At 41.8% G+C, this 551,681-nt stretch overlaps 4 protein-coding genes across 11 annotated transcripts; all 4 read right to left on the bottom strand.

Moving 5' to 3' along the window:
• Positions 1 to 22,649: 22,649 nt before the first annotated feature.
• On the bottom strand, positions 22,650 to 52,593 carry pcyox1l (prenylcysteine oxidase 1 like). Of its 3 annotated transcripts, none has more exons than XM_078411590.1 (7): positions 52,365 to 52,593; positions 47,818 to 48,024; positions 43,027 to 43,201; positions 41,151 to 41,362; positions 33,647 to 33,787; positions 28,031 to 28,701; positions 22,650 to 26,221 (listed from the first exon to the last, which is right to left on the bottom strand). In XM_078411590.1, the coding sequence occupies exons 1-6, from the start codon at positions 52,453 to 52,455 to the stop codon at positions 28,043 to 28,045; spliced, it is 1,485 nt and encodes a 494-aa protein (XP_078267716.1). In that variant the 5' UTR covers positions 52,456 to 52,593; the 3' UTR covers positions 22,650 to 26,221; positions 28,031 to 28,042. The 3 variants fall into 3 exon arrangements, with proteins under 3 accessions (XP_078267716.1, XP_078267718.1, XP_078267715.1); XM_078411592.1 differs by having other exon boundaries at positions 28,552 to 28,701; XM_078411589.1 differs by having other exon boundaries at positions 22,650 to 28,701.
• Positions 52,594 to 66,948: 14,355 nt separating this feature from the next.
• Positions 66,949 to 87,117, bottom strand: LOC144600139 (grpE protein homolog 2, mitochondrial-like). The gene is made up of 4 exons (XM_078411588.1): positions 86,991 to 87,117; positions 79,072 to 79,267; positions 70,413 to 70,494; positions 66,949 to 68,704 (listed from the first exon to the last, which is right to left on the bottom strand). The coding sequence occupies exons 1-4, from the start codon at positions 87,053 to 87,055 to the stop codon at positions 68,328 to 68,330; spliced, it is 720 nt and encodes a 239-aa protein (XP_078267714.1). The 5' UTR covers positions 87,056 to 87,117; the 3' UTR covers positions 66,949 to 68,327.
• Positions 87,118 to 127,584: 40,467 nt separating this feature from the next.
• afap1l1a (actin filament associated protein 1-like 1a) lies at positions 127,585 to 282,453 on the bottom strand. Of its 2 annotated transcripts, none has more exons than XM_078411118.1 (20): positions 282,334 to 282,453; positions 210,472 to 210,600; positions 206,766 to 206,849; positions 199,282 to 199,376; positions 196,989 to 197,100; positions 192,722 to 192,820; positions 188,721 to 188,932; positions 186,752 to 186,931; positions 183,405 to 183,488; positions 180,379 to 180,472; positions 174,981 to 175,130; positions 163,427 to 163,638; positions 162,037 to 162,182; positions 158,279 to 158,360; positions 147,208 to 147,319; positions 143,521 to 143,685; positions 138,424 to 138,477; positions 134,126 to 134,313; positions 130,232 to 130,345; positions 127,585 to 129,501 (listed from the first exon to the last, which is right to left on the bottom strand). In XM_078411118.1, the coding sequence occupies exons 1-20, from the start codon at positions 282,347 to 282,349 to the stop codon at positions 129,475 to 129,477; spliced, it is 2,355 nt and encodes a 784-aa protein (XP_078267244.1). In that variant the 5' UTR covers positions 282,350 to 282,453; the 3' UTR covers positions 127,585 to 129,474. The 2 variants fall into 2 exon arrangements, with proteins under 2 accessions (XP_078267244.1, XP_078267243.1); XM_078411117.1 differs by lacking the exon at positions 282,334 to 282,453 and adding an exon at positions 220,833 to 220,949.
• Positions 282,454 to 297,088: 14,635 nt separating this feature from the next.
• Positions 297,089 to 509,264, bottom strand: ablim3 (actin binding LIM protein family, member 3). 5 transcript variants are annotated; one of them, XM_078411587.1, is made up of 23 exons: positions 508,860 to 509,264; positions 441,445 to 441,585; positions 421,042 to 421,225; positions 411,366 to 411,481; positions 395,268 to 395,394; positions 389,642 to 389,735; positions 367,728 to 367,815; positions 356,557 to 356,615; positions 353,297 to 353,371; positions 351,174 to 351,329; positions 349,409 to 349,438; positions 344,811 to 344,940; positions 338,215 to 338,304; positions 335,847 to 335,900; positions 321,081 to 321,215; positions 317,750 to 317,826; positions 313,609 to 313,756; positions 310,588 to 310,617; positions 308,917 to 308,975; positions 304,038 to 304,098; positions 303,510 to 303,517; positions 299,508 to 299,588; positions 297,089 to 297,817 (listed from the first exon to the last, which is right to left on the bottom strand). In XM_078411587.1, the coding sequence occupies exons 1-23, from the start codon at positions 508,870 to 508,872 to the stop codon at positions 297,704 to 297,706; spliced, it is 2,070 nt and encodes a 689-aa protein (XP_078267713.1). In that variant the 5' UTR covers positions 508,873 to 509,264; the 3' UTR covers positions 297,089 to 297,703. The 5 variants fall into 5 exon arrangements, 1 of the variants encoding a protein (XP_078267713.1); XR_013548085.1 differs by lacking the exon at positions 338,215 to 338,304 and having other exon boundaries at positions 303,472 to 303,517; positions 321,081 to 321,200; XR_013548086.1 differs by lacking the exon at positions 338,215 to 338,304 and having other exon boundaries at positions 303,472 to 303,517; positions 321,081 to 321,200; positions 441,445 to 441,582.
• Between the last annotated feature and the right edge of the window lie 42,417 nt (positions 509,265 to 551,681).

Here is a 551,681-nt window from a genome sequence, read left to right as displayed (position 1 = left end):
GCATTATGGGCCTCCGGGCAAAGCAGTGTACTGGGGCCCCTACCGTTACTCTCCCCCACCCCCCCTTTCCCTACCAGCCCCCCCCCCCCCCCCCCCCCCCCCCGTCGTGCCGGCGAAAAGCACTTACCGAAAAGCACTTAGCGATGGACTTAGAGTGCTACATTGTTGCGAAAAGCACTTACAGATCGCTGTGAGAAGCACTTAGTGACCGAAATGTTGCGAAAAAAGCACTTATTGAACCTACTTTTTTAAAGTAGTATTTATTTATTGCAAGTCACTTAATATACACAGATCAGCATGGGGCCCCTATGCAAGTGCCCATCAGGCCCATGCGTTAAGACGGCCCTGGCTCAGCCGCCTGTCTCTTGGGGGCGGAAGAGCCAGGCCTAGTGCCGGGGGAAATCAGCCGTAGCCTGAGGTGGGCCAAGGGGAAAGACGGCAGCAGCAGCGGCAGCGGTGGAGGCCTGGTGCTGGAGGGGAGTGGAGGTGCTGCACCAATGCAGGAGAGGCAACCGGGAGGGAGGGGAGAGGGGTGGGGGGGGAAGAGAGGAGTGGGGGAGGAGAGGGTGCTGCACCCATGCAGGAGTGGTTTGGGTCCACTTGGTCTAGTAACATTTAAAAAGGAACTTGAACAGGTACATGGATAGGAAAGGTTTAGTGGGATAGTGGCCAAACACAGGACCGAAGGGCCTGTTTCTATGCTGTATGATAATTTGTCCCCTCAATTTTTTTGGAATTAGTGGAAGAGTATCTCTACTGTACCCCACCACACACAGAGTGGCCCATACCATCAGAACCTCAAACTCTTTCTGGTTGTCCATCGGTCACTCCTGTGATCCATACCCATCCACCCATTGCAGAATTCCATTTTCCCTCTGGTACTTAAATATTAAATTGCAGATATTCCCCACTTTTTTGTCAATGCTTAACTCCAGTGTGTTAGCTAGCAGCTTTTATTGCCAGGTCCCCAAGGGGCCTGAAAGATAAATTCACAGCTAAGGAGTGCAGCCCTGACCATCACCCTGACAATTTTTTTCTGGCTTTGTAAAGAATAATTAACGGCCTTCCTTATCATAATCCAAGAATGAGTTTTCAGTCAGGGCCACAAATTACATAGGCATTCTGTTGGAAGACCCTAGGAAAATCAAGTCCAAAATATTAAGATTTGGAACCTGGAAGTAAACAGAACATTTGGAAGTTCACAGTGGACAATCCTATCTGAATGAGGAAAAAATGAGAAGTGATTTATTTTTGCTGTTTTCCCCTTTGTTACTTTAACTTGATTCAATTGAGGTCTGTTGGACATGTTTGCAAAGCTTGTGGAGAGAAAATGTCTTAAATTTTCCAGTCCTAAGCTCTGTGTCTACTGGTTTGATGAACAGTATTAAGCTTTCAAAAGTCCACCAATTCTATTGGCATTACAACTTAGATTCAAATCAAACATAAGCAAACACATCAGAAAACTCTTTCAAAAAAATAGTATTGTATGCTCCTCCCACAATTTCAAAGCTTAAACTGCCAAGATTAATTTTAGAAAAATAGCTCTGTTCCTCTAAAATAAATGCAGTCTCATGCTAATTTTAAATTAAAATTCAACACTCAGTGAAGAGGAAATCCTGCAGATTAACTAATCCCACAGAAAGAAAATGTAGCTCAGAACTGGAAGTCAATCATCCTGTAAGAAATTATATCCAGTAAATCAGTCTAGTTGAAAAATAACAAGGTTCAATCTCATACTATTTTTGAAATGCCTTAGATAGAGCTCAAAGAGAATAAATCCTGGTTAAAAATAAGGTGCAGAAAGTAAAAATTAACCAGAAGAGCTGACTAGTGTAGGTATGAATGTAATTCTTCTTTTGCCCAGATGATGGGGATTACTGATAATGGTTGCCATTTAATTGAGAAACTTTGAGGAATTGTGACATGAAAATATTAAAACCTGTAATTTGATTAATAGATTGTATCCAAAAAGTAAAAACTGGAGGAAAAAATGGAAATTAGGTTCAAGACTATAATGGCTTATTGTCAGAATTGTTGAATTCTACATTGATTTCTGAAGATTGTAATGTGCCAAGTTGGAAGTTCTGATGAAGGTCTTTGAGCCTTCTTGGAAGTGGGTAGGAGGCCAAAAACCATCTTCGCTATCTACACTAACTGGGTTGTCCCTGTTACCACGTGCGGCAGCAGGCAGAAGATAGGACTGTTCAGTGAATGTAACTTTGTCAGTGCCAGAAACACCGCAAGACTTGTGCACTGCCTAGGTGAGGTCTGCTATAAGATTTTACCGGGTTGTACATAAAACAAAGCATTTCACCACACCGATATACATGTGACAATAAAGTATCATGGAATCATTGAATTGAACCCTTCAGTCTTCTGGCACCTGACTAATGACCGGCAAAGACTGAAAACTGTCTGAGCTCCAGCAATCTTCCCCTTTGCACCCAACAGCAGCCTTGGTTTTATCACACTTCACCCTTCCTACAGTGTCTCAGATTCCATTTGTCTCCTCTTTCCAGAGCTTATGTTCTCTGCCAGTCTTTCCCATCTGCTTTCAGTCAGCACCTTCACCACTTGTGCACTCATTCTCTCACCCACCACAGACCATCCTTTATCTTTCTAGCTCTCGAGAATAAATACTTTAATTTGCAACTGGGTAAAGTTAAAAATGAACAGGTTTCAAGTTGAAATAATATCTTTCTCTCCACAGACGCTGCCTGACCCAAGGAATATTTCCAGCATTTCAAATTTTCAGTCATAAACCCCCTCTGTATTCTTCCTTAATATTCACCAATTGTCCAAGTATCAGACATAATTGGAGAACAGTCTCCAGTTACATATTCATAAATGGATTGATGGCAAATTGAATCGGCAGATGTGCCTCAAACACGTTTTCAACTTTAATTTTTCTAATTTATTTTGTGCAACATTTATTCCTCACGTTAAAAGCTGATATATTTAAAAAACAACAACAATTCCATTATCACTTGATGGGCATTTCCTTCATATAGGCCACAATGTACTAGTTGCAAGTTCAGTATAATTAAGCAAGCTAACTGTTGATTATCTATATGCAGAACAGTGTAATCCCATTGTCACCTGCAGTTCTTTATCCATCCCTCTGACTGCTACATAACCTGGTGAACTAACCTTAAACCTATTGCAATCTGCAATTATATTCCACACTCTCATCACTAAAGGAGAGAGAAAGCCAGATTGCTGACGCAGAGGATAATGTTTCAAGCAAATCCACCTGAACATTTGTTCAGAGATATCTTGTATAGACTGTAGTATTTATAATTATTACTTTTAAAACACAAAGTAATTGTGTTACAACACCAGAATAAGCACTTAACCAAGAAAACCAAGCTCAATGACAAAGTAGTATCTAAACTACTTACACACTGATGCTACAGGACAATAACTAACTTAATATTCAGTAATAAGCTATCTATATGTTGACAAACACACAAGTTAAATGTTTCACCAAGAAATCCAATCACAATGCCACATGAGAATATAAAATATGACAGTACTGTATGGAGAGCACAATGAAAATATACTTAAAACCCACCTCCTCCAGGCACATTGCAGAATAGCATCAGACTTTGCAAAGTTAAAATCAAATTCACCATTGCTCTATTTTGGTGTAAAGGATCTTTCCTATTTTGGTGTAAAGGTGCAAAGACGTACAGGTATGTAGGTTAATTGACTGGGTAAATGTAAAAAAAATTGTCCCTAGTGGGTGTAGGATAGTGTTAATGTGCGGGGATCGCTGGGCGGCGCGGACTTGGTGGGCCGAAAAGGCCTGTTTCCGCGCTGTATATATATGATATGATATGATATGATATTTGCGACACAGCAAATACACTTCTGAAATCAACTTCTATCATGTTATAAACTACTGCCTTCCGTTAAAATATCTTACACAGCACTTTGGCCCATGGTGTTCTTGCCTAATATGATGCCAAGGTAAACTGGTCTCTTCTGCCAGCACAGGGTCCAGAACCCTCCTTTCTCTGCATATCCATGTGTCTATCCAAACGCCTCTTTTAACACCACTATCGTATCTGGCTCCACCCCCACCCCTCGCAGCGCGTTCCAGGATCTGAGTAAAAAAAACTCACTGCACATCTTCTTTCAGCTTTGCCCCTCTCATCTTAAAGCTACTGTCTCGAGCTTTTAACATTTCTACCCTGACTCTCTACCTTATCTATGCCTCTAGCTTACATGTGAAAATATGGATATTTACTCCGCTTGTAATTGAACAACTATTTATAACTGTTTACTACGCGGAAGTTATGTAGGTCAAATGATTCATGGATATTTGAAAGATAGCTAGTCGATTTATAAATCAGTTCCCGCATTAAGTATTTCAGTTCTTTGAAACATTTAACTCAATGTAGTAAACTCTACACGTTTCAAGTTACTGACCAGAAACAGCAAGTTCAATTATTTTGACTGTTCATGTCCAATGTACCACAAATATTTGTGCTGTGCTAATCAAATCCTCAGGCAAGCCTTACTGTTTGGCGCCAGGCCCCAAGTGGTCAAGATGGGGAGGCATACTTCTAACTCCCTCACCCTGAACACATGATCCCCCCAGGGTTGCGTTCTTAGCCCCCTACTGTACTCCCTGTGAGACACATGACTGTGTGGCCAGGTTCAGCTCCAACTCCATCATCAAGTTTGCTGATGACACTGGTGGTGGGCCTGATCTCCGATAACGATGAGAAGGCCTACTGGGAGGAAGTGGCTGATCTGGCACTCTGGTGTCAGGACAACAGCCTCCTCTTGAATGTCACAAAAACTAAGGAGCTGATTGTAGACTTTAGAAGTGCTCAACATCCGAGGACGTACACACCACTGGAGATAAATAAGGATTACTGTGGATAGGGTGAGCAGCTTTAAATACCTGGGAGTCCACATCACAGAGAATCTGACATGGATAACACACATTGCCGCACTGGTGAGTAAGGCAAGGCAGCGCCTTTACCACCTCAGACTGTTGAGGAAATTCAGAGTCTCTCTGAGGATCCTTCAGTGCTTCTATTCTGGGGCTGTAGAAAGCATCTTGTCCAGCAACATCACAATCTGGTTTGGGAACAGCTCTGCCCAGGACAGGAAGGCTCTGCGGAGAGTAGTGCATTCGGCTGAATGCACTATGGGAACTACACTCGCCCCCCTGCAGGACCTATACATCAGGAGGTGCAGATCCAGAGCCAGCAACATTATGGGGGACCCCTACCACCCCAGCAACGGACTGTTCCAGCTGCTACGGTCAGGCAAACGCCTCCGCAGTCACACTGTGAAAACAGAGAGGATGAGTTTCTTCCCACAGGCCATCAGGACTGTTAACTCTCATATCACCAGGGACTAATTTAATTTTCTGTATTAATTTCTTTTTTGTGTTAAAAAATAAATTATATTCTCTTTTGAAGTTTAGCACAATCCGCAGGCGTTGCCACTTTCATTTCACTGCACATCTTGTATATATGTATGCGACAAATAAACTTGACTTGACTTGACTTAAATGAACACAATTCTACCATCACTTTGTTAAATATGCAAACACTGGGTGGAGCACTATATTATGAAACATGCCTCAAACAAGCTCTGCTGGTTCTCTCTACTGGAGAGCAATCCAGTCTGTCCTGTTCCCCGACTGTCCGAATAACCTTGCAAGTTTATTTCTCTAATCTCTTTTTAAATCTCTAATTTAGTCCCCTTCGACAATCCACACAGGCGGCAAGCATAAATCATCACCACGTTTTTTAAAAACCTCAGTCTTTACTTCTGCTGTATCTCTTACTCAAAGCCTTGAATTCATAACCCACAGTTTATATTTGCTTTTCCAGAAGCGGACATCTCAGACAAGGTCACCATTTTATTACCCCTTTCACAATTGTTCCTGAACAGAATGGCTTGTCGGGCATTTCAAATGACATTTAAAGTTAACCACATCATCCATTGTACTTTAGGAATCATATGGGTCAGATAAGGGTAGCAGATTTCTTCCCCTGAAGGGCGTTTGTGAAGTTGATTTTTTTTTAATGAAAATGATGTAGTTTAAGCATTGCATTAAAACACTTTGAAGAAATTGGTTTAAATTTTAAATATCTAAAACTTGGGTTAAACTTATTGTTGAAAAATACAACATAACATGACATTATTGTACCTCATGCAACAGATATTCATTACCATATTTTAATAATAAGAAATGTATCTTGCATGGTAAACACAGAGGGTGCATAAAGAAAATAGCAGCAGTATTGCAATTTAAAACTGAGATGGGTATGGGCATCATGCTGTGAATTTATGCCATGAAATGTATTGTAAAATAAAGTTGCCCGACAATGATGATATTTCAAATCTTCTGAATGAGTCTTTTATTAAGAAACAGTAATGGAAAGTTTATGTAGACATGTAGCACTTTTTATTTTCCAAATATTACCCTGATCACTTACTTGAGGTAATCAAGTCTCCGAGCTTGTCTTTGAAACATACAGCAGTAAATTGAAACCAAATCAACAGTGTAAATTAAGATTGGGGAACAGTGATTGCAAAGGTCTGATTTGCCTCATAAATGCCAGTCAGGAAAACAAATCACAATTGTTCATTGAAATAAAGTGCTTTTTTAAAAATCTCGCCAAAATCTCGACTCTTACAAAATCTCTGCTCTTCTCAAATTTCTATTCAAGTTAACGTGTTAATGACATTCATCCTTCTTGCATGATGACAGGAAGTTCCTCCATAATGACAGGAGGTTCTTGGCACCAAAAGTAAGAAGCAATAGCTAAGGTACAATAAGTTCCTCAGATTCTACTGTAATTTTTCTCTAGACCTTGCACACAGCAAGTTCACTTATGGTGGAGAATAAAATATAAGTAATGTGACTTGTCAATTAACAAAGTCAGCAACGACAAGAATTAAATGTGAACTAAAAGGAAATCTTTGATTCTAGATGTCAATAAGCATTTATTGAGATATCAGAGATGACAGAAATTCCTAGCGAAAGCTAACATCTGATTTCACTGTCATACCATCACACAGGTTTTATAGCAGCAGAAAAAATGTCTACACTGGTGTTTGTTCTGTTTACGAGTAGCAACTCCAACCTCGTCCTCGAATCCTGGATATGTTCCATGTATTCAATGTAATCGTTCTAACATGTTGGCTCGCTCTCTGCTTCAGTCTTTGACAGTGCATTCATCGGTCTCACTGCTCTCTGTGTAGCTCACAGACATAAATGTCCTCCTTTTCTAAATTTCTCAATGTCTGTTAGCAGCTCGCTTAAGAAAATCTGTTCATTTATCCTTTTATCTGAACTATTGACAGAGTGGACAGCACTGATCCCAGAATAGACCTCAATAGAAACACTGCCTCATTCAATTTATTTTGAAAACAGCCTTTAATACAATTGCTACTTTCCACCATCTCTTGCACTTAAAACGACAACACAGGAGATGGCTATTTGGCCCATTGGATCCATGTCAGTTCCTAGCACAGCAACCTTCAGTTCCATTTTCCCCTCCTCATTTCCTCATACCCCTGGTGCTTATTCTATTAGCTCCCTTTATTCTTTATTGCCATTAATTCTACACTAACAATGAATTTTACACGGGCCAAGTAATGGACCATGTGCGGGAGGGAACTGGTGCTCTGTTGGCAACTTGTGTAGTTGTAGACAAGAAATGCCGTACAGGCAGCAACAGAAGGCAGGATCGAACCAGCACCCCAGTGAGTGCTATGATTCAGCAGCGCCATTGTCATCACAAAGAAAGCGCGCATAGATGTTCAAGCCTGATTATTTTAATTGGTTTCTTATTGACTACTGACGTTATATCCCAGACCTTCAAAGAAAGATAAGAGCAAAAAACGAATAGTTGTCAGATTGGAAAGGACAACAAAATCATTAAGTATAGATCTTTGGAAATGTATTGTAAAATAATATTTCTAATGAAATTAAATATTTTTAACCACACACAAAAAAACATGAACACGCCATTTGATTTAGTTCAACCTGTGTGCTGATTCACTCACCTAATTTCAGCAGCTGGCTAAACAGTGAGCCAGGACATTTTATTTCTAATGAATATTTACAAAGTCCTACAGTAAAATGAGCAAAGGCAGTCTCAGGTTTCACTCTGAAGTCCATTGCAATCAGAATATAAGCTTTGCTGCGAAACATCTACTTGAGCAAATGTCAGGGGAAAGCCAGCACCCATTGTGTCTAATAAAGAGAAACAATTCAAGTGGGAACCCCTTCATTTTATCTTGAAAACTGCATTGACTGAAGAAATAAATGAAAAGAAAAGAAAACATTAAAATGTGGAATAAATCATTCCATAAATACTTAGTTACTGTAGCAACAATTGCATTTGTGCAATTTTGGGATCAACAGTTGTTCAGATCTTCTCAGAACGCTATTTTTATATCCATATCAAATTCTCTCTTATTTGTTTGTCTTTAAACAGCATTAATCATGGCGAAGAAATAATACCAATTGATATTGGTTATACTGACAATTATCATAGAAGGAAATCAGTTGTAAACTAATGTAAATACAGTTACTACTTAATATTAAAGTGAACATAATGTGCATATATTAATTCTTTTGTGATTGTATATGTATAATATTGTTCTATATCTGTTCTGTTGTAAAATAAAAATAAATCAAGCCAAAAGAGTACCATTGACTGCCATTTGGATTATGATAATTGATTTATCCAATGTTTATCCATTAATTTAATATTATGTGCGTCTAAACATTGGCGTTTACAGGGACAGCTTCATTATTAAAACCCCACCATCTTGTATACATTAACATATACCTTAAATTATTTGAGTAATGATTTACGGGAAAAGAAAATAAATATTTCTGAAAATCAAATTTATCTGCAGATATTAAGTGTGAGAATGTGGGGATAATTCATTATAACAAATTGAATCAAGAGACAATTAGCGATCCCATGATCTGGAGTTTAAATTTTAATGCTACAATTGGCTACAATTGTTCATAATTTTTTGAATGCATGGCCACACCACCAATAATTTGATTTAAACATTTTATTTCAGCTAGGATTCATATTCGGATGCAAATTTTATAAAACTACAACTTTAAAAATGACTATTTTCACTATTCACGTTTGCTTAGCATACAACTCAACAGATGAAAATAATTTAAGGATACAGATCCTTTCGTTTGTTAAAATTTTAGTTTTTACCCTTTAAAGTTAGTTCAAACACTGCATGCTCATATTCACACAGAGATTAGCTGTGTTTAGAAGACTGATTAAGAAGATTAGAAGACTAAAGATAAAGAAGAACAGGTAGCAGGATCAATGTGAAGGAACAATCATTTTGTACAACTCAGTAGAGAGAGCATATAGCAAGAGCATCCAATTGCTGAAGGCTTTTAGTTTAGGTGTTAACGTGCAAGAGGGTGTAGAGACCATATACATTGTCAAAAAAAAGAGAGGGGATGAACTTTCACAAATAAAAGTAAACGCTTTCACAGTGACACATCTTCTGAACACCTCGGACATTGTTAATTTGTGTTATTGTATGAAGGACCTTTCCTGGGCATCAATTCCACCTTCTGTAACTAATTCCCAGAAGACAGATGGGAGAGACCACCTGGGTACGACTCTTCCCTTGGATTTTTGATTCAGAAGATGAATGAGCAAGTTACAATGACATGCAACTTGCAGGCGAACTGCAAGGGTGGTGATGTTCAAATGCAACTGCTGATCTTACTCGGATAGATGGTAAACAATGCTAAGTCCAGAGCTGTTGACTACAGAGCAATGAGCCGAGGAGCAGCTTCAGCCAGGTGCTGGCCCTGGGACATCTGCATTGCACTGGGGGACCTCATGGAGTACAGTTTTCTGGTCCTTGGCTGAGGAATCCACACCAGGTTAGAACAGCAGTCCGAATAAATTAGCTGACTGGACAGTGAGACGTTTTTCTAATTTAATTTAATTTTAATATCTATCAAAATGGCACTCATAACGTGTTCTCTAGTATGTAGAAACTATAATGTAAATTCAGTACATTTTTTTAAAAGCCTCCAGCATATTTCATCTCCCAAAGTTGCCTTGCTGCAAAAAGCTGTTTGGCCATCAAACCAAGACAAATTATGCAATATATCCATTTCTCCCCCTCCCAACCCCTTTTTACTTGTATCCCTCCCTCTGGCTTTATACTTTTACTCCTCTTCTACCCATACCTGACACCCTTTTGTTTCCTTTTTTCTTTTTTGTTTCCTTTTATCTTCCTTTTGTCCATCCATCTACAAATCAAATCCTCCCTCATCTGTACCCACTCATCGTTTCCCATGCTTTGTCCCGTCCCCTCCTCTTTTCCAGCACAATCAGTCCGAAAAAGAGTCCCCATCCGAACATCGCCTAGCCGTCTTCCAGAGATGCTGCCTGACCCGTTGGGTGACTCTAGCATTCTGTGTTCGACACAAGATTCCAGCATCCGCAATTCTGTGTCTCCATGTAATATAATTATTTAGCTGGATGCGTATTGGCCACAAAATGAATTTAATAAACCAGAGACATTGGCACTAAAGCAAAAGAAGTTGGCTAAACAAGTTGGCGACAACAGACATAACCAGCGATAAAATCTTGGGCACCTGACATGAAGAGGAGAACCTAGTGTCTGCATCTCGATCAGCTTAAAGTCACCAATAAGATTCTGGAGAAAAAAAATAATTCTGAAATATTCTTAATGTAGACATCAATACCAGGTGATATAATTCTTAGGACTAAACAAGACTGTTAAATCTATAATAATTTGATTACAGTTACATTGGAGTGTGAATGTGAGGGTCCCAGCCTGCACTGTACTTTGTAGAGAACACAAAGTGCTGGAGTAACTCAAGTCAAGTCAAGTTTACTTTATTTGTCACATACACATACAAGATGTGCAGTGAAATGAAAGTGGCAATGCCTGCGGATTGTGCTAAAACTACAAAACAGAATAGACTTTTTTTTTTAAAAGGCACAACACAAAAAAAATAATTTATACAGTAAATTAGTCCCTGGTGATATAAGAGTTAATAGTCCTGATGGCCTCTGGGAAGAAACTCCGTCTCATCTTCTCTGTTTTCACAGCGTGACAGCGGAGGCGTTTGCCTGACCGTAGCAGCCGGAACAGTCCATTGCTTGGGTGGTAGGGGTACCCCATAATGTTGCTGGCTCTGGATCTGCACCTCCTGATGTATAGGTCCTGCAGGGGGGCGAGTGTAGTTCCCATAGTGCATTCAGCGGTGTGGAGAACCAGGGAGACCGCATCATCCGTGGATCTGTTCGGACAGTATGCGACCTCAGTGGATCTATATTTCGAGGAAGGAAGGCACAGATGTGGTTCTTGATCAGCCTCTCGAAGCATTTCATGACCACCAAGGTGAGGGCCACCGGTCGGTAGTCATTCAAACAAGCTGGAGAGGCATTCTTTGGCACTGGTACGATGATGGATCTTTTGAAGCATGCAGGGACCACGGACTTGGCCAAGGAGAGGTTGAATATTGTGGTGAGCACTGGAGCAAGCTGAGTAGCACAAGACTTTAGTACTCGCCCAGATATACCATCTGGGCCTACAGCTTTCCTCGTGTTCACACGCGTCAGAGCCCTCCTCGCGTCGTGCTCGGACACCGAGAATGTGTGCACATCCCCAGCGGTGGATCCCCCTCCAGCCTCGCTAGCCAGCGCGCTGGCGGTGTTGTTTTTAGACGGCGAGCTAGGGGTAATGTTGCCCGTCTCCAATCGTGCGTGGAAGGAGTTCAAGTCATCAGCTAGGGAGGTGCCGGCACTTCCGGTTGAGGGGGGGCTGCACCGGTAGTTAGTTATAGTCCGTAGCCCCTGCCAAAGGCGTCTGGTGTCCTGCTGCTCCATCTGCGACTCTATCCTGGTCAGGCTGTGTCTCTGAAGGACATGGATAGACAATGTTTTGGGTCAGGAGCCCTATTCGGACTTCCTTTTGATCTCCAGCATTTGTTCAACCATCTGCTAATCCTCACTGTGACCTCCGAGCATCCAGTCTTACACATGACTAGTCTGCTTTAACAGGCCATGGCCCTCACCTGTATCCGCCTATCACTTGCCAAGCTTTGACCCACCCTCACCTCACTTCCAGCTTTTTCCATCCCACCACGACAGTCTACTTGCTTTTCTTTCTATATTAAAAAAGAATCACTCCCTTGGCCTTAGTGCAGATTGCCAGAGCAGAAACTCCAGGGGAGAAATAGTAACTGCAGGGAATGTAATCAAAACATTATGGGCCGGGAGAACCTAGGTTTGCCTGTGTATATTAGCAGAAGGAAAATGTAGGCTTGGTGCCCAGCACTGCAGCCTGCACCAGAACTTGCTTCTCTTTAATTCATTCCATTCTCAATGCACGCCATTACTATACTGTTCATAATCTTCTTTTTGTCCCTTCATTTTAAAACAAAGAAACTGCTGGGTCCATAATCTAAAAACATGGTCTCAAAACCCAATCCCAAAATGCAATGAAAAATACACTGCAGTTGAAATCCCAGTTTAACCCAGAGTAAAGCAAAATTGTTTTTTTTCCATTAACTAGCAGGAAATTTCCACTGGGATTTTTGATAGCATTGGAAATATGTTTTCAGTTGCAAATTCACCCCCATTGTCATCAGCATGATTTACAACCAGGCTTGTTCACACACCAACTGATCCTGTTCTCCAGCCAGCACCTTCGCCAACTGCCCCCCCCCCCCCCCCCCCCACCCCCCATCTCCTACTTAAAGCAGTCAATTTAAACAACCAATACTAAGATTACATTATTTGCCAGGCTGCTTCAGAGCGCTCAGTCTTATTGCTTACAATCACAAAACAGCCCTCCTTGCACCTTGAACTATATTCCTGGACTCAAAACCTGCTTCCGAAGGGTATTTGGCTGCACGTTATTCTCCTCATGTTAGATGGTATGGGGGTAGAAGACAGGTCCCAGAGACCCAACAAGCAACAGCAGGAGGCATTGAAGGACTTTCTTCCAAGACCTTATCCACCACCTCACACTTGGATGAAGATTACATCGAGAAGCAATACTCCACAGCCCGGAGCTCACCAAGACCATCCTCACTGTGACCTCCGAGCATACAGTCTTGCACATGACTAGTCTGCTCTAACAGGCCATGGTCATCATTAGTTTGTATTTCCCAGCCTCACCATCATTCCGGGCCACTGCATTTGCAAGGCAACTCAAGCTTTCAACCTAAACACAGTCAGTCAAAGATAGAAGACTTCATCTACTTTTTCCTCAGCCTCAAGACAGATTTGCTGGCATTTCAACCTTCCTCAAAGGACAGGCAGGCACAGACTTTGCAGAGATCTCCCAAGCAAACTCCCACTAGGATTGTTATCTTAAGCAGCCTTCCTGCTCCCCTGTACATGTAGACCTCTCCTTTCCCCCTGTAGGTGCAGCTCCTTGCCAGTGAATCTGTTGTAGCCTCCCTCCAACTCTTGTCAGCCACTCCGCACAGCACCACACTCCGCAGGTTGCAGTGGCCTTTTAAAGGACTGACTAAGGGTTGGCAGCTGCACAGAATTGCTGTGGAGAAGTTCAGTGGAGTATACCAATCCGGAGAGACCATTCTTTTCACAGAAATGACCCAAAAACATTTTAACAATGCTGACATTTGAAGATTGCATCTGTACTGGTCCATAGGAAATATTGCCCAAATCACAGAAAACACAAATGATGGAAGTCCAAAACAAAAAACTCCACTTTGCCACATATCTTCACTATCTTCTGTTTGTATTCCAAACTGCCAGAATATTGAACATCACGAGAGTCTTTGTTTCATTTTGAATTTTAAGAAAAATGAACACGGTCGCAATAGATTTGAAGCTAAGGTATCCGCCTTTCACGTGATAACAAAGTCTGCTAACAGGGCGGTGAGGGGTTAACACATGTGAACAAAAGCTGCATTAACATTTGGGGTAGTCAATGGTAGTGTCCTGAGGCCATTCAGTGTTGCCGTTGAGATGCCAAATGTCCTAACGCGTATGAAGGTAGACAAATCACCCGGGCCTGATCAGATACATCTGAGAACATTGTGGGAAGCCAGAGAAGAAATAGCAGGTGCCCTGGCTGAGATACACGAGTCATCATTAAATACAGGTAAGGTGCCAGAAGATTACAGAGTGACAAATATTGTGCCTCTAAGAGGAACTGCAAGAAAAAGCCTGGGAACTATAGGCCAGTGAGTCTAATATCTGCGATTGGAAATTTACTAGAGAATATTCTAAGGGACAAGATATACTATACATGCATTTAGAGAGGCAAGGCCTGATTAGGGATAGTCAGCATGAATTTGTACTTGGGAGATCTGAACCTGATTGAGTTTTTTTTAAAGATTTAGCCAAAAAGTTGATGAGGGCAGGGCTGTAGATGCTCTACATATGGATTTCAGCGAGGCATTTAACAAGGCTCCACATGGTCGTATGCTCTGGAGGGTGAGATCACATATGATCCAAGGAGAGCTGGACAACTGGACAAATTAGCTTAATGGAAGGAAGCAGAGGGTGATGGTGGAAGGTTATTTCTCAGACTGGAGGCCTGTGACTAGTGGTGTGCCTCAAGGATCAGTGCTGTTTGTGATTTAAAGGTATGATTAGGCTCCTTGGTTAATAAGTTTGCAGATAACACTTAAGTGGGTGATATTGTTGATAGCATTAATCAGTTGGGCAAGTGGACAGAGGAATGGTTAATGGTTTAATGTAGATAAATGAGGTATTGCATTTTAGGAAGTCTAATCAGGGCAGGAACATCAGAGTAAATGCCAGGGCTCGGAGGTGTGTTGTAGACCAGAGGGACCTAGGAGTGCAGGTACTGATCACTGAAAATTGCATCACAGATCGATGGGGTGGTCAAAAAGGCTTTTAGCACCTTGGCCTTCACCAGTCAGGGTTTTGAGTATAGAATTTGGGATGTTATATTACAGCTGTAGAAGGTGCTTGTGAGGTTACAGTTGGAGTATTGTGTTAAATGTTGCCCCCCCCCCGGCTATAGCAAAGATGGTGTTAAGCTGGAAGGTGTGCAAAAAAGATTTACAAGGATGGTACCAGGACTTGAGGGCATGAAGGACTTGAGGGCATCTTGAGGGAGAGATGGAGCAGGCTATGATTTTATTCCTTGGTGTGCAGGAGGATGAGGTGTGATCGTGTAGAGATGTATCATTGTGCTTTTATAAAAACCCCAAGTAACATTTTCTCCATTCCATACCAAAGCTGCTCATACCTGCATTTCCCATTGGTAAAACATGCAATGTATTGCAACTTTACAACGGATTAAGGAGGAAAAGTGCACCTTTGGTCGTTACCAAATACACATAAGCTGCACTTCCCTGTTTAAATGTCACTTTAGGACAGCTTGCATTATTTTTAGGTATCTTTAAAAAATACATAAGTCAAGTCAAGTCAAGTCAATTTTATTTGTATAGCACATTTAAAAACAACCCATGTTGACCAAAGTGCTGTACATCTGATTAGGTACTAAGGAAAAAAATGAAACATACAGTAGTAGCACGCAAACAGTTCACAGCGCCTCCTCAATGAGCCTCAAACGCTAGGGAGTAGAAATAGGTTTTGAGCCTGGACTTAAAGGAGTCGATGGAGGGGGCAGTTCTGATGGGGAGAGGGATGCTGTTCCACAGTCTAGGAGCTGCAACCGCAAAAGCGCGGTCACCCCTGAGCTTAAGCCTAGACCGCGGGATAGTGAGTAGCCCCAAGTCGGCCGACCTGAGGGACCTGGAGTTAGAGAGGGGGGTTAGAAGATTTTTGATGTAGGGGGGGGGAATGCCATTTAGGGCTTTATACGTGAATAGGAGGAGCTTGAAGTTGATTCTGTACCGTACAGGGAGCCAGTGGAGAGAGGCCAGAATCGGGGTGATGTGGTCCCTTTTACGGGTACCCGTCAGGAGTCTCGCTGCGGCGTTTTGGACCAGTTGCAGGCGGGACAGGGAAGATTGGCTGATCCCAGTGTATAGGGAGTTGCAGTAGTCTAGGCGGGAGAAAATAGACAATAGACAATAGACAATAGGTGCAGGAGTAGGCCATTCAGCCCTTCGAGCCAGCACCGCCATTCAATGCGATCATGGCTGATCACTCTCAATCAGTACCCCGTTCCTGCCTTCTCCCCATACCCCCTCACTCCGCTATCCTTAAGAGCTCTATCCAGCTCTCTCTTGAAAGCATCCAACGAACTGGCCTCCACTGCCTTCTGAGGCAGAGAATTCCACACCTTCACCACTCTCTGACTGAAAAAGTTCTTCCTCATCTCCGTTCTAAATGGCCTACCCCTTATTCTTAAACTGTGGCCCCTTGTTCTGGACTCCCCCAACATTGGGAACATGTTTCCTGCCTCTAATGTGTCCAATCCCCTAATTATCTTATATGTTTCAATAAGATCCCCCCTCATCCTTCTAAATTCCAGTGTATACAAGCCCAATCGCTCCAGCCTTTCAACATACGACAGTCCCGCCATTCCGTGAATTAACCTAGTGAACCTACGCTGCACGCCCTCCATAGCAAGAATATCCTTCCTCAAATTTGGAGACCAAAACTGCACACAGTACTCCAGGTGCGGTCTCACCAGGGCCCGGTACAACTGTAGAAGGACCTCTTTGCTCCTATACTCAACTCCTCTTGTTACGAAGGCCAACATACCATTGGCTTTCTTCACTGCCTGCTGTACCTGCATGCTTCCTTTCATTGACTGATGCACTAGGACACCCAGATCTCGTTGAACTCCCCCTCCTCCTAACTTGACACCATTCAGATAATAATCTGCCTTTCTATTCTTACTTCCAAAGTGAATAACCTCACACTTATCTACATTAAACTGCATCTGCCATGTATCCGCCCACTCACACAACCTGTCCAAGTCACCCTGCAGCCTTATTGCATCTTCCTCACAATTCACACTACCCCCCAGCTTAGTATCATCTGCAAATTTGCTAATGGTACTTTTAATCCCTTCGTCTAAGTCATTAATGTATATCGTAAATAGCTGGGGTCCCAGCACCGAACCTTGCGGTACCCCACTGGTCACTGCCTGCCATTCCGAAAGGGACCCATTTATCCCCACTCTTTGCTTTCTGTCTGTCAACCAATTTTCTATCCATGTCAGTACCCTACCCCCAATACCATGTGCCCTAATTTTGCCCACTAATCTCCTATGTGGGACCTTGTCGAAGGCTTTCTGAAAGTCGAGGTACACCACATCCACTGACTCTCCCCTGTCAATTTTCCTAGTTACATCCTCAAAAAATTCCAGTAGATTTGTCAAGCATGATTTCCCCTTCGTAAATCCATGCTGACTCGGAACGATCCCGTTACTGCTATCCAAATGCTCAGCAATTTCGTCTTTTATAATTGACTCCAGCATCTTCCCCACCACTGATGTCAGACTAACTGGTCTATAATTACCCATTTTCTCTCTCCCTCCTTTCTTAAAAAGTGGGATAACATTTGCTATCCTCCAATCCACAGGAACTGATCCTGAATCTATAGAACATTGAAAAATGATCTCCAATGCTTCCACTATTTCTAGAGCCACCTCCTTAAGTACCCTGGGATGCAGACCATCAGGCCCTGGGGATTTATCAGCCTTCAGTCCCATCAGTCTACCCAAAACCATTTCCTGCCTAATGTGGATTTCCTTCAGTTCCTCCATCACCCTAGGTTCTCCGGCCCCTAGAACATTTGGGAGATTGTGCGTATCTTCCTCAGTGAAGACAGATCCAAAGTAACGGTTTAACTCGTCTGCCATTTCTTTGTTCCCCATAATAAATTCCCCTGCTTCTGTCTTCAAGGGACCCACATTTGCCTTGACTATTTTTTTCCTCTTCATGTACCTAAAAAAACTTTTGCTATCCTCCTTTATATTATTGGCTAGTTTACCCTCGTACCTCATCTCGTACCTCATCTTTTCTCCCCGTATTGCCTTTTTAGTTAACTTTTGTTGCTCTTTAAAAGAGTCCCAATCCTCTGTCTTCCCACTCTTCTTTGCTATGTTATACTTCCTCTCCTTAATTTTTATGCTGTCACTGACTTCCCTTGTCAGCCACAGATGAAAGCGTGAATGATTTTTTCTGTGTCGTCGAATTGGAGGAAAGGTTTGATTTTAGCTATGGTTCGAAGTTGGAAGAAGCTGGCTTTTACCACAGCGTTGACTTGCTTATCAAATTTTAATGCAGAGTCAAATATCATGCCGAGGTTTTTGACATGCGGTTTGACTAGGCATGTCAAAGGGCTTATAAATGTATAAGGGCTTATAAATTATAATTTAATTTGTTTGTGTCAAGCTGAGACTTAGCCAGCAATGTGTGAACTATTCAACAGAAAAGTAAGAGTAATGACACTCACCATGTACCCAAGAACAGCATGTAGAAGACTACTCCCTCCTGCTTTGGGACCTTCAATAACCTGTGAGATGGCTGTTATGGTGCCCGTTCAAAACCGCCAGTGCACCAGCCACCACTCATTAATTCATGGGCACAGCTGCCTTTTGAGGATGAGGGGGAAAGCAAAAAAAACATGGAATACAAGCACTTATTTTGTTAAATTAATAGGTCAAATTCATATCAAAACAAACAGAACTTCCAAGGACTGTGACCATAAAACATTTGAAACTACAAGAGCTCTCTAAATTCCTTCCACAGTCCCTTTGGATCATTCTAAATCAATGTTACCACCCCCACTCATTCCCCATTAGTGAATCTTCATCAATCAATTAATTAATTAAGAAACCTAATTTTCTCTATCAAAACATTAAAATATATATTGAATCTCTCCTTGAACATCTTTGCTCCTTGGTTCCCTCCCTCATGCACAATCCTAATACCTTTTGATTCAGTCCTCGTTTGCTCAGAATCTGTACCTCTGTCCCTTCCTCTGTTTGCATCATCCCTCAATCTCCCCTCTCGCTATCTGCTCTCTCCTTTCCCTCATGATTCCCCATTCACCTCCGTTCCCCTAACTCTCTAATTACAGGCCACTCGACTTGGCACACCGCTGGCCCCACCACCATTGCCCATCCTCTTCAGAGGCACCCTTGATTGCTAATTGCCCTTCATTCTGCAGCCTGCTCAACCTTACATTCTACAGCTCAACCTAATCTCTCCCATCCTCACCCAGAAAACCTTTGAGAACATTGAACTGTACAGCATAGAAACAGGCACTTCTGCCCACAATGTCCATGTCACAAATGATACCTGGTTAAACTAATCTCCTGTCTCCATGTGATCCATATCCCTCTATTCCCCCTATGTCCATGTGCCTATCAAAAAGCTCTTAAGCACTACTATCGTATCTGCCTCCACCACCACCCCTAACACTTACCACCCTCTGTGTAAAAACATGCCCAGCAAGTCTCCTTTAAACTTTGCCCCTCTCACCTTACAGCGATGTCCTCTGGTCCCTGATATGTTCACCCTGGGAAATAGGTTCCGACTGTCTACCCCATCCATGTCTCTCATAATTTTACAAACTTCTCTCAGGTCTCCACTAAACATCTTTCTGGAGAATGTTCAGCTGCCAGCCTTGTGCCTGATGTCAGCTCCTTGTGCCTGATGTCAGCAGACAGCAGCTCCCTGATGATCAATGAAGAGCTTGGTGCATCCCACTCAATCCCCTGGCCACTGGAGGCAGATTCTTCCTGTGGGGGTGGGAGCCTCTGACTCAGCTACCATCATCACTCAACACATGCAACGACCCAACACTCATGGGGGCTCTGTCTTCTGTGCTGCCGCTTGGATTACTGTTAATTTCATAGCTGCTTCTTTTCCAGAAATATCTTGAAGCCTTGCTCCTCTGCCTGCCAAGATTTTCATTCGTCTTTTATCTTGTTCCCCTTCATTGGCTTCGTTGCTGAATGCCTCCGTTCAGTCTGCAAGGGTGATGTTGTGCTTTATGTTGCCTGTCACTTTCTGCTTTCATCCCACTCTCTTCTGAAGTGTTGCAATAAGGCTCAGTGTAAGCTTCTGACTTAATGCATTACGCACCTCAGGGTTCAGTACCACATATGACAATTTCAAGTCAGCAGCCATATTCCAATCTTATATCGCACATTTCCACGATTCATTTTATTCTCTCTCATGTTAATTTCAGATCATTCGTCTCATTCGTCTCCTCCGATATGCACTTCCTCCAAATATTTACCCCTTTCTTTCCCACACCAATTATGCCATTCAGTCTCTCCTTTGTCTCTTATTTCATAAACATTTGGATTCGTTCTTCCTCCAGCCAACGCATCCCGCTTTTCACTGCAAATTAAAGCCAGATACATTCCCAGTCCTAACGTGAAATATTAACTCCATTTCTTTCTTCATAGATGTTGCCTGTCCTGCTGAGTACCTCATACAATTCCATCTGATTCACCCGTCTTCTTGCTTCCTACAAGCCACATGTAAAGAATATGATGGAATATTCTTGGATGAGTGCAGTACCAACAAATCCCAAGAAAGCCTGGCAGCAAATAGGGAAAGTAGCCTGCTTGACTAGAACCCACCCTTGTACTCTAAACATTCATTCTTCCCACCACTAGCGCACAGTGGCTGCATCATTTACAAAGTGCACTGCAGTTAATCACCAAAGCTTTCCAAATCTGCAACCTCCACCACTGAGATGAAGGATGGCAGGTTTGTCAGAACACACCACCACCATTAGCAGCACACCAGGCATCCTCCACTCTCTGTGTAAAAAAAACCCCCACCCCTCTCACCTCAAAGCTATTCCATCTAGTCTTTAACATTTCCACTTTGGGAGAAAGGATCTGACTGTCTACCCTATCTATGTTTCTCAAAGCTTAATCTAACTCGATCAGGTCTCCCCTCAACTTCGGATAACATCATACTTATTTGGAAATATATCACCATTCCTTCAAGATTGCTCAGTCTAAATCCTGAAACGCTTGACCAACAACACTGCCAGAGTACCTTTACTGGACAAACTGCAGATTCAACGAGGCAACTCACCTCTATAATTCTACGGAAACAATGATAAATTAGTGGTAATGTTAATTAAATCAACAAGTTCTGCATGGGTGCAATAATTGATGTAGTGGAGAAAGAGTTGGGGGATGGTACCAGTGTATGTTTGGAACAAGGACTGTTCGATGTAACCAATAAAAGGCAGGAAGAGCTGGGGCCCATGTGAGTGCCCATTGCTGCACCTTCAATTTGAAGAAAATTAGAGCAGTTAAATGAGAAGTTGTTGAGGGCAAGGACAGGTTCCGCCAGGTGGAGAAGAGTGTTCTGATTACTCTCTTCAACCTCTACAGACAGGATAGAGAGCATATTGACTGGTTACACCACAGCCTGGTTTGCCAACTCAAATATCCAGGAATAAAAGAGATTACAGAGTGGTAGACACTGCTAGTTTGTCAAGGATACTGATCTCTCCACCATCAAAGGGATGTATAGGCGACGCTGCCTCAAAAAGTTAGGCAGTGTCATCAAAGACCCACAGCACTCTGGCCTCTCATTTCACTCCATTGACAAGAAGGTATAGGAGTATGAAAACTGTGACCACCAGGTTCTTCCCAACAACCTATTGAACACTACAAAACACTAACCTCAACCATGTACTTGGTTTGGTTTCACAAAGCATTTCCGGGGGGAGGGGGGAGGGGCAGGGAGTTCCACTAAGATAAGGGCTACTAATTTATTGCATTTCTGTTTATTATATATTATCGATGTGTATTGCATTTACAGGCCTGTTACGCTGCTGCAAGTTAAAGGGAATGTCCCACTTAGGAGATTTTAAGTCGACTAGGATGTCGCCGAACGTCTGCCGGGGTGTCGCGGGCATGATCGTGAGGAGTCTTCAATGAATCGTAGCGGATCTCGACGCGTCGCGGAAACATTTTCCAGCTAGAAATTTCTCGGCGACAACTGGCTTGTCGCCAGGTATCGTAGCTTATTGCGGGCGCTGTCGCATGCTGTCCCCAGGTTTGCTAGGTTGTTGCAGATGCATTTAGAAGCACGTAATATTAAATTAAGAAAAGGCATTTGAAGATACCAGAAGATAGTTTTGTTTAACCAATTTATTCACCATCAGGACATTTGACAGGTAGATTGGAGGCGACAGTTTGACGGTCAGGTAAGCGTGGGAATTTTGCGATGTTTTCGAAGACGGTGTAATCTCTTAGCCAGGTGCTAGTTTCACAAAAAAAGTAACTTGTATCAACCTGACTCTGCATTGTCGTGGGGTAAAAGAAAATTTCAGCGATCTGCTACGACTTTGACAGTCGCCGGCAGTCGCCTTAAAAATCGCGTAACTGGAACAGGCCCTTAAGAATGTTTTTGTTCCCTTGTCAATACATATGACAATTAACACTCTTGACGCTTGAGAGTTTGTATCAGACGATAAATCAAGAAGCAAAGAAATGAGGCAGATAAGTGATGTTGTGGCTAACAGTCTGATCAGCCACAGTTGTATCAAATTTTGGAGTTGGCTCCACAGTCATTTTCCAGCTCCTGTTTCCTACACTGGTTAAAGAGCATCAGTGTCCTTGTGACAAATGCATTCCTATTTTTCTTTCAAATCTTTCTGTAATAGTTTGGAGAAACTGAATAGAAGAAAAATGAGCAAACTAACAGCATTTATTCACATCTTTAATTTTGAAATAGAACATGCTGATGGTAGATGGATATATGGGCGGAAGCAACACAGACATATTCCAAGTTTAATTTCAATATACACCCAGAAATTAAAAATAACTGGATATTGAAGGCACGAACCTTTTCGCTTTGAAACAAAGGTAAAGCTAGTGCATTTTGTCATAAATCATCTGCTGAATTCAATTAAGATTTCTGGTTAATTTAAACAGAAAGATAACCAGGAGAAACCCAATCTAATTACAGCATACTATTGTTGAACTGAGACATTAATAAACATTCTATGAATACTATTATTCCTGTAAGATTTCTAGAGGCTTGGCAAATGATGTTTAATGCAACAAAAAAAAATCCTGGAGGAACTCAACAGATCAGGCAGATTGAGATCCTGCATTAGGATATACCCGTAGGACTGCTGATGCAGGGCTTGACTATTCCTTTGACTACACGGATGCTGCATGATCCACTGTGTTCCTCCAGCAGTGTGTTCTTGCTCTGAATTACAGCATCTGCAGTCACTTGCATCTCCTTCATATGTTTAACATTAGTTAAGCTTTTCCTCTATGGTAAGGCCGTTCGTATCCCTGCACTGGAGAGGAAGTGATAACTACAACTAGGTGTTCATTTCTACTCTGTTGTTCTTCAAAGGAACCAACATAGGCATCCTCAGGTAGACACAAAATGCTGGAGTAACTCAGCGGGCCCGGCAGCATCTATGGAGAGAAGGAATGGTGACGTTTCAGGTTAAGACCCTTCTTCAGACTGAACCCAGGCCCATTACCACACCCATGTTTGTTTTCTCAGATCTTAACCCATAAGCATCCTCATATGGATCCATAGCTCAGGATCTGTCATGAAGGCATTCATAATCCAGTGGTGTTAAAAATAAACCAAATGCCTTTTACAAAATGGAAACTAAACCCACTGATGGAAATTCTGTGCAGAGGTACTTAAGTCAGAGGCAAATTTCATTGTTTTCACTAATACACTAGACAGATGGATTTCAAATTACATAACATTAAAAATCTGAGAGGATTTTTTTTTAAAGACACCCCCATGTAGGAGGTGGATATAAACTAATTCTTACAGGATGGTTATTCCTATCCGGGGTGTCTCTCCTTCTGAATAACATGTTCATTATTGAATCTTTCTAATTTCTGAAATAAGACTGATGATACGAGTTTATTCTGACACTGCCTCAGATGTGCACAAGTACAAATGTTACGTGGCAGTGTTTATCATGAATTTGTACGAGAAAAAAAATATGCAAATCCAAATGCAAAATAAAAACACAAATTTGAGGAAGGATATTCTTGCTATGGAGGGCGGGCAGCGTAGGTTCACTAGGTTAATTCCCGGAATGGCGGGACTGTCGTATGTTGAAAGGCTGGAGCGATTGGGCTTGTATACACTGGAATTTAGAAGGATGAGGGGGGATCTTATTGAAACATATAAGATAATTAGGGGATTGGACACATTAGAGGCAGGAAACATGTTCCCAATGTTGGGGGAGTCCAGAACAAGGGGCCACAGTTTAAGAATAAGGGGTAGGCCATTTAGAACGGAGATGAGGAAGAACTTTTTCAGTCAGAGAGTGGTGAAGGTGTGGAATTCTCTGCCTCAGAAGGCAGTGGAGGCCAGTTCGTTGGATGCTTTCAAGAGAGAGCTGGATAGAGCTCTTAAGGATAGCGGAGAGAGGGGGTATGGGGAGAAGGCAGGAACGGGGTACTGATTGAGAGTGATCAGCCATGATCGCATTGAATGGCGGTGCTGGCTCGAAGGGCTGAATGGCCTACTCCTGCACCTATTGTCTATTGTCTATTGTTCAATAAAAAATGTCAAGTAATACTTCGGCCAGATCACTTTTTCACTATTGGCAATCAATTTACTATTATGAGCAAACATAAAATAATATTGTCATTATGTTCTCTGTGATCATTAAGCTTTATTTGAATCTTAGTTTGTGAATACACAAAGCAAACCCTTCAAAGAGAAACCTCAATTTTCCTTGATATAGCAACACTCTGAACCTCAGATTTGGAAACATTCACAGACTGAAATACGATTGCAAAAAAACTCCCACAGGCACACACAAAGGAATATTGTGCAGCTCTTAAAAAAAAATTGTGGAGATAAAAAATAAACTTCTGAGGTAGACACAAAATGCTGGAGTAACTCAGCGGGTCAGGCAGCATCTCGGGAGAGAAGGAATGGGTGACGTTTCGGATCGAGACCCTTCTTCAGACTGATGTCAGGGGAGGGGACGGGACAAAGATGGGATGTAGTCGGAGACAGGAAGATTAGTGGGAGATCTGGGATGGGGAAGGGGATAGAGAGGAGAAGCAGGGACTATCTGAAGTTAGAGAAGTCAATGTTCATACCGCTGGGGTGTAAACTGCCCAAGCGAAATATGAGGTGCTGTTCCTCCAATTTGCGCTGGGCCTCACTCTGACAATGGAGGAGGCCCAGGACAGAAAGGTCCGATTGGGAATGGGAGGGGGAGTTGAAGTGCTGAGCCACTGGGAAACCAGGTTGGTTGAGTCGGACTGAGCGGAGATGTTCAGCAAAACGATCGCCGAGCCTGCGCTTGGTCTCGCCGATGTAGAGAAGTTGACATCTGGAACAGCGGATACAATAGATGAGGTTGGAGGAGGTGCAGGTGAACCTCTGCCTCACCTGGAAAGACTTCTGAGGTATCCAGATGTCTTTCCGTTAACATAAAATAGAATCCTACTTATTATCAATCTTAGCTTTACATCTATTGCAACAATTTATTTTGAATATCAGAAATTTCATTAAAATATTTTGGGTTCATTCACACATCTAAAGAATGTAACTTATTGTAATGTGTCATAGAATTATTACCTACAATTTGTTAACACAGCTACAGGACTAGTGTAAAATATTTCCCACGTTTTGTGGAATGTCTTTTTCTAGCCCAGTCTTTTCCTGCCTTCCACTTCTCATTACAACGTTATTGTGTACAGTGGGTACTCTGTTCACATCCCAACTTTATAATGGAATATTAAAATATCCCAACCTTCAACAGCCTAAAATTAGAGAAATATGGTAGCATAATGTCCGGTGTATCTGAATGCATTTGTATATCAACAACATTAAATTAATGAGCATTTTGACGTAAAATTGCTTCGATTTTTTTAATCTGACCTTATGATGCATTTGGAATTTGTAATCAAGTCAAGAAGGCTAATTCAAAGGTAGAACAATTGCTGGAGTCCCAGTTGCAAATGTAAAATATTGATGAGTATACAGGTACATGTTCTGGAAAGTGTGGTGACATGTGCGGGGTGAGGTTTTATTTTTACACAGGGTAATGGGTGTATGTCAGGGTAATACGCTGCCGGGGGTGGTGATGAAGGTATCATTTAAGAGGCTTTTATTAGGCACACAGATATGCAGGTAATGGAGGGATATAGATCATGTGCAGGCAGATGAGATTAGTTTATCTTGGCATCATGTTCAGCACAGACACTGTGGACTGAAGGGCAGGTTCCTGTGCTGTAATTTCCTATGTTCTCTCGGGAAGAACTCTCTTCTTCCCCTTTCCTGAAAAAAAATGTAAAGCTCTTCATTTAATGCAGTTTCAACGAAAACATTTGACTGCCCTGGTCTAAGTAGAGCCTAAAACATTTTTCCTGTGCTTCTTATTTCTTTCAGCAATTTTGCTTGACACACTTTAACACCTCACAGTGCCATTCCTGTCTCAAACCTATCTGCACCTTGCACTGGCATCAGGCCGCTCACATTGAGGAGGGGAGGGGTGGCACATAATGTAGTGATCCCAACCTTCTGCACTGTCTGCAGCGTTTTCAAGTTCTCCCTGTAGCCATGTGGGTTATGCCCAGATAGTTCAGTTTCCTCCAACATCTCAAATACATGCTGACTACTGCAAATTACCCCTAGTTGGGTGTGTGGCAGGAGAATCAGTGCGGAGGTGATAGGCCTATGAAAAAGAGTAGGGGACAGAGAAATATGTGGGGGGTTTGGTTAACTCCTGAAAGCTGACTTAGATCCAATGGGCGTGACCCATTACGCTCTGAGAGCCCAGCAAAGACAGGACTGTTGTAATGATTCTCTATTCCTCCCATGGGGAAAGTGTTAGAATACAATGATTTATTCATGGTAGCACAAGCAGTTTAACAAGGAGGGGCAAATGAAACATTAACTGGCATAAGGATTCAAATTCCACTGAATGCTTGCAACCAAGTCCAGTCCAACATTGCACTAATTGTTGTTGATCCAGGCGGTGTAACAACAAATATTAATGGTTCAAAACTTTAATGACCTCTCTCCTGTCACTTAACTATAGAGCATTCCCCATCCCTACTATATTAAATTCCTTCACACCTTATGTTAATAAATCAGATACAATAAAGTAGCATTGTTTGCAAAATATAAGCATAAAAATAAAAACAGCATTTGCATTTTATCTACAGCAAAGTTCTTGAGTTTACGACATCTCAAAGCATTTTACAACCAATGAAACAGTTTAGTTTCCAGTGTACTGACCACATTTCACAATGGGAGAATCTGCTTCACGAGAAATGACGATATGCTAGGACTACCGAAAGAGGTCCACTACCCCTCTTCAAAACAGTGTCATAAGTGCATCATCTGAAATTGCATCTTCAGTAGTTTTGCACTTCCTTAATGATGCACTAAATCGCGGATAGATATCAGTGATCCTGACACTGGGGTGGTGCTTATACTTAAAAACCTGACTCAAAGACTAGAACACCACCATTAAAGGCCTGGATAAACTGATTACCATTTACTGCAGTTGCAAATTGTGCTTTTGCCACATTCCACTACATTTGTTGTGATTTTAATTTGTTGAAATCTTAATCCAAATACCACAGTAATATGTTAACATCTCAGAGGTGTGCTCCAAGGTCTCCACCATGTAAAACAGTGCAACTAATATTTCAGTTTAAATGCACACACAATACAGTGGGCCACATGTGTTTTTACAGGTGTTATTGCAATATTGCTTTGTACATTAAGGTGAATTAAAAATTGCATCAAAGCTGATGGCAAATAAATTTGATTACTCAGAGGTAGTCAAGCTGGCTGTTCATATCATTGCTCATCTAATTGCTTTTCATTGTCTTTCCCTTGTCAAAACACAAGTTTTAGACTTTTGTGAAATGCAAAATTCAAACCCAAGACACAACTTTCTTCTTCCCAAAAAAAATCATGACTTAAATCCATTCATTTGATTAGCAATTAAGAACAGGGTTTAATTCTGTATTAAATTACCATTAGATTTAACAAAATTGAATCTGTTGTACTCTACACAGAAATTCACAGGTTCAAGTACAACAAGAAATGTTTGTTCGTTCAGCTTTAAATTACCTGTGCCCTTGTTCACAGTTCAGTTTTGATTTTATGTACCAAATCTTTCTGATCAATCATATCCAGATGTTGGTTCCACCGATTGTATGCCAACAAAGCTATGTTTTTGGCAGCAATGGCACTCATTTCCATGGCACTTGCAGTCCACTCTATACCGTTCAGGTAGTACAGGTTGTCATGGAGAACTATGGGAGGGATTCCTTTAGCAGAGTTGTATTGAGGATAGGCCAGCCAATCAGTGACCTGCACAGAGTAGTAGGAGCGAAAGATCGTCTTTAGTTGTTCTCTGGAGAGAGGTTTGGGGGAGAAGACCTTCCATACTGCTGCTTCCTGAGGTTGTTTTCTTTTGTAATTAGCAGTGACATTCACTGGGCAAATACTCCCCATGCTAAACATAAAGAGCTTTGGACTTTCTACCGTCAGAATTACTGCAAATGGGAAGAGTTTGGGATCTAAGAACCCAAAATACGAGGAATTAAGGTAACCATGAACTACAGAAACAATCATATGTTGGTAGTGACCTGGGAATGGTGTGATTGGTGATGTGAAACCATTGAAGGTGATATTTGTTGTTTCATGATGCAAAGGAGTTGCAATGACAACAATATCGTAGAAATCATAACCACCTTCATTTTCATTTTCATACTTCACTTGGTAAACAGGTTTATCACCTATGGAAAGAAAATATTACAATTACATACAGAAATCGATAAAACTTGCACAAAGTGTCATTAATTAATCCTGTAAAAGAACAAATCCTCCTTTTCTATTCAGGCATGAAATGGACCTGTGGCATAGTTCAATAACAGATTAGATTGTGGAATTTAACCAGCAACTCTTCTTGTTGTTTCCACTATCCTGTTATCTTCTCATAGCATACTCGCAAATATGCAGTCAGAAGAGTCAACTGCCAAAATGGAGATCTGACCGACCTATTCATTTCCTGTCAAAACAATTGTAGTCCAAAACATTTCTGGTTCTTTTAGAACATGATAATTTTGGTTAAGCAGCATAATCCTTGTCAACCATGTTAGAACCTCCATCAGCCTTGATTCCTCTTCCATCAAATCCTCTCTGCTTTATGAGTGTGTTCAGCAGAATTTAATGCTTCCACGTTGATTACTGCCAAAGAGCAGTTCTCTCTTTAATAACACCTTGGAGAAGGGAATGGTATATTAAGAAGACTTAAACACAGAACATCATCTTATGGTAATTTCTGAAGTCATAAACTAACTTTTCATGCTTTCATGTAAAGGAAATAATTTCCTGCACTTCTGAGTCTAATCTGAAGTTTGATATTTTAAAACCACTAATTACATGACCACAGGCCAAGTCACCAATCAATCGTACACGTGTAGGGGAGAACTGCAGATGCTGGTTTAAATCGAAAGTAGGCACACATGCTGGAGTAACTCAGCGGGAAAGGCAGCATCACTGAAGAGAAGGAATGGGTGACATTTCGGTTCAAAACCTTTCTTCAGACTGATGTCAGGGGAGTGGGAGGAACAGAGATAGAATGTAGTCAGAGACAGTAAGATTAGTGGAAGAATTTCGAAGGGGGAGGGGATGGAGAGAGAGGGAAAGCAAGAGCTATTTGAAGTTAGAGGTCAATGTCCATCCCGCTGGGATGTAAGCTACCCAAGCGAAATATGAGGTGCTGTTCCTCTAATTTGCGCTGGGCCTCACTCTGACAATGGAAGAGGCCCAGGACAGAAAGGTCAGATTGGGACTGGGAGGGGGAGTTAAAGTGCTGAGCAACTGGGAGATCAGGTAGGTTAAGGTGGACTGAGCGGAGGCGTTAAACGAAACAATCACCCAGCCTGTGCTTGGTTAGCGGAGGTGTTCAGCGAAACGATCGCCGAGCCTCACATGTTGCAATCTTACATGTTACTTCCAATGCCTCATTACCAGCCCAAACATCTCTTATTCTGCTTGTATTTACATTATTTGTAATTCTTGGGGGATAACCTGACACTTCACAAAACGTCAAAATGAAGTCAGGTTATCCGCTTTTCAATTTATGAATGATGAGGCACAAAATTAACCTCGTTGCCCTGCTCTGAACCTTCTCCAGTAAAAGCAATTGAAAAACAGAAATCCAAATTAGAATCCAATAATTTGAACGTCGTCACAGTAATGAACTATGCAAGATTAAAAAAGAGTCACATGCATTTAAAATGGATGTTACTTGATTAGTATTGAATATCAGTTTTGCATTAGCTGCAGGATTTCAGTGAAATAATATTTATTAAAAGCTAGTTTTGCTTACATTACAACAAGCAGTAATATGTGCTTGTTTATAGTGGTTTTGCTTAAAGGTGTTGAATCTATCCCAGCTGCAAGATTGAAGACATATCGAAGGAATATGAGCATAAGAACACAATAAGTAGCTGGAGCAAGCCATTGGCACCTCAAATCTTCTCTGCCTTTTATTATTAAGATCAAGACTCGTCTTTGAACTTGATGTCACTTCCTGTACTTATTCCATATCCCTCAATTCCTTTAATTTTGAAACATCTAAATTGAATACACTCTGCAACTGAGTCCCGGCAGTGCTCTCGATAGACATTCTCTGGGTGAAAGAATCTCTTTCTGTAATGAAAGTGTGACCCTACGTTCTAGACAATCTAGTCAGGGGAAACATCAACCTGCATCTACCCTGTCAAATTCCTAAATAATTCAGTGCACTTCAATGAGACCACATTCATCCTTCTAAAAAAGACCAGTCTCCTTTGTCTTCTATCAAATGATAAGTTATTGCTGGAATCAGTCCTGTGAACCTTTAAGGCACTTCCTCTACAAGTATGTCCTTCCATGGATAGGGAGACCAGACCTGCACACTGTATTCCAGGTGTGTCTCAATCTGACCTTCTTTCACTGCAGCAAGATAGGACTATTCTTTAATAAATGTCAGCTTTTTGTCTCTGCAAAAACCTGTACCTCCATATTTATTTTTAATAGGCTGTTCACGACACAAACAAAATTCAATGTCTCTCCTATCAAAATGAAACTACCACTTTTTCTGCCAGTGGATGGCCACATTTAGATATCTACAGCTTGGCATTCAACACCATCATCCCCACAAAGCTGTTGACCATGCGCTGTCCACGGGTACCCTGGGGGATTTCCGGGACCGTTGGGCACTGTGAGGGATTGGATGCATCCTGGATAGGGATTGTAATATAGTTGTATAATAGTTTCATTTGGTATATTTATTTATTTGTATTGTATTCCGGTGGTGGGTTCTGATTTGTTTTATTGCATTGTAAATATTGTTTATAAATAATTGAATACATTTTTTGATAAGAAAAAAAGCTGTTGACCAAGCTCACTGAAGTGGGTCTCTGTGGATCCCACTGCAGATGGACATAAAAAGCTGGAGTAACTCATCGGAACAGGCAACATCTCTGGACAGAAGGAATGGGTGATGTTTTGGGTCGACACCCTTCTTCAGACTGGTTTGGGATAATGGAAATGAGACATATAGACGGTGATGTGGAGAGACAAAGAACAAAGAATGAAAGATTTGCAAAAAAGTAATGATGATAAAGGAAACAGACTATTGAAAGCTGTTTCTAGGGTGAAAATGAGAAGTTAGGGTGACCTGGGGGGGGGGGGGGGGGGGAGGGGGAGATAGAGAGAGAGGGAATGCCGGGTCTACCCGAAGTGAGAGAAATCAATGGGCTGGAAGCTGCCCAAGCGAAATATGAGATGCTGTTCCTCCAATTTGCGTTTAGCCTCACTGACAACGGAGGAGGCCGAGAACAGAAAGGTCTGTGTTGGAAAGGGAAGGAGAATTAAAGTACCCAGCCACCGGGAGATCAGGTTGGTTCACGCGGACTGAGCGAAGATGTTCCACAAAACGATTGCCTAGTGTGCGTTTGGTCTCGCCGATGTACGAGTCCACATCTTGAACGACGGATACAGTAGATGATGTTGGAGGAGGGGCAAGTGAATCTCTGTTTGGACAGAGTCTGGGAGGAGGTACAGGGACAGGTATTGCACCTTCTGCGGGGTACCGAGGAGACACGAGTGAAGGTCTCATCTATGATGGGAGAGGGGTAGCCCCATTCCCTAAAAAATTAGGACATCTCGGATGTCCTCATATGGAACACATCTTGGGCGCAGATGCGGCATAGACGGAGGAATTGGGAGTCAGGGAGTCTTTGCAGGAAGCAGGGTGGGAAGATGTGTAGTCGAGATAGTTGTGGGAGTCAATGGATTTGTAATAGACGTCAGTCAATATTCTATTTCTTGTGATGGAGACAGTGAGATTAAGAAAGGGGAGGGAGGTGTCAGAGATGGTCCAAGTAATTTTGAGTGCAAGATGAAAATTGGTGAAGTTGACGATGCATCTCACTGCAACTGGATCCTCGAATTCCTCATTAACCACAATCTGTACGAATTGGCAGCAACACTTCCTCCTCGATAACCATCAGCACAAGAGCACCTCAAGGCTGCGTGCTCAGCCCCTACTCTGCTCACTCTATACTCATGACTGTGTAGCCAGACACAGTTCCAACTCCATCTTCAAGTTCGCCACTGTTGTTGGACAAATTACAAATGATGATGAATCAGAGTATAAGAGGGAGATGGATCAGACTGACCAAATAGTGCAAGAACACTACATCAGTAAGACCAACGAACTGATTGTGGACCTTAGAAGAGGAAGGACGAGGATCGATAAATTTGTCTTCATCGACGGGACGGTGATGGAGAGAGTCAAAAGCTTCAAATTCCTGGGCTTACATATCTATAAAGATCTGTCCTGGACCCAGCACATTGATGTAATCATAAAGTCCATCTACTTCCTGAGAAGATTGAGGAGATACGGAATATCAACAAATACTCCCTTGAACTTCTACAGGTGTACAGTAGAGAGCATATTGGCTGGTTGCATCATAGCCTAGTTCGGCAACGTGAACGCCCTGGAAGGAAGAAGACTGGAAAAAGTGGTGAACACTGCCCAGTCCATCACAGGTACTGACCTCCCCACCATCGAAGGGATCTACCAGAGACGCTGCCTCAAAAAGGAAGCCAGCATCATCAGAGACCTACACCACCCTGGCCACACTCTCATTTCACTTCTGCCATTGGAAAAAAGGTATAGGAGCCTGAAAACATCAATGTCCAGGTTCAAGAGCAGTTTCTTCTCTACAACCATCAGGCTATTAATAAACATTGCAACCTCCAAATAAGCTCCAAACTACATAGACTTGGGACATTTTTTTTTCTTTGTACTACTATTGTTTATTTGTTTTTTTAAATATGTATACTGAACCTATTTTGCTATTGCTTATTATGAGTTTTACAGTGCAATGTTTACATATCTGTTATGCTGCTGCAAGTCTTTCATTGTTCCATTTTCGAACACATGACATCAAAACACTCTTGATTTACCCTATTCATTGCAGGTAAAGGATGTAACAGTTTGCAGTCTAGTCAGCTCAATCATAATTTAGTAGGCATTGCAACATCAATTAAACAATTGTAAGTTTAAATCGAATTGGCTCCTTGCTGATAATGGACAGCTTACTGGATATTTCAATAATTATTTGGACGCAATTGCAAAGCGATCTGAATTTCTGCAGAGTGTAAATGGTTTTCCTTTGTTACCTGACTGCTGCAGAGAGATGGAAGTCACCATGTTGTGGATGACACGGGCTTTTGCTGATTCAAGCAACCGTGAACAAGCCAGTTTGTTCCCTCCTTCCACAGCCCAGAGGCCTGACTGCACACCTGCCATCGCTACTGCTCCTGCACAGAGACAAAAAGCAACTTGTAAGAATATCTCATTTCACTTATATATACTCTTCAGAAATAGCATATCAGATGAAGGCTGCTGTGACTTATAAACTATAGTTGCAAAATGCCAACTTTACAACATTTTCAACTAATCTCCAAAATATCTGCAGAATAACTTGCTACCTGATGGATGGTGACTTTGAGGTTCCACTCTCATCTGATGAAGGTGACTCGTGTTCACATCCCCAATCTCTGCTATTTGACTGAATGTGGAGAGAGCATCAATCAAGCCTTCTCACAAGAACTACAATTGTACTCAGTTGCAGACACATGTGGATGGAATTAAGAGCTAAGACCTCAAGGTGCAAAATTAGTAGTTCCTAAATGTGTCTCTTACACAAAGATTGGCAGGAACGCAAGTTATGAAGCGGACATAAGCAAGCCATGTGGTCAGGTTACGCGAGTCTGCCAAGATCTGACAAATGATGGATAAGAGAGGAAATTGTGTAATTGTCCATTTCACCAGGAAAACTAAAAATAAGCATATGATCTGAATGGTGAGAGCTTGCACAACTGAGATGCAAAGAAGTCTGGTTGTCATGGTGCATGATTCACATAAGCAAGTATGCAAGACTGCAAATAATTGGGAAAACTAGAAGAATGGTTTATTGCCAGAGAAATTGCTCATAAATTAGGAATTTATGCCACAGGTAAAATCACACCTGAAGTACTGTGTGTAGTGGTCTCTTTATTTAAGGAAGGATGTTAAGGTGCTGGAAGCATTTCAGAGGTTTAGTATATTAACACCTGGAATGGACAGGTTATTTGACATGCTTGGCTGGTGCATGCTGGAGTTTAGAAGAGTTTACCTCCACAACCAAAAAATCAAGAAGCTAGCACTTTCTTGGAAAATAATATTGCCAGCAGCAAATTGCTAAACTGTGCAGTGCTGTCAACGAGTTTAATGTATTAATGTTTCTCCAAGGGGGGTAATTCAAACCCAATACTCTCAATTGCAAAGTGACATGCTCAAAGACAGTGTGGGGTCTACACACAACCCAGTTTTATGTTTTGTGAAGTCCATGGAGAGTATCATGGGGCAAAATGCAAAATTAGGCCCAAGCAGGTTAGGTCAAATTATGGGATATTCTGCTTTTAAGAACAAGCCACACATATTAAATATCATGGCTGCTTGCAAATGTTAATTCAGAAAAATAAGCTTATTAACTGCAAGTAATAACACTGACAGGTGAATTGGTTAATCGTTGATTGAGGTCATGTGATCAGTCTGCTTTATCCTTTTGAAAATAAAGAGATGGAGGAAGTAAGCTCCCTTAGAAACCATATTTTACATGAAGTCGAGAACATTTAGCTTCTCCATTTGCTGACTGCACCTAATTTTCCATTAAATACAAGATTAAACATTGCGAGTGAAGTTTTTCTGAGAAATGGACTATCTGAATTGTAACAGTTGTGTGGGTTAGAATCTTGTTAATACAGCTTTACATGAGAGGATTGGTTTATGGTCTCACACGAACAGTACCTGAACCAGCATTCCTCTGCTTATCACCACCATTTAAACCAGTGGAGCATTATACTGAAGAAGTATCTCTAAATTAAACTAAACAATTAAATTAAACATGCAGTGTAGTAAGTGGTATAAATTTCTGCCCACAGAGGTAACAATGAAAAATGCACTCACACCAAAATGGAAAAAAATAAATTTTGAAAGCTATAAATTTAACTGTTTAATTAAAGGCACATTAATTATAAAATACTTCAGAGCATGGGGCATCCATCTGAATCCAGATGGTGAAAACTGAATAGCGCTTTGGAGCAATTTTTTTATTAAAATGGTAAATGTGAGTTAAATTTATATATATATATATGAGCACATTCTCGATTCAGGGAGACTGATGTATGCAGAATGGGATGCTAAGTTCCTTCATTACCCAGTTTTGGAGACCCACGTTCGATCCTGACCTGGGGTATCGTCTGCCTGGAGTTTGCATATTCTCCTTGTGAACACGTGTTCCAATTTCCTTCCACATCCCAAAGACATGCAGGTTAATTAGCTTCTGTAAATTGCCCCCACTGTGTAGGGCGTAGATGCAAAAGTGGGATAACATTGAACTAGGGTGAACGGGTGATTGATGGTCGGTGTGGCTAGGTGGACCTAAGGGTCTGCTTTCATGCTGTATCTTTCAATCAATCACAATTTGTAATTATACAACCTTTTAATCATCACAAGGTTAAAGTAGCATATGTTGGACAGAAATAAAACCAAAAGTGACAGATGATCAAATACTTAAATACATAAAAGTTTTAAAGAAAGAGAGAAAGAGAGAACGGGAACATTGAAGCTTGACTTCTAGAAAGCAGCCAGCATAGTCACTAGAATGAAGATATTGGGGGATGTTAAAGACGTCAGGGTTAATAAAACAAAGTTCATAGCTGGTTAGAGCCCCTACATTCCTCTGAATGCAGGTTTTGTGGGCGTACAGTTCTGCTGAATTAATAAATGAACTGCATTTAGTACAAGCTTGAGAGCTGGCCTTGTTTGAACTTGCACTAAAAAAACGCTTGCAAAGTCTCCACCATGAAACACACATTAAGTTGAAAGATACAAAGTTATTCATCACACCTATATGCAGAAGATGCGTCATACTTCAATTAGTGGAGCAGAATAAGCTGGAGCCTTGCAGCCACGTGCTGCAAATTACTTTAATTTTACAATACTAACGGTGCATAACCTACCTTTCTACAGGATCATAAGATGACAAGACAGGAGCAGAAATAGGCTACTTGGCCCATCGAGTCTGCTCTGCCATTTGATCATGGCTGATCTATTATTGCCTCTCAACTCCATTCTCCCACCGTCTCCTTGTAACCTTTGATGCCCTTGCTAATCAAGAACCTAACAATCTCCACTTTAGAAATACTCATTGACATGGCCTCCACCATTGTCCGTGGCAATGAATTCCACAGATTCACCACCTCGGGCTAAATAAATTCATTATCTCCATTCTTAAGCTACGCCCATTTTTCTGAGGCTGTAGACTCCCCCAACACGGGAAATATCCTCTAGGCATCCACTCTATCTCAGCCTTTCATTATCCAGTAGGTTTCAATCAGATCGCCCTCATCCCTCTAAACTTCCAGCAACTGTGGGCCCAGAGCCACCAAACACTCTGCACTCGTCAATCCAATCATCCCCAGGCTCATTGTCATAACCTCCACTGGACCATCTGTAATGTTGGCACATCCATCCTCTGATTGGGGGCTCACAATATTCCAAACGTGGTCTGACTAGCACATTATAAAGCCTCAGCTTTATATCCTTGTGAATATATTCTCGTCTAGCTTAGAGATACAGTGCAGAAATAGGCCCTTCTGCCCACCGAATCCGCACCGACCAGCGATCCCTGCATGTTAACACTATCTACACACCAGGGACAATTTTAAACTTATACCATGCCAATTTGCCTACAAACCTGTATGTCTTTAGAGTATGGGAGGAAACCGAACATCTCGGAGAAAACCCACGCGGTCATGGGGAGAATGTACAAACTCCGTAGACAGCAACCGTAGTCAGGATCGAACCCGGGTCTCCCACGCTGTAAGGCAGAAATTCTACCGTTGCGCCACCGTGCTGCCCAAAATGATCTCAAAATGAATGCTAACATTGCATTTGCCTTCCTTATTACCGACTCAATCTGCTAATTAACCAGTTGGGAATTGTACACCAGCACTCCCACGTCCCTTTGCATCTCTGATCTAGTCTATGTCTTAATTCCTTCTATCAAAGTGCATGACCAGACACTTTGCTATGCTGTATTCCATCTAGCAGTTCTTTGCCCACTGTCCCTACCTGCCCAAATCCTTCTGCAGGCTCCCTGCTTCCTCAACACCACCAGCCTCTCCACCTATCTTTGTATGATCTGCAATCTTGGCCACAAAGTCATCAATTACATTACACAGATTATTAACATATAATGTGAAAAATTGCAGACTCGACACCGACCCTTGCAGAACACTACTAGTCTCCTGCAGCCAATCAGAAAGACCCTTTTATTCCCTCTCTTTGCCTTCTTGTGAGTCAATCAATTTTCTATCTATGCTAATACCTCGCCTCTGATACCAAGGGCTACTATTCTGTTTAACAGTCTCACATGCAGCACCTTATCATGTGCCTGCTGAAAATCTAAGTAAACAACATTCATTGACTCACCTTTGTCTATCTTGCTTGTTACTTTTTCTTTGTTACTTCCTCAAAGAATTCCAAAAGATTTGCCGGATGAGATCCCCCCCCTTAATAAAACCATGCTGACGTCAGCCTATTTTATCATGTGCTTCCAAATACCCTGCAAATCTCATCTTTAATAATGACCCCAAAATCTTACCAACCATTGAAGTCAGACTAACTGGCCTATCATTTCGTTTGCCTTACTTCCTTCCTAATTTAAAGGACAATTTAAGTATTAATGTGTAATTCCTGTAATACAATTTGTTGGTTTTTTTTTTAAGTTGCAACTTACAGATTAAATAAAAGAAGCAACTTGCAAGATTTCATCTTGCATCTGTTTACAGCAATACTGAGTTATTAGTTTGCAAGTCACTGGCATGCTAAGTGGAGCTAATTTAACTGACATCAATTGCCTCTTCATGTTCAGGTGTTTATACCAAGTTTATTCAGTGGCTGTGGAATTGAACTGCTGGGTGGAATTTTCAGAGTTCATACTTCCATAAAATATATCCTGCTAAATCTCCAAGACAAATAAGAAATTGCATGCCACTTCCAGCTATCATAGCAAATATTAGCACCAAGACACATTCAGTTGCCAGTGATATGGACTCTGGTCACCTTGCTCAGTGGGTCGAAGTTCGTGCCTTATCAGTGATCCGGAGACATTTGTTGACAGTGCAATTCATTGGAAAGGAACACGAGTTGGTCAGGTGGTGGCCCTTACAACCTTATGAATATTGATTTCCCTCATTTCAAGTAACCCCTGCATTCCCTCTCTCTCTGCCCCTCCCCCACCCACTCTGGTCATCCTGCCAGTTCCACTGTTTGCATCCATATATCCTTGCTTATCACCTCTTTCACAGCCAACAACAGACCATTGTGGGCTCCACATTTCCTAGGTCATTGGTGCCAGCTCTGATTTTTTTGGAAGCTTTTCATACCTCTAGTTCCCCCCCCCCCCCCCCGATGCTCAGTCTGAGGAAGGGGTTCGACCTGAGACGTCACCTATTATTTTCCCCCAGAGTTGCTGCCAGTTTCACTGAGTTGCCCATCTCACTGAGTTACCAATCGAGCCTGATATGGTCACCAGATATAAAGGAAGAAGTGATAATATCTGAAAGGTACCATTATATTAATCAACTAATTCATCCTTCTTAAAATTATTGGTTTAAGTAAATAAACATAAAATGTGCTTGAAGTACTCAGAACTGATTCTGGTATTGTTGAGGAAGCAGGGAGCCTGCATGCCCTTCAGCAAAAAAGGGAATTGAATACAGGCAATACCCCTTGTGTTTTGTTGCAAATGGGACTACCTTAAATGGAGTTTTTTGGTTGGCATTGACAAGTTGTGATGAAAGGCCAGTTTCCGTACTGCATGACTCTATGAAATGTTACTAAAGATGCAACGAGGACTCAATCTTAAGTAAAACCAGCGAGACTGCAGAGAGCTATGAAGCAAGCGAGTTGTCTTTAAACAGCTGGGTTTCAAGGAAAGCATCAGTAAAAGAGGGGGGTTCTACAAGTAAGCAAAGATTGCTGTTTTTCAGACTAGAGGAGTCGGAATAACAAAGAAAAAAAGCACATTGGAAGGCCAAAAATCTTCTGTTGGCATTGTTGGGATAAATTTAATGCTGAAAAGCCAGGACTCAAATTTCCCAAACTAATAGATCTGGAAATGGGCAGAATTCCCCCTATACTTTGTTGAGCCTCTTTTCAAGTGCGGAAACAGGCCCTTTGGCCCACCGAGTCCGCACCGACTAGCGATGCCCACACATTAACATTATCCTACACACACTAGGGACAATTTACACTTATACCAAACCATTTAGCCTACAAACCTCTACGTCTTTGGAGTGTGGGAGGAAACCAATGATCTTGGAGAAAACCCACGCGGTCACGGGGAGAACGTACAAACACCGAACAGACAGCACCTGTAGTCAGGATCGAACTGTAGTCTGGCGCTGTAAGCATTGTAAGGCAGCAACTCTACCGCTGCGCCACCATGACGGCGCTAATGGAGAATCCGTGGTCGTCATGGGGATGGAAGGCATGCCTACAACATTTATACTAAAGTAGGTAGCACAGTGGTGCAGCAAATGGAGCTGCTGCCTCACAGTACCAGATATCTGGTTTTAATCATGATCTCTGGTGCTGTCTGCATGCAGTTTGCCCATTCTCCCTCTGAGTGAATCAGTTTGCCATGGGTGCTCTGGATTCTTCCACATCCCAGGGCTGCAGGTTGGCAGAATGACTGGCCACTGTAAATTGCCCCTGGTGTATGGATGAATTATAGAATTTGGGGGTATTGCTGGGGAGAATAAAAACTGGGATGATTGCAAAATTGATTAAAATGGTGGTTAATGGTTGCTGTGGGTGCCGAATGGCCTGTTTCCGTGCTGTGTCTCTCTATGACTCTAGCAGTAGCCTTCTTATAAAAGTATAACTAGGACGGCACAGTGGCGCAACGGTAGAGTTGCTGCTTTACAGCGAATGCAGCGCCGGAGACTCAGGTCCGATCCTGACTACGGGTGCTGTACTGTAAGGAGTTTGTACGTTCTCCCTGTGACCTGCGTGGGTTTTCTCCGAGATCTTCGGTTTCCTCCCACACTCCAAAGACGTACAGGTATGTAGGTTAATTTGACTGGGTAAATGTAAAAATTGTCCCTAGTGGGTGTAGGATAGTGTTAATGTGCAGGGATCGCTGGGCGGTGCGGACTTGGTGGGCCGAAAAGGCCCGTTTCCGCGCTGTATCTGAAATATGAAAATATGAAAAAATATGAAAAGAAAGCAGGACTCTGAGTAATAAATCTTATATGCAAAGATATTGGTTTACCATATACCAAGATTAAAAGCAGCAAATGTGTAATTACTTAAGTTGTGCTGCGCTGTTTCAACGCTCCCAATTAGGAACAGAAGAATTTTTATTGCAAGCCATTTATACCCAGGACCGTAATTATCAGCAATAATGTTCTCCTGCATGTTTCTAACCTTAAATTATTAAATGACCAATTTAAAAAATATAAATGATCAGAACATCAGTGTTTATTTCATTGCAACTGTATAACTTTTTATAGCTGTTAATTTATACCTATTGTTTGTTGAGTATTCAGACACAAAAGGGATACATACCAACAAATGCAGGAATGGACGCTGACTGGCCATAGTTGACTCTGGTAACTGCAATGACTATTTCATCAACGAAGCGCTGAGAGATTCCCAGTTCCTGCAGGGTTTCTGCCACAGAGCGCTGGGTCAGGTTAATGAAACGCTCCCCGCCCAATGACTGCAACATCTCCTCCACTGAACTGAACGCATAGCCATGGGCCTGGTACTTGTAGATCCTGTGCCAAATTATATCATAAAATGACTTTGTTTCCTTTACAACTTCTATGACTTATTTTTCTTTGCATCTTTAAACTCAATTGATATATTAATTAATTTAACAATTTACATTCATTTTTTAAGAAGTCATTGCGGTTATCCGGAAACAGATAATGCTGGAAATCCTCATATGATGGTCAGGTATGATCATCGGCAGGAAGAGAAACAGTTGACGTTTTGGGTCATCTAAGGAAGTAAAAGCTTGCCAAAGTGCAGGGAGGGGTGATGTCTCTGGCAGGGTGAAACTATAGAGACATGGGGATAAGCCGTAAACAGGTTATCTGATCACTGAGTGAATGGGGGGGAATTAGAAAATTGAGCAGGAGGAAATGCCCAGCAGGTCAGGTTTTGGTACGTGTTCTACTTCCAGAGGAAAAAGCGGGGGGAAAACATACTGACCGAATATCACACACAGTTGTAAGGTGATAATTGCTGGCCTTATCCTACTGCTCTGCATTTCACAACTCCCATAGTCTTTTATGCATGTTTGTGTTCGCTGATTGCTGCTCATTTACAGTTTATCCTCATTTATTTACACTTAACTGACCCTGGCTTCACACCATCAACAACACCTCTCTCCCTGCAGCTTTACAAGCTTCTTTTGTCTCCTCTTCAGTTCTGACAAAATGTTTCCATTGATTTTGTTTCTTTTTCCACAGATGGTCTTGACTCTATCAGGACCTGATGTATGGTCTTGGCCTAAAACATTAGCATTAACTTGTATTCACTGGAATTTAGAAGGATGAGAGGGGATCTTATAGAAACATATGAAATTCTTAAAGGATTGGACATGCTAGATGCAGGAAAAAAATTCCAGATGTTGGGGGTGGGTGGGGGGAGCAAAACCAGGGGTCACAGTTTGAGAATAAGGGGTAGGCCACTTAGAAAGGAGATGAGGACATTTGTTTTCACCCAGAGAGTTGTGAATCTGTGGAATTCTCTGCCACAGAAGGCCATGGAGGCCAATTCACTGGATGTTTTAAAAAGAGAGTTAGATTTAGCTCTTAGGGCTAAAGGAATCAAGGGATATGGGGAAAATGCAGGAACCGGGTACTGATTTTAGATGATCACCCATGATCATATTCAATGGCAGTGCTGGCTCGAATGGCCGCATGGCCTACTCCTGCACCTAGTTTATTTTTTGCTTTAGTTATTTAATCTTATTTGCTCTATCACAGACCTTGCCTTTTGTTCCTCCTTCCACCATTTTACAAATTCCATACTTGCTTAAAACCGTATATCTTTCCAGTTCAGAATTAAATCATTAATTTTGTTTGTCTTACTAAAGATCCTGCCTGGCCTGCTTACAGTTTCCATCATTTTCTCCTTCTATCCAAACACCGAATCTCTGGCATTTATTTCACTGCTGTTTGAGGGTGGTCTGTACTCAAACAGGTTGTTGCCAGTGTTACGTTACAGCAGCCTCCACATTACAAGTACCTTGAGATAACCTGATATCATGGAAAACGCATTATCAATACGTTTACCTTTTCATTGAATTTGCGTGATTGATAAATGAAATGAAAAGCTATCACATGAAAGTGCCTGTTCTTTGGAGGCAAGCACATTTTACACTGAGTTTGTAGCTACAATCAATAATATAAGAATTACACAACACCCATACCTCATGAACTTTTCCAGTATTTCCTCCACCCACATCTGCAGGCGCAGTAAACCAAACCCATACCGCCACCACAATTTAAACAGATCCTGGAGATACCAGTCAGTCTCTTCAAACACAAAATGCTCTCCGTTGAAGATTGCAACCTTCTCTGGAACACCTTTTCTGTGCTTCATTCCTTGAACAGAGAGAAAAAGGAAAAGATTAACAAAGAACATATTGCTATAGTGATAAGAAGAAAGATGCCAGTTAAATCAACCGTGTTGAAATCATACAAGATATTTTGGGGCTTTTATCCAACTAGATTTAACAATAAAAGGGCTCTTTAATTACTGTGCAGTTTAAGGCAGTGAATAACCAAAAGAGGAGCCGGGTCCATTTTCCATTTGTGTGCTCATGGTATTTTGTGCTATGGATGGTAGCAGAGGGATTAACGCTGGCATTGGCATCATGAATTAGAGTTGAAATTGGAAAGGAAGTTATTTCAACCTGGCTGGCATTCCTTGATTGACATTTGGTTTGATTCAACAGTCCAGGTTGCCAGGATAGAAAGTGGAGAAGGGCCAGAAACAGATAGAAAAAGGCAGACTTTAAATCCTCTGGAAGTGCATCTAACATTTTTTGTTGATAAGCTTACTTTGGTTACAAGAAGAAAAGTATTCACAAAGCACTGCATTCATCATCAAAATTGTTTGCATTGCAGTGCATTTTATAGGGATCCATAGCTCAATGAAAAAAATAACATGCAGTGTGTGAATTAACTACTTTAAAGATTGTGCTTGTGGAACAGCTCAAACAATACATAATTGTCGCTTTAATAAAACCAATCACATTTAAAAGGTTGCTTGTTGATCAAACACAGATAATACAGCACAGAAAGTAATAGGAGAAAAAGCACTCCAAATAAAATTTAAATGAGTTTCTTTGTACAGTGATTGTCAATAAAAAAACACAATTGCCAGCAAATGCAAATTGTTGATCTGGCATGTTGTTCTTTAAAGATTTAGGGACGTAAATTCAACAAAAAAAATTGTCTGTATTTTTATGCTGTTGCAAATTTTAATCAGTGCTTTTACAATTGTTAGGTATAAAGGGACAGATTTATGTAGCCTCAACATATATCACCGTCGGTCTTGATACAGATTGGAATACAAAGCCCAGATTCACAACAGGCTGATGCTGAGAACCACGTTCAGAATTTTAGCATTAAGGACAACTCAGTGAAACAGAAATTATTAAACAGTAAAATATTGAACTGGCCCTGCACCAGTAGATTATGTGTCAGAACCTGGCTACCTCAGCTGAGTCCACTGGAACCTGGCTACCTGCATTGGGCATCAAGAGAAAGTTTAAATTCTCTGTGCTGGATTGGATCACCTCAGACATTGACCCTGAGAATCTGAAGCATGGGACTTGTTGGCAGTGACTGTCTGCAAGTTGCCAGGATAGTGCAGATGGCACAGCATGCGGTTCCTGTTCCAACTAATCATACTAAGCGTGAAGGTGTCAGTAGGATCAGATATTAGAAAAAGTAAAAATTCGCAGTCAGTGGTCTGGCTTGCATTCCACTGGCTGTGGTTGAGCTGGATTTTAATCATGTTTCCCAGGACAAACTCCCTAGTTTCCTGCAAGGCCACAGGAGATGCCTGTGTATGGCATCTCACATCATGATAAGCATGAGATTTGCTTCGTGATCTCTAGCTATGTCAGAAACTCCAAAGTAATTGCTTAAAATAATCCAGCTGCTTTTGCCCTCAAGTCATATCTGGGCAATGGTGTTAGATGCTCCAGACCACCGATGGCTGATGACACAGGGAGACACTGAGGCCAGTCAAATGTCACCACTTTGGCCAAATAATCAAAGTTCCTTTAATGCAAGAGCAGACCATCATGCTCTGATTAAAATGCCTGCACAGAAGATGAAATCCATGGAGCAATAAATATGATCAAAGTTGCATGAATTAATTAGACTAACCAATAATCCACAATGCTATAGAATAATGTGTGGAATATCAAATTCAATTTAATGTTACATTTGGAAGCTTTGCTTGACATAGATCAATGCATAGTTTCATTGAATAGACATAGACAACCCCTATGGCAAATAGATTTTAGGTTAGGGAAGCATGAAATTGATGAATTTGGATTTAAAAATTTGATCTTCTCCATGGTGAGGTGAGATCCAGTGTTTCTGTGCAGAGAAACTACATGGTGTTCATTAAACACTCGGGAGAGCAGCAGAAAGTAACAAAGTGTTACAGAATAGCAGTTGTTTTATATCTAGATGCTGGGAATATAAGGAAAGAAGAAATTACAGTATAGTTTTACAGTTCTTGCTTTGATCACTATGGAGTCAAAAAGATATACTGGCCTTTTGAAAATTTACCAGAATAATTGGACTCAAGGAGTTTAAATTACAAGGAAAGATTTTGGAAATCAGGCTTAGAGTCCCTGGAATTTAGAAGATTAATGGGTCATTTGATTATGTAACTATTAGGACAGAGAGAGACTATTCTTGTTATTCTTGATGATACTAAGCTGGGGGGTAGTGTGAATTGTGAGGAAGATGCAATAAGGCTGCAGAGTGACTTGGACAGGTTGTGTGAGTGGGCGGATACATGGCAGATGCAGTTTAATGTAGATAAGTGTGAGGTTATTCACTTTGGAAGTAAGAATAGAAAGGCAGATTATTATCTGAATGGTGTCAAGTTAGGAAGAGGGGATGTTCAACGAGATCTGGGTGTCCTAGTGCATCAGTCACTGAAAGGAAGCATGCAGGTACAGCAGGCAGTGAAGAAAGCCAATGGAATGTTGGCCTTCATAACAAGAGGAGTTGAGTATAGGAGCAAAGAGGTCCTTCTACAGTTGTACCGGGCCCTGGTGAGACCGCACCTGGAGTACTGTGTGCAGTTTTGGTCTCCAAATTTGAGGAAGGATATTCTTGCTATTGAGGGCGTGCAGCGTATGTTCACTAGGTCAATTCCCGGAATGGCGGGGCTGTCGTATGTTGAAAGGCTGGAGCAATTAGGCTTGTATACACTGGAATTTAGAAGGATGAGGGGGGATCTTATTGAAACATATAAGATAATTAGGGGATTGGACACATTAGAGGCAGGAAACATGTTCCCAATGCTGGGGGAGTCCAGAACAAGGGGCCACAGTTTAAGAATAAGGGGTAGGCCATTTAGAACGGAGATGAGGAAGAACTTTTTCAGTCAGAGAGTGGTGAAGGTGTGGAATTCTCTGCCTCAGAAGGCAGTGGAGGCCAGTTCGTTGGATGCTTTCAAGAGAGAGCTGGATAGAGCTCTTAAGGATAGCGGAGTGAGGGGGTATGGGGAGAAGGCAGGAACGGGGTACTGATTGAGAGTGATCAGCCATGATCGCATTGAATGGCGGTGCTGGCTCGAAGGGCTGAATGGCCTACTCCTGCACCTATTGTCTATTGTCTATTGTTATTCAGAGAATTCAAGAAAAATTCCAAAGACTAAAATTCGGTATCATGTCTACAAAGAAGGTGGCTGCAAATTGAAAACAGCAATAGATGGTAGATTAAATACTGACTTTAATTCTGAAGATTTGTTTTACAAAGTGATGTGGGGAAAAGCCAGATGGAGATAATTCAGCACCAGAACAGCCAGAACATCACTGGAATCTTGAATAGGCATGAGGGCTAAACAGTCCTCTGAATATGTATGCACCTTTGCAGCACAAGCAAGTCTCTGACTACCACCAGCTTTCTCATCAAACGTCTGGGTTCCATTTGCCATTCTCTCATTGCAATAGAATGCCATGCAAGACATGTAAGAATGCAATCTTGTCATCATTATTAAAATGAACGGAAAGAGAGGAGTAAAGATAAAAGATTCAACAGCAGGTAAGATCAAGCTGGCAGGAGCAACTGGACAGAAAAGGAGAAAAGAAAACAATGCAAGGTTTTTCTCTCGGTGGGAGATTAGCTAGGATACATGCGAGCAAATCCATTACACGAGAATCATTTAGTTGTGAACTATACAAACAGGCATGGCATTTGTAAACAAAATGTTTAGTATTCAATCTGTTCCCTCTCTGAAGAGTTAATTTAGAGATGCAGCGTAGAAACAGGACATTGCCCACCGAGTCTGCACTGCCCAGTGATCCCTGTACACTACTGCTCTACTACACACTAGGGACAAGTTATAATTGTTATCAAAGTCAAATAACCGACAAACCTGTACATCTTTGGAGTGTGAGAGGAAACGGAGCACCCAGGGAGGGCATACAAACTCTGTACAGATAGCACCCATAGTCAGGATCAAATCCGAGTCTCTGCCAATGTAAGGCAACAACTCTATCGCTGCACTACTGTGCCGACCAAAACCATTTTGTCACAAAAGCTGCAGGGAGTGGTCCGATATTGCACAGTGTGACATGTCCACACCAACGAAATGTGCGTTTTGTAGATTGTAAGACAACAACCTGCCTACATCGTAACGTCTGGCTGACAGAGCAAATCAAAACTTTAACTTTTTACAACAAATATTGTGGGTGCTTGCTCAAAAAAGTTATGATTCTGAATATAGACAAAAGTGCTAGAATATATCAGCGGGTCAGGCAGCATCTTCTCCAGAGATGCTGCCTGACCTGCTGAGTTACTCTGGTACTTTGTGTCTATCTTTGGTATAAACCAGCATCTGTAATTCCTTGTTTCTACATTATTGATTCTGAATTCTGGATTTAAGCTGGATTTCTAGAGAAATTAGAAAGAAAATCTGCCAAAAACTTTGAGAAAAACAGAATTACCATCCGTCACCTTACCTAACTGTTTCACAAATTCTTGCATGTGAAGGTTGAGCGGGTGAATGACAGAGCCACCAATTTCATACTGTTGACCATTTACAGTAACTGTCGCCAGGCGACCTCCAATAGTTCCTTTCTCATAGACATCAATTCCAACATTGTGACCAAACTTCTGTCTGAGGAAATAAGCAGCTGAAGATCCCCCAATCCCAGCACCTATTACAGCTGTGGAAGATAGGTAGAAGAAATGAATAATTTTAGTGTACTGAATTTGGTTATATGATACTTCTAAAACAACATTCACATAAAGGTCAGTCTCAAAAAAAGTTGGAAAAATCGCCAAAGGATTAAACTAACTGTCAACAAATATCAGAGCAAAGATTCTCCTCTTGAAAATCTTGGATGACAAAATGTCCAGTAGTACATACTTCAATTATGCTCTGGAATAAAATAAAACATGTTCTTGAGTATTAATCAATAGGAGTGATCAATATTACTTTTTTTGATACTGTATTCCAGAAGCCCACTTACCTTTTTATCAATAAAGTTTACTTCATCAAGTGTTTCAAAGTGATCTTTTAATTCTAAAAAGTGATACAGTGTGGTACAACTATGTACTCGGGTTTTGAAATATTTTTTGTGACTCTAAACGGTGAGCATCGAAATGTCAACCCACACCAGCTTCATAATCCAACTTGATGCTGCCTGATCGGATGTGTGCACACCTACAGTGCCCTCCATAATGTTTGGGGCAAAGACCCATCATTTATTTATTTGCCTCTGTACTCCACAATTTGAGATTTGTAATAGAAAAAAAAATCAGATGTGGTTAAAGTGCACATTGTCAGATTTTAATAAAAAAGCCATTTTTAATATATTTTGATTTCACCATGTAGAAATTACAGCTTTGTTTATACATAGTCTCCCCATTTCAGGGCACCACAATGTTTGGGACACATGGCTTCACGGGTGTTTGTAAATGCTCAGGTGTGTTTAATTGCCTCCTTAATGCAGGTGAAAAGAGAGCTCTCAGCACTTAGTCTTTCCTCCAGTCTTTCCATCACCTTTGGAACCTTTTATTGCTATTTATCAACATGAGGACCAAAATTGTGCCAATGAAAGTCAAAGAAGCCATTATGAGACTGAGAAACAAGAATAAAACTGTTGGAGACATCAGCCAAACCTTAGGCTTACCAAAGGCCGGCACGGTGGCGCAGCGGTAGAGTTGCTGCCTTACAGCGAATGCAGCGCCGGAGACTCCGGTTCGATCCTGACTATGGGCGCCGTTTGTACGGAGTTTGTACGTTCTCCCCGTGACCTGCGTGGGTTTTCGGTTTCCTCCCACACTCCAAAGACGTACAGGTATGTAGGTTCATTGACTGGGTAAATGTAAAAATTGTCCCTAGTGTGTGTAGGATAGTGTTAATGTGCGGGGATCGCTGGGCGGCGCGGACTCGGTGGGCCGAAGGGCCTGTTTCCGCGCTGTATCTCTAAATCTAAAAAAAATCTAAAATCAACTTTTTGGAACATCATTAAGAAGAAAGAGAGCACTGGTGAGCTTACTAATCGCAAAGGGACTGGCAGGCCAAGGAAGACCTCCACAGCTGCTGACAGAATAATTCTCTCTATAATAAAGAAAAATCCCCAAACACCTGTCCGACAGATCAGAAACACTCTTCAGGAGTGGATTTGTCAATGACCACTGTCCGCAGGAGACGTCATGAACAGAAATACAGAGGCTACACTGCAAGATGCAAACCACTGGTCAGCAGCAAAAATAGGATGGCCAGGTTACAGTTTGCCAAGAAGTACTTAAAAGAGCAACCACAGTTCTAGAAAAAAGGTCATGTGGGCAGATGAGACGAAGATTAACTTATATTAGAGTGATGGTAAGAGCAACGTATGGAGGAGAGAAGGAACTGCCCCGGATCCAAAGCATACCACCTCATCTGTGAAACACGGTGGTGGGGGTGTTAAGGCCTGGGCATGTATGGCTGCTGAAGGAACTGGCTCACTTATCTTCATTGATGACATAACTGCTGATGGTTGTAGCATAATGGATTTTGAAGTGTATAGACCCATCTTATTTGCTCAAGTTCAAACAAATGCCTCAAACCTCATTGACCGGTGGTTCATTCTACAGCAAGACAATGATCCCAAATATACTGCTAAAGCAACAAAGGAGTTTTTCAAAGCTAAAAAATGGTCAATTCTTGAGTGGCAGAGTCAATCACCCGATCTGAACCCGTGCCTTTTATATGCTGAAGAGAAAAGAGGTGGGTGTGTTTAATCAAAAAGAAGAGGACTAGCCCCCCAAAACAAGCATAAGCTAAAGATGGCTGCAATACAGACCTGGCAGAGCATCATCAGAAAAGACACCCAGCAATTGGTGATGTCCATGAATCACAGACTTCAAGCAGTCATGCATGCAAAGGATGTGCAACAAAATACTAAACATGACTACTTCCATTTTCCATTGCTTTGTCCCAAACATTATGGTGCCCTGAAATGGGGGGACTATGTATAAACACTGCTGTAATTTCCACATAGTGATACCAAAATGTATAAAAATGGCCTTTATTAAAATCTGACAATGTGCACTTTAACCACATGTGATTATAAGCACCTTCTGCAGAAAGTAACTCACCTTCACCAAGAGAAGGGACCTTCACTGTCATAGAGTCATAGAGTGATACAGTATGGAAACAGGCCCTTCGGCCCAACATGTCGACACCAGCCAACGTCCCAGCTACCCTAGTTCCACCTGCCTGCGTTTGGCCCATATCCTTCCAAACCTGTCCTATCCATGTACCTGTCTAACTGTTTCTTAAACTTTGGGATAGTCACTGCCTCAACTACCTCCTCTGGTAGCTCGTTCCGTACACCCACCACCCTTTGTGTGAAAAAGGTACCCCTCAGATTGCTACTAAATCTTTTCCCCTTCTCCTCAAACCTATGTCCTCTGGTCCTCGTTTCATCGGCTCTGGGCAAGATACTGTGCTCAATTTACCCAATTTATTCCTCTCATGATTTTATACACCTCAATAAGATATCACCCCTCATCCTCCTGCGCTACAAGGAAGAGTCCCAGCCAACCCAACCTCTCCCTATAGCTCAGACCCTTGAGTCCCGACAACATCCTCACAAATTTTCTCTGTATCCTTTCCAGCTTGACATCTTGCCTATAACATTGTGCACAGAACTGAACACAATACAGTAAATGCAGTCTCACCAACATCCTATACAACTGCAACATGACCTCCCAACTTCTATACTCAATACTCTGCCTAATGAAGGCTAATGTGCCACTGACTCTTCCATTGACTCCACTGAAGAGGAAGGCCTAGGATCCACAAACCTGACTTCATCAACCAGACAGTGGTGAAGTGAGCCAAAACTTCAAATTCTTGGGCATGTATATCTCTGAAGATCTGTCCTGGACCCAGCACATTGATGCGATAATAACGAGACTCCATCAACGCCTCTACTTCCTTAGAAGATTGAGGAGATTTGGTATTTCAATGAATACGCTCTTAAACTTCTGGTGTACAGTAGAGAGCATATTATTTGGTTGCATCACAGCCTGGTTTAGCTACTCAAATGTCCAAGAATGAAGAAGATTGCAAAATGTGGTGAACACTGCCCGGTCCATCAGGGGTACAGACCTCAAAAGGGTCTGAAGAAGGATCTCAGCCCAAAACGTCACCCATTCCTTCTCTCCCGAGATGCTGCCTGACCTGCTGAGTTACTCCAGCATTTTGTGAATAAATACCTTCGATTTGTACCAGCATCTGCAGTTATTTTCCTATGGTACAGACCTCACCGTCATCAAAGAGCAGACCTCACCTCAAAAAGGCAGCCAGCATCATTCAGGACCCGCACCATCCAGACCCCTCTCATTTCACTCCTGCTATTGTGAAGAAGGTGTCATTCCCTCCATAGATGCTGCCTGATACGCTGATTTACTCCAACACTTCATGCTTTGCTTAAGATTCCAGCATCTGCAGCCCCTTGTGTTTTAATGACCCAGCATTTGTACAATCACCATACCAAATACATCCATATACAGCTAGAAACATCTTCCACGCCATTTAATCACTGGCAATCCATGTTATTCTTTCTTGAAGCCTCCACAACGCACTTACAAGCTCACTTGCATAACTTCAATTTTTGTTTAGTTGGAAGCAAACTCTTGATGAGTTATGCTTTTGATAACACAATCAAATGACTAAAGCAGGAAGCAAAGAACCCCCATAACACTGCCACTTCGGTCAGGTTTGCGAACAGCATAAAAGCAGGACACTTGTTCAACCTCATTTGCCGTTTTCTCCAACCCATGTAACTCAAATACAATAATGTATCGGTACCCATTTCCCAATGTATCGAATTTGCAAATGGCTAATGGCCAGTTCTCATTTTATTTGGATACCAATGGACGACATTACACTAAATATTATTACTGGCATGATTAGGATGAAAATATACCATGCATTATCAACATTACAAATGTGATGATTCATGGACAGCTCCAGCTATAAAAATCACACAAAGGGCACAGATCCTACCTATGTTTCGAGGAGGCGTTTCTTCCAGATGACACAGGATGACTCCAGTGTTGATTAGGAATACAAGTGTTAGCCTAGCTCCAACAGCCATATTGTATAGTACCAAGGTCGGAATGCACAATACAAGATGACATGGAGGACAGGGAACTGCCCAAAACAAGAAGCCTCTGCAACCGAGAGCCTGGGCGCCGGAGAGAGCTCGATCAACGGCGCATTTGACTCCGTGCAGCTCGCCCACAGCCTGGGAGAGTGTGCTTTCCACAAAACCTGGAGCTGGATCTCAACATGTGCCGTCCCCATATTAAAATGGCCAGCATATATCCATAGATCTGCCTAAACCTTCCTGATCTCCCAGCTGTGATCTCCCATTCCCACACTGACCTTTCTGTCTGGGCCTCCTCCATTGTCAGAGTGAGGCCCAGCCTATCTTGGAGGATATTTCGTTTGGGCAGCGGTATGAACATTGACTGCTCTAACTTCAAGTAACCCTTGCTTTCCCTCACTCTCCATCCCTCCCCCTTCCCAGTTCGCCAACCAGTCTGACTGTCCTTGTTTATATTTTATATCTGTCTGCTTTGTTGTTACCTTCTCCGAGCTAACAATGATCTATTCTACATTTCCCTTTCGCTTCATCCCTTGTCTCGTTTTCACACCTTACACGTCCTTATCTCTGTGTCTCCCTCTCTCCCCTGACAGTCTGAAGAAGGGTCTCGACCCGAAACGTCAGCCATTCCTTCTCTCCAGAGATGCCGCCTGTCCTGCTGAGTTACTCCAGCATTTTCATAAGGTCATGTGATAGGAGTAGAATTAGGCCACTTGGCCCATCAAGTCTACTTCATGTCTATCTTCGGTGTAAACCGGCATCTGCAGTTCCTTCCTACCCAGATACATATGGATATCCATCCATATCCAGTCGTGGGCTCCAGCCTGCCACTCGCTATATTTTTGGAGGCAATAATGCGAATTAAATTTTTTAAATCATCTAAATGGTCAGATTCCCAGGAATCATTTTTGTTTTTGCATTCTCCCCTCAGACACATAGTTCTGTCCAAAGATACTAGAGGAACAAGATGGACCACTCCATTGAAGTCGCCTATACTGAAGTGTAGTACACAAAGGAGCGTAACGTCCGCCATCTTAATTGGTAAAACCTGCCGTTCGCTTTGCCTCTCGCAGTGTAATCAGTGTTTTGGGGAAAAAGTATGTGTGATGATACCATTAAAATGCAGAATATATTTCATCTATCAATTCACAGATTTTAGTTATTTTTCTTTTTAAATGTTTCTGCAAGTTTCTGCCAACTGAAATGGCGTCGTGACATGCCACGGTTTTTAGGGTCGAGTGGTCTATCTTGCTCCTCTAGTATCTTTGGTTCAGTCCAGGGGAAACTCCCACTGCCGGAGTTTGCAGAATCCCGCAGCATTGACAAAGACGGAGGAACGCGCAGGCGCAGGCTGCCAGCAGGCAACCCAGACGGCGAGGCGCAGGATGCTGCAGATGCTGCAAACCCGGGACAGGGGACAGGGGACAGGGGACAGGGGACAGGGGACAGGGGACTGGGGACTGGGGACAGGGGACTGGGGACAGGGGACTGGGGACTGGGGACAGGGGACTGGGGACTGGGGACTGGGGACAGGGGACTGGGGACTGGGGACAGGGGACTGGGGACAGGGGACTGGGGACTGGGGACTGGGGACTGGGGACAGGGGACTGGGGACTGGGGACAGGGGACTGGGGACTGGGGACTGGGGACAGGGGACTGGGGACAGGGGAGTGGGGACAGGGGACTGGGGACTGGGGACAGGGGACTGGGGACTGGGGACTGGGGACAGGGGACTGGGGACTGGGGACAGGGGACTGGGGACAGGGGAGTGGGGACAGGGGACTGGGGACTGGGGACAGGGGACTGGGGACAGGGGACTGGGGACTGGGGACAGGGGACAGGGGACTGGGGACTGGGGACAGGGGACAGGGGAGTGGGGACAGGGGACTGGGGACAGGGGACTGGGGACAGGGGAGTGGGGACAGGGGACTGGGGACTGGGGACAGGGGACAGGGGACTGGGGACAGGGGACAGGGGACTGGGGACAGGGGACTGGGGACGGGACTGGGGACAGGGGACAGGGACTGGGGACAGGGGACAGGGGACTGGGGACTGGGGACAGGGGACTGGGGACATGGGACTGGGGACAGGGGACAGGGGACAGGGACTGGGGACAGGGGACTGGGGACTGGGGACATGGGATTGGGGACAGGGGACTGGGGACAGGGGACAGGGACTGGGGACAGGGGACAGGGGATTGGGGACTGGGGACAGGGGATTGGGGACAGGGGACTGGGGACTGGGGACTGGGGACAGGGGACTGGGGACATGGGATTGGGGACAGGGGACTGGGGACAGGGGACTGGGGACAGGGGACAGGGACTGGGGACAGGGGACAGGGGATTGGGGACAGGGGACTGGGGACAGGGGACTGGGGACAGGGGACTGGGGAGTGGGGAGTGGGGACAGGGACAGGGGAGTGGGGACAGGGGACAGAGACAGGGACCGGGGAGTGGGGACAGGGACAGGGGAGTGGGGACTGGGGACAGGGGACTGGGGACTGGGGAGTGGGGACAGGGACAGGGACAGGGGAGTGGGGACAGGGGACTGGGGAGTGGGGACAGGGACAGGGGAGTGGGGACAGGGACAGGGGACTGGGGACAGAGACAGGGACCGGGGAGTGGGGACAGGGACAGGGGAGTGGGGACAGGGACAGGGGAGTGGGGACAGGGGACTGGGGACTGGGGACAGGGGACTGGGGACAGGGGAGTGGGGACAGGGACAGGGGACTGGGGACAGGGGACAGGGGACAGGGGAGTGGGGACAGGGACAGGGGAGTGGGGACAGGGGAGTGGGGACAGGGGACTGGGGAGTGGGGACAGGGACCGGGGAGTGGGGACAGGGACAGGGGAGTGGGGACAGGGACAGGGGACTGGGGACAGAGACAGGGACCGGGGAGTGGAGACAGGGACAGGGGAGTGGGGACAGGGATAGGGGACAGGGGAGTGGGGACAGGGACTGGGGACAAGGGACAGGGGAGTGGGGACAGGGGACTGGGGACAAGGGACAGGGGACTGGGGAGTGGGGACAGGGGACTGGGGACAAGGGACAGGGGACTGGGGAGTGGGGACAGGGGACTGGGGACAGGGGACTGGGGAGTGGGGACAGGGGACTGGGGACAAGGGACAGGGGACTGGGGAGTGGGGACAGGGGACTGGGGACAAGGGACAGGGGACAAAACTGCTGCAGAAACTCAGTGGGACCAGGCAGCATCTGAGTGGGGGGAGTGGATAGACAGCGTTTCAGATCTGATGAAGCAGAGGAGAGATTGATGATCGAGTGAAGTGAGGGGAAGAGGTGGCGAGTGATAGGTGGATCAAGGTGATGAGGGGTTTCATTTGGCGGTTGATAAGGTGGAGGAGAAAAGGCTGGAGGTGATAAAGTGACAGGAGAGTATCCCGTTTCCTGAAGACGATGAACAGCTCATTTGTTTTGCTGCCATTGAAGGAGAGGATGTTGTCTTGACAACATGCTACTAAGCTCTCTATTTCCTTCCTGTATTCCATTTTGTCATCTGTAAACTTGTAAACTGAGTTAGAGCTAAATTTGGCTCCATGACCTATGGGAGATAATACGATATTATTTTATACATTAGACATTGTTACGATATTATTTTATACATTAGACATTGTTGTTTAAGGTTTGTAACTACTTAGGCATTAGGCGCCTCTCTGTAACTAATTAAGGCGCTCTAGACATTCCTTACCCTTGACACGTATCTGTAACTGCTCTGCTCAGGCGGATAATTAATGGTGGAGCGAGGAGGAGAAACATATGAACCAGAATAGAAGATAATGGTGGCAGATAAAGAAAGACATAGGCCTTGGGGTGATGAATGGATGTGAGGGATGAACTAGCAGGGAAATAAGGGAGGCGAAGTATGAAGGGATGTGAGCATTGAGATAAGGATAAATTACTGAATGGGATTTAATGGTGGCGGGACAGATGGGTGACTGCAAAGAAATGAATGACTGAAGAAAGGAGTGTGGGTATGAGGTAATGTAAAGAAGATAAGGTTTGGAATAATCCTATAAACATAGACTGCCCGATGTACTAAGTGGGCAGTCAGATGGTTGACATCCTGATTGTTCCAGCTGTTGTTTGCAAATAAAGGCTTTTAACTTCTTGAAGAATTCTCCGTGTCATCTGCTTAATTTTGAACACTGGTAACCATGACAAAATAGCCTCTTGAAGCATTTCATGATGGTTAGTGCCACCAAACAATAGTCATTAAGCTTGGTTCTCTGGTACCAGGATGTTAGTTTTTTTTTAAAGCAGATGGGAACCTCTGAACGGAGGATTGGAACTGGGAACTGAATATTCAGGGTTATACGTCCTATAGAAAGGACAGGTAGGTGGGAAGAAGGGGTGGGGTAGCTCTATCGGTGAGGGATGAAATCCAGTCCCTTGCGAGGGGTGACATAGGGACTGACGGTGTAGAGTCGCTGTGGATAGAATTGAAGAATTGTAAAGGTAAGAAGACACTAATGGGAGTTATCTACAGGCCCCCATACAGTAGCCTGGATATAGGGTGCAAGTTGCAGCAGGAGTTAAAATTGGCATGTAACAAAGGTAATGCCACTGTGGTTATGGGAGATTTCAATATGTAGGTAGACTGGGAAAATCAGGTTGGTTCTGGACCCCAAGAAAGGGAGTTTGTAGAGTGCCTCGAGATGGATTCTTCGAGCAGTTTATACTGGAGCCTACCAGAGAGAAGGCGATTCTGGATTTAGTGTTGTCTAATGAACCAGATTTAATAAGGGAGCTCAAGGTAAAGGAACCGCTAGGAGGTAGTGACCATAATATGATACGTTTTAATCTGCAATTTGAGAGGGAGAAAGGTTAAGTTAGAAGTGTCAGTGTTGCAGTTGAACAAAGGGGACTAATGGCATGAGAGAGGAGATGGCCAAGGTCGATTGGAAAAGGATCCTAGCAGGAATGATGGTGGAAGAGCAATGGTAGGAATTTCTGGGCATAATCCAGAAGATGCAGGATCATTTCATTCCAAAGAGGAAGAAAGATTCTAAGGGGATTAAGAGGCAACCGTGGCTGACAAGGGATGTTAGGGATGGAATAAGACTAAAATAAAAGGTGTATAATATAGCAAAGAGTAGCAGGAAGCCAGATGATTGGGAAACTTTCAAAGGACAACAGAATGTAACAAAAAGGGCAATATGGGATGAAAAGTTGAAGTATGAGGGAAAGCTGGTCGTATATAAAGAAGGATAGTAAAAGCTTATATAGGGATGTTAAGAGAAAAAGATTAGTAAAGGCGGAAACAGCTGAAATTATTATGGGGAACAAGGAAATGGCAGAAGAGTTGAACAGGTACTTTGGTTCTGTCTTCACTAAGGAAAACACAAAAAATTTCCCAGAAGTACTCGAGAACAGAGGATCTAGGGAAACAGGAACTGAAAGAAATTTGCATTAGGCGAGAAATAGTATGGGTAAACTGATGGGACTGAAGGCTGATAAATCCTCAGGGCCTGATGGTCTGCATCCCAGTGTACTCAAGGAGGTGGCTCTAGAAATCGTGGAGCATTGGTGATCATTTTCCAATGTTCTATAGATTCATGATCAGTTCCTGTGGATTGGAGGGTAGCTAATGTTATCCCACTTTTTAAGAAAGGACGGAGAGAGAAAATGGGGAATTATAGACCAGTTGGCCTGACGTCGGTGGTGGGGAAGATACTGGAGTCAATTATTAAACAAGTAATAACGGCGCATTTGGATAGCAGTAAAACGATTGGTCCAAGTCAGAGGTATTTATTCACAAAATGCTGGAGTAACTCAGCAGGTCAGGCAGCATCTCAGGAGAGAAGGAATGGGCGACGTTTCGGGTTGAGACCCTACTTCAGACTGAAGAAGTCAGCATGGATTTATGAAGGGGAAATCCTGCTCGACTAATCTTATAATAATAATATAATATATTCCTTTATTCGTTCCACACAGGGGAAATTTACAGGTTAAAATAAAGTAAAATCTTCTGGAATTTTTTGAGGATGTTACAAGTAAAATGGATGAAGGAGAGCCAGTGGATGTAGTGTTATCTGGACTTTCAGAAAGCCTTTGATAAGGTCCCACACAGGAGATTAGTAGGCAAAATTAGAGCACATGGTTTTGGGGGTGGGGTATTGACAGGGATAGAGAATTGGTTGGCAAACAGGAAACCTAGAGTAGGAATAAACGGGTCCCTGTCAGAATGACAGGCAATGGCGAGTGGAGTGCCGCAAGGCTCGGTGCAGGGGCTGCAACTATTTACAATATATATTAATGATTTAGATGGAATTAAAAGTAACTCTAGCAAATTTGCAGATGACACAAAGCTGGGTGGCAGTGTGAACTGCAAAGAGGATGCTTCGGTTGCAGGGTGACTTGGACAGGTTGAGTGAGTGGGCTGATGCATGGCAGATACAGTATAATGTAGATAAATGTGAGGTTATCCACTTTGTCGGCAAGAACAAGGAGACAAATTATTATCTCAATGGTGTCAGATTAGGAAAAAGGGACGTGCAACAAGACCTGGGTGTCCTTGTACACCAGTCACTGAAAGTAAACATGCAGGTACAGCAGGTCGTGAAGAAAGATAATGTCATGTTGGCCTTCATAACGAGAAGAGTTGAGTATAGGAGTAAGAGGTCCTTCTGCAGTTGTACAGGGCCCTGGTGAGACCACACCTGGAGTATTGTGTGCAGTTTTGGTCTACAAATTTGAGGAAGGACATTCTTGCTATTGAGGGAGTGCAGCATAGGTTCACAAGGTTAATTCCCAGGATGGCTGGACTGTCATATGTTGAATGAATGGAGCAACTGGGCTTGTATATACTGGAATTTAGAAGGATGAGAGGGGATCTTATTGAAACATATAAGATTATTAAGGGTTTGGACACACTGGAGGCAGGAAACATGTTCCCGATGTTGGGGGATTGCAGAACCAGTGGCCGCAGTTTTAGAATAAGGGGTAGGCCATTTAGAATGGAGATGAGGAAAAAGGTTTTCACCCAGAGAGTTGTAAATCTGTGGAATTCTGTGCCTCAGAAGGCAGTGGAGGCCAATTCTCTGGATACTTTCAAGAGAGAGTTAGGTAGAGCTCTTAAAGATAGCCGAGTCAAGGTATATGGGGAGAAGGCAGGAATGGGGTACTGATTGTGGATGATCAGCCTTGATCACAGTGAATGGCGGTGCTGGCTCGAAGAGCCGAATGGTCTACTCCTGCACCTATTGTCTATTGTTTAGGAACTTAAGCTTTTGACCACCTCTACTTCGGTGTCATCAATATACCAGGGTGTGTGTGATACTTTGTTTCCGGAAGTCAGTCACAATCTCCTTTGTCTTGCTGTTGTTAAGGCAAAGGTTGTTGTTTTGGCTCCAGGTTACAAGGTTCTCAATCTCCTTTCTGTATCCCGTCTCATCATTATTTGATATCCGGCCTGCTATTGGTGGTGTTGCCCTGCGAACTTGTAAGTTGAATTGGATTGGTATTTGGCCGCACAGTGATGAGTGTATAAGTATAGTAGGGGCCTGAGAATGCATACTTGTGGGGCACCAGTATTTAGAATTATCAGAGGATGACTTTTACTCACTGATTGTGGTCTGTTGGTCGGAAAGTCAAGGAACCAGTTGCAGGAGTGCTGATTCCAAGTTCCACGAGTTTGGAGATAAGCTTGATTGGGATACTGGTATTGAAAGTAGAACTATAGTCGATGAATAGGAGTCCGACATTGGTGACTTTCTTGAACAGGTGTTCCAGCGATGAGTGTAAGGCTGGGAAATTGGCATCAGCTGTTGACCTCTTGTGGCGGTACACGAACTGCAGTGGATCAAGGTTGCTTGGTAGGCTGGATTTAATGGGTGTCATAACCAGCCTCTCCGCACACTTTATGATGGTGGATGTCAAGGTGCTGGATGGAAGTCATTAAGGCATGAGATCTTGCTTTTCTTTGGCAGCGGGATAATAGTGGGCTTCTTGAAGCATGAGTTCACAAGTTATACTGTAGGATTAGGATTTGGCCCATTGAGTCTATTCTGCCATTCATTAATGGCTAACCTCTGCCTCCTAATCCCATTTTACTGCCTTCTACCCATAACCCTTGACACCTGTTCTAATCAAGAATTTGTCTATCTCTACCTTAAAAATATACACTGACTTGGCCTCCACAGCCCTCTGTGGCAATGAGTTCCACAGATTAACTACCCTTGGACTAAAGAAGTTCCTCCTCACCTCCTTTCTAAAAGAGCGCCCATTAAATCTGAGGCTATGACCTCTGGTCCTAGACTCTCCCACCAGTGGAAACATCCTTTCCACATCCACTCTATCTATGCCTTTTATTATTAAATTTCAATGAAGTCTTCCCTCAGCCTTCTAAACTCCAGTGAGTAGAGGCCCTGAGCTATCAAGCACTCATCATATGCTAACCCATTCATTCCTGGAATCGTTCTTGTAAACCTCTGGACCCTCACCAGAGCCAGCCAGGGTACCTCAGAATGGAGTAGGGAGATTAAAGATGTCCATGAACACTCCTGCAAGTTGGTCCACACAGTTCATAAGGTCACAGCCAGGGACTGCTGTACATCCGAGCCAGTTGCTTTCCATGGGTTGTCCTTCAGAGACAGTGCAACAGTGACCATGGGAAAATGCACACTTGAGTCTGAAGAGACCAATGTCATCACCCTGTTGACCCTGTTGGTCTAAGTGAACATAGCATGTATTAAGTTCATCAGGGAGTACTGCACTGTCACCAGCAATGCTGCCCGACTTTGCTTTGTTAAGGCTTTCAACAAAGACCCGCATGGGAAACTTGTCTTAAAGGATCCCAGAGGGTCAAGCGTGCTGAATCATTGAATTCTCAACGATTCGTCGAGTCGAGTGGTAGCGTTTAAAACTTTTTATTCACGGACAGTAGTTACATGGTATCAAGTGTGAGACATTTATAGACAGACTAAAAGCCCTGCGGTTCATAGCGAAAAGACTGATGTAACATAACTAACGGACAAAAGACTGAGGAAGCACAACTAAAGACAAAAAAACTAATAAAAAGACACTAAACATTCTGCTGAAAAAGACTTCCATATATATATATATATATATATAGGATGACATGGATATAATATCAATAGTTGTTGTGCCCTCTTAATGGGTCAAAACTAATCACCCAATCTGTGTCCCTTCCTTATTGGTCCTGGTTCCAGGGGGCAGTGAGCATTACCTTCATATCATGAAAGGGGTTGTTTTTCATGGTTCTGTCTAGGTTCCTATCAGTTGTAACCTTGAGTTCACAAGCTGTTCTTTGTCTCTGTGCTGAAGTTCACAGATTGTCCTTTTCAAGGAGTTAGCAGTTTGTAATAAACTAACCACATCCATCCTCTGCAAATCTCAATTAAAATATCTGCAAACTCCAACAATGCTCTGCAACCCCATGCTTTGATTCTTTGGTCAATACCTAAAAGAATGAATCACCCAATTAAGGATTCGAAGGAAAGGGAGCACAAGCACACATCCTTATATATCTTTAATGGTCTCCATATTTTAAGAAACAGCCTACAGATACTCACCAATACTTCATACTTTAAACCAGTTAATGACTTATTCTGACAGGGTTAAGCAGTTAACACAACTAAATAACAAGGAAATATTTAAACTAAAGCAAAGAAAGTTTGGGAGTTATTGTTCAAGTAAATATTCATTATGTTTAAGGTGCAACAATCAAAATTCCCACAGGCTTACATTTCAAACTCTGATTATGATTGGACTCAGATTATAAAACCTGTTTGTTGCATAGTTCCATGTTACCACAGTTGAAGCAGGGGGTAGATGAGTACTATACTAGGGAGTTTTCCCCTGTATTGTTTTTTTTAATTCCCCATCTTCTGTTTCTAATTTTTCAGATTTCTGCTTTTCTCTTTCCGTTCTTTGCCTTTCTTTTTGCAGTTCCTCATGCATTGTAGTCAGTTGTTCCTTAGCTCTTTTAAAATCTTCCAAAGCCCATTGTCCCTTGGAGGCACCATGAAATCCTGTTCAATTCATGTACAGGTCAAATTGTTGTTCGATAATCTTTCTTAATCTGTCAAAAATCTCACTATCAGTAACATTCGGTGCAGCCTGCCCACCTTTCACCATTGTGGGCAATTGCTCATTTACTTTACTTGCTATGACGTTGCTTTAAAGTTTTCTGGGGTCAGGAGTTGTGGACCCTTTTACCAGGTCAGTAAGTTTTCCCTGGATCGCTGCCGCTTTTTAGCCGTCTGTTTTGGACCCCGAGCCTTCTACCAAACTGGAGATTCCGTAAAGATCACGTCCGGACAGACAATGATCGAGAACCTTTAATAAAGAGTAGTCCTTACCTCTTGGGCACCAGTGTGGGTTCGGTGTCCGGTGGTCTCCAGCGATTCTGAAGACTATGCCACCAATTAGTTCATTAAATTCTCAATGATTCGCTGAGCCCAATGTTAATGTTTAAAACTTTTTATTCAAGCATAGTTGTTACATGGTACCAGAGTGAAACATTAAGACAGAGAAAGTGGCACAGCTGATAGAGCTGACACATCACAGCACTGGAGACCTGGGTTCGATCCTGACTTCGGGTGCTATCAGTGTGGAGTTGCACATTCTCCCTGTGACCACGTGGGTTTCTCCCAGATGCTCGTTTCCTCCCACATCCCAAGCTTATAGGTTAATTGGCCTCGGTAAATTGCCCCTAGTCTATAGGGAGTTGATGAGAAGGTGGGATAACTGAACTATTGATCAGTGGTCAGCGTGGACTCGATGGGTCAAAGGGCCCATTTCCTTACCGTGCTTCTAAACTAGACTAAAAAGTCTGCAGTTCATAGCTAAAAGACTGGACAGAGCATGACTAACGGACAAAACACTGATGAATCGTGGCTAAAGACTAACAGACAAATAAACACTGAATATTCAGCTGAAAACAAGCTTCTTTATCTATATAGGATCATATGGATACGTTAGGCTATCAATAGTTGTGCAATCTCTTACAGGTTAAAAAACTAATAACTAATGCTGTGTCCCTTCCTTATTGCTCCTGAACCCAAGGGGCAGTGGGCATTGCCTCGTTACCTTTGTACCATGAAAGAATTGTTATTCACAGTTCTAAGTTCCTATCAGTTGTAACCTTGAGTTCACAAGATGTTTTTTTGTCTCTGTGCTGAAGTTCAGACTGTCCTTTTCAATGAGTTAGCAGTTTGTAATAAACTAACCACATCCATTTTCTGTAAACCTCAACTAAAAGATCTGCAAACCCCCACACAGAGCAAGTTGGCAAATTGGATCCAAAGTCGGCTTGGAAATAGGATGATGATGATAGAGGGCTGTTTTTGTGATTGGATGGCTCTGACTGGTGATGTTCCACAATGAGTGATGCTGCGATCCTTGCTGTTTTTAATACATGTGAATAGTTCAGACCATGGATGTAGGAGGCATGATCAGTATGTTCGTAGATGACATAAAGTGAAGTTGATGTGGAGGATATTCTTGGACTACAAGATGATATTGATGTGTGGTGAAATAGGCTAAGAAATGACAGAAGGGAATTTATTATTGATAAATGTGAGGTATTTGATTTTGGAAGTAATAAGGCTAGAACAAACCATGAATGGTAATGTCATACAAACCCAAAGATCTTTGAAGTTGCTTAGTTTTTTTGTGGTAATGAATACAGAAATAGTGAGGTATTGCTTCAACTTTATAAAACATTCTTTAAACTTAAGGTGGAGTACAGTATGTAGTTCTTTCCATCGCACTAAAGATGTGTTGGCACTGGGGAGCCTATAAAGCAAATTTATCAGGATGTTGCCTGGGATGGGACATTTCAGATACGAGAGACTAAGTTTTCCTCTGAGACAGGTGGTTAAAGAGAGGGGGAGTCACAATTGAGATATATAAAATTATGGTATAAATAGGGTAGATAGCAGGAAACTTTTCTCCTTGTTAGATGTGACTATAAAGCTAAATTACATAATTTTAAGGTGAAGGTTTAGAACCTTAAGAGGGGATTATGAGGAAACTTCTTCACCCACACTGGTGAATACCTAGAATGCAGTTGGTAGCAGAATTGCTGACATTTAAAAGGTGTCTAAATGAGCACTTAAATCACCTATGTATAAATGGTACAAGGCCAGGTGCTGAAAGATGGATTTAAATTTTGATGGGTGCCCATCAGTCAGTTGAGTGAACTGTTTCTATGCTCTATGATTATCACTGTGACTCTCAACAAGTGGTGGGGCCTTGTACATACATCCCTGTAAAATCACCGTAATCTGTGCACAACCATAATGCACAAACCTTCGACTTTGGATCATGCAGAAATTTCCTGAAAAACATGACCTAATTGAGGGAATTGCTGCAAGCACAATTTTCATTTGGCCATGTTATGCTCCCATTTTTTCCTCCTCAATTTACAGCTAATTCACCGTGCATTTCAGGGCTTACGCAGTTACTTTTTAATCATCCACCCTGCTTCTAGTGCATCTCAAGTAATTCCCAGAAACCTCAGGAAATCCTTTCTTTCAAGTTTCTGCTACAATTAACTCCCTGAAAACAGAAACAAGAGAAGATAGTGATAAAGGAGGCATATAGAAACATAGAAAATAGGTGCAGGAGTAGGCCATTCAATATGATCATGGCTGATCATTCAGCTCAGTAGCCTGTACCTGCCTTCTCTCCATACCCCCTGATCCCTTTAGCAAAAAGGGCCACATCTAACTCCCTCTTAAATATAGCCAATGAACTGGCCTCAACTACCTTCTGTGGCAGAGAATTCCAGACTCACCACTTTCTGTGTGAAGAAATGTTTTCTCATCTCGGTCCTAAAAGACTTCCCCCTTATCCTTAAGCTGTGACCCCTGGTTCTGGACTCCCCCAACATCGGGAACAATCTTCCCGCATCTAGCCTCTCCAACCCTTTAAGAATTTTATATGTTTCTATAAGATCCCCCCTCAGTCTTCTAAATTCCAGCGAGTACAAGCCCAGTCTATCTAGTCTTTCCTCATATGTAAGTCCCGCCATCCCAGGGATCAATCTGGTGAACCTTCTCTGTACTCCCTCTAAGGCAAGAACGTCTTTCCTCAGGTTAGGAGACCAAAACTGCACACAATACTCCAGGTGCGGTCTCACCAAGGCCCTGTACAACTGCAGCAGAACCTCCCTGCTCCTAAACTCAAATCCTCTTGCTATGAATGCCAACATACCATTCGCTTTCTTCACTGGTATGCTTGTTTTCATTTGTCAGGGCATCGAGAACAAGACACAGTAAGTCATGATGTAGGTTTAGTTCTTTGGTTAGGCTGCATTTGGAGTATTGCAGTTCAAGTCGCCCCATTACAGGTATGACGTTAAGGCTTTGGAAAGTGCACAGAGGTTTCTTAGAATGATGCCTGGATTACAGGTATTAGCTACAGGGAGAGGTTGGACACTTATTGTTTTCTCTGGAGCATTGGAGGTTGCAGGGAGATCTGACAGAAGCTTATATTACGATAGGCACAGATAGGGCTGACAGTCATAATCTTTCTCAAGAGGATGGAAACATCAAATACTAGAGGGGATAGATTTAAGCTGAAATGGGCAAAGTTAAAAGGAGATGTGCAGGTAACTTTTTTTCTTAGAGAAGGCTGTGAGTGCTTGGAATAAGCTACAGGGATAAAAAAAGTCACAATTAAGACTTTGGATAAGCTGGAAATGGAGGATACGGATTATGTGCAGGTAGTTTATAGTTGGTCTTGGCATTATGTTGGGTATAAATATTGTGGTCTGAAGGGCCTATTCATGTGCTGCACTGTTCTATGTTGCTTATAGATGTGATCATTTTGGCTGTAGGAACTCTTCTGCTAAACAACTTAGCAGAAAGATCCCAATTCATTGCAGTCTCCCAACTGCACCATGACTCAAATTCATGAGTGTTCTCCTGCTTCTATGTTCTCATTAGATTCTGTTGATGTTTATATTTCATCAGTGTTCATCACAGACCAAATCGGCACGAAGTACATCGTGGAAGCCACATGCAGCATACAAGGAAAAGAAATCTAAAATTAAAAATTCTGTATGGTTGACATTTGTTCCATACACAGAATCATCAGCACAAATATAAATCCCAGATAAGAGTATTTCTGACTAAAATTTTAAACATGCACTCCCAACTCCTGCTCACTAAAAATCAAAAACTCAATTCTGATGGCAGATGACACGTCTCACCTCTGCCTAGTTAAAGGAAACATAGTTTGGCACATATAAACTTAGCTTTATTCTAGATGAATCATGCATTTGCAAACTAGATAATTTAATGAAGCACCTACAGCTAGATTATCATGGGGGTGACGTTTCCTTTATCTCCTAATGACAGCGGAAGGAAAATGCAAAGTCTTTTTCATAGCTTTTTCCTTTATCTTTGGTGCAATAGCAAGATATACCCAATGGCGAGCTCAACTTTTATAAATCTAGAAAGCAAGACAGTGCAAGTTCAATTTAGAAGAGGGTAAGGTTTTCAAAACTCATTTTATTACAAGAAAATGTTTTCTGGTCAACAATGTGATTTTGTTTTAAGCTTTTTTTTCCTCCATTCACATACAGTAACGCATAAGATATTGGCTCAATATAATACAAAATTTTGGCACAAATAGGTTTCAGTCTACATATGTGACAAAATAATCCAGATATGGTACAAATATATTACAATTTTCACTGGCATTCCTACACTATTTGATTACAAAAAATAAAATCTTGCATGTCATGGTATGTTATAAATACAATTACAGTTTACTGTAAAAATAAAGTACATACTATTTTGCCCACAGATTAGGAAGTAAAAAGGCATTTTACATGAAAGTACAAAATGGGCCCTTACAAGCCAAAATTCAAGTGAAACATATAAAAACAAATAACCAAGTGAATACTTCCAAAATCAGTGATAGAGTGTGATATAGAGGACTGGTTTAAACAAACTTTTGAACAAACTGCTTCACTTAAATTAAGAGCACAGGAAATGAACAGTAGCAGTCCAGATGTAACAGCAGCAAAATTGTAATTTCAGAAAAATGACCGACATTGTGGTTTTCTTCTTTACAGATATGTTATTCCTCCATATTCTATCTAGCTTTCTCCAGCAACAATTTAGTATCCAATTACAGCTCCAAAAGCTGTCTAAAGAAATGTAACCCTTATAATAAATCTCCGTATTAGAAAAGTAAAAGGGTTCTACTTTTACCTTATGCATTTCATTGGGATGCAGGTCAAGAGTCCCTCTTGTACTGCCCGTAACAGATTATCCGTTGACCATCTCATGCAACCAAAGGGAATTACTCATCTCTTCACCGTGTAGATGAATTTTAACTCCACAAAGTCACTATGAATTTGGTTACTGGGCAGTAATCATAAGAAAATAACATTTTTCCCATGGTAAGGCAAATTCTACCAAATCTACAATCACTGTAAATAACAGCACACCCACATTTTTTTTTTAGGGTCCAACTGTTGATTGGAAGCATTATCAAGGAAGTGTCCTTTTCCATTCCCATCTGCCACTCACTACAGGGACATAACTGGTGGGTCTTTGGCAATGACACAGAAAGCATTAATTTCAGGAAGGCCCTTAGCTTCAAGTACCGTGGGAAGTCAACTTGATTTGATTTTAGTGCATGCTTGAAAGTGGCCTAGCCATTTTCATGTAAAGCACTTAATGAAGTTGTAAAGTTTCATACTTTCTCCCAGTTTGCTCCAAAGTTAAATCTTAATCATTTTAAAGCCTAAAATACTCTAGCTGATCATAAGAAGCACAGGATATCAAAAAACCTCAGTAAGCTTTTCATAAATTATTGTTCTCTTAATCATAGACCACATTGTGACTATCATGCATTTGTCAAGACCGACTTCTGCCTTTTAAGTGTGGCTGAGCTTCAATAGCCAGCCCAACCTGGGCAGTTCTTAGGATTCTCCCGTGAAGCTTATAGCCTTCTTGCTCTATTTTTACTACAGTACCAGGTAAAGCTTCCACAGATGGAACACGCAAAACAATTTCATGTTCCGCTGAATTGTACTTGACACCAATGGAGCTCATTTTCTCCAACCCATACTTGGCAAATATATTGCACAATTTCTCATTTATCAAGCACAATCCGTCTTGGAGGTTCTTCATTGTTGGATTAGTATTAGCCTGTTCCATCTCAGTTACATCCCGTGTTGTCTTCTCCAGCAAATCAACCACTGCCAGGATATCTTTACAAAAACTATGGATACCTAGCAAGGCAAAATAAAGCTTCTGTAAAAACATCCAAATTGTAGAATCTTGTAATTAAGCTGTTGCTTCTTGGAACTAGCAACTAATTCAACACAAACTAGGATTTCAAAAAATCTGAGTGTCACATTCCAAAGCACATTAACTTCTTAAAAAGTAACTTAGGCACAAGATAACCTTCTTCCCCTTCTTCCCAAATGTATGGAAGGGGAGTGGGAAATATAATAATGTTAGTGGTCTTTTTTGTTGTACTCAAATCTTAATCACTTTTTTTTTACATATACCAAAGGTGTTAGTAAAGTATCTTCAATTGGAACAGGAGAAACCAGCAGGCATGTGAGCACTGTAAAAAAAAAAGGAAAAGAGCCGAGCACTTGCGTGAGGCGTACAGCAGGGGTAAAAAAAAATGTGCACACAAAATTACCAGTTTCAAGCCTCTTTCAGTGTATTTCAAAATAAAAACGGACATTACAAAATAATGTGAATATGTCACTGTATATACTAATAACATTTAAGTAAATTCGGAGAGGGGAGGGGAAGGTGCTGCACCAATGCAAGAGTGGTTTGGGCCCAACGGGTCCAATTGGTCTAGTATATATATATATAAATATATAAAACTAAAATTCTGTTTGTTTGTTTTATTAATTCAATCTCCAGTAGGGCTGGGGAGGGGGAGTGGCAGTGGGGGTGGGAGGGGGAAGATGGTGTGGGGGATGGGGAGAGTGGAGGGTGCTACACTGATGCAGGAGGCTTTGGGTCCACAGCTTGCTCTGGCTGCAGCGCTGGCAGCACAGGGCCGAGGTGAGTGGCACCCTATCCCCTTCTCTGTCCCCCCTCGCCCACCTACAGCCCCGGGACACACTCCCCGTCTGGGAGGGGAATGGGGTGGGGGGGGGGCGGGGAGAGGGGATGGAGTGGGTTTGGAGGGAACGAGGATGGAGTGGGTGAGTGGGGGGAACGGGAGTGGGGAGTGGAAGTGGGGGAGGGGAGGGTGCCGGCGCTCCCCATCATTTGTCGCCAGCACGTCCTGATTTGCTCCTGCCGCTCACCCCCACGTGGAGTCCATTGATTGGCTTCAGCCTCCCACTCGAACGATTGGCTCCGACCTCCCACTCGACTGGTCCAGGTCCCACGTGGAGGGAGCGGTTTCTTCCCGCTCAAAGCAACAGCTGGAGCAGTCGAGCTGACGCTGCTGCTGAATGAGGGTACAGTCTCGAGGATCTCCAAGAGAGCATTTTAACCATAAAAAGCAAAACCATTCCAGGTAAGATTTATTTTATTTTTAAGGAAAAAAGCTGTTTATTTTAAAGAATCCGATTTTCCCATGTCACGATGTGAACCCAACGAGGAATGGGCCCCAACGGGTCTACAGTCCAGTATTGCTCTAAACCGGTCCTATCCATATAACTGTCTAAATGTTTCTTAAACATTGTGCTAGTAGCTACCCCAACTATTACCTCTGGCAGCTCGTTCCAAACATCTACCACTTTTTGTGTGAAAAGGTTATCCCTCAGGTGCCTATTAAATCAAATTGTGACATTCCATGCTACTATCACACTGCAATAACTTACCAAAATTTCACTTTCAACTCAATTTTTGTTGATATGATTATGAATTGTTCTATTGTAGCTTTTAGTCATTATTTTGCAGAAAATCCTCTTACATGAATTCTCAACCCGTACAACAATTTACACTTGAAAATCTTCTCACCATATATTCTGGCATCTTCTACACATTTTCGAACTCGCCTATTGGTGTCTTCAGCATGGGCTAAAACCCTTTTATAATTCTCCTACAAAACCAAACACGAGATTAAACAATCACTTAACATATATCTTTGTAGAAAAAGTTCATACAGCTAAGATACCAAAACATACATTTGATTCCATTTCATGGCAATTATACTTTATTCAGGGTTGCTTGTTTTAAGCTCATATTATACTCAAATTGTTCAGTGATCATTCTGTAAAATACTAATACTTCAGTCTTTCAAAACAAAAACTATCGAGTTGGAAATGTGCACAGTCCAATACATTTTCCAAATATACAGTATGCAGCTTAAGAAATCTGGAGGGATAAAAAAAATAATTCAGTAAAGCATCACAGGTGAATAGGATGGCGAAGAAGACATATGGCAGCTTCGCCTTCATAGATCGGGGACAGATTACAAGGGTTAGGATATTATGTTGCAATAACAAAACACAGGCTTAGCTGCATTTTAGAGTATTGTGTGCAGATCACACTCCAGGAAAGGTGCGATTGTGTTGGATGCAGGAGATTCACCAGGAAGCTGACTGGATAAGAGTTATGGATAGAATAGACAAGCTGGGCAAAGGAGGCCAAGGTGCAACCTAATAAAAATGTATAAAATTATGGGATGCAGAGATAGTGGGAAGGGTTCAAAAATAAGAGCATACAACTTTTAGGAAATAAGTAGATTTAAAGGGAATCGTGGGGCAATCAAGTTGTGTGCCCCCACTAATCGGACAGCACTCAATATCTAGTACACTCTGCCAGAGGAAATGGTGCAAATATCCTCACTTGCCAAATTTACAAAGTATTTAGACAGACTCTTAAATAGGCAAAGCATAGAAATAGTGCCAAAGAGGACATTACTGGTTCTGGAGAATGAATTATAAGAGGCAAGATGGAATCTAGATGGAATTTTTCTCCCCCCTCTAAGCAGTGAATAATTAGTATTTCCCAGGGGAATTACGGGGCATTGGTTTAAGGCAAGAGAAAAATGTAAAAGGGACCCAACGCGAAGGTTTACTTTTTTCACACAAAGGGCGATGCATATATGGAATGAACTGCCATATGAAATGGTAGGAGAGTACAATTCTGACATTGGAAAGAAAAAAATGGGAGGGATATGGGCCAGGCTCAGGCAACTGGGACGAGCCGAGTTGGGAAACTTGGTCAGCATGGATAAGTTGCCGTGAAGGGCAAATTACTCTGCTGTACAGCCCAATTAATTCAACGTGGGCAAATGGAATTGGATGGACAAAATAGTTTGCATGGACGTGGTGCGTTGAAGGGCCTGTAACTGTGCTTTACTTCTCTATGACTATCCATCAATGATCAGCTGAAGCATAAAAAGAGGTTTTGTCCTTTGCCTGTATTGTATGAGCCAATCACAGACAAGTGTGCTGATAATCTGGCTCAATGTCAAAATTACACTTGAAAACATGCACAGGCAGATCAGGACAATGCGTTATTTAACGCTGATAATATTTAACATTTATACTGCAATGCAACTTACGTAAAAGATGAACTTAAGTTACTCAGTACAGTTGCTTACTAAAAAATTGCAACCAATTCCCAGTTTGCCACCATTTTCCTACATGAAGTTGGCTTGATTTGTTTAGAATCAAGAGCTTGTTCTCAACAAACTCCTGACAACACACCTTCAACTTCAAGAATCAGAGCCCCTGCAACTCGGTTTCATAACAATCGCTCATCCACCTTGATGCTGCAAGTCACTGCAGATAGCATTCGGATGGTCCGGTGCAGAATCCAAACTTCTGATGTTCCACACAGGCCTGAAATTTGGCTTCAGGAATACAATTCAATTATTAGAATGCAAGGTTATAATCCAGCACACTTTAAATATCACTTTCAAGTAACATTTGCTCACACCAGTGTTAAAACTATGTACACTTCCATATTTTATTACAAACTAACCAGAACAAATTAAAATGAAAAATTTGTTCAATGCCATAAAAAGACAAAAATGTTTACCTGTATATCAAATTACATGCGACCGTTTATTGTCAATAAGGTAAATTAAAATCAACAATGGAAAAATGTAATGCTTCTGTTGAGCAATCTTAAAAGTAAATGTGTGTCTTTCTGGCCAATAATCAATGTCTGAACTGTTGAATTTAAAGCATTCGTAATTCCATCAGCCAATGACAAAAGAAAGGGCAGCACTGTGGATAAGACATGCAATAGTTAGAAAAGCGAAAAAATATTCAGCAAGTCATTTGGACTGCAGAGAGAAGCAGCCATTTGCCGCAAGTCAGTGATCTTTCAGAAGGCCATTGCCTCAAGTCGGTGACACGCTGCATCTTTCAGTTCAATTAAAAAATGAAAAGGTCTTGGATTTCAGGCCAAGTCTTTTCTAGTACCGTTGAAAAGCACAGAAGCTGCCTGGCTGGCTAATTATTTACAGCACCTACAATGTTATTTCACTTTTCTTTGTAAAGGCACTAGTTTAAAGTGCCTTATCACAGTTTTGCCTCAGGAATTTATTTCCATTTTATATTTTCAGCATCTGCAGGTTTTTTTTTGTTTTCAAATGATGGTATGCAGGTGACTGATCAGATCAAATACTGTACCACCCAAAGGCAGTCAGAAATTTAATGGCTTCTGTGAAAGATACAAGACCTTTACATGTGGCTAGCAAAGTTGCAACGGTAAGTAGTGACATGAAAAAGTGTTTTTACATGTTTTGCTAGTTTTCCATTACTTCATTGTTCAGCCATGCATCCACTTGCTTCAAAAACCTGTATTTATTCCCAACAGGTATTTGCATTCTTTCAATCTGCTTTAAGCAGCAAATTGCTCAGGCACAATCCAAATATTACCCATGAATAATTTATCAACTCTAGGAACCTAGCAAGAATCTTATAAATTCCTACACCATTCAACCTTGTAGCCTCTGGGCATGACCTTTGCTGGAATTACATAACTCTTGAGACAAAGTCACACAAATGAGGTAGATTGCAGCTTCTAATCAAAACACCAACATTATCTGGTTCAGAAGATAATGTTGGTGTTTTGTATTCAAGAAAGGTTTATATACATCCCCAACAGCTAGAATATTAACTAATCAAATGCTGTCATCCAAATTTCATTTATTTAGGGGTTGTAGACAAGGATGCCCACTATCTCCGCTTCCATTTGCCCTCGTTATAGAACCACTTGCTGAGAGTATTAGATCAAATCCAGATATTCACGGTTATAACACTAAACATACAACCAATACCATTTCTTTATATGTGGATGATGTATTAATATACATTACAAATCCTGAAATTAGCATTCTGAAGTTATTAAATCTCATAACTCAATTTGGTTCATTTTCAGGTTATAGAATTAACTGGTACAAAAGTGAAATTATGCCAATAATGGAGCAAAATCCGGCCATACTTCAACAATTTCCTTTTAAAATTGCATATGAAAAGTTTAAATATCTTGGAATTTACGTGACTAGGAAATATACTTCTTTATTTAAATTAAATTTTCCTCCTTTACTTACTAAATTACACAGAAATATCCAATTTTGGAAAACACTCCCTATATCATTAGTTGGTCGTAGTAATGCTATAAATATGATCTTTCTTCCACAGCTACTATACTTATTTCAAGCAATTCCGATCTATCTTCCAAAAAAGTTTTTTTTAAAAATCGATTCAATTATTACTAATTTTATTTGGGACTACAAGACTCATAGAATAAATAAAAGACATCTATGTAAGTCTAAAACTAATGGAGGAATTGCCTTACCTAACTTCTTATTTTATTATTGGGCGGTTAATATTAAAAATATAACCTGCTGGTTGGATGACACTGATCAACAACCGGATTGGTTAAAGATGGAGAAAGAGGATTGTTTACCATTTGATATTGGTGCGATCCTCTTAGCTCCAATAAATTAAAATAAAAAAACATATGGAGGTAATCCGATTATACACAGTGTTATCCGTACCTGGAAACAATTAAAACTTACTTTAAAACTGAGTAAATTATCCTCTTTCCTCCCTATTGCGAATAACCCTTCTTTTAAACTGTCTGTCTTAGATAGAGGATTTGCTCAATGGAAAAGTTATGGAATTAAAAGGGCGGGAGATCTTTATCATAAGGGAACTTTTCTTTCTTTTCAGGATTTACAGCAGAAGTACGGATTACATGTTAATAATTATTTTAGATATTTACAACTTAGAGATTATGTAAAATTACACATGCAAGAATATAAATTTAGAGGTCCAGAAACTCTTGATGTATGCCTGAATCGACATTATAATTCAAATAAATTAATATCCTTTATTTATAATACTCTCCTAGATACTGACATTCCGTCATCAGAATCATATAGACGAGCATGGGAGGACGAATTGAACCAACTCATAATACAAGATATATGGGATGAAAGTTTACAACATATACACCAATGTTCATTAAATACTAGACATTCCTTAATACAATTTAAAATAATACATAGACTACATTATTCGAAGACGAAATTAAATAGGATTTTTCCTAGTATCTCTCCTATTTGTGATAAATGTCAATTTCAAGAAGCTAATTTAACTCATATTTTCGTAACTTGCATAAAAATGCAAAATTTCTGGTTGGATATTTTTAAAATAGTTTCTAAAGTTATCGACAAGCAATTGGATATGGATCCAAAATTAATTATATTAGGATTATCAGAACATATTACAAACTTTACAACAAGTCAGGTACATTTTCTTGATTACAGTTTAATAACTGTGAAAAAATTAATACTTAAATTTTGGAAAAAAACAATAACCCCCACAATTAAAATGTGGATTACGGAAATGACAGAGACCTTGCATTTGGAAAAAATAAGATTTGCCTTAATTGACAAACCTGATTTATTTTTTAAAATATGGTCTCCATTCATTGAATTTTTAGAAAAGTAAATGGGTTTGACACAGGACTAAAATAAAAATTTTAAATTTAAAGTTGAAACTTGAGTTTAGGGTTGAATGTACAACTGTGGTTATTGTCTCCCGGATCTACCCCCTTTAATTTTTATAGTTATAACTCTTTTTTTTCCTCTTTTTCATTCTTTGTTATTTTTATTCTCTCTCTTTAAAAATTTAAAAATTGAAGCTATGTAAGAGCTCTGTAACAAAATTGTCTTTTATTTCTATCTGTACATATGCTTTTCAAAAATTTAAATTTAAAAAAAAGAAGGAAAAAAAAGAAAGGTTACAAAGATTTGTGTTTATGTGCATCCGCAAAGGAATGATTAGCATTACGATTTTATAGCTTCACAAATGCTGGTATTCAGACACAAATAGGTACTAGTTCAGAGTGCAAAGAGGAGTAATATTAAATTGGCAATCATACATAACATGGATAATGCATGGAGCAGGACTTTTCTGAAACATGTCTGACCCAGACAGGCAGAAAATAAACTAATTGGATTTGAGTGGATGCACCAATAGTCAACTTCCTCCAAAGATCCATAGATTTTGACATGGTCCCATCTGATTAGAACGTAGCAAAGGAGGGAGAAAGATGCAGAACCATACAGCAGTTAGCCTCATATCAGTGGCAGGGGAAATTGATGGCATCTATTATTATGCAAGAGATAAATAGGCACTTGGACATAATAGGAATGGGCAAACATAATTGTTTTATAACAGAAACAGTCTATACAGATCAATTAATGTTTCCAGAGATTATAACTAGATAAATAGATAATGACAAGTCATTATTGCTGGTGCATTTGGACTTTCAGGGGTCTTTGATAAAGAACCACACCAGCCACCCTCATGCAATCCTGACTACGGGTGCTGCCTGTGCGTTCTCCCTGTGACTGCGTAGGTGGATCCCTGGATGATCCGGTTTTCTCCCACATTCCAAATACATGCAAGTCTGTAGGTTAATTGGTTGCAAGCTGTCTCTAGTGTGCAAGATGCAAAAGTGGGATAACTACAGTATAGGCGATCAATGGTTGGCGTGGACTCGTTGGACCAAAGGACCTGCTTCAATGCCTTATCTCTAAAATGAAAGAAAAATTATTTAACAAATCTAGGGCATATGGTATCAGAGGGGGAAGAGGGAATATTGGCGTAAACTAAGAATCAATGAATGTATAAAAGAGAATTTTTTTTTTATTAAGGTAGGAGGCTGTCACAACGAGTTGCAGCAGGGACCACTGCAGTTCGTAATCTACAAAAATATGCTTTGAACCCCCTGATTTCCTCATTTACGTTTACTGACAATACTAAGCTGGGAGTCAATGTTGGTTGTAACTGGGGTACAGAGATATCAGGAGAGACAGGCTATGTGAATGGAGAAGAACATGACGCTGTCAACATTCACCAAATTTGTAATAAATGGATAGGCCCACCACAGATTTTCCAGCACCCTGGGTTCCAGAGCCTTTCTGGATATTCGTCTTGCTGGACCAGAGGTCACGGCCTTTGAGAGGTCCAATAGTACCGGAACGGTCCACTGACGCTGCCAGCATACTGGCCCGTAAAGTTGGCTTCAGGATCATTTCCTGTGGATTGGAGGGTAGCCAATGTTATCCCACTTTGTAAGAAAGGAGGGAGAGAGAAAACGGGAAATTATAGACCAGTTAGTCTGACATCAGTGGTGGGGAAGATGCTGGAGTCAATCATAAAAGACGAAATTGCGGAGCATTTGGATAGCAGTAACAGGATCGTTCCGAGTCAGCATGGATTGACGAAGAGGAAATCATGCTTGACTAATCTTCTGGAATTTTTTGAGGATGTGGTGTAACTTGACTTTCAGAAAGCCTTCGACAAGGTCCCACATAGGAGATTAGTGGGCAAAACTAGAGCACATGGTATTGGCGGTAGGGTACTAACATGGATAGAAAATTGGTTGACAGACAGAAAGCAAAGAGTGGGGTTAAATGGGTCCCTTTCAAGTCAAGTCAAGTCAAGTCAATTTATTTGTATAGCACATTTAAAAACAACCCACGTTGACCAAAGTGCTGCACATCTGACTAGGAAAAAAAAAGAAACATACAGTGGCAGGCAGCCAAACACAACGGCGCGGCCATCTTGAACAAAATGTTAATTCAATCACCCACAGTCCAACAATAAAAGCACTAAACAGGCACCCAAATTACCCAACCCCAAAAACCCCCCAAAACACAGTCCAACAATAGAAGCATTAAATAGGCATTCAAATCACACACCCTAAAACCCCCAAAAACACAGTCCAACAATAAAAACATCAAACAGGCACTCAAACCACCCAACCCCCAAAAAAAACACACAAAAAAGAAACATCCATCAAAGAAACATCCATCACAGTGAGTCTCCACCAGTCCTCTCTCTCCTCACTGTGATGGAAGGCCACAATGTCTTTCCCTTCTCCCGCTGTCCTCGCCCGCAGCCAGAATGGCAGGCAGTGACTAGTGGGGTACAACGAGATCTGGGTGTCCTAGTGCATCAGTCACTGAAAGGAAGCATGCAGGTACAGCAGGCAGTGAAGAAAGCCAATGGAATGTTGGCCTTCATAACAAGAGGAGTTGAGTATAGGAGCAAAGAGGTCCTTCTGCAGTTGTATAGGGCCCTAGGGAGATCGTACCTGGAGTACTGTGTGCAGTTTTGGTCTCCAAATTTGAGGAAGGATATTCTTGCTTTTGAGGGCGTGCAGTGTAGGTTTACTAGGTTAATTCCCGGAATGGCGGGACTGTCATATTGTTGAAAGACTGGAGCGGCTTGGTTTGTATACACTGGAATTTAGAAGGATGAGAGGGGATCTTATCGAAACATATAAGATTATTAAGGGGTTGGACACGTTCGAGGCAGGAAACATGTTCCCAATGTTGGGGAGTCCAGAACCAGGGGCCACAATTTAAGAATAAGGGGTAGGCCATTTAGAACGGAGATGAGGAAAAACTTTTTCAGCCAGAGTTGTAAATCTGTGGAATTCACTGCCTCAGAAGGCAGTGGAGGCCAATTCTCTGAATGCATTCAAGAGAGAGCTAGATAGAGCTCTGAAGTATAGCGGAGTCAGGGGGTATGGGGAGAAGGCAGGAACGGGGTACTGATTGAGAATGATCAGCCATGATCACATTGAATGGTGGTGCTGGCTCAAAGGGCCGAATGGCCTATTCCTGCACCTATTGTCTATTGACGGATCTGTTGGCTCTGGCCGGGCTAGAGTTCTAAAACCCGGCTACAGGGGGGAAATCCAATTCGCCGATCAGCCGCAGAAGTCCAGATGAGGTAGAGATTACCCAGCTCCCCTGGCCTAGGCACCACATTTTGGGGCGGGTTGGGTGGATTTTAAGCGTGGTCATCTAATTTTGTCCAGATTAGAGGGCATGAGCCACCAGTTGCCAGAAAATCAATAGACCTGTCCATGCATAATTATTAATCTAATTATCAATCTAAAATTACTACTACAAAATAGATTTTAGAACCTAAAACTATCGTCTACGATACAACTCTTGGCAGCAAATAACTGCTCCCAATATAAAGTTACTATCAAGCACTGAATTTCACCAGGTGAGCAACTTCTAACTAGTGAAAAGTGTGCACGCATGGGTGAAAAACATGGTAGCAAATAGAGGCTTGGCTGCAGATTCTATTTTTGTCGCAATCACTGTCAAAGTAAGACTTGCCTGCAGGGTCCGATATTCTCTGTCCAACTCATTCAATTTGAGTCGCAGCATTCTTTGACTGGCACAGGTACTAGAATTCATCTTATGCTGCACTGTGTTTTCAGCGGAGCACTTATGAGTCTTTGCGGTATTCAATGAACCTTGAGTTTCTTCAGTTTTGTGTTGAGTAGGAGTAGCACAGAGGGTCAAAAAACTCCTAGAATTCAAACATATAGCACATGATTTAGAAATAAATTCCATTTATATTGTTCAGCCTTAGAATATTCCATAGTATTTGAGCAATCCAACAGTTCTACTTCCAATAGTTACAATCGCATCACCTATAATCATATTAAAGTGATAAAGCATACTTGATGTCTTGCTCCTTCTAATTTGTATAGTCATTGGAGGTTATTATGTTAAGTGACTAGCAAAAAAATCAAGGTTCATTCCTGTTCTCATGTAGTTGGGAGAAGGCACACTATTGTTTACCACCAGGTCAGGCTGAAAGCTTAGACCAGTAAACCATACATGCCCCTCACTGCCTCACAGCAGAAACCAGGATATTTATTTTAAGGGATTGTTGCCAAGGCCAATCAGGGAATTTGGCATTTTCTTATCAAAAATGTAAATTTTCTTTCTTCAGTACTATATAAATACAACAACTCCCCTTTGTCCCCTAATCCCAACCTGAACCAACGTCTGTGGTAACGGAATATAACGCAAGTCCCAGCAATTCTCAGATATGAAGCCTCAAAAGCAGAAGATAATTACAGATATTCACACCTGAAAGGAAAATTTGCTTGAACCAATGCCATCTGAAACACCTAGCACTCAGCTTATTGGCCAGCTGTGAATTTTAAAACCATTAATTGTACGTGCAGGAGAGTGCATACAGCATGTCTGCCACCCTGTAATTCTACACCCAATTCCTTATACGGCATTTTTTTAAAATGCTAGATTTCAGATGCAAGTAGCACTTGCAGGACTTTTACTGTTTCGTGAGTCAGAGCACCTAATCCTATTCTCTACATTCTGCCAGTCTTGCCATCAGATAAATGTACTTCATGCACAGATAAACTACACTGAACATGAAACATTCGGTCTTAAATTGAATGTTATCAATCTATTGGGAATAGCAGACAGCACCTCAAATTAGCTTTCTATTCCCAACTGCCTGTGTTCATGCTGTTCCATTAGCACCTTAATCATCGTTGGGAATCAGAAAAAGTAGTTTTAATCCCTGGCAAGTGTGTCAAACAGCATCCGTGGAGGCAAAACTCCTACATCAACTCCGTACATTGGGACCTCATGCAAGGTCCTGAATCAAACTGCCCACTATTAAATCATCAATGAGAAACTGGGATCCAACTCCACTCTCACTTCCACCTAGGGACCAGAGCAGCCCTTCCAGATGAGACAGAGGTTCACGTGCACTTCTTCCAACCTCGCCTATTGCATTCGCTGTCCTAGATGTGGCCTCCTTTACATCAGCAAGACAGCCAGAGTTCCTGGTTGCTAACCATCTTTCCTTATCTGACACACCTTGATCTCCTTTTTACCTCTTGTCTTTGACACCAACTCCACCCTTCTATCGATTCCACCTTACTTTCCCTCCTCCCACATTGAGTCTGAATGGTCCTGAACTGTCCGTTCCCTCCAGTACCTAACCCACCAGCACTTTGATTTTTTTTTAAATCCTCCCATTCATGCAAAATGACCCGGGAAAAAATGAGCAAATAGACGTGCATGTATTGACTGAAGATGCTTAAAAATGCCACCTTATATTCAGTACCCAGTCACATGTAAAATTACTTAAGATGAGGACAAAAATCTGCATGTATTGGTCCTCATCAGGGTCACACTGGGAACGCAGCCGGAGGTCTTTATTGAGGCACCGTGGGCTCGATGCCTCCCGGATTGCTGCGTAGAAGCCCAGGTCAGAGCCCAACTGGGGCCTTGCGGGTCGGAGTCCGGTTCGGCGGAGCGACTGACGGAGCCCAGTTCAGCGGAGCCCCCAGCTGGGGCGTTGGTCAGCACCACGGGGGCATGAAATGGGGCGTCGACAGTGGTGAGGCCTCGGTGGCAGTGAAGCTTCGTGGCGGCGGCAATGCCTCGCGGGTTGACAAGAGCATGGAGGACCATTGTGAGGGGGGGAAGGGGAAGAACAAAGGAGGAGTTCGGGGGAGGGGGGCAGGGGAAGAATTATGGAGGACCCGACATTGGGGGGGGGGGCACCACCATAAGTGGGGGGAGGGAAGAACAATGGAGGACCCGGTGTAGGGGGACCACCGCGAGAGAGGTGGGAGAACGATGGACAATAGGGGGAAGGGGCAAAGGACAAAGGGGACCCGCTGTGGGGCAACTGCGGGGGGGGGGGGGAGGAGAACAAAAGGGGGAGGCAGCTGGCTTTGTAACTTTGTCAGCGCCGTAGGTGGCCGCTATTTTGTATACATTGTGTATGCAAGCAAAGAATTTCACTGTGCCTGGTCACGTGTGAAAATAAAGTATTCCTGTTCCTCATCTGAGAGATGACTCAGGGCAAATGCACTGGTTGTTATAAAACATTAAATTTAAACAATACATCTCAATGCCTATGAAACTCTGAATTACACGCAAGCATGATCAGGTTGAAAATGTAGAGAATAAAACATACAAAATGAATAAAACAGCAATAATTTCAAATAGTTTCGAAACATTAAGTGATTGGACACATTAGAGGCAAGAAACATGTTCCTAATGTTGGGGGAAATCCAGAACCAGGGGCCACAGTTTAGAATAAGGGGTAGGCCATTTATAACGGAGATGAGAAAAAACTTTTTCAGTCAGAGTTGTAAATCTGTGGAATTCTCTGCCTCAAAAGGCAGTGGAAGCCTTAGCCCCCTACTGTACTCCCTGTACACACATGACTGTGGGGCCAGGTTCAGCTCAAACTCCATCATCAAGTTTGCTGATGACACTGTGGTGGTGGGCCGGATCTCCAACAACGAAGGAGATGAAGTGGCGGCGCCTAACGGCTGCGGCTCGCTAGCAGTCTGTTCGTCTTTTTTCCTTTTTTTTTTTGTTGTGTGTCGGTGTTGGGATGGTTTTTGTTTTTTTTTGGTTGTGTATGTGTGGGGGGTGGTGGTGTGGGTGGAGTGGGTGGGGGGTGGTGGGGGAAACCTTTCTCTTTTAGGTCTCTTCCTCACGGCGCGGGGTGCGGCTCAGCCGCGGGACCTAACATCGCCCGGTGCGGCTCGGCCGCTGGACTTAATAGTGCCCGGTGCGGCTCGGCCGCGGAACTTTACATCGCTGGTGCGGCTCGGCCGCTGGACTTAACAGTGCCCGGTGCGGCTCGGCCGCGGGGCCTAACATCGCCCGGTGCGGCTCGGCCGCGGGGCTTAACATCGCCCGGTGCGGCTCGGCCGCGGGGCTTAACATCGCCCGGTGCAGCTCAGCCGCGGGACTTTTCATCGCTGGTGCGGCTCGGCCGCGGGACTTAACATCGCCCGGTGCGGCTCGGCCACGGGGCTTTACATCGCTGGTGCGGCTCGGCCGCGGGACTATTCATCGCTGGTGCGGCTCGGCCGCTGGACTTAACATCGCCCGGCGCGGCTCGGCCGTGGGACTTAGCTGCGCAAGGCTCGGTCGCGGGGCCTTCCATCGCCCGGCTCGGCCGCGAGACGTTTCAGCGCCCTGTGCGACTCGGCCGCGGGGACTTCCACCCCCTTGCGGGGACTGTGCGGGTCGGTCGGGGACGAGCTGTCTGTCCGTGGGCGTGGGGAAGAGAGTGGAAGTTTTGTTGCCTCCATCACAGTGAGGGGGTGTTTGGAGTCACTGTGATGGAGCCTCCTCTTGAATGTCACTAAAACAAAGGAGCTGATTGTGGACTTCAGAAGGGCTAAACATCCAAGGACGTACACGCCACTGGAGATAAATGGGTCTATTGTGGATAGGGTGAGCAGTTTTAAATACTTGGGAGTCCGCATCGCAGAGGATCTCACGTGGGCAACGCACATTGCCGCACTGGTGGGTAAGGCTAAGCAGCGCCTTTACCACCTTAGACAATTGAGGAAATTCAGAGTGTCTCTGAGGATCCTTCATTGCTTCTACTCTGGGGCTGTAGAGAGCATCCTGTCCGGCAACATTACAGTCTGGTTTGGGAACAGCTCTGCCCAGGACAGGATGGCCCTGCAGAGAGTAGTGCGTTCGGCAGAACGCACCATGAGAACTACACTCGTCCCCCTGCAGGACCTATACATCAGAAGGTGCAGATCCAGAGCAAGCAAGATCATGAGGGACCCCTGCCACCCCAGTAACGGACTGTTCCAGATGCTACGATCAGGCAAACGCCTCCGCTGTCACGCTGTGAAAACGGAGAGGATGAGACGGAGCTTCTTCCCACAGGCCATCAGGACTGTCAACTTTTATAACCCCAGAGACTAAATTTTTGTCGACACTAATAGTAACTTATTAACTTTATTTATATGCTGTAACTGTAATTCTTTTTGTGCACAACCCGCAGGCATTGCCACTTTCATTTCACTGCACATCGTGTATGTGACAAATAAATTTGACTTGACTTGACTTCTCTGGATGCTTTCAAGAGAGAGCTAGATAGAGCTCTTAAAGATAGCAGAGTCAGGGGGTATGGGGAGAAGGCAGGAACGGGGTACTGATTATGAATGATCAGCCATGATCACATTGAATGGCTGTGGTGCTGGCTCAAAGGGCCGAATGGCCTACTCCTGCACCTATTGTCTATACTAATTAGCCATAGAGTGATACAGTATGGACACAGGCCAATCGGCCCAACTTGCCCACACCAGCCAACAATGTCCCAACTACACTAGTTCCACTTGCCTGCACTTGGTCCATATCCCTCCAAACCTGTCCTGGCCATGTGCCTGTCTCACTGTTTCTTAAACGATGGGATAGTCCCAGCCTCAACTACCTCCTCTGGCAGCTTCCATACACCCACCCCCTTTGTGGAAAAAGTTACCTCGGATTCCTATTAAATCTTTTCCCCTTCACCTTGAACCTATGTCCTCAATTCCCCTACTCTGAGCAAAAGGCTCTGTGCATCTACCCAATATATTCCTCACATGATTCTGTATACCTCGAAGATCTCCCCTCATCCTCCTGCGCTCCATGGAAGGGACCCAGCCTACTTCACCTCTCCCTAAAGCTCACACCCTCTTATCCAGGTAACATCCACGTAAATCTTTTCTGAACCCTTTCAAGCTTGACAATATATTTCCTACAATATGTGTCAGATTAGGTAAAGGGGAAGTGCAACGAGACCTTGGTGTCCTTGTACACCAATCACTGAAAGTAAGCATGCAGGTACAGCAGGCAGTGAAGAAAGCTAATGGCATGTTGGCCTTCATAACAAGAGGATTTGAGTACAGGAACAAAGAAGTCCCTTCTGCAGTTGTATAGGGCCTTGGTGAGACCACATCTGGAATATTGTGTGCAGTTTTGGTCTCCTAATTTGAGGAAGGACGTTCTTGCTATTGAGACCGTGCAGCGTAGGTTCACGAGGTTAATCCCAGGGAATTAAGGGATATAAGGAAAGATTGGAAAGACTGGGCTTGTATTCACTGGAGTTTAGAAGGATGAGAGGGGATGTTATAGAGACATATAAAATCATAAAAGGACTGGACTAGCTAGATGCATGAAAAATGTTCCCAATGTTGGGAGAATCCAGAACCACAGGACACAGTCCAAGAATAAAGGGGAGGCCATTTAAAACTGAGATGAGAAGATTTTTTTTTTACCCAGAGTTGTGAATTTGTGGAATTCTCTGCCGTAGAAGGCAGTGGAGGCCAATTCACGGAATGAATTTAAAAGAGTTAGATAGAGCTCTAGGGGCTAGTGGAATCAAGGGATATGGGGAGAAGGCAGGCACAGGTTACTGATTATCATATCATATCATATCATATATATACAGCCGGAAACAGGCCTTTTCGGCCCACCAAGTCCGTGCCGCCCAGTGATCCCCGTACATTAACACTATCCTACACCCACTAGGGACAATTTTTACATTTACCCAGCCAATTAACCTACATACCTGTACGTCTTTGGAGTGTGGGAGGAAACCGAAGATCTCGGAGAAAACCCACGCAGGTCACGGGGAGAACGTACAAACTCCTTACAGTGCAGCACCCGTAGTCAGGATCGAACCTGAGTCTCCGGCGCTGCATTCGCTGTAAAGCAGCAACTCTACCGCTGCGCTACCGTGCCGCCCATTGTAGATGATCAGCCATGATCGCAATGAATGGTGGTGCTGGCCAAATGGCCTCCTCCTGTACCAAAATTTCTATGTTTCTATGTAGCATAGTACCCAGAACGAACACAATATTCTAAATGCAGTCTCACCAACATCTTATACAACTGCAACACGACCTCCCACCTGCTCTACCCAATACTCTGACTGATGAAGGCCAAAGTGCCAAAAGCCTTTTTGACCACTTTATCTACCCGACTCGACCTTCAGGGAACCATGCACCTATACTCCTAGATCCCTCTGCTCTACAACACTACCTAGAGGCCTACCATTTACTGAGTAAGTCCTGCCCTTTGATAGTTTGATAATTTGGCAAGTTCAGAGTGTTTATACACCAACACCAGTGAGCAACACAAATGGCTACAAATGAAAAATACACCATCAAAATAATCTGTAATCTATTACAGAGTTGCTGGAATCTGACAAAGCGTTGATATTATCTTGTAACACTAGAACAAACCAGTTTACTGGCGTTGAAGGGAAAAAAACGGCACCACGATCCTCATCAAACCCCTTCCCTCGGACCAGGGAAATTACCGTCGATGAAGCAGCAACAAAATGTCTGATCACACAAAGGAATTTCCAGCCCTTTGTTGTCGTCCCCCCTCTCGACCTATGCTCATATTGAAAATATGCAACTGGAAATTATAGATTTCTTAATTTGTGACTACGTTTCAGTCAGTTCATTTACAAGACGAGAGCACGAAGGCGTGCCTTTGACTTTAATCATCTTTTATACGAATTTTGCTATAATCCGCTCGAAATTATAGCTTAATTTAACGCCGATCCAGTGAAATCACATGTCACTTGCACAGAAACATTGAAATCCAGGTTTAGATTTAAAGGAATTTGGGTTTCTGGCTAATTTACATTTGGTTTCCTGCTCCATGAGTAAACCCCAGTGCGTACGTGAGGAACAGCACGATGCAAAAAACAGTTATGACATGGTCAATATCGTACTCGGGGTCAAGTGCGGAGTACGCCAGCACTTTATACCACTTCAGGAGCTATTGATTTTTGGGGATGTTTGGGGCGTAAATTGCTGTTGACCCACACCCCATCCCCTCTCATATATACAATCAGCATAGGGATCAGACAAAGGCAACCACGTTACCGTCGGCAACGAGGGAGAGCAGACACGAAGGCAGCCAGCTCCCGCGATCAACCTCTTAATCCTGCAGGGGCTCAGCTCAGTCACGGTGGGGTCGGGAGGTGGGGGCGAAGAGTTGGAGGGAACGGCGAGGAGTTCGGGGGGAGAGGAAAGCGGTCCGGGGTAGGAGGGAGACAAGACCAGAGGAATCGGGGGGGGAAGTCGGTGGAAACCGGGCAAGATAACGGCTGGGAAGAGTGTGGGGAAAGCGGCCCGGAGATGGGGAGTTGGGGAGGAGGGGTGGGGGGAGAGGAGAGAGGCTGCCCGGAGATCAAGGGAACAACGGCCGAAGAGGGACGGCGCCGAGATCGGGGCAGCGGGATGGACGCCGAGACGCGTACGCTGGGAAGAGCCCCAGAAGCCAGTTGTTTACCAATCCTCCTCCCATCGGCATCGCCATTCACCAACTCCCGTATCTTCCCCTCACTCAACGCCGCTTAACTCATCCATTCCTCAGGCTCAGTCCCTCAACCTCTTCCTCGGTCACTCAACCCCTTTCCCCATCTCCATGCACTCACTCACCTGCCACTCTTCCATAGCCCCTTGCTTGCCGCATTACTGCCCGCCCTCAAATACACGGACATCATTTTCTTCCTTTTCTCCCCGCTCGTCGGGCGCTTCCCGCTTTAATAGGCAGCCGACTTAGGCCCCGCCCCCTCCCGCTGCGTCACGCCCCCTACCTACGTCTCACTCCTACGGGCACGCCCCGCGCGGGCAACGGCCGCCCCCACCTGACGGCACCCCACGTGACCTCCCCGCTTTGTCCCGCAGAGCGACCGCTGGCCGGTATCAGCACAGAAAATGCTGGAAGCTGTCAGATGCTTCTGGGTAGAAGGAAGCATTTAATGTTGTGTAACTGAAGAAGGGTCTCGACCCGAAACGTCATCCATTCCTTCTCTCCAGAGATGCTGCCTGTCCCGCTGAGCATTTTGTGTCCATCTATCTTTTTGGTGTACGCCAGTATCTGCAGTTCTTTCCTTCTTAGGCCCCCTCATGGCTGACCATGGGTGATGCATCCTAGTTGGCTGCTTGCTCCACACCTCGGCTAGAGCAGCGTCGCTTGTGGCTGAAGAGACCAATGTGGGAGTGACAGTCTCTGTCGCAAAGATCACATTTGTGTGTGGTCTCTGGTCTGTTGAAGTTGCTGCGCCCCTTTCTGCGTGCCCGCTTTTCTGCCGCTGTGTTCATCAGTTTCTTTTCCCCCGTTTTGAGATGTATGTTCAGGGTGGCGCGGTCCAGTCCAGTCGCCGTCGTGGTAGCTCTGCGGGAACTGTGCGTTTTAAACTGGTATGTTTACTTTAAAATTATCCCTAAGTGCTCTAGCGTGTGCTAGCACTTAGCATTAACCAATGTACGACCGGGAAACGCTCGTAAAATTAAACTCGAGCGCTACAGGAGCACTATTAAACAGAAATCTACTCACCGATATACCGATAGAGATCATCAAAGGAGCGCACCGCGGCAGCAGCAGTGGGAGCGCAGGTCAGTGGGAAAGTCGGAAAAAACACCGAGGGAAGCGAGGGGGGGTTCGGAACAGGCTGAGAACCCAAGCCTTACGTCCACCTCTGCCCAGCATACTTCTGGCCAACGTCCAGTCCCTGGAGAACAAGCTGGATGACCTGAGGGCAAGGATCAGATTCCAGAGGGACATAAAGAACTGTAACATCCTTTGTCTGACTGAAACATGGCTGACCCCGCTGGTGCCTGACCAGGTGATCTGCCCATCCGAGTCCTTCACTGTTTTCCGGGCGGACAGAACGAAAGAATCTGGGAAATCCAAGGGCGGAGGAGTCTGCTTCTTGACCAATAATAACTGGTGTAATCCTGGGAATATTAAGACGCTTTCTCGTTCCTGCTCGCCGGACCTGGAACATCTAACTATCCTATGCCGACCATTCTACCTACCCCGGGAGTTCAGCTCGGTGATCATCACAGCCGTCTATATCCCACCGCATGCGGACACCGACGTGGCACTGTCCACCCTACACGATGTGGTGTGTCAGCACCAAAACAAGAACCCTGATGCGGCTGTGCTGGTGGCTGGAGACTTCAATAGGGGAAATCTCAAAAAGGTCATGCCCAACTTCTACCAACACATCACGTGTGTCACCAGGGGGGAAAGAACTTTGGACCACTGCTACACGCCGTTCAGGAAAGGCTACAAGGCCGTTTCTCTCCCTCCTTTTGGGAAATCTGACCACGCTGCCATTTTCCTGCTGCCGGAGTACAAACAACGGATAGTACGGGAAGCGACAGTGACGAGGGACGTAAAGCGGTGGGCTGACCATTCAGAGGCCATGCTGCAAGATGCACTGAGCGAAGTCGACTGGAACATGTTCCAAGCAAGTTCCAGAGACGTAAATGAGTTTGCGGAAGTGGTTACGGACTTCATTGCCACAATAGCCGATACCATCATCCCCACGGTAAGGGTCAGTATCTTCCCGAACCAAAAACCCTGGGTGGACAGGTCTATTCGCGTGGCCTTGAATGCTCGCACCGCTGCTTACAACTCCGGCCTGGCATCCGGCAACATGGACGACTACAAGGGAGAGTCCTACCAACTGAGAAGGGCAGTGAAGGATGCAAAAAAGAGGTACCGGGACAAGATGGAGTCACAGATGGAGCAGCAGGACACCAGGCGCCTTTGGCAGGGGCTACGGACTATAACTAGCTACAGGTCCAGCACCCCCTCAACCGGAAGTGCCGGCTCCTCCTTAGCTGATGACCTGAACTCTTTTTACGCACGGTTTGAGACGGGTAACACCACCAGCTCGCCGTCTAAAAACAGCACCGAAGGGGCGCTGGCTAGCGAGGCTGGAGGGGGATCCACCGCCGGGGATGTGCACACATTCTCGGTGTCCGAGCATGAGGTGAGGTGGGCTCTGACGCGTGTGAACACGAGGAAAGCTGGAGGCCCAGATGGTATATCTGGGCGAGTACTAAAGTCTTGTGCTACTCAGCTTGCTCCAGTGCTCACCACAATATTCAACCTCTCCTTGGCAAAGTCCGTGGTCCCTGCATGCTTCAAAAGATCCATCATTGTACCGGTGCCAAAGAATGCCTCTCCAGCGTGTTTAAATGACTACCGACCGGTGGCCCTCACCTCGGTTGTCATGAAATGCTTGGAGAGGCTAGTCAAGAAGCACATCTGCGCCCTCCTTCCTCGCAACATGGACCCACTACAGTTCGCATACCGTCCGAACAGGTCCACGGATGATGCGGTCTCCCAGGTTCTACACACCGCTCTCTCTCATCTGGACAGCCAGGGGGGCTATGTGAGGATGCTGTTCATTGACTTTAGTTCAGCATTCAACACAATAGTCCCCAGCAGACTGGTTGAGAAGCTGCTGGAACTGGGGCTTAGCACCCCTCTGTGTGCCTGGGTCCTGGACTTTCTCACTGCCAGGCCCCAAGTGGTCAGGATGGGGGAACACACATCTAGCTCCCTCACCCTGAACATAGGATCCCCCCAGGGCTGCGTCCTTAGCCCCCTACTGTACTCCCTGTACACACATGACTGTAGGGCCAGGTTCAGCTCAAACTCCATCATCAAGTTTGCTGATGACACTGTGGTGGTGGGCCGGATCTCCAACAACGAGGAGAAGGCCTACCGGGAGGAGGTGGCTGATCTGGCACTCTGGTGTCAGGACAATAGCCTCCTCTTGAATGTCACTAAAACAAAGGAGCTGATTGTGGACTTCAGAAGGGCTAAACATCCAAGGACGTACACGCCACTGGAGATAAATGGGTCTATTGTGGATAGGGTGAGCAGTTTCAAATACTTGGGAGTCCGCATCGCAGAGGATCTGACGTGGGCAACGCACATTGCCGCACTGGTGGGTAAGGCTAAGCAGCGCCTTTACCACCTTAGACAACTGAGGAAATTCAGAGTGTCGCTGAGGATCCTTCATTGCTTCTACTCTGGGGCTGTAGAGAGCATCCTGTCCGGCAACATTACAGTCTGGTTTGGGAACAGCTCTGCCCAGGACAGGATGGCCCTGCAGAGAGTAGTGCGTTCGGCAGAACGCACCATGGGAACTACACTCGTCCCCCTGCAGGACCTATACATCAGGAGGTGCAGATCCAGAGCAAGCAAGATCATGAGGGACCCCTGCCACCCCAGTAACGGACTGTTCCAGATGCTACGGTCAGGCAAACGCCTCCGCTGTCACGCTGTGAAAACGGAGAGGATGAGATGGAGCTTCTTCCCACAGGCCATCAGGACTGTCAACTTTGATAACCCCAGAGACTAAATTTTTGTCGACACTTTTGGTGCTATGTTTAGTAACTTATTAACTTTATTTATTGTAACTGTAATTATTTTTGTGCACAACCCGCAGGCATTGCCACTTTCATTTCACTGCACATCGAGTATGTGTATGTGACAAATAAATTTGACTTGACTTGACTTGACCTTGTACGGTCAGCTGCAAGGCTCTCCCAGGACTCCACATCGATGTCGAGCGCCTTCATATCACTCTTGCAGACATCCTTGTAACGTAGCTGGAGGCAGCCGATGGTTCTCCCAGATGTTAGCTCTCCATCGAGGATGTCTTTTGGAATACGGCCATCCTCCATGCCAGGCCACCGCAGCCTTGTAACGTAGCTGGGGGTGGCCGATGTTTCTCCTCCATAGAGGATGTCTTTTGGAATATGGCCATCCTCCATGCGGTGGACATGGCCCAACCACCGCAGCCTGCGCTGCCTGAGTAGAGTGTACATACTCGGAAGGCCAGCGCGAGACAGAATCTCGGCGTTGGACACTCTGTCTTGCCAGGATATACCCAGGATATGGCGGATGCTTCTAAGGTGGAAGGTGTCGAGTCTTCTCTCCAGTCTGGCATATGTAGTCCATGTCTCACTGCCGTACAGCAGCGTGCTGTTGACACAGGCATTGTAGACTGCTATCTTTGTCTTCACTGTCAGCTTTGGATTGGTCCACACTCGAGTTGTGAGGCGAGCGAGAGTTGTAGCTGCCTTCCCGATCCTCTTGTCAATCTCTGTGTCCAAGGAGAGGTTGTCGGTGATGGTGGAGCCGAGGAACGTGAACTGATGGAATGTTTTGACTCCTTTACCTTTGTCTGAAGTTCAAGATGTATCCTTGTTTCTTGTCCAACTGTTGCATTGCAGAATAGACCTTTTGTCATTTAATGAGCCCTGGCCTGCTCAGTTTTGTTTTTAACATTTCTCTCCCGCCCCCCCACTTAAAATCTGTTAAATATGGAAATGGGGGGGGGGGGGGGGGGGGGGGGTACGCAGGGGGATGGCGTTCCCCTAGTTTTCAATTTCCAGCTCGGGTTTAATGAGTACTGCAGAAAGATTCCAGTCGTTTATCACTTTATTCAACTCGGACAAAAACGATTTGTTAACTGCCACTGTTCGCACTTGTTAACAGCCAGTAGTTAACAGGTAGTAGTTATACAATGTGTCATCAATACATCGATCCACATTCCTCAGTAAATGTAATTGTGTTTTGACCATGTATTAATGACACTGCGTTCCTTTGAATAAAATTCAAGGGAGAATTTCTTAAACTCACTGTCAGGGCTACCGGACTGCGAGCACGGGCTCAGGTAAAGTCACATTATTTTATTCCACGTTATTTTGCCATTTATTTGCCGCTGTGCCACAGTCGTTTCAGTTAAATTAGAATGGATGGGGAGAAAATTAAATAAGTAGTACCAATAGTTTTTCCCAGCCTAAATCGTGAGTGGTGAGTATTTTATTGTGGGTGGTTTTATTTAGCAAAACAATAGTGCAAGCGGAAATATTTTATTATATATCACTATCAAATTTTATTATATATCACTATCAAATCACTATCAAATATCTATAAATTTCAGATTTGTGTACCCCTGTGAAAATGAGCATACTGAGATACTTTAAAAGACAGCGTCTTCAGATCGATGAAGAAATAAATGATAATGAAAACACTCAGCCAGAAAAGAAGACAAAATTACTTGAAAGTGATAATGTAACTGATGCAGCTGTTTTGCCTGATGCTGCATGTGAAGACATTTCAAAAGATATTGAAAAATGTGATCTTCCAGACTGTTGGACACAAGAAATGGACGAAGCAAAAACAGGTCGAGTTTTTAGAACTGTATATAATATTGTACACAAAGGTAGGCCCTACACAGATATGTCTTCTGAAATTGAACTGCAAGAAAGAAACGGCATAGACTTAGGGTACGTTCTACACTCTCGCAAGTCATGTGCAGATGTTTCTCTCCATATAGGGAACCAGATGCGAAAGACTGGTGGAAAATATAATTTCAAAACAATCTAAAATGTCTATTATGATTGATGAATCTACTACTATTAATGGGAAAACTGTTCTAGTAGTCTGCTTGAGAGCAGCAGTTGGTGAATCTTCCCAACCTATATCATTCTATTTTGACTTGGAACATATGAAACTTGGTGCAAATGCAAAATCTATATATGATGGGCTTCTAAGTTGCTTACAAAGAGGTGGTTTTTCAATACAGTACCTAAAAGAAAATGTGATATCACTTGTAACTGATGGTGCATCAGTAATGTTAGGTCAAAATGCAGGGGTTGCAAAACTATTTCTTGATGATTTCCATAATGCAACTGTTTGGCACTGTGCCAGTCACAGGCTTGAACTCAGTGTAGGTGATGCTATAAATGAAGTTGCAGGTTTGAATCATTTTCAGATATTTTGTGATAAATTGTATTCCTCATATCATAGGTCTCCTAAGAATCAGGATGAGTTAACTGCATGTGCTGAGGCTCTTCACTGTCAACTGTTGAAAATTGGTCACGTTTTCAGTGTGAGATGGGTTGCTTCGTCTTACTGAACTGTAAAGGCAATGTGGCAGTCTTATAAAGCTATTTGGAAGCATTTTGGAAAAGCACGCTGTGAAGCTTCAAGATCTAGTGCAGAGAGAGCAAAGTACGAGGGGCTGATAAAAGTATTAGAGTCATCAGCTTTCGTAAATAATTTGGGCCTGTTGATGGAGTTTGCTAGAGTTGTCTGAACTGTCACTTGAACTGCAGAACCGAAATTGTACACTTAGTAAAGCACATGAGGTAATTAAACGAACTATCAAGGTTCTTGAATGTCAAATAGTGAAGCCAGGAAAATTTTAAACTCAAGTGGAGAAAGCAACAAGCCAGATGATATTTAATGGAATAAATTTGAGAGTTGGTAAAGTACCTACTACACATAGACAACAGTTTTTGAGGAGTTTGGTCAATAATATGAAATCCAGGCTGCTTGAATCTACAACAGCTTCCAATGATAAATGTAAAAAGTTAATTAACAAATCAAAATATTTAGATTTAACAATATTCCAGAAGATTCACCTTTTACCTTTGGGGATAATGATGTAGAAGAAATGTCCGAACAATTTGGCTTAAATGGTCGGCTTTGTGTCAGAGCCTTCAGAGAATTCAAGGAATCTAAAGGGAAGATAGTTTCTGCAGATTTTCAGCAGCTGGTAACGGCTGTAAATACAATTCCGGTACCAACAGCAGAATGTGAAAGAAGCTTCAGTGGCATGAATTTCAGAATGCCAGAAAGCAGCTACGACATAATACACAATAAACTATATTATAAATGCACAATAAACAAGTTATGCATTCTTGTTCTCTTACATGGGTATGACCGCACATAAAAAATCCCCCCCCCCTTCCTTCCCAACCTCAGCCTCACGGACCTTAGAGTACCCCTAGTTCCTAAAACCCATTTCCATCACTGCATTCCTTCTCTCCAGAGATGCTGCCTGTTCCGCTGAGCTGAGCGTACATCTTTTCGGTGTACGCCAGTATCTGCAGTTCTTTCCTTCTTAGGCCCCCTCGGTCACGACTGGCCATGGGTGATGCATCCTAGTTGGCTGCTTGCTCCACACCTCGGCTAGAGCAGCGTCGCTTGTGGCTGAAGAGACCAATGCGGGAGTGACAGTCTCTGTCGCAAAGGTCACATTTGTGTGTGGACTCTGGTCTGTTGAAGTTGCTGCGCTCCTTTCTGCGTGCCCGCTTTTCCGCCGCTGCGTTCATCAGTTTCTCTTCCATCGTTTTAAGATGTTGGTTCAGGGTACCATTCCTCCTTGTACGGTCAGCTGCAAGGCTCTCCCAGGACTCCACGTCGATGTCGAGCACCTTCAAATCTCTCTTGCAGACATCCTTGTAACGTAGCTGGGGGCGGTCGATGGTTCTCCTCCCAGATGTTAGCTCTCCATAGAGGATGTCTTTTGGAATACGACCATCCTCCATGCGGCGGACATGGCCCAGCCACCGCAGCCTGCGCTGGACACTCTGTCTTGCCAGAATATACCCAGGATAAGGCAGATCCTTCTAAAGTGGACATGGCCCAGCCACCGCAGCCTGCGCTGCCTGAGTAGAGTGTACATACTCGGAAGGCCAGCGCGGGACAGAATCTCGGCGTTGGACAATCTGTCTTGCCAGGATATACCCAGGATAAGGCAGATCCTTCTAAGGTGGAAGGTGTTGAGTCTTCTCTCCCGTCTGGCATATGTAGTCCATGTCTCACTGCCGTACAGCAGCGTGCTGTTGACACAGGCGTTGTAGACTGCTATCTTTGTCTTCACTGTCAGCTTTGGATTGGTCCACACTCGAGTTGTGAGGCGAGCAAGAGTTGTAGCTGCCTTCCCGATCCTCTTGTCCAAGGAGAGAGGTTGTCGGTGATGGTGGGGAGGCGGGTGTGGTGGGGAGGAGAGAAGAGTGCAGGTGGGGAGGAGGGGTGGGGGGGAAGGGGACAGCAGGGGTGGGGGGGAGGAGGGGGTGTTGGTGGGGGATGAGAGAGTGGGGGTTGGGGAGAAAGGGGACAGTGGGGGTCAGGGAAGATGGAGAGTGGGGGTAGGGAGAGGAGGGTAGAGGATGCTACACCAATACAGGAGAGGCTTTGGATCCAGGGCTCCTCGGTCACACCCTCTCCCCTTCCCTGTACCGCCTTTAATTGCGCTCCTTCTCTCCTGGAGGAGCACGGCACCACAGTGAAGGAGAAAGAAGATGGCCGCTGGCAGGACGGTGTCAGAGGCTCCCTCTCCCCTTCCTCACCCACCCCTCTCCTCTCCCCCCCCCATTGAGATATTTTTTTTAAAGAGACAATTTATTTTAAAGAAAAAACGCGATTTCCCCAGGTCGCAATGGCAACCCTACGAGGAACTTGTCAATGTGCTTACATACATTTTTACATTTATGTTAATGCATGTACAATATTTGTTCATTTCAATAAATAATAATCAAATGCAGACAGTTATTTAACAATATGTTAAAGATTAGTTACATTTATACAGTCTTACTGTTACAACCGGCCCTTTGAGGGCAACCATAATGCTGATGTGGCCCGAGGTGAAAATGAGTTTGACACCCCTGTTTTATTAGGTCTCTTCCCCGGGGCGCAGCTCGGCCGCGGGGCCTTCCATCGCCCGGCGCGGATCGGCCGCTGGACTTAACATCGCCGGCGCGGCTCGGCCGCGGGACCTAACAGTGCCCGATGCGGCTCGGCCGCGGGGCCTTCCATCGCCCGGTACGGCCGCGGGACGTTTCAGCGCTCGGTGCGGCCTGTGAGATGGGGGTTCGTCCGCTATAACTGAAATCAGTTCTAAAGGGGTCCGCTAAAACGACCGTTTAATGTACATCAATGTGAAGGCATCAGGTTAGGTTGATGTTGATGTGGATACCTAGAAACTTGAAGCTATTGACCATCTCTACAGCAGCTCCATTAATGAGGACAGGATGGTGTTCACCCCCTCACTTCCTTAGGTCAATAACCAACTCTTTCATTTTGTTGACGTCAAGAGCTACGTAGGATATAAGGATCTTGATTTATTTCCTGTACTTTGTTTTGTGTAGGAAGGAACTGCAGGTTATACATGAATGATAGAGAAAGTAACTAATGGAAAAGTAAAGGAGATATCAATTCAGTGCAAATTCAATCAAAAATCATTAATTGCAAATAGTTTATACCTCACTATACCTGTCCCATGCCTCCTTTACTCTAGAGATGCTGCTTGACCCGCTGAATTACTGCAGCAGTTGGTGTCTGTACTTTGTTTTGATGATGATCTGACAACAGTGGCAAAATGCAATTTAAAACACGATTTTCTGAGGTGACTTTATTGTGTGCCAGTCGTACTGTTAATCTTCGGTACATTTTAAGTTGAACTGACATTTCAGAACTAGTTTTGTGGCTTCACAGGCTTTGTGGACACAGCAGGAATTTGCTTCAGTAAGTAGGAATTTCCATTGTGTCACTAGTAAACAATGCCTGGTTTTGTTTGCACATGGTGATTACATAGAAACATTTCAAAAGGAGGACAGGAAAAGGCAGAAACAATGCAAGCTGTCAGTTGAAATTGTCCATGACCTCTTGCTTCTATTTCTTATGGTAGCGCAGCGGTAGAGTTGCTGCTTTACAGCGAATGCAGCGCCGGAGACTCAGGTTCGATCCTGACTACGGGTGCTGCACTGTAAGGAGTTTGTACGTTCTCCCCGTGACCTGCGTGGGTTTTCTCCGAGATCTTCGGTTTCCTCCCACACTCCAAAGACGTACAGGTATGTAGGTTAATTGGCTGGGTAAATGTAAAAAATTGTCCCTAGTGGGTGTAGGATAGTGTTAATGTACGGGGATCGCTGGGCGGCACGGACTTGGTGGGCCGAAAAGGCCTGTTTCCGGCTGTATATGATATGATATGATATGATCTGTTCTAAAGAGAGTGATGATCTGACTGGATATTTCTAACTTTATGCTCTCAGAGCCTGTATTGATAACTCCAATCCTTCCTTACCTATCTTACTTAAATAGCAAATCTTCATAGGCCTGATTTTAATCCTATTTTAATAAAGATTTAAATTATGTTTCTTTATTCAACTTCACAATTGTCTCAGGATATTGATGATGGACCTTCATTGATCCGAGAATTTCAGCCCTCAATTTCTGTTCCTACTAACTTTACTTGTTGTACACATGCCTGGAATCACGTCAGTCCAAATTGCAGCTTGTTACATTTGTCAATATTGAATGCTGTATCACATAAACAAGCGAATTTAAGCAGTCTCCTGTCGGCTCAACTCAGATCTTTGATAATGACAATAAAATGGATTTCTCTTTTCTCGGTTCTTTTGAGAGATCTCTTTCAATCAAAACTGCCTGGCCTGCTGTGTCCTTTCAGCTTACATTTATTATTTGGATCCATGTGGATTATCGGAGTGACTGGTCATCATCCAGTTTTGTTACAATTTGTACGTATTTATTATAAATGTTGCTATTTTGCAATTAATATTTGTATCTGTCTGCCAGTCCCATAATAGGCAGCTTTACTAAACTTTTAAAGTCATACCTTATGAAAAGTATCCAAATATTTTAGGTTTAAACAAAGCATGATAACAGTAGGTAGTTTGCCAAGTATGAACAAAAGAGCAATTCAACAACATCTTTCATGTTCTTATACTTACAAAACTCCACCTATATAAATGTCCCAAATATTCAAAAGAAGATGGGAGGCACTGTGGGAGTGCTGTATTAGTAGGGGGAAATATTGGAATTTAGAGGCAGAGCCTGAGGGAGATATCACAAAATGCTGGAGTAATTCCGCGGGTCAGGCAGCATCTCAGGAGAGAAGGAATGGGTGATGTTTCGGGTCGAGACCCTTCTTCAGACTGAGGGAGAGCTACACCATTGGAGCAGCAATACTGGGGGAGATAGGAGACACAGGAGACTGCAGATGCTGGAATCTTCCGTTTAGTTTATTGGAACGGGTACCGAGGTACAGTGAGAAGCTTTTGATGTCTGCTAACCAATCAGCGGAAAGGTAATACATGGTTACAATTGAGCCATCCACAGTGTAGTAGAGATTTAAAAGAGTGGAGCGATTGTAATGCGTGATTGCGGATCCACTTCTGTGACAAGCACACAAAGAGTTGCCTGGCTTGGGTGCCATTTTGGATCATTGGCACCATCTTGTAAAACACAAAGTGCTGGAGTTACTCAATGGATCAGCAGCCTCTGTCGAGTCTGAAGAAGGGTCCCAACCTGAAAAGTTACCTATCCATATCCTCCAGAGATGCTGCCTGATCCACTGAGTTACTCCAACACTGTTCCTTTGTAAATCCGCATCTGCAGTTCCTTGTGTCTCTGGTGAAGAAAGCATATTGTACATTTGCTTTCATTAGCCAGGGTACAGAATGTAAAAGCGGGGATGCCATGTTGCAACATTGCAAAACATTGGTTCAGCTACAGCTGGAGCACTGTGTGCAGTTCTGATTATCACACCACAGGAAGGACACAAAAAGCTAGAGTAACTCAGCGGGACAGGCAGCATCTCTGGAGAGAATGGGTGACGTTTCAGTCTGAAGGGTCTCAACCCAAAACGTCACCCATTCCTTCTCTCCAGAGATGCTGCCTGTCCCGCTGGGTTACTCCAGCTTTTTGTGTCTGCCTTCGGTTTAAACCAGCATCTGCAGTTCCTTCTTACTCAGATTCATTAGGATGTTGTCTGGGATGGAATGCTTCAGTTATGGTGAGAGGCTGGATAGCCTGGGTTCAGTTTCCTTGGAACAGAGGAGAACCTGATCGAGTACACAAAAGTATGAGAGGCAGAGATTGAGTAGACAATTGGATCATTTCCTCCAGAGCAGAGACGTGTAAAACAAGAGGGCAAGGTGTAAGAGATTTAGAAGGGACACAAGAAATAATCTTTTCACCCAGAGTTTGGTTGGAACCTGGAATGCACTGGCAGGATGTGTGGTGGAGCCAGGTACTTAAGAAGTATCCTGATGAACACTGGAATCAGCAATGCATGATGATTATTAAGCAAGTGCTGGTAAGCGGGTTTGTTTAGGTAATTGATGATAAGCACAATCACAGTGGGCCAAGAGGCCTATTTTTGTGCCATGTTACTCCGACTCAAATACGGGGTTGGGTTACCAAAGCTTGAACAAAGGGTTAGGCTTAGTGAAGCATCTTAAAAAACGGAAGTTGAGCTTCAGGTTTAGGCAGATGAAGTTAGTCTCATTAGGTGGAGCAAAGAGAAGGGCAAAGTTCCAAATGCCACAGGCAAACAATAAAAAGTTCAAAGGATATGTTACAGAGATAAGGAGGGGAATGTCATTGAAAGGTTTAAACACAAAGATGGGAATATTAAAAAGGACGAGGAACAAATGCAAATCAATGTAGATAGACGATGGGCTATCAGGCTACACACTCCAGGTCTAATAGCAGCAATTATCCACTTAACCAGAATTTTTAATCCCAAGGTACATCCAGGAGTTCTGTTAGCAACAGTTTAAGAACTTACAAATATCAATTTTATAACATCTGATTATATGATTTCACTGTTCATTAAATTGACTGATCTCTGCATCCCTCATGATAAATCCTGCTATGTATTGGGAGCTGCAGACCCATTGTGAGGGAAATGTATCTGGTCTGCAGCACTAACATAAAAGATAGACATGGGGAACATTAAACAGTGGGAACTTCCATTTAGAGAAATGGAAAGAAAAAGTTAATTAGCTTCACAGAGCGTAATTGATTTGAGCACAATTCTCAGCTTTGCAGAAGAGATGAAACAGATGAGGAATATCACGGAGATTCTCATCAAACCAGGATTTTATCAGTGTGGGAGATAACTATAGGCCAGTGTGATAATGTACAGACTTTGATGTAACTCATTGATATTGGCTTAACTTGGGTGATGTATGGCAGCACAGTGGCACAGCTAGTAGATCTGTTGCCTCACAGCGCCAGAGACCCAGGATCAATTCTGGCCTTGGGTGCTGTCTGTGTTGTTTGTACATTCTCCCCGTGACCAGGTGAGTTTCTTCCCATTTCCCAAAGTCCTGCGGGTTTGTAGGTTAATTGGTCGCAGTCAAATTGTCCTCTGGCGAGTAAGGAGTGGTTGAGAAAGTGGGATGACGTAGAACTAGCGTGTGCATGGGTAATTAATGGTTGGAATGGACTCAATAGGTTGAAGAGCCCGTTTCCATGCTGTTTTCCTAAAATAAATGGCAGTTAAAACCCTCAATTGCATGACGTAATTTATAATTATGTATGCTTACCACGCTGCATCTAAGTTCCTGTGTTCATTTGAATGAATGAATGAATGAATAAGTTTATTGGCCAAGTATGTGCAGAAACAAGGAATGTGCCTTGGTGCTCCGCTCACAAATGACAACACAAGCAAACAGTTAATAATTAAGAATAAAGCATAACCACATCAAAACAATAAGGATACAACATTATGGTCTAAACATGTGGGTGAAAATAAACCAGAGCAAAAAAGAGACTACAGACTTTGGTTATTGAGTAGAACTACTACTCGTGGAAAAAAGCTGTTTTTATGTCTGGCTGTGGCTGCTTTGACAAACCGGAGTTGCCTTCCAGAGGGAAGTGCTTCAAAGATTTTGTGGCCAGGATGAGAGGGGTCAGAGATGATCTTGCCCGCTCGCTTCCTGGCCCTTGCAGTGTACAGTTCGTCAATGGGAGGCAAAGTTGCAGCCAACAACCTTCTCAGCTGATCGAACAATCCGTTGCTGCCTCCGGATGTCGTGCTTGGTGACGGAGCCAAACCAGACCATGATGGAGAAGGTGAGGACGGACTCAATGATAGCAGTATAGAATTGGACCATCATTGCCTGTGGCAGATCGTGTTTACTCAGTTGCCGCAGGAAGTACATCCTCTTTTGGGCCTTTTTGACTGTGGAGTCGATGGTGGCCCCCCATTTAAGGTCCCTGGAGATGATGGTTCCAAGGAACTTAAATGACTCCACAGATGTGACTGTGGTGTTGTTGATGGTGAGTGGGGGGAGGGATGCTATCCTATCCTATTGATCCCTAAGTAGGCTGTATATAATACTAAGTTGGCTGTGTTTGGATAAAAACAATTTAGAGAGAGATCTAAACAGAATCTAACTTATGCAGTTCTCTATCTCAAGATATTTGTTGACACAATTGTGGGGGATATTTAATCGGTATTTTATGTATCCTGAAAATTGTTCTTAGAATGTTTGATGGGACAACACGGAGGAACTTTACTCCAATACTGCGGCACGGTAGCGCAGCGGTAGAGTTGCTGCTTTACAGCGAATGCAGCGCCGGAGACTCAGGTTCGATCCTGACTACGGGTGCAGTACTGTAAGGAGTTTGTACGTTCTCCCCGTGACCTGCGTGGGTTTTCTCCGAGATCTTCGGTTTCCTCCCACACTCCAAAGACGTACAGGTATGTAGGTTAATTGGCTGGGTAAATGTAAAAAATTGTCCCTAGTGGGTGTAGGATAGTGTTAATGTACGGGGATCACTGGGCGGCACGGACTTGGAGGGCCGAAAAGGCCCGTTTCCGGCTGTATATATATGATATGATAATGGTTTCTGCAATGCATGCTATGATAATTATACAATCATTATTAGTTTTCAGCTGCCTACAATAACCTGGCATATTTGCTCTTCTAAACCCTGTTGACTATTTGGGGGGCTATAGTACACTCCCAACAAGGTAATCGTTCCTTTTTTTATTTCTCAGCTACACCCACATGGCCTCACTGGATGAACCACCAGTAATGTAATCTCAGACTATTGCCAATGACATTCTCCTTAATCAATCAGCAACTCTCTCCCCCCCCCCCCCCCCCCCCCCACTATCTCTCCTGTATCATCTGTATCCTGGAACATTAAACTGCCAGCCCTGTCCCTCTCTTAGCCAGGTTTCCATAACGACTACAACGTCCCAGTCACAGGCCCCGGGTTCATCCACCTTACCCATCTGGCCTCAGGCATTAAAATAAATGCTATTCAATCCAATAGTTCTTCCTAACTTCCTGCCGTGCTCTTACCTATTCTGTTCATTGAAATGTTTTCATCACCTTCCATACCGACCTCCAGCCTTTCCCCTGGCTTAGTCCTGCATTAGATTCCTCCACCTGCCACTTTAAATCCACCCACTAAGCACTAGAAACGTGCCGGTCAGGATATTGGTTCCCCTCCAGTTCCGATGCAACCCAACCCTCTTATACAGGTCACCTCTGCCTTGTTCCTCAGTCTTGTCAGAATAACAACCTTGCTCTCAAAGTTAACATGATGCGACGTTGGGCATGCTTTTGTGGACTCATGCCCCATGACTTGTTGGACCTGCATCATCTTTGATGAACTGGAAGATAGCCCAGGTGATTGCCAAGGAAGAGGAGTTGGAGATGGGCCACACATGCATCAAATACAGCATCCCCCAAGAGCACCTCACATCCGATGACCACATTTTGTAGTAGGAAGGAACTGCAGATGCTTGTTTAAACTGAAGATAGACTCAAAAAGCTGATCTAAAGAAGGGTCTCGACCAGAAACGTCACCTATTCCTTTGCTCCAGAGATGCTGCCTGACACACTGTTACTCCAGCTTTTTGTGTCTATCTTTGATAAACAAATTTTTCCTGGTTATCCCGAGGGAAATGTTTCCACTGTCCCAATTTTTGCTTGATCTTTGCTATCAACTGCAGCCAGTTCTTGCTGCATGCATCGCCCCTCCAAACCAGATCCCCAGCACCTTCAGGTAATCAGATCTGATGGTGATGGGGACAGAAGATCAGTTGGGCCAGTTTCCAAAGAGTATGGCCTCATTCTTCCTGCAGTTGACTCTGGCTCCTGATGCTAACTCAAACTGGTTGCAAATGGTGATTAATCTCCAGATCGACTGTCGATCCCAGCAGAAGATGGTGGTATCGTCCATGTACAGGGAGGCTTTGCCACTGCCCCTACTGCCTGACAATGTCACGCAACACACAAGCATGACCAGAATGACAGCCTAATGTACATGTTCTTATTGTTCAACTGGCCCAGTGCAGAGCAGAGAGCCAGCAAGATTGCATCCACTGTTGATCTATTATGGTAGTATACTGCGAGATGAGAAAATAAGATCAATTCATTGATACTTTATTGTCACAAGTGAAATGCTCAGTTTTGCATACAACCTGGTAAAATCATATAGCAGACCTCACCTTGGCAGAAGTGTTGGTTGGCACATTTCTGGCACCAACATCATATATGAATTGTCAGTGTTTTGGAATTTGACAATTGAAATGATAATTGTGAAGCAATATTTGATGTTTAGTTTAGAGATACAGGCTCTTCAGTTCACTGAGTCCACACTGTCCATCGATCACCCATTCACAAACTAGTTCTACACAATCCCTCCTCATTTGGGGCAATTGACATAGGCGAATTAACTGTCTTTAGGATGTGGGAGGTAACTGAAGCACCCAAACGAAACCCTCATGGTCACAGGGAGAATACATTGACTCCACAGAGGCAGCACCAAAGGTCAGGATTAAACCCAAGTCTCTGGTGTTGTGAGACAGCAGCTCTATCGCAACACCATTGTGCAGACCTTAAAATTAATGTAGTTAATAAAGGCAGCTTTTTACTTTTCATCTTCATCTTCAATACTGTTTTGTTGCAAAGGGTTTTCCTTTTTTTTTTTAACCTGTCTTGATTTCACCTATATTACACAAAAAAAAATCAAAGAAATTTGCTCATGGGAAGTAAATGAGGGCTGGGTCTGAGTTCAGGTGTGCATTCCTGGTAGACTTACACTTAGCAGATCCCGTGTTCATCGCAGAGTGGGTGTGCCTGGAGGCGGCTATTAAATTACCAGATAGTCTAGGTGAAACCCAATGAATTCTTAAATTCATTTTAGCCTAACAACGAAGGCACTGGAAGTGGGGTTCATAGAAACAAACAATGATGCAATCAGAGCAGAACAAAATAGTTAATATATCCAGATGACATTAGTCAGCTGCGTGTGGAATTACTTACCTTCTTATTCCCGACTTTCTCCCCCAGATCGTAAAATTCCTTCCACGCATTCCTCTGTTTTTCCTTTGGAGAGTTATGTCTGGTTCCAACACCCCACGATATCTTCCAGTAACCAATCATACCCGCTTAAATCCAACACGAACTTTCACTCTTGCTCCATAATTTTTAAAGTTTTGATTAGTGTCTCATTTCCACCAACAACGAAAACACCGCGACACTGGAGAAAATGTTTCCATTAACACGCACTTGTTTTGTAAATGATTCCACATCTACATTCGAATCAGCATATCTAAAAGTTCGCCCTGTACTTTATCCAGTGCGGTTTACCTAAACTTTGTATTTGTTATTGTTAATTAATCAGCGCAGTTAGTACATCCCCACCACAGCTGAGATTTGGGGTCGATTGAAATAAAAACGTGAATTGGATTTCAACGAGCGTTAATGACAATGCTAATCGTGGCATTGTTGTGAGGGATAAGTGGACAAAAGAGGTGAGGTGATAAACGCTGAGGAAGGAAATGCGTCTGCGCTGGGATTGTAGCAGTTGACCCACCACTGGCCGAAGCCAAAGAATCTCACACATTGAGAAACTGTTTTATGTTGCCAAATCGCCAGAGATAGCAGCGTGCATTGCGTGTGCTACGTGACACGGCCACACAGATTTTTTTTCCTAGAAAAGGAAGCGACTTCGTTTGAATTTAAAGATTTAAATGAACTGCCATCGCAATAATAAAATCGTTGTATGTTAACGTTATCAGAGATTATGGAAAACGAAACCACCAAAAACAAAAAAAAAAAACCCAAAATAATGAAAAACGGCATCCCTGGAATTCCTTAAGTATATTCCCAATCCCGTCACCCACAAATTGTATTTTGGGAATATATTATTCATTGATGTGAGCGTGGCTTCCATTACTTCTTTGGGCCTCTTCAGTGCTCCCCTTTTCCAGTTGTCAGACAGCCTACCACCATAGAATCGTTGAGGTGCATTAAAAAAAAAATCAGTCTAATCAAAATCAAGTAGGGATCTGGAACCCATTGCTTGAAAGGTAGTAGTGGAGGTAGAACTCTTCATCATTATCATCATCATCACATGGCTTCATGGTGAGCACTTGATCATCCCTGACCCACAGGTTGCAGTTGTTAAATTGGTGTAATGTAAATAGGTTTATTTTTAGCCAACTTGGATGGGATGGGCTCAGTGATGTCTGTGCTGTAAATCCTTGTAATTCAGTGGATAGAAACATGTTAATTTTCAGCAATATTACCATTGCCATTGACTGCACTCCCTTCCCCACCCATTATAGATTGGACCACACTTTACAGCCTCAGAGACTTTTCCCTTCAGGAGTTGAGCCATATTCCAAACAACAAAATATTTTACCCTATCAATACAGCAAACACAGGCTTTTAAGATGTCTGGCTTTGACCACTGCTCTCCGGGCATGTCTTCACCTCAGCCAGAAATCAGCGCATCCACCAACTTCATCCTTGCTGACTGACAATGGTCCTTGGTCTCTGGTATCTCAAAATGTAAAAAAATAATCTGCATTGAAATCTCTTCCTTGCAGCATTCCCTATTTTGTCTATTTCCAGAGACTTGCTATTTACAGCTCTGTGAGTATTCCACATTACCCTGCCAATGGCAGCTGCATTTAGGCCTTGTGCTGTAAACTTTCCTCTTTCAAATCCCTCCACCTCCCTTTCCTCCTACAGGGCCCTCCTTAATGGCCTATCTCTTTACATTCCCATCTTTGCCTCAGCCGTTTTTGATAATGGATCTTTGAATTGCCTTGTTTTTCTCCAAAAATGCTGTGACGGTTTTGAACCGTTCTTGTCATCTGATGCCCACGTGTGAACCTTTTGCCATGGATCACTGAATGTCCAATGTTTATTTTTAACCGGCTCAGTTGAAATGCTATAAACAAACTGCTGGAGGAACTCAGCAGGTCGAGAAGTATCTGTGGGGAGGAAAGGAATTATTTATGTTTTGGATTGAGATCTAGCACCAGGATTCTAAAATGTTGACAATTCAGCTTGCTTAATTTAGTTGCAGTTTGGTAAGCATTGCTGATGGATTTAACCTTGATACATCTTCATTATTATCTTATAACTGAACTTAGCTTTCCTGTTTTATTTCAATGCTCTCAAATATAGAAATGTTGTTGTTTAAGAGAAAAAATGATAGCATCTTCGCTCCACCTAGTGGTCGTTATGCAGAATTGCGAGAGGAACGGCATACACAGCTGCTTTTCGTACGCCACATTTCTCTGGAATCCTGGCAACTGAGAATTCCTGGGATTCTGGCAAACGCTAGCTGGAGAATCCCTTCAAATATTGCTGATGTGTTAGCATTCAGTGTGTAGGTCCCATATGAAAGGACACCGACTCCATAGATGTTCCTTTTCGTGCAACAATCCAACATGGTAATACCAAGATGGCGGCGCGTCCAGACGCAGTGGCTTCGCGCTCCCACATTCGATGCAATCCGGAGCAGCCCAGCACCAAACGCGGCTGCGAGAAAACAGGAAAAAGTGTAACCATAAAACGCAACGTACTTACCTTCACCACGAAGAATTCCAGGGCGGCAGCACGTCCTCACACAGCAACATCGCGCTCTTCAAAGCGCTGCAAACCACGCACGGAGCAGCCCAGTAGCGGGGGGAAAAACCCTAGCTGCACCGGAATCCAGTTGAAGCCCGTGGCGGTGAGTACAGACCCAACGGCAGCGGCAGGTCCAAATCCAACGGCAGCGGCAGGTCCAGGTCCAACGGCAGCGGCAGGTCCAACGGCAGCGGCAGGTCCAAATCCAACGGCAGCGGCAGGTCCAAATCCAACGGCAGCGGCAGGTCCAGGTCCAACGGCGGCGGCAGGTCCAACGGCAGCGGCAGGTCCAACGGCGGCGGCAGGTCCAGGTCCAACGGTGGCGGCAGGTCCAGGCCCAACGGCAGCAGCAGCAGGTCCAGGTCCAATGGTGGCGGTAGGTCCAGGCCCAACGGCAGCAGCAGCAGGTCCAGGCCCAACGGCAGCAGCAGCAGGTCCAGGTCCAACGGTGGCGGCAGGTCCAGGCCCAACGGCAGCAGCAGCAGGTCCAGGCCCAACGGTGGCGGCAGGTCCAGGCCCAACGGCAGCAGCAGCAGGTCCAGGTCCAACGGTGGCGGCAGGTCCAGGCCCAACGGCAGCAGCAGCAGGTCCAGGCCCAACGGTGGCGGCAGGTCCAGGCCCAACGGTGGCGGCAGGTCCAGGCCCAACGGCAGCAGCAGCAGGTCCAGGTCCAACGGTGGCGGCAGCAGGTCCAGGTCCAACGGTGGCGGCAGGTCCAGGCCCAACGGTGGCGGCAGGTCCAACGGCGGCGGCAGGTCCAGGTCCAACGGTGGCGGCAGGTCCAGGCCCAACGGCAGCAGCAGCAGGTCCAGGTCCAATGGCAGCAGCAGCAGGTCCAGGTCCAATGGCAGCAACAGGCCCAACGGCAGCAGCAGGCCCAACGGCAGCAGCAGGCCCAACGGCAGCAGCAGGCCCAACGGCAGCAGCAGGCCCAACGGCAGCAGCAGGCCCAACGGCAGCAGCAGCAGGTCCAGGTCCAACGGCAGCAGCAGTGTGTCCCCCAAGGCACCGCAGCTCCCGGAAGGCGGATCGCACATGGAGCCGCATGGAGCTGCTCAACATCGGACACGGTTGCGAGAGACTGGCTGGTGAGTACCACAAAACCCTCACCAAAGTCCCAACGGAGCTCGGTAGAACAGGCCCCTGGACCACCACACCGGGGAGTTGGAGACGGAGCCAGCGCAGGGAGAGGAAGCAAAAACGTGGTCGGAGAGCGGGGGTGCAGGCCAGGCTAAGGAGGGCCCCACAAAGACCATCCTTACCAAGCATCTTTCTCGCCAATGTCCGGTCACTCTCCAACAAGCTGGATGAGGTAAGGCTGTGGATCAACACCCAGCGATCCCTGAAAAACTGCTGCGCGCTGATCTTCACGGAGACGTGGCTCAACGCACTGGTCCTCGACGGGGCTGTGGAGCTAACAAACCGCTCACTACATCGTGCTGATAGAACAAAGGACTCCGGTAAGAGCAAGGGCGGTGGGCTCTGCATCTACATTAACAATGACTGGTGCACCAACCACACTGCAATAGAGAGCTACTGCTCCCCAGACCTGGAGTACTTACTGCTCAAATGTAGGCCATTCTATCTGCCGCGGGAGTTTACGGTGGTCATCATCATGGCCGTATACATTCCCCCACAGGCTAATGCTAACCTAGCATTAGCACAGCTGCACTCGGCCATCAGTAAGCAGCAGGATGCCCACCCCAACGGTGCCTTCATTGTTGCAGGGGACTTCAATCAGGTCGACCTACGAGCCTCGCTCCACAAATTCCATCAGCATGTGCAGTGCCCTACCAGGGGCTCAAACACACTGGATAAGGTGTACACCAATGTAAAGGACGCCTACAGAGCTCTCCACTGCCCACCCCTGGGACAATCCGATCACCTCTCACTGTTTCTACTGCCCGCATACAAACCCCTCATCCGCAAGACCAAACCCACAATAAAGACGGTCAAAATATGGCCCGAGGATGCCACCCTACAACTCCAGGACTGCTTTGATCGCACCGACTGGGACCTGTTTGCGCAACAGGCCACCTACGGTTCAGAGATAGAGGTAGACTTGGAGGAATACACATCCACTGTGCTCTCCTACATCAACTGCTGTGTGGAGAATGTCACGGAGGACAAGGTGATAAAGATGTTCCCAAACCGGAAACCCTGGATGAACAAGGAGGTACAGAACCTGCTGAGGGCACGCAACAATGCCTTTAAATCTGGTGACACTTCAGCATACAGTGTTGCCAGATCACACCTAAGCAAAGGTATTAAAAGGGCCAAAGACACCCATAGGCAACGGGTCGAAGACCACTTCAACACCACGGACACCAGAAGCATGTGGCAGGGTGTCAGGGACATCACTGGCTACAAGAGCAGCCCTGCCTGCCCCCACAGCGATATGGCATTGACCAACGAGCTTAACACCTTCTTTGCCCGCTTTGAAACTGGCAAAACCACCTTGAGTGAAAGAACCCCAGCCGAGGCGGTGGGACAGGTCTTGCAACTGAGCACACAGGAGGTACAACGCGCTCTGCAAAGGGTCAACCCACGCAAGGCTGCAGGACCGGATGGAGTTCAAGGAAGGGTACTGAAGGACTGTGCTGAACAGCTGGCTGAGGTATTCACCAGGATCTTTAACCTGTCATTATCTCTGGCTATGGTCCCCAAGTGCCTGAAGTCGGCTATCATAGTTCCGGTGCCGAAAAAAGCAAAGATCTCCAACCTGAACGACTACCGCCCGGTTGCCCTAACGCCGATAGTCATGAAGTGCTTTGAGAGGCTGGTCCTCTCACACATCAAATCCAGCATCCCTGACTCACTGGACCCACATCAATTTGCATACAGGGCAAATAGATCCACAGAGGACGCCATCTCTCTGGCTCTTCACACTGTCCTGACTCACCTAGAGAGACAGGGCACGTACGTGAGGATGCTATTCATAGACTATAGCTCCGCCTTCAACACGGTCATCCCCACCAAGCTCATCACCAAACTCCACCAGCTAGGCCTTAGCTCGTCATTATGTGACTGGATCCTGGACTTCCTGCTGGAACGACCGCAGGCAGTGAGAATGGGCCCGCACCTGTCCTCCACTATCACCCTGAGTACCGGCACACCACAGGGCTGTGTTCTGAGCCCCATGCTCTACTCCCTCTTCACACACGACTGTGTTCCTGCATTCGACACCAACACCATTGTCAAGTTTGCAGATGACACAACGGTGATCGGGCTGATCACCAACGGGGATGAAACAAACTATAGAGCGGAGGTGCAGAACCTGGCGGACTGGTGCTCGGATAACAACCTGTCCCTAAATATCACCAAGACCAAGGAGCTGATCATCAACTTCCGTAGGTCACATAACGGGGAATATGCCCCGATCTCTATCAACGGGGTCAGTGTGGAGAGAGTGTCCAGCTTCACGTTTCTGGGCACTCACATTTCGGAGGACCTAACATGGTCCAATAACACTGCTGCGCTGGTCAAGAAGGCACAACAAAGACTGTTCTACTTAAGAACACTGAAAAAGTCTGGTCTACCCCAACAGCTGCTGACGACCTTCTACCGCTGCACCATAGAGAGCATCCTAACGCATGGAATCCCTGTGTGGTACCTCAGCTGCACGGAGGCAGAAAGGAAAGCTCTACAGCGGGTAGTCCATAGAGCTCAGAGGGCCATCGGAACACAGCTACCAGACTTGGAGGGCATCTACAACACACGATGCCTCAGAAAAGCCACCAGCATCCACAAAGACTCTTCACACCCCTGCAACAGTCTGTTCGAACTCCTTCCATCGGGCAGACGATACAAGGCCTTCTATGCCCGCACCTCCAGACTCAGGAACAGCTTCATCCCCAGGGCCATAGCTGCTATGAACCGGTCCTGCTGAGCCGGATGGCCACAACGCATAGATCAACTTGCACTTTACCCTGTCCAAAACTGTTACAACTGTTCGTTTCGTTGGGTTGCTGCTGTCTAAATTACCTAAATTGTTGCATCGTATGGGAGGCGCATTCCCAATCTCGTTGTACCCCTGGGTACAATGACAATAAAGATATATTGTATTGTATTGTATTATATTGTATGGGATCCAAGGAGAGATAGTTGGATCACATGGGATCCAAGGAGAGAGAGCTGAATGGATAGCAAATTGGCTCCAAGAAAGGAAGCAGAGGGTGATGGTGGAAGGTTGCTTCTCGGACTGGAGGCCTGTGACTAGTGGTGTGCCTCAGGGTTCGGTGCTGGACCCATTACTGTTTGTCATCTACATCAATGATTTGGATGAGAACATACAGGGCAAGATTAGTAAGTTTGCTGAAGATACAAACGTGAGTGGTTTTGCAGGTAGTGAAGATGGTTGTGAAAGAGTGCAGCAGAATCTGGATCGATTGGCCAGGTAGGCGGAGGAATGGTTGATGGAATTTAATACAGAGAAGTGTGTGGTGTTGCACTTTGGGATGTTGAACAAGGGCAGGACCAACACAGTAAATGGTAGGCCTTTGGGTAGTGTTGTAGAGCAGAGGGATCTAGGAGTACAGGTGCATGGTTCCTTGAAGGTCGAGTCGCAGTTAGAAAAGGTGGTCAAAAAGGCTTTTGGCACTTTGGCCTTCATCAGTCAGAGTATTGACTATAGAAGTTGGGAGGTCATGTTGCAGTTGTATAAGTAACTTTTTCACACAAAGGGTGGTGGGTGTATGGAACAAGCTGCCAGGGGAGGTAGTTGAAGCTGGGACTATCCCATCGTTTAAGAAATAGTTAGACAGGTACATGGATAGAACAGGTTTGGAGGGATATGGACCAAGCGCAGGCAAGTGGGACTAGTGTAGCTGGGACATTGTTGGCCGGTGTGGGCGAGTTGAGCCGAAGGGCCTGTGTCCACACTGTATCACTCTATGACTCTATCTAAGCTTGTCCATATCCATACTGCAGTCCAAGGCCTGCAGTATTTGATTTAAAATGGAGAATGGAATCAGCATGCTTTATGCTGATAACCAGCCAAATCACCATCCACAAGAATGACATTGCTCTTAACAGCCAACAACAATACTGTATTAACTTTTTAATGTGGTGGTTCAATTTGAGCCCAAATGCAGTAACAAAAACCAAAAGATTTTTGCAAATGCCCAAAATAAATGACCCATGCCCTATCTGAGGAACTACATTTATTCTCTGCCATTTTAGTCAACAACTTGCAGTTGTGAAATTCCACTGAGAGGCAGTATTCTTGAAAGTTCAGTCATGTAAAAATGTGTCCACTGTGTATCTTCCAACATGCTCCATGCACAGTGCACAATGATTCCATTCTCCAGATCATTTCAATCGCAAGTATTAGCATTCCAAAGATGTGAGTCAATACTTGTTGCCTAATAGCTGTCATGATGCCAATTTAATTCACCCTATTGATATTTAACTCAAGGTGAGCGATTCAGGCTATCCTCTGTGTCCTTCACTTATGACATAGCTGAACAATTCAAGAACACTGGCTGAACCTATGGCTCCTTAGGCAAAATAATGCACATATAAAGTGGCATGTGATACAGGCAGCTGATATATTAGCTGCATATAAAATAATACTGTCATTATTTCCTTTACTGCTCTGTGGGTGGGTTGGTTTGTCCCAGCATCTCATACCGATGAAGGGGGATTTATCCCGTGGGAGGGAGAGCCTTTCACTTAGCTGTGTTCATTGCTCTTTTACTCCATGTGTATAATGGGCTTAAGCCCACAAGGTCTCCATCCTCCACGTAAGCTCAAGAGGGCTCTGTCTATTTTCCTGATTTGGAGAGATCGAATAGCTGGCAGCTGGAGAATTGGTGAAGCTGGGAAATCAAGAAGGATTAATGTCTGAGGAGTGTTTGATGACTCTGGCCCTATACTTGCTGGAGTTTTGAAGGATAAGGGGGGATATCATTAAAAGATACTGGATAATGAAAGGACTAGATAGAGTGGGTGTGGAAAGGGTGTTTCCATTATTGGGAGAGTCTCGAACCAGAGGGCGGTCCAGGAATAAATGGACATACCTTGAGAATGGAGATGAGGAGGAATTTCTTTAGCCAGAGGGTGGTGAATCTCTGGAATTCATTGCCGCATATGGTTGTGGAGACCAAGTCATTTGGCATGTTTAAGGCAGAGATTGGTTGATTATTGATTAGTGAGGCATCAAAGGTTAATGTGAAAAGGCAGCACATTGGGGTTAAGAGGGAAAAAAAAGATCAGCCATGATGGAATGGCGGAGCAGACAATGAGCCGAATGGCCTAATTCTGCTCCTGTGTGGCTATATTCAGTGTTGCTGAGGAGTTGGTGCAGGGGGCAAGGATTTGGGTTTCTAGATCACTGGGATCTCTTCTGGGGCAGGGGTGACCTGTACAAAAGGGACGGGTTGTGCCTTAATTGGAGGTGGACTGACATTCTGGCAGGCAGGTTTGCAAGTACTACATGGGTGGGTTTAAACTAAACAGTGGGGGGGGAGGGGGGGAGATGGAGTCAACAACGTGGAAGCGTATGCTTGCAGTTAACGGGAAAGAGAGTGTAGGAAAAGTCATGTTTAAACTAACAGGGCAGGGGGATGGGAACCAATGCAAGGAGACCAAGGGCCATAAAAGGAGGACAGAAACAAAAGGTAGAAAGGAGATAAGAAAAACAAACCTGAAAACTTTGTGCCTTAACACGAGGAGCATTTGTAAAAAGGTGGATGAATTGAATGTGCAGTTAGTAGTTAGGAAATTAGGGATGCGTGGAGCAAATGTACAGCAGTTATCATGGGTGACTTTAATCTACATATAGATTGGGCCAACCAAATTGGTAACAGCGCTGAGGAGGAGGATTTCCTGAAATGTATACGCGATGGTTTTGTAAACCAATATGTAGAGGAACTGGGTATTGTGTAATGAGGATTAGAGAGACTGGGTATTGTGTAATGAGGAAGGATTAGTTAGCGAACGTGTTGTGCAAAGTCCCTTGGGCAAGTGACCATAATATGGTGGAATTCTACATTAGGATGGAGAGTGACATGGTTAATTCAGAGACTAAGGTCCAGAACTTAAAGAAAGGAGACTTTGAAGGTTGAGACGGGAATTGGCTAGGATAGACTGGCAAATTATACTTAAAGGGTTGAAGGTGGAGATGCAATGGCAAAGATTTAGTTACAATGCAGTCACAACAGTAAAAAAGCAACCAAAACACATAACTACATAATTCAACACAAACATCCATCACAGTGACTCTCCTCCACACTGTGATGGAAGGTAAAAAAGAAAGTCTTGTCTCTTTCTTGCTTCTTTACCTGCAGTCATGCAGTCAAAACTGCTGCATCGAGGCGATCGAGGCTCCCGACTCTGAAGGCCCCGCCAGACGATGGAAGATCCTGCGAGCGATTTTAAGCCGCGCCTGTCGATGCAAAGTCCCGCGGACAGGCTAACCCAAGGCCCACGATTCTGGGCGGACGAAGATGCTATTGCTGGAGCCCCCGAAAATCAGTCGCCAATCAGGGACCTGCGAGCTCCCGATGTCACAGTCCACAGAGCATGCAGCCAAAGCCTCTGAAGCCGCCGAAGTCAGCCAGCTCCACGACAGTAAGTCCACGGGCTCTGCGACCGGAGCCCTCAAGGTTGATTCCAGCTGGAGGCCGCCAGCTCCCCAATGCTAGGTCGCAGCACGAACGGAGATGTGACCCGGAAAAAGATTGCATCTCCGTTGAAGAAAGAGATTTAAACAATGAGGATAAATGTGAGGTTATTCACTTTGGTGGCAAGAACAGGATGGCAGATTATTATCTGAATGGTGTCAGATTTGGAAAAGGGGAAGTGCAAAGAGATCTGGTTGTGCTTGTACATCAGTCACTGAAAGTAAGCATGCAAGTACAGCAGGCAGTGAAGAAAGCTAATGGCATATTGGCCTTCATTACGAGAGGATTTGAGTTTAGGAGCAAGGAGGTCCAACTGCAGTTGTACAGGGCCTTGGTGAGACCGCACCTGGAGTATTGTGTGCAATTTTGGTCTCCTAATTTGAGGAAGGACATTATTGCTATTGAAGGAGTGCAGCGTAGGTTCACCAGGTTAATTCCCGGGATGAGAGGGGATCTTATAAATGCATATAAAATTCTTAAAGGATTGGACAGGCTCGATGCAGGAAAAATTTTCCCGATGTTGGGGGAGTCCAGAACCAGGGTGCACAGTTTAAGAATAAGGGGTAGGCCATTTAGGACTGAGATGAGGAAAAACATTTTCACCCAGAGAGTTGTGAATCTGTGAAATTCTCTGCCACAGAAGGCAATGGAGGCCAATTCACTGGATGTTTTCAAGAGAGAGTTAGATTTTGCTCTTTGGGTTAAAGGAATCATGGGATATGGGGAAAAAGCAGGAACGGGGTACTGATTTTAGATGATCAGCCATGATCATATTGAATGGCAGTGCTGGCTCGATTGGCCCACTCCTGCACCTATTTTTTCTATGTTTTCTATGTTATATGTTTCTATGTCTTATGTCCCAGGATGAATACAAAAAGTAGGAAGTAAGTGAAGAAGCATGGAGCTGAGAAGCAAAGCTTTGAGAATATCGTTGACGTACTCTCCCTCTCTCACATGGCTTTCTTTTGGTGTGAATGACCTTGGAATAAAGTGCCTCCATTCGGAGTCTGATATCAGGCATGTAAATGATGTGGCTAGATCAACTGAGCCAAATGATGGTGAGTGTATTAGTGAAGGGAGGTTGGTTGTATCCAAAATATTTTTGCGGCACTTGAGATGTTGACACAGCTGACATGTTGGTTTGCAACAAATGACCCTGCCCTCTTAAATAGGTGGGAGTGCAGATAATAACAAACATCTCACTCAAACCTCCTCTTGAAGATAATGTTTAATCACTGAGTATTGTCGGATTATAGAAGTCTATGTGGAAATAGCGATTATATAGGAACACCAATAGACATGTGAGATCCAGATGACCAGCTATGGTCCAGCTGCAAGAGTTAAAGAAGATGAAGGAGCCACAGCTTGTTCCTAAAATAATTGATCCCTGCAGGAATAGGGGGAGAATTGATAGGTTTGTGAACATAAATGAGCAGAAGAGGAAATATTGCTACTAATAGCTAGCCTGTTGAGTACAAATGACCTTTGCAAGTGTGGCATCGATCGACTGCATCAAAAGTATGTTTTGTTATGATCTTGTACTGACCAGAGTCTCATCTCGGGTTGGTCTGGGTATATGCATATTGGCCAAGAAACTGTTTGTCTATGAAATGCAACCTTAGAATTGGGTCATCCAAGTTGCATGCAATTATGCTTGGTGTATAACAATCACTGTTTGAGATATGGCTTGTAAGTTGTCTTAGAACTCGATACTTACGTGGCTTCCTAACACATAATCCATGCTCAAATGAAAAAAGGAACTATTGTCTCAATTGTCTTCCGTGGATGTAGAGGGTGAATTAACTTATGCAAACCTGCTAATGAATGCAAAGGAATTTGCAAAAATAATTTTTGTTGTATGTCTCCAGTGCTTTGAAATGCATTCTACAAGTGGTCCACCTTTCTGATGCATGCAGGATGGTGGGGAGGGATCACTAGTACTCTGTAGATAATGAGCTTTATGCTGGCTTTAAAAGCCTTGATCTACAAATATATTTTTTCTTGAGTTAACCAAGTCACAATTGAAGGTGATAGTGAATCTCATTACTCAATATATGTTTTCACTCTGAGGTGCCTAAGGTGATGTGAAAAGTGCCCTACATTTTTCAGGGTCTTGTCGTGGACCAGTGTTATTGGGGAACAATATAGTGCCATGGAGCAGGTCGGTAGTTGACCGTTTTGTTTTCTGGCTGTGAGTGTAATGCCCATTCTTTTGCATGCTTCAGTGCATGAGTAAATGATGTCTTGGACCTCAGCAAACAATTGTGTGCATATGCAAGCAGTGTGAGTGTAATGCAGCTCAAAGCCTAATCTTGGTTGTGAGTTGGCTGCAAAGTAGCTTGAACAGTTTTTTTAATTATTCAAAGTAGATTAGCTCCATTGCTGTGGGAAAGCTTGTTGGAGGTGAGGGGTAGCATTGAGAAAAGTGTTGGGTGATGCTTGGGTCTGTTGTGAACCTGTTTGTTTGAATCATGGAGAAAATAAATGGGATGGTGGACTTTGGAATTCCGGTAGTCTTTCCCACACCCCCTCCCGACCCCCATCCTGTTTGTCACTTCTCCAGCCATGGTGATGACTACCAGATGTATAGTCAGCTCCCCCTTCACACCAGCCATGGTGGTTTTTTAACGATGTCCACGACCAGTGGCTCAGGTAGAAGATGCCAACCTGCTTCATCCCTTAGGCCGCATAAGAATTTCTCGGGTAATATATTTTAGAGCTTTTGACTCACAAATAAAAAGAACAGCGCCATGTTAGGACCCATGACATGTCATGCCAATTTTGCTCCTAAAGTTATTGGCTTAGAAATTATTATTCATTGGAGATTCAGGGTTAAGGATACAAAATTGGATGCAAGGATCAGCCTAAGTCCAGGGGCTGCAATTGGGCAAGTGGGTGTAGGGTGAACATCAGGGCTTCCATTGGAGACATCAAGGATTGCTGGGGAGGAGCCTAGGCCGTGGTTGATGAGAACCATTAGCCATTGAAGCACCAGGAGCACTGGTGGCATCAGAGAGTTGGAGGGAGCAGTGGGATCGGGGCCCGGGTCTCAAGATTGGGTGCAAGATTAGGGGTGATTGGTATTGGTGTCATAAATAAAATGACAATAAAATGCTCACTAGTTGAGAATCATAGAGCAATGCAACATGGAAACTGGGCTTCCAGTCCAACTTCTCCATGCTGATCAAGATGTCTAACTGAACTAGTCCCATTTGTCTGCATTTGGCCCATATTCCTGCAAACCTTTCAGAATCATGTCAAAGTGTCTTTTTAAATGTTTCAACTGTACCCACCTCTGCCGCTTCCTCTGGTAGTTTGTTCCATCCTCTGCATGATAAAGTTGCCCCTCAACTCCCTTCTAAAGTTCCCCCCCCCTCACTTTAAACCTTTGCCCTCTTAGTAATCATCTCCCCGACTGTGGGGAAAATACTATTGGTCTTTTCTTTTTATTTATACCCCTCAAGATTTTATAAATCTCTATAAGGTCTCTCTTCAGCCTCCTGCGCACTTGGTGGAAAGAGACTCAGACTATCCAGCCTCTCCATTAGACTAAAATCTTCCAGACCCTAGGCAAAGTCTTTCTTACATCATTTCCGGTTTAATTACATCCTTCCTATAGCAGGGCAACCTCTACACAGTTCTCCAAAGTCGGCCTTATCAACGTCTTGAACAGCTGTAACGTGACAAACCAACTCTGCACACTGACTGACGATGGCAAGTGTGCCAAATGGGCTCATTCACTGCCCTGTCTACCTGTGTTGCCACTTTCATGGAACTAAGTACCTGCATCCTAGATCCCTCATTTCTACAATACGCCCCACGGCCCTATCATTTACTGTGTAACTCCTGCCCTGATTTGTCTTCACATAATGCAACACTTTGCATTTATCTGAATGAAATATTGTTTGGCATTCTTCCACCCGTTGGCCCAGTTGGTCAAGATCCCATTGTAATCTTAGATGCCTTTTTTGATGGTCCAATGTATTACCTATTTTTGATGGTCTAATGTATTACCTATTTTTGATGGTCCAATGTATTACCTATGCACACCACTCATTGCAGATCTCCGGTCCAAAAAACAACAAAGATGTGGCACTGCCAGTAGAATTGCTACCTTGAAACTCCAGGCATCTAGGTTCAACCCTGACTTCCAGTATCATCCTTGTGGAGTCTGCACATTCTCCCTGTGACTGTGTGGGAAATGAAGGGAGAATAAAATGGGATTTGTGTAAATAAATATCTGCTGATTGGCACAGATTGGATATGTTGAAGAACCAGTTAGCATATTGTACAAATGTTACAATATGCCAAATGTAGTGACTGTCATGCAAAGCCAAAAGATAACCCGTTACTGGTATTTTTAGTGGTGTATTGGAATAGCTCATCTATACTGTGATATTGGCACACTAAAAATTGCCACTTAAAATGGTCTACTTCTGACTTCAAGTTTATACCTGATTGAAAAACCTAGGCTAGTAGTTTGAATTAAAACCTTACCTTAGTTAGAAAGACACAGCTAGAATGAATTCTAATAGTTCTGCAAACTGCATTGCAAGAAGCAGCACTTTGTTAGGGTTCTCTTTGACTTCGTACAGCAGAGTTGCTGAAATAAGCAGTGGATCTGTAATTGGCTGAAGCTCTGACAAATTCCTGAACTGTAACAGATTTCCATGGCAGGAAACTTTAATCACCCTTTCCTGAACTGGATTTGAACTCTATAAAAGGGCTGTGATTAGATCACTGTCTTTATAAAACCCCAACTCAAATCTTTGAATGCTGAACCAATTATTGTACTTAAGCAACAAAACAGCTGTCTTGTATCAATAAAAAATGGAAAATTGTAAAGCACCAGAATGCTGTGTTTCACTGAAGCAATTATATCTTTTTGCTGACTTACAGTAGTGAGTATCCACCTGATTATTTTTCATTTCCTGAATGGGTCCAGTTTTGATATCAGAATACACGTAGCATGTGGATGGTTTGATGGGTGGAGATAGATAGGGGTGCGGGATTAGAAATACAAGCTTAATCTTTTATATCACCAGGACTTTAGTATGGCAAATGTCACATATTAAGGAGGTTATGAATGATAACAAGCATTGTGAGTGTTTTGGTCGATTATCTGCAGAAAGATGGATAAAGGTTACATTCCATAGCTGTGCATTTTAGAAACATAGAAACATAGAAAATAGGTGCAGGAGTAGGCCATTCGGCCCTTCGAGCCTGCACCGCCATTCAATATGATCATGGCTGATCATCCAGCTCAGTAACCTGTACCTGCCTTCTCTCCATACCCCCTGATCCCTTTAGCAAAAAGGGCCACATCTAACTCCCTCTTAAATATAGCCAATGAACTGGCCTCAACTACCTTCTGTGGCAGAGAATTCCACAGACTCACCACTCTCTGTGTGAAGAAATGTTTTCTCATCTCGGTCCTAAAAGACTTCCCCCTTATCCTTAAGCTGTGACCCCTGGTTCTGGACTCCCCCAACATCGGGAACAATCTTCCCGCATCTAGCCTCTCCAACCCCTTAAGAATTTTATATGTTTCTATAAGATCCCCCCTCAAATTCCAGCGAGTACAAGCCTAGTCTATCCAGTCTTTCTTCATATGAAAGTCCCGCCATCCCAGGAATCAATCTAGTGAACCTTCTCTGTACTCCCTCTAAGGCAAGAACGTTTTTCCTCAGATTAGGAGACCAAAACTGCACACAATACTCCAGGTGCGGTCTCACCAAGGCCCTGTACAACTGCAGTAGAACCTCCCTGCTCCTAAACTCAAATCCTCTTGCTATGAATGCCAACATACCATTCGCTTTCTTCACTGCCTGCTGCACCTGCACGCTTGCTTTCAATGACTGGTGCACCATGACACCCAGGTCACGTTGCATCTCCCCTTCTCCTAATCGTTCACCATTCAGGTAATACTCTGCTTTCCTGTTCTTGCTGCCAAAGTGGATAACCTCACATTTATCCACATTATATTGCATCTGCCATGCATTTGCCCACTCGCCTAATATATCCAAGTCACTCTGCAGCCTCCTAGCATCCTCCTCGCAGCTAACACTGCCACCCAGCTTCGTGTCATCCGCAAACTTAGAGATGTTGCATTCAATTCCCTCGTCCAAATCATTAATATACACTGTAAATAACTGGGGTCCCAGCACTGAGCCTTGCGGTACCCCACTAGTCACTGCCTGCCATTCCGAAAAGGACCCGTTTATTCCTACTCTTTGCTTCCTGTCCGCCAACCAATTTTCTATCCACCTCAACACTGAACCCTCAATACCGTGTGCTTTAAGTTTGTACACCAATCTCCTATGTGGGACCTTGTCGAAGGCCTTCTGAAAGCCCAGATATAACACATCGACTGGTTCTCCCTTATCCACTCTACTAGTTACATCCTCGAAAAATTCTATAAGGTTCGTCAGACATGATTTGCCTTTTGTAAATCCATACTGACTTTGTCCGATGATTTCACCACTTTCCAAATGTGATGCTATCACATCTTTAATAACTGACTCTAGCATTTTCCCCACTACCGATGTTAGGCTAACTGGTCTATAATTCCCCGTTTTCTCTCTCCCTCCCTTTTTAAAAAGTGGGGTTACATTAGCTACCCTCCAATCCTCAGGAACTACTCCATAATCTAAAGAGTTTTGAAAAATTATCACTAATGCATCCACTATTTCTGAGGCTACTTCCTTAAGCACTCTGGGATGCAGCCTATCTGGCCCTGGGGATTTATCTGCCTTTAATCCATTTAATTTACCTAACACCACTTCCCGACTAACCTGGATTTCCCTCAGTTCCTCCATCTCATTAGACCCCCGGTCCCCCGCTATTTCCGGCAGACGGTTTATGTCTTCCTTAGTGAAGACAGAACCAAAGTATTTGTTCAATTGGTCTGCCATCTCCTTGTTCCCTATGATCAATTCACCTGTTTCCGACTGCAAGGGACCTACATTTGTCTTAACTAATCTTTTTCTCTTCACATATCTATAAAATCTTTTTCTCTTCACATATCTATAAATGTGATAAATTTTCTACAGGGCATACATAATATGGCACTAGGGTATTGTTGCATGTAGAATGGTTTATCAATGCTGAGTGATGATCTCTACGTGTAAATGTGGATGGTATTACTTGCAGGATGTCTGACAGCCAAGCCCAGTTCTGTACACAGGTTCATTGTGACCTCTGGAAGGAAAAACTGATGATCTTTCTCCCCAACTGCCAAGGCTAATTAGACTACATTGCAAACTGGTTATTATTGTCTCAAGCAATATATAATAATATATGCTGATAATGATAATGAATATGCTCAATATATGAGGATCTGTGAAGAGAGAAACAATTAATGCATCAGTTTGAAGACCTTTCATCTTTGATCTGAAATGTTAACTCTCTTTTTCTTTCCACAAATGCTGCATGACCTGTTGAATATTTCCAACACTTTTTGTTTACATTTCAGATTTATAGCATTTGATGGTTTTGTTTTGCTTTTCATAAGATAACTCAGCCCAGATAAGAAACCAAACTTGATATTTTTCTTGCAGATTGCAGATTAACTGCACTCAACTGGAAATTCTTGGGATCTAGTTTTATATTTTGAGTTTCAATTGACACATAACATTGGTAAATGAACATTGCTGTCAAAGGACCACCCAGAGAATTGTTTCTGCACCAATTGAGGGAATAATTGATAGGCTGAAACAAATAAACACTAAATGTGTTAATGTATGGAGACATAATGTATGGAGACATGAGTGCACATGCTGAAACCTTGAGTTAAAAAAAACTGCTGGAGTAACTCAGCGGAACAGGCAGCATCTGTGCAGTGAAGTGCACAGTTGACATTTACGTTCTGGACCCTTCAATAATTGTAGTCCATGTGGTGTAAATGATCAGTAAATTACTGAGCAATGGTTATTGGAGTGTAATCTTAATGGATTATGCAATTAAACAGCAGCAATGCAGAAATAATGGAAGGATAATGTTTTCTGTTTGGTTTGTGCGATATATTTTGATCTCAAGAGCTCCTTTCATTTTCCTCTCTAATTCAGAACTTTTACACTTGCATTTAAAGTGGAGAGATTACTTGCTGCAAAATATCTGTTTGTATTGTAAATGAATTGGCACAACAAACGGAGCACCCAAATCCTGGCACTCCTAGCTTGGCTGAAAGAAGGTGCCAATTTTCACGCAGAGTACCTATCTGACAGGATTCTCTTACTCAAAGCAGGAAATTTGCCAGAATGTTGCCTGCAATGCAACTTTTTTTAGTTATGAGGAGAGAGATTGGATTTGCTAGGACACAAAGTGCTGGAGTAACTCAGCGGGCCAGACAGGATCTCTGGAGAACAAGGATAGGTGACGTTTCAGGTCGGGACGCCTTCTTCAGACTCGCGTCTAGTCTGTAGTTCTTGAGTCTGAAGAAGGATCCCGACTCAAAACGTCACCTATCCATGTTCTCCAGAGATGTTACCTGACCCACTGAATTCCTTCAACAGTTTGTGTTTTGTTTTGTAAACCAGCTTTGGCAATTCCTTGTTTCTACATTTGGATATGTAGGTTGATTTTCCTTGGAGCAAAGGAGACTGAGGGGGGAAACTTGATAAGGGTATTCAAAATTAGGAGAAAGAAACTCGTCCCCATGGCAGAGATATCAAAGACCAGAGGGCAAAGTTTTAAGGTGAGGAGTAAAATGGTTAGAGGTGATTTGTGGAAGTATTTTTTTTAATCCATAGGGTGGTTGCAACTTACTGCATAAGAAGGAGAAGGCTTGTCATTCCACATTTAAGCAGAAACGGACGAGCACTTTAATCGTCAAGGTGTAATTGTATATGGATCATGTGATGGGATATGAGATTAGTATCGAGAGGTACTTGATAGTCGCAACACCCTATGGATAAAAAAAACACTTCCACAAAGGGCTTGTTCTGTGCTTCATGACTATGATGGAGGGGCCATTTTTTGCCTTCATTTGAAAAGATTGACAGGATACAGATTTAATTTATCAAGTAAATGACGATACCTGCAACAATTTCTCAACATTGAGATTCTTGGATCCCATCTCTACAAATGAATTTAAACTCACAACATTGAATCAAGAATACAAGGCAAATAATATTAAACATTCGACAACTTTAACATAGGACTGAATGCTGATGTTCCCAAAAACAGGCACAGAAAATGTTACATTTTAATGTAAGGTAGAAATTCAATTTTTGATTAGCTGGAAGTCACTCCTGCAAATATTCACGGTCATAAAGCATCTTATGGGTTGGCATTGTATTTAATTGACAAGCAAAATATCTTCATTGGGTAGACAATGTTACTCCACTTTTTAAGGGTAGCCAATGTAACTCCACTTTTTAAGAAAGGAGGGAGAGAGAAAACGGGGAATTATAGACCAGTTATAGACCAGTTAGCTTTACATCGGTTGTGGGGAAGATGCTTGAATTGAATTGAATTGAATAAGTTAATTGGACACGTTTATACACATACAAGGAATGTGCCTTGGTGCTCCGCTTGCAAGTAACAACATGAACATACAGTAAACAACTAAGAATAAAGCATAAAACATTAAGAATAAAACATTATAGTTTAAACATGTGAATGAAATAAACCAAAGCAAAAAGAGGCTACTGACTTTTGGTTATTGAGTAGAGCTACTACTCGTGGAAAAAAGCTGTTTTTATGTCTGGCTATGGCGGCTTTGACAGTCTGGAGTCGCCTTCCAGAGGGAAGTGCTTCAATGAGTTTGTGGCCGGGGTGAGAGGGGTCAGAGATGATCTTGCCCCGCTCGCCTCCTGGTCCTTGCAGTGTACAGTTAGTCAATGGGGGGAAGGTTGCAGCCAACAACCTTCTCAGATGATCGAACGATTCGTTGATTATTAAAGATGTTTTAGCAGTGCATTTGGAAAGCAGTGACAGGATCGGTCAAAGTCAGCATGAAGGGGAAATCACGCTTGACTAATCTTCTGGGTTTTTTTGAGGATGTAACAAGTAGAATGGATAATGGAGAGCCAGTGGATGCAATGTATCTGGACTTTCAAAAAGCCTTTGACAAGATCCCACATAAGAGATTAGTGTGCAAAATTAGAGCATATGGTATTGGGGGTAGGGTATTGACATGGATAGAGAACTGGTTGGCAGACAGGAAGCAAAGAGTAGGAATTAATGAGTCCTTTTCAGAATGGCAGGCAGTGATTAGTGGGGTGCCGCAAGGCTCGGTGCTGGGACCCCAGTTACTTACACTATATATTAATGATTTAGACGAGGGAATTAAATGTGACATCTCCAAGTTTGCGGATGACACAAAGCTGGGTGACAGTGTGAGCTGCGATAAGGATGCTATGAGGCTGCAGGGTGACTTGGATAGGTTGGGTGAATGCCCAGATGCATGACAGATGCAGTATAATGTGGATAAATGTTAGGTTATCCACTTTGGTGGCAAGAACAGGAAGGCATAATCTGAATGGTGTCAAATTAGGAAAAGGGGAAGTGCAACGAGACCTGGGTTTGCTTGTTCATCATCAGTCACTGAAAGTAAGCATGCAGGTACAGCTGGCAGTGAAGAAAGCTAATGGCCATCATTGCGAGAGGATTTGAGTTTAGGAGCAAGGAGGTCCTACTGCAGTTGTACAGGGCCCTGGTGAGACTGTACCTAGAGTATTGTGTGCAATTTTGGTCTCCAAATTTGAGGTAGGACATTATTGCTATTGAGGGAGTGCAGCATAGGTTCACCAGGTTAATTCCCAAGATGGCGGGGCTGACATATAATGAAAGAATAGGTCAACTGGGCTTGTATTCACTGAAATTTATAAGGATGAGAGGGGATCTTATAGAAATATATAAAATTCTTTCAAAATGTTCCCGATGTTGGGGGAGTCCAGAACTAGGGGTCACAGTTTAAGAATAAGGGATATGCCATTTAGAACTGAAATGAGAAAAAAACTTTTTCACCCAGAAAGTTGTGAATCTATGGAATTATCTGCCACAGACGGCAGTGGAGGCCAATTCACTGGATGTTTTCAAAAGAGAGTTAGATTTAGCTCTTAGGGCTAAAGGAATTTGGGGAAAAAGCAGGAACGGGGTACTGATTTCAGATGATCAGCCATGATCATATTGAATGGTGATGCTGGCTCAAAGAGCCGAATGGCCTACTTCTGCATCTATTTTTCTTTGTTTCTAGTTATAAAAACAGCACCACTTCTTCACCTTTTAGAGCAAAACATAATTTATAAGCTGTGACATGATGAAGCCCTTTAAATTCATTTGACAGGCACTCCCTGTTTTGAAGATATACAAGTCAGGGGAAGATAGAAGCGACTGTTTGCTGTCATGATAATAACTACTATGTGTTGGATAGTTGTTTGGGAATTCTAATCCTACAAAGACCACCAATTATTTTATGCAATATTACTTAGAAATCATATATGTAGCTAAGATACTCATGAGTGCAACTGTGAAGGTTTTGATTACAATTAAATCCATTGCCGCTATCCTTTGGGATAATGGCTCTTTTCTTTGTTTCTGTTTGGCATCTTACCAGCAAACAGGTACCTGTAGGAAACCTACCATAATTTTGAATACTCCTATTAAATTTAGAACGCCATTGTACAATATGTTAACATACACACAGGCCAAATTTATAAAATCTTGGATTGTTTACAAAGTGAATTAAATAATTTAAACATGAGTCTCCAAGGAGTAATTAATGGTCTAGTGATCATGTATCAATGGGTTACATGGGTTATATGTTGTACAAATGCTTACTCAAAGAATGTATTTCTTGGTCTTTCCAGCTCTTGATTTCATTGCAGCTGTGGCTGTTATTTTTGGATTGCAGAGTTGATTAAATAATCTCAGCGTAATGAAATCGAGCAGGTGTAAACTGAAGCCATTTGGATCACACTTGATAAACTTGGCCTCTTACTGAAGCCATGCCTGTTTTGGTAAAAACTTTATGCCAGCATTCATTTGTTAAAGAAGTGCAGATTATTTTTCTGCAAAATATACAAAATGACTATACCTACAACCATTTCTTAGCGCTGAGATTCTTGGATCGCATCTCTACAGATGTATTTAAACAAAACCTTGAATCAATAACACAAGGCAAATATTTTTAGCAAAATGTACAAATTTTAAACTGGAAGGTTAAGATAATAAGTGTTACAGGTCATGCAAATACATGTTCATTTACATTTGCAGACATCCCAAGATACTGACATATTTAATTTCTCAATGCCTGACCTTCATGTTAATATTATTAGATATTATACTATCACGTAGAAGTTGAACCTGTATTCTTATATATAGTTTTTCCTGAGTTTGACTGTGCGGATGATCATTTCTGGCTGAATCACACCTACCAGAAAATTGGCCTGGGCACTAATGTGTGCAATATCCATAGACCAGCTAAAGTTTGCCCAGTGTCAGTCAAGCATCCATTGAAGTCATAGGTCATGTGATGTGTGTTTCTTCTATTGTCAGTGGAAGATGGACTTCTGCAGGCAACCTCTGACCTTAGGTCACCAAAAATCTAGAAGCACTTTGTACAGGGAGCGGCAACACAAACATATGAATTAGGTGCAAGAGAGGGGCACTCAGCACTAGGGACAATTTTAAGGAAGCCAATTAACCTACTAATCTGCACATCTTTGGAATATGGGAGGAAACCGGAGCACCTGGAGAAAACCCACATGATCAAAGGGAAAACGTACAAACTCCATACAGACAGCCCCCATAGGCAGGATAGACCTCAGGGCTCTGGCACTGTGTGGAAGCAACTCTACCGCTGCAACACCACGCCACCTCTACGCTTGGAGAGCTGCATGGGCATTAGTGCTATAAAGAGCAGTCTGCTAAACTAAGGCAAACCCAATTTCTGTGCAACTAATTCTCCATCCATTCACAGCACTTTCCCTTGTTCATAGTAATCTAGATTTCCAGTTTATTTTTATATTCTCTGCCTCATTCTTTGTGGGAAAGCATTCTATCCACATTAACCCATCCAGAGGTAAAAAAAAATGTAACACCCCAAATGTCAAATCTGACTCCAATCAAATTAGCAAGACTAATTATGTTATCTAGTCAAACCTCAAATGAGGAAAGGGCACAGTGATGACTTACACTCAGCTTTGACATTTCCTTGATACAAAACTTTTATTTTTATGGATTGGGTAGGGAGTATACATAATTAACATTGGGACATAGATCAAGCTATTATGAGAAAACAAAATGTTCATTAGCCCTTAAATACATGCAGAACCTTATAAAGTGCTTACAAATTAAACAGTATTTTGTTGCAAGATAAAAATTGCTGTCCATCTAATTATACTTGATTTAATTGTCTTAGATTGGACAAAAAAATCCTGCAGCATTGTCTTCTAATTATATACATGTGCACGATAAAGAAATAACAACAACATGATTGAATAAAATGAATAAACTATCAGAAAGCTCTAAGCTTCCTGTAGGTAACATTAGGAAAGCTGAGCTGAGAGTCAGAAGGAGAAATACAGCCATTCTTTGAAGTATTAACATTGAAATTGTAGATTAATTTCACTTGTTTGAGAGCTGTTTTTGGAATGTGTATTTTTTTAAGAAAATTTTGACTCATTAATCAGCACCTTTAATAAACATAAGTTTTAAAGTTTGTTTAAATATATATCTTGTGAAAATATATTTGCGTCATTTATCATTTATTTCAACTAATTACAGTTGTCAGAAATTATTCAATGTCATATTTGGTCTGCAATTAAATCTGTGTGCAGTGGCATCTTAATAATATTCAGCATTTATCTATTCAACAAGATTAAAGCTAAAGAGTTTAGCACAGAGTATTAACAGCTAGATCTTGTTGAAAATCCATTCTCATATTGACATTTTCTAATTTGTAAGTTATCATAATTCTGAAAATGACTTCTGACATTCTGACTTCTGTTGAATTATGTATTTAAAGTAAAAGTACTATCTTACCATCCATCTTTGTACAAAGTGCAAAATGTTCAAGACATGGCAGAAATATGACCATCACACAATGTAGCATGAAACTTGAAGTCTCAGAATCATTTTTATTATCTAGCCTTAACCGCACATCTAACACCCATCAATATTATTTTACGGGTGAATTCAATATAAAAAAATTGTCAGAATTCTCTTGATTCCGTTTTAAAAAAAATGTGACTTGGGTTGCTTGTTCTATATTGATGCAATTCTGTTATATAATAGGACTTAAGCAAATTATTCTATTTTCATTGGGGTAAAGGAAATACAGAGACAATGTGATATTAACATAGGTACAACTTGGCCAGTAAGTGCCGAATATGATGTAACATATTCATTATTGGCTGCAGGAAGTTTCTTTCACAGAGCTGTGTACAGGCTAGAAATATTTCTCAGCCAGTAGCTGTCAAGGCAGAGACTTAAGAGTTGAAAAGATGGTAATTGATCTTTCAGTGTGCATGGGCATGGTGAAATACTATGATAAGAGTGTCGTGCATCGTTGTTCTATGGTATGGCAAGTGACTTTTACTTGGTCCAAGTGGACTGGATTTGACCATCAGTTGAGTAATGCTGCTCCTGAGAATGCAAAAGTAATTTAAGTCACAGCTTGTATAATAGAAAGTCAGTGTTTCTGCAATCTAATTTAAAGACGAATCTCACAATATTATTGTTGGGCAATAATATTAAAGTCTGGTTATCTTTATAATAGTCACGAGAAGCTGTAGCAATCCAATTTGGTGACACAAGGCGAATTTAAAGCATAATATCCAAGACATTATGACAATCCATTAGCACCACACATCCTGCAGCATTTTACTTTCTGAACATGTCCCTCTGACTTGCAACTTCAACTTGAATTGAAGGGACCCAACAATTCCTCCTTTTTGAAAACGAACACGCTTTGATAAAATCCTGAAATTATTACATTTTCCAACTTAATAAATAATTTCATGTTCCATCTTCCTTGAATCATTTCATGTTCCTGTCTTTTTCTCCCATTCCTATGGGTATTAAACAGAAAGGAAATGTGATATTAGATTTGCTTTCTAGTCTACACAATAAAGTAACAGGTTCATTTATTTTATCTGTCTTTATAGCTGAGTATTTTATGCAGTTTTAATCAGAGTAATTCTGCCACTTGTTCTCACACCAGGGTTCCACTTTGATTTAATTATGGTATCAATTCAGGAACCATCTCTCTCTTTCATCCTGTATGCAATATATTAACAAGCTACGTGTATATGCACTACAAGAATCATTAAAAATTGATTAAAGCAATGGGGAGTGGTGCAGCAGTAAAGGTTCACAATGGTGCTAAAAAATGGGGGAATGTTTTGAGGTTCACTATTCCTGTTATCTGTGGGGAATGAAAACCTTTCCAAGCCATTTGATTCACCTACATAAGTTTGTCCTCAGAGAAACATCAGTATTAACTCTTGGAAATAATAAAAACATATCTCATCCTCACACTGAAGTCTTTTTCATTACAGAAAAATGTGCTGTAGGTTTAAACTAACAGTGGATTTATGAAACACAACACCATTTTGCACAATCACATATGTCATATCTCAACTTGTGTGCACATTATTCTTCATTAATCTTGGAGCAATGGTAAAGCATGAAATTGTTAACTGAAAACTTGTGCTTTAAAGAAAAGTCTCACTAATTTACTTTCAAACTTGTTCAAATCTGTTTTCACCGAAGAACATGTTGTGAAATCAAAGTTGATACCTTAGCTTTCTGTAAAACGCACACTTTACTGGAGGGTATTGTGGTGGGAATCCTCCTCTTTTCCGAAGCACAGTTCACTGAAATGAAATGATGCTCTGTGTAACTGTTCTCAGTCTATGGAAAACACAGGACAGTATTTCATTAATTAAACCATTCATTTACATGATCTCAGGGCAGAGCTCCTTAGTTTCAAAAGCTATTTTATAAAATCTACAATGTGGCTATAATTCTATCTTGCATGTTTGCTGGGATGGCTTAAATACTTATTTGCTTTCACGCAGAGTTCCAAATGCATTTCTGCGCTGAAACACTCCCATTTTTCAAAATCCGCAACCTGTACGCATTTCTGGCCATCACATATAAAGGACATAATTATACTGTAGAGGATGCAGAGAAGTTTCACCAGGATTCTGGCTAGGATGTAGTGTTTCATTAATGAGGGAAGATTGGGGAGCCTGCATTTGTCTACCTTGGAGTGGAGGAAGTTGAGAGGGGGACCTAATTTGAGATAAATTATGAGGGGCATGCATAAGGTAGATGATAAGCAACTTTCCCCTCAGCAGAGGTGACAAATACTAGAGGACACAGTTTTATTGCAAGGAAGAAGAGGTTCAGGGTGGGGAATCTGAGGAAGATTTTTCATCCAGCAGGTGGTTAGAATATGAAAACTGCCTAAATGGGTGATAGAAATGGGGTCTGTCACAACATTTAAGTGGTATCTAGGGGACACTTGAATTGTCAATGTGTAGAAGGCTGTTGAATGGGATTTGTGCTGATGACATGGATATGGTGGGCTGAAGAACATGTTTCTGTGTTGTACGATTCTCAATCAGTGACTCTATGGCACCTGATGTTTGCTGCAGCACGAAACTTTGTATTATTTTTTCTATTTTCACCTGCAAGTGCTGACTTTCATCAGGGACCTTGCATGAGGCCAGGTGTAAGACCGGGTAATGCGTCTGTGGTCTAAAAAAAAGCTTTCAGAGGCATTGTAGCTAAATATGAAACAATCCTCATCTAAAATTCTGACAAGGACATTTTCCAGCCCAAATGACCGAGTAGTAATTGAACTTGTTTCCAGCTTTAGTTCAGCTGCTTTAACTAACTGCAATGCCTCAGCTTGCTTCCAGCTAAGATCATGCAAATTGGGTCCATGGAGGTCAAACGTGAGGCCTAAGACTGTCATGGGACTCATTTGCAGAACACATTTTAGCAACCATGCTACTGGAGACATAACATCTTGTGTTTTCTCAGGGAAATTACTTGATCTTTTATTCTGGTAAAAGATCTACTGTTTTAAAGTAGCATAGTAATTCATTTGGATACAGAAGCATTTTCACAACCAACATCCACCTATGTTACTGGCAGGCAATTCAAGTTATAAATTTTGCCGATTTTTCCTGTTTTTTTAAAGAAAAGGCTATGAGAAGAATGAGTCAGAGAGTGATACAGTGTGGAAACAGGCCCTTTGGCCCAACTCGCCCTTACCGGCCAACATGTCCCAGCTACACTAGTCCCACCTGCCTGCGCCTGGTCCATATCCCTTCAAACTTGTCCTATCCATGTACCTGTCTAACTGTTTCTTAAACGTTGGGATAGTCCCAGCCTCACCGGCCTATAGTTCCCAACATTTTCCCTGCAGCCCTTCTTGAACAACATTTGGCATCCTCCAGTCTTCCGACACTTCTCCTGTAATTAAGGACGACTCGTAAATTTCAACCAGGGCTCCCACAATTTCCTCTCTAGTTTCCCACAATGTCCTCGGGTATATCTGAGCAGGCCCTGGTGATTGTCTACCTTCATACATGATAGTACCTTCAGTACTTCTTCAACGGTAAAACTGACTGCTCTCAAGACACTTCACTTGACTGCCCCCAAGTTCCTCCGTCCTATTGTCTTTCTTCTCAGTAAATATAGAGGAGAAATACTCATTGAAGTCCTTGCCCATCTCCCTTGGCTCCACACAGAGGTGACTGCTTTGACTCCTGAGAGGCCCCACTCTCTCTCTAGTTACCCTTTTCCCCCCTTATGTATTTATAACATCTTTTGGGATTGTCATTAAATCTTTTGGGATTGTTTTGGGAATGGTTGTGTAGGAAGGAAGGTATAAAGAAATCGCAAAGGGACTGGCAGGCTCTCCACTGCTGATGACAGAAGAATTCTCTCTATAATAAAGAAAAAAAAACCAAACATCTGTCCGACAGATCAGAAACACTCTTCAGGAGTCAGGTGTGAATTTGTCAATGACCACTGTCCGCAGAAGACTTCATGAACAGAAATACAGAGGCTATGCTGCAAGATGCAAACCACTGGTTAGCCGCAAAAATAGGATGGCCGGGTTACAGTTTGCCAAGAAGTACTTAAAAGAGTAACCACAGTTCTGGAAAAAGGTCTTGTGGACAGATGAGATGAAGATTAACATATCAGAGGGATGGCAAGAGCAAAGTACGGAGGCGAGAAGGAACTGCCCAAGATCAAAAGCATGCCACCTCATCTGTGAAACACCGTGGTGGGGTGTTCTGGCCTGGGCATGTATAGCTGCTGAAGATATTGGCTCACTTATCTTCATTGATGATACAACTGTTGATGGTAGTAGCATAATGAATTCTGAAGTATATAGACACATCCTATCTGCTCAAGTTCAAACAAATACCTCAAAACTCATTGGCCGGTGGTTCATTCCACAGCAAGACAATGATCCCAAACATACTGCTAAAGCAACAAAGGAGTTTTTCAAAGCTAAAACATGGTCAATTCTTGAGTGGCCAAGTCAATCACCCGATCTGAATGCAATTGAGCATGCCTTTTATGTGCTGAAGAGAAAACTGAAGGGAACTAACACCCAAAACAAGCATAAGCTAAAGATGGCTGCAAGACAGGCCTGGCAGAACATCATTAGAAAAGACACCCAGCAACTGGTGATGTCCATGAATCGCAGACTTCCAGCAGTCATTGCATGCAAAGGATATTCAACAAAATACTAAACATGACTACTTTCATTTACATGACATTGCTGTGTCCCAAACATTATGGTGCCCTGAAATGGGACTCTGTATAAACGCTGCTGTAATTTCTACATGGTGAAACCAAAATGTATAAAAATGGCCTTTATTAAAATCTGACAATGTGCACTTTAATCACGTGTGATTTTTTTTCTATTACAAATCTCAAATTGTGGATTAGAGGCAAATAAATAAATAATGGGTCTTTGTCCCAAACATTATGAAGGGCACTGCAGATGTGTGTTGTAAATGCATGGTGGATGTGCACATAGTAATTGAAGAGAGTAAAATAAACAAGATGCACATGTTTTTGCAGCTGGCCATATATCCCAGTGGTTTAGTGAATTCCTGGCACTGCACGCCACTAGAGTAAATAAACAGATACATTGTGACCAGAACTTCCTGCTACATTACCAATTGTATAATGGAAATTTAGATACCCAGATGAAGTGGCATTTGGGATATTAGACTGACTTGTCACCTGAAAGACTGACTTGCCATCTGAAAGAACCCTTTACCAAATATTGAAGTCTCAACATAAACTGGTGCTTGAACTCCAAAGTCATACAGGTATGTGGGCAAATATAAAAATTGTCCCTAGTGTGTGTAGGATAGTGGGAATATGCGGGGATCGCTGGTCGGCGCGGACCTGGTGAGATGAAGGGCCTGTTTCCACTCTGTATCTCTAAACTAAACTAAACTAAAAATACTTAGGTGTGAACTTGGGCATTGGAGTGGGCCTTGAATTTGAAGCTTCCCATCGAAAAAGGAAGACGCTAACCTAAACTGGAAATGTTAAAGACGAGAGATGTTATATTCAGAAGATGTTAAGTTTGGCCGTTGTACTTTTCACAACTTATTTCCGTATATACTGTAAATGTTTTTCAAGTACCTGTGCAGCAGGTTCTGCTTTAGAGTCGAGAGATAAACTAACTTCTGCTCCCCTTGCAATGGCTTTCTTCAGATTGTCCTTTACTTGTGTTAACTTGAGTTCCAAGTCCACCCTCTCCGTCTCTTTAATTTTACATTTTTCTTCCAGTGTTCGTATTGTTTCTTCCAGGTAAACTTGAGATTTTTTACCTATGAAAAATGTACATACATTAACCCATGCATTTTCCAGTTGATGTTTAAATATATTCACTAAGGATTCCCAAACGCTTGGAGCCTAGTAATTTTTTGACCCATTATACACACTGAGGCAATGCTACAAAGGTGGCCCGCACCTGTTTGACGTGGGGTGCTAAAGTGTACAAGGTCCAACAGATCATCTGTGTTAGTATTGATTATTTACTATGTAGTTACACATTGTACATTGGACCAAAGTCCACCATGAAGCATAACCGTTGCTTCTGCTCAACCTGCTCATGAAAACTCTAAAGAACCAGTGCTTAATGTACTGGGGTTTTCTTTGAAGCAGATCTTACCTAGGGGTAAGGAGGCGGGGGGGGGGGGGGGGGGGGGGAATGAGGCAGTGGCTGGCCAGGTATGTGTGAGAGACAATAGGTTGTAAGAATCAAGGGAAATTAGTAAAATGGGAATCAGAAGTGCATTTTAGACATGGTAGGCTGAATGGCCTCTTTCTAGATCATTAGAAGATGCAAGGCACATTTTTCCACCCTTAGAAGCGGCCGTCTGAACTACGAATGTAACAGTTTGGGCCTTTAGAATCCCAGACAGGAATGTACAGGCACTCCTCAACTTATGATGGGGTTACATTCCGGGAAACCCATTGCAAACCGAAAATATCGTAAGTCGAAATTGTAGTGGCCTGTTGGATGCTTTGCTAGTGGTCCAGTTAGGTTTAGATTCTTGCAGCGAGAGGTTTTTGTCCTCCAGTTTAGTTTAATTTAGTTTAGAGCTACAGCATGGACATAGGCCCTTCGCCCCACAGGCTCCATGCGGACCAATGATCATCCACACACTAGTTCTATCCGACACACTAGGGGCAATTTACAGAAACCATTTAACCTACAAACCTGCAGGCCTTTGGAATTTGTGAGAAAACTGGAGCACATGGAGGAAACCCACACGCCCACAAGGAGAACATACAAACTCCGTACAGACAGCACCTGTGAGGATCGAACACAGGTCTCTGGCGCTGTAAGGTAGCAACTCTACCGTTGCACCACTAAAGATTTGCTCCTACAGTCACGGCCTGTGCTGTCAGTACACTACATATTTGCAGAAGAAAATCAAGGGAACAATGTCAGTCATGTAAATTATATCATCTAAGCATGGAGGATTATGACAGAATTTCTGGAAACACACCAAATACATAAAGTACCTAATCACCTTGACAAATGTTCTGCTAAAGCTCTACTGTGTAGTATAACAAAAAATAATATAATTACTCTATTGTTATCAGAGGTACATGCTAGGGTTGGGGGACGAGTAAAATTCTGCTAATCCAGACTAATGAGTGAGACAGATGTCCAACCAAGAGGATTCCCAATCCATCTAATAACAAATTATTTTATGCTAAGATTGAGTGAAAATTGAAATGTCCCAAAGAGGACTGGTAGCAGTTTACACAAAATATTTTAGTGTGGCTTGGTTACAACAATTAAGAGTGGGTGTGCCTGACTTTAACTATTATGCCAATCCAAATTTAATGCATAGTTTTCTATATTCTTACCGATATTTTTCCTTCTTCCACAAAAATCTTAATTGAGAGCAAGTGTTAATGATGCTAGTCACTGTGCATTACCACCTGCCCCTACAGGCAAACTGCTGCCCTGTAAGTATCGGTATTGGTTTATTATTTTGTATACCGAGATGTATATCCAGTCAAATCATATTGAACATGAGTAAACTGCCTCTAGATGGCGGCAGCGGTAGACTGAAGACAAAACGATGCCGGTGACTAGGCTTGGTGCTCATCTCTCGCACCCTTGGAGGTGTTCGGAGGCGCTCTGTGCCGGCAGCGGGAGGTGCCCCACGACACAAGGCGAGCGAGGCTGGAGGCTAGAGATGGCAAGTACACGGGCTGATGATGAGGCATCGGAATGGTCGAGTTGGCAAAGTGGGCTGCAGGAGGCCCTGAACCAGCCTGAAGCTCTATTAGATCAGGCGTCGCTCCAAGTAGTGGACGTATGGGAGGTACATGTCCTGTGGCTGTAGAGGATAACAACACTGTGCCAAGCCAGGACGACTCCAGCAACTCTGATCAAGTGCTGCTGCCAGGACAGGGGGCCTTTATGGTTGAAGTTTGAAGAACGGTCTCGACCTGAAATGTCACCTCTCCATGTTCGGCAGAGATTGCCTGACCTGCTGAGTTACTCCAGCACTTTGTGACTTTATGGCCAAGTCAAGTCTCCAACATTTAAACATAAATTCAGACTTGAAGGGTCCAAGATGTTGCCTGAAATGTGGCAACTCTTATGTACTGACTCAGTGTGGTTTACTGTTGTGTACTCTTGTATTTAATATACGTCTGCTCGATGTATAGTAGGATTGTCACTGAACTGTATGCAAGATAAGAATTTCACTGTACTTAGGCACACATGACAATAAAGTACCATTGAAGGAGAAAAATGCCAGAGCATTTGTCAGAAATGCCAGGCACAATATATTGTTACAGCATTATAATATTTAATTGTATGTGTATAATTTACAGAGAAAGTGCAGATTATAAAAAGCACAAGGGTCGCAATGAGGTAGGTCAGGAGATCAGGACTACACCTTCAGTTTATGGGAGGTCCATTCAATAGTCTGATCACACAGCAGGGAAGAAGCTGTTCCTGAATCTGGTGATACATGCTTCAAGCTTATTTATCTTCTACCCGACAGAGGAGAAGTGGGACTGACTGGGGTGTCCTTGATTATGTTGGCTGCTCTCCCTAGGGAACGTGAAGTATAGACAGCGTCCAATTTGGTGATGGGGAGAGGCTGGTTTGTGTGATGGTGTGGGCTTCATCCATAAATCCATAAATCTCTGCAATTTTGTATGGTATTGGACAGACCTCTCTGTGTGGAGTTTTCACATTCTCTCTGTCATCACATGGGTTTCTCCAGGGTTCCTCCTGTAACCCTACCAACGTGCGGTTGGAAGGCTAAATGTTTCTAGAGTGAAGGCGAGCGGTAGAATCTGCGTGGAGTTGACAGGAATGTGGGAAGAATAAGAATGGGTCTCGGCCGCGAGACGTTTCAGCGCCCGGTGCGGGGACTGTGCGGGTTGGTCGGGGACGAGCTGTCTGTCCGTGGGCGTGGGGAAGAGAGGGGAAGTTTTGTTGCCTCCATCACAGTGAGGGGGTGTTTGGAGTCACTGTGATGGACGTTTGTGTTGGGGTTATGTGTCTTGTGTTCTTTTTTTTTCTGTGACTGCTATGTAGTTTCGTTCGGTACTTCGGTACCGAACGACAAATAAAGCTCTGTTATACTGTTATACTGTTATAAGTGTGGGATTAGTGTAAATGGGCAGTTGATGGTTTCTGCATTCTGTGTTGTTTAAATTAATATATTGCCAATAATCACATCTCTTCTTTGGCTCTTGTTCACTTCTCCAGCCTTATAAAAGGATTAATAGATTTATATCTCTGGTTGCAGTTGAAAACGCTGGCAGATGCATTTCTTGGTTTCTGCCAATGTCACCTTTCAGCAGATTGTCAGGAAAGATGTGACATTGATGTGATAATTCATTTCCATTCCAAACAAAAGAAAACTGGGAGCTTCTTGAAGAAGGGTCTCGGCCCGAAACTTCACCCATTCCTTCTCTCCTGAGATGCTGCCTGACCTGCTGAGTTACTCCAGCATTTTGTGAATAAATACCTTCGATTTGTACCAGCATCTGTAGTTATTTTCTTCCACGAGATGAAAAGCTTGGTGAAATGGACAGAAATGCATTTGTCCCTCCCTTCATTTCAGGGTTGTGTGAAACTGGAGGAGGTAGGTTTAAGGTGAGAGGGGAAGGGTTTAAAATGGATCTGAGGAGTAAACCTTTCACACAAGAAATAGTTGGAGTCTGGAATAATCTTTCAGTAGAGATGGCAGAGGCACGAATAGTAACAATATTTAAGAGGCATCTGGGGAAATACTCGAATGAGCAAGGTAAAGAGGGATATGGAATTTGGTGGAGGAAAGTACTATTAGTATAGATGGTCTGCAAGACCTGGTGGGCTGGAGGGCCTCTTTCTATTTTGTACAACTATGAATTTATGACTCTTATTTGTTTTTAATTAAACTTTTGTTTACCTTTTTTTGTTTTTTCCAATGTTGTACATGTTGATAGTGCTGCATCTTCATTAGCTGAAATATACAAAAAAAAATGTTGTGCTTAAATGAAACTGGCACAGTGAAGTTTGTGTAGAGTTTGTCAAAATGCCAAAACAAGGAACCGCCGATGCTGGTTTACACAAAGGTGCTGGAGTAACTCAGCTGGTTAGACAGCATCTCTGGAGAACATGGATGGATGACATTTCGTGTTGGGGCCCTTAATTATTCTGAAGTAGGTCCCGAACTGAAACATCACCTTCCCATGTTCTCCAGGGATGCTGCCTGGCCCAATGAGTTACTCCAACACTTTGTGTCCTATTGTGTGACGTTTATTGGAAAAGCAAAACGATAAACTGAAACAATGTTCACAAAGAAGACCCTAAGCTTCCAGTTATCAATCGTTTTAATTCTTCGAGCCTTCCCACTGTGACCACAGCATTTCTCCAAGAATATCTAATATAATCTCAAGGCACAGCCTCCCTTTTATAAATGGCTACTCTGCAGCCATCAGAAATCAATATTAAATGTAACAATTTCTGGTAATGTTTTGTTTTGATTATTCTCTCCACAGATCTGGTTGTACCATTCTGCTTCAATTTATTTCTTTTTGCCTATTCTGGAAAAAAATCCTGATTATTTTAATAAGTAACTATTCACCTGACAACTTTGGTCTGTACTATCATAGACATCCTATTTTTCTTTCAGTCCTCCTCTTTGCAACTTAAGACAGTGATATTCCCACTTTTCCAGTTGGAATGAAGAATCATTGACCCAAAACATTTGACTGTGTTTCTTGCCCCACTGGTACTGCAGCTGCTGAGTTTTTCCAGCGTCTTCTGGTTTTGTTTCAGATTTCCGAGATCTGCATTCTTACTTTGCCCTGAACAATAAAATATAACTTATTTGTGGGTACACTTTCTTCAAATGGGTAATGGTATACTTGCAGATGGACAAAAAATGCTAGAGTAACTCAGTGGGTCAGACAGAGTATACTTGCAAATTGGCAGCATGCAAAAAACGTTTTTTTTGTGGGGCAGATATTCCCTGACAAATCACATTTGATTGCCCTCAAGCTGCTAATTAACAAGGCACAATTCAAAGAGGAAGGAGTTCCCTGATGTCCAGGGCAACATTTTTAAATAACTTTTTCTTTCAGTGCTTTTCACACCACAAACTTTAACAACAAACTTTTGCTTGATTGAAAATGTTGTTTTCTCGGTAAAGAACATTACATCCAACAAATGAAAACACAAGTCTTCTCTAATTTAGTTTTAGTGATACAGCGTAGAAACAGGCCCTTTGGCCCGCCGAATCCCCGCCGACCAGCAATCCCCGCACACCAGCACTATCCTGCACACTAGGAACAATGTACAATTTTTACGAAAGCCAATTAACCTACAAACCTGTACGTCTTTGGAATGTGGGAGGAAACCAGAGCTCCCGGAGAAAACCCACGTGCTCACGGGGAGAGCGTACAAACTCTGTACTGACAGCATCCTTAGTCAGGATCGAACCCTGGTCTCTGGCGTTGTTAGGCAGCAATGCTATCGTAGTGCCACCATGCCACCCTAATTATTCTCTAATTAGAGAGGGGAGGGGAGGGTGCTACACCAATGCAGGAGAGGTTTGGGCCCAATGGGTCCACGTGGTTTGGTATAAAATTAAAACGAAGTGCTGGAGGAACTCAACAGGCCGGGCTGCATCTTTGGAGAGAAAAGGACAGATGGCCTTTTGGGTTGGGAGAAAAAAAGAATCCCGACCCAAAATGTTGTTTGTCTATTTCCTTCCACAGACTTGCTGGGTTCCTCCAGCACTTTGTATTTTGGTCCAGATTCCAGCATCTGCTCTTTCTTGTGTCCTAGTACATTTTGTTTTAGATATGGTCTTGCTAACCTGCAGTTCAATTCTTGAATGATTGGTATGTTGTTCTCTAACTTATTTTTGCCCCTCTACCCCATCTCCAGAGGTTATTTATTACTTGGAAGATCTTACCAAAATGTGTTGAGCTGCATTTATCAATTAATTGCACATTTTTTAGGTTTATTCATGTATTCCTGTAATTTGTTGGAGGCTCCCCCAGTGTAATGACTGTCTCTCATCACCCCCACCCCTCCAACTCTGGCCTCATCTGCAAATTCAAGACAAGCTTTTGGTTCCAAAGTTCATATTATTAATGTAAACAGCTGCCTTCCCAGCCCTGTTATTTGTGGAACGCCATTATCTCCACTGTGAATAGTTTTAGCCTCCCATTCTCTGCTTTCGGTCTTGGAAATCAACCAGCATTTCATTTTATCACTTTTCATTTGACTCCACATTCTCTAAACTTATTTGGTAATCTATTATCTTTTGGATAAAATCTAATCGTTACATCTATTGGATTACCATGATCAACTCTCTATAATAACTCATCAGAAATTCAGTAAGATTAGTCAAACAAGATTTTCTCCTTGAAATTCATGTTTATTTTATTATACTTTTTCATTTCTAGACAAAAAAATCTATTGTCTATTGTCTTATTGTGTAGAGTTTATTATTTTTCCTGCCACTGGCATTAAGCTGACTACTCTTTAATTGTCCAGGACCAATTAGCCTCCTTCTTAAATCTTAAGTAATTGGATAGCTATCTGCCGAACTGTCACAGTATCCATTGCATCCACCTAAACCGATAAATGGAACCACTGTTTTGTATTTCATCTGAGTACTTTATAGCTCTCTTTGTGAGATGTACTGTATCTGTTGTTGGTAACCACCAGGTGGCAATAGAAGCTTTAGGAAAGAGCATCTCAAACACACAACGCAGAACACAGACAGCACAGGGACAGGTCCTTCAGCCCGAAATGTCAGTGATGAACATGATGTCAAATTAAATAATCCCTTCTGTCTGCACATGATCATTCCCCCCCCATTCCCTGCATATCCATGTAACTATCCAAAATCCTCTAAAATGCCACCATCATATCTACTTCCATTACTATCCCTGGTAGCACTTACCACACTCTGTGTAAACTTTCCACTTCTCAAAACTCAAAGATCAAGAACTGTTCAACATCTTTTGTTCATGTCCAACTTTGTTTCAACTTTGAATGCCCTTCCACAGACAAATTTAAACAACTGTCCAGTGCATGGTGTATGAGCACATCCTAACTATATGCAAAGTTTGTAGAATAATGGGTCTCTGTAAAATTGTCCCAAGTGTGTAGACAATGGATGAAAATGTGGGATGACATAGAACGAGTGTGAATGAGTGATTGATGGTCGACGTGGATTTGGTGGGCTGAAAGGCCTGTTTCCATGCTGCATCCCACCATTCTGCTTTAAAAACGCACACCTCCAGATTCAGGGACAGTTTCTTCCCAGCTGTTATCAGGCAACTGAATCATCCTACCACAATTAGAGAGCAGTCCTGAACTACTATCTACCTCATTGGTGACCCTCGGTCTATCTTTGATCTGGCTTTACCTTGCACTAAACGTTAGTCCCTTATCATGTATCTATACACTGTAAATGGCTCAATTGCAATCATGAAGTGTCTTTCCGCTGACTGGACAGCATGCAACCAAAGCTTTTCACTGTACCTCGGTACACGTGACAATAAACTAAGCTGAACTCTAAAATCAATGCCCCGTTTGAGTACATTATCAATTTCCATAGTGGAGACAATATAATTACCATTTACTAATCTAGGAAAGATGGAGCTGGATTACATAACATCAGTTATCTTAAAACAAACCAGAGATTGAACATGGGTCCTTCTTGTTTCTCTTCTACTCTTTATCTGCATGGCACAGGTCAATTTATCAACAGAGTTACATAGAAACATAGAAAATAGGTGCAGGAGGAGGCCATTCAGCCCTTCAAGCTATTCATTGTGATCATGGCTGATCATCTACAATCAGTAACCCGTGCCAGCCTTCTCCCCATATCCCTTGATTCCACTAGCCCCTAGAGCTCTATCTAACTCTCTCTTAAATTCATCCAGTGATTTGGCCTCCACTGCCCTCTGTGGCAGAGAATTCCACAAATTCACAACTCTCTGGGTGAAAAAGTTCCTTCTCACCTCAGTTTTAAATGGCCTCCCCTTTATTCTAAGACTGTGGCCCCTGGTTCTGGACTCCCCCAACATTGGGAACATTTTTCCTGCATCTAGCTAGTCCAGTCCTTTTATAATTTTATATGCCTCTATAAGACCCCCTCTCATCCTTCTAAACTCCAGTGAATACAAGCCTAGTCTTTTCAATCTTTCCTCATATGACAGTCCCGCCATCCCAGGGATCATATTGGGGACCTTTTCATATTTTTCCTTTTTGTTGTATCAAGCTGCTACACTCTTGGAATAAAATGAAAACAAATAGAAAAACTGAAATTGAATGCAAATCTCTTTATCTCAAGGTCAAATATGCTGTGTGCATGGTGCCCTAATGTATTCTTCAAAATTTTGACTTGTATAATTAAGTTTAATTGAAGCTCATTTCTACACAAATGTTTGATTCATTTGCAACAGAGCATATAAATACTCACTTTAAAAAAATGCAATATCCTTTTACGAATATCTACTTAAGTGGCATAATGATGTAGGTGGCACTGCTGCTGCCTCACGGCACCAACAACCCAGGGTTGATCCCGACCTCGGGTACGGTCGGGTGGAATTGACAAGTTCTCCCTGCGACTGTGTGGGAGATGTACAGATATCTTCCCACCTCCTAAAAGATAAACTAATTCCTAGGATAAGTGGTGACTGTAACGTGAGTGGCAGAACAACCAAAGTGTAGTTGATGGAAATGTGGGAGAGCAGAGGTTACCTGGATATAAGTGTCGGGAAATAGGATTGAAGGGATTGCTTGTAGACACAATGGGCCCAATGGCCCACTTCTCTTGTGAGAAAAATACTGGATGAATTTCACTGGATGAATTTAAGAGAGAGTTAGATAGAGCTCTAGGGGCTAGTGGAATCAAGGGATATGGGGTACAAAACTAAAACTGTAATTTTCTAAGTGAATGATTCCACCATCCATGTAACGTTGAATAGGCTGCACGCTCCATAATTCCACATTTGATAAAGTAGATTTGAAGATATACCTATACATTCTTTCAGAGCTCTACGGAACTCTTTCTTCTCTTTTCGGAGTTGCGTCAGTTCTTTACGTATTGAATCCTTCTGACTCTCAAGTGATTCCTGTTCAGACAACCATCTCTTTGCATCTTCTTCAGCTCGAGTCTTCCCATATTTAGACTGATTTGCATCTGAGAAATAAGAATGGAATTACTCTACAGATGGGCCATCTGACCACTGATTTTGATTGATTGTGAACAGATTGTGATTGATTGTGAACTGATTTTGATTGTGAAGTGCAATGTGACTCTTATTTGCCAAGGACACGGTCGCACATACGTATAGTCTAATCATGGTCTAACTTACTGGCTGACATTTTTGGAATTTTGGGATAGGTGAGGGGAGGGGAGAGGAGAGGATGTACATCAACAGGAAAAGATTTTAGACAAATATAGAAAGGGAAACCTTGAAAGCCATGAATCATGCACACTCAATTTCTGCAGAGACATATTAACAAAATAGCAGCTAAGAAATAAGTGAGCAATCTGATGGAGCCACAATTTCAGTTAGTCTTTGGAATATTTTACATTCTAACAAAGCATCGTATAAGCAAATTAATTCCTGGGTTTAGTGAATTATTAGCAAAATGGTTAGTAAGTAATAGGTAAGACACATACATTGACGAACGGGTGGCATTCAATATTAATCAGTTGAATTCTCCAATGTGTTTTGTTTTAAAAACTTAAAAGAAATGACCAGCATAAAATAATTTTGTCCTTAGTATTACTTAGAGACCCATAAATTCAACAAGAAGGTTCTTATCATTCACATGCAAAACAAATGTTTATAATACTAATTTATCCCAAATCATGTTGCAAATTACATGTACAGTGAAATATTTTTCTTAAATTAATAATAGTTCCATTCATCTACAAATCTGAATTAAAATGATCCAGGAAAGTGAGAGAACGGTTTGAGGCTAATATTATTTATATTGCTAAGTTTAAGGGAAATCAAACGTGCAAATTAATGAATTAATGATGAGCGGTTGTACAGATTAACACTGAAGCATTACCATTGACTCAGCTTCAAATTAAATGCCTTTACCATTGCTATTGTTGTGGAAAGCAACAAATTATACCAGCTCTCTAATAGAGTAATCATAATATCTCGTTTGACACATTACAGTTTTCAGAGGCTATAAATACAACATTGGTTGAGCTGTTTGTTTACTCATGTTTTGCTTTATTAACAAGCTTTATTAACAAGTTATTAACAAGCTTACAAAAGTGAAATTATCTTTTGTGCACTTGTATTGGACCTTTGCATCCATTCTGATACTTTCTCTGTCAAAGGAGAAAATGTGTCCCAGAGATTTTGGAAGAGGATTTGTCCCTGCATTGTACGGTTGCCCCTGAATTTCTGAGCACGGTGAATAGGTTTGGAATAGAACCCCTCTATAGCAAGCGAGCTCACCAGCTGTATGAGGAGCTACCACTGTGCCACTGGTGTTAACACAGGTCCTGGTGTGAACCTACCCTTTAATCTCAGCACCTTGTCACCATGTGATGACGGCAGTGCGGCCACAGGAAATGAAAGTGGCTTGAGCACATCTGTGGGCTCAAATGTTTGAATCCTGTAGTAAACGCCGACTTTGTCTCAGTGACAGTTGGGACTGAGTGATGAGTGCAAACCCTATTCTGGGCTCCCCTTTCATGTTTTCACAAATGGTTTTATTTATATTGAAACATTTTCTCCTATTTGACTATCTGGTAGCTCAGTTGATTCAGCTGTGAGTTTGGATTACCACAATACCCTCTGGTACATCCAAGGCATGAGTACTATATATCTTTTATGTGTAGAGAGAAGGCAAGAGACTTGCACAGCTCATAGTTCATGTTCATATGTCCGAGGAGCAGAATTAGACTATTCGGCTATTCTGCCATTCAATCATGGCTGATCTATCTTTCCCTCTCAACCCTATTCTTCTGTGGTCACCCCATAACAATTGATACCCTTACTAATCAAGAATCTGTCATTCTCCACCTTAAAAATATCCATTGATTTGGCCTCCACAGCTGTCTGTGGGAAATAATTCCACAGATTCACCTCCCTCTGACTAACGACATTTCTTCTCATCTCCTTTCTAAAGGTACGTATTTTTATTCTGAGGCTGTAGCCCCTGGTCTTAGACCCTCCAACTAGTGGAGACATCCTCTCCTCATTCACTTTTTGCAGACCTGCCTTGGGCATCCTCTGGCAGTGGAAGCAGGAATCAGAACAAGAAATAGATAGGCAGCTTTTCCAAAGACCTGGCACAGTGAATGAAACTCAGTAATGTGTAATTCTTCAATGCAAAACCCAATAGAAGTTCATTTTCAAGTGTAGCTAAATAATTAGTTATATAAATCTAGAAATGACACAAAATACAATTGGCCCACTTCATATTGTAGCTCAATCTGAGTAAACTATAAACTATTCTAATCAACACTAATTAACACTATTCACTAGTAATAAATTGTATTTCCTGGTCCCAAAGGAGTCATCATGGTAATCAATGGAGAATCCATGAGAACAGCCTTATCTTTTCCTGAATGTATCCGTAACGATGATATTTAACTGCAATGTTAAGGCACTGTCCTGAAATCTAGCCACACCCAGCAAGCAAAGTGTAGCTTTACCACAACCCTGAGAACATCAACGTTCTTTCAATTGGAAGCTAAGCTCAGTGCCGATTTTGATTCTGCTAATTGAGAGAAATTTAATTTACTTTCAATTTTCTATTTTGAACTCTGCCTGTGCAGGCCCATTATATAAAAACATCTCTATTAAAGGGACAGAGCAAACTTAAACTTCTGCCTTGACTGGAGCTGACATACGGATAATAATAAAGCAGAGACTGATAGGTTCTTGATTAATAAGGGTGTCAAGGGTTACGGGGAGAAGGCAGGAGAATAGGGTTGAGAGGGAAAGATAGATCAGTCATGATTGAATGGCGGAGTAGACTCGATGGGCTGAATAGCCTAATTATGCTCCTTTGTCTTATGAACATATACTTGAATACACCATAGTTCACTCTCTCTCCTAGGTTAGTTTAGTTTAGAGATACAGTGCGGAAACAGGCCCCTTCGGCCCACCGAGTCTGCACCGACCAGTGATCCCTGAATATTAACACAATCTTACACACTATGGACAATTTACATTTATACAAAGCCAATTAACCTACAAACCAGTACGTCTTTGGAGTGTGGGAGCAAACCAAAGATCTCGGAGAAAACCTACACGGTCACGGGTAGAACGTACAAACTCCGTACAGACAGCACCCATACTCAGGATCGAACCCAGGTCTCTGGCGCTGAAAGCTCTGTAAGGCAGCAACTCTACTGCTGCGCCACCGTGCTGCCTCTTGGGCAGAAACAATCTCAAATAAAGTTGTTTAGTCCATTACAATGACTTTCTCATTTCAGTCTTGGTGATAGAGCCTTTTCCTGCTGAACCATCTCTAATGTGGCACTCTGGGGCCATCCAATAGGAATTCCTTCTGTTTGGAACAACTTGCATAGTGAAGCAACAATCAAAATGAATTAACTCGCCTATTCAAATATCTAAGTAAAGAGTCGGTTGATATACAGAGTTACTTTTCCATATTTTAATGGAGTCAAGATCCAATAAGATTGCAAGAGAATAAACAGAGAATAAAATTATGTGCTTACTTGAACCTTGACGTTTAATTTTGTTTTGAGAATTAGCTCTATCCGAGGCATCATTTGACGTGGAAGTTTGGGGAATTATTTGTGAGATGGCAGGTTGCTTCTGTTCTTCAATCTGAATAAGACAAGACACAACTGTGAAGTAACAATCCCCTTGAGGCTGCAGATTTTAACATTTGGTGAGTACTGAGGCATTAGTGAGATTATTACAAATTTTCTTCATGTTTTGATCAGGATCCATGCAATGTACCACCATGAAACATCAGAAGGTGACCTATCAAATGACCTCCTTGGTGCAGCCTGACCGCTAGTGAGATGGAGCTTGCACATTCTCCCTGTGATCTTGTGCATTTGCCGAGGCGCTCCAGTTTCCTCCAACATCTCAAAAATGTACTAGTCAGTAGGTTAATTGACTACAGTAAAATGCCTCTTGTACAATTTGGGTTAGGATTGATGACCATGGAAAAGTGCACGGGCTATAGGGAAGTAAGTGGTGGAATGGGATTGCTGTGAGCCAGTATAAATTGGATGGGCTGAATGACCTCCTACGACATTGTAAGAGATCGAAAAAGGTAATTGAAGATAGTTGTGTCCATGTGGTGTCTCAGTGCAAACTGCTCATCTGGACCCTTTAAATGTTGTTTGGTTCTGACATGAACTGAAATGAGAGGCAAATCATGGAAAGGAAGCCAAGTTCTATGAGGAGATAGGGAGAGGAGGGCACTTTGTACCATGATGCTCATGTGATCAAAAGGAAATTGCCACAGATACGCTCAGCAAGTCAGGCAGCATCTGTGGAAATAGAAACAGTTAATATTTCAAGTTGAACACTGTTTCTCTTTTCACAGACGTTGCCTGACTGCTAAGTGTTTCCAGCATTTTGTTTTCTTTTGGTTTAGATTTCCTGCATCTGCAGGTTTTTAATTTTTAAAAGAATTTTGCCATCTGGCTTCTTTCATGGCTGTTTAAGCATCTGCAAAGCCTCAAAAAAGAGAGGTTGGAGTTATCAGCACAGTGTTTAAATGCTAATCATCAGTTTCAAGAACAGATACAGAAATTGGTGCTGTAGGTCAATCAAATATCTAAATACGGTGGCGCAGTGGTAGAGCGCCAGAGACCCAGTGGGTACTGTCTGTATGGAGTTTGTCCATTCTCCTCGTGACCTGCGTGGGATTTCTCCAGGTGCTCCAGTTTCCTCCCACACTCCAAAGACGTGCAAGTTTGTAGGTTAATTGGCTTCGTAAGATTGTAAATTGTCCCTAGTGTGTGCAGGATAGTGTTAGTGTATGGGGATCGCTGGTCGGCGCGGGCTCGGTGGACCGAAGGACCTGTTACTGCGCTGTATCTCTAAAACTACATTAAACAAAAATACCCTGCCACAAGTCACCGTTTACAAGAAGAGAAAGAAGACACAAGTACAATATGTTCCGATGCACCTGTGGGAGCTTGCCATGCACAAATTGGCTGCCATATTTTCTGCAATTATAATATTGGCTGCACTTCTAAAATGCTACTTTGGTTGGAAAGCATTTTGGGATGTAATGAAATGCAATATTAAAAACAAGTTTTCATTTCTTTCTGTTGGGAACTGCCTGTGTGGGCTAGCCGAGTAAATATCCATTTGTTGTATATTAACAGTTTTCAAAATACTTTCCATCTGTTTTAATACTTATGTCTGCACACACTAGGATTCAAAAGCTAAAATAATGCGAAAACATCATGTTTTTCTACTCAGATAAAGAAAACTGTTTACAGCAATAGAGGTATATGTTTGACTTGTGTTTTGTTTCATTTAAGGTATAGTCACATTGAGAAGAAAGTGACAATTTTGAACAAAGTTTTAAGTAATTATGAATCTATTGTATATTGCAGTGCGTGTTGGGCCTTTGGGACATTGTAAATTCTGGAACTCATTGAATACATGTATGCTGGGAGTGGGAACTGTTGATCCCATGAGAATCAAGCCATCACACCCTCGCTAATCTACACAATTAAGAAAAACAAAGGCAAAGCAAGTTTTTGTGCCGGTGCAGTGCAACAGGGGTTTCAGATTATAGGGGGAAAGGCATTGAAAGCAGCTGTTTACTTTGTAGCAAGGCTTAATTCCCACTGCATTGTCTGCCAACACCCCCCCCTTTCCTCCCCTGAACCCTCCCACAGTCTAGGAAATGCTCTCTCGAGACAAAAGTGGGAAAAAACTTTTGTTCCTGTGAAAGTTTATGGGAGAGGCTTCTCAGATCAGAGGTAGACCTGTGGTGGTCATAAATTATATGTGACTCATAGGAGACTGGAGGCCTGCAGAGGTTAAATAGTTTCGCTTTATGTCACACCTGCCGATAACTTCCATGCTCACATTTTACATTTTTTTCGAAAACACAACTGTTAACGAGCGCTGTATAATGAATGGGGAAATGGATAAGTAGTGAAAACTGCCAATATCAGATTGGAAATAGAATCAAAGACTGGTTGAGAATATAGAGTTTATCACCATGTAGTGTGATGATTTCTTGTGCAGTCACTGTAAAAACTGTTTAAATTCTATTTGTAAAATGATGACAACTTTTTTTTATTCTTAGTCTCTTGTGGGTGGGGGGTGGGGGGGAGAGTTGGGGGAAAGAATTTTACTCACCCCAGTATCATCCCCACCCAATGAAAATAATGTGCGGAAGATTAAAAAATAATTTCTGTTCAATTTCGGCATAAATCTTAACCTCTTTGCTCCATAACATTTTACCTTCTCAATCTTTGAATTTGGTCCATGCACCTGATATAAATGTTGTGGCCTGATGAGATTGTTGCCCCCTTTCTTTCCCCCGTTGCCATACCAGTGCGGCCCCTGGAGTATTATGTGAGGTTTTGGTCTCCTAGTTTGAGGAAGGACGTTCTTGATATTGAGGGGTGCAGCGTAGGTTCACCAGGTTAATTCCCGGGATGGCGGGACTGACATATGATGAAATAATGGATCGACTGGGCTTATATTCACTGGAATTTAGAACGATGAAAGGGGATCTTGAAACATATGAAACAATATAAAATTATTAAGGGATTGGACAGGCTAGATGCAGGAAAAATGTTCCCCATGTTGGGGAGTCCAGAACCAGGGGTTACAGTTTAAGAATAAGGCCATTAAGGACTGAGATGAAGAAAAACCTTTTCACCCACAGACTTGTGAATCTGTGGAATTTTCTGCCACAGAAGGCAGATAAGGCCAATTCACTGGATGTATTCAAGAAAGAGTTGGATATAGCTCTTAGGACTAACGGAATCAAGGGATATGGGAAGAAAGCAGAAATGGAGTACTGATACTGGATGATCAGCAATGATCATATTGAATGGCGGTGCTGGCTCGAAGGGCCAAATGGCCTACTCCTGCACCTATTTTTTATGTTTCTATTCAGGGCAACATCTGAAAATGTAACACATAAATTCATTCAGAAAGAGAGCTGAAAGAGATCGATGGAATTGTGATGTAATGGAAAACTATAGCTGTAAAATATAGAAACTAAAGAAATAAATATGCTTGGCTTTCATTCAAAGTTCTTTATTCAGATAGAAACGTGTTAAAATGCAAGAGTTGGCCAAGGTATTTCTTTATTCACCGCCCCCACATAGGCACAAATAGCATGGAAAACAATAGACTGCCAGTTTTTAATGTCCATTGTGTTGTGTTGCAGGATAGAATTTGTCAATGGCTAGTGGAGGAAACATCTGTGAAAGTTTTCAGCAACAGATCACTTTCTCACTCACCAGGAAACTAATGTGAAACTGTTTCAAATTAAAGGGAAACTGTACTTACCGCAATGGGTGTGGGGATGACTGAGGCTCACGTTTACATTTCTTAAATGGCTTTGTAAGCTAAATTCAGTGGGAATTTGGATTAGGTCATATTGGGTCACATTAGGTGATATAACTTGTTGATATCATATACAATGATAGTTTAGCTTGCAGTAGCTCCACAGAGACTTTTGTGTGTGTACATAAGAATTCTTGAGATGCCAATGAGACGCTAGAAAGAAACTAAATCTAAACCAATTGTTATATTGGTTATGAGACAGTATATAGGAGTAGCTAAAGGCCAATCTGCCCCTTGCGCCTACACCACCGTTTAATAAGATCATAGCTGATCTGACTGATACTTCAACTCCAATGTAGAGTTTAGTTTAGAGATATAGCCTGGACACTGGCCCTTCAGCCCACCGTTCTGCTTGGGTAGATAGCTTAACAAAAATCTATCTGCCATTGCCTTAATGATATTTACAGACTTTGCTTCCACTATGCTTTAAGGAAGAGAGTTGCAAATCTTCGCAATTCTCTTTCGAGAGAAAATATTTTGCCTTAATTCTATTGTAAATGGGTAACCTTTACTTTCTTGCACAACCAGAAGCATTTGGCCATATTAGTGCAAAGAACAGAGAAGATTTTTTTTGGGAAAGTATGGGAGACTGAGTAATGTTGATGCTGAAAGAGAAGTAGGTATCCTTGTGCACACGTCACTGAAAATAAACATTCAGATGCAGCAAATGATTGGGAAATCAAATGATATGTTGGACGGAGTTACAAGGAATTGCAGATGCTGGAATTTTGAGCAAAAGACAAAGTGGTAACTCAGTGGGGTCAGGCAGCATCTGCGGCGGGAATGGATAGGCGGTGGACCTTTATATTATGAGCAGGTGTTCAGGATGACAGATTTCTTTTATAGAACCTTTGTGAGATTGTGTCTAGTTTTGGTCTCCTTACTTAAAGGATGTATTTGAATAGAGGAAGTTGCTAGACTAATTATTGCAAAGGAGTGATTGAGCAGACTAGTTCTGGGCCCTCAAGAGTTTAGAAGAATAAATGGAAATCTTATTGAAATTTGCAAAATTCTCACAATGTTCAACAAACTGGATGCAGCAAAGATCTTACTCCTGATTGAAGAGTCTAGAACCAGGCACCTTAAGGGGTAGGTTGTTTATGAATGAGATAGTGAGAAATTTCACCACTCAGAGGGTGATGAATCTTTGGATTTTTCTACCCCAGTGGGTAGTGGAGACCGTCATTGAGTATAAACGAGTATACAGTGAACCCTTGTTATTATGGACCTTTTTATAATGGATTTTGGTTGTATCAGATGGTGCGAGAGACCTGCACAGCCAGGCTGGGATACCAACGCAACCCCCAGTCCACACTGCCTCCCAGGCCGCTTTGAGGCTGGGCTGCCAACGTGACCCCAGTTTTGCAAAGCATCCCCGGTCATTTCCAGGCCAGACCTCCTTCCGTCACCGCCAGCCCACACAGCTTCCTTGGCCGCTTCCAGGCTGGGATGCCAACGCCATCCCCGGCCACACCTTCTCCTCGACTGCTTCTAGGCCGTGCGTGGCGCCGATGCCACCCTCACCCTTTACTTGCACTCTGGCTGCCCACGGGCCACAACCAATGACTTAGCCCAGTGGCTCAACTGACGGCCCAGTTTCAGACCGAGAATCTGAAGCAGGGTCTCAAAACCCGAGACCCAAAAGGTCACCTAACCCCATGTTCTCCAGAGATGCTGACTGACTTGCTGAGTTACTCCAGCACTTTGTGTTCTTTTGTGCATTAACCAGTATCTGCACTTCTTTGTTTCTACAAATGACACAATGATACTCTATTACTCGGTAATCTCTTACTCGGTTATAGTGGACAATCGGTAATACGGAAACCACCCCCCGTGGTCCGTTACAACAAGGGATTACAGTATCTTGTGAGATTTAAGTAATTCAGTGATATGTCATTGAGGTAGAAGATCAGCCATGATCTTAATGATGGTAGACCAAGGATGAAGGGTCAAATGGTCTGCTCCTGCTCCTATTTCTTATGTTCTTATCCCCTCTCAATCTTATGTTTCGATCAGGTTCCCTGTCCCTTTATTAAACTCCTTAACAAATCTATCCTATCCTATCTTTCATCATAAGACCACTGCCCATTCCAGATATTAGTTTGGTAAATCTTCTCTGAACTGCTCCCAATGCATTAACACCTTTCTTTGAACAAGATGACTAATGTTGTTTCCTCCACTCCAGAAGAGGCCAAACCATTATTTTATACAATGGACACATAACTCCTCGCTTTTGTGTTCAATTTTACTAGCAATAAACAATAGCATTGTTAATAGACATAAAATGCTGGAATAGCTCAGCAGGACAGGCAGCATCTCTGGAGAGAATGAATGAATTTTAAATGTCCTGCTGAGTTACTCCAGAATTTTGTGTCTTTCTGCAGTGTAAATCTCCCATCTGCAGTTCCTTCCTACATAATAGCACTGTTAGTGTTTCTAATTACGTGCTGTACCAGCACACTGGCTCATTGTGTATCATGTAATAGGATATCCAATCTTTTTGGATCTTAGCTTTACAAATTCTCTCCATTTAGATAAGATGTCACATGTTTATCTTGCTAAACTGAACAATGTCAGATTTTCACTCATTTATAGTCGATTTGCTAGATCTTTGCCAACTCACATTATTATTTTATATTGCTTTCCAGGTTTTACGACCTCTTCACAATTTAGTTAGCTACTTATCCAAGCATCATCAGTGAAATGAGCAGCCTTCATCCAAATTATATTACATCAATTGTAAAAAAAAAGTTCTCAGCACTGATTTCACTTCTTGTATCTTGCCAACCAGAAACAAAATCCAAGTAATACCTATTAGCCAACCGATCCATACACAATGTTGCCTTTTACATCTTTTTCTTCCATTTTCTAATATAACCTTTGAGACACTTTATCAAGCGCTTTCTAAAAATCTGTACAATGCATCAACTGATTCTCTTTCATCCAGAGGGCTGACAGAAAAATAAATTTGTCAAATGTGAGATTTTTTTCCCCCTTTCACAAAACTATGACGAATTTGTTACCTTGATTTTCTTGCACCCTGCTATAAAATCTTTGATTATGGCTTCCCAAAGTAATGATTTAAATACTTTTCTTCATTGAAACCTCCACATGCTCCAAACTATTTCTGGCTCCTATTTTATAGGTTAAGGTTTTAGTGTGTTACAAAGAGATGGATGAAATCTTGTTTGAAGTAGGTGTTGAGAATATATAAATGCCCATTACGGAATAATCCTACAGTTAAAATTAGATTTAAACTAAAATCGGCAGGAAGGTTTCAAATTTGACAGAGTATTCATATCACTGTTTCATTCAGTCACAAGTGTGCTTCTAAACCTTTAGAATTTAAATTTCCAACATGAGGCTAATTTTCACAGAGGGGTCAAGGAAAGAGTGTTCCCTGTTTCCACCAATCTTTCCACCACTACGTACAAGAAGCACAAGATGCCATTGTATGCAGATGCAGAGAAGTGTGTTCAGCTCTGGGTGAACAATTTCTAATCTTGTGATGTGGACTCGATAAGAAGACTCAAACAGAGACAAGCTAACTTCAAAGCACTTCCTATGGAGTTTTAACGGCCAGTTGTGATTGAATGGTGTGTCATTTATATCCATGAAATCAGTCTTTAAAAAGGATTAAAAATTCAGATCTGCATAAGATCAGTAACTAATCATTGCTTAATCTGTCAATGATGAAGTATTTCACAGGAAATACTCCTTTAATTCTGGATTGAATGGACGATAAGGCTGTGTAGATTCAAGGCAATGCAAGGCAGAAACTTATTTCATAGATAAAGTTTACCTTTGCCATTAGAGTCAACTGTCTGAGCTGAGTTCCCTGCATTCATTACTGGGAACAGTACTACATATGTTGCCAGCAACTTCCTCTAAGAACATAAGACCCTGATGCACCTGCAGCTACAATATTCTGCGTCAATTAAAAAAAAGCCGCACTCATTCAGTAACTTCCTGTTGCCTATACAGTTCTGCCATCTGGAACAATGCTCGTTTGATGTGGAGACTTAAATGAAAAATTAAATATCCTGTTCTGAACTAGAATTACTGGACCTTGCACGAGGCTCAATTATGTTTTCAAAACTTTCTATGATCACTACGCCGACAAAATTAGTTATTTGTCCTGGATCAACTCACCATGAATATACCTCTTGTTAAACGGTTTAAGGTAAAAATCCCCAAAACTTGACAAACTCTCATGAAAAGCAGATGTACCTCAATACACTATTGAGCACTTGTTATTTTGTAACTAAGCTGTGATCATGACTTTATAAACCAGCACAAAGCAAGTGTCTAACTGTAATCTAAGGAGGAGCCAGCGCTGCCGTGGCAGCTGCGGCTTGCCTGCAGTCCGTCTGTCTTTTGTGTTTTTTGTTGTTTTTGTATGAATTGTAGTTTTAATATGGTGTAGTGTTTGTATGTTATGTGGGGGGGAGGGGGTGGGAGGGAACGGGAACTGTAAAAAATTATCTCTCCCGAATGGAGACACAAACTTGTTTCTGTGTCGTGTCCCCGTTCCCGTTGCGGCCTACCAGCGGCCATGCACCTGGGACCACCTGGGGCTCTGGTTCGCAGAGCCCGCGGCCCGGACTCACCACCTGCGGCGCTGGCTGCCTGCGGATGCTGCGGGAACGGCTGCGACTCGTCTCCGGAGGCTCCGGCGCGGGCCGCGTGGACGTCGGAAGCCCGCAGGCCCCTGGATGGGGGCCGACATCGGGAGCTCCGGCAGCGGCAGAGGCAGCGTGTTTGCCCGCCCCGAATCGCGGGGCTTGGGTCGGCCCGCCGCGGACCTTTCACCATCCGGCGCGGCCTGGAATAGGCCGTGGACCTTTCACCGTCCGGCGCGGCACTCCAATGTCGGGAGCCCCGACCGCCCCGACGTGGCAAGTTCAACAGCCTGACCTCGGGAGAAGACGGCAAGGAAGAGAAAATACATTTTGGCCTTCCATCACAGTGAGAAGGGACTGGAGGAGACTCACTGTGATGGATGTTTCTTTTGTTTGGTGTTAGTGTATGATTGTATGTGTTATTGCATTTTTATTGATTATTCTTTTTGGTCTTAGTGTTTCAACTGCGGGTAATGTTTCATTTCACTACACATTTATGTGTATGTGACAAATAAACGACTATTGATTGATATTGATTGATATTGTAATCCTGTCTGGGGCACTGATGTTTTATTAGGTCGATCAATAGGGTGAAGCCATCACTTTGCTTGCCAGACGTAGTCAGTGAGAGACCTGCATCATTTTGATGGCTTGACCCGATTTTGATTGTTTCTACAATTCATTTGTGCTTGCCAATTTGGAAAGGAGGGATTTGCAGTGCCTCAAAGAGGAGGGCAGAATTGAAGGGAGCTGGAGATTCAAACAGAAATAGCTTAGTTTACAAGAAAATCATTGAGATTAGGCACACAGAGAGTGGTGAGTCTGTGGAATTCTCTGCCACAGAAGGTAGTTGAGGCCAGTTCATTGGCTATATTTAAGAGGGAGTTAGATGTGGCCCTTGTGGCTAAAGGGATCAGGAGGTATGGAGAGAAGGCAGGTACAGGTTACTGAGCTGGATGATCAGCCATGATTATATTGAATGGCGGTGCAGGCTCGAAGGGTCGAATGGCCTACTCCTGCACCTATTTTCTATGTTTCTATGCCAGTAAGCAGGATTATGGGAGAGTGGAGCTCACTGTGTATATAAGGTAGTTTGTTTATTTGGAGAAAGAAGCTTTCTTACAACAGTGAAAGAAGGAAACTGTGGGGTGGATGCAAGGGTTGTTGGAGATGAAGACTAAAATTTGCTTTTCAGAATCAGAAATTGAAGGATAGGTGGTATATATTATTAAGGTAGGTCCTCAAGGTTAAGATTTGAATGTACTTCAGCAAAGTGGCTGCACGAGATACAAATAGATAAAGAGCCTGATTTTTGTAGGTAATTAAGCAACAACACTTTCTATTCATTTGATACTAATCATAATCATGCTATACTCAGGTGTTGGATTAAGTGGGCTTCCCACTGCAGGCACCTACAAGACACGAGTAACCAAAGTAAGAAACAGAAAGGTAGACAGTCATTCATGCATGAAACCATGTTGAAATGCGGCAGCATTGTTGGTTCCGGTTATGCTTCAGAATGGGTTTCCTCAGCACAAATCATGCAGGTCCTTGTGTGCATAAACAATGTGATTTGCAAGCCATCATGAGTTGTATATTTTTTTGTTCACTAATATACTTTCATAAGTCACATGTCCGGTAGCAAATAAACCCAGGATATAGTGGCTGGACCTCTTAATGCGCAATGCTCACGTGCAACAGTTGTCATAAAATGGCTCAGCTTGGGTCAGCTGCTTGCAAGAATGGTTCAGCAATCACAGGCGTGGAAATATTGAACGGAAATCTGTTGCAGCTCATGTGAGGCCAACCGATGTCTGTGCAGTAACTGCTGCTGTGTGGCCAGCCTGTTTCAACATATGCATCTCTCTGCATAGATCTGAGTGATTGGACATTTCAACATGCCAAACGTGCCTGAAAGGTCTTAAACATTTCACAACAGATTTTACATTACAATATAATCCTGTGGCACTCAAACACTAAAGCAAGTACGAAGTAGAAAAGAATGCATTATGTGAAATAATGTTCATAAAGTAATACATGGATTAGGAAATAAAGATGTGACTGGGGCAGAGAGAGACAAAGGAGAAACACAGAATAAATGACACCAGGTCTTTTTGCAAACCCCCAACACTGACTTGCTTCTCAGCAAATGAGAACTTATTTCACTTTACTGTAAAATTAAATTTCAAGGGCAGAGGATGCTTGTTCATTTATCAGACCTTTTGAAACTCATTAGCTTTTGAATACACTGAATTCATCCTTTCCCACCATTTTTAGTGGAGGGCTAGTTTGGCCTCAATATAAATTATTATATTCAGTTCTATGTTATATTTTAGCAGCAACATTGCATCCTGTGGAGGAGCAGGATATCATTGACAGCAACTTCTAGATTTTTGCACCAACTAGCATTGACAGAAGTTGCACTTCTTCAGAAGTTGCAGTCTGATTTATTTCAGTATAATAGTGTAATCAGTTAAACAGTGCAAAAGTTCAGCCTGTAATATTTAAAAATAATCTGCTAAAAATGCCACTCTGCATCATTCAGCTGATTTAGATTAAAATGCTTCCTTAGAGTAATGTTTACCACTAAATACCTCACCTGTACTTTTTCATATGGTACGTCATCATATGTTCTGGAATCATGCAGATAAAGTGCTGAATTATATGAGGAGGTAGCCCACCTGTATAATGTAACAAAACAAGTTAATTTACTAAACATAATCAGAATTCACTCAGAGGAACAAAGGCATACCAGTTAATTTTGATATCCAAAAGATAAGAATGATGAGATCATTTCTGCTTCTTGTTACTGTCTGGAATTGCATTGGTTTAGAATAGCCAATTTAGTAAATAAGGCAGCACAGCGGCAGATTGGTAGATCTGCTGCCACACAGCGCCACAAACCTGGGCTCGATACTGACTGCCTGTATGGAGATTGTATGTTCTCCTTGTGACCGTGTGGTGTGGGAAAGGTTAGTGGACAGAATAGGCAGGTGAAAGGCGGAGAGCAAGGAAGGAGGGTTGGTTTAAACTGCACGTATTTTAATGCAAAGGGCCTGATGGGTAAGGCAATGAGCTTAGGGCATGGATAGGTACGAGCGACTGGGACATTGTTGCCATGACTGAAACCAGGTTAAGGGAGGGGCAGGACTGGCAGCTCAATGTTCCTGGGTACAGGAGTTTCACGAGAGACAGGGGTGAGGGAAAAAGAGGAGGGGGGGGGGTTGCATTATTGGTTAAGGACGATGTCACAGCCGTGTTCAGAGGTGACATTACGGATGGTTTGTCCAGTGAGGCTATATGGGTGGAACTGAGGAACAAGAAAGGGATGATCACCAGGTTGGGGGTGTACTGCAGACCCCGAATAGTCAACACGGAATTCGAAGAACAAATGTGCCGGGAGATTGCAGACAGCTGCAGGTCAAATAAGGTTGGTGTAGTAGGGGATTTTAACTTTCCTAATATAGACTGGGAAAATCATAGCGTGAAAGGCTCAGATGGGGTGCAATTCCTCAAAAGTGTTCAGGAGAGTTTTCATAAGCAGTATGTGGAGGCCCCCACACATGAGAGGGCAACGACGGATCTAGTATTGACAAATTAGGAAGGGCGTTAATGAAGTGTGTGTGGAGGAGCCTTTTGGGACCAGTGACCACAGTTCGATTAGGGTTAAGATAGTTATGGATAGGGACAGAGAGGGTCCACGTGTTAAAATGCTCAACTGGGGTAAGGTCATCTTTGAGGGTATGAGAGAAGGTCTCGCCCAAGTTGACTGGAGCAGGTTATTTGAGGGGAAAGGAACATCGGCCAAATGAGATGTTTTTAAATGTGACTGAAGAAAGTTCAGGATGTGTACGTTCCCATTAGAGTGAAGGGCAAAGCAGGCAAACGTAAGGAAGCTTGGCTGACGAGGGAAATTTGAGATTAGTCAAAAACAAGAAAGATGCATGGGACAGATATAGGCAGCTGGGATCAAGTGCATCCCTGGAGGAGTTTCGGGAACTAAGGAGTAAACTAAAAAAGGAAATCAGAAGGGCAAAAATGGGCCAGGAGATAGCTCTGGCATGTAGCATTCAGGACAATCCCAAAATATTTTATAAATACTTAAGGGTGAAAAGGGTAACTAAAGGGAGAGTGGGACCTCTCAGGAATCAAAGGGGTCACCTCTGTGTGGAGCCACAGGAGATGGACAAGGTTCTAAATGAGTATTTCTCCTCTGTATTTACCAAGGAGAAAGACAGTAGGACGGAGGAAATTGGAGCAGTCACTAGGTGTCTTGAGAGCAGTCAGGGTTACTGTCGAAGAAGTACTGAAGGTTTTGTCGTATTTGAAGGTAGACAATTCTCCAGGGCCTGATCTGATATATCCGAGGTCATTGTGGGAAACTAGAGAGGATATTTCGGGAGCCCTGGTTGTAATTTACTAGTCGTCCTTAAATACAGGAGAGGTGCCAGAAGACTGGAGGGTGGCAAATGTTGTACCTCTTTTCAAGAAGAGCTGCAGGGAAAATATTAATATATTCCTTTATTCGTCCCACACCGGAGAAATTTACAAATGTTGGGAACTATAGGCTGATGAGCTTAACATCTGTAGTTGCTACGTTACTGGAGAGTATTCTGAGGTACAGGATATATAGGCATTTGGATGGACAAGGGCTGATTATGGATAGTTAGCATGGTTTTGTACGTGGGGGGTCGTTTCACACAAATCTGATTGATTTTTTTGAAGACATGACCAAAATGGTTGATGAGGGCAGAACTGGAGTTGTTGTGTACATGGATTTCAGCAAAGCGTTCGACAAGGTTCCCCATGGCAGGCTGCTTTGGAAGGTTAGATCGCATGGGTTCCAAGGAGAGATAGCTGAATGGATAGCAAATTGGCTTTGTGGGAGGAAGCAGAGGGTAATGATGGAAGGTTGCTTCTCAGACTGGATGCCTGTGACTAGTGGTGTGCCTCAGGGTTCGGTGCTTGGGCCGTTACTGTTTGTCATCTACAACAATGATTTGGATGAGAACATAGAGGGCAAGATTAGCAAGTTTGCTGATGATACAAAAGTTAGTGGTTTTGCAGATAGTGAAGATGGTTGTGAACGACTGCAGCAGGATCTGGATCGATTGGCCAGGTGGGCGGAGGAATGGTTGATGGAATTTAATACAGAGAAGTGAGAGGTGTTGCATTTTGGGATGCCGAACAAGGGCAGGACCTACAAAGTAAATGGTAGGCCTCTGGGTAGTTGTAGAGCAGAGGGACCTAAGAGTACAGGTGCATGGTTCCTTGAAGGTCGAGTCACAGGTAGATAAAGTGGTCAAAAAGGCTTTTGGCACATTGGTCTTCATCTGTCAAGGTATTGAGCATAGAAGTTGGGAGGTCATGTGGCAGTTGCATAAGACATTGGTGAGACTGCATTTAGAATATTGTGTTCAGTTCTGGGCACCATGTTATAGGAAAGATATTGTCAAGCTTGAAAAGGTTCAGAAAAGATTTACGAGGATGTTGCCAGGACTTGAGGGTGAGCTATATGGAGAGGCTGGGTCTCTAGTCCATGGAGCGCAGGAGGATGAGGGGAGATCTTATAGAGGTATACAAAATCATGAGAAGAATAAATCAGGTAGATGCAAAGAGTCTTTTGCCCAGAGTAGGGGAATCGAGGACCAGAGGACATAGGTTCTCAAGGTGAAGGGGAAAAGATTTAATAGGAATCTGAGGGGTAACTTTTTCACACAGAGGATGGGTGTATGGAACAAGCTGCCAGAGGAGGTAGTTGAGGCTGGGACTATCCTATCGTTTAAGAAACAGTTAGATAGGTACATGGATAGGACAGGTTTGGAGGGATATGGACCATTCGCAGGCAAGTGGGACTGGGGTAGCTGGGACATTGTTGGCCGGTGCGGGCGAGTTGGGCCAAAGGGCCTGTTTCCACACTGTATCACTCTATGACTCCTCCCACATTCCAAAGATGTGCAGGTTTGTGGGTTAATTGGCCTCTCTAAATTGTCGCTCATCTGTAGGATAGAACTAGTAGATGGGTGATTACTGGTCGGCGTGGACTTGGTGGGTAGAAGGGCCTAATTCCATGCTGTATCTCTAAACTAAACTAAACTAAACTAAACTAAAAGATAGTTTACTAATACTCACAGTTCAATTCCACGTATTGTAGTGCATAAAAGGGCACATTTATGAACTGAGTGTACAATGTGGTATGATTTTGATACATTGTCATAAAAAGCTATCGCTGAGACTTGAGAATTACCACCCTCAATAAAAAATGTTTTTTTAATTGCTGCCAAAACTGCCAATAAGCAGCAAAAGAACAGTCAGAAGTTTATTTTCAAATTTCTGCATAATGGATTGAGTTCTCACCAGAAGGAATGTCTGACGGCATCCACAATGTTGGCTATTGTTTCCACATCAACATAATCATAATGCAGAGCCTCTGGCTTTGTGGTAGAGCCTGTCTCAGCAAGTAGCAGTCCCAGCCACCTACCCATCTCCTCAGACGAGCTGGTCTGTACAAGCCAGAAGAGATGAAAAATGTGAACAACACTCCAGCATAAGTTACAAATGATAAAACAAAATGAATCCTACTCTAGAATATAATTTGGAAACTTAATTCATATTTGTCAACTGAAATACCAGTAGCTGATGCAAATTATTTCAAATTGATTTTAACTTTAATCTTACATTGGAAATTATTTTACATAATGATCCTATTTTGATGGAGTATTAAATATTAGTTTGGTTTATTGTCACATGTGACAAGGTACAGTCAGTGAAAAGCTTTTGTTACATGCTAGATAAATTTATAAAGATTTAAAATAGATTTACAACAAATAATTTCATATTTTCTACACCCTTTTATAATCATTTATATAAAATACATAGCATCAAAAGTGGAAACCTATTAGACTGTTGCTGTGTTGTAACATACCTTTTGATTATGTAATCTTCGACATTAAGGTTTTTATGCATTACTTGGGGTTTACTCTGTTTTCTTTTGGCTACTTAATGCTTTCTTTATTCCTGAACCTGTTGGCAAGTGCGAAGGGCCAAGTGGCCTCCTCCTGCACCTATTTTCTATGAAGTGGGTTCAATGATTGGGGATCTGGAGGAACTGGGAGAAGGAGGGTATGTTTAAGGGTTTAAGGTGGCTGTAGATCAGAGCCCAGGAGGTAATACCTGGATATTGGTGCTTGGTTAAGGCTTAAGGCAAGGTTGGGTACCAGGAGTAGGTGTTTAAAGTCCAAAGAGGTGGGTCTACAGAGATCTGGATTTAGACTGGGTGGTGCCCAGAGATGGATGATTGAGGAGGGGTGGGGGTAGGCAATGAGACTTCAGTGCATAGGAAGCTTAGCCAACTTGATGGTGGCATTGTTCACCGTTTGGTCCTGGAGGGAATGATATTTCTATTGGAAATCGGCATAGGAATCTAGAAATCAGAATCTGAAGTCTGGGTGGAAGAGCTTAAGATTGCATTCTGGTCAAGATAGGGTTGGGTTCTCCTTGCTTTCTATTTTAGTTCTAGTTTTAAGTCTCTGCAGTCTCTTTTGTCTTCTCATCAAATCTAAAACCCAGCTGGTCAGTGCAGCTCATCTGTCAGTGTGTCTGCCTTGTGTTCAGTATGCTAACTCACTGGGTCTATCACAGAGCAATTCATGTGAATTTTCTGTTTTCCGATGACCTGCACACCTCCCACACACACACACTGCTTCTGAATTAAATAATAAATTGTAATTCCTAAAAAACACTGCACCTCTAGAACATAAATGTCCCGTCCATTTCGAAGGATCCGGAAAGCGAAGGGATGCTTCGGTCCAAATCCTGGAACAACCTCACAATCCTGCAGCACAATGGAATTTACATGTGTGCGTAGATCTGTTCTGTCCTTGTGGAAGTACAGTGTGTTGACTTTCAGTTGGCACCAACGTTCTCTCCAGTAGTTATTAACCATTACATTGAGGTAACCTGGAAAAGGGTTAAAAGGTACGAGTTAGGCTGCTGTAAAAGTTTTAAATATAACATCAGTCTGAGCATAAGGGTATAATTATGGAGAGAAAGAGAGAGGCACATTCATGCTATTGACTTGTGTTGTGTACAACCACACTCTACACTAAATTGCATAAAACTTAATCTCATGTCGCCATGGTGAATGTAAGCAACATTTCTAGATTCAAGATAGACCTAAATACACTTGTCGCAAGAATCTGCTTCGTTACACTAGAAATCTAAATATTCACATCTTAATAACAGCAAAAGTGAACAAAATAACATGATAAATTACTCCCGAACTTTTTTTTATTAATTAAGAGTCATAGAGATATATATTAGGGCAATAGGCTCTTTAGTCCACCAAGTCCATGTTGACTGTTTTTATATTAATCCTACATCTGACCCATTGTTCTGTCTTGGTATCTTCAAGTCACAGCTAGTTTTTAGCAAACAAGGATAAAAATGTGCCTACGAACTCGCACCGCTGTTGCATTGAAGCAGCCATGAAGAAACGATAAAGAAAAACCTGGTAATGGTATTCTTCCACATATCCTTCTCTGAAAGAACACATCCATCCTACACTTCCTATTGGGACAGAGCTGAAAATTTAAAAATATGCCGATGCTGGAAATCTAAAATAAAAACAGAAAATGGTGGAAATACTCAGCAGTCAGATTGCAACTGCTGCAAGAGAAAGGTAGTTAACATTTAGGGTCAAAGACCTTCCATTAGATCTTTGACCTGAAATGGTAGCTTGGTTTCTCTTCCCTTAGATGTTCCCTGACCAGTGGCATACATTGCCATTGGATAACTGCATTCAAAGTCGCCTTCTCATTGCTCTGTGGATTCACAGTGCACCTTTTCTATTCAACCAAGATGTTATTTATTCAAAAAGCACAGGAAGTTGCAAAGAGCATCATCCTCCACCAACCCCTCTCCCCTGACCCCCTCCTCTCGGGATTTACCTCTGCCATAACCACAAATGCCGAGTAATTGCAGCAAGTAATCCCAATGTCAACTATCATGTGTTCTTTACGAGGAAACTTGTCAATTGCCATGTGGGCAGTGGCCAATTGGAATTGGCTGGAGATGGCCCAGATTTATTTTTAGCTCAAGTCTCTGTAACCATCAGTTGATTAGGATTCAAAATTTCTTCTAGGGTTTCAAACCTCTGTTCCTTTACTGAAATGTTTCTTAACTTAAAAGATTGTGAGGATCTAACTGTAAATGGCAATTCAAAGTACAGTTCATTAAAATCCCATCACTTTTAAGCCAAATGGAAATCCTGTACTTGAAGTCCAAAGTACAGGCACATGTTTAAAACCAGACAATTCAGTTAACAGTTTGACTTGGTTCCCATTATAATTTTTTCAAGTGAAGAACCAGGAAGGAAAATCGCAAAGAGTAATTGAAGAAGTCTAATCTATCCTGGTGAGCTATTTCACAGTCCACATTCCCACCAGCAGCATTAATAGCCTATTCCTTCTTATGGTCTTAATGACTTAGAATTATTTTCAGTCATGTAGAAATTGTTACACCCTGCAACACTGGGAACTTATGTCCCACTAGACCAAGTGGACCCGTTGCGCCCAAACCTCTCCTGCATTGGTGCAGCACCCTCTCCGTCCCTCTTCCCCTCTCCTCCACTCCCTCCCTCCTCCCCCTCCCCCCTTCCTCTCCCCCCCACACCATCCCCCTCAACCCGTCTTATCCTCCCTCCTCCCTCCCTCCCTCCCTCCCTAGGAGATAGATTTAAACCTTCAAATGTGAATAACGTTTAAATTATAGCACCGATTTCAATGAAACTTCTTCCATTAACACCAATGGGATGACGGTGAGTAAGGTTGGCATAAAATTATCATGCTATCATATACCGTTTTGGCTGTAGTTCAGGAACAAACAAACAAACAAACGAGAGTTTTAGTATATAGATTTCAGTAAAACCCAGAATGAATCTCATCATCCTCTTAAAGTTGTCCAGTGACAGATCTGTCTCAGTTACTGGCATCTGAGTCAGAAGGTTGTATGTTTATGTTACACTCCAAAAAAAAATCAAGAATCTTGGCTGACAGTCCAGAATGGAACTGCCATTATTTTACACTATGATTACTGTCTTTGAGTAAGTTGTTAGAACAAGGCCCTGCTTGCTCGCTCCAATGGACATGCATGATCCCATGACATGATTCTGAAGGATATTCTTAAAAGGGCAGCTTGTAAAAATTGATGCCGAGGAATCAGAGCTTATAAAAATGATGCCTCAGCAGAAACTATTAATTCACATTATGGCAAAATGAAGCTCTCCTGGTTTTACTATGAGTGGAAAACAAAGTTAATTGGTGGTGACAACTTGATCTAATCTTTGTCAGCAACTTAGAAAAGAGCACCACATATCTCAATGAAATAATGTGTGGGAAACATGATAGAAATATAATCTGCGGTAAGGTGGATAGTGACAGCTGGAACAATGTCCTGAGGAATAGGAATTCCATGGGAAATGGGTGCAAACACTCTAATAACTGTGTAACATATATATCCAATTTATGAATAAAAATGTACAAATGCTCAACTACAGAATTTAACTGCAAAACGATGTACCAATCCATTTCTAGGCTTTCATTCCATATTTGGTAAAACTATCTCTGCCTGGAGTACAAATACTTAGTTTTATTTGGGATGTATGTTTTATAGAATGCCCATAAAATGGAAAAGCCAATGGATATCTTTCATCAAATGCCCTGGCCAGAAAGTGTGGATGTATGGGTGTGAGAGAGAATAAGTCCAAATGTGAATCTACAGCCGATGAATAACATCGATTAGATCACACTTGTTATGGCAAATTAAAGGAAATACTCCCAAGGAGGTCACACGCACAGGACTGACCTCATGGTAAACTAAAAGGGAACTAAATGTGTGTGGTGGTTGGAAGAAGAAATAAATAATTTTAAATAAAAATCCACACTAGTGTTTATTTTGGCAGTATCTGAGGTGCTCCAACATCTGATAACAATTAGTTCTACTCCTCTATACCAAACCTATCAGTGCATTTCTGTTAAGGAGCAAGTCTACATATTGGTAAAGTTTATAGAGGGTCACTTGTTCATGGGTTTCGTAGGATTTACGCGTTAAGTCAGTCCTGACAGCCAGTAAACCTCTCTATATAACATGACGAGAAAGTTATTTGTCTTAATCATTCACACATCCATTTAACTTTTATACACATTGCAAAAACAAAGGAGAAAGACGCAATCTGGCCATATGGTGCAGATGTCCTTGATAAGTGTCTGGCTGATGGGGATACATGAAACAGACCAGACATGTGGCAAGCAGACACAAATTCTAACCTTTGCTGGAACTCAGAATTGGAACTATACTGGACTGTGATCGAGTGTTTGTTGATATGTAACTGGGGTGTAATTCTTTGCTGATGGGTGGTGATGGATCTAATTGCAATTGTATCAGTGGAATTACCACCATTGCCAAAAATTCATATGTCCCTTTTGGGAGTGGTAGGAAATTAATGCAACTCTGCACATTTTTCCAGATTACATGAAGGTCACCGTCTCTTTATTCTGAAAAGAAGTTAATATTTCTCTCAAAATTGTTTCTGTAAATTCTTTGAGAGTTAAAATCATAGGGAGAGACAGAATGGAAACAGGCCCTTCAACCCACTGGGTCCTCTCTGACTACACTACTCTCACATTCTCCTCACATTTTCACCAACTGCCTCTGGACTCCACATCTCCTCCACACACTGGTGGCAATTTACAGCAGCCTGTTAACCTATCAGCAAGGTGCTCCCTTTGGGATGCGAGAAGAAACTGGAGCTTGAAATCCACTCTACGTAGACATCATCTTAGGTCAGGTTCGAGTCCAGATCTCTGACAAGATGAGGCAATGGCTGGACTAGCTGTGCAGCTCATAATTGTGCCTTCTAGTTTTGAACTATTTCTTCCGAAACTATTTTACCTGCACTTCATTATTCATAAGCCATTAAGAGTTCCAATAAAATATTTTTTTTGTGGGCAATGCCCCATAGTGGCATCTTATTAATGGCATGTATTTAGCTGAATTTACACAGCAAAACTTTGAATGGTGAAGTTTTATATTCCAGTACTTGATAACCAAATATCATTTGGTGAAGTCAGAAACTTGGGTCTTAAATCTGAACAAACGTATTACAGTATGAGCAGTACATTTTTTGTGTGCACTGGGACCTTTATGTTCACATTGCTGTTGGTGTCTATGGTAGATCATTGTCCTAGAGGCCAAGTCAATGGATTTTTTTAAGGCAGAGATAGATAGATTCTTCATTAGTACATGTGTCAGGGGTTATGGGAAGAAGGCAGGAGAATGGGGTTAGGAGGGAGAGATAGATCAGCCATGATTGAATGGCAGAGTAGACTTGATGGGCTGAATGGCCTAATTCTGCTCCTATCACTTATGACCATGTAAGCTGCCAATTAAACCACCTGGATTAATGAACACATTTTACTTTTAAAACTTTTGTAATGTTTTTGTTATATTAAAAATTCAAAAAATTTGAAAATGTAGTTTTTAACTTTTAGAGGTGCCAGTTTATTGTACCAGCATGTACCATCACAACAAAAAAGCACTGGGTACAAGTAGGCTCTAGATTAAAACAGCAGATAAGCAATGGCAAATACTCAATTAATGAATTGATTGGCCAATTCATCCATAATAAATGCACACATGATTTAATTTGAACATTACAATTTCGCCTTTTCAAATACTTTATAAATGTGACAGTTCCACTTTCCATGTGAGTCATCATTGTGCAAATTTTGAAGGCTGAAAGGTCTGTCTCAGTACTGGATGACTACATTCTGAGAGAGTAGTTAATCTGTACAAAAATGTTCAAAGCTTGGTAGTTATTTTCTTTGCACAATGAGTAGGTCCCTTAAAACTATCTCTGGGACCACAACTGTGAATTGACTGGTAGCACTTTTGCTTCTGCATTGGAAGGTCCTGGGTTCAAGTCCCTTTCCAGAGGGGAAATTTAGGTTGATGCATCAGTGTTAGAGAGTCAAGAGTGTTTAAATGTCACATGCACTGGGAATGGAACAATGAAATTCCTACTTTCTCGAGCTTTACAGGCACATTAACACAATACTACAGACAAATATTTAATAATACGATAAATTATCTGTTATACTAAGTAATCAGACCATAATAGTGCAAGCCGCACTGTGTCTAATACAAAGTGGTGGAGGAACTCAGCAGGTCAGCAAGCATCTGTGGAGGGAATTGTCAGGCGGCATTTCGATTTAGGATCCCTCTTCAGACTTCCTTGTGCGTCTGAAGAAGGGTCCCGACACAAAAAATCATCAGTCCATTTCCTCCGCAGATGCTGCCTGATGTGCTGAGTTTCTCCAGCACTTTGTGTTTTGCTCAAGATTCCAGCATCTGCAGTTCCTTGTGTCTCCCAATTCTGTCAATATGGCACTCTCAAAGATGCTATCTTTTGGATGAGATTTCGAACTGAAACAAACTGGGCAGTGAACCCTGGTTTTGTGGTCAATGTCATGTTGTGAAAGTTGCCCTATGCAAATTGCCTCCCACATTTCCTTCATTAGAAAACCAGCATCACTTAAAAGAAAGGACTGGCTGTAAAGTGCATTAATGTAAAAGCCCCTATATACATTTACACATATTTATTTTTACTGCTATTCTCGTAATGAATGAGAATTGTTTATTTGATCCCCAGATAAGTCAGTTTACCCTATTGTCTGAGTTGGAAGTAAAGTTGTGAAGCTGTGACAATCCACAAATTGCCTCATGTAGATTGAATACATCTTTCAGTCCCTGATTTATTTGAAAATAAACACGGTCTCAATGTCAGCACCCTGTGAATTGTAAAATGTTACATTTAAACACAATGCTTAAAGATTCCCTAATTCCAAATCCTCTTAATAAAGTAAAACATTAAAAGTCTTTTAAGCACACTACAGCATTCAATTTTGTATTTGACACACAAAATAATATTCCATAGTTTATAAAATTATAAGCTATACTGGCAAAAAATCATATTTCAAACCCCAGATGAGGTAAAAAAAATCTTAAATCTATATGATTTACCATTCCTTCTCTCCACAGATGCTGCCTGACCTGCTGAGTTACTCCAGCATTTTGTGATAGCTTAAATCCATATGAAATATTGTCACACGTAAAGGCATTAAGTCTTGCATGATGACTTGGTGGATAGAATTTTCTTTACACTAATCCCATTTTTATCTTCTCCACATTCTTATTAACTTTCCCCAAATTCATCATACACTTACACATTAGGGGCAATTTAGTAGCCAATTAATCTACTGATAGGATATGGGGGCAAAATGGAGCACCCAGAGGAAACCCAGGCGGTTGCAGAGACCACGCGCAAACTCCACACAGACAGCACCGGAGGTCAGGATAGAACCCGGGTTGCTGGAGCAACAAGTCAACAGCTGCACTGACTGCACCAGTGTGTTGCCTAGACAGCGACTCAAATAAAAGATATTTGCAATCAGTTTTTAAACAGAAAAGTCAAGGATGAATTCAATCTTGATTTGAAACTGTACAGCACAAGGATAGTGTTTGCACCAAGCATTTTCTTGGAAGGAAATAAAAACCCCACAATACAAGCATTTTTTTAAATTTGCCCTAAGTGGCTGGAGAGGCATTTTCTTGATTCCTGTTTGATTCCATTGGTTGTATTTCCTCATTTGATTGGTCTTTTCCCTGGAAATGTAATATTTGCAGGAATGAGTTGGGAAAATGCTCCAGGCACATTTCTGGGAATTCTCTGGATTTGACTTAAGGGTTCCCAGCAATTCCTAGCAAATGTTAATGGCTTTCGAGTGAGCCTGGGGTCACTGACTGCCGCCAGGCCTCCTACTTCCACTACCAGCTGAGCTGCAGACATGCAGCTGATGTCATGACTGCAAGTGACCAGTGACAAGATGGTGCATGCGCCCTCAGCTTGTTGCCTTTAAGATCACTGGCTGCAAACACAGGACGGTACAGCACAGGACAAGTCCTGCTGCCCACAATGCCAAAAATAATGCCAAGTTAAATTGATCTACTTTGCCTGCATGTTGGAAGTAAAGCCGCTGTTAGCGTGGTGGCAGGTTAGTTTCATTTGCAAGCAAGCAGCTGAGAAGGGCAGCAGTGTGGGGATTTATGACAGTGATGTAGCATTTGAAACATGGATGATGGACATGAAAGAAGAAGCATAGAAGCCGTTAGCATCCCAGAGTGACTGCCCTTGTGGTGTATAAAAGGATGGCAAGCACGAGCAGAGCAGCCTATTGGGAATGGTTGTGTTGGAAGAGGCTGCGTGTTGAGACAAAATGCTGTGTTTGACGATAAGTGTAGAGGATTTGATTCCTGCGGCTCTGACAAAGAGGCTGAGCAGAGGGTGACGGCAAGGTCCATTTTTTTTCTTCTTTGACACCTTCTTGGTCTTAGTGCAATAGGGATGGCAAGTAGATATGCTCCTCCTGCAGAATGTGGGATATGATATGCTCCTCCTGCAGATTGTGGGAAGTCCGAGAAACTTCCTTCATCAGGAAACCTCAGCAGTTCTGAGGCATAGCAGGGTAGGGTGATGACAGACAGGGCTACAGTGATAGGAAGCTCATTAGTTAGGGGGACAGTCAGGAGATTCTGTGGCAGCAAATGGGACTCAATGATGGTGTGTTGTCCCTGGTGCCAGGATGTCTCGGGGCAGCTGCAGATCATTTTCAAGGGAAAAGGTGAAGAGCCAGAAGTCATTGTGCACATTGGCCCAAATGACATTGATAGAAAAATGGATGAAGTCCCATAGAGTGAAATAGGAAGAAAGGCAAAAGTTTAACAAGCAGGACCTTCAGCGTTGTAATCCCCAGATTATTCCTGGTGCCACATGCTGGTGAGGGTAGCAATATTATGATAGGACAGGTGAATGCATGGCTGAGGAGTTGGTGTGGATGGCAGTGATTCCGATTTTTAACTACTGGGAACTCTTCTGGAGCAGAGGTGGTTCAGAACACAGTAGTCATTGGTTCGCTGGTTCAGTAGGCTGGATAGGCAGGAGCACGGCAGGGATCGAGGAATAATAGTTGGATTAAATTGCATTTATTTAAATGCTAGAGACCTGACAAGTAAAGTGCATGAACTCAGGACGTGAATAGGTAAATGTGATTGGGACGTTATGGCATTATGGGCACCTGGCTAAGGGAGGACAGGACTGGCCGCTTAATGTCTAGGGTACAGGTGATGCAGGTGAGAAAGAGATTGGGATCAAAGAGGAAGGGGATGTTGCTTTATTGGTTAAGGAGATCGTCATGGCAGTGGTCTGGGATGTTCTGTCTGGTGGTTTGGCCTATGAGCAGAGAAATAAAAAGAGTATGATCACCTTGTTAGGATTGTATTAGTGTCAACTGAAATAGTCAATGGAACTTGGAGGAACGAATATGCTGGAAAATTACAGACTGCTGCAAAACTAATAGGATTGGTTTAGGAGATTAAGTTTCCCAATATAGTCTGGGATTACTATAGTGCCAAGGGTTTAGATGGAGTGGAATATGTCAAGCATGTTTAGGAAAGTCACCTCATAATATATAGAGGTCCCTGCAAGGGAGAGGACCTGTACCCTTGAACATTAAGCTGCCAGACTTGTTCCTCCCTTGATGATTTAGATGAGAATGTACAAGACATGATTAGAAGATTTGCAGATGACACTAAAATACAGTAGGTGGTATTGTAGATAGTGAAGATCATTATAAAGAATTACAGTGGTAACTTGATCAGCTAGGCAAATGGGCTGAGGAATGGCGAATGGAGTTTAATTCAGGTAAGTGTGAAGTGTTGCATTTTAGGAAGTCAAACCAGGGCATGACCTTCACATTGAACGGTATGGCGCTGGGAAGTATTGTAGAGCAAAGCAATCTCAGAGTATAAGTAATGGTTCCCTGAAAGTGGCATTACAGGTTGATAGGGTGAGTGTAGAAAGCTTTAGGCACATTGGCTTTCATCAGTCAGGAACTGAGTATTAAAGTTAGGAGGTTATGTTACTGTTGGATAAGACATTGTGTCGGACTTGGAGTATTGTGTTCAGTATTGGTCATCCTGCCGTAGGAAAGATATAATTAAGCAGAAAATGGTGCAGAGAGGATTTGCGAGGGTATCGCCAGGACCTGTGGGCCTGAGCTATAGGGATAAGTTGGGCAGGCTGGAACTTTATTCTTTAGAGTACAGGAGATTGAGGGGTGGTCTTATAGAGGCATATCAAATCAGGAGGGGAATGGATAGGGTGAATGCAGAGTCTTTTTTCCAGGGTAAGCGAACAAGAACTAGAGGGCATGTGTTTAAGGTGAGAGGAGAAAGCTTTAATCAGAACCAGAGTAGCAACTTTTGCAGACAGAGGATTAAGTTCCAGAGAAAACAATCCAACTTTGTCCAACCTCCCCTTCTGGCTAATAAACCCTAATCCAGTCAGCATTCTAATAAACCTCTTCTGCACCCTCTCCAAAGCCTCCTCATCTTTTCTGCAATGAAGCGATCAGACTGCACATAATGCTCCAAAGGCAGCCTAACCAAAATTTTGTATAGCTGCAATGTGACTTCTTGACTCTTATAATTAATGCCTCGACTATTTGAGGCAAGCATACAATTTGCCTTCTTTACCACTCTATCTACTTGTGTTGCTATTTTCTGGGAGCTATGGACTTGAACCCCAGGATCGCTCTGTACATCAATTGTGTTAAGGATCTGGCCATTAACTGTATACTTTCTCCTTGCATTCCTCCTCCCAAAGTGCAATACCTTATACTTGCTCACACTGTACGATTTGAGATCCTTCCTCACTCTGCAACTCCATCAACATTGGACACACCACATTCACAATGTTTGTCCAAGCACCATGAGGTGCAGGTAATCCCAGGTGGTCTTTCATGTGATCAGAAATCAAAGATGTGTAGAGTTTGCTATCCTCCGTTGTCAAGATGGGAAGTGATAACTCAGTATAGCAAACAATAATTATCTATAATTATTAATTAGTATGATCATTGGTTCCCAAATGGTAGGAGTAATGATTCCTATCTTGATCTCATCTCAGTAAAATAGCTGACATCAATATCTGTAGATGCTGGAAATCTGAAAGGAAAACAAAAAATTCTGGAAACACTCAGGAAGTCAGGCAGCATATGTGGGGAGAGAAACAGAGTGAATGTTTTAGGCCAAAGATCCTACATCAGAGCTATGCCAGCCAGCATTCTCTCTTTTTGCCTGCCTGAAATATTTTCCGGTTTATCTACCAAATGTTTGGAAAAGCATGCGAGAAAACACATGCAGAAAAGGAAGAAATTTCGGTCACAATGTGGGTGCTATTTTCCTGCTCTCAAAATGATATTAATGCATTATTAGATAGTTACTAGTAAACACAGACTTCTGAACTTTGAATACTTTGACCGTGAACTGGCATGCAACATGGGGATTTTGATTTGATATCATAAACACAAGGATATACAAAAAGGGTGTGGCTTAAATCAAAGGGAGTGACACAGGGTCACATCTGGAGTACATGTTTGGTAACAATACAAGCAGCAAGTTGTAGAATTATTGGCGGAAGACAAGAGGAGAACTAAGAAGCTGATTCTTGAACTGATAGCTCCGAGCTGCAATAAAATTGTTGAGTCTGTCCCAATTCTCTGAAGAAGTGAATAAAGAAGGGATTGATAGAGACCTCAATGATTTTCATGGATATCAGGACATTTTGTAGTCTTAACTTTTCGTAATCTTTTGCTCATTCTTTGCTGTGTTTTTATATTTTGACCAATCTTCTGACTTTTCAGTCATCTTTGTGCAACTGTATACTTTTTCTTAAGTTTGATGTCAGCTTCAACCATTGCTTCTCATTGGAATATGTCATAGGAGTAATCTGTCCCTGTAATCAGGACTAAGTTAAAGGACTTTCTCATCACACTTAACTAAGGGTCTGGATACCATATCTGGCTCTTCAGCTTCTTACCAATCATTTTCCATATCTAGATGGAAAAGGTAAGTGAGATGCTTTAATTGTTTCCCCTTACGTACGGTTTTGTACGTTTAAAATATTAATAATCATATTCGTAGAAATAAATTCTTTTAAACAGAGGCATTATTTTAACTTTAATTTTCAAATTTGTTTTATCTGGCAAGCATAATTGTGGATTTGCATGGGAGGCAGTCCCCAGGTGCGGGAAATCCTGTGTGTAAATCAGCGTAAGGTGTCAAACACAAATAATGAAACACCAGAAAGATTTAACAATCAAAATAGTGAACCGCAGATCAGCACTAACCACAACATGGGATGTCCTCTTCAGTTGAAGAAGTTTGCTCTTCTGTAGCCTGTTTCTTCTTTGCCAAACTCATGATGCGGGTAATCTTCCTGCCTGCAGCCTTGCTAACTGTGCCTTTCAGTTCAGCCAAACCACTTTTCTTCCCTTTCACTATTTGATCATAAACAATAGAAAAGATTAGGCCACACTGATATGCTTCCAAAATGCAAAGGGGATATGACACAACTCTTTGTGGAATGTTAAGGGATGGTTATTTGCAAGTTGAGAAGCACTTATTCATTAGTGCACTTCCATCTCACACTATAGACCATGACACACATTTAAAGAACATCATGAAAACATCCCGTATGTCTGTGGCAGAGTCTGGATTATGTCAAACAAATGTTATTCCTTTTAAAGTAATTTTTAAAAAAAAATCTGGTTAATGCATTGATATTTTTCATATAAATAATGAAGAGACTGCAGTTTTCAACAGAACATTCATAATATATCATCCACAAATAAGGAGGTGACAACACTGTAAAGGAGATTAATGAACATTACAGAGTAAAAAGGATGAGGAGGACATCTTTAGACATAATTTGATTGGCCCCTAAAATGGATGCAGAGGTCAAGGTGGGTAATTAATTCATGCTGGTTGGTGTAACGCAGGCAACCACGCTGCTGATCAATGATAATGACCACAATGCTTATAAGATAGAAGTTGGAGTTATAATAAATTATGTTGCCATTCAAAAAGTTTATGCCAAATCTTTGAACTCAGCTCCACCATCCCTTGATGTCCAGAACTCTTATATGCATCCAAATATGCATCCAGCCAAAAGCAAACATACTGCTCAGTGGCTGCATGGCCCACAAGGAGGCTAATTGAGTAGCCAGCACAGGTTACAGCTACCCTGTGCTAGTTTATAGCCAGCTTGCATATCTTCAATGGGAAGTACACATTGGCGAAAGCAGGTGAAGTTGATCTTGGGAACATTGAAGAATGGTGCAGCTTTAGAGAAATTGGACTGCACTGGAAGTCTTGATGGAGGAAATGGAGGGGAATAAGTGGCAAGTCTTCTACATTTTGCCAGCCATGCAGTTTTCTCACAAATCAGTGGGAGGAGATAATCCCTGGAATTAATACCAGGATTTGCGTCTTAAAGCACCTGGATACAAAGTTCTAAGAAGTTCAATGATCTCATTCACGTGGGTGCATCTTCAAATGCCAAGAGAGCCCATGCAGATTCACCCACTCACTGTCACTCACCCACCATTAAGCTCGTTGCTATGGAGGAATTACTGCCATCTAAAGTTTCAGTGCTGTTGTATAATCATCATGGCTGTGCTTTGCTGTGTGCAGAAAAAAAATTCAGGGTGTTCTTGTTTTCTAATAATTTGTCTTCAAACTTTCTTCCTGCTGTCACTTTGTTCCTCCTCCCACGTGTAAGGGGTCTGCCTTTATGGTGGGCAGAGTATGCAGCACACAGCAGAGGACAGAACAATGTGAGGCTCTCGCTGGATCACACAGATTTATCGACAGTGAACAAGGATTTATGAAGGGCAGATTGTGTCTGACTAAAGGGAGTTTTTAATAGATCTTGTAACAAGGTTTGTGATGAGTGTAGTTTGCTTGACAGAGTCCATATGGACTTTAACAAGGCATTTAAATTGAAAAAACTGTCACAGTTGTAGAAAGCAAAGAGTAACGATCAACAGAAATGTTAATCAGTAGGGTTCTGCAGGGACTAGTACCAGGTCTCTGGCTTTTGCAAAGGATAACAATAAATTAGTTTGTTGATGATAAGAAAATTAGCTTGTGATCGACAGGGAGGATGCAGGTACTGGGCTACAGTAATATATCAATGGTTAGATGGACACAAGAACACCAAATGGAATTCAGGCTGGAGGAAAGCAGAAAATGCTGGAAATGCTCAGCACATTTGGAAAGTATAATTGGAAAGAGAAACAATGTTCAACAGGTAAAAGCCGATGTGTTCCAAAAGAGCTCTGTTGTTCAGACAGAAGATACGAGTGTTCAGACATAAAGCCTGGAGTTCCATATATGTGAACTCTTCACACACTGATCCTTCAGGGAAATCCTCATAGCTGGAAAATCCTTACAACCATGGACTCCTTAAGTGGACACAAACCATCTTGTCTCTACCACGGGTGAACAATAAAAAGAGCAAGAGTGCAATTGTAGCAAAGATCAGCAACCAACACCTGTAGCATTCCAGAGGTTAACTTCAAGACTTTTGATTGTTGCAGTCACGGCATTGGGTGATGTGGTTGGAACCCTGTGTGCAGGAGGAGACAGATCTATGAAGCAATGGCCTGGAAAATGGTGGATGCTTTGATACTCAGACAATTGGAGGGAGGAGAACACAAAGTGCTGGAGTAACTCAGCGGGTCAGGCAGCATCAGTGGAGAACATGGTGAGGTGATGTTTTGGATTGGTTCAGAAGATTATCAGAGGAAGGGTCCCGACCCAAAACATCACCAATCCATAGGGTTGCCGACTTCCTCACTCCCAAATAGAGGACAAGGTGACGTCACCGCCCCGCACCCCACGTGACCTCATCCAGCCAGCGGCCACGTGCTCCCGCTCCACTGATGGCGGGCGCCCGGGCCGGGAGGCTGGTTGCTACACAACCTCCGTTAGGCGGCGCCTGGGTCTCCGGGGCTACGCTGTCCGGAGGTAGACACAAAATGCTGGAGTAACTCAGAGGGTCAGGCAGCATCTCTGGAGAGAAGAAATGGGTGACATTTCGGGTCAAGACTATTCCTCAGACTCGGTGGAGGGGTGGATCCTGTTTGTGACCGCGGTCCATGAGGAAACCACCGAGGAGGACATCCACGACAAGTTTGCCTAGTTCCATGAGATCAAGAACCTGCACCTCAACCTGGACCGGCGCACCGGCTACCACAAGGTCTACGCTCTCGTGGAGTACGAGACCTACAAGGAGGCACAGGCGGCCATGGTAGGTTTGAACGGGTCGGAGCTGGCCGGGCAGCCCATCAGCGTGGACTGGAGCTTCGTCAGATGGCCCCCTAGGAGCAAGAGGCAGAGTGACCGCAGGAGAAGCCGGAGCCTGGACCAGAAGCGTCACTGAGCCGGGACGGAGTGCGGAGCGACCGGTGGGACGGAGCGGCTCGCACAGCACCGGGGACCGAGACACGCCCGCAGATCGCCGTGCCCAAACTGAGCCGTGCGTTACAGGGGACGTTTAATCTCAGTCGGGACTGTCGTGGGGCTGGGGAGAGGGTGGGGAGGGGGAGGGTAAGGTTGGCTTGTGTAAAACAACACTCAGAAATAAAGTATTTTAGTTAATTTAAAAAATCTTCAGTCTGAATAAGGGTCTCAACCCGAAACGTCGCCCATTCCTTCTCTCCAGAGATGCTGCCTGACCCGCTGAGTTACTCCAGCATTTTGTGTCCACCTTCGATTTTAACCAGCATTTGCAGTTGTTTACCTCCAATGTCTGGGCTGACAGCCCCCCCCCCCCCCCCCCCCCGGGCCTAATATGACACAAGGGCTGTCCCATAAGGGACAAACCAATTTAGCCCAAAATACGGGATGTCCCGGCTAATACGGGACAGTTGGCAACCCTACCTATCCATGTTCTCCAGAAATGCTGCCTGACACGCTAAATTACTCCAGCACTTTGTGTCCTTTTTGTGTGAACCAGCATCTGCAGATCCTTGTTTCTACAATTGGAAGTAGGAGACTAACTTGGCCTGTGCTTTCTATCCTTATGGCAAATCACTCATTTCCTTTGGGACTTCTTCTCCAGCTCCGGATCATGCTGCAGTCTCAAAAGGATCATAACTAATGATCTCGCTATAAGCAGCTCTGAGGGGCAGCAATTACCCAAGCTTGCTGCACGACTGCTGAGCGCAATCTTCTGTCCTTCGAGAAGTAATGAAATCCACTAAAAATGACGTACAAATCCACAAATAATTTGAGTGGAGCAGGTGCAGAGTTTGACTGCACCATTTGCTTCACTTTCCTGGGTATGGCACACACTGGGAGTTACGTATCCCGTGATTTAACTTCAGGATGAAATCAATAATTGGTCGTTAAAGGTAGTTTGACATTAGTCAGGCATGCTCGACATGCTCCAAATATAGACATGCCATGCACATGGTAACATCCAAATAAAAGGCACAATCTGTGCTGACTACTAAAAGCACCCAGTCCCATTTCACAATCCATTTTACACTTAAAATCAGTCTCAGTGATTAAAAAGCTTGCTGAATTTGTAGGTTGCGATACCAAAGGCAGTCAGTTTCTCCAATGAAGCTCATCAGTAAAGCACACCTGATGTCAGCATGTCATCGGAATCCAATGCAACGGATATTTGAATGTCAAGCTGGTAACATTATTAATGCAGCAGATAAACCCGATGATGGCTTTGATTTTGTCATGCTTTCGTCTGCAAATTTTAATGGTATGCAGTGTTTTGCTTTCATGAAAACTAATCCCTGAGGTGGTCTTCACTTGAAACTGGCCTTGGCCTGATGCATATAATTTCCAATTATGTGAATAAATGGAGATCAGATTTAGATGTAATCAACATATAAAAGCCAAGTGAAGAAAGCACCTTAGAGTTTGCATACAATATTGCATTAATCTTTAAAAATCACTCAGAATATATACCATGTTCATTTTCTTTCTCTCTTATCATTTTTGTGTTTATGTAAAAATAAGCTTTTTCTCCTTGACATTCTGATTTTCCTTTGTCTTTCAGTACATTTTGATTATTAGTAAAGAGCATGCTTTCTTTAGAAACACTGCAGTCGGTAGGAACAAAACAAATGACCCAAAAGGGATGGGGAAGGGACCTTGTTGGTTTAAATACAGGATTATCCACAAAGATGGAATAGTAACTGTTATACTAACAGCTGGGGCCACAAATGACTGCAAATGCTTGAATCTTGCATGAGAAACAAGCTGTTGGAGGAAATCAGTGGGTCCAGCAGCAACTGCGGAGGGTAATGAACAGACGCCATTTTAGGTCGGGAACTTTCTTCAGCCCCAACTCAAAATGCCTTTCCTTTTCCCTCCACAGATATTGCTTGACCTGCTGAGTTCCTCCAGCAGTTTGCTTTTTAGTCAAGTAATCATCAGGGCTATCCTGCACTGGTGTGGTGTTATGTTTGTGCAGTATGATCCTCAGGTTCCACAGCCATTCCGACACAGAAAGTAGATGTGGGGAAAAACAAAAAACTTAAGCCAAATTAGGGAAAAACTGGAACTCATGAAGGCAATATTTAAATCTTGTGCCTGACACATGCCACTTGAATTGTTGCCAGAATGTATCAGTGTATATTGTACCTTTCAAAGCTTGCTGGAGGAAAGGTCCAATATGTAGTTTAAGATCATTGTTTACATATCAATGAAACGGCTTACCATGTTCTCTACTCTCTCTGCCATTAACTAGAGATCCATTCTCTCCTGTTACTATACTCTCAGCATCTGAAGCCTGCTTTTCATTCGACAATCTCTGCAGAAAAGCATGAAAACAAATATTAATCTTTCTATTTCGCAATACCAGAAAGCTTTACTCTTATTTTTTCAGGCATATGCCACAAAGATTTTAATGTGAATAGGTTACCAGCAAAAATACAAGTTTCTACAATAGTGCTGAAATTCCCATGTTTTTTAAACTTACTTCGAGAAAGAAGCAAAAGGTTTATTTTAAGCTTTTAGCCTTGCTTGCGTTTTCACTACAACAGACATCTTCTACATTAAATTGCTTAAAATTACATCCAAGTTTATTATCTGTTGATACTGAATTTCCCGAAGACTTAAGCATTGATAAAATACTTGGCAAACATAACTGTCGATGTTGGGAATCTAAAATAAAAACAGAAAATGCTGAAAATGCTCAGCAAGTAAAGCCACATCTGTAGGAAGAGAAACAGGGTTAATGTTTCAGGTTGAGGACCTATCTTCAGAATTGGGAAGGAGACAAAAGAAAAACATTAAGCTACAGGAAGGATGGGGGTGGGCTACGTCTCTGATAAGGTAAGACCGGGCTGACGAAGGAGATAATCTGTATACAAAATGATCCAATCAATCAATGTATAGGAGTAGTTAGAGAATGAGAACAAAGACAAAAGAATGTAGGAGTTGCACAATACAGAGCAGGGAGGCATGGCTAGTGAATCAGGCTGGGCATATTCTCAACTCTCAGAGCGAAACAAGAAAAAAATACAAACAACCTGAGCCAATATCACAGACAGACAAATGCTACAGAATCAGCTCAATTTGCCTTAAGGTGCAGAATTATTGAGTCCAGTAAGTTGCAATATGCCCAGGTGGAAGATGAGGTGCTGTTCCCCAAGCTAGAGTGGTGCCACTTTGTGACTGTACAGGATGCCTCAGGCCAAAGTGTTGGGCAGCAGAAAGCTCACTGTTGCCCCCACAAACTGAATGAAGGTGTCTGTAAAGACCGAATGCAGGTGCTTCACAAAGCGATAAGCCAGCCTGCGTTTGGTTTCTTCAATGTTGTTATCTCCTCTAATCCCTTGGATAGTAGGCCTTAGGCCCTAATAAAGCTCACAGTTAGTGAAACCATCACCAAAATAGCGAATGGTGTGCTGCACATTGACCATGCAGTGTGCCTTTAAAGGACACAATATTTTGTAAGACATGTGTCTGGATAAAATCAATTTTGACTATGTGCAACTGGTTACTTTCAAGTTCTTCTACAATTTTGGTGTTCTATGAATTCTATTATTGTTTTATTGATAAATGTATTTTTACTAAAGAAATGAATTAGTTCGCTCAGTTTAGCACACATACTAGATTCCGAAAAGGAAGTGAAGCACACAATGTGAGCTCTTGATGTTATCTTTCAATCAGCTGTTAAGTGAAAAACAAGGGACCTATTCAAGAGTTTTCTTTACCTCCTGTTTCCCTCATTCTAACAGTAAATATGGAACTGGAACTCAATGTAAACAAAATCAAGGGTTAGTTTAGTTTAGAGATACAGCATTCGGACTACCGAGTCCACGCCAACCAATGATCACCTCTATACTAGTTTTATTTTATCCCACTTTTGCATCTTACACACTAGGTGCAATTTACAGAAGCCAATTAACCGAGGCACCTGCACATCTTTGAAACGTGGGAGGAAACCGGAGTACCGGGAGAAAACCCATGTGGTCAGAGGGAGAAAGTACAAACTCAGCACAGAGAGCACACATAGTCAGGATCAAACCCAGGTCTCTGGTGCTGTGAGGCAGCAGCCTACCACTGCACCACTGTTTTAGTAATCAACATTTTATTAGATGATAAGCCTCCTGTATTGGTTTTGGTTTATTATTATTGCCACTCATACTGAAATGCAGGATAAAACTTTAGAACCAAACCATACATAAGCACAAATAGATAGTTCAAAGAGAGAAAGGAAGCAGAGTGCGGAATATAATGTTCCTGCTAAAGAAAACATACAGGGCCACAACAAGGTAGATTGGGAGATCTGGAATACATTCTTAGCTTATGTGAGGTCCGATTCCCTTACGTGCAATAACATAAGGGAATCGTTGTTCTTGAAACTGTGGCACATGCTTTCGCTTTTGAATCTTCTTTCAGAATGAAGATATGAGAAGAGGGAATGACTGGGGTGTGGGTGGCCCTTGATTATATTGGCTGTTTTTTCTGGGGCAGTGTGAAGTGTAGATGGAGTTGATGTGTGGTGATGCTTGGGGAGGCTGGTTTGCATTAAGTACTGGGCTGTGCCCACAATCTCTATCAGGCTGGAGCAGAGAAGTTGCCAAACCAAGCTGTGATGCATCCCGGTAGGATGCTTTGCATTGAGCCTTACTAATGGTAGAGCATGGGACTTCTTGGAGTGCATGACAAGCTGTTCTTCATTTTCACATTTGCCCCTTTGGGCATTTCTATGATTTTTAGAAATAAATTTGTGAAAATGTAAAATCTTTTAAATCTACTTGCAGAAGTAATTCGTCTTGATGTCTGTAAATGATTTACAATTTTCAACATTATCATTTTATTCTAAATAGAAACAGAAACATGGGAAGCACTCATCAGTCAGGCAGCATCAGTGGAGAAAGAAACAGAGTTGGAGTTTTGGGTTGGGGACCCAAAATCAGAAGTGGAATTATTAGAAAAAAAGTGTTTTAAGTTGCAGAGAGCAGAGGGAAAGTCCGTGATATGGTGCTGGTCAAAATGGGCATGGTGACAATAATTTTTAAAATGGCAGTCAGTGATGGAAGGAAAATTAAAGAAAAAAACATGAAACAGAAAGGTCAGCCACGTGTGGAGGGAGAAAGGATGGTGAACTAAAATAACATTATATTCACACTCTCCTTTTGACTTATGTTTATGAAGTGGTTTAAACATCGGGTTATTTGTATATTTAAGCCTAATATTTATTTGTTCAAGCGAAAAGGCATCTTAAAGTTTACCTTTTCCAGTTCTAACTTTGGTAGAAAAAGTGGTGACGTTGATCCCTCAATTCCATTGCAGTGGACGCATACCTCCCTCATTACCTATGTGAATAAAATGCAACACATGAGCATCAGCATAGAGGCAGCCCATTTTACATCTTGGCTGTTGAGTCCAATTAATGTTAACTTGTAACTACTGTTGAGAGAGTAGTGGATTTCACTAGCACTAACACCAAATGGAAAATCCAGGAAAGAAAACCTCTTCTGCAGTTTATATTAGGACTGCATATGGCCTGATGTCATAGAGGAGGAATAATATGGAGAAAAAATGCATTAATAACTAGGGCAATGAACTATGCTGTGAGAAAAGAGCAAAGACAATGGAGAGAGATAATACTTTTAGAGAAAATAGAGGTATGTAATAATAATCAGGAGTAGGGACAGCAAAGAATGATGACAGAGATACACAAGGAACTGCAGATGCTGGCATGCAGAAAAAGGCACAAAGTGCTGGAGTAACTCAGCCGGTCAGGCAACATCTCTGGAGAACGTGGATAGGTGACGTTGCGTGTCGGGACCCTCATCTCTCCACATTCCCCAGAGAAGCTGCCTTACCAGCAAAGAATGATGATCCTTTTGAATGTGGGAGAGTGGTTGGAACATCATTATGGTGAGTTTAAACCTGAGCAGATTTGAATTGTTTTAATGATGTTTGTGCATACGTTACATGCCCATAAAAGAGTTACTCAAGTTGGGCTTTCACTTTTTTTTGGTGACCCAGGGCCCCTGTGTTGTCTCAGGTTACGTCTGTATCTCCCGCTCCGCTTCATGCATTTCCCAAAAAGGTTTAACGCAGAAACCCATGTGTGAAACAATGGAAGGAAACCATAGAAGGTTTTCACAGCAGCACACAGTCCTGCTGCGGGGATCACACCATCTGAAAAGCCAATGGGGAGTTAAGCTTTTCCTAACTAAAACAGCCCATTACTCTGATTCCCTCAGAGAAGCTGTGAACAATGAGGAAAACCAGTGGAAAATTCAGAGATCAGGTATCAGACAAAAATAATCAGAGTTATGATCCGCACTAATCAAAACAAGACTCACTCCAGAAAGGGTGTCTATTTTCTTTCTCAATTTCCCCAAGCAATGGTTCAGACTGACAGAAATCAAATCTCCAGGACAAAAGCTTCTAATTTAAACATCCCATGGAAATATCAACAGATTTAGTCAGAATATAAAAGTGCATACATAACAGGCATGCAAATATGATAGTTATTATTCTTTTGAGTGGTTCTTCAGGCCATTAGTAACTATATTTTATCATCAAAGAAGAACCTTCAGTGAAATTGATTAAATTAAATGTAATTTTGTGCCTACAATTGTAATAAAAGGAATATATATATATTAATATTCATTCATTGCATATGGACTCAATGGGCTGTTCTGTACATTCTGTACTGACTGGGTGATTGTGTTTATGTACGGGGATAGTCTTGCTGAGCTGTATGCAAAAAAATGTATTTCACTGTACCTGCTACACGGGACAATAAAGAAACCTTTGATATTCAACATTAAATACTGCAGTGATAGGCTCATAAAATCAATCCTTTGTTCATGTTGGCAAAACTGCAGTAACGTAGTTTGGAAGTTGTGGACTTGGATGGCACAAGCAATCTCTTGTTATGTCGTGTAACAAACTGGAAGCTTGACTGCAGATGTGGAGACTGACACTACAGTGTGTATCTGAAGAATGCTACACTAACAGAGGCACAGACTCCTTTCACAGAAGATGTAGAGCGGACGGACTGATTAGTCTTTTGGGTAGTACAGATGGATGGGCACTATTTCAACAAAGAGAACAGAAATAATTGCCAGATATTGCCAGAATTGCCAGAAATAATTGCCAATAATTGCCAGGTCAATACTGATTCCGCAACCAACATTTTTGAAACTGATTGTTTGCCCACAATCACGCTGTTATTTTTGAGAGTGAACTGTGTAAAAAGGATTTTCATATACTCCACACCAGAACAGTCTGTACATCAAACCAATCTCAATGGTTGTCCGTGCTTTATAATGTCTTCGTGAAAGATGTCCTAATGTCCTAATGAAAAAATGTGAAAGCTGATATTTCATCTTGATCCATTTAAACTGCTTAAAATCACATTTAGGTTTTCATCTACTCCGTTACAGTATTTAAACATTCCAAATAGACAATCAATGATCACACCTTTTAATGGTGATATCTTAAAATTGTAATATAAAAGAATTAAACCTCATGGCCAATTTTCCAAATATTTAGGTACAGATGTTTCTTTTGTTCTAGTCTTTTCTATATATCTAAATTACCCAGAAATTTTAAGGGGCAAATATTTCATGGATTAGGGGTATTAGAAAATAATACATATACGGCATGGTGGCACAGCGGTAGTTGCTGCCTTACAGCGCTTGCAGTGCCAGAGGTTCGATCCTGACCTTGGATGCTGTCTGTATGGAGTTTGTACGTTCTCCCCGTGACCGCGTGGATTTTCTCCTAGATCTTGGGATTTCTCCCATACTCCAAAGTCGTACAGGTATGTAGGTTAATTGGCTTGGTGTATATGTAAATTGGCCCCAGTGTGTAGGATAGTGTTAATGTGCGGGGATCACTGGTCGGTGCGGACTCGATGGGCCAAAGGGCCTGTTTCCTCGCTGTATCTCTAAACTAAACTAAACTACTCCTTTGCATGAGGTGAACATTATTGTTGCTGCTATGAATGGATGCATACTTAACCTTTTGGTTAATCTCCCTTCACCTCTTTTAAAAAGCTACTAACCAATTTATTTTAAAAGGAAAGAGTTAATATCATTGTAAAATTAATTGATAGCAGAATATCATGTGACTGCTCAAACTATGTTGGTACAGTAATTAATGCTCAATAAAGTGTTATAAATGTTATTTCTCCATGGGGGGTGAGCATTACTGTACTCAGCTTCATTTTGTCCTCAAAATTGATCATCTGACTAAATTGGCATTTTGAACTTTAGAAATGAGCTGAAACATCAGTAGTGCAAAAGACGCTGTTGTCCACTGAGGGTTCTTTAAGTCTGTGGTCATTAGGTAGTAAAGGAGATAAGGAAAAGAATGCTTCAGTCGCTGTCTTCAGAGCAAGAAATTGTTTCAGTTATTCATTTCCAAACCAAACATTTGCAGCTTAAACACCCCAAACATTCACAGTTGGAAGCAAGCCTGATGTAGACATCCCTGCACATCGTGATAATCTTACTACGATTCAAAATCAATAGACTATGTGAGAGCACGCTGCAGAGCCAAGGATTTGATAGAAGTGATTTGTAACGAGTGTAATACAAGTTGTTGGCAGTACCTTTAACCATTCCTCTGCTTGTTCTTTGCTTTGTACTGCTAGTACTAGCGCTTCGGTTCCCGGCTGGGAGAATCTTAATTCATGCTTTTTGCGTCGACCGTCTTTAGGCACATAAATAACATTGCACATGTTCAGTGGGAGCTCCATGTGAGGCTGATGGTCTTTGGAGCTTTTGTAACACTAAGAAAACGGAAATGGACGTTAGTTTTTCCTTTGGCAAAATCCTTCAGTATAAAGGCAATACCTTTTCTCAACACATGTAGTATATTAACTGTCAATGAAGAGTATGCCTTGACAGTGTTGCTTGATGGTTATGTAATACAGTGATAATGATCAAGTATACCTAACATATTCTTGCATCCCATCTGTTTTCCCAACCGGATGTCTGGAAAAAGCTGCAGTAAGTTTCCTATCAAGACACTTTCATTGAAAAGAATTTTCCTGCAGCATATTATCTTCATAGACCAATTTATATCCTCTGGACTGAATTTGCAGCAAAACTATTTATTTCAAACATAGAGGTAGGGCCCTGTGTGACTATCAATGTGATTTTAAGATTAGTCCGAATATTGAAAGTCTGGTAATTAACAATGCTTGGGACAGAAGTAATATTACTTGAGAGATGTATTCAAAAGGAAACTGATTTTTTGCTGTTTGGTTTAATCACAATGAACTTGAACTTACAGGAGCTTAAAACTGTGAGCAGAACAGAACAAATAACAAATAATCCTGACTTTGCCATTTATCTTTAACTGAAGTCAGGACTGCAGTCTAACTAAGGCATAATTCAGAAGCATAAATGATACTGCACTATTAGAATGGAGTATACGCCAGTGAAAATTGTGGACTGAAAATTCAACTTCCCTTAGGTTTCTAATTAGAAGTAAATGTTAATTCTTGTTGTTTCTACATTCAAGCTAGAACAAAGTAAGCTTCTTTGACATAATATGTAAGGTGTTAACTTTGTTATCTCATCAGTTTCCATTGTCTTATTGCTGATGAGGTTAGACACACATTTGCCTTGGAGCATTACACAATCCTGGCCAATAAACAAGTGTTTATTTTATATCTCTATTGATTTAGTGATGTGGTAGTGGAATGGATTTGGAGGAGCAAATGGTATTGAGATGGGTCATTAAAAGTCTGTTAACTGGGATATTCAAAAATTCAGTCCTGGCCTGTGCATCAAAACCTGTTGTATAGTTGCAATTGATATTGCAAATCAAATAATTCTGCTAAACATTGCCATCACAAATAAAATTATATGTTCGCAAAACGACTCTTTTGAAGTCACGAGTTGCATGTCGCTTCTTATTACCTCATTAATTGATTTTATCAGTAAAGAGGTCTTTCTCATTTTCATAATATGGAGGCTCGCTGAAAGTGGATTCAGGCAATCTTGTTATAAGAACTAGAGTTTAATGTAAAATCTCCAGGTCTGTATTAGTGTATAATGTGGGTGTGGTATTCAGCACCATCGGCATATAATGCTTGTGCCGTTACCTCCTGAGCACAACCGTGTCATTTTCCTGTGGCACTGATGACGGATCTAACAGTGAGCTGATTCATGATTGCAACTTCATCCTAATTGACTGCTAGATCACCACCCCGAATAAAAATCATATGTTCAGGAAGTGCATGTTTTTACAGTTACGTGATCCTTGATACTTGTTCAAAACGTGTTAATTAATACTTTAAAAAACATGTCTTATTGGAACATGGACCTTTAAAGTCAAACATGGACTATAAAACCTTTACTAATGTTTCTGATGTTAAAAGCCTATTCCTGAGGCATTGGGACTGCAAACCACATTTAGATGTTTCTCCCCCCCCCCCCCCTCTCCAGTAAAGGCATTGGGGTGTAATAACTTAACGCAACATTTAATTAAGGCCTATCAGTTAGGAGGTTAACATAAAAAACAGGCTTCATTTTAAGGCCTCCCAAACGTAAACTTCTCAATCAGCTTACCAGTAGTCGGTTTTCCTTAATGACACAGAGCTGCTTGGCCCACTGCCCAAAACGCTTCTTCCTCAACAGGAAGGCACAGATCCTGCAATCTTTCACCAAGTCCATGGAAGCTTCCTCTGATGGCCACTGGTGGGTCAACTGTTGACCTTTCCCGTCTTCCTCCTCATCATCGTAAGATTCATATGAACTGCTCATTACATCTGAGTCATTGTCTGTGTGGTGAATGGTACATTTGTCAATGAAGCATTATTGTCTATTGGGAGCTCAGTAATTTTAACGTTCATGCTCAATTCACATTCTGTATTTTTATTAACCACAATTTTTATTGTTCCTTTCAAATATCCAACAGGTCAGGCACCACTTGCGGAGAAACAGTTGACAACCTCTGGACGATAACTCTTCTGAAGTACTAGGATAAGTTAGATTTCAATAGACAATAGGTGCAGGAGTAGGCCATTCGGCCCTTTGAGCCAACACCACCATTCAATGTGATCATGGCTGATCATTCCCAATCAGTACCCCGTTCCTGCCTTCTCCCCATACCCCCTTATTTCAAATAAGTTTGAAGTGACACAGAAAGGTATTGGGGCAGAGAGAACCCTGTTGTGCGTTTGTATGCCACGAACTGCAACAATAGATGTCCTGTACAGAATGGGGTAGAATAAGACAGTACCAGTAGAGAAACAAAAGTGTCCACAGAGTCTCTGCCACAGTGTTAATCCATTTTTATTTCAGATGGTGATATTGTGGTGCATATTTTCAGGAAAGAATGTAGGGAAGATTTGGGAGAATGTTGCCAGGACTTGAGAGCCTGAGCTGTATGGAGATGTTGGGCAGAGTAGGACTTATTCCTTGGAACGCAGGAGGCTGAGGGGTGACATTATGGAAAGACCTGCCAGAGGAGGTAATTAAGGCATGTACTTTAACAACATTTGGGCAGGTACATGGATAGGAAAGATCCAAAGAGATATAGGCCATATGTGGCAAGTGGGGCATCTTGGCGTTGGGTTGACGGGTGTGTTTTCATACTCTATGACTCTAGGAATATCTACTTATTTTGGAAAAATGTAGTTATTTCAAAATATTTAATTTGATAAATATTAACACTGAAGTTGGACACAAAATGCTGGAATCTCCCGGTGGCTCAGCACTTCAACTCCCCCTCCCATTCCCAGTCTGACCTTTCTGTCATGGCCCTCATTGTCATAGTGAGGCCCAGCACAAATTGGAGGAACAGCATCTCATATTTCGCTTGGGCATATTTCGTTTGAACATTGACTTCTCTAACTTCAGATAGTTCCTCTGTCCCTCTCTTTCCCCTCCCCCTTCCCAGTTCTCCCACTAGTCTTCCTGTCTCCTACTCCATCCTATCTTTGTCCCGCCCCCTCCCCTGACATCAGTCTGAAGAAGGGTCTCGACCCGAAGTGCCTTTTCTCTACCTGATTTAAACCAGCATCTGGTTTTTTACCCTACAATATTAACACTGAGTAACATTTCCAATGCATTTTATCATGCTCCAATGCCACCCACTCTGATCATCTGTCGATGTAACAAATGTTTGGGCTGCTGCAAGAGCGATGCATCCAAGTCTGGACAACACACATTTAGAAAGATGTGAAGAGAAAGCAAAACAGGTTTACTGGAAATAGTTCAGGAGGTAAGGGATTTTAGCTGCAGGGGCAGACCATCTGAAGGAGATAAAAACAGTGTCAACATTTTCAAAAGGTAGTTGGCTAAGTACCTGAGGGGAAAATAAATTATATTCTAATGTGTTACTAAATCATTTGAGTGAAAAGGTGGCAAGTGTGATGTGAATTTGGATGGAAGCTATGCGTCCTTTTCAATGATTGCCGCCGCTGCGGACTTCTCCATTCCATTATCAATAGATTATCCGATTATGTAGACAATGCTGCTACCTTGGTGATCTTTTGGATTTACCTGTGGAATACAGGAAGTCACCAGGTTACAACAGGGTTCTCTTCCTGAGGACTGTTCATAACTCGAACTGTTTGTAAGTCAGAAATGAACAAAAACACTGCCTGGGAGAGGTTCACAGAAACTGCCGTGTCAGGAGAACGAGCAGGCATGGCAAGAGAGGCTGTTAATGCTGCCACTCGTTTATATGTACGTGGACTATAAGTTGAGTCCGCAACTCAGCTCTAATCAAAGGAGACGTCTATTAACCTAATGGAGGGCTGGGAAAGCTGCTGATGGCTCCTTTGAATGCTACTTGAATCCAGGATTGAAAGCAGAACATTTGCATGGTTGAGAGTAGTTACCATGACCAAGATCAATAAACTTCCTACATAAAGTACTTTTTGAAAGATTTCATAAACTTACTACTGGACATATAACCATGAATCATTTTCAGATGGTGTAAACATTGCTTCTATGATTTCGTAAAATAATTAAGAATAGTTGGTAATTTGTTTGGCATATGAAGAAATTAAGGTCCTGGAAGATATATATTGACCCTCCGATTGCAGTAAGGTGATTCCTGAAATTACTTTAGAGCAATTATTTTATCAATTAAATAAAAATTAAAGTAAATATTATTTAGAAAAGCTTCTAAACTTACAGAACTCACCTCCAGTTGATAATTATTAAACACTTTACACAAAACAATTAGCTCAAACACTTTTCTGAATAAATTTAGAGTACTGGTAGATGGCCTTCGACCCGAAACGTCACCCATTCCTTCTCTCCTGAGATGCTGCCTGACCCGCTGAGTTACTCCAGCATTTTGAGAAAAAATACCTTCGATTTGTACCAGCATCTACAGTTATTTTCTTACACTTCACAAATGTAGAAATACTTTCAAATAATCTGATACAAAATTCCATTGTTATCTTGAAAAAAGCACAGGGTTCTTACGGCCACCTAATTTGGAAAAGAGGCAAAAACCTAAAACTTTGCCTATGCTGGGCCCTATCTGTCTTCGGAAATCCAACAATTCAAAGATGTAAGTAGAGTTTCAGGAAGAATTATGCCTCCCTACGGCACAGTACATGGTTGGGAGAGCAGAGAACGTTCTTCCCACGAGATGCCCTACCCTGCTACTGGATCTCACTGCCAGTTAACGGAACAGTCATGACCAGGAGTTCTGTATATCTTTTTTTCTGGGGTTGGGATTGAACACAAACTTCCTCCACAGGCTCCTTACCAGTCCCTGAGCCTCTTTCAATACTCTCCTGAACCATCCAAAATCTAAATTGGTCATTCTGACTGAGATTTTTAGTTTAAAAACATTTTTTTTAAGAGACATAACGAGGAAGCAGGCCATTCGGCCCACCCGAGTCTGTGCAGACCATCAATCACCCATACACTAGTTCTATGTTAGTCTTAAGTCATAAGAGCAGAATTAGGCCATTCGGCCCACTAAGTCTACTTCTCTATTCCTTCTAAAACAGAAGAAATGATTCATAAAATAGCGTCAAAGTAAAAAGCCTGACACACAGTATTACTTTAACATGCAATTGAATAATAATGAATGGGGAAAAGAGAAATGTTTGAAGAGCTCAGCCAGTCATCAGCATTCGCAGACGAGCGGCACGGTGGCGCAGTGGTAGAGTTGCTGCCTTACAGTGCCGGAGACCCGGGTTCGATCCCGACTACGGGTGCTGTCTGTATGGAGTTTGTACGTTCTCCCCGTGACCTGCGTGGGTTTTCTCCGAGATCTTCGGTTTACTCCCACACTCCAAAGATATACAGATACGTAGGTTAATTGGCTTGGTAAAATGTGTGTAAAAAAAAAATTGTCCCTAGTGTGTGTAGGATAGTGTTAGTGTGCGGGAATCACTGGTCGGCGCGGACCCGGTGGGCCGAAATGGCCTGTTTCTGTGCTGTATCTCTAAACTAAACTAAAGAAAAGGGAGGGTCCCTGACCTGAAGCGTTAACTGATTTCCCTTTCCACATTTCTAGTATTTCTGTTTTTGTTTCAGATTACAGCATCTGCAGTTTTATTTGGTTTCCTCTAAAGAAGGAATTAGCATTTAATTACATGAATGCTTGAGTTCTCCCATAATCCTGGTGATTGGGTAATTACTGTCAGCATCTTCGTAGTAGCCATCCTCAATTGAATTTGGTGGACTGGAACTGTCTAGAAATAAAAGGAAAGCACACCAAGTTAGAAAAAAGGATCTCACAATTTTTTTTGTTGTAAACTTAACATACTGCTGGCGATATCCAAAATGACAGTGGCTTAAATGAATGAAAGAGAATAGACCATTCTGTTATAACTATGAATCTTCTTGCAATGTTCGGAAAAACGCAGCTAAATTGTGCATAACAAATTCCCACAAACTGCAATTTTAAATTCCTTTACCAAATTCAATTGGTTTAAAATTTGCCTACTATCATTATTTCTGAATGGCGGTTCAAATAATTTATTAAATACGCAGTTTTTTTTACTGATTCCCTCAACAATGTTTCCAAAGGAATGAATTCACAATTTCTTCATCATTCCTCATTTTCTCCCACCCCCTCCTCAGATGAAGCAGACATTTTGCTGGAGTGCACTTCTACAGGTACGAGTCATATTCCCATACGTGGTAGACAGCCATCCTGCATTAGATTGCTTCGTCTTGACAGGCTATTCTATACCATCGGGGGTGAGAGGAAATCACAGTAGAGCTAATTTGTATCCTGGACAGGTATCTACATCCACATGCTTATAATTACTAAATCATTGGTTAATAATCAAGAGCAGGAGTCAGTTGTTTCCCTTTCTTAACTGGAGACCAGTTGTTTTTCTTCAGGTGAGATTAACTAATTAGCACAGACTGGCAAACAAATTTTCATTAAGCTGTTGTGGCTCTGTTACAGTGTAGAAGCAATTTAAGTCTACAGGACAATTCCCCAGTTAATATTTCTAGCCAATTTGTACCTTAATGAACATTATGCCTAAAAAGCAGGTGCCATTGATAATCCTAATTTATGGAGCTCTCATACAGTAAATGTTCAGTTTGATTTGGCCCTCTAACAGTTGCTCCTAAAGAATGTAGATCCTAATGAACTAGCATGAGGTATTGAGAAACAAAAACTACAGGGAATATTGTGTATAAGTGCGAATTTACATGAGATTTATTCTGCAAAATCCTGGTTAGCAAACAATGGAACAAAGCAAATCTCTTGTCTTAAGCAAGGTTGATTCACAACACTCACTTTTTGTGAGGGATGCAACCCCATGAAGCTCACTGTAGCCACTGCTGAATGACTTTTTAATCCCATTCTTTAAACAAGTCTAAGTTAAATATTCCCTTTTCCAGCTTGACAAGTTTTGCCAATGCAAACGCTCTGTCGTACATTGTCTAATAACAGCATGTGTTAGTGTTACCATAGTAACTTGCTATTAAACTCTCATCTCAGATCTAATTTGGTTGCTGCACATCATCCCTTTTAAGATTTAATGTTATCAGCATATCATTTGTAAAATAATGTAAATATTTCTGGGATTCCTATTGATTAAACAAACACAGTATAAGCAGTTCCCCCCAAAAATAGTATTAGAAAGATATGAGAATTTGCAGATGGAATATGCCGACATAGCAAAATAATTCTCTTGAGAATAAGCAAGGCATTTCTAAAACAAGGTAAGAGGCTGCAATTTTTATTCCTACCCTCTATGAGCTACATGAATTAAAATTCTAATGCTTTGTTCTCTGACTTGAACTCAGTCAAATAACACAATACCATGATGCTTTTGTGTTATTTCCAGACCCATTCCTTTAAAAAAAGTAGATGAAGCATTTCAAACATAAAACGTGATCACAATAATAAATAAATTAAACCATGACTTAGTCACTGATTTGCTCTGGTTTATTTATAACAAGTGTATCCAGGTATTTTCATAGTCATTAAGCTAGCAAGCTTGAAGATATGGTATTTGAGATGAAGGGCACATAAATTATCTAAATTCAATATCTCTGAATTCCAGCCTGAGTTAGCTGTTCAGTCCAATATTGTCAAGAAAGAACAAAACACAAAGCCTCAACATATACGGGAAGGATATCATTGTAGAGTTAACTGTCCTTAACAAATACTATGATGCAGATAGTTATTTTCTGAAACAGCTTGAAGCAGTATTACATTTACTCTTTAACATAATGGAAAACTGGTTAAAATAAGCTGCAACATTTAACAATATGTTGAAAGACATACATTTTTAAGCCATCATATTTATTATTCAATTAATTGGCCCAAATACCTCAAATATCATATTAAAGCTTTCTGGAATATATTTCTTTGCAGGCAATATCAATACACTCAGTTTTTTTTCAATGTGTTCATTTTCCACTGGTCAAATGGCCATTTTGAGCAGACACCCGGATCATTGGTTAGTAGTTTACCATCTGTGCAGAGAGATTCTGTCAAATTTCAGAAACTGACAGCAAAGTGGAGCCAGACTCAATTTTCCATAGTCAAGTTTGATGCAGCGGTAAGAATAAATCAAGGTAGCCTGATCATATTACTGAGCTCTACAATTAACTCACATTTTCTCCACTGAAATCTTGAAATTGTCAGCTCCATGACAGTGTAGCAGTTACCCTTGTGTGAAATCACACCAATCAGAAGGCACTGCAATCCATGAACGTGTAGGTCTTTAAGATCTTCTCTTTGTGGGCAGTAGCACTAATGCAGGGATTACAATGCTCATTCTACAAGAAATTTGAACCCTAAATTTGGATTTTCAGATTAAACTGACACAGTCCATTTTCACGGCTTGTGGCAGAGCAGTTGGTGCTGCTCAGCTTCAGCTATCTATGTCTGGTGCTGCCTGTGAGGAGGCTGCACGTTCTCCGAGAATACCTGGTTTTATCCCAGGTATTCCTGTTTCCTTTCGCATCCCAATGGGTTAGTGAGTGTTTGGGTTAAATATCTACTGTTAATCATCCAAGGTGCAGAGGAGCGATAGCAGAATCGGGGCAAATAAATTCCATGGCAGTTAGTGGGGGGTGGGGGGGGGGGGGGGGGGGGGGATGTTTGGAATAAGCTGACATGGATTGAATGGGCTGCATAGCCTACTTCTGTTCATAACAAAATATGACATGACATGATATGAATGAAATACATAAAGGAGAAATGACTGTGGCCCAAATACCAATAATTCTTCTGGGGTGCTTCCAGACCCACCCATGTGATACAGGACATTACAAGCTCTTTTATCTTGTCTAAAAATAAATAATACAATATACAACTGAAGCGGGGCAAATTAATAACTGACTTTACAAAATAACATCTGGTCGGACTACTGAACAGATTGGGTTATCTTAAGACCAATTAATGTTGATTAATTTAAAGGTAAATTCACTTCTCCTGACTTTTGGTTATGATCATTTGTTTGAATCATTCCCCTAAAATTTAGGACTTACTAGACCAAGTGGGCCCAAACCTCTCCTGCATTGGTGCAGCAACCTATCCTCCCCCACTCACCCCTCCCCTCTTCCCCTCCACTCCCTCCCTTTCACCCCCTCCTCCCCCTCCTCCGTCTCCCCCTCCCCTCCCCTTCCTCTCCCCCCCACTCCATCCCCTCAACCCCCCTCCATCCCTCCTCCCCCTCCTCCCATCCTCCCTCCATGCCTCCTCCCATCACCCCCATTCCCTCCCTCCCCCCTCCCCCCTCCCTCCCTCCCTAGGAGATAGATTTAAACTTTAAAATGTGAATAACTTAAAAAATATAACACCAATTTCAGAAACTTCTTCCGTTAGCACCAAAGGGACGACGGTGAGTAAGGTGGGCCTAAAATTGTCACACTACCGTGTACTGTTTTGACTGTAGTTCAGGAACAAACAAACAAACAAACAAACAAACAAGAGTTTTAGTATATAGATGATGAAGGATCATTAACTTGAAACATTAGCTCTGTTACTTTCAGATGCTGCCTGACTAACTGAATATTTCCACCATCTGTTTTTCTTTCAAATTTCCAGCATCTGCAGTTCTTTGGTTTTTGGTTACATGCACTGATGGTGGTGGCATGGGTAAGGATTCACAAAATATTAGACCACTGCGTGGAATGTGCTTATCTCAAACCTGCTCATCTATCAGTGTGACTGCATTATCAAGCAAATATAAAGTACTTCACCAAGAAAATAAAAACAGGCTAACAATTTTATATATACCCTGCAATTTTAATCCCACCCTGTCTGGTTCATCAGACTTATATCACTAGCCAACCATCTAAGTTGCCTAGTAAAACAGCAAATAGCTTAATTACTTAAACTTTAAATTGTAAAACATGTTCTTCTCACAAAGCCAAGACACGTACTGCGAGAGGTGATGTACTCTGGAGCTTTCCCTGGGCTCAAAGGTACAGCTTCTTCGTAATACCCCTCAGGAGGGGGTGTTGTGGGGAGAGGGGGTGGCGTATCAGGTAGTCCCTGAATATGAAAGAAACATGCATTAGACATTAAGATTTCATTCATTGAATTTCAATACACCAAGTTCCCTAAAGCAAAAAAGATATAAGAACCAGATTTGTTCTCAGTCCTTTACTCCCTATCCACTCATGAATATATGGACAAATTTGGTTCTAACTCCATCTACAAGTTTGCGTTCGACACCACTGTGGTAGGCCGATCAGAAACATTAACGAGAAGCAGGAAGAAGAGAACTTAATAACATGGTATCAAGACAGTAACCTTTCTCTCGATGTCAGCAGGATGCAGGAGCAAGTTATCGACTTCAAGAAGCATGGTGGAGTACATGCCCCTATCAATGGTGCAGATGTCAAAATGATTGAGAGCTTCAAGTTGCTTGGCACTAATATTGCCAACAATCTGTCATGGACCAACCGCATTGATGCGAGTGCCAAGAAGGCACGCCAACACCTCTACTTCCTTTAGGAGATTGAGGAAATTCAGCATGTCTCCAATGATTCTTGCAAACTTCTACAGATGCACCAAAGAAAGCATACTGTCAGATTGCATCGCAACTTGGTTTGGGAATAGCTCTGCCCGACTGCAGGAAATTGCAGAGCTGTGAGTGTAGCCCGGTCCATCACACTCATCAGACCTCCTACCATTGACTCCATCTACACTTCATACTTCCTCTATTGAGGGCGTGCAGCGTAGGTTCACTAGGTTGATTCCCGGAATGGCGGGACTGTCGTATGTTGAAAGGCTGGAGCAATTAGGCTTGTATACACTGGAATTTAGAAGGATGAGGGGGGATCTTATTGAAACATATAAGATAATTAGGGGATTGGACACATTAGAGGCAGGAAACATGTTCCCAATGTTGGGGGAGTCCAGAACAAGGGGCCACAGTTTAAGAATAAGGGGTAGGCCATTTAGAACGGAGATGAGGAAGAACTTTTTCAGTCAGAGAGTGGTGAAGGTGTGGAATTCTCTGCAGTGGAGGCCAGTTCGTTGGATGCTTTCAAGAGTGAGCTGGATAGAGCTCTTAAGGATAGCGGAGTGAGGGGGTATGGGGAGAAGGCAGGAACGGGGTACTGATTGAGAGTGATCAGCCATGATCGCATTGAATGGCGGTGCTGGCTCGAAGGGCTGAATGGCCTACTCCTGCACCTATTGTCTATTGTCTATTGTCTATTGTCTAAAATCAGTCAACATAATCATAGACTTGTCCCACTCTGATCATTCCTTCTTCTTGCACCTGTCAAGCAGAAGGTACAGAAGTTTGAAAGCACACACGACCAGACTCAGGAACAGCTTCTTCCCCTCTATTATCAGGCTTCTAAATAGTCCTTCCAAAAGCTTGGGTGCTGTCCAATTCACCTCCACCCTATTGTGGGCAATAGACTCTGTGTATGAAACTGATGCGCTAAGATGCCGAGAACCATATTCTACACTTTGTATCTTGCCCTTTGCTCTATCTATTGTACCTGAATTTGACATGGGGTTGTATTTATGTTTAGTATTAGCTGTTCTACTTAGATGGCAAGCTAAACAAAGCTTTTCATTGTATCTCGGTATACTTGATAATAATAGACCTAAACCTAAACCAAATAAATAACATGTACCACAAAAGTCATTCAACTTATTACATCATCCTTTGGACAAATAGTCAGCATAGTTTTACAGATCTACATTTCTTTTTGAGTTCTCAGCTGTTTAAGGGTATGTTTTGTGGTTGATATGTTTACAGGATTCTTAGGAAAGAGAGCTAACTGGGGGTGGGGGGAGGGGGCAAATCAGATTGCAAGTTCTTCAACATTCAATCACCTGGTGCCTAACTTTTTGCTGCTTACAGAAAATAACTATGATCAGCAGATATTTTACACATTTTAATGAACAAAAACCACTGTTGATAAAATGTAAATTCCCATAGTTGAACTGGAAATATTAACTGGTATGGTTTGACATAATTAAAATAATAGTTTCTGCACAGATTACAAAGGGAACACAACACCTCACAAATACCCCCTTTGCTTGTCACCTCAGTCATCCTCTGCCCCAACTGTGGAAATGAGTCTGTGGTTCTCATGGTTGCCTTATCTGAACCCATAAAACTGGATTGTAAATCATCCCCAATACCGAGGGACTGTGTAAGAAGGATTTCTGTAAAAGAAAAGAAATGCTCGGATGCCCAAGACTCACTGATTTGGAACGGGGTGTTTCTGGTAGTGGCAACTCGATACGATTCACATCCTTGCACTCTTCCTGCATGTCCTTAAGGTCACGTAGTTCACAATCTGCAATCACAAGAACAAGATTCATACATCAATATTTTAAATTACACTATAGATAGTGTCATAGAGCCAAACAGGGTGGAAACAGGCCCTTCAGCCCAACTTGCCCACACTGATCAACATGACCCATCTACATTAGTCTCACCTACCTGTGTTTGGCCCAATCCCTCGAAACCTATCCTATCCATGGGTTAGGATGGATAAATGTGTCTTAAACGTTGCGATAGTACCTGCCTCAACTCCATCCTCTGGCAGCTCGTTCCATACACCCGCCAACCTTTGTGTAAAAATGTTACCCCTCAGACTCCTATGAAATCTAATCCCTCTCACCTGAAACCCATGTCCTTATATGAAATTATTTTATTTAACAGTGTTATTTGAATATACTTGATAAAGCACGTGTTACCAAAGGAGGTAATTGGCAAAAATTAGCCGGGCTGCTAATTCCCCAGCATTGGTGCTGCTGAAAAGTTGTAATAAATTTCACATCCTCCAATTTTATTAAATTCTCTGTTCCCTTTGGAACATTCATTCACTGATGGTGACAAGCATCCTTTTCTGTAGTGCTTTATGACTTCCTTGCCTACATTTTCTTCTCTGTATGTGGTCCCATGTGCAGTATCAATGGGATATAACTCAGAGTAATGTGCAGTTTGTCTTAATAGTACACCAGAGGGAAAGCTGAACTGTTTATTTTTGAGAAAGGCAAAACCACGACATTAATCACGATAATTTTGGTGCAGATATCTGGGAGATTCTTCTATGCAGTTTGTTGACTGGACTCCATGATGCAAGAGAGTAGGTGAAAGACTGGATTCCATTGAGTACTGTAATTTAATGTTCTCATCAGGACGGTGAAGTGTGTTTCTGGAACAGTGACCTGATATTGTCTGAATGATCAGCCGTAATGATTGTGTGAAGAGGCCCAATCAAGATATTGACCCTGGTCTCTTACTGTGCATAACAATGGGTGCAGTATTGTAGTAAAAGGAATAAGGCTGAATGTACTACCATTATACAGGGCCTTGGCAAGACCACACCTGCTGTCTCCTTCCCAAAAAGAAATACATTTACTATAAAGGGAGTGCAGTGAAGACTCACCAGAACGGCTTCTTGGATGCTATGTTCATTTGAGCGCCGGAGACTGAGGGCAGACCTGATATAAATGTATACAATTGCAAGATATTTGTAGGGTAGGCAGTCGGAACATTTTTTTGCCAGGGCGGAAAAGTCAAATACTAGAGTGTATAACTTTAAGATGAGAAGAGCAAAGTTCACAGGAGATGTGCAGGACAAATATTTTCTTTTACACAGAGTGTGGCAGATGTCTCTAATGTTCCGTCAGGGTTGGTGGTGGAAGCAAATATGATAATGGTGTTTCAGAGGCTTTTAGATCGGCACATGGATTTGCAGGGAAAGGATGGATATGGATCTTGTGCAGCAGAAAGGTTCAGTTTAATTTGGCATAGACATTGTGGGTTGAAGAGCTGTTCCTTTGCTGTACGTTCTGGATGTTCTATCATATGAGGAGAGATTGAGCAGACTAGGCTGTTATTCTTTACAGTTTAGAAGAATGATCTGTGGCCTCACTGGGACAAGCTCAATTCTTAGAGGGTTTGACAGGGTAGATATGCGAAGAGTGTTTTCCTGACTGAGCAGTCCAGAACTAGAGGATCATCATCTTAAATAATGGGTAGACCATTTAGTTTTGAAATGCAGAGAAATCACCACTCAATGGCATTGAATCTTTGGAATACACTATTCCAAAAAGCTGTGAAGACTTAGTCACTGCATTAAAAAATGAGGTTGATATATATTTCTAGATCTTAGAGGAATAAAGGGATATGGCACACACACACATACAAATACACGCAAAACCTCCAATCTCATTTAAATTGGATTCTGGAGAAATTTCAGTCAAACTATGCTGAAAGCTAGATAGCATTTTTTTAAAGAATAGTCCCAAGGAATTTGAAGCCATTAAAATACCAATTGCAAATACTTCACCTTGAATAACATCTTCTTTCATGAGCCCCGAGTAGTCTACTGAACACGCCTACTTTCCAGCTCAACATGGACAATGTTCTGAGTTACATGTAGAAGTCTCGTTAATAATATGAATGAATGAATAATGATATTTGAAATGACAACACTCCCAACAATCCCCATCACATGGAATCCCAGAAGCCAGATGTTTGAACGTGGCTGAGACAAGGTACTGGCATTACAGTAATCAGCGCGAGCACAAACCAGCTTCTTTGAAGCTTGGTTCGTACTTCCACACCATTCACCTCTGCTTTTCATGTGAAATTCAAGGAAGCCAAGGACAAAGAGCAGACATCGGAGGCAAGAGTACGCAAAGCACGAAATCCTGAAATTGATCCCTACTGTGGAAACTTGAACTTCTTTAAAGCAAACAGAGTTGGAAAGAAAATTCTGACAGGTAGATTTAAACCAACTGTTTGCTACTGTAACGTTTAAAAAATATATATATAGGTCTGGATTAAAGGTCAAGAAGAGAACAAACGTTTGCTTCTGGCGTGGATAATTTTACACTGCTGTTTCTCTTTCTTTTTTAGCCTATCAAATATCAAATTTATGTCGTAGTTTTTCTGACCAGTGAGATTTATGCTGCTGGCATGGTTAAGGACCATTGCAGTAGTTTTAAACTGATGCAGATTTATTTGGCATTCTGCTGAACTCTTGGAGCATCACATTTCCTTGGCCTTCATCATTGGGCTCCTGCAAAAGATGTGCAGCAGGACAATTTCCACAAATAGTGCAATGTTGATGAAGTGAAACATTTCTGTTGCTCAATGTGCGTAGGCAAGGCATACAAAGGGCCAGAACTGAAAATGTCTGAGTATCTCAAGGCTTTTATTTTACAGCCTGTGATGTTACAGTGCAAATGAGGGGTGAGGTTGTGGAGACATCTGAAATCAATAAGAATTTTACAATCCACATGCTAGCAGACCAGAAACCAAAGGAAGTCAGCAAACACAAGTTCTGGCATGCAGAACTTTGTGTGAGAGAGCACAAGAACTGCACCGTTTTAGATCATCTTATTTAAGAAAGATTACAGATTGGACTAGTTGAACTGGCATTGGACTTAGTTAAGCATAAAGCCAACAAAGCCAAAGAAAATGACAAGAGCAGCAGGCTGGAGTAGGGTTGGGGGATTATTATAGAAATAGACATCAGCAGCCCAGCTGGGTGTGGATTTGTGGTCAGAATGTCTTGTTCAGGCCAAACATGTTAGAAAAGATTGGAACAAGCTGTTTCAGCATCGGAGAACATCCGGGACAGGGTATCAGGTGCTTGGGAACAGAAGTTATGGACCTAATGCCATTGGCCTTCTCAATATTTAGTTGGTGAATTCACTGCTCATCCAATACTGGGTGTTGATTATGCTATGTAAAGATCAGGTAAAGTGGAAGGGGCAAGTGAGGTGTTGTGAGATAGAGCTGAATGTAGTTAGTGTACATCTGCAACCTGATATGTCATTGGTTGATGTGACCAAGAATAGGACAGGAGATAAGAATGACTCCATGTGCATACTGGAGCAAGATTGAGAAGATAAATTATTGCTGGTAGCTCTCCATCTTCAGATCTACAGATAAGAATGGAATGTAGTCCTGCCCAACAAGACTATGGTGGAAAGGCATTGGAGAGTATGAATGGGCTACCATGTTAAAGACTGCTGCTAGGTCAAGAAGGAAGAGCAAGCAAAGTTTATTGCATTCCCTGCCACTTGTCATTTGCTTTGTGAAGTCCTGTTCATGGTATGTATTGGCTGAGCTATTTGATTTGCATTCAGAGTTGTGGCTCATTGATTCTGAGGCAGGAACTTGAATCCCCCAGTCGCCTCTGGGGAATTTCAAGTAGATAGATAAATCTGGAAGTTACAGAATCAAATCTCAGTAATGACAACCATACAGATTAAGGATTGCTGGAAAACCCCATTTGGTTCCTTCCAAGAAGTAAACCAGCCATCCTTCCTCCATCCTTTCACCTGCGTTCCGCTTAGTGCCAGATCTATCAGTGTGGTTGATCCTTCTGATTCAGAAGAAAGTACTGATGGATACCAAATGCTGGGATTGTCAGTAAGGTGTGCATCCCATGAGTGAATAGTTTAGTTTAGTTTATTATTGTCATGTGTATCGAGGTACTGAAAAGCTTTTGTTTGAGTGCTATCCAGTCAAAGAAGACTATAGATGAATGTAAGCTCTTGGGGTTAAAGGAATCAAGGAAAAAGCAGAAACGGGGTACTGATTTTAGATGATCAGCCATGATCATATTGAATGGCTGTGCTGGCTCGAAGGGCCGAATGGCCTACTTCTGCATCTATTTTTCTATATTTCTACGTAAGCAAGCCATTTAGAGTGCACAGATAAAGGATAAAAGGAATAATGAGTGATAAAGAGGGATCTTATCGTCGTTCCCAGAAATTAGTCTGGATAAATGACATACCTCACTTGCAACATCTCTGACATCAAATTTTCTACCTCAGAATTGAATATTGTGGACCCCAATCTCTAATGGCCTTATGTCTTTATGGCCTTTGTCATATCAGAATGAATGTTCGAGTGAACTGCAGAACCTATCCCAGCCTTCCGACCTTTCCTTTATGCAGAGCAAACCAGCTTTATGTAGTGCAAGCCATTAACAAGGGGACATCTACAGCATGCTGAAGCATACAATGAGTTAACAGTGCATTTAGTGCTAGTTACAATCTACATTGTACTAATTAGCAGGCACATCTACATTAGCATGCTAACCGCATTGGAACCAATAGCTGCTGGTTAATCCTGCATCACAATTCATAAATCTGTTTCAAGTTTGGCTTTTCAGGTATTAACACCAGTGACCAGTTTGTAAATGAATGATAGCAAGATTTTGAGGGTTGGCTAGCAATAAACATTTAACCTCTAGATTGCAATCTGTCGAGGAGTTTAAAAAATATAATTATAGCATAATAATAATCTGCCCATTTTTTTCTGATTTCATTATCATGAGCCACAATCTATTTTGTTTTGTATGAACCTTATTTTCTTAGTAATCTGTGGAATCTCCAATTCTAAGATTCCCTCAATTATATTTACATTTTTACTGGAGTCTCTAGTTATCAACCATTTTTTTTTCCCATTTCAAGACGGGAGCTGTTCTTGAGATTGTTTTCACAGTGTTAATGTCATTCAATCAATGCCTCGAGTTATATTGAATTTGTCTTCTGTTGTTCCAGTTGATGAATGGAATTTGTTCACATAAGATCTTATCATTCCCCCTAGTCCACATTAGCTGAAGTATTCTTAATGGAACTCGAATGGAAAATATAAGTGTTCAATTTGAAATAACTGCAAACATGTACAATGTCAACGAAAACCTATAATGCAATGAATGATACTCAGAGGTCTCTTTATAGTCTCCTGGGCTGCAATACATTGCAAGCAAACCAGGGTATTGAAACACACACTTGTTTCAATGAAGTAAATGGTTATTTAATACCAAAAAGCTATTTTTCTGAAATGTAAATAATCAGACCACAAGACACAGGAGCAGAGTTAGGCCATTCGGTCCATTGAGTCTGTTCTGCAATGGACAATTCCACCATTAATTAAACAGTAGACATAAAGATTTAACTCTTTGTTGTCACAGTGATCTGAGATTGTCTCTCTGAGCAAACCACTGGGAACTTGCTTTTGTTTTTCATCTTTTCAATTATGATGGCCATCATAGATTTTATATACAATGCTTTGCTAAAATGAGGTTGGGTTAGAATTTTGCCAGTTACATTAATTCAGCTGTTTATTAGGAATTATATTTGCTAGGTCATGGATTCCTCGGTTTTACTGTTCTCGTCACCCATGTCAGAACGAATGTGGAGGGTGGGGATTAGAAGAATGAGTGGAGTAAGTGATAAAGTTAGAGGTGAAATGGGTTAACAAGGTGTTAGGTTAGGAAAGAGGAGAAGGAGGAGGAGGAGGTACACAGGAGGGATGTGGGTGAAAGGGGATGGGGGAGGGAGAAGATGGTGGATAAAAGAGAAATATGGGGCTCAGGGATGGGGATGAGCATACGGAGGTGAGGAAAAACTGCAAGGTGACCGGGGTGCTTGGAGATATAGGGGATATGTGTGCACATCACAGTGGGGGAGGGATAGAGGAAAGGGAGGGAGGATGGCGGATTAAGGGAGTGTCACTTGAATTTGGAGAATTCAATGTTCATATGGTTGGGTTATAAGCTACCCAAGAGGAAAATGAAGTGCTATTTCACCAGTTTGCGCGTGATCTCAGTCTGGCAATGGACAAACTTGGATCATTTTCTCTGGACTGTCAGAAGCTGAGGGGAGGCCTGATAGAAGTTTATAAAATGATTAGAGGCATTAATAGGGTGGACAGTCAGCACCTTTTTCTCAGGAAATGGAAATGTCAAATACGAGAGGGTATTGCTCTCAGGTGAGAGGGGCAAAGTGCCTGTTCCTGGGATGTAATATTTTTATGTTCTTTGTTCCTTAGTCCATTCATTGCCTTCCAGATAATCGAAGCATACTTGGCAGTAGATGTGACCTTTTCCATCTCCCACTTGACTCCATCTGCCCATCATCCCCTCCCCATTTTGTTCCACTCATCTCCGTCCAATCTGTATGTTTACCTTCCTAAACTATTATACCTAGCAATCTTTCCTCTTGGTTCTAATGTAGGGTCTTGACCAAAAATGTTGACTAAAACCTTTTTGCCTCTACAGTTACTGCTTGACACAATGAGTTCCCCCAACATTCTAATTTATCGTTGCAATGTCCAGCTCTAGCATTTTTTTTTGTCTTTAGAAGAACAGCGCATTAAAGATCATCAAGAAAGTGCCCACAATACATGAATCTTTGTACTTTTAAGGGCCAAAGCAGCAGTTCAGCAGCAATTACATTGTCCCCCTTTATACAAGCCAGGTTAGCCACCTGCGGGAAAATAATTTGTAGGTGTACAGGGAGAGCAGGCAATGGGACTGTATAGATTATTGTACATGGATCGGCGGGTACACACTGGACTAATGGCTTAAATCTGGGGCTTGAAGATTCTAGGAACACAATGACACCCCATTCAACAATATTTAACATTTTCAATTTGTTAACAGTTGTAATAATACATAGCAGTATAGATTAATGTGAGATTCTTCAAAAGATGCAGGAATTTAACTGCACCCGCAGGATACATTAGCAACATCATCCTTTCTAACACATTTCACCAGGCATGTTAATATTAATTTTACAATTACAGTGAGTACTGGCAGATATGCTGCTGTTAAAAAGACAACCTGGGCCCTCATGGTTTGAAAAAACACAACGACCCTTAACATGACATTGTTTTAACGTTAAAGCAAAATTATTTCATTACGTACCAAACTCCTCAAACAAGGATTCCACAAAACTTGTGCCATTCCGACAGTCTGAAGTATTCATGTACAGGTAGCTCTTCTCAGAAACTAAGTAAAGAGACAAAGCAAAATCTAATTGTAACAAAAGGGGTGCACATTAACATTTAGACACTTTACTCTCAAACACTTGTGCTTTTTGCACTGATTAAGAATGGGTTGAACTGTGTTAGTCTCTGAGTTAAAACCAAGAATAATCATCACTCCATTATTTATTCACTGGTAAGTCAAAATACAACCAGCTACTGCTTAACTTCCTCATTTAGAGAGACATTTGTCATTGAAGCATCTGCCACGTAAAATACCCTAAATTCCTAGTGAAAATAATTAAAACTGGTGAAACACCGGGACAGAAAAGGATTGAAGCAATTAAGTTGTGATTTAAAGTTGTGATCCTAATTGTATATTTTGTCTTAATCTTCACCTCTTTACTTTCAGCCCATTGGACTTTTCCTCTGGGCTTGGAATAGCAGCTCCTCAATACTAACATCTCTTCAGTGTTCATACTGCTTTTGATTAAATTAGCATTAACAGAATCCCCAAAGAATCCAGGTTCTAGCCAGTGACAAGCAACACCAGGAAAACTGTTACAGTTAATGGAAAACGTAACGCTTGTTTCTTGTAACTTTGGAAAACCCAAAGCTTTGAAAACTTCTCCCTATGAGGATTTGGAAGTCAGAAATTGTTGCGATCTCAGATTAAATGTTGCATTGTGACCTTTTCAGTGTACTAATAGCAACATGCAAAAAATAAATCACACTTGATGTTCCTATGTGGTTCATATACCGTACTGAATTTATCACCCAAGTTGCTGATATGCAAAGTGACACACATTACTGTATTGCCACAAAGATCAAACTGTTCTTTGCAAATAACTACAATACAATACAATACAATATACAATATATCTTTATTGTCATTGTACGCAGATTGACAAGCTAAAATAAAAAAGAACTACACTGCTCGCTTTACAGTTAGGTGGAACTACTGTGGAATTTCTATGTGCTTTTTGTTGTGCATTATTAAATTTCACGTGCCAATGCGTTTATTGCAAACCAGCAGAGTGATGAAACATACCCCAAAACACTTCAGAGTGACGAGTTAAATGCAGCACACTTTCAGGATTCCTAATAGCCCTAAAGGAGCACCCATGTTATCAAATCACAGCTGGGCTGTGAAACTTCAAAGACACTAAACCATTTGGCTCCGTGTTACTGGAAATTGTTAGGCAGCAAAAAATCCACTCTAATTACTTCAAAGAAATGAAGCAACTGTTTGCGCTTTTTGCCTATCTGCAAATGATGAAAGGAAACATGCTGATAGCTATGTTTGATCGTGTGGGAATAGGCAAGGCCAGAATTAGTAGAATTGCTGAGTGACCATGTTACTTACCATCAGGCAATCTTGATTGACCACAGAACTTGTTGACAGGTTTGGCAACAAATGGATAAATATAAATTAGAGATATTCACATTTAAATAGCATTCCATTTTGTAAAAGGGATATGTCTGAAAATAGACACAAAATGCTGGAGTAACTCTGGGTCAGGCAGCATCTCTGCAGAAAAGGAATAGGTGACATATTGGGTTGAGACCCTTCTTTAGATTGAGAGTCAGGGGAGAGAGAAACTGGAGGTATGAGGAGGGACAAAAAACAAAAGAATGAAAGGTAAGAAAAGACCAAATCAAGGCCAGCAAGGATGACAGAGCCAAGGAGCAGGAAGAATCACAAAGGGGAGCAGCAAGAGATGGTGTTGCAGAACTCTATCATGGAGGACATGGAGAACTTCTTTAAAGTAGGCATAGCCTGAGAATCTTCAAAGTAGGATCTACATTTGGTGTAAACCAACCTCTGCAGCTCCTTCCTACACATTATGTCTGAAAATATCTGGGTCAAATATTTTAAGTGGTGGCACCATCACTCATGAAGTGCACCATCTTATTTGTGGGTCTTCCATTGCAAACTACAGCAGTGACCCTAGAGTCCAGGGCTGTAGAAGATGCTAAGTCATTTTTCCTTCATGCACAGCAACTGACCAAAGGAAAAGATGGTGTTCGGAGCAAAGGCGGCGTGCTCGAACCACGGACACCGAGAGCTGGTGGTGAGATTCTTACCTGTGGAAGAGCATTCAGTTTTATAGATCTGGGGAGATGTGGCTCTTTCACAGGAGGACTCGAGTCTGGAGAACATGGGATTGATGAAGTTTTGGGTTGAGATCTTTCTTTAGACTCGCACAAAGTGCTGGAATAATTCGGCAGGTCAAGCAGCATCTCTGGAGAACATGGATACATGGCTTTATGGGTTCAGTTCTCCAGAGATGCTGCCTGGCCTGCTGAGGTATTCCAGCACTTTGTGTCCTTTCGAGGACTAGAAACTGTGGTGATGGCATGGAGACTGATGGTACAAACTTGGCCAGTGGAGAACCAGTTAGGGCTGGCAGGCTAACGACATTTGAGGAGGAGGCGTTGTTTGGTGGGTAGTGGTGGGTCAGCCCAGTGGAAAGAAGACAAGTAATGGAGTCCCAGCCCAGAGTAAATAGATGTCCTAAGTATGATCAACCATGTCTGTTCTCTGGGGTAGGGGACCTAATTTCCCTTGAAATGCTTCTAAAGAAGCGAGGAAATCCCCCTTGAAGGTTGAAAAGCAAGTTCAATTCCCATCTGAGGATTCGGAGTTTGGGGGTAGAAACATATAAAAACCTTAGAGGGAGTACAGAGAAGGTTCACCAGATTGATCCCTGGGATGGCAGGACTTTTATATGAAGAAAGACTGGATAGACTAGGCTTATACTCGCTGGAATTTAGAAGACTGAGAGGGGATCTTATAGAAACATATAAAATTCTTAAGGGGATGGAGAGGCTAGATGCGGGAAGATTGTTCCCGATGTTGGGGAAGTCCAGAACTAGGGGTCACAGCTTAAGGATAAGGGGGAAGTCTTTTAGGACCGAGATGAGAAAACATTTCTTCACACAAAGAGTGGTGAGTCTGTGGAATTCTCTGCCACAGAAGGTAGTTGAGGCCAGTTCATTGGCCATATTTAAGAGGGAGTTAGATGTGGCCCTTGTGGCTAAAGGGATCAGGGGGTATGGAGAGAAGGCAGGTACAGGTTACTGAGCTGGATGATCAGCCATGATCATATTGAATGGCAGTGTAGGCTCGAAGGGCCGAATGGCCTACTCCTGCACCTATTTTCTATGTTTCTATGAGACCAATTGCTGTTGTACCAGAACTTCCTTATACCATCCCTCAACATCATTCATGCCCAACCTCAGTCAAGCATCCCTAACTATACTAGTATTACACCTTTTGCAAGATCAATGCATCTGAAGTAGTTTAACAATTTAGATTAAGAGTTTTATATTATAAAAGTGCCCTATATCAAGAAGCTGAGATTTTCACCAATCTCCCATCAAGCATGCTTGCAGTTAGCCAATGATGCAGGGACATGGATGGTGACTGTGGTGAGTTGTAGATCATGTCCCCACCCCATCTGCTATTTACCAGGGAGAGGAGGAAACAAAATGGTAAGTTGAGAGGCTGAGCCACTAAGCTTAGTAAATACACATAGGCACGAAACTCAATATTTCACAAAACATACTTGAAACATGACTGTGACTGGTTGGGATTCAGTGAATAGGAGTGGGAGTAAAAGCTCTTTATTCATGTCACTGACCAGAGGCTGGCTGGAGCCGTTGTAGCATGTTGCTCACTGTCATTGTCTTCTCTCTGGTGGTGGCACTCAGGTATTCATGGTCCAGTAGCTTCAGTAAGAGTTTCAGTTCTGGGATCAGCTGCTCCACCACTGAAGAAAGAAAAGCAATCTGTTCAATTATCCCATAGCAGACATTGTATGACCAAGTTTAAACAACTGCAGCGAGTTGCAACTGCTGCTACAACTGAGATTAAACCAACAAGATTTAGAAGTAGGAATGAACTGCAGATGCTGGTTCAAATCGAAGGTAGACACAAAATGCTGGAGTAACTCAGCGGGACAGGCAGCATCTCTGGAGAGAAGGAATGGGTGACGTTTCAGGTCGAGAAGGGTCTGAAGAAGGGTCTCAACCCCAAACGCCAAAAGAGACAGGAGATCCTGGAACAGAGAGTTGCCAAAGGATAGAGTGGATGTGGAGAGGATATTTCCACTAGTGGGTGAGTCTAGGACCAGTGGTCATAGCCTCAGAATTAAAGGACGTTCCTTTAGGAAGGACATGAGGAGGAATTTCTTTAGTCAGATGGTGGTGAAACTGTGAAATTCCTTGCCACAGCAGGCTGTGGATGCCAAGTCAATGGATATTTTTAAGGCAAAGATAAATAGATTCTTGATTAGTACGGGTGTCAGGGGTTATGGGGAGAAGGCAGGAGAATGGGGTTAAGGGAGAAAGATAGATCAGCCATGATTGAATAGTGGAGCAGACTTGATGACCAAATGGCCTAATTCTTCTCCTATCACTTATGAACTTATGAACTTATGAAATATTTTTTAAAGTGGAGCAAAAGTGTTGTCCCTGAAGAAGCAGTTGAAATAACAAAGAGGGATGAGGTGATCAGGGGATAACAGTCCACACATGGTTAGAAGAAATCAACAGAAGGACAGAATGTTTATTTTTTAACTACAGTAAACCTTCCCTATAATGGACCACACAGGAGGAGATGGTGTCTGTTATTATTGATTGCCTGCTGTAACCAAATAAGGGGATTAATATATACAGTATTATTGGAAAACAACCAATAAACATACACTACACGATAAACAGTAAAAACACAAACTGCCTTGGGATGGCACAATATGCCGTGGTAGAGTTGCTACCTTACAGTGCCAATGTACAGGTGATCGCTTGTCGGCACGGACTTGATGTTTTCATGCAAATCTCTAAACTAAAGTAAGCTAAAATGGTTCAAAAACATCATTCGCTCCATCAACCTAGTGGTCATTCCGTTTAACAATGAACTCGGTCCACATCAGATTCGATTCACTATAACCAAAATCCGTCTGAAGAAGGGTCTCGACCAGAAACGTCACCCTTTCCTTCTCTCCCGAGATGCTGCCTGGCCTGCTGAGTTACTCCAGCATTTTGTGAATAAATACCTCCGTTATAAAGAGGTCCATTAAAACACGAGTTTACTGTATTTAATTCATTGATGCGTATTCACAGAAGGAATAACTGCTTAAATGCTACACTGACAAGCTTCTTGTGCAGTACTCATACTTCAAAACCTTTAATTTATTTTACCACAAACTCATCAATGACAGATTTGTGACTATTACAAAAGGAACAGAATAATATTTACAGTAAATGAACTCTCAACACACACCAAATTTGGGAGGACAAATTTAACATTGAACTCTCAAGTCATTTTGAAGAATTAAAGATATATGCAAAATGATCTATATTGCAGATTATTTGAATCCATTCAGAACATGAGGACATTATAACAAGTTCGGCAAAAAAATGAAGTTGAGCACATTAATCAAACGAGCCCTGACCTGATTAATGAACGGAGCAAGTTTGAGGTAAGGTGTAAGAAGGAACTGCAGATGCTGGTTTAAACTGAAGACAGACATAAAAAGCAGGAGTAACTCAGCGGGACAGGCAGCATCTCTGGAGAGAAGGAATGGGTGACATTTTGGGTCTTGACCCTTCTGAAACGTCACCCATTCCTTCTCTCCAAAGATGCTGCCTGTCCCGTTGAGTTACTCCAGCTTTTTACGTCTATCTTAAGTTTGAGGTAAGGCCGACTCTTCCTCCTATTTCCTATGGTTTTACATTTTAATGGCCCTACAAAGTGTGGCCACAAAGCACTTCTGGTTTTCGTGTAAATGTTTCCAAAATTCTATAAGATACAGAACTCCTGGCCGACTATCTACAAAGGGTTTGTTGTATATTTCCCAATGAAAACCTAGTTAGAAGTGAATGTTTAAGGTGAGAAGACAGTGTACCGATAAAGCGGAATGTATCGTTATGTTTTGTACTTAGTTTGTTGAAGCTGCATCTATTCAGACAAATTGGGGAACATTTCATCTCAATCCAAAATGAACTTTGTAAACAGTATCAAAGTTTAGAAAGTCAGGAGGAAAGCCATTTCCTGTCGGATACTAAGCATCTGGACTGTTGTTGCAGCCAATATTTATAATAATAATAATAATACATTTTATTTATATAGCGCTTTTCATATACTCAAAGACGCTTTACAGAGATTTTGAGAACATAGGGAAATTAATAAATAGATAAATAAGTAAATAAATAAATGAACAGTAGGTGAGGTGACCTTCAGTGGTTGAAGGCAGTGCTGAACAGGTGAGACTTCAGCGATGTTTTGAATGTGGTGAGTGTGGGGGAGTCTCTAACGGTTTGGGGTAGTGAGTTCCATAGGGTGGGAGCAGCGATGGAGAAAGCCCTGTCCCCCCAGGATCTGAGTTTAGTCCGGATGTGGGGGGATAGGAGATTGGCAGCGGCAGAGCGGAGGGTGCAGGTGGGAGTGTGCCTGTGGAGGAGGTCGGTCAGGTAGGATGGGGCCAGGTTATGGAGGGCTTTGTAGGTTATGAGGAGGATTTTGTACTGGATTCTCTGGGGGATGGGGAGCCAGTGGAGTTTATAAAGGACGGGGGTGATATGGTCACGGATCGAGGTGTGTGTGAGTAGACGGGCAGCGGAGTTTTGAATGTATTGAAGTTTATTGATGATTTTTGAGGGTGCGCCATAGAGGAGGCTGTTGCAGTAGTCCAGACGGGAGGTGATGAAGGCGTGGATGAGGGTTTCTGCAGCTGTGGAGGAGAGGGATGGACGGAGACGGGCAATGTTTTTGAGGTGGAAGAAGGCTGTCTTTGTGATGTGTTTGATGTGTTTGTCGAAGGAGAGGGTTTGATCAAGGATGATTCCAAGATTCCGGATGTGAGGTGAGGTGGATACTGGGAGACCATCAATGTTGAGGATGAAGTTTTGGGTGGATTTGGTGAGCATTTTTGGACCAATGATGATGATTTCAGATTTGTTGCAATTGAGTTTGAGGAAGTTTGATTGAAGCCAAGATTTTATTTCAGTAATGCAGTTTGTCAGTGTAGAGTGTGTGGTGGAGGAGATTGACTTGGTGGAGATGAGGAGCTGGATATCATCGGCGAAGCAGTGGAAGTTGAGACCATGACGGCGGATTAATTGACCAAGGGGGAACAGGTAGAGGATGAAGAGGAGGGGGCCAAGGACTGAGCCTTGGGGGACACCTTGGGGGAGGGGAGCGGTGGGGGATTTACAGTTGTTAATGGAGATGAACTGGTGTCTGTCAGAGAGGTAAGATTTAAACCAGGATAGGGCTGTGCCGGTGATGTTAAGGGAGGTTTCAAGTCGGGTGAGGAGAATGGAGTGATTTATGGTGTCAAAGGCGGCGCTGAGGTCAAGTAGGATGAGGATGTTGAGGTTGCCAGCGTCGGAGGAGAGGAGAATTTATGTGGTTCACCAAATAAAGTTTCTTGGCAATGGTGATCCCTGGAGCTCTTGTGGTGTCGGACTCTCAGAGTTAGCGAACTGCTACTGATTACATTGACTTCCTCTTGTGGTCAAAGGCAATCATTCTCACCTCACCCCAATTCAATTATTTTGTTCATGTTCGGGCAACAGCTCCGTTAAGGTCTGGAGCCCAGTGATCCTGGTAGAATCTAGACTGTGCATTAGTTAGCAGATTATTGGTGTTTAAGTGCCACATGACAGCAGCATTAACTAAGCCTTCCAGTACTTTGCTTATTTCTGGGAATGGACTGATGAGACAGTACATGACCACATTGCATTTGTTCTGAATCCTACTGGGTATTTCTTTTGCCTTAGTGTTTAGGAACCCAGTATTGTTGTTGCACTGAATTGTTCTGCCTTGTGCAGGACTCATTCTGCAGCAGAATTCTTCAACGCCATGGCCAATTCATCACGTACATGCTTATTCTTCTTGAAATCCCATGGAATGAAACAAGTGATTTACAAGTACTTGTGCTGGTGGGATCTCTTGTGGAGGCTGAGAACGATCGAAGATAGACACAAAATGATGGAGTAACTCAGCAGGACAGGCAGCATCTCTGGAGAGAAGGAATGGGTTGACATTTCGGAATGAAAGCCTTCTTCAGACTGAGGGTCAGGGGAGAGGGAGAATAGAGACATGGAAGGGTAAGGTGTGAAAATGACAGATCAATGCAGATGAGGTTCATCCACTTGGCTCATCCATCCAAAGGTGATCTAAATGCTTTGGCTTTGAATTTCGCACTAGCATATTACCACTCTTAGAGATGGGTTTACCTTCTCCTGTTAAATGTTTAATTTATGGCCTATTTGTTTGTTACATTATTGCTTTAATGAGCCAGTAAAGCTGCAGCAAGTAAGAACTTCATTGCTTCGGTTCCAGTGCATTTGACAATTTAACTCTCGTGACTCTTGACCTCAAAGTAATGAGACAGGACTGTTTTAATCTGATTTTTTTGGTTATACAGTTGCTTAACTTTATATTTAATATCCACTATTAAACTGGTCTAACATTAGTACCAATTAGTACATCACCACAATAAACCAAGCAATGCTTTCCTGGTTGCTATTTTAATCCAATGTTCATTTACCATTTTTTGTTTTTGTTGCCTGCCACAAATGATCCTTAGCACTTTTTTGCGTAATAATGTCTAAAGTTAGCTGCTTACCAGTCTAGTCCAGATTTTGCAACTCAGCCAATGATTAAATGTTTCAATTACATTTTTATTGCAGTGTTTCAAACCCACACAACTTCCAGCTCCCAAAAGCACGGTATCCCTTTCCTTCTCCCCTCCCCCTCTCCCTTAAGGGCTTATCATACCTCATGGCTAGATCAGAGGCCAAAGCAAACTTAAGATAAATAAGTCAAAACTATCAACAGGGGATATTTTCTTTGTCAATAAATAAAACTGCACCCACATAAAACACTCACATTCTTTATAACCACAGCTTCCTCTGAACTGGAACAACACAAGACTCACTGAATTACACAAAACAAGTCACAATTAAACTCATTAGCACCAATATCACTCAACATATCATTCATTTTATTCAGGGATTGAAACTATAAAAACCCATACTAAATTTCTGGGGCCTACTGACCAGAAAATCAAATAACAAGGACAAGGACAGTAACAGGTTTAATTGAAAGTGTTGCTACATTCATTGAGCTGTTGGCTCCTGGTAAATAAATGGTGTTAAAATAGAACCACTCAAGCTATAACATTGCGAAGACGAACATGGTTAATCACACTGAACTCCAAACCATCTGAAAATTTGTTGATTCCACCATCTCCATTGACAGCCGACTGACTACAAGTTTTTAAAAAAACACACACACTTGCATGCACAGATGCACACAACTCTTTTCAAAACTGTTCAGAATATTTGTTACACAACATCTGATTAGTATGAAAGACGCTAACAACACAAAACTGAAAGACCATTTCAGTATCGATGCAGTGTCTTAACATTCAAGAGAGAGTTAGATATAGTTCTTAGGGCTAATGAAATTAAGGGATATGGGGAGCAGGAACGGGGTAGAAAGCAGGAACGGGGTAGTGATTTTGGAATATCAGCCACAGTCATAATGAATGGTGGTGCTGGCCCGAAGGGCTGAATGGCCTACTCCTGCACCTATTTTCTATTTTTCTATGTTTCTATGTGCAGTTTTACTAATTTGTCCAAATCGGATTTGAATATATCACATTGTGGCTAAGTGGAACAGATAATCTTTTAATCTGCTCACATATTCCTATCTAGGATATTGAAAACTAAGCCCAGTTTCCTTTTACTGCAATTTCTTTAAATTCCCTTTATTTAGAAGGCTCCATCGATATTTTGACATTATTACTTCTACATGATTAATGGAAAGTTAATTAACGTTGTCACAATCAAATGGAAAATTGTCAAGAAGACATTGCAGATTAAAAAGGCTAAGAAATCAAAACAATGCTATTTTTATGAAGGAAACTATAATGTTACTCTCATCATGCAATACAGAAATTATGTAGAGCCTTGTGAAACCACACCTGGAATACTGTGCACAGGTCAGAACTTCCTGCAGAAAAAAAGAATGTACTGTACTTGCAAAGGAGGAAATACGACAATGGTTCACCAAATTGCTTCCTGGGTTGGGAGGGTTTACTCTATGAGAAGAAATTTAGCAGGTCTCTCGAACAAAGAAAAATGAGAGTCGTGTTCATTAAAATATGCAATGTTCTTGCAAAGCTTGACAAAGCGAAAGCAGAGATTGCAATGTCCCTGTCTGAGGCTCATAGATCCAAGGGTCATGGTCTGAAAATAAAGGGTTGGCTATTCAGGGCTGAAATGAGATGATATTTCTTCACCCAGTGGGCCAGTGAGTGCTTGGAATTCAGCAACCAACAGTTGTTAAATATATCCGAGACAAAAATCAACGAACTTTTGGGTATTAAAGAAATAAAGGGACATGGGGTTAGAGCAGGAAAGCCTCAATTATTTGTACAGTGGAGCAGACATGAGGGGCAAAATGGATGGTTCTAACTTCCAATTCACAAGATTTTTTCTTTGCAGTATTAGAATTGCCTCAAGATTTGGTCCTTTTTGCTTTACGTTAGTTCTTGAGCATGTGCACTTATAAAGGCTTCTGTTGACATGTGCTGTAAGTACTCAATAGATTCTTAGCTGCTGACAACTAAGGTTGTGACACAGCCACATGTCAAGCATGCTTTGGATTACATTGGTTTAGAAATAGGCTATTAACCATAAACTGTAATTATAAACTGGGCACTTTATGGCTTACGTTATTTGAGTACAAATTGAGCTCATAATTTTAAAGCAGAAAAGTCAGTCCAAAGTAGAGCGTTGGATGATTCATGGGAGTAGGGTGAGAGGTCACTTGTTACACTGGAATTCAAACCTGTTGAAGGAATTAGGTCACAGTGGATTTAAGGCAATTAAAGTTAACAAGCTCCTTTCTTTATCTTGGCTGTCATGACTTATCAGAGATTTTCAGAAATCAGTGCTGACATTTAAAAGATACGCTGCCTTAACTCAAGGCAACCCAGGTGGCTATGCCCAGCACTGCTTCTTTCTTCCCGAGAGCTGAACACCAAATGTTTGAGGCTGTGGATAGCTTAAGACTAACATTCTGCATTTTGTTTTGCACTGTATCCGTCAACGTTTCTTTATTCAGAAACATTTTGGAAAATATCTCAGTTAGCAAAGTGCTGTTGCCCAACAATTCAATAGCATGTAGTTGCTTTTTGTGTGCTGATGCAATTGAAAACTTATTTTCTTTTCAGAAAAAAAAATCACAACTCTTACTACTTGTGAACTTGGTGATGCTCTAGAGATTTGACTAGACATTGTTTGGCAAGTGTTACTCTTGTGCCTCTGACTAAGTTTATCCCCATATGAAGCTTGTTTTGGAACTCTGTAGAGAACTGGTCCAAGGCACTAAGTACAAGGTCCAAGGTTTGAAGAAAGGTCCTGCCCTGAAATGTTATCTGCCAATCCCATTCATCCATGCTGTCTGACCCACTGGGTACTTCAACACTTTGTGTTTTGCTTAAGATTCTGACCAGAGACGTCACACATTCCTTCTCTCCAAAGATGCTGCCTGTCCAGCAGTTACTCCAGCATTTTAGTGTCCATCTAAGGTTCCCCATCAAGCAAGTCCTTTATTTATCCATTATCCTTACAGCTCTCTCCTCATGTCCAATTATGATCATGATCTACCCTGCTCCGCTTTCATAAACTTCTGACCAACAAACGCCACAGACCCCAAAGACTTCCCCAACCACACATGTCATGCCCCTGATTTATCCCCCTCTTCCTCTGTCTTTATAGACAAAATGTGATAATCAAAACACTCATCTTTCATCAGTTCATTTCAGTTTAGTTTATTGTCACGTGTACAGAGGTACAGTGAAATGTTTTGGCTGCATGCTAATCAAGTGGAAATCACCACTTTGGCATTCACCGGACTAGTCTCCTCCGTGAAATACGTGAGGAGTTGTTGTTGGTACACCGGTGGGACATTGCCTGCCTGCCCCTCCCCCCGCTTCCTCCCCCCCCCTCCGCTTCCTCCCCCCCCCCCCCCCCCCCGCCCCCCCATTTATAACAGGATAATCTCCGATGAACATCTCACTTGGAAGTGTTGTTTGATGTCAGTACTTCTGGGACCTATCTATCCAGTGTGTAAATATCCCTCAGAACTTGATGAGTGCAAAGAACAGAAGACAAATGACATTTGCTGAAAATCCCTGCTCTTACAAAGCTGAAAAACATGCAGAGGATCAGAAGAAGAAAGTTAGAAAAATTTTAAAGTGTGAAAAATAAAGTTGAGGGGCACCAACTTGCTAATTTCAGCTGGTGCAGGTAGGAAAGAGACAGCACGAAGATGGAATGTTTTAACCCCAGTTAATACAGGGGAAAAAAGGGAAGGGAGAAACTATTCCACCAGATTTCTGATTAACTAATGACAGCATACACTTAAACAACGAGTGTGAACTGGCACACTCAAATGTTTATTATTAAGATAAATGCTTCCAGGGGCTTGTATTTTAAAGGACAATGTAGCTTCACGGATTTATTCCCAAGTTTTGAAAATGCCGCAAGTAAAATTTCAGTTTTCTCTATTTACATGGAGTGACATTGCACTGCTTGGATGTTTAAACTTGTGTTGACATTCAGAAATTATTGACTGATGGGAACAATCCTGTTTTAAAACTAGATAAAGCTCCTACCCTTTAAAATAGTGACACATTAGTTGAGAGTCTACACAACAAATTTAATGTAGATGTCTGTATAAATGTAAGTCATTTGCGTTTTTGTTATAGAAAATCTCTTTTGACTCCATCTTCCAAATAGGTTTGAGGATTACTTTCTTTTACACTGTTAGGATAGGATGAAAAAACCTAAAATAGTCCCGCACCTGCAGAGATGCCTGGATGTTATCGTGACCATTATTACAGTACACACGAGCATAAAATAGGAGTCAATTATTGGGTTCAGGGCAAGCTCACATAGTAAAATTCTAATTTTGTAATTTTCAAGTTTCAACACATTCACCCATCAGAATTCTTATCGCCGATATTCAGGATTTGAAATTGGGCAAGATTTAAAAATTTTAATGCAAGAGTCATTGAAAGCAACGAAAAGTCCAGGTCAGATAACAGTGGGGATAAACTAATAAGACTGCTTCAAAATTGCAAAGGAAGCCAAGACAGTTATTTTGCTTTAATCGGTCTGTAATTTGAGGATAAGCTCCTAGCAAGTGCAGCTGCAGGAAGCTCGCATGTGAAGCACTCTAAATGGGTGGCAAGATATCATGGTGGGAAATGAGCAACAGGACTGACCAACAGCTGTACCTGAATGAGGATACTGTGGCACGTTATGTTTGTTAAGTTGCTTATATGCAAAATTCTGCAGTCCTTTAAGCTACATTTGAAGGACGCCTCAATTGCATGTGTTAGCAGCAAAAAACAAAAAAAATACCCAACTCACAAAATATAAATCAGGCTTCAAAACCAAACTGAACTTTGAAGCAAGGTGAAATTATTCCCCTTTCTACAGGTGGTTTCAATCCTTTTCATTCTGGTGTTAGATCGCCAATGTCAGATTCAAGCCACGTTCTTGGTAAATACAATTTTGGATTAAAATGAATTCATTTCAGACTGCCTTAACTTCTAATAAGTACAGCAGATATCCTCAATATATTCATAGCACTGCATGAACTTGTTAACAGCACTGCTGAAATTCGGAGACTTTGTGACTTGGAAGCTTACTCTATATAGTGCATGGTAGGATAACTATTACTTTACTGTTTTTAAAGTATATCATTATGGTAAGCCACATCTAAATAATATTCCAACTTTGTCATTTCCATTTATACAAAATGCAATGCAAGATAAATTCTGACAAACTCCAGATTTAAGTATTTTTTGAGATCTATATCTGCTTTTTATAAAGTTATCAACCTTATTTACACTCTACAAAAAGAAAAATAATAACTGGTTTAAATTAATAACTGATAATAGTTGTTAGAACTTACCACTTTCAACAACTTTGTACGGATCAGACAACATCTTTAACTCCAACTCTACCAAACAGTTGTAGCAAATGTTTTATATCCAATGACTGGATTTTCCTCTTCAGCCTGAGCCCAGCCGTAGCAATGGTTTAATGATTTCTGCAGTTGGTCTTTGAGCAGCTCTCCTTGATCCCTCCCTCAGGGATCTGCCCTTCCACTGCTCTTGGTCTCACTGCTTCAGCGCTCCTCGCTTTTATGATTGTTACCACAACCTCAGCTAATCACAGGGGTTACTCCACTTCACTGGCACCAGCGCGTTTGATTGCTATTAATATACAATCTTACCAGATTCCTATCATCTAATGATACTGAAGAATATGCAATTACTGATGGATGAATTTCTAAAGTATTCGAAAATTACATTCTGTGGCTTTCTGTCAAAATGCCAGCATGAAACTAGCCACTCTGCTTGTTGTGGAGCAGTTAACTCCGACAAAATGAACTGCCTGTTAATGTTGATACCAATACAATTAATGTTCAGTGGACAAAACTGAGAGTGTTAGATGTTATTTTTTTCCCCCACCTTTTTTCAATTTTTCACTCGAACATTCAGATGGGATTTATATTTGTTTTTAAAAGGCAAAATGAGTTGGTTCCTCCCATCCCAAGGCTATGCAATAACTTACTCATCGCTCCAACTTAGATCAGCTGGTTTAGCACTGACTGGGAACATGATATTCTCTGAAATAAAAATACAAATTGTAATAAAAAGAGACACGCAGCTTCTTGAAAAAGTTCCAATAGCTGCTCTCTGCCAAAATCCAACACCTCTCCTCCCTGCTTCTGACCTCCCAATCCTACATTACCACTTTTGCAACCCCCACCCAGTCCCAGTAACCACTTAAGACATCTACTCCTGGGCTATAACCCAGTGTCATAAGATTTTGGAGGGGGATCTATTTACACACATGTGCACACACACACACACACACACACACTTGGGCACTAACTCTTGGTTTCTGACTTCACAATTTCCATCAAACCTGCTTACTATTTTCAACCATTGTGTTCATTTATTGAGCATTTATTACCCTCCACAGTCCTGGCAGCAGGAGAGAGATTAAAAAAAAACCCACCCAGTGTTTCTGGTCTTGTCAGCTAACCTGTGACTCTTATTTGGAATGGATGTGTTAGGTAGCAGCTCCACTGCTTATTTTGCATTCGGTGAATTTTATTATTTAAGTAACACAGTTACTTGTGGTAAAGAAGGCATATGGTAGGCTTGCCTTCATTGGTCAGCCCATTGAGTAGGAAGTCACGATGCGGCTTTGCAGGATTTTGGTTCGGCCGCATTTGGAGTATTGCGTGCAATTCTGGTCATCCCAATTACAGGAAGGATTTGGAGGCTTTCGAAAGGATACAGAGGAGGTTTACCAAGTGATGCCTGCATGGGAGGATATTTGGACAGACTTGGCTTGTTTTCTCCGGAACACCAGAGATGGCTGGGAGGCCTACTAGAAGTGTATAAAATGATGAGGCATAGATTGGGTAGACAGTCAAGCCCTATTTCCCAGGATTTAAATATCAAATACTCAAGGTCATAGCTTTAAAGTGAGAGGGGCAAAGTTTACAGGAGATGTGGACCAAATATTTTTACATAGTGGTTGGTATATGGAACATGTTGCCGGGGTAGTGGTGGAGGCAGACAAGACACTGGCATTTAACAGACTTTTGGATACTCACATGGATATGCAGAGAATGGAAGGAAATGATTATGTGCAGGCAGATAAGGGTTGATCTTGGAATTATGTTTGGCATAGAAATTGTGGGCCAAAGGGTCTGTTCCTGTACTATATTGTTCTATGCTCGATGTTTATCTAATTGGTAGTTTTGGAACAAGGTGACTGTGGGCTTTTATTTTGATGCTTTCTATCCACTCTCTAATATAAATAATCAAATACATTGATCCAGTCACACCAGGGACCAATTTCACAGAAATTAGAGCAAATGTTGTGTCTGCAATAAAACCAAAAGCCGAGGACCAGGTTACAGGGCAAGGTGTTTAAGGAGGGAGATGAGGAGAATTTTCTTCACTCGGAGCACATTGAACTTGTGGAACACTCTACCACAGAAAGATACGGAGGCTAAATCACAGGATATATTTATTTAAGATGTGGATACGTAGACTTTTAAACACAGAAGTCATCAAGGGGTATGAGCAGAAAGGGGATCTGCTCGGATCACACTGAACGGCAGACCAGACTCAAAGGGGAAATCTGGCCTTCTCCTCTTTTTCTATGTTCTAAGTTCCAACTTTAGTAGTGAGAATTAAGAGTCCCTGGCCTTGAAGGAGCAGCGGCAGGAAGAAACGAGGTGGACCTGGCACATGGAAAACATCAGTCTGCTTTTGACTGTTCCCTTCCTGAGAACACACGCCTCACGTTCTGACAGCAGGAGATTGCAGGAGGAGATTGCAGATGGCTAGCAGTGCAGGCTTGCATTTCTACATTCTCTCTCTACTTCAGATCATTTTCCTTCGATCATTTCAACTTCACAAATTGGTATCAGTAATCTTTGTGCACTCAGTTTCAATGAGTCAAGCCAAGAGTCTAGAGTGTTTTATTGTCATGTGTCTTGAAACTATACAATGAAATACATACTTCAGCAGCACAATAGGCATATAAATACAGTGCTCTGTAAACACCACAATAAACAACAAAAATTATATATATATATATATATATATATGCACACACATGTATAAAACAAAGGCAAACTATACTAGTGCAGACAACAAACAATACCTCCAGATCTATGCAGTTCGGAGCTTATTTGGAGGTTGTAATGTTTAATAGTCGGATGGTTGTAGGGAGGAAGCTGCTCCTGAACCTGGACACTACAATGTAACAAAAATCAGGAGTTTACTACAAGTTGCATGAACTCCATAACTTTCCAATACAAGAGGCAATAGAAAGGAGAGCAGCTGGGAACTCAGAGAGTCAGGCAGCATCTGTGGAGGGAAGTGGACAGTCAGCGTATCGGATTGAGACCGTTCATCTAGGCTGCAGTCAGGATATGTTTGGACTTGGGAGAAGGTACTAAATTGGGGGAGGGCAAATTACAACATGATTAGGCAGGAACTAGGGAGAGTAAATAGGGAGTAGCCATAATTGGGTAAGTCCACATCCGACATGTGTTAGTTATTTAAAGGTCAGCTGATCAGTGTTTAGGACTGGCATGTTCCAGTAAGTAGGTGGAATTAGAATGGCATGGTAAGGAAATCTTGGATGATGAGAGAGTTGATCGAGATGCATTATAGATTGGTTTAGGAATAGCTCCATCCAAGACCACAAGAAATTGCAGAGACCATCACACAAACCGACCTCCCTTCCATTGACTCGATTTACACCCCACACTGCCTCGGCAAGGCCACCAGCAAAATCAAGGATGAGTCGCACCCTGGGCACTCCCTCTTCCATCGGGCAAATGGTATAGAAGTGTGAAAAAGCACAACTCCAGATTCAGGGACAGTTTCTTTCCAGCTCATTAGGCAACTGAACCATATTACCAACAACTCGAGAGCAGCCCTGAGCTACCATCTACCTCTGGAGACCCTCAGACTGAGAGTAGAGGGGGATGGGTGTTATTCTGGCTGGAGGTCTATGACCGATGGTACTGTGCAGAGATCAGTGCTATGACCTCTACTGTTATACGAATTGAACAAACATGTAAATGAGCTGGTTAATAAGTTTGACAGAAGCCTGTCAAAAAATATAGATCAGTTACAGATAGGGACAGAAAAATGACTTGTGGAGATTAATTCGTGCAAGTGTGTGTTCCTTTTGGAGGTTGAATGAAAGGCAAAAGTGTATAGTTAATATAGATCAGTTACAGATAGGGACAGAAAAATGACTTGTGGAGATTAATTCGTGCAAGTGTGTGTTCCTTTTGGAGGTTGAATGAAAGGCAAAAGTGTATAGTTAATGGCAGGACCCTAAACAGCAATGATTTACAGAGAGATTTTGGGCTCGAAATTCATAGCTCCCTGAAAGTTAGAACATGAGTAGATAGCATGGTAACGAAGGTGTATTGTCTGCTTGCTTTCACTGATCGGGGCATTAAGCACAAGAATCACAAAATCATGTTGCAGCTTTATAAAATGTTGGTCGGGCCACATTCGGAGTATTCGGAGTGAAATTCTGATTATCCCATTACAGGAAGGATGTGGAGACTTGGGAACGGGTGTAGAAGAGGTTTACCAGGATGTTGTCTGGATTAGAAGGTGTTGGGTATAAGGAGAGGTTGGACAAACTTGGATAATTTTCTCTGGAGTGTCAGAGGCTGAGAGCACCATGAATGGAAGTTTATAAAATTATGAGAGGCATAGATAGTGTAGTCTGTCAGAATTATTTTCCATGGGTGGAAATGTCAAATATTAGAGAGCATCGCTTTAGGGTGAGACTGGGAAAGTTTAAAATAGATGTGCAGGTCAAGTTTATTTTTATGCAGACTGTAATAAGTGCTTGGAAAGTACTGCAAGGGGTCGGTGGCAGAAGGAAATAAGACAATGGCATTTAAGAGGCTTTCTGATAGGCATATGAAAATGGAGGGAATGAGAGGATATGGACCACATACAGATCTAAGTTTGATTGACCATCATGAACAGCACAGATATTGTGGGTTGAAGGGCCTGTTCCTATGTTGTTCTGTTCTATCTTCTATGTCAGTCACATCATCAGTGCAGGTAATCTTCACAGAAACATCACAGCTGAAACTATCTTCATCTCCACTTCAAAGAGGCTCTATTAAATATACTTGAACATTCTCCGAGAATGAATTGTCTGAGTGGAATTTTAATGTTGAATAAAACTTTAAATTGAATAAGATGAGAAGGAAAGCAATTATTGGAATGCAGGGCAAACATTGAGCTTCAAGTGATACATTCCTGAAAATGTAAGTACTTTTGTGCCAACGGTGTGGATCCAGAAATAACCTTTTTATTTCAAACTTACCCTGTGGAGTGTGCTTGGTTTTGTCACCTCCAGACTTCTGATAGTTTTCAGTTCCCAAGGACCACCCTAGAAGTATTGCCACCTTTATTCGGGCCTGCCTTCTTGGGACCCATTCTTCCAATTCCAAGGTCTTTGAGAATTAAAGAAACAAAGGAAAGGCAATCGTACACTGGTTCAGTGTTAACAGTTGGATTGACATTGAGTGATTAAGTGGGTGGCCTTTCTAATCTATTGCATTGTTTTCCTCTATTTACTTAGTATCCATTTCTAACCTGTGCAGTACAATAAACATTAATTTCCCATGATTGACCATATGTTTAACTTGCATCACAAAGCTCTGCAGTTGCACTGTGTGTTTAGGTTCTATCACTAACTAATCTAATTTCACCCTCTTATTCAAGTGGCCATTGAAAGAACCATGGGACTTTTCAAAGTGCAGCTGACGATAGTTCTACTGACCAGGCCAACACTGAGCAAACACCTCCATAAAACAAACACATTGTTGTTTCTTTTTTTTAAATCGTAGATCACCTCAAAATATTTCTGATTCCACCTCCGGTGTAACGTTCCATGAAAATTAAAAAGTAATTGGAAACAAATCTTGCTCTGAGAGCAATCCTGTTGTTTTTGTGTCTACTTGTTCTTTTGAAAGTAATTTTTCTGAATTTCTGATTATTTGTCGACATTGACATCAAGATAAATGAGGTTTATGAATTATAATTGTAAGTTTTAGTTTAAGAGGCACAAATACTGTTCTTAAATTCTCCCTATTGTTTCATCTTTATATGGTGTTCATTTAATCCATCCAAAGAAAGAACTATTACAACCAGAGAAAATCCTGGACTGGCTTCAGCAGATTTTCACAGTTACGAAGCACTCAGCTTTGCTGGAAAGAACTGCGCCCTGTTTAATGTCATCTAAATCTGCTTTGAAGATAAACACATTTGCCTTGGTATCCTCCCCTTCACACCCAAGGACAGTTTATTTCCCTGCTGGGTAGATAATAGAACATGTGCTAACTATTAAGCAATCCTCAGCAATATAGCAGGGGTGAGATCTGCTTCAGCAGACTCACTCCTTTATATAGGAAGGAACTGCAGATGCAGGGTTATACCGAAGATAATTGCAAAATGCTGATAATTGCTCAGCGGGTCAGGCTGAATCATCTGGAGAAAAGGAATGGGTGACGTTTTGGGTCAGAACACTTCTTCAGACTGAGGCCAGAACAAAACAGGGCTGGCAACAGACGACCTCAGGAAGGGTGGAGTCCACAAGGGTGGAGTCCCATTGTTGGCTGCGCCCTTGTCACTCCTTAATTGTTTTGTTGAATTAATCACGTGGTACATCTTAAACGTGATTACAGTATTCTGGACATTATATTAAGTCCATTTTATTTTAACTCTAATTAAAAGAACATATTTTATTGTGCATCGGCCTTTAGGCTGAATTACAGGTTTTTCAGGATTTGATGTAGTGTAACCCATATCTGACACGTTTCAAGACGGACAATACAACAGCATGATACTTCCCATCTGTTTCAAAACCCCCTCCTGCAGCCTGCCTGGCTGCCTTCTAATTACTGATATCAACTATATTCAAATCCTTTACCAAAGAGACGAGGTTGCAGCGGAGAGAGAGGTGGCTCCCAGATCAATAACAAGGAAAATGAAGCATTTCGAGGCAGAACAATGAAATTTCAACTTTCAGCAGCTTACAGGACCATAAAGACAATAAATACACAGATAATATATGACTTTGAGAGCAAAATTGTTGTTCTGACACCATTCAATCAGATCTTCTGACTTCGTCCTCGGTGACTGTTGTCGGGGACTACAAGGGCCCGAGAAGGTACATCAATGTTTTCCCTTTCAAAGCCAGCGAAAAAAGCACATGACCAAATTAAAGAATTTAGGATACTTCGTCCAACTTCCTTCGTGGTTAACAGAATACTGGACAAAGTGATGCTCTGTAAGACTGGCTGAATTCTCTATGCTTTCCAATCTCGTCACTTAGCCCAATTAAGTCAATTTGGTTAAACGTTAAATTAAAAACCTTCACGATAAGTCATAAAAGTGGAATGAGACTGAATTGGGTGCTGAAGAGATCAGCAAAGTAATTGTGATGCTAAACAGTTTGTACACCTCTGACAAAAAAACTCCTCTGAAATGCACAGCTGCAGAAAGTGTTTTTGATGCACATTTTGTGGGTCATTAACAGGAATCTTGAAACGTTTCCAATGGGTTAATCTTCAATTCTGAAATTGCACATCAAAAGTTGTAACACTTTCAAATTAAAGTTGCCCTCCTTGCTACACCAAAAACAACATTTTTATATTTTTATTCAAGGTAACCAAAGGCATTAATTGTCTGAGTTAAATTCAGCAAGAAGAAACCTTACTCATGTAGTGCACATACCAACAGTCCTAGGCCTTGCTGTTTTGGCCTAAAGATAGGAATATAAAACATTGAATAACCTACTCATTATTCTACCATTTGGGGACTTGACCTCTGGATGTTCTGTAGAGAGGAAAGCAAGGTAAAATGGGATTGATGAGGTGAATGTGAGGGTAAGGGTTGGAGTCTGTGACTCTGTGTGTGCGCTTGTGTGTTTGTGACTGTGTGTAACTCTGTATGCGACTCTGTGTGTGTGTGTGTGTGTGTGTGTGTGTGTGTGTGTGTGACTCTATGTGACTATGAGCGTGTGTATGTGTAACTGTGTGTGCGTGTGATTCCGTGTGTGTGTGTGCGAAGGTTTCAGTGTGTGCGTGTGTTTGATTCTGTGTGTGTGTGTGTGTACATGTATGTGATAGCGTGTGTGCGTGTGAGATTCCGTGTGTGCGTAAGTGCGCGTGCACGTGTGTGTGAGAGAGAGACTTTTGGTCTAACCTGGAGATTGAGACAGACATTCGGTAGCTGTGGCAGGGCTTGCACACCTGCATGGCAAAAACACATTGAAGCAAAACGACAGGAAGGCATCACCTCTGGACGAGCTCAATGCTTTTCACACTTGCTTCGAAAAGGAGAAAATCAATGTACTTTTTCCAGTCTTCATAGTCACTGGCAACACGGTAATGTCAATCACTGAGGCCGATGTCACCAGTTTATAAGACGTAGGAGCAGAATTAGGCCATTCGGCCCGTTGAGTCTGCTCTGCCGTTCAATCACAGCTGATCTATTATTCCCTCTCAACCCATTTTCTTGCATTCTCCCTGTAACCTTTGACACCCTTACTCATCAAGAAACTATCAATCAAAAATACCCAATGACTGTCTGTGACAATGAATTCTATGGATTCATTAGACTTGGCCAAAAAAAATCCTCCTCATCTCAATTCTAAAGGTACATCCTTTTATTCTGAGGCTGTGCCCTCTGTTCCTAAACTTTCCTTCTACTGGAAACATCCACTCAATCTAGGCCCTTCATTATTCGATAGGTTTCAATAAGATCACCTCTCACCTGTCTGAACCAGTGAGTACAGGCCCAGAGCCTTCAAACGTTAACCCAGTTGCCCCAAGAACATTCTCATAAACCTCCTCTGGACCCTCTCCAAAGTCAGTATATCCTTCCATTCACATTCCTCTGACTATATATATTGTTAAATAATAGCACGGTAAATGTTCTTTAAAGTCTTACTTGTTTCCACATGGAAACCGGCGGAAACCGGCAGTTACCATGTGTGAACGAGTAAGACTTTAAAGAACATTTACCGTGCTATTATATACCGTGCTATTATTTAACAATATAATATTTATAATTAATAGTTAAACTGTAAAGTAAATCACAGCAATTAAACCATTGGAAGTTAAAGCCCTTCTGTATCAGCTTATGAGAGTGCAGGGTGCACAGTATCATAAACAAGAGACAATACTAACCGACAATATTCCACTTAGAGGTGACGACTTTGAACTTCTTACCTTTATGGACTCTTTGCTCGTTTTTATTGATTGTATTCATATATACTGCTTCCTGCCACCAAGGTTGTGGATTTATCCTATTTCTCAGCTCAAGCTGGTACAGATAGTCCCCTTCTGACCATCACTTGGTACAGCCAGGTTTCTGCGACTCATTCATACAGTGCATCTTATTCTCCCTGCAGCCACGCACACAGTACCATATCTACTTCAAGCTGATGTGGACACAAAATTCCCTCCACCGACCGAACAAGCATCCAATTTCCAATTCCTGGGTCTGGTTGGTGCTCACCAATACCACGTTAAGGACGTGAGGAACAGAGTGGCCCAAAGTCCAGTCAGAATGTATGTTACCCACTTGTTGCAAGTATAGTCAAGGAAAATTGGCAGCATTCCTGGCACTTGTTTAAACAAAGCTTTTCCCAGCACCAACTCCGTTAATAGGTGTGTCACAAGAGAAGACCATATCAGCTTCTTACACGTACAAGGACATGTTACAGTCTTATCATTACAGATAGGTAATACTATGGCATAAGCTTCTAAGGTAAACAAACATTGATTGAAGATTCTCAATTAATAGTTTCTATTTTAGTAACAGAATGCAAGGTATACCAAACAGATGTGAGGAAGAAATGACGATGGGAAAAGTCTAGGGCGAGAAGGGGAGTTTATTTAAATACAGTTCACCACTGATTTTCTGGCATCCTTGGTTCCACAGCCTTCCTGGATTATCTCTTTTGCTGGAACAACAGAGGTCACGACCTCCGAGAGGGGTTGAACAATACTGGAATGGTACCGGAACGGTAAGTCTAGGCCAGTAGGAGACCGAGATACCGGTCCGCAAAGTCAGCCTCAGTAGTCGACAATGGGAACGAATCTGCTGGCTCCGGCTAGGCCGGAGTTCCAGAGCCCGGGCTGCAGGGTGCAAATTCGACCCGCTGATTGGAAGTCCAGCCGCGGAAGTCCCAATATGGTTGAGATCGGCCGCCTCCCCGGCCAGGCGCCACATTTTCGGGGGAACTTCTGGGAATGATTTCAAGTGCACTCTCGTAATTTTGTCTGGATTAAAGGAGGTGCGGGACCATCAGTTGCCGGAAAATCGGTGGTGAACCTGTACATTCATCGCAAAGCAATTACCTGAATCTGATAATGAATAAATCCTTCATAAAAGTCATTCATTAACAATCCATGTCCTAGAATTTTGAAAAACCAGTGTGTGACCTTTTAAGCACCAAGATCCCATCTCAAAATAGTTTGCAATGTTCATGCATGAAAGGTTATTTTAATTAACGTGCAAGCTTCCAAACATACTGGGGTAGAATTAACATAGCAAACTTCCGACACTACTGAGTCATCTTACAGGGGAGAGGTTGGTGGGATGAGTCACAGATATAGAGGTGGAATTGGAAGCCTGTGGATCATTGGACTCTTCAATGTGAATGAACGTTTGAAGTGACATCCAGAAGCTCATTGTATGTTGTTGCACATTTCTGCCCATATTCAAGGCTCCATGTGTTTTATGCATCAGATGCAGAAAGGAACTTGAAACAAAAAATCATGGGCTTCACAAATCCATGTAGTTCACAAACCCAATTGTAATTCACAATTTGTTTGTTAACATTTGATCACAGAACTTACAAAAAGAAACAGTGCCCTGTAAATAAATGTTCAGACAAATCTATACTGAAGAGGATAAATGTGCACTGATTCATTGTAGAAGTTTGTGCTCTGGCAAAATATTTGTTTATTCCCCTCCAGTTAATGTTTTTATGACAAGAACATGAGCTGGTTAAAGGATTTTATTACAATGCCCATAGTTCGAAAGTAGAGAAAGTACCCTTTATAAGGAAAAAAGCATGGTTTGGAAACTCTGCTCAGGATTGGAAAGAGTGCCACCAGGGATGTGAATTCTGTATTGAGTTGGACAGTAGAATGGGGCCAATGTTGTTCATGGTAGGGTTGTGAAGGTTTTGCCAAGGATAGACCTATGGGGGGGGGGTCCCACTAACCAGAGAAAATGGTGAAAAGTGGCAAAGGAGGAGGTTGCATCAACCAAGATAAGAGATGCAGGCAGTGACGAAGGAATAATGCGCCACAGTCACTCCCTTAGACACTGCATGTTGTGGTGCTACAATTTACCATGGCCTTGAACTAATGGATACAAAAGACAACCAGAATTCTTGAATCCAATTACCATTCTCCCATTTCAAAAGAGCATATCCATGTATGTGGGACATAAATAGCACTGATCTGGGTCATCCTGTTCTCCATTGTGGAATGAGCTTCTGCACCAGAACCACCTGTCTGTGTTTGGTCCATATCCCTGTAAACCTTTCCTATCCATCACTTGTCAATGAGGTATGGAATTAAGGGACTATGGTGCCAAGTATCACGAGTCAGGAAGTATCAGTAGCTTCAGTAAAGTGGAAAGGTGGGAAAAAGTATTTTATTAGAGAAGCTTCAAAAGACTGTTTTGGATATTTTTTTACCTGAAGTGATCATAAGGTCATAAGGAATAGGATTAGAATTAGGCCAATCGGCCCATCAAGTCTACTCTGCCATTCAATCATGGCTGATCTATCTATCCCTCCTAACCCCATTCTCCTGCCTTCTCCCCACAACCTCTGAAACCTGTACTAATCAAGAATCTATTTATCTCTGCCTTAAAAATATCCTCTAACGGCCTCCACAGACTCCTGTGGCAAAGAATTCCACAGATTCACCACCCTCTGTGTAAAAAAAAATCTTCTCATCTCCTTCCTAAAAGAACGTCCTTTAATTCTAAGGCTATGATCTCTAGTCCTAGACTCTTCCACTAGTGGAAACATTCTCTCCACAACCACTCTATCCAAGCCCTTCACTATTCTGTATGTTTTAATGAGGTCCTCCCTCATTCTTCTAAAATCAAGCGAATCCAGGCACAGTGCCGACAAACGCTCATCATAGGTTAACCTCATTCCTGGGATCAATCTTGTAAACCTCCTCTGGACCCTCTCCAGAGCCAGCACATCCTTCCACAGATATGGTGCCCAAAGTTGCCCACAATATTGTATGATGTATTGTTGCTCTGTATATTTATTCTATAACAATGGAAGTTATTGGCCAAACACTTAATAAAGGATTGGGAGAGTTAAAAGAAGTTATGGGAAACTTCTTTAGTTTGGGATATTCTCATATTTTAATTTAATTCTTTGGACGAAGGGGGTATATTACTAAATAATTAAGTTGCATCAGAGATTCATTTCCCTTCACAAACAGCATGTGGTCAAAGTGAAATATATGTCCCGATACAAATTCACAGCAAATTGAGAAAGTTAAATAGTTCAAATGCAATTCTAGCAAGGTTTACTGACAATGTTTGTTATTTTAATGTCTCTGCTTAGTTAAAATCAAAATGCAAACAGTGCTTCAGAAGTTAAATAAAAATCACATAATATAGTCTGCACTCTCCCCTATTCTGTGAATGGATAGGATTTGTCGACAGTTTCAAAATGTTTAACATTACATTGCTAGTCAGGATACAGCTCACAGATGGCTTTTCCTGTAAACCTTGGGTGTTGCTATATCTTTACTGCCTTCTGTTTCCTTTTCATGCTGAACTCACAGTCATTTGGCAGCACAGCACCTAAATAGCCATTTTAAAGGAACTGTATCCCAGGGTCTTGGCCTTGATCTGAAACATCAAGGCTCATTCATAGCAAACCTTTTTATTAAATTTTTCTGAGCTCAGCTGCAGATTAATAAAGATGAATTCTACAATAAGCTTGTATAACTCAAAGGATATGGAGAGCATGGTGTTACTTCTGAATTGGATTCAAATGAGTAGAAAAATTCATAATGTTCAAATATTGTTATATCTCCAAGTTCATTAAGCCTTTAGATTATGTATAAAGGTTCTAATGTGCGAGATAACATACGTGAATAAAAACACATGGACAATTTTGACTGAAGCGGCAAGAATGAGCACTGGCATTGCAGAGTAGGGCTTTTCATGAATAATCACTGGTAAAGCGCCTTTTGGTGAAGAGCTGATAGTGGGATCTAATCTGGGGTAGGCTGGGATAACAAGGGAAATGGAGGTTTGTGACTCTCAATCGAATTGAACCCCATCAGGATGTGACTGGAGAAAACAGAACATGTCTCCATAGGAGGCCATTGGGCCTGTTCTTCCTTTGCTGGTTCTTTGAAAAGGGCCTCTGATATGACGACTCATTCCCCACACCCTGGAAATGTTTTTTTCCATATTTATCTAATAATTTGGTGAATCGACATAATTCACAGTAAAATGGACAGAGAATGAAAGAGAGACAATACCAAAGAAGAACATTGATAGGCACAAATTGCTGGAGTAACTCAGCGGGTTAGACAGCATCTCTGGAGAAAAGGAATAGGTGATGTTTCAGGTCGAGACCCTTCATCAGATCCGAAACGTCACCCATTCCTTTTCTCCAGAGATGTTGCCTGACCCACTAAGATACTCCAGCATTTTGTGTCCATCTCTGGTGTAAACCAGCATCTGCAGTTCCTTCTTACACAAGAAAATCTCCTCGTGGAAAATTCTTTGAGCAAAGTGAGGCATTTGGCTTGGGATTGGGTCTTGGAAGAGTGGGAAGATTTGACAGAATCTGAAATACCCAAGTTGTTCACTAGCACTCAGCTACAGTGTTGTGTCAATATGAGTTTGTGGAAAATCTATTAGATAATATTACAATTTCAATTGAGTGATGGAGTCTATGCTCTCCTGCTTTCAGCTTGTCCCCTGAAGGCAAAATATAGCAGGCAAATTCAGAATATAATTCAGAACCACTGGAGCTACACCTGTTACAAAATAAATTGAGGAATCCCTATCACCTGACCCCATCGGGACCTTCTCTATTCATTGTGTGGGATAAATATGGGTAAGCTCAAAGTCTTAATTAGGGAAATAACTAATATTTCAATAGTTTAATGGATTCATGTATTATATTGTTAACATGTTGTCCTGTATTTGATTATTTTACCTACAAATAGCCGAGGTAAATTTCTAGGCAGTTGTAGGTAAAATATCTACCAACAAATATTGTAGGTAATTATTCCAAGCGAACTGACAATAATTATGAGCAACTGTCTGAAGAAGGGTCTCGACCTGAAACATCACGTATTCCTTTTCTCCAGAGATGCTGTCTGACCTGCTGAGTTACTCCCCATTTTTGTGTCCATCTTTCTTTTTACTCAGTTCCATTCATGGAAAAAATATTGTCAAAGGTTACTGAGAGTTTCATGCTTGCTGTTATGCCTCCTTTTGCCTCGCTCCTTCAATGCCCCTTCCTCACATGCAGTTAAAGTACAAGTGTGCACTGTAGACAAAACCTGCACTTTCAGGGAATTAAGAGTTTTAAATTCAGTTGATTTTTACACTGGAAAGCAGATCTTTGACGACACTAACTCAACCAAGGTTGTATGTAACAGTACAAATCAAGCCTAAGTCCTACACTGTTGATTATCAACTGAATTTCTCACGGTTCAATTAAAGCAACAAAATGAAACAAGTTAATTTTTGTTAATTTCCCTGTTTAATCATTCACTGCCCTCCCCCAAAATATGTGAAAAAGTACTCGAACTGCCAGAGGCTGGTTTTACCTGGGTGAACCATTCAAGATCTTTGTGTTCAATGAAGAAAGCGAATTGTTCTCTTTGAGTGAGATGGATTATTATTAACAATTGACTTTGCAAGGTCTACCCACTCATTTGAAAACAGACTGGTTCTTTTTTTGAATGTGTCCAAAAAGTACAATGAATGTGTCTTTATAAACAATGAGATCTTATTAGCCATACTCCTTCAAAAGGATATCAATGTCATGATAACAGATCAAATTACAATCTATCTTTTGAAGTTCAATTGCTCCCAGTTTAACCTGAAGTGAGAAAGAACATGTAAATTTATTTTAAACCAAAACATTGTGAGAACTATTATCAAGCACAGAACTTTATAAATCCACATCTATTTATATCGGTCATTCCAGAATATTAATTTTCCTGTACTCATTTTCTAATCCCTTTACAACATTTGCAATAACCATTGACGTAGCATAGGAAGGAAGACTTCCTTTTGGAAAATTATTCAAGCCAACTGGATGTCACTGTGAGGGCCTGTATAATATTCCAGAGCTAATCAAAATGAATGATTATTCTTGCACTGTGCTGGAGGTAGATGCAATATTGACTATGGTTCGCAGTGCTCTGTATCTTTCTGATACTTTGCACCAACAGTGATGGCAAAAGACCATAAAATTTAAGAAACAGAAGGCTCCTGTTCTGAGCTTATTCTTCTTTAAGTTGATTTTAAGACTCTTAGCTTGTGGAATGGAATTTAATATTAAATTAATCTACCAACTCCCTTTCAATGATGCTCGATGAAGTAGCTCAGACTTCCTCTGCATCTCCAAGGATGGTCTATGCCGTTTATTACTGCTATGAATTTGATAAAATACTTCATCCTCATTAGGGGCGGCACAGTGGCGCAGCGGTAGAGTTGCTGCCTTACAGCAAATGCAACGCCGGAGACTCAGGTTCGATCCTGACCACGGGCGCCGGAGTTTGTACGTTCTCCCCATCACCTGCGTGGGTTTTCTCCAAGATCTTCGGTTTCCTCCCACACTCCAAAGACGTACAGGTATGTAGGTTAATTGGCTGGGCAAATGTTTTTAAAAAATTGACCCTAGTGGGTGTAGGATAGTGTTAGTATGCAGGGATCGCTGGGCGGCACGGACCCGGTGGGCCGAAGGGCCTGTTTCTGCACTGTATCTCTAAATCTAAATCTAAACCTCCGATATTTATAAGCAGCCAATACTGAGAGGGTGGGAAGTCTTTGGAATTCTTCAGCCCAGAGGGCTGTGGAAGCTCAGCCATCATTCAAAACAAAGAAAGATACTAGTGATATCGACATTAGCAATGTGGGGTTCGTGGAGTAAAATGGTGTGGAGATAGGTCAGCCATAATCTTTACGAACAGTTGGACAAAACCAAAGGGCCGCATAACCTGTTCTTGCTTCTAATTGGATCTTATATAGACATTTGAACCCAAGTATTGAATAGTCTCTTATTTTGGCATAAATATCAACCAAATCTGCTGACATTATTTTTTGTTTTTTGCTGGGAATTTTCATTAGGAAATTTCACCTTACCCATCAGTGTCACAAATATGTGAATAGCTTGGCTGAAGGAAAAAAAAGTGCATTAACTAACGGCCTAGTCAGAGACTTTCTCGCTATCTGTTGTTCCAGCAAAATAAATTGGAATCAATTTGAATGAACATGATTAAACATCAGATTACTTAATTAAGGTATCCTAATAAAATGTCTGAAAACTAAGTTTTGTTTTTTCTTCGTTAAGGCTTAAACATCCATATTGCTGTTCACTGTCCATAATTCACCATTCGATTTCCTGCTTAACCTGCTACTTTGCCTTGGCACATATTTGACTCAAACAGTCTGGCTGTGGCTTGATCAGTGAGGTCAATGCAGGCTCTCTCTGGCAATCAGTCCCACAGAATGCTTTGACAGCTGGAAAAACCATGACCCCAAACCACATCACGGCACCGCCAAGCTGTCAAGGAGCTTCAATGTTGTGGACTTCTTTTACGGTCACAGACACTTGAAAATATACAAAACAAATACAGTTAAACTTACAATGAATTTTAAATGATGTTTGAAAAATTGAAATAATAAAATTACAAATCCTGGCCCATTAGACAACACTTAAAAAAAACCAAATTAGGCACAAGAAACTGCAGATGCTGGGTAAGAAAAAATACAAAGTGCTGGAGTAACTCAGCGGGTCAGACGGCATTCCGGAAAACATGGATAGGCGACGTTTCGGATTGTGACCTTTCTTCAGACTCTCTATATTCTCCAGAGATGCTGCCTCACCCGTTGAGTTACTCAACACTTTGTGATTTAAAAACAAAAATTAAGTGTCTTAAATTAACAATTAAATCAAAAAAGCATATTAAAAAAATCCATGTATAGCATAGAAATAGGCCCTTTGGCCCACATAATCTGTGACCATTACAAGATATATACCAATAACTTTCATATTTCACTTGCAGCCATTCTTCTTCGTTGAAAAGACTGCAATCCCCGAACCTGTGACAGGTGTGGGTCAAATGGGCAGTCCTCAACACTCCTTGCATCTGAGCCAGTTGGAATGACTGTGAGGGAACTGATGGGTTTTAAACGCGTGTTTAAAATTAACACACTTCCACCAGTAGACTACCTTTTTCCTCTAAATGTGTTTAATGCTCTGGCATTTGAATCCTGCGTACAGGGCAACCTTAATCTGCTCTCTGAGTATTCATTTTTTCATGCGACACAGGGAGCAAGTATTGTGAGACTATTTAACTCTACCTGGTATTGTAGGTGACTATGACCCATTCTCTATAAGTACTCAGGCACACATCTATAAATATCCGTGTTATTAGTAGCTGTTGTTGGAAAGTGATCAGGAACAGATGTTAGACAGCTTTTTGCGTCATTTTACACAGTAGCATTGAATGGGAATTTTCCAGGCTTACTCCCTAGTCTCAAATGAAGTTATAGTATATGGGTACTTGGTAAATGAAGTAAGAAGCAAATGAAATTCCTTCTCTTGTTCTCTATGTGAACAATGGAGTCAGATGATGCTGTCTTCTCCACATGAATAATCTGCTGACAATACTTCACATGCGGAAAGAGTGGCTTCTTGGTTGCTGGAAGAAATGCACAAAAGCAAAGGACTAATACTTTCAAGAAACAAAATGGGAAGAAGAGAAAGATTTCAGGAAAAAATACATCTTTCAATGGGCCAAACAGAATAGGCACAAATATTTAAGATATATTTTCAGCTTTCTCTTTGGTTAGTTCAACATATAAAAACACCGCTGTACTTCAACTAGTATGCTTAAATAGTGGACTGATAGTGTGGTGATAGAATAAGAATCTTTATGATGTCTCAAGTCTTTGACCCGATTAATAATATTACATCTCAGGCATTACATAAACCAAAAGAAAAGAATGTATAAAGCAATTCCAATATATTATAAATCTTAATATTAATATTCACTTAAAAGGACAAGAGCTTTTGCTTGACATTTTACTTTTAGAATTCAATTCAAATGAATGTATCTTTTCCCACAATGTACTTAGTCTCTGAACATTACTCCAGCAGTTAATGCCATTTAATAACATTCACCATCATAAAAGATTCACAAAGATGTTGTCAGGATTGGAAGGCTCAGGTTATGAGGAGAGATTGAACAAACTAGGCCTGGTTTCCTGGAGCAGGCTTGAGGTGTCTAAAACTAGGTTTAAAGTGAGAGGGAAAAAGTTTAAAATGGATAAGAGGGGTAATTTTGTCCACACAAAAAGAATAGTTGGTATCTGGAATTAGTTACCAGAGGACGTGGTGGAGGCAGGAACAGTAACAATATTTAAGAGACATCTGGACAGGACTTCAATGGATGAGATCTAAATGTTTATGGAATTAATGCAGACAAGTGGGATTCGTATAGATAGGCACAATGGATAGCTTCAAAAGGCCTGTTTCTATGCTGTACAAGCCTCCTTTTATTTCACATGCATAAACACAGAAGGGACTTTTTGACTTTTAAGCTTTAAATTAAAACAACAACTGGAATTTTACAAACAATAAATTTCTAATATTTGCTCCCGAGTTCAGCTTTCTGCTGGTCATTCCGAAAGTGTAATCCCAATATACAGCAAAATGTCAAAGCACAATAAACCTCTTCCAGTTAGTGAGCATCAATTTCAGCAATATCCTTCCTGTGCCACAAATAAGATCATAAATTGTTTTGTTTGCTTGAGGAAACAACTGGAATTGCTATGATAGTTTGGCATTATATTATTTTCCACCTTTGCGTTTTTTTTATGAAGGAAGGCACAAGCTTCTTCCACTTTCTTTTTTATTCCATAAAAAAATCTGGGAATCAAAACTTTTCTTAGCCATATGAAGTGGAGATGCTATTCCCGCAGAAATGGATGATTAAGATTGATTATTTGGAATCCTTCTTACATACAGTATTTACTATTAGTTATCAAAGATCTTGAGAGGCAAGAGAGGATGTTGCAGGGGCCTTGACAAAGATCTTTGACAATAGACAATAGACAATAGGTGCAGGAGGAGGCCATTCGGCCCTTCGAGCCAGCACCGCCATTCAATGTGATCATGGCTGATCATTCTCAATCAGTACCCCGTTCCTGCCTTCTCCCCATACCCCCTGACTCCGCTATCCTTAAGAGCTCCTCTCTTGTCACACACATGGACCTGGAGGATTGGAGAGTAGCCAACACTGTTCATTAGTTTAAGAGAAGTAAAGATAATCCAGGAAAATATAGGGTGGTGAGCCCCATGTCGGTTGTAGGGAAGCTATTAGGGAGATTTCTGAATGATAGGATATACATTTGGAAGGCAACAGTTAATTAGGGACAGTTGGCATGGGCCAGATCATGTCCTGTAAACGTAATCAATTTTTTTGAAGAAGTGCCAAAGATGATCGATGAGGGTAGGGGAGTGGATGTTGTCTACATGGACTTTAGTAAGGCATTCGATAACGGTTTAGGTTTATTATTGTCATGTGTACTGAAGTAGAATGAAAAGCTTTGTTTTGCATGTGATCTAAACAGATCAGATATACCATACATAGATACGAACTGTTTAAACTCCAGTACTATAGGCAGAGCAAAGGGAACGATACAGGGTACAGAATATAGTCTTTAGCATTGTAGCGCATCAGTTCCATTGACAAAGTCCAATGTCCTCAATGGGGTAGAGGTGAATCAGACTACTCCCATTGTAGGCTGATCCAGCCGATTAAGGTGGATGGATTTCCAGTGAATTGGTAGATTGGGCTGAGAACTGGATTATCCTTAGAAGATGGAGGGTACTGGTGGATGGGTGTTATTCTGGATGGAGATTTTGCAAGGATCGGTGGTGGGACCCCTGTTGTGTATGATATATATAAATTACAAAGTTGTAGATGGGTTGGTTAGCACGTTTACAGATGAAATAAAAAATAATAGAGTTAAATACAGTGAGGAAAGTCAACAAAGGATATATCAGTTACAGATATGGGTGGGAAAATGTAGATGGAGTATAATCTGAGCAAGTGTGAGGTGTTGCAGTTGAAAGGTCAAATGTAAGGGGAAGGTGTACATTTAATAGCAATTCCCTTAATACCATTAAGGTGCAGAGGATTTTGAGAGCCAGGTCTATAGCTCCCTGAAAGTAGCAACACACACATCTGAGTGGTAAAGAAGGAATATGTTTACCCTCATCGGTCAAGGCATTGAGTACCAGAGTCAGGAAGTCAGGTTGTAGTGTTCAATAAGGCTTTGGTTAGGTAGCATTTGGATTATCGTGTGCAGTGCAGAGGATGATAGGTGCTTGGTGTATGCCACCTGGGGGATGGTGGTGAAAGCAGGTGCGATAGTGGAGTTTAGGATATTTTTAGGTAGGTTATAAAAATGCAGGCAATGGCAGGATATATACCACATGCAGGCAGAGGACATCAGTATAATTTGGGATTATGTTCAGTGCATTGTAGCGGTGGTCCAATCCAGGAATTCTTTATATTTGCGACGATTTTGCTTCTGGATTGTTTGATCATTCTCATCAAATTGGTCCCATTCTTCTTGGGAGAAAAGTTATTTCACAGATGCTAATTATGGAGGATGCTAGTCCGTATGCTGAGGGCAGCACAGCCCTTGTTGGCTGGGAGGTTATTTGCAAAAGGCAGTGTCAGAAGTACTTTGTGAGTAAGCATTTATAAAGGTGCAACCATTGCAACATTCATCTAGTTTACATCCTGTACAGGAGACTTCACACATAAGGAGAATCCATCTCTTTATGAAGTACAATATTTTATACATTATTGTCCGTAACATCTTTTATGTGACTGGCAGCTTCTTCAACTGTACCGAATCACCTGATCACTTTTGATAAAACCTAAATAAACTCCAACAGATCATCTGGGCAATATAATGAGGGATTTATTCCACATCAATTATTCTTCACTGATACAAATATTCTAGACATGTACTTTATTAAATTGGTATAGCTTCATGGAGTCCCGGCCAAATAAGGCCATAGCTCTTAAATCAGTGATGTCTTGCCAACAATAATAGGAGTAGATCATGAAGTGGAATGGTAAATCACAAAGTTAACTAGGAGTCTGATGTTTATATGCTGAAGATTTTTAAATCCCATAAATGGCAAATGTATGAATCCTTTTAGAGGGTGTTGTGGAGATTGCTTTGCAAGTAAAAGTGTGAAGCATACCATATTTTTAAAAAACCTTTAATGCATAAGTGACTTTTGTAGGGGCACTGTACAGGGGTGTGCTTAAGGAATAAACCACAGTTAAAGCTCAAGTCATTCTTCCATCTTAAAAGTAACTTACCTGTTTTTGGAGTGAGTCCCATCTCTCATCAAACTCATATCCTCACTCAAAACTCAAACAACTCCCAGGTCTTTTGTCAGGTGCCCCCTCACCCACTTTCTTCAGAATTGTCCCTGATAGCTTAGTCCCTCCCATGTCGAAATACTCCTCCAAGCTCTGGGTCTCTCATTTTCATGTCTTTCTGAACCAAGGCCCTGTCTCCGATTTTCCTGGTTTCCACTCTATGCATGACGTTGGCACAAAACAACACCTCAGCTGCAATTGGGTTTCTCAGCAATTGGCCATCAAACAAAATGTTCAATGGCCCTTCACAAACCAACTAATGATCACAACTTTACAGTCACTGGTCAACTTCAGGAGGAGTTCTCCATTTCATTTGAATAAAATATGAAAAATATGAAATCGGATGGTTTCTATTATTGTCCATTCAATAACAAGCAACGTGAATCTAGATTCAATGCAACATATTTAGAACGGAGGGCAGGAGAAACATTGTTCAGCTAATGAATGCTAAGTCTTATGATTACACTTCCAGGTAAATAAATAGTCATAAATTGTGACAGACAGAATTCTCCAGAACTCTCTAACCTTCTGTACTCAATATTGAATCCTTCAACATTAGGTAGCTCACTCTTTCTGTCTATAATCAAAACTGGCAATTATTACCCATCATCATTTTAGTTCAGAATTTCTTACTCTATTCCTACAATGTAGTATTTACAGGCATGGTTGAATAATCAGCCAGTTTAATGTGGAGATGATGATCCAGAAATATGCCATTGCCATTACTACATATAGTTGGCCTGCTGGATTTTACCGATGCACATCAACTCTTTTTAGATTTTAATTAAACACTTCTTGGAAAATATCCAATTTAGATGCTGGCCAAGAAAATAAAAACCACACCGAACGTAAATTACAATGAACCTGTACTATTAATTTTGGCTCAGGAATTTCACTGATCTGTAAACAAGTTTGATTTCAATCAATCCAAGGTTGAATTAAGTCAATGAAGCTTCTTTGACAGTATATGATATCCATCATATATGGAGTGGTTAAACCTGTTAACTTTAAACATTCATTGATAACAATGGTTTAAAGGGGTAATGTAAGATTATATTTTTCACTAGCATTCAGTCTGAGCAGAATATATAATAGTAAAATGAAATAAATGGATGTTACTCTGCTTCCGAGGACTACATGCTCCAGTATTTTTTCTCTTTGTATGTTTAAAGATATATAAATTAGAATTGATGTATTCCAAGTCACTAGGCAAAATAGGAGCAAAGAAATAAACTCCAGCCCAATTCAATTCTAAACAAACGAAACTAAACACTTAAAGTGCTGGAGTAACTTAGTGGGTCAGCCAGCATCTCTGGAGGGAATGGTTCAGTGACATTTCAGGTTGGTACCCTTCTCCAATGCTGGCTGGTCTGTCCTCAGCAGAGGCCTGACCTTTGTACCCCTATGCCCAGTCTACAACTAGTTCTAAGTCCGCCATGACATCAAGCTCTTCTTTGTTGCCTCCACCTTTGTGCCTATTTCTCTGGCTAGGAGTCCTCGCTATCCAGTGACGACCACTTCTCCCATCTCCAATATTCCTCCATGCCAACCTTCTATCCTATCTGGACATTTTTATTTCCAACTGCCGGGACGACATCAGCCATCTTGACGTCTCCACTACCCTTACCGACTCCAATCTTCTAAACATGTAACACTCTGCTGACTCTGTGACAATCCCAATATTGTTATCAAAATCGCTGACAAGAGAGGTGCCATTGCATTGTGGCATAATGATCTCTACTGCACTGATGCCAGCCATAACCTCTTCATACTTACCCCTAGACCATGACCCCATGGACAAACACTAGTACGGGTGATCGTTGGATTCGCGGACACGGGGGCCGAGGGGCCTGTTTCCCCACAGCATCTCTAAAAAAGGTACAGGCAGGAACACGTGTATGGATGCCCCAGCTACGCCTTCCTTAATGTTTGTTATGTTGGAGAGTCCAAGAGTTCGAGGAAGGGTCCCAACCTGAAACGTTGTTTATCCATTCCCTCCAGAGATGTGTCTGGCTTTGTGAGTCATTCCAACAGTTTGTGCATTGCTCAAGATTCCAGCATATGCAGTTCCTTGCATCTCCAAGTTTTCCACATAACTCCCTTGCTCATTCCCAGTCATTTAATCTATACTAGACCAAGTGGACCCGTTGGGCCCAAACCTCTCCTGCATTGGTGCAGCACCCTCTCCTCCCCCTCCCCTCATACCCCCCCTCCCCCTCCCCCCACTCCATCCTCCTCAACCCCCCTTATCCTCCTCCCCCCTCCCTCCCTCCCCTCCCCTCCCCCCACCCCCCTCCCTCCCCCTCCCTCCCTAGGAGATAGATTTAAGTTTTTAAATGTGAATAACTTAAAAAATATAACAGCGATTTCAATGAAACTTCTTCCATTAGCACCAAAGGGACGACGGGGAGCAAGGTGGGCCTAAAATTGTTGCGCTATCGTATACCATTTCCGCTGTAGTTCAGGAACAAACAAACGAGAGTGTTAGTATATAGATAAAGCATTTCAGTAGCGCTTGATCCAAAGTTTTCACACAGTTAGTGATTGTTCTATAGAATCAAATGAAAATTGCTGACTAGTTTTAACTTTTTGCAGATAATCAATGAAACCCTTAAAATAAGTAACAATCATCACAGTGGTTATGGAACAATATTTGCTGCTCATCTGTTCCAACCTGTTGATTTAATAGCCTATGTAGGATACTTAATAGTAACGTATAAACCACTGCAATGTAAATGGCTTCAAAAGTACTTGCCATATGAACATGTAATAATTGTGCAGGGAAATACTTAATTACCATTAATTTCAGAATGCATCATCTATTATCTATTATTATATTACTAAAACTCTGTGTACGTGTGCATGTGTGCAGCATAACTGTTGACGTTCGCACAGCCGAAACAGTACACCATAGCGCTACAATTTTTGCACCACCATATTCACCATTATCCTGGCCATATATTAAAACAACTCTCATTCAAATTGAAGCTATATTTTTAAAGCTAGAGAGATTTTAAAGTTAAAAAAAATCCTTTCTAACCCATTTCGTGAAGGTCTTCAGTGTGTGACGTCACAATGGCACCCATGCGCCTATGAGAGATCAGCTCGCGTCCCCCCCTCCCCCGCCATCCTTCCCCCCCACCGGTATTCAGCGTGTGACGTCACAATGCAATGCACGTCTTCAACAGATCATCTCGCCTCCCCCCTCCCACCTCCCCCCTCGGACCTTTAACTGATGCGCTCCCCCCCCCCCCCCGGATCTTTAACTAATGCGCTCCCCCCCCCGGACCTTTAACTGATGCGCTCCCCCCCCCCCCCCGGACCTTTAACTAATGCGCTCCCCCCCCCCGGACCTTTAACTGATGCGTCCCCCCCCCCCCCGGGAGCCTGTCCCGGCATGCCTCGCGCCGGACATTCCTCAGGTTGGGCCGCGCTGACCGCGGGGTGGTGTCGTCGCCGCTCCCGCTCCGAGAGGGGGGGGCACCCGTCTGACTGACGGCAGTGGCTCAGTGCCTTCCTCTCCCCTTTCCTCTCCCCCCTCGCACAGAGGAGCTTTAAGTGGCATTGCCGGGCCCGCAGGAGGGGGGTTCGAGTGGGTGGAGGGGAGGGTGGGGGTAGGAGGGGAGTGGGATTGGGGGGAAGGAGAGAGTGGAGGAGGAGGGGGAGGGGAGGGGGAGGGGAGGGGGAGGGGAGGGGGAGGGGAGGGGAGGGGGAGGAGAGTGGGGGGGAGGGGGGGAAGGGGGTCGGGGAGAGTGGGAATGGGGGGAGGAGAGATGTGGGGAAGGGGGACAGTGGGTGTGGGGGGCAGGGGAGGGTGGGGGTGAGGGGGTTAGGTGTCGGGATAAGAGAGAGTGAGGGTGGGGGGAAGGGGGACAGCGTGCGGCAGGGGAGAGTGGGGATGGGAAGAGGGAGAAAAGGGATGGGGTGGGAGGAGGAGAGAGCGGGGGAGGAGCGGGTGAAGGGAGGAGAGAGTGGGGGTGGGGAGGAGTGGGGGTGGGGAGGGGGGCAGGGTGGGGGTGGGGAGAAGGGAAGATTGGGAGTGGGGAAGAATGGGGGTGGGGAGTAGGGAAGAGTGGGGTGTGGGGAGAGTGGGGAGAGTGGGGTGCGGGCAGGGAGAGTGAAGGAAGGTGGGGGCTAGTGGAGGGGAGGGGGGAATAGGGGTGGGGAGGGGGAGGGGGAAATGTGGGTGGAGCCAGGGCCCGGGGGAATGGGGGTAGGAGAGGGGAAAGTGACGGTGGGGGAAGGGGAGTGGCAAGTAGGGGTGGGTAGGGGGGATGGAGTGGGTCAGTGGGGAGAGGAGGGGGGGATAAGGGGGATTGAGTGGGGGGGTTGAGGGTGCTACAATACAGGAGAGGCTTTGGGTCCTGGGCTCACTCACTCACACCCTCTCCCCTTCCCTGTCCCCCCTCTACGAGGAATGGGCCCAACGGGTCCACTTGGTCTAGTTCTTTATAAAGCTTTCATTATCACTGCTGTGATTGCACATAGATATGATGCCATTTTTTCCCTCTAAATTTTCTTCATAGTAATATAAAATGGTAAAGGACTCCAAGAGCATAGACATTGCTGACTTAGAACATTGATCGTATAAAATTTCAGCACAAAAACAGGTCCCAAAGTCTTTTTTGCCATGTTGTGTCTGCCTCAACCACCATCCCCTGCAGTGTTTTCCAGGCACTCGCCAATGTCTGTGCAAAAAGACTGGCCCTGCACATCTCCTTTCAACTTTGCCCCTCTTACCCAAAAGCTATGGGCTCTACTATTTAATATTTCCATTCTGGGATAAGGGTTCTGATTGTCTACCCTATCTATGTTTCTCATTATTTTATATTCCTCTATCAGGCCTCCCCACAACCTCTGGCATTCCAGAGAAAACTATCAAAGTCTGCCCAACATCCCTGTAGCCACTTTCCCCAAATCCAGGTGTCATTCTGGCAAACCTCCTCTGCACCCTTTCCAAAGCTTTCACATCCTTCCTATAATGGGCGACCAGAGCTGAATACAATACTCCAAATGCAGTCTAACCAAAATCCTATAGAGCTGCATCGTAACTTCCTGACTCTTATACTCAATGCCCGACTTATGAAAGCAAGCATACCATATGCCCTATGAAAAGTTTGGACTTGAAATTGTTCCACTCACTGTGTTTTTGTCGGAAAATGTTACCATTTAAAAAAAAATCACTAAATTGTGAGCAGAAATCAATGAATACTCTAAGGAAGCACAAGGAAATGGGGCCAGTGGCCACATTCAGTGTGGAACTGGCATTAGCTGAGTAGCATCAATTTAAGCAACAAGTTACTAAAAATTAAAATTAAATGCTTAAAACTTTCAGAAATTTAAAACAATTAAATACATTTAAGCAGACAATTAAACAAAAGCACATTAAAAAAACTATAGCTGATAGCTTAACGATGTTATGAAAAGTTATTCAATGCTAATAATGAAAAATAAAATAGAAAAAATACTTTGGAAATCAAATATATACTTGAGAATGGAGACATAAGAAACTGTAGATTCCAAAATCTAGAGAAAAGAGTTTCTTTGAGGAATATGGGGTTAGGAGGGAGAGCCATGATTGAATGGCGGATTAGACTTGATGGGCCGAATGGCCTAATATCTACTATTCCTTCCTTAACTTTGCTGGCCAAGCAGCATCTGTGGAGGCAAAAGGATGGTCGACGTTTCAGGTCCAGAACTTGCATCTGGACGGAGAGTGTCAAGGGAAGATAGCCAATGTAAAGAGTGAAGGGCAAGAGGGAAGGGTGAGGCAGGGGCAGATAAATGGAACCAAGTGAGATGGGGTTTAATGAGCAGATGGGGCTCATTAAAGGGGAGGAATTGAGACAGCGGCTGAAGGGTGATAAATAGAACCAGGAAAGGCTGGTCTGATGAGAAAGTGGAATCAGACGTTGGAAGGAATAGGAATGGTTGATGAGAAGGGAAGAAACCACGGTGAACTGTTTTAATTTGTAATCATGTTTTGTGATCATGTATTATCTTTCTGCTGACTGGTTAGCATGCAACAAAAGCTTTTCACTGTACCTCGGTACACGTGAGAATAAACTAAACAAGAAACTTACCAATTCGTTCGCACAATACCTAAACTAAAAGGGGCTGTGGTGTCGAAAATTGGCTAACCTAGAATGGAGCAATTTTACACTAATTTCTGGTTATCTCAACAAGAGCCCCATTTGGTGGGATTTTGATTCTCAGTATCTTGTTTCCCTTTCCCTCAATAACCCCCCCCCCCCCCCCCGTGTAAAACTCCATCAAATAATATCAACACAAGTCCAACATGCAACATTTGCTAGTTGTGTGACCTTCAACCTCCCTGCCCACAAAGAAAGTTTGCATTTACTCACGGAACAACTGGGTTTTACCAAATCTATTTTCTTTGAAAGTGTGCTATTTAAAGGGACCAACGCATTCTTTGTCTTTATTGACAACTCCAACCTCCTTGCATTTTAAAGACAGCCTCAGGGCCTGGGTCGCTTACAGCTTCCTGGCCTTGGCATCGTTCCAGGCTGCTGTTACTGACCCCTGCCCATGCTGCAGTTTGCTGCTCACTTCTGTCCTAGAGATTCCACCCAAGTTCCATACCCAAGGAATGAAGTTTTAATCCATGTTTCCGTTAGGTTATTGGAACAGAGGTTGCAGGCTTTCCCCAAAATGCCAAAACTGATAATGTTTCAGTGCAGCATTGCACATAAAAACAAGAGAATTTTGTGAGATTTTACACGACTTAGTACCACCAAAAAAGGGAATGTTTTAGTTTTAGTACCATAAAAAAAGGGATTTTATTAATAGTCTGTATTTTCAATGTAATAACAAATTCAAAAATATGTTTCACATCTATCTAGATGCTGAATCCAACAATGCTGTTTTCAGTGAGTTTGCAATCTAACTCTCTTCTTTTGACTTATTTCACAAAGATCTCTGTCGTCTCCACAGATCCACCGCCATTTGTGCTCTGCTTCCAATAAACGCTAGCTATTAAATAATTCCTATGACTCAAAGTGAATTGGAGTCTCCAAGAAATGTAATTTTAGTCAATATCATATCTGTAGGGCATTATTATGCCATGAAGCCATTTCATCCATCTAAATGCCATTAATCAGTTTAAACTGGGGGTTGATTTCAACATTCATTATTTGAAATGGAACTGAAAATAATACAATCAGTGTTTGTCTGCTTGAAGAATAAGGCACAATGCAATGCTTCATATTGCTGCTGATAACATGACTGTTAAGACACATTTATTAAAGCTAAAATTAATATAGGAAGGAATCTGTTTAATACAACAAAATCAATCAACATCTGCAAGTGAGAATCTTCAACATGCATTCACCACTTGTCCATAAACAGAAACAAAGGTCCATGTTTTTAACCTGCTTTTGGGCTGGAATTATGCCTTCATACAAAAGTAGTGGCAATGCACTACATACAATACAACAGCATTCCCTGTTCCTCAGTATTCCAGAGGGAATGCTCACTGCCATTTCCCTCTGATCCTGCACACTGCCAATCATGGTTCATAAGTTTAACAACAAATATAAACATATGATTTTTTCTAGGTAGTGAGGAGGGGGATTAACAGTCACCAGGGGTCTACATATAATAACACATCATTATTTAAATAAGTATATCTATATGAACATATAAGGGTGTATGAGTATTTTTGTATTAATATCTGACTTATTATACGGGTGGGTGACTATATTTGTATTTATATTTTGTATGTAAATGAGCGGGTATATGTATATATATGATTGGCCTAATGTATGTATATATATCAGATGTAGTTAATATAGACATTATTGTGTAAATAGGTATATTCATATGATTGTAGGGGTGAGTGAGTATATATGTAGTTATATATGTATTTTAGGTATTAGTTATTATAGATAATACTTGATAAATATTGATTAGGGAATGGGGGTAGGATTAAATAAGTTCACACTTCTTCCTACTCCTTTTCGCACATGTAAAGACGTTAAGTAATGGATGAAATTTTTTGTATTTCTTCTGGTTTTTTTGGTTTTTTTTATTTTGTTTTTTAATTGATGTCTTTTAACATATAATAATAATAATAATAATAATAATAATAATAATAATAAACATTTATTTTTTATAGCGCTTTTCCAAATGCTCAAAGACGCTTTACAAAAACAGTCAAGACATAAAAACAAACAGACAAACTATCCTGATGGAGAAGCGGCGAACAAATAGCGCCAGCGTCCTCTCACATCAGGGTCCGGCAGTAGACAATAAAGAACACAAGACACACAATTACAATTTTTAACACAAACAGCCATCACAGTGATTGCTCCAGGCACACCCTCACTGTGATGGAAGGCAAAGAAAAGTCTTATCTCCTCCTCATTCTTCTCCCGTGGTGCCACGAGGCGATCGAGGCTCCCGACTTTTGAAGCCCCCACCGGGCGATGGAAAGTCCCAGGGCCGAGCCGAGCAGGCCGATGAAGGTCCTGAGCCCCCACCGGGCGATGGAAAGTGCCGCGGCCAGGCCACGCACATGTACGAAATAAAATTATAGAACGAAGAACAAAGAACGAAGTATATTGTGGGCAAATCAGTAGTCCTTGAAGGAAACACTGTAGGCAGCTTAAAAATTACAGATGACAAATATTTTTCAAAACATGATCTAATACTTATCCTTGTTTCAAAACTAGTTTAGTTTAGAGATACAGCGTGGAAACAGGCTCTTTGGCCCACTGAGTCCGTGCCAGCCAGCGATCCCTATACAATAACACTCTCCTACACACACTAGGAACAATTGCTTTCAAGAGAGAGCTAGATAGAGCTCTTAAAGATAACAGAGTCAGGGGATATGGGGAGAAAGCAGGAATGGGGTACTGATTGTGAATGATCAGCCATGATCACATTGAATGGCGGTGCTGGCTCGAAAGGCCTACCCCTGCACCTATTGTCTATTGTCTAGTTTACAATTTTACCAAAGCCAATTAACCTGCAAACTTGCACTTCTTTGGAGAGTGGGAGGAAGCCTGAGCACCCGGAGGAAACCCAAGCAGGTTACGGGGAGAACGTACAAACTCAGTACAGACGACACCCGTAGTCGAGATCGAACCTGGGTCTCTGGCCCTGTAAGGCAGCAAATCTACTGCTGTGCTACCATGACACCTATGAACTAAGGAATGGGGATAGGACTTGGGGGGGGGGGGGGGGGGCACAGTAAGGAAGGAAGGAAGGAAGGAAGGATAAAGGTTTGATCTGTAACAACAGAGTTAAAAAGATAGAATCCCTGTGGAGGAGAATGTATTCCTTGCATTTTGTGACATTGGTTCAGACTCCAGTTAAGGCTCCTTAGATAAAGCAAACATGAACCCAAATTCTCTAGTTGAGTCCTGTTTCATTGCAAAAGGCCTGTGCCTTTGTATCTGCAGGTGAATGGGGTACCTGAGATCAATTATGTCATCTCTGTCTTTGTCCAGTGGACTTGTGCTATGTACTAGTGCAATGTGCAGAATGTCTGAATTCAATATCTGGAAGAATCTGATCAACATACATCCACAGTAAAAAATCTGTTCCAATTTTAAATCGAAGTTCTTCTGTTAAGAGTGCTGATGTTTAATACACTAAAAATACAATAACATGGCAATTGTCGATCAATGCTACAAAGGTGGAGAATTAAATTCTGTTGTCCAATTTCAAAGAATACAATGAACGCTCATACGCTGCAAAATTGCATCCTTGAAGTTTAACTCAGTACATCTCATTCATCTGTACAAGGCAAATGCTCAAGGGAGTTGTATCTTAATTGGTATAATTAACAGCAGGATTGTTAATATTGTCAGACACCCACCAGCAAACTCCCACTTGGACAAAAAAGATAATTAAAATGGAATCATTCAAGCTGGAGCAAGTTGGGGATGGAGGAAGCAACTGCAAATGTAGGTGGGCTGAGCAGTCTGTAGCTGTGTGGTCCCACCCACCCGAATGTCGATTCTCTTTTCAAGTGTGTAGATATGGCAGCTATAACAGTGATTCACACACATGATCAACACCCACACCGGCTCCATTGGGCATAGGCAGGTTGGAGCTGAATCAAAATATTAATCAAATAAGTACCTCTGTTCACAAAGACGCCTGGGGCTTCAGTTTGACAATTTTCTTTTCATATTTGGGAATGTTCTGTTAAATGTTTCAAAATCTCCTGGAATTTCAGATTTTTCATTTGTTAATAAAACTTTCAAGCTTCATTGTATTCAACTTTTTTTCTATATCTAAATGGTGAGTTAACTTTGAAGACCATTCTTAGAACTTCTGTGCTCCCATGCAAATCCACTAATTCATTTGACCTTGGTGTAATTAAAGACCACTTCTATTCATGCAGTATCAAGATATTCTCTTTTGTCTGGCAGATAAATTTAATGGAACCCGAATATCACAATGCCTCAGTAATCTGTTACATTTAACATAGGTGGCATGCGAGTGCAGCCAGTAGAACCACTCCCTCACTGTTCTAAGGAGCTGGATTCAATCTTGACCAAGGATGTTGTCTATGTGTTCCCTGCATGTTTTTCTTGGGGGGATTTCCTCTGGACATTGTGGATACAGGTGGCATGGTGGTGCAGCGGTAGAGTTGCTGCCTTAAAGCACCAGAGACCCAGGTTCGATCCTGACTAAGGATGCTGCCTGTACAGAGTTTATACATTCTCGCTGGGTGCTCCGATTTTCGCTGGGTGCTCCGGTTTCCTCCCACACTCCAAAGACGTACAGGTTTGGAGGTTAATTGGTTTGGTAAAATTGTAAATTGTGTCTAGTGTGTGTAGGATAGTGTTAATGTGTAGGGATCGCTGGTCAGCGCGGACTCGGTGGGCCGATGAGCAATGTATCTCTAAACTAAACTAAACACTCCAATTTACTCCTAAATTAAACATTTGTAGGCTGGTAGTTCAATTATCACTGTGAATTGCCTCTTGTGTGTATGTGAGCAGTAGGATAGAAGGGGATGCGGGGTAGGAATGTGATGAGAATAAAACTTGAATGGTGTGGGATTAGAAGAGATGGGTGCTTGGTGGCTGGTGTGGACTGAAAGGTCCTTTCTCAGTGCTGCTTGATTCCATGCTTTCTGAATAACACAACTGCCAAACAGCAGCATTAATTCCTGTTCCATCAGATACAGAGTGAAGAAATAGAGAACATAAACAAAAAAGTTGGCTCCAATCCACCACAACATTTCTTTTAAAGAAATAATTGCTTTTTTAAATTTGCAGTGCATAGATGTCTTGCATTTTTTAATCGTTATAAATTAAGATGATGGAAAATTATATAATGAGAAATTCCATGGGAATATTATATAACATTGGCAGATTGTTTGTCTTGGTTCATTAATTAGCTAGTTTCATTTCAACAGGTCTTTAAAGTAATCCAAGCCCATTCAAACAACTGATGTGCAGGGCTCTGTTTTTTTCCTCTCACACAAAGGGCAGTGGTTGCCTGGGCAGTGGTGGAGGCATATATAGACAATAGACAATAGACAATAGGTGCAGGAGTAGGCCATTCGGCCCTTCGAGCCAGCACCGCCATTCAATGTGATCATGGCTGATCATTCTCAATCAGTACCCCGTTCCTGCTTTCTCCCCATACCCCCTGACTCCGCTATCCTTAAGAGCTCTATCTAGCTCTCTCTTGAATGTATTCAGAGAATTGGCCTCCACTGCCCTCTGAGGCAGAGAATTCCACAGATCCACAACTCTCTGACTAAAAAAGTTTTTCCTCATCTCTGTTCTAAATGGCCTACCCCTTATTCTTAAACTGTGGCCCCTGGTTCTGGACTCCCCCAACATTGGGAACATGTTTCCTGCCTCTAACATGTCCAACCCCTTAATAATCTTATACGTTTCGATAAGATCCACTCTCATCCTTCTAAATTCCAGTGTATACAAACCTAGTCGCTCCAGTCTTTCAACATATGACAGTCCCGCCATTCCGGGAATTAACCTAGTAAACCTACGCTGCACGCCCTCAATAGCAAGAATATACAACTGTAGCGTCTAAGAGCCTTTTAATTAGGCACGTGGTTATGCAGCGAATGGAGGAATACGGTTTGTGTGCAGTCAGGTGAGATTAGTTTATCTTGCCATCATGTTGAGCAGAGACATTGTGGGCTGAAGGGCCAGTTCCTGTGTGGTACTATTCTATGTTCTCCGAAATACAGAAGACCACATTTCTTTCGCAAAATACACATGGTGCACAAGAACAAACAAACGCACGATTGAAAGGGCACGAGGGATTGTAATCATGCAAAGACAAAGGCATCTGTGGAAATAATTCTTTTGTTTTCAACCCTGTTCTCAACTGGAAAATGTAATGATTTTGGCCATTTACTGTGTAATGAAAACAGATTAACTTCACAAGCAAGATTACAGTACATGCTATGTGTTGATCAAATTTTAGTTGTTAAGCAATTGTGGGAATTGTAATTCTGGATTGTTAATGATTGACTTGTGATTATATCATCCATGTGAGGAATGTGGAGGAGTCACTGTGGTGGATGTTCATGTTAAAATGTATTTTGTGTGTCCTGCTGCTTTTTATTGTTATGACTGTATGGCAAATGAAGTTCCTCGTATGTTGCAAAACATACTTGGCTAATAAAGTTTTTATTGTGATTGTGATAGATATAAATCAATACCTGACGACCAAAACGAATCCAAAAAAAATTGCAAGCGTAAAATGTATCTGTTTGTTCAGTAACTGGTCCCTAGTTTATTCTACTGCCTCTTGACTACCGTTTTACCAGATGCTTATCTCTTTGGGATGCACTGAGGTTGCAAAGTACCCTCTGCAAAAACAAATTCATTTCCCTCCAAGTGGTTTTAGTTCCCAGGGCTTTCAATGCTGGATCATGGGACTCCATACAGAGAATTGCATTGAGATACAAAAGCATGTGGGGTGGGGTGGGAGAGAAGGAGCGGAGTGGGTGTGATTTGTTGATCTTCCTGCCAGAGGAAATATCCAGCTATTCAACACAATAAAGACAAATAATGAGAAACGGAAAATTCATTCCAGCCAGACATTTTCTTTTAAAGTATATGCTTATTCTGCTGCTTTGTGAATAGCTCTTTGAATTTTAACAAATATGAGAATATTGAAACTCATTGACTTTCCTGTACTCAATCAATTGGATTACCAGGTCCTGATTTCATTGTGCTGCTTGATAAATAGGCACTGGTGATCAAAAGTTGGCTTGAGGTTTCTGCAAAGTTGTTTGGCACAAGTGATCACAGTCAACTTTCTGTAAACCCGAGTAGATGCCCAGATCAGATATCTACAAGGAACCAGCTCCAACTTGTTTGTTTGTACGGGGCCTTGTTGTACAGAAATGCTCCGACATTCGCTGAAGATATGCCTCCAGGCTGAATCAGCAGTCATAGAGCTTGAATCATTGTTAATGTCAAAGATATTCACAAGATTTAATAATGATTTAACATAAAAAAACTACTTAAACTAAGAGTTACCAAATGAATTCAAAACAAAAAAAACACAAAAATGCACTCAAAAAAATTAAGTACAATTAAATTAACTCACTAAGTTTAGGCGGAAAGCACTTAGGCTGTTGAGCCTTCTCTGCTGTTCAATAAGATTATGGATGATCCAATTGTAATGTTAACTCTACATTCCTGTCTGCCTCAGTAACTTTTCACCCCCTTATTTATCAGTAAAATAATTTGTGATCTTACTGAATGATAGATTAGGTTTAAGGTGCCTTGTGACCACGTGTTCCTAATATATACGAGTAAATTTAAATGTACTTCATTGTATTGAGTGCTCGATTAGTGTTCTTTGTGTTTAAATGATATCTACTGCTGCTTTAATAATATTTAAAGCACTACTTCCATCTCAATGCCCATCCTTGATGTACACCACTGGTCACGGAAATGCTGTCAAAATAACATCCCTTCATGATTTCCCCTTACCTATTACCACCAATCCAATCTTACATCCAATAAGCCAGCTCGCCTGGAATCCCATATGCTTCAACTCTGGAATAGCCTACCTTGCAGTATCCTGTCAAACACCTTGCTCATTCACATAGACACCGTCTACAGTCCTGCCTTTCATCTTCTTAGTTACCTCCTCAAAAAAAACTCAATCAAATTACAAGCAGAAATTACTAGCACAAAGCCACACTGACCATCTCTGATCACTTGCCTTTCCAAAGTACATAACTGCTATCCCTTAAGATTTTCTCCAATAATTTCCCTAGTACTGATACAAGGTTCAACAGGCTGTGGGTACCTGGCTTTCTAGGAAGGAGCTGCAGATAGACACAAAATGCTGGAGTAACTCAGCGGGGCAGGCAACGTCTCTGGAGAGAAGGAATGGGTAACGTTTCGGATCGAGACCCTTTTTTAGACTGACTCAGACCTTCACAATCTGAAGAAGGGTCTCATCTGAAACGTTACCTATTCCTTTTCTCCAGAGATGCTGCCTGTCCCGCTGAGTTACCCCAGCATTTTGGGTCTACCTGTGGTTACCTGGCTTATCATTTCTGCTCATGTTAAACAAAGGAACAACATTAGCTATCCTCCAGTCTGCAATCTTTCCTTTGGCTAACAAAGATATAAAAATCTCCAAAAAGCTTCAGCTATCTCTTTCCTTGCATTCCATGACATTCTGGGATAGATGATATCGAGCCCTTGGAATTTATCAACATTTATATATTCTAGAATTTCTGACATTGCCTGCTTCTTAATACCGACCTGTCCCAGATTATCCATGCACTGCTCCCTGAACGTACAATCTTCCCTTTCCTTGTCCTCGATGAATACAGATGAGAGGTGTCCACCCACATCGCTTGGCTCATAAATTACTCACACAGAAATTACCCCTTTGGTCTCTAATGGGATCCATTCTCTCCCGAGCTACCCTCCTTCCACTGATGTATATGGGCCCATGTTCCAAGCCTTTAGCCTGTATTTCCTTCAGAATTGTGAGCTATTTGAAATTGCCACTTGCTTGTTTACCAAGCATGCTGTAACCTGTACCAAATCCCGCACCAAAAATTCCTCATACAAAGTCGTCTCTGTTCATATTGACAATGGCCCACTCAGCTCAGGACCTTCCTTTGTAACCCCCACTGAATATTTTGACACCTGATGAAGCTGCACGCCCAAGTTGAGCAGAATGTCTAAGCTGCCAAATAGCTCAATGGTTTGTGCAATGTCTTTGACAGTATCAGAATTCAAAAACATTCATAGCCTACTCAATATTGAAAAGTCCATTTACATATCTCATGGATAATCCTGAAGCATTGGAAAACAATTAGCATTATTGTTATAAAAATTAAATATGTAGATGAAAGCAGATACTCCAACCAGTTCAAAACTGTCAAGTTATCTGAAACCTCTTTTCTTTGCAGTCTGGCGCAGGTTCAACAAGCAGATTTTCCGGATCGACATCTGGGAAACTACAGGGGGAGATTGTGCTACTGCAAGTCCAGCAGCAATTAGCTGTGTAAAACTTCAGGGTATCCACGTGTGTGTAAGGTTGTCATAAATCCAAAAACTTGATCATGATCACAGTGTTAATGCTGGCAGTTCCATGCACAACCAGCAGCCGTTTTGCTAAAATGTATTCTATTAAATAGAGGAAATGGGATGTCCTACCGAACAAATCCATTATTGAACATCATGAGATTTACCGCTCTTTTAGACTTTCGATTTTAGGAGCGTGGAAACTGGCACTTCGGCCCATCGAGTCTGTGCTGACCAGGAATCACCCTATACACCAGCACTATCCTACACACCAGGGACAATTTACAATTTACAGAAGCCAATTAATCTACAAAACTGTACGCCTTTAGAATGTGGGAGGAAATTAGAGCACCCGAAGAAAATTCACACGGTCACAGGGAGAACATTCAAACTTTCTACAGAGCGCACCTATAGTCAGGATTGAACCCAAGGTTGTGGCATTGTAAGGCAGCCACTCTGCTGCTGCACTGCTGCACCACCCGGGAAGATTGCAGAATCAATCTTAGTAGATGGGGAATTTCATTGAAAGCAAGCGTGCAGGTGAAGTGAAGAAAGCGAATGGTATGTTGGCATTCATAGCAAGAGGATTTGAGTTTAGGAGCAGGGAGGTTCTACTGCAGTTGTACAGGGCCTTGGTGAGACCGCACCTGGAGTATTGTGTGCAGTTTTGGGCTCCTAATCTGAGGAAAGACGTTCTTGCCTTAGAGGGAGTACAGAGACGGTTCACTAGATTGATCCCTGGGATGGCGGGACTTTCATATGAAGAAAGACTGGATAGACTAGGCTTGTACTCGCTGGAATTTAGAAGACTGAGGGGGGATCTTATAGAAACATATACAATTCTTAAGGGGTTGGAGAGGCTAGATGCGGGAAGATTGTTCCCGATGTTGGGGGAGTCCAGAACCAGGGGTCACAGCTTAAGGATAAGGGGGAAGTCTTTTAGGACCGAGATGAGAAAACATTTCTTCACACAGAGAGTGGTGAGTCTGTGGAATTCTCTGCCACAGAAGGTAGTTGAGGCCAGTTCATTGGCTATATTTAAGAGGGAGTTAGATTTGGCCCTTTTTGCTAAAGGGATCAGGGGGTATGGAGAGAAGGCAGGTACAGGTTACTGAGCTGGATGATCAGCCATGATCATATTGAATGGCGGTGCAGGCTCGAAGGGCCGAATGGCCTACTCCTGCACCTATTTTCTATGTTTCTATGTTTCTATCTGAAGAAGGGTCTCGGCCCGAAAAATCACCCATTCCTTCTCTCCAGAGATGCTGCCTGTCCCGCTGAGTTACTCCAGCTGTTTGTCTATCTTCGGGCAATTTCAATACTCTGGAATCTCTTGAGACTGACTGGAATTGTAATCAGCATTCCAATTCTTGATCACCAAAATTTGACCATTGTTAGAAACTGCATTTATGTAGGCTTTTGTTGAGATTTAATTGATTGTAATGCATTTAGAATTAAACAGACTATCCCCTCAGTCCTCATTCACATCCAAAGAGAGAACCAAATTAATAAAAAGTACAAGGGACTCAGGATATAATGCAACACCATGTATTGGTATTAATTTATTATTATCAGAACCAAAATACGGGGAAAAACTTTGTTTTGCATGCTATCCAGGTTGATCATATCATACGCGAGTACAACTGATAGCGAGTGCAAAAGAGAAAATAAGAGGGAAGAATTTAGTGTTTCAGCTACAGAGAAAACACAGATAAAAAAAGTGCTACAACGAGGTAGCTTGTAACATTGGGGATATATCCTTAGTACAAGAAATCCATTCAAAAGACTGATAACAGCAGAGAAGAATGGACATTGTAGTTGCAAACAATGTTAGCAGATTGAAAAGCTAGAAAATGCAGATTCTGCAATTCTGAAACAACATCAGAAAGTGATAAGCTACTCAACAGATTGGTATCTCCAAGCATTATCTGCATTAATGATATTTGTACATTAATGAGAGGTGGAAGGATTTGGAAACAAAAGCGAAAGTAATATAGAAAGTAGGAACACCATTAGTGTTTTTCTGTCAGAAAGAAAACTGAAAGCATATAAATATGTCTTTATTATTATTTTGGAAAATACAGTAAAATATGAATTCAAACGGGAGACCAACTGTTTTGTATCTCCAGAGGGAAACCTGCTGAGATTCTGGCAATAACTATGATGCGTGAAGCAGGTACAGCCTGGGACGACACTTTGTAAGCTTCCAGACAGGCATCTGCCTGCACTCTCACCCACAGAGAATCTTAATGTAAACACACTGTTCTTTGGCAGGAGTGTCGAGTTACCACAATAACATGAAATTGGATGTTTTAATGGGCTTAGAAAACTCCCGAGTCAGAAAAAAAGACCCAGTTTTATTTGAACCATGCTACTATGAAATAGCATCGTCATGCTATGACCTGAGGGATTAGTGATATTACTAATGAAACTAGAGGCTAAACTGAGATTCACCTGCTCAGTGATTTATTTGCTTTGATGTAGATTTGTCTTTCCGCCCAAGGGAATTTAATCTTTGATGTTAGGCTGGGGTTTGATTTCAAGGTCATGAGGTTTATAACCATACCTAATTGTATTGCTGGGGCTGCACAGCTCCTCCAGAGCTGCTTTCAGACAAATGTTGTTAACACGTAACCACAGAAATTTATCGCAAGGTCACGGACCAGTCTTTCCTCACTTGTATTTCATTGAGAGTATTTTCTGATTTGCATCCATAGGGAATCGATTTCATTACAATGACTTTAGAGATACAGTGTGGAAACAGGCCTTTCAGCCCACTGAGTCCATGCTGACCAGTGATTACCCCCGTACACCAGCACAATCCTATGCACTAAGGACAATTTATAATATTATCAAAGCCAATTAACCTACAAACCGGTACGTCTTTAGAGTGTGTGAGGAAACCAGAGCACTCCGATAAAACCCTTGCGGTCACAGGGAGAACTTACAAACTCCATGTAGACACCCCAGTATTCAACCCGGGTCTCTGGCGCGGTAAAGCAGCAACTCTACCGCTGCACCACTGTGCCTCCCAATGCTTTATACCATTTCATCATGCAAATACTTGAATGCAAGGGTGCTGCAAAGCTCCCTGGAAGGCACTCATAGAACAACATCTGAGCACGTGGACATTGCCATTTAGTGAAAATATTGAAAATAGAATAAATGTATTGCCAAGTAATTTAACATTGCTCAGTTGAAAAGCACTTCCTTATGGCGCTTCTGTAAAGTAATTGATGATCATTTAATTCTGCCATAAATAAGATATGCCAGATGGTAAACGCTAGTAAAAAGATAAAATATACTTTCATCATATTGTCAGGGGCGAGAACAAGGCCTGAGAAGAATTTACAGGTAATACAGAAATCAGTATTAAAGTCAGTGAGAATATAATGCAATTTTCCAAGATTTTTGACTTTCCTAATGTTCATTGTCTCTTTCATGTCACTTGTTCATTCCCAGGTTCCATTGCTTCATATTCATCTGAAGTTTCTGAAATTCCTCCATAAAACTATGCTTTCTTTTAAAAATCCCAATTTCTACCTTAAATGCTCTCTGTTTCATTAAGCTTTTAATTTCCCTGGGTATCTCCTAATAGGCTCAGAGTAAATTTTTGTTTGATAATACTCAATTCAGCTTGTAACAGCGTAGCAATGATACAGTTGCTACATAGACGAAAGTCAATGCTATTGTTATGATATGCTGTGAATAGGGAAGTACTATGGTGAGGGGCTATTTTATAAAGAGGGGGGGAAAGATTTAGTAGGAACCTGAGGGGCAACCTTTACCCCTCAAAGTTCATAACTTATGGGAGCAGAATTTCTGATTGTTGAAAGGCCTCCACAGCCTTTTGATCACTCAGAGCATGGTAGGTATATGAAACGAGCTGCCAGAGATAGTGGATTGATGCAGGGACAGTAACAATATTTAAAAGACATTCTTTTTACAGCTTTCCATGGGTTTCACTAATGGAGTATTTTATTCTTTACAAACCAAGCTCCAGCATTGATAATTTCCAGGCTGGATCAGGAAGAAAAAATATTCCCTCTACAATGGAGGTGAATTCCATTGGACAAGCAATATTAGCTGTCAGACAGAAAAGACGGATTGAGGCTGTGAAATCATTCATTTGCAATCAACTGACCAGCCTGTACAAGGTTTCTTTGATTTTGACTTTGAAATTTTGTTCAAGTCTGGGGATGGGTGGAAAAAAACAAAGACCTCCTTAATCTTCCAAGAAACGCTTTCCACAAATATCCAGTTCAGTATTCTAAAATGACCAGTTTAGCCGTATGACATCATTAGTGAACCATTTCATAGAACAAAGATAATAGATCACTGCACATTCCTTCTCTGAATTTATGGCTGTATTTCATTTATTCAGGCTGGTGGTTGTTAGACAATAGTCAGCTTGTGTTTGCACATTGCACATATACAAGTTGCAACTGTACACACAGTAGTAACTGTCTTCTTTTCAGAACTGAGGGGTGTTGTGCGATGCAATTTCAAAGTGTATTTCATTGCAAAAAGGCCAGGACGCAATTGTAATGCTGCTACTGTAAGGCAGACACTGCTTGTTTTTGTATCATTTCACGTCTTTCTTTAAGAACAGGTATAACAATGCAGGCAGCATTTCTGGCAGAAACATTCTATTCTTATAAAAAAGGTGAACTTTGCCACTTGGAACTTCACCATTGAATTGCCAAACAAAAGTTTGCCCAGTGATGGACCTGTATCTGGTGAACCACAGGCAAGTTTCAGTTCAGTTTAGTTTATTGTCATGTGTACCGAGGTACAGGGAAAAGCTTTTGTTCCGTGCTAACCAGTCAGTGGATAGACAATGTATGATTGCAATCGAGACATTTACAATGTATACATGGTACCACATCTATGCACTGTGATCAATTTTATTGGCAGACTTTCAATATCATTTACACAGTGTTTTGAAAGCCTTTCTCAGTGGTTAGAAGGTTACAAGTCTGCAGGAGTTGTTCCAGATGGAAGCAACAAATTAATATCAGAGAGAAGCTTTTCATCGAGGCACCTCCTATTTATAACCTTCTCTTCACTTTTTATGTAAAGCCAAATCACATTCAATTTAGTGAATACACCACCTAAAAGCCTTAATTTTCCCTATTTACTCAAAAATGAAAACTCAATTAACTAAATAAATCATATAACTATCATCTGTTTTTTTGAATATTTAAAGAATTGCAATAAGCAAGAACAAATGTAATGACAAATTACTTCTGTAAATGTGACTTCACCTTTTGGTATCTCTTTAAATTTTCTGCTTCAGTCGACAGTAAATAATTACTGTATTTACTCTATCATGCACATGATTTGGAAAATATGTTGACCTGTCTTAAATATATTTACAAACTTCTTAAAATCATTTCAACTGAAATTCACTTTACAAGTCAGCATCAAAATAAATTATTTTTAGCCTGCCTGCACCTCACCTGGGTAAAGGGGAAGAAAACTTAAAAGAAAGCAATTTATTTTATGTGGCACCTTTCATTGATATTTACCACCTGTTTACCACTCATTTTAAACTGATCGCCACAAATTTAGGACTGGGACTATCAGGGATTGTGGTTTAGCACAGGTTTCCCCAATACAAAGTTGTTGCGGTTTGAGTGCATACTGTCTGCAGAAACCTCTACCAATCTCCATTGTAGGTTTCTTCAAAAAAAAAAACAATGAAATATGGCATAAGAACTAGCAAAATGTCTCCACTAATCATCTGGTTATCATTTCTCACTAAATATATAATACACATAGGAAGGGATGTCACAAGGAAAGACTATATCACGGTGAATGAGAATTTCCTACATCCCCAAATTGTGGAGGGGCCAGTTGTTGCAATGGATTAAAGTATCATTCTTTCACTCCTGAGTTCTGCATTGTGGCCAACTTGAAAATCCTACTTTACTTTGATGGCAGCTCACAGTTATAAATAAAATGAACTTGGGCATCACATCCCAGTCCCCAGAGCATGAGGCCACTGCACAAAAATGTATGTAATACAGTACTAACCGAGGATTCTTCCTCAAAGAGCCATGAGTGGGAAATGAAAGCGTCGTGCAGCTTCAGTGGCTCATGATGAAGCACAGAACTGGGGAAAAGCAGGAGCATTGGTGATCTTCATCATTCCTCCCCAAAGTCCAATCAAAATTATTATTAAATACAAATTAAAAAATCCCTTTTCAGTGTTATCATACCACAGGGATTCAAGCTGCAGAGTAGAGAGGAAAATCAATAAAGGGTAAATTTATAAGCCTTAGGAGGAAAGTCAAGGCTGAAGAGCACAGGAATAAATTTGAGCAAAGCAAGACAAATTTTGTCTGAAGGAGGTCAGATGGTTTCATAAAAGTAATAGTGCAGTTACAACAAGGCCAAATCAGGGAAAAATAATAAAATCTAATTGATGAAATAGTTTAGTTTAGAGATACCTCTTGGAACCAGGCCCTTTGACCCAACGAGTCCGCGCCAACCAGCGATCCCCGCACATTAACGCCACCCTACACATACTAGGGACAATTTTAGATTTAACATTTTATATCAAACCAATTAACCTACAAACCTGTCTTTGGAGTGTGGGAGGAAACCGAAGATCTCGGAGAAAACCCATGCAGGTCACGGGGAGAAGGTACAAACTCCGTACAAATAAGCACCTACAAGGCAGTAGCTATCGCTACGCCACTGTGCCACCCATTATTTGCTAGACATTCTATCCCAGGTCAACCAACAAATTCCCTGTTCAGATATCAGATAAAAATTTCTAATGCAATAACCAGGATTCGCAAAAAAGTATTTGAGTTATTCACAGCAAAACTATAATGTCGTCAAAAGCTTCAAAACCATAAGCAAGATAGACACATTATTAATGGTTTTTAGTATTGATGTGGATGAATTAAATAATGAATGACATCACAGGCATTGCACAATGAAAAGAAACATGCAGATAATGAACGGGCTGTAAACTTAAGGATCAGCCATTCATTCAGATTAGGTCAGTTTACTGTCATATACGTCAGGGTGCATGAAGCTCATAACATAAACAGTGTACATGGTAATGATAGACCAATAAACACAATGATAAATGGCAAAAACAGCTAAATTGATATTTATTGTGTGTTTTTGTACACATACAAGACTGACCATTTCACTTTCCAAAAATATCTGGAATTTTGGCAAAGCCAATTCATATTCCTACTAGAAACAATGAGCATCAATATCAAAATTGAGTAAACCTTGTTTTAATGGGCCCTTTTATAATGGATTTCAGTTATAGCGGACGGACCCGCCGACATTGCCCCGGCTCGCACTGTCTACCCAGCTCCTGCCTCAGATACCAGCCCCGGCTCGCACTGTCTACCCAGCTCCTGGCTCAGATACCAGCTCCGGCTCGCAAGGTGCATCTGCAAGCCCTTTTTCACCTACCGCACGGTCCAGTTGACATCCTACAGATGCGGCTCACGTTGTAGCCCCTGGGGACAGTGGTTTCTTCATGCTGCCGCAACCAACAGGCCATGCTTGTTCACAGTGGGGCTCCCTCCCCTCTGACCAGCTGCCACTTCTCTTCTGTTGACCGTTGCTTTGTCCATTCAGCTACTCCCACCTTCCACCACCACCTCCTCCTTTTCCTGTCACTTTGCCCACGCCACCACTATCTCCTACACTGCAACCTCCTCCTCTTTCTCCAGTCACTCTCTCCCCCCTTCTGCTGCCCCTTTCCCCCTCTCCTTCAACCCGGGAGTTGCCGAAATACTCCACGAGTATGTGTGCATCCTGTCAGTAGTGGCTGCCTGAGAAAACGCCTCCTATTGGGGGCCACAACGCGAGTCGCAACAACAGTTGGGTTGACTGATGAAGAAGGGTTCGCTGGTGCTGATCAGTGGCATCGGCACCTAGTTTTATGGTGAAAGTGCTGAGCAACTGATCAGACCGATTCAGCCTGAAGAAGGTTCCCAACATCATCTATCCATGTTCTCCAGAGATGCTTGCCTGATCAGCTGAGTCACTCCACCTTTTGTGTACTAACCATCATCTGCAGTTCTTTGTTTCAACTACATACAATGATAATACCTCACTCGGTTGTAGCGGACAATCACAATAATGGGTATCATTCCCCCCATCATGGAGTGTTATAATGAGGGTTTACTGTACATGGCTTATACTGGAGAATTTCCATCATGTTTACAAAGCGTTCCCTCTCTGATAACTCATGATAAACACATTACCTGTGCATAATCAATAGTTTGGGTTTAATTCCAGTAATAGGAATATTCCAGTATGAACATTGAATTTGGCTACTTTATCAATTACTTCAATAGTTTCCAAAGTTTAACTGGAGCTTTGTTTTGCTTTGAGGTTAATGTGGTTGCATATCTGTTTATTTATAAAACAAGCCATGATGGTCACGAACCTTGATAACAGTCTCTTCAATTACCCTTGGAACAGGCTGTGGGGATTGAGATGGTTAAAACAAAGCAAATTAGGATAGAAAGCTTGGTGTGAGGTGATTTTAAAGTTTTGACTACAAAGTTGACCACATCATTCAGCTATTTGATCGTCAAAGATAGGAAATCACTTAACTGATCCCACAAGTATAATTATAATTTCATTATACAATCCATATGGCTCAGAACTCCATCCACGATAATAGAAATAGATTTTTTTTATTTTGGTACATGGTAAAAATGCCAATTTCTTGGTCCATAGACATGTATATCTTTAGTTTTGAAGTTCGAATCCATGTGTATGTAATAAGTCAATACATGCATCTCTTTTACTATATGTGAACATAAATTTCTCCAAGGAAGAAGATTTTCCAGAAGCCCTATTGAACTGATTAGAATGACAGACTTTAGAAAACAGAGCCAGGACCACCATCATTCAAATATGTTTTCAGAAAGAGAATTTTGGACGTTTCTTATGAAATATCTTAATTCCTCCTGAGATTTTCTGTTGGAAATTTAGTTCCCTTTTGGGAGTTAATTTGCAAAACAAAAGTACCACTCTTCCAATGATTGGTCAACAGTATTACTTGGCAATCAGCTTGTAGTGGAACTAAGTGGAAGAAAGGGAGGTGGGTTCAAGAGGCGAGTTTCTCCTTGAGTTCAAATTTGTGCTTGGATAGTCCTGAAATTCAGATCAAATACACATTTCCTTCAAAAACCTTAATTGTGCAAGAGAGTAAATCATATAACCTTTCTGATCCATCAGGGAGAAAAAGAAAAGAACTTTCAGACAAACAGCATCCTTAAACCCTCTCAAATAAAAATCCTTGTAATATGCAATTTTAAGCACAAGCACCTCTTACAGTCTTTTTGTTCACACAAAATGTAATCTAGACCATCTGTGAGAGTTATCAGCTAACTTGGTCTCTCCTTTTAAAGGTCATTGTTTAAATCAATGCCGCCTCAACACACATATTTATTTTAGACATTAGACTTTAGAGATACAGCGTGGAAATAGGCCCTTTTGACCCACTGAGTCCACGCCGACCAGTGATCACTCCGTACACAAGCACTACCCTACACACTACGGACAATTTACAATTTTTACCAAAGCCAATAAACCTGCAAACCTGCACGTTTTTTGGAGTGTGGGAGGAAACCGGAGCATCCGGAGAAAACCCACAAGGTCACAGGGAGAAAGTACAAATTCCACACAGGCATCACTCGTAATATTAAAATATGTCCACGGCAAAAAAATGTAGAAGCACAGTGGTGGTGCAGTGGTAGAGTTGCTGCCTTACAGCACCAGAGACAGAGGTCTGTAGGTTCATTGGCTTTGGTAAAAATTATAAATTGTCCCTAGTATGTAGGATAGCGTTAGTGTACAGGGGTGATCGCTGGTTGGCGCGGACTCGGTAGGTCTAAGCGCCTGTTTACGTGCTATATCTTTAAACAATTTGTTTTAAACAATTCTTGAATACATATATAATTTCCACTGCAGTTCTTACTTCCTGTTTGTTTTATGGCTTGTTTACCAAAGTAAATTAACAAATACAATGTTTTCACTGATGGCTTGATTTTCCTTCCAAGTGACATGTGTCTTTTTCTTCAATAGACAACTCCAAACTATCACAATTTGATAGTTTTCTAGTATTAATTGTATCTTACTTTTATTCAATATTTACTCCTCTGTTCTCCTACTTTGAAATATCCTGCCAAAAATGATAAAGGTTACACTTGCGAGAATTAATTGTCTGCCCATGTTATGACTCAAGTGCATGAATGCAGCATTACAACAGCAGTGTGTAAAATTTCCACATTATGCAGATTCACATCATGACATTAAGAATAAATTGTTTAATGAAATCCCTTAATCCTGCTCATAATCATAATGTATTAAATATTCATTGTTGCATAATATTCCGTGGCTGAAATTGGTCTGAACCTTGAGCTTGTGGTTCTTTACACTACTGTGAGAAGGCATTTATTTTATCTCCCAATTCCAGTCCTAATCAAACCAGAAATTATTAACTGGAAAATAAATATTTTTTAATCATGGCATTGCCAGAATGCTTATAATGTGGTGATGAAGAAAGACCAGAGTATAAATTAGGTATCCCTGACATCCATGTGGCATCAACTTGTATGTACTTGGCTTCCTAAAATCAAAACAGAGAGTGGCACCCTATCATATTATGTGTAGGAAGAAACTGCAGATGCTGGTTTAAACCGTAGACACAAAAGTCAAGTCAAGTCAAGTCAAATTTATTTGTCACATACACATACACGATGTGCAGTGAAATGAAAGTGGCAATGCCTGCGGGTTGTGCACAAAAAGAATTACAGTTACAGCATATAAATAAAGTTAATAAGTTACTATTAGGGTCAACAAAAATTTAGTCTCTGGGGTTATAAAAGTTGACAGTCCTGATGGCCTGTGGGAAGAAGCTCCGTCTCATCCTCTCCGTTTTCACAGCGTGACAGCGGAGGCGTTTGCCTGATCATAGCATCTGGAACAGTCCGTTACTGGGGTGGCAGGGGTCCCTCATGATCTTGCTTGCTCTGGATCTGCACCTCCTGATGTATAGGTCCTGCAGGGGGACGAGTGTAGTTCCCATGGTGCATTCTGCCGAACGCACTACTCTCTGCAGGGCCATCCTGTCCTGGGCAGAGCTGTTCCCAAACCAGACTGTAATGTTGCCGGACAGGATGCTCTCTACAGCCCCAGAGTAGAAGCAATGAAGGATACTCAGAGACACTCTGAATTTCCTCAGTTGTCTAAGCTGGAGTAACTCAACGGGACAGGCAGCATCTCTAGAGAGAAGGAATCGGTAACGTTTCGGGTCGAGACCCTTCTTCAGACTAAATTGTTTAATAAATTTATAAGGGTCTGATGAAGGGCCTTGACCCGAAACGTCACCTATCATATTATGCTAGACAAGTCACTTATTTTCTCCTTTTTCAGTCTCACATATTATGCCCTTGAAGGATAAGATGGTGTGAGGAAGCCATTATTACTCTGCCTAAAGACATTCTTTCTCGTGCTGAAGTAATTGTGACTATACTGTTTCTAGGTGTGCAGGATGGGAAGTACTTATTATAACCAAACAATCTCAAGGCCTGACCTTCAACCAGATTTTGAGAAGGGGAAATTTACGCAAATGTGCATTGGGAGGAAGGAACTGAGCTGATGTCAATCGTAGAGCACGGATGCTTCAGTACAAAATCCCGGGGAAGCTGCAGTGCTTTAGGTCATAGCAAAGGAAACAATTCAATATTGTGGTCACACCCATGTCCGATGGGCCTACCATCCACTTTAAAGAATGTTTCATGTCCTTGCGCACATCATGCTTAAAGGTGTATTACCCAAGGATGCTCACAGATAAAACAAGAGGAGGAGATTAATGACTAAAGTTCTGAAAAGTGCTTCAGCAAGAACCCTTTGCAGTTGCATTGCTTAACAAGCTTTCGGCTGAAACTGCTGGTTAAAACCTCCGTCAGTAATTACCTAACAAGATGAATGACCACTAATAGCTGCAGTGTGACCCAGATGAAGTCATATATTCCACATAGGCCAATGACTGCAAAGACTACAACCAGGAAGGATCCAAGTCAAGCACCCCCCAAGGCCAGGTCTGCTTTCCAGTTAAATCATGGCTGATTTGAAACTCACATCCAGTTTTGCTCGACATTCCTGCTTAATACCCTCCCCTAACAAAAATCTATTTTAGCTTTGATATCTCATAGCCTCAGACTTTTGGATAAGAACTTTATTGGGGCAGGGCAGTGGCACAGCTGGACAGGTTGTTGCCTCACAGCACCAGAGACCCAAGTTCAATCCTGAGCTTGGGTGCTGTCTGTGTAAAACTAATTGTGTATGTTCTCCCTGTGACTGCGTGGGCTTCCCTTGGGTGCATCCCAAAGATGTGTGGGTTTGTAGGTTAATTGGCCACATAAATTGCCCCTAGTGTGTAGAGAGTGGATGTGAAAGTGGGATAACATAGAACTAGTGTGAACAGGTGATCGATGGTGGGCGAGACATGTTGGGCTGAAGGACCTTTTTTCCATGCTGTATTTCTAAACTAAACTAAACTAACACAACCAAACTAAATTTCCATTTTAATTTACACAGAGCTCTTTTCTAATTACAACGCCCAAGAAGCTGAAGATGATGATTACTGGAAGATGATTACTCTGATTACCTGCTCAGTGGAAATAGCTACTCCAAATCAAAATAATAACTTTCACATTCAGTAATTTTCTTTAGATCACCTCTTATTCTGCTTTATTTATGGGAATACAACTTTGATATTGACCACAAAACTCCAAGATGGTCAATCTGTGTTGCATCTTAACTAATATAACCCCCCCCCTCACCACCTTTAACCCCAACAGCCCATTCAAGATCTGATACCCAACACTGAACATAGAATTCAATTAGAGTTTGAACAAGGCTCAAGATAACTGAAGCATAACTTTTTTTTCTCTTTGCATATCAACACTGAGGTAAAAGCTTTGTATAATAAACAAACAAGCACAGCCTTTTGATGCTTATGGTACAAATTCATTGGCTTTTTAAGTGATTTATATTGGAGACCCAAAACCTCTTTACTCCTTCACACCCCTGGCCTCTCATCATTTTGAAAATACTCCAGTTTAGGTGGGAAATGGGTGACCTCACACCTGCCTTTGTTGAACTCCAACTCCCACAGACTTTTCCCACACATTTAATCTGCTCATGTTCCTTTGCAACTTCCCATTTCCATTCGCATTGTTGCCATCCCTCCAAAACTACTCAGCGTCACCTGCAAACACAACCCAAGTCAAGTGTAAATAAACCACAGGGTCGAACACTTAACATTTTAAGTTAAGTGATTAGCCAGGATAAGCACTACACATAAGAAAATTAATGCATTTGTGAATCCATAGCGTACAAAATGAGTGGAATAAAATCATCATTCTATACACTGGCAATAATCCAGCCTTCTTCCTGTGGAAATAAGGTAATATCGAGAAATAATCAGAAAATTCCATCAGTGATAACATCTAGCTCAATAAAACCCTTCTTTACCTAAGTGATCTATTCATTTGAGTTTCTTTTGTCCTGAATAGTTTTCGTTCAGATTCTTTAACAAACTTGTAAAAACCGTCAAATGATTGGATTTAATTCGACAATTACTCAATAATTAAATTAATGATGTTTTAACATCAATTGAGACAAGTAGTCTTTTTTTGTCAAGCAGTCATAAAAATGAACAGCACAGAAATACCGCATCCATGATGACCTTTGTATCCATCTACAGTAATCTTATTTGATCATAGTAGATTTGTATTTACCTAAGCATTTCCTATTTAAGTGCCTATCTAAATGCCTTTCAAACATTGTGATTGCATCTAACTCCACTACTCCATCTAGCAATCATTCCAAATATCAACCACTCTGTAAAGAAAAACTCGCACCTCAAATCCCTTAAAAAAACTCCTTTTTCTCATCGTAACCCCATGCTCCTTGTTTTTAATATTGCTACTACGGGGATGAAAGATTCTAATAACTACCCTATCTGTCTCTTTGAATTTTACATACTTCTATCAGATCATCCCTCAGCTTCATTCACTTCGACATTTTTTGTTTCCAGTACAGGAGGGCAAAGTTATCAAATAGCAATTATTAATGCAAGAAAAGTTGAAGAGATTTGCGCCCTGCAACTTAGTTTCCTTGAATTCTTTGTCTGAATCCACAATAAATTTGGTGTTTTGGGTCATCCAGGCACTCAGAAGGCATGAATAGACTTTCTACGGCACAAAGACCTGAAAGTGACCTGCAGCTTTGTTCTCCTTAGGCCAAAGTGCTTCTTGTTTGTTCATCATTTATACTTTCTGCAAACATGACTCATCTAAATTTCTTGATTAATTGATAAACCTAAGCTAAAGCAAATCCATATTTTCGAAAATCAAAATCAATTGCATTTCAATTCATCCCTTTGTTGCATTAGGGTATGATAATTGTGTTGTACCAAAATTTTTGGCATGCACTCCAAATGCTTGTGCTATAAATGAAGGTCTCAGAATAGAAACACTCATTCCTGTCTGCTGCTGTCTCTATCGCTTCCTGCTAAAATGGTGTGATGCAAGGCTATATTGGATATAGCTTGCACCATTAGATCACGTACATAAGATACACTACCAACCTAGACCACTTGTGCTAGTTATGCTTCACAAATGTAATGAGGTTAGAGTGAACATCTGAATGCTAGAAATACTCAGCAGTTTAGGCAGCAGAAGCAAATTCACTTTCAGGTCTTTGTGCCGTAGAAAGTCTATTCATGCCTTCTGAGTGCCTGGAAATAATCATTTTCTGATAAAACAATATCAGACCAGTATCTCATAACACTGCCAACACCAAGTCCCCTTTCCTCTATGCCTCAGAGGTTGTTATGACTGGAAATAACAGGACCAGTCATGTAACTATGATGTTGGAAGAGCATGTTATCTTGAAGTGAGTGACTCACCTCTTAACTCCTCAGAACATTTTTACTATCTACAAGACAGCACATGTCAACAATAATGGAATACCGTTCTTGTAACTTTCCTGAGAAGCTGCAGCCCCAACTTTCAATACGTTTGACACTATCCGGAACCAAACAGATCATTTGATTTACAAATCTACTTTAGCACCTAATTTACCACACCAAATGTTTACTTCTTCTGGAAACAGTGCACCATGGCTATACTGTGTACCACCTACAAAATGCATTGCAATGACTCAAAAGACTTCCTCAAAGGCATCTCTCAAACCCAAGACCACTAACATCTGATCCAAAGGAGAGCACTTGTTAGGAATTGCCAAGGTCTGAAAATTGCGCTCAAATTCAAATGTTAAGCTCATTTGGACATCTAGTGCCATCCTTCATCTTCACTGGAGTTTCTTATCTTTACCATTAAGATCAAGAAGGTGGACACACTGAAGGTGACCAGTATCTTCTCAATGACAACTTGGAATGGGTAATGAACATTAGCCTTGCTAGCAACTCTTTCATCCTGTAAATGAATCAACATTTTATCAGGGTCATTGCAATTAGTTTTCAAATGGAAATGCTGCAGTTGATGGAAATCTAATATTTAATGAAGTGGAAATGGTGGAAACATTCACATCATACAGAGGGAGAAACGGACTTAACATCAAACATTTTCAATTCAAAAGGTCATTCATTTGCAAGCTTCACCGTTTCCCTCTCTGTCGATGGTGTAGAACCATTGAATATTTCTGGGATTTGGTGTTCATTATTTTGGGCAATAGCAGACACAGATAAGAATTATCCAAACTGTATTCCTTCATGTTGCATTTTTTTTCATTCAAGATCAATTAGCCCATTCATGAACCCATGCATAACAACTTGGAGTACCCATGTAATGATCCCATACTTTTTGTCTCCATTATCGTTTAGGAATTTCATCCAGGGACAGTTGAGTGACCATACTTATAACCAGATCTTCACGCACTTTGCACTATTACGGATAAATCTTTAGTCACTGGCTACCAGATCATTTCACACGATGGTCCTTTCTTGGGGAAGCTGGTTGAAAATATGTTTTTTTAACCAAAATACATCTCAGATTTGAGCCAGAAGATATCTTTATGTAAGCATTTCTATCAGATGCATTGCAGCACGTTTTAGGAGCAGTTCCATACAAGTCCACAAGAAATTGCAGAGAATTGAGGACACAGCATTGACCATTAAGCAAACCAACCTCCCTTCCATTTACTCCATCTGCACTTCACGCTGCCTTGGTAAAGCCACCAGCAGAATCAAGGACGAGTCTCACTCTGGACACTCCCTCTTCTCCCCTCTCCCTTCAGACAAGATGTACAGAAATGTGAAAACACATACCTCCAGATTCAGGGTCAGTTTCTTCCCAGCTGTTATCAGGCAACTGAACCATCCTATCTTCAAAGGGTGAATGGTCCTGACCTACCATCTACCTCCATAAAGTTCATTGAACTATCCTTAATCAGACTTTACTGGACTTTATCTTGCACTAAAAGTTATTCCCTTTATCCTGTATTTGTACACTGTGGACAGTTTCATTATAATCGTGTAGCCTTTCCGCTGGCTGGAGAGCACGCAACAAAAAAGCTTTTCACTGTACCCCGGTACACGTTACAATAAACTAATTAAACATCACAATATTCTATTCTCAGTTATAATATATATAATTTTACTGCATTGATGAACACAAATTCTTCTTGGCCGATCCAGTCTGTTCCACATTACTGTTATACTTTGGGTATCACAATATATTTATGCCCACTAAACTTTGTGATCTCCCAGGAGAGGTTAAAAAGACAATGAGGTTGACTTCGGGGAGATGGTGCATTGTGAAGTCTGGTACAATAAACTAAACTAACATTTAAAAAAAAACTAAACTTAGCTGGGAAATATCTCTGACCCCAAATTCCCACTTTTTGTAGAAGGCAAAGCCTGCTCCATCTAGAAATATGTCCAGCTCGTCAGTGAATAGGGAACCTCCACACAAGACGGCAGTTTGTTCTAGAGGTCCATGATTCTCTGGGGATTGAATCGGCTAATCATGGCCACATTTCGGATTAGATTTGCTTGCAAACATTTTTTTCAAAATCAGCAATGCTCTCGCAACCTCCAGTATTTTGGAATCACCCCATTGCTCCTTCATCCCTTGTCACTGTCAGGATACAGAAAGAATGATGGCCTATTCTCATGTGATAGTTAGAAATGAAGAACAATATGACAGAAAGATTAAAAGAGATTTAAAATTGATTGTCTTGGAAAACTGATGTAAATTGTCCTGGTTGGATCCATAACGATCTCCTGGAATTTATTATATTTGGGCATGGTGACATGTAAAACAGCTCCTCTACTGGCGGCATGGTGGTGCAGCAGTGGAGTTGCCACCTTACAGTGCTTGCAGCGCCAGAGCCAGGGGTTTGATCCCAACTATGCTGCTGTCTCTACGGAGTTTGTACGTTCTCCCCGTGACCGCGTGGGTTTTCTCCGAGATCTCCGGTTTCCTCCCACAATCCAAAGACGTACAGGCTTGTAGGTTAATTGGCTTTGGTAAAATTGTAAATTGTCCCTAGTGAGTGTGTAGGATAGTGTTAATGTGCGTGGATCACTGGTTGGTGCGGACTCGGTGGGCCAAAGGGCCTGTTTCCTTGCTGTATCTCTAAACTATGAACTAAACTACTGCCACTGATGCAAGGGCCAGATAGCCCTTGGATTGGTGTTCTACTATTCCTTCTTGTCAAAATGGCTGAGTCTGCAGTAGTTCCTCATTTTTCCTTCACAATTGCAAGTGCACAGACAGGGCTATATTCCACTTTTGCAAGGTTACTCACTCTAACCCAACTACAAGTGAATCCCATGCCAGCGAAATCCCTAGCCTCAGATTCTCTTCCTGGCTACTGCAACCTGAACATCTGACACAAGTGACTGTGCTGGGGGTAAATAGATGGTGTGGGTCAAGCACTGCAGGAATGCATTCTATGGCTTCTATCTGATCCATGGGCCCTCTGGTATTCCTGCCCACTTGCATTAAGAGTAAGTGAGCTTGTAAGGTGAGAGGGGCAAGGTTTAAAAGGAGATGCGCAATGAAAGTTTTTTTAACACAGAGGATGGTGGGTCCCTGAAATGCATTGGTGGTGGAAGCAAATATGGTAGTAATGTTTAAGAGGCTTATAGATAGGCAGTGGGATATGCTCGGAATGGAGGAGTATGGATCAAGTCTGGGCAGATGAGATTAGTTTATCTTGACATTATGTTCAGCATAGACATCGTTGACGAAAGGCCTGTTCCTGTGCTTTAGTTTTCTTAGTTCTAAGATGGCCCAATACAACTTATAATAGTGATCTCTGACTCCCTGCTAACCTAATCAATTAGAACATTTTCAATTTGAATATAATTTCTTTCACTTTATCATTCCACAAACCTCTATCTAATCGACCCTATTGATACACAGAGACATGCTAGTCGTAGGCCAAATTTTCACGTTGCAGGTGAATATGTTCATCCATTATCTCACACTATTTTTGTTGTTCACAAGAAAGGCTATGCACAAGTTTGCTTATCTCTAAGGCTGTATCTCTCATGTGTGCAACCACTTTTAACCTATGTTGATAAATAAAATGTTTTGTACAGGTGTCCAACCTCTGTCTCTTTCCCAATGGCTGAACCTCAGCCATTCTACGAGTAGCCAAAACACACAAGCACATTCCAAGTGGGGCCTGACCCACCTTTTGCATGAAGACAAACCAGCTGATTCTGTATTATAAAATTATGAATGGACACACCATACACTTCGCAGTGTGTTCACAGCATTGCTAAAGTACCTATCTCCACCTCTGACACTTTACCCTGAACAAAACATGGCATTTGCCAAATTAAACTCTATTTGCTAGTCATAAGCCCAGTTTCCTCACACATTGCTGGGCCTAACAATAATAATAATAATAATAATAATAATAATAATAATAATAATAATAATAATAATAATAATAATAATAATAATAAATAATAATAATAAATAATAATAATAAATAATTATTCAAATACCGATTCTTACAGGACACCACTGGTGACTGGTTTTCAAACAAAGCAAATCATTTACTGCATTTTTTCTCCTACTATTAATACTATTTATAGATTGAATTATGGCATAGTAGTGCAGCTGGCTGGGCTGCTGCTTCACAGTTCCACTGACCCAGCTTCAATCCAGACTGTTTGGAATTTGCACATTCTCCTTGTGATCAAGTGGGTTTCCTCCAGATTCTTTCATTTCCTACCACAACCCAAGGTTGTGTGGGTTGGTAGGTTTATTGGCCACTGTAAATTCCCCTTAGTGTATAGATGTAGGTGCAATCTGGGGGAGTTATTTTAATTTTAGAGATACCGCGTGGAAACAGGCTCTCCGGCCTACCGTGTCCATGCCGACCATTGATCACCCGTACACTATCTCAATGTTACCTCACCTTTGCGTTCCTACACACCAGGGCACAATTTACAGAAACCAATTAATCTACAAATCTGCAGGTATTTGGAATGTAGGAGGAAACCGGAGCACTCGGAGAAAACCCACTCACACGGGAATGATACAAATTCTGCACAGACAGCGCTGGTAATCAGGATCAAACCCGGATTTCTGGCGTTGCGAGGCAGCAATGCTAACACTGCGCCACTGTGCCACCCCATGTGCAGTTGGTGTGAATGTGAAGGGAATAAAAGTGAGATTAGCATAGGATTAGTATAAATGGGTGTCTGGCAGTCAGAGTGGACTTAGTGGGCCAAAGGGCCAGTATCTGTGCTGCATCATTCTGTGACTAAATAATGAATGCCATTGACTTTCTCAATTAACATTGATCAGATTTAAAGCAGATGTGACTCTTATGTTAAACCATATTTAAGATAAATGTTTAGAATCTCTGAAACAATTGCCTTGTATGCACGACAGTAGGTCTACGGGATCCCTGGAGAAGAGATGTGAACAGCTGTTTTCGCTGTTGCTCCAGATTTCCTGCCTAAGTTACAGGAGACATTGCAAGCCCCCACTCCCCCTCGCCCCCTCCCCCCATTCCATTTTACCCACCTCATCTCACTCATCCCCATCATCTTCACGCTCAAGGAGAGGCAATTCCAGACACACCTTGGCAGCTGCAAGACTCCAGCACCTGACACTTGAATTACTCATCAAGCGCAATGTAAACGAGGAATCTGAGACTCTTGGCTGCTGGAGTGTCCATCAGAGAAGCATAGCCAGCCAATTATGCTGCTTCCTGCTCAAAGACTTCAGACAAAGCTGTCAAGTAAACTCATTACCCAGGCTCGCTCTAATCCGTGCCAGGTATACAGGGAACATAATTGTCGACATGCTCACCTGCACTATCGATTCATCCTCTTTGACGTTATACAGAAGGAAAAGGACAGCATATTTCACCACTTCATTAGATCAACTGACAGCTAGAAATATCGAATAATAAGCCAAAAGTAACAAGGATGAGTTGCAGTGCAATTGCTCTTGTTAAATGATCAGAGAATCCATTATATGTAGGAAGGAACTACAGACCCTGGTTTACACTGAAGATAGATACAAAATGCTTTAGTAACTCAATGGGTCAGGCAGCATCTCTAGAGAAAAGTAATTAGTGACATTTTGGGTCTAGACCCTTCTTCAGACCGAGAGTCAGGGGAGAGGGAAACTAGAGGTATGGAAAGGTACAAAACAAACCAGAGCCAGCACCGCTCCTCAGAAGGCTTCCATCCCACACCTTTTATAATCTTGTTACCTCCAACATAATATTCAAGTTAAAAGTTTCAAAATTCCTTAGTCATAGCTGCCCTACACAGAAGACTTTTGCAAGGAATAAATATGTCAATATGTTTTTTGACAATACTGTCGAATTTGTCTTTCAGTTGTTAGTTTAAAACAGCCGTTTATATGAATGTGGATATGCTAGAATCTTGAGCAAAAACCACTGCTGAAGGAACTCAACAGATCTGGAAGCCTCTGTGGAGGACAAAGGGCATATGATATCCTTCTTGACATGGATCTGAAGAAGGATGCTTACCTGACAAATCATCTGTCCATTCTCCTCCACAGATACTGCCTGACCTACTGGGTTCTTCCAGGAGTTTGTTGTTTGCTGTAAATTAATATGTTCTATCCCAATCTATTATCTTTTTACAGGGCCCACTTTTATGCGCCTTCTTTCAAGGCTAAATTATCAACACTTTTATTTCTTGATTTAAACTAGAGGTTTGCATTTTTGCTTTTCCCTGCACCAAAAACAAAGTTTGACTGTTAGGTGAGTAGAAGCAAGAGCAAATTTCAAAGGGGGGGCTTAACTCCAGCACAATGGAGATTCAACACAATGATGAATTACAAATTTTCCTTGGCCAAATTCCCCATCATTCATTGTGCTTTGCTAGCTGATGCTAAGTTTCAACAGAAGGCATTGTAGGATTTATTCTTGCCAGATGTAATTCCCGACCTAATTTAACACAACTAATTCAGTGTGATCTCCACTTTTCTCTTGCTCCCCCTCCCCCCAGTCGCAACAGGGACAGTCCCCCTAGTCCTCACCTTTCACCCCATCAGCCGTTGCATACAGCACATAATCCTCCGACATTTTCGCCACCTCTAACGGGATACCACCACGAGCCACATCTTCCCATCTCCACCCCTTTTCGCCTGCCGCAGAGACCGTTCCCTCCACAACTCCCCAGATAACCCATCCCTACCCACCCAAACCACCCCCTCCCCAGATACTTTCCCCAATAACCACAGAGATGCAACGCCTGTCCCTATATCTCCTCGGTCGACTCCATCCAAGGACCCCAACAGTCCTTTCAGGTGAGGCAGAGGTTCACTTGCACCTCCTCCAACCTCATCTACTGTACGTTGTTGCAGGTGTGGACTCCAGTATATCAGCGAGAGCAAATGCAGGCTCAGTGAGCATTTAACTGAACACTTGCACTCAGTCTACCTAGTCCTATGTGATCTCCCAGTTGCTAAACACTTTGACTCCCTCTCCTATTCCCACACTGACATTTCTGTCCTGGGCCTCCTCCGCTGTCAGAATTTTTCACGTGGGCAGCTTACAACCCAGTGGTATGAATATAAATTTCTCTAACTTTAAGTAACCCTTGCTTTCCATCTCTCTCCGTCCCTCCTCCACCCTACTTCTCCAACTAGTTTCACTGTCCTTCTGATTAATTTTACTGATTGTATGCCTCCTTGTCACCTTCCCATCAGCTAACAATGAACCATTCTACGTTTCCTTATCATCGTCTACTTTAATCTGTTGTTTTCACACCTTACCCCATCCATATCTATAGATTCCCTCTCCCCTGACACTCGGACTCAACCTGACACATCTCCCATTCCTTCTCTCCAGAGACGCTGCTTGTCCTGCTGAGTTACTCCAGCATTTTGTGTCTATCTTTGGTGTAAACCAGCATCTGCAGTTCCTTCCTACACATAGATATAAATGCAGAATGCTTGGTTTGCAGGAGTCACAAAAATCAGTGGAGTTGCAGACAGCGAGGTAGGCAAAGGTTCAGCAGGATATAGATTAGCTACGGAAAAGGCCAGAGAAAGGGCAGGTGGAATTTAATCTGAGCAAGTGTGAAATGTTGCACTTTGGGAGGTTAAGTGCAAGGGGAGAGTGTACAGTTAATGGCAAGACCACTAACAGCATAGATGTACAGAGGGATCTTGGGGTCCAAGTCCACAGCTCTCTGAAAGTAGTAGTGCAACTAGATAGGATGGTAAAGAAAGAGAGAGTACGGTGTGCTTACTTTCTTTGTTTGGAGCCTTGACTATAAGAATCAAGAAATTGTTGCAGCTTTATAGGATTTGCCTCATTTGGAGTATTGTTGTCCCATTACAGGGTGTGGAGGATTTGGAGAGAGCATAGAACAGGTTTAATAGTATGCCGCCTGGATTAGGGATATTAGCTAGAAGAGGAAATTGGACAAACTTAGATTCTTTTCTCTGGAGTGTCAGAGATTGAGTTGGGACCTGGCAGAAGTATAAAAAGTTATGAGAGGCTTAGATGGGGTAGATAGTCAGAATCTTTTTCCCAGGGTGGAAATGTCAAAGAGTAGCGAGCACAGCTTTAAGCTAAGAGGTGCAGTTTAAAGGGCAAGTTTATTTTTACACGGGGACTGCTGGGTGCCTGAAACATGGTGCCAGGTGTAGTGGTGAAGGCAGAAACAATAGTTTAAAGAGCCTTTAGAATGACACACGGATATGGAGGGATAGGGATTATATGCAGGCAGATGAGATTAGCTCAATTTGGCGTCATGTTCAACAACAATAATATGGGCAGAAAGGTCTGTTCCATATATGTGACTTTAAACCCTGTAACAAAGTGCACTCTTTAATGGTGTACAGGGAGGTTGAGTTCATGAGCAATTTGGGATGGGCAATAAATGCTGGCCTCGTCGCAATGAATTAACACAAAACATCACCACGATTGTCAGATTTGTTCTCTGAAATTCTACTGAGGATTTTTTTTATTTGGCTAGTTAAAGCATTTACAGATAGAAAACCCCCCACAAAAAACGGTACGATTTAATTTCATGAGAATGCGACCATGCCTCATTCCACGGTAACGCTGAACATGAACAGCTGGGTGGGTGAGCAACACCCTGCAAATGGGAACGGATCCAGTTGGCCGGAGTTGTGCTGTGGCGCACCTGGGAATGGGTCGGTCAGGTCAGTAGTAACTGGGAGATGAGTCCACTCACTGCACACAGCTAGCGGCCACCGGGGTCGGTTCATCATCAACAGCACCACGACCGCAGTCATATCCCACGAGTGCTTGCAATCTGGGTTTAAGTATTTGTCACTGTAATGAGATCTCAGTGTGTCAGTTCAACAGACCGACCCCGAATGACTTTATTGCTGATGTTTCCTGACAACGTTCAGGGAGAGAGCTCTTTTGTTTCGTAAACTAATCAAACGCCGTAGCACATGGGAGGCACGCAGTGCAGTGTTTCTCTGCAAATAAATAAACTTGTATAAAAATTGTCATTTAAAGCAACAAATGCATTTTCTGGCCATTTAATGGGCTTTCCGTGTTATTTCTATTCGACATTGCAAGAATCAGGAAAAGAGACAAACGAACAGCTTCCTAAAGGCCAGAAAGGGTGCAACTGTTTTGGAAACAATTGCTTTACAGCAAACATTAAAGTATGGAATGAGAGAACCAGAGAAAGAAGGTGGAAAAAAACCCTCAGGGTTGCAGAGTGTCGGCGTCTGGAATCAAATCGATTTCCACGGTGAATTTTCGAAGGTGCAATAAGAACGGTAATGGCATTAATAAGGAAAAAACAGCAAACCCGCCAGCTAAGGGTAAACATTTCCCCCACACTCAAATCTACCAGGTGCGCAAAGTTTAGTTATTTGGAGAACTGTACAAGAGGATGGCTTCTATTTCACGAAATCAGTGCAACTTCTGATTTAAAGATCACTAAACGGAATCACAGCCGTGATTTACAAGCTGCCGCACATGTGCTTTGAATGAAATTACATGTTTACAACTGCTTCAAAACACAGGAGTATTGAAAAAGTTGAACTCACCACTGCTTTTTTCCATGGCTGGTGAGGGATCACGAATGAGAGAGAAAGAGAGAGAGAGCTCGGAGTCGGCAGAGCTACAAGGACATGGCAAAGAACAACTCTGATCCTGTCCTGTCGGGACACCCGCTAGCTCAGACTCCAGGACAGTGAGCATCCTCAGGTTCCTTTGGTCTCCCAAGTGCCACAGTCGGAGGGAACACCCGCTCAGGGTCCTAGCGCCCTCTACCAAGAACACAGACAGTTACCGACAACTCCTGTTCATGATTAAGATTTATAATTTGTCAGGTTTTGTTGTTAAATCACTTTGGAGGTGTATTCACCCTTCATTTATTATCATTGTTTGATAAATTTATGACTTTTTGTTTAAAAAAAAAATGCAAGCAAATGGATCAACATTGAGTGTCTCTATTAAATTGCAACAACATTATTAATAGCCCAGACCCTAACTAAATTTATGATTTTTGCAGAAATTGTAGTTTATGCAATTCGGAATTTATTGTAATTTTTGGGGAGGACTGAACAGTGAATGTTGTTGGACCGTTCACTGCTTCATGCAATGAAACTGTTTGATCGGGACTTGTGGCCCACAGTGGCGAGCCAGAGGAGCGGTGGAGATCATAAGGTCATTAGTGATAGAAGCTGAATTAGGCCATTCAGCCTATCAAGTCTACTCTGCCATTCAATCATGGCTGGCCTATCTCTCCCTCTTAACCCCATTCTCCTGCCTTCTCATAACCCCTGTCACCCTTACTTATCAAAAATCTATCTATCTTTGCCTTTAAAAATATAGCTGCAGAGGAAGATTATGATGGGATCTGTACATATGAACTTACTGCAGTGTTAGTGAACTGGAGAAACACTTGGATGAGGTGGACTGTCTGCAAAGATTTCGAGGAGTCGGTTTCCCCTGCCATTGAGAGCACGAGGATGTCCCAGGTGTTGGATACGGCTGTGCAGGTGCTTTGTTTCTTGGCTTCCAGAGTCTGGGTGGGAGAAGTTGAGTACTCCCCCGAAGGGGCATCTGAAGAAGGATGGTTAATGCTGAGGAAAGGCAGCAGCTGATTCCCAACTAGAGAGCCGCAATCCATAATTAGCAGATATAAAATGATTTTGATCAAGCATAGGATGTGTATGCAGTTTAAGCCAATTTCCGTGGAGAAGGATTCACCAAGGATTCACTCAATGATTATTGCAAATTACTGTCATTAATTTTTTAAAAAACTATTACTTTATTTGACTTGTCCACAGCTCAGTTGCAATTTTTTTTCTGATATTTATCCTACAATTTATATAAAGTTTAAAGGATAACAATAAATGACACCACTGGGTTACTCTCCCCTCGACTAACCTGTCACATCACTGTCAACCTTTTTGCGTGTCTACAAAAAAGCACAATGGTCTTCATATAATTGCCTCATTTAAAAAGCTTTAAGTGGAAAGCCTACATATTTTACTGAATTTATTGCCAACAATATTATTTGTGTAAAACGCCAAAAAAAGCTATGTTTTCAGATGGATTTGGTGATTTTTGTTGTTGTTTCAGTGATGGCCTTTTAAAAAAAAGTCTCAATTCAACACAAAGAAAAATAACAACATAGAATGTCAAGAAATCAATTTAAAGTTGATGCAATTCAGATAACCAAACGTGAGGAATGCATTGACTTCTAAAATACAAATGCCTCTTATCGTCAGTAAGCATTGCAGAAAATACATCAGTTTAGAGATTCTTAAATGTGTAAAAAATGTATTGGAGATGCATAGGCTCCTGTGTCAGGACATCTCCGAAGGCATTGCTCAGGGTAGTGACCCAGGCCCAACCATCTTCAGCTGCTTCATCAATGACTTTTAATCAAAAAGTCAGGAGCAGGGATGTTTGTTGATGATTGCACAATGTTCGGCATTGTTGCAGTCTACGCAGATAATGAAGCAGACCACATCCAAATGAAGCAAGACGTAAACAATATCCGGGCCTGCGTTGATGGGTAGCAAGCACCAGGTGCACCACAAAAGTGGCAGACAAAGAAAAAAATCAAATTATTACCCCTGACATTCAATGGCATTACCGTTGCTCTTATTAATATCCAGGGGATTCCCATTGCACATAAATTGAACTGATAATGGTAATGGCAATGGTCTTTTTTTGCCACATGGACCAAGGTAGAGTGAAATTCATTTTTGTATAAAGTTCAGTACATGTACTCCAGATGTGGTACTCCAGATGTGAATACTCCAGATGTGGTCTCACCAGGGCCCTATACAACTGCAGAAGGACCTCTTTGTTCCGATACTCAAATCCTCTCATTATGAAGGCCATGCCATTAGTTTTCTTCACTGCCTGCTGTACATTAGCACTTTCGTAATCTGATCAGTTTAAGTTGCTGGAGATCTGGATGCAAAATAAAAAGCTTTTCACTGTACCTCGGTACATGTGATAATAAACTAAACTGAAACTTGAAGCTGTTGACCATCTACACAGCACCTGTATTGACGAGGAGAGGGTTGTGTTTGCTCCCTTGCTTCCTTAGATCAACAACAAACTACTTTTTTGTCTTGCTAACGTCAAGGTCTAGGTTGTTATCCTGACACCATGATACATGTTTCTCAATTTCTTTCCTGTATTTACATAGAAAAATAGAAACATAGAAAATAGGCGTAGGAGGAGGCCATTTTGCCCTTCGAGCCAGCACCGCCATTCATTGTGATCATGGCTGATCATCTACAATCAGTAACCTGTGCCTGCCTTCTCCCCATATCCCTTAATTCCACTAGCCCCTAGAGCTCTATCTAACTCTCTTTTAAATTCATCCAGTGAATTGGCCTCCATTGCCTTCTGTGGCAGAGAATTCCCAAAATTCACAACTCGCTGGGTGAAAAGGTTTTTTCTCAACTCAGTTTTAAATGGCCTCCCCTTTATTCTTAGACTGTGGCCCCTGGTGCTGGACTCCCCCAACATTGGGACATTTTTCCTGCATCTAGCTTGTCCAGTCCTTTTATAATTTTATACGTCTCTATAAGATCCCCTCTCATCCTTCTAAACTCCAGTGAATACAAGCCCAGTCTTTTCAATCTTTCCTCATATGACAGTCCCGCCATCCCAGGGATTAACCTCGTGTACCTACGCTGCACTGCCTCAATAGCAAGGATGTCCTTCCTCAAATTAGGAGACCAAAACTGCACACAATACTCCAGATGTGGTCTCACCAGGGCCCTATACAACTGCAGAAGGACCTCTTTGTTCCGATACTCAAATCCTCTCATTATGAAGGCCATGCCATTAGTTTTCTTCACTGCCTGCTGTACCTGCACGCTTAATTGTTGTCTCATTTGTCTCATTGTTGTTGTAGATCTGGTGACAACAGTGGTACCATTGGCAAACTTAAATATTGTGTTAGCAATGTTCTTGGCCACACAGTCATGGGACTACAGGGAATGGAGCAAGGGAATGACACAGCTCTGAGGGCAACAGTGTTGAGGGTCATGGTAGAGGAAATGTTATGACCATTTCTAACCGACTGAGGTCTGGCAGTCAGCAAGCCCAGAAACCAGTTGTAGATGGAGGCACCAAGACCAAGGTCTATGAACTTAGGGATGAACTTATTCTGTCGTATAGTGTCAAAGGCCGAGCTGCATTCAATGAATAGAATCCTGACATAGGCGTTCTTATGGTCAAGGTGACCCAGGGCAGAATGTAGTGCAAGAGTGACGGTGTTCTCCACAGATCTATTTTTCCTGTATGCATATTGCAAATGGTCCAGATTGTTTGGAAGACCGACACAAACTTGGGCCATTACCATTCCTTCAAAACACTTCATTATGGTTGATGTTAGAACTACTGGGTGGTGAACATTGAGAAAGAGCATTTTATATTTCTTTGGGATGAAGCAGATGGGCAATTGCAGACTGTTGAAGTGAAGAGGGTGAAGACATCAGTGAAAATTGTAGATTGTGGATTGGCACATGTTTCCACAACCCCGTCTAGGGACTCCATCCGGGCCGGCCGTTTTCCGCGAAATTACCCTCATGAATGCAGATCAGATTTCTGCCACCAATATGTATAGGACAGAGCCAGCAGGGCATAGGAGGTTGCACTCAGGTGGAACTTTTGTTTGTCTGCTCAAAACAGGCTAAAAGGCCCATCTCATAGAGCTGCATCTTTGCCAAAGAAGGTCTCTCATTTTCACCTTTGGTGAGTGTTCAGGCCCTGCCATGGTTACCAGGGCCGGATTAAGCTAGTGCGGGGCCTGTAGCGAGGGTTGCCAACTTCCTCACTCCCAAATACGGGACAAGATGATGTCACCGCCCCCCCGTCCCACGTGACCTCACCCAGCCAGTGGCCACGTGACCCACCCCATCCGACCCGGCAAAATTGACCCTCACCCCCAAACACACCCCGCACCCACCTCACACCCCGGCAACACTGACCCCCACCCCCACACACACCCGGCAACAATGACCCCCACCCCCACACACACCCGGCAACCACCTCACACCCCAGCAACACTGACCCCCACCCCCTCACACACACCCCGCAACACTGACCCTCACCCCCACACTCACTCCCCACACCCGGCGACACTGACCCTCACACCAGTTTCTGCCCCAAACCAGGCCCAACCCACACCTTGTCAAAGCACCAATTAACGGTGCTCCCCCCACCCCACAGTCTACCCCGGTCTCTCACCTGTGTGCCGCTGCCTGTCTCTGTCTCACTGCCTGTCTCTGTCTCTGTCTCCGTCTTGGTGCCATGCCGATGCCGGTGCCGATGCTGGTCTCTGGCCCTCTGTGTCTGTGTCTCGGGGTTAGCGGTTAGGTGGGGACCATTGGTCCGCACCGCCCCGCCAACACATTCAAACAGCGGTGGTTGGGGAGCGGCGCGTGCAACACAGCGCCCCCCAGTGGAACGCTGATTTCACCAGCTTGCATGCATTTAGTGCGGGGCCCTCGAAAATGCGGGGCCTATAGCAAATGCCACTTTTGCTACTAGGTTAATCCGGCACTGATGGTTATGTGGTACCCACTTGATTGAATTGAGACACACGCTTGTTTTGGAATTCTCTTTTGGCATCCATGGTGGCCTTGTGGAGATTATACTTGGCCTTGTACTTTGCAAGATCTTTCCTCTTGAAAACCTTGGATCTGGACATTATCAGAGAGTGAATGTTCCTGTTCCTGTTCATCTAATGTTTTTGGTTAGGATAGATCCTAACTGTCTTTATCTGATCATGACCTTCAATACATTTCTTGATGAAACTGGTGATGACTGAGGCATAATCATTGAGGCTGGATGATGTGACCTTGAACACGTTGCAGTTCACCAACTCAAGGCAGTCCTGAAGGTAGACCTTCGGCATCCTCAGATCACTGCGGTATTATACATTTGTTGGTGCTTGTGCTTCAGTGTTGGTCTGTAAGTCAGGACTACTGCTGCTTCAACAACACGAAAGAAGCTCAACACCATATAGGACTTAGCAGTCACCTTGTTAGTCATCCCATCCATAACCATTCACTCAACTCACCACTGCCAAATAGTAGCAGCACTTTGTACCATCTACAGGATGCACTCACCAAGACTCATTCAACAGCACCTTCTAAACCCATGACTTTTACCAACTAGAAGGACAAAGGCAGCAAAAGCATGAGAACACCATCACCTGGAAGTTCTTCTCCAAGCCACACACCGCCCTGACTTAGAAACATATCACTATTCCTTTACTGTTGATGGCTCAAAATCCTGGCACTATCTCCCTATCAGCACTGTGCGTTTACCCACTCCTCAAGGACTTCAGTTGTTCACCAAGGCAACTCATCCCACCTTCTTGTGCAATTAAGGGATGGACAATTAAATACTGGTTCAAAATACAAAGCCAACATCCTTAAATGAATAAGTTTAAAATTGTCATGAGTCCTATGGAGAGCATATGCAAGAACTATAAGATAGTCTCTATCAAGGGCATCACGGTGGCGCAACGGTAGAGTTGCTGCCTTACAGCACTTGCAGTGTCGGAGACTCGGGTTTGATCCCGACAACGGGTGCTGTCTGTATGGAGTTTGTACGTTCTCCCCGTGACCGCATGGGTTTTCTCCGAGATCTTCGGTTTCCTCTCACACTCCAAAGACGTACAGGTTTTAAGTTAATTGGCTTGGTATAAATGTAAATTGTCCCTAGTGTGTGTAGGATAGTGTTAATGTGCGGTGATTATTGGGCGGTTCAGACCCGGTTGGCCGAAGGGCCTGTTTCCGTGCTGTATCTCTAAACTAAACTAAACTAGACTAGTCCTTGCATATCAGGCATAGTTCTACTGATTGTTGCGCAGATACCATGATTTTGTGTCCGTGATTTTCCATCATTACTTACTTTGTGGGTGGAACAGGTGTGTTCTTTTTTTTCTTTTGATGCAAGTGTGGATACGTTTGAAGCTTTACAAAAATGTCAGTTTCCAATATGTTTTTATTGAAAAATAAACTACATTAAATTGACAAAAGGAAACAAGGTTTTCTTGTCAGCTCTGTTTTGCATTCCACAATCATTCAAAATAATTTTAAATTAGTTTTGTAGAAGAAATCTTGCACAGCCTCCAATCTATTCATGGCAATATTTTTTTTCAGTGGCCTTTGCTCAGGGAAGAGGTCTCTTCCTGGTCATGTATCATCTCAAATATTTAGTTCCCACGTAAGAAATGTCCCTTGTCTCAGTAAAATAGCATGGTGTTGGCCAAATTTCATTTATAGTTTTAGAAATACAGCCTGGAAACAGGCCCTTTGGTCCATCACATCGACCAGCGATCACCTGTACATTAGTTCTATTTTACACACTCGGGACAATTTACAGAAGTCAATAAACCTACAAACCTGCTCATCTCTGGAATGTGGGAGGAATCCAGAGCACCCGGAGGAAACCCATGCGGTCACAGAGAGAACATACAAACTCCATGCAGACAGCAACTGTAGTCAGGATCGAACCTAGGTCTCTGGTGCTGTAAGGCAGCAACTCTCCTGCTGTGCCAATGTGCCGCCCCAAAATTGTTTGTCACTCATCAGTCTTTCTTCTTGGGTTGGGTCATGATGTTGCATGTTGACAATCTGCTTAGGCATGGAGGGCATCGCCAAACAAAATCATTTGAAGATGCTTTTTTTCAGTGCAGGTAATTAGATACAAACTGATTTTGTTAATCCATAGTTAATGCTGAAAGCATTAGGTGATTCTGTTGCCGCCTTAGTTAGATTACTGCCCCAACAGAGAGATCTTCAAGACGTTTCAGTTAAATTAGATGTTTATTGAAGTAGTTGTACAAACAAGAAGATGAACATACCAGGCTGTACTTATTTTGCATTCAAGTCATAGCTGGCTGCTCTGTTCACCCCATCTGCCCACAGCTCTCCTTGCAGGCCTGGTAAGAATTGTATCTCACCAAGCTTCCTGTGCCTAACTCCTCCAAGACCCTGTGGCTCCAGATATACCGCCTAGTTCTGGCTCCTCCCAGTCTGTTATGCCCGTATATGTATTCATCTAATGACAACCCCCAAGTATCCAAAATAATACAGCAAGATATATCTAGACAAAATAATATTATAGGCTAAAGCATTTAGCACCAACACAAATGGCTCCTATGTCCCCCATTGTAGGCTCATCCAGAAGATTAAAATGCATGGATTAATAATGACTTGGTCGTACTCAGCATTGTACAATATTTAGGCTGGAGGTCTGTGACCAGTGGAGTTGACACCAAGATTGCTGGGATTGCAGACTTTGTGTAGGGGTTGACGTACACATATAGTGCTAAAGTCTTAATCTGCAGGTCGAGACATTATGTGGAGCCACATTTGACGTGCTATGTTGCTTCTGATGTTGGACCACTCGATCCACTGAATGTCGGAATGGCTCCCCATTTTCCTGCTGCCCGGATAATCAGGGTCAAACTATTCCACTCTGTATGTGTCCACAGACTGTAGATGGTGCAGCAAGTTTCAAATACTGAGATGCAAGTTTCAAAACCCCTCCTGAGGTTTTCACACACTATGCACTGTTTACAAGATGAACAGCTCTCAGTCACATGGACAGAGAACAGTTTGTGAAAAGATCTGAAGGTTTTGCATGGAAGGTATTTTCATAAGCTTAATTCTCCAAAAATAGGGAACAATTTATATTATGGTCAATCTATACAGCTGATTTTCCGATTGTACTGCACAAGCAAGCTAGGAACTTTTTCATGTCCATAATCTAGTGCCTCTTATCTATAATGTGTTAAGGAAATATTTTCAATGTTATTTGGTTGATTTTAAATTCATGGTACCAGTAAATGTCAGCAACACCAAGTTACTTTCTGCCTTTGAAATATTGTTAATTCTGCCAATATGGCTTTCATATCATTTTTTAGATTTACTAAAAAAATAAGATTTCCCCAAAAATATTGAAAATGGAAAATATAATGATCAATACCGTTATCACATCATATTGTACAATTCCACTTACATTTGTATATGATTATGGTTACTGTTTATGGGTGTATTATTCAGATAGCCAAGGCTTTCTGGAGATGATACCAGCCATTCCTCTACAGTCATATCATCATCATCATATCATATCATATATATACAGCCGGAAACAGGCCTTTTCTGGAAGATCATCATGACTCTCCACAGTAGGAGGACTGGGCTCTCTGTGGACAGGTTTATTTATGACAAAATGGCATTGTGCCACAAGTACAGCAGGTTTCAATAGACAATAGACAATAGACAATAGATGCAGGAGTAGGCCATTCATCCCTTCGAGCCAGCACCGCCATTCAATGCGATCATGGCTGATCACTCTCAATTAGTACCCCGTTCCTGCCTTCTCCCCATACCCCCTCACTCCGCTATCCTTAAGAGCTCTATCCAGCTCTCTCTTGAAAGCATCCAACGAACTGGCCTCCACTGCCTTCTGAGGCAGAGAATTCCACACCTTCACCACTCTCTGACTGAAAAAGTTCTTCCTCATCTCCGTTCTAAATGGCCTACCCCTTGTTCTGGACTCCCCCAACATTGGGAACATGTTTCCTGCCTCTAATGTGTCCAATCCCCTAATTATCTTACATGTTTCAATAAGATCCCCCCTCATCCTTCTAAATTCCAGTGTATACAAGCCTAATTGCTCCAGCCTTTCAACATACGACAGTCCCGCCATTCCGGGAATTAACCTAGTGAACCTACGCTGCACGCCCAGAGTTCAGTATGGCTTAACTGCTTTATGACTTGGAATTTTTCGAAATAAAAATAATTTCCACTCCCTTCACATTAAAAACTCCAGGCAGTGCTTCCTGCAATTCTGAACTTAGTATGCTGGTGGCAGTGATGACTCATTTATCTTATGCCAGTCCTCTGTGGTGTTTTAATTTCAAAAAGTGCTGTAAGGTTAAAGCTTTGCACACAGGTAGCAAGAGTAGGCTTCTTCAGAGAGCGTTCATGACTCATGTTGAGAGCCTGGCTGCGGTTGCAGAGTTTGCTATGAACAGCAATATCAATAATTGTAATCAAGTTGGTATGTCATCAACATTTCTGGAGCTTATTACCTTGTCTGCAGCCCAGAGAAGATTTACAATTTTATGACAGTCTGTTGTATTCTGAGACCAGGTCTCAGCTTAACCTTGGCAGCCAGGAAAGAAAGGAGGAGAGGACTGGCAGCAAAGATTGAAAGATGGCCAAGATCAACATTGACTACTGACATCTATTGGAGATCCAATCAGCTATTCCCAAAGGAACTGTAAAAGGCCAGACCCAGGGGCTTGCACCAAGCTTCCTTTCCTACCTACCGTCACCCTATTAACTTTTCAAATCCATGTTTGCGTCCTGCAAATGAAATACCAGTAATAACTCTAGAAAAAAATAAATCAGTCTATCCTTGTCTGATTGTTAGCAGATATAGGTTTGCCATTGCTGTTGTGCTGAGTGAATGATTGGGGAGCGGGCATCCGATTATTCTGAGTAAACAGTTGAAAGGAGCATCATTGCATGTACTATCAAAGTAGATATTTGATAGATCAAATTAGATATATTTGATAGATCAAATTAGATATTAGATAGATATTTGATTAGATATTTGATAAATTTGATAGATTAAAAATCTATCAAATTAGCTGTGGGAAACCAGGGTTGAAGTATATCTGTACACCGTCCATTCATTGTTCACAGGACATAGTGGCAGCTAAACAGTTGTTCCTGGAGGAACTACTGAAGGCAATCTAGAAATGCTGTCAAGTAATCTATAGTGCTGATTTCTAAGAGGGAAGAGAGCGAGCCTTCAACATCTTGCGGCCTGGAGTTGATCCTATCCACCCCCTAATTGTATATTTCTGGATCAGTTGTATGGAGATTTGATTGGATTTCCTGCCCCCTCAATGAGTGTTCCTGTCTTGCTCATCTTGCTCTGGTCACTCAATGGTAAAGAAGCCTGATTAAGAAAATGTTGATTCAAAAGACATAATATCATCATTATAGAATCAACATGTCGCGTCTGCATCTCGATGTTGAGCTCATCCATCAAGCACTCAATTACACCATGGAAAAAAATCCACCCCATTATGTCATCTATACAAATAACACCAGGTTTATGGATTCCTGATACTAATGGTCAGCATTCTTTCGAGGGCATGCTTTCATTTCATCTGAAAGGAGATTAAATTTCTTATCCCAGGGAATAATGGTGAAAATTGCCACGCAGCATAACAATAATGAACAGGTTCTGCTGGATTACATGGTACAGACAGTTGATGTTGTTCAGTGGATTTAATTTTAGTAGCCAAATAACCACCTTTCCCAATGATGGTATCATGAGGATTGTTTTGAAATTTTTTGCACCTAGCTAATAATGTCCTTTGAATCAACATGTCTCAGACACTGTAATTTTTCAAACTCAGTGACTAATGGTATGCTGGTAAATGATGCACCCATTCTGAGCCAGCTACATTCTGGAACCTGAGATGAATGTCTATTCATTCTGTTGCTGATTTTTTGGCAGTACTGTATTGTATTAAAAAGGAGTTGGTCTAGGGTATTGAGCACTTCACGTTATTTTGTCATTGGCAAGGTTGAAGCCATTCTGTTCAATTCCCGAAAGGCATTAGACAATAGACAATAGACAATAGGTGCAGGAGTAGGCCATTCAGCCCTTCGAGCCAGCACCGCCATTCAATGCGATCATGGCTGATCACTCTCAATCAGTACCCCGTTCCTGCCTTCTCCCCATACCCCCTCACTCCGCTATCCTTAAGAGCTCTATCCAGCTCTCTCTTGAAAGCATCCAACGAACTGGCCTCCACTGCCTTCTGAGGCAGAGAATTCCACACCTTCACCACTCTCTGACTGAAAAAGTTCTTCCTCATCTCCGTTCTAAATGGCCTACCCCTTATTCTTAAACTGTGGCCCCTTGTTCTGGACTCCCCCAACATTGGGAACATGTTTCCTGCCTCTAATGTGTCCAATCCCCTAATTGTCTTATATGTTTCAATAAGATCCCCCCTCATCCTTCTAAATTCCAGTGTATACAAGCCCAATTGCTCCAGCCTTTCAACATACGACAGTCCCGCCATTCCGGGAATTAACCTAGTGAACCTACGCTGCACGCCCTCCATAGCAAGAATATTCTTCCTCAAATTTGGAGACCAAAACTGCACACAGTACTCCAGGTGCGGTCTCACCAGGGCCCGGTACAACTGTAGAAGGACCTCTTTGCTCCTTTCTGTGCTCCTCCTAGACCTTCAGCTGTTGATTCTGCTTTTTCCTCATATGCCCGGTCAAGTTAAGCTGCAATACATCATTTGCTGCATCGAACCGTGTCTCAAATCCTACTTAATTGCCACTTCCAAACAAGTCTTTAGTCAGTGAAATTGTCTTTGCTGCCTTCAGATGGAATGTTTTTCACATAACTGGAAACTTTAGAGATGCAGCGTGGAAACAGGCTCTTCGGCCCACCGAGTCTTGGCCGACCCGCAATCCCCCACACACGAACACTATCCTACACACTGGGGATAATTTTACCGATGCCAATTAACCTACAAACCCGTATGTCTTTGGAGTGTTGGAGGAAATCGTAGCACCTGGATAAAATCCACACGGCCACAAGGACAATGTACAAACTCCGTTTAGACAGCACCCGTAGTCAGAATTGAACCTGGGTCTCTGGCGATGTGATGCAGGAACTCTACCACTGCGCCACTGTTGTGTCCTAATGTGACCCATGTTCCTCAACATATTCTTGTTTCTCTGATCATGGTAACTGTCACTCTTCCTCAGCTGTGGCTGATGGACATCCGAGAAAATTTGCCCCACCATGGCCTCAAGATTTTCGAGAGCTATTATTACCAGACATGAGATGGAGTCTGTAATTGCACCATTTAAAAAGAACTTTTAAAATAAACTTAACATGACCTCAATTCCCAGTGTCCATAAGACAAGGCAAAGTAAGGGGCAACAAAAACTATTTTTTTCCTTAATGTATGATCATTCAACTGAACATGACCCTATGCATTAATAGACAGAATGTGGTGGAGGACAGACACACAAGAGAACTTCAGAACACCAAACCCACCAGTGCCATCAAACGCTTATCACACATTTACCCAATCATCCCGGGATCATTCTTGTAAACTCCTCTGGACCCTTTCCAATGCCAGCACATTCCTCTTCAGATCGGGGGCCCAAAACTGCTCAAGATACTCCAAATGTGGTCCGACCAGTGCTTTATAAAGCTTTAGCATTACATCCCTTTTAAAAAATATTCTAGTCATATCATATCATATCATATCATATATATACAGCCGGAAACAGGCCTTTTCGGCCCTCCAAGTCCGTGCCGCCCAGCGATCCCCGTACATTAACACTATCCTACACCCACTAGGCCTCTCAAATTAAATGCTAACATTGCATTTGACTTCCTGACTACCGATTCAACTTGCAAATGAACATTTTGGGAATCTTGCACTAGCATTCTCAAGTTCCTTTGCACCTCTAATTTCGGAATCCTCTCCCCATTTAGAAAATAGTCTACGCCTTTATTCCTACTACCAAAGTGCACGACCCACACTTTGCTACACTGCATTCCATCTGCCACTTCTCTGCCCACTCTCCCATCAAGTCTAAGTCCATCTGCAGAGTCCCTGCTTTCTCCACGCCACCTGCCCTCCATCTATCTTCATTACAAACTTGGCCACAAAGACTTCAATTCCCTCATCCAAATCATTGATATACAATGTGAAGAGTATTTACCCCAATGCAGACCCCAACGGAACACCACTAGTCGCTGGCAGGCAACCAGGAAAAGCCCCATTTATTCCCACTCTTTGCCTTCTGCCATTCAGCCAACCTGATATTCATGCTAGCATCTTCCCTCTAATACTATGGTCTTTCATCTTCTTTAGTAAGGGCTAACCTTGAACTCATACCCTAAATATATAAGATATCTGACCAATTCAAAGTACCAGTTTGATTAAAATATTACAGTTGTTTTGTACTTCATTAATATCTTTTCCTTTCTCTGCATTTCTTTAGCGTTCTCCCTGTATTCATCTTTTTGACTGACTCATTTAAAAATCTGTTATTGAGCTCCTAAGTTAAATAAGATTTTAATTCTTTTGTTGCATTTGTTATGAAAACATAGCAGAATATTCTTCTACTGCTGCCCGTTGGTACCATTAATTTTGTAACTACTTATTACCTGTCACATTGTGCCGAATAATTTTTGCCACAAATGCTCCATTTAAATTGGAGAATTTAGCCATTCTCCATTTAAGTTGATCAATAAATGAATCGCCGATTAAAGTAAAAACAACAAAAATACATCTTCCACTTAAACAATTGAATTTTGCAAACATGCTGTCATGTTAAGTTGATTGATTCGAGTTTTATGCACATTGCATTCTAAACAAATATTTTTATGACCAGTTTAGTAATTAAATCAATGGCAAGTAAATAGAAAAGGTTTTAGTTCCACATTTTGCTCAGCTATGTGTTAAGATTCGTTTTTTTGCTTTCTATAATTCTTTTGAGCTGAAGAAGCTATTTTTTTAAATCTACATGATGTTTTGACAGCTCAAAAATGAAATGAATCATTTCCAAATTCTATTATGCAGTCCTGACTTTAGAAAAAGGCCTTATAATTTACACCACAATGCATTCCAGGACAAAGTGAGTGAAAGTTTCGCATTGGCTTTACAGAGGTCCATTTTTGGAATTACAGAGACCTGCCCAGACATCTTTCTTTGACATGAACCTGGGACCAATGCACCTACCACATTAACAGAATAAAATCTGCTCGGGAAAAATAAAGAGCTGAGCCCTGATTCAAATTTCAAGCAGTTTAGCAATTCTCCACTTTTGATCCGGCTGGGAACCTCTCCTCCCAGTCGCTAGAATGAGTTAACTTTAAGTTCACACACATCTTGTTTGAAGTAAAAGGTGCATGTGAAAACATGTACCTCCAGATTCAGGGGACAGTTTATTCCCAGCTGTTATCAGGCACCTGAATCATCCTACCTACAGAGCAGTCCTCAACTACTATCTACCTCATTGGTGACCCTTGGACTATCTTTCATTGGTCTTTTACTGGCTTTATCTTGCACTAAACGTTATTCCTTTATCATGCATCTACATACTGTAAATGGCTCGATTGTAAGCATGTATCGTCTTTCCACTGACTGGTTAGCGTGGAGCAAAAGCTTTTCACTGTACCTTGGTACACGTGATAATAAATTAAACTGAACTGAACAAATCAGTCTAAGCCAAATTTGCATGATTTATTTATTGAACAAAATGCAGCGATTATCAATGAACAAACAATTATGGGGCTCTATATCAGCTAACAAAAAATGTTAAGAATCATTAAAGAAAATGTCATCATTTACAGATGTGCTTATCTGTGTCACCATCATGGCTTCCATTTAAGACAATGTGCACAAGAGCTCCGTCAGCAATACATTTTGTCGGCAGTTCTCTCTACTGTAGAGTGTTGTCATTCAGTAATTCTAAATGTATGGTAACTTAAATGCTCCAAAATAAAATAATTCATAGACAATGCAAATTAAAACTCTCATCTGAGGAAGAGAAGGAAATCAAACAAAAGATAAATGAGAAAAAAATCCTACTTTATTTTTAAAAAAAATCCCACTGGGGCCACTGCAATCCTACTCTCAAAACCAGATGATTAGTGAATTATATCACAAAAGATGCATAAAATAATGGATATATGAGCCCACAGCTGACAGACATTTGCAGAACATCCATAGATACTTGTAGCTTTCTTACCATTATATGATGTGAAAACACTAATAACAGATTGTGTGATTAAATGCTCGTATACTTGGGCGGGTAGTTTTTCCTTTAATAGGATGGTTACATTTGCTTAAAAGAGCCTCGCTTGCTTTTTCATTTCATTTCTCTTCCATAAGGCAAGTCGATCAAACTCTGCGAGTGTCATTCCAAACACACGATAGAAATCTTCTGGTGATAAGTGACGCTGTGAAAAAAAGACAAAGAAAACCCATAAATCTATTGGGAATTGTAGTAAAGTCTACACATTGTTTTATTACTGTTTAAAGTAATGTCTGCATTGTCCTCATATATCTTATGTCATGTAAAGCATTAGGAAGCAGTGCAAACGCCATTGGGATAAACTGTACCAAAAATATTAAGGAGTAGATACTTCATCCAATCCTAACCCACTTAATCAGTAATAAATCATCAGTTCTTTCTATGCTAAATTACTTAGAAGTGATCCCATGGAAACTCTTTCTGTTTTAGCCAATGAAATGGGAGACTATAAAAGGTGACCAGCTTGCTACAAAATTGCTAGTTTCAAAAGCTTATTATATAAACTGGATCCCTAATTTATCAGTTCAAGAAAATTGATTCCAATGCATTGGAAAAGACAGGACAAAATTATGCGTCTACTCAGTCTGGACACCATGTGGGCTTGTTTTATCCAACGTTGAGTATAGGAGCAAAGAGGTCCTTCTACAGTTGTACCGGGCCCTGGTGAGACCGCACCTGGAGTACTGTGTGCAGTTTTGGTCTCCAAATTTGAGGAAGGATATTCTTGCTATTGAGGGCGTGCAACGTAGGTTCACTAGGTTAATTCCCGGAATGGCGGGACTGTCGTATGTTGAAAGGCTGGAGCAATTAGGCTTGTATACACTGGAATTTAGAAGGATGAGGGGGGATCTTATTGAAACATATAAGATGATTAGGGGATTGGACACATTAGAGGCTGGAAACATGTTCCCAATGTTGGGGGAGTCCAGAACAAGGGGCCACAGTTTAAGAATAAGGGGTAGGCCATTTAGAACGGAGATGAGGAAGAACTTTTTCAGTCAGAGAGTGGTGAAGGTGTGGAATTCTCTGCCTCAGAAGGCAGTGGAGGCCAGTTCGTTGGATGCTTTCAAGAGAGAGCTGGATAGAGCTCTTAAGGATAGCGGAGTGAGGGGGTATGGGGAGAAGGCAGGAACGGGGTACTGATTGAGAGTGATCAGCCATGATCGCATTGAATGGCGGTGCTGGCTCGAAGGGCTGAATGGCCTACTCCTGCACCTATTGTCTATTGTCTATTGTAATGCAGACTGCTCATAGCAATGTGCAACATCAATTAGAAATCTTAATAAAGGCCCTTAATATTCAGAAACATTCGATGAATATGGCCAATTGATGCAATGCACAGATCTAAACTCCAAAGAAGAATGCAATTCAAGGAACACAAATGGATGAATGTAAGGAACGTACGTCATTACATACATTATCCCAATACAACAAATGATGCAAAAGAAGTTAAGAAATTATGTTCAAATGCTACACTGGGAGTGAGTATTGTGGAAGCAGATTGGATGAATGTGAAATATTTTCAGTCTGCATGAGTAAGTAATCCATGAGGTTATTTACATGAATCATTAAATAATAATTTAAATTGGTTTATGTATCTAATTCTGCCAACAATAGTGTTTTAGTTCTACTCTTGACGCTAAGGACACCATTCCACAAGTGCATGCAGATTTCCTTTCTTCACTTGCAGAATATCACATATATTGATGTAAAACCGTTTCAAACATATGGTATGTTTGCCGTTGTGTGGTTGTGCACCTGGTTACAATACAAGTATATAGAACCAGCATGCCTGCAGAGGTAACACTGAACCTCAAATGTCCCACAGCACATACCTCTAATCTTGTCCTGTCAACATCTTTTGGCAACTTATGTCGACCTCTGGTGGTTACCATTAGCAGATGAAATGGATAAATCTAGAAAGTAAACAACTCAATCAATTGCATGAAATCACTTTAAACCTATTCGGCTTGGAAGTCGACAAGAACTAGAGAAATTGGAAGGCAGACAACAGTGGAATGGTTCATGAGTGTAGAGTGTAATAAAGCAGCATTTAAATGGAGTTAATTAGCAGTTCCTCTAGGTTTCTGTCAGATAAATCCCTAAAGTAAACAATGTAATTCTTCAATGTTATTGTGTGGTACAAGGAAGCAAACTGTGTCCACGTGTTGGCCATCGATATTTTAGCAGAAATGTTGTATAGAGATTGGATGACATAGAGGCTTTTGTAGTGAGCAATGTGATTAATTTTCAATAAAAAATAAAACAAGGAAAAGTTCGGGATTAACTGCAACTGCCCTTCAGAACCCTCCATACAACCAATGCACTAACCCGTGAAGGACCTGAACATCAACAATGTAGTCCAAAGATGCACAACACCTGTCTGGATGGTACCTCTGGGTCTCCATATACGCATCTGCCTCTCATGAAGAAGCAGATCTTAACAATACTTGTGGAGCCTCGTTCGGTATATCCTGAAGTGACCCAACCTTTGAACTGAGGACCCATCTTGGGTTGCTCCTCTTTAGATTTTTTAGATTTAGATTTAGATTTAGAGATACAGCACGGAAACAGGCCCTTCGGCCCACCGAGTCTGCGCGGCCCAGCGATCCCCGCACATTAACACTATCCTACACACCCCAGGGACAATTTTTACATTTGCCCAGCCAATTAACCTACATACCTGTATGTCTTTGGAGTGTGGGAGGAAACTGAAGATCTCGGAGAAAACCCACACAGGTCACGGGGAGAACGTACAAACTCTGTACAGACGGCGCCCATAGTCAGGATCGAACCTGAGTCTCCGGCGCTGCATTCGCTGTAATGGTTCAGTCTGCTTGGCCACACGATTGTGCTGTTTGGTAGGGATGTCCTCTTCATCTCCCATCTTACCACCTTTGCTTGACCCACCCATCTAACCATCCTGCTAATTGCTGCCACTTCCCCTACAATTCCTTGTACATGGATGCATCTGGCTTTCTTTGCATGCTTCTGAATGATGGAGCAGGTAAAGGAAAAGGCTTTCCCACATGATGCCTGTTCTGTGAGCAAATTATCAGAAAAATTTAACATGGCTTTATGGATGTGTGTATAGATATTGTCCCATGACAATGAAGACGTGCTTGTTCCCTCTGGCAAATGCTAGTAAAGTTGAAGTCCTGTGCAAGCACCTATATATATAGGAAATTGTTTCCTGATGCCTGAAAAAAGATCTAGTGATGTGGATACAGAAAGGTAGATGGTCGGGGAAAAAGAAGCCACAACAAAGGAAAATGGGATTTTAGTTTTATACAGGACCGTTAATAAATTAAATTCCGAAGAATGATGCTGAATCTGTACAAGGTATTCATTAGCTCACTGAAGAAGTAGTACATACACTCTACACATTAGATTTTTGGCCAGATGTTAAATGACTTGGAAAAATTGAAGGAGAGATTGGGGCATTGAGTATAAGTCAAGTGAATGTTGCAGCTTTATAAAACTTTGGTTAGACCTCAATTTGAGTATTGTGTGTGATTCTGGTCACCACATCACTAGAATGATGTGAAGGCTTCGAAGAGAGTGTAGAAGATGTTTACCAGGATGCTATCTGGAAAAGAGAGTATCAGCTATAAGAAGAGGACGGACCGACTCGGTCTTTTCGTAGACTTTTGTCAGGAGCATCGGAAGCTTTGAAGATATTTGATAGAAGGATATACAATTGTAATAGATTGTGTAGACAATCAGGATCCACTTCCCAGGGTAGAAATGTCAAATACTAGAGAGCATAGCTATAAGGTCACAGGGAGAAAGTTGAAAGAAGCTTTTTGAAATGTTAGAGATACAGCACGGATACAGACCCTTCGGCCTACCAGGTCTGCACCAACCAGCGGTCCCTGTACACTAACACTATCCTACACACTAGGGACAATTTACAATCTTTACCGAAGCCAATTAATGTACAAACCCGTACATCTTTGGAGTGTGGGAGGAAACTGGAGCACCCAGGGAAAACCCACTCGGTCATGGGGAGAACGTACAAATTCCGTACAGACAGCAGCCATGGTCAGGATTGAACGCCGGTCTGTGGCGCTGTAAGGCAGCAATACCGCTGCACCATCATGCCGCCCCACGATGTGCCCATGCCGAGATGTGCGGAAAAAGTTTTTTTTTTTACACACACAACACATTGCCAGAGAAGCAAATAAGACAGTAGCATTTCAGAGACTTTTAGAAAGAGTGAATATGCAGGGAATAAAGGATATAGAACATATGAAGAAAGAAGGGAAAGGTTTAAGTAGGCATCAATTTCAGCATAGACACCTTGGGCGAAGGGGTTGTTCTGTGCTCTACTGTTCTATGTTCCAAATGCACTGGAATGATAGCTGGAAAGTGAATTATAAAGCCAAGTTACATAATTATGGCATACTGAAGTAGGAAACACCAGAGGCTAAAATCTTAAAAATAGATATGCCAAAGGGGCTGAAAGGACAAATTGTGAAAGATTCCATTGATTTGGAGATTAGTATCAAGATTTAGTATTCACAAGAGTAGAAAACAAAGATAAATTGGATATCAGAATGTTATGTTCTTGGAATAGGTTGCGATTATTCATTATTGTGGTAGAGACCATAATACCATATTCAACATAGATTTGATTAATATTTGAAGAGATTATATATAATTACATAGGGAAAGAGCAGAGAAATGAGACCATGATACTAAGATCCAGTTCAATTAGTTACCTTGGCACAGGCATCAAGGGCCAAATTAGCCAATGACCATCAAAACTGTTATCTCAACTTGAAAACTCTGCTTTATTTTGGATAGCTGACAGAACATTCACCTTGAATAATATACTTTTAGCATAATTTCAAACAGCACACTTATCAGAACTTACATTTATCAGAACAAAGCCTTTCTTTATAATGGGTTTGTTCTGATAAATGCAAGACATCAGTTCAATCAGAGTGTGTTGTAACAAAGAATAACTGAACATGATAAACACAAATTCTATACCAGCAAAACAATCCGATGAATGACCAGTTTCATCATTCCAGGCTTCAACAATGTCGATTTTATTGTATGGGCACAAAATCATTGGCATTCACCATCACTATTTTGCGAAATTGAAAACAACTTCAGGATTTCTACACCACATGCACAGAAAGCCCAAAGATTCTTCAGGTACCAGTGATTCACTGCCCCCTTGCAGGTCACATTGTTTGCATCATTCTCCACTGCAATCAAGAGAAATCATTTGACATGATTTTTAGTTATTTATACAAACAAATCTTAAAGTTTGTTTTTACTGCTTAATGGCAATTTGAAGCCATCATCAGTGCATACCAAACTACTTGATTCGAAGAATGCAGAATTCCCTCATGAACATTTCAAAATGTAAGTGCTTTTAAGTTTTTTTGTGCATTCAATTATGGTATATTCTCATTCTAATCATATGTGCAGATTAAATTTTTTATCTCACACTCTGAATAAAGTTTGTAAAGTTAATTAAAAATGCGCCCTTTGCTTCCTGATATGTACTCAGTGGATTTTTAAAAATGTGATTCTCTACTCAGCCAGCTTGAGGATATTACAATTTTAGAGATTTACAGGGTAAAAGAATCACTATATAAATACATATAATGGATCAAAGTGATGCATGCCATTGGAAAGTAATGAGATTGTTTACCAAAATCATACAAGCTAATTTATTTTTCTTGGAAAACTGCAAATCCACGCTTACAGCTATGGTCGAGGATATCACTTGCTACTTATAGGTATTGTGATGGAATCAAAGCATTTGTTTCCCTCACTCACTGTTGTTTCAATCCAAAAGCCACAGCAGCAGTTCTCACCTTGTATTCTGCAAAAGAAAGAAGAAAATGTACTTGTAACAGAATGTAAATAAAACGCTAATGGCACTGACAGAAATAACCAGGGCATTTAAAAAAATCATCATTGTTCTGTATACAGTTTTCGGCATTAAGGGTGATAATTACATTGGATGCAAGTGCTTAAAAAACTGCAATGTTACATATTATATAATCACCAACAATGTTAATGCTGTACAGTCTTTTAATGTTTTGCAATTTCAATCTGGTGCACTTTCCCAATATCAAAATATGGGTGCAACATATTCAAATGTTCCTTTAACATTCATGAAAAGTGGAATGGTTGTGAGCTACCTTTTGCCATTTTAACTCTTGATTATGTAATGGCAAAGGGAAGGAGAAAATGTATCTTTCAATTGATAATGGGTGCGCGTGTTCATTTTGATGGCAGTGTTTTTTTCCGCAGATTAAAAGCGATTGTACAATACAACACGCGTCCTTTATGAAATAGTTGAACATTTTGGAATGATGCAGCCATTGAACTAATCTTACCTCGCATTCCCCAGTTAACAGAACTATCGTTGTCATATTGGAAAATGTCAGCACTCTGGGGCTAAAAAGGAATTGAAGAAAAATAAAAACATATCAGTTATTTATAGTTTTTGATACTGTTCTTTCAGGTGCTTAGAATCATAGAAGATTGCACCTTCTGGCACCTTATGTCCATGCTGGCCAAGAATATATTTGAGATCAATTATTTTCCCAACTCTTGCTTCATAGCTCTGCAGCTTTATGGTTCTTCAAATATTCATCCGTTCCTTAAGTTTTCAGGGGTCAAGTTTCAGGCCTTTAACATTTGTGGAGTGAAATACATTTGAAGTTGTCTCCAGTAATCTTTCTACAGTTAAATAATGTTTGCTGCCTGATTCCTTGCCTCTCAAGTGAAGAAAATAAGTCTTTCGCATTTACTTTGATCAATTACTATTACTCTTACAATTTTATGTGCCTCAGTTAAATCTCCCCTCAGTCTCCTTCGATCCAAAGAAAACAACCTCAGGCTCAACATCTCTCCTCAAAATCATAATTCTCCAACCTGGGCAACATCATCATAAATCTCCTCTGCATCTTTCCCGGTGCTGGCATATCCCTCATGCAGTGTGGTCATTAGAAATGTACATAAACCTAATGTTTTGTATAGTTTTGGCACTACCTCTTTGCTTGGGTATTTCAAGCCTTGGCCAATAAAAGCAAGTATCCTGTCATCTTAGCCTCATATCTACCTATTTTGCTATGTTTGGAGATCTGTGGACATGCGTATCAAGACTTCTCTGTTTCCTCCACATTTCCTAATATCCAATCATCTATTGTACATTCCCTTGCTCGACTCGACCTCATACTTCTGCAGATTGAACTCCATTTGTTATTACCTTGCACAGCTAGCCAGTCCACTGATATTCGCTGAGAGCAGTGAACTTTCTGCTTTACTGTCAATTGTCCAAGACTTCGTTAAATGTCATGCTCAGGACTTTGCTGGCGCCAGACCAGCAGACTTTCAGGATTATTGGATGTTATTTTATTCATATTCTGGTGTACAGTTACTTCACTTTTTCAAAAAATATGTCGTCAAGTAACGTTTCAGTGAATCCAGTAATTTTTAAGGGCCAACAGAACTAGGTGACTTTAAAGGGAGCATGGGAACTGTGTGTCCAGTGAGTGGACGGGGAGTGTGGAACCAGTGCCCCAGTGAGTGGTCATGGCAATCACCAGTGCTGACAGCACCTTACAGCCAGTTTTTAATCCAATGCCACTTCCCTCGGATCCCATGGGCTTTTACATTTTATATCAATTTGATATATGGGATTTCATCAGACTGCTTTCTAGAAACCATTCATATTACATTAAGTACTCTACAGTCATTAACGCTCTTAATTATCTCCTTGATGAACTCTACTGTTGGTCATTTATTCACAAAATTCTGGAGTAACTCAGCAGGTCAGGCAGCATCTCAGGAGAGAAGGAATGGATGACGTTTCGGGTCGAGACCTGTCTTCAGACTGAAGAAGGGTCTCGACCCGAAACTTCACCCATTCCTTCTCTCCTGAGATGCTGCCTGACCTGCAGAGTTACTCCAGCATTTTGTGAATAAATACCTTCGATTTGTACCAGCATCTGCAGTTATTTTCGTACACTCTACTGTTGGTCAGATGAACTTTGCTTCAGAAAAGCACGCTGACTGTCTTTGATTAACCCAGGTTCTCTTAATGATGTTTTATGTTACCCCCACGACCAATGTTAGACTGAGTGGTTTATTGGAACTTGGCCCATCCTTTTTAACCCAGGCACCAATTCAGCAACCTTGTCCACTGACACAAAACAAAATAGGAGCAGGGTAAATATAAAATTCTGGAGTAACTCAGCGGGATAGGCAGCATCTCTGGAGAGAAGGAATGGGTGACGTTTCGGGTCGAGACCCTTTTTCAGACTGATGTCGGTGAGTGGGCAGGGAGATAGAATGTAATTGGAGACAAGTAAGACTGGTGGGAGAGCTGGGAAGGGAGAGGGGATGGAGAGAGAGGGAAAGCAATGGCTATTTGAAGTTAGAGAAGTCACTGTTCATTCCGCTGGGGTGTAAGCTAACTTCTCTCCAGAGATGATGCCTGTCCCGCTGAGTTACTCCAGCATTTTGTGTCTACCTTCTATTTAAACCAGCATCTGCAGTTCTTTCCTGCACAAAATAGGAGCAGGAGCAGGCCACAAGGCCCTCCAAGTCTGCACTGCCTCGCTTTTTGATCAAGGGAGTCACATTAGTCATGATCTAATCTTCTGGCACACTCCTGGAATTTACTGAGTTTTGAACGGAGTTTTGAGCATCTCTCGAACCGCTTCCTTTAAAACCCTTTGGCTGCAGGCATCAGGTCTGGCCATTTGTCCATGTTTAGCAATGTGAGCTTCTCTAATACTCTATATCTTGTGATTGGGGTTTTCGGAGGTTCCTCCCTGTTATTTGAATTTAGCCCATCTGTTATCTTTGGGATGTTTGCAATGTCCTCTGCGATGAAGACTGTGGCCAAAAAAATTGATTTAACACATTTGTCATGTCTTTTTTTTGCAGTAATAAATTCATCAGTCTTGTTCTAGGCTTGTATTCACTGGAGTTGAGAAGGATGAGAGGGGATCTTATAGAGAAGTATAAAATTATAAAAGGACTGGACAAGCTAGATGCAGGAAAAATGTTCCCAATGTTGGGGGAGCCCAGAACCAGGGGCCACAGTCTTAGAATAAAGGGGAGGCCATTTAAAACTGAGGTGAGAAGGAACCTTTTCACCCAGAGAGTTGTGAATTTGTGGAATTCTCTGCCACAGAGGGCAGTGGAGGCCAAATCACAGGATGAATTTAAGAGAGAGTTAGATAGAGCTATGGGGGCTAGTGGAATCAAGAGATATGGGGAGAAGTTGGGCACAGGTTACTGATTGTGGATGATCAACCATGATCACAATGAATGGCGGTGCTGCCTTGAAGGGCCGAATGGCCTCCTCTTGCACCTATTTTCTATGTTTCTATGTTCTCTGGAGGTCCCATCTTTAACATTATCTCCCTTCTTCCCATAACATATCCATAGAGACTGACTGTTTTGATATTACAGATCAGTTTTCTCTCAAAATCAAATTTCTCCCTTTTTATGAGCTTTTTAGTCTTTTACTGTTGGATCCTAAGCCTCCCAGTCCTCTAATAAAAAGAAAATTTATGCCCAGATATTCTTCCACAGTCACAACACCAACCTCAGTTGAAGCAGAGTACAACACTCAGATACGGCTAAATAGCTAATTTAGCAATCCCAACCGAAAATACATTTCTAGGCAACAGTACCTTCAATTGGACAGAGCTGGTACGTTATATCCAGTCCTTGCCATTTTGTGTGCCCTATTATTCAATTTACCAATACCCTTGATTCCTTTATTTCTTTCCACAGATTGTGCCTCTTTCTTTGGTACCACTCTATTAATAGAGATAAATATTTGCTCAATGTTATGGACCATCCGTTTGAATATCTGTCACTGTTCCTCTACCAACCAACAACTTATTTTCCCAGTCCATCTTCATACAATTATCATGGCCCTTATATAACACAGTGGTTTGGGCGATACTTTCCTTGGTTAACATGCTACCCCACCTCTTATCTCTTTTGGCCTGTTTCTTTGGAACATTGTAGAACCTGGAATATTGAGCCCCCCAACCCTGGTCTATCTCCCTGATGGCTGTTAGATCATACTCATATGATGTTACCTCTGCTGTCGTCTCATCTATTTGTTGCTAATGCTATGTGCATTCAAATAAAGAACATAAAAGGTTGTTTTTTTTAACAATTTTTTACTAACTCAATATTGGCCTTGTGCTACATACTTCTGTTTATATTTTGTGTTCCAGCCTGTCGCACTCTGCTTGTCAATTTCTCCCACATTATCCCATGTCACTGCCCTTTCAGGTTCTCTTAATTTGTTAAATATTCCATCCAAGGAGCCCTAACCCCCTCCTATTTAAATGAAACCCCCTTTTACACCTCCATTTATGCGATTCACCTGGACACTGGCCCCAGCAGATTCAAATAAAGTCCTTCCAATGGAACAGCTTTCTTCTTCCCCAGTATTGGTGCCAATGTTGGGGGAACCTGGTTCCTCTACCCCACGCTCTGAGCCAAATATTACCTCTCCAAATTCCACATGGCTCAGATAGTACACTTAAGATGACGTCCTTGTAATTCTGCTTTTCAATTTTGCCCCGAGCTCCTCATAATCCCTCAGCAGAATCTCCTTCCTAGTCCTACAGATGTTGTTAATGCCTATAAGACTAAGACAATGGGATCCTTTCCCTCCCACTCCGTTCTTACCTTAATGAGATGGTTTTACCCCTTGAACCAGGCAGGCTCTAGAGACTCTGTCTTTGAGGCCGAGAACAGTATTGATTTCCCTAACTATGCTATGGCAGTTCTTCAGCACCATATCTCTGGCCAAAAGGAAAATGGAAAACTGGTAGCAGATGCGATATGCCTCTCTTGCTTCCTTTAATAACCTGGGTTGCATTTTATCTTAGTCTAGTGATTTATCCACATCACATTACCTTCAAGACAAATTACACTGGATCTGTAGTGAGCAGATGCAAATGGACATTTCTAAATTTTAGATATAATTTTTAATTTCCTGTACTTGCTTAATTCTGTTGTAATCAAATTATGTAAAACAACAACTATCCAGTCAACTAAATCTGATATCATAATATTATCCGAATGCAGAGTGCAGGAAATTGGTTGACAATAGAATATATTCAACAGAAGGGAGTGCGGAGAGCAGATATTTATTCTGTATACGTCCGAAACCTTTTGTCCTCACCTTTAAGGGAGTAAACTCAGAATAACACAAATTGATCGAAATCTTACCCTGTGCATTCCATTTCTAATGTAGGCAGGAAGAGAAGCAGACTTGGAAATCAGTGGATCTGTGGTAGACAACATAACACCTTTATCAGCATTACTGACAGCAAAAGTAAAACCAAACTGTCTTCACCATTCAATGAACTCATGAATGGAAAATGCATTTCATGACTTATCTCAAGATCTGAATTCCAAACCAACAGTGCCTTGGTGAGGTGTGCTGTCAAACAAGCCTTTTCACCCCCCTGTAGCTCTGTCTAGAACCACTAGATGGCACTTAAAGTCTAAGAGTAGAATAATCCTGTGGCGCCAAGCAGGATGGATGGATGAGACACGATAGATTGCTGTTGGTTTAAATAGAAATGTCTTTGCTCACTTTAACAACATATCCTAGCAGCCTAATACACTGAAATCTTATAGAAATGATGATAGGGAAGAGCACATTCAAACAAAATGTTAAAATATTTTATGTAAGCCTGATTTACAGCTTGTAGAAATCTCTTTTGTGTGTTCTCAATACAGATAGTTACACAGATAATCATACAGATGGAAAAGCAGAGCCTTCCCCACTGCCAAGCAAACTCCCCCCTTCCTCATAACCTATCATTCCCCCACCCCTTCACACAAACTCTGTGTCAAACAGATGCGTTTAATATCTTGGAGGGCAGATTGAAAAATAGCAGACGTAAAAAAATATACTATACCAGCTGAGGAGATATCAAATAAAGGAAGGCATGAAGGCCACTTACACATAGCACAATAATAAGGAAAGCAACAGTCAAGCAATTTTATTTCACATTCTGGAGGCAACATCGTATTTAATGTTAATGCAGAATGCTGTATCAATAATTAATATGGGAATTATATCCAAGCCATTTTTATTAACTTTTAACCTCTAAAGAAAAAGAAAAAAAAACATAACCATGAAATTAAAAAAGCTATAAAATTGATGCACTATAGCTAAGAAATTTTAAATAAGCCCACAGAGGGCCAACAGCATGATAGATCATCTATTTTTTTTTTAGATTTACAAATGTAAAACACTGTGTGGAATATGTATTTTGTGTGATGACATACATATCACAGGATTAAACAATGAATTGCAATGTACCACCAACCAAGCAAAATGTAGTACGGGATTATGTGATGAAATCAAAACACAAATAGTTAGTACTGTGGTTAGACTAATCTTGTCAGTGTCTCAAAGCAACAAGTATTCCATTATTCACTTGTGGAGGAAGGAACTGCAGATGCTGGTTTAAACTGAAGATGTATACAAAATGCTGGAGTAACTCAGCGGGACAGGCAGCAACTCTGGAGAGAAGGAATGGGTGACGTTTCCGATCGAGACCTTTCTTCAGAAGAAGGGTCTCAACCCGAATCGTCACCCATTGCTTCATTCCGTTATCCACTTATCTTGTCCTTGTGCGCAACGACAGTTAAAGTTAGCTGCTCACTGATTCTATCTAGTGGTGACCTTCCCAGCATGCCCGACAACCTGCATCAAAACTATGAGGGGTTATAAAACTTGTAGAATGAAATGATTCTGTAAGGCGGTGACTGGAGCTCGAAGGACAGATGGTAGACTAAGTCATGACTACAAAAGAAGTATCCTAGTCTGCCCTGGCATTAGAAATGTGAGAACCAGAGTTCAGCAGTAAATAGACTTCAACTCACCGCTATCGCCCATGTGAAGTCCACGTGAAGCTGTAATCAAAGGATTGAAAGAGCATTAGAATAAGGCATTGGAATTGCCCCTCCTGGAATTTCCCGCTTACCCAATTTGGCTCAAATGCTTTTCCAATGAGCACCTTTCATCTCACTGAGCAAGGATGTCAACCAGAGAAAATGTATTTTTTAATCACTGTCTGAGATAGTGCAATTGACTGCAATTGAACTTACTGAAGTGAACAGCCAGTGGAAAAATGTCACAAATGATCTCCTGATAATTGTTATCATTAACAATTTTTTTCTCACTGAAATATGGAAGGAACAAAGAACCAAGGTTGATAACATTACTAACAGGGATTAATCTTATTTGACTGTCGTGAAAGAAACCTTGTTTCTTCTCAACTATACTCTTTTTACAATACAATAGAACTAATAAGGGATTGCAAGGGAATATTATATACAACTTGCAGACCATGACTTAATGAAGCAAATTTATCATAAATTCACTGTCTCTTTTCAAAGAATAAAACTGAGCTACATTGCAAAATATAGTTGCTATAAATAAATTCAAAATTGGTGTATCCATTACCAATAGACAATGGACAATAGCCAATTTGTTGCAGGAGGAGGCCATTCAGCCCTTCGAGCCAGCACCACCATTCAATGTGATCATGGCTGATCATTCTCAATCAGTACCCCATTCCTGCCTTCTCCCCATACCCCCTGACTCCGCTATCCAATATATGAATTCTGGTAACAAATCAGAAATACTAGCTCTGTTTCTCTCTTACAGATGTTGCCCAACTTTGTTCGTTTGGAATTATTTGCATTATCTTAGATTTTCTGCAAACTCAATCTTTCACTTTTGCCCTTTTCCAGTGATTCATTACAACTCACACTTTGCAATTCTTTGCCGTGGAATAATGTTCTGGATGTTATTTTCACTCTTTCCAAAAATAAAACTGAATGTAATTGGAGGCTGATGAGTTTCCTTACATTATTTGGTTTTGGAAACTTCTTAAAGGGCCTGTCCCACTTAGGCGATTTTGTAGGCGACTGTCAGCGACTGTCATAGTCGTAGCAGGTCGCTGAAAAACCGGCGACTGGATCCCCCCTAGGACAATGTCTATGACAAGCTACAACAACCTACCACCTAGTCGACGTCAAGCTACGGCAAGCTACCGACAACTGGTGACCCAATCGTCGCGACTTAGGACGTCCAACTATGACCGCACCTACGACAACCTACCACCACGCAGGCAACAACCTACGACAACTGAAGTCAACCTACGTCTGCCCGCGACAAGCTACGACAAGCTACGACCCTGCCGGCGACAACTAAACACAACTGAAGACAATTCACGTCATTTTGGCCTCCGGTTTTGACGCCCGTACCTGTCGCCGGTTGACGCAGGTAGTCGCCAATGGAATTCACCGGTCAGCACCGGCGACAACCTACGTCACCTGGCGACAACCTGATGACAGTACCTACGACAGGAGACGTCAAGCTATGCTCATTGGCGTCAAACCGACTGTCGCCAATTTTATTTTAACATTTCAAAATCCAGCGGTGACCAGACAAACGCTACGACTCTTTGGAGACTACTCACAACCATATAGGCGACACCCCGGCGATCATGTGGCGACAGCCTAGTCGCCTGTAGTCACCTAAAAATTCGCCTAAGTGGGACAGGGGCTTTAGTCTTACTTCAAATCCAATGTGAAAATAATTCAGGTACATTATTGCCATGTGTCCAATGTTGTAAACATTGAGAGCATGGAAGCCAATCTTCAAACATATGAGGTGTTAGGTATTTGCTCCTTGCAACTGATTAATGTGCCAGCGTCTAATGTGTATTAGCTGTGTACATCAATCTAAGCAAACAATCATCATGTGCATGAGGTACCACAAGATTACTTGCGAAGTCCAATTGCTTTTAAAAAATAATAATTCTGTCCAGTAATAACTTTTGCTACAGAATTGGAAACAACTAATTTCATCTGTGTGGTTTCTTTCAAGACTGGTATTGTGAAGGAAAAAACAAAGCCAAGGTTTGCAATTTGCAACCTGCTAGAATCCTATCACATGGTCATGTAGTTTATTTAATCTTCATAAGCACCCTTGGTTTTCGTTGAGCGGTCAAAGAATGTTATAAGAACATTTCTTGCTCCTTCACTCAATTGCTTACTGTGCTGAAAATAGCCACAAAGTGCTGGAGTAACTCAGCGGGGCAGGTAGCATGGGTGGGTGATATTTTGGGTCGGGATGTTTCTTCCTATGCTTATTGTGCTGATTTGCTGGCAATTTTAGGAGTTTCCCAACATATTTTAAAACATTTAGTACAACATGGACATCACTTACACTCTTCAAACAACTGTGTTTTTCACCAGTTCATTTGATTTGTCCCTAGAAACCTAGATACTAATTTAACAAATTCTGAATAAAACCAAAATATTAACTAGACTTCTAGAAATGTTGATTTACTTAAATGTGCCAAAGCATGGGCTTTCATTCTGGCCTAGATATGGAACAAAGAACAGTACAGCAGAGGAACAGGTCCTTTGGCCCGTAATGTTTGTGCTGAACATGATGCCAAGATAAACAAGTCTTATCTGCTTCCATATCCCTCCAGTCCCTGTAGATCCATATGCCTCTGTAAAAGCCTCTTAATACCACTTTCATATCAGTGTTCCAGGCACGCACTACCCTCTGTGTAAAAAAACGTGCCTCGCACATCCCCTTTAAACATTGCTCCTCTCACCTTGAAGCTGTGCTTTCTAATCTTTAACATTTCCACTATTTCCACTGTCCACCCTGTCTATGCCTCTCGTAATTTTATACACTTCTATCAGGTCTCCATTCAATCGTTAGCTTTGTAGCTAATGCACCCTAACCTATACAGCTTTCTGCTAAACATTTTCTACATTCGATATGGTCAAATATTATAAGATCAGAGTCCTCTAACTATTGAATGAGTCAGAGTTTGTTTACAGAAAATACTGAAAGATGACTTTGTTTTTACTTACATCCATTGACTGGAGAATCAAAGCCTACATTATGTAGATATTCTCTACTTGTTGAAGAACTTCGTGTTGTCCAAGGATCGTTATCATAAGTCCCTGATCTCGCTTTCATTTCCTCCTTCAGAATTAATCGATTAATGCCACTCTGTATCTAAAATACGAGAAGCAAGAGAATAAAATTGCACCTTTGTCAAAACAATAACTTGTTTTTTATTAATTTATCCCATAGACATAATTATTTGGAGCTTTGGGAATACATAGATGATGACATTATAACCAATTAATACGGCTGGAGCAAATTGATAATGCCCACTTCATTAATATCAAATTAAAATATAAACAGGTGGATTAAGGTAAAAGCTACAGCACAGTATTGTCACTCAGGTGAAAGGATATAAATAGATTACAAATTGAAAATATTGTAGCAGTTTTTAATATATACCGTTCCCAAAAACACCTTGTTTATTTTAATAGGGTTATGAAAAGGGTTAACCACGTCTCAGCAAAATGAAGCTAAGTGTTTGCAAGCTGCTGATTGTTAGGGCTAGTCTAGGAAGGTGGACAATGACTACGAGATGCCATTATTTCCAATAAACAGAACTGCTGTTGATCCTGTTGGGCCCCAACCTCTGCATGTTAAGGATGCACCGTCAGCTTCCAGGACTAATTGGGTGATCCTCTCTAAATAATTTGCATTGAAAAATAATGTACTGTGAATACAGAGAGCACACTAGTGTTAACAACTAACAGATGGCCATGGGATTTAGTCAAAGGATTCGATACCAGAAGGATTGCAAATGACAGTTACTGGCAGACTCTGCTTTGAAACAGGCCAGAGTGCTGTAATAAAGAGCACTGCTATCTTGTTTGAGAAAGCAATTTAGTTGGAGAATATGTAAATAAATGTGGCATCACTAGATAACATATGTGATTAGTTGTGTGTTGTTGTGTTCACTCTGTTTAGAGCTGCACAGCACAGAGACAGGCCCTTTGGCCCACCATTACCATACAAGTCTTTTTTATCCATATTCACCAATCCCATGTGACAACATTAGATCCTAATTTTTCTACACCTTGCCTATTTAAGATTTCCTTAAATTTAGCTATTGTATCTGACCCCATCATATCCTCTGCTACCAAGTTTCAGATATCAGCATCTTGTGTAAAAAATGTTCCCCTCAGATCTCTTTTAAAACTCCTTCCTCGCATCTTAAACTGATTTATGATGTTCATACCATGAGAAAAAGATTTTTGTTTATCTACCCTATTTAAACTCTTAACAGGTCAGCCCTCAACCTCATTAGCTCTCTGGAAAACAAATCAAATCTTTCCCCTTCAATCCAGACAATATCCTATAGTGATTCCCCTCTGTCCTCTTTCCAGTACAACCACAGCCTTCCTTTATTATTTAATTTATAAATCGTTATTCCAAATGACACAGTTAGTGAAGGTAGGAGTTGGTGACGTGGTCAACTCCTTTGAGCAACTGTATAAACTGCAAGTAGACAAAGTCTGCAGTAGTGGGTAGTGGTGCTGCCTCAAAACTTTACAGATTTGATCACAGCCCCTGTTGTTGGCTGTGTGGAATTTGCACATTCACCCTGGGTTAGTTTAGATAGGTGGCAGGATAGTCAGGGAGGGGCATGTGAGAAAAAACAGATTACTAGGTTTAGTTCAAGATTCAAGATTCAAGATAGCTTTATTGTCATCCAAATTGGACGAAATTCAGTCACCCACAGTCCAACAACAAAAGCATCAAAATAGGCATTAAAATTACACAACCCCCAAAACACACAAAAGAAACATCCATCAAGAAAACATCCATCACAGTGAGTCTCCTCCAGTCCTCTCCTCACTGTGATGGAAGGCCACAATGTATTTTCCCTTCTCCTGCTGTCCTCTCCCGCGGTCAGGTTGTTGTGGTTGCAGGCCGCGCCGGACGGTCCGCAGCGGGCCGAGCCTAAGGCGAGTCGCAGCCGCTCCCGCAGCCTCCGAAGACGGCCGGCTCCGCCGATGATAAGTCCGATCCGGGGCGGGCGAACACGCTGCTGCTGCCGCTGTTGCTGCACGTCGGGGCGGTCGTGGCTCCCGACATTGAAGCCCCCGCCCAGCAGAGAAATATCCCGCGGCCTATCTTAGGCCGCGCCGGATGGTGAAATGTCCGCGACCCAAGCCCCGCGATCCGGGGCGGGCGAACACGCTGCCGCTGCCGGAGCTCCCGGAGCTCCCGATGTCGGCATCCACGCGGCCCGAGCCTAAGGCGAGTCGCAGCTGCTCCCGCAGCCTCCGAAGACGGCCGGCTCCGTTGATGGTTAGTCCGGTCCGCGGGCTCTGCGAACCGGAGTCCTGGAGGCCGACAGCTCCAGGAGTTGGGCCGATGGTAGGCCGCAGCAGGAACGGAGACAACACCCAGAAAACAAAGGTCGGGTCTCCGTTCGGAAGGGACATCTATTTACAATTTTACAGTTCCCCCCCTCCCCCCCACACATAGTACACAAACACAAAAACACGACATCACAATTACAATTAAGACAAAAAAACAACAAAAACACAAAGACAAATGGACCGCAGGTAAGCCGCAGCTGCTATGGCAGCTCCGCCATTTTGGTGTTTCATTTAGAGGTACAGTTTAGAGATACAGTGTTGGTCCGACCAAAAATCAGCTGCACAATAGTTATATATCCTACGTAGTAGGAACAATTTACAGAAGCCAATTAACCTACAAACCTGCACATCTTTGGAGTGTGGGAGGAAACCGGAGGACCCGGAGGAAACCCACATGGTCAGAGAAAAGGTACAATCGTGTACAGTACAGCACCAATTGTCAGGATCAAACCCGGATCTCTGGCACTGTAGGACAGCAACTTACTGCCCCGCCACTGTGCCATCCCCACTTCTGCTGCCACTAGGTGGGGGAATGGGATCTAACTTAGAGGCCACAGGGCCATCACCAGATATACAGGTAGAACATAGAACAGATCTGCACAGGAACGAGCCCTTTGGCCCATAATGTTTGTGCCGAACATGTCAATCCTGACTATGCCTCTCATAAGTAATATACATATCAGAGACACTATGGAAATAGATTTGTTCCAAGAATTATCTCAGATTGAGGTGAGAATTTAAAATAGTACGTCAGCTGCTTGATATTCTCTTGCTACCCAAGAGAATAGCAAGCAAAATCATGAGTTTGAACATACACATGAAATGAGCAGTTCAATTGGTGACAATGTTGATACAGAACATAACTGAAGAAAGTCAAGAGTTGGCACCTGCACTGAATCCAAAGGCAGGTATGTTTGCTGCGTTTCCAGACCCAAGTTAAGCTACATCAGTACAATCCTGAATTTGCCACTTAGTTAATCAATTAAATCTGAAATACTCTAAATGTCATTCTTTATTTTTGTTTAAAGAGGAAAAATAATTTAGTATAAGTAAATATGAACTCTTTGCCTGATGCATTTGATCATGTGTGCATCATTATGCGTCATCTGAGGGGAATCTTAGAAAAAACAGGCATACCTTCCCATGTTTCCTATGCATTACTGTGTACATTCTGCATGTTTTCATAAAGAACCTGCAGTGGCATATATGAAATATTGAATGACAATATTAGGATGACACTTAGACTCTTTGTAGCTTTATACCAGTCGAAATGACAGTGCATCAACTTGCAGCAGCATTCCAATCATCTCAGGGATTGATTACTTTTGAAATTAGCAATGGAGGTCTTCATATTATTAAAATAATGCTGAAAAATATTAGATTTCACCACATAGCAACTTAAAGTAAGATCTTCAATGTGACGTAACCATGTTGAGCTGAATCTGTACTTTTTGTGTGCGTTGTGTGTCTGTACTATGCTGTATTGACGGTATATGTTAATTTTTAAATTGAAATTATATGTATAAAGTGATTGGGATTGATTCAGAGATTGTTCAGGTGCGAGATCCACAGTGATCTTTAAATTTAGTAATCTTCTTGGTGTTTGCATATAAACATAGCTATTTAAGACACAAGTATGTATTTCTGTTTAATGTGAATTGTCCATTGTCTAACTGGGATTACCTACTGCCATATCATTTTCCTTATTTGGATAAGCATATTTCCACTGGTAACTAATCATCTGAGATAAAGTTCATACCCTCTGAATACCCTGGTCCCAAACATTTTGGCCTTCATCCTCAGCGCCACAAGAAGACCTTCGACTCCATCTTGAGGCTGAAAAAGAAGACAGATCCATCAACAATGATCTTCCGTTATCAGTAGATAAGTCGTTGAACCAAAGCAGTACATTGACTCCTACCAGGTTGACCCCAGTGTCTTCTCAATTCTCGCCATATTTTTCTATTATCTAGTTGTCCAATTGCTCTTAGGTTGTTACCATACAAAGTCACTGGCTGGTCACAGAATTCATTATTTTGAATCGATAAATCTATTTGATGCAGTATTTTCTGGTATTCAGATATGCTTACATTATATCTGTTCTCTGCATCAATTTAGAATGCCTTGTTAATATTTTTACTAATACTGTGTCATAGCTCCCTTCACTCTGCTCTGAAGAGCAAAGCATAAGCTCCATCGATCTTTCAATACAGTTAATGGAGCTGTGCTCAATATCAGATATTAACGTCCTCTTTATGTTTAAACTCAAATGATATGGCTATGCTTGGTCTAACATTAGCTTAGGTTTACCCCTGACATTATTTGAAAGTGCATTTATCTTTTTTCTACAAAAAGTTTATTATTTCCAAGCAGTATTTATATTACCTTGGGTTCAAATATACTCTTGTGAATTCGGCATTAATTCTATTATAATTAAAATTCATTCTGCAGAGCAAGCTATGGTTTACTAGTGATTAATTATGACTATGTTATTCTACACTTGTGCAAGTGTTGGTTCAAAAAGATTAAAAGAAAAACAATGGGAGGCAGCTGGCTCTCAAATGAATACATTTGACAAAGGGGTACAATGTTCTACCATAAAAGGGAATTCAACACTGCAACAGCATAGTAAGATTGACTGAAAGTTAGATAAGTAGATATATATATAGCAAGTCAAAACCTAAATTAAATATCACGATTAAGAATTTAGTTGTGAAAATTACAGCAAAATCTCTGATTTTAAACCTGTATTGGCCTCCCCAGGCAGAAACCTATGTGTTCATGCATCTATCTATTTTAGTTAACATTTCATGATATAAAATTCAATTTTTGTACTCTTAAATACAAAACCATTTAAAGCATACAAAGCAATGGCTGGAATTACACACAAGATTGCACTGCTTCTATATAACTGCAATAGACACCTTGGTTCCAATTATATTTTCTGTTCACTTTCAAACAGCATTTAATGTAACAAAAGTTGTCACACTGGTACTCTGTGGATCATTAACACTTTGACGCTCTTCAGCATTCGTGAGCAAGTTTCATTCTTTGTTCATCAATAACCTTCAAATACTTCAGCTGGCCTGGTGAAAAAATAATTGTCAGCATTTCTAACTCCTTTGATTCAGAGCAAGTGCTTCAAAGATGCAATCTAAGATTTCATTGCCACTATTTCTCCACATTGCATTTTTGTTATGCACATCACTTACTTGAAGAAAACTACACAAATACATAAAGGCCAACCTTATGACAATATCCTGGAGGATACTTATTGTTGACCATCAGAAATATCCAGCAGATGATTTTGAAGACTTAATTCAGATTTTTAAATTTAAATGAGCTAATCTAAATACTCACATAGTTAACAATGCGCAAGATGTGTGTGGTATGCATTTCACTACATCACATTCTGTCCATCTCAGAGAAATGTAATCCATTAACAAATTATGTTTGCTAAAATCGAGCTTTCTCTTGCCACTCAATTTCAGCTGCATTACATAATTTATTTTGATGTTTGAAAGTTTATTTTGGTTCATATAATTTTCTTGCTAATGCAGCAGCTGTGAAACAAGAAAATTATGTAATAAAGTATTTTTTCCATTTTTGACTTTTAATAGACTAAAATGAATACGTTATTTGTTTTTAGGTGGTGTAGTGAGAGTTTTAGTTCCCCCCTTGACCATTCCCAACAATAGTTGTGGATTCTGATTGCACATAGAGTCATACAGCATGGAAACAGGCCCTTTGGCCCAACCTGTCCGTGCTGACCTAGATATCCAACCCAAGTTAGTGCAATTTCTCAGTATTTGGTTCATATCCCTCTAAACCTTTTCTATTCATGTGCTTGTTCAAACATCTTTCAAATGTTATTATTGTACCTGCCTCAACTACTTCCTCTCGCAGTTTGTTCCATATACACACTACCTGCTGTGTGAAAAGGTTGCCCTTCAGGTTCCTATTACATCTTTCCCCTCTCACTGTAAAACCCATGTCTCTAGTTCTTGATTCCACTACCCTGGTGAAAAAACTCTGTGCTCCAGGGAATAAAATTATAACCTTCAAAATCACTCCCTGTACTTCAGGCTCTGTAGCAAAAGGCCCTGCAACTACAACTGTGGTTATTGTCTCCCGGATCTACCCCCTTTAATTTTTATAGTTATAACTCTTTTTTTATTCTCTCTTCTCAATAGTTTATGGTTTTTTTGTTGTTTTTTTTTTCATTCTTCTTTATTTTTATTTTCTCTCTTTAAAAATTTAAAAATTGAAGCTATGTAAGAATTTTGTAACAAATTTGTCTTTTATTTCTATCTGTACATATGCTTTTCAAAAAAAAAAACAAAAAAAAATTTAAAAAAAAAAGAAAAAAAAAAAAGGCCCTGCTCACTTCAACTTCTTGGTTATTTCTTCCAAAAACTCCATCATAATTATGAGACACGATCTTCAATGCACAAAACCTTGCTGGCTATCTCTACTTAACCCCATGCATTTTCCAAATGCATGTATATCTTATCCTTCAGAATCTTCTCCAGTAACCTTTCTTCCACAGATGTTAGGCTTACAGGTCTATGGTTCCCCGGATTTTCTTTGCAGCACTTCTTAATTAGAGACATAAGATTAACCACCTTTCAGTCTTGCTGCACCTTACCCATGTCTAAAGATGATTCATGTACTCGTTCTTCTCCAGCTTCCCACAGTGTTCTTGGATATATCTAATCAGGCCCAGGAGATTTATCTACCTTCATACATCTTAGGACATCTAGCACCTCCTCAATTGCAATGAGGACCACCTTCAAGACATCTCCATTAAATGTCCCATTCTCTGATCTTCATGACAAATAATAATTGAAGACTTTGCCCATCTCCCATGACTCCACACATAGTTGACCATTTTGATTTCTGAGGGGTTAATTTCTCTTTCTCGTTATCCTTTTTCTCTTAACATATTTATAAAGTCTCTTTGGATTTGCCTTAATCTTATCTGCCAAAGCTATCTCATGAATTAAAATGTTAAAGTGTTTCTAATAACTAAATACATGCATTACCTTATTAAAAAAAACCACATAGCATCTACCAATTTGGATGCTTACCTTTCGGTGAAGTTGGGTAAGGCCAATACTCAGATTCTGATTGCTGGAAGATATCTGGAGAGTACGCTGCGGGATATCTTGCAGACTGTACAATATCCTCACTGGTTTTGCTTTTTGTTGCTATGTACACATATTCTGAGAAATAAACACCCCACAGTTAGCATATTAGGTACTTGATTTGCATCAATAAATTTCATTCACATTTCTGCCTATTGTTCATAGATTAAGCATCACCTTTGTTCTATTATTCTATCTTTCACTGAGAGTTATTTCATGATGTATTGATCTCACTCGCACTTCTTTACATTCCCACTGAAACTGAAAAGTAATCAGGTGTATGACCCAGCTGAGTTTTACTTTCCAACTGCTGCAAGAAATACAGAGAAGAATGCTTGTCACAGTAATCATCAGCTGATCAGCAAACATCCATCAAACCAATGTTTGTACTACATCAGCCAATAGCTTGACCAACTAAATTATTTTTTGTAGCATCTTGTTTCATGTAGGAATAACCAAGGTCATGACAAAAGCCCAACATGAAGAAGCGATGTTAAATTCCATACATTGGCTTCCATTGGCTATCATATATAACTTGCTTCAGCAAAACCAAGTACAGATTGTAGCCAAACAAAAAGTAAAATAAAAGGTAATAATATCATATTTCAGGACAATTATGTGCCTGCACATTCTCTTGTTAAAGATACACAGAAGTGCATGTCTTTATAATATATTCATTAAACAACGGTAACCATCAATGCACTTTCTGGCTCCACCAATAACTAATCATAAAATATTTATTAAGTGCAGTGAAATGGAAGTGTGCAATCCAGTAAATCCCACCTACATTAAACTGGCTGGCCTCATGTTAGCATGACTGAAATAAGTGGTGTCAGTATAATATGCTATCACGGCCTAGTATATCATACAACTGGAATTTCAATTATGTTATTTTATTGCATTGTCTGCAAATTGGCTCAGCGGTAGCAGACAGAAATGAGTATAATGGGCAGCTACTCAAATTGGCAGTGTGAAAATAGTGGTATCCTGCATGGATCTGTGTTGGGTCTCCACTTAGATGGTGCGATAGGAAGCCACATATCCAAGCATGCTAATGAGTCAGAGACAGGCGTTGCTCAAGCCCTATAAATGGAAGTGCTAAATTACAGAGATAATAAAGTCGATCTCACAGCCAGCAGTAGTGCTGATGTTTTACCACACACCCAGATAGAACCTCTTCTGGTGATCAACCCAGCAGGAATTTGATGGGACTACTGAGGAGATTCTTTGTGGAGAGACATCAAAAGGGCCTTTCTTGTCATAAGGGACACCATCCTGCCCACAAACCAGCTACGTTATACTCCCAGAATTACCCAGAAATGTCATTACTGAAAATCCTTTAAACTACCCAGATTGAAATATTTAAAAATGTTCAAAAAGTATTAACGACTTAGAAAAATGAAAAATATGGAGCTTAAACAGGCTAATAAACTTAAATTAAATTGAATATATGAAGAACTCTGAAAAGTTGAAATGAAAAGTTTTAAATACATTTAAACCATTTCAAAAACAGAAAAAAGTCCTGATTAAAAAAACACTGAGATTTAAAAAAATCTTGGAAAGATGTAAAAGATTATGTTATAATTGTTTAACATCCAGGAAGTATTTTCAAAATTAATAAAATCCATCCCAAGGCTGCAACAACATTTCTCTTCCATTTAAATCAAGACGAGAGTATACTTGTGCCTCTAGGCGTTGTTACATAACTGCATCTAAATGGTGTTCAATCGCAGTTATGTCTCCCACATTAAACACTATGAGAAGTCTAGCTTCAGAGCATTGCCTGCTGCCTGAGTATAATGCAGCAACAGCAAACTCCAAGACTTTGCATTCATACTTGTGAGCCTGGTAATCAGGACAATATGTTCATTATGTGGGTTAATGATGAAAACTGCTGACATTGCCACTGCAATTACCCTGCAAAATCATTGATTTTTAATAAGTTATGTTTATTGATTTTGAATATTTCTACATGCCATGGACACTCAGAAGCATTTTTAGCCATTTTACAGGGGAGAATTGTTTTGGCTACTCACGTAATTGCATTACTCAAGATCCAGTGAAGGATCCATAAAAGGCAGATTTGAACTTGAACTTATGTCCAAGTTGATCATGGGTAGCCCAAAGCTGGCAACAACTGTTGACCTGGGTGAAACAGGTATAGTCTTTAGCGGTGAAAAATGATCAGGTATGAGATTCAAAGGGTGGTGGCGTTACACATATTTTGATTATGAAATGTCATGGACATTTATACAAAATTAATAGATAGACGAGGGAGTTAGAGGAAACTTTCACCCATAAGAGAGATGTCTCATGGTGGAGGACAATGGTTTAGAGAAGGGGAAGGAGGTTTAGAGGTGAAGTGAGAGGGTGGTTGGTGAAGACAAGTATTCTGATAATATTTAAGAAATATCTTGTGAAAAGTACAAATCACGAAGGCATGTAAAGCCACAGACCAAATGAACGCTATTAAATGGGAATAATAATGATGAGTACTTTGATGCTAGGCATGGATATAATGGGCTGAAGGCCTATGATTTGATGGGTCTTGAGGGAAAAACATCATTCCTTCCTGGTCCCATAAAACCCACTGCAACTCATCTTGATATATTTTGTGCAATGTTCGACAAAATAAAACCTATATGTCAAATCAGAATGATCATTTTATTGACAAGCAAATAACAAACTGGACGTTTGCTGGGGAGCCAATGGCTTAGTCTAAATCAAGAGCTTGATGTTATCTTCAACTGGACATGTGAGGGCAGTATCCTGATGCTGTTCGTTGGTACTGAGATTGGTGTCTTAAAAGGAAAAGAAAGAATATGCAAACACGAAGCAGGGGTTTTTGAGGGTGTGGGGGCAGAGAAGATCATGTTGTTGTTCCTCTTCTTCAACATAGTTAAGCAATTTTAGTGCTTTCTGGCCAGATCTATTGTAAGGCAAGCAGGTAACTAGAACAATATTAAGAGTTGCATTCAAATTGTGAGTCTTCAATTTGCAAAGATTAATAAGCCTTTCATTTGCTTTGAGCAATCACCTCACCTGACTAGCAGAAGGCAATGGGAATATGGAGATAAAATAGGGATATGAGTCTCTCACCTCTATTTTAACACTGGCCTCCATACAGAAGGTTAAAATTCTCTTGAAGATTTTGGTGCTGATATTTCAACAGATCTAATTTTAAAACAATACATCTATCATATTTAAAGCTTTCATAACTCCAGATGAATTCTGATACACACAGAATCATGCCACATGCAGATACATACAGTGCATTCAGAAAGTATTCAGACCCCTTCACTTTTTCAAAATGTTGTTACGTTACAGCCTTATTTTAAAATGGATTAAATTCATTATTTTTTATCATCAATCTACGCACAATACCCCATAATAAAAAAGCAAAAACAGATGTTTAGAAAATTTAGCAACGTAATTACAAATAAATAACTGAAATATCACATTTACATAAGTATTCAGACCCTTAACTCAGTACTTTGTTGAGGCACCTTTGGCAACGATTACAGCCTCAAGTTTTCTTGGGTATGACGCTACAAGCTTGGCATACCTGTATTTGGGTAATTTCTCTAATTCTTCTCAGCAGATCCCCTCAAGGTCTGTCAGGTTAGATGGGGAGCGTCGATGCACAGCTATTTTCATGTCCCTCCAGAGATATTCGATCGGGTTCAAGTCCTGGCTCTGGCTGGGCCACTCAAGGACATTCACAGACTTGTCATGAAGCCAGTCCTGCGTTGTCTTGGCTGTGTGCTTAGGGTCGTTGTCCTGTTGGAAGGTGAACCTCCGCCCCAGTCTGAGGTCCAGAATGCTCTGGAGCAGGTTTTCACCAAGGATCTCTCTGTATTTTGCTCCATTCATCTTTCCCTCGATCTTGACTAGTCTTGCAGTTCCTGCCGCTGAAAAACATCCCCACAGCATGATGCTGCCACCACCATGCTTCACCGTAGGTATGGTATTGGCCAGGTGATGAGCGGTGCCGCTTGGCATTCAGGCCAAAGAGTTCAATCTTGGTTTCATCAGACCAGAGAATCTTGTTTCTCATGGTCTGAGAGTCTTTTAGGTGCCTTTGGGCAAACTCCAAGTAGGCTGCCATGTGCCTTTTACTGAGGAGTGGCTTCTGTCTAGCCACTCTACCATAAAGGCCTGATTGGTGGAGTGCTGCAGATATAGTTGTCCTTCTGGAAGTTTCTCCCATCTTCACTGAGGAACTCTGGAGCTCTGTCAGAGTGACCATCGGGTTCTTGGTCACCTCCCTGACCAAGGCCCTTCTCCCCCGAATGCTCAGTTTGGCCAGATGGCCAGCCCTAGGAAGGGTCCTGGCCATTCCAAAGTTCTTCCATTTAAGAATGACGGAGGCGACTGTGCTATTCGAGACCTGCAATGCTGCAGAAATTGTTTCATACCATTCCCCAGATCTATGTCTCGACACAATCCGGTCTCGGAGGTTTACGGACAATTCCTTCGTCTTCATAGCTTGGTTTTTGCTCTGACATGCACTGTCAACTGTGGGACCTTATATAGACAGGTGTGTGCCTTTCCAAATCGTGTCCAATCAATTTAATTTACCACTGGTGGACTCCAGTCAAGTTGTAGAATCATCTCACGGATAATCAATGGAAACAGGATGAACCTAAGCTCAATTTTGAGTGTCATAGCAAAGGGTCTGAATACTTATGTAAATGTGATATTTCAGTTATTTATTTTTAATTATGTTGCAAAAATTTCTAAACATATGTTTTCACTTTTATTATTATGGGGTCTTGTGTGTAGATTGATGATAAAAAAATAATTTAATCCATTTAAAAATAAGGCTGTAACGTAACAAAATGTGGAAAATGTGAAGGGGTCTGAAAACTTTCTGAATGCACTGTATAAGGGTCTTACTCAACAACATGGATACAGTGGGCTATCTCACCCACTGGGAGGAATCAAATAACCAGCCTTGTGTTACTTTACAATGTTTTCTCTTGTGAATTTATGGTGCAAATACAGCCTGATTATGATCATGTTAATTAAACATGAACCCAGTTAATTACTCGAAGATATACTTATTAATTATCCACTTCTGTACACAGCACCACTTCTGAGCTTTTCAGTGTTTAATAGCCTTACACATACAGCTTGTATAGAAGGCTACATAATTGTTCAAAGGTGTTGCAAAGTGCAGGAGTAATTTAATTATAAAATCCTTTAGTTTACCTTAATTTATTAATTGCCTGACTCCTAAAATTCTTACATCAAGCTTTACATTTTACAAGGTGTCATTCTAAATATTTGTTATCAGTAAGACTTATTTTTCTACGTACACCAACATGTGGTTCCACCAGCAAATTTACTTATTAACAACATAGTGACAACATGAAATATCTTATTTCAGCTGCGAGGAAACACTGATTAGTGTGACATTTTCTGTTTCAGACTGATAGGAAATGCCACTAGAACCAAGAATGAAACCCACTGAATAACATTTCAATGTCAAACATTAAGTATTTACCAGAACGTTGATCAGAATATCTTACTAACCAAATGGGCTCTGGTCTTCAAAGTGAATACTGAGAATGTAATCTCTAATCAAGCTAAGCTGCTTATCTCTGTCCTATTAATAACATTTGTCAGAATTTATAACATCAGACATATTTCCCAGTGGATTGGAATATTACAATGAAATAGGATAGGCAGAGAGGCAAACATGAACTACGTATTAGGAAAGAACTGGAATGGAGAATCCTCACAGACCAAACAAATAAATGTGTGCTGCTACCATATAAGAAATTTCCACCATAATTGGTTAATATTGTTCTCCAGTACATTTCAGGCCAGTTCAACTCATTGCTCAATTAAATGGGCAAATGATTCCTTGTGCAAAACAGATGCAGATCTGATAGGAAAATAAATCACTACCCATAAGAAGCTAGCATTTACAACATTTAATTGAAGACAAGTTCAATTTGCAGATGTTTTTGCAAGATAAGCAATTTACTTCCCACGCAAGCACACATAAACATTATGGAGGAAATAAATCACTGCCCATTGTCTGAGGAAAGGATTAAATGAGAATGTAATCGCAATGGGTTATGTGACCTTTTCCTCATGACACAGGATCCATTCAAATTTGGTAACATTATTTCTATCATCTTCATTCTTACGCCAGCAATCATCAATGTTTAAAAATAAATGAAATGTAGCCAAACAAGGCATAAAGAACATCAACAATTTAAATTCAGTCGGAAGAAGGGTTCCGACCTGAAACGTCATCTATCCAGGTTCTCCAGGGATGCTGCCTAACCTGCTGAGTGACTCCAGCATTTTGTGTCTTTCCTCATTAACAATTCTATGATTGCTCTCACTACTCCCTGTGAAATTACTCTTTATAGTTTTGGTTAATAAAAGGACTTACAAGAAACTCTCCCTGATATTCACAACCATGAATGTTTCTTGCTAATCCATGATATGACTTTTCTCCCCCCATTTATATGGTTAAATTCAGCAGTTTGGCATGTCCAATCTGATGATGGCGCTGACCCGACTTTATTTATGTCTTTGTGGTTTCATGCCTTCTTAACTGCATACTTCTTGAATTTAACATACTTTAGTGGCTTTGCTTGAACACGTAGAACTGACACTTTGATGACTGACACATCAGGCAAAAGCAAACAAAAGTTAAGGGCCTTTGCTAATTTTTAATTCATTTTCTCCTCATCAAATGGATGCATTGATTTAACATTAATACAACACGATTCTCAGTCAAAAGTTATGGAAAGGTTATATGGAATAAAAAATGTTTCTTGAACAATGGGAATGTTCACCTATTATGAATGTAATGTTGAAGTGCCACAATTACCCTGGAAGCATTTGAGGCATTTTATATTTCAGAGCATCCTTCCTTTTCAATAAATTTATTTTACGTTTGTGGCGGCTCCCAAGGGTCGGGCCATACTACTACCGACCCCTCGGCACGGGAATGGACCAGTCCCGGGAGGCGGTCCTGGACTCAGAGATATAAGGACAAGGTTTGGGCGCCAAGCCATTCCGGCAGACTAGACCCGTCTGAGACCCACGAACCAATAAATATACCTTCCCAAAATACCTGGCTCCTTGCCTTTATCAACACGCTACATTGGTGACCTCGACGGTCCATTCATTAGGATGGGCACAAAAGCAGAAGCCGACCGCCCGTCCGGCTCGCAGGCCGACCAGGCCCCAGCTGTCGACGCGGTAGCAATCAAGCTCCCGACCTTCTGGACCACCCGGGCTCGCATTTGGTTTTACCAAGCGGAGGCCCAGTTCCAGCTGCAGGGCATTACAGTGGATAACACCCGTTTTTTCCACCTGGTGGGAGCCCTTGACCAGGACGCGGCCGAAGAGGTAACGGAGTTCCTCCAGGACCCACCGGCCGACGGTAAATATGAAGCCCTTAAGGAGCTGCTGCTCCAAACCTACGGGCTAACCCGAATGGAGCGGGCCGAAAGGCTCCTCCACATGCCAGGCCTCGGTGACCGGCGCCCATCTAGCCTCCTGAAGGAGATGGTCGCGCTGCTCGACGGGCACAGACCGTGCCTGATGTTCGAGTATACTTACCTGCACCTGCTGCCGGCCGACATTCGCCTGCAGCTCACCGACGCCTCCTTTGCAGACACCCGGGCCCTCGGCAGGCGCGCGGACGCGCTGTGGGCGGCGCGCCGTGATGACGTCAGTGCGCTTAACGTCACTCGAGAAGCGCCCGATTTTCTCCGGTCGGGCGGGGGAGCTGTGGAAGGAGTGACAGCTACGTCCCGGAGGCCTGCGAGATCGCCCCCGGTGGCCATTGCGGGTCGTGCACCGGCAGTCCCACACCAGCAGGCTCCAGCCAGCACCAGCAAGAGGTACTGGTGTTATTACCACCAGCGCTGGGGTGCGGCAGCCCGACAATGCCGCCAGCCGTTCCCATTTCCGGAAAACGCCCGGGCCGGCTACCAATAGTCCCTGCGGTGGCCGGCCAGATTCACCGCCTCTTCGCCTGGGATCGGCGGTCCGGGAGCCGCTTCCTCGTGGATACCGGGGCGGAGCTGAGCGTCCTGCCCCCTTCGCCGCTGGACATTCGTTCTGGGAAGCGGGGGCCCATCCTCACCGCGGCAAATGGGAGCATTATCCAGACCTATGGCGTCCGCACGGTCCACATCGTTTTCGGCGCCAGTCATTTTACGTGGCTGTTTACGATCGCCGACGTCTCCCAGCCGTTGCTCGGGGCCGACTTTCTGCGGGCTCATTCTCTCCTCGTGGACGTCAGGCAGCAGCGCTTGGTCCACTCCGCCACGATGGAGCCCATCGCGTTGCGGCTGAATGACCCGATTATACGCCCGCTGTCGTCCGTGGACTCCCATTTCGCTCGGGTGCTGGCGGACTTTCCGGATATTATGGCCCCGCAATTCCGGTCATCGACCCCCAAGCATGGGGTGTACCATTACATCACAACTACCGGCCCACCCCTCCACGCACGAGCACGCCGACTCCCGCCTGAGAAACTACGCCTGGCACGACAGGAGTTTCGTACGATGGAGTCCTTGGGGATCGTCCGCCCTTCCAACAGCCCATGGGCATCTCCACTCCACATGGTCCCCAAGGCAAACGGGGGCTGGAGGCCTTGCGGGGATTATCGGCGGCTGAACGTCGCTACCGCCGAGGACCGATACCCCGTGCCCCACATCCAGGACTTCAACGCCCATTTGGCTGGGGCCACGATATTTTCAAAGGTGGATCTGGTGCGAGGTTACAACCAGATCCCGGTCCACCCGGAGGATGTACCCAAGACGGCAATCATCACGCCGTTCGGACTCTACGAGTTCGTGCGGATGCCGTTCGGCCTCAAGAACGCCGCGCAGTCATTCCAACGATTAATGAACGGCGTTTGTCGCGGGTTGGATTTCCTGTTCGTCTACCTCGACGACATCTTGGTAGCCAGCCGCTCGCGGCAGGAGCACTGTGCTCACCTCCGGCAGCTTTTCCAGCGGCTCAGCGAACACGGGTTGGCCATAAACCTAGCCAAGTGCCGTTTTGGCGTGGCCACAATCGACTTTCTCGGCCACCGTGTGTCCTCGCAAGGAGCGGTTCCCCTGCCGGACAAAGTAGACGCCATCCGCCGGTTTCCCCGGCCGTCCTCGGTGCGTGGCCTGCAGGAGTTCGTCGGCATGGTGGCATTTTATCACCGGTTCCTGCCATCCGCGGCCCACATCATGCGGCCGCTATACGAGCTGCTGGCGGGCAAGCGTAAGACCGTCGTGTGGACCGACGAGGCCGTAACAGCCTTTGACGGCGCGAAGGAGGCCCTGGCTCGGGCTGTGCTGCTTGTTCACCCACGGGAGGATGCCCCGACAGCCCTTACGGTGGACGCCTCAGAGTTGGCGGTTGGTGGCGTACTGGAACAACTCACGGACGGGGGTTGGCGCCCCCTGGCCTTCTTCAGCCGGCACCTCGACAACGCCCAGAAGAAGTACAGCGCTTTCGACCGCGAGCTCCTCGCCCTGTACCTGGCCGTTCGTCACTTCCGCTATTTTCTGGAGGGCCGCCCGTTCACCGCTTACACGGACCACAAGCCGCTCACTTTCGCCCTGGCAAAGGTCTCCGACCCATGGTCCGCCCGACAGCAGCGCCAGTTGGCCTACATATCAGAATTTACCACCTCCATCCGCTTTATCGAGGGGAAGGAAAACCGAGTGGCCGACGCATTGTCTCGCCCCGCCATCAATGCCGTGTTAGAAGTGGCACCCGGCATTGATTATTCTGCCCTGGCAGAGGCCCAACTAACGGACGGGGAGATGCCCGCCTACCGGACTGCCATCTCTGGCCTCCGCCTTGAGGATGTTCCCCTCGGCCCCGGAGCAACGACGATACTTTGCGATGTGTCGGCAGGTCAGCCGCGCCCCATCGTCCCGGCCGCGTGGCGCAGGAGGGTTTTCGACGTGGTCCACGGGCTGGCTCACCCATCCATCCGGACAACGATCTCGTTGGTAGCTGCGCGGTTCATGTGGCATGGTCTGCGCAAGCAGGTTGGCCAATGGGCCCGCACCTGCATTCCGTGCCAGACGTCGAAAATTCAACGCCACGTCCGGGCGCCACTCCAAGGGATCGGTCTACCCTGCCGCCGTTTCGACCACCTGCACGTGGACATTGTGGGCCCGCTCCCGCCGTCCCGGGGCATCACCCACCTCTTCACGGTGGTGGACCGCTTCACGCGGTGGCCGGAGGCCATACCATTGGCTGATACGTCCACAGCCACATGCGCTCGTGCGTTGGCCGCGCACTGGATTGCTCGCTTTGGTGTGCCGGTGGTCATCTCATCGGACCGGGGGCCACAGTTCACCTCCGAGCTGTGGTCGGCCATGGCCCACCTGTTGGGCGTGCGGCTGCACCACACCACGGCCTATCACCCGCAGGCAAACGGCTTGGTGGAGAGGTTCCACCGGCAGCTGAAGGCAGCGCTGAAGGCGCGACTCGCCGGCCCCGACTGGATGGACGAGCTACCATGGGTTTTGCTGGGCATCCGGACTGCCCCCAAGGAAGACCTGGCTTCATCCTCAGCGGAGCTCGTCTACGGGTCTCCGCTCACGGTGCCCGGGGAGTTCGTGCCCTCGTTGCCGGGGCGAGAGGAACCGCCCTCATCCACCCTACATCGCCTCCGAGAGCGAGTTGGCAAGCTCGCACCCGTGCCGACGTCCCGCCATGGGACATTCCGCCCTTACGTGCCATCGGCCCTCCAGGACTGTGCCTTTGTGTTCCTGCGCCGTGACGCCCACCAGGCGCCACTCCAGAGGCCGTATGAAGGCCCGTACCGGGTGCTGGAGCACGGGCAGACAACCTTTGTTTTGGACATGGGGGGCCGGCCGGAGGCCGTGTCAATTGACCGCCTGAAGCCGGCCCACTTAGACATCGACCAACCGGTGCGGGTGGCCCAGCCTCGGCCACGAGGTCGCCCCCCTTTGCGGGTCCCACCGCCTGTCTCTCCAACTGTGCCTCCGCCGGCCCCTCTGTCGACCGATTACCGTACGCGGTCCGGTCGGGTTGTGCGACCACCAGTGCGTTTCGTGCCTCCGGATCTGGGGGGGGGTACTGTGGCGGCTCCCAAGGGTCGTGCCATACTACTACCGACCCCTCGGCACGGGAATGGACCAGTCCCGGGAGGCGGTCCTGGACTCAGAGATATAAGGACAAGGTTTGGGCGCCAAGCCATTCCGGCAGACTAGACCCGTCTGAGACCCACGAACCAATAAATATACCTTCCCAAAATACCTGGCTCCTTGCCTTTATCAACACGCTACACGTTCTACAAAACTATTAATTATTCAAGGCTAAGTTCCCTTTCACCAATCAGGCAAGGGCACTAGATGTACCGATAAGCCATACAACATTGACGGATTAATAGGTGGCATTATTAGAGGCCGTCAAGAGAATAATACAATAAATTCCAAGTTATGCTTCTTATTTAATTAGAACCTGTGCAGTGGATAATTTGCACATTAAAAATTAAAAGATTTTTTTAGGGTGAAAATAATGCTGATTTCCAAATGCCTACTGTTATTTTTGGTATCTTCTCACCATTAAGTTATAAGATTATGAGACATATATTTCCGTGATGATGCTGAGTTTTGTAATTTACCACTTGTATTGTGCGTGAATTTTATTTTCTGCTGATTTTTTTCTGTGAACTTGCAGAGATTGATTGGAACTTACAGAGGTCGATTGGGAGAGTCTTTTGTAGATAAGGGGATGGTTTGCAAGTGGGAGGTGAGCAAAAGCATTTGTTAGAGGCTGGAGGAGATATCTAGGATGATCAGAGGGGGTGGGAAGGAAAGAGAAAGGGATAAATACCCTGGCGGTGTAAGAATGAACTGAAATTGGAAGGTTTATGCCATTGGGTTGTAGGCTACACCAGCAGAGTATGAGGTGTGGTTTCTCCAGTTTGCGTGGACCTCAACCTGCCAAAGGAGATGGCCAAGAATGGGTAGGTCAGTGTGGGAAAAGGAAGGGATGTTGAAATGGCATGCAACTAGGGGCTTGGAATAGCCATTATGGATAGCATTGGGACCATTGGTTTCCTGAAAGAGGCCAACCTTTCAAATCCCTTGGAAGGCCTCATCTTGAAAGCAGTTACAGCAGAGAGGGGGAAAGGAATGATATCCTTACAAGGGTCAAGGTGGGAAGAGATGCTGTCTTGGTAGCAGTGAGAGCCAGTGGGTTTATCGTAGAGTGGATAGTTTATCTCCTGAGATGTTGACAGAGAAATTGAGAAAATGTTGAGTAGTAAGGGAAATGATCCAGGTTATTTTGAGAGCAGGGTGGAGTTAGTTCACAGATGATAAAATTGATGAGTTTTGCACTGGTGCAGGAAGCAGCATCAATGGAGTTGTTGATGTAATGGAGAAAGAGTTGGGGGATGGCACCAGAGAAGGTTTGGAACTGTGACTGTTCCACATAGACAATGAAAATAAAGGCATGTGTGTGTACACATGAGCTCTGATTTGATTTGTACGAACAGAGAGGTGCCAAAAGAGAAGTCTGGGTAGTCTACAACACTGTGCTTCTTATTACATATAATGTACAATGCAAAATTAAATGGCAAACGTCCATATGCGATGCACCAGTGTTAGTTCCTTTGGCATCAGAGCAATCACCTCGCAAAGCTTGTTTGGTGCTGCTGCTACATCACCTATCCAGGAATGTGTGACTGGATGTGTTGCAGGGTGTTGCTCAAGTAGGAGAAAGAGCCTGAGAGCGGGTGTTCATCTCACCCGAGGTTTACCAGCTTTGCTGCCTTGATTTCCTCAGTGGAGACCTGACACTTCCAGACCTCTTGCCATGGCAGGCGGTCATTCAAGTAAATTTGTGCGTCTCATGAGATTTCTGAGTTAATGTTCATTTACTGGGCACAAAAGCCCGAGACATACATGAAATCTTGTGCACCGTGTCCAATAGGAAACACAATCTTTAACTCTGGTTATCACAATTTTGGCAAAGGTTATACAATCTCCAGCCACATGCCTCAGTATTAGATGGTTTACTAACAACTGTATCCATTACTTTTTGGAGATATATTTTGTTCTATAATACATGACCAATCATCCTATATTTCACACATGTAATTGATAAGCAACACCATAGCACAAAGCTGATAATTCAGCATTGCACCAGTTATTCTAGCCAATAACATTATTTTACTTAAAACACATGATTGGAATATCTATTGTCCCAATGATAATAAATACAGAACTATTATCTTTATTTAGCAACAATAAAGTAGGATGAAGAAATATAATACAAGCTCACCAGAGTATGCACCCAGTATATGCATGTAATTGAAGGTGCAAACCTTGCTTTTCAAATTAATTACTCGAATTAACTACAGCTCAAAATGTAATACTGGAGAGACTTTTTTTTAGCGATGACTTTGCTGGTAGAACTCTGAAATCATTTGAAGCAGCAAAGTAAATCCTCTCAGCATCTTTGTAACTATAATTGCATTCTTTTTAACGATACAAAATTGGAGACAGGCTGGTGATTTAGAAGCTCTTATTTATGCAAGAAACATACATTGAAATTCAGACACTGAACAAATATATTAAATTAACCAAGGTTACTTACAGCATAATAATGAACGAAGGCCCAGTTTGCAGGCAGGGAAAAAGACAAGCACAGAATGAGAAGCAGAAGCAAAGGGATAAAGAAGAAAATATATTTGTTAAGGAGAAAATACTCCTTTTGAAGTGTAGTGCAGAGGGTAAGACAATGCAAATTTTCATCCATTTTTATTTTACAGTTTGATGGTGAACAGTAGATTTTAATTTGTCTTGCATCTGGCACAGTAAAGTATAAAACCATGCTTTTCCAATCACCTTGACATATAGTTGCACTGACAAATGAGTGATTTAAGAATTATTGTCTATTTCACCTGGGAAGAAATTCTATTTTAAGGTACAGATTTCTTGTATCAACCCAGATAGTAAATTAATTAATAAAGATGCGGCTTCTTGCCACTACTATGCATGAAGAAAAAAAATTAATGATGAAAGATTGACATGTTAATGAGTCTGTCAATTAAAAATGTGCCCAAACAGTGTGGGATAGAATTGGGTTTCTTCTTTTGTTTCAGATGTAGTGAAAGAATACTCATGTACAAGATGATGAGAGAACTTTCCTTCTCAAATACATAGCAGGTATTTTTTCTTTAAGTTGCAAACCAGATTGAATTGCTGATTGGTGCTGAAAAAAAAAATCAGGGAGAAAATAAAACTGGTAAACTTTCTCCACTGGATGAAAATTTAAAAAAAAAAGTCAATGGTTAGTTTGAAGAATTTCTATGAAACAGATAGACCCAATATTTTTATTTTGTGAAAAATAGGTCCTAAATCATTAATCATTATTTTTTTTGCAACGGTCTGAAGATCAACAGGAGTTGCATGGAATATTGATATGGAAAAATATGTGAATAACAAATTCAACTTTTCAAAATCTAGAGGAATGGGATACGGACAGTAAATATATCATCTGAAAACTGAAGTGCAGAGAAGTTCTCAAAATCAGTGCCACAATACCCAAGAAATTATTCTTAAATTTGAATTTAACTCATCAGCTCTATTCTAAACTGGACCTCACAGAACTAATTCTACGTTTTAAAAATAATGCACACATTAAAAGCTTTGTATGTAAGAATCATGCAGATAGTACCATGTCGCTTATAGATAGGGGGCTTCCGGTAGATATTAGAAATTTCTCCACTTGCTGAAGAAAAAGAGAAGAGAGCAAGGATAGTGATCATTAATACATCTTAACCTGCAAAATGCAATATACTGACATTGTGTGTCATTTAGAATGGTGCTTGACACTGACATTGCTACAGTCATGAAAATTTTACTTCTGCTCCCTTCTGGATTTTAATAATATGCAATAAACACAGAAGAATATTTTATTTTTATCCTGCTTCAAAATGTATTTTAATTGGAGTATAAAATAAATGTTGAATCCAATAGAGAGGTCAATTTCATTGGCTATTCGTGCTTACTGAATTGTGGTGATATTCAAAACTCCCAACCATTAACAATGTCTATATTTTTGTTCACTCACTCATTTTACATCCAATGCTATTGAGATAATTTTTCTGGTAATATTCCAGGAAAATGGTCTTATAATTAATTAAAGCAAATCCAATGAACATAACAGCATGAGGACAAGATCCTTGGGTTTAGGTTTACCGAATAGAATGGTGCTTTTCTGTACACTGAAAGGAAAATCAGTAGAAAGCCAGCAGACAAAATAAATGATGTAAATATTGGCACATTCTTGGCATAAACAAAATGCTGCATACTTGTTTGATAAAAACAACTGTCTTAGGATTCAGAACTTTCACGGAGTAAACTTACATCTATTGACTAATGACTATTATATTCCATAGATTTTATATCACATATTAAAACGCAGAAAGAGAAAACTATTTTGAAACTATGCAACTGAACAATATGTTGGAAAGTCGTTTAATATTTTAGTTAATTGTAATGATATATTTTTCTCGAGATCTTCTCTAACTGCATGATTGAAGTGATGTTTTGAGATTGTTATCTGTGTTACTTTTAATCCAGAAAATGAGTGAGTGAGCAATGGAACTATCTCAGTAGTTTCGGTCTGTTCAGCAGTGAATGCCTGGCTTGTGTTCTATCCTCCCAACTGTTGAAACTTTCTGGAGTAAAGTTACATTACTATCGTGCTCAGGAAGGGTGGGAAAGTATCAATGGAATGTATGATCCTGTTGCCTTTTGAAATGTTTAGACAGAATGAATGAGACATACAGAAATGTAAACGATTGTCACATGTCTGAAACATGTGAAAATATCATGAATGTTATCAAATACAGGTAAATATGCGGCCATTTATTTTCTATATGTATTTTCTTTAGGAATATAGCCTTATAAAGCTCTTCACTGTACTAAAGCTTTTCACTGTACATGACAACAAATGCAAGTATTTTCATTTCAAGCTTGCATCAGTCATATAAAAATAGCTGTTTCAGATTTTTGACAATATATTTATTTCTCATTGGCACTATAGATCTGGAAAGATTAAGTGATGGGCAATCATGGGAACCTTTGTGTAATTTAGCTGTGTATGCAGAAAGGGTAAAGAAATGGTTTCTTTCTAATTAAGAGAAAAGACAAGAACCCAAAGTACAACGGTGGAATACACCGTTTGTAATATAATTGGAATACAGTGTTTCCAGGTTTATCCATTTGCATTCTTTCGCATGAGTTTCCTGCATTGGCTATCGATCTCCACTGTCAATCTCAATGCCCTGGAGGTGTGAAAGAGTCCTAAAGTATGAATGCCTAAATATATTTCTCTCTCTGTGAAATATTGTACCTCCATTTTATAATGTTGCATTCTCCAACTCCATTTGACTGAAATTAGGAATTCATCTTGATGGGAAAATTTAAACTTATGAGATGTTAGCAATTGTTTGATGCTTTTCTTCTTGTGTCCTTAAGAAAGGGGAAGAATCTGCCTTCTTAAACTGTGGGGAAGATAGTTCCACATCACTTGTGGGTAGGAAACTCCAGGATTCTGACCCAGCATTGGTAAAGACCTGTTGATAAATTTGCAAGTGATGATTGCAGGTCAGACCTGGAGGGGAACCTTACGGTAGTGGATTCACTAGATTTGCATAGACATTTCTCCTTCGTGGTGTTTTATTTTATCTGCAAAGACCGATGAACTAATGCACAAGTTACCACAGCATCTCTAAATAATTCTACACTTGTCATGAGTCTTGTGCATGCGGAATCTCACTCCAAATAATCAACTAAGGTGAACAGCTAGTCATCTATTTATAGGCAGTGTTTAATATTTGATTTGAAACTTTATATCTCAGAATCAAAATGGTTAAGGTTGTTTCTCTTGACCCCAAAACTGCATGTCTCACTGTCACAGCTATTGATTTTTGTTGTGTGCAATTTTACCTTCAAAACTATTAGCCAAATGCAAAATAGAAATGCTATTATTTTGTCTAATGCATTCAAGCCATGCTGGTGAATGCGTAAGCTCCTACCTGGTATATGGAAATGTATAGGAGTCTGGACAGGACTTGGCTTGATGTCTAGCTGGCTATAATAAGGTGAACTCCGGCCACTTTCAGTGCCTCCAACGAATTGCAAAGAAGCAGCAGAAACATGAATAATTAAATAAAAGGCAAAGGCTGTGAAGCAAACAAGAATGAAAAACCTGTTCACAGTACCATGCTTTTCCAGCAAGGAGCTTGTACTGTCATGGAAGTTCCACTGATTTCTTTTGGGAATTCATAAAGTGCTCGGTTCACTCTGTCAGGCCAGTCATACTTTCAGGCGCACACTCTATTCTGATTTATCTGTTTTGTTTTATTTTTAAACATTAATTTGATGTCAATATATCAGAAAATCAATCGATTTTAAATGTCGACATCTAACCCCGGAATCACTAAACTGGAAGGCAATGGGATTTTCCCTCTAATTCCTCACTGCCCCAACCATCGGACTTCCTCCCCTCCAGTCAACTCCACTCTGTAAGAGTTTTGTATGAATGTGTGCCACTTGTGACCTCCTTGCCAGAAAATATGGTAAATTAAACTCTTGGTCAGATTGCTTGCATTTTTCCACATGAAGCACCTGTTGAAGGTACTTGCTTTGACAGTTCAGAGCGCACAATCAACCTTCAGAAAGAAGGAATGCATTTTGCAATTCCTTCTTTCACCTTGTTAATCAAGTGGAATCTTCTGGTAACCAGGAAATAAAATCATCTAAGCTTGCATTGCAACATTTGACAATGTACATCCATTTCAAGTCTCCCTTCACAGGTAACAAAAACTTATTTTTCAGTCAAGAAATCAACCAATTTCTGATTATATTGCATTTGGTCCAAAATAGTCCTTTTATACTTAAGCTTCTTACTCTAACCTAGGTTGCTGTTCCTACATGGAACCAATTTTTTTCTTACATTTAGTACAACAATACATCTTTAAGATTACTTTCCACTCATGGATTTTTGGATGTGTCAAATCTTGTACTTCAAAAAATTACGAATTAGCATATTATACTCTACCTACAAAATTCGTGATTATGGCTCAATCCACATCACAGCATATTGGTCCTTCTGGCCAGACATGAAATTCTAGGCATCAATACTTTACTAATTTATTTGCTTTTAGAATAAATACAATACTTAGCTGATTCAATAAGTTTTAATTATTTTCAATTTTCACATCTATCAATAAACTCCTTTAAATAATATATCACTTTCCAGCAATTAAGCAATTAAATGAAAGTTTTTTTCAAATACTGTCAAAAAGTTTAAAGAATACTTTTAAAGATGTATTTTCGCAGTTGCTTTTATTTCTGGGAAGCAAGACTCCTTATCTATTCTGCTCAATAATTCAAGGGCCAGAACTGGACTCAATAAATATGTATATATTTTTGAATCCCTGATGGGCATTGAGTTGACATATCCACTGATAACAAGAGTTTGTACTAATTGAAATGAATATATAAGGAAAATAAAATCAAAACAGATGTGACCAGAAGAGTATAAGAAAATAACTGCAGATGCTGGTACAAATCGATTTATTCACAAAATGTGACCAGAAGAGTGCTGAGCTTCTTCAATAGCACTACTTTGAAAGATATTAGATTTTCCCCCCTCCTTAGAACGGAGATGAGGAAAATCTTTTTCCGTCAGAGAGTTGCAAATCTGTGGAATTCTCTATCTCAGAAGGCAGTGGAGGCCAATTCTCTGGAAGCTTTCAAGAGAGAGCTAGATAGAGCTCTTAAAGATAGCAGAGTCAGGGGGTATGGGGAGAAGGCAGGAACAGGGTACTGATTGTGAATGATCAGCCATGATCACATTGAATGGCGGTGGTGACTCGAAGGGCTGAATGGCCTACTCCTACACCTATTGTCTATTGTCTATTGATATTCTCCTCCTCAGTATACTTTATTCTTCTGGCTAAACTTTGATAGATATTAACGACCCTTCAGTATGACTTTCATACACATTATGCCTATGTTTAAATTGACACTGATTTTTACCCGGGGTCTTATATTTACAATAGAGCTGATTTTGCCTTGAAAATATGGGTACACCGTAATTATTTCCCAAACCTCTCTCTCAGTTCAAGCTCGTGGGATAGGGCCAGAAATGTTCTGAATGTGGATGGATTATTCATGAAATAAAATCAATATTCCACCAAGAAGTGAAATAAATACTCACCATATTCATTTAATTTCATTGTTCTCCCAAACTAGTGTTCATTGTAGAAATGGTTTAATGGCCACAACTGCCCTTCAGTATTTCACCAATGTCAAAATTCTTCACTAAATTGTGAATGTTAGTCGCCTAGTCAACCATAGTAACATTTAGCAATTTGTATTGCAATGATCTGATTTTACTCTATCCTTTTATTGAGCCCAGGCTAATCATGACACAGCCTGCATTACCCCTGCTGGGAATCAGACGAAGTAGGTTGTAATGAGTGGTACATTACTGAAATTATATTTCTCATCTTTTTGCTATCACTGTGGGAGCTACAAGATATGAATGCAGTGTCAGAGATCATTGAATTTTAGTGTCATGTTACACATCAGTATGTAACTCAAGCACTTATAATTTTATAAAAAAGCTGCAGTTAAAGAGGCCAGAGAATGATATTGCCACTCTGCAAATTAATCAATTGATCCAATTAGACAGTAAAACTTTGATTATCCAGCACCTTGGTGGTACTGGATGAGCAGATTTCTGGTGTGTTGGACGTTTTTCCCTTTTCCATTTTTTGCATGTTACATGAAGATATAATAATCCTTCCCTTCTACCCGTGAGTTCAAAGGGAATGGGAAATATACAAACATTCTGAATCCTGGATCCAGTCACAGACCTATTCATGTTTCTGACCTTTAGACTTTGGACTAGTGGTACAGCACGGAAACAGGCCCTTCAGCCCACTTAATCCGCACCAACCAGCGATCACCCCATACACTAACCTACACACCAAGGACAATTTTACAACTTACCACAGCCAATTAACCTACAAACCTGTATGTCCTTGGAGTGTGGGAAGAAACCGGAGCTCCCGGAGAAAACACACATGGTCATGAGAAGCATGTGCAAACTCCTTACAGACTGCACCCGTAATCAGGATCAAACCAGAGTCTCTGGCGCTGTAAGGCAGCAACTCTACCGCTGAGCCACCGTGCCGCCCATCTCTAGTTTTCCAGAACCAAATTCTGGCTCCAGCTGCTTATCAATGCCCAACTCTGCCCCCCAGACTCACAACCCGGACAAATCAGTCAGCCAGATACCAAACCATCAGGATTTCTAAACAATCAGATGCTGGATTTAAGCATTCTGGTTTTCAATAGCTCAGTGGCCTTTGGTGGCATGATATCCCAAGTAGTTCTATGTGATCCACTTAAATTAATTGTGCTACTGTTTAAAGATAAATTCAGACCTGGATTTGCAGTGAGCTATTAAGATGGATGCGTAAATTCTGTTTACTTACTTACAAAGATATTAATATTAGAGCCTGAAAATAAATCTTTTTTTAAAAATCACCCCAAAATAAAAGCAAATTCAATGATTGTGGAAAAATAATCACTTTTCTCTGGTAAACACAGTATAGGACTATACAAACCAGGTGGAAATAAATTCTCAACAAAATTCTCAATGTGGAAGTAAAAATGACCTTTACTGTTTGCCACTTCAGAACCCAATGATTTGACCTCTTGTCATGTTGTAAATTATAAATATAAGGAATGATAAATGAGCTTGAAAGAAAATAAACAGTTAAATGCCAGACAATGCAATATTTCAAAATTAGTCTGTGATGATTAATACCATAAAAATAATCTATTTTTTAATTGCCATTAGTTAAATACTTTAGTTAAGACAAGGTTACTGCTAACACTAAACTAGAGATCTGAATTATAATTACATTTGAGATACTGGAAGGAGAACAATAATTTTTTGCAGATTAATATTTGCAGATTTTGCAGATTAATAACAATTTTTAATTGTTCCTCATTAATACAAACAGTGCTCTAATTTTGTTAAATCAATGAACTGCAATTATTCAAGCTTTCTCTTCAGAGCATCAGAGAAATGAACCTGAGGGTTATTAGCTAAATGAAAAGTATCAGCGAGTAGCTATGTACATACACAATGAACATAACAAGGCAGAATATAGTTGACATTTTAAACACCTGTTTAATCAGCTGAGGTTTAGTTTAGTTTTAGTTTAGAGATACAGCGCAGAAACAGCCCCTTTGGCCTACCGGGTCCGCGCCGACCAGCGATCCCTGCACATTAACACTATCCCCCTCAGGACAATTTATACATTTATCAAATCAATTAACCTACAAACCTGTACGTCTTAGGAGTGTGGGAGGAAACCGAAGATCTTGGAGAAAACCCACACAGGTCACAGGGAGAACGTACAAACTCCGTACAGACAGCATCCGTAGTCGGGATCGAACCCGGGTCTCTGGTGCTGCATTCACTGTAAAGGCAGCAAATCTACAGCTGCGCCACCGTGACTGGGTTATATAAATAAATATCACTATAATCAAGCACAACTTCAATTTGTCTCAATACCTAGAGTGCCTGGAAAGTGTGTCCTCCATGGAACATTAAGTCATGACATGAACATGTGAACATGAGGATCTTAAGGTGCTCCTCTTTTAAATCAAGAGGGAAAATGTGGATGAGTATAGTCAAGTGAGAGCTAGCATTTTAAAACTGGATATGTAAGATATTATAGTGAATGAACTGGGGAATTGTTAAGGGAATTAAGGAATTACTGCACTGCAATAACCGCATCTTTACAAGTTATTATCATTATTATAACGAAACCTTGATAAACCTAACTATCCCTAATGTGGAGTGATCACTGGTCATCTCGGATTAGGTGTGCCGGGAGGCCTATTTCCATGCTGTATCTCTAAACTAAACTACACCCATGCCTATTTGATTCCAGTCAGTGGGAAGCAAAACAGAATTTCTGTTGTTTTTCATTTCCATCCTCGGAAGACTGAAAACAATTACAGTGATACTGCTGTCAAGATGAGGTACTCCAGCGGACACTCAGGATCATTCCAAATACCTCACTGGTTTGTAAGTTGCAAAAGCCTTTGCTGGTATCACAACAACTATAAATACATTTACATTTTCCTCATGATTATTTCCCATGGAAAAAATAGACTTTTGCCTCAAATGTTAATTATTAGATTATCTATATGCCTGTTTCAGTGAACATTTGTTTTTACTGTATACCATATGCAAAATGCAAATGTTACATTGATGGCCGTTGTGATTGAATGCCTGAGCATTACAAGGCATGGAATGACATGGCAGATTTATAGTTGTGACCTTATCAAAGTGATACTCCTACTGCAGTACCACATTGAAACTGGCATGATGATATTTATATTCAGTAAGGGTGACCTCAAAATGCTTGACCGCTTACATTAGTTATCTTGTCTACAAGGAAGAAAAAGAAAAGGCCAGATATTTTAAGAAATGAAATTATAATAAAGTTTGACACAAAATGCTGGAGTAACTCAGCGGGTCAGGCAGCATCTCTGAAGAAGGGTCAATCTGAAACGTCACCTTTTCTCCAGAGATGCTGCCTGACCCGCTGAGTTATTCCAGCTTTTTGTGTCTATCTGTGGAGAAGATGGATACGTGAATTTTCAGATCAGGATCCTTCTTCAAGCTGTATAAGAAAATAACTGCAGATGCTGGTACAAATCGATTTATTCACAAAATGCTGGAGTAACTCAGCAGGTCAGGCAGCATCTCGGGAGAGAAGGAATGGGTGACATTTCGGGTCGAGACCCTTCTTCAGACCCGAAACATCACCCATTCCTTCTCTCCCGAGATGCTGCCTGACCTGCTGAGTTACTCCAGCATTTTGTGAATAAATCCCTTCTTCAAGCTGTCGGGTCCTAACCCTAAAATGCACCTATCCATTTTCTCTAGAGATGCTGCCTGACCTGCTGAGTTAGTCCAGCATTTTGTGTCTAACTTTATTGTAATTTCATTTCTTAAAATATCCAGGCTTGTGTCCATCTTTGGTGTAAACCAGCATCTGCAGTTCTTTTCTATTACAATAAAATTAGTTGACCTTCCTTTAACATTTTCTGGTACAGTCACTTTCTTCTACTGGAGGAACATGCCACAGTTTACTTTCTGTGGGACAAAGTTTGCACTGGGTAGGTTACTCATCTGGGAATTACTCATGAAACCACAGTTCAATGTCAACCTGTTTATTTGGCTTAAGTTTACAAATTATCCACTTACTCATTGAAATTTGACCCAGAATTAACTTCCTTTTTTCTACATTTTCAAGTATTTCCTTCTCTGGATAGCAATATTGTGTGTGTCTCATATAACTCCGGAGATGCTTCGGAGACACAATTACTGAACCTAAAATAATCTCAATAGACGCAAACACTCAATATTCAGTTAAGTGACTATGCACTACAATTCATTCAACAGACAGATAATATAAAAGCAGTTCCACGTGTTAAGTATATTTTCCTTTAATAATAGAATAATGCTTTGGTTCTTACATCTCAAAATGAATTCATCAGATCAACTTACTGGTTGAAGGACAGTCATTACCTGGTCTGTGATAATGTTGGGGTGATCGTGGCATTGTGGGGGACATTCCCTGTCGGCTGTATGTGGGCGAGTCAATGTATCCAGGACTGGACGATCTCCTCTGCCTTAAATCCATCCCGTCATACATGTCCTGCACAAGACATTAGGAACATCCTTAGCATGACATCATGCAATCTGCTCCTTTGGTAAAAAGTTAGTAACTTGGTACATATGCTGCCTATAGTACAGTGATTGAGGAGATGATGTGGGATTCCAGACGGAGAAGTCGAAAGAAATATTCATGAATAAATGTGCATATCATTTAAGTATATTAAACAGATGTGACATTAATCTGGTTGTGCAGCGATTTCTTGAGCGGATCCTGTATTTCCAAACAAACTATTAAGGTTGATATGAGAAAACGAAAATCATCAAATAGTAATATTTGAATCAGAACCTTTGTAGAGGTCAATGAGTGAATTATTAGATGTATAAAACACCAAATATTTTGTTGGATTTTTATAGTTGTGGCCAACTCTAAGACAAGTTCTGATTTTACAACTACCACAACAGCATAGAAACATGCAATCACATCACACATATGTCCGATATCTAAAGCAACATAGTTTGAAGGAATAAATATTTTGCAGCTCAGCCTGACTGTAACTGGCAAACCATTACACATTATTTGTTGCAATAAAGATTGCACTGGTCTTTTACATAAATGCATCAGAATATTATTTTTGTATCCTATGATCTGTGCCCTGCTGCATCATCCAAGGAATAGAATTACTGTATTTTGATTTTCAGAAGTGAAACAAAAAGCTATTCCGGTTCCATTCATGATTCATATCTTCATTTTATCTGTTCAACACAACGGAGATACTCAGCAGAGTTGTGAAACCTTTTCACAGGAAGAACTGAAGCACTAAAGATGCACGATATTCCAAGCATCCAATCAGTCTTCTTAGAGATTATAGTGGGACTACCTTACCTGTTCAATCAGCAGAGGAATACAGTGTGATTCATCGAAACAATGTATTAATCATAACGTACATAATATATTAATTGTACCTAATGCCATCAGTTTGATACAATGTACATCTAATTAAACAAATTAGTTTCTTGTACAAATACTTATTGGTTTTTATTAAATGAGAGTCTAATGTACTCCAAATAGTGAGTGTCCTGGATATTATACATGAAAATACTCTCTGCGATCAGAAAATTACATTGAAGCTATATAGAACACCAGCCACACTACAATTGTAGTATTGTATCCAGTTATAGAAAGACTACAGAGAGAGGGCAGAACATTTTAATGGAATAATTACAAAAATGAGGGAGTGTATCCATAGATTTCAACTGGAGTAGGTAGGATTGTTTTCGCAAGAAAGATGTATTCAAGATCACGACTGGTTTAGATTGGGTAAATACAGAGTGGATGGTTTGGGGACAAAGAGACATAGAGTCAAAGTCATAAGCAAAAGCGTCCGGGGAGATGTAAGAGATACGTTTTTTCTATCATGTGAGCAGCTATGGTCCAAACTTTGCTGTCTATAAAAATCGTGGAGACAGAGTCAGGGCTGTCAACTGGGAATTGGATATGCACCTGAGGGAATATAACATTTACTGCTAAGGGGAAAGGGAGAAATGGGACTGACAGAAATGAGCTAACAGCAACTCACAGACTTGATGAGTTGAGATTTGAGTATAATCTTCTCTGCTGTGATAATTTCATGACTCATGAAATTCTCAATAATTAAATAAGTGTATCTATTTCAAATATATGTTCTGATAGCTGCAGCTATGTTTTGCTGTAAATTAAAAGTAATCACATATTTTAATTAATTAAAATATGAGACTGCTTTTAATTTATGGATTAAAATCATATTATACATTTCATAAGTAAGTTCAAATTGCAAGTACAATATACGTTGTTTTGAGAGAGAGATGGAGTCGAGGGCGATTAAATAATGAGAAAGGTCGGAAAAATAGCTACTGTCAGTGGGTTTCACAATTAATTTTGTTTTTCAACAAAATATCTACTTATCAGCTTCAATCTACTCAGCAAAATGGCTTCCACCTACTCAGCAAAATGTGCCATTGTATTCCATCCTGCTGGTCAGAATTCCCTGAGCTAAAATACACAGCAGGATTTCTCTAGTGCTGTTGATTTGCTGCATAAAGCTGTTGTAATTTCCAGATTGCAGCTCATCATCGGAAAAGTGATTGAAAGACAGCCAGATGCTGGTGTAATGCTAGGGATTCTGTGCTACATCTCCAGCCAAGGTACCGGAGCTGAAGACTTGACCTTGGATAAAATCAGCACTTAAGTCCTTTATAAAATGAGACTCCAATCTTAAATTTATCCAGTATGGAATCATCTTTGATCAAACCCTCTCCTTCGACAAACACATCAAACACATCACAAAGACAGCCTTCTTCCACCTCAAAAACATTGCCCGTCTCCGTCCATCCCTCTCCTCCACAGCTGCAGAAACCCTCATCCACGCCTTCATCACCTCCCGTCTGGACTACTGCAACAGCCTCCTCTATGGCGCACCCTCAAAAATCATCAATAAACTTCAATACATTCAAAACTCCGCTGCCCGTCTACTCACCCACACCCCGATCCGTGACCATATCACCCCCGTCCTTTACAAACTCCACTGGCTCCCCATCCCCCAGAGAATCCAGTACAAAATCCTCCTCATGACCTACAAAGCCCTCCATAACCTGGCCCCATCCTACCTGACTGACCTCCTCCACAGGCACACTCCCACCTGCACCCTCCGCTCTGCTGCTGCCAATCTCCTATCCCCCCCCATCCGGACCAAACTCAGATCCTGGGGGGACAGGGCTTTCTCCATCGCTGCTCCCACCCTATGGAACTCACTACCCCAAACCGTCAGAGACTCCTCCTCACTCACCACATTCAAAACATCACTGAAGTCTCACCTGTTCAGTACTGCCTTCAACCACTGAAGGTCACCTCACCTTCTGTCTCCTTTCTCTGTTCGTTTACTTATTTATCTATCTATTTATTCACTTCCCTATGTTCTTTAAATCCCTGTAAAGCGTCTTTGAGTATATGAAAAGCGCTATATAAATGTAATACATTATTATTATTATTAGTATTGAGACAATATTGCACTTCATTAATCTTGTTTGGACTCTAAGCTATTATGGAGCATGTTTTAGCTGGAAAACCCTCAGTAGCGGGTAACACAGTATGTTGACTTCTTAAATTCTTTGACAAGGAAAGTGGAGCTGTCAATCGCTAATTGGAGCATTGATGGTACCTGAATAACCTTTGGTTCATTGACACCCACGGGAATGTATTAATCAGTCATTTTGTGCCATGCCATTGTCCATGCTGGCTGCGAGCCCATCAATTAAAGATTAAGTAATGCTATTTAATAGCCTTTTCACACTATCTCTTGAGTGTTGCGCAATTATGGAACAGGCTTGAAGGACTCAGCGATAAACTCATGCTCCTGCATTCAAGGGTTTGTATGTTGCCTGCATCCAATTATCAATGCGTGGGATAAAGTTATGCACCATTATTTTGGTAGCTGGGCAAATAGTTTTGATTCAGAATTATGTTGAGTGTGACATTATAGTACATTTTACTAAAGGGGCTTTCCATATATGCAGGGTCCCCTTGAACAAGTGTAGGATCCTGATGACATATTTAACCAGCCATCTGATTACATATTTAAGCAGCTGTTCTGATACGTTTTGCTTTGCTGGATGTCATTCAGTGGAGAAACATCAGCAAAACCTGGAGGTCAGGAGTCAGCACCTTTGACATCTTGCTCCAGTGCTGATTTTAGCACTATCCAGTGCTGAAACACAAACAATCTGAGCTGACAGACCCAACGCACTTCATACCTAAACCTTCAGCTTTACTCCCATGGTACTGGACATCTCCAGCGTAACCTAATTTATTTGAGCTTGATGCAAAGGTAAGTGCAGGTAGGTTTTTTATCACTTCACCTTTGTGATTTTAATTAATTTCTTTAAAGTGATTTTATTTATAGTTATTTATTGAAAATGACTTGAAACCACCTGATTTGAAAATTATTTGAATCTACCTGGCACTTTAAACACTTTAAAGGACTTTGAGAGCAATGAGAATGTCAGACCCAACCGCCTGAGACTGAGTTGTATATGTGGCCAGTGCTACTGAATGGGGTGGCTACAATAGGTAGGTTTCCCCAATTTAAAAAAAACTGCTGTGGAAACTCAGTGGGTCAAGCAACATCTGTGGAGTATAAAGAACAATAGGTGTTTCAGTTGGAGACCCTGCATCAGAATTTTTCCCTTTGGTTCCACAGATGCAGTTTGACCTACTGAGTTCCTCCAGCAGTTTACTTTTTGCTCCAAATTCCAGCATCTTGTGTCTCCAGGTTTCGAGGCTGATTGGATAGGCCGAGTTGCAAAAGATTCATCATAGACATGGGAAAGCCACTGAGGAGGGGATGGGGAAGAGAAAGAAGGAAGTGGTGGGCAGGATTGAGGATGATCTAACCCAATAAAATATTGGTCTCTCTTATCTGTACACAAGCCTCTAAACACATTGCATCATGAAACTAACATAAGATTGCAATTACCTGCGAGTATGGTGACAGCATTCCAAGTGACTATAGCAGAAAAATAATAAAAGATGGCACTTAGGACATGAACAAACCAAATATTACAGACATTACCTTAAAGCTTACAGCTGAGTGCTATGTGATGGATCACTAAATGGTTTTGGTCTAAGTGATGGATCACTAAATGGTTAATCGCTGTTAATGCGCAATTTGTTTTACATAATTTATTCACTCATCATGAGATGAGAGGCATCTGTCTACCACAAAATAGTGAATGTGCAGGGTTCTATACATAGTTATTATTTGTTTTGGATGAGTAAATTGTTAAATGGCAGAAATCATGCAAGAGGTTACTGAAAAATAAATAGCATTGCCTTCGGAGATAGGATACAGAGAGTGAATGGAATAATGCAGGTTAAAAATGTTGTGAATGACAATTATCATTCATTTAAGAAACATTTACTTGGAGTTGGGTTATTTTACTTATTATGACATTAACACTGTATATACTGACCAAGATACAATTAATGTCTCAAAAGTTAAAAAAAAAGAATTTAAAAAAGGTTAGAGGAATTTTTTGAAGCTTTTTTCATTAATCTGATTTAATTCTCTTGGAAATGTATTTCCAGGTTTTTGTGAAATTATGCTGGCAATTCCATTGGATTTGTAGCTATTACTTCTACTACTACTACTACTACTACTACTACTACTACTACTACTACTACTACTACTACTACTACTACTACTACTACCACTACTACTTCTACTACTACTACCACTATTACTACCACTACCATAACTACTATTACTACTACCACTAACACTCCCCTGACTACTACTACTACCAATACTACTACTACCACTACAACTACTATCACTACTACTACCACTACAACCATTATTATTACTACTACCACTCCCATGACTACTACTACTACCACTACTACCACTACCATCACTACAAGTACCACTACTACTACCGACATTACCACTACCACTTCCACTCCCATGACTACTACTACTGCTGCTGCCACAACCATTACTACCACTACTACCATAACCACTATTACCACCATTACTACTATGTGATTAATGGAATTTACTACAAAATATTTAATTTGCACACATGTTTATTGAGTGGTCTATCATCAGATGCATTTGCAAATCTATATCACATTTGGATGTTAGATATTCTAAGGAAAATGTAATTTGTCAGGCAGCTGTGGACCAACATGCTTCATAAATCTTACAAAGCATAAAATGTAGATGAGAAAAACACTTTCAAAATTAACCGTCCATGACATTCAATCATCTTTACAGATTTAAAGAATAATGAGCACAAAATGAAGTGGTGGAAGGACTTAAGCAGGTCAGGCAGCATCTATGATAAGGAAATGGATAGACGATGGTTTGGGTCGGAACCCTTCTTCATGCTGCCTAACCCTCTGATTCCTCCAGCTGTTTGTTTCTTGTTCCAGATTTCAGCATCTGCAGTCTCTTGCATCCCATTTTAAAGAGTGCTTATGTGAAATAAAAATTGCAAGCTGGTGTATGGATTTGCACAAAGAAGTCCTGTTTATTTTAAACGGAGGTGTTGTGGAATGCCATGAGCATACAGAGGAGGAATTACTCATTCTGACTATTATCCATCAATTCAAAGCAAACAGGAACACAAAGTGGGTAAGAGACAGGTGAGGTGTGTAAGGTTTGAACTGAAAATTCTTCAAATGGTGGAGAGGAATGACCATTTCATGCAATAAAAATATGTTTAGTTGCACAGTACCTCCCCGAAACTGTATCTTTCGAGTCTGTCTTCTGATGCAGATTTTTGATATTGTTCATAGGAAACCAGATCAGGACGTTGGACATCATAGATAGTTTTAACTTTGGGAAGAGCAGCCAGATCCCTATAGTCAAGTATTTCATTATCCACCTTTGCCTGAGTTTAGGATGATGGAAAGAGGACAAAAGAGGGAATCAGAAGAAGATGTTAGCTACAAAGATGCAGACAGTTGAAAGGATTAATTTTAAATTATTGATTCCAGAGTTTAATTTATTAGTTCTTGAAACTGCCACATTGAAGCTATTAAATGCAGCTGTATACATTGATAGGATTGTTAGATTTTAATTACAAGACAGAGAAAATAAAATAAATGTTGTTAGTGTGATCATGTCTCAGTGTACAAACTCCCCCATCTTGAAGAAACATTACAAATTCTCATTCAGTCTCGGAATTGGTGCACTGAATGACTAAAGAAAAGTTACCTATAGCTTGCGGAACCTTTTCTACGTTGCAGGAAATACAATAATAGTTACCTAATCGTAAATTATTGGAATTGCTGAACGAGATCTTGGATCACTTAAATCAAACATGAAAAAAAACCTTTGCCATTCAGCCACAATATATCAATGGAATTGGTCACAGACATCAGAGAGCAGTTTGCCTCTGAAGTTCCTTTCAGTGTCAGTAACAAGGAAAGACTTCCATAACTTCTGCTTTCTCCAAACAACCAGATCGTAGACCTGCAGATCATTGTTGCAGCTGTAAAGCTGGCATTTAGCCCCTAGGGCACAGTAATGACGCATTATAGTGTATTGGAGAGATCTCACACAGATTTGTTCAAATCACACATTTGTTCTATATCTCTCTACATCACCGTCTATACCTCTCGTTTCCCTTTCCGCTGACTTTAGTCTGACGAAGGGTCTCGCTCGACCTGAAACGTCACCCATTCCATCTCTCCAAAGATGCTGCCTGTCCCGTTGAGTTACTCCAGCATTTTATGTCTATTTCCGGGGTAAACCAGCATCTGCAGTTCCTTCCTTCACAGAGACAATTCTAAATTTTATTTTGTTCGCACTGACAAATTACTGGATTGGGCACTAAAGAGGCTATTTGGGCCTTTAATTTACATGCACAGAGCCCAAATATTTGCTTGGTAGGTACTTGAAGTGCCTATCATAGGCACTTGAAAAATTATCTGAAGCAATAGATTTTGTGTTTCGTTCAGGTCTGAAAAATTGATTAGTTAGCTTCTGACAGAATACAGGATGCAATATGCCCCAACTTCGTTGATCTAGTTTTCTTACTGGTGTTTTAAGAAATGTGTGTGATGATCTCAGGTGAAGTTACTCCCCAGCTTGATCCTCTCAATGGACATTAGATCACGCTGTTAATAAGCTGAATCAGCAGATATTGATTGATGCTCAGAGGGCAGTTTACAATAAAACTAGATGTTGGAAATGCTCTGTTACCTTCTGAGATATTATGCTAAAGTTGGTATAAAACCTACATCCTCAAATAATCCTCAAGTTGAGGCTAACAGATCTATCCCTTTTATTTAATAACTCTTAGGGGCCCATTTTGCAAATAAGAGTTTATTCTTAACACTTGGTTCAGCCACAGGGTAAGTTAGTGATAGCTTAAATTGATCTTCCTTCCAAAGCTTCTCCATGCACTAAAAAGAATTGGATTATTAATGACTGGGTTAACTGTTTGGAGAGAGATTGCATCTTAACAGCAAGGAGCAAGAGGAGGAGAGGAAGCTCACCCTGTGAATTAGCAAGCATGACAGAAAGTTGTAAAGCTGTGTCAAAAGTTGGTTTGTTTAAATTGCTTTGGGCAATAAAGCTTTCCTTACAGATGAGTCCTGTCTTATTAAGTACAATCATTTACAAGCACACATATAGAGCAGGTTGGTCTGATGGTTGAAGGTGTTGATGAGTGACTGCCCAAGATGAGATGAGATCCTCCTCCGACTCTGCTATTGAACCAGTTTGGAAGAGTATAATTTAATTTTATAATAACAAACCTTAAAGTAAATTCCACTGCTATTTCCCTGAGACATTTTATGAGTTTCCACTTTGCATAGTCAGCTGCAACTCCCGATTGAAGAAAGTACTTACACAGATGACCCGATTAGGTGATCCTGAAATACTGGATCCGGGAGGAGAGATTGAAGCTTCGGAGGCGCGCCTGTGCTGTAAAAACATTGGACTGGGATGAAATTCATCTTGACATTTTGCATGTTACCAAAATCGATCCTACACGCAGCCAAAGCATCCAACCTTATATAATGTCTTCATTAAAATATTATTATTTAAGTATCTCCCAATGACAGTATTGTGTTGGGGAATGTATTATCCCCTTGAAATTTGCTGCACTAAGTTATGTTATTTGAGCACTCCCTTTTCTGGCTTGGTTGTTCCTTCACTAGACTTTCTGACCTATATTGAAAACTCTCTGACGTTTTGGCCCTTATTTATTTTATGGAGCTTCCCTGTTTGTCCCCGTGAGCCAACTTAATCATAATCAAGTATTGCAGTCCTCCACATAGCTTGAAAGCTAGTAATGATAGAAAAAAATTATGTCTCTCCAATCCGCCATTCCTCTACTCACCAATGTAGGCACAGCAAACCGGAAATGCAAACTATATTCCTCTTACTTGCAGCCTAACAATGTTGTATCTGGTGTTAAAATGGTTAGGAATTAGGGAGGTGATGCTTTTGTTTTTTTTTGCATTCATTGGAATTATCAATGTGATTTAAATATGTAGAATAACATTGTCCTCAAACATAAACAACTGTTGACATTAGAATTTTTTTGCATTTGCATCCTAAGTGGGTGGTACAGTCCCAGATGTTCTAGTGGCAAGAGATCCTAGGGTGACGGAGGAACTGAAGGAAATCCACATTAGGCAGGAAATGATGTTGGGTAGACTGATGGGACTGAAGGCTGATAAATCCCCAGGGCCTGATGGTCTGCATCCCAGAGTACTTAAGGAGGTGGCGCTAGAAATTGTGGACGCATTGGTGATCATTTTCCAATGTTCTATAGATTCAGGATCTGTTCCTGTGGATTGGAGGGTAGCTAATGTTGTCCCACTTTTTAAGAAAGGAGGGAGAGAGAAAATGGGAAATTATAGACCAGTTAGTCTTACATCAGTGGTGGGGAAGATGCTGGAGTCAATTATAAAAAACGAAATTGCGGAGCATTTGGATATTGCGGAGTATTTTGATCGTTCCGAGTCAGCATGGATTTACGAAGGGGAAATCATGCCTGACTAATCTTCTGGAATTCTTTGAGGATGTAACTAGGAAAATTGACAGGGGAGAGTCGGTGGATGTGGTGTACCTTGACTTTCAGAAAGCCTTCGACAAGGTTCCACATAGGAGATTAGTGGGCAAAATTAGAGCACATGGTATTGGAGGTAGGGTACTGACATGGATAGAAAATTGGTTGACAGACAGAAAGCAAAGAGTGGGGATAAATGGGTCCCTTTCAGAATGTCAGACAGTAACTAGTGAGGTACCGCAAGGCTCGGTGCTGGGACCGCAGCTATTTACAATATACATTAATGACTTGGATGAAGGGATTAAAAGTACCATTAGCAAATTTGCAGATGATACAAAGCTGGGTGGTAGTGCGAACTGTGAGGAAGATGCTATGAGGTTGCAGGGTGACTTGGACAGATTGTGTGAGTGGGCGGATGCATGGCAGATGCAGCTTAATGTGGATAAGTGTGAGGTTATCCACTTTGGTGGGAAGAATAGGAAGGCAGAGTATTATCTGAATGGTGTCAAATTAGGAAAAGGGGACGTACAACGAGATCTGGGTGTCCTAGTGTATCAGTCACTGAAAGGAAGCATGCAGGTACAGCAGGCAGTGAAGAAAGCCAATGGAATTTTGGCCTTCATAACAATGGGAGTTGAGTATAGGAGCAAAGAAGTCCTTCTGCAGTTGTACAGGGCCCTAGTGAGACCGCACCTGGAGTACTGTGTGCAGTTTTGGTCTCCAAATTTGAGGAAGGATATTCTTGCTATTGAGGGCGTGCAGCGTAGGTTTACTAGGTTAATTCCCGGAATGGCGGGACTGTCATATGTTGAAAGACTGGAGCGACTAGGCTTGTATACACTGGAATTTAGAAGAATGAGAGGGGATCTTATCGAAACGTATAAGATTATTAAGGGGTTAGACACGTTAGAGTCAGGAAACATGTTCCCAATGTTGGGGGAGTCCAGACAAGGGGCCACAGTTTAAGAATATGGGGTAGGCCATTTAGAACGGAGACGAAGAAAAGCTTTTTCAGTCAGAGAGTTGTAAATCTGTGGAATTCACTGCCTCAGAAGGCAGTGGAGGCCAAGTCTCTGAATGCATTCAAGATAGAGCTAGATAGAGCTCTTAAGGATAGCGGAGTCAGGGGGTATGGGGAGAAGGCAGGAACAGGGTACTGATTGAGAATGATCAGCCATGATCGCATTGAATGGTGGTGCTGGCTCGAAGGGCCGAATGGCCTACTCCTGCACCTATTGTGTATTGGAAGGTGTGGCCGTGCTGTAGAGTGTGCAGAAGTGATTCACCAGGATGCTGCCTAAATTGGCATATTTTGTTGTGCGAAGAGAATGGACCAGCTGGATATGTTTTCCCTGGAGTGGAGGAGGCAGTGTGATGATCTGATGAAGGTATATAAAATTATCAGACGGTAAGTAGGCAGAATATTTTTCCCATGGTCGGGAGTATCAAAAACAAAAGGATATAAACATTTTCCGTAAACAAATTTCGATTAAACATCATCAGCTTAATTTGCAAAGACCAGAACAATTTAACATGGGAAATTCAAAGGAATGTATGGAAACCAGGCAAGAGTGCTATTTCAGCAGGTATGAAATATCTGTGGATTTCAAGTGTGTTGGCAAGAGAATGTGTTCGATTCCCTCAAAGGACTGGCTGTTACCAGGGTTGTAACGATTTTGTAGATGGATCTTCTCAACATTTTCGCCTACTGTGCCTACTGAAGATTACAGTGATCGTCAGTTTAGACAAATGATAAAAGAAATTCAGCTTTTGCTTGACAGAAAACTTTAACAATAAATCATATTTTAACTCCAGCTGCCTTTCATTATATTAGAATCTGACTGTAAAATTCTTCATTCCCCAAACTGAGTTAATATTTCACATATGAAGTGTACAGAGCATTCAGCATCGCTTTAACTCGAAAGTGTCTCTGTCTTGCAGATGTCAACTTAGAAATTATTAGTTGTTCAATTTTGAAGTAGTATTATATATTATTGTCGAGATATAAACGGGCATGTCAAAAGAAAGTCCCGTTATAACATTCAGTTAACCAGTGTAATAGGCATTTGTTTTGTAGATGTATTATGCCTACCCGTAGCTTCTTTTCCATTCTTGCAGACTGTTTACAAAGGGGATGCCATACTTCACAGCCTGAAACAGAAAAGCATACCAATCAAGCCTAATATGCGTCAATGTTGCTGCAAATTATACAGCTTTGTCACCTTGTGATGTGACAATAAACCAAAACGTATGGCATCTTTCCCATCAGTTGTATACTTCACAGATTTGCTTTGCAGATTTCATTTCAGCCCTAACAAAATGAATTAAAATGGACTTGCATTAATATAGTGACTGTACAGGTCATCCTTGCATTTTTGGCATTGGTGCAGAAGTTTTACTTGACACTGTGGAGCAACTATCTGAACATATACAACTGGACTAAGGCTTCAAACATGTTCTCAAATGAAATGGTGCGAGGCTTTTTTTTCCAAGACTATTAAAGCTTTTTGCTGGTATAATGTTGTTCCAACAAAAATCACTAGCTCCAAAATACATTTAAAAATTCATAAGCTTTACTGTGCAATTTCCTCAGAAACATCTTGTAACATAGTTTGTTTTTAGAGCACCCAATTTTTTTCGAAGTTTTAAACAATCAATTGCGCAATAAATATTTGCAATTCCTGGACATGCTTCTACAGAGATTGTGCCCTGCAGCCACTGTAGAAAACCACATTCTGAATATGAACATGTATGGGATAATGGTTGGAGCAAGTCTGAACAGCTTATAGAAATGTTAAAACCAAGACAGAAATACTCGTCAATAAAATGGAAGTTATTTTAACAAATGAAAGATGTGTAAATATTGAAAAACTAGAGAACATAGAAAGATTTAGACTTGATAGTTCCAGGTCAAAATTTATACCATAATATATGCTCTTCTTGTCAATGGCAATTTTGTTTAATAAATTTCTACCTTGTTGAGGCAGATCATAAACAAATGTTATTAGAGCCCCACCACTGTGATCTTCTGCGATAGAGTTTCATTCAAAGCCTCTTGTAAATCACATCATCAACTTACCCAAAGCAAGCATATTGTGCATACTATAGCATTCCAGGACATGTCATGTTAGCATTATCAAATTTTAGTTTTAGTTTTAGAGATACAGACCCTTAGAGCCACCAAGTCTGCACTGACCAACAATCACCTGTGCACTTGTTCTATTTTCCCCAGTTTTACACCCTACAGACTCAAGGCAATTTACACAAGCCAATTAACCTACAAACCTACACATCTTTGGAATATGGGAGGAAACTGGAGGTTTCGGAGAAAACCCACACGATCACAGAAAAAACGTACCAACAGCACCTGTAGTCAGGATCAAACCTGGGTCTCTGGCACTGTAAGGCAGCAACTTTACCGTTGTGCTACTGTGCTGCCAAATGCTGAAATGTAAGAACACGTACCCAAATACTTTGGCAAATATGCGTATTCTATGGTGTACCTTAAAGGTCATCTTAAATTTTAAAGAGATTAAAGGGGGCAGAAAGGCTAAAAGAAGGAATTCCAAAAAGAAAGTGCTGACAGCTGATGACAATTTTGCAGTTTAAAATCAGAGATATGAATTGAAGGAGAACAGAGATGTTGGAATAGCATCTGTATCAGTCTGATTAGAGAACAGAAGTTGGTCTGAATTAGGATCTGTGCACTAAAATGTTTTGATGAGTTCAAATTTATGGGGGGGGGGGTTGATGATGTGAGCATAAACTGGACGATGTGAGGATAAACTGCCATTGCATTTGTTAAGTTTGAAGATAATAAAGACATTGGATGAAGGTTTCAGACATTGATGATCTGAAACAGAGGCAAAGGCAGATGATGTAATGGAAATTGAAGCACTTTGCTCACAGATTGATATATTGTCAATAAAACACTAAAGATGCAAATGATTTGGTTTGGCACAGATTATGACAAGGGAAAGAGTCTTTACAATCACTTCCACTTGAAATCTACATTGATGATTTATCTTATTGAACACATTTTGAATCTAAACAAAAGTTTAGAACTATTTTAATAACAATATGAAGACAGAATTATTTGACAGGGCATTTTTCATATACAAGGAAAGGAAACCGAAGAAAAATAAACAGTCATCATTCTCAAGGAAACTTAGTGAATCATCCAATGCCCCACGGAGTAGAGACAGCCACATGCATGTAAACATCGAATAGAACAGTACAACACAGGAATAGGCCCTTTGGCCCACAATGTCTATACTGAACATGATGCCAATGCTTATCTGTCTGCACATCATCCATAACCCTCCATTCCCTGCATATCCATATGCTTATCCAAAAGTCTCTTAAAAGTCACTATCATATCTGCCTTAACCAATAGCACGTTCTAGGCACACTGTGTAAAAAGATGTGCCCTGCACATCTGCATTAAACTTTGCTTCTCTCACTTTAAACCTATACTGTTTTGTATTTGATATTCCACTCTGGGAAAGAGGTACTGACTACCTTTGCTACCCTATCTATGCCTCCCTAAATGTTACATACATATATTAGGTCTCCCTGCAACCTATGGTTTTCCAGAGAAAACAATCCAAATCTGGTAAATCACCTCTGCACCCTTTCCAAAGCTACCACATCCTTCGTGTAATGGGGCGACCAGAACGGCACGCAATTTTCTAAATTCAGTATACAGTTCCGATTTACTGTGACATTTCCCCCTAGCAACCTCTCCAAAAAAGTAAAGAAGTATTTCAAAAATCAGTGCAACATTGCAGTTAACATTATTTACTTCTGATCAATTACATTTATTTAGGAAAATGTCCTGTATTTCAGCAGAGCCAGAGCCATTTCTCTCTCACTCATCTGACCCATGAAATAATTCAGGTTTTCTTCTATAAGTCAAGTCAAGTCAAGTCAATTTTATTTGTATAGCACATTTAAAAACAACCCACGTTGACCAATGTGCTGTACATCTGATTAGGTACTAAGGAAAAAAAAAGAAACATACAGTAGCACGCAAACAGTTCACAGCACCTCCTCAATGAGCCTCAAACGCTAGGGAGTAGAAATAGGTTTTGAGCCTGGACTTAAAGGAGTCGATGGAGGGGGCAGTTCTGATGGGGAGAGGGATGCTGTTCCACAGTCTAGGAGCTGCAACCGCAAAAACGCGGTCACCCCTGAGCTTAAGCCTAGACCGTGGGATAGTGAGTAGCCCTAAGTCGGCCGACCTGAGGGACCTGGAGTTAGAGAGGTGGATTAGAAGATTTTTGATGTAGGGGGGGGGAATGTCCATTTAGGGCTTTATACGTGAATAGGAGGCAAGCCATCACTCTTCTCAATTAACATCTGAATGGTGATGAAAATAATTACCCATTAGTGTTTCAGTGTTCAATTACTTATATCTTATCCAGGTATTCTCTGTACCTGAAAAGAATTCCAACAATAAAAATAAACATGTGGTGAAACTGCATTTGATGATCATGCCCTAGCGTTCCATTCAGAAGAAGGATTCTAATAATTGTGTTGTGGTTAAATATCCTGGGGCTGGCAGTAAATCAGCCTTGTTAACACCAAATAACAAAATTATTGCTCTTCCCTTACACTTAAATTGAAAAATAATGGTAATTAAACGTTGTTCCTGTCAGTCTCATACTAAATATTTCACTGTGGCAAAGAATTATGATCTGGGGCATTTAACAATTCTAAAAATATTTGGCACAAAATTAATTGAGCTAATTTATTAGATTCAGCCCCAAAAATTATTCTAGTAGGAACTCCATGAACTAAAACACTAGTCTATCTTTCCTATTGGGCACCCAGTCTCCCGCCAAAGGTTAACAATTGCAATTACAAAAGTTTAAATATGCAAGGGGTGAGGATGTGTATGCCATACCTCTTCCACCTCCCCCCAGAATCAAATGATTCCTCTGAGTTTTCAAGCCAACCTGCCGATTGTCTATGTCTTTCTTCTCCAATCCCTGAAGCCCAGTTTCAGCCTGAAGTACCTGTTGGCTGTGGAGATGTTCCACATCAACACAACAAGCTGCAGCAATGAGTCAGATTGATGCTTACAGCTTGGATGCTGATATTTCCTAGCCACAAATATTTTTTTCAAATCACTCAGCTTGATAAAATAGAACATTATGAAGCACCTTTTATGACTGGGTGTACTTCACAGGCAGTCAAGAGTATCTGAAGTGTACTTGCCTTGGCAATGTCAGTAGTATGCTGGCCAATTGCGTACAGAGTTCATACAGTAAATAATGCGCTTGTGACGCATAACTGTTATATTGATTCAAAAATAAATACTGACCAGAGCATAGGGCATAATTGTCCTACTCTACTTCAAAAATATATTACTGGATCTTTTACAGAGCAGAGGAGCCTTTGGTTTAAACGTCTTCTAAAAGATGAGTCCACTGATGACATGCCAGTTTGTTGACCTAGATTTTTGTGCTCAGACCTCTGCAGTGGGGAATTTAATACATAACCTTCTGCCCTAGAGGCAAGGGTAAACAAAACCAGAGAAACCACTGTAAAATGAACTTGGCTATTTATAAAACAGGATTCACTACATTGATTTTTATGTGGTATATTGTTCCAATTTTTGGAATATCATAAAACTAAAAGATCTGGAGCACATCAACAGAGAGTACATTCTTTCATCTAACATGGGAGGATAAGGAACAAGGAATGATTATTTTGCTAAAGTTCAAATGTTTATGATTGATCTCAAATTCGAAAGACTTTTATCTTGCTGCAAAGTGAAATGTCAAATTTTGATCAATAAATGCTGTTTAAATTTTAAATTTGCAGAACGGCACAGTGGAATAGCAAGTAGAGCTGCTGCCCCACAGCGCCAGAGACCTGGGTTTGATCCTGACTTTGGGTGTTGTCTGGGTGGCGTTTGTATGTTCTCTCATGGGTTTCCTCCAGGTGACCCGGTTCCCTCCTATATCTCAAAGACGTAAGAATTGGTAGGTTAATTAGCCTCTATAAAATTGCCCCTGATGTACAGGGAGTGGATTGGGAAGTGGTGTAACCGAATCAGTATGAATGGACGGCGTGGGCTCTGTGGGCCAAAGGGTCTATTTGCATGCTCTATCTCTTTACTAAACTAAATTAAATTCTGTTATGATTCATATACCATTTTGGATCACTGTCCATATGGCGGAGGATATGGAGGATAGTGAGATCGAGGGGGGGGGGGGGGGGGGGTTGATGATATTCTCAGGCATGTTGATATCAAGAAGGAGGAGGTGTTGGGATTCTTGAAAAACATTAAGGTGGATATCCCTAGAGTCTGATGGGATCTATCCCAAGTTATTGAAAGAGGCAAGGTAGAAATTTAGATCTTTGTATCACTTTTCCCCACAGGCTAGGTTCCAGAGGACAGGAGAATAGCCAATGTTATTCCTCTGTTTAAGAAGGGCAAAAGGACACTCAGGAAACTGTAGGCTGGTGAGCCTTAAGTTAATGGCAGGGAAATTATTGGAGAAGATTCTTTGGGATAGGATCCCTTACATCTGGAAGAGCATAAATTTATTAGCTTTGTGCAGGGGAGTTTTTTGAGGAGTTGACAAAGATGATCAATGGGGATAGGGCATCAGATGTTATGTATGGGGTTTTTTAATAAAGCTTTTGAAAAAGTTCCTTATTGGAGGCTGATCCAGAAGATAAAGGCACATGGGATCCATGGAAATTTGGTTGATTGGATTCACAATAGACAATAGACAATAGACAATAGGTGCAGGAGTAGGCCATTCAGCCCTTCGAGCCAGCACCGCCATTCAATGCGATCATGGCTGATCCCTCTCAATCAGTACCCCGTTCCTGCCTTCTCCCCATACCCCCTCACTCCGCTATCCTTAAGAGCTCTATCCAGCTCTCTCTTGAAAGCATCCAACGAACTGGCCTCCACTGCCCTCTGAGGCAGAGAATTCCACACCTTCACCACTCTCTGACTTGGCCTGGCCACAGAAGACAGAGGGTATTTGTATTTTTTCTGACTGGCGGTCTATGACCAGCTGTGTTTCACAAGGATCAGTGCTGGTACGTCCGTCCGTCAAATATATATATAAGTTTGCAGAAGACACTAAAATTGGCAGATCGTGAGGAAGGTTGATTGACAAAATATTCAGCAAAATGTAGGTCAGTCAGAAATATCGGCAGAGAATCAACAGATGGAATTTAATTGGGACCTGTGAAGTGTTGAGGTTTGGATGGTGAAATGTAAAAGAAACCTATATAGTAAATGGCAGGACTCCTAGGAGCATTAATAAATGAAGGGCTTTTGCGGTGCAAGTCCACAGGCCCCTGAAAGTGGTAAAGCAAATAGATAGGGTGATAAAGAAGGCATATGGTATTGATCAGAATAATGAGTATAAAAGTCGGGAAATCGAGTTACAGACGTATAAAACGTTGGTGTATTGTGTGCAGTTTTAGTCGTTGCATTACGTGAAGGATGTAGAGACTTGGGAGAGATTGCAGAAGGGGCTTTTCCAGGATGTTGCCTGAATTAGAGAGTATTAACTATAAAGAAAGGTTGGACAAACTTGGGTTGTTTTCTCTAAGTGTCCGAGGTGGAGAAGCGACCGATAGAAATAAAGGAATTCCACAGGTTATGACAGGGTTCCATTCCTGAGAATTGTTTACAATCTGAACCGTTAGTAAGTCAGAAATGAACAAAAACAGAGTATGGGAAAGGATCACAGAAACAGCAGTAATGGGTGAGCAAGCAGGGGTGAAGAGCCGCCACCATCTGACTTCACTAACTGAATGAGTGAGCGAGTTTACTCAGCGCTCCCGGCTCTACTCTGCTCGACCCAGCCCCTTAGAATTGCAGCTTGGGAGGGGGAGGAGGCTAAAATGGCGCCTTCCCACCCGGCACAAGATGTCTGCATTCCCGCAGCAGCTGGCAAATCCATCCCCATCCATCCCGCCGGTCTCCCAAACGCGTGCTCGTATGTATGGGATATCCATAAGTCGGGCATTCGTAACTCAGTGGAAACCTGTGCCTGAAATTATGTAAGGCACAAAATTAAAGTTAACCTGACAAATTTCTCCCTCATCTCCCCACACAATTTTTGTCAAACTTATTATGCATTTCTCAAGCTCCTTCTCATTGGCAACCAAGTGTGGTCGGATGCAAGCCAGGGCGATGAAGGACAGGCTGTTGCCCATGCAGCACGTCCCCCCTCTCCACGTCGCTGATCGATCCAAAGGAACAGCAGAGCCGTTGCAGCTTGGCACCGGCGCCGTCGCAGGAGCTGCCAGAACGAGGTTGTAGACAACAACGAACTGCCTTAGGGACTCCGACTCTGGATTTTTCTTGAGGTTTACTCCTGGAGCCTTTTCCATGACTGGATATGGCCACAGGGCAGTGAAGGTTTTAGATCAGTTTTCCCTCTCCTAGATGGACTGCCTTCCCAGGCTGACGAGCCTCATCTGCCCAAGACTCGTGAGGGCGGGAGTGTCTACCTTCCCGTCTATAGCACCTGCCCACTGCAGCCTTCATCTGCCTTCCCAGCCGTTGTGACGCTCCACTAAAGTCAGCCATTATCCTCTGCCTGTTTCACCGTTGAGGTCTTGGTCGGTGTAATCATATTACACACCCCAGATTTAGGAGTGATGCAAAAAGAGCAGTGTTCCCCTTCAAGTATCACCCATGTGTAATTAGTGGGGAGCACAAGGAAAGGTGAAGCCTACCGGCAGAAGGAGCTTAGTTTAGTTTAGTAGACAAAATATATAGCAAGCAATTGCAGATCCTGGTTTAAACCGAAGATAGACACAAAAAGAAGGGCCTCGTCCCGAAACGTCACACATTCCTTCTCTCCAGAGATGCTGCCTGTCCCGCTGAGTTACTCCAGCTTTTTGGATCTATCTTTAGTTTAGTTTAGTTAGTTTAGCTATACAGTGCAGAAACAGGCCTTTCTGAGACAGTCGACCAGCGCTCCCCACACACCAACACTATCTTACACACACTGGGGACAATTTACAATTCTACCAAGCCAATTATCCCACAAACCTGTGCATCTTTGGAGTGTGGGAGGAAACAGGAGCATCCGGGAAAAACTCCCACACGTCACCGGGAGAACGTACAAAGTCCGTACAGACAACACCCATAGTCAGGATCGAACACGGGTCTCTGGCACTATAAGGCAACAGCTCAATCTCTATGCCACCATGCCTTCTTTCTATACGAGCTGTGAGCTCAGATTTCCCCCAGTGCTGAACTGTAACTACGCAGTTTATATAGCAGGCTCCCAAAGCACTGGGAGATGCAGTTTTGGCACAAACCCTGAGGAGAGGATGTCTAGGTGTCTCGCCTTAAACATAACTCTTCAGGTTAAAGCATCATGCACATCAGAAACTACTTGGAATGTTTCAAGTGACAAGATGATAAGTGGTGACCACCAAAGTTATTTACTGAGTGCTGCTCAGTAAGCAATTACCAGTGTTTTTTGATAAATGCCATAACAAATCCAATACTGAGGTAATAAATCACACGTGTAAATTTGTACAATGGGGAATATGGTAGATACTGGCTGGAGAGGTTGATGTGAGTTCAGAGAAATACTGAATGGGTTGCCACAGGAGTTAGTTTAGGAAACATTTTCCATCTATATAAAGGCTTAAGAGTTAGATTTCTGGACAATTGGATAACATTTGTGACCCCCTTTGCATTGCTATGCCATGTCCAGATTAAATCTTTTGGTACATGGCATTCGGGCCACTCCAAACCAGCACTGAGCTGATCATAAAACCTGTCTTCAAAAAAGGCAGCCTTGTGATGAGAAGTAAATGGAAGAGAAATAGAAAACAAATGTCTTTATGAGGAACTGTGGAGTGGGTATAGAACAGGGAGGCCTTCTTTTTTTGTACAAGGTGGGAAAGATCAGTTATGACCCCACCGACAAACACCAGACCTTTATCATCAGCACCATCACGGACCTCACCATTTCCGGCGATCTACCCTCCAATGCCTCCAAACTTATAGTTTCCCAGCCCCGGAAGGCCCGATTCTACCTCCTACCTAAAATCCATAAACAGAACTGTCCCGGCAGACCCATTCTCTCTGCCTGCTCATGTCCCACCGAACTTATTTCCACCTACCTCGACTCCATCCTATCCCCCCTGGTTAAATCCCTCCCCACCCACATCCAAGACACCTCACACGGTCTCCATCTCTTCGATAACTTCCGGTTCCCAGGCCCCCACTCGCTCATCTTTACCATGGATGTCCAGTCACTCTACACTTCCATCCCCCACAAGGATGGTCTCGAAGCCCTCCATTTCTTCCTCGACTGTAGAACCAACCAATCCCCATCTACCAACACTCTCCTCCACCTAGCAGAGCTGGTTCTTACCCTTAACAACTTCTCCTTTGATTCCTCCCACTTCCTCCAAACCAGAGGCGTAGCTATGGGCACTCGCATGGGCCCTAGCTATGCCTGCCTCTTTGTCGGGTACGTCGAACAATCCCTGTTCCAGGCATACACCGGCCCCATCCCCGAACTCTACCTCCGCTACATCGACGATTGCATTGGTGCTACCTCTTGTACCCATGCAGAACTCATTGACTTCATACACTTCACTTCCAATTTCCATCCTGCCCTTAAATATACCTGGACTATCTCCGACATCTCCCTCCCGTTTCTGGACCTCACCATCTCCATCACAGGAGACAGACTAGTGACTGACATCTACTATAAACCCACTGACTCGCACAGCTATCTGGACTACACTTCTTCCCACCTGGTCTCCTGCAAAAAGTCTATCCCCTACTCCCAATTCCTCCGTCTACGCCGCAGCTGCGTCCAGGTTGAGGTGTTTCACACGAGGGCATCAGAGATGTCCTCATTCTTCAGGAAACGGAGCTTCCCCTCTTCCATTATAGATGAGGCTCTCACTACGGTCTCTTCTACATCCCGCAGCTCCGCTCTTGCTCCCCCTCCCCCCACTCGTAACAAGGACAGAATTCCCGTCGTTCTCACCTTCCACCCCACCAGCCAGCGTATCCAACAAATCATCCGCCAACATTTCCGTCAACTACAACGGGACCCCACCACTGGCCATATCTTCCCATCCCCTCCCCTTTCTGCGTTCCGCAGAGACCGTTCCCTCCGTAGCTCCCTGGTCCACCCGTCCCTTCCTACCCAAAGAACCCCATCCCCGGGCACTTTCCCCTGCAACCGCACGAGATGCAACACCTGTCCCTTTACCTCCCCTCTCAAGTCCATCCAAGGACTCAAACAGTCTTTCCAGGTGAGACAGAGGTTCACCTGCACCTCCTCCAACCTCATCTATTGCATCCGCTGCTCCAGATGTCAACTTATTTACATCGGCGAAACCAAACGCAGGCTCGGCGATCGCTTCGCTCAACACCTGCGCTCGGTCCGCGTTAACCAATCTGATCTCCCGGTGGCCCAGCACCTCAGCTCCCCCTACCATTCCCAGTCTGACTTTTCTGTCATGGGCCTCCTCCAGTGCCATAGTGAGGCCCACCGGAAATTGGAGGAACAGCACCTCATATTTCGCCTGGGCAGCTTGCAGCCCAGTGGTATGAACATCGACTTCTCCAACTTTAGATAGTTCCTCTGTCCCTCTCTTCCCCTCCCCCTTCCCAGATCTCCCTCTATCTTCCTGTCTCCACCTATATCCTTCCTTTGTCCCGCCCCCCTGACATCAGTATGAAGGAGGGTCTCGACCCGAAACGTCACCCATTCCTTCTCTCCTGAGATGCTGCCTGACCTGCTGAGTTACTCCAGAATTTAGTGAATAAATATTAAGTTCAGGAAATCACTTGCAATGCTTATATTTTGTGTGATCTCGCTGGCAGGTTTCCCAAAGGTATTTCTTCTATGGTAGATGATACCATAGCAGAAAATGTTGTAAAGTGTTATAGTGAATTAAGAAGAACATGCGTAAGAAGGAACTACAGATGCTGGTTTAAACCGAATATAGACACAAAAAGCTGGAGTAACTCCAGCGGAACAGACAGCATCTCCGGAGAGAAGGAATGGGTGACGTTTTGGGTTGGAAATTTAGAGGGAATTGTTGAGGCAAATGTATAAAATGTATCAATTGGGAAGCCTGATAACCATGTGAGCAGGAAAAGAAAACGGAGTGGAATTGTGTTTCAAGAGTTGAATAAGGAAGGAGAGACAAGACCTGAGTGCAGCAGAAGCAGCAGGTTGACAGTCCATTTTGGTGGTGTGTTGTATATTCCATGTAAGTCGCACATACCTGTTAGGTACATTTCTTCTCCTTCTGTGAACATCTGGTGGCATCTGACACACCTTGCACAAGTTGGGTGGTAATGCTTGCCTCCTGCCTAGAAAAAAAACACAATTAAAAAAATAAAACTTGCTGCAAAATTGATGAAAATTACAGACTTTGGGAGCACCCTATCTGATCTCCTTCCATGCTCTCCACAAGGACAAATCTTCATGCTGTGATAACATGGGAAATATCCTCCTTTCCTATGTAATTTTGATTCCAAGGAATCAAATTTGGGCAGCATAGTGGCGCAGCGCTGGAGACCCGGGATCGATCCCGACTACAGGTGCTGTCTGTACAGACTTTGTACATTCTCCCCGTGACTGCGTGGGTTTTCTCCGAGATCTTTGGTTTCCTCCCACACTCCAAAGACATACAGGCTTGTAGGTAAAATTGGCTCGATATAAGTGTAAATTGTCCCTAGTGTGAGTAGATAGTGTTAATGTGCGGGGATCACTGGTCGGTGCGGACTCAGTGGGCCGAAGGGCCTGTTTCCACACTGTATCTGTGAACTAAAGTAAACTAAACATGGTCTCACAAGACTGAATTACAGATTTTTCCAAACTTTACTAATAATGTGTGAATTCCACACCTCAAAGACCCTCAATAGTGTGACCCACTGTCTCACTGCATCATCATAGTGTCACTGGGAGATTAATTTATTTCTTGTAGGTTCAGAATGTTAACAACAGCAGTAGAGACAAGGCACAACTGGGAAATAATATAGTCTCTTCTATGCCTCAGAAAAAAACTGATTTCCAGAAGAAGCAGCTACAGTCTGGAATAAACTGTTTATCTTGTTTGATTGAAAAAATGAAATAGTGCATGAACTTTGATGATGAAAATAATTTATTTGGTGGCCTCGTGCATACTCATTTTCAACAGTAACAGCATCAGTCACTAGGTTTATGTACGTGTATTGCAATTTCCTGATGCAAATATTTAAAAATACATGGATTTGTAAAATTTGGAAACAGTAAAATGGTTTATTTCAAATTTTACTCAAGTATCGCATAGGCATAATCTATTTAACAGTTTATTTAGTTTAATTTAGAGATACATCATGGAAATAGGCCTTTCGGCCCACTGAGCCCACTCCGTCGATTCGCACTAGTTCTTTGTTATCCCGCTTTCTCGTCCACTCCATATACACTAGGGACAGCTTACCGAGGCCAATTAATCAACAAACATGCATGTTTTTGGGATGTGGGAGCAAACCGGAGCACCCAGAGGAAAACTCACACGGCCACACGGGAGATCCTGCAAACTCCACATGGACAGCACCCGAGGTCAGGATCGAACACGGATCTCTGGCACTGTGAGGCAGCAGCTCTACCAGCTGCATCACTGTGCTGCCCTACAAATATAAAATTTGAAATAGAGCTGCCCAAGAAATTAATTTAAATTATTTTTGCTTTCTGCTATGTAAAAGGTCTTCATGTCCTTGACAGCCCAAAGTCATGGTTACTGAGTGTCAGGATTTCTGTCGCACTGATGACTGACATCTGCATGGACAAAAAATGAAAGCATTCTCTCGAGAGATTTACAAGCATTGACAAATCACAGCCAACTCTTTCTGGAGCTTGTCGCATGGCCCCATGTTAACATACAAACTTTACACTTAAAGCAGCAACTGGATATTGTGAAATGAACTAATAAATAACTCACTAATTTGTAAAGTTAATGTGTAGTGGTTCTTAATAAATTCAGTCAGTTGTCATGTGCTTTGCGACAATATTCAAGGCAGATAATAATCTGCTAAATGTCATTTTGGAAAGGCCATCAATGTTGATTAAAATTGCTTACAAATTTCGACACCAGTAGTTTTTCGCCAATAATTTATAATAATACATATTTGAGGCTATATTCTCTCAATTCAATATCAGTAGTATACTCATCACTACTCTTCTATGTAGCATACTTCAAAATAAAACACAAATCTTAGAAATTATTTTGGATTATAGATCATATCTATATATAATGAGAGTGGTTTGTTTATTAGGTGTATTGCATTAACTGCATTTTCCGGTACCGTTATACCAATAATTCTTAACAGTTCTACCATAAGCATATTCAATAAAATATTAGCAGAAGCATGTGTCATTTGGAAGGACTTGTGATGATCCACTTATTAATGCACAGGCATTTAATTTAACACTGCAGCAATTGGATAGCATTACATGAACCAATAAATCACTAACCAATCTGTAAAGTTTATGTGCGGTGGGACTCGATGAATTCAGTCAGTTCTTATGTGGTTTGTTACATTATTACTGGCAGATAATGATCTATTAAATGTTAAACTGGGAAGGCTATTCATTTCCAACGATATTGTTATTGCTATTCTGCTCTGGTAAATCATCACCTTGCCTGTCATCAACATGTTAATTTATTCATGTGGAATCTATCACATTTCAAATATCAATGCCTGCACATATGTGCACCATGCCCACACGCACATTTGAAATATATTTCAAATCTGATGAAATCTTTGGCAATGCAGCAACTTCTTCCACATTCAGGAAATGCCTTTTATACCTTTGGCAGTTCTCCTTTATATCATATCATCATATCATATCATATATATACAGCCGGAAACAGGCCCTTTCGGCCCTCCAAGTCCGTGCCGCCCAGTGATCCCCGTACATTAACACTACCCTACACCCACTAGGGACAATTTTTACATTTACCCAGCCAATTAACCTACATACCTGTACGTCTTTGGAGTGTGGGAGGAAACCGAAGATCTCGGAGAAAACCCACGCAGGTCACGGGGAGAACGTACAAACTCCTTACAGTGCAGCACCCGTAGTCAGGATCGAACCTGAGTCTCCGGCGCTGCATTCGCTGTAAAGCAGCAACTCTACCGCTGCGCTACCGTGCCGCCCTTATTTGATTATTTGATTTTGATTTATCATTTGATTTACTTATTATGGATGTAACCATTAACTGCTCAATCAAATAAGAGGTCAAGGAGATGCTCTCAATAAATAGAACTGCTCTCTAAGGCCAATGACAGAGTTTGTGAACAACAATCAGTTCATCTGAAGGTAATTCAATTTTATCAGCAGAATCTCTTATAATAGAGCATATCCAAACTGCAGTCACAGAATACCACTCAGGTGAATCCCAGGAGACCAAAGCTCAAAGCCCACTGAATTAGAGTTTGTAATTGGTCAAAACATGGTATTATCACTGGTAGCAGTATATAGTTCTTTATTTAAACAAATATCTCTGTTGATTTGCTCAGAACAAAATGTGAAATAATCTGTGTGGAAATAAATACTATCTTTTATCTGATGGGGAAAGTTAACACAAAATAAGTGTATGAGATAACATTTTCTTATTCAGAGCAACAACCTCAATCACTAAACGATACCCCAAAAACCTGCCTATTTTCCACACCAAACACACCTCCCTCCCCACTCCCTCCTCTTTCAGCATTCAGTGTAGAAGAGATTCACTTTAAATTATTTCAAACTCATGTGCTGTATCCAGTGTTCATAACATGGTCTATTTTACATTGGGAAAAGCAGATCATTTTTTTTGTAGTTAACCTGTTTAGCCTGCAGGGGTGACTAAGATCTCCCTGTCAACTGCACCTTTAATTCTCCATCCCTCTTCCACTCTGAACTTTGTTCGTGACCTCCTGCACTGTTATATTGTGCTCGACATAAATTTGTGGAGCAACTCCTTATCTTCCTACCTTCCTTCTGGACATGTTACAGTCTTCCAGAAGTCTGTGACATCGGCTTTGTTTATCTCTCTCCAACAGGATAGCCTGACCTGTTGTGCATTTTACAACTTTTATGTTCTTTTGTTTCTGTTGCCGCACTCTAACCACCCTCATTTTAGAGCTTTGGTTCATTTTCTCTTTTTCTGACTGCCCCCACTCGGGACTAGATGATGTCTACAATTTATGTCCAGTGCAATCCCCTGACCTCACCCTATCTGAGATATTCCCATTGTCTATCTCTCCCTCTCCTACACTCTCTACAACTTGAAAAGTAATGATCTCCTCTCTTTCCCAGTTCTGAGGAAGAATTTTCTACCTGAGAAAGCTACCCAGTTTCTCTATCCACAGGTGCTGCCTGACCTTCTGAGTGTTTCCTAGCATTTTCAGTTTTTGTGTTTTTCTGCACCTGCAGTTTTGTTTTGATTTTTGACTACATTACATTTAGAAACTTTCAAATTATGTTCCTAATGAGGTTGGGTAAGGAGTTCAATTGCAACATTTCAAAGAGTGCATAGCTTTTTTTCCTCAGTTGTCATATTGGAATCTATGTTATTTGGTTTCATTACAGTACCAGTAATTTATTTGTGATTACAATACAGGAACTTTTCCCAATTATTCCAACTGGAAATTATGCTGCTTTAATTTCACATACTTCATTAGCTTAATGTTTTCTCAATGCAAAGTTATTACTCAGTACATAAAGATTTACCAGTCTAATTCTTACTTCCTGTAATGAGGGGAAAAAAAAGTTTCAAATGAACACATATATTCAGTATATTTTAAACTGGTAATACTAAGGGTGAAATTCCATCTTAATACTTTTTTAAGGATTGGCCGTCTATTTTACTTGTGTTTGGGCATTCTGTTTTATTGAGTTGCCTTGTGCTGATGTCTAGCTGACAGGTCCACAGAGAGCCACTGTCTGGGGCAGCACATGCATCTGTGCATTCTGGACTTTGGCTCGCTGCATTGTGGACGTGTCAAATGCTTTGGAGCATGCCAATCAGATTTGCCACGTTTTCATTGGCCCCCTTCATCTGATTGGGTTACCGACCTCCATTAAAGTGACACAAAGTGCTGGATAACTCAGCAGGTCAGGCAGCATCGTGGGAGAACATGGGTAAGTGATGTTTCAGGTTGGGACCCTTCTTCAAACGGTCCCGACCAGAAACATCACTAATCCATCTTCTCCGGGCATGCTGCCTGATCCGCTGAGTTACTCCAGCACTTTATGTTTTTTTGTAAACCAGAATCTGCAATTCGTTGTTTCTCCATTGAAGAGGCATTTGCTGCTGGGCGTATTTCAATTAGCAATATTGTTTTAATTGATTTAAGTCAAATTAATTAGTTTTATGTGATCTTAATTTTATTTAAATTAATTATGCAAAGTTTGTTTTACTTTAATCATTTTCAACTCTTCCTAAATTTGTGAACAGTGTAAAGGTTTCCTACAACATGAGTTGTCAGAAGGCCATCAGTCTATAGGCAGTCTATAGACCTCAGTAGGTGCTTCCTGGGGCATACTCGTTGCTGGCAGAACACTCTGTCTCTGGGAATGACTGGGGAAGTGTAGCTTCACAGTCTCCAGAAGCCACACAGTGCACAAGACCAGTGTGTCTGCATGGGGTGTGAGTGTTTGATTTCAATATTGAGAAATGAGTACAACTGCTGGCTGAAATTCCCTCTTGTGCTTAGTGCAAGCAATTGAGTATTTTTAAAGTCCTTTACAACTATGATATAATGAGTATAATGATAACGATAAAAATGCGCTGATATATGGACAGAATTCAAACTTTTGAATGTTAGTTGAGAAGAACTGCAAGATCAAGCACATGAACCATAATTATTAAATAATTGATTTATAGTCTTCAAATATTTGCACCAATAAATATTTGCATCCAATGAATTTAAGTTAGGTAGAGCTCTAGGGGCTAGTGGAATCAAGGGATATGGGGAGAAGGCATGCACAGGTTACTGATTGTAGATGATCAGCCATGATTTGGCTCAAAGGGCCAAATGGCCTCCTCCTGCACCTGTTTTCTATGTTTCTATAACATATATTGAAGGAAAATGATAGTCAGCAAAGATATTTCACCAACAGAGATAATAATTCTTCTGAATTCCTCCACACATATAATGATAAAACTACAAAAACATAAATGTTGCTCAACTGATAAGAAGCATATAAGTTCATAAGTGATAGGAGCAGAATTAGACCATTCGGCCCATCAGGTCTACTCTGCCATTCAATCATGGCTATCTCTCCCTCCTAATCCCATTCTCCGGCCCATGACCCCTGATACCATACTAATATTACTACAAACATTAGTGAAATACTTGTATTTAATTAATTAAAAATAGTCTTAAACACTTTGCATGTTGTTCTAATATTATTTTGGACCTCACAATGAAATCTTGAATTAAGCTCAATTTTGGAGGGCTTGTTGTTCAGATCTAAACTTAGTTTGTTGAGGAAATAATCATTTAGAAAATCACAATTATTTGTGTTGTGGTCAAGAAATCAAGTCACCGGTGTGTTTTCTTACTGCCCCTCTTGCCTTCCCTCCTACCTACCTGCCTCTCTTTAGTTCTTTCTGAATATTAAATGTAAATTCTCTCATGTTTGATGTTGTCAGTGTCGTCTTAATCGTTTAGTTGTCTGCTGCTGCCTTATTAACACCATAAGAAATAAGAGCAGGAGTAGGATATTTGACCTGTGAATCTGCCTTGCTATTTATCAAAATAATGGCTGATCTGTCTCAGCACAATGTGCCTGTACTATTCCCATATCCCTTGATTTCTTTAAAATGCAGAAACATATTGATCTCTGTTTTGAATGAACTCAATGATGGAGTCTCCACAGACCTCTGGAATAGAGAATTCCACAGATTCATCTCTGTGTGAAGAAAGCAGTTTCTCCTCTGGAGTTTATTCCAAATGGAGGTGAATGGCAGGACTGGTGTACTTTTAAGTTGCAATTCCATATCTCCCAAGTGGATTGGGTGGTAAAGAAAGCTTACAGCCTACCTGTCTTTGCCGATCAGGACATTGAGTATAAAAATTGGCAAAACCTGCCTAATACTTTGATTAGGCAACATTTTAAATTCTGTTTCTGCTGCATTATGAGAATGATTGGGAAGCTTTGGGTAGGCTGCAGAAGAGGTTTAATAGGAAGTTGCCTGGATTAGAGAATATTAACTATAGGGAGGGGTTGACAAACTTGTTATCAGCATCAGAGGCTCAGGGTCAACCTGATAGAAGTATATACGATTCTGAGAAGCATAGATAGGGTATATTGGGTAGATAGTCAGAGTCTTTTTCCTTGGGTGGAAATGTTAAATACTAGAGGGCATAGATTTAAAACGAGAAGGGTAATGTTTAAAGAAGATTTGCAAGGCATGTCTTTTTACACTGAGTGGTAGGCGTCTGGAACGTGCTGCCACAGGAGGTATTGGAAGCAGGTGCGAAAATAACATTTAAGAGGCATTTAGGCACATGAATATGCATTTAGGTACATGAATAATAAGGCCATTTGCAGGTAAATGGGATTAGTTTAAATTGTTATCGTGGACAGCACAGACATCGCAGAATAAAGAGCCTGATATTGTACTGTTCTAAATTTAATGTTCCTCATTGCAATCCTAAAAGACCTTGGTAAGAAATACGTAGAATGATTTAAAAATCTTGAATTAATTTCAAAATAAATATCCTGCACTTAAACATTCAAAACAATATATAAATAGTCTGCTGTTCCACTGTCTATCCACACTGCACCATATGTTTGACAAGCTCTTCAACATTCTTGTCATAACCCAAATCTTTGGCTGGAGAAATATAAATCTTTCTGTGGTTGCAATTTTACTTTTCTTAGCCAAGGTTAAGTAAGCATTAAACTGATGTCCAGAATGACAAAGAATTTTTTTTGCTGTGGTTTCACAAAGATGGAAATAAAATGGTACTGATAAAAACAATTGCCAAAATAAATAATATGATATTGTCATAATGAGAATGTTGCTGTGCCATAAAAGTTAATGTAAATGCTTCCTTTGTTAATTAAATGTTACCTTGGTTAAAGAGGTGAAAGAATTACAGGACCATCAAATGCTTCAACTTAATTTTAAAATATTATACAGGCTGCAACCTCAGGTAGAACATCTGAGAACATCTAATTGCACTTGAAGAGAAAAGTAATAGTTATTTCTTACACCTGTACAGAAATGGTGAAAATAAGGCAGGCTAAAATCTTTACTATCATTAAAATCTTACTATTAGTAGCAATCATTTGCTACTTACTCCTTTAAATACTGAACAGGATTTGTAAAGAGTAAATGTGAACTGAACATTTAAAAATGTTCCTGAGCTAATTACAGCCCACAAAGGTCAATTCAAACCACAATCAAGAATTCACACAAGCATAACCCAGAGGCAACAATTATCATCCACTTGTGTGAGTCAGTTGTAAATTGTTAAGAAGTGATGCTAATCTCACAAGGAGGGTAAATTGTTCCTGGCTATCTTGGTGGATCTTAGCACATAATTGCTCACAGGTTGATGGCATGGGTGGCAGTATGGAAGCACACTTGTGGTTGGAGATGTTAACACCATCCAAATAGAATTTAAAGGGACACTATGGTTTGGGGAGAAATTCCATAATAGGGTTTAAAATATTGCGATCTCATTTAAAGGTATTTAACTGCATCGCAGAAACGTTTGGTAGACACAAAATGCGGGAGTAACTCAGCGGGTCAGGCAGCATCTCCTCCATTGCCAGAGTGAGGCCCAGTGCAAATTGGAGGAACAGCACCTCATATTTCGTTTGGGAATTTTACACCCCAGCGGTATCAAGATTGATTTCTCTAACTTCAGATAGTCCCTGCTTTCTCTCTCTATCCCCTCCCCCTTTCCAGTTCTCCCGCCAGTCTTCCTGTCTCTTACTACGTCCTATTTTTGTCCCGCCCCATCCCGACATCAGTCTGAAGAAGGGTCTTGACCCGAAACGTCACCCATTCCTTCTCTCCAGAGATGCTGCCTGACCCGCTGAGCTACTCCAGCATTTTGTGTCTACCTTTGATTTAAAGCAGCATCTGAGGTTTTCTTTCCTACACATCTCGCAGAAACATTTGTTATTTTTGGATGGATTAAGCCACAGGAGATTAAGAAACCACAAACAAATATGAAAGGAATGGAAACTCAAGGCTTAAGTATGAACTTGGTGGGACATGCTAGAGGAGCAACTGGTCTGTGTGTGGTAGTTGTTAACCTGGATGCGGCATGGTATGAATGAACTGTGAGGAGGCCTTCCATCTGTGGCATCTCATATCACCAAACCATACTTCTCTGACTGTGTCTGGATGGGAGGCAAGTGGAGGTTAAGTTTAATTCTGCAGCTGGCTGGGCCTGTCAGTGAATGTACTGACTCTGCGATGTAATTTGACTCAGTTTGTAATAAATATTACAGACTTGTTCTTAGCACAGTTCAGACCCTTCAAATCAATTGTTGCCAATTAACATATGATAGTGGCCCAATGTTCATAAGTGATAGGAGCAGAATTAGACCATTCGGCCCATCAAGTCTACTCTGCCATTCAATCATAGCTGATCTATCTTTTCCTCTTAACCCCTTTCTCCTGCCTTCTCCCTATAACCCTTGACACCTGTGCTAATCAAGAATCTATCTATCTATCTCTGCCTTAAAAATATCCATTAACGGCCTCCACTGTGTTCTGTGGCAATGAATTCCACAGATTCACCACCCTCTGACTAAAGATATTCCTCCTCATCTCCTTCCTAAAGGAAAATCCTTTTATTCTGAGGCTATGACATCTGGTCCTAGACTCTCCGACTAGTGGAAACATACTCTCTGATTCCACACTATCCAGGCCTTTAACTATTCGGTAGGTTTCAATGAGGTCCCCCCTCATCCTTCTAATCTCCAGAGGCCCAGTGCCGTCAAATGCTCATCAAATGTGAACCCACTCATTCTTGGGATAATTCTCGAAAACCACCTCTGGACCCTCTCCAGCACCAGCACATCCTTCCTCAGATATGGGGGCCGAAATTGCTCACAATACTCAAATGTGGTCTAACCAGCACCTTATAAAGCCTCAGCATACTGCCATTCAGGTTTTACTGGATAATGATAAACTTGTCTTCTTAGGCCCCCCTCGGACATGGCTGACCATGGGTGATGCAACCTAGTTGGCTGCTTGCTCCACACCTCGGCTAGAGCAACGTTGCTTGTGGCTGAAGAGACCAATGTGGGAGTGACAATCTCTGTCGCAAAGATCACATTTGTGTGTGGACTCTGGTCTGTTGAAGTTGCTGCGCTCCTTTCTCCGTGCCCGCTTGTCTGCCGCTGCGTTCATCAGTTTCTCTTCCCCCGTTTTGAGATGTTGGTTCAGGGTACCTCTCCACCTCGTACAGTCAGCTGCAAGGCTCTTCCAGGACTCCACATTGATGTTGAGCACCTTCAAATCTCTCTTGCAGACATCCTTGTAACGTAGCTGGGGGCGGCCGATGGTTCTCCTCCCAGATGTCAGCTCTCCATAGAGGATGTCTTTTGGAATACAGCCATCCTCCATGCGGTGATAAACTTTTATGCCTTCTTTAATAGGCCACCATGCTGTTTGGGGTGTTTCTACACAATCAACCAGCATAAATAATAATGGCTTTCTACAATCTTTCCTGAGGGCGGGAACATTGTTTTTTCATTAATTGGCAAAGTGAGATATGTACACCTCGATTCACATGGGCATAAACCTCCACTTAAGTAACCTGACCCTGCTGGCATCCCTTCAATTAGCTTCTTCATTTACTGCATGAAATCTGAATTAAAGAGTTGTCTGTTTGGAAATCCATCGTGGCCTGTCATCTTGTTGGAGGCAGAAAACAAAGTAAAACAACAGCTCAGAAAATCATGAAAATCTAAAAGCAGACGTAAAATGGATAAAATCTCTTTATGTATAGGAAGGGACTGCAGATACCGGTTGATACCGAAGATCGACACAAAATGCTGGAGTAACCCAACGGGTCAGGCAGCATTTCTGGAGAAAAGGAATAGGCGACGTTTTGAGTCGGAACCTTTCTTCAGTCTCCAGTCTATCTTAGATAATATCTCTCAATGTTTTCTGCCATTTATTTCCTGTATCGCCAGTCTTGTCTCAACCTGGATGTCCACTTAAAAGGATGATAATCAGAAGCATCGGAGTTACTATTCAATCATAATACATTACATTGACTAGGAATCATTAATTCCCACTGTTTGCCTGCGTACGATGCACACACAAACAAAAATTACGTTAAATGCCTCAATATTCAGGCTAATTCCTATGGTAAAATAGTGTAGATCAGGTGTTGCCCGCAAAAAAAATGGCCCTGGTAATTCTAATCAAGTTGGCATCATCCTTTACATTCATTTAAATTACTGACAACAATTGCAATGAGATTCTCATAAACCCTGCTCCATTACAGAAATCAGCAGCAGTGCACATGCTGATCGCAAAGAATCTCTCCTGTCATTCCGAGTGCAACTGGGAATTTTAACATAATCAGCTTGATGGATTGTTTTAATGAATTGTGGAAGTCATTAAATATTTCTATGCAACATGCCTCGTGAGCATCAGGGGAATAAAACATTATTGAGTTCAGATAAAAACATTTTAAAGCATTGTCATAGTGAGTTTTGTAATGTTAATTCAAATACTGCAAAAAACATTAAAAAAAACATCAGACAGGGGGGGAAATCAACTTTCCTGCCTTCACCTAAATACTTTTAATCTAAAGAGGATGTATTCACTTTTCTTTTGTTCTGACTTACAATAGAGAATATTAACTAGTTTTAGACAAACAGGTTTCGAGGGAACTTATTCTGATCCTCACTACACCACTTCACAGGTCACAAGATGGACTAATGAAAACCATTTGCTTGATTTTAGTCTCCTTTATTCCTAGTCGAACACTGCCCTTTGATTTAGTTATACAATTTAGAAAACTGTCTGCTATTCCTCTTCTGCTGAATCAGCACTGAACGATTCCCCACATTAATCCCCACTGTCTCCAATTCAGAAGATGCATTTGTCTTCTACTTGCAAGTGACAAGCAGTAATTTAAGGACTGCCATGTATAGATATAGATTCAACCATTGCCTGATTCTTGAGTAGCGCAGACCTGAGATTTTACTACAAAAGTCAAGCAACCATTGATCATTTATTGTGTTTGAAAGAGTGGAATAGCTCAGTAGAAATATTGCTTGGTAAATTTCAAGCAGGAATTAATTATTTTACGTCTATATCATTAGAACAATTCTTAATTTGGCTTTTTAATCTAACTTTTACACTATTTTAATTCATTTAGTGGATGACACAATTGGCAGCATTTATTTCTTATTCCTAAATGCATTTGAGAATATGATGGGGAGCTGCTTTCTTGAATTGCTGCACTTTCGTTTAGTTTAGAGATACAGTGCAGAAACAGGCCCTTCGGCACCCCGAGTCCGACCATCGATTCCCTTACACTAGCACTATCCTACACAAGAGGGACAATTTATATTCTTTACCGAAGCCAATTAACCTACAGACCTATACATCTTTGGAGTGTGGGAGGAAACTGGAGCACCATGAGTAAACTCACACAGTCTCGGGGAGAACATACAACCTCCATACAGACATCACCCATAGCCAGGATCAAACCGGGGTCTCTGGTGCTGTAAGGCAGCAGCTCTACTGCTGTGTCACTGTGCTGCCTACAGTTCATGTAGCAAAAATACTCTCCAGTGTTATTTGGTAATGAGCTCCACGATTTTGATGCAGTCATGGTGTTAAGGAGCGTAAATATATTTCCTGATCAGAATGGCATTCCTGTGCATCTGCTTGTCCTCATAAGTGGTACAGACTGCAGGTTTGAGAAGGTCAGTGAAGAAACTTCTTAAAAGTTGAGGGTTGATTCAGATGTTGTGTAATCATGTTAAAAATGTCAATGCAAATTGACAGCACATTCTAATTCTCTGGGAGAAAATGAATCAGAATTAATATCAGGACATTTAAGAGCACAAAAACATGAAATAAGAGTAGGAGTAGGCCAAGTGGTTCCATGAACATGTTCTGCCATTCAACAAGTTCATGGCTGATCTTCAACCTCAACCACTGTTTTCCAGTCCTTTCCCATTACCCTTGATTCCTCCAAAAATAATAAATCTATCAGTTTGACTGTCCTCCGGATTCAATTTTACTTTGTATGCCTTGTTGTCACTTTCCCCAAGCTAACAACGATCTATTCTACATTTTCCATGATCCTCGTCCCGTTTGATCTCTCATTTTCACGCCTTACCCTTCTATATCCCTCGTTTCCTTCTCCCCTGATTCTCAGTCTGAAGAAGGGTCTCGACCTGAAACGCCACCCATTCCTTCTATTCAGAAATGATGCCCATCCCGCTGAGTTACTCCAGCATTTTGTCATCTTTGGTGTAAACCTGGATCTGAGGTTCCTTCCTACACAAATCTATCTATCTCGGTTTCGAATGCAATCTTTGGCTGGGCCATCACAGTTTTCCGGAGTAGAGAATTCTAACGATTTACTACCATTTGAGTAAAGAAATTCCTCTTCATTTCAATTCTAGTAACCTACCCCTTATGTTGAAGCCTAGTTCTAGAATCCTTAATCAGGGGCAACATCCAATATCTGTCAATTTGTTGTTTTCCATTTTACATTATCATGTGAAGTCAAGATCGACCCGTGACTAACTCTAAATATCCTGTGAGACTTTGCTGAAATAACAAATCTGGAAGACTAGAATTTTGTTTTGAACTCCCCTTAATTTTTACAATCCTACATCCACACCCATTTCAACAGCTGTTCATGTGTTTTTACTACTTATTCTGCCGGACCATAGAAGTGCCTGTACAAACAAAGGCAAGCCTTTAAATATAAGGCAAGATGGATAATGAAACATTATATTTCATAGGTAACCTGCAACAATAACATTGAATGTAACTCATGATACCATACAACATGCCTCCAGTGTTGCTAAGGAATGACAACTGTGAAAATGCATTTAAATCACTGAAGCGTGCACGTGGAAAAAAATAAACCATGCCTGCTGCAATTTGAGGCATTTTAATTTCACCCTTATTCAGGGTGCTGCCTAATCCATTAAACTCTTCTCTGCCAATCATGCAGCAGTACCCATTTCCCGTTGCACCCCTCCAAAATCATGAGCCCCAAACTTTCGTTAAAATGTTTAATTAAACAGACCCAGAATATTCTTCGGGGTCAGTGCAAATCTGTCAAGCATCATGTTTTACCAAATCTATGCTAGTGGCTTCACTGACATGGAAAATACAGTCTTGAGTGCTGGCAGGATATTTCATCTTGAGTACATTATAATTTCACCTCATTCTTTGCCAATTTCCGTGCATGTTGTTTCCAGCACTAGTCCCCAGAGAGTGAATATGAATGGGAGTTTTCACCTTCTCGTCCTAGGGTAGCATCACTATTGTTGCTTAAGAAATGACCAGCTAATTTGGCAGTGCGGAGAAAACAAACCTGTTATATCTGGCTCAATTACACAGTGCATTTATCAAGAAAACAACACTGGGAGCTAATGGATGAATAGAGTGTAAAAACCGGAATGTATTTTGCAGTCTTTCCACCATATTATTCATAATATAGCTTTTCCTCAGTGTCACTACTGGGGAAGGAATTAGGGTTGACAGGATTATTTTATTGCGATGTTATAATACCTGACCTTTTTGAAAAGGATCACACATATTTTGACTTTGTTACATCAGTAACCTTATCTCGGAAATCCCAGTATGCTCTTATGCCATAAGTCAGGAGGGATTTATGTGCAGTTTATCTAATTTCTTCTCACACATATCTCCCCACAACATGCGTTAGTTGTGCATTAATGCCAATGCAACGGCATCAAGAAATATGACAATGTGTTCATGCTGTAGGATTAAACATTATTAAATCTCATGGTTAGTTAAAGGATAATCCACAACATATGTTATTGCTCAAAGATATACACAAAAAGCTGGAGTAGGCAGCATCTCTGGAGAGAAGGAATAGGCGCCGTTTCATGTCGAGACCCTTCTTCAGACTCTATATATTATTGCTCAATACTAATTGTATTCAAGAATGATAAAAAAATAATTGGGTATTTGCTCGGAAAATCTTAATTTTACCTGCTAGCAATTAGATATTATTTTGTTATTTTGGTGGCATTTGTTAGCTTATTTGAAATCACATTTGGAGATATTTTCAGTTCAATTCATAGGATGTGTGCGTCACCCCACAGACCAATATTTAAAGCCTAGCTTTAAACGTCTTTGGCTTGCTTGATTATTTCAGGCAGTTACGAGTCAATCAGATTGCAGTACGTTCAGAGTCACGTAGAAGCCAGACATGGGAACAGACTGTTCAGTTGTCAAATGTACTGGCAATGGAACAATGAAATTCTTGTTTGCTGCAGCTTAACGTGTCCTTTAAAGCAATAACACACAAATAAATATACAATCATCAATAATACAATACACTAATAATCACTATGTAACCAGACCTTAATAGTGCTAAACCAAAGTCTGCAGTGCAACCAAAACAAAATCCATAGAAGATCAAAGTTACTGTGTATATATTTAGTTGTGCAATGTTCAAGAACCCAATGATTGCTGGGAAGAAGCTGTTCTTCAACCTGGAGATCACGGTTTTCAGAGTCCCGAATCTTCTTCCCAATGATAGTAGTGGATGAAAGCATGACCAAGGAGTTGTGGGTCTTTGATGATATGAAGTGTTTTTTTGAGGCAATGGGTCCTATAGATCCCTGTAATGATGGGCAGTGTCTACTGCACTCTGCAGCCTCCATCATTGTGAGTTGACCTACTTGGCCATTCCCAGTTTGCATGGTAAAATTGTAATTATAGAATAATAAATCTAGGCCTCTAATTTACTAATCCACAATGTAACCAGCACATTACCCTATCTCTCAACTATGGATTTCATGGGATTCAAGATTTCTGCACAGATTAAGAGATTACATATTCACTTACATCAGTTTTAAACCACTAGGATTGGCTATAGTATTCTAAATTAATTACCATAATTGGTATTAAATCCTCAATAGATAAAAACTGCAATCTTCAGAAGAATCAAATGAAGGAATCCGCTGTTACAAGATTTTAGGGTGAATGTCTCCTACTCAAATAAAAGGGATAATGAGTCTTTCCAATCTACCAATCTTGTGTACTGTCTTTGGTCACAATGTGACTTCCTCTACGGTCGAGAATCCAAATCCAAAGTGGTGATTGCTTGGCAGGGCAGCTGAGTTTAGTTTGCAGGGGTAATCCCAAGCTTCCTGATACCTGCTACTTCAATTCATCAGCCCTCATTATAACAGGCCAAGTCAGTGGATATTTTGAAGGCAGGGATAGACAAATTCTTGATTAGAGCGGGTGTCAAGGGTTTATGGGGAGGAAAATGGGATTAGGAGGCAGAGGTCAGCCATTACCTAGTTGATTGAATGGCAGAGTGGACTCAAGGGGTCGAATGGCCTAATTCGACTCCTATAACTTGTCCTTCCACACTGTTATAATGAGATCCAATGAAAAGTTTAAGAACAGCACTTCATCCCACATCTGGGTATGGTCTGAACTCAACTGTGCTGAATATCCTTCTGAACTCAATCTCTAATTTATGATAATTTATCTGCTCTGTGTGTGTTTCAGTTTTTCAGCGTCTGCAATTGTTATGATCTTCTTTAAGGATGGCTCATTGGCTTGCAAACTATTAAAGGCAACCTGATATTTTCAAAAGAGAATACATTAAGTTTTCACTCTCACGAGATTGATTTATTGTTTTCTGTGATTAATGATACATTGAAGTATACACTTAGTGAAGTTAGGAATCCTTAATTAAACTAACATAATAATGAGAACAATTAAATTTACCACGAGATTTAAGTAATGTAGTGTCAAAGATGTGTACATTTGAGATAAAAATTTATCACCTTCAAACTTGCGTTAAAAACGTGACTGTAGAACTGTTTACTGTTGCCAACTAGGTAACTTGCTTTTGTGATCATGACAAGGCCACTCAACATTTCTAAATATTCTTGATTATGTAGAGTTTCTTCCTTGGTATTTGGACAGATGTGAGCTATCAGAATTGGCCAGATAAACATATGTTATTTATGGTTTATGGATTAAGGACTGTCAGGAGACAGGGAAAAGGAAATGACCAGTCAATAGACAATAGGTGCAGGAGTAGGCCATTCGGCCCTTCGAGTCAGCATTCAATGTGATCATGGCTGATCATTTTCAATCAGTACCCCGTTCCTGCCTTCTCCCCATACCCCCTGACAGTCATTAATCATCTTTTACATATCAATTCTACATGATCCTGCAGGCTGAAAAGAATAGTTCTGATGTTTTATGGCAATACCGGCTGCATGTAAGCCATTTTGTGGCCAAATGGGGAGTTTGACTGATGTTTGACAGAAACATTATTGGCATATGCATCTGCTCTGTGGCTCAGCAGTCAGCCACATCGCAAACAAATGGCTACATTAATCCTGACTGTCTGACATAGATCCTCCATGCAACAATGAATCGGGTAGCCTTTTTATATCTTGTGTTCTTCCTGCCAGGTGTAAGGATGCTTCTACTCCTTTCGACGGAATTGAATTTGAAAGGGCAGTCTGCATTTTACAGCAGTGCTTGGAGACTTTTCTTTTGCAACATGGCAACCCTTACTGATTGCACACACATCGTTCCAGGTCAAACCATCATGCAGCAGGGAATCGCTGAGGGTGTGACACATTGGAATAGTCGTTGAATACAGCAGGCAGATTCCAAGTCAGCCTTGTAAATATCAGCGCAATAAATGAGATGGAGTGAAAGCTAAAGTGGTTTCTGAATTCTGATCATTTAATTTTTTTATCTTGTGAATAATTGTTAAAAATGGCAAGGGGCTACACCAACTCTTCAGGTACATTTAACAAGTGCGAACATCCAGTGCACAGGAGACACGGACAATGATTCTTGTGGGTCTAAACAAAGCTTTTGGTCTAACTCCCGACCTTGAAAACCAATCCAAACTTCATTGAGGAAGCCACTCAATGCCACTGTTACCAGGGGACCACAGTGCCTTCCTCTTTTTCAGTAGTGTCAGATTTATTGAGTCGTCATAATGGAAAATGGTGGGATTGGTGCTGATAATGTCTTTGGGCATAAACAATGTGGAAAATTTTCGAAGGAGGTATACATGTAAACGGATTCATGTGGTGAACTTCATAAGTTTAGAGGAGGGTTAGGGCTGGTGCCCTTTCAGGTGGGCTGTGGAAGGTCAAACCTAATTGCCAAGAGTGCTCAGCGCTGTTTATTAGTAATTAGATTTAGTGGCAGTGCCATCAAATTGTGCGTGGTTGGATTATCATTGTATGTGGTTGAAACAAAGAACTGCAGATGATGGCTAATGCACAAAAGGACACAATGTGTTGGAGAAACTCAGTGGATCAGTCAGCATCGCTGGAGAACATGGATAGATGACGCATCTTCAGACTGCTTCAGCCTGCTAAGTTACTCCAGCAATTTGTGTCTTTTCACTTTAAAAGTAGGTGCCAATGCTGCTGGTCTGCATCACCGGTTCAAGCTGCTGTTCAAGCTGCAACTCTGGGGGAAAGGAGGAGGAGGTGAGGGGGGGGAGGGGTTGGGGGAGCGGCTGCCTGGACACAGAGCAACGGGAGAAGGAGACAGTGGCGGTAGTTGAGCGGACAGACCAAAGGAAGAAGTGGTAGTAGGTGAGAGGGGAGGGAGGGGAAGGGGCCCCACAATGACCGAGCCCATTCTGTTGTGGTGGTGACCTGAAGAAAGTGCTGTCTCCAGGGGCTACAACGTGATCAGCAACAACAGTCGCTTCAACTGGACCGCGAAGGACTATGGTAGGTGAAGAAGGGCTTGTTGGTGCACCTTGCGGCTGGGGACGCGCTGCGAGTCGGTGGTCTGTCCACTATAACCAAAATACATTAAAAAGGGGGTTAAACCCTGTTAAAATTAGGGTTTACAGTACCTGCATGACACTGCATGACACCACATGCCCTATTTTCTATTCAAAATGTGCATGTTCACAACATCCAGTACACATGTATGTCAAAGAAATCAGGGGGCAGTTGAGTTAAAAACCCTGATTTTTTCGTATGTGAATGTTGACACGTAGACCATGCACTGCATAAAATGCTTGTTAGACAAAATTCTGGTTTGGACATATGACATTCATCCTTGAATATATCGTGGAGTCATATAACAGAAAACAAACCCTTTGGCCATTATGTCCTTGATGACCCAGTACTTGGCCCATAACCTTCAACACCTTAGTGATTCAAGCTTTCATAAATATGACATATGTGTTGTGAGAATATCCATTGCCCTCATCCACCCAAGCAACGCATGTCATTTTCTAACCAGATTTGCCGAGCAAAAATCCTTCCTCCGAACCCCACCAAACTTCTCCTTTGCATGAAATCCATGCCCTCTTGTTTCTGCCATCTTCCTATTAACTGCCCAGCCTACATTTCCTAATAATATTGTGTATCTCTGTCGGGTTCACCCTTGGCCTCCTTTGACCCAAGAAAAACAAACCCAGCCTCTCCAGTCTCCTCTCATAACAGAAATGCTCCATCCCAGCCACCATCCTGGTGAATCTTATCTCTATCCTCTCACAATACACCAGCTGCAGCCTAACCAGTTATAAATCAATTATAACTTTACTATGTCTATTTATACTATATCAATTATAAAGGTCATTACATGAGCCCATCATAAAACTGCATTGCAGGCTCAAGGTTGGCATTCATTTCCATTCTTCTTTGAATTTGCACTTTTTCCTCAATCCAATACTTTATTTCCTGAACCAATAGCAAGCAAAGAGTAAATATTCTTTTTCATACCTGCCATTGAGTGCCATCATAATCTAAAAAATTTGGGTGACCACGTGGCCATATTTATTTAGAACCACTGCTTATTGCATGTTTACTTTAGTTTAGTTCAGTTTTAGAGATACAGCATGGAAACAGGCCCGTTGGCCCACCAAGTCCACACTGACCACGGACCTCCACACATTAACACTATCCTATACACATTAGGGGCAATTTACACTTATACCAAGCCAATATACCTACATACGTGTACGTCTTTGGAGTGTGGGAGGAAACCAAGATCTCGGAGAAAACCCATGCAGGTCGCACAAACAGACAGCACCCGTAGTCGGGATCGAACCCGGGTCTCTGGTGCTGCAAGCGCTGTAATGCAACAACTACCGCTGCGCCACCGTACCAATTAGAAGGGAACTACAGGTGTCTTGGCAAACCATGCCAGCTTAAAATTGTATGGAAGAAAATAGGAACGTTTTACACCACATTACTGACCTATGCAAGAAAAAGGGGAAGCATTATTTTGATTAAATATGGTGGTGAATCTATTAATTGATTTTATAATGTAATTAGAGCTAACCTCCAAAATTGTTACAGCATTCTGATGTAGAGTAACCACAAAAACATCTCAACGTATTACTTCTGGACTCAATATGAGATACAGTGAATTGCTGCAGTAGATTTTGATTTGAATGCACAGTTGAACATGAACTGTATTCTCAAACCACCAAGCAAAATCTATGCTCCAAAATGGTTCACAGTGCAAAGATTTTTATGACTGGGAATGAAACTAGACCTTATTACACTTGATCCCAGTTATTATCTGCAGCAAAATAAAAAATAAAAAAAATTCCTGAAGCCATTTACGATTTCACTAATTGTTGTTTGTGCCATTCTCTCCAGTATTTATGCATGATGTTTTGCTTTATGAATGTCATTATCTCCTGATCTATAAAGGCTGACTATTAAACACAAAATAATACCCACAATTAGTATATTATAATTCTGATAAACTTCACTTGGAAATTAATTAAATATATACACAAAGAATGGATGAGCAATTGAATAGAAAAACACAAGCCATTCCATCAGTATGAGAATATTTAAAATGAATAGATGAATGCATCACCAGTTTTTATTCCAGATTAACAGTACAGACAGTTCCCGACCTATGTAAGGGTTACGTCCCGTGGACCCTTGCCTATGTCAGATGTTGTGTAAGTTGGAAACGGAAGTGCTACTGCGCATGCATAAATTTACTATTTCAACATGGAGACCAGGGGGGAGTTCTGACACAAAACCACTGGGGAGGTCTGACTCAGAGACCATGTGGGAGCTCTGACACGGAGACCAGGGGGGAGCTCTGACACAGAGACCACATGGGAGCTCTGACACGGAGACCAGGGGGGAGCTCTGACACAGAGACCACGTGGGAGCTCTGACACGGAGACCAGGGGGGAGCTCTGACTCAGAGACCATGTGGGAGCTCTGACACGGAGACCAGGGGGGAGCTCTGACACAGAGACCACGTGGGAGCTCTGACACGGAGACCAGGGGGGGGGGCTCTGACACAGACACAGGGGGAGCTCTGACACTGACGCCAGGGGAAGCTCTGACACGGAGACCAGGGGGGAGTTCCAACGTGGAGACCATGTGTGAGCTTAGACGTGGAGACCACAGTGGAGCTCTGATGCGGAGACTGCATGTGATCTCTGATTGGAGACCACGGGGGAGCTCTGATGAGGAGACCATGTGGGTGCTCCAACATGAAACTAAGTGGGCGTCAGTGCGCTTAAAGAATTGCTTACATAAGTGCAAGTTTACATACGTCACCAATTACACAAGTTGGGGCATGCCTGTAGTTTATATTTTGCTTTCATATTATAGCATTCATAATCTTTATAATTATTGCTCTAAAAACAAAATGCACACCTCAGTTGTTCAAGTTATTAACAGTTGGCACACTGAGGCTGAGTTCGTGAGGTGCAATATTTTATATTCTCTCCTGTTGCTGTCACTACTGTTTACTTGAACTATTTAACCTTATGAACATTTGTTTTTCTGTGAACTTATCAGTCCCCTGAAATTAACTGATAGATGCCACTACATCAGTATAATGTGGCAATTAAAGGAATGAACCCTGTAGGCCTGGATACAATTCTAACAGAAATATAATTTCCAGCGTGTACATTAAAAATCCATCCATTCTTGTTATAGGACACTTACCTCTAATACTCTTCCGCTGATATATCTATCACAACTCTCACACTTAATGCCAAAACGAGAATGGTAATCCGTTTCACAGTAAGGAACGCCATCCCTTGGAAGGAGAAAGAAAATCGATACTGAGTAATTTAAGGTTAGCGAATAATCACACATTTCTCGGCTCTGGAGTTGGTTAATTTCATCAAAAGTGAGATGTATTGAAATTCCATTTAAAAAATGTCATACGATTTATTCTTGGCCAGTCGGAGTTAAGTCATTACCTGACCATTGGTTTTGCAGTTTAAAAGTCATCATTAAAAACTGAAATGAAGGCTCCCCTACAGATATTTTATGAAATGTGCAGTCGTTGTCAAAACTGCGATAAACTAAGGAGTTCCAATCTTCCTACTGCAATAATGAAATGCATCACAAGTTGAAGTTTTAACCTTCCCAATTACAGATGGAGTAAAAAAGGCTGACTACTGAAGGACAATACATTCCTAAAATTCAGCATTTGATTTTCTTAATATCAAGAAATCATGGGAGTTCGATCTTGCTCTGAAAGTAATGAGATGCAAGATTGGATTTTGAATTCCAGAAGTATTATGTTAGATTCACTAAGCGATCTATCTTAATGGAAGCTTTTCAACGAATCAGAGGTAGGCATAGGTGAAAGCCACTCAGCAATGTACTACTTTTTCTACCTATCTCCCCATTAGTTTCCAAGATTGAATTGTAATCTGAGTAAGCAAGTCATTTATTAAAGGATTAAATGAGGGAGCATGTTGCACTTTCTGTTGTTTTCGCTGTTGGGATACACAGTAATGCACCATTGAACCACTGAACCATTAATGGTTAAGGAAGCATTATCTGGCATTCAATAGGGATGTAGCATTTAATAGGATAACCTTAAAGACAAATCAAACAAACACTTGAAAGATGCAGAATTTTTAAACAATATTTTAAGATCAACTTTTTATAAATTCAATTTAACGTCTCAGTCTTGTAGCACTAATGACTCTAAATCAGTAAATCATAGCTAATGGCCTTCTTTCTGAGATGGCAACACCTAATCTGGACCCACTTCAAGTTAGCATTCCACCACTAGCAGCATCATCTATTGTTTATTGACATTGTGACAAAACATTAAGTTTCGGCCAATTAGTCTGAATCAGGAGCATTTAAAATGCTAGAGTCTATTACTGAGGATGTGTATAACAGGGTAATTAAAAATCCACAATGCATGGTAGAGTCAACAACGATAATCAAAGGGAAACTTGATGGTTAAATCAATTGCAGTTTCTTGAGAGAAAAGGATAGATATGTAGATACCACAGAATGGGGTATATTTGGATTTCCATACACTACTGTAAACAGGAGATTGTTACACATGACCAATACAAGGGAAAATAAGTTAGGCTCTGTTAAATTGAGGGTTGGTTGTCATGGCGAGAAGGTGTAAATGGTCACATGTTGGATGGCAGGCAGGTGTAAGGCTCAATCGTCTAATTATAATCCATTTGTTGACTTGTGTAAGGGGACTGAATGTAATGGAAACATGTTTGTTTCCATTATAAATCAAATGAACTATGGAGTTGGTATTTTCTTGGTATTTTCAGTCACAATTGTTTAAGACCTCCATTAATGTATCCAATTTCTGTGCATATTCCTGTACAGCAGGGCTACCTCATTGCCTCAATGCTTTTCTCAACCTTTCTCACTGAAATGCTGCGTGCCATCCCCAATAAGCTTCCTGTCAGCGTGGAGCTAATCTGCAGGACAATTTGCAAAGTTGTTCAGTCTGCATTGCCTCCACTCCGGAAGTAAGGTCACTTCAAACACAGGCAATGAATTGCAGTATGCAGATGATGCATGTTTATGTGCACTTTGTTGACTTGTTCACTGAAGCATCTCGGAAAATGGACCTGACACTTAACGTCTAAATATAATCAATTTTCTGATTTATATAAGGGGACTAAATGTAATGGATTAAACCTCAAATCAAGATGGGGAAATAAGCTGCAGGGAGGGCATTTTCTGGTAAAACAAAGGTCATAGCCAACCTGTTCCTGCTGCAACAAGTGTGGTACCTGCAGCTGGTGGATGGTTGATTGATTGAATTAATTGAAAGGTACAGCATGAAAAGAAGCCCTTTGGCCCACTGAATCAACACAGATCATTGATTATCTGTTCACACCCGTTTCATGTCATCCTATTTCCTCGTCCACTTTCCACACATTAGGTCCAATTTACAGAGGACAATTAACCTACAAAACTTTGCTGTATGGGAGGAAACCGAAGCTCCTGGAGGAAACCTACACAGTCAGCAAGAATGTGCAAACTCCATACAGATATACTCCATATGGGGAGAAGGCGCGCACAGGTTACTGATTGTGGATGATCAGCCTTGATCACAATGAATGGCGGTGCTGGCTCGAAGGGCCAAATGGCCTCCTCCTGCACCTATTTTCTATGTTTCTATAGTACCCGATGTCAGGATCGAACCCGAGTCTCTGGCTCTGTGAGACCGCAGCTCCACCAGGCGCACCACTTGTTCCATACACAGGTTGTCTTTCTTGGTGGTAGGGATCATTATATCAAGTTAAGGGATCAGCTTTATCGAACTAAGGTAGGAAAAAAAAATCATTCAGTAGGCTGTAAAATTTAGAAATTCTTAGCCCAATAAAGCCGTGTCAGCAATTGATCATAATCCGTTCTGATTTTAAAGCAATTTGAGTTTCATGAATTCAAGACATATGGTGAAAGGGGGGAATAGGGGGATAATGTTGTTGCCAAACTTGGGTCTCTGGTGCTGTAAGGCAGCAACTCTACTGCTGACCTTCCCCTTGGTAGGGTTTCCTGTACCCGACAGTGACAATTTATGCCTCTATTTCTGCTGTATTAAGAAATTAGCTGTTATATTTGTTATTCTCATTATTAGTTTAGTAGAGTTTAGTTTAGTTTTGAGATACAGCATGGAAACAGGCCCTTCAGCCCATTGAGTCTAAACCGACCAGCGATCCCCACACAGAGTGGTGATTGTGGGTGATTTCAATTTTCCGTATATAGACTGGGAATCACATTCTGTTAAAGGGCTGGATGGTTTGGAGTTTGTAAAATGTGTGCAGGATAGTTTTTTGCAGCAATACGTAGAGGTGCCTACCAGAGAAGGGGCAGTGTTGGACCTCCTGTTAGGAAATGAGATGGGTCAGGTGACGGAGGTATGTGTTGAGGAGCACTTTGGGTCTAGTGATCATAATGCCATTAGTTTCAATATCATTATGGAGAAGGTCAAATCTGGACCAAGGGTTGAGATTTTGGATTGGAGAAAGGCTAATTTTGAGGAGATGAGAAAGGATTTAAAAGGAGTGAAATGGAAATTGTTGTTTTATGAAAAGGATATAATAGAGAAATGGAGGATATTTAAAGGTGAAATTTTGAGAGTACAGAGTCTTTATGTCCCTGTTCGGTGGAAAGGAAAGAATAATAATTTGAAAGAGCCATGGTTTTCCAGGGAAATTGGACACTTGGTTCGGAAAAAGAGGGAGATATACAATAAATATAAGCAGCAGGGAGTAAATGAGGTTCTTGAGGAATATAAAGAATGTAAAAGGAATCTTAAAAAGGAAATTAGAAAAGCGAAAAAAAGATATGAGGCTGCTTTGGCAAGTAATGTAAAAGTAAACCCCAAGGGGTTCTACAGATATGTCAATAGCAAAAGGATAGTGAGGGATAAAATTGGTCCATTAGAGAGTCAGAGTGGACAGCTATGTGCTGAGCCGGAAGAAATGGGGGAGATATTAAACAATTTCTTTTCTTCGGTATTTACCGAGGAGAAGGATATTGAATTATGTGAGGTAAGCGAAACAAGTAGAGTAGTGATGGAAATTAGGAGGATTAAAGAAGAGGAGGTACGGACACTTTTGAAGAATATAAAAGTGGATAAGTCTCCAGGTCCTGATAGGATATTCCCTAGGACATTGAGGGAAGTTAGTGCAGAAATAGCAGGGGCTATGACGGAAATATTTCAAACGTCATTAGAAACAGGGATGGTGCCGGAAGATTGGCGCATTGCGCATGTTGTGCCTTTGTTTAAAAAAGGTTCTAAAAGTAAACCTAGCAATTATAGACCTATTAGTTTGACGTCTGTGGTGGGAAAATTAATGGAAAAGATACTTAGGGACAATATATATAATTATTTGGATAATCAAGGCCTGATTAGAAACAGTCAACATGGATTTGTGCCTGGAAGGTTATGTTTGACTAATCTTCTTGAATTTTTTGAAGAGGTTACCAGGGAAATTGATAAGGGCAAGGCTGTGGATGTTGTCTATATGGACTTCAGTAAGGCATTTGACAAGGTTCCACATGGAAGGTTGATTAAGAAGGTTAAATCGTTGGGTATTAATAGTGAGGTTGCAAGATGGATTCAACAATGGCTGAATGGGAGATACCAGAGGGTAACGGTTGACAATTGTATGTCAGGTTGGAGGCCAGTGTCTAGTGGAGTGCCCCAAGGATCTGTGATGGGTCCACTGTTGTTTGTCATTTACATTAATGATCTGGATGATGGTGTGGCAAATTGGATTAGTAAATATGCAGATGATACTAAGATAGGTGGAGTAGTTGATAGTGAGGTAGATTTTCAAAGTCTACAGAGAGACTTGGGCCTTTTGGAAGGGTGGGCTGAAAGATGGCAGATGGAGTTTAATGCTGATAAGTGTGAGGTGCTGCATTTTGGTAGGACAAATCAAAATAGGACGTACAGGGTAAATGGTAGGGAATTGAGGAATGCAGTGGAACAGAGGGATCTGGGAATAACTGTGCATTGTTCCCTGAAGGTGGAATCTCATGTGGATAGGGTGGTGAAGAAGGCGTTTGGTATGCTTGCCTTTATAAATCAGAGCATCGAGTATAGAAGTTGGGATGTAATGTTGAAATTGTACAGGGCATTGGTGAGGCCAAATCTGGAGTATGGTGTGCAGTTCTGGTCGCCAAATTATAGGAAGGATGTCGACAAAATGGAGAGGGTACAGAGGAGATTTACTAGAATGTTGCCTGGGTTTCAGCACTTAGGCTACAGAGAGAGGTTGAACAGGTTGGGTCTTTATTCTTTGGAGCGTAGAAGGTTGAGGGGGGACTTGATAGAGGTTTTTTAAATTTTGAGAGGGACGGACAGAGTTGACGTGGGTAGGCTTTTCCCTTTGAGAGTGGGGAAGATTCCAACAAGGGGACATAGCTTCAGAATTGAGGGACAAAGGTTTAGGGGTAACATGAGGGGGAACTTCTTTACTCAGAGGGTTGTGGCTGTATGGAATGGGCTTCCGGTGGAAGTGGTGGAGGCTGGCTCGATTTTATTATTTAAGAGTAAATTGGATAGGTATATGGATAGGAGGGGATTGGAGGGTTATGGTCTGAGTGCAGGTAGATGAGACTAGGTCAGGGAGAATGGTCGGCGTGGACTGGTAGGGCCGGACAGGCCTGTTTCCATGCTGTAGTTGTTATATGTTATATATATGTTATTAACACTATCCTATCACTATCATAGAGTAGAAATCTGTTCATCCAATTCGGATAGATGGCATTTAGTTAGGTAATGAGTCTGGATCACTTTTTCTTATATTTATCCTTGAAGAATCATACATACTTGCTGATGTATTCTCCTGTAAGGACAACACCACAGGACTGACACTTGAAGCAGCTCACATGCCATTGCTTCTCCAAAGCTAGTAATGACTGTCCATGTTTGATTTCATCTCCACACCCAGCACACTCTGGAATAAAAAGAGAACAGAAGCAGGTTGGTGTTGGTTGATGTAGTGACAATATGGTACATCAAAATGATATCGTTTTAATTACAATTTTAACTGTGCATGAAATTTGGCCGTGTCAAATGAATACCATCAAAATTTTCACAATGAAAAGAAAAATTGTTCATTTCTTTCTGCTTTATGATGTAGCTTGGTAGCACTTCCCTTAAATGAAAATTAAACCAACATCTGAACTCATCAAATTCAATGGTTTCCTTCAACAATTCTGCGGTCAGGCAAATGTTGCAGATATTACCTTCATCCCAATCCATTCAGCCAAAGACAACATCCATTTTCTAAGCTCAGGAAGAATTTTTGAAGATGAAATGTACTTCTGGTGAACTGGGAGTCCAGTTTTATATTTCAGCAGATTTCTATTGACTGTAAAGCATTCATGGTCAAACCCTCCTTTATTTCCCCAGACGATAATATCATAGCATCTTTCACTCATTCGCTCTCTGAGATGCTGATTATTTAATCTAACAAAATGCTTTATGCGCAATGAATTTACAAAGAGATATGCTTCTTTTCCCTACCATGTGTCTACCACCACAGAGGTAGGCAGCGTCTTCACAGGAGTATCCTCACATTTTCCACTCTAGCTTTTATTGTAATGTATACAGAGACAAATGTTGGTAAGATGGCACAGTTTTTAAAGACCTACCAATCAATTTTACCTACGTTGCACCTTTTAAAAAATAAAACCAATTCTGACATAGTCTTTAAGGTTCAGGAAAACAATTAGTTATTTAAATTAACAAGGATGATTAATGAATTAAATAACAAACGATTAATGGGAGAGAGGAGTGGCTTACTTCCAGACAGGCAGACTAATTCTACACTTCGATCCATTCTTTTACATCGTAACTTGACAAAGATTATTTAATTCAATTAAGCATCCTTCTTCTGAACATTCAACAGACTCATATCCCAGCAGATAATCCTACCCAAAGGTGTTAGGATCTCAGTGAATATATTGAAAGATAAATGATTCTTGAAGAAGAGGCAATCTGTGTCTATTAGCACAGACTCTATATCGGAAAAGTACGTGTTTAATAATAGTTGCACAGCTGTAGGTCAGCACTCTGTGCCTGCACTCTGTGCCTCAACTCGCATTGCCCTTTTTCCAGTGATGTTCTGCTCCCCTGGTTGCTGACGCATTGAGTTACAATCAGAAGCAATCTGAAAATAAGCTTTCAGAATCCACAAAGACTGTCACTGGGGAGAAAAGCAAGCCCCAGAAATTCCTCCCAGCTGCTTGCTATCTGCTGTTATGACTTTACTTCTCCAGAGGTGGAAACATTGTTTTTTACATAAAATGGGGGTAAGGTATTATCTAAATGTCTGAGATAAATTATTGAACTGGGAATAGCTCTCTGGAAATTATTGGTTCTTATTGTAGATAGCTGGCAACAAATTAAGCATCATAAATTTTGGCAATCCAGGATTCCTGTTAATACATTTTCAAACATGATACAAGATACAGATTTACTGGCAAACTTCCTCAATCTACTGGAATGTTTATGAAGTTCATGGGGTGGACGGGCGGGGAGAGTTTCAAACTTCACTTACTTAATGTGCCTAATAACTTTATAATGGTATTGTTATTTCATTCTATTTGTTTGATCACTTTGCAGTAACACACAATCCAGAAAATATCTGCATTCTCGATTGTTGCATGTGATCAGATCTATTCATTTTAAGTATTGAACACAAACCTTAGGCTGCAGAATTAATACTACTTATGAAGATGGGACGATGTCATTATTGACCATGGCTTGTAATATTCAATCTACCTTCATCTGTTATTTGACCATATTACTAAATGATATTTGAATATAAGAACTTTTTAAAATTTCTTATCTCGACGGAAATGCGATTTTTTTCTGTATCGTATCTCCAGCTGCACTGTGGCCTAACATTGAGGAGTTGGCGGCCTTTGCTGGAGACCAACTTCGGGGGCTCCAACCGCGGGAACCTGCGGACTTACAATCGTGGAGCTCGCAATCCCTGTCGGGGATCGACCTCGGAGCTCCAACCGCGGGAACCTGCGGACTTTAACATTGTGGAGTTTCATGGTCCCTGGTTAGAGACCGACTATCGGAGCTCCAAGCCGTAGGTGCTTTGACTGCCCTCACGCGGGAGCATCGATCACCCCTACGTGGGGGCTTCGATTGCCCCGACGCAGGGGCTTCGACCGCCCGTTGCGGAAGCTTCGATCGCCCCGACTACGGATGGTTCGACTGCCCCGACCGCAGGAGAATAAGGAGGAAGAAGATTGGACTTTATTGCCTTCCATCACAGTGAGGAATGTAGGAAATCCGCTGTGGTGGATGTTTATGTTAACCTTTACGTAGTTTTGTGTCTTGTTGCTTTTTTTTGGTACGACTGTATGGTAATTCGAGTTTCACTGTACCTTAATTGGCACATGTGACAATAAACTGACCATTGAACCTTTGACCTTTGAGTACCCAGAAGCCTATATTTTATCATAACAATAGATCTCCAGATTAGGAAAATTAAGAGGGAGATCAGGAAACACAAGTCATTGTACAAGAATAGCAAATCAGTTGCTCTGTTTATTGTAAATTAAGGTTATAAGGGATAGGAGTAGAATTAGGCCATTTGGCCCATCAAGTCTACTCCGCCATTCAATCATGGCTGATCTATCTCTCCCTCCTAACCCCATTCACCTGCCTTCTCCCCATAACCTTTGACACCTGTACCAATCAAGAATGTATCTATCTCTGCCTTAAAAATATCTACTGACTTGGCCTCCACAGCCTTCTATGGCAAAGAATTCCACAGATTCACCACCCTCAGACCAAATAAATTTCTCCTCATCTCCTTCCTAAAAAAAAGTCCTTTAATTCCGAGGCTATCCGATCCCGGGTCTCTGGCACTGTAAGGCAGCAACTTTACCGCTATGCCACTGTGCCGCCCAAATTACCCACTCTTATTACACACAGACTTGGAATTCAATCTCTCTTCAGGATATGCAACCTTGATTAAGAGGAGAATTCCCATTTCAGATCAGCTCGAGGCTTGCAGTAATTGCTGACAAGCTGTTCTTTCCTGGTGTGATTTTGTGCTCATCAACCAATGAAGACTGTGTTAATATTTCCCAGAACCCTTGATAGCAATATTATGTATTTCCATTCATCGATTAGAGTTCCCTTTTCAGTGGATGTAAGTAGATACGTTTTCACTCATTATGCAGGGAAGATAAACTATTTCTTCATCAACAAACCTTTCACAGATCTTTACAATAAAGAATTGGAATATAAAGAATTATTACAGCTTGCAATACAAGACAAGGCAAAGTTGATTTCCATATTCGGATGATACAAATTTTTCCTCATGGAAGGATCATGGGCTAAGAATCCTTTGCTCTGAGAGTCAATGAGCTGTTTTTTTTGGAGGAAACCTATGGCTATTTATTCTGGAACCTGTGGCATGTGGCTCGTGATCCTGAACTTTGCACATCTGTGTGTTTGCATTGTCAGTGCATGACTGTGTTTTACAGTGATCTATCCAATAAACACTTGTTGGTAAAGCTATACTGTATTCCGGTGTAGCTGATCCTGCACTGCTTGATATTAACAAATATTGAAGGCAAACGCTAAAGGCATTGTAGAGAAGTGATGCTGCACGAGATGTTGAAATGGGCAGGAAATGTGTTTGAAATTTCACAGATACTAAATTCAATCACTTCATGGATGGGATTGAGAGGTGAAGGAAAGTGCATATCCCAGGGTTACCCGGCCATCATTATGAACCAAAATGAAGTGTTATTCGGAGAAGAAATTAAAGATGATTAGTGCCTGGAGCAATGCTTGAAGAGGTTCCAATGTTTGAAGAGGTTCAAAGCCAAAGTTAGCACTTTAACCCTTCAAAACCAAATTGCTGAATAAAAATACAATGGCTTGCCAATACACTAACAGACACTGCATTGGTATACACACACATCTCAGCTGACCGTAATCAAATTTGAAAAATTGGTACTCTGTGCCACGAATATGAAGAGAGATATTGACAATGTAAGAAAATGGATGGTTGCTGTTGCATTCTCTCAGTTCTATGAGTGGCTGAACCAAATGGTGCCTTTGCCTGGGGCATGTTCTGCTCTCATTTCTCATGCTTGTAGCAAAGACATGGATAGAAACCATGGTTCAGTTAAACAAGTGTTGGTGATATCTAATAAACCTAGTGAGACAGTGGACATGGAATCTCAAAGCCATCCTGTTTTGAGATGTTGTAGAAAGGAACTGCAGTTGCTGGTTTAAACCAAAGATAAACACAAAATGCTGGACTAACTCAGCGGGACAGGCAGCATCTTTGGACAGGAATGGGTGACGTTTTGGGTCTCGACCCGAAATATCACCCATTCCTTCTAACCAGAGATGCTGCCTGTCCTGCTGAGTTACTCCAGCATTTTGTGTCTATTTTCTGTTTTGAGATGTGGTCTCTTTGCCAGATACTATATTGCTGCCTGTGTATGTAGGCTCAGGAGACTATCCAGGCTTTTGGACAGGTCTTCTCTTTGGGTTTGCACCTCCTCTACCAGCCTGCTCTTCCTTCTCATGCATGATGACTTCAAGCAAGGTTTCAGCCCTTTGAACAGCCTGGCCGTGGAGCGTGAATCCAGAGAACTTAGCCTTAAAACCCTTAGCTCCAGGATACATTTCACTGCGGGAAGCTGGAGTTGCAAACATGGTTCCAAGTACAGTCTTGGGAATGCAGTCCATAGGCAGTGCTCTCCTAACCCTGCATGATAACGTAACTGCGAGCTTCCTCTTTCATGCCCCAAACTCAGCAGCACTACCACTGAAAAGAAAGACGCAGGAGCAATAACCTTGCAGCTCACTCAAAGTGTCATTTTGCAGTTTGGATTCTTGTCCACTTACACCCTGGCAACCGCCTTCGGAACACCTACATAGCATGTTGTGGATCCAAGTGAAAATTAGTGGAATAGCCATTTCAGCAACACAGCTGCTATGAATGCAGCTCTGTGGATAGCTGCTCCCTGGAAATGACCCTTAAGGCGTGTAAAGCGATCCAATTTCAGATGGCGGCGGTAGAAATGACGCAGGCACATTAATATCATTCTCGTGTACAGCTTATGCTAAACGTCATGTGAGCTCTGGGAAGCTTGTTGCAATTCTGTGGGCTCCGCAGTTGAAATCAAGCAAGTTGACTATTTGCATGATTTGTAGTAAAAACATCAGACTTCATCCATGTGACGTGCAAAACATTGGTCAATAGACAATAGACAATAGGTGCAGGAGTAGGCTATTCAGCCCTTCGAGCCAGCACCGCCATTCAATGCGATCATGGCTGATCACTCTCAATCAGTACCCCGTTCCTGCCTTCTCCCCATACCCCCTCACTCCGCTATCCTTAAGAGCTCTATCCAGCTCTCTTTTGAAAGCATCCAACGAACTGGCCTCCACTGCCTTCTGAGGCAGAGAATTCCACACCTTCACCACTCTCTGACTGAAAAAGTTCTTCCTCATCTCCGTTCTAAATGGCCTACCCCTTATTCTTAAACTGTGGCCCCTTGTTCTGGACTCCCCCAACATTGGGAACATGTTTCCTGCCTCTAATGTGTCCAATCCCCTAATTATCTTATATGTTTCAATAAGATCCCCCCTCATCCTTCTAAATTCCAGTGTATACAAGCCCAATCGCTCCAGCCTTTCAACATACGACAGTCCCGCCATTCCGGGAATTAACCTAGTGAACCTACGCTGCACGCCCTCCATAGCAAGAATATCCTTCCTCAAATTTGGAGACCAAAACTGCACATAGTACTCCAGGTGCGGTCTCACCAGGGCCCGGTACAACTGTAGAAGGACCTCTTTGCTCCTATACTCAACTCCTCTTGTTTTGAAGGCCAACATTCCATTGGCTTTCTTCACTGCCTGCTGTACCTGCATGCTTCCTTTCATTGACTGATGCACTAGGACACCCAGATCTCGTTGAACTCCCCCTCCTCCTAACTTGACACCATTCAGATAATAATCTGCCTTTCTATTCTTACTTCCAAAGTGAATAACCTCACATTTATCTACATTAAACTGCATCTGCCATGTATCCGCCCACTCACACAACCTGTCCAAGTCACCCTGCAGCCTTATTGCATCTTCCTCACAATTCACACTACCCCCCAGCTTAGTATCATCTGCAAATTAGCTAATAGTACTTTTAATCCCTTCGTCTAAGTCATTAATGTATATCGTAAATAGCTGGGGTCCCAGCACCGAACCTTGCGGTACCCCACTGGTCACTGCCTCCCATTCCAAAAGGGACTCATTTATCCCCACTCTTTGCTTTCTGTCTGTCAACCAATTTTCTATCCATGTCAGTACCCTACCCCCAATACCATGTGCCCTAATTTTGCCCACTAATCTCCTATGTGGGACCTTGTCAAAGGCTTTCTGAAAGTCGAGGTACACCACATCCACTGACTCTCCTCTGTCAATTTTCCTAGTTACATCCTCAAAAAATTCCAGTAGATTTGTCAAGTATGATTTCCCCTTCGTAAATCCATGCTGACTCGGAATGGTCCTGTTACTGCTATCCAAATGCTCAGCAATTTCGTCTTTTATAATTGACTCCAGCATCTTCCCCACCACTGATGTCAGACTAACTGGTCTATAATTACCCGTTTTCTCTCTCCCTCCTTTCTTAAAAAGTGGGATAACATTTGCTATCCTCCAATCCACAGGAACTGGTCCAGCTGGAAAATGTTCCAGCCATTAGCACTGGCACTTCTCTGCCTGTAAAAATGGGTAATGTGGACCATTTATCCCTCCAAATGCTACTTTGGTATCTTCCAAACCACCTCTACAATAAGAACAGTACAAAATGTGCTTGTATTACTTTATATACACAGTAGAGAAGCAAGACAAAAATAAATAATTATTATTTGTAAATTACCACTTTAAAATTAACACTGCTAATATTTCTTGTATAATATTAAATGATATTATTCCAAAGAGTAATAAATGATGAATTTGTTTATACTTCACGTATTGATTTTTCAGTGCAAGATGGACACTGAAGGAATCATAAGAGCATCTCTGAATGATGTAGCACAGAAGGGGGCCGTATGAGCTGATGTTAGTGTTTTGATAGCACTATCTAATTGGTTCCAGTCCTCTGCACCTTCCCCATTGCCTGTAATTTGTTTTTGTCTAAATCCGAAACGACTATTGAAAAGTTATTTTTGAATTTGCTTTTGCCACCCTTCAAGCAGTGCATTCCAGATCAAAACAACTTTCTGCATAAGAAAATGTTTCCTTATGCTGTCTTTCATTTTTTGCTAGTTACTCATACTGTTTCCTCAGATTATTAACCCTTCTGCCAGTAGAAACAGTTTTTCCGTTTTTAATATGACAAAACCATTTTGGATTTTGAACACGTCTTTTGAATCATCCTTTAATCTTCTCTTCTTGAAGAAGAACTGTCACAAGAACACGAGAATTAGAGCAGTAGAAAGTTACCAGGCTTCCCAAGCCTGTCCTATAATTCAATAAAGAGTAATAGAATCATTGAATCATACAGCACAGAAACAGGCCCTTTGTCCATGCCAACCAAGACGCCCCATCTAAGCGAATCTCATTTGCATGTGCTTGGTCCTTATCCCTCAACCTTTCCTATCCATGTACCCATCTAAGTGTCTTTTAACTGGTGTTATAGTGACTGCCTTAACTGTATCCTCTGGCAGCTTGTTCCATATAACCGCCAACCTCTGAGTGAAATCGTGGTCCTTCAGGTTCTTATTGCCCCACTCACCATAAACCTATGATCAATGCTGGATTCAATGTTGGATTCAACTCTTCTTTGCCAGCTGTCCATCACCTAAATTCCCTGATTTTACAAATATTTATCGAACAATTTGACCCCCAACACTTTCTGGGACAGAGAATTCCAGAGATTCACTACCCTCTGCAAGAAGTTTCTATACACCTCTGCTTTGTAGAAATGTATGGGAAGATCTGCTCCGATTTCACCCTATTTTCAATAACATAATTTTTTTGGGGAATTATCTACAAAAATTCCTACAGTATGCTGTTCTCACTATACCTGACACTGTACCAGTTTTGATATCTGCTGAAATACTATCCTTAACTTTCCCTCTTGATCTAAATGCCATGATTGTTTCTTCATTTTATTTTGTGATCAAATGAAAGGTCTGTGGGTCTTTAGATTATTAGCTGTATTTAAATGCTATGGACCAATAGCTACTGCTTTTAGAAATAATTTCTCAGTAATTACTTTTGCCGTTTAATTGCAAGAAAGCTACACATTGTAAGGTCATGTAATTACAGGCATTGGTCACAAAAGTTTACTTAGATTTATTCTAAGCTCATTAAAGTAATTTTTGATATAAGTTGCAGCTTGAATCAACTAATTACAGTTTGGATTGAAAATAAAATATCTAGAAAATGTGAAATAAAATTTCAAGTGACTTGGAATAATGAACTTGGACTTGTTTTTCAGAATAGCGAGGACCAGAACAATTCTCGTTATTTATGTTTCAAGTGACTCATTTGGTCTTGTTTTTATGCAATAACAGAGAAAGAATTGTTTCATGGCACTGTATCAAGTCTTCTGAGTACCATAAAGCCTAGGTATCACAAAATGCTGGAGTAACTCAGCAGGTCAGGCAGCATCTAGGAGAAAGGGAATGGGTGACGTTTCGGGTCGAGACCCTTCTTCAGACTGATGTCAGGGATATCAAAGAAAGGATATAGGTGGAGACAGGAAGACAGTAGGAGAACTGGGAAGGGGAGGGGGGGGGGGGGGGGGAAGAGAGGGACAGAGGAAGTATCTAAAGTTGGAGAAGTCAATGTTCATAACGCTGGGCTGCAAGCTGCCCAAGCGAAATATGAGGTTCTGTTCCTCCAATGTCCGGTGGAAACTCCTTTGACTCCTCTCACTTCCTCCAAACCCGAGGCGTAGCTATGGACACTCGCATGGGCCCGAGCTATGCCTGCCTCTTTGTCGGGTACGTCGAACAATCCCTGTTCCAGATGTACACCGGTCCCATCCCCGAACTCTACCTCCGCTACATTGACGACTGCATTGGTGCTACCTCTTGTACCCGTGCAGAACTCACTGACTTCATACATTTCACCACGATTTTCCATCCTGCTCTTAAATATACTTGGACTATCTCCGACATCTCCCTACCGTTTCTGGACCTCTCCATCTCCATCACAGGAGACAGACTAGTGACTGACATCTACTACAAACCCAGTGACTTCCACAGCTATCTGGACTACACCTCTTCCCACCCTGGCTCCTGCAAAAAGTCTATCCCCTACTCCCAATTCCTCCGTCTACGCCGCATCTGCGCCCAGGATGAAGTATTTCACATTAGGGCATCAGAGATGTCCTCATTCTTCAGGAAACAGGGCTTCCCCTCTCCCATTATAGATGAGGCTCTCACTAGGGCCTCCTCTATATCCCGCAGCTCCGCCTCCCCCCATTCCTAACAAGGACAGAATCCCCCTTGTCCTCACCTTCCACCCCACCAGCCAGCGTATCCAACAAATCATTCTCCAACATTTCCGTCACCTCCAACGGGACCCCACTACTGGCCACATCTTCCCATCTCCTCCCCTTTCTGCATTCCGCAGAGACCATTCCCTCTGTAACTTCCTGGTCCACTCGTCCCTTCCTACCCAAACCACCCCCTCCCCGGGCACTTTCCCCTGCAACCGCAGGAGATGCAACACCTGTCCCTTTACCTCCCCCCTCAACTCCATCCAAGGACCCAAACAGTCTTTCCAGGTGAGACAGAGGTTCACTTGCACCTCCTCCAACCTTATCTATTGTATCAGCTGTTCTAGATGTCAACTTCTCTACATCGGTGAGACCAAACGCAGGATCGGCGATCGTTTCGCTCAATACCTTTGCTCAGTCCGCCTTAACCAACCTGATCTCCCGGTGGCTGAGCACTTTAACTCCCCCTCCCACTCCCATGGGCCTCCTCCTGTGCCATACTGTCATGGGCCTCCTCCAGTGCCATACTGAGGCCCACCGGAAATTGGAGGAACAGCACCTCATATTTTGCTTGGGCAGCTTGCAGCCCAGCGGTATGAACATTGACTTCTCTAACTTTAGATAGTTCCTCTGTCCCTCTCTTCCCCCCCCCCCCCCCACTTCCCAGTTCTCCCACTGTGTTCCTGTCTCCACCTATATCCTTTCTTTGTCCTGCCCCCCAGACATTAGTCTGAAGAAGGGTCTCGACCCGAAACGTCACCCATTCCCTCTCTCCTAGATGCTGCCTGACCTGCTGAGTTACTCCAGCATTTTGTGATACCTTTGATTTGTACCAGCATCTGCAGTTATTTTCCTACACCATAAAGCCGAGATATTGTATTTTTAATGAACACAGAACATAGAAAAGTACAGTACAGGAACAGGCCCTTCAGCCACAATGTTTGTGCTGAATATGATGCCAAGGTAAAAATACTTTCATCTGCCTGCACATGTTCCATATCCCTCCATTTATTGCATATCCAATTGCCTGTCTAAAAGTCTCTTAAACGCCTCTATCGCATCTGCTTCCACCACCCTCTCTGGCAGCATGTTCCAGACACGTCTGTATAAAAACTTGCCCTGCACATCTCCTTAAATCTTGGCCTCTCAACTTAATGCATGCCCTCTATTCTTTGACATTTTCCCCTTGGGATAAAGGTTCAGATTGTCTACCCTATCTATGCCTCTCATAATTTTATATACTTCTATCAGGTCTCCCCTTAACATCAGTCGTTTAAGAGTAAACAATCCAAGTTTGTCAAACTTTTGCTTGTAGCTAATAACACCAAATCCAGGCAACATTCTGTTAAACTTCTTCTGCACTCTCTCCAAAGCCTCCACGCACTCCCCATTATGGGGCAACCAGAAAACTCTTTGCAACACTTCAAATACGGCTCAGTCACAGCCTGCATCGTGACTTCCTGACTCTTATACTCAAAGTCCTGACCCATGAAGGTGAGCACACCATATGCCTTACTTACCGGTCTATCTACTTCTGTTGCCACTTTCAGGGAGGTACGGACCTGGACCCCAAGAAATTTCTACACATTAATGCTGCTAAGGGTCTTGCTATCAACCCTTATCTTTCCCTTATTTTCAACCTCCCAAAGTGCAACATATCTTTCCCTTTATTTCAACCTACCAAAGTGCAATACCACACAATCAGAATAAACTCCATCTGCCATCTCTCCACCCATTTCTGCAGCTGATCTATATCCAGGTGCAGCCTTCCTCACTCTCCACAACTCCAGCAACCTGCAAACCTGCTAACCAGTCCATCTACAGTTACGTTCAAGTCATTTGAATACATCACAAGCTTTGAAAGTGCCAGCACAGACCCCTGCACAACTCGACTGGTCATAGACCTCCAGCCAGAATAACACCTTCCATCACAACCCTGTGCTTTCTACAAGTAAGCCATTTCTGAAGAATATTCACAACTTATTAAATAATATAGCGATTGTTAGTCATATCTGCAAAAGCTCACAAAGAATGTATCATTCCTGCCTGTATTCAAGGCTTACCCATGACCTCTTTTCAATATTTGTCATGGTTGGAGGAAGAGAGGGAATTTGGCCTCACCAGCCTATAATTCCCTGGATTATCTCTAATTCCCATTAAACAAAGGAAGAACATAGTACAAGGTGTCCCCCGGTAATGAATGGGTTCCGTTTTTACAGATGTTCATAAGTCAACTTTACCTGTAAGTTGGAAAATACACAAAAATCATTCAATATGGTAGCCATACCTCTACAGTTCTGTAATGAATGGCATCAAAAATTTATAACTTCATTAATCATAGAGGCAGAATTAGGCCATTTGGCCCATCAAGTCTGCTTCACTTTTCCATCGTGGCTGATCTATCTTTCCTTCTCAACCCCATTCTCCTGCCTTCTCCCCATAACCCTTGACATCTGTACTAATCAAGAATCTGTCAATCTCATCAACTGTTAATCATATAAGACTGGGAAAAAATCTATTAAAAGTGGAGGGAAGGTGAAAACTAGTGCTGGCATTTGTAGGAATAAACATATGTAACTACATTGGACTTTTGAATTTAATAATATTATGGGAGCTGATCCATGTTGGGCTGTCGAGTGGTCAGGCATTCGTTCCCCAGGATCACCCTGCGGTAATCCTCAGAATTCACAAATATATCAAAACAATAAATGTTATAAATGTTTATTGCCATGTTCAATAACTTTAAATGCCCTACATAAATTGTTGACTATCTCCAAACTAATTCCTCAAACTTTATGTTCCATTTCAGAATTTAAAAATAATGTTGTTTCTTTAACTAATGATGTTGGCCATTTTGAAAATTGGCCCTCCAATTGGTTCATAGGTTATAACACTGACAAAATCCCTCCAGGGTGGAATGGTTGCCCACATCCCAAAGACATGGGGGTTTGTAGGTTCATTAGTCTAAAAAAATTGCCCCAAGAGCGGAGGGAGTGGATGAGAAAGTGGGATATCTTCTAGTAGTGTGAATGGGTGATTGAAGGCCGAAGTGGACTCGGTGGGCCGAAGGGCTTAATTCCATACTGTATCTCTAAACTAAACTGAAGTTGAGATTGCATCAGCCATAACCTTATTAAAAGGCAAGCAAACTTGAGGGACAGATTGGCCTACTGCTGCTCCAACGTCTTATGTTCAGATGAGGAAAAATCGAAGGACCCATTTGAGGTAAAAAAAGTTGAAAAAAGAATGATGAATTTTATTTGAATTTATTGAGAGAGAATATTCGAGAGTTAGTGAGGAAATGACTTTAACGATTGCAAAGGAATGCAGAGAAAGTTTTGGGACTTGTTATTGGCCGTATATCAGCATACATTGTCTTACACATGGACACAAAATGATCTAACAAGAAAAGTTCCGATTGTGGTAACAAAGAGAATAATAATTTTAAGTGTCTGTCCCTGACAAGGGAGAATTTAAAAGTTTGCATAACTGTATAAGCGGATAATGAATTACGCATTTTAAAAAGGAAATGCCTTGCTATGTTTTCGTTCTTGTTGCCAGGACATAAACAATTTGCTCTTTGAACATCCAAGATCAAAACAAGAAATATAGCCAATACAGCAAGCATTTTAATGAAGAGGAAGTGTGATAGTTCTCTAACAGGACTCAGATGAGGAAACAATGGCACCAGCTGTATCCTGGGCTGGTTGAAGCACACCCTAGTGGTGCATGATCTCCACATGACCAGGCATAAAGCTGGGCTTCCCTTGGTTGTCAGTTGTCAGGAAATGCAGGAAAATCCTCTTGCCAATATCAGCGTGGAAAGTTTCATTTAAAAACAAAACCAGTATTTTCCCCTGTACTCAGGAACTTTTAAAGTAAACTAGGAAGAAGGTGCTATAATTCATTGCAGTGCTGCTCTTGAGAGCTCAAAAATTGGCATTACCATGTCTGAATTTCCATTCTATGCCGTGCTTTATGGAGATCATAATAAACCTCTTTCCTTCACAAACAATGCCTTCTTTTCAGATTTTCAAACAATAAAATGGATGTGCATTTCAAACAAGCGGACAGTAAATCTACATACCGCCGTAGTTTTAATAATCTCCAAACTACTACTTGGATTAAGCAACCAAAAACTATTACATAGCCACCTTGGGCACGCAATGCAGCATTGCCTAATCTTGGCTCACCTTTATGATTACAAACTTGGACGATTCAACCTGATAAACCAGGCCGCAATTGAGAAGGGAGGCTGATTACTACATTCCTGCTTCAGCAGAAGTCCCTCTTTATTTACTGCACAATCACAGGTGTGCCTGTGTGTGTACGTGTGTGTGTACGTGTGCATGTGCGTGTGTGCATGTGCATGTGCACACACACACACACACACACATGCATGCATGCAGGCAAGTGTACAGTTGTGGTGGGGTACAGGGACTGTGGCATGTTCTACCCACCCTCATGATTTTCCTATCTTCTGCTACTGATCCTTTCAAATACCAAGGGTTATCAAGAACAAAATGTTGATAGTGTTTGGATGAACAGTTTTGTGAAGGAGAGCCTCAATCTGGAGATGATTCAATATGTCAGACTGAGCCAGGTGGAACTTATCCATCAGTTATTAGCATGAGAAGGTTTGGCTTCAGTTGAGGAGTGGACCTAAACCTTATCATGCAACAATATAATCCACACATAACAAATACTTTTGGGAGTTGTCCTTTAGAAGGCTGAGCAGATTTTTGTTCAGTTTACCCCTTTGAAAGTTTCTGGATTGAGTTAAAGGAATTTTCTTTACAGCAATAATTATTAGCACATGGAATGCTTTGCCAAAGGCCTTGGCTGAGGAAAAGATGAGTGTATTGCTGAGATACTAGATCAAAATTTAAACAGAATAGGAAGAGAAAAAACAATGAGTTAATTTTGCATTGGTTTAGAAGAGAGCTGGCTGAAAATTTGAGCTAGTAAAGTTACTAAGGACCAGCACAATATTATCAAACTTCCTGGCAAGGATATTGCTGTTTTGTTTGATGAACTGACTTCTGTTTTGCCGAGGTTCAATTCACCTCTCAAAGAACAGTGGCCCAACTAGTCACCCTCCACTAGGACCCTCTTTCCTCTGGCTGATCTCATTCTCGCATTGAACAAATTCTTCTCTGCCTCCACCCATTTCCTGCTTCCTGATCCTGTGCATAACTCGGCAATTTCATCATGCTTGTTGTCAATTTCTTCGAAACACTTCCAAACTACACATGTTCCATCTCTGACCCTTTCTTTCGCTTTCCTAACTTATCTACCTCCACTTCTGGGATAGGTTAATACCTGTTCCAAACCCAAACTCTCCCACAGCTCTCTTGACTACACCACTGCCGACCCAGCTTCCTGTAAGGACTCCATACCATTCCATTCTCCCAGCTTCTCCAGCTCTGTCATATCTGTTCTGGTGCTCACCCCTTGCACAGCAATGCATCTGATATTTCTTCCTTTTTCCGTAGTTATGGTTTCTCCTCCACCATAGATGAAGGGGCTTTTAACCATTTCTGCTCCATTCCCTCCAATTTACCTCCCACCAAAAGTGAGGATTAGGTTACTTTGTCTTCAGCCTCTGCATTGATGGATCATCCTCCATATTTTTGGCCACCGAGAACAGGATGCCGTTACTAGACTTGTCTTCTTCACCCATCCTCTTTCTCCTCACACCACATTCCTCAGGGAAAATGCAAGAGATGCAGCACCCACTCTTCCACCTTGTCCTTTCCCTCAATCCAGGGATTCACATGCTCCTCCAAGTTGAAGCAGTAATACTATTTTACTCTCAATTTACTGCAATGCATTCAGTGCTCATAGAGTTCCTCTACATTGAAGAAACCAAAGCTAGACTGGGGGAATGCTTTGCCAATGCTCTGTTCTGTGTGTATGGGTGATCTTGAGCTTTTCGATGCCTGTCAGCCACTTAATCCTCCACCCTGTTTCTACTCTGACTTCAGTCTGTGGCCACTTGTACTGTTACAATAAAGTACAATGTAAGTTCAAGAAACAGCACTAAATCCCTTGATGGCATGTGACAGCCTCCCACCTAACTCACCTCTCCCCCCACCTAATTTGATGCTGAATTAAACAATTTCAGATAACCAGCCGTTCTAGTGTGTATCAGAATTCACCATAGACACTCAATAGTTCTCCACTCTTCGTTTTATTTTAGATTCTTAGTTTCTACAGTACTATGCTTTTCTACTTTTGTTTCCCCAACAAAATATCAATTCCCCAATCAACTCACCATCAACTCAGTAATCAGGTTGTGTAGGAAGTTAATAGTTCTGTGCAACTGGAGGAATTTCTCCAGAAGGTGAAAACATTCAGTGGGATTGCAAAAGAAGATAAGGGAATTAATTTAGTCAAAATAAAATTAACAAACTTACGACTTGGTCCATGAATCTTTATCGGTTCCGAGGCTGTAACCAATGTATGAGAACATTGCTGACATACACAGTCCTTGCCACTGAACGTAACACGGTCTCCGACTGGGAATGGCTTCCTAAAACAATGACATTAGACACAAGTGAATGCAACTCCATCACCATTGCTGGGATGCTACACTTTTAAAATATATTTACTTGTTCACAAAAATGTTCCACTTCAGATTGATATGAAGACAGTCTGAACAGTGGCATTTACCTTCTTGCTATAAATGCATAGTATTTTCCAAAAACAGTTTTCTAAAATTATGTTCCCACATGTTTAATTCACTGTAGATGCGTGTGATTAATGTGAAGTATCCTGTTCAAAAACGCTGACAACTGTAGCAGTGTTCAGAAGCAATTGGGTTGTTGGTTTTTAGGCAGAAGTTGGCAGTAAAGTAGTGTATGATAAGCATACCAATCGTGCCACGAATAGATTTTCAATTTCCTGTCCCGCCTTAAATCTGCTTCCATAGATCAACCATTTGTTATAGAACTCATCTACAGTATTTATTGCCCACCTCCATCATCACACACAACAGAATCCACGTCAGCTGTCAGTAATTTTATTTTAGTAAGCCTTCAGCCTTGTCCATTTTCCATTTTTATCTTCTTTGGAATCACATTGTGAAAATATCCGATCCCATAGCTCAGACCAAACAGCTTTCAGTTCGGAGTTAAGAATATTCATCAACTTTATTTTCACTGCTCCTGCATTATTTTTGGGTCTAAATCCCAGTTCAACAGTACTGTGGGTGGACCTCCAACAGAAGACGCCATTTATTCAAGCCATCTCACCACCACCGTCTCAAAGGTAATTAGGGATGGCAATAAATGTTGCCAGCAACACCCACATCCAAAAGAAGGAATGCAAAAGCAAAACACTTATTAAGTATTAATACATCCTTTGATGGCATTGGAAAGGAATTCTGAAACATGACTGTGGTTGTTAGAGGGGCTTCAGCACAAGCCTCAAACCTAATTATTTGTAACATAGTAAACAGGTTGTTTGCAAGTTCCACGAGAAGTATTTTAAATCTCTTTTAGGGAAGCATAAAGGCCAAAGATAATTGTCTGAGTTTTTGAGTTTCTATTTCAATGCTCAAATTAAAACATCTGCAAATGAGTACAGGGAGCCTGAGGTTAACCACAGGCAATATCAAACAGTCTGGGCTTAGAATAGCAATAAATCAAATAGAGGAGGAATTCAGTGGGTCAGCTGTGGAGGGAATGGGCGGATGTCGTTTCGAGTCTGGGCCCTTTTTCAGACTGATGGCAGCATCTGCTCCACATCTGAACCTACCCAAAGCATGCCCCCTTTGCGGGAGCTCTCCTCCACTCTCGACTGGGAGCTTCATGAAACCCTCTCTCACCGTTCCACCTCCATCAGTCCAGGCGCTTTCTGCTCCTGCTGAAACTCACTACCATACCTGTGGTTTCCTCCTCAGATCTTATGTTCATGGATACTGCCCAACCTGCTGAGATCCTGCAGCAGTTTATTTTTTGTTCAGGCTGGGGCCATTGACTCCGCCAGTCCTTACTGTCTCCCTTGCTGTCTGAAGGGTGGGACCACTTACTTTGCCGGGTCATACAGTTTCCCCGGCTGCCCACAAGCCGGGACCCTCGACACTGACACCGCTGGGTCCCGCTGCTCTTCCTCTAACACTGATCATTCCACTTCCCCCATGTCCCACTTCTACACCACCCCGCACACCCCTCTTCTCTCCCACGACCCTCCCGCTCCTCACTCCACCTAAACTGTCTTGCTGGATGGAGTAGGCCTTGCTGTGGGTGGTGATGGCTGTAATCACCTCCAATCATCCAGTGCTGGTCATATCTATAGATCCCTGATAGCACAATTGTTCTACGGCAGCTGTGTTGTGTTTGTACCCAGTGCTTATCCATGACCTGAAGGGAAATCTGGCCTAAGGTTCTCCCAGTATACAAAGGGAATTATGATCATGGAACAGCAGGAGAATGAGCAGAAAGATTAATGCATTTCACAACTTAACAGTAATGGCACAATTTTATGCAGGATCGCCTATTGAAGCCTGTGATTTGTCATTCACTGTGAATTCACAGGCAATTCACTGTGCATAGAGAGCTTTAGCATGTAACGTTTTAGAATATCACACTTCAGAATATCGCACTTTTGCAACCTTGCCAGTTCTATTTCTATGCTCAATTCTATTTTTGCATGCAATGCAATTTCCAGATTTTTTTCTTCTAAATTCATTTTCCTTCCAATTTGTCTGGAGGTTTTCCTTGGTGGTCATCAACTGCAGCCAGGTAGCCGAAATATGTAGAGCACCAATAGCAAGAGAAAAGTTGGACATAAACCCACTAGCTCATGACCGGAGATCATCTCTATTCCTATTTATAGGTGGTGAATCCTAATTTCATTGAGCAACATTTACATCAGACTCATTTTAAGATTGAAAGGACTCATTTTACTTCACAATTTGTTGTCATTGGCCAACATACATTACCAGATCACTCAAAATTAAATACCATTCGCATTCCACCTTCCCCTTTAAATTTTGCCCATGGTTTGGACATATTCCTTTTATGAATAGCCTTTTAAAATATTTCTCATGCCTGCAAGATCGCTGTGAAAAATGAACGAGGACTAATTAAATTATGTTGCAAACTGGCACAGTCATTCATTATCCAGAAATAAATGAAGAAAACAATACTGCCTCTCTTCACTGGTGTTAGTTTCTGTATGAACTATTTAATGAGGCAAACAAGAAAGTGTTGTGAATAAGAGAATCATGAGGAGCTTTTTAAAACAAAAAATTAATTGGCGAGATTGATCTAAATCCAAAACTGGGAGGCTAAAGTGAATTGGGTCTAATCAAAATCATATTTTTTTATAAAAAATAAATATGATTAAGTCCAATTCTTTCCAGTTTGTGATTGGTAAAAATATGTGTTCATTTTAAGTTATTAAATTAAATGCACTGATAAATAAATCTTTGTCCCATTATAATTGTGGATTATTGGCACGTGTACGTCTCACTGATTGTTTTTTTCTGTACTAAGGTAACATACAGTGTTTAAAGAGGGGAAAAACAGTGGGCTCCAGAAGGCTGCTTGTTCATTGTTGTTGCTCAGACTGTGCACATGCATCGTGCAGTGACGCCACATTTACACTGCAATAACTTCCCCTTTAATGTGTACTGAAGTACAGTGAAGAGCTTTGATTTGCATGCTATCCAAATAGGACAGATATACTAAACATAAATACAACCAAGTCAAACTCAAGAACAAAGGGGGAAATATATTTCTCAGCATTGTAGCGCACCAGCACTAGCACCAGAGACAAAGTGCAATGTCCACAATAGCGTACAGGTAAATCGGACAGTACCCTCGCCTATGGAAGGACTATTCAGTAGCATGATTACAGATGGTCTTTGAAATGTAGGAGAAAACTATTATCTGGCAAAAACTCAAGCAGTCACTGACAGAATGTGCAAATGACACACAAAAATCACCAAAGATGAAGTTTGAACCCAGGTCACAGAGCTGGGAGGCAGCAGTTTGACTAACTATGCCACTGTGTTGCAGTATGTCTGATTAATGTCCTTATTAGGCAAGGTTCATAATGCACCTACTGTGGCATTCTGCATTGCTGCTTAAAAATCAATACCATAACCATTATCATGGAGCAGGAAGATAGACTGCTATTGTAGGTACAATCTTGGCCAGCAAGATGTTGTGATCAGTCACAATAAAATAATCTCTCATGTAGTTCATATGCCTTTTGATGTCCCTTTCCCGAGAGCCATGGGTTATCCTTCCTTGACAGTAGATAAGCAGTGTCAGTATTGCTTTTGAGGACTACTGCAAACCTGATGATATTCAAAGATTCCCATGAAAGAAGGAAGTTCAGGGCGTTTTCAGTTGTTCTAATTTGACAATAGGCTCATCCTTTTCTTTTAATAATTATAGACGATTCGTATCCAATTTCAGGCTCAACTAAATCGCTTCTTACTGTACAAAGACTTATTTATTCTACTGCACCTTATCCTTAGGGAATCTCCTGAATACTTATGGAAGCATTTGTTTAATTTAGTTTAGAGGTACATCATGGAAATAAGCTCTTCAGCCCAGCGAGTCCACACCGATCATCCATTGGCACTAATTCTGTTATCTTACTTTTGCAACCACTCCCTACACACCGAGGACAATTTCACGGAGTCCAATTAACCGACAAACCTACACATCTTTGGGATGTGAGAAGAAACCGGAGCACCCAGGGGAACCTATGGAGTCAGTCACAAGGAGAACATGCAAACTCCACACAGACAGCACCCAAGGTCAGGATCGAACACAGGTCTCTGGCGCTGTGAGGCAGCAGCTCCACCAGCTATGCCATTGTGCAGATTTGGAAAATTTGGTAAATTGACTCCAAGGAATTATGCAGTCAAATCTTGGCTGCAGAGAAAGCAATACACTCGCCTTAAGATCTTTTTCGTGGTGACCTGAATGACTCCATGCCATAGGCAACTTGTTATATAAATAGTTATTTATTAAAAACATGTTCGCTTTCTATGTTCATGCTTAATTGCATATACACTCGAAGCTGGTCAAAATTTGTGACCATGGCCCTGCCAATTCATCCTACAGATTTTGCAGACACAAAATGCTGGAGTAACTCAGTGTGTCAGGCAGCATCTCCTTCCTGCATATACAGATTCTGCATCATGGGCAATAGGTATTATTCATCATCCATGGTTTTGATGAGATTGGAACGGAATAATATTTGCAAAGCCAGATAATCTTCTGCTTTGGGTACCATGGCAATGGTTATCATGCAGGTCATTTCAAACTGTTCAGTGCTCCCTCTATATGAACTTTCAATTTGTGTATTATCTGCAATAAATCAGTTTGACATTCACCTTGATGTGTTTGTGGGCTTTGTGTTCCTGTATGCCGAAATATACACACCTTTAAACACATCTGCATAATGATCATATCCTAACATTGCTACAAAATGCTCACACTGGATACAGTATTCCGATTCACTTTTAATACTTTGAGCCAATGTTTTCCAAATAGCATCGGTCAACTCATGTAGTCTGCTACTGGAATCAAAATTCTTCACTTTTTGAATGTTTGAAGAATCTAGACAATGCATCTGAGCCTGGAGTCTCATTGGAAAATGTCTACAAATTCAGCACATGCACTGTTAACAGCACACAGCTGAACCTCTGGAGGTAGATAACTCTATGGTTACAATATTAATATATTCATTTTTAACTTTCACCTTGAAATTAAAATTGGTGCATTTTCAATTCTTGCTGCTAGTGACATGCATGGAGCTTCTCTCTTCTTGCTACTGATCAGCTTTTATATCATACAAGCCTCTCCTTTATGGCATTCATTGCTGCCCTTACATTATGACATTTCATGACCTACATTTCCTGGCCTGCAATCCTGGGTTCAACCTTGCAGACTGCAGCAATATGTCATTTATTTTCGCTGTGGAAGCATTTTCCTGCTTAAACTGGCAAATATGACAGGCGATCTCCCTTACATCAATCATAGATTCTCCTGCCTGTGCTTTGTTTTGTGGCACGCTTACTCACCAAACTTGACATTGTATCAGAATTCCTAATTTTGCTTTTGCCATTTGCCCTTGACAGCATTAACCTTGAAATTATACATCCTCTGGCATTCTTTCGTGCTTTTTGAAGGCATCTGCATTGATTTTACATGATAACAAATGTTAAATTATGTGCATTTAATAATATAGATTGGAATTACTTGTCCGTTATATTGGACATGAACTTGACCTTGATTCTGTCAGGTTCCAAATTTATCGCTTTAAGATAGGTTCAGCAATGGTCTCATCCTACCTTTGTTTTTGGTTCCTCATTCATAACATTTATATTCTCCAATAGTGCTGGAGTAAAGTGATTTTGAAATCTTTCAATCGCCTCATCAAATGAAATAAGTCTTGCAAGGTGTCAGAACGATTAGCCAAAGTGGTACAGGCACCCTGTCTATCTCCATTCATAAAATTGTTTCCTGGCACTCTATTGTGGCTTCATTTTGATTGGGCACATATTTGTCCTCACCCACAACTTCACCGAGAATAGCTGCATCAGTTCTACAGAAGAATAAAAGAGCTCACATCATTTAACATTAATGCCAAAGATTTTGATGTAGCTGGAACTTTGCTGCCATCTTGTTTTATTCACACTTTAATGATTACAAGGCTTGGACCTAACGTTTCTACACTTGAGTCTGAGCCAGAGACCTATCACTTCAAAGACTGTATGTTGAAGATATTGTGATTAATTGTGTGGCTTTGACTTACTTTAACACCATGAGCATATAGTTACTCGAAAGTCAATGCCTTCAGTACTTTAATGGCTTTAATTATTTTCCTCTCTCATCACCAGTGCAATATATTTTCCCCTTTGGATTCCTCGTCTACAAGAGTGTGCAAAATAATAAGCAGGAAACATGGGCAAATCTAAAAGATATATTTGGTTTATTCAATGTTCTTTCAGACTGCACACAATGATCTAAATACACTGCATGCATCATTTTAAATATCTGTTATTGCATAGAATTACCATTAATGTTAATATTTCTCTTAATTTTGTTCTTTTCTGAGAAACATTATTATTTAAACATGTACTCAAGGCACACCACTGTGCAGAAGAGGTTGTTCTTGGAGCAACGAACTAAATTTATCCAAAATTCCGAGTAGATTATTAAAATGTCTGTGATTTGTTGAAGGCATGTCTTTAAATTTAGCTCTGTATAATTATTTTCATTCCATAGCATGATGTAAATGACATTACTGTTATCAACTGGGAAACCAGCATTATGTTAACCACTATATCATCTCAAAGGCCTCAGCAATGTATTGCACATAACTCTATTCTCAGTACATCACATTGTATGGATATTTTTTGGTTAATGCCAATGTCTAAGAAGTTAGCAGACACTTCAACAGCACATCTGATGGCGAAATGCTATTCAAGGAATAATTGTTATCTACACATGGTATCTGCAATAAATGGCATTGATTTCCGACTTAAAATATATTGTTTCACTCTCTGCTATGTGACCAATGCCCTGAATGAGCTAAATGTGTTCCATTGCAAACAGGTGCAGCTGTTGTTGCTGGTTCTTATGTCTGACACGTGCAGACAGCTGCACCAGGAATGGGAACCTACTCAAGGCACCAAATTGAATTTCTGAAGATTACCGTGCCAAATATTTTTCCTTGCAGTTACCTTATGATTCTTTTGATGCCACCATCATGTTATTTCACAATAGGTTCTCTTTAAAAAAAAAAAAATTCCTAAAGCCAAAATTTGTTCACTGTATCTCAAATTATCCCTTTTTAATAAAGTATTGATCAACCATAAATTCTTGATTCACGTTACAGCAGTTTTTTCAATAAGTTAACAAATTTGTGTTATTCTACAGTAAATATAAGTGAAATCAATATGATTTTAGTCCTGTTATCAGATGCCAACTGTCTGTCTTCTATTTTGTTATTTTTAATATGTTAAAAGTATGTTTGTGTTCCTTGGTTTGTTTTATATGGGGGGTGGGTGGTGGAGGGGGGGGGGGGGGTGGGGAGACTTTTTTTCAATCTCTTACCTCGACCGAGATGCAATTTGTTCTGTATTGTATCTCCGTCCCCACTGCGGCCTAACATCGTGGAGTTGGCAGTCTTTCCTGGAGACCAACAGGTGCTCCGAGCCATGGGAGTCTGCAGGACTTTAGCATTACGGAGCTTGCGATCCCTTTGCCTGGAATCGAAGCTCCAACCGCGAGGCCTATGGACTTTAACATCGTGAAGCCCGCGGTCCTGGTAAGAAGAGGCCAATTCGGGAGCTCCATGCCGTGGAGAGAGTTTCAACTGCCCCAACGCGGGAATTCCGATCATCCCGATGGGGGCTTCGATCGTTGGCTGCGGGGGCTTTGAAGGCCTCGATTGCGGATGGTTCGACTCCCCGACCGCGGGAGAACAACGAGGAAGTAGATTGAACTTTATTACCTTCCATCACAAAGGAATGTGGAATCCACTGTGGTGGATGTTTATGTTAACTTTTATGTGGTTGTGCGTCTTGTTGCTTTTCACTTAGTATGGCTGTATGGTAACTCAAATTTCACTGTATCTTAACTGGTACATGTGACAATAAACTGACCTTGAAACCTTGAAAGTAAAACGGCAGATAATCATGATCGAACACTTCCAGCAAGAGAATGAGGGACCTATCCTCAACAACCCAAACGTTACAGGTTATGTGCTAAAATTAAAAATGCATATACAACAAAAGAGTTGGCAACAGTTGGGACAGAAGATTTATTTGGGAGGGAATGTCTGGAAATGATTGAACTTGGAAAAATAGGAGGGAATGAAAGCATTAATTTAAAAAAAAACATTATTTTAATTGTGTGTTCAGTAATTTTGTAAAATAAAATTCCCCATACCAATTACACATATATAGGACATATAATTCATGACATTGCGTATATAGGACATATAATTCATGACATTGTAGTTATGAATGGTTGAATGTTCAATGCACTCTTTGAATCATTGGACCACCAACTACACCCAAAGAACATAAAACAATTGATATCAGTAAGAAAGAAAACTCAGTGCTAAGGGGAATGAAACAGCAATGTTGGTGTCAAGAAATAAAGGCATAATGTTCATCGTGTATGCCCATTAATGTACATGGATATAAACATTCTTAGAGCTGAGAACTCCATGAGTAGTCTTTTGTCACTGTGTAATCAGTGGTATCTAATTATATGGATATTCTGAAGAAACTGACAACTTTGTTCCTTGGGTGGGTCCTGACTTCTGCCTGACTTGAATGATGAGCTGATTCCAATTTATAACTAGATATATAACTAGAAACCCAGCATTTAAATTAGGACCCTTGAGAAACAGGTGCCCGCAAGTGCTTGAACTGCTGATACTTAAGAATACCCAGAAAAATATGGTACAAGCAAATACATTTCAAAGCAGCAGTTTCTTCAGATGCTTTCCATCAGCATTATGGAAAGTCATTTCTTGCTGCTCTGGCCATGTTTGGGCAGTTTCTCTTAATAAATGGCTGCCCGAGAGCTGCCTTTTAGCTGTATTTGTGCTGTTACTTCAAAGGCTGTGGTGGTATTGGAAATAAATGTAAAAATTAGGCCATTTCATTACATGAGAGGAATGTGACAATGCATGCAAGCAGTCGGTTGCTGTGGTAAAAAAAGAAGGGAAAATGACTAGGCTGCACACAAGGCCAACTGTATCACTCTGCCTCTAAAACAATGGCTCACCCAAGGTCACAACAGGTAACATCATCAACATCAATCCGTTTGCCATCAATTAAAGGATGGCATATCGAAAAAGGACAGTGATACACAACTTTCCCTATAGAGAAATAAGCTTTTCCCACTGTGCCATGCCCAAAGGCCATGGACACTGTCAACAGGCCATTTCATTACACTCTCACAACAGATTCTACCTTTGTTGGTTCCCAATAGATAATATTCAACCCTTATTTCTGAGCTTGAACCCTCAAGACACAGCGACACTGTTTGCTGAGTAAACTGATAAACTGTTATATTCATGTTGGATTATTATTTTCTAAATTACCTGCAGGCTGTGCAGACAAAGCACTTTGGATGGAATGTTCTTCCCAGAGCTGAGATAACCTCTCCCCCGATGAACTCCTTACAACTGTCACAGCATGTGCCATAGAGTCGTTGATAATCCAGCGTGCAAATATACTCTCCGTTCTTGAAGAAGAAGTTTGCCTGGGCCAAGTCAGAACCACAATCTGCAACATAAAACAAATTATACCAGATTGATAAAAGATGACACAATGTGGATAATGTTAAGAGTGAGAGTCAAGAGTTGAGAGCATTTAATTGTCATATCTACCGACTACAAAACAATGAAATTCTTACTTGTAGCAGCAAAGCAGCCCTGTAAACGCAATACATACAGGTCATATATAATAAACAATAAATGTAATAAATTAATAACAAAACAAATGCAAAAAAAACAAAGTCCTCAGTGCAACCAAAATCAGTCCATAGAAGTTCATTTTTGAGGTTGGTGTTGTGTAGTGTTCGAGAGCCTGATGCTTGTTGTGAAGAAGCCATTCTTGAACCTGGTGCTCACGGTTTTCATGGCAAGAACGAAATGAAGGTGTAACCAGGGTGACTTGGGTCTTTGGAGATATTTGCTGACCTTTTGATTCAATGCCTTTGATTGTGGGGATGGCAGTTAAAAGTTGGGGAACTGATGATCAATGAGTAGACTAAGTGGTATGCAGAAATGCACAACCATTCCAGGGTCAAGGTCAGTAGAAGCCTTCACTGAATTTTAACCTTGCAGTCAAACTGACTGAAAACCCAACTTACAATAATGTTCTCGGTCAAATGTTTGCACCGTTCTCAATTACGTGTTTTTTGGCGGGCAATTTGATTGAAATAGTATTACTTGAGTTCAGCACCACAGAACTTTCAGCAATTTTCTGCTCTGACTTTATAAATCCAGGCTAACGTCACAAAACACGTCCTGCCCATGGGTGAATTTATCAGCATCACTGTGATGATAAGTTCACTAACTGTCCTCATTTGCAAATTTAAAGTTTAAAAGTTAATTTGTTTTCTTTTTATAGAAGGGCATTAATAGTAATATTTTAAAATCCTGATTTTAAAAAAAATCACAAATGAGTTAATGCAGATATTCTCTACACAACTGATTTATATATCTTTTTTAAGCACATTTTTATTATATAATATTGGGTTACTAAACGTCAGAGAATTCATATGGATATTAAAAATGCTTATTTTTGTTGATAATCCTATTTTCAAGGGATTCAATAAAACTAATTCAATCGCTTATGAAATAGCTTCCTGACCCCGAATAACAGTATTCGTGACCCCCCCCCCACCTTATCACATTACCCATGGCCTCCCTGTTGTGAGCTAGTTCAGATTGGTTCCACAAATGATGAAACAAAGCAGTCCAAAGTCAAAATCAGCAGAACTAGCTTGCTTGATACCCTGATTTGCAGCCCTCTCACTATATGTCTCAAGCTTTTTACTTGTTTGATTGCAACCACTGGTGCATGGACATTAGGCACTACAAGTTTGCACATGGGTGACAATTATTTATCGTATGGTTTGGTTATGATTAGATATGCAGTATAAATGCATTCTGCGTTGTTCAATACCTAGCTTTGGAAGTGCTATTGCAAAAACTGCAATTGTATATCAGGTATAGATAGTTTTTGACTATTTGCATTTTCCATAACATTGATGGTGGGAACAGTAACACCACTGAATGTTAGGTTGAGATGAGTACACTTTCTTTCCGTTAGCATGACATTGCCTGGAGCTTGCCTCCACAAAAAGCTGGAGAAAAGGAACAGGTGATGTTTTTGGTCGAGACCCTTCTTAACACCAAGGGGCCCTGACTCTCAGTCTGAAGAAAGGTCTCGACCTGAAAAGTTACCTATTCCTTTTCTTGAGAGATTCTGCCTGACTCGCTGAGTTACTCCAGTTTTTTGTGTCAATCTGGCTACCTTTCTTTGGAGAGAGAGAGAGAAAGAGAGAGCCAGTGAAGACATCATAAACTGTCAAGATGTTGTGAAGAACTGAAGTCATGCACTGACAGGGTTTAAGTCTTGGATTATGCGTTCACAGACAAAATAGTTTGCTAAGCATATTTCTCGGAGGCAGTTTTGATTTGATTTCTTGTTTGCTGGTTATTCTTTATCAGCCCTGGCTTCATCCTCACTCCTCACATCAAAAATATCTTCATTGAGGTCTTCCTTCATGTGAAAAGGTTAGTGCCTTAACCATTGGATGACTAGAAAACAAACTGATTGTGAATGATTGCGCATACTTATGGGTCAACAAATTTGTTCGAGACACGACTATTTGTAAAATCAGTTTACAACAGATTTGAGTGCATATGTGTTTGTGTCTGTGCATGTGGGCAATAAATAGCAGCAAGAGACATCAGGTCATAGAGATGGATGATCTGAGGGTGATTCCACTTTCTCCTGATGAGGGTATGAATAAAGTACTATGATTTTGCCTAGTTTCCAAGACCATACAGCTCTGACCCACACAGAAACAATATATTTACAGTCAAACTTCTGACAAAACTTTCACCAATTAAAAAAAAAAAATCCTGTTTGAACTGTTTTAGTGATTAATGGATGGCTGATTCTTACAGTTTGAACTACGGGATCCAAGAAAGGTTGAATGGAATACATGATCAGTGGTCAGAAGTGAAGTTAATGATCAGTGCCTGTTTTGTGGGTGGAAGGCTGTTTGCAGGGAAGTTCAGCAAGATTCTGTACAGATCCCTTAGTTTTGTGTCTTGTGTCTATCTTCGGTTTAAACCAGCATCTGCAGTTCCTTCCTACACCCTTAGTTTTGATGATGTATATATAGTTTTAAACTTAGGGGCCATGATCAACATGATCAACAAGTTTGCAAATGAAGCATGTGTTTGATGTTGAGGAAGAAAGATGCAAACAGCTGGAATTGTCAATTGATTGGTTAGGTTGGCAGAAATGTAGTAAACAGAGTTAATTTCAGAGAAGGGTGAAGTAATGTATATGGGAGGCAAATTAGGGAATAGTTGTGTGCTGTGAATTTTGTAAATATAGCAGGATCACAAATTAAATAACTAATTGTTAGCAGTTCAGATAGATAAGTTGTTTTAATAGGTTTACATATTCGCTTGGAGGTACAAGAGTTTTCAGATGCTGGAGGCTGGATCAAAAAAAAAAAACTGCTGGAGGAACACAATGCATTTGTAGGAAATTAACAATCAATGTTTCGGTTTAATACCCCTCATGGTTAAGGCATTGAACATATGAACAGGGAAATTGTGCCAGAACATTAGAGAGGTCTTTGCTGGGGCACAGTGTTTACTTCTGCTCGTATATTACAGGAATGTTTAGAAGAATATTTTCCAAGATTGGAAAATTTTAGCCATTAGGAAAAAAAAACTTCCGAGAAGTGCCTAAGGGAAGATGTAATTGAGATTAATGGATGATGAGCAGTTTGGAAAGAGTGAATGGGAAGAATTTAGTTCTTTGGAGGAGTCTGTAAGGAGTAGATTTAAAGCAATTGATAGAAAGATGAGTGAACTATTAGCCTAGACAGCAGGATCAAGTTATTAGCCTTTTTTTAGTTTAGAGATACAGTGCAGAAACAGGCTCTTCGGCCCAACGGGTCCGCGCCGACCAGCGATCCCCGCACATTAACACTATCCTACACCCATGAGGGACAATTTTTACATTTACCAAGCCAATTAACTTACAAACTTGTACGTCTTTGGAGTGCGGGAGGAAGCCGAAGGTTTCAGAGAAAACCCACGCAGGTCATGAGAACATTCAAACTCCTTACAGACAGCACCCATAGTCAGGATTGAACCCGGGTCTCCGGCGCTGCATTCGCTGCAAGGCAGCAACTCTGCTGCTGCGCCACGGTGACCGCCCTCCTTCTGCTAGCATGGTCACAGTCAGCTTAATGGCACTCTTCTGTGCCATAAATTTATACGACTCTAAAACCTAAATTTTAATTGCTAGCAAAAAACAGCACGAGCAAGTTAAGTTCTAGCACACCTGTGGCAGAATGAGTTCCAGCTGATAGCAGTAGCTGAGCTCCTTTTATCTATGATTCAAGGCAAGTGGTATAAAATTATGAATCCCAAATGCTGATCAGGGAGAACAGGAATGAGGTGGATTCATGACCCAGGACCAGATTCTTCTCAGTTTATTATTCAGGAAAATTGTGAGTGCAATAGTACAAATGCACTTTTTATTAATCTAAAAAGTTTCCAAGCATTTGTCAGCACTGGGCCTATACTCACTGGAGTTTAGAAGAACATGGGGGGACCTCATTGAAACATACAGAATAGTGAAAGGCTTGGATAGAGTGGATGTGGAGAGGATGCTTTTTACTAGTGGGAGAGGTTATAGCGTCAGAATTAAAGGACATTCTTTTAGGAAGGAGATAAGGAGAAATGTCTTTAGTCAGAGGGTGGTGAATCTGAGGAATTCTTTGCCAGGGAAGGCTATGGAGGCCAAGTCAGTGGATATTTTTAAGACAGAGATAGATAGATTCTTGATTAGTACAGGTGTCAGAGATTATGGGTGGAAGGCTGCAGAATGGGGTTAGGAGGGAGAGATAGATCAGCCATGATTGAATGACAGAGTAGACTTGATGGGCCGAATGGCCCAATTCTACTCCTATTCCTTATGACATAATTTAAATTAGTTTAAAAAAATTGGGCAGTGGTCTTCTGCACCAGTTGGTGTTTCTGAAGGACAGACTTTAGTTTCATGAAAAGAGCTAGAAAGGTTTAAACTGATACTGACAAGGGCATTGATTAGAATATTGGGTTACTGGTGGGAGCGGAACTGACAGAGATGGTGATATTATGTAGGTGGAAATTGTAATTGCGGTGCGGTGCTGGATAGAATAAAAATGATTGATGTACAAAGTCGAGGAAGATATGTGAAGGAGTGCATTTGAGATGCATTCCACACAACAATCTTTGAACCTGGAACTCCAGATAGACTGCATGCCCATTACCTAACCCACACTGGATTCTAAGATAGGAGGAAGTATTGTACTAAAAATGATTTCCAATCTTTCTTTGTATTTAGCTCCATAGACAATGACTGCTTGTTCTGCATTTTAAATTCTGTTTTGCGTGCTTGAATATACTAAAGATATGCAGCCAGGATGATGTGATATTTCCATCACTATTTCTATTAATGCAGATTCATGCTGACATGTTACAGATCAGAATAAATGGGAAAAGCTCAGGAAGAAAAATACTACAAAGTGATGACAGTGTACACCATAAGCCTGAATGGTAATCTACCAATGTTTTATGTCTCCATCTGAAAATGACTCACTTGGCTTTATGTTGATTTTCTTTGTGAAATAACACCATGTTCTTTTGTTAGAGCTTCCTATGCATAACTGGACTCCACCTTTCACATCTGATAAAGCATCCTCAGTTAAAAAGCTACAAAGCCACTTTGAGACACCAAACAAATGTAATAGAGACATAGAGTGATAGAGCGATAGAATGTGGAAACAGGTCCTTCGGCCCAACTTGCCCACACCGGCCAACAATGTCCCAGCGACATTAGTCCCACTTGTCTGCGCTTGGTCCATATCCATCCAAACCTGTCCTATCCATGTACCTGTCTGTTTCTTAAATGATGGGATAGTCCCAGCCTCAACTACCCCCTCTGGCAGCTTGTTCCATACACCCACCACCCTTTGTGTGAAAAAGTTACCTCTTCGATTCGTATTAAATTTTTACCCCTTCAACCTATGTTCCTATGTTCTCTGGTCCTCGATTCCCCTTCTCTGGGCAAGAGACTTGTGCATCTCCAACATATGGAGACATTTTAAAGTCACAATTTTTGACACAAACACTTGGGTGGGAAACCTCAAAGTTAATCTCAGAGACATAGAACCCACAGAGTTGATATGACAGAGAGCAGTTGGTAGGATCTGTGATAGCTGGGTAAACACAGATAAACCAGTCATAAAGGGAGAAGCAAGGGAGAACAGCAAGATCAAGAACTGGTGGGCGGCAGAGTGGCACAGCGGTAGCGTTGCTGACTTACAGTGCTTGCAGGGCTGGAGACCCGGGTTCAATCCCGACTACGGGTGCTGTCTGTACGGAGTTTGTATGTTCTCCCCGTGACCGTGTGGGTTTTCTCCGACATCTTTGGTTTCCTCCCACACTCCAAAGATATACAGGTTTGTAGGTTAATTGGCTTGGTGTAAATGTAAATTATCCCTAGTGTGTGTAGGATATCGGATATATGGGGATCGCTGGTCGGTGCGGACGCAAACATCTTCTCCAAGTGAATGAAATCAAGGTACACCTTCTACTTGCAATGAATGTATTAGATCAAGGTAGATTTTACACTCCATAAGCACAAACTAATATTGACGAAAACCCAGAACTTCTCACAAAAAATGGAACCGAGAGCAATTTGGACTGCATTTGGTAATCATTCCTCATTGCCTTGTTTCTCTGATCTGCTGAGAGAATTGTCGATAATTGTTCCAGAGCAAGCCCTTTGATCTTGTTTACCAAGGGTCATGAGAGAAATTACATGGGTAAGAAAGGTTTAGATGGATAGGGGCCAAATGCAGGCAAGTGGGATTAGAATAGATGGGGCATTTTGGTCAGCATGGGCAAGGTGGGCTGCAGGACCATGTTGTATGACTCCATGACCAGGTAAATATCCACTTTGGGAATAATTGCAAACAAAAACAAATTGCTCCAAAATTTGGAGAAATGGTTTACTTCCAATTTTCCATTCAAACTAATTTCACAGAATAGTTGCAGGATGGATGGAAACCAATCAGCCAGTCAAGTCTGAGCCTGTAAGAACAACCCAGCTGATTCAATTGCCCCATCCTTTCTCCACAGGCCAGCAAATTCTTTATTTGCAGGAACTTATCAAGCTTTCCTTTCAACGCCAATGTTGAGTCCTCCCTAGCAGTGCATTCCGAATCCCAATCATTCTCTGTTCAAAGAAGATTCTTCTTTGTCACTTCTGTTCTTTTAATTTTGCCAGGAGCAAAGTCTGAAGTGAACTATTTGAGCAAATGGAATTTGACTAATGGATCACAAAATCACAGAGATAACTATCAATCTCAGTTCCTAACTAATCCTGTGAGAGAAATCAAATTTTAACTGACTGAAACTGATTTCTAACCATATAAAATCAGTAGCTAATCTGCGGTCGTCACTTTCTTGGTAAAACCATCCTTCCAGTATCCAGCCACAATTTTAAAACCTTGAATGAACCTTCAGAAGCAAGTCAGCGAATGGCAATTAATTCTACATGTGAGTGTAGCCAATATGTGACAGGGTCTGCTTCCAAGCATAGTGGCTTTTTAAATTATACAAATGATCACATAAACTCAAATTAAACTGAACATAATTTAGACTTCAAGTTTCATGATCATTTGCATTGATTATGCTAATAGGAGGTGAAGTATGACAAAATAAACACACCCTAATCAAATAGAAGCTCCAGCCCACATTGATGAATTCTGCTCAGTGTTAGCACTTTCCCCCTGATCAATGGATTTCCCCCTGCACTGCAAGGATAAAAGAAACAAGAAAAATCATATTAAGTAGAACATGACCCCATGCAGTAAATGCAGCACAAGTTTTTTCCCCCTTTATTTAAGTACGTGCTCGATGCAATGGATTGTCAAAATAATAGATGCTTGAACAGAGAAGGATATAACTAATCACCCATTGTTAGATACAAAATGCTGGAGTAACTCAGCGGGTAACTCATCCCTTTTAGACTCCATATGATTTTGCTACTGCTTTTCAAATTGTGTTGGCCAATTTTTGAACTGAACCTCCGTAATCTTAATAATATCCTTATTAATTCATAGGTCCTAAGATCATTCAAAGTTGGAGACTCTTTCTGGTTTTGATATAAGCAACCACAACTTAATAGCACCTTATGAACCATGTATATGTATCCCAATATGCAGTGATGATGCTGTGCAGTAGTTTGATTGCACAAGTAACACGAGGAGTTGTTTGTGGGGTTCTGGAAGAAGCAGAAGCAGTAGTTACATTCTCGCTCAAGTTATACTCCTGTTTTTGTTGAGTTGAAAACAGGATTGGCAGAAGGCTCCTGGCACAGATCCCTGCGAACCTCCACTGGTCACAGACATCCAGGCTGAACATTACCCTTCCGCCACAACCCTGCCTTCTATTAGATAAAGCTCTGAATGATAGCGGAGTCAGGGGGTATGTGGAGAGGGCAGGAACGGGGTACTGATTTTGGATGAGCAACCATGATCACATTGAATGGCGGTGCTGGCCTACTCCTGCACCTATTGTCTATCGTCTATTAGTAAGCCAGTTCTGAATCCATACGACAAAGTCACTGTTAATCCTGTGCACCTGAACCTTCTGGATCAGACTACCATGGGGGACTTTTATCAAATGCCTTACTAAAATCCATGGAGGCACCATCCACTGGGCCTACCCTCACCCGTCATCTCATCACCTCAAAAAACTTGATCAAGTTAGTAAGTCATGATCTGTCGTATATAAAGCCACGTCAATCCATCATTGATTGAAACATTGAAATGCCAACAGGCTAACCAGCCAAATATAAAAAGCTTAAGAAACTGGAGCAGACATATTCAATTCAACCCTCCATGCTTGCTCCACCATTCAATAAGAATATGGCAGATCTTTTATGATTATCATGAAGAATATTATGGAGTTTAAAACCTTTAAATCCTCAGAGTTATTCATTTCTCCTTTAGGTAGCCATCTGAACAGTTTTCTTCCTTTTTACTGTATGGTTGTTGATGATGACGTGACCAGCATTAAATGGTCATCCCAAACTGTCCCTTGAATGAAATGGTTTGCTGAGCCATTTTAGTTGGTAATTCAGACTCAAGCATATTGGTGGTTGGATGCAAAAACATCAGCCAAAACATTATGACCACCGATAGGTGAAGTGAATAACATTGATTAACTTGTAACAATGGCACCTGTCAAGGGGTGGGATACATTAGGCAGCAAGTGAACAGTCAGTTCTTGAAGTTGCTGTGTTGGATATAGGAGAAATGGGCAGGAGTAAAGACCTGAGTGACTTTGACAAGGGCCAAATTGTTATGGCCAGGCGACTGGGTCAGAGCATCTCTGAAACGGCAAGGCTTGTGGGGTGCTCCCGATCAGCAGTGGTGAGTACCTACCGACAGTGGTCCGAGGAGGGACAAACCACAAACCGGCGACAGGGTGTTGGGCGCTCAAGGCTCATTGATGCACGAGGGCAGTGATGGCACCAGGATGCACTGTGGGAGGACGACGAGCCAGTGGAGGAAGTGTGATGCTTTGTGCAATGTTCTGCTGGGAAACCCTGAATCCGGCCATTCATGTGGATGCCAATTTGACACGTGTCACCTGCCTAAACATTGTTGCGGACCAGGTACACCCTTTCATGGCAATGGTATTCCCTGATGGCAGTGGCCTCTTTCAGCAGGATAATGTGCCCTGCCACACTGCACACATTGTTCGGGAATGATTTGAGGAACATGATGAATTGTTCACGGTGTTGCCCTGGCCTCCAAATTCTCCAGATCTCAATCCGATTGAGCATCTGTGGGATGTGCTGGATCGACAAGTCCGATGCACGGTGGCTTCACTTCACAACTTACAGGACTTGAAGGATCTGCTGCTGATGTTTTGGTGCCAGATACCACAGGACACCTTCAGGGGTCTTGTAGAGTCCATGCCTCTGCGGGTCGGCGCTGTTTTGTCAGCACACGGAGGACCAACAGCATATTAGGCAGGTGGTCATAATGTTTTGGCTGATCAGTGTATATGGACTGGTCAAAGTAGATTTATTCGTAGAGTTACAGGAAAGGACACAGAACAGCTCCTTCGACCAGTACTGGGAGCATTGGGAGCAAACCAGAAGCACTGGAAAATGGCACAGTTCTAGAAAACTAGAAAATGGAATTCATTTCCACTGACATATATTTGGATTGTGCAATATTATGAAATGATGGTTAATCTAATTCATTAGAAAATTTAATTTCCTCAATGGCAATCAAAATTTATTATAGAACATAAATTTTAATCACTTTTTAAATGTTATCTTGTTTGACCTATTAATGCAAATAAGCTAAAGTTTTCAGAACAGAACTCTATTCACTGAGTGTCCTTTAATCAGCTGTGATTAACGGATTTCAGTTTTCATTTTTAGTTAATCTTTATCCTTACAGATTTGGCATATAATGGCACCATGTGACAACTTAAAGCTTTCTCCCCAGAGGCATGGCTGGTTAATTTTCTTAAAACTCTAGCAATTTCATTCATAGGAAATCCTTCAGGGGTAGCACAGACGTTAAGTAACAAATTAAGTAACCCAGGGATTGGCTTAGCAAATCGGAAATAAGAGTTCAAACCCTACGTTCCACCTATGGAATTTGAATTTTGATTAATAATCTTGGATTTGAAAAAAAATCTAGTGAGCATAAATTTACATTGTGATAGTTAAAATCTATCAGATTCACTACTTCCCTGCAGGGGAGGATATTTGCTATGTTTATATGCGATTTCTATGTCCTCACTAGCCTATATGTGATTCCAGATTTTCAGCAATGTCCCAGAGATAGCATAGAAAATCATCTGGTTGTATCATATAATACAGGAAAATTGTCAAGAAATACATTCCAAATGAAACCAAATTTAAAGACAACAACACCTAGGATAGAAGTTTGGGAGAAAGCCATTCTCTCTTGTTCTCAGTTCAGAGATCTATAATGGTTTTGTGGTTTGCTGCACGGGTTGAGCTGCTATTGGTAATTATACAGCTTCACTAAACACTCATCCTGCCATTAAATTAGCAATGCATCATTAAACCATTTTGATGGGCAGCACAATTTTTGCTATTTAATTCCCCAGCACATAAAATCAACAGTCAATGCAGACAATACTTCACCTGTCTAGACTAAGGATAGATGGGCAACTGAAGAACATGAAACACTGAAGGATGCTGATAAGATTTTGTACAAATAACGAAAAGGAATCATACTTGGCCTTGAGAGAAGAGAACTTAACACTCAGACTCCATTAGCCATCAGATTGTTCAGCTATCCTCTAGGGGTTTTACATGTTTCAACACTATCATCTAAACTATTTTAATTTTAAAGCAAAATAATTGCAAAAAAAGTGCTTTGAATTATGCCCTCTGATTATCACAAATATTACAGTATCCCGACAATGGAATCTGGATGTTTTATGGCATATTACATTCAAGACTGGTAAATTGTATTTTATTTGGCATCACTAAATGCATGCAAGATTTTCAGCCCAACTCAACTCCACACAGTCAGTTTACTTTACAGTGAACATGGGAAATAGAAGCAGGAATAGTCCTCCAGAGCAATGAAGAATCCCAAAGATTTGCTTAGAGTTACAATCCTTTGTGTAAAGAAGTTTATTTTCATCTTTGCCCCAAAAAGCTGCCCCTTTGTATGCTGCCAACTTCTAGATTCTCCTGTTGGAGGAAAGAGTCTCTGGGCATCCACTTGCTAATATCTTTTCAGAAAGTCAGGGACCTGAAAGAAAATTATCAAAGACATAGACAGTGCAGAGAGTCTGAATCTTTTTCCCAGGGTGGAAATGTGAAAAACTAGAGGCTATAGCTTTAAGGGAGAATGTTTAAAGGGGATGTGTGGGGCAAGTTCTGTTTTATGACAGAGAGTGGTAGGTGCCTAGAACGCGCTGCCTGGTGGAAGCAAATATGAATGTGGCATTATAAGAGCATTTTGGATAGATAGAGATAATGTGCAGGCAGAAGGGATTAGTTTGATTAGGTATCATATTCAGGGCCGAAGGGCCCCTTTCTGTGCTTTACTTTTGTACTTTCCATGTTTTGTTCAGATTCATATTCAAGGTTGCTAAATACAAAAACAATTTGTAGATCAAACTGCAAAATATTGGCCAGGCTGGTGTTGAAATCGTGTCCATTCCAGAATAGAAATAATACTGGATTTTGGAGGAAACAAAAAGCAATGTTGATTAATCAGGCTGATACTAGTGAAGGGTGGTTTTAGTTTTGCAAGGTGCTACAGTAACGGGATCACCAAAGATTGAATGAAGACACTTATGCATCTAAAAGCATGAATGGAGTGGAGGACATAACCAAGAACGATTATTCCTACTTCAAAGAATTATTACATATTAAATGGAAGCAATCATGCAGAATCAAAACTGAATTGGAAATAAAGATGAAAGGCATTTCTGTCATACAGGGGTGAATAGATTATAAAATGCTTTACCATGTGAATATCGAAATGCAGTTCATCACAACATTAAGAATCGATTTACTCAACAGTTAAAAAAAATAGATAATTAAAAAGGACAAGCAAAGAAGTGTGCTTAGAATAGATTATTCTCAAGGCCCAATTCGGCACGATTTTTGATGATTCTGTAATTTCTAGTTTATTAATTCTCTAGAGCAAGTGTTTTCTTTTACAGCTGTATCATTTTATTGTGAAAAAAGTCAACGTAAGGAGAACCGATTGAACATGCTGACAAAGAGTGAAAAAAAAATCTTGACCTTACGAGAAGAGACCTGAAACCTCAGCCTCCACAAGCAATCAGATTATTTCATTGGCCTCTGTTTATATGTTCCAACAATGTAAATTAAACTATTTTATATGAAAGGCAAAGTAATTGCAGGCAAGTTTTTTGAAAGATCAATATTTAGTCATACATGAATGAAATCTCAGGGATGTTTCCAAGTTAGAAAATGTGTCACCGAGAAGAATTTGCATGTGGAACAAAGCCAGACATGGTACACATATTTTTAATGAGTTCATGGAACAGAATTTGATGATAGTCAACTGGACTCAATCCAATGTTCAGCATACTTCAACAACGAAACCCATGCAATACTAATCACCACTGTCTTTACTTTGCACTCCTGACAGAATTCTAGTCTATTTTCCAGACCTTGCACTTTTTTAAATTACAGCACAGAATGATGCTACTTGGATCCACACTTTCCCTGTTTAAAAGTATCCCGGTTGCTAATCATTTGTTTAGTTTATTGTCACATGTACCGACGTACAGTGAAAAGCTTTTGTTGCGTGCTAACCAGTCAGCTGAAAGACAATACATGATTACAATCGATCCGTTTACAGTGTATAGATACATGATAAGGGAATAACGTTTAGTGCAAGGTAAAGCCAGCAAAGTCTGATAAAGGATTGGAAAAAGGGATTTGAACTGCCCTCCTTATATTAATCTTTCTGTCTTTGGCCTCCTCCATTGCCAGATGTCAGAGTGAGACCACAGACAAACTGGAGGAACAGCACCTCACATTCAGCCAGGGTAGCTTACAATACAATAGTAAGAACATTGAATTCTCTAATGTTACGTAATACCCCCCGACACCCTCTCTTTTTCCTGTAGACCCTTCCACCCTGATGTGCACCCTTCTCCTACTATCCCACCTCCCTGAAATTCCCCTGACTCCCCCACGGCCCCCCCTCCCCATCCCTGACCCCCCCCCATCCCCTTTGACATCTATCCCTCCCTCTGGCTTTACATTTCACTCCCTTTCTCTCCTTATTGTCTGCTTTTCATTTCTAGAATTTGTCAATTCGTTTCCCCCCATCTGCCAATCAAAACCCCCTCATCTGTTGTTGTGGTGGCTATCCCTCGAGGTCGAGGGTGATGGTCTACGTTCCGTTGTTTTTATGAACTCTCAGGTGACTTATGAGTCCAATCCTGGCTTTGAAAGTTCTTTGGCATTCAGGGAAGGTAATTCCAGGTGTCAGATCGGGCTTTGGTTGTTGCTGCCTCTCTTTCCGTTTACTTCTCTTTTCTTCTAATTCTGCGCATCTGTTGGCTTCGAAGGTCACTGTTTCTTTTTAGATGATGGTTCGCCAGAGTTTCTTGTCCATGGCATTGGTTTCCCAATTTTCGATGGCGATTTCACATTTCTTCATGCTGGCTTTTAAGGTGTCTTTGAATCTCTTCTTTTGTCTGCCTCTTTTAAGTTTGCCTTCTTTAAGCTGGGAGTAGAAGGCTTGCTTTGGTAGACGCTCGTCTTCCATCCGAATAACGTGACCGCTCCATCGTAGTTGGTTCTTGATGACGAAGGCTTCGATGCTTGATGTTTTTGGTTCTTCTGTCTTCCCAGCTGATATTTAAGCTGCATCGAAGACATCGTTGATGGATCCACCCATCACTTGCCAGGCATTGTTGCCCTGCCCACTCATCTCTTTTCCAGCTTTCCTCCTCCCATTACAATCAGTCTGAAGAAGGGTCCTGACCCCAAATCTCACTTATCCATTCTCTCCACAGATGTTGCCTGTCCTGCTGAGTTACTCCAGTACTCTGTGTTTTGCTTAGGATTTCAGTATCTGAGGTTCCTTGTATTGCTGTGTATGCAGTTAATCTTAATTATCCACGTATTTAACCTTGCAAGTTATTTCCTTTCAGAAATTTAATGTGCCTTGCAAGTTATTTCCTTTCAGAAAATTAATGTGCCCCCATTTGAATACTACAACTTTACCGGCCTGTATTGCTATCTCAATTTTGTTTGTGTGCGTGTGTATGCATGAAGGTGCATGCCTCTGTGCGTGTGTTTGTGTATGTGCATGCTTGTTTGTGCATGCAAGTCTGTTTGCTCGTGTCTGTGTATGTGTGTATTACAAAGGAAAACCCTCATGTCATATTTGGGTTTTTGCCAGTCACCTTATCCTTCATTCTAGACCCCCTAATTCTTTAGCATTTTCGAATGAGAAGAGTTTCACCCTTCATGATGTTAAGTACCTCTGTCAGATCTGCTGGCATCCATCTCTGTTTCAAGGAGAACAATCCAGCATTTCCGTTACAACTACATAACTAAAGTCTCTTATACATGACACCAATTTGGTAAATCCCTTCTGCGCCCTCTCTGAACTTTTTACATCTTGCCAACAGTGCAATGTCCCATAATGGAACGTAATACTCTGTGGATAACCCAGTGCTTTGTAACATTACTAATGTAACATTATCATTACTTCATTGACCTGCTACTCTCTGCTGCAACTGAGAGTTTTTAAACACTTTCTCATCATCCCCTGACACTTCAACAACATCATACACCAATAGATCTCTCTGTTATTTTCCCCTTTAGAAATGTACCCTCCAGACATTGTCTCCTTTCATCCCTTGGATAGAAATGTAACTTTTCATATATTTCAGCATTAAATTTCATCTGCCTTTTATCCACCCATTCTACCACCCTTCTTGTATCTCATTGACATTTACTTCTAACCCCTCACTGTTCAATATATTCCCAAGTTTCATGTCTCCTGCAAATTTGAAAATTCTGCCCTATAACTCAAGTCCATATCATTAATGTATATTAGAACGAGCTTTGGGGAACTCCTCTTTACACTTCCACCCAGTTCCAGACTCAAGCTTTCACTGGTGCTTTGTTTCCTGTAACTTAGCCAATTCTCTATCCATGTTGCAGTGGCCCTTTTTATTCCTTTACCTTCCATTTTGAAGACTCGCCTTTTACATGGCTCCTGATCAAACACGTTGTGGAAAGTTCACATATACCATACCAAGCACATCTCCCACATTTACCCTCTCCATTCCTTTAGCAAAAAAAATCTACCAAGTTAACTCATCATCATATGCCTATAACAAATCCATGCTGGCTTTCTCTAATCTATCTGCAATTGTCCACATGATCTCTAATTCTATTCCTGATTATTATTTCTATACCTTTCCTTCTCACAGAGATTCAACTGAGTGGTTTGTTGTAATTAATCTTCTGCCCAACTCCCTATATTCACTTTGCATGACATTGACCTTTTCCTACCTATGTCATTTGTGCCAATGTACACAGAGACCTCTGGCTGCTTCCCTGCCCTTGAGAATGTTCTACAACCGTTCAGACATCTGGACCCTGGCACCAGGGAGGCAATACATCATCGCCGAGTCTCATTTACTGCTGCAGTATCTAGAAACATAGAAAGTAGGTCCATGAGTAGGCCATTCGGCCCATCGAGCCAGCACCGCCATTCAATATGATCATGGCTGATCATCCAGAATCGGTACCCTGTTCCTGCTTTTTCCTCATATCCCTTGATAGCCATAAGTGCTGTATCTAACTCTCGCTTAAATACATCTCTCTCTTGAATACATCTACTATCTATCCCCCTAATGAATGGATCTCCTATCACTGCGGCTCTGTCTAACTTTTCCCTTCCCTGCTCTGCCTCAGAGCTAGGCCTGAATCGCAGATCAGACTACTGCTGCTGCTGCTTTACTCTGACCGGTCCTCCCCCACAGCGGTATCCAAAGGAGCATACCTATTATTGAGGGAACAGCCCCAGGGGATTTCTGCACTCTCTGCCTTCTCCCTTTCCTGTTGATCAGCCATGTACTTTCTACCTGCACCTTAGCCATTGACGGAGGGAGGCCACATGTAACCTGGGGGAACAGTACTCATATTTCTATTGGGTAGCTTAGAACCTAACAATGCGAATAATGAATTGACAGATTTTATGTAACTTACCTGCAAACACCACCACCCTCCTTTAACCCTGTCTCTTCCTTGTGCCCCACCTGGATGTGCACTCATTTCTCCCTTTCCCCTCCCCCCACCATTCCCTTCCACCCACATTCCTTCCTTTGGTTTCATATTTTGCATTTCTCCTATCCTTATCTCCTTATCTCACACTTTTTTTATCTTTTCATCTTTACCCTTTGTGCAATTATCTGCCAATCAACCCCACCCCCCTCCCCCACACCTGTATCCAACTATCACTTGCCAAACTTTGTCTCACCACTACCTCTCTTCCAGCTTTCTCCCCCTTCCCCACTACAATCAGTCTGAAGAAGAGTTCCAATCTGAAACATTGCCTATCCATTTTGTCCAGACATACTACCTGACCTGTTAAGTTACTCCAGCACTTTGTATCTTTTTTTTGTAAACTAATCATAAGGGGAAAACAGTGTTTTCATTAAGATTTCTTAAATATTTTCTTTCAAAATATTTGAATTGCAAAGAAGGGGCCACACACAATCATTTCCTTCTTTCTCAGTTATTGTCCAAATGACTAAGTAGTTCTTCGTTTTTCTGCCTTTAATGTAGCCAGACTGAATTTGATCACTGTCAAAATATGCATGCAGTTTTATGAGATTATGATTTTTAATTTTAAAATGCTATATTTGGTAACAGCAAAGTCTGTTATCTTGCCCCCTAGAGCAGCCCTCATCTATAACATGAACATGACATATTCTAACCATTTTAGAATAATTAAGGAATCATTCCACTCTCCTTTCAAAAACTACCTCAATAGTGCCTAATATGGTCAACACAGAACAGAACTGTGAGCAGCAATATGGGAACAATTTATCTGGTGCGATTAGACAATGACAATACAAGATTTAGTGCAGTTATTCTATTCTGCATCAGTGACAGAAAATTCAAATTGATGTTTTTAATTTTAATTGGTAACCAGTTGAGCAGAAAGGAATGCTTTGCCCTTTAAGGATTTTTCTCTTTACTCTCTTACTAGAAAAAGTTATGCAATATTTTTTATCATAATCTCTCCAAAATAATAATGCACATGAATACAGGTCTTTGGTACTATTATTTTGTTGTCTGCTCTCAAGATAATTTTTTTGGGAACACCTCTTACTTTCTTATTGATCAACCACAATCTTGCTATTTTTTTGTAAAGAAGCACAATAGTTAGCCTCTAGAAAAATAAAAGGTTTAATCTTCAACTGGTGACCACGACTGCCCAATCACAGTTACATTTTCAAACTCTTCAACCCTGCGAGATACCGACCTTCCTCTAATTTTGGCCTTTTGCACATTCCCAATTTTAATCACTCCCCATAACTGGTGACCAACTTTTTCTAACCTCTTCCCCACTGTAATACTGTTTTCCTCTAAAACGGCATAAAACCTAACTTTTTGATCAAATTCAAACAAATTGCTGGAAGCTCTTAGCAGGTCAAGGAATATCAATGGAGAACATTGGCATCGGAGGAATGGTTTTGGCCTGAAATATCATTTCTTTTTCTCTTCCCACTGATACTGCTGACTGCACCTGGTAATTTCTGCTTTGTTTTGCTTTGAATTTCCGGCATCTGCAGCATTTTGTCCCAATTATTTGACTAAGCTTTGGTGTGTCTGTGTGAAATTTTGTTTGATAATACCAAGGAGAACCATTCTGGCACCAAACAGACCAGATTCCCCGCTATCGACTCCATCTACACATCACGCTGCCTCAGAAAAGCAGCCAACATAAACAAGGACTTTTTTCAGCCCAGTTATTCCCTCATTTCCCCCTCTCCCATTGGGCAGAACTTACAAAAGCTTGAATGCACATCAATAGTCAATAGTCGTTTATTTGTCACATACACATAAATGTGTAGTGAAATGAAACATTACCCGCAGTTCAACAATAAGACCAATAAGAATAATCAATAAAAATGCAATAACACATACAATCATAAACTAACACCAAACAAAAGAAACATGGACTTTAGACTTTTGAGATACAGCATGGAAAAAGCCCTTCAGTCCATTGAGTCCGTGCCGACCAAAGATCACCCCATACATCAGCACTATCCTACACACTAAGGACAACTTACAAATTTACCAAAGCCAATTAACCCATAAACCTTTGCGTCTTTGGAGTGTCGGAGGAAACCGGAGCACCCGGAGAAAAGTCATGGGAGTCATGTAAGGAACGTGTGTAAGGAAAGTCATGCAAACACAGGGAGAATATATAAACTCCGTACAGACAGCACTCTTAGTCAGGATCAAACTCAGGTCCCTGGTGTTGGCAGGTTGCAAATCTACAGCTGTGCCACAGTGGTGCCTTGTTTCAGCTTTTTTTTCTGATGATCCATTTTTGTATTAATGACAGTTTTTGCACAAACTTTTACATATAATTGATATGTAATATATCTTTTTGTCTGTTGTCCGTCTTTATGTCTGTCATGCTGCTGCAAACACATTTCTCAATGTATCTTAACCTCATTTTACTTGTATATGTGACAATAAACTCAATCTGACTTGAGCAAATAACAAAGTGCTGGAGGAACTCAATAGATCAAGCAGCATCTGTGGAGGGAATGCACAATGTTTCGGGCCAGGACCCTTCTTTAAATTGACCTTCTTCACTGTTTGTTTCCTTCAATACATTTGAACTGAATCTCTCATGGATAGAAACATAGAAACATAGAAAAAAAGGTGCAAGAGGAGACCATTCGGCCCTTCGAGCCAGCACCGCCATTCATTGTGATCATGGCTGATCATCCACAATCAGTAACCCGTGCCTGCCTTCTCCCCATATCCCTTGATTCCACTAGCCCCTAAAGCTCTATCTAACTCTCTCTTAAAATCATCCAGTGATTTGGCCTTCACTGCCCTCCGTGGCAGAGAATTCCACAAATTCACAACTATCTGGGTGAAAATGTTCCTTCTCATCTCAATTTTAAATGGCCTCCCCTTTATTCTAAGACTGTGGCCCCTGGTTCTGGACTCTCCCAACATTGGGAACATTTTTCCTGCATCTAGCTTGTCCAGTCCTTTTATAATTGTATATGTCTCTGTAAGATCCCCTCTCATCCTTCTAAACTCCAGTGAATACAAGCCTAGTCTTTTCAATCTTTCCTGATCTGACAGTCCCACCATACCAGGGATCAATCTTGTGAACTACGCTGCACTGCCTCAAATACAAGGATGTCCTTCCTCAAATTAGGAGACCAAAATTGTACACAATACTCCAGATGCAGTCTCACCAGGGCCCTATACAACTGCAGAAGAACCTCTTTACTCCTATACTGAAATCCTCTCGTTATGAAGGCCAACATGCCATTAGCTTTCTTCACTGCCTGCTGTACCTGCACACCAACTTTCAGTGACTAGTGTACAAGGACACCCAGGTCTCGCTGCACTTCCCCTTTACCCAATCTGACACCATTGAGATAATAATCTGCCTCCTTGTTTTTGCCACCAAAGTGGATAACCTCACATTTATCTACATTATACTGCATCTGCCATGTATCTGCCCACTCACTCAGCCTGTCCAGGTCACCCTGCAACCTCCTAACATCCTCGTCGCAGTTCACACTGCCACCCAGCAGGATGCTTCCTGCTTTTCGGTTTCTTGATCTTAGCAAAGATACATCCATGTACATGAAACCAAACCCTGGTTTACTGAGACCAGGGAAGTATATTAAAGAAATGTGTATGTTATTAGTGGCGTTTATACACTTTCCTTACATGCAACATTAGAAGTAGCAGCTAAATCTGGGATCGACCAGATATCCAGATTAAATATAATATATTTTAATCTAAAGATAACTCTTCAGAAAGATTAAAAATGCCTGAAAAAAAGGAGGTTGTTTTAAGACTTGCTTTATGAAATCTTAGAAAACATAAAGAGCACTTACATTGGCAGGTAAAGCACTTGACGTGGAAGTGGTTATTATGCACCCGGACCACCTCTCCTTTGCACAGCCCACCACATCGATAGCAGCGGATGCCTGCAGGCTCGCCACCATGGCTGTATGTGTTCTGCTGATAGGGCACTGCTGAAACAGAGCAAATAAACCTTGCTTAGGAACAATCTCTATGTAGTGTAATTATCAGTTTAAATGACAGAAAGGTAGCAGCTTCATTATCTCCCACACCAACAGCCTCAACAATCCTTAATAAAGATATATTACTCCTTTTGTTACCTTCTGGAGAGAAAAAATTAAATACATGTAACCAATTAAGGACTGCCAATGTGATGTTCAGAGCAGCTAATTAGATGTGAAGACCCACATATGCACTGAATAGATAGAGGGGGTGGGGTGGTGGTGGTGGTGAGGGTGGGGTGGTGTGGTGGGGGTGGTGAGGGTGGGGGTGGGGTGGTGGGGGTGGTGGGGGTGGGGTGGTGGGGGTGGTGAGGGTGGGGGTGGGGTGGTGAGGGTGGGGGTGGGGTGGTGGGGGTGGTGAGGGTGGGGATGGGGTGGTGGGGGTGGTGAGGGTGGGGTGGTGGGGGTGGTGAGGGTGGGGATGGGGTGGTGGGGGTGGTGAGGGTGGGGTGGTGGGGGTGGTGAGGGTGGGGATGGGGTGGTGGGCGGGGGTGGAGATAGCTACCAATTTATGTTTACAAGAGCAGAATTATGCCATTCAGCCTATCAAGTCTACTCCACCATTCAATCATGGCTGATCTATCTTTTCCTCTCAACCCCATTCTCCTGCCTTCTCCCCAAAACTCCAGACAACCTGACAATTGTTTGGTTGTGAGGGAACTTTGATATCAGGGTGAATATATTTACAATTTAAAAACGGAATGTCTTTTATTCCTATACCTTGCAAGTATGGATGCCTTTGAAATACAATGTAAAATTAGCAAACTAAATTGGCTTCAAACTACATAAAATCAAAGCTCTGGAACACATTAAAGAGGAATAATCCTTTAAAGAGTTTACCAGCTCCATGGTATCTGGCTTTCATTTTAATACCTGGGTAATAAAGCCCCATGAAGAATAATAGCTTTAATCTTGTTTGATTTATTATTGTTTCTAACAAATTGGCAATGGCAGCAGATGTTATTAGATGCATTTAACATAAAAACAATCTGAAGATGCTTTGAAATTGCAAAATAAACTGAATTATTCGAGCAAAATTGCCCCTTTCAGTTCAATATGAGAAAATTTCAGGAGGTGATGTGATGCAGTGTAATAATTCTAACAGCAGAGATTAGGTTAATTCCAGGGCACAGAGTGCTGGAGTCAATCATATCTCAGGCAGCATTTCTGGAGAACATGGATAGATGGTGTTTCGATTGGGAGCCTTCTCCAGACTGGTCTGAAGAGGAGTCCGGACCCAATAAGTCACCTATTCATGTTCTCTAGAGATGCTGAGTTACTCCAGCACTTTGTATCTTTTTGGTAAACCAGCATCTACAGTTCCATGTTTCTAGGTTAATTCCAGGCCCTGATTGTTCCTACTGAATGAATCAAGAGAAGGGACTGCAAGAAATCTCATCCAGAAAGAAATTTCAAACATTCAAAAGTGTCTACCTGGCTGATCGGCTGCTAGTTTTATAGATTCATTAATATTTTGGGGCCCCAGTTGTAAAAATCTAAACAGTACTTTCAATTACAGTACTCAGCTGTGATGATCTGAAATGACTGTAAATTGTAGGAACATTATATCTCTCAATCATGAAATTCTATGTTGCAAAACATACTTGGCTAATAAAGTATGATTATGATTATGATGAAAGGTCACAGGAAAATTCTCAAAAAATGCATCATTTGTCAGAATCCCGATGAGAACAACAGGCATGATTATCTTAGTCAAGTCAAATCAAATTTATTGTTGTATGGTACAGGCTCAATTAAAAATCTTGCCTGCAGCAGTATCACAGGCACACAGATGAACACACAAAAAAAATTATACATAAATTCCGCATAACATTTCTAAAAGAAAGGAGACTGTGCAAAATTGAGATCTTAATGCAAAAAGATATTTAGCAAAAACAGTCCATGGTGGAACATATTGTTCCTTTGTCAAGGTAGAATTAGGGTTTTCAAGCACCTATCGTTGAAGTAAGCAGCTGTTCCTGAACCTGGTGGTACGGGACTTCAGGCTTCTTCACCTTCTGACCAATCAAAGTAGTGAGAAGAGGGCATGGTCCAGATGGCAAGGATACTTTGTGATAGATGCGACCTTCTTGAGGTAGCACCTCATGCAGATGTTTTTGATGGAGGGGAGGGCTGCGCCTTTGATGAAATCCACCACTCTCTACAGTCTCCTGCATTCCTGTGCATTGGAAATACCATACCAGACCATGATGCAACCTGTCAGGATATTTTTTACACAACATCAGTAAAAGTCTGTATGGAGACCTACATAATCTCCTTAAAGTTTGAAGAAAGTAGTGACACTGGCTTACGTTCTTTGCGCTGGGCCCATAGATATAGGCCATCTGATTCTTGATAACACCCAGTAATTTAAAGCTGCTAACTCTGTCCTCTATAAACCCACCGATGAAAATCACTCAACCAGGTATACCATCTCTCTTTTCTACTCCGACTTATTAGCACCCGTAATTCAGCCGAACACAATGGTATCGTTGATGAATTGATAGTTGGCATCGAAGCATGCCATGCTGTCATGGTTGTAAAGAGAGTAGAGCAAGGGGATAAGCTTGCAGTTTTGATATAGCCATTTATCCACTATTGGGGTAGATGAATGAAGATGTGCCCAGGGAGGAGAACAAGACAGCATGGTGAAGACAAACAACTCTCTCAATGGAAGCGAAGGGCAGTGATCACAGCATGGACAATGATGTGTGCACTGTACAGAATGATCAGATTTGGTTCAACTAATATAGAAACATAGAAACATAGAAAATAGGTGCAGGAGTAGGCCATTCGGCCCTTCGAGCCTGCACCGCCATTCAATATGATCATGACTGATCATCCAGCTCAGTATCCCGTACCTGCCTTCTCTCCATACCCCCTGATCCCTTTAGCCACAAGGGCCACATCTAACTCCCTCTTAAATATAGCCAATGAACTGGCCTCAACTACCTTCTGTGGCAGAGAATTCCACAGACTCACCACTCTCTGTGTGAAGAAATGTTTTCTCATCTCGGTCCTAAAAGACTTCCCCCTTATCCTTAAAGCTGTGACCCCTGGTTCTGGACTTCCCCAACATCGAGAACAATCTTCCCGCATCTAGCCTCTCCAACCCCTTAAGAATTTTATATGTTTCAATAAAATCCCCCCTCAGTCTTCTAAATTCCAGCGAGTATAAGCATAGTCTATCCAGTCTTTCTTCATATGAAAGTCCTGCCATCCCAGGGATCAATCTGGTGAACCTTCTCTGTACTCCCTCTAAGGCTAGAATGTCTTTCCTTGTCCCATTCATCTGAATGAAGTTAGTCTTCACTTAAAAGTTTTTTTTTTAAATTTCAAAATATATTTATGTTTTTGATTTATTAGCAGGAAATTCATATGTTTTAAATTGTATACAATTTGATACAAAATATTTTCACAACTGTTCTGATGATTAGAGACATTTGGAAACACTGAAAGGGCCTTTGGCAGCATGAACTGTCAAAGTCAAGAGTGTGGTTTGAGAGCAGGGCTCTGGTTGCTATTATAGGCAGGCTAGTGACCGACCTCCTACAGCCTCCTTCACTTCAAGGAAGGATTGCAGTACCATGCTGGGAGTGTATGGTGAGCCACGTTGCAAAATTAGTGCAGCAACAGTGTTAGAACAGGCAGCAGCCACAAGGTGTGCATCTGGGTCAGAGCAATGTGGCCGACTGTTGTTTAATTTGCAAATGGAAACCTTTGATGAAGGATATGCTGCTGTCAATTCTGTCTTGTCTGAGCGATGGCACCTACAGCAACCCAAACAAAACTCTTAGACGTGACACACATATGATTCAAAATTATACAGTACTTTTTTCAGATCCGTGGCTCCCAGAACCCTGCTGCCAACACTTCTGCGAGATATCAAGGCTGCAGGTGACAGGAACTAAAGCCCCACACACTTACTGCCCTATCAATTTTGTCAATGGCCTATCTGTTACTTCTAAATGCTTTGAATGATTAGGAAAATAATAATCACAAAGTCAAAATGTATTAATATTTTCAAATGGCAAATTTAAGTTGCATAAATTGCTATTAATTGTCCAAAGTTTCCTAAGCACAATCTCTTCAGGTTTCGGTTGCTAAGAAGATGTTATTGGATATATTTTAATGTTCCTTTTTGGATAACTGGGTGGTTTAATGGCATTGTAACTGTTATGTTGTTGTGATCACTAGATTAGCAAATGAAGACTGTGAATGATAACCCATCAGAATTTTAACCATAACAAAAAACCCATGAGTAAATCATTGGGTCAGGTGGAATCTGTGGAGGGAATGGACAGGTGATGTTTTGGGTTGGGACCCTTCATGAAATTTCGCCTGTCCATTCCCTCCACGGATGCTGCATGGCCCGCTGAGTTCCTCCAGCACTTTGCGTTTTGCTCAGGCTTTCAGCATCTGCAGAATTTTAACTATGCTTTTGATTGAAACACCACAGGATAAACTGAATGAAATGATGCATGTTGGAGAGAAACTATGTTTGTAATGAATAAGTGCACAAAGCAAAAAAAACCCTTTCAAATATATTTGCGAATACTGTTGAAAAATCTAATAGAGAAGTGGGAAGAGCTCCTAGGACAGCAGTAGAATTGGTCTTCACACATTTATTCATAATCACATGGCAATCAGCATAGCTCAAACCAGAGAAAGTCATTTTAAAACTGAACTGCACCTTTGTTAGACTGCAATTTCAGTTTCCAATTTTTAATCAAAAAGACTGCTTCAAGGGAGCAGTTTAAACCCCAGAGGAGACATTTAAAAAGAATTGATGAAGCTGATCACAGTCATTGAGAATCTGAGTGAAGACATCCAGAGAAGTATTGGGTTTTCAGCTACCAAGAAGAACAAAGATATATAAAATAATAAGTAATCAAAAGCAAAGTAAATCTGAATTAGTAATATAATCTAAAATATACAATTGGCGGAAGCACGAACAACATCACACTATACAAAGACAAAAATATACCCTGTGCAAGGATGTTCTTGATAAAGAATTATCAATTTATGTGAGAATATGCAATGGAATCAAAGAACCTGGAACCTAAATCATATAAAACAAAAGCAAAATGATCCAAAATCAAAAAGCAGACAGTGATGGAAATACTTAACATTTATAAATCAATACAAAGTTAAATTTTCAAATAAAACGTTTTTAACCTGAATGATGATATAATGAACATTGGAGGGATAATATTATGGATAGATGTCTGAGATATTCCCAATCTGTAACTATCACACCAATGTATTTACTCCAAGACAAATTTGAAACCTCAAACATTAGGAGTTACCAGTTACTGTAGCAAGGATTAATTGTATTCTTCTTTAATTAGACTTCAACATTTATGGCTTGACTACCTTTGCGAGACCAGCATCAAGGCAACTGAATTATAAGTAAAATGGGAAAACAAATATGTATCAGCTTAATCAATCTATATGAAGGATTATGAAATTAACTGTGTAAGTTTGAAGAAAAGTAAAAGCAAAATTCAATTTTATAATTTAAAAATTCCAGAAGCCAATTAAAATTAAAAGGAATAAGATTCTAGTTCTGATTGCTCCATTACAGGAAGGATGTGAAGGCTTTGGAGAAGGTGCAGGAGTTTACCGGATTACTGCCTACAAGGAAAGGTTGAACAAACTTGCATTCTTTTCTCTGGTATGCCAGAGGGTGAGGGGAGATTTGATAGCAGTATACAAACCTATGAGAGGCATAGATAGGGTAGACAGTTATAACCTTTTTTTTCAGGTTAGGAACGTCAAAGACTAGAGGATAGCTCCGTGTACTTTTCTACACTCTATGTTCTAATTATAAAAGTTATATTTTCAATGCCAAAGAGGTTAACTGTCAATAATCAACACTTGTCACGAAATTAAATGTGTTTAAATCTGATTGGGAAAACTTTAGCAAATTTAATCCCATGTAAATAGACCAACATCATGCCATGCCATGCATTTTAATTGCAAGGCAAATAGCAAGATGTCACCCTATGAAGCTAACAATAGAATGACAAATTCTGCACAGCATGTTATCGATTTTTGAGTTTAGCAACCCTTTTCCACCTTCCTGATGTTGCTGTTCAATTACTTCCCCTTCCCATTATGATTGCAGCAAATTGTGGTTCATCATGTTTGAGAGCGGCAGTGAATTCTTGATGATTTCCCAGTAATTGCACTCCTACAATTTTTTTAATGTAATCAGACATCAGAGTGTCAGTCCATCAACTTTAACTTTTCCTGTTGTACACAGTACCATCACTAATTAATGCAGTACAACATTCCTCTGTGGGCTAATCAGGGCATGAGTTTAACAATGAATTATTCACAGCAGCCATTACTAATTTATCTGCAAGACAAACACGTTGCCAACTCTTGGAGGCAGAATTATTATGGTGATTTTGATTTGAAAACTTAACACTTTCTATTTGTTGTAATACCAATGAACATTCTTCTCAATCATTGAACGTGAGACAACATTGTGGCGCGTCGGTAGAGGCCCGAAATAAAGGCAAGGAGCCAGGTATTTTGGGGGCGTTTTGGTTTAATACACAGTTATCAGACGGGTCGAGTCTGCCGGAATGGCTTCGCGCCCAAAACCTCGTCCTTATATCTGTAGTACCGGACCGCCACCCTGGACTGGTCCATTCCCGTGCCGAGGGGTCGGCAGTGGCATGGCCCGACTCTTGGGAGCCGCCACAAGACCCCCCCCCCCAGAGCCGGAGGCACAAAGCGCACTGGTGGTCGCACAACCCGACCGGACCGTGTACGGTAATCGGTCGACAGAGGGGCCGGCGGAGGCACAGTTGGAGGGACAGGTGGTGGGTCCCGGAAGGGTGGGCGACCTCGTGGCCGAGGCTGGGCAACCCGCACCGGTTGGTCAATGTCTAAGTGGGCCGGCTTCAGGCGGTCAATTGACACGGCCTCCGGCCGGCCCCCCATGTCCAAGATAAAGGTTGTCTGTCCGTGCTCCAGCACCCGGTACGGGCCTTCATACGGCCTCTGGAGTGGCGTCCGGTGGGCGTCACGGCGCAGGAACACAAAGGCGCAGTCCCGGAGGGCCGATGGCACGTAAGGGCGGAATGTCCCATGGCGGGACGTCGGCACGGGTGCGAGCTTGCCAACTCGCTCTCAGAGGCGCTGTAGGGTGGATGAGGGCGGTTCCTCTCGCCCCGGCAACGAGGGCACGAACTCCCCGGGCACCATGAGCGGGGACCCGTATACGAGCTCCGCTGACGATGAAGCCATGTCCTCCTTGGGCGCAGTCCGGATGCCCAGCAAGACCCATGGTAGCTCGTCCATCCAGTCGGGGCCGGAGAGTCGCGCCTTCAGCGCTGTCTTCAGCTGCCGGTGGAACCTCTCCACCAGGCCGTTTGCCTGCGGGTGACAAGCCGTGGTGTGGTGCAGCCGCACACCCAACAGGTGGGCCATGGCCGACCACAGCTCGGAGGTGAACTGTGGCCCCCGGTCCGAGGAGATGACCACCGGCACCCCAAAGCGAGCAATCCAGTGCGCGGCCAACGCACAAGCGCATGTGGCTGTTGATGTATCGGCCAGCCGCGTGAAGCGGTCCACCACCGTGAGGAGGTGGGTGATGCCCCGGAACAGCGGGAGCAGGCCCACAATGTCCACGTGCAGGTGGTCGAAACGTCGGCAGGGTAGACCGATCTCTTGGAGTGGCGCCCGGACATGGCGTTGAATCTTTGCCGTCTGGCACGGAATGCAGGTGCGGGCCCAGTGGCCAACCTGCTTGCGCAGACCGTGCCACATGAACCGCGCAGCTACCAGTGCGGTCGTCGCCCGGATGGATGGGTGAGCCAGCCCGTGGACCACGTCGAACACCCACCGGCACCACGCGGCCGCACAGTATCGTCGCTCCTCCGGGGCTGAGGGGGACATCCTCAAGGCGGAGGCCAGAGATGGCAGTACGGTAGGCGGGCATCTCCCCGTCCGTTAGTTGGGCCTCCGCCAGGGCAGAATAATCAATGCCGGGCGCCACTTCTAAAACGGCATTGATGGCGGGGGGAGACAACGCGTCGGCCACCCGGTTTTCCTTCCCCTCGATGAAGCGGATGGAGGTAGTGAATTCCGAGATGTAGGCCAACTGGCGCTGCTGTCGGGCAGACCATGGGTCGGAGACCTTTGCCAGGGCGAATGTGAGCGGCTTGTGGTCCGTGTAAGCGGTGAACGGGCGGCCCTCCAGAAAATAGCGGAAGTGACGAACGGCCAGGTACAGGGCGAGGAGCTCGCGGTCGAAGGCGCTGTACTTACTCTGGGCGTTGTTGAGATGCCGGCTGAAGAAGGCCAGGGGGCGCCAATCCCCGTCCGTCAGTTGCTCCAACCGCCAACTCTGAGGCGTCCACCGTAAGGGCTGTCGGGGCATCCTCACGTGGGTGAACCAGCAGCACAGCCCGAGCCAGGGCCTCCTTTATGTCGTCAAATGCCGTTACCGCCCCGTCGGTCCACACGACGTTCTTACGCTTGCCCGCCAGCAGCTCGTATAGCGGCCGCATGATGTGGGCCGCGGAAGGCAGGAACCGGTGATAAAAGGCCACCATGCCGACGAACTCCTGCAGGCCACGCACCGAGGACGGACGGGGAAACCGGCGGATGGCGTCTACTTTGTCCGGCAGGGGAACCGTGCCTTGCGAGGACACACGGTGGCCGAGAAAGTCGATTGTGGCCACACCAAAGCGGCACTTGGTGAGGTTTATAGGCAACCCGTGCTCGCTGAGCCGCTGAAAGAGCTGCCGGAGGTGGGCACAGTGCTCCTGCCGCGAGCGGCTGGCTACCAACATGTCGTCGAGGTAGACGAACAGGAAATCCAGCCCGCGACACACGCCGTTCATTAATCGTTGGAATGACTGCGCGGCGATCTTGAGGCTGAACGGCATCCGTACGAACTCGTAGAGTCCGAACGGCGTGATGATTGCCGTCTTGGGCACATCCTCCGGGTGGACCGGGATCTGGTTGTAACCTCGCACCAGATCCACCTTCGAGAATATCGTGGCCCCAGCCAAATGGGCGTTGAAGTCCTGGATGTAGGGCACGGGGTATCGGTCCTCGGCGGTAACGACGTTCAGCCGCCGATAATCCCGGCAAGGTCTCCAGCCCCCGTTTGCCTTGGGGACCATGTGGAGTGGGGATGCCCATGGGCTGTTGGAAGGGCGGACGATCCCCAAGGACTCCATCGTGCGGGAACTCCTGTCGTGCCAGGCGTAGCTTCTCAGGCGGCAGTCGGCGTGCTCGTGCGTGGAGGGGTGGGCCGGTAGTTGTTATATAATGGAACACCCCATGCTTGGGGGTCGACGACCGGAATTGCGGGGCCATAATATCGGGAAACTCCGCCAGAACCCGAGCGAAATGGGAGTCCACGGACGACAGCGGACATACAATGGGCTCATTCAGCCGCAGCGCAATGGGCTCCATCGTGGTGGAGTGGACCAAGCGCTGCTGTCTGACGTCCACGAGGAGAGAATGAGCCCGCAGAAAGTCAGCCCCGAGCAACGCCTGGGAGACGTCGGCGATCGTGAACTGCCACGTGAAATGACTGGTGCCGAAAACGATGTGGACCGTGCGGACGCCATAAGTCTGAATGTGGCTCCCGTTTGCCGCGGTGAGGATGGGCCCCCGCTTCCCAGAACGAATGTCCAGCGGCGAAGGGGGCAGGACGCTCAGCTCCGCCCCGGTATCCACGAGGAAGCGGCCCCCGGAGCGCCGATCCCAGGCGAAGAGGCGGTGAATCTGGCCGGCCACCGCGGGGACTATTGGCAGCCGGCCCCGGCATTTCCCGGGAACGTGCACGGCTGGCGGCATTGTTGGGCTGCAGCACCCCAGCGCTGGTGGTAATAACACCAGTGCTTCCTGCTGGTGCTGGCTGGAGCCTGCTGGTGTGGGACTGCCGGTGCATGTGCAGGTGCAGGTGCAGGACCCGCAATGGCCACCGGGGGCAATCTCGCGGGCCTCCGCGGCATAGCTGTCACTCCTTCCACAGCTCCCCCGCCCGATTTGGAGTGACGTTTAGCACGCTGACGTCATCACGGCGCGCCGCCCACAGCGCGTCCGCGCGCCTGCCGAGGGCCCGGGTGTCTGCAAAGGAGGCGTCGGTGAGCTGCAGGCGAATGTCGGCCGTCAGCACGTGCAGGTACGTATATTCAAACATTAGGTACGGTCTGTGCCCGTCGAGCAACGCGACCATCTCCTTCAGGAGGCTAGATGGGCGCCGTCCACCAAGGCCTGGCATGTGGAGGAGCCTTTCGGCCCGCTCCATTCGGGTTGGCCCGTAGGTTTGGAGCAGCAGTTCCTTAAGGGCTTCATACTTATCGTAGGCCGGTGGGTCCTGGAGGAACTCCGTTACCTCTTCGGCCGTGTCCTGGTCAAGGGCTCCCACCAGGTGGAAGAAACGGGTGTCATCGGATGTGATGCCCCGCAGCTGGAACTGGGCCTCCGCTTGGTAAAACCAAACGCGAGCCCGGGTGGTCCAGAAGGTCGGGAGCTTGATTGCTACTGCGTCGACAGCTGGGGCCTGGTCGGCCTGCGAGCTGGACGGACGGTCGGCTTTTGATCTTGTGTCCATCATACTGTGAATGGACCGTCGAGCTCACCAATGTGGCGCGTCGGTAGAGGCCCAAAATAAAGGCAAGGAGCCAGGTATTTTGGGGGGCGTTTTGGTTTAATACACGGTTATCAGACGGGTCGAGTCTGCCGGAATGGCTTCGCGCCCAAAACCTCGTCCTTATATCTGTTGTACCGGACCGCCCCCCTGGACTGGTCCATTCCCGTGCCGAGGGGTCGGCAGTGGCATGGCCCGACCCTTGGGAGCCGCCACAACATCACCATTGGCAAAGCTTGGTTTATACTGTGACTCAAAATGTGTATTTGTGCTTTTTGGCAGCATTTCAGAGTGTTATGTAATGTGAAAGAACATTGTACAAGTACAAAACGCATATATTCAAAACCAATGCTGCCCTATTTTGCATTATGATGAGTATCTGAAATGGTGCAAGCACACAATGACAATGTGATGTGTTTAGATATATTAGATCTAATAACCTGCTGCTTTCTGAAAATATTATTAAAATAGTATTAATACTATTGCAAACTCTTGAATATCAAATACTGACTGAAAATAGTTAATAGCTGAAGCAGTTTCTCAGAAGTAGGTGGAAGTAGGGTTATCAGGCAACCGAAACAGAGGAAACTGAGTGAAGTTAACGGGAGGGATACGATTTACGGTAAGACAGTACCTCAGGATAAGAGTTGTGGCATAAAGTATTTATGGAATGAAGAAGCTGGCTAATTCTGTGATATTTAACTGTAAGCAATAAGGAATTACGTAAATGAGTATAAAATTAGTAGAAAAACAGTGTCACAGTGGCACAGCGGAAGAGTAGCTGCCTTACAGCCCTTGCAGCGCCGGATATTCCGACAATGGGTGCTGTCTGTACAGTTTGTACGTTCTCCCCGTGACCTGCGTGGGTTTTCTCCGAGATCTTTGGTTTCCTCCCACACTCCAAAGACGTACAGGTATGTAGGTAAATTGGCTTGGTATAAATGTAAAAATTATCCCTAGTGTGTGTAGGATAGTGTTAATATGCGGGGATTGCTGGTCAGCACGAACCCGATGGGCCGAAGGGCCTGTTTCCGCACTGTATCGCTAACGTAAACTAAACTAAACCTAAAATTAGGCTACATTAAAAAAGGTTTTTAAGCAAATAAAGAATAGTTTGCTCAAATCAGAATGGCATGAATTCAAGATTAGTAACAAATATATGAGTATATGTTGAGAGTTCACTTATAAATCAACAAAGATCATCGCTTGGTCTTTTTTTTCTTTGCGTAGAACACAAACTTTTCATTTTTTCATAACCATTTTCATCACCTCTCAAAACCTAATACTCTAAAAGGCAATGAAATGCTTTTGAAGTATAACTATAATTTAAAAATAAAAGTATTTTAAGAAATTACCACAGACTAAAGAATAAATATAAATAACATAGTTAAAACAGACCATGAATATTCTCGACCCGAAACATCACCCATTCCTTCTCTCCCGAGATGCTGCCTGACCTGCTGAGTTACTCCAGCATTTTGTGAATAAATCCATGAATATATCTGTAGTGCACGACTCAGCTTGAATCTCTTTACTCTTCAGTCATTGTGTTGGCATACAAATTGGAGCCTGTCTGGCACATCAGGGAAGGGAAGGAGTACCTGAAGTGTTTGCTTCAGATCTCGTACACAGCTCAAGGGGAAGGAGCAGGATCATTATGGGTTATTTCTGACCAATTGCTCAGAGTAAGCAGAAAACGAAATGAGACAGAGAATGAAGTTCTGCATAAAATAATGGCATCCACAATGTAGAACCTAAAGAAGACCTCTTGGCTATAAATTTTGGATTATTATGACAGCTAAGTACAAATTGGCAAAGGAAAAAAAAAAAGATTAAAGAGGTGGAAAATGTGGTTGTTGTTGGAAAGGCTTGGCCTAGTTTATCTGACACTGGCAGAAAGGAACTGCACCATTGTATAAGCTCTACCTGAAATGTGCTGGGTTTTGGGGTCACAATAGAAAAGATAAACAGTGTTATCATGAGGACTTTAGATTGGTAAATAGGATAACAGCTCAGGAGAAAATGGTAACATTATTAATAGTCCAAACCCAAATGAGGGGAAAGAATATAGTCAGAGATTGTGCTTAAGGTTCTGCATGTAAAAGACAAGTAAAAGTAATTGAACTAACCAAGAGAAAAAAAAAGAAATATATGAGGCAAATATTAGACCCGAAGAGTACAAGTTATTTTAGAGATACACAAGATTTTGGTCAACCCATACCTGAAAATATTGTAAACTATCTAAGCAGCAAGGATATATTCGCATTGAAGAGAGAAAAAACAATGCATTTATCTATTATCCTTCATTACCTCTGAATAACCCAAATCATTTTACAGCAAATTAAATAGTTTGTGAAGTTATCATCTAGGAAATGCAGATTCCATCTTGCACATCGCAATTACATACAAACAACAACGTAATAAGAATGAGACAATCTGATTTAATAAAGTTGGTTGGGGGTTAATATTTGTACAATACTTTAGTCTCCTCCCTCTTTATTGCTTGTTCTCTAATGCGCAAAGAATAATCCACAGCCTAACAAATGAACTGTGCAAGTATTAAGATTATTATTACTGCTTATCACTGTTAAATGAATTTCCCCTAAAGTAAAATGATGCAAATCAAGCAAATAATTGCCAATGAAGGGGAAGAACCCTATTATGGGCTCAATCAAGCAAGCGCAACCTCACATTGCAGGCAATAATTCACAAATAAAACTTCTGAAAGGTAAATCTGTGCATAATTTCTTTGACCCACAAAGGTTAATCTATGGATCAGTGCATATTTGGATTGTGCAGACCTTGGTCATAACGGAAGTAAATATTTAAGACTCAAAATCAAAAACTGCAGATGTTGGAAATCTAATATAAAAATATAAATGCTGGAAACACTCAGCAGGTCAGACAGCAACTGTGGGAACAGAATCAGAGTTATCAATTCAGGTCAAAGATCCTTCATCAGAACCGAACAGGAGAGAAAAAAAGTTCCCAGTTCAAAGGTTCTCCCAGCTGAAATGTTAACTCTGATTCTCTTTACACAGAGAATCTGGCATCTGCAATATTTTTAATTTCCCATCTAGAATTTCATTAGCCTGATATCTCTAGTTTAGGTAATACACATGTCATTGCATTCGGCATTATTTTCTGTTTGAATGCACAGAATTGCAAAAAAGTTACAGAATGGGAAGAAATCATTTGGCCTGTCAAGTTTTTTTTCATTTCAGATATTTATAGCACTCTCTTTTGATACTGCAGTTGAACCTCCTATCCTTGGGACTACAATCACTTGCCCGATTAAAAATGTTGTTCCTTGTGTCCTTTTTTTTGCTTCTTTTGTTATTCATCTTCATTCAATGCCTCAGAGTTCTTAGTCTGCCCTACCAATGAAAACTGCTTCTTGCTATCTAATCTGTTTGTGCCCTTCATGGTTTTGAATATCAGATTTGTTTTCAAAGTCTTCTGTTCCAATGAAAACAATTCCATCTTCTCCAGTTTATCTACTAACTGAAATCTTTCTTGAATCATTTTAGTAGTCTTTTCTGCACCATCTCCAAAGCATTCACATCTATCTTAAAGTGAGAACCCCAAATCTGGACCAAATACACCAGTTGAAAATAAACTGGTGTGCGCCTTTTTTATAAAGCCCAGAATCCTAAATGCTTTGTTAACCACCTTCACTGTCCAGCTTTTGGCAAACTATGTACTTCTACCCTGTTATCTTGAAAGTTCTTGTACCCCAGCTTTTAAGCTTCTGCTCTCTCGTCTATATTGTTTTTCTCATTGTTTTGATGAAAATGTAAAACCATATTTCTCAGCAGTATATTTCTTCTGCCACCTATATGGCCACCCCACTACATTAGCCATATCTTCTTTAAGTATTTCATTGTCAACCTTACAGTTATTAATTTATTTTTACATTTGCTTACGACACAAGGGCAATTTTGCCCTTCAAATCTATAACAGCTCACAGAGCCACCCCAGTCCTGAGATGTTTCCTGTAGATAGACACAAAAAGCTGGACTCAGCGAGTCATGGGAAAGGGAAACAAGGGACATAGACAATGATGTAGAGAGATATAGAACAATGAATGAAAGATATGTAAATGTAACGATGATAAAGGAAACAGGTCTGTTTCCTTTGTTCCCTGTGATCCTCTCTCCCTCCATTCCCATCAATCCTCCAGGTTCCACTCTGGCTTGCTATCCCTCTTGATTAGCTGTCACCTCCAAATTTGCAAATTGTGCCCTCCGTCACCAAGTCCCTGTCATCAATATATTAAGAAAAGCACTGGTCCTAGTACTGATTCCTTGGAAACTACACCTCACTTCAGTACAGTAAACAATCTTTCACTGCCAGTCATTATTTCTTGTGACTGAATGCTTTTATTTCTCTGTTGTACACCTACCTTTTTAGCATTGCCTTCAAACTTAATGATAAGTCTATTGTGGCACTTTTTCAAATGCTTGTGGAAGTCCATTTCTACCACATCAACCACATTTTTATCACTAACCCTACCAAAGACTACTTTGTTAAAATACTCCAGCAAGTTAGTTAGACATGATGTGCTTTTAATAAATCCATGCTGGCTTTTTCTAATCAATCCAAATGTGTCCAAATGACTGCAGATTCCATCCTTGATTATTTTTTCTAAAATTTTCCTTACCATTCGGGTCGACTGGTAGGTCTGTAATTAAAGGGTTGATCATGTTTTTATAACAAATGTTTCTGTCCTTAGAATCCATGCATTGCATCTGTAAATGTTTGAAAATTATGGCCATGCCCTCAGTATTTCCCTCACTTCCTTCTGCGTCCGAAGTTGCATTCAGTATAGAGTGGATGATTTTCCATTTTAAATGTAGCTGGACTTTCTAGTACTGTTCGTTGACATATCTCGTGGGTCCAGAATCTCAATTACATCTTCTTTTGACTCCAGCAGCATCTTCGTTCTTTTGTTGAGGACAGATGTAAAGTGCTCATTCCGCACCTTATCCATAAGTACATTTTCTTTTTAGCCCTCTTACAACCCTTTTCCTGTTCATGTGCCCATAAAATGACCATTTAAATCTGCTGCCAGTCTTTCCTTATGGTCTTCCTTTGCCTCTTCTGTTTCTTTATTGACTTCCTTTCTGACCATTCTGGAAACAGTCTGGTTCTTACTTCTAGCGTGTCATGGCTTTTCTTTTCTATTCTATTTTATTCTTGCTGTTTCTGGTTTTCATTTTTCCACCTTTTCCCTCATGGAAATGTAGCCAGACTACAGATGAAACATTTCCACTTTAAAGACCCCACACTATTCAATTACAGTTTAGCCTTCCCAGATTTGGTTACAATTTATCCGGGCCATTTCTATTATCCCATTGATATTGGCACTTCACCAATGGACTATTTTGTTTTTACCTTGTAATGGGCTATATCCGTTTCCACAGCTTTTGTAAGTCTCTTGATATTATGATTTCTGTTTCCTGCATGTTCCCCAGCTGAAATTGTTCCATTTGGCCCAGCTTATTTTCCCAGAATCATATCCAGGAATATTGTCTGCAGTGTCAGACCAGAAAGATACTAATAAAAAAGATTCCCAAAACACAGTTCAGAAACTCTTCACCTCCACTTTGCTCTATTGCAATCCCTGTCCATTTTTGAATTATTGAAGCCCCCAATATTCTTTCCCTCCTCAATATCTTTCCCTATTAATTGTGACTGTACAATGGGTTCAATAATGTAACTGCACTTTAATATTTCTTCACAACATAGAAGAAGGATATTCTGCCCAATTATTCTATACTGATTCTTGGAGTAATTATAAGCTCCTTATTTCCCTGTAATCTATTCTTTGACTTCTCGATTCTCTCACCAGTGAACTATGTAAGAGGCAATTAACAATGACTAATAATCAGCATATGGTCAGGTCTTACAGAAAACTGGAGGATTTGGGGAAAACCAAAATGGTTTCAGGGAGAGTAGCACACAAGTTCAGAATTGAACCCAGTTCATTTGAGCTGTGAAACTGCAGCCATACATTCAATGCCACTCTGACATTTTCCTAATACTAAACAGATAGATTTTGTCTTTATTCATTTGAGAATATCCTCTCTCCAGCACTGCAAATTTCTCCACAAACAATATTGTCACATCTTTCTGCTTTTCTATCCTTCCCTATATTTCAGGAAAATCTTGTATCCAGGAATATTTAGATTCCTTTCTTGCCATTTTTATAATCCCGATTTATTTTACTGGTGTGACTTCCTCATTCTTCGTGGCTAATTTCATCTGCATATTTTGCTCTGCTGCCTCTTATGGCTCCCGATTCTTTTTGCACATTTTGCCTGGGTTCAATGGGAAAATACTAAATTGGGGTAAGGCAGATTACAACATAATAAGGGAAGAGATAGAGAGAGTAAATTGAGAGCAGCTGTTATTGTCCATGTCAGATATGTGGGAAGCACAAGGAACTGCAGATGCTGGAACCTTGAGCAAGAAACAAAGTGCTGGAGGAACTCAGTGAGTCAGGCAACATCTGTGCAGCGAAATGGACATATGACTTTTTGGGGTTGGGGACCTTCATCAGAATGACGTCCAATAAGTGAAGAAGTGCTGGTTGAGGTGAGTCCACAACAGGGAGAGAAAAGCCCAGAGCTCGGATCCAAGTCCACAGCTGCCTGTTAAGTAGTGACATTAGATAGAGTGGTAAAGAAGGCATATGGTATAAATGCCTTCATTCGTCAAAGCATTGAGTTTAAGAGTCAGGAGGTCATGTTGCAGCTTTGTAAAACTTCGGTTAGGGTGCCTTTGGGGTATTGTGTGAAGTTCTGGTCACCCCATTACATGGTGGATGTGGAGGCTTTAGAGAGATTGCAGAAGAGGGTTGCCAGAATGCTGCCTGGATTAGAAGGTATTAGCTATAAGGATAAGGGGAAGTTGGAGAAACTTGGATTGTTTTCTATGGAGCGCCAGAGGCTAAGGGAAGGGCTGATATATGTGAAATTATAAAACGCATATAGAGGATAGATAGAATCTTTTTTCTAGGTTGGAAATGTCAAAGGCTACATGGCATAGCTATAGGGTGAGAGGAGCAAAGTTTGAGGATGATGTGAGGGGAAATTATTTATACAGAATGGTAGTGCTTGGAATGTGCCTGGGAAGCAGATACGAGAGTGTCATTTAAGAAGCTTTCAGATAGGCACACAATAATGCAGTGAATGAAACAATATGGATCATGTGCAGGTAGAAGAGATTAACTCGGCATCTTGTTTGGCACAGATATTGTGGGTCGAATGGCCTAATCCTGTGCTATACTCTTCTAAATTTGAAATATAACCTTCTGGTGTTGGTAAAATTATCTGGTGAACATGTGTTAATCATCAGTCATTGCACATACAGCTGAATTAATAGAACACTCACATATGTTGCTTTATATATTTTCCAATCTCTACCAAATAGTTTGATCAACTCTTATTTTATGTGTTAATTAAAAAACAGAGCAGTTTCCATTGGTTCCACCAATAAAAGTATAATAATTACAATCTGGAAGAGAAACTAACTTTGAATAGCAGCTGAATAGGATGGGAAGATGTAGCCTGGGGTTTATCACTGTCACTGATGATACAAGGGGCTTTGATTCTTATCATGTTTCAGTGCTCTTCTGGTGCACTACTTGGTACATTTCAAGAATGATTAAATCTTTAATTTGAATGCCACAACATTAATTCATTATTTCACTTCAAGTTTGTGATTTGTAAATCGTTTTACAGATTGGAAAACTTAGAAGCTCCAGTCCAAAGATGTTTTTAAATAGCTTATCTGAATCAAGATCTATGTGAATATCATTTGGTACTGACAAAAGTAAAGAAGGATGTATTTGAGAGTATTTTTGTATTCTGTATTCAGTATTAAATTCTGTATTTTTTAATGTTCCCGAAGGTAACGGGCTTTAATGGGGAAACAAGATTCTGCCCCTATAGCTACCTCCTTTTGAAGGTTGTTGGGGCATTCCAAGCGGCAGGAGCTTAATGGCAGAGCTCAGTCCTCGGCTCCCCACTCCAGAATGGGAGCTGAGGACAATGCGTACAAGCCTAGTAGTTCTGTGTGGGGTGAGCATGAGGATCAATTCCAGGTAGACACAAAATGCTGGAGTAACTCAGCGGGACAGGCAGCATCTCTGGAGAGAAGGAATGGGTGACGTGTCAATAGACAATAGACAATAGGTGCAGGATGAGGCCATTCGGCCCTTCGAGCCAGCACCGCCATTCAATGTGATCATGGCTGATCATTCTCAATCAGTACCCCATTCCTGCCTTCTCCCCATACCCCCTGACTCCGCTATCCTTAAGAGCTCTATCCAGCTCTCTCTTGAATGCATTCAGAGAATTGGCCTCCACTGCCTTCTGAGGCAGAGAATTCCACAGATTCACAACTCTCTGACTGAAAAAGTTTTTCCTCATCTCAGTTTTAAATGGCCTACCCCTTATTCATAAACTGTGGCCCCTTGTTCTGGACTCCCCCTGACATTGGGAACATGTTTCCTGCCTCTAACGTGTCCAACCCCTTAATAATCTTATACGTTTCGATAAGATCTCCTCTCATCCTTCTAAATTCCAGTGTATACATGCCTAGTCACTCCAGTCTTTCAACATATGACAGTCCCGCCATTCCGGGAATTAACCTAGTAAACCTACGCTGCACGCTACGCTGTCGGGTCGAGACCCTTCTTCAGACCATTCAACGATCAATTCCAGCTGTTGTGCCGAAGTGAATATGATCCAGACCAGTATTTTCAAATAGGTTTCAACTGTGATTCCTTCAGCTGTATTCCACACAGCAGATACCAGATCAACAGTGCTGACGGAAACCAGCGGCATTAGAGTTGCTGGCTTATGGATCAGATGTTAATCCATGGCCCGTTGAGTTACTCCACCACCATGTTTTGCCCAATTTGACATATTGTGAATGTAATAGATTTCCCAATATTATTTTGTGAATAACAAGTGTTGTCCAGATGTTTAGCCAGTTGAGAACAGTGTAAAAATCAAATACAAATCAGAGAATATTAAAACTGTTTATCATTACAAGGCTTTATCAGTCTTGGCAATACTGTAAAGTAAATAGCAGCTATGCACAATATAAGATAGGGTTAAGAAACTAGCTGTCATTGTCCAACCTAAAGCCCAAAGACTTCAGAGCTAGACTGCTGTATCATGTAGGGCATCAACAGAAGCCTGATATCCCACACAACCCAGCCAGGCAACCTTCCAACAACTATCAGGTTCTTGAACCAACCCGCACAGCCCTAATCAAACCACCTCTTGCACCACTGGACCTCAAGAGAGTCAAGAGTGTTGTATTGTCATATGTCCCAAAATGGAACAATGAAATTCTTGCTTGCAGCAGCACAAGAGATATGTAAATATAGTACTTTGTAAACATGATAATGAACAAAAAAAAGAAGTGCTGCATATATTAAAAAGAACAAACAAACAATAATAGTCAAAGACAAAAACAATGGCCCCCAAGTCTAAGTAGTTCAGAGCTTAGTTGGAGGTTTTAGTGCTTAATAGCCTAATGGTTGTTGGGAAGAAGCTGCTCCTGAACCTGGATGTTACTTTTCAGGCTCCTATACCTTCTTCCTGGTGACAGGAGTAAAATGAGAGCATGGTCAGGTTGGCGTGCATCCCTGATGGTGCTGGATGCCTTTTTGAGGCAACAACTGCTGTAAATCTTTTAGTTTCCCAAATTATGTTTTGTATGAAAATCTTTGTTTTTTGTTTTGCATAGCTTTTTATTTTTACTGTCTTGCAGAATTTTGAGTGTAATTTGCTTTTGTGCATTTGTCTGTGTGACTATGATGCTGTTGCAAGCACAATTTTCATTGTACCTACGGTGCATTCAGAAAATATTCAGACCCCTTCACTTTTTCAAAATTTTGTTACGTTACAGCCTTATTTAAAAAAATGTTTAAAAAAAATCTACACACAATACCCCCATAATAAAAAAGCGAAAACAGGTGTTTAGAAATTTTTGCAAAGTAATTCAAAATAAATAATTGAAATATCACATTTACATAAATATTCAGACCCTTTGCTCAGTACTTTGTTGAGGCACCTTTGGCAGCGATTACTGCCTCAAGTCTTCTTGGGTATGACGCTACAAGCTTGGCACACCTGTATTTGGGTAATTTCTCCCATTCTTCTCTGCAGATCCTCTCAAGCTCTGTCAGGTTGGATGGGGAGCGTCGATGCACAGCTATTTTCAGGTACCTCCAGAGATGTTCGATCGGGATCAAGTCCGGGCTCTGGCTGGGCCACTCATGGACATTCACAGACGCCACTCCTGCATTGTCTTGGTGGTGTGCTTAGGGTCATTGTTCTGTTGGAAGGTGAACCACTGCCCCAGTCTGAGGTCCCGAACGCTCTGGAGCAGGTTGTCATTAAGAATCTCTCTGTACTTTGCTCCGTTCATCATTCCTTCGATCCTGACTAGTCTCCCAGTTCCTGCCACTGAAAAACATCCCCACAGCATGACGCTGCCACTACCATGTTTCACCGTAGGCATGGTGCCAGGTTTCCTCCAGATGTGACGCTTAGCATTCAGGCCAAAGAGTTCAATCTTGGTTTCATCAGACCAGAGAATCTTGTTTCTTGTAATGGTCTGAGAGTCCATTAGGTGCCTTTGGGCGGGCTGTCGAGTGCCTTTTACTGAGGAGTGCCTTCGGTCTGGCCACTCTACCATAAAGGCCTGATTGGTGGAAGCTGCAGATGTAGTTGTCCTTCTGGAAGGTTCTCCCATCTTCACAGAGGAACTTTGGAGCTCTGTCAGAGTGACCATCGGGTTCTTGGTCACCTCCCTGACCAAGGCCCGTCTCACCCGATTGCTCAGTTTGGCCGGGAGGCCAGCTCTATAAAGAGTCCTGGTGGTTCCAAAGTTCTTCCATTTAAGAAAGATGGAGGCCACTGTGCTCTTCAGCACTTGCAATGCTGCAGAAATTGTTTTATACCCTTCCCCAGATCTGTGTCTTGACACAATCCTGTCTCGGAGGTCTACAGCCAATCCCTTCATCTTCATGGCTTGGTTTTTGCTCTGACATGCACTGTCAACTGTGGGAACTTATATAGACAGGTGTGTGCCTTTCCAAATCATGTCCAATCAATTTAATTTACCACTGGTGGACTCCAGTCAAGTTGCAGAAACATCTCATGGATAATCAATGGAGAGAGGATGAACAGAAGCTCAATTTTGAGTGTCATAGCAAAGGGTCTGAATACTTATGTAAATGTGATATTTCAGTTATTTATTTTTAATTACTTTGCAAAAATTTCTAAACATTTGTTTTCGCTTTTTTATTGTGGGGTATTGTGTGTAGATTGATGATTTAAAAAAAAAGAATTTAATCCATTTTAAAATAAGGCTGTAAAGTAACAAAATGTGGAAAAAGTGAAGGGGTCTGAATACTTTCTGAATGCATTGTATACCTCACGGCACTTGTGCATATGACAATGGGTTCAATTTGACTTCCAAAATCTGCAATGGTTATCTTACTTCTTGGGGAAAATAACTGAAAAAAAGTCTAATCGATTTTGAATTGTCTCATCTCAAAAGTAATGTACTTTTAAATACATTTTTTAAGGCAAATATGTCTATTAAATGTTGTCCCTTCAAGCAAAGGTTAAAATATTTGTATATTTAACTATATTTATGCTCCACACGCGTATAGTTTCAGAAATGCACTTCTCACGCTGAATCCTAACATTGTGTGCTCAAGTTTCACTCCAGAAACTGAAGCATATCATCAAGTTGATGCTCTAGTATGGTTCTGAAGTATTGTTGTACTGCCAGTGAAGTGAGCAGATTAAATGAGACTGTGCCTAGCCTCTTACGTGGATCATAAAAGATTTCTTGATGCTGTTTTGACAAAAGTATGGTAAATATCACCAGTATCCTGGCAAAAGTGTATCCATGATCCAACATTGAAAAAAATAGATTACCTGGTCAATTATTTAATTGTTGCTTATAAGACCTGCCTTTGCATTTTTCCTACATCCTGCAATAATTGCTTACCTTCAAAATGTTGATGCTGTAGCAGGCCAATTGATACCCCCTCCCCATACTGCCTACTCTGCTGTTTACTATCCTTTATTCAATCTATATTCCGGCCTTGATTCCCTTAACACCTATCGGCCTCAGTTTTGCATATGCCCATAAGCTGAGCATCCATTGTGCTTTGAGATGAGAATTCTGTTTTTTAAAAAAGCCTCTTCATCTCATTGTGAAATGACCAATTGCATCTCTTGAAACCAAGCCTCGTCAATGAGACTCAACTAAATAATCTTTTCAAATAAATTGAGAGTTTAATTGGTGTTTCACACTTTGATACATCTTGAATTTTTTTAATTGGCCACACAAGCCTGTTCTTTTTTTTGACGAAAACGCTAGTCAAGCAAAATTAAATTGTTAACCATTAATTTTAGCTTAATAATATATTAATTGAGTGAAACTTTTTTTATTATATCTGCAATGGGAAACCGTTGTCTGCAATAAAAGGCTTCACTGATACAAGCAAATCTCTTGTGTAGGAAAATAACTGCAGATGCTAGTTCAAATTGAAGGTAGACACAAAATGCTGGAGTAACTCAGCGGGTCAGGCAGCATCTCAGGAGAGAAGGAATGGGTGACGTTTCAGGTCGAGACCCTTCTTCAGACTGATGTCAGGGGAGGGGGCGGGACAAAGATAGGATGTAGTAGGAGACAGGAAAACAGTGGGAGAACTGGGAAGGGGGAGGGGAAATAGAGGCACAGAGGAACAATCTCTTAGTTGGCACCAAAATCAGTGGAGGTGCTGGGTTTACAATGAGATAAGATTACTGCTCTTTACGTTACACTTGCCCAATAAATGCACCCAAAATAGTAATGCTATATATTCCTGTTTTTGTTTCTTTCTTCCCATGGCTTAAATTGGAATGAATATGTCAGTTTAATTCTCAAAACTTTGCCATGCTCACTCAAACACTGACACAAACAATGGTGCACTAATTGAGACTCAATTTAAACATGGTCTTACAATTGAATATCGCAGTACTTAATTGAAATTGCAATGTGGCAGTAATGCTAACGGCTTACTCCAAAGCCAGCAGCATCCAGGTTAAACTGCTCCAATGTTGGCCATTACCCAACAACGTGGAATACGTCACACATTATGTCCTGATTACTAAAAGTTGGCCAAAGCAAATCTGGATAATATCCACTCGATGAGCATATTCTGAAACATCAACAAAGTGACGGAAGTTGTTTTTGATTGTGCACCCAGTCCACCGATTATCAATCTGGATTCCACCCAGCCAACTCTGGTCTGGTCCTCATTGTGGAAACCATCTGTATTCCAGAGGTAAGGTTACAGACCTGATCTTCAATTCTTCAACAATGACATTAGATATGGTTGATAATAACTGAATTGTCAAGATATTCCCTAGATAAAAAACAGTCCACGCCCATCAGCAGTAAAACCAGATTATTTGAAACAAAGTTGATAGTGGCAAGTACAATCTATGACACACATGCTATGCAGTGACTATCTCCATCAAGCAGACGCTTGTTAACAGTTACTGTTATTAATAACAACATCCATTGACCAACATCTTAACTGGAGTTGTTGTTTAATAAATGTTAACATCAAATGCACCCAGATATTGTTGAAGTCACCTTGCAAGTTTTGACAGAGACAAAGCTCTGTGCAAAGCAATATTCCAGTAGTACCATGGCAGCAAATGTGTCTTGATGTGGTATCCATGGAATCTCAGTGTGTTTGACCCCTAATATGGAAATATATTAGAATGGCAGGGTTTTATCTTGTTGCCCCACCAGGTGTATAACACTCACACATGTGGACTAGGTGTCAGCAGAGCGTGAAAAATGACCATGTGATTAATGATCATTTCAAACATTCATAGCTTGGCAGTCCTAATACATGCCTTTTCTTCATGGTGCTGACAAGTGTCCTAGAGAGGAGGATGAAAACTGTTCAGAGGAGATTCAGAGGCACTCTTGGGGCACAGCCTCACACACCCCTCATACACTAGCTCAGTTATTCACATTTTCATTGCTCTGGAAGGGAAATAATTAAATTTGCATCTTGCAATTCAGAGATTACAGTAAAACTGATAATCCAGCATCCTCAGGGTATTAGTGGTGCTGGATTAGCAGGTTTCCTAGACTATTGGATGTTATCCATTAACATCTCAGCAGAATAATAATAATTTATTTCCATTTGAGGGAGCGAAAAGGAAAGGGAGCATGGCAAACATTACCTAGTGATCCAGATGTGAAACCCTAGGGATTTTTGATTAGCCGATTATCCAGATTTGACTGTACCATTTGGAAAGAGGATAAACTGCAGGTCAACATTTGTGTCGGAATATTTTCCAACTTTACTTAGTTGAATGCAATAGTGCATACCTGTGAACATCTTTGAACAGGATCCATTTACAGCAACAGCAAAGCATGTGTGATGTATTTGTATGCGACCTTAACATACTGTTTACATCCTCGGGGAGAATGGATAAGCCCACCTGAAACATGAGTGACATGATCTTGCAGCTGGCAGTGATGATATTGTTGTCCATGTAAAGAGCTGACCTTAGTCTGGCAAATAAATTAAACAAGGGCTCTCAGTGAGGGTTTGGACACTATGAATATCACCATACTTGGGTTACACATACACTAATCCTGGATGCCTATAGCTTTAATAACATATAGAAAAGGCATCATGTCATATAGCACAGAAACAGACCTTTTGGGCCGACTTGTCTATGCCCACCAAGATGCCCCATTTTAGTTAGTTCCACTTGACCATGTTTGGTTCATATCCCTCAAAATATTTCCTATCCATTTACCTGACCAAGTGCCTTTTAAATGCTCATGGGCAAACAAGACCAGCTAAAATGGGGCATCTTGGTAGGCATGGATGAGTCAGTTCAAAAAGCCTGTTTCCGTGCTGTATGACTATGACTTTTCTATATGTTAAAGGAATGGGTACCCAGGTTTAGTGTACCTGCCTCTACTACCTCCCCTGGCAGCTCGTTCCATAACCTCATCACCCTCCGAGTGAATGTTCTCCAGTTTATTTCTATGAGGATAAGGCGGATGGAAAAGATGGTTGCAAAAGGCAACATGAAAATGAGGACATTGAATTACCACATCTCACTGTTGCCCCTCGCTCTCAGTCAATACCACAAAGGCTGCCTCATGCCTTGATAGCTGTGTATTCTCCTGTGTGGATGCAGAATTGCCTATAGCAGGGTCATCCTGGGCTTTCAAGAACATGGCCAAAAAAAACCTCAACTCTCATAGCAGGAATCTGAGCTAGAACCTCACATGTGGCTCCATGGAGAAAAAGCAAGGGGAGGAAAGATTTGTAGTTGCACTGGGAATGCACACAGATGGATTACACAGAATATGGCCAGAAAATTAATGATATAATTCTGACCTACAGAAATATTTTTTATTTCTTAACGATTTTACTTGTTTTGATCAGTACATGGTGGGTGGTCTTTCACATGATGAATGGTCAGGCAGAAATTGATACTATGCAGTAGGTTCGGCGAAAGAGAGGTTTGGCATTTTTTTAAAGACTGCTGTGTGTCAGGAGAATGGGAGTAAAGTGATTTTTGCATGCAAGTGTCAGAAATGAATTTGGCAATAAAGCATAGGAATGTGTGTTGCTGCATGTACTGTAGCTGGCTCTGCTCCTCTTTCTCACAATACTTTGAAGCTCTGTGCTCTGTCCCTTGTTCCCTCTGCAGTTTATGTGTGCAATAAAAATATATGAATTAGGACCAGATGTAGGCCATTCAGCCCCTCAAGCCCATTTCACCATTCAATCAGATCATGGCTGATCCAACTGCGACCACAATCGAAACAGCTTATTTCCCACTGTTATCAGACTCTTGAATGTCATCAGACCTTTCATACGCCATGGATATATTTCTGATCTCCCAAACTACTTCACTGTAGCCCTTGCACTTTACCTGCAGTTTCTCTGTAACAGTAACATTATATTCTGAACTCTTTTTCTTTTTCCCTATAGTACTTATGTATGGTATGATCTACCCAGATAGCATGGAAAAACAACGTTTTTCACTGCATCTTGGTGCATGTGGCAATAATAATAAACCCAACCAAACTCAAAAACTCATCATCTTTCACCTATTTGCTTATAAAGAATCTATCTACTGTCTTAAATATTCGAGGACTCAATTCACACCAACTTTTGAGAAAGGCAGTTCCAAAAGCTCACAAGGAGACAATGCTATACAAAAGTATTCTGGATCAGGTCTCACTAATGTTTCAACTGAAGCATGTAGATGTTGCACAGTGTGGTGCAGAGAGTATCAGTATGACAACTCCAGCTTCACTGGTTAATGCACATGGAAAACTGACCCCTGTGTGTCTATCAACCTGAAATATATCATCAGCTTTGCAAAAGCTTATTCACCGACAACGGAAGGTTCGAGTGCCCCGACCGCAGGAGAACAAAGAAGAGAAGATTGAACATTTTTTTGCCTTCCATCACAGTGAGGAATGTGGGGGAGTCGCTGTGGTGGATGTTCATGTTAAAAATGTATTTGGGTGTCTTGTTGCTCTTCATTGGTGTGACTGTATGGCAATCTGAATTTCACTGCACCTTCATTGGTACGTGACAATAAACAAACCTTGAACCTTGAACCATGGTGACTAGAAGTTTATTACTTGGTATAGAGTGGTTTCAATTTGCTGATGTGACAAGTTATGACTGAGGATGAATTTCTAGGCACTGATTGCCCTTGGATATTGTTGCACCTCTTCAGGGTGTCATTGGTGTGATTGTTCACAAATGGCATCAGCCGCATTTTATGTGTACCTTCCTCATCTAGAGAAACAAGTCTGTTTCAAGGAGTGAAAAAATCATGGAGGAGGATCCTCCTCAGAGTAAAGCTCTGTAGCAGCACAGAGAATTTGGCACTCATCTACCCAGTGATATTTTTAAGGTTGTGCCAAGTTACACAGTAAACCTGTGGAAGAGATGAACAAAGGAACTGCCTTGATTGTTACGTATGTATATTGAATGACACCCTATAGCAGTGGGAAGCCAGCCAATGCTATACCAAGCAGACAGGACCTACAGAAAAAATAACCTGAGGGCGGCACAATGGCTGTTGCTGCTTTACAGCTCCAGAGTCCCGAGTTCAATCCTGACCTCAGGTGCTGCCTGTTTGGAGTTTGCACATTCTCCCAATGATAGTGTGGATTTTCTCCATGTGCTCCGGTTTCCTCCCACACTCCGAAGACATACAGGTTTGTGGGTTAATTGGCTCGGTAAAGATTGTAAATTGTCTCTAGTGTGTGGGATAGTGCTTGTGTACAGGTTGATTGCTTGTTGGCGCAGACTCGATGGGCTGAAGGGCCTGTTTCCATGCTCTATCTCCAAAAGTTTTTTTTTAAAGCTGACATTGCTAAGTGGCTTTGAAAGTAAGATGGTCCCATCCATTTTATCGGCAAGCAATTGTAAAGAATTTTAACTACATCTGGCACAGATCTGAAAGGATTAATTGAAGTTATTAGTGGTGGCAATGGACACTGGCAAAATGTGGTCCATTGCATCGCATGCCTTGGATTCCAGCAGATTGCAAATGTCTGTCGATATTGTGTTTTCTCGACTGAACCTCTCGAGGCACCGAGTTTCTGGAATTTTGAGGATGCTTATTCTCAGAATGTGGTGTACACAGCCTCCAGCAAACTGTTCCTTTCCACAGATCATCTCTCTCCTCTAAAGATCAGGCTGTTCTGTTTCTCTAAATTCAGCCCCCACTGCTCTTGCAGCTGCAGCTCCTGCTCTCCCTCATCTTGGTCTTCCGAGGCCCAGAATAACACGACAATATGCCACCCGCATTGCTCCAATAAATTAGAGCTGCAAAGTAGAGATCAGACTGTTATCTCTCCAAGGGTAACAAAATAACCTATCAGCAGAAATGTGAATAAAGCCTTTCAGCAAAGCAAAAAGGAAAACAGATGTGAAGTTCCACTCCTTTCTTGGCAACATTCCCTGTCGAGTCTTCAGCCTCTTCAATTCCTAACAGTGTTTTCACTTTCACTGCAAATTCCAAGCTTAGGAAACCTGTAGCCTTGCATCACAGGTAAACTGTAATGTTGCCTTAACTGATCAGTCAATGAATTGAATCTAACAAATTTGACAATCTACGTTTCCCAATGGGGTTGATTGGTACAGTCCAATGGTTTGGAGTTAAATACATAAGGTGGAAGATTGGAGCTGTCTCCCTAATACACTGTTACTTCCCCTAAATTTGACCCACCATGCACTGCCATTGCCATGTGCTCCCAGAAATAAAAAAAAACATCCCTCAGTGTGACCCAATGCAATCACATATGGGATGTATATAGTGTCTTACCCCACAAGTAACACCTAACCTTGGAGGACATAAAAACATCCAATATTCTTGCAACTACTAATCTGATGTACGGAAGAATATCCTTCACCAATACCGGTACCATAAAGCATAAACGGAGTCAATATCTTGATTACCCATGTTCATCTCTTGTTAATACCTTGAAGTCAGGTGCATTATAATATGCCAGGTTTTGTACTTAATACTGTTCCCAATGAAAGCAAGTATGCCAAAGGCCTTCTTCACCACACTGTCCATCTGATTTGCCTCTTTCAGGGAACTATGCACCTATTCTCCCAGATCTTTCTGTTCTGCAACACTCTGCAGGGCTCTGCTATTTACTGTGTAATTCCTGCCCTGGTTTGAAATGCCAAAGTTCAACGCTTCACACTTGTCACAGTTAAATTCCGTTTGCAATCCTTTGGCTTATGTTCCCAACTTTTCTGGATCCTGTTGTGAACATAGATATTCCTCCACATTGTCCACTAGACCACCAATTTTGATGTCATCAAATTTACTAACAATGTTAATGCTACATTGTCATCCAAATCTCTAATGTAGATAATCAACAACAGTGGGCTAAGCATCGATCGCTGCAGCACTCCTCTGGGCAAAAACCTCCAATTAGAAAAACATCTCTCTTCAACCCTCCTTTGATTCCTTCCTCCAAACCAATTTTGAACCCATTGGTTTAGCTCACCTCGGATTCCATCCATTCAAACCTCCAGACTAGACTGGGACTTTGTCAAAGGCCTTGCAAAAGGTCACATCAATAACATCCAACTCAAGGTAACCTCTTCAAAAACTCTTTCAAATTTGTGAGACTTGATTTCTGACTCTCAAAGCCATGTTGATTATCCTTAATCAGTCTGTGCCTATTCTGGGTAGATCCTGTCCCTAAGAATCCCCTCCAGCAACCTTCTCATCGCTGATGTCTGGCTCACCAGCCTGTAGTTTTCCTGCTGCCCCATCTTAAATAATTGTACAACATTACCATGGCCACACTCTAGGCTTCTCGAACTTGACTTATGGCTCGAAATGCTGTAAATATCTCTGCAAGGGCTTCCACAATTTTCTCCCCAGCTTCCCACAAGGTCCGAGGATGCACTTGGCATGCCCTTTAAAACTGTTGCTACCTCCTCTTTGGTCATTGCTACCTGATCTAAGACATCAGAACACCTATGTCTCTATTCCTTAGTTTCTACGATCTTCTCCTCAGTAAAAATGGATGAGAAGTGTTAATTGAATATCTCCCCCATCTCTTGCGGCAAGGCCAAAAATGGTCATAAAGAAGGTCATTCTGACTATTCGGGGGACCTATTTATTCCTTACTTGTTCGCTAGCCACCCTTTTTACTAGGGAAAATATATGTGTAGCATCTCTTTACCATGCCTGCCAGCTCCATTTCATGTTCTCTATTTGGCCTCCTGATTGCTTTCTTGTGTCCACCTGCACTTCTCATACTCACAGAGGGACTTGAGGAGAACTGAGGTAGACTGCCAAAATGCTCTGGGTGTAGCTATAATGATTCATGACCACACAAGAAGCGTGTACATGGTAACAACTGTGACCGCTGATGATAGCTGAATGATGTTGTTTAATCCTGGAACATAAAATCAAAAGCTTTATGTTTTCTGTTTTTCCCAGGAGTGAGAAGTAACAGTGCCTTTCAAGAGGAAATCAATAATGGTGCAGTGTGATTCTTTACTATTGACAATTCATTGTGAGAGGTTTTGGATCGTGTAACTTGGCTCTGCAAAGGGGCACCTTCAAGATCAGCAAAATAAACTGTGTCTGCATTCTACTTTGCAGATATTTCCATCTAGATTTTGACAATATTTTCAGTTTAGTTTAGAGAGACAGCGTGGAAAGAGGCCCTTTACTTTTCGGCCCACCAATACTGCACTGACCGGCAATCCTCACACACCAACACTATCCTACACACACTAGGGACAACTTACAATTTTACCAAAACCAATTAACCTGTAATCTTGTAAGTCTTTGGAGTGTGGGAGGAAACCGGAGCACCCAGAGAAAACCCACGCAGGCCATGGGGAGAACGTACAAACTCCATACAGACAGCATCCATGGTCAGGATCGAACCCGGGTCTCTGGCGCTGTAAGGCAGCAACTCTATCTCTGCGGCACTGTGTCACTGCTTTCCTCACTTTTCATTTACTGAACAATATCTGGGCTACTCAGTTTTACAAGGTTCTTTACTGCTGACTAGATTTTACCCTCAGCAGAAAACAAAACACATCCAATCAAACTTGCTAAGGGTCAAGGACCTGCTCCACAGCTGTCGATCATCAAAAAAAGAGCTTTTGGGCTTTTATATTTGCGATGAAATCTCATGCTGGAAGCCATTTAGTTCTATCTATCAGGATGGCTGCCTGAAACATGCGTTAGATGCCTGGAATCTGCAAATAAGATTATTTTACACGTTCAGCCTCTGTTCAAAATTCGTGGGAGGGGAATTTGTCAGACAGTTTTCGTAGCTCTGCAATAGTCCAACTCCTGGTTGCTAAATTGACTACTGGAGGTTATCGACAAACATCTGTTAGCTGTCGGTTTGTGATCTTCAGTATTATTCAGATGTGGCTCGAGGTCCAATTTCCAATTTAGGTGCTCTAGTTGGATTGCCTGTTTAACATCAGTTGTTCAGCCCTACAGATATTTCACATTCATTGAGAATAATCTGTAACAGTTCTACAGGTACTTGGTCAAAAGGTGTCTTTTTAGGCCCCCTCGGTCATGGGTGACCATGGGTGATGCATCCTAGTTGGCTGCTTGCTCCACACCTCGGCTAGAGCAGCGTCGCTTGTGGCTGAAGAGACCAATGCGGTCACATTTGTGTGTGGTCTCTGGTCTGTTGAAGTTGCAGTGCTCCTTTCTGCGTGCGCGCTTGTCTGCCACTGCATTCATCAGTTTCTCTTCCCCCGTTTTGAGATGTTGGTTCAGGGTACATCTTCACCTCGTACAGTCAGCTGCAAGGCTCTCCCAGGACTCCACATCGACGTCGAGCGCCTTCATATCTCTCTTGCAGATATCCTTGTAACTTAGCTGGGGGCGGCTGATGGTTCTCCTCCCAGATGCCAGCTCTCCATAGAGGATGTCTTTTGGAATACGGCCATCCTCCATGCGGTGGACATGGCCAAGCCACCGCAGCCTGCGCTGCCTGAGTAGAGTGTACATACTCGGAAGGCCAGCGCGAGAGAGAATCTCGGCGTTGGACACTCTGTCTTGCCAGGATATACCCAGGATACAGCGGATGCTTCTAAGGTGGAAAGTGTTGAGTCTTCTCTCCAGTCTGGCATATGTCAAGTCAAGTCAATTTTATTTGTATAGCACATTTAAAAACAGCCCACGTTGACCAAAGTGCTGTACATTTGATTAGGTTCCAATAGAAAAAAAATGAAAACATACAGTAGCACGCAAACAGTTCACAGCGCCTCCTCAATGAGCCTCAAACGCTAGGGAGTAGAAATATGTTTTGAGCCTGGACTTAAAGGAGTCGATGGAGGGGGCAGTTCTGATGGGGAGAGGGATGCTGTTCCACAGTCTAGCGCGGTCACCCCTGAGTTTAAGCCTAGACCGCGGGATAGTGAATAGCCCCAAGTCGGCCGATCTGAGGGACCTGGAGTTAGAGAGGGGGGTTAGAAGATTATGTAGTCCATGTCTCACTGCCGTACAGCAGCGTGCTGTTGACACAGGCATTGTAGACTGCTATCTTTTTCTTCACTGTCAGCTTTGGATTGGTCCACACTCGAGTTGTGAGGCGAGCGAGAGTTGTAGCTGTCTTCCTGATTCTCTTGTCAATCTCTGTGTCCAAGGAGAGGTTGTCGGTGATGGTGGAGCCAAGGTACCTGAACTGATGGACGGCATCGAGTTCGTAGTCGTCGATGATGATGACAGGCGGTGCCTCGGTATCCTGTCCCAGGACGTTCATCTTCTTCAGGCTGATGGTCAGGCCAAAGACCTTGCAAGCCCCATAGAAGTGGTCCATCAGTGACTGTAGTGTTGATGTGGAAGGATTTTATCATGCTCTACAGTTTTGGTGGGCAGCCGATCTTTGGGAGAGTCTTGAATAGGCCATCTCTGCTGACGAAGTCGAATGCCTTGGTGAGGTCAATGAAAGCAATATACAGGGGCATCAGTTGTTCTCTACACTTCTCCTGGAGCTGGCGACACGTTCTGCCAGCTTCTGCAGGCGGATCAAGACGAGCAAAGACCTTGCCGACGTTGTTGAGGAGGGAGATGCCTCTGTAGTCGTTGCAGTCGCTTCTCTCGCCCTTGTTCTTGTAGAGGGTAATGATTGTGGCATCCCTCATGTCCTGCGGTACAGCTCCTTCTTGCCAGCACTGGCAGAGGACTTCATGCAAAGGACGCAGTAAGGTAGTCTTGCAATGCTTGATCAGGTCAGGGGGAATCCCGTCACTGCCTGGGGCCTTGCCAGAGGCCAGGCTGTCAATGGCCTTGCTGAGCTCTTTTACCGTCGGCTCTCCGTCTAATTCATCCATGGTCGGCAGGCACTCGATGACATCAAGGGCTGAGGAGGACACAGTGTTCTCTCTCGAGTAGAGGTCGGAGTAGTGTTCCACCCATCTCTCCATCTGCTGGCATTTGTCTGTGATTACTTCTCCAGTGGAGGATTTGAGGGGGGCTGTCTTGCTCTGGACTGGTCCTAGTGCCTTCTTAATGCCATTGTACATTCCCCTGATGTTCCCTGTTATGGTGGCCGTCTGGATATCCTCACTAAGCTGTGTCCAGTACTCATTGGCACAACGCCTGGCAGTCTGCTGAGCCTTGCTCCTGGCAGCCCTGAGGATCTGCAGGTTCTTCTCGTTGGCTGACCGTTTGTACTCAGCTAGGGCGGCGTGCTTGGCTTCGATGACAGGAGTCATCTCTAGGCTCGTCAGAGTCCTTTCCCTGCCAGTAGAATGTGTAGTCCTTCTCCTTCAATGTGCCCGAGTCTGCCAGCCTTGTTTCCTGAAGGGTTGGCTATGTCTACGTTGATACGAAGGGTGGCTATGTCTACGTCTATGTCTACGTACAACGTAATTAAATCCATCTTGCAGTTGAAGGAAGAAAGAATAAAGTGAATATTTCTGGCAAAGTGTTGTGGAACAATGAGCATGTTGTAATGTTTCAGAATGATAAATAATGGAGCTGCCAATCCCACTCCCATTTTGTTGGTTCACATGGAATACATGTGAACATTGAAGGGCAACCAATGGTGAAAATCAGCAGTCAAAATTAGTTTGTTTGTAATTTTCAGGAACTCAAGGGAAAGTACAGATTGATCAACAAAGTGATTGCAACTGTGATCATGCTGCTGCAGGATAAGTCTTGACACAATGAGCGTGATACTAAAATAACAGAACGATGTTAGTTTGAAAAGAACAATTGTCCGCCTTGGCCTATGTGATCCCCTGGTCTCCTATATATAGACAATAGACAATAGGTGCAGGAGGAGGCCATTCGGCCCTTCGAGCCAGCACCGCCATTCAATGTGATCATGGCTGATCATTCTCAATCAGTACCCCGTTCCTGCCTTCTCCCCATACCCCCTGAGACCAAGTGTAGACTGGGCGATCGTTTCGCTGAACACCATCGCTCAGTCCCCATTGGCCTACGTGATCTCCCGGTTGCCAATCACCTCCCCAAAGCCAACAATGGACTATTGTGGGCTCCACCTTTCCTTGATCACCGTTGCTACCTTTAATTTGTCCTTTTGCATACCTTTCATTCATTTGTTCTATGTACGTTTTCATATCTCTCGTTTCCCTCTCTCCTGACTCTCAGTCTAAAGAAGGGTCTCGACCTGAAATGTCACCTATTCCTTTTCTCCAGAGATGCTGCCTAACTTGCTGGGTTACACCACTTTTTTGTGTCTCTCATCAATTGAAAGGAACTATCAGGCAGAATGAACAATGGGATAAACAATCTGCTGCCATTAAAAATTAGTTTCCTCTCCACTATTGTCACCAGTCCAAACTCTCCAGTTAATTATTTTAACCACCAAACCACCATGTTTCATTGCAATCCAGACGATGATAGCAATGGCTCTCTCACTTTAAAAAAAAAAGATCTTTTTTATGTTGGGTCATAGCCTCAGAATTAAAGGACATTCATTTTGAAAGGAGGTGAGGAGGAACTTCTTTAGTCAGAGGGTGATTCATCTGTGGAACTCGTTGGCGCAGAGGGCTGTGGAGACCAAGTCAGTGGATATTTTTAAGGCAGAGATAGACAAATTCTTGATTAGAATGGGTGTCAAGGGTTATGGGGAGAAGGCAGGAAAAATGGGATTAGGAGGCAGACATCAGCCATGATGGAATGGCCGGGTAGACACGATCGGCCGAATGGCCTAATTCTACTCCTATAACATGTGAACGTTATTTCACAATGCTGGCAAGCAGTCAAAATCACTATACAATATTGCACTTGTGTGCGGCAAGTAAAATATTTATAAAACTTGCAAAGTGTTCCCCTTTGCATTCTTTTCAGCAATATAATAACTGTAATGTTGAACTAGCGAGTCATTTATATCAGCCTACAAAACATGTCTATTGATATTCTGTCAAATTGCTGGTTGTTATACTCCCTTATTTTAACATGTTAATTTTTCCCATTTATGAATGTCACATGGCAACATTAAACGCATTCCCAGAAGGCCACCCATCCTGGGCTATTGGTTATTGGAAAGAATCAGGGAGACGTATTGCCCAGAACTCAAACTGAACCTTCCAATTGCCCAGACTTCCATCCGTGTAACTGCACTATCCAGTTGTGTTTGCTGGAGCAGGTAATCTATCTGAACTGCTGCCTCACCTGAAGTTGATTGGTTGAGCTGACTCACCATGAACTTCATCCCGACCCTCAATCAATTGAGTAGAGGAAAAAAAAACTCTTATCAATTTATTTATCAAGCAGTTTAGTTGCAGAATCAATTCTCTTGAACAGAGAAGCTTTGTGCAGAATATACACCCTACAATGGAATAGTGCACTGGCTGCCTGCTTGTATCCTGAAACCCATCAGTACCTTTGCAGCTAAAAAACAAGCTTAAAGGCTTGGAGCTTTTGCATTGATCAGTCTGGTGCAAATCTCTCAGAATAAAAGATGGGTTGTGTAGACAAGGTCCTATTTGGTAGTCTTTGAGGCAGCTCCAAAAACACTATAAATTTTGGATGCAGGAAACAGGCCAGGCATCAGTCTGTTGCATTAATGCAACACCAACTCTATAATAGTAAACATATCGCTTCTAGTCAACTTGTCCAAAATTGAACACTACCCTCCAGATGTGGGCTCATCAAAGCACCTACATAACTGAATATAGATTCTGAACTATTAAATTATATTGTTTCTGAAATAAAAATGAATATACTATTTGCCTTCCTAATTGCTTACTGCATCTGAATATTAGGTTTCAGTGACTTGTGTACAAGGGCACCAAGATCCCTGTGAACATTAAGATTCCTTAGTCACTCGCCAATCAAAAGCAATCAGCATTTCTGATTTTTAAAGCAGATAATCACACATTTTTGTACATTGCATTTCTTCCGTCATGTTGTTGTTCAGTTACTTAGCGTGCCTATATCCCCACTTTGCATCCTCGTCACTACTCGCATTCTGATTTAGTTTTATGTCATCAGCAAATTTGGAAATATTGTACCTGTTCTCCTCACCCAAAGCAATGATAGAGATTGTGAATAGTTAGGAAATAAGCACTGATCCATGTGGTAACCTACCAGACACAGCTGACCACCTGAGAGAAACCTGTTTATTCCTACTCCTTGATTTTTATTTGTAAACCAACTCTCAATTCACGCAAGTTGGTGTAATCTTGATCATCGACCTCTTGTGAGGCACTTTAGTGAAAGCCTTCTGCTAATCTAAATGTGCCACATACATTAACTCCCTCTTACCCACTCTCCTTGATGTATCCTCAGAGAACTCGAAAAAATTGGTTTTGTATTATGCTCATGTTTTCCTTTTGACATACAAACAAAGGCTCCTTAGTTTCTTGCCAGTGCACTCTCACATTTCACAATTTTTTGGTCCTCCTTCATTAAATTCTAAAACTCTTCAATCTTAAGGCTTACTGCTCTTTCTGGAAATGTCATAAGGCATTTCCATTAATTTAATCATATCTTTAATTTCTCCCATAATCCTTGGTTAGACCACTTAATCTTGAGTTTTGTGCCTTATATCTGCTGCATGTATGTCTACATCCTGTACACTATTAACAAGCTACCAAGCTGAAGGTATGTAACCAAATATATTAATGGTTTAAAAATACTCGGGAAGCTTAACATCATCCAGGGCAAAGCAATTTGCTTTAGCGTTGCCCTGTTCACCATTGAAACGGGTGGTGGGTGTATGGAACGTGCTGCCTGAGAAGATAGTTGAGGCAGGGACTATCCCAACGATTAAGAAACAGACAGGTACATGGTTAGGACAGGTTTGGAGGGATATGCACCAAACACAGGCAGGTGTGACTAGTGTGGCTGGGACATGTTGGCCAGTTTGGGCAAGTTAGGCCGAGAGGCCTGTTTCCATGCTGTCTGACTCTATGACTATCCATTATGACTGCAGGGTTTACTATCTACTGCCATGCAACAACACAGTGAGGCCTTTTTTGAATAAAAGCCCATGGCCTCCAACAGCTACTTGGATGATGGCAAAAGGAGCAATTACTCCTCCGAGTCACACACCATTCTGAATTTGAAACTTCTTGACATTCCTTTGTCATTACTACATTTAAATACCTACATTTTATACAACCCCATCGGAATACCATCACACAGAAACAGATCCCTGATCTCTCCTGGGGGTAATTAAGAATGGCCAATACATGCTGGCATTGCAAGAAATACACCAATGTAGGTGAACCGAAAATGTATTTGGTATTCTTAGAAAGCCAATATAAACTGAGGATGTCAGATAAAATGAGCCTATTTGAGACTTTCTTACAATCCTGGCGGCAGCCAATATTCTATTTACATAGATCATTCAAACTAACATTATTCAACTGCTGAACGAGTACATCATTACCTAAGGAAACACTGGTCTTGAGTAAACTGTGCTTTAGTTTTATCGGCTAATAAAAGGGCAATGACAAAACACTTTGCTGCTCGATTTCACTGGGAAAAAATACAATGGAATACATGGAGTGGAACAACTCAGTTTGTTTTAAATGGTGGCATTTAAGTGCCAAAATGGCGGCGTTGCCATAACAGCTGCGGCTTACCTGCGGTCCATTTGTCTTTGTGTTTTTGTTGTTTTTTTGTCTTAATTGTAGTTGTGATGTCGTGTTTTTGTGTTTGTGTACTGTGTGTGTGTGTGGGGGGGAGGGGGGGAACTGTAAAATTGTAAATAGGTGTCCCTTCCGAACGGAGACCCGACCTTTGTTTTCTGGGTGTTGTCTCCGTTCCTGCTGCGGCCTACCATCGGCCCAACTCCTGAAGCTGGCGCCTTCCAGGGCTCCGGTTCGCAGAGCCCGCGGATCGGACTTACCTTCAGCGGAGCCGGCCGTCCTCGGAGGCTGCGGGAGCGGCTGCGACTCGCCTTAGGCTCGGGCCGCGTGGATGCCGACATCGGGAGCTCCGGCAGCGGCAGCGGGTTCGCCCGCCCCGGATCGCGGGGCTTGGGTCGCGGACATTTCACCGTCCGGCGCGGCCTAAGATAGGCCGCGGGATATTTCTCTGCTGGGCGGGGGCTTCAATGTCGGGAGCCACGACCGCCCCGACGTGCAGCAACAGCGGCAGCGTGTTCGCCCGCCCCGGATCGGACTTATCATCAGCGGAGCCGGCCGTCTTCGGAGGCTGTGGGAGCGGCTGGGACTCGCCTTGGGCTCGGCCCGCTGCGGACCGTCCGGCGCGGCCTGCAACCACAACAACCTGACTGCGGGAGAGGACAGCAGGAGAAGGGAAAAGACATTGTGGCCTTCCATCACAGTGAGGAGAGGACTGGAGGAGACTCACTGTGATGGATGTTTCTTTGATGGATGTTTCTTTTTTTTGTGTGTTTTTGGGGTTGTGTAATTTTAATGCCTATTTAATGCTTTTATTGTTGGACTGTAGGTTACTGAATTTCGTCCAATATTGGATGACAAATAAAGCTATCTTGAATCTTGAATCTTGAATAAACATTCAATTTGCAATGTCAAAGCAATGTATTTTTGCCTCTTGTTTGATCGAATGTACCTCCTATTGTTAAATGCAAAAGTTGTATTAGAGTTGGAACGAGTTCAACATCAGAACTCAAAAAATGAAGGGTCAAACAATTAGATCTTAACATGTATCTCGAGCATAAGAGGTAATAAAATTCAAAGAGGGTTTATTTGTAGGTTAGGGCTTTAGAATTGTTTTCCAATAATTTGCTTAATGCTTAATGCTTGTTGTAACTGTCCTACTTCTCTTTATTTGACTTTGTCAGCATTCATTTGTGAAGTATTCTGATGGCTATATTAAAGTTTAGTGACTAGCTTTATTGAAAGTGGCAAATTGAAGGCACAATTGATGGACTCAGATTTTTCACCCAGAGAGTTGTGAATTTGTGGAATTCTCTGGCACAGAAGGCAGTGGAGACCAATTCACTGGATGTATTCAAGAGAGAGTTAGATATAGCTCTTAGGGCTCACGGAATCAAGGGATATGGGGAGAAAGCAGGAACGGGGTACTGATTTTGGATGATCAGCCAAGATCATATTGAATGGTGGTGCTGGCTCGAAGGGTTGAATGACCTACTCCTGCACCTATGTTTCTACATTTCTTAAAGGCTTCTGGGGCTGTTGGTTGTGGTGGAGAGAGGTGAGATTCTGGAAGGATTTGAGGAAGAAAAATCTAAAAATTAGGCATGAGTAGACCATCATTGAAAGTAAATCAGCACGGGAAAATGATTGAATGAAACATACAAGTTATGAAGTTGTCAGCAGAGGTTGGAAGGAACTGAACAAAAGAAAACTGGATCAGTGAACTCTGGAGATGATACTAACACAGCTGAGAATTTGGCATACTATATAATTATGGCAAACTGCTGTCTGTAATAGCTGCCACATTATGCTTGGAATAAATCCTGCTGCAAGCAGTTACATTAGATTATTTCAATACAAAATATGTACATATAAGATGAAGTGGTATTTGCAAACTTTCATTAATGTCCCAAGCTTCATTATTAGCATTGCAGATTTTTTACCTTTGGTGTAGCTTTAAATTTGAAACTTGTAACAATCTACTGATAAATCTTTACCTTTTTGTTTCTATTTTGCTGTTGCCATTGAAGCCGTCTCCCACCCTCAATTAAAGTTCAATCTCAAGCATTGGTGAGGACGGTCAACAAATTGGCACAGTTTTGTTATTTGCAATAAAACAACAATGTTACAGATGAAAATCTGGCTGTTTTTCTTGCATAAGACAAAGTGAACAGACAAGAGGGAAATGTGCAGGATTCAGTTCACATAAGAGGCTGAATTATACTTTTGAATGCTTTGAACATTGACAATAGTCTCTTTCTGTCAGGTGTATCCAATGCTTTTTATTTGAAGACAATAAGGAGTCTTAATTAAAAATTAAGATATATCTATCAACAGCTTTTTCCATCAATATACCTTATGTTTTGATTTGGTGACCAAACACTTCTAATTTAATAAACAAATAACTAAAATGTATGAAATCATATCAAAATTCTAAAAATATGAACATCTAGGTTTTAAACTAAATAAGGGGGGGGGGGGGGGTCACATGGGATAGTCAAGGATGGAGTTAAAGGGAAAGAGAGTAAAGGGATAGTTAATGACCCCAGAATTAACGGGAAAGAAAGCTCACAAAGGGACAGGAGAGTATGGCCAAGTGTAATAAGGATCGATGTGAAGGGTGAGATGAGTAAGGAATTAAAAGTATTGTAAATGAATGCGCCAAGTATAAGAAGTAAAGTAGATGAGCTTGAGGCTCAGTTAGAGGTTGGTAGATATGACATTGTGGGGGATTACAGAGACATGGCTGCAGGAGGATCAGGCCTTGGAACTTAATATTCAGGGTTATACATCCTATAGAAAGGACAGTCTGAAGAAGGGTCTCGACCCGAAACGTCACCCATTCCTTCTCTCCCGAGATGCTGCCTGACCTGCTGAGTTACTCCAGCATTTTGTGAATAAATCGATTTGTACCAGCATCTGCAGTTATTTTCTTATACTATAGAAAGGGCAGGCAGGTGGGCAGAGGCAGTGGGGTAGCTCTGCTGGTGAGGGATGAAATTCAGTCCCTTGCGAGGGAAGACATAGGGACTGATGAGGTGGAGTCACTGTGGATTGAGTTGAGGAATTGTAAAGGCAAGAAGACACTAATTGGGGCTATCTACAAACCCCCAAATAGTAGCCCGGATGTCGGGTGTAAGATGCAGCGGGAGTTAAAACTGGCATGTAAGAAAGGTAATGGAAGATTATCGGAACACAGCTACCAGTCTTGGAGGGCATCTACAACACACGATGCCTCAGAAAAGCCACCAGCATTCACAAAGACTCCTCACACCCCTGCAATAGTCTGTTCGAAATTCTACCATCGGGCAGACGCTACAAGGCCTACGATGCCCGCACCTCCAGACTCAGGAACAACTTCATCCCCAGGGCCATAGCTGCTATGAGCCGGATGGTCACATCGCACAGCGAACCGGCACAGACCTAATTGAACTTTATTCTGTTTTAAAACTGTTTCTAATTTTGTTTCACTGGGTTGTCTAAATTTATACTGATTAGCTAATTAATTTATTGCATCGTATAGAAGGCGCATTCCCAATCTCGTTGTACCCCTGTACAATGACAATAAAGATATATTGTATTGTATTGTATTGTATTGTATTGTATTGTGATGGGCGATTTCAATATGCAGGTAGACTGGGAAAATCAGTTTGGTTCTGGACCCCAAGAAAGAGAGTTTGTAAAGTGCCTCCGTGATGGATTCTTAGAGCAGCTTGTAATGGAGCCTACCAGAGAAAAGGCAATTCTGGATTTAGTGTTGTCCAATGAACCAGATTTGATAAAAGAACTTGAGGGCTTGGAGGTAGTGATCATAATATGATTAGTTTTAATCTGCAATTTGAGAAGGAGAAGGTTAAATCGGAAGTGTCAGTGTTGCAGTTGAACAAAGGGGATTATGAAGGCATGAGAGAAGAGCTGGCCAAGATAGACTGGAAAGGGATCCTAGCAGGATTGACGGTGGAACAGCAATGGCAGGAATTTCTGGGCATAAACCGGAAGACGCAGGATCATTTCGTTCCAAAAAGGAAGAAAGATTCTAAGGGGAGTAGGAGGCAACCGTGGCTGACAAGGGAAGTTAGGGATGGAATAATACTAAAAGAAAAGATGTATAACACAACAAAGAGTAGCCGGAGGCCAGAGGATTGGGAAACTTTCATAGGACAACAGAAGGTAACAAAACGGGCAATAAGGGCTGAAAAGATGAAGTATGAGGGGAAGCTGGCCAAGAATATAAAGAAGGACAGTAAAAGCTTCTTTAGATATGTTAAGAGAAAAAGAGTAGCAAAGTCAAATGTGGGTCCCTTGAAGGCAGACACGGGTGAAATTATTATGGGTAACAAGGAAATGGCAGAAGAGTTGAACAGGTACTTCAGATCGGTCTTCACTAAGGAAGACACAAACAATCTTCCAGATGTACTGGAGGACAGAGGATCTAGGGGGGGTAGAGGAACTGAAAGAAATTTTCATTAGGCGAGAAATAGTATTGGGTAGACTGATGGGACTGAAGGATGAATGGGCCTGATGGTCTGCATCCCAGGGTCCTCAGGGAGGTGGCTCTAGAAATAGTGGACGCATTGGTGATCATTTTCCAATGTTCAATAGATTCAGGATCAGTTCCTGTGGATTGGAAGATAGCTAATGTTATCCCACTTTTCAAGAAAGGAGCGAGAGAGAAAACAGGGAATTACAGACCAGTTAGCCTGACTTCGGTGGTCGGAAAGATGCTGGAGTCAATTATTAAAGAGGTAATAACGGTGCATTTGGATAGCAGTAAAAGGATAAGTCCAAGTCAGCATGGATTTATGAAAGGGAAATCATGCTTGACTAATCTTCTGGAATTTTTTGAGGACGTGACAAGTAAAATAATAATAATAATAATAATGCATTACATTTATATAGCGCTTTTCAAACACTCAAAGACTCTTTACAAGGATTACTAGAACATAGAGAAGAAAATAAATAGATAAATAAGTAAACGAACAGAAAAAGGAGACAGAAGGTGAGGTGACGGTCAGTGGTTGAAGGCAGTGCTGAACAGGTGAGACTTCAGTGATGTTTTGAATGTGGTGAGTGAGGAGGAGTCTCTGACGGTTTGGGGTAGTGAGTTCCAGAGGGTGGGAGCAGCGATGGAGAAAGCCCTGTCCCCCCAGGATCTGAGTTTGGTCTGGATGGGGGGGAACAGGAGGTTGGCAGCAGCAGAGCAGAGGGTGCAGGTGGGAGTGTGTCTGTGGAGGAGGTCAGTCAGGTAGGATGGGGCCAGGTTATGGAGGGCTTTGTAGGTCATGAGGAGGATTTTGTACTGGATTCTCTGGGGGATGGGGAGCCAGTGGAGCTTGTAAAGGATGGGGGTGATATGGTCACGGATCGGGGAGTGGGTGAGTAGACGGGCAGCGGAGTTTTGAATGTATTGAAGTTTACTGGACGAAGAGGACGAAAATGGACGAAGAGAAGCCAGTGGATGTAGTCTATCTTGACTTTCAGAAAGCCTTTGATAAGGTCCCACACAGGAGATTCGTGACTAAAATTAGAGCACATGGCATTTGGGGTAGGGTGTTGACATGGATAGAAAATTGGTTGGCAGACAGGAAGCAAAGAGTAGGAGTAAACGGGTCTTTTTCAGAATGGCAGGCAGTGGCGAGTGGAGTGCCGCAAGGCTCGGTGTTGGGGCCGCAACTGTTTACCATATATATTAATGATTTGGAAGAGGGAATTAGAAGCAACACTAGCAAGTTTGCGGATGACACAAAGCTGGGTGGCAGTGTAAACTGTGAAGAAAATGTTAGGATTATGCAGGGTGACCTGGACAGGTTGAGTGAGTGGGCAGATGCGTGGCAGATGCAGTATAATATAGATAAATGTGAGGTTATCCACTTTGGCGGCAGAAACAAGGAGGCAGATTATTACCTCCATGGAGTTTGGTTAGGTAAGGGGGAGGTGCAGCGAGACCTGGGTATCCTTGTACACCAGTCACTGAATGTTGGCGTGCAGGTACAGCAGGCAGTGGAGAAAGCTAATGGAATGTTGGCTTTCATAACAAGAGGATTTCAGTATAGGAATAAAGAGGTTCTTCTGCAGTTGTATAGGGCCCTGGGTAGACCACATCTGGAGTATTGTGTACAGTTTTGGTCTCCTAATTTGAGGAAGGACATCCTTGTAATTGAGGCAGTGCAGCGTAGGTTCACGAGATTGTTCCCTGGGATGGCGGGACTGACAAATGAGGAAAGATTGAAAAGACTAGGCTTATATTCATTGGAGTTTAGAAGGATGAGAGGGGATCTTATAGAAACATATAAAATTATAAAAGGACTGGACAAGCTAAATGCAGGAAAAATGTTCCCAATGTTGGGCGAGTCCAGAGCCAAGGGCCACAGTCTTAGAATAAAGGGGAGGCCATTTAAAACTGAGGCGAGAAAAAACGTTTTCACCCAGAGATCTGTGAATTTGTGGAATTCTCTGCCACAGAGGGCAATGGAAGCCAAATCACTGGATGCATTTAAGAGAGAGTTAGATAGAGCTCTAGGGGCTAGTGGAATCAAGGGATATGGGGAGAAGGCAGGCATGGGTTATTGATTGGGGACGATCAGCCATGATCACAATGAATGGTGGTGCTGGCTCGAAGGGCTGAATGGCCTCCTCCTGCACCTGTTTTCTATGTTTCTATGTTAGTCTTAGGACCAGCTTCTCTCCAGATTATATCTGAGGACCACAGGTATCTGTCGAGGAGCTAGGTCCTCTGCCCCAGATAAGTGGTGCATGAGCAAAAGGTTATCATCAATGTTACACAGCACAGCAACAAGTCCATCAACCGACTATGTTCACACTGACTTCCAAGCTCCTATTTACTTAAAACCCATTTAATTATCCCACGGGTAATTGTAGATGGTATGCCTGGTTCATCGCATTCTAAGCCAAAGCTTTTTGGGGCATTCATTAGGGAGTATTATATCAATTGCGAATTGGCTCAGAAACTAAAATATGCAGATTTTAAATTATGCATTAAAAAAAATCTAAAACGAGCACAGGACATTGTACATGAACACACATTAAATATTAAGCAATGTAATCCCTTATGGAAACAGTTGTTCGGCCATTGAAAAAAATTAATATAAAAATCTTTCCTCAAACACATGCACCAAGTGCACAATGCATAATGTACCTTGCATCTAAAATGTACTTCCATTGACTTCAATGGAATCCATTCATTTAGTGCAGGGAGCTGAGGATTATTTTTCAACCAAAATCTTAAGGCAGGAATACATAAAATATAACTGCAGTCAGACCAGAGTTAACTCGACTCACAGAAAGCTTAAATGAAGAGGCAAAATGAAGGAATACAGTATCATTGGAGAGATTCCCAGATGAATAGCCAATGATTTGCACTATTGATCAACAGTACAAATTTGAATCCCATTGTGGAAGCTGGGGAAACTAAATTAAGACCGAAGTATGTTTTAAATTCCAGATTTAATAAAACATTAAATCTGGAATTTAAATAATAAATTAGCCTTAGTGTTGGTAACCCTGAAACTATAGCAATGTCGTAATAAGCCACCTGGTTAACTAATAACATTCAGGGAATGATTCAGGGTGGCCATGATGGCACGGCGGCAGAGTTGCAGCCTTACAGCGCTTGCAGGGCTAGAGACCCGGCTTCGATCCCGACTACAGGTGGTGTCTGTACGGAGTTTGTATATTCTCTCCGTGACCGTGTGGGTTTTCTCCGAGATCTTCAGGTTCCTCCCACACTCCAAAGATATAAAGGAATATAGGTTAATTGGCTTGGTGTATGTGTAAAATTGTGTGTGCAGGATAGTGCTACTGGGCGGGGATAGCTGGTCGGTGCGGACTCGGTGGGCCGAAGGGCCTATTTTCGTGCTGTATCTCTAAACTAAACTAAAGGGAAGGAAATCTGTCTCCCTCATCCAATCTGGCCTATGTCTAACTCCAAACCACCAAGGTAGTTGATGCTTAGCTGCAATTAAGGATGAATAATAAATGCTGGCATTAACAATCGTTTGAGCGAATACATTTAAAAAACTGATCCTCATGGGAAACTAAAACATCCAAATACATAGGCATATTCAACGATAAAAATGTTTACATCTTTTTAAAAATACATTGTTTGTTACCTAGATTTCCTCAATCTAGTGCAGGGAGCTCCCTCCCTCCCTCCTTAAACCTACCATAGCTCAGGATAGGTTTCCAAAGTCTTACCTTCAAGTGGACATATGGCTAACAGAAAGTAGTATACAATTTAAATCAATGTTGAAATTAAAATTTCATGTTATATTTTCTGAGATGCCAGATCTACTTTCTTTATTAAACTGGGGATCTAATATTGGCACGAAATACAAAGTCAATAGGGAGTGGACACCTCAATGACTTCAGCAGGAATCACAATCAGTTTTGTTGGTCAGACCACATTTAATTCTACTGGGCAAGTTGCCAGCAGTCAATGCGTTGCTTGTAAGCGGCTTGCTGTTTTGGAGAGCGGATGATTATTAAAGGGCTTGTAGCCGTGACGTAATGAATGCTAGAATCATTTAACAGACCAGCAGATTTGAACAGCAGGCATATTTTGCAACAGCAAGGGGAAGCTTGTAACGATCAAAATGATCCACGGATTGAAGAAAATATGATTCACACGATTGTCTCTAATTTTCCCACACTGCTGCTAAGAATGCCTTTGAAATAGAGCTGCAACTGTAGGCCCCAGGATGCACCACCCATGGTCTGCGAATGGGGTGTGGAAAGGATGGTGACTGTGTTGTTTAACAGTAATATAATGTGATGGTCAGTTGACCCCAAATTTGAATGTTTGGCACAGTTCATATTGGCCTCCAGTGCCAATCCCTGGCTCCCTTATTCATTGTCCACCAGAGAAATAAAATTGACTGCTTTCCAGCACTATGTCAGTTGGTTTCATCCTGTCCCGTGCCAACTTCCGTCCCAGAAACACCATATTGATAGGCTAACATTGCATGGGAACAAGATGAAAAATGAGCGCTGGTTATTGGAACATGAAGTAATTGCTTTGCTTTAGTTAATATCATGTCTACTTCCAGTTGCTTCTTATTTATGTTCAAGTTGGCATGAACCAAAATCTGTGTGAAAATAAATGTTGTTTCAATATCATACCTAAACATGATAAAGATTGTCAGCAGAAGATCAGTCAGGATGTGATTCATTTCTTGTCTTTTGCCCTTCAAGAAGTATGTTCTAAGCAATTTTATGGCAAAGTTATACACAAGACCTCTTTTACGCAATTTTTTTGAGACTGCAACCCATGCAGAATCTTATTCCAGAACTTATCTTTAATGTGATATACATTGAGTTAAACCATTTTACTGTTCCAATTGCATTATATATTGACAATAGACAATAGACAATATCTGTGATATAAATGTTTGAATTGATAATCAAAACCTGGAATCACTTCATATTTATTTTGATTTTTGTTGATGGTATATGAATTCTTAACAATATGACTGCATTTGTGCAAGCATATTGCAATAATTCCTGATGTACAAATGTCGTGGGCACATGGAATGTAATAGTCATACCATTCACACCAATTAAAAGTTCAAATGTTCCTGATGGGATCATTAAACTGATGGATAAGGATGATATTTGTGAGTTATTGCTATGGATTTTCAAACGATATTGATAAACTTCCATGCAAGAAAATAACAAAAACAAATATCCATTGCAGTGGAGGTAAACTTGTAATTAGACTTTAGAGACAGTGTGAAAACAGGCCCTTCGGCCCACTGAGTCGGCGCCGATCGCCCCATACACTAGCACCGTCCGACACACTAGCGAGGATTTACAATTTTACTGAAGCCAATTAACCTAGAAATCTGTACGTCTTTGGAGTGTGGAAGGAAACTGGAGCACCCAGAGAAAACCCACACAGTCTCAAGGAGAACGTACAAACTCTGTACAGACGGCACCCATAGTCAGGATTGAACCTGGGCCTCTGGCGCTATAAGGCGCCACTGTGCTGTCCCTGAATGTGGGATGTGACAGATATATGACCTAATGCCGATATCAGGCTCAAATATCGGACTAGGATTATCAGAAATCTCCAGCAACTATGAAGGACAGATAGAGAGTGGTAGCTGGGAAAACATATTTATTCTTTAGACCAAAGACCAATCTTGCAAATATTTACTTGGAAGAAATTTCTGTTGCATCAATCGTAAGGATGGTGGCGAGGATTACGTCAGGGTCAACAATGTACAAATGGAAACTGATACTGTGTTCTCAAAAGAAGTTACTGAGAATCAGCAACAGCACTTAAATGAAAAACTGGGGGACCAAGTATTGATCTTTAAGGTCACCAGAGGCATAGTGTGGGAGCAGAATAAGAAGGCACAACTCATTATTTTCTGACAGTTTCTGATTCTAATCACATGGGTTGTTCATAGTGGGGAATGCTAGGAAAAGGATGGAATAGTCAAACATCTCGAAGGCAACAGTTAGGTTGAAAAGGACAAGGAGAGATAGATCTGTCACAATCAGAAAGTGCATCATGAGTGACTTTGAGAAAATAAATTTATGTTGCAATGGCATGCTAGAAATCTAATTTGAGGCATTCAAACTATGATTTCTGGAAAAGATGGGTACTACTTTGGATACAACACATCTGCAACGCACTGCTGTTTTTTTTTTTGATTTTAGAGATACAGCGCGGAAACAGGCCCTACGGCCCACCGGGTCCGCGTCGCCCAGCGATCCCCGCACATTAACACTATCCTACACCCTAGGGACAATTTTTACATTTGCCCAGCCAATTAACCTACATACCTGTACGTCTTTGGAGTGTGGGAGGAAACCGAAGATCTCGGAGAAAACCCACGCAGGTCACGGGGAGAACGTACAAACTCCGTACAGACGGCGCCCGTAGTCAGGATTGAACCTGAGTCTCCGGCGCTGCATTCGCTGTAAGGCAGCAACTCTACCGCTGCGCCACCGTGCCGCTCTGTTGGTGTTGATGGGGACAGCAACCTTACGAGCTTTAAGAAGTATCTAGCTGAGCACTTGAATTGCCAAGATGTAGAAGGCTACAGACCAAGTGCTGTTAAATAGGTAATTGGATATTTGATGGATCAGCACCTACATGGTGCACTGATGGTCCAGTTTTCTGAGCTGTATGACTCCATGACTATGAGATTCAATGAGGAAGGAAGGTTGAAGATGGTCTGCTGCTTTCCTTGGACAATGGCAGTCAATGATGGTGGGTTACCTGGAGGTCAATGATGGTGGGTTACCTGGAGGTCAATGATGGTGGGTTACCTGGAGGTCAATGATGGTGGGTTACCTGGAGGTCAATGATGGTGGGTTACCTGGAGGTCAATGATGGTGGGTTACCTGGAGGTCAATGATGGTGGGTTACCTTGAGGGCAATGATGGTGGGTTACCTGGAGGAAGGGATTACAATACCTGATTTGATGGAAGATTAATTTTTTTATTTAATCTTTACCAGATTTAATTTTTGCTAAACAGTGGGCTAGGAAGGGAAGCTGATCAGAAGTGTAATAGATGTATGGCTGAGAGGATAAGGCTTGTGGGAATTGGGGTATTGGAGGTTGCAGGAGTAGGAGTAGCTTAAAGCCGGGGCAAAGCCGGAAAGTATTGGCGATAGCTTACCAGACAACCTCAACTTAGTGTCAAAGAAGTGCATATCTTTGGGAATGAGGATGGAGGAAATGGGGGAAAGATGTTGAAGACTACAGTTTGCAGCATGGGAGTCAGTTTGGGTATCAATGTTTGCAAATGATTAAAGAATACTGCGTAGATGCAAAGTATAAGCAAAAAGCAGATGGATGATTGGCCATCATCGTATGGTGGCTGTGTTTCAAGAGGAGGATGTGTCACTTCAGTGGAAATCAACATTTCTCACCATCAATGTGCAAATCTGCATTTGGTGTTGATCATCACATCTCCGCAATGATTTATCGACCTTGAAGGCGGTAAGGAAATTTGTAAATGTTCCCCAGCAACGTGCCAACAATTCTGGATTAATTGAGTTTTTTATCAGACTTTTATTTGGCCATCAAGGGGTTTGGATCACTGGCATATAAATGGTGATGAGGTATCGATCAACATGGTGAACTAATCTATAAACTATCCCATAAACTATCAAGCTGCACAGGCAAAGCAATTAAAATTCACTAACTATACATGAAAAGGTACTCACCTAGGTTCAAACTGAAAATAATGACTGTTGCTGAACAATTATGGATAAAAATAGAGTCAAAGATACCCTATAATTTCAGCATCAAAATGTCCAATAGCTATGCCATACTGAGGCCACAATAATTGCCCTCTAACTGGTTAAACCTGTCCTGCGTTTAGTTGTATGCCATCCACTTAGAAATGTTGAGCAGCACTAATTCCCCATGTCTAAACCTGCAATGATTTATCAATAACCTTATAAAATATTTAATTACATTTCTACTCCACTTCCAAATAATGCAAGGTTAGTATGTCTTTGGAGCTGTTCATTGCATGCATATAACTGAGCTGTACAATATGTGAAGTGCAAGCAACCAAACAGCAAATTGCTGTAGGTAAACTGCATAATTATAGCAGTTCAATAGTTTCTAACTTCACCTCTGACTTTCTAGCAATAAAATACACGTAGAAAGTACAATTAACATCAGAAAAATACCAGGCAGGTGTCTGGCTTTCAAATGAACTTTCTTAATCATAAACTAGGTTTGTTAACATGAAACATCGAAACATAGAAACATAGAAATTAGGTGCAGGAGTAGGCCATTCGGCCTTTCGAGCCAGCACCGCCATTGAACATGATCATGGGTGATCATCCAGAATCAGTACTCTGTTCCTGCTTTCTCCCCATATCCCATGATTCCGTTAGCCCTAAGAGCTACTGTATATCTAATTCTCCATTGAATACATCCAGTGAATTGGCCTCCACTGCCTTCCATGGCAGAGAATTTCACAGATTCGCAATTCTCTGGCTGAAAAGGTTTTTTCCTCATCACAGTCCTAAATGGCCTACCCCTTATTCTTAAACTGTGACCCCTGGTTCTGGACTCCCCCAACATGGGGAACGTTTTCCTGCATCTAGCCTGTCCAATCCCTTAAAAAAATGTATATGTTTCTATAAGATCCCCTCTCATCCTAAATTTCAGTGAATATAAGCATAGTCAATCCATTCTTTCATCATATGTCAGTCCCTCCATCCCGGGAATTAACCTGGTGAACCTACGCTGCACTCCCTCAATAGCAAGAATGTCCTCCCTCATGAGTTTATTTTTTAATGCATTATAGGCATATATATTCCAAAGTGACTCAAAATTTAATGAGCTATCTTGAACTATTTAGACGAGTATTTCTAATGTTCGCTATTCTTTATTAATGAGGAAAAGAGTTAGAAATCTCCCTTTTAATTCACTGAGGTATGAACCAGATACGAGGGGATTGAAATCAGGAGCAACTAAGTTGCATTTGTGCCATCTCTTCACTCACAGCAATTGGCCTGCTGATTTTAACTATCAAGCTTTAGTGAATGTAAGAAAATAACTGCAGATGCTGGTACAAATCGAAGGTATTTATTCACAAAATGCTGGAGTAACTCAGCAGGTCAGGCAGCATCTCAGGAGAGAAGGAATAGGTGACGTTTCGGGTCGAGACCCTTCTTCAGACTGATGTCAGGGGGGTGGGACAAAGGAAGGATATAGGTGGAGACAGGAAGTCAGTGGGAGATCTGGGAAGGGGGAGGGGAAGAGAGGGACAGAGGAACTATCTAAAGTTGGAGAAGTCAATGTTCATACCGCTGGACTGCAAGCTGCCCAGGCGAAATATGAAGTGCTGTTCCTCCAATTTCCGGTGGGCCTCACTATGGCACTGGAGGAGGCCCATGACAGAAAGGTCAGACTGGGAGTGGGAGGGGGAGTTGAAGTGCTCAGTCACCGGGAGATCAGGTTGGTTAAGGCGGACTGAGCGAAGGTGTTGAGCGAAGCGATCGCCGAGCCTGCGTTTGGTTTCGCCAATGTAAAGAAGTTGACATCTAGAACAGCGGATGCAATAGATGAGGTTGGAGGAGGTGCAGGTGAACCTCTGTCTCACCTGGAAGGACTGTTTGGGTCCTTGGATGGAGTTGAGGGGGGAGGTAAAGGGACAGGTGTTGCATCTCCTGCGGTTGCAGGGGAAAGTGCCGGGGGATGGGGTGGTTTGGGTAGGAAGGGACGAGTGGACTAGGGAGTTATGGAGGGAACGGTCTCTGCGGATCGCAGAAAGGGGAGGGGATGGTAAGATGTGGCCAGCGGTGGGGTCCCGTTGTAGGTGACGGAAATGTTGGTGGATGATTTGTTGGATACGCTGGCAGGTGGGGTGGAAGGTGAGAATGAGGGGGATTCTGTCCTTGTTATGAATGGGGGAGGGGGAGCAAGAGCGGAGCTGCGGGATGTAGAAGAGACCCTAGTGAGAGCCTCATCTATAATGGAAGAGGGGAAGCCCCGTTTCCTGAAGAACGAGGACATCTCTGAAGCCCTAGTGTGAAACACCTCATCCCGGGCGCAGATGCGGCATAGACGGAGGAATTGGGAGTAGGGGATTGACTTTTTGCAGGAGACAGGGTGGGAAGAAGTGTAGTCCAGATAGCTGTGCGAGTCAGTGGGTTTATAGTAGATGTCAGTCACTAGTCTGTCTCCTGCGATGGAGATGGTGAGGTCCAGAAACGGGAGGGAGATGTCGGAGATAGTCCAGGTATATTTAAGGGCAGGATGGAAATTGGAAGTGAAGTGTATGAAGTCAGTGAGTTCTACATGGGTTCAAGAGGTAGCACCAATGCAGTTGTCGATGTAGCGGAGGTAAAGTTCAGGGATGGGGCCAGTGTACGCCCCGAAACAGGGATTGTTCGACGTACCCGACAAAGAGGCAGGCATAGCTAGGGCCCATGCGAGTGCCCATAGCTGCGCCTCTGGTTTGGAGGAAGTGGGAGGAGTCAAAGGAGAAGTTGTTAAGGGTAAGAACCAGCTCTGCTAGGCGGAGAACTCTTGTTCTCTAAAATAAATCCCTGAATATCACAATACATAAATCTTTTAAATTAGATGAAACGTTGTGAGGAGTGATTAAAATATAATATGATGTTATTCTATGAGGAAATAAAATACCAGTATGTACACAAAGATTTAAGGTCAACATGTATTGTTTTTAGCTAACAGTTATCTTTGTGCATTCAAGAGAGAGCTAGATAGAGCTCTTAAGGATAGTAGAGTCAGGGGGTATGGGGAGAAGGCAGGAACGGGGTACTGATTGAGAATGATCAGCCATGATCACATTGAATGGCGGTGCTGGCTCGAAGGGCTGAATGGCCTCCTCCTGCACCTATTGTCCATTGTCTATTGTCTATTGTCATACTGATATTTTCTTTCATTATGGAACAATGTCATGTTATATTCTAATTACTGTTAATCAATGTTTCATCTAGTTAAACAGATTTCTATCTTGTGGCATCTATAAGGTCAACACATACTGTTTTTAGGTGATAGTTCAATGATAACATGTCAAGAACTTTAGATAATTAAGTTAGACTTCAATAAATAATGAGAAGATTTCAATATTTCCATTGATAAAGTGAGAATGCTAGGGGATTAATTGAAGAAAAAGAGAAGTGCAAACTACGTCAGAGAGTCATTTGATACTGTTATGCACCTGTGAACCAAGAATTAGGTCAGGTCGTGGATTAGAATTAGTATTTACGAGTCTTTAGGGACTGATTAGTAAACTGGAAGTATATGAGCCTCTGTACCAGGTTGCCTGGAATGATTTAAAATTGTAATCAACTGCAAATTCAAAAATTAAATAAATTGTACAAAAATCCCAAAGAGCGGTCGGTAGGTGAAAAGTGGTACTGAACACAAAGCAATTTTCAGGCAGCATACAAGAAAAGCCAGAATTTTGGCAGACAGTGGCCCTTTCATGTTCCTGACTTCATTTATCGGACATGAGGTTTTCACTAAACCAGCAACCATTCCTCACATCACAGGTGACTCTTCTTACACTCAACTTTTCTGAACTATCCAAAGGAACTCTATTTCACTGAAGCAATAGCCTTCCAGAATGATTGAACTGACAAATTAGTAAATGGTAGAATTGAATAAAATCAAAACAGTAATTTCTTAATTATTTCTAAATACATGTGGTACAAAATGTTTGGATTGACAAATGTTTTTTCTTCTTGGGCAGTCCATCAGGGTCAGGGATGGTTTGTTTCCACTTCAGTTCTGAGGCAGCTGATAAGCCCTGAACTAATTTCCTGTTATTAACGGATACTTAAATATTAAATGCACTCATTACTCAGAAGCCATTGTGAACTTCCAATCCCACTGAATAGCTGAAATTAATGGATTTGCTCAGGAAAATTGAGTGCATTACTTGTAACTAAAAGGGTTATGTTTTTAAAAAATAAGATACAGACAATGATACCCCTTTAAGGTCACAAATTACTATCTTCTTTGCACAAGTTCTGATATTTTTCAAAACACTGTATTCATGGTTTGGCAAAGGGTAAATATCATCAGCCAAGTTTCCTCGTCCGATGTCTACTGGAAGACAGGCAGTGCGTGACATTTTTAATAACAAATAGTTTGCCATCATGGTAATGTATGGTGGAGAGAATGTATGGGAACTAATGTATGAAACAACAGAAGCATTTTTTCCAACTTCTTCAGTGCAAGTCTCATTAATTGTTTGATGAGCACCAGACCACCACAGTTCTTGCTTTCATTGTGACTGTATTCAACATAGCTCAAGATTTTATTCAGTAGCAAGGGGTCAGCCTTTACTGATCATTTGGGTAAATTAAGCTACAAAACTAGATCTTTGCATATTCATTGGTTGTCTTGTAGCTTGCTTGGCAATTTAGTGTTGTTGTTTCCTATATTTATCTGCATAACCATTCAATATTTTGCCTTGTCATCTTTTAAGATCAACTTTTATTATACAAGCATTGGTAAGTGAAATGTAATGCAAACAGAGGTCAAGTTCTTGCTCGCAAATGGACATTATAATGATTTGCAATCCAATTTATATAATCTCAATTACATAAGTAACTCAGTGGAGGACAAATTGCAATGCAAAAGGTAGTTATTTATTTATAGAGTGATCACAGCTAAAAATTAATCTGAGGCATTTTGGAGTAGGTTTTTTACTTCAAACACATACAAACTAGTTTGCCGAGTAGTAAATAAATATTTTTGATTCAGATGTCTTTAAAGTATTGTGATTACTATAAGGCAATACCACAACTTATATATATATATATATATATATATATATAAATCAATATTGTCCTTTAGAAAATTTATAAAATATAATCGCCATTTGCACTTCTAAATGTAACAGCAAATTTTGCTTTCCTATGTTTGGTTTAGGTGTTCAGAGCAGAAGTGCTTTGTGTTTTGTGGTATTTCATCTCAACTACAACTGGCTTTTACTTAAAGGCCAATGGCTTTTGCACAGCTGGAACTGCTCGCTGTTCCAGGACCATTCTGAAATACAAAGGTAATCCCAGCTTCTTTTCTGCAGTACAAATCATGTTTCCATCTCCTCCAATAACAAATGAGAGGAGTACATTGGAAGCCATTGTCCCCAAGGTTTATCCAACTGTGCCTACCTTTCCCCCTATTCCTAGCCCATTGGGACAAATTAGTAATGTCTCCCCTTGGCCTGGCTCTGAACTTACACATTCCTCTCTATTACCTCTTTCTGGTCCCTCCCCCCCACCCCACCCCTAGTTTTATAGATGCTCCTTAAATCTCTTCATTCAAGCTTTGGTCAGCAGCACTATCATTCCCCTTCATATGATGCCTGTCCTTTTATTCCCTTTCTCACTGATATACTTTCATATACTGTATACACAGTCAACAATGCAGTCTACTCTACACAGGGGAGGCCATGTGTGCAGATTGACAACTACGTTGCAGAATCCAATCTATAAGCATAAGCTCAATCTTCTGATCAAAGTATTACCAGAAGTGTGATTCTCCATCATACTCCCACTTCTCTTTCCTCAGCCTCCTGTACTATTAGAATGAAGCTCCACGTGAAATCAAGAAACAACGTGTCCTTTAACTATGAATATTACAATCTTCCGGGTTGAAATATTCTTGTGCATCAATATACAGTGCAGTATCTGAAAATCAATAGAGGTCTTCTAAGAAAAACAAACCCTTACAATTTTTCTCTTAACAATTTCTCTCACATGCCAAGGACATGTTGGTCAGTAGAGTAACTAGCCACAGCAAATTGCCCTTAATGTGTAGATAAATGTAGTATTTGTGGAATCTGGGTTGGTTTGAATGTGGTCCGAACGTGAGAAAAATGGAACTGATATAAAAGGGTGATCTATGGGTGGCATGAACTCAGAGGGCTAAAGGACATGTTTCCATGCTGTATGAACGACTCACTGAGGATTAGCAAAAGGAAAGTGTTAAAGGCAGATCATTGTGAGCCCCAGCTAATGGTGCTTGCAGTGGAAGAGAAGCCATTACTATGATTTTTTTTTTGTCTCTGACTGTAAAGATTGCAATGGAAATCGGCTACGGCACTGACCAATTGGAAGTTATGGAAGGAGGGAGAGATATTGGAATAGATTGTGTGATCATCCTGGTCAAAAGGCACTGGTAAATTGAAACTGTTTGGCCAAGACATTGTGGGCCGAAGAGCCTATCCTTGTGCTATAATGTTCTATGTTCTATAATAATATGTGAGCTCAAACATTCTGAGGCAATAAAGGACTTATGTCTGTTGATTCACACAACTCCAATGAACACATTTTTATGGGGGAACCTTTTCTTCAGTCTTAAAACTTCAGCCAAGAATGTTTAATAATTTTGGACAAGCAGTTTGGCGGCTCTTTTAAGACTATGATCAAAAGCAATGTGTAGTTTTGCCAAACAAAATCATCAGGAATTTCTATTAATTCATCATTTGAAGTATCAAGCTGGTCTCACTTTTGTTATCTAATAATAGAGTGAAGATTGAAAGAATTATATATATTCATAAATCTACCCTGAAAGTTTTGAAATAATTTCAGTTTTTCTTATTTTTGTTGCTGAATTGAAGTCATTTACTTTGGATTCAAACAACTATCTTTGATTTTCATCTTTTATATTGTTTGCAATGATCGGTTTGAGCTAGAGGTTTTGACATTTTTATGTCTAGACAAGTTGTAGTTGAGAACTAATCTTTCAGGTTGTATTTGGTCTGCTTCTCTCCTTGTTTTGATATCTTGATTAACATTTTTGCTCCTTTCGCATATTTTCTTTATCTTTGTGTATTTATTTATTGCATCATAGAGACACTTGAATCAGTTATGTATTTTGCTATTTTTTTACTGCCACATCTTTAATGTTTCAGGAAGCAGTTGAATACCTTGTTATTTTTTAGAGTTGAGGAAGCTGAAAGCTGCTACTTCGCATTCTGAACACTATTGATTTCGGCATTCAATGTTTATTTTGTCAAGCCTACCTGTACTAATAATCTCTTAAGTAACTTTTTTTCTGCAATTAAAAAGCAAGAAACACAACTAAAGGATATTTTTAATGAACAATCCATTAAACCATTAGAGGTACTAAAAGTCAGGGAAATATTTGACAGTCATCAGTTCCAAAAGAGAGCAATGAGGAAGAAGGAGAACTGTGAGAATTCTGTATCAAATAAAATTTCTCTCGGTGTTTCGTTTGGTTACTTTAGTTTCCACACACATCGTGAAGACATGCAGACTGGCAGATTAATTGTACACTGTAAAAAATGTCACTAATGTGTAAATGAGCCGTAGAATCTGAAGGGAGTTGAGAGGAATGAGCAAGAGTACAATTAGTGTAAAGTGGCTGTTTGATGGTTGATGTGAACTCAGCAAGATGAAAGGTCATTTTCTCTATGCACTCATTAACAATGAGTATGGGAGCACCTCAAGACTGCGTGCTCAGCCCCCTGCTCTACTCACTCTACACTCATGACTGTGTAGCCGGACACGGTGCAAACTCCATCTTCAAGTTCGCCAACGACACCATCGTTGTTGAACGAATTACAGATGGCGATGAGTCAGAGTATAGAAGTGTGAACGACCGATTGACCAAATGGTGCCAGCACAACAACCTGGATCTCAATATCAGTACAACCAATGAACTGATTGTAGACTTTGGAAGAGAAAGGAAAAGGACATTGAATCACTCTATGACTTTATGAATCTATGAAAAGAAAACATAAAGCAAATATTTCTTAAATTCTCCAACAAATTAGTGGAATGCTGAGGGAATGAGAATTCACTCTGTCCAAAGAGATTGCTTGGCAATGGTCAAGCCTTTCCATGTTATTAAATGAGTACTTGGATTAGAATGAACAAACTTCAACATTTTACATTTACTTTGTTTATTTGGGCTATTCAGTATATTTAACTGGTAAGTCAGTTGGTGAAATGCTGTTCCCCAACCATGGAGACTGCAGTGGACTTCAGAAGATTTACTTTGGTTTATGTGGATTATCAGAAGTTACATTCCAAATTGCACACAATGCCTAGCATTGTGGCCCACTGTTATTTTTACATTAAATTCCAACCCATTAAGTGTTCCATTTCCACCAGTCTAAAGATGTTGTTCAAAAATAAATTCCAAAAGGTGGAAGTTGAAGATACATTTTCCTTGTTTAAACTCAGTTTAGTTTATTGTCACGTGTACTGAGGTACAGTGAAAAGCCTTTGTCACGTGCTATCCAGTCAGCGGAAAGACAATACATGATTACAATAGAGCCATTTACAGTGTATAGATATATGATAAGGGAATGACGTTTAATGCAAGGTAAAGCCAGCAAAGTCCGGTCAAGGATAGTCCGAGAGTCATCAATGAAGTAGATAGTAGTTCAGGAATGCTCTCTGGTTACTGACACACTGAACACTGCCAAACTGACACACAGAACACAACTCCTATACTAACTGGTCCAAATCAACAATGTTACCACAGTATTTTATAGCCAAATGTGCTCTGAAGACACTATCAAGACACCAGACATTCAATAACAACACGCATTGGTGTAGTGAGGGAGAAATTAGTCTTTGGTCCCTGGTGTTACACACCTGTGATTATGAGCTACCTGTTATGCTCAGCACTACAAAATTCTACACCAATGATTTAGCTGAAAGTACATGAATAAATTGCAATCTTTCATTGTCACTAGCAGATAGGCTGTGTCCGCATATTGTGCAGAGCTGAGTATAACTGGCAGCAATACTCGGACACAGCCTATCTGCTAGTGACAATGAAAGATTGCAATCTATTCATGTACTTCCAGCTAAATCATTGGTGGCCTTTAGGTAAACTCAGCTAAGAAAAGTCTACTCTTGCTTATTGTAATTTAATGATGCACATTTAAAATTTCATTTTTTCCTTTTGTTTTACAATCTGGGAATTATTTCCATATCTAGTTTTGTTTCTTTAAAAAGTCAGCATTTTCATAATTATCTTTCTTGGCCTTTTCCATTGATTGGCACAGGTGTTGCTGAAATTCTTATCGTTATTCTCAAATCCCTCCACTGTCTCTCTCCTCCCATTCTCTGTAATCTTTTCTAAGCCTGTAACCTACTGAGAGCTGTGAGTTCTTCTGGATTAGGCCTGTTGAAGTTCCTTAAGTTCTTTTCCCTCTAGCTGGCACTCATGTCTTTATCTTTGTCTGGGCTCTGCTCCTATACCTCTTTGCTTCTGTAGCTAGGCAACTTCCTTTAGGTTCCTCGTCAACATTGACCTGTGCAGCAGCTTTAAGACATCTACATGAATATCTAAGTGGCTCAGTAACAATATTTGTCTGTTAACACTGATGCCGTACCTTGTCCTACATTAAAGTTACCATGAAATTAATTTATCTTTAGTTGCCACCATAAAAAATGTGCATAAGTAACAGTGCTAAGTTAACTCATATCATCCAATAGATGCTAATGAGAAGGGAATCAATCCACCTGTTAATATTTGCACATTTGTCACAAGGGACTAAAGAAGAATTTCTTCTATGATATCAATGCCCATTAACATTTTTGTTACATTTTTATTTCCTGCCTGGTCTATGTTGATGAAGTTTCAAAGCACCATAAATGATTGTAAAATGCAAAGAGATTATAGTTTCTTGGCAATGATAAGTCTGGGAGCAGTGATTCAAATGCAAAAAAAACAATAGTAGTTGCTACTTATGCAAGGAAGACAGGTCTTGTCAAACACGTTAGTCAGCCTGCCTCTGCAGTGTTTGTTTTTAATTTTCTCACCTGTCGGGTATTTTATTGTCAAATTTAATGGTTTTTCTCCCTATTAAGAGAACACAACTTTTCAAGGTTAAATAATGCACCACATCCATTCAAGTAGAAAATCAATTCCATTTATAAGCATTAAAGGTTGTGTTTACAATGAATTCTATCACTACCTAACCTGTTTGATGACAAGTATGCCAACTTGAAAAATAAGTATTTACAATTAGTCAAATAAGTTGTGAAAAATGAAGTAACTTATTTTCAAGTGATCATAACTGAAATTCGTGTCGTCTTTTATAGGGCTTTTAATTTTGTTTTACTTGGTACAGCTCCCAAAGGAACACATGATACCATACTTGCGAAAAATGCAACAGCAGTAATCAAAGAGTAGAGGGATCATGTAGATGTCAAAGGTTTCATTGTCACTACCAATCTGACCGGAAACACAGGTTGAGCTAAATACCCACCCAAGGACTGGAATGAAAAGTGCTGAAACAATTGCTAGAGGGTATTGTCAATTTTTATTTAATTTAAGCTAAGAAGGATCAAAAGCAAGAATTGGGCAGAGTAAATTAAAAGGTCAAAGCGATCCTCCATCTAAACCTGTGCTCAATCAGATTCCAGTTTCGCACTGTTGTGACTAACTTCAAGGTCTCTGTTTGGAAGATTTGCCCAGAGTGGATTTCTGAGGTGCAGTGCAACATACTTTCACAATCATGAGCAGAGTTAGCATGACTGGGAGGATTGGAATTTCTAAGTATACAGACTTGATAAAGCCAAACAGGAAATTATACAGTTTTCTCCCATCATGATTCCACAGAGGTTAAGGACCTTATTTTGAGCATGGTTCTTCAAGTGAAGTATTGACATAATGTCTTGAGCTGTGTGTATGCAAATACATAGTCATTGAGTGATACAGCGTGGAAACAGACCCTTCGGCCTAACTTGCCCACTCCAGCCAACATGTCCCAACTGCACTAGTCCCACCTGCCCGAGTTTGGTCCATATCCCTCCAAACCTGTCCGATCCATGTACCTGTCTAACTATTTCTTAAACGTTGGGATAGTCCCTGCCTTAACTACCTCCTCTAGCAGCTTGTTCCATACACCCACCACACTTTGTGTGAAAAAGTTGTCTCTTAGATTCCTGTTCAATCTTTTCCCCTTAACCTTAAACCTATGTCCCCTGGTCCTCGATTCACCTACTCTGGGTTAGAGACTCTGGGCATCTACCCAATTTATTCCTCTCATGATTTTATGCACCTCTATAACATGGTGGAGAGAACTGAACATAATACTCTAAATGTGACCTCACCAGTGTCTCATACAACTGCAACATGACCTCCCAACTTCTATACCCAATACTCTGACTGATGAAGGCCAATGTGCCAAAAGCCTTTTTGACTACCCTATCTACCTGCGTTTCCACATTCAAGGAACCATGCACCTGCTCTCCTTGTGTAGGTCCTGCCCATGTTAGACTTCCCAAAATGCAACACCTCACATTTCTCTGTAGTAAATTCCATCAGCCATTCCACACACCACCTGGCCAATCGATCAAGATCCTGCTGCAATTTTTCATAACCATCTTCACTATCTGCAAAATCACCTACTTTTGTATCATCAGCAAACTAGTGGTTTGCCTCACAATTCGATGCTGGGCCCATAACTGTTTGTCATCTATATCAATGATTTGGATGGGAACATACAAGGCAAGATTAGCAAGTTTGCTGATGATACAAACGTAGGTGGTTTGGCACCCAAGATGAGGTGTTCCATACCAATACTGCTCCCCATCCCCCTAGTCACAACAGACAGAATCCCCCTAGACCTTACCTACCACCCCATCAGCCGTTGAATACAACAAATAATCCTCCAAAATTTCTACCACCTCCAACGGGATCCCACCACTAGCCACGTTTTCTCATTTCCACCCCTTTCCTCCTTCCACAGAGACCATTCCCTCCGCAGCTCTCTGGTTAGCTCATCACTTCCCACCCAAACCACCCCCTCCCCAGGTACCTTCCCCTGCAACTGCAGGAGATGCAACACCTGTCACTATTCCTCCTTCCTCGACTCCGTCCAGGGACCCCAACAGTCCAGTCCGTTCAGTTTAGAAAGGGGTTCACTTCCACCTCCTCCAACCTCATCTACTGTATCCATTGTTCAAGATGTGGACTCTTATATATCGGCGAGACCAAGCCCAGACTGGGCGATTGGTTTGCTGAACACCTCCACAAAGTCCGCTTTCACCTATGCGATCTCCCAGTTGCCAAACACTTGAACTTCCCTTCCCAGTGTGGGCTCCACCTTTCCTTGATCGTCGTTGCTGGCTTTCATCTGTTTTGTTTGCATATCTTTCATTAATTTGTTCTATGTACCTTTTCATATCTCTCCATTCTCTCTCCCCTGGTTCTCAGTCTGAAGAAGGGTCTCGACCCGAAATGTAACCAATTCCTTTCCTCCAGAGATGCTACCTCACCTGCTGAGTTACTCCAGCTTTTTGCGTCTATCTTCGGTGTGGCTGTAAATCTAGGCTGATTTGTATGAAAATTTCCTGCAGATGCTATTACATCTTTTCCCAACTTCTACAGCCAATGGAGTCATCAACACTCATTATCTGAATAAAAAAGTGGAAATAACGCACCCATTTCCTTCTTTTCTATTTAGATTGGTGTGGTTAATAAGAATTCCTTGTAAATGGTATTTAAAATAGTACTGTTCAATAACTGGTTAACTGGGAAAGATGTGACAATGATAAATCACCATGAAAAGAAATTACTCTCAACTTTTCACATTACTTTCTAGGGCATCTTCAAATTATTGAAGCTTCCTTATTGTTTCCTCAAATAAAGAAAGAGTATTTCTCTATTCATACAATTCCTTTTGAAGTTTTAAACCACACTATTCAATTGCCTCCCTGCTTCTTTGTTACAAAGACTATAGCTCCAATACCTCATCATTCCTGTGTGTGCACTTTCTCATCCCAGTATTAGTCCAGTGAATTTACTCCCTTCTGACTTGAAACCTCCGATATTCATTCCATAATTGAGTGCCTGTCCCTGGTTCTGAATATTGGATAACCTTGAAATTTTCAAATACACAAAGGATAGGTTTTCTTTCCAATTTCTGTTTTGGGTACAACGTGTGCTTTTAGTCAGGTAATAAAATACTAAGTGAAGCTTAATATTGCTGACTGTCATGGATCTTTCAGCATGAGCAGTTTACAGAAATGTTTATGGCTATATATTGCCACATGCAGCAAGAAACATCATCTACTGTGCAAATAACCGCTTTGGTTGTCTCTTCTTAGCCACCTCTTTGACTGGTGTTTTGAAAAAAACCCATTAAATGCGCTGGAAGCAATAAAGAACACATGGCACGACTCTTAGGTGCAATCTTGGAAGGGAACTGAGCTAAAATGGAAACATCTGATATTCAAAAGACTACTTTCTGTTAGTATTTATGGTTGTGTATGTGGCAAAGGCATTCAGCTATGTTGAAGCAGCTGTCAATAATCGGCATTCTTTGATTGAACTTAGTGGCAAAAGTAATTATGTTCGTGACCACTGTAATCTTCAAATTGATGCACCACTGCTGCTTGTGGGCAACTCAAATGTCCTGCTATTCCATACCCATGCCTATCAATACATATTAAACTTTGACTACACCAATTACATTGCGCTCACTCTACTGTATGTCTGTGACAATGTTGTCACGGAGAAGGAGGGTAGGGTGCACCATGGACCAGATTGGGTGCATGGAGAGAGATAGTAGAGAAAGATTTCAGAGGCATGGAGAGAGAAATTAAATTGTGGAGTTGATTCAGGGTAATGATAAAGCCCACTGGACATAAATGAGATCATAGTCTGGAATGTAGCTCCCCCCCCCCTCCCTTCTGACAGCAGTTCCGTACAAAAGGTGAATTCGGGATGATGTTGAGAACTTCAAGGCCATGCCGCAGATGGGGAGGTGATGCTTGACTAAGCGGCGAGGTAGGATGTGGGATATCGAGGTTTGGATGTAGCTGTAATATAATTGGGGACGTGATGGGGCTCCTCCTGCCATTGATCGTGCTCCCAACCAATGGACAAGGTTCTCCAAACCATCCCAAATGCTTCTTCTGCTTTTTGAGCATTCGCGGGCTAGGAATTCTCAAAAATTTACAGGGATCTTACATTTGGAGGGTTTGAGAACACCCTTGATCATTTCCTTTGAGCACCTGATTTTGTCTTGGTATAATCGAGCTTGCAGTGTATGTTTTGGGATTCTGCCCATGAGGTTGGCCAAGTGTAATTAGGGCACAGTCTGCAGTGGTCACTTTGGCCTGGGAAGAGATGCTGACATTGGTGCACTTTTCCTGCATGGAGACTTGAAAGATTTTGCAGAGACCCCATTGATGGCATATCTCTAATGCTTTGAATTGCCTGCTGTAGGCAGGCGATGTTTCATAGTGTGCAGAAGAACAGTGTCATTTTGCTCAGTTATAAATATGTGTTTTGTGCCTTGCTTGATTTCTTGATCTTCAAACACTTTTCTTTCCTCAAACAGCCAAACCCTAATTCTGCCTTTATTGTGAATTGGCAGCCGAGATATGGGAAATGGTCCACGTTTTCCAGCTTCTTGTTGATGGCATTTGTTGCCAGAGTGTGTGGACAGTGTTGTGTATTGGGGACAGCTTTGTGCTTGTTAAATGTAAGACCCATTCTCTCAATGAACAAGTTGGCAATGTTGGTGCTTTGTCTCTGCTGAAAGGGTGCACATTGTTTGCATAATGCAGCCTGATGGCTGATATTGGGATGATTTTGGATTATGGAATGGAAGGGACAGAGGATGATTTTAGTACTTGTGCAGGATACCATTTTCTCTTGAGCCCTGTTTATTTTCTGGCATACAGAGCTTTCAACTTCTGTTGTCATGGGTGATACAGAGAATGGACTGAATAGTTTGATGTGGAACAGAGTCATGGAGAAACATTGAAGCCAGAATTATGGTGCAAAGTAATTTACCTTGTTTCTACCAGCAGATGTGGACTGTTTCTCTCTGCTTGATAAGTTCTTCCTCTCTTCCAAGTGCTCAGTGCGGTGGGCCATAGTTGGTCCATCATTATCAGGGAGTTGCTGGATTATTTCTGCCTATAACCTGTCCCTTCAGTCAAGAGCTTTCTGTTGAACCTTAGCCTTCAGGTGCTCATGCATTTGCTCTTTATTCCTTGAGGTTCAGTGGAGTTTCAAAATCGAGAATGTGTGTCATCGGCAACTATTTAGCTTTTCAATATCCTTGTTGAACCAATCTTGGTGTTTTCTGTCAGTGAAGCCAAGAATCTATTCACATGTGCTTATTATTGTGGACCAGGAAAGATCAGACCGCGCAGACTGTCAGAGGGTTCTGTAGCTGAGAGTGTCTAAGAGGGCTGTCTAAGAGCTTTTTCTGTAGTGTCATTTACATTGATTTTCTCGTGGCAACATTTCTTTTGCTGAGGTTGTTTGAAACGAGGCTGGTGGAGATGACAGACCCGGCAGGAGGTGTTCAACCCAACATGCATCAGTACCTGTTGTGTGCTGGGTTATGCAGACACACTTGTGTTCTCTCACTCAGTCGGTGATATGGGGCCAGTAGCTGGATTGGGTGTGTTGCCATGAAGTTGTAATCTCCAACACCTGATGAAATAGATTATCACAAGACCACACTCTGGCCATTGTGCCCCCCTATTTGCTTCTTTCCAATCACACGCTTCCAGAGACAAGAACTTTTCTTTTGACTTAATTCTGACTTTGTTCGAACTGAACTAAACCATATTCCTCAACTTGTTATCAGCAATATTCAATTTAAACATTGAATGCATTGAGCGACTATATGGCCTCTCCTTTCTCATACTGAATTTAGATGAAGGCTGCCTCACTCATCCCTCCTTCAAGCCTAGTGCAGTAAGAGAAGATTTCAGGACATTAATGTTGTCCAGTGCACCGCAGAACTGCAGTGCATTGCTGAAGAAGGTGGGGACAGATACAATGCTCCAAGGGAGATAAATATCAGCAAGCTATTGTAAAAGGTTACTCAACGGTTAAAAAAAATAAATGTGTTTTAACAGAAGCACGCAACTATTGCAATTTCAAAAGCACAGCGACGATTTCCAATTTTGACAGAAACACAATTATCGAACGTATCTCAATGGCAATTTTAATAGTAAGAAAAAAAACACATTTCGTTTGCACTGCTACGTTGCTGCCAATGATGCTTTCTCGTTAAGGGAAAACGGCTGAAAGGTAAAAGCAGCTTAGCTGCGAATAATTTTGAAAGGAGGCAACCGAAAAATGTGGAAATGGTTCTTGCTTGCAAGCAAACAAAAAAAAATTCAACCTGCTCCTTGGCAGGTCTGTACAATCTCGGTGTGCACTGCCCGATCAACAGCATGTCCACTCCCAGCTAAACATTCATTCAACCGTGCCTTTTAAAAAAAAATAAAAAATAAGACAATAAGAACCCAACACAAATCGACGTCTAATTTCTCAACCCGTAGCCAAGCACTCAAGGAAGGACGCTGCTACCTGAGTCTTAAATCAGTTCTTTGTTAAAGTCGGCAGATCCAGCATCTGAGTGAGGCAGGTCCCACCTGCCTGCGAGCAGAGGGACAGGGCAGATAGATACACTTACCGCTGGTGTTCATAGCGCAAGCCTCTCCTTCTGTCGCCGATCACCTCTCCTGATGCCAAGGCTCCTGATGCTGACAGCCTCGCCAACGTATGACAGACAGACAGACAGATAATAGTTTCCCCTGCGATCCAGATTTTCCTAAGGAGCTGCGGTAATGGTTCTCCAATCTCTGGCCGGTGGGATCTTCTTGTGCAACAGTAACGGATGATGTGCAAGGTCAAGGGGCTTGCAGTGTGCACACTGGCCGGGGCCGGGCTGGGCTGGGCTGGGCGTTCCCCACCGTTGCACTGACTCTGCTCACACGGCAGCTTCTCCCCACCGCCGGCCAACGTGCACCACAAGTGAGCCCAGCGTGTGGGAGATGCACGGCGGCGGGCAGCACACAGCCGTACTGTGTGTCGAGCCAAAGCACTGGGAACAGTGAGAGAGAGAGAGAGAGAGAGAGAGAGAGAGAATCTGATAAAATGTCAGCAGAGGGGGAGAGGAGGCAGGCGGCCAAATGCTGCCACCTGCTGCCTGCCGGTATCAGAGCAGCAGCAGGAGAGGGGGGCAGCGAGGAAAGTGACCCACGACCGACCACCCAGACAAGCGGGCGGTGGGAATTTGGCGCCCCACAGGACATTTAACCATCAGTCTGAAGAAGGGTCTCGACCCGAAACGTCACCCATTCCTTCTCTCCTGAGATGCTGCCTGACCCGCTGAGTTACTCCAGCATTTTGTGAATAAATACCTTTCTATTTGTACCAGCATCTGCAGTTATTTTCTTATACCTTAAGTTAACCATCGTCAAGCAGAAGTGGATTTAAGGCAGGAAGGCGCACAGAACGCCCTGAGCTGAGAGTTTTCTATGGGCTCAGGTGGAGAAAGACCTCTCACCAAGGGTGGCACAATATATCACCATAACATGTAACATAAGAAGCGAGAGCAGGAGGAGACACCCAGCGCTCTGCCTCACCACACCTAGATCATGGCTGGTCTTCTACCTCAGTGCCATTTCCATCCTCTGTCTACATATCTCTTCATTTCTTTCATATCCATTCCAAAGATATGCATGCTTATGGGTTAATTGGCTTCAGTAAATTGCCCCTAGTGTGTAGGGCACAGAACTAGTGTATGGGCGATCGATGGTCGGCGTAAACTTGCTGGGACGAAGGGCCTGTTTCCACGCCGTATCTCGAGACCGAGGACAAAAAGGTCTTTGTAGGAAAGGGAAGGAGAATTAAAGTATCTAGCAACCGGGAGATCAGGTTGGTTGACACGGACTGAGCAAAGGTGTTCCACGAAACGATCGCCCAATCTGCGTTTGGTCTCGCCGATGTATAAGAGTCCACATCTTAAACAACGGATATGGTAGATGAGGTTGGAGAAGGTGCAAGTGAACCTCTGCCTAACGTGATAGGCATCAGTCAATAGTTTATTTCTTGTGATGGAGACTAAGATCAAGAAAGGGGAGGGAGGTTTTCAGGGATGGTCCAAGTAAATTTGAGTGCAGAATGAAAATTGGTGGTGAAGTTGATGAAGTCCATGAGTTCTGCTTGGGTGCAGGAGGTAGCACCGATGCAGTCATCGATGTAACGGAGATAGAGTTCGGGGATAGGGCCAGTGTACGCCTGGAACAGGGATTGTTCAATGTAACTTTATATAATGCCTTTCACATAGTGAGGACCTTCCCACATGTGTTCACTTGTTCAAAGAGAAACTGAAACATATCTTACATTGAGTCAAGATCAGTTTATTGTCATATGAACAAGTACTGCGAAGTACAGGTACAACCAAATGTTTGCTTGCAGCAGCATTTTTTATGATGGAGACACAAGAGAGACGGCAGATACTGGAATCCGGAGCAAAATATAAACGGCTGGAGGAACTCAGGAGGTCTAGCAGCATCTGTGGAAGCAAAGGGAAATTTGGCCATCCCTTTGATTTTGCGGATGCTTCTTGACCTGCTGAGTTCCTCCAGCAGTTTAAAAAAAAATCCTTGCACTTATATAAGATCCATATTTTAATGAGCACTTATGTGTCCCATATAAAGGTGCACATAAGTACTGCTGTTTTAGAAAAGAGGGACACTCACAAGATAAAGGTAGTGCAGTGGAGGTTTGCGAGATTTAATTATTGGGGTGGCAGTTTTGTAGTACAAGAAGAGATAAAGCAGACTTAGCCTGAACTGTTAGGTTTAGAAGAATTGAAAGGCAAGTTTATTGAAATGCACAACATTTTTATGGAGCTTGAAAAAAGAGTAGCGTTTTCCCAAGCTAGGGATTTGAGGCTCAGGGACCAATCTGATTTCTGTCACAAATCCCATATCCTTCGATTTCCTGAATATCTAACAATCTATTGATTTTTCTCTTGTAAACTCAGAATAAGAGGTCAGGCATTCAGGATAAAGATGAGAAAAAATCACATGAAGATTATGAATCGTTGGAATTCTCTACTCAAATTTGGTCACTGAGTACAATCAAGACAGAAATCAATAGATTGTTATATATTCTAGAAATGGAAGGATATGGGGTTTGTGATGGAAATCAGATTTGAACGGCTATAATGGTTGAGGATTTTAAAATGGGTGATTGTCTGGATGGGAGCCACAAAATAGACAAAACGGTAAATGCTCGAAAGGTTGAACAGTGCCTTTATGGAATAAACAGTTTGTGCAAGGAATTACCTAGTTAGTGGATTAAAAAGCAAAGACATTGATTATGATAGTAGGTCAATGATCTGTAAGCAAAAATATTGAACTGTTATCATGCCCAAGTTATTGCGTTGCTTTAATTGAATGCAGATAAAAAGCTCAGTGGTGTGAACAGTGAAGGTATTCCCAGAATAACGTGCAGATTAGGAAAATGATTTTTCCACCTCTTTCTCTCAGTGAAACTATTGACTATTAATGGAATATGCAAATCTGCACAAAGCACTATAATTTATTAATGAGTCTTTTCTTCTGTTCATGCAAAAGTGTGAATCTATTACACACATATTGAATATTTTTTAGGCAGTAAGCAAACATTTGAAAGCTATCTTTTCTATTGAATGGTGTGAAACCTTCCAAATGTAATGGGAATTATCTCAGGGGAAAAAAATGTGTCACACTACTGGGTGTAGAGTCATAGAGACATAAAGACATAGAGTCATAGGGTCATAGGGTCATAGGGTCATAGGGTTATAGAGTCATAGAGTCATAGAGTGATACAGTGTTGAAGCAGGCCCTTTGGCCTAGCTCGCCCACATCGGCCAACAATGTCCCAGCTACCCACTTGCCTGCACTTGTTCCATATCCCTCCAAACCTGTCCTATCCATGTACCCGTCTAACTGTTTCTTAAACAATGGGATATTCCCAGCCTCAACTACCTCCTCTGGCATTTATTCACAAAATGCTGGAGTAACTCAGCAGGTCAGGCAGCATCTCGGGAGAGAAGGAATGGGTGACGTTTCGGGTCGAGACCCTTCACCCATTCCTTCTCTCCTGAGATGCTGCCTGACCTGCTGAGTTACTCCAGCATTTTGTGAATAAATCGATTTGTACCAGCATCTGCAGTTATTTTCTTATACCTCCTCTGGCAGCTTGTTCCATTCACCCACCACCCTTTGTGTGGAAAAAGTTACCCTCGGATTCCTATTAAATCTTTTCCCCTTCACCTTGAACCTATGTCCTCTGGTCCTCGATCCCCCTACTCTGGGCAAAAGACTCTGTGCATCTACCCAATCTATTCCTCTCATAATTTTGTATACCTCCATAAGGTCTCGCCTCATTCTCCTGCACTCCATGGAATGGAGACCCAGCCTACTCAACCTCTCCCTAGAGCTCACACCCTCTAGTCCTGGCAACATCTTTGTAAATCTTTTCTGAACCCTTTCAACCGTGACAATATCTTTCCTATAACATGGTGCCCAGAACCGGACACAATATTCTAAATGCGGTCTCACCAACGGCATATACAACTGCAACACGACCTCCCAACTTCTATACTCAATACTCTGACTGATGAAGGCCAATGTGCCAAAAGCCTTTTTGACTACCCTATCGACCTGCGACTCGACCATCAAGGAATCATGCACCTGTACTCCAAGATCCCTCTACAACACTACAGTTTAAAACTTATTGTAAGCAACATTAGTAGGTGAATGTGTTTTATTTTGAGGATAAATGTTCTTGCCTATTTTGTGTGTTTATATCGGATTCTTTACCCCTGCTCCTTTAGAATACTTCTTAATGAACCCTTTGGTCAAAGGGCCTGCTACCTCTTTTGGTGACATAGATGTCAATAGGATAATAATATTCTTACTATTGTGATACAGAGACTGTATAAATACAAGTTACTCTTTAAAAGATAACAGGCAACAACTTTGCAGCACATGTCTGCTAATAGCCAATTTTTCTGGCTTGTGTTACTTCCACTGCTCCAGTAAATTAAACAAAAATTGCATCACACTTAACGGTTGGAATGTTGTAACTTGTGCAAGCTGTCAATGTATTTACTTTTTCAGTAGTCTTGCTGTTTCCTGGCCTCAGCACTGACCTTCCTGCCTTCTGGCCACATTGGAAAAATCCCTGTTTCCCACAGCCCTGAGACACGAGAGCAAAACTATAACTTCCTTAAAAATGACACTGTTCAAAATGCTTTTTGTTTTAGAACAGACAGTCTTAACATTAGGGTAAGTTTTTAAAAATCAGAAAGAGAGAAAAAAAATACACAAGACAAGGAAGATCTTGAATAATCTGAAAGTTGATGAATTCTAAATAAAAGAAATAGTGGTATTGCTTTCTCTTTTTGAATACAGTTTAAAAAATTGTAACAATGACAAATTCCACTTCTTACCATATCTGTGGCATTAGTTGGTGTATTGGGATACCAATCACTGTTTAGTTATCTTAAATACTAAATATGTTTGTCCTACATAATGCCATACTTTCTTTGGTAGATTTCTCCTTAAACATTAATACTGTAAATAACTGACAATGTGAAATCCAGCAACAATATGAAAAATTGCTCAAGTTTGTACTGTTGATAAAAATCCATTCCAGATAATTACTGTCCAGTCAGTTTATCCCAATCTTTAGCAAGATGAAGGAAGGCATTATCAATAATGCTATCAAGTGGTACTTACCAATAACCTGCTCACTGATTCCCAATAATAAACCTAAGACTGAAACTGTGAGGCTCTGAGGTTATATGTGAGTGCATGCCTTTAACATCAAGGCAGCACTTGACTGAACGAGGCATCAAGGAGTCCTGGTAAAACTGAAGTCAAATTAAGTGGGGTAGTGGCACTGTGGTTAAATTACATGGATAAGTTACCGACCAATTAATCCAAAAACCAGGACTAAAAATCCAGAATTTTATGACTCAAGTGTCAAGAATGTTTAATTGTTCTAAGTTTCGTGACTGAAATAATGAAATTCTAACTTGCTGCAGTTTTACAGGCATACATTATTTATTCATTGATGACCATGAAAACGATTGGATTTGCATTAGAACCCACCGGGTTTACTGACATCCTTCCGATGAGGAAATCTATTATCCTTACCTGGTCTAGCCTCTATGTTACTTCAGACCGGTCTCTTACGCTTGACAATTAAATGATATCTGACGTGACCTAGCAAATCACCAGTTGTACCAGTATTGCTACAATAAAACAGGGGATGAATTCAAACTGGACAGACCACTGGGCATCAATCAGGACACTGAACTCGGAAAACAAAGTTCACTTCCGGTTAAGAGAACCTTATAAAGTGTCCTGACAATTCTTTGTGTATTGGTGTCTAAATTGGGGGAGCTGTATCACACACATAAAGCAGGCAATAGCCTGACATAGACATACTCACTGAATATACATTAAAAATGTATTATTGCCAGACTCCTCCTTGACAATCCTTCAGTGCAAAAGCATTAGAGGTGACAGCACATTGGCATACAGGTGGTAAGATCAATCGTTGGATGCCTTAACATTGACTCCAAACATCATAATGGTTTATGGGCAAGGAATCCTCTTCCTGATGAACACCTATGGCAGTTCTTCAGCTGATGAGTGAATGCTCCTCCATGTGTGCAACATTGAATGAGCACTATAAGCAAGAGCCCAGAATGTACGCTAGGTGGGGAATTTCAAATATCCATCACCAAGAGTGGTGCAGTAGCACCATCATGGACCAAGGACATAGCTGCCATTCTGGATCTGTGATAGGTAGTGAGTGAGCCAACTAGAGGTATAAACTTGCTTAACATCAACTTCATAAGCCATAAGGCAGATGCATCTGATCATGAAGGCATTGGTAGAAGTGATAAATGCACACTCCTTGTGGAAAAAAATCCCATATTCACATTAATCACTACACTCAATCTTCAGCAAAGCGATGGAAGCCATAATTGAATGAGCTATCAAGTGACATTTGCTCACAAATATCCTGATCACCAATACCGTTTAGGTTTCGTCAGGACCACGGCTCCAGACCTCACCTCAGCCCTGGTCCAAATGTCGACCAAAGCTGAATTTCAGAGGTGAGGTGAGATTGATTGCCTTCGGCATCAAGACAGCATCAATGCAACCTGGTAAAACTGGACATCCAAGGAAAACATGGCGGCACAGTGGCACTGGTGGTGGAACCGCTACCTCACACGCCAGAGACTCAGTTACATTCCTGATCTCAGGAACTTTCTGTGTGGGGTTTACATGTTCTGCCTGTGACTGCGTGAGTTTCTTCCAGGTGCTGCGGTTTCCAACGATGTGCGGGTTTGTTAGATTAATTGGCCTCTCTAAATTGCCATTAGTGTTTAGGGAGTGGATGAGATTGTGGGACAACATTGAATTAGTGTGAATGGGTGATCGATAGTCAGCGTGGGCCAAAGGGCCTGTTTCCATGCTTTCAAAAGAGAGTTAGATAGAGCTCTTAATGATAGCGGAGTCAAGGGATATGGGGAGAAGGCAGGAACGGGGTACTGATTGTGGATGATCAGCCATGATCACGGTGAATGGTGATGCTGGGTCGAAGGGCCGAATGGCCTACTCCTGCACCTCTTGTCTATTGTCTATTATCTCTTAACTAAACTAAACTGTTTAAAGTTCAATTTTCATTTCTCATGCCGAGGGAGAGGGCTGTGATTGTCATCCCGCAGGAACATCCTTGTCAATTTCCAGCTTCACATCTAGTTCAATTCGTGAAGTTTTTCATTGGATTTTCAGCACCCTCGCAGTCCACTAATCAATCCCATGATTCCATCACACACAGGGGCCATCTACTTGCCTTTCTGTACATAAAATCCTTCCAAAACCTCTTCAGCAGATGACCCTTCTTCAAACGTGACAGGAGCCCATAGTTCTTGCCAATATCGTTGCTGTGGTTCGCTCTTCACCTGTTTCTGAGGGCAAGGCCCATTAAAAGTTGTATCTTTGTTGGAGTATATTGACTAAAAATCTTGAATTTTCTCATGTAGTTCGTCAGGCTTCGCATAAAGTCATGCGGATACAACATTTTTACATACTTCATCATGCACTGATCCATGGATTGAATTTAAATTTGTCACATTGGCAGGGAGAAAAATAATAAAAATATTTCCATTCCCATGTTCCTTTGTAGAAGGATGAATGTGGCCGTTAGTTACAAAAAAATATGACTTTGTGATCTTCAGGTAATCCTTTCCTTTGTAATATTTTCCATGCACGAAAAAAACATAATGTAACTACCCAATAAAAGTTGCTACATCCTTCCATGTGTTACTTTGAGATTTATGATCAGTGGGGAGATGAGTGACACGTTTAAAACATCTTGGCTTGAAATTCTTCCCAATAGCAAGCAATTTCATTTGATGGCTTCCTACAGCATTCACACACATAAGCATGGTTAAACGATTAGTGTTTTGTTTACAACCATCCACAACTTTTTTGCTTACAGCGGCTAAGATTGTATTTGGACTGCAGCACAATATGGCAGTTAAAAGATATTCAACAACTAAATCCATAAAAGTTTCACAAAATTCCTCTGCTGCTTTTGTATTTGTAGATTTTGAATCCTGTGCTGAATCTAGATGTGATCCATCTTTAAGGAAAGCCACATGGCTCTGTGATATGCATTATTCTTCTCATCTCTTTATGGAAAACGAGTCAAAAAAGCACAATCAAAATAGGCAAGCTTTGTTGCATTCATTAGTTTAAATTTTAGTTTAAAAAACTACATCCACAAGATTATTAAAGTGCATAATCCACAAGATTATTAAAGCGCATCATCATCTTTAAAGAACTGCAGTAGCAACATTATGTCTTTGGATCCTTCATTTTCTTTTGAGGCTGTTACTTCTTCAGACTTCTCAGTAAACTTTGTAAACATCTCAGAGAAATTGGAAAATGGGACCACTAAATTGATATGTAATTGTAATTGAAAGTGTCATCGAAGTTTGTAAAGACAGCATTTTGTGATTCTTTTAATTGTCTTTGGATTATTTGAGCCGGTGTGGGTGATTTTTATTTCCACAGAGCATCATGAATCTTGGCCAAGTGTGCAAATTGGCGCTGGCAAAAAGGAGAGGCAACATATTGGAAGTGTCCTTGTGAAATATTGAGGGGGCAATGTCATTTTAGGTAGAATTTCCACAAGGAATATCAGCAGTAGGTCTTTGTTTAATATTATTTGTGGGCTCAGATTGGTGTTGGCTTAAATTTGTTCCCACCATGAAGATTCAGCCTTTGATGTGAATGTGGCGCCATCTGCTGGAATCAATATTCATCACTGAGATCAGAAAATATTATAGCAATGTTAAATATGTGTATGTGTTAGTTAATCTAGTATACCTATTAACTGGTCTATTTCATATTGGTTATCCCTATATTATAAACAACATACAAATCTGGCCCCTTATGTTGATTTTTCCTTAAATTCTTTAAACATTCCAACCATGTATGAACAAACATAAAACTTAGAACAGGTCCTTTAGCCCCCAATATCCATGCTGAACATGTTGCCAAGTTAAACTAATCTCCTCTGCCTGCACGTGATCCATATCCCTCAAATCCCTGCAAATCTATGTGCCTATCTAAAAGCCTTTAAATCGCACTCTTGTGTCTGCCTCCACCACCACACCTGGCAGTGCGTTTCTGGAAACCACCATTCTCTGTGTAATAAACGCCCCGCACATCTCTTTTAAATTTTTCCCCTCTCACCTTAAAGCTATGCTCTACAGTCCTTGACATTTCAACTCTGGGAAAAAAGGTTCTGAGTGTAAACCCTTTTTCTGCCTCTCAATTTTTTATATGTCTATCATGTCTCCCATCAACCTCTGACATTCCAGAGATAACAATCCAAGTTTGTCCAACCTCTCCTTATAGGTAATACTCTCTAATTCACACAACACTCAGGTAAACCTCTTCTGCACCGTTGTAGGAGAGGTAAATTAATCCCTCTTTTATATCTTTTATTGCTGGACCCATTGTAAATGAATTTCACCAGCAACCTATGTAGTGTGGTTATAACAACTCTGACCAATGTCCATATATCAGTAGTATGTCAACGAGGTAAAATAACAAAACCGCTCATTTTGTAATGGTATAACACCATGATTATGTTATCACTGAAGTAAAAGATGCTGCCACTGAACCTGCTCTAAACTTAAAGATTGTAGACACAAAATGCTGGAGTAACTCAGACTGAAGAAGGGTCTCGACCCGAAATATCACCCATTCCTTCTGTCCAGAGATGCTGCCTGTCCCGCTGAGTTACTCCAGCATTTTGTGTCTACCTTTGATTTAAACCAGCATCTGCAGTTCCTTCCTACACACTAAACTTAAAGACACTCAGTGACAGACAGAACCTCTTTTATCAACTTTAGTGATGGACTTTTCTTCTTTAATATCAGTCTAACAAGGCACAAGGGACCCACGCAGTTGGATCCAGTAATCAATTTACAGTTTCAAAATAGATTTCACTGAAGTACCCAGGAATTAAGCTTTGCATAATAAACAGCAGCTAGGTAGTGATTATAGATGGGAGATTTATCCTGCTGGGCATGAGATTTATGTGTAGAGTGTAATGTAAAGAAACCTCTGTAGAGTATCTCAGTTATGAAGTGATCACAGTTTGGCAGTCAAAATGATATGTTACAACATTAGATGAAGCAATTGCATCCTGTTTTACAAGTTTTGGGCAAGTGTATACAAATGAATAACCAATGGCAGTCACATGTAATACTGAGATTTTTTTGTGCTGAACATACAGTTTTAAGAACATCAAATTCCACTGCATGTCAGGTGTTACATTATTAATGCTGCAAATTAGGAATGGTTTAAAAGTTAACTGACTGCTTATTTTGTGGAAATAATCAAAGGTCAAATAATTGGACCAAACAAAGTGTAACATTAAATTATACAGATTTTGTTCCTCCATCTGGGATCAATGAACTAGCAAAAACATGACAAGTAAAGAAGTTATTGGAAATCTTTTCTGATCTAAAATATTTTCGGGTTTGAGAAATGTATTAGATTTTGGAGTCAGAAACTTTGGTGAACACCTTTTGTGCAAGATCACTATTGAGTGGGGGAAATGGGCAGTGGGAGGATCATACCATCCTATGAGAATTGATCATTACTTAGCAGTTTAGGGTATAGATATATCATCATATGGTGTACAATCTTAGAATTATACAGCACAGAAGCAGGCCCTTCACCCTAACTAGTCCACGCTGACCAAGATGCCCATCCTCATCTCATTTCTCCTCCCCATCTCATTTCTAAAGTTACTTCACTTTTATTCTGAGGCTGTGCCCACTGACCTACATCCAAGTCTTTCACTATTCAATAATTTTCAATGAGGTCCCCCTCATCCTTCTAAACTCATCAAACAGTCACAGAACAAAGAGGAGTACTTTGCATTATCTGATGTTTTTTTTCTCTCTGCTACATCAGAGGAGTTCCCATGTGCCATCTCTGCTTTAGGCAGGAGAACTATCTATTGACCTGCAATGCCATCAATCTCTCTCCTGGTGGAATATTGTTCTTCTTTCTAAGCTTCATGCTCTGTACAAGTGCCTTATGCTCCCTGTGGCAGAGAGCAGATATCCAGCTGGTGTAAGGGGCGGCAGCACAGTGGCTGAGAGATGTCAGGTGCTTTCAGTTCAGTTTAGTTTATTGTCATGTGTACCAATGTACACTGAAAAGCTTTTGTTGCGTGCTATCCAGTCAGCAGAAAGACAATACAAGATTACAATCGAGCCATTTACAGCGTATAGATATATGATAAGGGAATAACTTTAGTGCAAGGCAAAGCCAACAAAGTTCGATCAAGGATAGTCCAAGGGTTACCAAAGAGGTAGATAGTAGTTCAGCACTGCTCTCCAGTTGTGGTAGGATGATTCAGTTGCCTGAAAACAGCTGGGAAAAAACAGTCCCTGAATCTGGAGGTGTGCGTTTTCACACTTCTGTACCTTTTGCACGATGAGAGAGAGGAAAAGAGGGAGTGGCCAGGGTGCGACTCATCCTTGATTATGCTGCTGGCCTTGCTGAGGAGTCAATAGAAGGGAGTTGGTTGATGGACTTTGTGATGGACTACTCCAGCAGGAGCGGGCACTGTGAAACCAATTGGCACTGTGTGATTGGAAAATCACTAATCCTCAGCAGAAAAGTGTGGGGGGCATACAGGGTATAGATATATCATCATATCAAAGTCAAGTCAAAGTCAATTTTATTGTCAATCCTCAGCCAGTTCACACAGACAGAAAATCGAAATACCGTTTCCCACAATCCCGAGGAACAAAGTGCATAAAACAAAAGGCACAGCAAACAACAATCAACATAAAACATAAAATATAAAATATAGTCACTTCAAATTTTTAAAAAAAAAGTGTCTGGTGCTGGATGTGCGTGTGTGTGGGGTGTTAAAGTCCAGGTCCCATAGGGGCAGGGGAGAGAGGAGGAAGGGAGGGGAGAGAGTTCAGCATCCTGACAGCCTGGTGGAAAAAACTGTTCTTTAGTCGGGTGGTGCTTGACCTCAGGCTGCGAAACCTTCTCCCTGAAGGCAGGAGGGTGAAGAGGCTGTTGGAGGGGTGGGAGGGGTCACCCACAATGCTCAATGCTTTGCGGGTGAGGCGGGTGGTGTAAAGGACCAGGAGTGTTGGGAGTGAGGCGCCAGTGATCCTCTCAGCAGTGTTCACTATGCGCTGCAGGGTCTTACGGCTGGAGGCTGTGCAGCTTCCGAACCACACAGTGATGCAGCTGCTGAGGATGCTCTCGATGGCACCTCGGTAAAAAGTGTACATGATGGGTGTGGGGGCTCCCGCTCTCTTCAGTTTGCGGAGGAAGTAGAGGCGCTGCTGGGCTTTCTTGGCGATGGACGTGATGTTGTTGCTCCAGGAGAGATCCTCGGTGATGTTCACCCCCAGAAATTTGGTGCTGCTCACCTGCTCCACAGCAGCACCATTGATATGGTGTACAATCTTAGAATTATACAGCACAGAAGCAGGCCCTTCACCCTAACTAGTCCACGCTGACCAAGATGCCCATCTAAGCTAGTCCCATTTGCCTGCATTTAACCCGCATCTCTACAAACCTTTCCTATCCATGTATCTGTCCAATTGTGCTTTAAATGTTGTTATTGTTCCAATGTGAACTATTTCATCTAGCTGCTCGTTCATATACTCACCATCCCTTTATGAAAAATTTGTCCCCACAGGTTGCTATTAAATCTTTCCCCTATCACCTTAAACGTATGAATCTTGATTCTTGAAAAAGACTGCAAGCATTCACCCTATCTATTCCCATCATAATTTTATACACATCTATAGGATCACCTCTCAGAATCCTGAACTATTCTAGCCTGTTCAACCTGTCCCTATAACTCATTTCCTTGAGTCCTGACAACATAATCGTCAATCTTTTCTGCACTCTTTCCAGTTTAATGGAATCTTTCCTATAGCAAGATGATCAAAACTGAACAATATTCTAAGTGTCGCATCTGTACAATATTCCAAGTGTAGCTTTGTGCAATGACAGCATAAAATCCCAACTTCAATACTCAAAGCTCTTACAGATGAAGGCCAGCATGCCTTTGTGTAAAATACTGTGAATTTTTTATTAAATGCCCATTCAGCGCTACGCCTAGAAATGCGATTGATTACTTTCCATTTTTTATGCGCTAATCATTAAATGAAATCGATTTAAATCAGAGTGGAATGAGCTAGGCATCATTTCCTTTGAAATCATGCCCATTGCAAAACTGAATGAGTCACTTCCATGTTTTATCAGCACCCAAATGCCGAACATTTTTTTCTGGTGCCAGAATGTGCCTATCACGACACCTTGATACACATAATACATATTTCTGTCTTTGTCAACATAGATTGGAATTTAAAGGTGTAACCTATAATTTTCATCAATTATAAGTTCATAAATTATAGGAGCAGAATTAGGTCATTTGGCCCATCAAGCCTACTTAACCATTCAATCATGGCTGATCTATTTCCCTCTCAGCCCCATTCTCCTGCCTTCTCCCCATAACCCTTGACATCCTTACTAATCAATAATCTGTCATTCTCCACCCTAAAAGTACCCATTGACTTGGCCTCCACAGCCATCTGTGGCAATGAATTCCACAGATTCACCACCCTCTGATTAAAGAAATTCCTCCTCATCTCATTTCTAAAGTTACTTCACTTTTATTCTGAGGCTGTGCCCACTGACCTACATCCAAGTCTTTCACTATTCAATATGTTTCAATGAGGTCCCCCTCATCCTTCTAAACTCATCAAACAGTCACAGAACAAAGAGGAGTACTTTGCATTATCTGATGGGTTTTTTCTCTCTGCTACATCAGAGGAGTTCCCATGTGCCATCTCTGCTTTAGGCAGGAGAGCTATCTATTGACCTGCAATGCCATCAATCTCTCTCCTGGTGGAATATTGTTCTTCTTTCTAAGCTTCATGCTCTGTACAAGTGCCTTATGCTCCCTGTGGCAGAGAGCAGATATCCAGCTGGTGTAAGGGGCGGCAGCATAGTGGCTGAGAGATGTCAGGTGCTTTCAGTTCAGTTTAGTTTATTGTCACGTGTACCAATGTACACTGAAAAGCTTTTGTTGCGTGCTATCCAGTCAGCAGAAAGACAATACAAGATTACAATCGAGCCATTTACAGCGTATAGATATATGATAAGGGAATAACCTTTAGTGCAAGGCAAACCCAACAAAGTCCGATCAAGGATAGACCAAGGGTCACCAAAGAGGTAGATAGTAGTTCAGCACTGCTCTCCAGTTGCGGTAGGATGATTCAATTGCCTGAAAACAGCTGGAAAAAAACAGTCCCTGAATCTGGAGGTGTGCGTTTTCACACTTCTGTACCTTTTGCCCGATGAGAGAGAGGAGAAGAGGGAGTGGCCAGGGTGCGACTCATCCTTGATTATGCTGCTGGCCTTGCTGAGGAGTCAATAGAAGGGAGTTGGTTGATGGACTTTGTGATGGACTACTCCAGCAGGAGCGGGCACTGTGAAACCAATTGGCACTGTGTGATTGGAAAATCATTAATCCTCAGCAGAAAAGTGTGGAGGGCATACAGGGTGTAGGCTTACCTCCGTACCTCTTGTAAAATGGACTCTCCGATGCTCTGTATTCTGAGGGACAGACTTGACAATGCACAATCCATCCTCTGCAGCCTCATCATGGACACATTCAATTCATGATCTTCATGATCCACATATGGGATCCATGAAGGTTGTGTCATGGCACCAAATTTTAAGGAGATTGTTTGGTGATTAAGAGGAGAGCAGTGAGATGGTATCACTGCCTTGAGCACTGACGAGTGTAAGCAAGGCCAGGACAAGTTCAGTAGTGTGGATTTGAGGGTCAGGTGGAGGTCGCCCTTCTGAGTGATGGAGTAAATGCATTTGGAAGCTCAGCTCAGGATCAGATAGAATGCTACACTGAGCAAGTTTGAGGTGAGGACGTTACATTTACACAACTTGAGGTTTATACATTTCAATTGCACTAAAACAAAAAGTGGATTGGTAAATGAAAGACTCACTGCCATAACATTTATTTCACCCAAAAGAGTTAAAATTTATGGAGATGAAACAAGGTTAGAAATTGGCAGTGGATGAATTGAAAGTAGTTTTATAGAGCGGACAAACAGAGCCCGAGGAAAGGTGATCTGAAAGATTTAACTAGGAATTACTTTGCACTGTCCTCTGGTAATGTGGGATATTTCTGGAATACGATTCTATTTTTAACTCAACTTTAGTATCGTGGGATATGGTATTTATAGACTCTGTCAAAATTTCAAGCAACTTAATATTACAAATTCTGACTAAGTTAGTCCCATTTGCTCCATTTCCACTTAAACCATGGTGACCCTAGGGAAGAAACAACTGTATGCTCTTGGGATCTGCATTCAACACCTTTGGTGTGTGGCAAACAATGGGAAGCATGTAACAAATCGCAGGAAGTTGTACATTCTGATTAAAGATGCTGCTACTGCGAATATTTAATTCATGATTAAATTGAAGAGAAAAGGGCAAGAGACAAACTAACAGTTCAATGCAGGGAAAAGTAATTGTATGCTAACAGAATATTAACTTAAAAGGACTGGGATACACAAGAGAGGAAGTGATACTTCATTTCTACAGAGGCACCTGGAGTATTGTGTTTAGATCTGGCCATCACACTCAGCAAATACATTGAGGTCTGTGTGAGCTCTCACTCACTGGAGCTTGATGGTCTGAACTATGAGGGGTGGCTCCATAAACAGTAAACAAAGCAAGATATATTTTGGAAATTAGAATAGGTGGGAATGGACAAAATGGTGGCTTGTATACCAGGGCAAGGGCTAATTGAGGCAGAATCCAATCAGTCAGAATTAGGTGCCTTTAGAACATCAGACTGAGGCACTCCGATCAAACTGGAGAGAGTGATAAGGTAATTTGGTTCAGAATATTTATTGTGATGGTGGTCTTGGTAAGGGCGGCACGGTGGCGCAGCGGTAGAGTTGCTGCCTTACAGCGAATGCAGCGCCGGAGACTCCGGTTCGATCCTGACTACGGGTGCCGTCTGTACGGAGTTTGTACGTTCTTCCCGTGACCTGCATGGGTTTTCTCCGAGATCTTCGGTTTCCTCCCACACTCCAAAGACGTACAGGTATGTAGGTTAATTGGCTGGGCAAATGTATGTAGGTTAATTGGCTCGTGCAATTGGCTTTTAAGACTGTGTAGGAAGAAACTGCATATGCTGGTTTACACCAAAGATTGACACAAAATCCTGGAGTAATTCAATGGGTCAGGTAGCATCTCTGGAGGAGCAGCTGCATTTTTAGAGACCATTTGTTGCTCTTCCAAACCTCCTTCCACCCTATCTAATGGAATCCTATCAGCCTATTTTTTCTGTTTTCCCTTTCCTCTTGCCATTATCTAATTTTCCATTCAATTTTCTATAGAATTTACCTCAGCACCTCCCCAAACATTTCTGTTGTATGTGTCAGTTTAAAGCTTAATTGGAGGAATAGCTTTAGGCATCAAAGGTGCAATGGTATTGCTTACTGGTGTAGTAATGGGCAGAAGCAAGGAAAATAGTTGTGTAAAGTAAACTCCACCCGCACATTTCCATTTACTTATTCATGGTCTGGCTGACTGGTTGGTTTGTGAGAAGGAAATGTTCTTATTAGTTGCAACAGCAAATTTCCTTCCATTCTCAGAAACATTATTTTCATTTCAATTCATATTCAAAGACAAAGGAGGGAATCTATGCTCGGAGTCGGAGGATGTAGGTGAGGTACTAAACAAGTACTTTGCATCTGCATTCACAAAGGAGAAGGATTTGATCATTGTGGAGAATACAAATATGCTAGGGCAGTTTGAGATTGAGAAGGAGGTGGTGCTCAGGCTCTTGAAGAACATTAAGATGGATAAGTTCCCAGGGCCTGATGGAATCTATCTCAGGTTATTGAGGGAGGCAAAAAAGGAGTTTGCAGAGGCTTTGATGAGGATCTTTGTTTCTTCACTAGAAAGAGGTGATATTTCAGAGGACTGGAGAATGGCCAATGTTGTTCCTTTGTTTAAGAAACAAAGTTGATAGAATCCAGAAAATTACAGGCCGGTGAGTCTCACATCAGAGGTAGGAAAACTATTGGAGATAATTCAAGATAGAATTTACTCCCATTTGGAAGAGAATGGGCTAATTAGGGATAGCCAGTACAGCCATGTACATGGTAGTTTGTGTCTCACTAGCTTGGTTGAGTTTTTTGAGGAGCGAGACAACCTTTTTAGAAGTTGTGAAAGGTTATAGTAGGATCTTGATCGATTGGCCAGGTGGGCTGAGGAATGGTTGATGGAATTTACACAGAGAAGTGTGAGATGCTGCATTTTGGGACATCTAACAAGGCAGGACCTACACTATGAATGGTAGGCCTCTGGGGAGTGTTGTAGAGCAGAGGGATCTAGGAGTGCAAGTGCATGGTTCCTTGATGGTCAAGTCGCAGGTAGATAAGGTGGTAAAAAAAGGTTTTGGCACGTTCCCCATCATCAGTCAGAGTATTGAGTATAGAAGATGGGAGGTCATGGGCAGTTGTTTAAGACTTTGGTGAGACTGCATTTAGAATATTGTGTTCAGTTCTGGGCACCATGTTATAGGAAAGATATTGTCAAGATTGAAAGGGTCAGAGAAGATTTACGAGGATGTTGCCAGGACTAGAGAGTGTGAGCTCTAGGGAAAGGTTGAGTAGGCTGGATCTCTATTCCTAGGAGCACAGGAGGATGAGGGGTGATCTTAAAGAGGTGTATAAAATACTGAGAGGAATAGATTGGGTAGATGCACAGAATCTCTTGCCCAGAGTAGGGGAATCAAGGACCGGAGATCATACGTGAAGGGGAAAAGATTTAATAGGAATCTAAAGGGGTAACTTGTTCACACAAAGGGTGGTGGGTGTATGGAACAAACTGCCAGAGGAGGCAGTTGAGGCTGGGACTATCCCAACGTTTAAGAAACAGTTTGACAGGTTTAGCATTTCAAATATTGTTTTGCCTTTAAACAGAAAAAGTTGTGGAATGCTATTGATCTAACCCAGTAGTTTTATGGTCATGACTAATTTGGCGGAAGAATAATCCTAATTATGTTTGTTTTCCAATGACATCCTTCAGTGCTGCTGAACTGTCATGGGTCATGATAAGAGAGGAATCCTTTTCTTCTGTGGGATCAAGTGTACCATTGACATGGTTGATTAGAAAATATAGCTGTTGCAGCATTGCTTGGAGAATTCATGTAATCCTTTAATGATGATGTGCAGTGTTGAATCCTTTAATTGTACACAGATACGGATAATTTACAAAGAACAGGCCTTTCTGCCTGACTGGTTAATGCTACATCAGGTCACCTCCCACCCTATTTCATGAAATCATACCAGCCTATTGTCTGTTTCCTCGTTCCTCTTGCAAGTTTCTAGCTTTCCCTTAAAGGTTTTTCTACTGAATGCACCCAAGCTATCCCCTATAAAAGTGCTCTACATATAACAATAGGGCATGTTAGGATTTTTGACTGCAATTCATAATTCCCTGGAAGTTTAACATTCCTGGCAGGCTGTAAACCCTCTGGTGACACTGCCTTGCTGGTGGTTAACCACTGAGAGGAAAATTTAAGCCTGGAATCTCCTCTGAGAATCCATCTTGGAATCTAGTTCTGAAAATGCATACATTATACATTAATTCTGCTGATGTCAGCTACAGTCAGATTTCTTGCAGATCTCATTAAATGGGGATAAATCAGCATTAACAATGGAAGCCCAAATTTATCATTGGACTTGTCACCTATATCTCACTTCTTTAAAGAATGAAGGTTACATTTTCAACTCTTTTATTTATTTATGTTCATGAGACAGAGAATCTGATAATTTGACTCATTTGGTAGGAAAAATTACTTTGCTTCCTGCTACACCAGAAAATCCAGTTTAAATTGAAGGGTGTCTGAGTGAACATGGTTGACTGAACATACGTGTGAGGCTCTGTAAGTTTGGAATGTGCCCAGTTTTATGTAAATTGGAAGGATAGGCAGCTGTGCATAAGAGAACTGGAAACTTTGGGCCTTTGGTCTTATATAATTTGAGATTCATCTTGAAATGTAATGCGAGTAGGTGGCCCGTGGAGAGAATAATACCGATGTGGTAATGATAAATTTGGAAGGAACTGCAGATATTGGTTTGAACCGAAGATAGACACAAAAAGATGGAGTAACTCAGCGGGACAGGCAACATCTCTGGAGAGAAGCAATGGGTGACGTTGTGGGTCGAGACTCTTCTTCAAACTGAAGAAGGGTCGCGACCTGAAACGTCACCCATTCCTTCACTCTGGAAATGCTGCATGTCCCACTGAGTTACTCCATCTTTTTGTGTCTATCTTCATGATAAATTATATATTCTTAGCTATACTTTGACCATAAGCCAAAAGCACGTGACATTTTCAAATTTTCAGCCCGTTATTTAGTGGGCTGTGCCATAGAACTGAGAACATAGAACAGTACAGCACACAGAACAGGTCCTTTGACTCCCAATGTCTGTGCTGAACATAATACAGAGACTAATTCTTATCTACCCACACATAATCCATATCCTTCTATTTCATGTTTATCCATATGCCTATCCAAAAGTCGCTTAAATGCCACTATTGTATTAACGGTGTGATAATTGATAATTACCGTCGGAAACCATTCCTGGTCCTGAGAAAAATATTTTTCAAATACGACTCACAAGTCTTTGCTGGAGATTTTAAAAATTAAGCAAAATTCACAATTTTAACTTTTTCTTTTAGCCCATGCTCTTTAATTTGCATTTCCCTCACCTTAGCTGTTTCTACATAATATGTATTTTCTGATTTTTTTTTCACTCTCTGGTTCAGATGTGGCATTTTCCAGAGAGAATTTTTCAGTCTGGTTGACTGAAGAAACTTTAGGTTATCTGAGCTGCTGTCAGCAGAGGGCACTGTGCCGGGATAGATGCAGATTTGTGAAAAGTTCAACTGGCAAATGCACAAAATCTTTCTGGGAATTTTCAGTGGCATGAATGGTGAAAGTTGTTCATTTCATTTTAAACACAAAATGCTAGCGTAACTCAGCGGGCCAGGCAGCATCTCTGGAGAAATGGAATAGGTGACATTATGGGTCAAGACCCTTCTTCTACCTTCGGTTTAAACCAGCATCTGCAGTCCCTTCCTACACACGGCAACAATTTAAAGTTTGACTTTAATGCTTTGTTTTCACACTAGATCCCCTTAAAGCTTACATAGACAGAGATTTTCCCCTTTAATACTTGTACTCGTCTAAATTCCACTCGTGGGCAATAACGCGGCACGGACTTGGAGGGCCGAAAAGGCCTGTTTCCGGCTGTAGATATATGATGATGATGATGATGAAGGGGCGGAATGGTGGCACGGTGGCGCAGTGGTAGAGTTGCTGCCTTACAGCACCGGAGACCTGGGTTCGATCCCGATTACGGGTGCTGTCTGTATGGAGTCTATGTGCTCCGTGACCGCATAGGTTTTCTCCAAGGTCTTCGGTTTCCTCCCACAATCCAAAGACGTACAGGTTTGTAGGTTAATTGGCCTGGGGTATGTGTAAATTGTCTCTAGTGTGTGTAGGATAGTGTTAGTGTGTAGGGATCGCTGGTCAGTGTGGACTCTGTGGCCGAAGCGCCTGTTTACGTGCTGTATCTCTAAACTAAACTAAACTAAACTAAGGTAATTGACAAAAATAATCAAATGGGAAGATAACATTTCTTCACCAGAAATCATTATGATTTGGGTTCACACATTAGAAAGGGCAGAGTATTTACTTTATGTTCAATGGTATAAATTAAACCTGCCAAAATAAAATTACTTTAATCTTAAAAATTAATATCTCCAGCACCAAAAAAAAAATCAACATTACAGCCATAAAGCCTCAAAACTTTAGGCATTGGTTGTTGGGAATCCTTTTATAATCTAATGATTATTTCTATCTTTTCTTTTGCCAATCAGGTACCTGATTTGAGGCTTATTTCACCATTCTAATTTATGCTTCTGTCTCAATTGTTGGATTATTAATTTCATAATCCGAATGCTGAAGAAGGGTTTCGATCCGAAATATCACCTATTCCTATTCTCCAGAGATGCTGCCTGACCCTTTGAATTACTCCAGCACTCTGGGTCTATCTTTGAGGAGTACACTGTTGCTTGCTTTGTTCAACCAAATCCCAGATGTCCCAAAATTGACTGTTTCCATCATGCACCTTCAGGAAATAGGGGGAAATATTACTGACATGAAGTCTATGGCAAACTAATCTAGTCTATCCTATTTTACAAAAGTGATTATATTTCAAGAGTACTTCATTTGCTGTAAGCTGTGGAGTGTCTCAGGACATCCCAAAATCGCAGTGGATGTCTAATGTTATTGCCAGTCTTTCTATTCTGTCTTTTAAAGGTTGAAGCAGGAATACTGAAGTGATATACTGTTTCAGCTGAGTTTTTAGGAATGTAACTTTTGAATCTATGATTGCAAAACCATCCTTCCATCTGGTTTTACATTCATATTTTAATGTAATACAGAAGCTTATGTGCATATATAAATTTACATTTTCACTTTTATAATAACTATAAATTGTCAGTCTTTTAAGATGGACGCCTGTCAAATGCTAACTAAGGTGGATTTCAAAGCGACGTTTCAAGTCAGGACCTGTAGCGACCATAGAGAATGGTCCAGGTCGTCGAACCCTCGGATTGGCCAGCGAGGTCACGTGTGAACGCGACCATGGGGATTGGTCCAGGGAGCGACATCGCTGATTGGCCAGCGTGGTCATGTGCGCTTTTGGCGCCCGAAATGTTCAGTTCGGCGAAGTCTTCGAAGAAGACAGTAAGTTTTTGATGGTTGTCCTTTACCTTGTTGTTTAACTCTGTATTCGAATATTGTGGCTGCAATAAACTTCTACAACCAACAAGTTTTCATCATAGCCGACGTCAGACAAGCGATCCTGGGCGCAGATTTTCTCTGGGCTTTTTCACTGGTCCCTGATGTCCGCGGTAACGACCTCCGACCCTCCGCCGGAGATGAGCACGTCGCTCCGACAATCGCCTCCCCGCCCAGCCCTACTGTCCAGGCCGTCGTCGCGGCCCCTGACTCGTATGCTGAGATCCTGGCGGAGTTTCCAGAGCTGCTCATTCAACGTTTTGACACGTCTTCGGCCAAGCACGGCGTGGTCCATCACATCCGCACCGAAGGCCCTCCCGTTTTCGCTCAGGCCAGGAGACTACCGCCAGACAAACTGGTGGTGGCACGGGCGGAGTTCAGGAAGATGGAGGAAATGGGAATTGTCCGTCAGTCTGACAGCCCGTGGGCCTCGCCGTTACATATGGTCTCCAAGGCATCTGGGGGGTGGAGACCATGTGGCGATTATCGGCGTCTCAATGCTGTCACCACGGCTGATCGCTACCCCATACCGCACCTACAGGACTTTTCATCTGGGCTGGAAGGAGCGGTGGCGTTCTCCAAAATCGATTTGGTGCGAGGATACCACCAGATCCCGGTGCGACCAGAGGACATACAGAAAACTGCAACGATTACTCCGTTCGGGTTGTTTGAATGGTTGCGTATGCCTTTCGGTTTAAAGAACGCGGCACAGGCTTTCCAACGACTGATGGACCGCGTGGGCCGGGGTTTACCCTTTTTGTTTATTTATTTAGACGACATCCTGGTCGCCAGCCCTTCAGTGCAGGAACACCAGGCCCACTTGCGGACCGTGTTCCAGCGGCTCCAAGACCACGGGCTCATTATCCAACCCTCCAAGTGTCAATTCGGCCTCCCTGCTCTTGATTTTCTAGGGCACAGAATTACCCCTGCCGGCGCCTCCCCTTTGCCCGAGAAGGTGGAGGCTATCCGGGCATTTCCCAGGCCCACCACAGTAAAAGGGCTACAGGAGTTCGTAGGCATGGTTAATTTCTACCATAGGTTCGTTCCGGCAGCTGCGCGAGTCATGCGCCCGCTTTTCCAATGCCTTGCAGGAAAACCGGTAGAGTTGATATGGTCCCCGGCCACAGAGTCGGCTTTTACAGCAGCTAAGGCAGCCTTGGCAGACGCCACCATGTTGGTCCACCCGAGCCCCTCCGCCCCCAAGGCCCTGACGGTTGACGCCTCTGACGTGGCGGTGGGCGGGGTTCTGGAGCAGCAGGTCGGTGGCCGTTGGCAGCCTTTAGCGTTTTTCAGCCGGCAACTAAATTCGGCCGAGCTGAAGTATAGCGCATTTGACCGAGAGTTTCTGGCTCTCTATTTAGCTGTTCGTCATTTCAGGTACTTCCTTGAGGGCCGCCCATTTATGGCCTTTACGGACCATAAACCATTAACATTTGCTTTTTCTAAATTGTCTGACCCATGGTCGGCCCGCCAGCAGCGGCACCTGACTGCTATCTCCGAATTCACCACCGATGTCCGTCATGTCGCGGGTAAGCTTAATGCCGTTGCTGACGCCCTGTCTAGACCTGCTTTTCCCCCTATTTCGGCGGTGGACTGCGAAGTGGATCCCCAGGAGCTTGCGGAGGCACAGCTTCTAGCAGATACCGTTTCGACATACCAGTCCACCACTTCGGGATTGAAGTTGGCCCAGGTAGCTTGTGGGTCGGAAGGCACAAAAGTCTGGTGCGATGTTTCTCTTCCCCGTCCCAGGTCGGTAGTACCGCCCTCCCTACAGCGCCGGGTTTTCGATGCCATTCATGCGCACCCGTCCATCCACTCCACCTCTGCCTTGGTAGCAGCTCGGTTTGTCTGGCATGGCCTACGGAAACAGGTAGCGGGTTGGGCGCATTCCTGCGTTCCCTGTCAGACCGCTAAAGTCCAGCGCCATGTCCAGCCCCCCGTACAGGATTTCGAGGTCCCAGCGGTTCGTTTTTTTCACATCCACGTGGATTTGGTCGGGCCTTTGCCTTCCTCCCGGGGCTACACCCACCTCCTCACGGTGGTGGATCGGTTCACCCAGTGGCCAGAGGCTTTCCCATTGTCTGATATTTCGTCAGCGTCTTGTGCTAGGACTTTGGCCCTTCATTGGGTAGCTCGTTTCGGGGTCCCGGCAGTTATTACCACTGACAGAGGGCCACAGTTCACTTCGTCCCTCTGGGCCGCGCTCGCAGAACTGTACGGTTCCAAGTTACAACCCACTACTGCATATCACCCCCAGGCAAATGGACTCGTAGAAAGGTTCCACCGTCAACTTAAGGCGTCCCTCAGTGCAAGGCTTGAAGGCCCGGACTGGGTAGACCAGCTCCCTTGGGTTCTTTTGGGCATCCGGACTGCTCCTAAGCTAGATCTCGGTGCGTCGTCCGCGGAGCTAGTATATGGCTCGACACTTCGAGTACCCGGAGATTTGTTTCCGGACCTTTCAGACCAGCTGCCTACAGTCCCATCAGTGTTAGCATCTCTCCGGGAACGGGTGGGCTCCCTGGCTCCAGTTCCGACTTCACGTCATGGGTGTCCCATGGTACATGAACCGCCTTCCCTGAAGGACTGTGAGTTTGTTTTTCTGCGAAAAGATTCCCATCGCGCCCCGTTGCAGAGGGTCTATCAAGTGCCGTTCCGGGTTTTGCGTAAGGGAACGGCTACCTTCACCTTAGACATGTGCGGCAAGAGTGAGCTCGTCTCGGTGTCCCGGCTCAAACCTGCACATTTGGATCCGGATCAACCAGTCCTGGTCGGTCAAACCCCTAGGAGAGGCCGACCTCCGTTAGTTCCGCTCAGTCCAGGACCCCCCGTTCCGACAGTTCCTCCAGGACCCCCCGTTCCGACAGTTCCTCCAGGACCCCCCGTTCCGGTAGTTCCTCCAGGACCTCCCGTTCCGGCTGTTCCGCCAAGTCCGGAACCCCCGGCTCCTGTGGTTCAGGCTGTCCCTCTCCGTACTCGTTATGGTCGCGAAATCCGGCTCCCTGCTAGGTTCCGCACCTCGGGTTCTGGGGGGAGTCATGTAGCGACCATAGAGAATGGTCCAGGTCGTCGAACCCTCGGATTGGCCAGCGAGGTCACGTGTGAACGCGACCATGGGGATTGGTCCAGGGAGCGACATCGCTGATTGGCCAGCGTGGTCATGTGCGCTTTTGGCGCCCGAAATGTTCAGTTCGGCGAAGTCTTCGAAGAAGACAGTAAGTTTTTGATGGTTGTCCTTTACCTTGTTGTTTAACTCTGTATTCGAATATTGTGGCTGCAATAAACTTCTTCTACAACCAACAAGTTTTCGGACTCGCCATAGACCCTCGTTTCATATGGAATGGCTGGCTGGCTGGCGGAACATAAGGTATCAGCTGTTCAAACCAGACAACAGAATGCCTGGTCCATTTCCTTAATGGGCAGTCTGCTGCAGCTGCTCGATCCAGGACAATATAAAAGATTCAAAAGTTCATTGTCATATACAACATGATTATAGTGCAGATCGGAGTAGCGCAACAAAAATTAAAGTACAACAGTGGAATAACCAAATGAGGTAGAGTTAAGAGTAAGAGTACGTGGCAGTGCCACCGGGAAGGAGGTATGAAGGAGGATTTGGAGTTGGTGAGCAGTGGGGATAAGCTGTTCTTAAGTCTGGATGCAGCTCTCAACATCCTGTGTTTTCTTCCAAGGCGGGAGAGGGAAAAGGGAATGGCCGGAAAGGCAGGCATTCTTGATGATTCGTCCAGCCTTCCTGAAGCAATGCATCATGTAGATGGATTGGATGGAAGGAGGTGACAAGCCTGTGATTGACTGGGCTGTGTTCATGCCCTTTGCAGGTTCAGTGGTCAGGAGCACAGCATTCTGTCAGAATAATTTCTATAGCACATCTGCAGACTTTTCACAGAATCCTCATGGTTGAATCTTCTCAGATGCCTAAGAAAGTAAATATGCTGATGCACTTTCTTGATCACTGCAGCGGTGTAAATGGACCAGATTATATTTCTGGAGAAATTGATGCCTTGGAACTTGAAGCTGTCGACCATCTCTACAGTAGCACCATTGATGAAGGCAGGGCTGTGTTCACTTGTCTTCTTAGGTCAACAACTAACTATATTGTCTTGCTAGCATGAAGGACTAGTTTGTTGACCTGACACCATTGCAAAGGGTTCTCCATTTTTCATGGCATTTTGTCTCATCATTGTTGTGGATCCAGCTAACAACAGTCGTATCTTTGGCAAACTTAACAATCAGGTTGACGTTGTATTTAATCAAAGAGTCATGAGTGTACAGAGAGTAGAATAAGGGACTAAGCATACAACCTTGAGGGGCATCAGTGTTGAGGGTCAGGTTGGAGGAAGAGTTATGATGATTCTAAACGAATGAGGTCTGCTACTCAGAAAGCCCAGAAGCCAGTTTAGTTTAGTTTAGAGATACATTGCAGAAACAGGCCCTTCGGCCCACCCAGTCCATGTTGACCAGAAATCCCCGCACACTAACATTCCCCCAAACAAACTAGAGACAATTTCCAATTTTACAAAGCCAATGAAGCTACAAACCTGTACATCTTTGGAGTGTGGGAGGAAACCAGAGCTCCCAGAGAAAACCCACACGGGGAGAATGTACAAAGTCCATACAGATAGCACCTGTGGTCAGGGTCAAACCAGGGCCACTGGCGCTGTAAGGCAGCAACCCTACTGCTGTGCCACCGTGCCGAGACAGTGGGTGTAAGACCAATGTTCTGAAGTTTAGGAATGAACTTATTAGGTGTAGAAGGTTGAGCTGCAGTCAATAAATAGCATCCTGACATAGGTGTTCTTATTGTCAAGGTGATCCAGAGCTGAATGTCGTGTAAAGGTTGGTGTCCTATTTTTCGTGTATACCGGGACCTATTTCTCCCATATATAAATTGCAAGGATCTAGATTGTCCTTAAGATTGGTGCGGATGTGGGCCATTATGAATCTTTCAAAACACTTAATTGTGGTTTGATGTTAGAACTACTGGTCAGCGGTTATTGAGATATGTCACTTTCCTTTCCTGGCGAATGGAAGGTTGGTGTTTCCTTGAAGCAGATGGGGACAGTAGATTCTTGAAGTGAAGTGGTTGAAAATGTTGGTGAAGACTGCAACCATTTGATTGGCGATGATTTTGAAACCCATCCAGGGACTGCATCTGCACCAATAGCTGTTGAAGAGTTTACCCTCATGAGCGCAGATCAATTGTTCAATAGTTCAATGGTTCTTTTTTATCACATGTATTGAGGTACAATGAATAAAGTTTTTGCATACAGTTCAGTAAATTATTACCATATATAAATACAGTCCTAGATTAAGTACAAATGTATAGAAATAACCCACGGAGAACATAATACAAGCGTTGCCAGATTATAGCACAATTTTCAAAGTCCAATCTGCAACTGGCCTTAAAGCCCTGTTGCAATCGTTGCAGCGAATGTCCATCCAGATCACCCAGCAGGCCATCCTCCCTCTCCTCTCCCGGCCACCATTCAGCCTTTGTGATCCGGGGGCGCCTCCCACAGCCGACCTTAACGGTGCGGAAAGTAAGACCCCAGTTCCTCTTATCGGCCCGTTGTTCTTGTGTCTGCTTCCACCGATTCCCTCCACCCTCCTCTCCCATTCCCCGGTTCTCGGTAAAGGCAGGGGACAGGCTCGGTGGCCTCCCTCCTCAGGTGGGTTTCCCGGTTCCACGGCGGGCCCTTCTGCTGCACTGCCCGACGGTCCCTTCTACAGCATGGTCTGACTTCTACCACCAAGAATACAGGACAGAGCCAACAGAGGATGTGGGAATCCTTTATGGAACTTTGTTTGCCTGTTCAAAATGGGTGGCACAAGCTCCTTCGGTTGAGATGCTTGTTTCCAGAGATTGCTTCCAATTTCAGCTTATAGCCTATGATGGTATTCAGGCCCTTCCATTGTTGCCTTGCATCTGTTTGATTGAATTGAGCCTCCAACTTGTATTAGAATTCTTTTGTTAGCCTTGTGGAGATCAGGTGTATGAAGGAATTGCAGGTGTTGGTTTAAACCGAAGATAGACACAAAAAGCTGGAGTAACTCAGCGGGACAGGCAGTATCTCTGGAAAGAAGGAATGGGTGACATTTCGGGCCGAGACCCTTCTCAGCCTGAAGAAGTGTCTCAAACCGAAACGTCATACATTCCTTCTCTTCAGAGATGCTGTCCGTCCTGCTGAGTTACTCCAGTTTTTTGTGTCTATCTTCGATTTGGACTTTGGCAGGTAGCTAACCTCTTTGTTCACCCATGTTTCTTGTTAGGTTAGAGTTTATTTGTCTTTGTCGGAATGGAAATGTCAATGCATTTCTTGATGAAACTGGTGACGACTAAGGTATACTTGTTCAGGCTGGTTGAAGCAGTCTTGAACATGTTCCAGTCCCACAACTCAAGGTATTCTTGAAGTGTACTCTCAGCCTCCCCAGACCATTGTTGTTTACGTTATCAGTTATCATAAAAATTGATAGTTCTGTGAGTTCCTTTGAAATGGCAAATATTGAATATTTCATTGGATGATCAAATAACACCAGGATTTACAAGTGACACATAATCCTGACTGCTATTCCTTCCACATCACAAGTCCGATTTCTGGTGCTTTCAACATAACAGCTCAGAGTACTCTCAATCTGATTACAGCAGTTCAAAATGGTGTCTACCACATCTTGGTCAAAAGACAATTAAACATTGGCTTACCACATCCAAAGGGTATGGTAACGACATTAAAAGCAGGCTGTATTTTTCAAAATTGGCATCTCTTATTATTGTTTCTGGTATTCAGTGAAATATTAAACAGCTAATTGGCAAATATTGAATATTTCGTAGGATGATCTTCTCCCTGGATTGTCACCTTGTCGTGGTGGAGAAGCTTGTGTCGTCCTGAGATCCTGAGAGCGATGCCGTCTGGAGCTATGCTCCTGGTAGGGTCACCCATGGCAGTAAGGTCGAGGGGGAGGTCCCTCACAAAGAGCAATCCAACCAAGACCTCAACGGTGAAACAGGCGGAGGATGATGGCTGAATTTAGTGGAGCGTCACAACGGCTGGGAAGGCGGATGAAGGCTGCAGTGGGCAGGTGCTATAGATGGGAAGGTAGACGCTCCCGGCCGCACGAGTCTCGGGCAGATGAGGCTCATCAGCCTGGGAAGGCAGTCCATCTAGGAGAGGGAAAACTGATCTAAAACCTCCACTGCCTTGTGGCCATATCCAGTCATGGAAAAGGCTCCAGGAGTAAACCTCAAGAAAATCTGGAGTTGGAGTCTCTAAGGCAGTTCGTCGTTGTCTACAACCTCGTTCTGGAAGCTCCTGCGACGGTGCTGGTGCTAAACTGTAACGGCTCTGCTGTTCCTTTGGATCGATCAGCGACATGGAGAGGGGGGACGTGCTACATGGGCAACAGCCTGTCCTTCATATGACATCGCCCAGGCTTGCATCTGACCACACATCGACGCTGCTCTGGCCAAGGTTTGGAGCAAGCAGCCAACAACCAGGATGCATCACCCATGGTCAGCCATGACCAAGGGGGGGCCTTAATAAAAATTGGCAAATGAAATTTTTACTACCCCTTTCACTCAAGAAGACTTGCCAGCAGCTCAACCCTTACAGCTGGCGACTTGTTTCTTTGTTTAATATCATTTTTTCAGCACAGGTTCTCTTTCCCTCATGTGTGGTTTGCACACCTGCCAGGTCAGGGTGTATCGGGTGGGGAGAAATAATTGGGTGTTTTTGGAGTGGGTTGGGGAATATCCCTCTTGATCCCCTGTATTCAAGAGCGAGTTAGATATAGCTCTTAGGGCTAATAGAATCAAGGGATATGGGGAGAAAGCAGGAATGGGGTACTGATTTTGGATGATCACCCCTGATCTTATTGAATGGCGGTACTGGCTTGAAGGGCCGAATGGCCGAAAGGTTCTGCAACTATTTTCTATGTTTCTATGTTTCTAAATAACATATACTTGCATCTTTTGGAGATACTTCTTCTCTGTGGCCAAGCTTTATTTATCATTGCGTCCCACATGTACATTGTGTTCAAGAAATTCCTGAATTATATCAGGCTTTTTTTCTGTGCGAAAATACACTATTTAATGAGACTATTCCTGGAGGGAACCTGAGTGCCCACAGGATGGCCCAAGTTAAATTAGCAGCGGCATAATAATTAGAGCATTTCCATTTTAATTCTGTTATCACAGTTTCCGTTGCACAAGAATCCGCATCCCATTCCTTTGAAACCGATTTGCATTATGAAATCCATATAATTTAAGATTACGTGTTGAGTTGACGAAGATCAGCTCTCTCACAGAGTATAGGTTTTTAAATTATATTTTACTATTTTCTTTATCAGGATCTCAAATGTAATTCTGAGCAAACCTTACATATTTATGAACCCATAAATACTAGGGGACCGATGATTTATTGGGAGGGAGGAACTGAAGAGAATCCACATTAGTCAGGAAATGGGGTCAGGTAAACTTTTGGGACTGAAGGCAGATAAATCCCCAGGGCCTGATGGTCTGCATCTCAGAGTACTCAAGGAGGAGGCCCTAGAAATCGTGAATGCGTTGGTCATCATTTTCCAATGTTCTCTCGACTCTGGATCAGTTCCTGTGGACTGGAGGGTAACAAATGTAACCACACTTTTTAAGAAAGGAGGGTGAGAGAAAATGGGGAATTATAGACCAGTTAGCCTGACATCGATTGTGGGGAAGATGCTTGAGTCGATTATTAAAGATGTAATAGCAATGCATTTGGAAAGCTGTGACAGGATTGGTCAAAGTCAGCATGGATTTATGAAGGGGAGATCATGCTTGACTAATCTTCTGGAATTTTTTGAGGATGTAACAAGTAGAATGGATAAGGGAAAGCCAGTAGATGTGGTGTATCTGGAATTTCAAAAAGCCTTTGACAAGGTCCCACACAAGAGATTAGTGTGCAAAATTAGAGCACTTGGTAATGGGGATAAGGTATTGACATGGATAGAGAACTGGTTGGCAGACAGAAAGCAACGAGTAGGAATTAACAAGTCCTTTTCAGAATGGCAGGCAGAAACTAGTGGGGTGCCGCAAGGCTCAGTGCTGGGACCCCAATTATTTACAAAATATATTAACGATTCAGACGAGGGAATTAAATGTAACATCTCCAAGTTTACAGATGACACAAAGCTGGGCGGCAGAATGAGCCGAGGAGGATGCTGTGAGACTGCAGGGTGACTTGGATAGGTTGGGTGAGTGATAGATGCATGGCCGCTGGACTTTACATCCCGGTGCGGCTTGGCCGCTGGACTTACATCGCCCGGTGCAGCTCGGCTGCGGGGCTTAACACCGCCCGGTGCAACTCGGCTGCGGGACTTTACATCGCCCGGTGCAGCTCGGCTGCGGGGCTTAACACCGCCCGGTGCAGCTCGGCTGCGGGGCTTAACACCGCCCGGTGCAACTCGACTGCGGGACTTAACACCGCCCGATGCGGCTCGGCTGCGGGACTTTTCACCGCTGGTGCGGCTCGGCTGCGGGACTTAACACCGCCCGGTGCGGCTCGGCTGCGGGACTTTTCACCACTGGTGCGGCTCGGCTGTGGGACTTAGCTGCGCAAGGCTTGGTCGCGGGCCTTTCATCGCCCGGTTCGGCCACGAGACGTTTCAGCGCCCGGTGCGGGGACTGTGCGGGTCGGTCGGGGACGAGCTGTCTGTCCGTGGGCGTGGGGAAGAGAGGGGAAGTTTTGTTGCCTCCATCACAGTGAGAGGGTGTTTGGAGTCACTGTGATGGACGTTTGTGTTGGGGTTATGTGTCTTGTATCACCACCATGCAGCAACCTGCACTCTCCATCCCTGCCATCGGAATCCATCGTTTCCTATGTCTTCCACGCGTGTGAAAACACATGTAGAAAAATTCCAAATATTTGATGTTTATGGAAGTTACTTAATCAAGTTTGTAAATCCAGTGCTGAGATGGGAACAGAACTGTAGCAACTTCCTAAGGACAAAATAAATGTGGAAGGACCCTCACGTGCACCATAATGAGAAGGAATGGGTCATTTTTGAAATATTGAAAGGTGTGTGTGCGTGAGTTTTATGATGGAGTGGGGAAGGAGTGCTAAATGGTGGTGAAGTGCCACTACATATTTTTAACAGATATGAGTTAGAGACTCTGAATTCAATGTGCTTCAAGTATTCAATCAGCCTGCATTTGATTCTCTTTAACATGCACATCTGCTAAATTATTTTCGTCTGGCAACTGGGATCCAACCTCAGAGCATCTCATTGTTTTCTTTTACTTTCTGTTGTGAGGTCAGAATAAAATAATGGAATGATTGGCATAAGTTAGGTTTGGTGGGCCCATTTGTTGGGCCCTTTGAAAGAGCTTTCTATTTTTTTCCTTCCACTTGCATTTTCCTAAGCCTTTTTTCCCCCTTTTTCTGTTAAGAACAATTATGGATAATTTTATCTTTGTTTCTGGCAGGGTTTTCATGTGCAGTGGAAATAAATCCTTCCGAAACCTTCCCTGATCCTCATTATTCCAAATTGCTTTTACTTATTAGTTTAAAAAATATATATATTTTTAGTTTGTTCTAATGTAAAGAATTCCAGAACCTTCCTTCACCTGATCACAAAGACAAAGATTAATTGAGAATACGATCAATTTTTTTGAGTTTTCGAGTTTTACCGTGAAGGCTGGCATTTAATTATCATTGCTAGCTTCCAATGAGTGGCAACTGATGAGCCTCTGCGTTCAATCAGTGCAGTTTATGTGGCTAAAGTATTTCCACATTCCTGTTAGATAAAAAAAATAATAGCATGGGAGAAAGAGATTTTGGGATTAACATTTCTTTAGGTTCAAATGGCAGTAGATAGTGTTGCTGCCTCACTGCTTCAGAATCCTGGTTCAATGCTGCTAGAGTTTAGAGATACAGTGTGGAAACAGGCCCTGCAGCCCACCAAGTCTACGCCAACTATCGATCACCCATAGACTAGTTTTGTCCTACACACAAGGGACAATTTACAGAAGCCAAATATCCCACAAACCTGCATGTCTTTGAAATTTGGAAGGAAACCGGAGCATCCAGACAAATCCCACGCAGTCACAGGGAGAATGTACGAACTCCGTGCAGACAGCACCCACAGTCAGGATCGAACCTGCCACTCTGGCACGATAAGGCAGTAACTCTACCACTGCGCCACTGTCCTCCGATGCTGTCTGTGTGAAGTTTTCACGTTCTTCCAGTAACCACAAAAGTTTCCCCGGGTGCTCCCATTTCCTCTCACATCCCAAACATGATGTTTGTTAGGTTAATTGGCCATTGTAAAATGCCCCTGGTGTGGGTGTATATGAGAAGAAAGAATTGATAGACACATGGGAGGCATAGGTTACTGGGAAGCAAGTGAAAGAATAGGAATGATGGAGTAGTTCTGAGAGTTGGCATAGTCTTAGTGGGCCAATTGGCCTCTTGTAATGTAAGAAGCTATGAGAATGCATGAGATGAATCAAAGTCTAGCTCAGCATTTAGAGTGCATCAATATAAATTTACATTTGTAACATCAGCTCAGTGGAAGCATTTTCACCTGTCAGTTCAAAGGATCATGGTTTGAGATCCTCTGCAGATTTTCAAAATACCTCATTGACTCAGAAATACTATGGAAATTCTGTGAATGTAATACAGCTTGGAGATTCTTTCATCCTTAAATTCTGCCCAATGAACTAAATATTTCTGTGCAATGTGTTTTTAATACTAGTTAAAACAATCAGTCTTGTGCTGAATGCAAATTGTGCTTCAGCATCTATGAAAATGAAAAGCAGAAGCTCTTGGCCAGATCGTTAATATCCGTGTTTTGCTGTGAAAAACTCATTTCTCTATCAACATCCTTAGTAAATAACTAGTGTAGCTGAATCACGGAGATAGGGTTATAGGCCAAGTAATTTTTGTAAATATATTTTGATCAAACCAAATCCATTGTGGAGCAGAAGTTGAAAGGACGAGAATTAGTTGATGAAGATGTCGTGAGTAAAATCAGCTACATATAAAAGTATCTTAAAAGCAATAGAACTGATAGTGGATGCTGCAACAGTATTTTGTCTCCAGCACCAAACTTTGTACTTTAATAAGATTTCTTTTAAAAATGCATATATTTAAGTACCAGATTTGCAAGAAATTTAATAACAGCACTAAAATTATAAATACAGAAATAAAGATTTGTAACACATTTTCCATTAAATCTTGAAAACTATTTGCATAACTAATACATTTTAACTACATGAAAAATACATAATTCTTTAAAAACATATGAAGTTGCTTTTATAGTTATTTTATTTTATTATATCATGGTTTGAGATCCCCTGCAGATAGTTTGAGATCTTGAATCATACGTGCCCTAGAGTCATGGATAGAGTCAGAGTCATACAGCCATACAACATGGAAACAAGCCCTTTGGCCCAACTTCCCCACGCTGGCAAAGATGTCCCATTTACTCTAGTGCTACCTTCCTGCATTGGCCCATATCCTTCTAAACTTTCCTATCCATGTATCTGTCAAAAATGTCTTTTAAATTTTGTGGAAGTACCTGCCTCAACGACCTCATTTGCCAGCTCGGTCCCTATACTCACCAGCCATTGTGTGAAAAAGTTGCCTTTCAGGTTCCTATTAAATCTTTCCCCTCTCACCTTAAACCTATGTCCTCTTGTTCTTGATTCCCCTACTCTAGGTAAAAGACTGTGCATGTACCCTATCTTTTCCCCTCATGATTTTTTCCACCACTCTAAGCTCCCCCCTCATTCTCCTGCATTTCAAGGAATAAAGTCCTAGCTTGCCCAATCTCTCCTTATAGCTCAGGGTCTCGAGTCCTAGCAACATCCTTGTAAATCTTCTCCGCACATTACTCAGCTTAGCAATATCTTTCCTATAAAAGTATGACGAAAACATAACACAATACTCCAAATATGGCCTCGCCAATGTCTTGTACGACCGTAACATGATCTTCCAACTTCTATACTCAATATTCTGACTGATAAAGGCCAATGAAAGCCTTCTTGACCACCCTATCTACCTGTAACGCCACTTTCACTATGTATCTGTAGACCTATGTATCTGCAGACCTAGATCTGTCTGCTCTGCAACACTCCCCAAAGCCTTTCCATTCACTGTTGTAATGTATTCATGCATATTCATGTGCCATGTTAATGAGTGGGCATTCCTTGAGCTAGGAATGCTGGGTAAATAAAGGCTGGTGTGATTCAGGCAACTAACGTGTGAGTGTACTTTATCTTTATGCCGTGTTGAACATAACAAAATTGGCGACGAGGACGGGATTGTGGAGGAGACTGAGTTTGTTTTGCATAGCTTTTGTACTGCTAAGTTTTAGGTGCTTTGCTACACCAGAACAGGCAGGAAATCTGAGCTAGTGTAAGGAAAAAAACTCTCCTCATTCCTTTGTTTTAAAAAAAAAAGAGAGGGACAAAATGGCGGCGTCCACGGGCTATATCGGAAGCCTGGGCATCTTTGACAAAAGTAGAGAGCCGTTCAGCTCCTATATGGAGAGAGCAAACATGTTCTTCATGGCAAACAACATCATGGAGACCAGTGGTGAAGGAGAGGTAGTGGCTGAAACAAACAGGGCCGTTCGTGAACGCATGAAAGCGATTCTGCTCACGGTGATCGGACCTGAAGTGTACGGCACACTCGTGAATATCCTTGCGCCCATAAAGGCAAAAGATGTGCCATTCTGTGACATTAGAAAGAAGTTGGAGGAGCACTTCAACCCAAAGCCTCTGGAAATTGCAGAAAGCTACAAATTCGGCACGAGAAACCAGAAGCAAAATGAGACAATCAGTGAGTACATTGTTGCCTTGAAAAGCTTAACGTTGCACTGTAACTTTGGAGCCTTTCTTGAACGCGCACTATGCGACAGATTTGTTTGTGGTCTAGTGGACGAACGAATTCAGTCCAGACTCATGAGCACTCCTGATCTTACGTTTGAGATAGCATGCAAGATTGCTACTACGATGGAGATGGCATCAAAGAATGCTCGCGAGTTTCGTTCACCACATACTGCAGTGGCCGTGTATACACACAAAGCAGTGCCTAGGGCCAAACTGAAACCGAAATATGGCGGGGAGCCGAGTGCAGCCAGTTGTTATCGTTGCAACGGTAATCACCCATCCCAATCCTGTCAGTTCAAAACAGCTAAGTGCTATAACTGCCAGAAGAAAGGTCATATCGCCTCAGCATGTCGGGCCAAGCTTACAGTGGGAAACACACGACAACACCAGAAAGGAGTTCACAACTTAGAGATGAACCCGGATGACAATGAACTTGGGTTGTACATCATTCATGCAACTGATGTCAATAAGCCTACAACCAGCCAAGACAAGGACTTTCGAATTAAACTATTGGTTAATGAACAGTTAATTGATATGTGCATTGACACGGCAGCTGACTGTTCGGTCATGAGCAAAGACTTGTACGAAACAAAGTTCTCACAGACACCATTGTCCGAGAGTAAGGTCAAGTTGAGAACCTACTCCGGCGAAGCCTTGGAGACGTGCGGACAAATGGATTGCGAAGTTCAGTGTAATGGACAGTCAGTAACACTGCCCATCATAGTGGCCAGCTACAGAAATAAACCGACCCTCCTTGGAAAGGATTGGCTGCGTAAAATAAAATTAGACTGGAAGAACATTTTCAGCATTGATGTGTCCAAATCACGTCTTGAAAATGTCGTTAGCAAACACGCTGAAATATTTGCTGACAGTTACACAGGAATAACAGGATACTCTGCACACATTCGACTGCAGCAAGATGCGACACCTGTATATTATCGACCAAGACCGGTACCATATGCGCTAAAGCAACAAGTGGAGGAAGAACTCAACAGGTTGGAGCGGAATGGAGTACTCGTGAAGACAGACCAGAGCAACTGGGCAACGCCAGTTGTGGCTGTGCTTAAGGCTGACAAAACTGTTCGACTATGCGGTGACTACAAAGTCACAATCAACCAAGTTGTTGATGACGAACAGTATCCTTTGCCAACCTCGCAGGATCTGTATGCAGAACTTAGCGGAGCAAGAGTCTTCACTAAGCTGGATTTGTCTCATGCTTATGTCCAACTCAATGTTGACAAAGAAAGTCAGCAGTGCTTGACCATCAACACACATAAGGGCTTGTATTCATACACAAAGCTGCCCTATGGTGTGAAATCTTCCCCGAAAATCATTCAGTCCGTCATGGACAAAATGTTGCAAGGCATTCCGAACTGTGTGTGCAACCAGGATGATCTACTGATATTCACAGTGGGCATGGAAGAACATCTGGAGATACTCGAGCAAGTTCTCACACGATTGAACTGCCACAACGTAAAATTACGAAAGAGCAAATGTGCATTTGCACAATCAGAGGTGGTCTACCTTGGACTCAAAGTAGATTCCAACGGACTGCGCCCAGTGAAGGCGAAAATTGAAGCAATTGTGAATGCTCCAACGCCCAACAATGTGACAGAGCTACGATCATTCCTTGGGATGGTGCAATTCTATGCACGATTCCTTCCAGATTTAGCAACCGTGCTAAAGCCACTACATCATCTGTTACAAAAGGATGAGAATTGGATGTGGGGAAAGGAACAACAACATGCATACGACATCTGCAAGAAAAACCTGACAAGTGACAAACTCCTTGTTCACTACGACACGACGCGCGAGATGAAACTTGCTTGTGATGCTTCAAGTTATGGTGTAGGTGCAGTGATTTGCCACGTAATAGATGACGGACAGGAAAAGCTTATTGCTTTTGCCTCCCGCACCCTATCACCAAGTGAGTGCAACTATGCACAGATAGAGAAGGAAGCACTCAGCATTGTGTTTGGAATCAAGAAATTCCACCAGTTTCTTCTTGGCAGACCATTCACCCTTGTGACTGATCACAAACCACTACTCACGATACTGGGTCCCAAGTCAGCTATACCTTCCATGGCAGCATCACGGATGCAGCGCTGGGCAATTCTGTTGTCCCAGTATGACTACAAGGTGGAGTACAGAAGCTCCAAATGCAACGCAGTCGCAGATGCGTTGTCCCGATTGCCCCATGAGAACTCTGATGTGGGAAGCGAGAACTCAATCTACACACTGCAAGTCGTAGATGAAGACTTTCCAGTGACTGCAACAGAAATTGCAGCTGAAACAGTGAAGGACACTGTGCTGAAGAGTGTTTATGAACAGACATTGAATGGTTGGACTGAAGTCGAGAGTGGATCAAACTCGGAACTGAAGCCTTTCTATAATCGACGACACGAATTATCATGCGAGCAGGGATGCATAAAGTGGGGTTATAGAGTGGTTGTACCAGAGTCTTTAAGAAACAAGATTATGTACGAACTTCATGCCGAACATCCTGGCATAGTTAGCATGAAGTCAATTGCTAGAAGTTTTGTGTATTGGCCTGGTATAGACAGTGACATTGAGTCACTGGTGAGCAAATGTAGCGTGTGTCAAGATTGCCGCAGTAAACCACCAAAAACACCACTGCAACCCTGGTCATGGCCAAGTAGACCGTTTCAGAGAGTTCACGTAGACTTTTGTGAAAAGGGTAATGATAATTTTCTGGTGCTAGTAGATAGTCATTCCAAATGGATTGAGGCTAAGCATATGGGGTCAAGCACTACTGCTGAGCGTACCATAGATGAGTTGAGATCAATTTTTGCATGTCATGGTTTACCAGAAGAACTTGTTTCTGATAACGGACCTCAGTTTCGTTCAGAACAGTTCAAACAGTTCATGCAGCGTAACGGGGTAAAACACACACTTGTTCCTCCATACCATCCAGCCTCCAATGGGGCGGCGGAAAGGTCTGTTAGAGTAGTCAAAGAGGCTCTCAAGAAACAGGTTTTGCAGGGTAGTTCAAAGCTCAGCATGAAACATCGTTTGGCTAGTTTCTTGCTGAAGTACAGAACTTCACCACACACAACTACAGGTTATTCACCTGCAGAACTGTTGATGAAGAGAAGGCTAAGAATACGCCTAAGTCTAGTTCAACCCAATTTGGCCTCGAGAGTTGAGCAAAAACAATTAAGTCAAAAACACCACTTTGACTTCCACAAAAAGGAGAGGAACTTCAAGCCAGATGAGCAAGTTCATGTGCTCAGTCCTCCCAACAAGTCCAGTCGAGACAAATGGGATGTTGGGAAAATAGTGGAAGTGTGTGGAACAAAAAGATACTTAGTGGATGTTGGAGACAAGATCAAAAGTGTTCACGTGGATCAAATGATTCCAGCCAAAGATGAACCGAAAACTGAGCATGAATTCCTAATCCCTGAGTATTCATCTGAAAGTGAGTTAGAAAAGACTATTGTGGTTGATACACAAAATTCAGTGAGTACAGATAAAGAGACAGACTTCTCTAGTCAAGGTCAGCGTACTAACATAGAGCCAAACAAGCTAACAGTTGAGTCTACACGTACATCTGTTATGCCTGTTGCACCTGTTACTGTTAAACGATCAGGCAGGAACCGCAAACCAGTAACTAGGTTAAATTTGTAAATATGGTTAAAAGTATTGATGTAAATCAAGTATCACAATACCAAAATTGTAACTGAGTACTTGGATTTAATACTTAAAAAAAGGGAGAGCAGTGTAATGTATTCATGCATATTCATGTGCCATGTTAATGAGTGGGCGTTCCTTGAGCTAGGAATGCTGGGTAAATAAAGGCTGGTGTGATTCAGGCAACTAACGTGTGAGTGTACTTTATCTTTATGCCGTGTTGAACATAACAACTGTGAAGGAACTACCCTGGTTGCACTTCCCAAAATGCAACACCTCACTCTTATCTGCATTAAAATCCATTAACCATTCCTCAGCCTACCTAACGAACTGATCAAGATCCTGTTGGAATTTTAGATAACCATCTTCACTACTACGATGTCACCCACTTTTGTGTCATCTGCAAAATTACTAATCATGCCATGTACATTTTCATGCAAATCATTGAGATAAACCACAAACAGCAATGGGCCCAGCATCGATCCTTGAGGCATAACACGAGTCACAGGCCTCCGCTCTGAAAAATAACCTTTCACCATCATTCTCTGCTTCCTTTCATGAGGCCACTTGGCTATCCAGTAAGCTAGCTCTCCCTGGATCCCGTGCGATCTAACATTCCATATTGTTCTTGCCTTAATGCTTGTTTATATTTTGCTTGTATGTCATGATAACAATACCAAAGGAATTTTTGTACACTTATTGATTCGGTTACAAATATAACAAATTTTAACACTAATATTCATAATGAGCAGAAGGAGAAAGCCTCTCCTGTTTTACGTTTCTAACCAATGTAACATTCTCAAACAAGATACTTAAAAAAAATAAAAGCACTTACTTTGCACCCCTCACAGAAATTAATAGAGAACAAGAACCGAGTGTACTATATTCTTGATTTCCAAGGCTCAGTAATAAATTGCTGTGAACAGTTAATCCTTCAGAATAATTATATTATCAGGTGAGTATATTGTTGGTCATTAGTGCACCAACTTCTATCAGGCAATTTAAGGAGAAATTGTGATGTCAGTGGGGAGTAGATGACCTCTAAGGCACTGGAATTTGTCAGCATAGCTGGCCACTCATGAATGCAAGCTGCTAGTGACCGTATTCATATGCTAAGAAGGGCTCCTTTTAATAACCATGATTTTCTATTTATCAATAGAAAAGAGGAAAATATCCTAATGGTGAATATCATTAATTCAGGCAATGTAATCTCAGCCTCCTTGAAATCCACATTGCCAGATATTTGCAGCAGCCAGCACTGCAGAGTAAATACTATAAGGACTTCCCTCTACAGGCAATCGACCATGAAAATGAACCCATTCTCTTTGCCATTTTGTCAATATCTATGTTTAAGTGTCTTTCAACTCAAACAACCTGCAAAACATAAAATGGATATTAATTGGCTTAGGCCATTGTAGAATGCAATGCAAGATTGTGTGATCATTTATAATCAAAAAAATTACAGCAGTGGAATAAAACCTTGGCATAAAAAAACAGCACAGTCTGCAGGTTAAATTAATCACATTATAAGGGACCATTAATAATGGGGTTTTCAGATTCTTGTAAGATTTTAAAAAGTAAGTTTTTGTGATCACGGACTCTTAAATGCATGCTTAGCATAACTGTGGTTTTTTTTTTTCTTCTCTGAAACTAACTATAACAGACACAATTAAAACAAAATTGGCAAAATTGCATTCTAAAATTCCAATCTACTTTGTCGGTCCTGCTAGATTTTTCATTAGCTGATCTGCAACTGAGCTAATTGATGTGTTGGGGAGCATAGAGTCTTTTCCCTATGAGAGACATATTGAGAGCAGCATATCCAATATAGCCAATGGTGGTTAATATATAAGATGTAAACTCAATTCCAAATTCAGTTTAGTTTAGAAATACAGCACGGATACAGGCCCTTCGACCTACCGCATTCGCACGAACCAGCGATCCCCGCACACGTACACCATCTACTCACATTAGGAACAATTTATAATAATACCAAGCCAATTAATTTACAAACCTGTATGTCTTTGGAGTGTGGGAGGAAACCCGAGATCCTGGAGAAAACCCACGCAGGTCACGGGGGGAACGTACAGACAAGCACCCATCGTCAGGATCGAACCCAGGTCCCTGGCGATGTAGTAAGGCAGCAATATTTTGCTCCATTATGCAACAAATTAAAACCAACTCATAATGAACTATTTTATATCTAATGCCGCATGTTTAAAAACCTCAAAACAGAGAATGTTTCAATTGCTTATGTCACCAAGATTTGGAATATAGAATGCACAAAATGTAAATGTAAAGGATTTCACATAAGGACGAATTTTAAATAAAACTCGTTTAAAAGAAACAATTAAACAAAGTTTCTGAAAAGCCGGTCGAAATAAATACAATTGCTGGAAATTCATTTAAAGAAGTGGGTGGCAGGACCACAATTCCAAGCAGAAATGAGTCCCAGTGGATGCATAGGTGAAGGAACTGCAGTCAATAGTGAAACAATAATTCTTGCTGCCGACTTTGATGGAAGCTTCCCGCAAGGGTCGTGTGATCTGTCTGGTGAGAACCTCAGCCCTTTCTGACACAAGGTGCTTCTTCATAGGCAGTTCCTTTGCTTCACCTTCAATTCTGAGACATTGAAAAAGCCTGAGTGTGAATTTTTTCACTGTGGAATCACATGGTTTGACAGAGCGAGGTCTTGGTCCATTGATAAGTAGATCAGGGATGTGAAACCAGGCCCTGCTGTATGAACCTAGCATGTGGACGTATGTAGACTCTCGCTCTCTTTTGGCATCTTTCACTCCCTCTCTTACACACTCACTCTCTGACTCTCTCTCCTACACACACACACACACAATCTAGACCAAAGCATACTCCTCAAATCCCTACCTTCACAACTCCCACCCATCCTGATCCCCTCCTGGCTTTACCCCCACCCCCCCCCCCCCCCCCCCCCCCCCACACACACACACACAGTATCCCTATCTCTGACATTTCTTCCATAAATTCATCCCTTGGTTTGCCCCTTTAACCATGAGATTGCCCCCTGCTTTGTTCCATTTCATAGCAGGGCCTCTGTCCCCTACACTATCCCAAAACATATGGCCTTTGTTATTGAAGAATACGTTCAATGGATTTCAGCAAATCATGCGGTTAGCCATTCAGCAGAGAGCTGAGAAACTTTCTTCCGTCAGAGATTATTATTAAAAAATCTGACTGGGACGATCAATGAGGTATCTTGTTGCAAAGGATCTTCAGGATTGGGTCATTCTTTCTTGCAGTAAATATATTTGTATGTTATTACATTAATGAGCCTGTTAAACTGCAGCATGTAACAATTTTTTGTTGTGTTGCTAATTCATGTGCCAATTAAACACTCTCGACTCATGACCAACCAACACAGCAATAATTACTGCTGAC

This window comes from Rhinoraja longicauda, chromosome 14, assembly GCF_053455715.1.
Source record: "Rhinoraja longicauda isolate Sanriku21f chromosome 14, sRhiLon1.1, whole genome shotgun sequence".
Taxonomy (NCBI): Eukaryota; Metazoa; Chordata; class Chondrichthyes; order Rajiformes; family Arhynchobatidae; genus Rhinoraja; species Rhinoraja longicauda.
The sequence above is the reverse complement of the archived record's forward strand: the minus strand, read 5'-3'. Positions and strand labels throughout refer to the sequence as shown.

Bases quoted from the DNA above. Each gene is read 5' to 3' on its own strand.
- pcyox1l (XM_078411589.1), bottom strand. From the start codon at position 52,455: ATGGCTGTTGGAGCTAGGCTAACACTTGTATTCCTAATCAACACTGGA. The intron at 48,025-52,364 runs GTAGGATCTGTG...TATCTTCCACAG, and splicing joins AACGCCTCCTCGAAACATAG to CTGTAATAGGTGCTGGGATT. The intron at 28,702-33,646 runs GTAACAAAGGAA...TTCTTTCCATAG, and splicing joins CATCTCTCTGCAGCAGTCAG to GTGATAAACCTGTTTACCAA.
- LOC144600139 (XM_078411588.1), bottom strand. From the start codon at position 87,055: ATGATGTCCGTGTATTTGAGGGCGGGCAGTAATGCGGCAAGCAAGGGG. The intron at 79,268-86,990 runs GTGAGTGAGTGC...TTTGAATTCTAG, and splicing joins GGGCTATGGAAGAGTGGCAG to GAGTTTTTTGACCCTCTGTG. The intron at 70,495-79,071 runs GCAAGTCTTACT...TTGGTTTTGTAG, and splicing joins GAGAATATCGGACCCTGCAG to GAGAATTATAAAAGGGTTTT.
- afap1l1a (XM_078411117.1), bottom strand. From the start codon at position 220,866: ATGTTGTCTGATCCGTACAAAGTTGTTGAAAGTG. The intron at 186,932-188,720 runs GTAAGCTGATTG...CCGTTTTCTTAG, and splicing joins TTAAGGAAAACCGACTACTG to TGTTACAAAAGCTCCAAAGA. The intron at 183,489-186,751 runs GTACTGCCAACA...TTATTCACATAG, and splicing joins AAGCAGAGGAATGGTTAAAG to GTAATGAGGGAGGTATGCGT.
- ablim3 (XM_078411587.1), bottom strand. The intron at 338,305-344,810 runs GTAATGACTGTC...AATTCGTTGGAG, and splicing joins CCAACATTATCACAGACCAG to GCACTGAAAGTGGCCGGAGT. The intron at 297,818-299,507 runs GTATGTGCTGTG...TTTTTTTCACAG, and splicing joins TTGACAGGACAAGATTAGAG to CGTCACTTATCACCAGAAGA.